This window comes from Bos taurus, chromosome X, assembly GCF_002263795.3.
Source record: "Bos taurus isolate L1 Dominette 01449 registration number 42190680 breed Hereford chromosome X, ARS-UCD2.0, whole genome shotgun sequence".
Lineage (NCBI taxonomy): Eukaryota > Metazoa > Chordata > Mammalia > Artiodactyla > Bovidae > Bos > Bos taurus.
In genome coordinates, this window is record NC_037357.1 from 45,765,327 (window position 1) to 46,342,042 (window position 576,716).

Sequence of the window (576,716 nt, forward strand, 5' to 3'; positions counted from 1 at the left end):
ACTACTAATTTTGTGGCTGTAGGCCCTGTCCATATTGATTTTAGAACCCAAGAAAATGAAATCTGACACTGTTTCCACATTTTCCCCATCTGTTTGCCATGAAGTAATAGGACCAGATTCATGATCTAGAATTTAGATTCTGGATTCCATCAGTTCCTTGATATTAAGAGCAGTGCCAAATCTAGCTACCTTTATAGACTTTGAGAAGTTTGCAAAGCTGGGTGTGATACTGTCTTTTGAAATACGGTGTCTTATGCTGTTAGTTCTGGAACAGGCTTCAGATGTTCTGTACAATCTTATTTTACAAATGAGAAACCTGAGGCCTTAGAGTTTCAACATCTTGTCAATTATCAGCTAGCGATTAAGTGCTTGGGTAGGATTAGAACCTAGGCCTCATGACATTCCAGTGTTCTGTTCACTTGGTAATATTCTCTTCCAACTGGCTTGACTTTGTATGTTTGAATATCTTTATACTTTGCTGGCTTCAGGTTCCTCACCAAACTTACTGATTGCTTGACTTCAGAATTCATGCTCAGAATAGAACACTGATACGAAAGTCTTCAGTTTTGCCCCATTTCTATTTCCTGTTTTCCTCCTTTTCTTTTATCCTTCTGCTCTATGAAATCTTCCTTTCTTCCTCATTACTGCATTTAAGAAACTATAAAACTGTACAAGCAACTCCTGCAGCTCAATTCCAAAAAAATAAGCCACCCAATCAAAAAAATGGGCCAAAGAACTAAACAGACATTTCTCCAAAGAAGACATACAGATGGCTAACAAACACATGAAAAGATGCTAGACATCACTCATTATCAGAGAAATGCAAATCAAAACCACGATGAGGTACCATCTCATGCTGGTCAGAATGGCTGCTATCAAAAAGTCTGCTGCTGCTGCTATTGCTAAGTTGCTTCAATTGTGTGTGACTCTGTATGTCCCCATAGACAGCAGCCCACCAGGCTCCCCTGTCCCTGGGATTTTCCAGGCAAGAATTTTGGAGTGGGTTGCCATTTCCTTCTCCAATGCATGAAAGTGAAAAGTGAAAGTGAAGTTGCTCAGTCATGTCTGACTCTTGGCAACCCCATGGACCACAGCCTACCAGGTTCCTCCATACATGGGATTTTCCAGGCAAGAGTATTGGAGTGGGGTGCCATTGCCTTCTCCAATCAAAAAGTCTACAAACAATAAATTCTATAAAGAGTGGAGAAAGGGAACCCTCTTACACTGTTGGTGGGAATGCAAACTAATACAGCCACTGTGGAGAACAGTGAGGAGATTCCTTCAAAAACTGGAAATAGAACTCCCATATGACCCAGCAATCCCACTGCTAGGCAAACACACTGAGGAAACCAGAACTGAAAGAGACACATGTACCCCAGTGTTCATCGCAGCAATGTTTACAATAGCCAGGATATGGAACCAACCTAGATGTCCATTGGCAGACAAATGGATAAGAAAGCTATGGTACATATCCACAATGGAATATTACTCAGCTATTTAAAAAAGTGCATTTGAATCATTTCTAATGAGGTGGTTGAAACTGGAGCCTATCATACAGAGTGAAGTAAGTCAGAAAGAAAAACACCAATACAGTATATTAATGCATATATATGGAATTTAGAGAGATGGCAACAATGACCCTGTATGCGAGACAGCAAAAGAGACATAGATGTACAGAACAGACTTTTGGACTCTGTGGGAGAGGGTGAGGGTGGGATGATTTGAGAGAATAACATTGAAACATGTATATTATCATATGTGAAATAGATCGCTAGTCCAGGTTCGATGCATGAGACAGGGTGCTCAGGGCTGGTGCATTGGGATAACCCAGAGTGATGGGATGGTGAAGGAGTTGAGAGGGAGGGTCAGGATGGGGAACACATGTACACCCATGGCTGATTCATGTGAATGTTTGCCAAAAACCACCACAATATTGTAAAGTTATTAGCCTCCAATTAAAATAAATTAAAATAAATAAATAAAAGCAGAGACACTACTTTGCCAAAAAAAAAAAAAATACTATCAATCATTTCCTTTGGAATCTCCTGTTGGTTTCATTTTTCTGCATCACTTTTATTAAACCTCTGAAAAGTCTACTTAAAAGAAAAAAAATTTACACACACATCACCCTGATAATTGGCTGTTCTTCCTAGTCTACTGAATAAAGCACTAGATTGGGAATAAGAGAACCTTGATGCTTTTTCTTACCTTGATCAATGACATAAACATTCTGTGTTCCAGTTTTCTATCCATAAAGTGTTTTTTCTCTGTGCTGCAGAGGTATCAACCAAATTTAATTTAAAGGTTGGATATGTTTAAGGGCTTTCTCTGAGAATGATGCACAGAAATTATATGATGGTATTATTATGTTTTAATATATGGAAAAGAAATGTGATTGTTTTGGTATTCGTGGTTATTATTATTAATTTTTAAATACTAATATATCCATACCTTTTCAGGACAATACTTTAACAACTCTTTGACAGGATGATATTTCTCTGTACATATTTTACTGCTCTGTGCTTTAAATTACCCCAGTCTCTACCAAACACCTAGTGAAATGGTGTTGGTGGTAGAAGTGGGATTTGCCTGTGCCTGTGTGTCAAATGTGTGTTGATTGAACGTGAGACTTATTTTGTGGTGATCCGAGGCTTTGAGTTTGTCCTTTTAGCAAAGGCCTTCCTTGCCCTATCCTCATCCAATCCTAGTTTTAATTCATGTGACAATGGTAGTCTTTTACAAGGTGAAAGGATTTGTAAGTAGGCAGCTAATCGACTCTCTAAAAAGGACCCTGATACTGGGAAAGTTGAAGGCAGGAGGAGAAGGGGATGACAGAGGATGAGATGGTTGGATGGCATCACTGACTAAATGGACATGAGTTTGAGTAAGCTTGAGTAAACTCCCAGAATTGGTGATGGACAGGGAAGCCTGGCGTGCTGCAGTCCATGGGGTCGCAAAGAGTCAGACACGACTGAGCCACTGAACTGAATTAGCTGGTCACTTTATGTAATGCACAGATTGCTACCAATGATGTACTATACATTTTGCTTTTATAAAAAGATCATCGTATGATAGTAAGTAGTGATCTGTAGGATTGTGACAATTTTATTCTCTTTTAAGGCCATGAGTCATCCATTAACCTCTTACTTTGCCTCTCACTATTTGCTGTCATTTCTCAGTACCCTTAACAGTAAGAATAGACCCTAAAATGTGATACAAAATACTCTGGGAGTTTAGAGAAGGTAGAAGCAACCTCTGGCTAGGTGCCAGGGAAGGCTTCACAGAAGTGGTGGAATTCCTTGTTAGGATTCCTGTAGGTTGAGAGCTTGGTATAGCCTGTGGGAGGTAGACAATTTATAGGGAAGAAAAGAGCCTGGAATTCAAGGTAGAAAGAATAAATTATGGGGATTTCCCTAGTGGTATAGTACTTAAGACTCTGCACTTCTAGTGCAGGGTCACAGGTTTGATCCCCTGTCAGAGAACGATATGAGCCTTCCCTGATAGCTCAGTTGGTAAAGAATCTGCCTGAAATGCAGGAGACCCCAGGTTGATTCCTGGGTCGAGAAGATCTGCTGGAGAAGGGATAGGCTACCCACTCCAGTATTCTTGGTCTTCCCTTGTTGCTCAGTTAAGAATCTGCCTGAAATGTGTCCTTAAAAAAAAAAAAATTTTAAGGACAAAAAAGAAAGAAAATTATACCAAGATAAAAGGTGAAGGAAGTATAGAGTAAATCTGAGAAACAGTGAGTACTGGAGAAGTGTAAGATACGTTTACCGTATTGAGAGAAGTTCTGCTGAAGAGGAAGTTTGAGACCCTATCAATAACAGCCTTGAATGCCATTTTTAAGGAATTTAGATTTTATTCATAAGGCAGTATGGGAACCCTTGAAGAATTTTAAGTAGCAGAGGAATGTTAACAGAGGTGGTTTTGAGAAGATTGATCTGACAGATATGAATAAAATGGAGGAGGGAAGACTGAAGAAGGATGCACTACTTATTAGATTTTTGCAATAGTCCAAGCAAGAACTCAAAGCGGGAATTAATGCTGCCTACATTTGCAAGAATAACTCAATGGTTCTTGATTTTTTTTTATGTGAACAGGAAAAATGCAAAGGCAATTGTGACCCTGAATAAATTGCTGAATAAGGATGCCAATTTTTTTGTAAGTGAAAAAGTTATAAATTCAAAGGAAAGATTCTATTTGGGGAGAAATGGTTTCTGAACTTCTCTGAGTTGAAGGATAGATTGAGTGTATAGCTAGAGTTGCCTAATAAGGAGATGTACATATGGTATGTGTGTTGCAGTGAATTTAAGGTTCTTTCTTCATTGTGAAAAAACCTGCAGAGGTTGAGAAAGTGAAGTGAAAGTTTATTTAAGCAAGGATACAGTCTCAGTGAGCAGGGAGAAATTAAGCACTAGGGCTCAACTGAAATGGAACACAGGGCATTTGAATCCAATACGTTTGCCGAGATGGCTAAATCGGGAGCATACCGGTAGATTTACTCTGCCTCTGAAAGTTTCCTGCAAAAGACTAACAATGTACCATGCCTGTCCAACACTACATTCATTTTCCCAAATGCAACCTTTATATTCTCAAAGTCAAGCTGACAGACACACATCACCCAAATGTTGGACTTGATTCTTAAAGGATCTTACCACATGTGAACTTATCACATCCTTTTTATTAAGTTCCCTGATGGCTCAGTAGGTAAATAAACCACCCGCAATGCAGGAGACCCAGGTTCAATTCCTGGGTGGGGAAGATCCCCTGGAGAAGGGAAGACTACCCACTCCAGTATTCTTGCCTGGAGAATTCCATGGACAGAGTTACCTGATGGACTATAGCAGTCCATGGGGTCGCAGAGACTTGGACAAGACTGAGTGACTAGCACTTTTGCTTTCAACCTTTCAGTGGGTTCTCAGGTGGCACAGTGGTAAAGAATGCCCCTACCAGCTCAGGAGACGCAAGAGATGTGGGTTTGGCCCCTGGGTCAAGAAGATCTTCTGGAGTAGGAAATGGCAACCTGCTCCAGTATTCTTGCCTGGAAAATCCCATGAACAGTGGAGCCTGGCAGGCTATAGTCTGTGGGATCATAAAAGAGAGAGTGATGCCTGACTGAGCACAGCACATGTGCACACTCACACACACACACAGACACTTTCAGAGAGCTGGCAGACAGGTGAGGGACTGCTGCTCTGTGCCTCTTGTGCAAGCAGGTTATGAGGAGCATAGAAACGAAGGAGAAGAAGGAGGAGTTTGGGGGTCCTATTCCAGCTTTTCATCCCAGCTCCATTTTCCCGAGGGGAGGAGGGATTTTTTCCCCTCATTTTGCTTAGATCAGAACTGTCATGGCGTTGGTGTATGATGAGTACTTCTTTTCTGTGAGGTTCTTTTTATCATAATGAGAGCACAGTGAGCAAAAGGTTACATTAGGAACCAGGAGATTCCCACTTTTCCCCACTTTTATTTGTCTGCTCTGGGAAACTGATCATCCAAAACGTGTAGTTTCCTGTCAGTGAAGGTCCCTTCTGTCTTCTGACTGCCTACGGACCCCTAGTGTTTACAAGATGAGGATTGCTTGCCACTTGGCCCTTGGCCCCATTTCTCTGCTCACACCTAACTAACTGCCTGCTGTAACATTTGCTAGGGTATAATATATATATACCTTTTTTTCAGGTATCCCTACAAAATAAATCATTATAATTATGAAATTTAAAAAGGTCCCTAGGGAAGAGAAAAGAAGAAGGCTCGGGACAGAACTTTGGTGGCTACCTCATTTGAATACAGAAATGAGAGTTGCCGCAAGTGTTGCTAGCGGTAAAGAACCCGCCTGTCAATGCAGGAGATGTAAGAAACAGAGGTGCGATCCCTGTGTCAGGAAGATCCCCTGGAGGAGGGCATGGCAAATCACTTCAGCATTATTACCTGGAGAATCCCATAGACAGCGGAGCCCCACGGGCACGCTACAGTCCATAGGGTCGCAAAGAGTCAGACACGACTGAAGCCACTTAATACACACACACAGAGAAGGAAAAGTTAGAGCAGCTGGGTGGGGGAATCATGTGAAAGCAGTGTTTAGGAAGTCTTTGTTGGAGAAAATTTCAGGAAGCGGGGATTAATCGACAATCTAAAATTATAAAGAGAAAATCGATGGGCTGAGAATGAAAAAGTTATTGAATTTGTTGACCTTGGTCAGATTTTAGATGCTGCCAGGACAATTTCAGGACAGTGGAAAGGACAGAGATCAGATGAAGGAGTTAAGGAGGTCTTGGGTTATAATGGAGTGAAGTCAAATTTGTGTAGACTGCAGTCTTTTCAAAAGGTGAACGTTGCTTATTTTTGCTTTCATAGCATTAAACTGGGTCTATTACACATTTTAATGTTACATGCAAGAAGCATTTTTATCATTTTGTAGCAGATTTTTAAAGCTACAATTTCAGATTTTGAACTGATCAGCATGAGACAGATTCCTTTTAGCACCATTTTAGTTCTGGACAAAATTCAAGCTGGATATTACTGATTACTCTGAAATGCAAATAGTGCTATTTTGTTTTACAGCTATCATTTAAAAAGTCATGTACTCATTAACACAAATATGTGCTGCATGAACTACAAAAAATGAGAACGAAAATGGACAGTATTTGTATTTTGTGGGTTCTTTGATAATGGAACTGAATGCTCTAATCTTCAAACACTAATGAGCAGCAAAATGTAATTTGATGATGCCAATTTACTTCTGACTAGCTTCTTTTGATCTGTAGCGCTGTAACCCCATACCAGGTGAAACTGCCCATTTTGACAGATTTTTATTTGACCAATATTTCTAATTATGGCCAAATAATCAGATGACTATTGTGAAAAAATATTACATTGGGACAAATTTTACTTTTATGGAATGCAGTTATAATTTCTCGGTTATCTGCCACCAGGACCACAAGCTTTACTTTCCTCTTTCCCTTTCTGCTTTTCTTGTCCTTTCCCCACCATTGGCAAACAAGGGCTTTCCTCCAGTTTTTAATTTGAAAACTTGCTAGGAGCTCATCTTGGTTGCAGTGTTTTAATCTCATATGGCTTTGTTGTCACTTTTATTTTCCTTCACCTTTTTTCTGTCATTACAGTGGTCATGTCATTTAGACATACATACATTCCCCAGTGGCACTAGTTGTAAAGAACCCGCCTACCAATGCAGGAGACCTAAGAGACTTGGGTTTGATCCCTGGGCTGGGAAGATTCCCAAAAAGAGGGAGTGGCAGCCCATTCCAGTATTCTTGCCTGGAGAATCCCATGGACAGAGGAGCCTGGCAGGCTACAATCCAAAGGGTTGCAAAGAGTTGAACACATGTGCACACATGCATATTGTCTATACATACACATACAGGCATGCACATGTACATATACCCATGTATATATAAATACATGTGTAAATTTATATCATAGAGTAGTAGGAGAAAGGTTGCAAAGCAGAAGGGCTGAGAGTTTAACTATTTAGCTCATAGTCTAATGAGGCAGGTTTTCTTCCTTTAGCTTCACATGAGAAAATCTCTACTCCACAATCACAAACTGAAATTCAAAATCCAGCTAGCTATTTTACAAATATGCCTCTGAAACGTGGGAGATTGGGTTAAAGCATTTATAGCTCAGTGAGACCAATCATTATGATTGGCAAATAAACTCAAAACATTATCTTAGTAATGTTAGGGCAGTCGGGAATTCTACTTGCATAGTATCCAAACTCTAATACTCTGAATGAGTAGCAGATTGAAAAATGGTAGAAAACTTTGAAGTTTTGATTCTCATATGATTTGGGGTAACAATTGTTTCGTAGAATAATGAAATCTGGTTTGTTTGAAGGGACCTTAGAGGATCATCTAATTTGTTTTCTTTTTCCAACACAGCAGTACTTTTCTTAATGCACCTGAGAGAGAAATGTCTAATGACATGGAATACCTTACTTTCTGTAGGCTCCTTTTCCATTAAAAATATATTCTTTGTACTGAATTGTGATCTGTCTCCCTGTAAGCTCTCACTCAGTTCTGCCCTTAGGGACAATACCTCATTCTCATGATAGCTATTCAAATATTTGCAGTTCTTTTCCATTTTGTTCACTTTTCCCAAGGTACTTTCTAGAGTCTGTATATATAGTTTTATCGACTGTCCTTTGATCATTGACCTCTCCAGAATATTGGTTGCCCCCCTTCTCATTTATTATAATTTATCAAAACTCCTCCTAAAATGTCATACATTATTTAACCTAACACTCCAAGTAGAGCCATTGTCTTTGCAGAATATAACTGAATGATGTCTTACATATTATAGGTTTAAAAATCAAATCTGTTGAGTATAGGTTCCCATCTTAGATTCTCAATGACAGACCCAAGACTTTTACCTTTTATAGTAATTGCATCTTGCAGTGGGCACATGTTGACTCTGTGGACAACTAAAATCCTCGTTTCTTTAAAAAAAAAAAAAAAATACAAACCACAATCAAGTTAGGTAATCCCAAATCCTGGACCTATGCCATTGATTTAAAAAAAACAAACAACAAACTACCTGTAAGATTTGAGTTTATCCTTGTTAAATTTAATTTTGTTCGGTTTCAGTTCAGCACTGCTACCTTTTACAAAAACTTTGAATCCTGATTCTGTCATCTATCTTATTAGATCTCTTTAGATGTTGTGTCATTTGCAAATTTAACAAGTACACCTTCAAACATCTTCTGTGTCACTGATATGCTGAAAAAGACAGGAACAAGAAGAAATGCCTGGAACTAACAGAAACCTTCTACTGGACTGACATCAATGTAATAATTAATAGACTTTGAATTCAATTTTTCAGCCAAATGAAAATCTATCCAATTGTACTGTTATCCCACTCATATGCCTTTCTCACAATGGTATGGAAAGAATTTGCCCAGAGTCATTGTGAAATAAAATATTCTCTATTTTTACCTTTCAGTTGCTTTTTCTCTAAAAGTTGTCAGTAATGTGGCATCAGTTATGTTACATAATCTGTGCTACTTCTTGATTTTCAGCATGTTTTATAAGATCATGAAAGCTTTTTGTTTGATAAACCCACACAGGGCAGGGTTGGGGCTGCTTCATTTTCTTTGACACAACTAAGAAACCTTGATACTTTAATCAAGACTTTTGCTAAGGGAGAAGCAAGAAAAGTATAAGAAACCTAAAAAAATCTGGTTTGCAAAGCATAGAATTTGAATCCCCCTCTAGCTAATGTGGCCCACCAGGCCTGACCCATTCCACATGGAGACCTATGGAAAATGAGAGGCTTTATTTCAACCCCTTAATTTGGTCTGCATCCATGTTTTAAATGTCATTTGATACTCATCTGGGATAATCATCCTGGATTTTATGATCATGGAATATAGACCAAGAAAAGCTATGTTCTCTTGCTTATCTACCTGAGGCCCACTTTCTCAATTCCTGTTTCTAGAATGAAAGGGATGTTTTATTGCTAAATGATTTTTACCAGGAATGACCTCATCCTGAGATTCCACTCTACCTACATTTTATTTTATTTTTTTTTACTTTTTCCCATATCAATTCAGTATAAGAGTAACTTGTATAATAGTAAGTACCATGATGACCTTGGGATTCATATAGTGGAGATTACCATCCTGGAATACCAAAGAGTAGGGTCATAAACTGCCTTTCAATCAGGCAGAAACTTGGAAAATGAAGGACTAGGGATTAAAGACCAGTTAAGAAGCTATTATTATCATCTGTATGAGATGTGACCAAGTATCTGCTACAAACCACTGCTAGTTTGTAGCAGTGGGAATGAAATAGCCCTGTGGTAGAATTGGGAAATTGACAACATATGGGACAAGGGAGGAAAAGAATCCGACAATAAGTGAAAGCTTTGAGCCAGGACAGTTGAATAAAAGGGATACTCTGGGTAAACCAGGCAGTTAGGAATGATATCTACCAAAGGAAGAGAGCAGGATGAAGATTATGATGGATTTGTAATGGTGCTAGCATACTCTGGGTGATTTTAAGCATAGAGTTAGAAGTTTCTATCTGGAGAGATACTGGGTATTTTTGTCAAAAAGATAACAGGTGAATTCAAAGAAGAGTGTTTGGAGCAGAAGAGGAAGGGCTTATAGATAAAATCTTGGAAAATAATGCCTCCATTTAGAATGGGGGTTAGAAAGAATTTGCCAAGAGAGTGTTAAGAAAGAGAAAAGAAAACTGATGCCACATCTCAGGAGCCAATGAGAGAAAGCAGTTTTTGTTTGTTTGTTTGTTTATGTAAGAGCATTAGGGAGTAAAACAGCATTATCAACTTTTCCAAAGTTGAAAAGTAAAAGGATGTCAGGTCTTCGGGTTTGGTGATGACATAGTTATTGGAGTCTTTCCACAGAATGGGTTCAGGAGAATGTTAAGGGCGGTAGGAACGTAATATGATGAGGAATGGAGGAAGCACAAGCAATAGACTCCTCTATCCAATATAAATGGCTGTGACGGTAAGAAAATGGCTTTACTATTGCTTCTTCCTGTTTAACCAGTGGTTTTGTGGATGAGAAGGAAAGGGAAGTGCAACTAATTTGTTGAAAAATTAGTGGACGTTTGCTCTACTGTTTCAATTGATTTTAACTTCAGACTGTTCAATAATAAGTACGTAGTTTAACTACCACAGGAATGAAATTAATTGAGTTCTTTACTCTGCATAACTGCAATAACAGACAGATGTTAGTTTCTCAGTAAAAGCAACAGAGACTGTTGTCTAAATTACTTTGAATTTATAATGCTACAGAGCATTGTAATTACATTTGTATGTGCATGCTTTAAAAAATAATTTTAAAACTTTTTTTATGGTAATAGAAGCACATTTGTATGACATCATGCAGCATGGAAGACCTTCTGTCTGTAGACTGGTGCAAAATAATTGTTAAATTTTGAATTTCTGTGTTGCTTGCTTTGAAATTGCCACCATTGTTTGGATTCCATAGATATTTATGAGAATGTGCCTGCCAGGGTGCCAGTGGAAAGCTAAGAAATGAAAAAAGGTAAGCAACAGCCAGAGGAGTTGGCAAGACAGCTACTGTAGCTGGAGAAAAAGAAGGAAGGGAGTGTGCAATTATTTAAAATTAGTAGATATAGAAAGAGAAAAGCTGAGCAAATAATTTAGGTATATAAGCAAGTTCAAGAGATGAATGGAAACAGCATTCTGGCTGTTGAAGAAAGAAAGTCAGGAGAAAGGCTGACTAACGAAAAGCCATATGTGAACCCAGAATAATCAATAACTAGGGTTGACTAGAGGTCTAGCAACAGTAGTATTTGGAAGAATAGAAGAAAGATATGGTCCCATGCGTCATTTTAACCAGAGAGAAGGCTCTGAGAAATGACACAAAAGAAATTGACCTCTGCAAATTTTCTCTTCTGTTTTCAAGATTCCTTTCTCCCTCCCACCCTCTCTCCTTTCCTCCTTTCCTTCCTTCAATGCTAAGTAATGGCTAGACACTAAATCTCCAGATATATTTCAAGAATATGATTAGTGAATTATAAATTATATTTAAAACCACCTATTACCAAAGGAAATCATTGGGTTTATTAAAAATTATCAACCCCAAATGACTCAAATACAAAACTAAAGTCTCAACTTAAAGAAGAAAAAAAGTTAGTAACTAACAAAGTAAAAAATCCTGCCCTTTGCCTAGCCAAAAAGAAAAAGAAAGCAAAAAGTGAGTAGGATTTATTTTTAGAAAATGTAACCTTTAAAGCTAGCGATAGTGTGTGTTGCCTGGTGCTATATGGTAAGGCCCTTGAGAGGTGCTTAACTGGGCAGGTATGATGATGGCAGAGTTCTTAGGGTAAAAGCAGAGGTGGAGCTTGTCACCACATGGGCAGTAAAGGCTGCCTACTCTGAGCACTTTTCCTTGGCTTGTTTACTTGAGTGCTATGTGCATGGGTGTTTTGGCTTAGGATACAAATTCCCAGTGCTGTTGGAAAATACCTGTTTCATATCCACAGTGGAAAAACGGCTTTATCAATCTTAAATAACAAAGAAGTAGCAAAAAACAGATTTTGAGTTTAATCGGGGTTTCTAGTCACTTGCTTAGCTGCCAGTGATGTTCTGTGTTTTTCAAACGAACTGTGTGCATTTAGGGTGTTTGTAGGCAGTTCTTTGTGTTAGTTTAATGCACTGGTCTCTAAACCACCCATATTTTGAGGGACACAGATTTTTATTTATAGTGGCATGGGTCATCACAAGGGTAAAATAGGGAAATGATGGATTCTAGAATGTTGTGCTAGTACTGATTGGGAAAAGGTTTCAAGGTTTTCTCTGGGCCTACTTTTGTTTTGCAAGAATGATGGGAAGTGAAAACCAAGCACCCTTAATACTACCAATGGTGTTTAAAGTTGATCTTGTTCAACTTTTAGAAACTTTTCAAAGTGTACGTGAGAGCAGCTTTAGATGAGCAACATCGGGGTGAGCCTCACTGGGGATGCTCTCCCATGTTGCTCCTTAGCAAGAGTGACAGTCAAAGGTGAGCTGAATGAGCTAGGTGAGCTGGACTTTAAAATATGAATCACTGCCAGTCCTTACCCCACTCCATTATTTGAAGTCAAAAGGTCCTAGTTCTTGGTCCTAGTCCTACAGAGTCCTTCCCCACCCCACCCCCGCTAATTCTCTGTGTGGTAGTCCCCTCTTGAAACCAAAACCCAAGCATCCATTTTCCTACCCCAGAGCTCTGGATCAAGCAATCGGTTACCTGTTCTCTTTAATAAATAGACCTTAACTTTATCCCTTTTATTTTTCTATTTTTACCAGATTCATGTCTCCTATATTTTAATATTCCAATGCTGCATTCAGTTATCTTCATTATGCAGTTGATAGTGTGTCATGTACTTTAAATTATTGACTTGCCTCTTTTTTTATCAAAGTGAATTAAAGGTGCATTTGTCAAAAATTTAAGGCCTTTCATTGTTCTTGCTCTAGTACTAAGTTGTCTCCTCATTGGTATCATTTAAGAAAGGACTTGGGGCGTGGATTAGATGCTGGGAACTCCGCGGAGGGATGCCAGGGGCCTCAGGTCAGGATACTTTAGCCACGGAGTTCAGCACCTTAACTGGTGCCCGGGAAGAGATGTCTTTTCGAAAAAAAAAAAAAAAAAGAAAGAAAGGACTTGATTGCATTCTACTTGTCTGCCTCCTGGTGCTGGAAAAGCTATTTACTTTTCCAGTGAAGTTTATGCTGATAAGTTGAATGGAATGGGTACTGTTATGATACATTTAATAACATGTTATATGCATTTATTTTATTTTCCTCTTTATCAAGCAGGATTTTAGCATCCTTATAAATTGTTATATGACCCAAGAAAATGCCTAGTCAGTTTGTTTTCTGTGCTGGAATTAGTATATGAAGTCAGGTGGAAAATTTAAATCCACATGTGATGGGTTCTAATTCTAACCTATAAACAAATTTGTTATGATCATAATAATTTACATTCATGATACTTTATGTAATAAAATGCATTTATTTCTTTTTGGTTTTCAATGCATTCTTTACATTGTCAGACAATTTTCTCAGCCATGCTGTGAGGACATAAATGATGTTATTCTCATTTAGTCGATGACAAAAATTAAGCTCAATTATTTAATCTGTGGGACCTAAACTATGCAACTAGCTAGTAAATGGCAGTCAGGACTGAAATCTCAGCTCATATGACTGCAAATCTTGCATTTGCAGTTCCATATCTCAGATCCATGCTATTGTTTCTCTTTGCATATTATTCTTAAAATGTCTCCCTCCTTCCAACTCTGCATGATATCATTCTTAATCAAGCATCCCAATCTCATTATAATATCCTATAGATGTTTTCAAATTGTTAAATCTGTTTTAGTGGTTCCACCTTCTGGGGTAACTTACTTCAAACACCATGATGTGAAGGGAGGGAAGAGATAAAATCATATTGTTCTAGAGTTAAAACTTGAATTAAGTATAAAACCATAACCTCGATTAAATGAGCCATTTTGTAGCTTAACACTATATAGAAGCATACTAATTATGTTAGCAAGTAAAAGAGTCTGCATTCATTTTTTTAAAGTCTATTTTTATTTTAAATTCATCAAAATCATATCTCAGATTCTATCTGTGTTCCCCAAGGATGGATTACTTAATCAATATTTCTGTAATAATTTCTTAAACTATTTGGATGGGGGGGTGTAGTTCCTAACCTTACACCATATCATAAACTAAATTTCTTCAATCTAGATTAAAAACTTGTCAGTTAAGAAAATATAAGAAAGAAAACAAGCTGTAGATGACTGTTGTCTGAAATTTGGATGGAGTATGGGCTTGCTAAGCCTGAAAGCTTAGGGGAAAAAAATACAGGTACAGTTTACCAGATACATATCAAAGAGTAAACTCTGTAATGCAAAAAAAGATATGAGCAAAATTAATAGGCAAATGATATACTCTGAGAAGTAGTTGAAACACACATAACACTGAGATATATTGTTTAACAGTTTAGAAATTACAGATGTCAGGATAAATTTCTATTTTACTTTTAAAATGTAACTTGGGACAACAAAATCCCTTGTAGTGTGTTATAAGATATTGCCATTAAACATCTATTTCTGCTTTATTGACTATGCCAAAGCCTTTGACTGTGTGGATCACAATAAACTGTGGAACATTCTGAAAGAGATGGGAATACCAGACCACCTGACCTGCCTCTTGAGAAACCTATATGCAGGTCAGGAAGCAACACTTAGAACTGGACATGGAACAACGGCCTGGTTCCGAATAGGAAAAGGAGTACGTCGAGGCTGTATATTGTCACCCTGCTTATTTAACTTATATGCAGAGTGCATCATGAGAAACACTGGGCTGGAAGAAACACAAGCTGGAATCAAGGTTGCTGGGAGAAATATCAATAACCTCAGATATGCAGATGATACCATCCTTATGGCAGAAAGTGAAGAGGAACTAAAAAGCCTCTTGATGAAAGTGAAAGTGGAGAGTGAAAATGTTGGCTTAAAGCTCAACATTCAGAAAACGAAGATCATGGCATCTGGTCCCATCACTTCATGGCAAATAGATGGGGGAACAGTGGAAACAGTGTCAGACTTTATTTTTCTGGGCTCCAAAATCACTGCAGATGGTGGCTGCAGCCATGAAATTAAAAGACGCTTACTCCTTGGAAGGAAAGTTATGACCAACCTAGATAGCATATTGAAAGCAGAGATATTACTTTGCCAACAAAGGTCCATTTAGTCAAGGCTATGGCTTTTCCAGTGGTCATGTATGGATGTGAAAATTGGACTGTGAATAAAGCTGAGTGCAGAATTGATGATTTTGAACTGTGGTGTTGGAGAAGACTCTTGAGAGTCCCTTGGACTGCAAGGAGATCCAACCAGTCCATCCTAAAGGAGATCAGTCCTGGGTGTTCATTGGCAGGACTGATGCTGAAGCTGAAACTCCAGTACTTTGGCCACCTCTTGCGAAGAGCTGACTCATTGGAAAAGACTCTGATGCTGGGAGGGATTGGGAGCAGGAGGAGAAGGGGACGACAGAGGATGAGATGGCTGGATGGCATCACTGACTCGATGCACATGAGTTTGGGTGAACTCCGGGAGTTGGTGATGGACAGGGAGGCCTGGCGTGCTGCGATTCATGGGGTCGCAAAGAGTCGGACATGACTGAGCGACTGAACTGTACTGAACTGAGTCTCATTGGCAAAATCGGAAATGATTGAAAGCATATAAGTTGTTGATACAAACCCTAGGATAACTCATAACAGCCTGCGTGTGAGTGTGCTAAGTTGCTTCAGTCATGTCCAACTCTTTGTGACCGCATGGACTGTAGTCCACCAGGTTCCTCTGTCCATGGGATTCTCCAGGCTAGAATACCAGAGTGGGTTGCCATGCCCTTCTCCAGGGCATCTTGCGACCCAGGGATCAAACTTGTGTCTCTTATGTCTCCTGCGTTGGTAGATAGCTTCTTTACTACTAGTGCCACCTAGGAAGCCATTTTGCAAATTCATACCATTGCCGTATGTTCTGCATGTTAATGACATAGAAGGGAGGCTGGTAACACTATTTTATTTTTTAAAAAGGACTCGGCATCCATGGGGCAGTGATATTGTACATTTATAAACAGAAGAGCTTATATCTATAGCTGGATAATGAACTTACAGGCAGATAAAAATGAATGTGCAAATAAAATAATGATATGTCATTTTTTGAAAATAAAATTTCAAAATAAAGTAATTCAATCCTAGCAGGACTAGGTTACATGTAATTAAAATCTATGGCATACAACACATGAAAGAATATAGCACTGGTGTCTTAGGAAACTATCAGTTACCTGAAACTTGACAGTGACAGTAGCACAGGAGAGCAGACGTTGGTAGCTTATCACTGGGTCTGCGACTCAGAATTAGAGTTATAGTCACAGGCATAGAATAATCTGCACACACACACACACGTATGGGAATGTATGGGTAGTTTTGTTATATTGCAGTGCTTCAAGAAAAAATAATATAAAGGGGACTTTTCAGTATTTTATCTTCTTTCGTACAGTTCCATGTTACTGCCTTCTTATCTGTTTCTAAGCTAGACAGGATATAACAGAAGATTATAGGCATTAGTATATAATCAAATGTTAAAGAAAATACTGTTCTAGTGGTCTGAAATTCACAAAACTAATAATGAGGAATTTGTCATCAAGTGTTAATAGAGAAATGGTGGAGATACCAAGAAAGAAATAACATGCAATGCTTAAGTTATGAGCTAGTTCTGGAAGTTTCTTACAGAAAGAGGAAACATGTTCACTATTGCCTTTACCAACAACTTCTTTCAAGATAAAAATATAGAAAATAGGCCAGATATCACTGTATAGTTGTTTAAAAGATTTCTGTGTTGAGAATATATTTTTGAAGCTGGTGCACATCTGATTTTCATTCAAGAAATGCAAATGGAAAAAAGATTTCTTAATAAAAGATATGACCCATTCCATTGAATATAGCGAAATAACTTATTAGTTCCATTATTTGTTTCTGAGACAGACTGATGGATTTATCAGGATCTGTGAAACTATTTAGGGTGTATTACATATAACAGTTATAAAGTATATGTATGTTTGTGATTAGTTGCTGATATGTGTCCAACTCATTGTGACCCCATGGACTGTAGCCCACCAGGTTCCTTGTCCATGGGGATTCTCCAGGCAAGAACGCTAGAGTGGGTTGCCATACCTTCCTCTAGAGGATCGTCCCAACCTGGGGATTGAACCTGCGTCTCCTGCTTAGGCAGCCAGATTCTTTACCTCTGAGCCACTATATGTGTATATAGCCATGTATATATGATGTACAGATAACCTTCTATTAACTCAGAACACATCACATGTGGTATATAATTTCTTCTCACTACACACTTATGAATTATATATAAAAAAAGTTTTTCTTCTGACACCTGAGAGGAAATAGAGTTAGTGGGTGTGTATAGTTAGTAAAAAAGCTAGGCAGTAGCTGCAGTCCATGGGGTCACTAAGAGTCGGACACGACTGAGGGACTTCACTTTCACTTTTCAGTTTCAGGCATTGGAGAAGGAAATGGCAACCCACTCCAGTGTTCTTGCCTGGAGAATCCTAGGGACAGGGGAGCCTGGTGGGCTGCCATCTATGGGGTTGCACAGAGTCGGACATGACTGAAGCGACTTAGCAGCAGCAGCAGCAGAGAGCTATATGAGTATCCTAAGGATGTTATGTTTTGCTTAAAATATGCTGGTCATATCAGTGAGGGGAGAAAAGAAAAGGAAAAAATGTATATATATGTGTGTGTGTGTGTATAGAGAGTATACGTGGAAAATAGTATAAGGAATATAATCTATTTGTATGAAATATAATATTTAACATCTCTTTTAAGCTAAAATTGTCCAATATTGTATAAGGTCACAAAGGTCTTTCCCATAAAAATTTCCAAAGAGAATGAAACTAGAACATATTTAATTTGAATATGTATATTATGTGTGTGTACATATATACATATGTATATACAAGCACAAATGTATTTGAATTTATGTTTAATATATTTGCATCTATAATCAGTGCTGCTGCTGCTGCTGCTACTGCTAAGTCGCTTCAGTTGTGTCTGACTCTGTGCAACCCCATAGACAGTAGCCCTCCAGGCTCCCCCGTCCCTGGGATTCTCCAGGCAACAACACTGGAGTGGGTTGCCATTTCCTTCTCCAAGGCATGAAAGTGAAAAGTGAAAGTGAAGTCGCTCAGTCGTGTCCGACTCTTCACGACCCCATGGACTGCAGCCTACCAGGCTCCTCAGTCCATGGAATTTTCCAGGCAAGAGTACTGGAGTGGGTTGCCATTGCCTTCTCTGCTATAATCAATACCCTTATGTAATTACCTAATTATATAATATCTTTATGTAGCTTGTTATTGCAAGTTTACAAACCATCAACAATGCCCTAAGTATATTGTTCCTTTTGATATTTCATTTCATGAGACTGCAGGTGAACAATCCATACCAGCTACCATATTTTTATCTGTTAATGCAGTGTTGAGTATAGACAAGTAAGCACTTGATGGGTTAAATCACATATTTATATTGACTTTCACCTACATAGGGTAAGCAGTGTGTTCCTTCTTTATTATAAAGTGTAGTGATAACCTCACACATTCCTTTGATATTTCAGTTCCTGACAGCTCACAGATGCCCCTCAAACATTGACAGTGTTATACATTGCTAAGAAAATAAAGCAGGAAACATAGTTTGTATCTCAAAATATGTTAGGTTGCCATGTGAGCTGTGCTCAAACTTTATTAAAGATGAGAGGTCAATATATTAATAGAAAGAATTAACAAGCAGAGATTAAGGTAGCTTGGGAGGGTAGATTTGGGTTGATAGCAGGTGGGAGGAAGAGAGCCTAGCCATCAGCGGGCTTCTCTAGGAAGGCATTGCTCACTGACTCCTGTCCTCCCATTTTTGCAGTCCTCCCGTACAATAGTCAGCTAGCCTAGAATCTGACAATCACCCACATGAGGTTGTTTTTTGATGATTATATATCTATAGGTGTAGATATTATATGTATGTTTTGGGCTTCCCTGGTAGCTCAGTTAGTAAAGAATCTGCCTGCAGTGCAGGAGACCTGGGTTCAATCCCTGGGTAATCATAGCACAAAAAATGATCATATGAAGCTTCTAAAAATAACTTGCTTTATCATAATATATTTAAACTGCTTTTATTCCTTATATGTACATGCAATATATAGCATCACCAACTCAATCGAGGACATAGTGAAGGACAGGGAAGCCTGTGTGCTACAGTCCATGGGGTCGCAAAGAGTCAGACTGAGTGACTGAGCGACTGAATAACAATGGAAAATAATACCTACTCATGTGTCTATGTGTGTACCTGTGTATTTATAATATATACTAAGATATGGAGTGGCATAAGTCTGCATTTCTGTCTCCAAAGCAAACTTTTTGGAAAGCTTACTCTAGTGACATTTTTCCTTCGTATCATGCTCCTTTCCCCTTTATTGAAGCAATGCCTATTTTTCCTTGTTCTTTTTTTAAAAATGTCCCAGAACGGTCTAGTTCTCATTAGTCTTCTCAGCATTGAAGCTGAGACCTTTGCATACTAACTGCTGTTTTCAGGTCTGATTTGAGCCAGGGCTGGGGGAAGTGGAAGTAAAGAAAGGAGGATTCCTTATACTATGTTGGTTTTAATAGCAACTTAACACTTTGGCTTTTACTCTTATTTCTATGGAATTGAATTATTTGAAACTCTTTTGGCCATGAAGAAATCTGAATATATTATCTCTTAAATTTCTTTTCTGGACTTAAGTACTTTTTAAATGTTACCTACTTTTAAAAGAGCTAGGCCAAGTATAATAAAATGCATACCTTTTTAATAGTATCCTTCAACTCTGCCTCTTCTGTTCTACTTCTGGAAATGACATATTATACAAAGATCAACCTATTTAAATAGTGGAATGATTATGAACATACTTTATGATGGGGTCCTAAAATGCTGTTTCATACTCACTGTGAATTTAATAGGGAAAATGGATACTTGTGTTATAAAATCTTTCCTAAATTGGCACACTGAAAACCTTGGATCATACATTAGAAAAGATATAGAGCCTTGTATAACATATGTATTCAAACAATCAATGTATAATATCTGTATGTCTTCATTATATCCCCTGTGATGGTGAGGAGTGAAGAATAATTAAACATCAGTATTTAGTATTTGACTCATTTTAAGCTCGGCTGAGCTTATACTAAAACCAGCCTTTAAAAATTAGTGACTTTAAATAGTTATATCTGACCCAAAAAGTCAAGATGATCATACCTGTCGAGGGTTAGACGACAGTACTTTTAAGATGCTATCAGGCATACTCAATGTGATGTATACACATGTTAAAAGCATCCTTGGCAGGAATAATATCATTTGGCAGAGTTATTTTAATGGCCTGTGACCCTGTTTCTATGTCTTTGTTACCAATTACCTTGACTATATTTTCCAAAATTGCTCTATATTTTGGATTTTGGCATCTCCCTCATTCTATTCTCAGTGTCTCATAGCGACCTCCAATTATCCCCACATTGCCTCCTGATATTTGCTACTTCCAGTCTCTTGGAAAATGAATCAAACCTACTGTCATTTTATTGAATTTTGGCACTGCCTCTAACCAACCCATTATCATGCTGCTGCTGCTGCTAAGTCACTTCAGTTGTGTCCGACTCTGTGCGACCCCATAGACAGCAGCCCACCAGGCTCCCCTGTCCCTGGGATTCTCCATGCAAGAACACTGGAGTGGCTTGTCATTTCCTTCTCCAATACATGAAAGTGAAAAGTGAAAGTGAAGTCTCTCAGTTGTGTCTGACTCTTCACGACCCCATGGACTGCAGCCTACCAGGCTCCTCCGTCCATGGGATTCTCCAGGCAAGAGTACTGGAGTGGGTTGCCATTATCATGCTGCTGCTGCTAAGTCACTTCAGTTGTGTCCAACTCTGTGTTACCCCATAAATGGCAGCCCACCAGGCTCCCCCGTCCCTGGGATTCTCCACGCAAGAACACTAGCAGTATCCTTATTGCTGTTTCTGATTAAGTTAATAGGTTATTGGATATTTCCATGTTTAAACACATAAAGAAAATGATGTTAGTTGCTCAGTCATCTCCTATTCTTTGTGACCCCATGGACTATAGCCTGCCAGGCTCCTCTGTCCATGGAATTCTCCATGCAAGAATACTCAAGTGGGTAGCCATTCCCTTCTCCAGTGGTTATTCCAGACCTAGGGATTGAACCCAGGTCTCCTGCATTGCAGGCAGAATCTTTACCATCTGAGTCACCAGAGAAGACCCTAAAGAACATATCCGCATGGCAAAAAAAAAAAAAATGTTATCGATTGTATAGTATAGATGCCGAGTTCATTTGAAATTCTTTATCACTGTGAACAGAATATAAACTTGTTAGATTGAAAGTCACTCTTTCTACAAGCACTTATGAATATATTTTAAGATTGTCAATGACAAGTTTGTAACAAAGTGCCAATATAATTGATAGTAACAGCTCACGTTTATTTGGTTTTTAGCATATATCAGAGCTGTTCTAAGTAATTTACATGAATTTATTAAATCTTTTCAATGACCTTATGAAGTTAGGACTATTATCCTCACATTTTATAGATGAGAAAATTGAGTGGTAACATGACCCCAAATTATAAAGCTAGGAAGTATTAGAGTCAAAATTTGACCACTACTTTTTTCATTCATTAAGATAGTTAAGAGTTGTCTTATTTTCTGTTTGCTGTTGTTGTTTCTCTAAGTCATGGCTGAATCTTTTGCAACCCCATCAACTGTAGCCCACAAGGCTCCATCTGTCCATGGCATTTCCCAGGCAAGAATACTGGAGTGGGTTGCCATTTCCTTCTCCAGGGGATCATCCCGACCTCAGGATCAAACCCATGTCTTCTGGATTGGCAGGCGGGTTCTTTGCCATCTGAGCCACCAAAGAAGCCCACTTCCTGCTCAGTACCTGATTAATAAACTTTTTAGGAGCTACACAAAAATAATACTTTCAGTAAGTGTTGGTAACCGGGCACTACCTATATAGATAAAACCATATGCAGCTGTGATTGTTTCTTACTGAAATTCTTGTTTTAACTTTTAAAAGGAAGGACTCTGCCACCAGGGCGAATCATTATGGAAATAACTGTTTTCTTTCCCTTTAAATACTCTTTCTGTCCGTCTATCCAGAACTTACTGTGTGACCAACACTGTCATAGGCAATATAATAGTAAACAAGACACAGTCCCTGTTTTCAAAAAGCTTAATCAAACTCAAGAAGAGAAGAGAAACCCATTTATCTTTGTTAATTATATATTCACCTGCCTGAAGGCAGATTAACTTTACAGGAGTTGACCTATTCTGTGATTCAGATTGGAAGAATAAATTTTGCTTCAAAATAGATTTTAATTTGCTTAAATTTGTTTCAGTCTGTTTTCAGATTACTTTGGATCTAATTAATGCATTAGTTACTATTAGATAAGGGTTGCTTTTTCTCTGTTAGCTACGTTAGCCAAAAGGGAATGTTTAACACAATTCTGTATCAATGTAATGTGTAAAACAGTCTCTTCTGTGGAAATATATATTTAGGGAGGAATGTGTGGAATCTTTGAGTGTTTAAAGATAATAAAATATTCTAACAACTGTTCTTACAGAAAATATCTTTGAGTAGGATTTTCATTCTGTTGGCCCAGAAGTAAGTGGAATATTATGTAAGGCTTTGCATTATTTTAATTTCTATCTTTTTTTTTAAACAACATTAAAGAAATGAAAGGATATTTTTAATATCCCCTCTCTCAATAATCTAAGACATAGATTAGTTCTTTTTGTCTCCATTTTATGCCCCCGCCAAGTTTTTGTTCATAGATATGTTATAGAATTATATGGTCTTCATTTGCATTTATTATAGTTAATAGTTTTAAAGCATAATATCTGTGTTGCTACATTTTCCTTGTAATTATTATGTAATCTTGACTCCAATTTATGTGTTTAACTTCATTAAATCAGTGTCATTCTATAAGACACAAAGACTTCTATGTTTTTACCATTAAAAAAGCTGTACAATTTCTCTCTTTAAATATATACATTATTTCTTTTAAATGTGCCAAGATCTGTAAACATTTCTTCTCCTCTTGAGTTTTCTGGAACAAAATGTCTTCAAGGAAGATTATATCAACCATCAGGAATAAATAAATATATGACTTTCACCACAACCTCAAAAACAGTGTGTTAGTCACTCAGTTGTGTCTGACTCTTTGGGGCCCCATGGAATGTAGCCTGCCAGGCTCCTCTGTCCATCAGATTCTCCAGGCAAGAATACTGGAGTGGGTAGTCATTCCCTTCTCCAGGGGATTTTCCCGGCCCAGGGATCAAACTCAGGTCTCCCACATTGCAGGCAGATTCTTTACCATATGAGTCACCAGGGAAGCCAGTAATTTTTATCTGTTTTGTTTATTATTACTCCTACTTTCAAAGGGAGATTGAGGAGTATGTGAAAATAAACAAACAAATTCAATAGAAATTTTAAAATAAAAATGAAGCTTTTTAAGAATCGTGCCAATAAATATAGTCATAAATGTCTTTTGTTATAATTTAAATTTATATGGCTGTGAATGAAGGAGAGTGTTTTCCCATCTTTAAAATTAACTTTATCAGTTCTTTTCTGTTTTGTCCATTTATTGAGTGAGGTCAAGTATTTTGTTCTTTATTGCCTATGAATTTTTTAAATAACATGTATTCAGTCTTAATGTTTCCTCATTCTCTAATTATCATTATATGATTATAGTTTTAAAAATCTTATCAGGAAGTATAACTGTCACTTAGTATATTTGTATTTGCTAATATTGAGATACTTTAACATTATTCTCACTTAATTTTTAAGTTAAATATCTTGCTGATTTGGAATTATACATGCCAAATGAGACTGTATGCCCTTCCCAGCTGTTATCATAGGCTAAGTGCATCCTTTCTGTTAGGACCACTTATTATCTTCCTTTTGATATGATTTGTACAAAAATCTCTTCTTAACTAGGACAGCTTCTTATCATTTCATTTAGACATGCTACACTCAACTTACTTTCATTTCCATTTTAGGAAAATTGTACTATTTCTCACCTCACCTTACACGAGCATTGTATCTGTCCTGGCTTTGTTCATTCAGTTTCACAGACACTGGCTGTTTTTATGTGGTTATGACAATTGATGACACACTGACTTATGGAATTAACACAGACACGTGCAAACTACTTTATGGTACTGACATAACAAGAAACTTGTTCTGGGCCATTACTGAACCCAGGAGCTACTGAGGTTCAATAGTTTCTATTCCACAGAGTACCATTATTGTCCCAAATGATTGATGACATGTTCCTGCCGTATTCTCTACAGATTATAAGAACACTATTGCAATCTAGAGCTTCTGTAGGTACCCGCTTCATTAAACGTGATCCCAAAATGTCATTTTATTTATTTCTTAGGTTGAATATCTCATTAACCTCTGATGAGGCCAGGAGCTACTTTGGGGTGAACTTGTTATGAAGCACTCTTATCTTTAAATTTTGTTCTGTCCCTGTTGGCAAAGGAAATGGACAAAACAGTGAAATCAACGCACAGTGCACTTTATCTTTGACAAACTGAAATATTGTTTTGCTAAAACAGGCCCATGGGATAGAGAGATTAAAATCACACATAAAGTAGATCAGCATAAAGAGTGAGTACAAATTTATGTAAAATTGGGAATTATTCTATTTCAATCCTATTTTGCCTTATTTTGACAAGCATATCTACTTAAACAACATATTGACACTCCTTCCTTTTTCCAGCTTCATTTAAAAAGTAATACTCTTATTTTTTTAGTTACACAAGGTGAGTTGAGGGTAAGGGTTTTATTCTATCCATGTGTAGTAAAAGGACTATCTCAATGGTTGTTTTTCTTATCTTAGAAACAGATAATATAAAACAAAAAGCTTGGTAACAATTACATTTCCCCTTTATAGTCCACTGTAGAGTTAGGGACATGGTCACTGGTTGGTACGAATGAGAGGTGGAGAAAGGAGGTGAATTCTTTCGTAGATTAAATTGGAAACTTTATGAGCAAGGAATGAAGATATTGGCCAGCCTTGGATCATGCTGGCCACTGGAGGACAAGTTGTGCATGCTTCCTTAGGGTTGGGATCACCATCTAGCAGCTGATGTTTTCTCTGCTGATTCCTACATCCTGCTGCCCAGCCACTATCATACAGCACCCTCATGACACAGGAATCCCACCCCATGTACCATTTCCCTGACCCAACACCAGAATCTGTAGAACTCTGCTCTTTTGTCTTTTCTCTGAGTCTTTATGTAGCATATTAGAGAGCTGTGGTGCCATCAAGCATTTTGTAAATAAGTAGTGTCATCTAGCATGTTGTGCAATGTTGCCTGAAGTGTCTTGGGTTTGAAGCTTTTCACTTTGTAATCTGTGCTGGTTTGCTACCTAATCAAATTTGAAATATGGATTGCTTGCCATTGTTTACAGGGATAGAAACATGCTTTTAGTATTAAAAAAAAATAAAACTTAAAAAATAGCAAACCAGAGACCCACAAATACATAGAACAGTTGGCCTATATAAAGGATTATCAGTCAACCTCCATGTTTGGTAAAAGGACAAGAATTGGACCATTTCAATATGTATTTTACTAGTATCTTGGGATTTTACCATTCCATGGAATGATGAATTTTAGTTCTATAATCCATAAGCATTATTCATGTGACCTGAAATAATATGGTATACCATCTTTATTTTGTTTTTTACTGAGCAAAAACTACCCCTTATTAGTCTAAAAATGCCATTTGAATTAACATTGTGAACTCTAATTAGAAATAGGTAAAATTGCTCAGAAGATGGCAGTAAGACAAATATTTAATGAAAATTATAAGTATGCATTTTTGGGTGTTTAGAAATAATGATCTTGACTCCATTTTGTATATTTTTCAAGAAAAGTTTGTTAGAATCTTTGGTTTGAGTGTTTTCTTAAATCATCAGATGCATGAATCAGTTCAGTTCAGTCAATCAGTCGTGTCTGACTCTGCGACAGCATGAATTGCAGCACCCCAGGCCTCCCTGTCCATCACCAACTCCCGGAGTTCACTCAGACTCATGTCCATCAAGTCAGTGATGCCATCCAGCCATCTCATCCTCTGTCGTCCCCTTCTCCTCCTGCCCCCATCCCTCCCAGCATCAGAGTCTTTTCCAATGAGTCAGCTCTTCGCATGAGGTGGCCAAAGTACTGGAGTTTCAGCTTTAGCATCATTCCTTCCAAAGAAATCCCAGGGCTGATCTCCTTCAGTATGGACTGGTTGGATCTCCTTGCAGTCCAAGGGACTCTCAAGAGTCTTCTCCAACACCACAGTTCAAAAGCATCAATTCTTCGGCACTCAGCTTTCTTCACAGTCCAACTCTCACATCCATACATGACCACAGGAAAAGCCATAGCCTTGACTAGACGGACCTTTGTTGGCAAAGTAATGTCTCTGCTTTTGAATATGCTATCTAGGTTGGTCATAACTTTCTTTCCAAGGAGTAAGCGTCTTTTAATTTCATGGCTGCAGTCACCATCTGCAGTGATTTTGGAGCCCAAAAAAATAAAGTCTGACACTGTTTCCCCATCTATTTCTCATGAAGTGATGGGACCAGATGCCATGATCTTCATTTTCTGAATGATGCATGTATAAGAAGGCCTAAATTTGGCATTGTCTTTGGTTTTTAAAATTATATTAATTTTAAGGTAACCTCAATCAAGATCCTATTTTTCCTTTTCTCAAAAGAAAATAAAGGTAAACTATATGGTATTAAATAGTATCAATTTTTAAAATTTTTAATTTTTAAAAATGAAAGTAATGTTTTGTAAGTGGGTAGATTTCGTAAGATTTAGAGTCATAGGACCTGAGTTAGAATCTTTGCTCTGCAAGTGACTAGTTGTATGATATTCAATGTGCTTGTAACTTTTCTCATCACTGCATGTGTGCCAAGTCACTGCAGTCATGCCGGACTCTTTGTGACCACATGAACTGTTGCCCGCCAGGATCCTCTGTCCATGGGATTCTCCAGGCAAGAATACTGGAGTGGGATGCCATGCCCTCCTCCAGGGGATCTTCTCCACCCAGGGATTGAACCTCTGTCTCTTGAAGCTTCTGTATCGCAGGTGGACTTTCTACCACTGAGCCACTGGGGAAGTCCTTTCTCATCACTAGGTTTCTCCAAATAAGTATAATTGTCATATTTGCTTCTTTGACTGTGTTGCTAAAATTAAATTAGGTAATCTACATAAAAAGTGCTTTGCTCACTTCATACACAGGAGCATTTGTGATGTATTACATTTTGTAACTTTTCAAATTTGTAAGAAGTCGTTGGTTAAATGGGCTTCTATGGTGGCTCAGATGGTAAAGAATCTGCCTGTAATGCAGGAGACCCGGGTTCAATCCCTGGATTGGGAAGATGCACTGGCAAAAGAAATGGCAACCCACTCCAGTATTCTTGCCTGGAGAATTCCATGGACAGAGGTTCCAATCCATGGAGTTGCAAGAGTTAGACATGATTGAGCAACTTTCACTTTCAACTTCAGTTAAATAGTTGAAAGGTAGGTTTGGGTGTTTTCATCATTATACCACTGTCACTATCCTTAAGTTTGTATGCTGTAAAGGAATGGTTGAAATATGTAGGAAAAGCAGTTTGAGTTGTTGATGTTAAGAATTTTTTTAAAAATTGGAATTCAAATTGAATTTTGATTGTAGGTCAATGTTATTTCCTTAGTAGAAATTACCTTCATTATAGAGAAAGGAATTGCAAATGTTATTCTTGTTGGAGGCTATGAACTTTAACAAGGCAGCCTGAAACTAATTGCTAAGATATTAGATGAAATAATAGGCATATATTAGGCTCTAATTTCAGTTGTATTTCTCCAAACCAAAGGAGAGAAAGACTGTTTCTTTCTTACGATTTTCCCCCTTTCTGTGCTAATCATCATATTCTCTTAAGACTGCTTCTGTTTTCACTTGTTCTGTAGATTGAGAAAAGCATTTCCCTTGAAATGCTAAAATATGCACACCATGTGCCATTATAGTGTTGATATAATCAACACTAGCTTCTAAGTCAATTTCTTTCGTTTCTGTATCAAATTGCTTTCAATTACCAAAGCCATCTAAATACTACTACATGATATGTTTTTGAATTTTGCCTTGCATTATCAGATGCTAAGATGCATCAAATATTGTTTTATATCTTTAAAAATGTTTCCTGTAATTCTTTTAGTGAAGGTCTTAATGTACTACTTGGACAATATGCAAAGGCACACTTGATTTACTGTAGAGATTCATTTAGTTACAATTTTGTTCTCACTAATTCAGTCAATAAATAGTTATTAAATATCTATATATCAGATATCTTGAGGATACAAAGAAAATACAGTGAAATATCTACCATCCAGATTCCCACACTGTATTTTATTTATTTATTTATTTTTTAATTTACAATATTGTATTGGTTTTGCCATACATCGACATGAATCCGCCACGGGTGTACATGTGTTCCCCATCCTGAACCCCCCTCCCACCTCTCTCCCCATACCATCCCTCTGGGTCATCCCAGTGCACCAGCCCCAAGCTTCCTGTATCCTGTATCGAATGTGGACTGGCAATTCATTTCACATATGATAATATAAATGTTTTAATGCCATTCACCCAAATCATCCCACCCTCGCCATCTCCCACAGAGACCAGAAGACTGTTCTATACATCTGTGTCTCTTTTACTGTCTCACATGCAGGGTTATCATTACCATCTTCCTAAATTCCATATGTATGCATTAGTATACTGTATTGGTGTTTTTCTTTTTGGCTTACTTCACTCTGCAACAAGGAGTTGCTTGCATACGGTTCATTTGCTATTATTTTCTCCCATTCTGAAGGCTGTCTTTCCACCTTACTTATAGTTTCCTTTGTTGTGCAGAATGGAGTATGATAGGCTCCAGTTTCATCCACCTCATTAGAACTGATTCAAATGTATTCTTTTTAATGGCTGAGTAATACTCCATTGTGTTTATGTACCACAGCTTTCTTATCCATTCATCTGCTGATGGACATCTAGGTTGCTTCCATGTCCTGGCTATTATAAACAGTGCTGCGATGAACATTGGGTACACGTGTCTTTTTCAATTCTGGTTTCCTCTGTGTGTATGCCCAGCGGAGGGATTGCTGGGTCATATGGCAGTTCTATTTCCAGTTTTTTAAAGAATCTCCACACTGTTCTCCATAGTGACTGTACTAGTTTGCATTCCTACCAAGAGTGTAAGAGGGTTCCCTTTTCTCCACACCCTCTCCAGCATTTATTGCTTGTAGACTTCTGGGTAGCAGCCATTCTGACTGGCGTGAAATGGTACCTCATTGTGGTTTTGATTTGCGTTTCTCTGATAATGAGTGATGTTGAGTATGTCTTCTTCTGTATGTCTTCTTTGGAAAAAATGTCCGTTTAGTTCTTTGGCCCATTTTTTGATTGGGTCATTTATTTTTTTGGAATTGAGCTGCAGGAGTTGCTTGCATATCGCTTCATTTGCTATTATTTTCTCCCATTCTGAAGGCTGTCTTTCCACCTTACTTATAGTTTCCTTTGTTGTGCAGAAGCTTTTAATTTTAATTAGGTCCCATTTGTTTATTTTTGCTTTTATTTCCAATATTCTGGGAGGTGGGTCATAGAGGATCCTGCTGTGATTTATGTCAGAGAGTGTTTTGCCTATGTTCTCCTCTAGGAGTTTATAGTTTCTGGTCTTACGTTTAGATCTTTAATCTAAAGATTAATCTAAAGATTAAAAAAGTGTGTGTGTGTGTGTTAGCCACTTAGTCATGTCTGACTCTTCGCTATCCCATGGACTGTACAGCTTATTAATTCATTGTACTGATATCAACCTCAGTGCTATAGAGTGTAGTGGATATAACAAGCAACTGCTGAAGTCCATGAAAGCTTTACTGAGCAACTTAATTTTGTTCTTGATCTTGGAGCACAAGTACGATATTACTCTGTAAAAGGAGTATAAGAGCATAGAATTGCACATGCAAGGAAATAAAATCATGAAAGGATTTAATATCCATAAACTAAAGAGTAGCTAATTGTAGGAGCATAAAATTAAATGTTTGCTACTTCTGTTCTGATATTCCTCAGGCCAAACCTTATTAATTGTAGAATTTGAATATAATATGTTTCCACTGAAAGTGAGAACAAAAACAATTATTGTGTGTGTGCTGTTAAAAATTGTAGCATCTTCATATTTATGATATTCCTAGAGATTTCTTTCTTTAAAAAAATCCTAAATTTCCATGCCTATTATAAACTTAGGTATTAGCTTTCTATTTTTCTTGAGTTATACAAGTTTCTTTCTATAACAATAATGACAGTGTAGGTAAGACATGTTAACTTAGTCAAATTTGAGAAATTTCAGTAATGAAAATGATAATGTTGGTTTAGCTTCTTATAATATTGCTTAAGGGGGCTTCCCTGGTGGCTTGGATTGTAAAGAATCTGCCTGCAATGCAGGAGACCTGGGTTCAGTTCCTGGATTGGGAAGATCCCCTGGAGAAGGAAATGGCTACCCACTCCAGTATTCTTGCCTGGAGAATCTCATGGACAGAGGAGCCTGGCAGGCTACAGTCCATGGGATCACAAAGAGTTGGATCCAACAGAGTGACTAAGCACCTTAGCACCTTAATCTTGCTTAAAAACAAATCTCTGATATTCAGCTTCTCTATAGCATGCATCTAGATGAATAAGTTTTTATTTTGTTTTGTTTTTAATATAATACTAACTTGTATATAGGAAATACAATTATCTCATTAAATCTGTCTCCTTCTAAGGGAGAGGGAACTACCAGTCTTCCTCTAAGGGTTCTTGTTATATAGTTTTCTTGGGTATTAGGTGGTTGTGTATCATTGAATCTCAGCACTTGATTGCTTTAAAAGCTTTTTACTGAGCTGGGTCAACATTCCACACTGAGATTTTTCTTCCCAGTCATGCAAGAATTCAACTATTATTAAAAGTGAGATGAATCACTCATGTGCAATAAGAGGGAAACAGGTTCCAGTTGTTAATTTCTAGTTCTTTTCTGGTTCTAACCATGAGTATCTCTGTGAAGTGAATCATATCACTGCCTGTGGAAAAAAGAGAAAGGAATCAAGTTCTTAGCTCACTGTCAGCAATATAATCATCTAAAATGAAGAAGGCTAAGGAGAGAAATCCTCTGCTCATGTTCTCTCTTTCCTCCCATAGGCATTCATGTGGTCTTTTGGCCATGAAATTGTACAGTAAGGGACTGCAAGATGGAATCCCATATTTTGTATTAAAGTCTACTAGAGAAATATGGGCTTATCTTATTGGTGTTACTAGACAGCTGCTACTTTCTGCTGCCTAAGTTAATTAGATTCCCATAATGGGAAAAAACATTTACCTATATATACATTGAGTATATATATATATATATATATACCTATATATATATTGAGTCCAAACTTATACTGTTTCCTCTTATTCTTTTTTTTTTAATTTTATTTTTTTATTTTTAAACTTTACATAATTGTATTAGTTTTGCCAAATATCAAAATGAATCTGCCACAGGTATACATGTGTTCCCCATCCTGAACCCTCCTCCCTCCTCCCTCCCCATACCATCCCTCTGGGTCGTCCCAGTGCACTAGCCCCAAGCATCCAGTATTGTGCATCGAACCTGGACTGGCAACTCGTTTCTTACATGATATTTTACATGTTTCAATGTCATTCTCCCAAATCTTCCCACCCTCTCCCTCTCCCACAGAGTCCATAAGACTCCTCTTATTCTTATAGTAATTAACCCCTTTCTCCTAATATAAGAGACTTTCTCACTGGACTTAGCTATTGAAGTAATTTTTAACATTTGGATCAGTCCAAGAACTGGTAGATTTATTTGTGAGATGTTATATTCAGTGTTTCTTAACCAGCTGCTGCTGCTGCTGCTAAGTCTCTTCAGTCGTGTCTGACTCTGTACAACCCCGTAGATGGCAGCCCACCAGGCTCCCCCGTCCCTGGGATTCTCCAGGCAAGAACACTGGAGTGGGTTGCCACTTCCTTCTCCAATGCATGAAACTGAAAAGTGAAAGTGAAGTCTCTCAGTCGTGTCCGACTCGTAGTGACCCCATAGACTGCATCCTACCAGGCTCCTCTGTCCATGGGATTTTCCAGGCAAGAGTACTGGAGTAGGTTGCCATTGCCTTCTCCTTCTTAACCAGAAATGGCATTATATACCAATGCAGGTACTATAAGGCCTCAATTAGTGACTCTTCTGTGGGAAACCTCTATTTTTTATTTTACTCTTTTTTTTTTTTGCAGCTTTATTGAGATATAATTACTATATAATTTTGTGTGAGTTTAATGTGTACAATGTATTGATCAGCTTATATACTGCAGTATGATTACCACCATAGATGTTAGCTAATACATCCAACATATTACATAATATTACCTTTTTTTTAGTGGTGAAAATATTTAATATCTAGTATTTTATGAATTTTCAAGTATAGAACACTATATTGTTATTTATAAACACAAGGCTGTACATTAGATCCCCAGAACTTATTCATATTTTCTTAAGTGGAAATTTGTACTCTTTGTCCAACATCTCTCCAATTCCTCTACCCCCTTACACCTGATAACCACCATTCTGCTCTCTAGCAATATGCTTTTCAAAAAGATGTTGACTGTGTTAACGATATTTCATAATTATACGGAATCCTGTCTTGTGGATTAGAGATAAAATTGTCAGCTCATGCATGGTACAGATTCTCAAGCAAGTGACAAATGTTGGTTACGAGAATCAGTGGGGTAGGTAGGAAAGAAGAATCAGGTCATGACATTTGTTGGACCCGGAGAGAAGAATTCCATGTTTCAAATAAAATATGCCATCCTTTGAGCTTCATCTTAGATGCTTTCTGTTCATTGTTAGCACCCACTCTGGAGGCTGTGGTGTCTTCCTTGAACAGTCAAGCACTTTTCTTGTAATTCTTTTATGGAACTCATGATTTTCTGTCTTGAAGTATATTTTGATTGCCTGCTGTTAACTATTAGAATCAAAATTAAGAAAAGGGAAAGGGGTAAACATAAGACTAAGACCTCTGCCATACCTAACACAATATTTCTTTCCCATACTAAACACTTAATGAGAATGTGTGGAATTGAGTTTAATAATATTTATTTGTTTAACACAAGAAAATATAGACTACAGCATGGGTTAAAGTTCAAGAGGCTGAGGACAAAAATCAAATAGAAAGGAATGTATTTGATGCAGGCCATCCAAGCTCCCATAAAAAGAACCAGAGTCGTGCCCATAATCTTCTCTATACCACTCACATTTATCAGAACAGAGGATCAAGACCATATTATGGTGTCATGTCCTCACTTCAAATTCATCTTATTTCCTCAGGCCACACAGAAGAGATAAACAGTTTATGTCACTATCATAAACCTCTAATTAACTCTTAACTAATTCCTATGACCCCTGCATTGAAATCTCACCTAGTACAATAGGAAAGAAGGAGATACACCTCTGCTCCTGGGTTTCTCATGGGTACTTACGCTGCCACCCTCATGGTCACACCCCAAAGCTATTCAGTTTGAAGTTGCCATGGTCTGCTCTACGTGTGCTGACTCATCCACCACTGTTACCACACCTCTGAAAACCACTGTTCTCTTCCTACTCAGAGTGGAGATGTTTTCCCATCACTTCATGCTTTCCCTTAACTAATCAAGTATTTTCCGGCAATTTGCTGCTATAGCAAAATTATGCCTCTATGTTAATTAATACTTCTTTGTTGTTGTTAACTCAGTGATGCACACACAGTTAACTTTTAGAAAAAGAAATTTAGGATTTCCAAAAAATTAGAACTGAGGTATGCTCTAGGAGTACGGAGGCCCGTACTCATCATTTATGTTTTGAGAAGTTAGGACAAGCTTTTCATGAGAGTTTACATTTAAGCTAATTTTTTAAGGCAATGATACAAAATGCACATGTAATAAATTAAACTAATGATCTCAGTTGTTATTCATATATCTCATATGTATATGTGTTTTATTCCACTGACTTTATCAATTTTAGTTTTCCAACCAAGCAGGAAAAAGTAAATACTGCCTGCCAATACAAGAAAAATAATCATACTCAATATATATTCTATAAGATTTTCTTGTCTATGGGACACTATAACTCATACTTAAAACAGTGTTATTTATCAAGGTCAGAATAGGATATCTTTGGCCTCTTTCAAGTAGATTTCTGGTAGACAGTCTTCAGAGAAGTTATTAAACTTTCATATATTTTTGCATGTATGGAATTAGCAGTCAGACATAGGCTAGGTTGTGCATAAAAATGTTGTTTCCTGTGTCTAGGAGATTCTTCTGAAAGCAAGTCATGGAAAAAGGAATATAACTATTTCAATAGTAAATTTTAAAACTCTGGTATATTTACTATTTTAGGGTTTTCTATGATAGACAATGGGCTTCCCTGGTGTCTCAGTGGTAGAGAATCTGCCTGCCAATGTAGGAAACGCAGGTTCGATCCCTGGGTAAGGAAGATCCCCTGGAGAAGGGAATGGCAACCCACTCCAATATTCTTGTCTGGAGAATCCCATGGACAGAGGAGCCTGGCAGGCTACCATGGGGTTGCAAAGAATCGGACACAACTTAGCAACTAAACAACAGCAATAACATGATAGACAATCAGCGTACATTAGTATATTATATTATCTGACTATCTTTTCTTATAGGAACATTACATGTAAATAATTTGCTTGTTGACTCTTTGAAATATACTTTGGGAATTGTTTTTTTTAGTTGTCATTGAGTTTAGAGGAAAACTGAGTAAAGAAGGCAAACATATTTTCTTCCATGATACCTCACAAAATTTGAAATGTAAAGATGAAGAAAAAAATGTTCCCATAGTCCAATAGATCTTATAACTGCTGTTGTTGTCATCATTTTTTTTAATTACATTTTACAGCCACATTTTAAGTCTTAGGGATTCATAGCTAAAATTAAAATTAAACCCACTGAATAAATAGGAACAAATATACACATACAGGCTTTATGTGTGATTATTTTTCAGGAATATCAGTAATACCCAAATGGAAGTAGAGCTTGGAAGAGAAGCTACCTCTGTTGAAGGAATATGCTTACCCATGGTTGTAGCCGTATTGTTATCTCAACATAGACTTTTCATATTTCTGCACCATCATTTTTCATCTTACTCACACACTGAATATCTTTTATAGATGTCAGAATGATTAGATTTAGCATCTGCAAAATACTCATCGTTGAGAATTATAGACCACTTAGAAGATTGGCAAGGACAAGTTAAAACAGAAAATGGGTCTCTCAACAGGCATGCAGAATCATAGCAGTGATTCAGGGAATTCTTAGGGATATTTTCCTTTTATGGTAGGAAGGGGGTGACAGTTTATAGTTTAAGAGTGTTTGCAGAATCAACACTGGGAGTAGAAAATTACACCCATGTTTATTGTCAAGCGACATTTGTTATATAATGCATTTTCCTCCTTCCCAGAAGTACCTCACCTTTTGTCAAAACGTTATTTCTTTTGCTATCTTTTGTTGAAAGTAGTTCCATTCAAGCCTTATGCCCTGGATTCTGCTACATTTTACTTACCAGCTAAAGAAGTAAAAATTCTGTTTTTAAAAACCTGAATGCACATAAGTTTCTGACAAGCCCTCGTTTTGGGGATGACTTTATCGGTGATTACAGATTTTAGAAGGAAGAAAAAGAAATCTAAAAATGACCTTTAATGTCATTATTTAGCTTGAATCTTGAGGAGAGCAAACAGAGCAACAGCCTGCAGACTTGGGTTTGCTGATAAACATTTTTGTTCCTCCATCTGCTCCCTCACCACACCAGTAGCAGACTGAAAGTAGAATGACGGAACAGGGAGGAGTAGGAGACATGGTTCAATGTGAATTAGGTGAGAACAGAGAATGTGGTGCAGAGCAGAGGGTAGCTGGAAGAGAGGCACTGTGCAGCCCTTCTGGCACGAGGTAACTATGCTGACAAGTGGTGCCAATCCCTGAATGCTTCAACAGTTCCACTTTGTAGGTTGTTGCCTCAAACTTTACTCATTTGCTGTCACCATGTAGCTTCCCCTTTTGAAAACAGTTTCTATAAAAGCATTCTTTCCATACATTGTCTAAATGGTATGTTTTATTTTTTTATATATATATATATATATTTTTTTAATTAAAAAAAAATTATACATGTGTTCCCCATCCTGAACCCTCCTCCCTCCTCCCTCCCCATACCATCCCTCTGGGTCGTCCCAGTGCACCAGCCCCAAGCATCCAGCATCGTGCATTGAACCTGGACTGGCATCTCGTTTCATACATGACATTTCACATGTTTCAATGCCATTCTCCCAAATCTTCCCACCCTCTCCCTCTCCCACAGAGTCCATAAGCCTGTTCTATACATCAGTGTCTCTTTTGCTGTCTCATATACAGGGTTATCGTTACCATCTTTCTAAATTCCATATATATGCATTAGTATACTGTATTGGTGTTTGTCCTTCTGGCTTACTTCACTCTGTATAATAGGCTCCAGTTTCATCCACCTCATTAGAACTGATTCAAATGTATTCTTTTAATTGAAACATTCTTTTGATTCGATAGTGCTTTTCAAGTTTCACACAGATAATTTCATATAATCCCATAGTAACCCTTACATGTGTTATAATTAATCTATTGCTATATAGGGAAAAAGTGTTTACTGTGCTTGGTCTCCTAACATATGTGTGCATTGTGTGTGTGTGTGTATAGTGTGTGTGTGTATGTGTGTCTGTGTAACATAAATAGCTCTGCCATACAATCTATTTATATAGCAGGAACAAATACTGTTAAAAAACAGTTCAGTGGGTCTTTTCTCTCTCTCTCTTTTTTCATTTGGTTGCAAGACTCATGTGAGCATTTGGTTGTCTCATCTTTAGTTGAAATTATGGTTTCCATTAAAAAAAAACAAAACAGGAAATGACCTAATTTATGTTGAAATAGGTCCTTAACTGAAGTCTTATATTTCTGCAAAAATTCATTCTTTGCAAATACAGTTGCCATTCCCAGCACCTAAAATGCCTTTAGAAGGTATATGTAGTGCATTGATTTGAAGTTTTCATCCATATGGCATGGTTGAAGAAAAAGCATATTGTATTAGGCCAAACCACATATAATTGCTGAATATTTAACCATTTCTGAACTATAAAGTAGTAATTTGGTATGATTCAACCTGATCTGTACATTTTTTTATTCTTTATGTTGTTTGGGTCATTTTTTTATTCTTTATGTTGTTTGGGTAAGATAAATTATAAAGCATGTACATGTATGTTTCATATTACAGCTAATAAAGATGATATATATAATTTTCCAAATCATCAGTGTCTGGTTGAATTAAAAATATTATTTGCACAGGTGTGGGGTTTATCTTCATAAAAGTGCTGTCGGAGATTGGTTGATATGTATTTTATTAACCAAAGCTTTGTTTGCTAATATGTCTACTTAGAGGTAACTCTGTTATATATAAATATAATTGATATAACAGGCAGTTCTATTTCCAATTTTTTAAGGAATCTCCACACTGTTCTCCATAGTGGCTGTACTAGTTTGCATTCCCACCAACAGTGTAAGAGGGTTCCCTTTTCTCCACACCCTCTCCAGCATTTATTATTTGTAGACTTTTGGATCGCAGCCATTCTGACTGGTGTGAAATGGTACCTCATGGTGGTTTTGATTTGCATTTCTCTGATAATGAGTGATGTTGAGCATCTTTTCATGTGTTTGTTAGCCATCTGTATGTCTTCTTTGGAGAAATGTCTATTTAGTTCTTTGGCCCATTTTTTGATTGGGTCATTTATTTTTCTGGAGTTGAGCTGTAGGAGTTGCTTATATATTTTTGAGATTAGTTGTTTCTCAGTTGCTTCATTTGCTATTATTTTCTCCCATTCTGAAGGCTGTCTTTTCACCTTGCTAATAGTTTCCTTTGATGTGCAGAAGCTTTTAAGGTTAATTAGGTCCCATTTGTTTATTTTTGCTTTTATTTCAAATATTCTGGGAGGTGGGTCATAGACGACCCAGAGGGATGGTATGGGGAGGGAGGAGGGAGGAGGGTTCAGGATGGGGAACATATGTATACCTGTGGCGGATTCATTTTGATATTTGGCAAAACTAATACAATTATGTAAAGTTTAAAAATGAAATTTAAAAAAAAAAGAATAAATATAATTGATATAACAGAGAGGCAGCTAAATAGTGTGTTTAAATGATTTTATACTTAGAGTGATCACTGGAATTTCTTGCTCCAGATTGTGTCCAAAGTAACAGCATTTAAACTTCTCCAACAACTTAACAAAATGATTTTGTTGCTCATTTTTTTCTTCCTGAGAGTTTTTAAGATTAGAATGAACTGACTCTGTAAAGTACACAGATGATTACTATTAAATATCTGTCTCTTTACTCTGAAAGTCCTTAGTTTTTTGAATTGAGATGAAAATTGAACTGGACTTTGGATTTGGATGAAGTCATTACAGTATCAGTGTTAATTTGCTATAAGCAAACCTAATAGTATTAATTACACTGTAGCAAATATCTCAGTCACATTGAAGGTTGTTCCTTCATTTTTTGTTTATTTTGGTATTTGAAGAAAAGAAGAAAGTCTAGTTTATCAAATAGAAAAAACAAGTCATCAATGATGACAAGATATTGATATTTCCAAACAAAGTAGGTTAACCCATGTACAGGAATAAAAATAGATTTCAGTGGAAAAAATATTAACAATTACCCACCTCTTGGATTTCTGTTACATTCACTGTAACATATGATATTGTGGAAAAGTCTTAAAGGAAGGTCTAAAAGTCATAATATTAGACTTCATTCATTCACAAACTTAAAGCACACTGCTAGTATAATGTGACCACTGAATTCTGAGAGGGATTTGTCTAGAAATTATGCTTTGTTTTTGTGTTTTTTGTCTGAAAGTTATGCTTTGAGTTTTTTGTTTTGTTGAAGTGTAAAAAGGTTTGTGCTCGTGTCCTTGAGTTTTCCTTATTTCTGAGTCCAAAGTATTCTTCTTATGTAATATTTACTATTGTAAATGAAGAAATTTTCTTAGTATGCATATGGTTCAGTAATTTTTAGACAGTTTATATTAGTGTGCTCTTACTGGTTATAGATTAATTTTCAATTCTCCTTTCCTAAATTTTAGCCCACTGATAATGTGTTTCCTATTTTCTTTAATAGATGTCATTCCAATTGACATATATGAGCTTCGTGTTTTTGATTTTGCTTTTTTGTAACTGTTTATCCCATTGCCTTATGGGTTGAAAATGTAGATTATTCCATATCATTATTGTCACCATGGGTTGATTATTTTAAATTTTAACACTGTTAATTTCTCATTTACCTTCTGATATGTTTTCATTTGTTTGATTGGACATTTCTACAAATATCTTGTCTAGGTCAAGTTACCAGTGTCATTTTTGAAAACTTTTATACTGCCTTTTCCCCATTTTTTACTGTGTATTTTCTAATTACTAAAACATGTAGAGTAATTGACATTTAATAAACTTTCCCTAAGACATAGTAAAACCAGTATTTGTATTTGAATTAAATTAGTAGTGTCCTACCAACATGGACCTACATTATAGCACAGGGAACTGTACTCAATGTTATGTAATAACTATAAAGGAAAAGAAAGTAAAAAAGAATGCACATATAAAGAATATATAAATTACTGTGCTATACACCTAAAACTTACATGATATCATAAATCAACTTTAGTTGAATAAAAAAATTGTAAAATAATTTAGTACTATCGTAGTACGTATGAGCAGCAACTTTAACAGTCAACTCCTTATAGTTTAGGGATTTGATCTGTAAGTTCATAGATGGGAGAATTTCAGCGTTAGGAATTCAAGAAGCAATGGTTATACATTTCTGAAGTTAGAGGTTTTTTTTTTTTTTTCTTTTTTTGTTTTGTTTTTGGTCGTTCAAAAAACAGATTGTGGGTCTAGCTTTAAAGTAAAGAAAAGTATTAATAACTATAAATATTAACCTTTTAGTTTAAAATCAAATGAAAAACACAACTAGGTTAGTCTTGACTGTCAAGTGTAATTGCATGTATTCATGAAAAGCCACCATTTCCCAACAAAAATTAGACTCTTATTCTAGGAAAAACATGATGGTGTTTAATTTATTTGGGTTATACTGTTACATCAGTTGTTAGTTGTCAGTTTCTGAAAATAGCACGTTTCCACATTTCAAGACTTTTAGTTAGACTGTAATGACAAGCACCAGTCCTGTTAATTACTACAGAGTTAAGTCAGTAAAATTATGGTATGGTCTTTCTTTAACTATCTTCAGGTCACTTAGTATCTGCTTAATCTTTTTATGCTTTAATAAACTAAGGGAAAAATTGAGATCATTAAATATCCAATTGTAATTTAGCACTGTCAAGATTAAGGTGGGGGTTATGGTCATTAGGAGTAAAATGGTTTCATTTATGGACTGAGAGCAATGAGTCCCATCAATAAACCACTTTCTGTCTCTAATGATCCTACTTCTCTTTAATTGTGTGCAAATCTAACAACCATCTCATTTTCTTCTTTCAGTCCTGAGAGGAAAATGGTGAAACAGAAATGTTTTGCATATTGTGTTGCCTTTACACTTCTTGATTTTTGGCACCTGTTTATGAAGGCAAACTGATACGTCTTTTAAGGGAAATATGCTGTGTTCTCTCTGAGTTTTTCAGCATAGATTTGACAGAGGAATAGATTTTTCTATGATTACATAGGTTCCAAGATCAGTGGCATCTTAATCTTTACAAGAGTCATTTATTTTAGAAAGATATCTGTCTTATAAAATGTCCAATTTAAAATACTTGAATGTTCTAAGAATTGAAAATTATCTCACTGAGGGGTTCGGAAAGGAAGCGTCTCTTGTTGGTCTGTCATTCTCTCACCTTTATGGTAGAAATTCTCTTAATTCACGTCCTTGTAACCAGGTTCCCTGAGAAGTCAGTGCTCACACTTCACTGGATGTAAGGTGTTCACTGAAGCCTAGGGCACTCTGACTCATTACAGCTAGTAAGCAGTTCTCAAGTACATCCTGGCATTTCTAATGTTCAGTTCAGTTGCTCAGTTGTGTATGACCCTTTGTGACACCATGTAAAGCAGCACTCCAGGCCTCCCTGTCCATCACCAACTCCCAGAGTCCACCCAAACCCAAGTCCATTGAGTCGGTGATGCCATCCAACCATCTCATCCTCTGTTGTCCCCTTCTCCTCCCACCTTCAATCTTTCCCAGCATTAGGCTCTTTTCCAATGAGTCACTTCTTCGCATCAGGTGGCCAAAGTTTTGGAGTTTCAGCTTCAGCATCAGTTCTTCCAATGAATATTCAGGGCTGATTTCCTTTAGGATGGACTAGTTGGATCTCCTTGCAGTCCAAGGGACTCTCAAGAGTCTTCTCCAACACCACAGTTCAAAAACATCAATTCTTTGGCGCTCAGCTTTCTTTATAGTTCAACTCAGTCCAACTCACATCCATACCTGACTACTGGAAAAACCATAGCCTTGACTAGACAGACCTTTGTTGGCAAAGTAATGTCTCTGCTTTTTAATATGCTGTCTAGGTTGGTCATAACTTTTCTTCCAAGGAGTAGGTGTCTTTTTATTTCATGGCTGCAGTCACCATCTGCAGTGATTTTGGACTATTGTTGCTTCCTGACCTGCATACAGATTTCTTAAGAGGCAGGTCAAGTGGTCTGGTATTACCGTCTCTTGAACAATTTTCCACAGTTTATTGTGATCCACATAGTCAAAGGCTTTGGCATAGTCAATAAAGCAGAAATAGATGTTTTTCAGGAACTCTCTTGCTTTTTCAATGATCCAGTGAATGTTGGAAATTTGATCTCTGGTTCCTCTGCCTTTTCTTAAACCAGCTTGAACATCTGGAAGTTATCGGTTCACGTATTGTTGAAACCTGGCTTGGAGAATTTTGAGCATTACTTTACTAGCGTGTGAGATGAGTGCAATTGTGCGGTACTTTGAGCATTCTTTGGCATTGCCTTTCTTAGGGATTGGAATGAAAACTGACCTTTTCCAGTCCTGTGGCCACTGCTGAGTTTTCCAAATGTGCGGACACTCCAGCGAAGCACAGGCACCGCTACTGACCTTGGATGTGGGGTATCTCCTCATGGCCACTGCTCACTTCTAGTGTAACATCTGAGATTTTGGCTTGCCATGATACTATTGTGCTTACCCTCCAAGCCTCTTGTATATGTCAGTTGTACTTGTTAGTTCAGTTATGTGTTTCAATTAAATATTAGGTGAGCCAATAAATAGTGCTTAAAAAGTATCCCATTTTTTATGAAAACTATGTTGAATGCTTTGGAAATGTTTGATAAAGTCATTTTAAATTTGCTGTCTAATCAGAGTGGGTAAGAAAACTTAAAAGATAGGCACCAATTCCAAAACCCTTCTGTATTCTGATTGCTTCATGAATGTATTTAAGTTCTAGCTACTTAAATCTAGAAACCAATGTAGAAACTGGCTTCAGTTCAGTTCAGTCGCTCAGTGATTGTATATTTTGTGTGGTTTGTGTGTGCCTGCTCATCATATCCTACTCTGAGACCCCTTGGCCTGTAGCCCGCAGGCTCCTCTATCCATGGGATTTCCCAGCCAAGAATACTGGACTGGGTTGTCACTTCTTTCTCCTTTGTATTGTTTATATGCAAGCAAATCTTTACACAGAGCCAATCAGAGGATCGTAACTCAAATAGAATACTTTAACTCTACATCAAAAAGATTGGCAAATGAATATTATTTATACTTTTTTGGTTAAAATATTTATGATGTATATCATGTTTTATGAACATCTACTTTAACTGAACTCTTTGGTTCACTGACACTGCCTGATTTTCTAACTGTCTTTCTAGTCATGTCTAGTGTATTAAAAACTTTAAAAATGTTAACTTCATATTCTAAGTCCATCATTTTCTCTCTCTGCATTGTAAAAATGGGTCATATATATTTATATCTTGAAGATTCTATTTCTTCTCCAAGGATTAACTTAATTTCTATAGGCTTTTGTCATTTTCCCCAGTTAAAATATTGAAAAACAAACAACCAGACTAAAGGCATTTGTCTTTTTTTTTTTCTCTTCTGAATACTATTACCCGTGTGAGTACATTACCAACAGCATAGACTGACCTGAGCTTAATTTTGTTGGCAATCTTAATGCTAACATCAGAGATAAATAAGGAGGACTTCTTGTGGGATCTGTCCATGGTATGTGTGAAAAGAAACTCTTAGCCATAAAAGATATTCAACTAGTAAAGGGCAGATTATAAATTTTCTAGAAACTAAGAGAAAGAAGAGCTAAAAAGTATAATTATGGTACCAATCCCAAAATGCTTACCCATGTCTAATGACTGAATCAAAGAATGGCTCAGGAAGACTGGAAAGTCTAGATGTTATCAATGAAACAACCCTTTCCATTATAAACTGGAGAATAACTGATAAAACATAAGACTACAAAAATAAATGCTACATTAGGAGTGACCTAATATAATTTAAAGCATACCAAGACTTGTTTCTGATGGGTGAAGAATGAATGTTTCTTTAAAAGCATGTAATTCAAATATTCAGGTGATCAGTGAAGTCAAAAGAATTCTGCTTCTTAGGATGAAATTAGAACATGTTCCATCATCTGAATATTGACATGGAGATACTAGCCCATGAATGGCAGTTTCATCCAGTTAAACCATTGTATTTATATTCAGAATTCCCTTGGGGATATTAATCAGTAGGCATGCATACATACATATATGTCTGTGTATATATATATATATATGTGTGTGTATGTGTGTGTGTGTTTCCAATAGTCACATTTAATATGTATAAGTATGCCATGTTTGTTTAGTCAGTAAGTCATGTCCAACTCTTTGTGAGCCCACCAGGCTCCTCTGTCCATGGGATTCTCCAGGCAGTAATACTGGTGTGGGTTGCCATTTCCTTCTCCAGGGGATCTTCTCGACCCAGGGATCAAACCCAGGTCTCCTGCATTGTAGGTAGACACTTTACCATCTGAGCCACCAGGAAAGACATATAGAAAATATATCACATTTATTCATTCACATAATATGATCAGCATTAACAAAATACCTGAGTTATTTATGGCACTTAAATGTTCTGAGTACAGTTATGACTTATGAAATCATTGAAGCTGTGTGATACATAAATAATATAAAGGTATTTTCCCATTCCATTCATTATGATTTAGGACTTGGTTAGTTTATTCTTAGTTAACCAATGATTAGGCTATGGGATAGTAACATGACTTTTCATTTCACCCATTTCATTTCACCCAATTTATATAGTCATACTATGTACAGTGCATTGTGTTAGGCCCAGTGAGAAGAATGAAAAGTTTCTCTGACCTTCAAGATGACAAGAATATAATTTCCCTGATAAAATAGTGGCAAAGAATTTAATCAGGTTGACAAAGAGTAAATTTTAAAAGACATTTCAAGCAGTTTTTAGTTTATTTCAACTCTTGCAAAGTCAAACTTATATGCAATAGTAAATACTAAAACAAAGCAAGATTCTTCTTAGAACACAGAAGAGGCAATAATCAAAAAGTCAAACCCATTTGCTACATCCAGTTTAGTGAATATAAGTCATAGTTATATGAAACTGCCTACAAAATTGAGATCCAGTTTTGAATGTCCAAGTTATTCCTAGACAAACGTTTAAGACTTTAAACTGTTTGTGTTTTTCAGTTTTGCCCTCCCCCGAATTTATATTAGAAAATTCAGCAAGTATCTGGAGCAAATCTTAGGGGGAAAATGATAATTTTCCTGCCTAATATTTAAACATTTGACTGCAAATACTATGAGGTCATGAGTCCTAAAATGATTGGGGTCATATGCTAGATTCTGGGTATATGGTGAAAAATTTGAAAATACTATTTTTTATGAGAATAGAATTCATGTAGAAAATGAAGTCTGTTGATGTTTAATTCAGTTCAATTCAGTTCAGTCGCTCCGTCGTGTCCGACTCTTTGCAACCCAATGAACCACAGCATGCCAGGCCTCCCTGTCCATCACCAACTCCTGGAGATTACCCAAAGTTATGTCTATTGAGTCAGTGATGCTATCCAACCGTCTTATCCTCTGTCATCCCCTTCTCCCGCTGCCCTCAATCTTTCCCAGCATCAGAGTCTTTTCCAACGAGTCAGCTCTTTGCATCAGGTAGACAAAGTATTGGAGTTTCAGCTTCAACACCAGTCCTTCCAATGAACACTCAGGACTGATCTCCTTTAGGATGGACTGGTTGGATCTCCTTGCAGCCCAAGGGACTCAAGAGTCTTCTCCAACACCACAGTTCAAAAGCACCAATTCTTCGGTGCTCAGCTTTCTTCACAGTCCAACTCTCATATCCGTACATGACTACTAGAAAAACCATAGCCTTGACTAGATGGACATTTGTTGACAATGTAATGTCTCTGCTTTTTAATGCCTAGTAAGACAAGTGAAAAAAAAAAAAAGAAGTGTTTTCCAACTTTGCTTGTTGTTAAAGCATCTGCCTACAATGTGGGAGACCCAGGTTCGATCAATGGGTTGGGAAGATCTCCTGGAGAAGGAAGAGGCAACCCACTCCGATACTCTTGCCTGGAAAATCCCATGGACAGAGGAGTGTTGTAGGCTACAGTCCATGGGGTCACAAAAGAGTCGGACATGACTGAGAGACTCTACTTTCACTTTCACTACTTTTACTAGTCCTACTTATTAGTATATGATCACTTTTTTTCTTTCAAAGATATACCCTTTATTAGGCAGCAATATTCTGCTGATGGAGAAAAGAAAATGATTGGGTTACAATTAAGTAAATAAGACATAGTTTTTCTATTTCTGAAAAGTAACAGGGAGAAGTTTTTCCCCCTAAATGAATAAAACCTCAAATAAAATTAGAATTCCTGTACCTTGCTACTCATTAAAGGGTGACACTAGTAACAGTTGCAATGGCACCCCACTCCAGTACTGTTCCTGGAAAATCCCATGGACGGAGGAGCCTGGTAGGCTCCAGTCCATGGGGTCACTAAGAGTCGGGCATGACTGAGAGACTTCACTTTCACTTTTCACTTTCATGCCTTGGAGAAGGAAATGGCAACCCACTCCAGTGTTCTTGCCTGGAGAACCCCAGGGACGGGGGAGCCTGGTGGGCTGCCGTCTATGGGGTCGCACAGAGTCGGACACGACTGAAGCAACTTAGCAGCAGCAGCAGCAGTAACAGTTTACAAAGAGGAAATTGTAGAAATGCAATAAAACAAGATTATCTTGGCAAAATGAGATTTCTCTCTGTACATTGTGCTAAAATGGCAGCTGTGACCAGGTATTTGCTAGATCAGCTAGAGATCTGTACATGAATTGTGATTTGCATATTTAAAGAATTGATTTAAGTCACAGCTAATATCCCATGCTGCAGAGAGAAAAGCAGCATAGCATGCATCCAACATTGTCCATTTATGTGTAGCAGAGTTCACATGTTTATCAAAATACACTAGTGCACTTTTAATTCTCAGAGACAATAAGGCTGATATATGAAGTTTACAGAAGCTGTTTCATTTTATGTCCACCATGGAGACTGTGACTATTTTTTATCTTTAAGATAGCATGGTAATCTTCTATAAATTTGTATGACTTTAATTCATTGGATTCTAGAAACCTGTTGGTTTGTGTTCAGGATATTAGTCATATTGATTGGTTTCTAATTGCATTCAATAACCTCTCATAGCTTTTAGGACTTTAAATATAATTTAAGGTTTGAATTTTAACTCATAGAATCAAGGAGTAATATGGTCACATCAGTGTTCTAAGAAGAACATATTTGCCCCTTGAGGCATTTGTGAGATGGATTGAAAGCATGGAGACAGTTGTAGTAGTCTAACCTTTGGGTAATGTGAGTCTCAAAAAAGTGGCAGTTGCCATGGAAAGGCAAAGATAGATGCTAAAAGTCATTTTGAAAAATAATGATCAATGAGAATTGGTGACTGGGTGGATGTGGTTAAAAAAAGGATAAAAATAAAATCTGTGGTTTTAAGAAACGACAGCTGAAAGAATGGTGATACATACCATTGGGGCAAACAGGAAATCAGAAATAGATTTTGGTTTCTAGAGGAAAGTGGTTGCCCTGGTTTGGATATGTTGCTTGTTAGAACATGGATCACCCAATGGGATATGTTTAGTTGGCATGTGAGAAGGGAAGACTGCTCCTCAAATAGGAGGAGAGGGCTTACATATAGAGATTTGAGAGTCCTCAGATTTTATATAATATTAAAAGCCTTGACGTGACAAAATGAAAGTTGCTCAATCGTGTCTGACTCTTTGTGACACCATGGACTATACAGTCCATGGAATTCTCCAGGCCAGAGTACTGGAGTGGGTAGCCTTTCCCTTGTTCAGGGGGTCTATTGAACCCAGGTCCCCCGCATTGCAGGTGGATTCTTTACCAGATAAGCCACAAGAGAAGTCCTTGATGTGAAAGCAATACCTTAAAATAAAGAGTTTATATAGAGGAAAGAGCAGAGGGTCTTGGGAATGCTTCTATTCAGATATAGAATAAAGCATAGAAGGCAGCAAATGAAACAGTTTGGTAAGAAGAATCATATTGCTCTATAGAATGGAAGAGAATTTGTATCTGAAGTTGAATCAGCATTGTAGTATTGACCTCAAATAATTTTTCCAGAAACCTAGAAATTTTATATCATATACTTTGGGCCTAAAATTAACTGTTATGAGTGGATAGAATTGTAATGAATACAATTATCTGTGTTACAGAATAGAGGCTCTCCTGAAATGTTTCCTGTGAAAACTATATCCCATGTTACTGTGCCTTGCTTTCTGAATACTACTTTATACATGAAAACTAAAAGAGAACGAGTTTGGAGGCTGTTTTCTTCCCATCCTGTAGAAGATTACAAAACTACAATTTCCCTATAGCAACATCTTAATACCATCAGTCAAGCTTTTTTATGACACAAGCACAGTGTACAAAAAGTTTTCATAACTCGTTTGTGTCTTTATAGCCACCCTATGAGGACAGCAAGGCAGGTGGTATTATTCCTGTTTTACAAGTGAGAAAACAGAGGCTCAAAGAGGTTTAAGTGTCTTGTGCAAATTGATATGGAAAGTAAGCGGGATTCCTGTCTTCTAAGACCAGCTTTCTTACTTTCTTTTTGTTGTTGTCCTGCTGACTGCCCCACATTTATTATACCTTCCCTAAAGACTCCTGTAAGTGACATTTTAGAATATTATCAAAACAAATCCTAAAGGTACATTATGAATTCACTATATTTTACTGAGTAAAAATCCGTTTAGGCAGTATTTCATACATTAGGTCAGAAGTCAAAAATGACTGTTTACTGGACTTTTGGGATACATTTTGAAGCATATTCTCTCAGGCTTTTTGAGTAAATTACTCTTAAAGAGTTCTTATTGGTACCTACCAAGGGCCCAGAAGAGTTAATTGGCTTACAAAACATATGTGGATTGCACTCAGAGAATAGTTCATTTAACATTTCTTAACATCTGGATGTACTGTTTTTGTTTGTTTGTTTGTTTGTTATTTCAGTTCAGTTCAGTTCAGTCACTCAATCGTGTCTGACTCTTTGAGACCCCATGAATTGCAGCACGCCAGGCCTCCCTGTCCATCATCAACTCCCGAAGTTCACCCAAACCCATGTCCATCAAGTCAGTGATGCCATCCAGCCATATCATCCTCTATTGTCCCCTTCTCCTCCTGCCCCCAATCCCTCCCAGCATCAGGGTCTTTTCCAATGAGTCAACTCTTCACATGAGGTGGCCAAAGTATTGGCATTTAAGCTTTAGCATCAGTCCTTTCAAAGAACACCCAGGACTGATCTCCTTCAGAATGGACTGGTTGGATCTCCTTGCAGTCCAAGGGACTTACAAGAACCTTCTCCAACACCATAGTTCAAAAGCATCAATTCTTCAGCGTTCAGCTTTCTTCACAGTCCCACATTCACATCGATACATGACCACTGGGAAAACCATAGCCTTGACTAGACAGACCTTTGTTGGCAAAGTAATGTCTCTGCTTTTTAATATGTTGTCTAGTTTGGTCATAACTTTACTTCCAAGAAGTAGGCGTCTTTTAATTTCATGGCTGCAATCACCATCTGCAGTGATTTTGGAGCCCCCAAAAATAAAGTCTGACACTGTTTCCACTGTTTCCCCATCTATTTCCCATGACGTGATGGGACCAGATGCCATGATCTTCGTTTTCTGAATGTTGAGCTTTAAGCCAACTTTTTCACTCTACACTTTCACTTTCATCAAGAGGCTTTTTAGTTCCTCTTCATTTTCTGCCATAAGGATGATGTCATCTGCATATCTGAGGTTATTGATATTTCTCCCAGCAATCTTGATTCCAGCTTATGCTTCTTCCAGCCCAGCGTTTCTCATGATGTACTCTGCATAGAAGTTAAATAAGCAGGATGACAATATACAGCCTTGACGTACTCCTTTTCCTATTTGGAACCAGTCTGTTGTTCCACGTCCAGTTCTAACTGTTGCTTCCTGACCTGCATATAGGTTTCTCAAGAGGCAGGTCAGGTGGTCTGGTATTCCCATCTCTTTCAGAATTTTCCACAGTTCATTGTGATCCACACAGTCAAAGGCTTTGGCATAGTCAATAAAGCAGAAAGAGATGTTTTTCTGGAACTCTTTTGCTTTTTCCATGATCGAGCGGATGTTGGCGATTTGAGCTCTGGTTCCTCTGCCTTTTCTAAAACCAGCTTGAATATCTGGAAGTTCATGGTTTGGGTATTGCTGACCTTAACTGCAAATACTTAAGTCATAGAGGATACTTTTTGGTCAATTATTATATTTTTTGGAGAAGGAAATGGCAACTCACTAGAAAATTCCATGGACTGAGGAGCATGGCAGGCTACATTCCATGGCATTGCAAGAGTCAGACATGACTTAGCAACTAAACCACCACATTATATCTTTAGAAAAGTCGGAAAGAAAGTATATGGTAGAGATATAATACTGGAGGTAGTAAAATACCGGAGAATTTGATTTGGACCCCTCTGTGTTACTTTGTGAAATAATCATTTGTCCATTGAGATTAAATTTCATACTACTTTATAGTAGCTGATTTTTCCTCTAATACTGACTGTTTTATAGGACTTGGCTTTAGTTTATGCATGTAGCTCTTGCTGTTATATTGTATTTACTTAATTTGAAGATTTTTCAAATAAATTTTGCCAGGGGTGCCTTGTTCCTGTCTGCCTGTGATATTATGCAAGCTTTATAAAAATGCTTTTTTTAGTCCTGTTAATAATTATTCTACTGATGCATTTGCAGAATAAACTTATATCATCAACTTCACCTTGTGGAAAATTCACAGTATACATTTTATCCTCAAAAGGTTGGAAATAAGGTCTTATAAAGATACTCAGGCACATTATGATAGAGAGGAACCAGAAATCTAGAACCTGGCTATGTATACGGAGACAGTCTCTGTTGATTTCTCTCTGTCTCCATATCCTCATGATAGATTTAGGCTGGAAAATTGCTGTTATCCCTCCCAAGAGTGTATTTTTATTAATCTAGAATTCAGGGTAGATACCAGAGGTGAAGAGTGAGGAGTGAGTGAAATGAGTGAAAATGGTTAAAAGGTACAAACTTCCAGTTATATGATAAACAAATTCTGGGGATGCATGGAATGGAGAGCAAGTGATCATAGTTATGATGCTGTATTATATATTTGTGAGCTGCCAAGAGACTGGATCTTAAAATTTTTCATCAAACACAAAAATTTTATAACTTTGTGAGGTGATGGATATTGACTAAACTTACTGTGGTCATCATTTCACTATATATATTATATATATCTCCCATCATTGTGTTGTACACCTAAAACTAATACAGTGATATATGTGAGTTATGTCTCAATTAAAAAAAGTAGAACACAGGTCAGCAAACTTTTCCCTCAAGAGGCATACATTAAATATTTCAGGCTTTGCTGAATACACAACATCCTCATCACAAGGACTCAGCTCTACAGCTGTAGTGCAAAAGCTGCCATAGGCTATATGTCAGTGGCAGTGTTCCTATAAAGCTTTATTTATAGACAGAAATTTGAATTTCATACAGTTTTCATGTGTCACAGATTTTCTTTTCTTTTTTTTTTTTTTTGCAACCACTTCTAAATGTAAAAAAGCATTCGTAACTTGCAGACCATATGAAAATAGGCAGATTTGGCCTATGGGCAAGTAGTTTGCCAACTCTTGATTTAGAAAAATTTATACATGTATTTATAATACTTTAGAACATACAGTATGTGAGGTATTATCTTGCTGTGCATGTATACAGGTGATTATTTTCAAATTCCTTTCCCTGATTTCATAAATGATCATGAGATATTTGAAAAATCTGAAGGGCCTTTAACTAGATCGTGTGTATATGTGCTTGTGGATAATTTTGCCAGAATTCGTCAAAGTCTCTGGGCTTTACTTTGCCTAATATTTTCCCACTTGTATAGATGAATGAAGATTTTCAACAGTTTTTTTTGCATCACTTTTAAAACTACGTGCTATTTAAAAAGTGTCTGTAGCCCTTCCTTGTATATTTGATGAGTCTCTTTTAGCAAGGGTGAAGGGACTTTTCAGGAACATATTTGAATAGACTTAGAATTCTTCATGGAGAGGGCAACGGCACCCCACTCCAGTACTCTTGCCTGGAAAATCCCATGGACGGAGGAGCCTGGTGGGCTGCAGTCCGTGGGGTTGAGAAGAGTCGGACACGACTGAGCGACTTCACTTTCACTTTTCACTTTCATGCATTGGAGAAGGAAATGGCAACCCATTCCAGTGTTCTTGCCTGGAGAATCCCAGGGACGGGGGAGCCTGGTGGGCTGCCGTCTACGGGGTCGCACAGTCGGACACGACACGACTGAAGCGACTTAGCAGTAGCAGCAGCAGAATTCTGCATAACAAAGTTCAGATACTTGGAAGAATGGGCCTTATGGAAGATGACTGATTTAAACCATCCTTTGTGCCTCTAAGGTAGTTATTTTCATCAGAACCCAAAGTGCATCCAGTGATTTTGGGGGGTAGGTGTTGCTTCGTAGAATCTCCCTGTTCACTTAAAAAGGTCCCTTCCCTTCTTTGTTAACTATCACATTCACCCTATGTTCTAATATTCTATCCCCTATAAAATGCAAAATGAACATGTGAGTGATATGGAGGTACCATTCAAATTTAGGGAGTTTCTTTTCTTTCCCAAAGAAGTTATTAAAACAAGATGCATTACACATATAAGATCCCACTGTACATACTCTTTTATAAGATGATTCTTTTTCAATTGATATAAATCACAAGTATTTTTCAGTTATTACAAAGTTTTGTGAACTTTACACACTATTGGCTTTATAGTCATCATTCGCATCATTGTACTCAAGTTTTTACTTAATTATTTCCTTATCTCTGGTCATCTAGATTGTCATTTTTGTGCCACTTCAGATAATACCATATGATTTTCTTTGGCCCAAATTCCTGGCTTATCTTTCATTTTCTTTCTTTTCTTTTCTTTTCTTTTTTTTTTTTTTTTTTTTTTGAAGACAGTTAACATCAACTAGTATTACAATGTCAAAGATACGAATATTTGTAATCCGTTTAACAATCTTATCTTTTCTTGAAAATTTTTTTTTATTTTTAGTTTACATTGTAGAAGAGTTTCTGTAGACTGAAAATAGTCTGCATTTTAAAAATCATGTTTGCTAATTGGGTCAATGAGAAGCATGGTGTCTCAGTTCGTACAAAATTTATTAAGTACTCAGTAAATGAGAAGTGTTAGAAACTGAAAATAGGGAAATATTTTTGATAGTCTCACTCTGCTTTCAAGGAACTAAAATTCTCTTGAGAGAAGTAGCCATATAAACTATTGGAATGCAAGGGGAAAAAAATGCTATAAAAGAATCAAAAGTACTATGAGAGTATTGAAAATGAGATCATTACAGATAAAGATGTCATGAAAAGTTCCATAGATGAATTGACCTAGAGAAGAATGGGAATTCTTGAGAAAGAGAGTTGAGTGATTATTACCAGAGTGGGGGTGGGGGTTGTTTGGGACAAATGGGGAGATACTAGTCAAATGGTACAAACTTCTAGTTATTAGATTAAGAAGTTCTAGGGATCTGATGTACAGCATAATGACTGTAACTAAAAATGTATAATAAACTTGAATGTTGCTAAGAGAGTAGATCTTAAGTGTTCTCACCACAGAAAAAAATTATAATTATGTGACAGGGCAGAGGTGTGAACTAAAGCAGTGGTGGTGATCATTTTGCAATATATAAATATGTCAAATCAACACATCGGTATACTTAAACTTAGATAGTGTTTGAATTATATCTCAATAAAGCTGCAAAGGAAAAACAATAAAATAAGAAGTAGTAACATTGACTTTTTTTCCTGAATATGGAAAGTGATTTTTGTTGTTGTTGTTGTTTTATTATTATATTTTTATTTATTTATTTTTTACTTTACAATATTGTATTTGTTTTCCATACATCAACATGCATCTGCCACAGGTGTACACATGTTCCCCATCCTGAACCCCCCTCCCACCTCCCTCCCCGTACCATCCCTTTGGGTTCATTCCAGTGCACAAGCCCCAAGTTTCCTGTATCCTGCATTGAACCTGGACTGGCGATTCGTTTCTTATATGATATTATACATGTTTTAATGCCATTTCCCCAAATCATCACCCCCCCCCCACAGAGTCCAAAAGGCTGTTCTATACATCTGTGTCTCTTTTGCTGTCTCGCATATGGGGTTGTCATTACCATCTTTCTAAAGTCCATATATATGCGTTAGTATACTGTATTGGTGTTTTTCTTTCTGGCTTACTTCCCTCAGTATAATAGGCTCCAGTTTCATCCACCTCATGATTTGACTCTGTAAACTGTACATTAATAACTCATAAAAGCAAAAACTATGCTTAAAACTTCCACAAAGAAATTAAAAGTGGCTTATATTCTTTCAAAAGAAGAATGGGATTTCATTAGTCCAGGGTAGCAGAAATATTCTAGGCAGAAAAATATGAACCAATGAAGGGAAATGTGAAAGAGAAGTTGAGGATGGCAATTCAGTAGCATTAAATGTGAAAGAATGACCTTAAATGAAAATGAGAGACAAGAGGTGGAAGTCATCTTTTTAAAGTATTGATCCTGTATGTGATGGGAGCACAAAAAGAAATAACATCTTTATAATTCTATAATGTGGTACTTAATAGGATAAGAACTTTGTCATATATATTTCACATAATCACCATGATAACCTTATGAGGTTAGTTAGCATTGTTTTCCCCATTTCACCAATGAGGAAATTAAGGTTCACAAAGGTGAAGTGAGTGAAAGTGAAAGTTGCTCAGTTGTGTCCGACTCTTTGTGACCCCATGGAATTCTCCAGGCCAGAATACTGGAGTGGATAGCCTTTCCCTTCTCCAAGGGATCTTCCCAAACCAGGGATTCAACCCAGGTCTCCCACATTGCAGGCAAATTCTTTACCAGCTGAACCCCAAGTGAAACGAAAAGTGAAGTCACTCAGTCATGTCCGACTCTTTGCGACCCCATGGACTGTAGCCTATCAGGGTCCTCTGTCCATGGGATTCTCCAGGCAAGAATACTGGAGTGGGTTGCCATTTCCTTCTCCAGGGGATCTTCCCGACCCAGGGTCGAACTTAGGTCTCCTCCATTGCAGGCAGACGCTTTAACCTCTGAGCCACCAGGGAAGCCCATGAGCCCCAAGGGGGGCCCAAGAACACTGGAGTGCATAGCCTATCCCTTCTCCAGGGGCTCTTCCCGACCCAGGAATCAAACCAGGGTCTCCCGCATTACAGGTGGATTCTTTACCAACTGAGCTATCAGGGAAGCCCAACATGGCCCAAATCACATAGTAAGTAGTGGGTAAATAATTCAAAATAGGTGTCTCTGACTCCAAAGGCCATGGTTTTTTCCTACCATAATATTAGCATACCACTGGATTATTAAAATATTTTAAGCTTTGTGGTGGCAAATCAGGTTTTAGGTTTTAAAGGATGTCTGGCATGGTATGGAACAAGATTTTAGGACACCATTTTTCACTAATTTGCAACTGTGTCTCTAGGAGGACTATTTAGTAGGATATGTTAGTAGGATATTTAGTAGGATATTGTTCATTCGAATTCCAGTTTCAGTTCTGCTTACACTAGTCAGCATTTCCTGTGTGCTAGGCCCTCTTCTTCCTGTGTTTTACCACATTCTGTAAATTAATATTAATTTGTAGTTGAATACAATATTTTAATATTGAAACATGTTTTATAACGTTTGTCTAATTTGAACTACTAGAAAAACTGTTTTGAAAAAACATATATGATGTTCAGGACTAAACCTCTTTTGTCAATATGTATTATCAGCATGGCATCTGGTTGTGTGTCATGGTTAGAATTTCCTGTGATCACAGCTTAAGCAATGTTATTCTGAAACTTTTTAAGCATCCAACCATATTTAATACTGAAATGGTGTTTTTGATTTGGTGGGAAATTGAGAGGTCTACATAATAAATGTTATTTTTAGTTGTCCAGGGTTGAAAATTATGACCAGTTGGGTGGAATTCTTATTTGAGTTTTCTTACCCATTACTAGCTCCATAGAAGATCTCTAAATCCTTTATAAGTTGGCAAAATAAATTGGGTAAAAGGACCATAATTGTTAAACATTTATTTTAAAATACTGAAGGCCAGAGATGATAGGGCAAATGTAACTTGCTGACTGATTGGAGGCAAAGTGATGGACCTTGACTAGTTGACTCATTGGAAAAGATTCTGATGCTGGGAGGGACTGGGGTCAAGAGGAGAAGGGGACAACAGAGGATGAGATGGCTGGATGGCATCACTGACTCAATGGACGTGAGTCTCAGTGAATTCCAGGAGTTGGCGATGGACAGGGAGGCCTAGCGTGCTGCAATTCATGGGGTCGCAAAGAGTCGGACACGACTGAGCGACTGATCTGATCTGATCTTATCTGAAATTTGTTTTAAAATTCTTTAAAATAAAGATAAAGGGATAAATAAATGCTCTTTTAAAAAATAATGAAGGAGAGAAGGACTTTATCACATCCCGGGCAGCAACAGAGTTGCTTGGGAACTAAAGCAAGATGTGTGCAGCATCCCTTTCAACTCAGTACACTCAGGAGTGTTGATTATATTGTTCCACTCTGATTAAAATGCAGGTAAGCACTGCTGTTGGCCTTGAACAGTTTACTGATAAGAAACTCTGCAATTAATTGTGATGACCATTCAAAGAAAAACAACCAACAGTGAAAGCAAGAAATGTGTGTACCCTAAAAGATTATAGAGCTACAGGCAGGAAGAAGACATACTTACTGTGAATACCTCAAATGGTACTGGTGGGAGAGAGGGACCAAAGAAGGATGAAACGTCCTTTTGTCTTTTATTGGCTAAACTACCCTTAACCCTTTCACTTGTGCCAGTGTTTATGTACCAGTTATGTGCGTTACGAAGGAAAAACAACTGAGTCTTTCTGATTTCTCCTTCTTCTTTTAAGGAAATTTTCTTGACTATGTGCTTCAAAGGCATGCGCGTTTTGATTTTGTGTACTCCCCCCCACCTCCAAGTGCAATTAGCTGTGTGGTTGTTATTGACAATGTTTGTTTCAAGAGAAATAAAAACAGCAAGACCTTGGGAGAAAATGGCTTAATAGAAGTATCCATGGTAGCTGTGAAAGTTTAGCGTAACTCAGCAAAGCAGAGGAAAGAAGAAAAACAGGAATAAATTACAAGCATAGCCCAGAGGAAAGTGACCTTACCCAACATCTAGAAATGTTTGTACTTGGAATGAGTCAAGGATGCAGGAATTATTACCTAGATTTATACAGCCAGAAACTCTGGTACTTTGGCCACCTCATGCGAAGAGTTGACTCATTGGAAAAGAGTCTGATGCTGGGAGGGATTGGCGACAGGAGGAGAAGGGGACAACAGAGGATGAGATGGCTGGATGGCATCACTCACTCTATGGATGTGAGTCTGAGTGAACTCCTGGTGTTGGTGATGGACAGGGAGGCCTGGCGTGCTGCAATTCATGGGGTCGCAAAGAGTTGGGCACGACTGAGCGACTGAACTGAACTGAACTGATACAGCCAGAAAGCTAACTGTACACTAAATTTTATAATGAAACAATATAACAGAAGTTTGTGTCTGTATGCAAATACCACCCTATTTCCTGTGTCCTGCTTAGACTTCTCTTCTGAGCTCCAGATCCATATATCCAACTGGCAATTTGCCATCTCAACTTGTATGCTTCATGCAATTGAGACTTGGTTAGTCCAAAGCTAAATAAACCTTTGAATATTCCCCACAAATTTCCCTGCTAATGTTTCCATTTCCTTTGTTCATGCTGGAAATCCAGGAATCATTCTTAACAATTCTTTCTCTTTACCATTCAGGTTTCATACCCCACCCCAAGTCGAGCCAGTGGTATGTCGGGTATACCTGTGGCGGATTCATTTCGATATTTGGCAAAACTAATACAATATTGTTAATTTTAAAAATAAAATAAAATTTAAAAAAAAAATATATATATATACTGCAACCATCTTTGGTCACCCTAATCCAAGTCACTATCATTTCCTGCCTAGACTATAATCACTGTTTCTTAACTCTTCTCCCGTTTATTATTCTTGACCCCTTCCCTGCATTTTCCACATAGCTGCCATAATTGAATCTTTTTCAAAGTATAATTTTCATCAGCCTCTCCTGTTTAAAGTCTTTCAGTACATTCCCATTACTTTAAGGTGAAACCTAAGCTTCTTATCGTGGCCATGAAGGCCCCACCTACTTCTCCAACTTCATTTCCTCATTGTTAGGTTATTAGGCAAAATCACTTAAGGTATAATAGATTTATGAAATGATAACACCCAGATAAATCCCTGCTTTATTTATGGACAGACTTCAGTGGTAAGGAACTTATATCCTCTAAATTGTTGACTTTGCATTGTGAATCTCTTCTCTGTGGGCATATACTGATCTTATTAGTATCCACAGTCAGTTAATGAATAAGGAAAACATAACCCCTAAGCTTACTATATGCTTCCCAAACCTCTATTATCTGACCTGTAACCCTAAGTAGAACTGCCAATCCGAGCAGCACTAATGTGGCAAGGATTCTAATGACTCCAGTATTTTGACCTCAGTACTGACAATGACCTCATGACAACCTACATTCAATTTGGGTTAAAGTTGACAATTTTGCATATGTATATATCTGTGGACTCGACGCACTAAAACTTACTCTGGGAAAACCCAGTCAAGTGCAAAAATAGCTTTGCCAAGTAGTATGCGGGGCTGCTGCTGCTAAGTCGCTTCAGTCGTGTCCGACTCTGTGCGACCCCATAGATGGCAGCCCACCAGGCTCCCCCGTCCCTGGGATTCTCCAGGCAAGAACACTGGAGTGGGTTGCCATTTCCTTCTCCAATACATGAAAGTGAAAAGTAAAAGTGAAGTCTCTCAGTCATGCCCGACTCTTAGTGACCCCATGGACTGCAGCCCACCAGGCTCCTCCATCCATGGGATTTTCCAGACAAGAGTACTGGAGTGGGGTGCCATTGCCTTCTCTGGCCAAATAGTATAGTACCAGTAATTTCCCTGATGAGGTCAGGAATACAGTTTGTGGGTAATTCAGCCACAGTCACAAAAATTACACTCAAGAAGGCTAACATTCTTTTAATATAGCATCATGATTTTATGATGACAATATCTACGTGTATTTAGTTCTTGCCAAATGTGGAAGAAAGTGTTCAAATGGTTTTGCAATCCATATAAGCTTCTCAGACTGTATTAAAGATATAGTATACCAGGAGGAAAGTTGCCATTAAGTGATTGCTCAGATGAAAATATCTATGAATGCTTTTTCAAGAAGCAGAGAGTTGTTTTGGAGGAAAAAAAAAAGTGTTCATTTCTTACTCTTAGTTATTAGCATTTTAATAATATTGAATGTAGTTGTTTTTCATATTTTTTCTTTGGTTTTTTCATAATATTCATTATAACTCAAAACTAAATGCATATATAAACATAGGCTCAAAATTCCAAATTTTACAAACTTATAATTTCAGATCTCTTAAGACTTTTGTCCTTTCTAGCCTTTAGTCAACAGTCTACATTTTACATATTTTTCTGTAATTTTACTAATTTTAAGTCCCCCTGTTATAGGTAATATTAAGTAGCATCCTTTCACAAGGATCCCTTTTACCACTAGTGTTCTGATTCCAAGGCAAAAGAAGAATGCATTACATAGACTTGACTGATGAATATTAATATAGGATTGTCATAAAGTAGCTTAAGGTTCTGGCAAGCTTTTTGTTAAGGAGAATAACATTCCAGTCACTCACATAAAATCTACAAGGAAGGACAATTCAGCATAGTCCAGCCTCAACTCAGTAAAGACACGACTTGATCCATTAAAATTATTCCACTTTGACATGTGGGTGAGTCAGAGATCTTTTACTCTAAGAAAAACAAATGAGCTTTGAAAAAGATTCTACCTAATGACAACAAACTATTCCAACAAGACTATATTCAGCATCACTTTATAGAAGCTTCGACTTGCATCTGTACATCCCAATCCTGGCCTAGAGCTAAGACTATCAACAAGAATAGGAGATTTCAGTTTGTTTTTTTAGCCTTTGATTTAAAAAATCACACATATGATTTGCTGCAGGCAGAATAACACTTGCAGAAGAGACAGCAGGTAAAAGAACTCCATGCTTCACTGGCAGCTTGGCTGTCCAGTGCTGATGGGTTGGTGATCAGGGTATAGAATGTTGAGCTGCAAATCGTAATTTGGAGGGTTTTTAAATTTTCTCTCCCTCTTCCTTTACCCCATTTATCTTTTTAGCATACCTTCCATAGTTAGCAAGATTTTGTTTCATTTTGTCCTTTTGTTAGAAGGCTCCATTTGTTTCTTCTTTTAAAAAAAGTTAATTTAGACTGAGGTTTGCAGGTTGAGATCTTTTACAAATGTATGAACCCAGACAGTGAAATATACTTAGGTTTTTTTTTTTTTTTTATTATTTAGTTAAACATGCATATGGTTTATAAAGTAGTTCACATGTTGTGTCATGGATGTTCCTCTGCTCCCAGCATCAGTTCAGGCCATATTATGGATCCAGTTGAGAAAAACTGCACCTTATCCCCAAAGGCACATGTTCTGAGGACAAACAATGGATGGCTCTTGTGAACACACATTGAGGACGAATATTTTTAAATTTCATTTAGTGAGGGTCCTGGTGGCTCAGACAGTAAAGAATCTGCCAGCAATGCAGGAGACTCAGGTTGAATTCATGGGTTGTGAAGATCCCCTGGAGAAGGGCATGGCAACCCATTCCAGTGTTCTTGCATGGAGAATTCCATGGACAGAGCCTGGTGGGCTGCAGTTCATGGGGTAGCAAAGAGTCAGACACGACTGAGTGACTAACACTTTTACTTTCACTAGTTAAATTGTGTTTTGTGTTAAGATGAATTTTTAACAGGTTCTTTTCCTCCCTCTTGAGAGTGACTTATTCTCTAACTTTTTTTTTTTTTCAATTAGAGGGATTTCTTATTTGGGTGCCATTTCTCGCTTGCTTTCTTTAAAGCCCACAATGCTGAGCCTTTGCTGTTGTTATTGTATAAACATATTTACTTCATTTCCATGTATAGCATTCATATAAAATGAAACTATTAACTTATAAGTGTAATTGAGAAAGAATGCAACTGTGCCTATTGTTCGCACTGCTTGTAATGTCCTTTCTTTTTTATGTATACTTTCTGGATCAGTCACTTTAATGTTGTGCCGCTCAGCTGATAGTAATTCTTCACCTAAATATATTCAGTTAGAGAAAATTGCAAGGTGCTTATATTCCTGCTTGGGCCTATTCACATACCAAGTTTCAAGAGTAAATTTTTACTTGGCCTTTCTTAGAGCAAGGATGTTAAGAAGTGCTCAGTTGCTTTGTCAGTGGGTAAAATTAATAGAAATATTTAATTCAGAGAAAATTACTCCACTTGCTGGAAAAAAATTTTTATTTAAATAAAATTACACATTTTGCCCATGGTCTAGAGAATGTCACCAAAGTACTATGATTTTTTTTTCAATTCATAACAGTTCTTTTATGTCCTATGTAATTGAATAGTCTTTCCATATAAAATCTCACTTAAAACATTTATCTTTTCACTTTCCTTTTCTTCAAATTGTGAATTGGAGCAAATCTATCATTTCAAATGTTTTGAATGAAAATCAGGCTACTCTCATTATATTTGTTTGAAGCCAGAAAAGAAGTACTATATGTATATTTTTTAACTGATGTAAGTAGATAAATAAGATTTTGGGGGAAAGTTTCTCCCTACATATAACTCAAGAGAGTGTACTGAACTTAAAAGGTTATTTATGGAGTACAAGGAAGATAGCTATAATAACAAACCTGATAGCTATAATTTAATTTTTTTGGTGTTGTAATTCAGATTTAGTAATTTAGTAGCAGATGTAAAAAATGAAATGAGAGAAAAAAGTTAAAGTGCCACCTAACTGACTAGTCAGTCATTGAAAATGCCTGTAGTGGGAATTTACTCAGCTAAAAAGTGTTTGCACTGTCATTAAAGACTCCTTAATTTATATTAGTGAACTAATAAAATGACAAGCACAAAAATAGACCCTGTGGCGAGGGCTACATAGTAGAGAATCATTTCTAACTCACTCTGGTATTTAAATGTTCTTGGAACTCCAACCGCCCTATATCTCCTTACCACCTACAGTGAAAAAAAAATATATATATATATATATATATATAATTAGATTTAATAATTATATATATAAATGTTATATATGTGTGGGTGTGTGTGTATTTCCCTCTGTCTCACATACATGCATGAAAGCATGCACAAACCATGAAGACACATTGGAAGTAATGTAAGCTAGGACCTAATTGGTTGCATTATCAATATTGCCTCCTCTTAAGATTGAAACAAATGTTTTCATGGCAAATAATCAGGTACGTAGACACATGTCAATTCTTTTTAATACTTAAAAAAACCCTTATGTATTAGGCAATTCTAGAAAAGCAAAGGAACTAAATAGTAAGTTTCTCAAGATAAATATGGATGCACAGATTTTATGCACAAATTTTTTGACCCCACGGACTGAAGCACAAATTTTTTGACCCCATGGACTGAAGCAAGCCAGGCTTCCCTATCCACCAAAAACTCCCAAAGCTTGCTCAAGCTCATGTCCATCGATTTGGTGATGCCATCCAACCACCTCAACCTCTGCCGTCCCCTTCTCCTCCCGCCTTCATTCTTTCCCATCATCAGGGTCTTTTCCAGTGAGTCAAATGGCATCAAACGGCCAGTGTTAGAGCTTCAGCTTCAGCATCAGTCCTCCAAAGATTATTCAGGACTGATTTCCTTTATGATTGACTGCTTGGATCTCCTTGCAATCCAAGGCACTCTCAAGAGTCTTCTCCAACACCACAGTTCAAAAGCATCAATTCTTCGGTGCTCAGCTTTCTTTGTAGTCCAACTATCATATCCATACATGACTACTGGAAAAACCATGACTTTGACTACACGGACTTTTGTTGGCAAAGTGTAGTGTCTCTGCTTTTTATTATACTGTCTAGGTTGATCATAGCTTTTCTTCCAGGGAGCATTTATGTTTTAATTTCATAACTGCAGTCACCATCCACAGTGATATTGGAGCCCAACAAAATAAAATCAGTCACTGCTTCCACCTTTTCCCCTTCTATTTGCCATGAAGTGATGGGACCATATGTTGCGATCTTGTTTCTTGAATGCTGAATTTTAAGCCAGCTTTTTCACTCTCCTCTTTCACTTCAAAAGCCTCTTTAGTTCCTCTTCACTTTCTGCCATTAGAATAGTATCATCTGCATATCTGAGGTTGTTTATACTTCTCCCAGCTATCTTTATTCTACCTTGTGATTCATCCAGCTTGGCATTTTGCATGGCATCCTCTGCATATAAGTTAAATAAGCAGGGTGACAATATACAGCCTTGTCATACTCCTTTCCCAATTTCAAATCAGTCAGTTGTTCCACATCTGTTTCTAACTGAGAATTCTAACTTAAGAATTTTCCACAGTTTGTTGTGATCCACACAGTCAAAGGCTTTGATGTAGTCAATAAAGCAGAAATAGATGTTTTTCTGGAACTTTCTCCTTGATTCAGTGAATGTTGGCAATTTGATCTCTGGTTCCTCTGCCTCGTCTGAATCCAGAGTGTACATCTGGAAGTTCTCAGTTCACACACTGCTAAAACTTAGCTTGAAGGATTTTGAGCATAAGCTTGCTGGCATGTGAAATGAGCACAGTTGTACAGTAGTTTTGAACATTCACTGTCATTGCACTTCTTTGGGATTAGAATGAAAACTGACCTTTTCTAGTCCTGTGGCAACTGCTGAGTTTTCCAAATTTGCTGACATGAGTGTAGCATTTTAACAGCATCTTTTACAATTTTAAATAGCTCAGCTGGTATTTCATCACCTCCACTAACTTTGTTTTTAGTAATGCTTCCTAAGGCCCACTTGACTTCATACTTCAGGATGTCTGGCTCTAGGTGAATGATCACACCACCATGGTTATCTGTGTCATTAAGGTCTTTTTTGTCCTTCTGTGTATCCTTGCCAACTCTTCTTTTTTTTTTAATTTTATTTTATTTTTAAACTTTACAATATTGTATTAGTTTTGCCAAATATCGAAATGAATCCGCCACAGGTATACCCGCGTTCCCCATCCTTCTTAATCTTTTCTGCTTCTGTTAGGTCCTTACCATTTCTGTCCTTTATCGTGCCCATCCTTGTTCCCTTGATACTTCAAATTTTCTTGAAGAGATCTTTAGTCCATCTTATTATGTTGTTTTTCCTCTATTTCTTTGCATTGTTCATTTAAGAAGCGTTCTTATCTCTCCTTGGGCTTCCCTCATAGCTCAGTTGGTAAAGAATCTGCCTGCAATGCAGGAGACCCTGGTTTGATTCCTGGGTCAGGAAGATCCACTGTAGAAGGGAAAGGCTACCCACTCCAGTATCCTGGCCTGGAGAATTCCATGGACTGTATAGTCCATGGGGTCACAAAGGGTCGAACATGACTGAGTGACTTTCACTTTCTTATTTCTCCTTGGCTATTCTCTGGAACTCTGCATTCAACTGGGTATGTCTTTCCCTTTCTCCCTTGCCTTTCACTTGTTTTCTTGCCTCAGCTATTTATAAAGCCTCCTCAGACAACCAGTTTGCCTCCTTACCTTTCATTTTCTTTGGAATGGTTTTGGTCACTTCCTTCTGTACAATGTCCTGAACTTCCATCCATTGTTCTTCAGGTACTCTGTCAGATCTAACCCCTTGAATCTATTTGTGACTTAACACTGTATAATTGTAAGGGATTTGATTTAGGTCATACCTGAATGGGCTAGTAGTTTTCCCTCCTTCCTTCCATTTAAGCCAGAATTTTGCAATAAGGAGCTCATAATCAGAGCCAGAGTCAGCTCCAGGTCTTGTTTTTGCTGACTGTATAGTGCTTCTACATCTTGAGCTGCAAAGGACATAATTCATCTGATTTTGATATTGTCCATCTGATGGTATCCATGTGTACGGTCATCACTTGTGTTGTTGGAAAAAGGTGTTTGCTATTACCAGTGTGTTCTCTTGACAAAACTCTGTTAGCCTTTGTCCTGCTTCATTTTATACTTCAAGACCAAACGTGTCTGTTATTCCAGGTATCTCTTGACTTCCTACTTTTGCATTCCAATCCCCTATGATGGAGAAGAAACAGAAGGTATTGGGCTTCCCTGGTGGCTCAGAGGGTAAAGTGTCTGACTGCAATCTGGGAGACCCGGCTTCAGTCCCTGGGACTGGAAGATCACCTGGAGAAGGAAATAGCAACCCACTCCAGTATTCTTGCCTGAAGAATCCCATGGACAGAGGATCCTGGTAGGCTACAGTCCACGGGGTTGCAAAGAGTTGGACACAATTGAGCAACTTCACTAGAAGGTGTTATAGGTCTTTATAGAAACAGTCAACTTAATCTTCTTCAGCATCAGTTCTTGCGGCATAGACTTGGATTACTGTGATGTTGAATGATTTGCTTGTAAACGAATGGAGATCATTCTGTCGTTTTTGAGGTTGCACCCGAGTACTGCATTTCAGACTGTTGTTGGCTATGAGGGCTGCTCTGTCTTTTCTGAAGGATCCTTGCCCGCAGTAGTAGATATAATGGTCATCCAAATTAAATTTTCCCATTCCCGTCCATTTAAGTTCATTGATTCCTCAAGATGTCGATGTTCAATTTTGCCATCTCCTGCTTGACCATGTCCAATTTACCTTAATTCATGGACTTAACTTCCAGGTTCCTATACAGTATTGTTCTTTACAGCATTGAACTTTACTTTCACCACCAGACCCATCCACAACTGTCTGTTGTTTCAACTTTGCTTCAGGTGCTTCATTTTTTCTGGAGCTATTGGTATTTGCCCTCTGCTCTTTACCAGTAGCATATAGGACACCTTCCAACCTGGGGGACTCATCTTCTGGTATTATATCTTTTTGCCTTTTCTTACTGTTGATGGAGTGAGTAGCAATTTCCTCATCTAGTAGACCATTTTTTTTTTGGTTTGTTTGTTTTCCAGAAATCTTCGCTATGACCCGTCCATCCTTGGTGGCCCTGCATGACATGGCTCCTAGCTTCATTGAGTTATACAAGCCCCTTCATCATGACAGGGCCATGATCTTTGAACAGGGGATAATATTTCAGTTTAGTTCAGCCGCTCAGTCGTGACTGACTCTTTGCGACCCCATGAATGGCAGCACACCAGGCCTCCCTGTCCATCACCAACTCCCGGAGTTCACTCAAACTCATGTCCATTGATTCGGTGATGCCATCCAGCCATCTCATCCTCTGTCGTCCCCTTTTCCTCCTGCCCCCAATCCCTCCCAACATCAGAGTCTTTTCCAATGAGTCTACTCTTCGCAAGAGGTGGCCAAAGTACTGGAGTTTCAGCTTTAGCATCATGCCTTCCAAAGAACACCCAGGTCTGATCTCCTTTAGAATGGACTGGTTGGATCTCCTTGCAGTCCAAGGGAATCCCAAGAGTCTTCTCCAACACCACAGTTCAAAAGCATCAATTCTTCAGCACTCATCTTTCTTCACAGTCCAAATCTCACATCCATACATGACCACTGGGAAAACCATAGCCTTGACTAGATGGACCTTTGTTGGCAAAGTAATGTCTCTGCTTTTCAGTATGCTATCTAGGTTGGTCATAACTTTTCTTCCAAGGAGTAAGCGTCTTTTAATTTCATGGCTGCAATCACCATCTGCAGTGATTTTGGAGCCCCCAAAAATAAAGTCTGACACTGTTTCCACTGTTTCCCCATCTATTTACCATGAAGTGATGGGACCAGATGCCATGATCTTCGTTTTCTGAATGTTGAGCTTTAAGCCAACTTTTTCACTCTCCTCTTTCACTTTCATCAAGAGGCTTTTTAGTTCCTCTTCACTTTCTGCCATAAGGGTGGTGTCATCTGCATATCTGAGGTTATTGATATTTCTCCTGGCAATCTTGATTCCAGCTTGTGTTTCTTCCAGCCCAGCATTTCTCATGATGTACTCTGCAAAAAAGTTAAATAAGCAGGGTGACAATGTAGAGCCTTGACGTACTCCTTTTCCTATTTGGAACCAGGTTGTTGTTCCATGTCCAGTTCTAACTGTTGTTTCCTGACCTGCATATAGGTTTCTCAAGAGGCAAGTCAGGTGGTCTGGTATTCCCATCTCTTTCAGAATGTTCCACAGTTTATTGTGATCCACACAGTCAAAGGCTTTGGCATAGATAGTATTTAACACATAGTAAATACTCAATAAATGTTAGTTATTGATTAGGAGCATAAGTGATTACTAACCCTTATACCTTAGGAGGACTAGTTGAAGGAACTGGATGTTTGTAACGTTGGCAGATTAAGAAGATGCAAGGGACATCTTTCCTATAAAATAGGAAGTAGACTTAAGCAATGTTGCTTTAAGGCAAAATGAGGACTAATGGGTAAGAAGACTGCAAGTATGCTGATTTTGATTATAAGCAAATAGAGTTTTTCTAATTATATCAACTGTCAAAAAGGAAATAAGCCATTCAGGGATAGAGTGAATCCTCTGTAAATTCTGTAAAGCAATACCTCTGGGTATCCGTTCTGTGCCAAGGCCCTCTCTCCAGTCTGGGGCCACTTGTCTTGCTCCTCAGACAGACCTCGAAGTTCACATCTCTTGAAATAGAATTTCACCAATGAGAGAATAAGGTTCACCAAGTCAACCTTTCACCTCCTTTAACCAACTCTTTCAAGTTGAAGTTGCTTTATTTGTCTTATGCAGAGGCCAAGACTGAATTCATGATTGGGGGGCCCAGTGCAAAATGAAATTGCAAAGCCTAGTTTGAAATATTACTAAGAAGTTCAAAGTGCTGACAATAAAACCTTAAACAAAGAACAGGGCACTTTTAAGCCTGGGGCCCCATGTGACTTCATGGTTCACATACCCGTTAAGTGGCCCTGATAGAGACAACCTGAGACACTAAGCAAGCAGCTATAGTTTCTGTAAAGGTATAGCCAGTTCAGTAACATCCTCTCTTGTATTTGCTTTCTTCTCTTTTCCCTCATGCCTGTTTTGCTGGGATTAAACCCCACCACCGATAAAGCTGTTACATGCAAGCTTTGTCATAGGCTCTGTTTTCTGGGAATGGAGATTGTCTGTCTATTTATTTAGTAAATTTTATTGAACTTTAGTTGATTTACAGTGTTGTGTTAATTTCTGCAGTACAGCAAAGTGGATTCATGTGTGCATGCTAAGTCGCTTCAATCATGCCCAACTCTTTGTGACCCTGTGGACTGTAATCTGCCAGGCTCCTCTGTCCATGGGATTCTCCAGGCAAGAATACTGGAGTGGGTTGCCATGTCCTCCTTCAGGGAATCTTCCTAACCCAGGGATCAAAACTGCATCTCTTATGTCTCCTACATTGACAGAGGAGTTCTTTTCTACTAACGCCAGCTGGAAAGCCCCGTGAAGCAAAGTGATTGTTATACATATATTCTTTTCCATCATGGTTTATCACAGGATATTGAATATAGTTCCTTTTACTATACAGTAGGACCTTATTGCTTACCCATTCTATGTGTAATAGTTTACGCCTGCTGATCCCAAATTCCCAGTCCTTCCCATCCCCGTTCTCTTTCCCCCTTGGTAAACCCAAGTCTGTTCTCTATGTCTGTGAGTCTGTTTCTATTTCGGAAGGCTAACAATGATGCTGTGTAATCTGAGCTTTTAAACCTTGAGGGGGTGGTCCATATCTCCTTTAATGTCACTTCCAACTCTAAGATACCATAATTCCAACAATTTAAGGAGATATATTTTATATAATGGTATTTTTTCTTTAATGCAGCTATAAATTTGCAAGTGTGCTAAAATTCTTGGATTCTCACATCTCTAGTATTTTATTTTCTTTTGTTCCAGCATAATATTAATAGTTTATTACAGGGGGAAGACAGAGAAGCTTAGGAAAAGGTATCCCTTACTTTTTTTCCTTATCTCAGTTTTTCACTTTCCCCTTTACTTAAGCATATCCTGCAACCCTGCCTCCTCTATATATTAGATAGACTTCAACTTCCTACTCGGAGAAGGCAGTGGCACCCCACTCCAGTACTCTTGCCTGGAAAATCCCATGGATGGAAGAGCCTGGTAGGCTGTAGTCCATGGGGTCGCTAAGAGTTGGACATGACTGAGCGACTTCCCTTTCACTTTTCACTTTCATGCATTGGAGAAGGAAATGGCAACCCAATCCAGTGTTCTTGCCTGGAGAATCCCAGGGATGGGGGAGCCTGGTGGGCTCCCGTCTATGGAGTCGCACAGAGTCGGACACGACTGAAGCGACTTAGCAGAAGCAGCAGTAACAGCAACTTCCTAGTTCCTTTTCATTTTCACTTAATAATTAACTAACTTCTGATTACTTTTGTTGTATCTAACTTCTACATACACATCCATTTGCAGAAGTGGGCATACATTTAAATCCAATTCAAAACTCATTGACGTATACATATTCATTCAACAACATTCATTGGGTACAGTATATGATAAGTACTGAGGGAAAAGCAAAGTGTTAGTTAGGAATCTTACTATTAAGTAGCATGACAGTTTAGAGCAGAGACTCTGTGCTTATGTACACAAAGCAAAAAAAAAAAAAAAAACTCTCACTTAAAAGGTGATATGTGGAAGATCGCTTAAAGAAATAGAAGTGTCTATGAATGTTAGAGAATTTGGACTAGAGCTCTAGAGGGATTTATAGAGGTCTAAGGATTTGACATATGAAATTGAGGTGGACAGATGTCTAGAAAATATTGTTTTATTCAGAATTCAACTTTAGGGTAAAAGCAGTTTCACTGAATTAAAAATAATGCCTCTTGTTATTTGAGTTATCTATACGTTTGTGTATATGGCAACTTGATTAGGCTGTTTCTTTATTGAACAATCAGAACAGTCCTCAAATCATCCTGTTTTTACTATTGGAATTACCATTGTGACATAAACTTTGCCTCTGGGCACATTTTGTTTATTGCAGAAAGTTATCATGAGTTTATTTCTTCCATGTAGCCTAAATGACATAAACAACTTGTCAATTTCATATCTTCAGCTTCCCATCAAGTGAGTGGGAATGGAGAAGCCTTTTGAATAATTAGTAAGAAAAACTGAAGTGGAAAAATTCAGCTTTAAACTCAGAGAGAATGGTTTCCTTCACAGTAAATTCATCCTTTAAATAAAGCAAGCAATGATTACTGAGCCGTTAGCACATTTTTGGCAGGGCAAAACTCTTTGACTTCTCCAATAAAGAATAATCTCCAAGTTTGTCAGATCTAAACAAATGGAACTAAATTGGACCTAGCTATTTGTACTGACAGATTAATAGGAAAAAAATAATTTGTCTTTAGTGTTGGTATTTGATTTTCACTCTCTTGAACTTCCAAGTATATTTAAGCAATTTCTCCTCATTGAGTTATATAGGTGTGTATGTCAGCATGATGAATTTATATCAGAAGACTGGCTGAAATTTGCCAGGGGGTTGATTTTTGTCAGTCTCTTGAATTATTCATGGTAATTCTAATACACCTCTGAATGAGACTGCAATTTACTTAAAAAAAAAAAAAGAATTGTAATATTATTCTATTTCTGTTTCATGGTCTTTTAATGAAAAGAACTGTGTTTCAGAAACCTGGATTTAAAAATCAATGTCGTGGGCTACCTATCAAATTTTAATACTTACCTTGTCTTTTCAACTAGAACTCTGTCAAATCTGTTGATATTGATAGAATTGTCTTCATATATAATTGGCAGTTATGGAGTAATAGAGTATCTGTAAAATAGTATAAGCTTTAACAAAAAAGTTAGCCCTGTGAAAAGAAGGCATCCTGAGAGATCTGGAAAGTGTGCACATATTTAAGAGCGCTTTGAATATACTATTTAAAATTATTGGTTGTCAATGAGAAGAGAAAAAGAAAAATGCAGAAAATGTTAGGGATAATTAAGGCAACTAATGAACCTGTTTGAGGGCTCACCGAAGCTTTGTGGGTGTGCATGTGCATATGTATTCACTATGGTTTGCTCTAAATTCTTCACATCAACAGTTATTTTTCTTGTCTCTGAGTATGAAAAGTACTAAACTCAGGAATTTAAACCATAGATATTGGTTTATAAGAATCAGGATCTTTCAACAAAAGAAAAATATTTGATCCTTTTATGTAATTTAACATTTAATCACTTACATAGCCAAGAACATACATTAAATAGATAGGATCTCTTTGAACTCTAGTTTCTCTTTAATCTTCACATTAGATTTTTAAAGAATGAAATATTAGGAAGTCCATCAATAAATTTAAATAGAAATGGATTCATTTGAGCTAATGGCTGAATGAAATGACATTCCCATATTAAACATGATGATTTGGTATATCATACATTTTCAAAACTTCTTTCATGGAGAGTAGACATTTTATGAGCAATAATTGAGAAAAATGTGAGTTGGTTTCATGAAACTATTCTCCATATTAAAAAAATATTTGAACTGATATGGTTTTCTTTTAGTTGTTTTGTGGAATACCTGGTGAAATATTTTAAACATTTTGCACATTGTTCTTTAGTTTCAGCTCAAATTCTCAAGAGCAACCTTGCAGCAATGGAACAACAAATTGTCCGTCTGGAACGTGACATCAAGCAATTCCCCAAAACAGAAAATCAACATGATAAGTTTGTGGAAAAGATGACAATATCCTTTATTTAAGCATTTTATTTGTTAATTTCTATGTGTGTGTGTGTCTGTGTGTGTGTGTCTCTGTGTGTGTGTGTCTGTCTATCCAAATATCTATTTACCCTGTGATTAGTTCTAAACTTACCATTCTATTCACATGGTTTGGATGAATTTGTGTATAGGCTGTTTTTATATCAGCAGCATAAATTTTAGTTCATGACATTTTGAATCATAGAGTAGGCAAGGGAACGATTATATAAGAAAAATGCCATTTCTCAAAGAAGAGTTTCATTTGAAGGCCTACAAGATATGCAAGGTAAGTCTTATGAAGTTTGATAAGACCTAAAACAAAACAAAGACTCTCCTTATATAAGCAGTTATTTAAAGGAAATGATCAGTAAAAGAAATTTTTTTGTCAGAGTTCTTTTTTGTTGCTCCCTTTGTGTATGCAGGTATTTTCTGAGGGGCACATACATTTTCAAGGGCAATCAGAGGATAACTGATATCAGTAGACTGAAAGGTTATGAAGAATAAAATGCATGCATGGATGGATGGATAGATGAATTGATCAGTAGGTTATGTATTTTAGTAAATTGTAATAGCTATCTGTAACACATTAAGCATTGCCTGCTATATAAATGTTTTTAAATCCCTATTTTACATACAGTATATTCATATAAATTACAGAATTATATGAAAGGAAAACTTGAGAAATGATATCTAGCTTGAACTGTTTAATGTTAAATCTGGTATCTAAAGATAAACTATATTAGAGCTGATTTTTTTTTTTCTATTTTGGTTTTCAAAAGTTAAAACCATATCCTCCTCCTCTGGGTTTAAATAAATATCTTGAACTGCAGATTGATTCACAATTTTACATCTCTAGAGGGAATAAATACTGTAAATTCTTTATCTGATAATAAGTAAATTATTTCAACAACTATATGGCAGTCACCTTGTTTCAAGGTTAAATTTATCGTCTTTTTCTTCTCTCATATGCTTTCTTTCCTGCCCAGCTTGGAAGTTATGGTCCTGAACTTGAATTACTTGAGAATGGCAATTTATGTTTATGTGAAAAAAATTTTTTTTTCATTTTCAATGTTTGATTCATAAATTAATACTGTATTCTGTGTGGTCCTTTAGTGATGCTGAGTACTTATGTAAATAAGAATATTGAGAACATATGTTTGTGGGAGATTGGAGGCAGGAAATCCTCAAAAATAACCTTTAATTACATAGCTGCCCACATTGAAATATTTAATATGAAGATTTAACTTTGTTGCTGATTATATTTTTCTTTCAAATTTGTTATATTGTCTTGTGGTTGGAAGCACCGCCTACAGTTTTCACCTTTTGATTTTGTTTCTTGCCTTACATATCTGTATTTAATTCTTGATCCCTTTTTTCTTTTTAATATTTTCTTCTACAGTTGGCATATGGCCACACAATAGCATGCAACATTGAGGAATCTTTGTTGCTCATTTCGAAAAAGAAAAGTAATTTCAAGCCCTCATGAACTTGGCCTGGATTCTATTTTATTTCTCTCGTTATATGTAATTAAGTGCTTTAGAATGAAAATCCAGAGCCTTCTGTATCTGTATGTTACGGATGAATGGTTATTCTTCATTTAAGTGGCACCAAAGTGTGACTGTCTACATGGGGATTGAAAACTATATTAAAATGTATGGAGCCATTACTTTGGATATTATATTAGAAAAAAAATGAAATATATAGCAATTTATTTTAGAGAAAAAGTAGACTATTGACTCTATCTTTTGGTTGGAGTTGATTAAAAACTCCAAATTAATAAATTACAATGGTAAAACTGTACTTAAATTATTCTTGCTTAGGAAGACCCCTTGGACAACCACTGAGAGGTTGGATCTTCTAGAAAAAGGCAAACAAAAGGTCTAATCATCATATGTATATATGTTATATGAATTTCGGTGCTTACTTAATTTTTTTTTCTACTGTTTTGGCAATTTCAAAAGAGAAGGATATTTCCTTGTGAAATACTTGATTCAGTTTTAAAATTAGAACCATGATCCTATTTTTAGTGTAAGATTCTTTGTACTGGATGATCTTTCCACTGTTTCTGTCACCTGCCAATAAATTAATTTACTTTAGGTCAGTGGCCCTTTAAATTGAGCAACTATAGGCACTAGTATGGGGGTAGTTATCTCTTGAATGAAGGTAATCTTACCTTTACTTAAACAGTAACCTCTCTATAAGGCCTGTGAGTTCAAAAACTGAATAGCAGTGCCACTCTAGACTTTTAGAAGGGATCGGTGCTACAGTTAGCAGCAGTGGCATGAAGGCCAGAAGGCAATGAATATGTAGGTTGAATCTTCACCAGATCTCTAGGTTGGTCTAAGTCCCATAGCACCCCATGTTCACCCTTGTTCTTTCACATTATTGATGGAATACATAAAAATATGCTTGGCATTACCAAATCATGAAAATACAACAGTGCACAAGGTAGAAAACTTGACTACAATTTGCTGACAGTCTGGCATTTATTCACTTCTCTGTCTTGCTGGCCTAATGGCCAAGATCACGTCCAGCATGTTAATTCCGATATGCCCATCCCAATGTGAAGCACCTAGCAACATGAAGGCATTCAATAACTATGTATTAAATCACAGAATAATATAGCAAGAGACAATGGAGGTCATCTAATCCAAGGTCCTCCTTTTACTTAACACACCAAAAGGGATATTGTTGAAAGAGTAGTTAGCTGTTCTTCTAGTTATAAAACTTTTCTTCATATACATCTTCACAGGAAGTTGAGTAACTATGAATCACCTTTTTAGAGCATGTAAAGTGTAATCAGTTAGAAGGGATAACCAAATCTTTTAAAAGTAAATGTCAAAGTAACAAAAAGGAATGAAACCTCTCCTATGAATGGAGTAAGCCAGGCTATTTCCTATCTTCCCTGGTGGCTCAGATGGTAAAGCGTCTGCCTACAATGCAGGAGATCTGGGTTCAATCCCTGGGTCTGGAAGATCTCCTGGAGAAGGAAATGGCACCCCACTCCAGTATTCTTGCCTGGAAAATCCCTTGGATGGAGGAGCCTGGTAGGCTACAGTCGATGGGGTCGCAAAGAGTCGGACACGACTGAGCTACTTCACTTTCACTTTCCACTTTCAAACAATAGTCAGGGGCTTTAGAATGAAGCTTGTCACCTCTGACTCTCTTTCTCTACCCCAAATTGTTTGCTTGTTCTAAATTTTTTTAAAAAGTTGGAAAGAGTAAACAAAGCAAGATTAATTTTGTAAGACTGTAAAGCAGAGGGAAATAGAGAAAATTCTCTCATAAATCATAGTAGGGAAGTTCTAGGATGAAAAGGGATGATCTGGATATAATATTGGATATAATATATTATTGGATATATTATATAATATATTATATATATATATATATGTTATTGGATATAATAGCACCATATATTTTGAAATACACATGCTTCAAAAATCTAGATACCTTGTTGGGAAATTTGCTGTTGTGATTTTTTTTTTAAAGCACAGTGCTTTGTATTCTTCATGTCAATGCGCTCATCATAATAATATTGGAAGTTTTAGGTTCAATTGTTTGGTCAGTGAATTCAAATAGAATCTGTATTCATTTTTTAGTAAGTTATAAAAATGGTAATGTTCACTCATTAGCTGAATGTTTACTATGTATCAGATACTGACCAAGTTTACCCTCTTGAGCCTTTAAAAAATGTTCCTATTCATTAAATGAGTATTTTCCATGTCTGGTGATGAAATTGTTCACAGTTGTCCCTGTGTCACCATGGTGAGCTCAAGTTGTCTCAGGATAACTTCAACAACCCACACATTTATTTGTCATAGCTTCATTGTTTTAAGGTGACCAGGAATTTGGTAATCTTTGTGTTTTGGCACTTTTTGCAAAAATTGGTGAGGTGAGGTTCAGAATCACTGTTGGTTTCAAAGTTTTGAAAAATAACCTATGCTTAAGAGAGGTGAGAGGGAACACTGTGAGTGGTCTGCTTGTCGATCCTGAGACCCATCTCTTGAACTTGACATTATATATGGATTCTGAGTTTTTCAGCTTTTGTATTTTGACCAATCACGTGAGTATGAAAGAGTTTTTCTTTCTTTCTTTTAAATCCATGCATCACTTTTACTTAGTGCTGCTTGCTTTTTCCTGTGGGAAAACCCATTCTTAAAAGAGGGCTCCTTAGACTTTAAAATATATGTTGTGGTCCAGTCTTCAACTGTCTAAAAAGCACATTACCCACAGTGTTGACCTTACTGCTTATATCCTGTTGACAAATTTCTTACCACATTTGCTCACATAGATTTTGTCAGTGGCAGAGCTGTCTATTGCCCCAAATCAGCTTAGTTTTTTGATTGACTGCTGGCTAAGTCATTTCACCAACCAGAGGGCAGGGAGGACTGAGTAGCAGGGGCACCATTAACACATTGACCAGAGGAGCTGACAGAATGTTAATGATATTAACATTCTGTCAGCTCACTATCAACACCTCAGATTTCCTCATAGTAGAAGGGAGAGTCATTTGAAGTGTTTAAAAATCAATTTCTGGAAGAAGCACACTGCCCTGACCAGTCAATTCAGAATAGATTTGGGGTCTTTACTGCACTGTAGCTATGTCAATTTTTATTCCACTCTTCTTTATTAAGAGAATAATTTTTGGAAAGATGGAAAACTCACACAATTATTATTAAACCTCAGCAATATTAGTCACCTTTGAGAACATGCCAGTAACAGGTTTAAAAGAGAGGGTGATTCATACTTTGTAAAATAAATGCCCATAAAACAAAACAAAACAAAACAGAAATCTCAACAGCAAGGCTTTTTTCCCCAGTATGAATGTACTAATCTTGGCTGTTTTCTAGCTCCTGAAAAATCAAGAGCTTTAGGCTAGACTACAGGGAAGTTCACTGATTCAATTGCCTGCTGGTCTCAAACTCAGCAAATTTGGAAGTTCAAAGCAAAACTGGTTTTCATAAGACTGCTCAGGGAGAGAAGGCCCAGGATTAAAAAAAAAAAGAAAGAAAGAAAAAGAGAGAGAGTAAACATGGGAGCATGGTCAGTAATAGCGGGGAAAGACTGCTTTTTAAAAAAGGAAGATTGTTAGCATTCTTTGAAATATGCACTCTTCATCACATTTTGGAAGTTTATTTATTTATTATTTTTGGTTGTGTCACACAGCTTGTGGGATCTTAGTTCCCTGACCAGGGATTCAACCCAGACCCTTGGCAGTGAAAGCAAGTTTGTGTGTGTGTGTGTATGTGTGTGTTTAACTTCAATTATTTGCACAGTAATTTGCAATAGAAGGTATAATCACTTGTAGTAATAACAATAAAAATGATAGTAAAATATAAATAATAGCAAGTGTTTAGTGAATGCCATGTGTCAGTCACAGTGCTAAAAATATATAGGTGTCTTATGGCTCAGCTGGTAAAGAATCCGCCTGCAGTGCAGGAGACTGCAGTTCGATCCCTAAGTTGGGAAGATCCCCTGGAGAAGAGAAAGGCTACTCACTCCAGTATTATGGCCTAGAGAATTGCATGGACTGCATAGCGCATGGAGTCTCGAACAGGACTGAGTGGCTTTCACTTTCACTTTCATACAATCTCAAATGATCTCCAAAGCAATAGAATGCGGTCAGTCAGTCAGTCAGTTAAGTCACTCAGTTGTGTCCCACTCTTTGCGACCCCATGAATCACAGCATGCCTAGGGCTCCCTGTCCATCACCAACTCCCGGAGTTTACCCAAACTCATGTCCATCAAGTCAGTGATGCCATCCAGTCATCTCATCCTCTGTCGTCCCCTTCTCCTCCTGCTCTCAATCTTTCCCAGCATCAGTGTCTTTTCCAATGAGTCTTTGCAAGTGATGGCCAAAGTACTGGAGTTTCAACTTCATCATCAAGTCCTTCCAATGAATATTCAGGACTGATTTTCTTTAGGATGAACTGGTTGGATCTCCTTGCAGTCCAAGGGACTCTGAAGAGTATGCTCCAATACCACAGTTCAAAGGCATCAATTTTTCGGCACTCAGCTTTCTTCACAGTCCAAATCTCACATCCATACACGACCACTGGAAAAACCATAGCCTTGACTAGATGGACCTTTGTTGGCAAAGTAATGCCTCTGCTTTTTAATATGCTGTCTAGGTTGGACATAACTTTCCTTCCAAGGAGTAAGCGTCTTTTAATTTCATGGCTGCAGTCACCATCTGCAGTGATTTTGGAGCCCCCCAAAATAAAGTCTGACATTGTTTCCACTGTTTCCCCATCTATTTCCCATGAAGTGATGGGACTAGATGCCATGATCTTCGTTTTCTGAGTGTTGAGCTTTAAGCCAACTTTTTCATTCTCTTTCACTTTCATCAAGAGACTTTTTAGTTCCTCTTCACTTTCTGCCATAAGGGTGGTTGGTGTCATCTGAATATCTGAGGTTATTGATATTTCTCCCAGCAATCTTGATTCCAGCTTGTGCTTCTTGCAGCCCAGCGTTTCTCATGATGTACTCTGCATATAAGTTAAATAAGTAGGGTGACAATATAGAGACTTGACGTACTCCTTTTCCTATTTGGAACCAGGCTGTTGTTCCATGTCCAGTTCTAACTGTTGCTTCCTGACCTGCATATAGGTTTCCCAAGAGGCAGGTCAAGTGGTCTGGTATTCCCATCTCTTTCAGAATATTCCACAGTTTATTGTGATCCACACAGTCAAAGGCTTTGGCATAGTCAATAAAGGAGAAATAGATGTTTTTTGTATGGAATTCTCTTGCTTTTTCCATGATCCAGCGGATGTTAGCAATTTGATCTCTGGTTCCTCTGCCTTTTCTAAAACCAGCTTGAACATCTGGAAGTTCACGGTTCATGTATTGCTGAAGCCTGGCTTGGAAAATTTTGAGCATTACTTTGCTAGCATGTGAGATGAGTGCAATTGTGCGGTAGTTTGAGCATTCTTTGGCATTGCTTTTCTTTGGGATTAGAATGAAAACAGACCTTTTCCCATCCTGTGGCCACTGCTGAGTTTTCCAAATTTCCTGGCATATTGAGTGTAGCACTTTCACAGCATCATCTTTCAGGATTTGAAATAGCTCAACTGCAATTCCATCACCTCCACTAGCTTTGTTCATGGTGATGCTTTCTAACGCCCATTTGACCTCACATTCCAGATGTCTGGCTCTAGGTGAGTGATCACACCATTGTGATCATCTGGGTCATAAAGATCTTTTTTGTACAGTTCTTCTGTATATTCTTGCCACCTCTCCTTAATGTCTTCTGCATCTGTAAGGTCCATACCATTTCTGTCCTTTATTGAGCCCATCGTTGCATGAAATGTTCCCTTGGTATCTAAAATTTTCTTGAAGAGATCTCTAGTCTTTCCCATTCTGTTATTTCCCTCTATTTCTTTGCATTGATCGCTGAGGAAGGCTTTCTTATATCTCCTTGCTATTCTCTGGAACTCTACATTCAGATGCTTATATCTTTCCTTTTCTCCTTTGCTTTTCGCTATATGGTAGGTACTATGATTAACCCAATTTTAAATATGTGAGGTTTGAGGCTATAGAGGTTCAAACGTGTGCAAGATCATGTATATTTCAAGTCTGGCATTTAATGAAAGCCAGAATTCAAGTAAATTTTGCTACTTCAGCTCCAAGCTTCAGACTCCAAGCCTTGTGCTTGTAACCATGGTATCAAGCTGCCTCTAAGGTCAGAAAGCTTCATAAATCTGAGATGAAATTCACATTTGTTGACTGTGAATCTATGTGTTGCTTCAGAGGAAAAAAAATATTTTTGAAAGGTTTTCAAATTAATTTAGGAATTAACTACTCACTTATAACATATCCTCCACAAAGTCTTCCTTAATCATAGCAAACATAATTACTTTCCTTGTCCCGTGTGTTCTCATAGCATTTTAATATTTTGATCATTGTACTTACTGACTTGACTATACTCTGCTTGTGTGTATGTGTTTTGTACACTGGGTTATAAAATCTTTTGAGACAGAAATCCTTATTCATCTTTGAGTACAACAAACTTAGCACAGTGCTTTTTGGAAAATTGTCCTAGTAAATGTTTATTTAATATGTTAGAAGTCATTGCAATAATTAATATTAAATAACATTCTAGCAAGTAAGTAGAAAACAGCTTGTTATCCTGGCATAACTTTAGTTTGACAAAAGGAAAAGGGGTATAACATGTTTCCACTTTTATTCCTGTATGTTTTGATTTAAAATGCAGGTATTAAGAATTATCTCTTTGGTGCTTAGAAATCACATTCTAAGAAACTGTCTCAATGGAGCATATAGTTTTTCAGATCAGTCAACTCAAAAATTTTCTATTTGAAATGTCTTGCTTGTTTCAATGGCAGCCTGAAATTACCATGAGCTCCATTTTTCAAACTTTTTTTAGGAATTGATAGACATTTGGTGCATGATGCTAATGGTGAGAAAAGAGCATATTGCTTAGTTAAAGGATGCTTAAACCCTTTCAGCCCACTAGAGACTCATCTGGGAATAGAGCTTAAATTGGATATTGTAGCCATCATTTGTCTTTTTGTTTTTATTTGAAATTTACTAAAACTATTTTCAATTATGAAAGGCATGCATGGTATGTTGAATGCACACAGTTTATAGGCAATGATGGTGACATCAGTATGAGTCAATTAATATACTCTTGCAGCAGTGTCTCAATCAGGTACTATTTGTATAATGTAGACAGATTATATTAGTGTCCTTTTCTGTCTTAGATGTCTCTTCGGTTATTTCTAGTTAGAATCTTTTTTAGGTAACTTTTGAATATTATAGCAAGTAAACTTAGCTTTTCATTGAACAGCACCTGATCTTTTCTTCTGGTTTTAAACTTTGAGATATGGGAAGTGAATTAGCTTTATAAGGTAGAAATAAAAAATATACTTGAAAAGAAAGCAAGTCAGTAAACATGTAATAATACTCTCCTTTGTTTTGCAAAGGTGAAATAGGGTAATTACTTATTATTGTCCCAATTCATTACTGAAGTTAGAAATGGAAAGATATACATAACAAACATCATTGAACTTTTTCAGCTGAAATCTTGATGATGGATATATTGATACACAAATATCCATCCATCCACCCATCCACATACACATACATAAGACAAGCATTTAAAATTATAATCAACTTGAAAGGATTACATATCAGTTACTCCTTTAAAGCTAAGGCACTCACCGATGGTGAGAACTGAAAAGGAATGAAAAATTAAAAAAGTAACTATAGAAAAGCTTTCCCAAGGTCATCAGTGAGAAGGAGAATATTATCTAGTCACCAGCTGATGTTTGAGTAAGAAAAGTCATGAGTAACCTAGTTGAAATTGGTTGTAAGAGGTGAAAGTCCCAACTCCTCTTTATCAAAAGCAAACATTTAGTTAAGCATTTTTCATATCAGCTAAGGCATTATCAAATTTGTGTACAGCAACTCTGCTCAATTACTCATCTCCAGATTTCTATATTATGATCCTGACTCCAAACCTAAAGAGAGCCAATTTCATTCTGTACACTTTTGAGAAATGCTCTCTGTCCATTTTATTTACCCCATATATATAAAAGTATTTTTGAACTTTAGTGTACTATACAAATGCAAAGCATTTTTTATTAATCTATTTGAATGAAAAGACATTTGGATGTGTATCAATAGACCTAAGTTTTAGCCATGGTCTTTGTAAACTTAGGAAAGACACTCTGTTTCCCCATTTGTAAAGCTGAAAGAATAATGCTTGCCTTGTCCACCTCACATATGTTGTTACTAGGACTAGGTATAGTAATGACTTTGAACATGCTTTGTAAAATTAAGAACCTATATACCAGGTGTTAATGACCATTCTGCTCTAAACCTCACAAATGGGAAATAATTTATTTTCCCCAAGGAAAATATTCTTTGTAAACAACCATGATCTACTTTTGTCCACCTTGATTTTATCTAAGTCATGTGTGTGTGGGGGGTGTGTGTGTGTTAAGACTGAAAGAGAAAAGTACATTCATGCAGTAAGTGCCTATGGAAGAAGCAGGAGGCATTCACTTCATTATTCTGGGAGTTTCCAGATGTTTGGGATTAAACAAATGCCTATCTTTTTCACTTGGGCTTCTGTGATGGCTCAGAGGGTAAAGAATCTGCCTGCAATGCAGGAGACCCTGGTTTGATCTCTCTGTTGGGAAAATCCATTAAAGGAGGAAATGGCAACCCACTGCAGTATTCTTGCCTGGGAAATTCCATGAGCAGAGGAGCCTGGCAAGCTACAGTCCATGGGGTCTCAAAGATTTAGAAACAACTGAGTGACTTTTACTATCTTTTTCACTTAGGTATAAGAGAGAATGAAGCAACAAATGGAATCTGAAGATACTTGCATACTCAATGAAAGGCAATATTCTAAATGTTAGGACACCTATAAGCTAACATGCAGCTATGTTTAATGCTTTCAAAACGGCATGTAGTCAGGGAGGTACAAGTAGTAGAAGATAGCAACAAACAGTCCAAGCTGATTTCATTGTAAATGAGTGTAGTGCAGGCTGAAAATCCAATAGGCCATTTCAATATTTCTTCCTCTTTTTCCTGCAGTGAGAGAGCATTCCAGCTTTGATCACAGTTGGAAATTCACATGGCAGCTTTATTGTTTTGTTGGAAATGTAATCTCAAGCCAAGCAATAGACCCAAATGAACAGTGAAGTATGGAAATACATTCCAAAGCCAAATGGAAATGGCTTGTATATTATTCTTTGTTTTGCATTAACTATCTCCCTCAACGCAGATAATTAAGAACTGAATGTACCAACAATTTTTTTAGGTTCAAAAATAAGTTTCCTTCTATGTTTTTATCAATCAATCAACATCTATTCATTAAGCAGCTACTCCAGAACCTAGCACTATTAGTTACCATGGGACTGAAACATAAAATGAAGTAGAAAATATTCTTTGCTCTAAAGAAGCTTAATAGTTAGTTAAGAGCATGTGTATGAATAATAAAGCATTCAAAGGATGGTGTTTTATAAAGTTTAATTGGGTGACACTGTTTCTGAACCAAACTTGGATTTGCTTCAGTTTAGTTAAGTTCAGTTCAGTTGTTCAGTCATGTCCGACTCTTTGTGACCCCATGAATCGCAGCACGCCAGGCCTCCCTGTCCATCACCAACCCCCAGAGTTCACTCACTCAAGTCCATCAAGTCAGTGATGCCATCCAGCCATCTCATCCTCTGTCGTCCCCTTCTCCTCGTGCCCCCAATCCCTCCCAGCATCAGAGTCTTTTCCAATGAGTCAACTCTTCGCATGAGGTGGCCAAAGACTGGAGTTTCAACTTTAGCATCATTCCTTCCAAAGAAATCCCAGGGCTGATCTCCTTCAGAATGGACTGGTTGGATCTCCTTGCAGTCCAAGGGACTCTCAGGAGTCTTCTCCAACACCACAGTTCAAAAGCATCAATTCTTGGGTGCTCAGCCTTCTTCACAATCCAACTCTCATATCCATACATGACCACAGGAAAAACCATAGCCTTGACTAGACGGACCTTTGTTGGCAAAGTAATGTCTCTGCTTTTTAATATGCTATCTAGGTTGGTCATAACTTTCCTTCCAAGGAGTAAGCGTCTTTTAATTTCATGGCTGCAGTCACCATCTGCAGTAATTTTGGAGCCCAGAAAAATAAAATCTGACACTGTTTCCCCATCTATTTCCCATGAAGTGATGGGACCGGATGCTATGATCTTCGTTTTCTGAATGTTGAGCTTTAAGCCAACTTTTTCACTCTCCTCTTTCACTTTCATCAAGAGGCTCTTTAGTTCCTCTTCACTTTCTGCCATAAGAGTGGTGTCATCTGCAAACCTGAGGTTATTGATATTTCTCCCGGCAATCTTGATTCCAGCTTGTGTTTCTTCCAGTCCAGCGTTCCTCATGATGTACTCTGCATATAAGTTAAATAAGCAGGGTGACAATATACAGCCTTGACGTACTCCTTGTCCTATTTGGAACCAGTCTGTTGTTCCATGTCCAGTTCTAACTGTTGCTTCCTGACCTGCATACAGATTTCTCAAGAGGCAGGTCAGATGGTCTGGTATTCCCATCTCTTTCAGACATTTCCACAGTTTATTGTGATACACACAGTCAAAGGCTTTGGCATAGTCAATAAAGCAGAAATAGATGTTTTTCTGGAACTCTGCTTTTTCCGTGATCCAGCGGATGTTGGAAAGTTGATCTCTGGTTCCTCTGCCTTTTCTAAAACCAGCTTGAACATCAGGAAGTTCACAGCTCACGTATTGCTGAAGCCTGGCTTGGAGAATTTTGAGCATTACTTTACTAGCATGTGAGATGAGTACAATAGTGTGGTAGTTTGACGATTCTTTGGCATTGCCTTTCTTTGGGATTGGAAGGAAAACTGACCTTTTCCAGTCCTGTGGCCACTGCTGAGTTTTCCAAATTTGCTGGCATATTGAGTGCAGCACTTTCACAGCATCTTCTTTCAGGATTTGAAATAGCTCAACTGGAATTCCATCACCTCCACTAGCTTTGTTCGTAGTGATGCTTTCTAAGGCCCACTTGACTTCACATTCCAGGATGTCTGGCTGTAGGTGAGTGATCACACCATCATGATTATCTGTGTCGTGAAGATCTTTTTTGTACAGTCCTTCTGTATATTCTTGCCACCTCTTCTTAATATCTTCTGCTTCTGTTAGGTCCATACTATTTCTGTCGTTTATCGAGCCCATCATTGCATGAAATGTTCCCTTGGTATCTCTAATTTTCTTGAAGAGATCTCTAGTCTTTCCCATTCTCTTGTTTTCCTCTATTTCTTTACATTGATCACCTAGAAAGACTTTCTTATCTCTTCTTGCTATTCTTTGGAACTCTGCATTCAGATGCCTACATCTTCCCTTTTCTCCTTTGCTTTTCACTTCTCTTCTTTTCACAGCTATTTGTAAGGCCTCCCCAGACAGCCATTTTGCTTTTTTGCATTTCTTTTCCATGGAGATGGTCTTGATCCCTGTCTCCTATACAATGTCATGAACCTCATTCCATAGTTCATCAGGCATTCTATCTATCAGATCTGCGCCCTTAAATCTATTTCTCACTTGCACTTTATAATCAGAAGGGATTTGATTTAGGTCATACCTGAATGGTCTAGTGGTTTTCCCTACTTTCTTCAATTTAAGTCTGAATTTGGCAATAAGGAGTTCATGATGTGAGCCACAGTCAGCTCCTGGTCTTGTTTTTGTTGATTGTATAGAGCTTCTCCATCTTTGGCTGCAAAGAATATAATCAGTCTGATTTCAGTGTTGACCATCTGGTGATGTCCATGTGTAGAGTCTTCTCTTGTGTTGTTGGAAGAGGGTGTTTACTATGACCAATGCATTTTCTTGGCAAAAGTCTATTAGTCTTTGCCCTGCTTCATTCTGTATTCCAATGCCAAATTTGCCTGTTACTCCAGGTGTTTCTTGACTTCCTACTTTTGCATTCCAGTCCCCTATAATGAAAAGGACATCTTTATTGGGTGTTAGTTCTAAAAAGTCTTGTAGGTCTTCATAGAACCGTTCAACTTCAGATTCTTCAGCATTCCTGGTTGGGGCATAGACTTGGATTACTGTGATATTGAATGGTTTGCCTTGGAAATGAACAGAGATCATTCTGTCATTTTTGAGATTGCATCCAAGTAATGAATTCATTTTGGAATCTTTTGTTGACCATGATGGCTACTCCATTTTTCTGAGGGATTCCTGCCCGCAGTAGTAGATATAATGGTCTTCTGAGTTAAATTCACCCATTCCAGTCCATTTGAGTTTGCTGATTCCTAGAATGTCGACATTCACTCTTGCCATCTCCTGTTTGACCAATTCCAATTTGCCTTGATTCATGGATCTGACATTCCAGGTTCCTATGCAGTATTGTTCTTTGCAACATCGGACCTTGCTTCTATCACCAGTCACATCCACAACTGGGTATTGTTTTTGCTTTGGCTCCATCCCTTCATTCTTTCTGGAGTTATTTCTCCATTGATCTCCAGTAGCATATTGGGCCCCTACTGATCTGGGGAGTTCCTCTTTCAGTATCCTATCATTTTGCCTTTTCATACTGTTCATGGGGTTCTCAAGGCAAGAATACTGTAGTGGTTTGCCATTCCCTTCTCCAGTGGACCACATTGTGTCAGATCTCTCCACCATGACCTGCCCATCTTAGCTTGCCCCATGGGCATGGCTTAGTTTCATTGAGTTAGACAAGGCTGTGGTCCTAGAGTGATTAGATTGACTAGGATTTGCTTGCCTACATGCAAAGAGCCAATATACTGCCCCTGGGTTGTGGTGAAGGAGAGTGCAACATTTATTGCAGGGCACTAGACAAGGAGTCTGGGGCAGGTAATGCTCACAACACTCGAACTTCCCAATGCGTTTCAGGAAAGCATTTTTAAAGTCCAGATGAGGGAGTGGGATCACAGGGTATGTGATTAACTCATGCACAATTCTCTGATTGGTTGATGGTGAGGTAACATGACTGTGTCATAGGGGTTAACATAGCAATCTTCCTGCCCTAGTAGGTCTGGGGGGCTATGTGCTCTTGGTCATCAAGTAGTTAACCTCTTCCATTTGGTAAGGGTTTTTAGGATCTGTAAAACAACTCAGGAAATGTGCCTCAGATACTGTTATCTATTTCAGGGAGAAACTAAAGATTCTGGTACTGCCCTGTGATTGATTTACTGTTTAAACTCTTACCAGTTTTCCTGGCTCAGTCACTATTTTTGTTGCTATATGGTCACATCCTTTCAATCATTCATTCTTGAGCCAGGCTTTTGTGACTCACGGGAGGCCTGGGAAGCTTATAGCTTTTCTACAAACAAGAGGCAGGCAGAGGACATTGGGGCTGAGGGGAGGTCTATAACCGGAAGGCCCCATAAGGTCCTGCTTGTTTACAACATTGGTTTAAAATGTATTAAGAATTCACCAGATAGGGAACGTTGTGGTTTGGAGCAGCTTCATGGAGGAGATAAGACTCAACTCCTGCTGCAACAGAAGCTCTCTGTGTACAGGAAGTTTACTGTGTTGGTTCTGTATTGATCATCTTTTGCACACCCAGGGCCTGGCACATAGTAGGGCTCAATACATGTCTGGTGAATGAATGAATGCATGATTTGCTCTCTGCTGACATTTTATTTCAAGGATGTTAGAATATTTTGCAGAGGTAGTCATTAAAAATATTTTGCTACATCCTCTCATAGGTCACCCAAGATGTAATTCTCTTTGACTTTGAAATTCTTGTAATGTCTATTTAAACAACGCCCCCCCCACCACCAAAGCCCGTCACTAGTTGTGTCTAATTAGATAAATATGAAAATGATTTGCACTCTAAGAACTCTCCCATAGTGGACTGTATGTATGCAGATATTCTAGGGTTGGATGGAAGGAGAGTCAGAGTTTAAGATTTGAAGTGATCAACTAAACATTATAGGCCTTATTATATTTACATTTAGGATTTTTTTTATTACTAAACTTTATTTTGTTCAATGAGTCCTGTATCCTGTATTATAAAATTAAATAGCTTAAATTCATATTTCATGTTGAAAATAATTAATTGGTTATAGGCATCAAGAGGCCATATGATAGACATATATGTTAGGTTATTTAACATATCTGCCTATATATTCAGATATCAGTACATAATTGACACAGTTTGCCCTCTGCTCTCCCTTTTGTATACAAAAGATTGTATCTCCCTTTTGCCCATATGTGTATTATCATTCTTTTAATGCCTGCATGTGCCATGTGAACAAAGCATTAGGTCTGTGAGGTATATAAAAATAACTAAAATGTAGACCTTTTATTCGGAGAAGGCAATGGCACCCCACTCCAGTACTTTTGCCTGGAAAATCCCATGGACGGAGGAGCCTGGTAGGCTGCAGTCCATGGGGTCGCTAAGAGTCGGGCACGACTGAGCAATTCCACTTTCACTTTTCACTTTCCTGCATTGGAGAAGGAAATGGCAACCCACGCCAGTGTTCTTGTCTGGAGAATCCCAGGGACGGCGGAGCCTTATGGGCTGCCGTCTATGGGGTCGCACAGAGTCGGACATGACTGACATGACTTAGTAGTAGTAGTAGACCTTTTATTTCAGAACATATAAGTTAATAAGCAAAATGAACAATGTACTCATATTATAAGACAATATGAATATGATAAATGCAATATAAAATGGAAAAATTGCTCTGTACAATAAATCCCAGTACATTCATAAAGACTTCCAGTCTGTATAGTGTTCACATCCATCATCTTGACCACTTCTGACTTCAGACCACTACTAACTGAAAACTTGGGGGAAGGGTTCATGGAGAGTTATACCAGCAAAGTTAGCAACAAAGACTCAATGTGTAAAGATCCAAAATGTGTCAAAAGAATATCAAATACACATTTGGCTCAGAGTAGTGAAAATTAGTTGTAATTCCTTGTTGTAGGAAAATGAGTAAAAACTCAAATTCAAAAAAGTCAAGAATGCTGGCCTGAAGAGGTTGAACAGTATTTGGTGGGTTGTAAAGACCTGATGCTGGGAGGGATTGGGGGCAGGAGGAGAAGGGGACAACGGAGGATGAGATGGCTGGATGGCATCACCGACTCAATGGACATGAGTTTGAGTGAACTCCAGGAGTTGGTGATGGACAGGGAGGCCTGGCGTGCTGTGATTCATGGGGTCGCAAAGAGTCGGACACGACTGAGTGACGGAACTGAACTGAAAGAGCTGAAAGACAAATACCTTTAGTTATAGTTCTCTCCCTGTTTCCAATTGCCACGTGGTATTTGCTAAAATGAGGTGATATTTGCCACTTGCCAACTATTGACCAAGTAATGACTAAAGTCAGAATTGTTTCCAGTATTAGAAAGATTGTGTACACGTCTATCAAATGGGGCAGATGAATTTTTTTTTCACATTCAATTTAACTGCTCTCTAATTTGGATTTGTAATACAGCAATAAAAAGCTTACATTTGTATAATATTGTTATTTTATATCTTAAAATTTTATTTTATTTTCTTATGTCTATCCTGACATGTTTCATAACAAAAGCTGTTATATTGTCTTGTACCTGGTTGATGTTTTCGAGGATTTACTCATTCCACAAATATTTATTTAGCGATTCTTGCTATGTTCCCGACATTGTCCTAGATACTTGAAGTAAGACATGACATAGCCTCAGGGAGGTTTTAGTGTCCTGGAAGAGATATACATTAAATAACTCCTCAAGCAACCATGGCAAGTGACATGAAAGAGATTTATAATGCTATACCAGTCAGCAACCTAGTTAGGGAGAGCTCTCTTGAGAAGGTGATGCTTGAGCTGAGATGTGAAGGATGGATAAGAAGTCATGGAAGAGTCAAAGATGAACCTTTACTTCTGCCTGTTTATCTGCAGGTGTTAAAAATATTTGACAGTTTGGTACCTTGATGATTTGGTCCTTAGTAATTCTAATACATCTAGTTTCTTGTCCATGGTCTTGCTGGATTTATAATTCTAGTGGAGTTTTAAAGTTGGAGAGTTAGAAATCTCTCAAATGGAACCAAATATTGAAGACATTTTATATTTCAAGAATTTTTACCTTTTTCTCCTAAAGTTACTTTTACTATTGGCCAGGGATTGAATGTGGGCATTTTTGAAAAGCTGTGTCAGATTCAGTGCAAAAACCTAAAGCTCTACTAACCTTGTGGGAGCTAGAATTTTTTAGCCAAAGAAGTTCTAATAGATTTAGGTATTTATCCAAACCAAACTTTCAAACCACCAAAGATTTGCCCATTACTCATTTACCTAGAGCTTAACTGCAATGCTTTCCATTTTCAACATTTACTTTTTTCATTTAAACAGCTTAATTGAGAGGTATAAAAACATTGGATCAGTCTTTTCAAATAAAAATGAAATGCAGCTGCCATGGGTTAGTCTTACAGAAGAAACTCTGCTTCCTGAAGGAAGTTTAGGTGTTAAAATGATGTTTTCTTTAATTACCAAAAGTTCTAGTTTGGATTGTAAGGTCATATCTTTCAATTATAAGTTTATAAAAACGTGGCAGTTCTTTTGACTTGAGTCTTGTGTTGGTGCATATGTATGCATATGTGTGTGCATGTGCATGTGTGTGAAATACCAAAAGAGTAATGAGATTAACATTATTAATATGATAATTAAAGATTTCTGTATTAACTCAAATGTACATTGTCACACTAAAAATGGGGCATATTGCATCACTGTATTCTCTGCATTGTTTATATGTTGTTTTTTTATCTTTTTCATAACATAAAATGCTAAGATGGGCTTAGGTTAATAATTCTACTACTGATCTAAAAGTCTTTAGATTTCTGAATTTTACCTATTTTCCTCTTAGTAAGTCATTGTTTTACATTTAACTATTAATATTATTAAAAATAAAGTGTTTTAATAATCATTTTCTTTAGAGGAAATAAAAGTATCAGCTTTCAGTAAATTAGCCTGAACCCAGGAAATCAGGGAAATGAAATGACTCAGTTCAAAGTTATGCAATTAAATACATTTTAAGTACAAAGGAATTATATTAAGTAATCTCGAATGTGTTTTACAGCTCTAAAACCTTCTTATATTCTTAATCTAAGGTAGTCTATCCATCCTTGTTCCACTCAAACATTAAATGCATAAATGTTGAATTAATTTCCTCTCTGATTCATTTTACCAGTATTGATGTTAATATAATGTTATACCATTTTTACTGATAACAAAGTCATGTGTTCATTCAGGGAATATCTATCAAATGCCTACTGTATAGCAAGCTCTCTTTTTTTCAGTGATGAGAAACTTAAAAAATATATATATACACACACACATATATATATATCAGTCTTTGAACATATATTCTAGTGCAATAGACAGTCAAAAAATGAATTAGTAATATAATACCAGACATCAATGTGATGAGAAAAGATAGGCAAAAGGATTAAGAATGATTTTTTTTTTATTTAAAAAAAGGAGGGACCCTTATAAAGGAGTGACATTTAAACAGAGATTGGAATCAAATGAGGAGATGAAGTTTGTGAATAACTGAGAGAACTTTCCATGCACGAGGGACAACTCGGGTTTCTAAGGTGTGAACCTGAGCACGCTTAAAGCATGTAAGTGTTGGGCAGTTCCTTCTACCCTTCTAGTTTTTCTGGCTGGTCTAAGAATTAAATTAACATGAGATATAATAGATTAACAGGAGAAAAATCAAACAAAAGTCTGGTAACATGTATCCATGGGAGAAACCCAGGAAAACTGAGTAACTGTCCAAAGTGGCCAAGGCCCTCACCTTAAATACCATCTTCAGCTAAAGACAAAAGATCATATGGGGTGGGGGGGGGTAGTGGTGTAGAACTTCAAATGGAAGGAAGGCAGTTGACATGGAATTGGAAAAACCAGTGTGTGGTAAACAAATGTTTGCTGGGCCAAGCAGAGAGGGTAGGACAGAGGAATTTTAACCAACAGACTTAGCTACGTTCCTCCCTGTCTACATACCTAGTTCATACCTTAGTTATCCATAGTGATAGCTCCCTGCTTGGAATACATCCTCTATGTTCTAAAGGCACTTAGGGGAAAGGTCAAAGGTTCTTCCTGAGTCTTCCTTGATTGCTTTCAGCTCGGAATAATCCATCCACTTGCTAACGAGATATTTGAGGGTGACAAAATTTTCTCCCCCACACAAGGAATAGCAATAATGCCATTGTGGCTGCTTTGTAGTGTGGGAGAGTGAAAGTCAAAAGGAAAAAGGGTAGTGAAGACCTTATTGTATGATGGAAAGCCATTTGAGGATTGAAAAGAATGGAATGACCATTACAGAGATGAGGGAGACTGGATAAGGTAGAAGGAAGGTTGTGGCAGTGGTGAATCAAGAGTTTGGTTTCGTGTTCAATTTGAGACACTGTTAGGCAAACAACTGGAGATGCAAAGCCTAGAATGATTGAACATTTGAGACCAAACTATAGGGAAAAACCCAAACTGGAGATAAAAACTTAGAAACCACCAGCACTTAAATGGTGTTTAAAGCCATTAGACTAGATAAGATTACCTAGAGAGTATAGATCTCTGGTTCCTCTGCCTTTTCTAAAACCAGCTTGAACATCTGGAAGTTCACGGTTCACGTACTGCTGAAGCCTGGCTTGGAGAATTTTGAGCATTACTTTACTAGCATATGAGATGAGTGCAATTGTGTGGTAGTTTGAGCATTCTTTAGCATTGCCTTTCTTTGGGATTGAAATGAAAACTGACCTTTTCCAGTCCTGTGACCACTGCTGAGTTTTCCAAATTTGCTGGCATATTGAGTGCAGCACTTTCACAGCATCGTTGTTCAGGATTTGAGATAGCTCAACTGCAATTCCATCACCTCCACTAGCTTTGTTCATAGTGATGTTTTCTAAGGTCCACTTGACCTCACATTCCAGGATGTCTGGCTCTACGTGAGCGATCATACCATAGTGATTATCTGGGTAATGAAGATGTTTTTTGTATAGTTCTCCTGTGTATTCTTGCTATCTCTTCTTAATATCTTCTGCTTCTGTTAGGTCCATACCATTTCTGTCCTTTATCGAGCCCATCATTTCATGAAATGTTCCCTTGGTATCTCTAATTTTCTTGAAGAGATGTCTAGTCTTTCTTGTTCTATTGTAAATTAATTAATTTATTTTAATTGGAGGCTAATTACTTTACAATATTGTAGTGGTTTTTGCCATACATTGACGAATCAGTCATGGGTGTACATGTGTCCCCCCATCCTGAATCCCCCTCTCACCTCCCTCCTCATCCCAACCCTCTGGGTGTTTCTTGACTACTTTCCCTTTGTTTCTGCTTGAGTCTGATCTTTAGAACTCAGTGGAGGTCTAGGACACTAAAGTCTTTTTCAACAAACAAGAAACCAAGAACACAGAGGGGCTTTTTACCTGGGAGGATTCTACAGGGTCCTGCTTGGTTTCAGCCCCCCCTTTTCTTTGATACTCCTCAGTCCTGATGGGGCTGGGTGATAGGACTAGAAAGAGAATAAAGTTTTAGGAAAGAGGTTAATCATAAACTCTGTAGGGGGGCTTGCTTTTAGAGGGACTCAGTTTCACTAGTGTCAGTTCAAGGCCCCATACATGCCACTTGGTTATATTTAATGGATGCTGAAATGGCAACCCACTCCAATGCTCTTGCCTGGAGAATCCCAGGGATGGGGGAGCCTGGTGGGCTGCTGTCTATGGGGTCACACAGAGTTGGACACAACTGAAGCGACTTAGCAGCAGTAGCAGTAGCAGCAGAGGCAGCAACAACATGCAATAGTTTAGCTAAACTCTTGACCTATATTATGTGTAAGTCATTGAACTCAGCAGAGAGGAACTAGTGACTTCAGTTCAGTTCAGTTCAGTCTCTCAGTCGTGTCTGACTCTTTGTGACCCCATGAATTGTAGCACGCCAGGCCTCCCTGTCCATCGCCAACTCCTGGAGTTCACCCAAACTCATGTCCATTGAGTCGGTGATGCCATCCAGCTGTCTCATCCTCTGTCTTCCCCTTCTCCTCCTGCCCCCAATCCCTCCCAGCATTAAAGTCTTTTCCAATGAGTCAACTCTTCGCATGAGGTGGCCAAAGTATTGGAGTTTCAGCTTTAGCATCAGTCCTTCCAAAGAACACACAGGACTGATCTCCTTTAGAATGGACTGGTTGGATCTCTTGCAGTCCAAGGGACTCTCAAGAGTCTTCTCCAACACCACAGTTCAAAAGCATCAATTCTTCAGCGCTCAGCTTTCTTTACAGTACAACTTTCACATTCATACATGACCACTGGAAAAACCATAGCCTTGACTAGACAGACCTTTGTTGGCAAAGTAACGTTTCTGCTTTTGAATATGCTATCTAGGTTGGACATAACTTTCCTTCCAAGGAGTAAGTGTTTTTTAATTTCATGGCTGCAATCGCCATCTGCAGTGCTTTTGGAACCCCCCAAAATAAAGTCTGACACTATTTCCACTGTTACTCCGTCTATTTCCCATGAAGTGATGGGACCAGATGCCATGATCTTCGTTTTCTGAATGTTGAGCTTTAAGCCAACTTTTTCACTCTCCTCTTTCACTTTCATCAAGAGGCTCTTTAGTTCCTCTTCACTTTCTGCCATAAGGGTGGTGTCATCTGCATATCTGAGGTTATTAATATTTCTCCCAGCAATCTTGATTCCAGCTTGTGCTTCTTCCAGCCCAGTGTTTCTCCTGATGTACTCTGCATGCAAGTTAAATAAGCAGGGTGACAATATACAGCCTTGACGTACTCCTTTTCCTATTTGGAACCAGTCTGTTGTTCCATGTCCAGTTCTAAGTGTTGCTTCCTGACCTGCATATAGGTTTCTCAAGAAGCAGGCCAGGTGGTCTGGTTTTCCCATCTCTTTCAGAATTTTCCACGATTTATTGTGATCCACACAGTCAAAGGCTTTGACATAGTCAATAAAGCAGAAATAGATGTTTTTCTGGAACTCTCTTGCTTTTTTGATGATCCAGCAGATGTTGGCAATTTGATCTCTGGTTCCTCTGCCTTTTCAGAACTCTCTAAATATTTTATTGGCAAAATGTAGACTCATATCATGCATTTCTTCTTTTATTTCACTGTTTGTTCGGATAGCACACAGAGTTATGTTAGATAATTTTTCTTCTATTGTAGCTGACTGTATTTCCAGATCAATCAAAATGTCCCCATTAGGTTGTCAGTTAAGTCACAAATAATTGCCATGAGCCATTGATTTCATGTTTTTAGAATGTGCATTAGAATTCTGCACTAAAGGCTATCAAGTGCTTTGAACAAGTATTCAGTGAAATATCAATTATCTGGAATTCCAGTAGCATATATCCCTTTTTAAATTGCTAGAATTATACCTGTTTTCTTTTGGGGTTGTTATTGTTATTTTTTTGTTTTGTTTTGTTTGTTTGTTTTTCAAGAAAGTAGCCTTTTGAAGTTCATTATTATGTGGAGCACCAGCCATGTGCTAGGCATTTCATTAAGCACAGTAACTGTAGTCTTATCTGCCTTCTTAAACAGTGTTCCAACTCGAATTTAACCTTATCCATATGATCTTGGATTCTCAGTTCCTGTGAAGTGCTTCAGAATTATTTGTCCTGATGATGCAGTATTATTTCTGTCCATCCTAACATAGGTCTGAAACTCAATTTCATGTCTTGTTTAGAAAATATCACATTGGGGTTCCTGAGGCCCAGATCATTGCCCTCTTATGTGTGAATATATGTGTGAATGTATGGATATAGGATTGGATCTTTCTCACCTTTCTCTTTGCTTCAGTCTCTCTATGTGCATGTGTTTCTCACAAAATACTCATGCACAGACACACTCTCAGACACACACAGAACATGCCATGCATTGTTTAAGGACACCATATTGAAGCAGAAGTGCCCCTTTCCTGCCCCTCCACGTGCACACATGTGTCCCCAGGCCTTTGATGTCATCAGGGCAATATGGTCAGTCAGGATGCACACATAAGTTCCCTGGCTTCTAGGGCTACATTTCTGATGGTCCTCCGCACCTTCTACTCTCTATGAACTCAGGGATGGTCTGTTGGGCTTCCCTGGTGTCTCTTTAGAACAGACTTTACTCTCTGTCATCAGTCTATAGCCTATGTTATTGCTCTTTATTTCTGCAAGAGTTATTTGACTATTATTTTTGTTTCAGTTCCTCAGCAATCCAAATCAGTACAGAATAAGAGTATCAAGGCTGGAGGCCACTGACAGTCATGGAGACAAAATACACTCAAAACATGTTCTTCTTTCTTGATAGAAAACTGGGCCTAGATAGGACTGATACTTTAATAATCTCAATCTGCCAACGGCATGCAGAATGACAAAAAAATGGTGAGGACTGAAAAGTATCAGTTAAGAAAATCAAATATGTCCTATGTGCCAGGCACTATGCTGGGCCTTTCCAGTAGAGAGCTTATGAGACAGACAAGGTCCCTGTTTTCATGTGCTTAAATTTTAGTTGAGACGGATTAGGGATTCAGTACTACATAGCAGTAAGTGCTACTGGAAGGAAATGTAGCAATTGCATGATCATGGCTGGTGTACTACTTTATGTTGGGAGGATAGGAAGGGCCTTTTTTTCAAGGTGACATTTGAACCAAGACAAAAATCTTGGTTAAAGCATTTGGGGTTGGGAGAAGAACTTGTTCAAAATTGTGAAAATGGAAATGAGTTTAGTATGTTCAAGGAGTAGAGAGGCGGTTGATTTGGTTGCTGTGTGGTTAACAAAGGGGAGATTAATATAAGATGAAAACTGTGAAACAATCAAGAAACACATCATGTTGGTCTTGTTCACCAGGATAAGTGTTGGAACATATTATTATTGATATTAAGTTGAGTTTAATAGCCAGTTCTCCAAATGAGGTACTGTTTAGGATGAATCCTAGGTCAGTGCTAGAGATTTCACGGAGAATAAGTTATAGTGTGTGCGTGCATGTGTGCTAAGTCACTTGAGTCATGTCTGACTCTTTGTAACCCCATGAACTGTAACCTGCCAGGCTCCTCTGTCCATGGAATTCTCTAGGCAAGAATACTGGAGCAGGTTGCCATTTCCTACTCCAGGGGATCTTCCCAACCCAGGGATCAAACCCACGTCTCTTACGTATCCTGCATTGGCAGCTGAGTTCTCTACAACTAGCACCACCTGGGAAGCTCAGATGTCATAGTTCTTGCCCCCGAAGGAGTCTACAGTATATGTGCTATATTCTTTTGATTAAAAAAATAAGGTTCTTTTGATTCATGCCCACAACTTTTGAAGAACCAGTATTGAGTATTTTCTTTTTTGTTTTGTACAAATTAATTGGTCTAATAAGCATTTATTTTGATGATGGACTTGAAATTGCAAATTTCATCCACTCTAAGTTTAGCCAGTATTATCTTTATGTGCAATGCCTTATAATTAGTGCAATGACTGTCATCTTCCTTACTGGAACACTGTCAGGACATCTGGCACCATATTTAATATAAAGCAGCTATGCCATCTACCTCCATACAAATGATTCATTGGTGGTTGGCTATGTTGTAACTTCTCCACTTATGTAGTTCTCTTCTATAATTTAATTTGTTGAGTGGGAGAAAATGAAAACATTTAGGGGAAAAAAAAAACCAACATAGCACATCAAGCCTTTATCCTAGTAAAATATGTCACATCTTAATCTGTGTTGTTTCACTAAAGTATCAAACCAAAAGATATTGTAACTATAGTTTTTACTTTTTTACTCTTGGTAGGAAATTTTTTGATCCATGCGCACTTTTAATTGCCAGATCTATTTTGGCTTTACCTTTAAAGAAAAATCACTGCACTTTGCTGTATTTGTCAAAAATGACAGGCTAATTCTTTGACTCAAAACAGTGTACATGAAATGTGATTTTTGTTGCTTTTCTGAAATATAGCACAGCTTGTTTTTTGAAACCTCCTTTGCTGTGGTTAAGATTCCCATGGCATAGAACAAATTGCTTATTTTGAGGTTGCAGAATATAGCTAATCTACAAGAATAAGCTTTCTAATATCTGCTATCAAACCAAGAAATGATGTGTTGCGCCGGAAACATGCACGTATAAAAGAAATTATTTTCTTACACAGGATGCTGCCTCTTGGACTGTGCATAGAGTTGATTTGTAATGTAAATTAACTCTCCAACTATTGATTGTTCCATCTGACTGGGACACATTAAAGCTCTGCAAAGAGGTTCAGAGTTATCAATAATAAGAATGCTGTGTATGAAATGTAATGGGGTGCGTCAGCTGGATCTGAGTGTGATATTGCAGGAAATGTTACTCAACATTACCATGTGTCACCTATTCTTTGTGCATAATATTTTAATCCATTAAAATGTTTCTTTTTCTTGCTTTTAAAAAATTAACCTACTTCGGTTATAGCAAAAACCCTAAGAGGTAGTGTCTGACCACTGACCTTTGCAGTGTCCTTGTTTTTTTTTTTTTTTTTTTCTCTCTTTCCTGACTTTTTTTTTTTTTTTGTCTTGGTGGCCTCATTAAGATGAAGAATGACAATCCCTAGAAATAGAACATGCCGGGCTCCCAGGTGCAGTGCTAACAAGTAGTAAGTCCCATTAACTTCTTAACTCCTCAGACAAGAACTAAATTTGGCCATGAGATACTGTTTCTGAAACTGCTTGTTCTCAGGAGCTGTGATAGAATGAATTTAGGCCTTGCTTTCACTAAGTGAAGTGGAAAACTCATGTCACAGTGTGTCAGTTCCTGCTTAGTGAATAAGATATTCCCTGGGGTATAAATTAGGTACTTTACATAAATAACTCTGTGAGGGCAACCTGGACCCCATTGATTTCCTTGTGACCTTAGTGTGTGAATGAGTATCCCTGTGACTTAAAAGACTTGCTGTACGGCCGAACTGTCCAACTTTCACCACCCCCCCACCCCTGCAAATAGTATACTCACCTAGAAGAGTCTGGGCAAAGGGGTCTCCTCCCTCTAATGAGAAAGGGAGCTCTTTGTACTCCCTTGCCTTGCTACTCTCAGGCCACTAAATGAAAGGAACTTGCAAGTTGTGTGGAGCCATTTACCAAATGAAGCATTGTGGCCTGAAAAAGTAAACAGTGTTAAGTCTGGCAATTTACCATAATCAAAGAGTTCCAGTAGAAGATATGCAAGTTCTGATTTCTAGCCAATTTTCAGTGTAGCTCATGGCAGCTCCCTGGGTTATTTTGAGTCACCTACTCTTCTAGTCCTCCCTTCATTATTAATTTGTAAAATGAAACAAATTACTGACCCTTGAATTGTGCTATTATACATGCTTGAGTAATTTCATTTCATTTACAAAGAACTTCATTTTATTTATTTATTATTTACAGTCTACCTACTTCCAGAACAATGTGCACTGGCTTTTTGAAAACTCTTTCTAATTCCAATAAAGTATTTTTTCAAGGCCTATCCTGAAGAAGACTTATGTCATCCAACAGTATTTCACATTTACTGGGTTATTGTGATATGTTGATTATTATACCATTTCTCTGGTCACCTAAAATGACTGAATTAACAAAATATCATGCCTAGGGCTTAATATCACATGTTTTGAAGTGGTTTGGTCTGTTGGGAAAGAATATTAAATTTAGTTTAGAGTTATGTGCCTAGTTCTTCCAATTATGTGACCTTGGGAAAGTTAGTTGCCATTTCTTGGTTAAATTTACTCACATTTAAAAGTAGTGGTTTTTGCTTATCTTCTCAAACCTTAAAGGGTTAGAATAATCAGTGCAGTAAATATCAATTACAGATAGTGTTTAAGTTCCATGTTTCTCCCATCGTTAACATCAGGTAGAGTAACCTTCAGCTGAATTGAAATGACCAAGCACCCCCTGTACTTAGGCATTGTTCAGACAGACCAAACTGTAGAGAGAGATGGCAAGGCAGAGTCCCTATATTAAAACATCTACACTATGGTGGCGGGTGGGGGGGACCAAGGACACAACAAGTGTGATCAATTCCTGATGGAATCAGTGGCACAAGAAAGATAAGCAGAAGTGTTGTAACTGGCAAGAAGTGAACAGTGACCTCTGATGGGGAGTAGGTAAAAAATGATGATAAAACAAGATAGGTATGGAAAATTCCTTCAAAAACTCTTGGTAGATACTAAGACACATTCGTGCCATCATTGTCATTTATTTGTTTTCACAAACATTTATGTAATATTTGCTGTATGCCAGACACTGTCCTAAATGTTTTACAGTGATAACTCATTTAATCTTGACAATTACTACAGTGAAGTAGATGCTATTAAGTTCATTTTACAGTATGATACAATTGGTACAGAGGGGCTAAGTTTCCCTAGGTTATATAGCTACTATCTAACTGGCAGAGCTAATTTTGAACCCAAGTGAAATTCTCTAGAAGTGGCACCCTTAACTAGGTTTGCTATAATGCTTCCCCATCAACTTCTTGACATGGAAGTTGACACCTTTGCTTGAATCCAGTGCTAGAATCTACCCTTTTATGACATCCTGACATTTGGCCATTTTGATTTCTATTTGAGGACCTAGAGAAATGACAAGGTGCTAACTACTTCTTGAAACAGCTAGCTACATTTCTGAACAGCTGTGAATACTAGAGGGTTCTGAATTTGAGCCGAACTCTGCTTTTCCTATAACCCCCACTCACTGATCCTGTATCTGCATTCTGATACCACACAGATTAATTCTACACCTCCGTCCTCATGATGACTGTATAGGAAAGTACAGGAAAACATTCCCGATGCTTCCTGCTTGAATTATGCATAGTCTTTTCCATTTATTGGGCAGCAAAATCTGAAAAAGTTGTATTTGGGAGTAATTAGCATATTCCATTATTTATTTATTTTTTTGAGTTTTTTTTTTTTAACTTTACACTATTGTATTGGTTTTGCCTTGATCACTTATTTATGGAGTTCCTACTGTGTGCAAAATTCCACTAGGTGCTACCACTTGGGGAGACAATGGATAGCAAAGTAATTTCTCTGCACTGAGCTATTCAGTACCTACCCAAGATGTTGTAATTATTATATAAGATACAAATTGAAGAATAGACCTGTTGTTTCCAGTAATTGAAGTAAGGCTTTAAATAAGTAATGGCTTGCTAAATGCACTTGTATGCATGCCTTAATTATCCTGCTGGATTACAGACCTATGGTCAGAGAATGCTAATCCAGTTTTGTATTTCCCACAGCTCCCAGCACCAAGCCTTTTGTGCAGCAAACAAACAATAAATATTTTTGAATGAATGAATGAGTGAATGAATGAATGAAAGAAATACAGTATTTATTAATGCTGTGCTTCAGATCATTGTTATTGTGAATTTCACATGGGGTAATCCCAATAAGGAAGACAGTTTTACTTTGCCATTTGGATTCCTTGAAAATTTTTATTTTGCCAAGTTAAATAATAGCACTAAAGAAACAGATTTCCCCAGGAGAAATGTCTGAGTGAAATGTTTGAAAGACTGCAAGGTGATTCAGTGGCCAAAAGTATAGAACTTTAATAGTATTGATCAGTGCTCAGCACTCTTTGAAAAGATTTGCTGTTATCATCTGAGATGCTCCCTGCCACCATGTAAGCCCAGTAGAGGCATTTTCTAGGTTACCGTTTTGATGTGTTCCTTTAGTGCATATTGTTCTGGCTAATACTGTTATCATAGTGGAAAATTCCATAAAAACTTGAAATCTGTACTCTGACCATTCAATTGGCATTTGTATAGTGCATCACACAGTCAAACTGTCCAGTTCAGATCAGATTTTAACCCCAGTACATTATTGTTTGCTCTGTTTTCTGAGGATGATGGGCTGTGAATGGATATTTGTTGCTGTTGAGTTGCCCAGTCATATCTGACTCTTTGCAACACCATGACTGCAGCACGGCAGGCCTCCCTGTCCCTCACCATCTCCCGGAGTTTGCCCAAGCTCTTTGCATTGATGATGCCATCCAGCCATCTCATTCTCTGACACCCTCTTCTCCTCCTGCCCTCTATCTTTCTCATCATCAGGGATTTTTCCAGTGAGTGTTCTGTTCACATCAGATGACCAAAACACTGAAGCTTCAGCTTCAACATCAGTCCTTCTAATCAATATTCAGGGTTGATTTCTCTTTAGATTGACTGGTTTGGTCTCCTTGCTTTCCAAGGGACTTTCAGGAGTCTTCTCCAGCAGCACAGTTGGAAGGCGTCAATTCTTTGGCATTCTGCCTTCTTTACGGATATATGGATATATACATTTTTTTTTCCATTCTATAGCATATGAAAAGTTGTATGAGTGGCAGGGTACTGTAATACAATGATACATGTCCATGATAAAACCTTCAAGTGCCTATTTGCAAACAAATATTATTATCCTTTCTGCTGTCTCACTTGGCATAACCTTAACACCATGCCTTTATTAGTGTTACCTTACTGATAATTAACTGATAGAGAAATTTAATATAGCCGAATTTTTAAAAATCATTTTAAGAATATGTCAATATTTCATAGTATAGGACCTCTGCAGAATGACTCCAGGGCCACACCTAAAATAAAATGGGATGAGAGAGGTTTTTTCATTACTGTTAGAGATTCTGATAGTACTAGGCCTGTAATTAATTAACATTTTCATTAATGATCTGTAAGGAGTACCAATAAGCAACACTTTAATTAAGTTCATGGGTAATAAATTAATAAGTACAGAAAATACCAATGAAGACAGGAAAATAATTCAAATAGACCAGAGAATGTACAGGATACAGTAATGTAACGGGAATTCCATTGGCCACATGTCACTCCCTACTCCAGCAAATAAGTGGCAATATTCACTGCATTCATGGGATATACAAAATAAGTAAATGAACAAAATAACTAAATATTGTCAACAAGGAAGCAACAGCTATTGTTTCTAATTGGGACTCTGAATATGTTTCTACATATGGATATTTTAGTTTTGTACATTTTCCATTCAGTTCAGTGGCTCAGTCACGTCTGACTCTTTGTGACCCCATGGACTGCAACACGCCAGGTTTCCCTGTCCATCACCAACTCCTGGAGCTGGCTCAAACTTATGTTCATCGAGTTGGTGATACCATCCAACCATCTTGTCCTCTGTCGCCCCCTTCTTCTTCTGCCTTCAATCTTTCCCAGCATCAGGGTCTCTTCCAATGAGTCAGTTCTTCACATCACGTGGCCAAAGTATTGGAGTGTCAGCTTTAGCATCAGTCCTTCCAATGAATATTCAGGACTGATTTCCTGAATATTTGTGCATTTTAGAAGCAATCAAAATAATTATATCACTTGAATGGCAGAACTTGTTAAAAAGCTGACATTTACTGAATATAAAGTATTAGCCAGTCCCTGTGTTTAGACACTTTAAATACTTTATTTGTTTTCTTCAGCTTGCCACATTTTGGCTGCACCTCGTGGCTTGTGGGATCTTAGTTCTTTGGCCAGGGATCAAACCTGTGCCCCCTGCAGTGGCTTAACCACTGAACCACCAGAGAAGTCCCGAGCTTGCCACATTTTATAGGCTCAGAGACATTATGAACATTCCCAAGATCTCATATCCATGTAATGGTAGAGCTGGATTTGAACTCACATCTTTCTATGCTGCTTCCAATAATGATATGAAAGATTGAATTAGTGTGTGTGTGTGCATATGTATGTATGTAAAATAGATTTGGAAACATTTACCATCAGCTAAATGCCATACCATTCAGTGATTCTCAGGTATTTGCCATTAAGCTTATGTTCAAAGCAGAATTTTTACACTTAAAATGGCCCCAGAAGTCTGTTTGACTAATTAGGCCACCTGGGGGCAAGGATAATAGTTATTTTAGGTTTCCACTGAGTCAGTGCCCTGTTTCACATGTAATTTGACATTGGTCATTTTAATGAATACTTGGGCCTTAGGAAACTTTTCCACTGTGCCAATAATTCCACATATTTACTCTTGGCCTTGACATCATTACCAGCAAGAAGTAGAAGTGGTCATCGTGAGTTTCCTTCTAATGACTTGAAACTTTCACAGCAAATAAAACTAGTGATCACTGTGAATGTGTGTGTTTAGAGAGAGAATCCAGAAACAATTTTGATTTCTCTATGTCTAAGCTAAATGAGCACACATCTTTGAGTTCATTAGCTCATCAGAAACACATTTCTAAGAACCAGGAAGACTCTGGATAATTAGAACCCATTTTGACTATAAGAAGTATAACTGAAAGATGTGTATTTTGCTGGTAAATGATAAGTAAGATTATTTCAGTATATAAATGGCAATATTTTTCTTCCATCATCTTTTGAGCCCAAGTTTGTAAAAGTTGTCTTTTTTTATAATCACTTTGAGGATAGGGGTTGTCTTTTCTTCATCTTTAGTCCTAAAACCGTATGTGGTCAGGAAGTTGGAGGCAAAGGCAGGCCCTCCCTTGCTAATCCACTACAGTGAGTGCCTTTCATAATTAAGCCAGACACCTGTTCATTAACCACAAAATTCTAGCATCATCTCATTTTTTACTTCTGAGATATGGAATACTCCAAATGAGTTTCCTTCTCCAAGTATAGCCAGGATAATGATCTAGATTTCTAGCCTTTCTGGATCAGCATTCTTTCCACTATCAGAAATGACCTCAGAATCCTCAGTGTAGCATTATGGGTAGTCTTTACCAATCGCTTTGAGTTGTCATGTAAGCTGAAACATACATTGTAATCCCCTCCAGATTTTACCATTGAATGTCTTCTCATGAATGGGGAAATCATGCCATGACTCAGTGTGACATTAAGTAGTTTGGACATAAATGCATTAATTGGCATATGGTAAATAGCATTTATATGAGAATTGTGCATGAAATATATACAGTTGAACTCTGTTCACTCCATAGAAGAAGAGCAATTTAGATGGGGCTAGATGTTTGAGGTGTTGAAGTTGAAGATGTCTAAATGGCATAATCTATAACTGATAATTGACCATTTCTGCTGGTCAACGTTGGATGTCTTATTATGTGATTAATTTAAAACATTCTAGGGAAAAATGCTACAAGTAAAGGACATGTGGGATATTAGAGTACTGAATTAGCAGATATGGATTCAAATACTGATCCTGAAAAAAATAAAGGAAGAAACAGTTGTGCATTTCTTTAAAAATCAGTTTATCGCTCTGGTTATGAGTTTCTTCAACTGTACAAATGAGAAAGTTGAATTACATGATCTTTATACTTCTCAGAAGAACTGTACAAAAAAGATCTTCACGACCAAGATAATCACGATGGTGTGATCACTCACCCAGAGCCAGACATCCTGGAATGTGAAGTCAAGTGGGCCTTAGAAAGCATCGCTATGAACAAAGCTAGTGGAGGTGATGGAATTCCAGTTGCGCTATTTCAAATCCTATAAGATGATGATATGAAAGTGCTGCACTCAATATGCCAGCAAATTTGGAAAACTCAGCAGTGGCCACAAGACTGGAAAAGGTCAGTTTTCATTCCAATCCCAAAGAAAGGCAATGCCAAAGAAGGCTCAAAACTACTGCACAATTGCACTCATCTCACATGCTACCGAAGTAATGCTCAAAATTCTCCAAGCCAGGCTTCAACAATACATGAACCGTGAACTTCCAGATGTGCAAGCTGGTTTCAGGAAAGGCAGAGGAACCAGAGATCAACTTTCCAACATCCGCTGGATCATGGAAAAAGCAAGAGAGTTCCAGAAAAACATCTATTTCTGCTTTATTGACTATGCCAAAGCCTTTGACTGTGTGGATCACAATAAACTTTGGAAAATTCTGAAAGAGATGGGAATACCAGACCACCTGACCTGCCTCTTGAGAAATCTGTATGCAGGTCAGGAAGCAACAGTTAGAACTGGACATGGAACAACAGACTGGTTCCAAATAGGAAAAAGAGTATGCCAAGGCTGTATATTGTCACCCTGCTTATTTAACTTATATGCAAAGTACATCATGAGAAACGCTGGGCTGGAGGAAGCACAAGCTGGAATCAAGATTGTCAGGAGAAATATCAATAACCTCAGATATACAGATGACACCGCCCTTATGGCAGAATGTGAAGAGGAACTAAAAAACCTCTTGATGGAACTGAAAGTGGAGAGTGAAAAAGTTGGCTTAAAGCTCAACATTCAGAAAACGAAGATCATGGCATCTGGTTCCATCACTTCATGGCAAATAGATGGGGGAACAGTGGAAACAGTGTCAGACTTTATTTTTCTGGGCTCCAAAATCACTGCAGATGGTGATTGCAGCCATAAAATTAAAAGACGCTTACTCCTTGGAAGGAAAGTTATAACCCACCTAGATAGCATATTCAAAAGCAGAGACATTACTTTGCCAACAAAGGTCCATCTAGTCAAGGCTATTGTTTTTCCAGTAGTCATGTATGGATATGAGAGTTGGACTGTGAAGAAAGCTGAGCGCCAAAGAATTGATGTTTTTGACCTGTGATGTTGGAAAAGACTCTTGAGAGTCCCTTGGACTGCAAGGAGATCCAACCAGTCCATTCTAAAGGCGATCAGTCCTGGGCATTCTTTGGAAGGAATGATGCTAAAGCTGAAACTCCAGTACTTTGGCCACCTCATGTGAAGAGTTGATTCACTGGAAAAGACTCTGATGCTGGGAGGGATTGGGGGCAGGAGGAAAAGGGTACGACAGAGGATGAGATGTCTGGATGGCATCACCAACTCGATGGACATGAGTTTGAGTGAACTCCGGGAGTTGTTGATGGACAGGGAGGCCTGGCATGCTGGAATTCATGGGGTCGCGAAGAGTTGGACATGACCTAGCGACTGAACTGAACTGAACTGATACTTCTTTGTAGCTCTAAAGGTTGAGTCTGCTCTCACAGTTGCCTAGGGGATATGCATATTATTTCCTCTTTCAGTTTGGAAATTCCCATGAATCTTGCATGAATTGAAGGTTGTTAAAGAAAACGGGGATTCCCAGGTGGCTCAGTGGTAATGATCCTGCCTGCCAAGCAGAAGATGCGGTTCAATCCCTGGGTCTGGAAGATCCCCTGGGGAAGGACATGGAAACCCACTTCAGTATTCTTGCCTTGAAAATTCCGTGGACAGAGGAGCCTGGCAGGCTTCAGTCCGTGGGGTTGCAAAGAGTCAGACAGGACTCAGTGACTAAAAGAAAAGCAACAAAAGAAAACTTGAAAAGTGAAACAAGTCCATTCACAGCAATGAATAAATTATGCAGTAAACATAGGGGTAGAATCTTCATTGAGATACTTGTCATTCAACCAAAAACCTTTAACATGTTCAATATAGTAAAGAAAATCCATTCAGCCAAGAAATACCTATAGAACATCTGTATACTGCATATCACATACTATAAAATCCAAACCTGAAGTGGCCTATAGCAAACAAAAGCTATGTGCTTTATATAAAAGGATGACCAAATGGGTGCCTCTCCAATATTAGGTGAAATGCTAGAAGAGTCTATTAGAGGTGAGAAAGATCACTTTTGGAAGGGAGTATCAGAAAATGTTTGAGTGGATAAAGGAACATTAGCCAGAATAAGGCAGCTCCATAAATATGCCCCAACGACCCTAGCTGAGTTACCAGCACCCAGTAGGTCTACCAGCATCTTCTCTCAATACCCCTCTCACTAGATCTTGGAGCTTTTTCTACCCCTCCCATCCCTACTCCCAACCTTAGTCCTCCATTTGAATGTCCAGGGACTTAATAAAATTCATGCTATTATCCCAATTGAGAACAACTTTTAGAAATGACTATAGTCTTTGAACAACTCCATTCCAAAAAAAATGGATTTAAGACCATGCTGCTCTATTGGTAACATTCCTCATTCTTAATCCCTGAAAAGAACTTTTTAAAATATTTTGGCCACACTGAGCAGCATGTGGGATCTTAGTTCCTTGATCAGGGAAAGCATTGAGTCTTAACCACTGTGCCACCAGAGAAGTCCCAAAAAGAACTTACTAAGCTTGCTTTTTCTTTTCTTTTTTTTTTTTTTTTTTTTTTTTTACTGATATATATTTTAGAGCAGTTTTAAGTTTATAGAAAAACTAAACAGATAATACAGAGTTGTCATATGCCCCTTCTACCCCTCATGGTTCCTCTGTAATTAACATCTTGCATGCTGGGAAAGATTGAGGGCAGAAGGAGGAGAGGGCCTCAGAGGATCAGATGGCTGGATGGCATTACTGATGCAATGGACATGAACTTGGGCAAACTTCAGGAGATGGTGAGGGACAGGGAGGCCTGGGTACTTCATTCCTTGGGGTCGCAAAGAGTTGGACATGACTGGGCGACTGAACACCAACAACAACAATTAGTGCAGTACTTTTGTTGTATTTAATGAATAAATATTGACCTATTGTTTTAACTAAAGTCCATAGTTTACAGTAGGATTCATTCTTTGTGTTGCACAGTCTATGATTTCTGAAAAATATAGAGTGACTTATATCTGCCATCACTCTATAATACAGAATGGTTTCACTGCCCTAAACATTCCCTGGGCTCCCCCAGTTTATCCCTCCTTCCTTCCCTCCCTCCCCCTGAACCTTTAGCAACCAATGATCTTTTATTGTCTCCATGGTTTTTGCCTTTTTCAGAATGTCATACACTTGGAATCATGCAGCATGTAGCCTCTTCACATTGGCTTCTTACACTTAGTAATATGCAATTAAGGTTTGTCCATGGCTTTTCAAGGTTTGATAGCTTATTTCTTTATATTGCTGAATAATATTCCATTATCTAAATGCTTAAAAATAGCCACAGTTTTTGAAAATAGTTCCAAGGCATGTCCTTATTCAGCTTTGCCCCAGCACAGGTTGCAGTTTATTGGTGTCAACCTAATCTATTCTCATCACCATAGAATCTCAGCCACTGAGATAAGGAATTCATGTGCGGCACTGATTTGCTGAACAAAACAGCATGTGTAAGAGGAAGATGTAAGACAGTTTTTCAGGCATCTGCAGCTCACGGCTGTGTTCTGTAGCTTAAACAGTGCGGTTCACCTCTCTGTATTTTGGTTTCCTGACGCACAAAGTCAGGTACAAGATGAACTCTAAAGGTCCTTTAAATTCTGAGATGTGATTATCTTGTCTCATCCTCTAGTTTTAAAGGTTAGAAAACAAAGCACAAGGAAATTAGCTAACATCAATGAGATAATACAACAAATTATTGGCACCGCTTGGACTAGAAACTTAGTATCTACAGTTGGTCTAGCACTTTTTTTCCTCTCATTTCCCCCTGTGCTTCCTGATTTTTCATGTAGGAACCTATCTTTCTTTCTTAACAGTCACTGAGTATGGAAACTGGTGTTAAAATGAAGAAATAGAGACTGAAAGGAACTGAATCTTTTCTCTTTATTTGAACTTTGACTGCGTTGAAAATGTCCATCCAGGCTTCTGTTTCTAAAGCATGTAATTCTATAATGGAGGTGAATTGGGGCTTCCCAGGTGGCTCAGTGGTAAAGAATCTGCCTGCCATGCAGGAGACACGGAGATACAGGATCTGATCCCTGGGTTGGGAAGATCCTCTGGAGAAGGAAATGGCAACCCATTCCAGTATTCCTACCTGGAGAATTCTGTGGACAGAGGAGCCTGATGAGCTACACAGTCCATAGCGTCACAGAGAGTCAGACACAACTGAAGCAATTGAACATGGCATGGCTGGAGGTGAATACTTTTTAACATTTTCACCAATGATGGGTTGTTCTCCATTATCACAGCAGATATAAAAGGATAGTGAATATTTACTTATGCCTGGAGAATCCCAGGGACAGAGGAGCCTGGTAGGAGGCCGTCTATGGGGTTGCACAGAGTCGGACACGACTGAAGCAACTTAGCAGCAGCAGCAGCATAATATTACTGAACAATGTAACTGGAGAAAATAAGTGAAAGAATTTGCTTCCTGGGATGGCTCTCCACTGTTCCCTGTCAGACTGGGACACTTGTAACCTTGTAATGCTATAACCACCTGTGATCAAGTTTGTTATCAGGAAGACAGATACATGAGTTAACCTTTCCGCTGACTTGGTTGAAGTTCAAGCAGGTACCAAAATTGCCCGTTTTCTACATCATAAATACATTGAAAGAGAGGTAGATGTAGATATATTGATAAGGATTTTTGTTTTCTCCCTCCTTTTCTTATGTTTTAAAATCCTGGAGGTTTCTTTTTCCTTAATCATCACAAGCTTTCTAAGTCTCAAGTCATTTTTAGTGTTTAGTTTCTTCGAACTGAGGGGTAAACAGCTCTATACCAGATTAGAATTATGTTACAGTGCCTATAATTAAAAGGAGTACCTCAAGGCAGTGTATTGTCACCCTGCTTATTTAACTTATATGCAGAGTACATCATGCGAAATGCTGGGCTGGATAAAGCACAAGCTGGAATCAAGATTGCCAAGAGAAATATCAATAACCTCAGATATGCAAATGACACCACCCTTACGGCACAAAGCAAAGAGGAATTAAAGACCCTCTTGATGAAAGTGAAAGAGGAGAGTGAAAAAGCTGACTTAAAACTCAGCATTCAAAAAATGAAGATCATGGCATCTGATCCCGTCACTTCATGGCAAATAGATGGGGAAACAATGGAAACAGTAAGAGACTTTATCTCCTTGGGCTCCAAAATCACTGCAGATGGTGACTGCAACCATGAAATCAAAAGACGCTTACTTCTTGGAAGAGAAGCTATGACAAACTTAACAACGTATTAAAAAGCAGAGACAATTCTTTGCCAACAAAGGTCCATCTAGTCAAAGCTATGGTTTTTCCAGTAGTCTTGTATGGGTGTGAGAGTTGGACCATAAAGAAGGCTGAGCGCTGAAGAATTGATGCTTTTGAACTGTGATTTGGAGAAGATCAAACCAGTCAATCCTGAATATTCATTGGAAGGACTGATGCTGAAGCTGAAACTCCAATACTTTGGCCACCTGATGCAAAGGGCCAGCTCATTAGAAAAGATCCTGATGCTTGGAAAGATTGAAGGCAGGAGGAAAACGGGGTGACTGAGAACAAGATGGTTGAATGGCATCACTGACTCAATGGACAGGAGTTTGAGCAAGCTCTGGGAGAGGGTGAAGGACTGGGAAGCCTGTCCTGCTGCAGTTCATGGGGTTGCTGAGAGTCAAACACTACTGTATGACTGAACATACAATTTATAATTAAGGGCTAGAATAGAAATCTTTTTAGTAAAAGATCTGTGAAATCTGAAGTTTCAGTGAATATTTTGAGTAATTAGGATTAAAATATTTTTAAAACATGGTAGTCAATGAATTTTTTTTCTAAAAGTCCAGTTACTGGAAGTGTTATGTCTTCAGGTTGTCTAGAAATGGTGGTGATACATTAGGTGTTACATCAGTTCTCATTCTTAGAATCACAGAGTTTGATTTAATTAACAGAGAAAGTCTGCCTATACAGTAGGGGATAAAGTGTGGATTTTACTTCTTTAATAGTTTGACAAGCAGATTGCAATAAACAAGGCATTTGGAAACTTGTTAGGGTCCCAGAGGCATTATAAATATGCAGTACACTTCTTCCCCAGGTCCCTGAGGTAGAGATGTGATGAATAAAATTAAAACCACGAGTTCTTTTTGTATAGGTTTCAGCTATCACTAATTTAAATCAAATAATGACTATTTACAGGTGTACCTTCAGTAGTTTCCAAAGTAAAGGAAGTGAAATGTAAAAAGGTGTTTAAGTTGCTCTTACTTTGAAAGATTTTCTTTCTGTATCATAATAGTTTTTCTTTAAACTCATATAGAGTAAAACTCTGCTCCTTAACAATTGTTTTATATTTAATAGTGCCGTTAAGACTCATTTGGGACAAAACATTCAGGTAAAGAATTTCTTAGAAAAGTGATATATATTTATGTATAAACACATCACTGAAATAGCATCGTCCATCTGGAACAAGTTCTTCAGAATTTGATTTTAATAGATTAATACCCTTACTATGTAAATATATTTGTAGCTATTCATGATTAAATAGATCTCTCTGGTCCCTTTTCAGAGATTTCTTGTAAGTTACCGGAAATTCATGGGGAGATAATTTAAACTGCCTGATATCTTTAATATATTGCATACAAGTAGAGGAATATTTTAGACAATCTATGAGAAAAGTTAAAAGGTAAAACAGAAAATGTAAAGATTGCAGTAATATTTAACATACTAAGCAATTTTGGCACCTGATAAACAATATTGAAAAGGGTAGCCTTTTCTATTGTAACTCTGAAAAAGAGGAGTCTTTTTATTGAAAACCCAAATGACTATGTTGCTTTTAAGAAAGAAAAAAAAAACATTGATGGGGAGATGAAATTTTTACTTACAGGGGATTAAGGACTCAGTTCTGTCAGTTGTGTGAAATTTGGGGAGTGGGAAAACTAATTTGCAAATTATGCCCTTGGAGTTCAGTAATAAACTAGTTGAAGTATTGTGGGCTTTTATATAGAAAAAGACACCTGTATTTTGTCTTAATGTGCCTTTGCCTTCACAGTTGCAACTGAATTACACCCAGAAGTGCTAAATTGCAATCCCCAGTAGCCATTTTTTAGTGCATTTTTAAAAGAATGTATCCAAATAACAGACCAATTGAACTAAAAAAAGCACATTCTTTTACGGAATTGATCCTTAATCCTTTTCTTTTATTGTCCTCTGGATAGATGTACTTTATATTTTTGCTTTTTAACAATTTCAACCAGTGCCATGGTGTAACTAAAATGAGAAAACAGTTCTAACATGATAGTAGGGACTCTCTGAATTAATTTATGCTTCTTGTTTTATTTTTTCTATCTTACCAAAATGTTCTTTTCAGTATTACAGAACAGAAACATCATTATTCCCCATGTTATCCAATAAATACATCCTTAAGCCTATCTTACACCCAATAGTTTGTAGCCCTCACTGTCCCACCCCATATTGCCCCCCCTCCTCCCACAGGTAACTACTGTTTGTTCTCTGTATCTGTGAGTATGCTTCCTTTTTGTTATATTCACTACTTTCATTTTTTAGATTCCACATATAAGTGATAGCAAACAGTGTTTTTCTTTCTGTGACTTATTCATGTAGCATAATTCCCTCTAAATCTACCCATGTTACTGCAAATGACAAGATTTTCTTCTTTTTTATGGCTGAGAAGTATTCTATTACACCTTGTCTTCTTTATCCATTCATCTGCTGGCAGTTATAAGTTCTACTATGAACATTGGTATGCACATATTTTTGAATTAGTATTTTTTAATTTTTTGTTTTTTTCAGATGTATACCCGGGAATGGAATTGCTAGGTCATATGATAGTGTTTGGACTTCCCTGGTGGCTCAGACAGTAAAGCATCTGCCTACAATGCGGGAGACCTGGGTTCGATTCGTGGGTCAGGAAGATCCTCTGGAGAAGGAAATGGCAACTCACTCCAGTACTCTTGCCTGGAAAATCCCATGAACGGATGGACATAGTAGGCTACCGTCCATGGGGTCGCAAAGAGTCAGACATGACTGAGCGACTTCACTTCACTTCACTTCATGATAGCGTTTAAAACCTTTTAATAACCAGTATAGCCATTCTAATGTATAATGGCTGAGTATAGGCCCAGTTCAGTGTCTGAGACTGCATCCAAGTACTCCATTTAGGACTCTCTTATTGACTATGATAGCTACTCCATTTCTTCTAAGGGATTCTTGCCTACAGTAGTAGATATAATGGTCATCTGAATTAAATTCACCCATTCCAGTCCATTTTAGTTCACCAATTCCTAAAATGTCAACGTTCACTCTTGCCATCTCCTGTTTGACCACTTCCAATTTGCCTTGATTCATGGACCTAACATTCCAGGTTCCTATGCAATATTGTTCTTTACAGCATTGGACCTTGCTTCCATCACCAGTCACATCCACAACTGGGTATTGTTTTTGCTTTGGCTCCATCTCCTCATTCTTTCTGGAGTTATTTCTCCACTGATCTCGAGTAGCATATTGGGCACCTACCAACCTGGGGAGTTCATCTTTCAGTGTCCTGTCTTTTTGCCTTTTCATACTGTTCATGGGGTTCTCAAGGCAAGAATACTGAAGTGATTTGCCATTCCTTTCTCCAGTGGACCACATTTTGTCAGACCTCTCCACCGTGACCCATCCATCTTGGGTGGCACTAGATGGCATGGCTCATAGTTTCATTGAGTTAGACAAGCCTGTGGTCCATGTGATTAGATTGGTTAGTTTTCTGTGACTGTGGTTTTCAGTCTGTCTGCCCTCTGATAGAGAAGGATAAGACGCTTATCCTTTTGTGATACAGTCTCAAAACGACAGAATGATCTCTGTTCATTTCCAAGGCAAACCATTTAATATCAACGGTAATCCGAGTCTATGCCCCAACCAGTAATGCTGAAGAAGCAGAAGTTGAATGGTTCTATGAAGACCTACAAGACCTTCTAGAATTAACACGCCAAAAAGATGTCCTTTTCACTATAGGGGACTGGAATGCAAAAGTAGGAAGTCAAGAAACACCTGGAGTAATAGGCAAATTTGGCCTTGGATTATGGAATGAAGCAGGACAAAGGCTAATAGAGTTCTGCCCAGAGAATTCACTGGTCATAGCAAACACCCTCTTCCAACAACACAAAGAAGACTCTACACATGGACATCACCAGATGGTCAATACAGAAATCAGATTGATTACATTCTTTGCAGCCAAAGATGGAGAAGTTCTATACCGTTGGCAAAAACAGGACCGGGAGCTGACTGTGGCTCAGATCATGAACTCCTTATTGTCAAATTCATACTTAATTGAAGAAAGTGGGGAAAACCACTAGACCATTCAGGTATGACCTAAGTCAAATCCCTAACGATTATACACTGGAAGTGAGAAATAGATTTAAGGGACTAGATCTCGTGGACAGAGTGCCTGAAGAACCATAGACAGAGATTTGCGACATTGTGCAGAAGACAGGAGTCAAGACCATCCCCAAGAAAAAGAACTGCAAAAAAGCAAAATGGCTGTCTGAGGAGGCCTTACAAATAGCTGTGAAAAGAAGGGAAGTGAAAAGCAAAGGAGAAAAGGAAAGATATACCCATTTGAATGCAGAGTTCCAAAGAATAGCAAGAAAAGATGAGAAAGCCTTCCTCAGATATCAGTGCAAAGGAATAGAGGTAAATGATAGAATGGGGAAGTCTAGAGATCTCTTCTGGAGAAGGAGATGGCACCCCACTCCAGTATTCTTGCCTAGAAAATCCTATGGATGAAGGAGCCTGTTAGGCTGCAGTCCATGGGTTCGATAAGAGTTGGACACGACTGAGCGACTTCACTTTCACTTTTCACTTTCATGCATTGGAGATGGAAATGGCAACCCACTCCAGTGTTCTTGCCTGGAGAATCCCGGGGACGGGGGAGCCTCGTGGGCTGCCGTCTATGGGGTCGCACAGTCAGACACGACTGAAGCGACTTAGCAGCAGCAGCAGCAGAGATCTCTTCAAGAAAATTAGAGATACCAAGGGAACATTTCATGCAAATATGGGCTCAATAAAGGACAGAAATAGTATGGACCTAACAGAAACAGAAGATATTAAGAAGAGGTGGCAAAAATACACAGAAGAAATGTACAAAAAAGATCTTCATGGCCCAGATAATCATGATGGTGTGATCATTCATGTAGAGCTAGTGGAGGTGATGGAATTGCAGTTGAGCTATTTCAGATCCTAAAAGATGATGCTGTGAAAGTGCTGCACTCAATATGCCAGCAAATTTGGAAAACTCAGCAGTGGCCACAGGACTGGAAAAGGTCAGTTTTCATTCCAATCCTAAAGAAAGGCAATGCCAAAGAATGTTCAAACTACCACAGAATTGCACTCATCTCAGACGCTAGCAAAGTAATGCTTAAAATTCTCCAAGCCAGGCTTCAACAATACGTGAACCATGAACTTCCAGATGTTCAGGCTGGTTTTAGAAAAGGCAGAGGAACCAGAGATCAAATTGCCAACATCTGCTGGATCATTGAAAAAGCAAGAGATTTCCAGAAAAAAACATCTATTTCTGCTTTATTGACTATGCCAAAGTCTTTGACTGTGTGGATCACTGTGGAAAATAAACTGTGGAAAATTCTGAAAGAGATGGGAATATCAGACCACCTGAGCTGCCTCTTGAGAAATCTGTATGCAGGTCAGGAAGCAATAATAATCCAAAATAACTGCATATGGTGACTGCAGCCATCATATAAAAAGATGCCTACTCCTTGGAATAAAAGTTATGACCAACCTAGAGAACATATTAAAAAGCAGAGACATTGTTTTGCCAACAAAGTTCCATCTAGTCAAGGCTATGGTTTTTCCAGTAGTCATGTATGGATGTGAGAGTTGAACTATAAAGAAAGCTGAGTGCTGAAGAATTGATGCCTTTGAACTGTGGTGTTGGAGAAGACTCTTGAGAGTCCCTTGGACTGCAAAGAGGTCTAACTAATCCATCCTAAAGGAAATCAGTCCTGAATGTTCTTTGGAAGGACTAATGTGAAGCTGAAACTCCAGTACCTAGGCCACCTGATGTGAAGAACTGACTCATTTGAAAAGACCCTGATGCTGGGAAAGATTGAAGGTGAGAGGAGAAGGGGACGAGGGAGGATGAGATGGTTGGATGGCATCACCAACTCAATGGACATGGGTTTGGGTGAACTCCAGAAGTTGGTGATGGACAGGGAAGCCTGGTGTGCTGCAGTCCATGGGGTCACAAAGAGTCAGACATGACTGAGCCCCTGAGCTGAACTGAACTCAGTGTCTGACAGGCTTCCCTGGTAGCTCATCTGGTAAAGGGTCCTTCTGCAGTGAGGGAGACCTGGGTTCAATCCCTGGGTTGGGAAGATCCCCTGGAGGAGTGGATCGCAACTCACTCCAATATTCTTGCCTGGAGTATCCCCTTGAGCAGAGGAGCCTGGAGGACTACAGTCTATGGGGTCACAAAGAGTCAGACACGACTTAGCACCTAAGCCCAACACAGTACATTATCCGACAGGCCAAGCTAATTGACAGTGGCGGTTGTTACATTCCTAAGAACAGTTCTTATTGGTGAAATACTGGACAGAAGTATTCAACACATAAGAGTGCCAGGATTCCTGATAGGTGAATAAACATGTTCTGCGCCTATGTAGTAAGGCTGACTACATGCATTATCCCTTTTCTTCCTCTCACGAGCCCCCAGGAAATTATCAAACTGTGACTATGGAATTATAGCAAGAGAAAGAAAATGTGTGCCCAGTGAGCTGTATCCTAATTTTCTATCTTTCTCTTGACTAAACTATGGCTTCATAGAGGGCAAGGGCTGTATCTTACTCATCTGTGTCTCTATTGTCTAGCACAATACTTGGCACAAAGCAGATGCTCGAGTTATTGAACAAAGAAAATCATTGAACCCCACTAATAAAATACTCCTCTATTGATATTCAAGAGGCATCAGTGAAAGAAATAAGCCCCCTAATCTTGCTAGAGTCATTAACCTAGCTGTGAGATTACTTCTTTGTCTGTAAAACAAAGAAAAAAGTACATGCCCTGAATTCACCAAGTGGAAAGTCAACTGACCAAGTGTTTTTATCACTCAGATTGACAATGAAAGAAATCTGAAAGCAGCCCCAGATATTTAAATTAATTTTTCTCCTTCCATCTTTCTTCTGTTTCATGCATCATGACTTGAAACTTTCAAATTCATCTTTTCCAGAGGCTTATGGTATTCACTCATAGTCAGGTTGACAGTCTGTGTGATTGCTTCTAAAGCCACATTGCACCTTTTTTAGCACTGTATCAAGATGTCAGGATCAACAAACTTGGTTATTGTTATCATCTTACACCTTGTACTTGTAACCAATATGTTGAGCAAGCAGATCCCATAGTAAATGGTCAGAATGCAATTGGGTATCTTCTGCTGCTTCTTGAATATTTATTCTATAGGGATTATCTTGCCTTGCACCTAAGGGAAAACTTAGGCAGTCCCCCTTGGCTTTCAGATCCCTGAAGTCTCTTTAAATTGCAAACACGAACTGAATCCAGAAATTAGAATGCTGGCCTCTAGTGTGCTAGTAATACTAGAAATTCACAGATTTCAAGTTGAAAGTAAAATCGTTTCTGCTTCCCAAGGTAGGCTATTGCAGCACTACAGGGAGCAGGGTGCTTTCACTGCTTGGGGAGCCTGCCCTGTCACTCCCTTGATGTGGACTGATGCATTTCCTGCAGCTTGCCATTTCCTCCTTGCCCCACTTTTCTAAGAGCTCCAGGCCACACACATTATAACAAGGATTCCCTGTCAGCATGCTGCCCGCTTTGCAGCTATTTGTTTTGTATAGGACTTAAATTAAAGCTCCAGATCATCTCTCTCCCCAGCCAGACTCATTTCTAGTCCATCAAAAACACTCATGCAGGTTTTTATCCTGAAAAACTCAGTGAGTGCAGGAATCAAAATCCATCTGTGTGTGCCACTGGCCCAGGTTACTTGAGCTTCTTGAGAATGAGTCAGGTACCCTCTTCTGTGTCCCCAACTTCATAGATCACATACATGTTCTGAATAGCCTAACAGGAGCCCCTTCACTAAGCTTGAGTCGAAGGCTGGAGCATCTCCATATACAAACACCCCCCTGGCAGGTGTCTCATACCATGACAAGAGCTTTCTCTAGAGAATCTCTTTATAAATCCTGTCCTCCTCCACTCTGCTAACCTTTTATACTTCTGGAAATTCTACACATTGGAATCTGCCTAAAGATATTTTTCTGTCAAATGTTTATCTGATATTGGCATGTCAGTCGAGTATCAGTTCAATTTTAATATCTAGTTACACATGTAGTATATTTTTGTTGTCATTTTCACACCTGGGCTTCTTCATATGTCAGTAGGCTATATGAGACTGTAAGGTATTTCTGTACTTTGTGGTGTCTGGTGCTTTCATTTGTCACCACAAACAGGCAGATTACCACAATCAGAGTGTAAATGACACCATATTTAGGCTGCAGAATAAGCTCTGCTGTTTTGAAGTTGGTATCTGACTTCTGTAAAAAGATGTTTAAGAAAGCCAATTATACCTTCAGAAAGATGAACATCTCCTTGTCTTTGGAGAAGAAAACTTAAAGATTTAAATTCTCTGTGTGACTGAGAGAGTCTAGTTATCAGACATTAGAAAGATGGTGGGTCTAGGATATTAGCTGTGCAGCGTAGGAGAAAATGCTAACCACATTCAAACAAAATGGCTCATAGATAATACTGAGGGCTTGGTTGAAGTTGGATGTATGGATTTACTAGCAGAGATAGTACTTGTAGTATTGGTCCAAAATCAAAGCTTTATGGCAGATGAAGAAGCAAAACAATGGAGGGAAATTGACACAGTGAGGGATTACAGTTTAGGTGACAAGCCTTGGGGCCATGCTGGGTGGTAAAGGAAGGGAGGCCAGGGGTCAACTAATAGATGGCTTACATAAAAGGATTTCTGGACATGCAGAGCAGGTATACTGGAAACAGGAGGACTGTGATAATGATGGATCACAAAAAATGGGATGTTGTACCTGGAAATTTCAAGAGCAGTGTAGTTCTGGGTAGTCACATCACATATGTGAAGTTAATAAGGAAACTTTTCCATGAAATTGAAAAATGGATGTTGTGGAGAGTAATAGTATGTGAGGGTGAAAGACCTTGCAACTCTTATCATAGAGGGGGATTTTGAGATTAAAACTGATGAGGTGGAATAAGCATCTATTTGTCATCTTGGTAATGAAAAAGTACCAATGTGTGGCAGTGAGACAGAGGAGAGTTAGTAAAGTGATTCACAATGTTCTGGTAGGATTTACTTTAGAGGATGATGAGTCTGTGAGCCAGGCACTGAAGACCTCATAAGCTAGAGGTTTGAATTGAATGAAGGTTGAATTTTCTGTAGATTGTATCAGTGGAACAGTAGTTGAACAATATGCCTGTAAGAAACAAGGATGAGAATGGAAAGGTAAGAAAATGAAAGATATGTTAGGAAAAAAAGAGCAACTTTTTTATTTCATGTCTACAATGTATTGGGGTCTTCACATTTATTACTAATTTATACCCTATTTCAACAAGATATGTGTTATTTTTAACTTGCTTTTTTATGGTAAATAAGTATACACAAAATTAGAGAAAATGATGCAATGAATCCCTGTCTACCTGTCATTCAGCCTCAATAATTATTAATATTTTACCAATTAATCCTTTTTTTCAAATGAGAAAAACTGAGATTCATAGAGTTTAAGCACTTTGCCCAAGATTCCATGGCTAGTTCGTAATTGACCATGCCAGAAATTGAACCCAGATCTATGTGACTTCAAAGTCTATCTTCTTTCCACCGTACCATGCTTTTTCCCTATAAACCATTTCTGTCTCTTTAAAAAAAAAAAAAAATCTTTCACTCTAGGAGCACTTACCTGTAGCATTGGAAAGCTGACCAATTGAAAATGGTTCATTGCCTCTTCTATCCTTCTTGGTTACATAGCACCCCCACATACTTGACCTGTCATTTATTTCTGGTCAGTTGGGAGGAGAACTGCTTCTCTTAAAACTGCTTTATAATTGCATCTTTTTGGTTAACTGATTTTTTTTCTGAAGGATTCTTCCAAGATTAATTTCCGAGCATCCCAATTCTTTTTTGTCCAGAGTACTGGTGCTCTCATGGTTATTTTGTAGGTAAACATTATTTTTCATTCACATGAATTGTGGACCCAACCAGCCAAATACAGGATTGTTGAGAGAAAAATATGAGCACTTAGCACAGGTGTAAAATCTTGCTTTTTAAATTGATACTAAAATGTGACATGTCCATAATGATGTGCTAGTTGTCTATAATCTTCCCAGGTGTTGAAATACCACTTGCCTTTCAACATATATGGACATTGTTAGTTTGTTCAGGAACTCAGAAATATTCAAGACAAAGCACAACATATGCAGTAATGTCTCTAATGTTTTTATTAGATTTGCTTTAAACAGTGGTCTGTTATGTCTTCTTTTACATTGTCCATTTAATAGGCTTTCCCAGCAGTCCTGCTCTGGTAATTAGTTGGCTTATTTATACCTCAACACCTTGAGCTGCTACATCTCATTTAACTTATTGCTCTTTAAAGTTCTTGTAACTCAGGGGTTCTCAGCCCTGGATACACATTAGAAGCATCTGGGGAAGTCTTATAAAACACAGGTGCCTGGGCACCATCGCAGACCAATTAAATCAGAATCTCTGAGAGTTGTAGCTCTGAGAAGCATGGTGATAATTCTTCTTTGACCAGTGCCACTCAGAACACTCTGCTCAGCATGAGGTTGAGGCAGTAAAAACAACAGTCCAATTCTTTACCTCATCTCTTCCACTTTTATTTTTCTTCACTTAGCAGGTTTTTTTTTAATGTGATGAAAAACCATCACATTCATGGATTATCAGAGCTTAATATTTCTTCATTTGCCTCAAATGTCATTGCAAAATGCAACAGGATTCCAGGAGTAAAACTGTATTTGAAGATTTTAAAGGAGACCCATTTGCTCTCTACTTATGTTATTGTGATACAAAGGAAGAAGGGCAAGAAGATTCTGAGCTAAGACAAAGGAGATTGAAAGAGGATGAGACATTGGGGGATCTAATGGTTGTTTAGTGTAAAGGAGCCTCAGAAGAGCTAGAGAGGTAAGCATGAGCTGTATTCTGAAGGACTTTGGATCTCATTTCAAGGGATTTGATTAGGACCAAATACATAATTTGTGAGGCCAATACAAAGTAACAATGTGGGACTGCTCTTCTTAAATCATGAAAAAGTTTAAGACGGCAGCAGGAGAGCGTTAAACCAAGCACATAAACCTTCTAAACATGGCCCCCTATGTTGCTGCCCAGATCCCTTCCCACACAGCTGGCCCTGACTTTAGTTATATTCTGGAGGTAATGGGAGACAGAAAAGATTTAGGCAAGGGAGTGACTTAAGGCTTGTTATAAAAATTGTTTTGATCACTAGGTAGACAAATGGATTGTTGAACTGAGTTACCAGGTACTACCAATGGCTTTTATGAAAACTGGTATGAAAATCTCCATATTTTTTCTGTGGTTTTTAACTCTTGTTATGATAATAGTAGTGATGATACTAGTAATAGCTTCCATTAGTTTAGCACTTAAACACTTTCATATACACTATTGTCATTTGATTATTCAACCATCTGATTATCAGGCAAGGTATATGTTGTTATCCTTGGTTTATAGATAAGAAACAATTAAGTGATTTACCAAAACTTAGGTGACTAGTGGATGATGTATAAGGGATTCAAATCAGCCCTTTTGACATTGCACTACCGATATTTCTACTCTACTTATAATGCTACTTTTGTTATTAAGAACTAATTAATGAAAGCAATTTATAAAGCATCTTTTTGTCCACTTGCACTTTTTTGGTAAAATGCACTAAACTGTAGGTAAAATCACTGTCCAAAGTATTTTCAAAGCTCCTCATACAAATATCCACATGATGGATTTTTTAGTTTTATGCCAGCAAGATTTTTTTTGCACAAAGATGTCTGTTTTCTTTTACTCAGACATTTAAAAAATGTTCCATACACCATTCTTTAGCTTGGCTCCCAGGAAACTTATATTCAAAAACACAGCAGCCACTTTTCAAAAATAGCTCATCTAGTCCCTCAACTGCCTCTAGATGCTGTCTACTGTTTCTATCCTTGACAATGCTATTTTCACATTTTATTTGTCTTATGTTAAATTGTTACTTCAAAATACATTTTGAAGGATTCAGGACATAAATCCTTACAAAACAAAATAATAACCATTTGGAAATTTATGCAAAAGAAGAAGAAGCAGCACAAAGGAATGTTTAAGTGGCTGAGCAATAGTTTGAGAGACTTACGCATTCAAGTTTCTTAAAGCAGGAAGTAGCTGACAAGTCAGATAAGCATTCCCTAATTAAATGAAAGGTTATCTGACTCGATGGACCTGAGTCTGAGTGAACTTCGGGAGTTGGTGATGGACAGGGAGGCCTGACGTGCTGCGATTCATGGGGTTGCAAAGAGTCAGACATGACTGAGCGACGGAACTGAACTGAACTGAAGAATGACTGTTAACAGGAGAGTTAAATGCATGTTTCAACCTACAAATGACTTAGGCCAATCAGTCTACTACTCCGTAGATTGTATAATATTGCAATTCAGTTCGGTGGCTCAGTCATGTCAGACTCTTTGCGACCCCATGGACTGCAGCACGCCAGGCTTCCCTGTCCATCACCAACTCCCAGGGCTTGCTCAAACTCATGTCCATTGAGTCAGTGATGCCATCCAACCATCTCATCCTCTTTCGTCCCCTTCTCCTCCTGCCTTCAATCTTTCCCAGCATCAGAGTCGTCTCCAGTGAGTCAGGTCTTCGCATCAGATGGCCAAAGTATTGGAGCTTCAGCTTTAGCATCAGTCCTCCCAATGAATTTTCAGGACTGATTTCCTTTAGGATTGACTGGTTTGATCTCCTCGTTGTCCAAGGGACTCTCAAGAGTCTTCTCGAACACCACAGTTCAAAAGCATCAGTTCTTCGGCTCTCAGCTTTCTTTATAGTCCAACTCTCACATCCATACATGACTACTGGAAAAACCATGGCATTGACTAGACGGACCTTTGTCAGCAAAGTAATATCTCTAATTTTTAATTCACTGTCATAGCTTTTCTTCCAAGGAGCAAGTGTTTTTTAATTTCATGGCTGCAGTTACCATCTCCGGTGATTTTGGATCCCAAGAAAATAAAGTCTCTCGCTGTTTCCATTGTTTCTCCATCTATTTGCCATGAAGTGATGGGACTAGATGCCATGATCTTCATTTTTTGAATGCTGAGTTTTAAGTCAGCTTTTTCACTCTCCTCTTTCACCTTCATCAAGAGGCTCTTTACTCTTTGCTTTGTGCCATAAGGGTGGTGTCATTTGCATATCTGAGGTTATTGATATTTCTTCTGGCAATCTTGATTCCAGCTTGTGCTTCATCCAGCCTGGCATTTCACATCATGTACTCTGCATATAAGTTAAATAAGCAGGGTGACAACATACAGCCTTGACGTAGTCGTTTCCCAATTTGGAACCAGTCTGTGGTTCCATGTCCAGTTCTAACTGTTGCTTCTTGACCTGTATACAGGTTTCTCAGGATTCAGGTAAGGTGGTCTGGTATTCCCATCTCTTGAAGAATTTTCTACAGTTTGTTTTGATCCACACAGTCAAAGCCTTTGGCATAATCAATAAAGCAGAAGTAGATGTTTTTCTGGAATTCTCTTGCTTTTTCTGTGATCCAACGGATGGTGGCAATTTCATCTCTGGTTCCTCTGCCTTTTCTAAATTACTTATTATAAATGGAAAGTAATTTAGAAATATCCTAGTCTATTGGTTTTAACTTATGGATAAGTAAACTGAGACTTAGAAGAGGTGACATATGTCTAAATTGAATAACATTTTGCAACCATTTTATTGGAATCTGAAGATGATTGGAATCTGAGAGATGATTTCTGTAGAGTTTTGCTGAGTTTTTTAAAAATTATATTTTTCTTTGAGTTATTCAAATTGTGTACAAATATATTAGTTACAGAAGGAACACTAGTTTTTCTTCTTTTATTTTGTGTAGATAATTATATAAATGTAGAGCAACCACAGGAAATCAATAGTAATTAACATAACAATTTAGATATATCACACTCTATTGAACCTTGAAGCTCTTTCTTATACACTATCATCATTATATTTTCTGTAGAAAATGTGTAGGTCATAGCACTGGATTATAAATTTGAAACTAGTTTTTTTTTTTTAATAGGTGAAAATTTTTCCTAATGTTTATGGAGTTCCAAGTATATGACATTGCATTTATATATTATTTTATGCCATTAACATAGTGAGTCTTGCCTTTGGATATGAAAAACTTAATCTTTTTGATAATTTCTCTGTCTTCCTTTCTTTCCCCACCATCCTTTAACAGTCTTCTCCAATCTTCTGTCAATCCTTCACTGTAGAGAGGTGTTAGGCTTAAATCTCCCCTTCTCCCCTCCCCCCCCCCCACACCAGACTTAAGCTTTAAAGTGTAACTGCGTATTTTAACTTAGATACATATCCCCACACCCGAAACTCAGTATAATGAATACTAGTTCTCCCCCTTCTGAACCCTTCCTTTTAATGTTACCAACACCCTTCTTAGTTATATAGGTTCAGTCTCTAGTGGTGTTCTTGTCTCTTCTCTCTCACTTGCCTTCCACATCCATTTAGTTAGAATACCTTTTATTGTTATTATTATTATTACTATTAACAGTCGTTTAGCACTTACCATGTACCAGGCACAGTGCCAAGTACTTATTCTTTTATCCTCAGAAGTGTTCTATGAATTGAGCTCTTACGACTTGCATTTCACAGTTGGACCAACCATGTACAGAGAAATTAGACAGCTGCTTTCGACCAAAACCCTCAGATACTGAAGAGCTGGGATTCAAACTCATGTAATCTGGCTCTGTAATCCAGAATTCATATTCACTGCCTTCAGCCTCTTACTTAATTACATCTAGTCCCTTTCTCTTGTACCTTACTCCAAGCTCTCATTACCTCTTGCCAAGACTACTGCGGTAGTAGTCTAACCACTTTCCCCAGATTCTCCCTCCTTGCAGTCCATTTCATATACCAGCCTGAGATAAATTATCCCAAAGCAAGGCTAGGTACATTTAACTGTCCCTAGCTCAAAGGGAAATGGAATGGCTTCAAACTCACTAGTATTTAAAGGAATTTTTCCTCTTCTCCTTCGCTAATCCTATGCTATAAACAAACTTAATCACTTGCTGAAACACTATTAAGTATTGATTTATCTAAGCTTGAAGTTGTCAAATTTATTTTCTTATGTACGAAATTTTGTAATTACCCATTTTATACATCATCCTGTGTACATAAACCACCAGACCATATAATAATCATCATCTATATTACTTGTTTTCCCTCTGAGATCTTTAAAATGCTCTCACACATAAGCATGTGTTGTTGATTTCTTTTGAAAATGTTTCCAGTGTGTAATTGGCATGATGGTGGTTTTACAGCATAAGTCCCCAATGTTTATGTGAAGCTTATGGGATTTGAATATGAGGAAAAAACTTGACTCATTAAGACATGTGCTCACATGTGCTCTGGGATGTCTTTATAGCCCCATCTATACCTTCTCTCGGAGAAGGCGATGGCACCCCACTCCAGTACTCTTGCCTGGAAAATCCCATGGATGGAGGAGCCTGGTGGGCTGCAGTCCATGGGGTCACGAAGAATTGGACATGACTGAGCGACTTTCCTTTTCACTTTTCACTTTCATGCACTGGAGAAGGAAATGGCAACCCACTCCAGTGTTCTTGCCTGGAAAATCCCAGGGACGGGGGAGCCTGGTGGGCTGCCGTCTATGGGGTCGCACAGAGTCAGACACGACTGAAGCGACTTAGCAGCAGCAGCAGCATACCATCTCTGGTTCCTCTTTTTACCAAAGATGTGAATTTGTACCCTGGCTGGCTGTAGTTATAGGTACTGGGTACAGAATCTTTTTTTTTTTTTTTTCTCTCTCTCTTTTTAGAAAGCTAACTGACTGGTACAGCAGTCAAACTCATGATCTTGGCCTCATTAGCACCATGAGCTAACCAACTATAACGTGTAGAAATTACACAAGCAACAAATCATAAGAAAAAACAGAACTAAAATATGGCCTTTGGGGAAATAACTTTCTTAAAGAGCATATCCAAATTGAGACCTGCGTTTAGCAGCTTACATCAAATTCTTGATCCTGTAGAGTTGTTGGTTTTAAGAGTGCAAAACAATGTAACAATGGCAGTAGAGACTGTAAGATTATTTTCTTTCTTGTGTGAGGTAGATTTATACAGAAACAGGGGTTCTAACCACCTGTCAGTAACATGTTTTTGTCAATTTTCCCGTAGATTTTTATTCATGAAAATAGCACTATTGGCAAAGATGTGCTAGTGAGTGAAAGTATCCTACACACAAATTTCCCCAAACTAGTTTGCCAGTTTATTTCAGTGATTTGTAGTGCACTTTTTTTTTTGTTTCCAGTTTTGTTGGACTAAAGCAGAGTATGAGTGAAAATGGCTATGGTAGTAAGTGGTTTTGATAAATGCACAGGTGCCAAATATTACTATTGGAGTGACTTTTTCCACTGAAGCATTGCTATTACTTGTACTACTATTTTGTACCCATCTTACAAAATATGGGGTGGAATTTGATCAAGCTTTTATTGTGAAAAACAATACCTATTTCTGATTCTTTTGTACATTTCATGACTTTGGGAAAATTCTTTATTTGTACACCATAGTCCCCTCTACCACTTAATATCGAGATACCAAGGTGTTGAGTTTGATGTCAGAATTAACAGGTTTATCAGTGAATCTTCTGGACAAGCACAAATAGAACACATTTGCACAGTCATGTTTGTCTCAGGGGTCAAAAGCAAGCGTTAATCCAAAACCACAAGCAATGTATAATTCTGTTTATGCTTCTTCAATTATAACTAATGCTGTACTTCTTGACTCTTTCTGGTTGTTATCACAACTACATTAATTTTATCCTCATAACCTGAGCTACACATTTGGAATTTAGTAAGTAGTTGAAGTTTGACTAAATAATGAACATGATATAAATGAATTTTATATAATTGATAAAATAGACACTTGGATTGAATGGGATACCTGACATTATTGATAACAGGAAATAGTCAACAGTTTTATTATGGTTTCCTTATTTTTTTAATATGGAAATAAATCTATTATATGCTACATGTGATATAGGTTATCTAAGTACATTTAAGAGAAAATGAAATTGAAGTGATAAGATGGGGAACACGTGTACACTGTGGCGGATTCATGTTGATGTATGGCAAAACCAATACAATATTGTAACGTAATCAGCCTCCAATTAAAATAAATAAATTTATATTAAAAAATAAACCACATGACATAGGGAAAAAAAGAAAGGAATCATGTTTGCAAAACTCATTTGATTAAGTCAGAAATGTAGAAATTCATCTTTAGGCAGCCTCAGATACAGAATTTGTTATTAAACAATCCATTAAGTTACAGATCTGATGTATGTTATTTTCACATTTACTATTAAGGAATTCTCAGTTGTTTTTTTTTTCCTCTTTCTGGGTTTGTACGTGTCACACAAACTACGAAGAATGTTAATTTGCTGGCCTGCTTCTCTTGAGAGGTTCACCACATTTTTGAGGTAGAACAGAAAAGGATTTTTTAAAAGGGAAAGTAGTAGCTAGCTGTGAAGACTAAATGAGACAGATAAAAAGTATAGCATAGATGTGCATATAGTGTCCCATATTGAAAAGTAATAATGGTCATTATAATAATATTATTATTATATTATTTTAATATTATATAATATTATTATATTACTTTATAATAATAATAATAATAATATTATAAAGTCCTTGAACTGAATTAGGCTGGGAGTCTTGAATTATCATTAGCATTAATAATAATAATGTTGATATTAGTATTATTAATACTGTTATATTTTGAGGTGACAAGGGAAACATATGAAAAGATAGCAGTTTGGGCTTAAGTATGAAGAAATTCCCTAGAGCAGGAAATAGCAACCCACTCTGGTATTCTTCCCTGGAGAATCCTAGGACAGAGAAGCCTAGCAGGCTACAATCTATAGGGTCGCAAAGAGTCAAGACATGACTGAAGCAACTTAGCACACATGCATGAAGAAGTTTCCAGTCAGGACTACCATCAACCCATCTGGATAAAGTGTTCCTTTTTGGAGAGTGCTGTTAAAAAAGACTAGAAGGAAAAGTCAGAGGGTCCTGAGTTACAAACTATGTAGCTTGAGAGTTACCTTTTAGAAATGTACTGATGGAAAAATACTTTAAGAAGATCTATGTCAAAGATTTGAATTTCAGAGACTTTTAACATCACTGAGTACAACCCTTACCAATTTTGAAATACTGTGAGATTTGGGTGATTTGCCCAAGGTCATACCATTTGTTGATGGCAAAAGAAGGTCTTGTACTTCAGATAACCATCATAAAGGTCGCCTGGTACTCTTCTCATTTAAATAACCTGGCAACAGTGTTCAGAGTGGATATTATAAACAGGGTGCCAAATGTCACTCTAAAGCAAAATATTTTTATTTCATTTAGAAATATGCATATACATTGGAGATGATGTAACCATAGTGACCAAAGTAAACAGACTTAAAATTTCAATTAAGGTACTTTCAGCAAAGCTGCATAATAAATACCATTTGTAGTAAATTTATTCTCTATGTCATACATTTATATTCAAAATCAAATATCAAGAGTAAATTATACTTCAACTGAAAATGTCATGTCAATTTTTTGTTTGTTCAAATACTAGTGAAGATTAGTTTATTGGACCTATTTCTTTTAGAATAATAGAAGTTTGAGAACTATACTTGGTAGTAGAACAGGAAAGTATAACTATAGATATAAGTGATGTAAGAAGAATTCTATTCCCAATTGTGTGTTGAAAGACTGACAAACATTAGATTAATATTTGCAATATTAGAATTTGCAATTCTGTGTGGTTTACAGAGATATCATATTTTGCTATTCTTAGGAACTTGATTTTGAATTGATTATGAATTGATTTTGGAGGTTTTCTGATACCCAAAAGATTTTAAAATGGCAGAATTCCCTGTAGACATTCATGGAATAAATTATATGCTGTTGTTCTTAGAGTATGAAGCTCTCTATATTGTATATACAGTGATCTAGTTTCTTTGGGTGATTAATGGCTCATAAGGTAGAGATTAATAGATGTATTCAATAGTGATGTACCCATTAACATTTTGTAACAGATTTGTGATTGATAATTGTGAAGACTCAGATCTTTTGTTGTTACTGCCAAAAAGATAATATTTTTTGAAAGAGAATTATTACTATCAATAGCAAAATACATAACTATAATAACTATATATAAAATTATATATATAGAAAGAACAATTCAGTGAGGCTTGCCAACTTTACAAGGACCCCACCAAGTCCAAAATGACTGACTATACTAGTAGCTGGTAATTAGTTTATTTCTAAAGAAAGTCAGAAGAATTACTCCATATTTATTGACAATATAACGGTTATGAAATTTTAATAATTAGTAGCTTTTACATGAATTTAGTACATATGTTTGTCATCCTCATGGTGTTCAGATGACCATAAGACATGAGTCATGCCCTTTATGATGGGTTTAAACATTTAAATAAAATATTTGTTACCTGGGGTGTCCTCAAATATGTTATGTTCTAAGTTTTATCATGAAATGAAAACTTTTCTAACAATCAAGAACAGCAGAGTATTCAAAACATGTTAGAGCAAGATCATGAGACCTGCGAAGGACTACCAAATTGTTCTTTATCATTTACTCCCTACCTCTGATTTAGCCTTAAGTGGTTGTTTAAGGGAATAAGCACAAAGTATGTTAGGAAAATTGAAGTTACACTACAGTTCCTTCTGAGATGCTAAGTCCTAAACAGATTTCAAACCCATAGATTTGCAGGAACAAAATGATGAAATAAAAGAGATGCAATTCATTTTCTGAGAAAACCTTCATTACCGACAGCTGACTTGACCAGTGCCAGTCATGAGTTACCTGTTCCCCATAGAGGGACAGCTGATAGACATTCTTGCACAAGTCTTTATCTCAAAGTGAACTGGCCCTTTGAGTAGTATTTGGTTATCTGATTTGTTGAGATCAGTAGAGCAACAAAGGACCATAGATAGAACTGTATTTCCTAATCAGTATATTAATATTAATGCCCATTCAACCTTTTGTAAAAGTACAGGAAACTCAGTTTCTTCCTCTTCTATGGAGTCAGTGAAACTGGGTGAGAAAAAACAAATTTCTCTTTCTTGTACATCCCCTGCATACAGCTCTGATTTCCAAGGCATATGCTGAACTTGAAATCAACTATTAAAATGATTCTAGGGAGTTATGCATTGATTCATACACCTAACTGTCCCCTATACATTGCCAATCCCAATGATGAAGACTTGCTTGATTAAGGTGTCGGTTCCATTTGGTTTTGCTGCTCATCATACTCTTGGTATTTAATGTGACTTTTTGCTTTTCAGATTTGCATGTCATTTCTATTTATGTTTTTACTTGGTTTACATAGAAAGTTTAGGGGGCTTCTCTAGTAGCTCAGATGGTAAAGCATCTGCCTGCAAGCAGGAGATCTGGGCTCAATCCCTGGGTCAGGAAGATCCCCTAGAAAAGGAAATGGCAACCCATTCCAGTATTCTTCGCTGGAGAATTCCATGGACAGAGCAGCCTGATGAGCTGCAGTCCATGCAGTCACAAAGAGTCAAACACAACTAAGCGACTAACACACACACACACAGATATAGAAGGTTTATGCCCTTACTGGTTTTTATTCTGGTTACTTAGTGTCTTTGATCAGTAATGAGAAATAATTTGCTTTGTCATCTAGTTGGTTATGGTCTGTTTTCCAATTGTTTTTGCTTTTCAGATTCATCTGAACACCAGAAGGCTACATCATCTTGTTTTTGTTACCAATAGGAGACACTCAAGTGTAGCTTACATATCTTGTAAGACATATGTCAAGGGTTGCAAATTCCACATCTTGTCCTCTGTTTCTTAGTCCAATACTATTCAGAAAATGGTACATAAGAGTCTTGATAAACTAGCATTTTAAAAAAAGAAGCTTGAGATATGTTATTTTGCTATATTGAAATTATTTATTTGTTGGAGTTAGTGTTCCCAAACTTTTGTACAGAATATTGTTCCATAGGATGTGAAAATAAATTAAAAAAAAAAGAAAAGTTTGTTCCACGGTAGTCAAGGGAATTGTCTGTGACAAAAAAGTTGTGAATATGCTGAGTTAAACAAAGATCGACAAGTCTATTTACTGCATAATTGTTCCTGATTTAATATGTTACTTTTGTTGTAAATTTCAAAGAGGAGCTATGATATGAAATGTTTCCCAACTTATTTAGCTCTGTGTGTCTGTGTGTGTGTAATACCTTTTAACATCTCAAGCATGGTGCTTGGTTTGGGAAAAGGTGGTCTAGCTATTTATTCTTGTATGCATAAGATGGAGGTGAAATGGACAAGGACAAAACTATTGAAATTTCTTAATACATCATGCCTTAAATGACTATAGACCTTATTGGCAAAGCTTCCTGCTTATAGAAAATTCCCATTGAAATGTTTAGAAGGAGGGAAAAAAATCAAATAGAATTATTTTTAAAAGCATTGACAATATGCAGTCATTGGATATAAGAAAGAATAGAATACTTTTAGCTACTATCTTAACAATATGGATTATATTATACCTAGGACTTCAGAACATTATAAAGCTACGCATGAATGCAAGCCCGATTATCGGTAATTAGAAAGCTGTTGCTTTTGGAACATGTGATCCATTTACACCAACATGCCATAACCCCTGTTCAAGGATTATCAGTTTGTAAACGTATTATTTGCAGTGCAAGTTATTTAAAACATCCTCCAGTTGATCAGAAAATAAATTACTGTCGCTGAACTTGAGTACTTATAACAGCAATATGAAAAACATGGAACTGCAGCAAAACTGTGATCATGAAAGACTTTCCCGTTAAGAGCTTAAAACCCTCTGTGAACCATCACTAAGAACAGAATAACACTGTGAAAAACCTGCATAAATATATTGCAACAGTTGCCCTAGTTCCATAGTTTCAAATTGAAGTTGCAGAGACTCCCATATGGGAAAAGCACTTGTACTTATCTCTCTGATGGTGTTCGTCTAGTGATGTTTGATTCCATTTTGATGGGTTTGTTGCTAGCATGATTCCTGCTGTCACTATGATTTGTGTTTATTATAGCTGTTTCCTTTTTAATAAAGGATGCTGTTGCATATACACATTGAAAGGAAGCTGTCTTTTCAGAAATTACATTCTGTATGCTGTGCTAGTCATTGCGATGTTGTAAAGTGAGTGTTTTGCTACTAACAGAATAGGATTATATTTTTTTAATGTACCGATTAGTGTGTATTGTTGTTTCATTATAAGAAAGGACCTAGTGTTATTTTTATTTTGTGTTTGTTTTTAAATAGTGTGCACTCTCAAGGAGAAATAACAAAGTGGGCAATAATGTGTAGCTGAACATACCTTGATAGAACAACTCGAAGACCAGGGGAAATGAATATGCAGTAAGGGAGAGAATGTCTGAAGTCAATAAGCATATCTCATCTAGGCTGAGCTGAAGCAGTGTCTAATGCCATAGCCAAGACTCAGAGCTGAGAGATCCCAGGCCAAGAAAATAGTCAAGGAGTGGGAGGCAATGAGGCAGGGAGCTGTCGCGAGGGCAGATAAGCCAGTTGTGCTGGGTAGTGTTTTTCTCACCTGGAGCTGCTTTTAACAACCTCATGCCCAGTGACATTTTCAAGTTGAAAATGTCCCAGAGAGGTCAGTCTATAAAGTAAACTACACAAGGATGAACAGAACATGCATAAAAAGAAGCTTCAAGAAACCTGATGTAATTAGTTTACAGTACGCTAGCCAAGTGCCATTGAAGGCATCTCTAATCAGGTACAGACTGGCTCCTCCTCTCCTTCCCTCTGTTTCTTTCTTTCTCAGACTAAAAAAAAAGTACTTGACTTAGCCAAGGATGCACCATGCTGTAGGAAGTGAGAGAAGTACAGACAGCAGAATTCAGGATAACTCTTTTGGTTCCAAGTTGAATGAGAGGATAGGGCCATTGGCGGTAGGGGGAAGTAGTGGTCAGGAGTGATAGGCTTGCTGCCCCCTTACTGTAAAGCTGTCAGCAGATTGGGAAAATTCACCTCTTGCTATTCTACTCCTCTCTTTCATACACACCTATCATCAGCATTCATATAGTATTTCTAGAATCTCTACAGTCTCATTTAATGGGATGTATGAAAACCTGGGCTTTCCTCATCCCTGAACCAAATTCAGAATTACCAAGATGTTGGATTCAATCTGGAGGGAGAAAAAACGAGTCCAGACCAAGTATCCTGGAAGAATATCTTTCTCCATTCCCTGATGTCATTTTAACAATATCATCCTCCTCCACATGCATACACACTCTCTGATTCCCTTTCACCTGCAGGGTTAGGACACTGCCTTGTTTTTTTGGAGGACCTCGGTAACAAATCTATATTCCCATGGGTACTTTTGTACTTATCAACATAGCTTCCTGGAAGCACCTGTGATATGTCAACATTTTGCTTTGGAACTTTATCCTCTATCACAAAGAAATTGACTTTAAGCTATGTATCTGAAGTGGAATACTTTCTTTCCCAACCAAAGAAATGGTTAAGAAAGGCCAAGAAGTGCCCACAGACTTAGAAAATGAACTTATGGTTGCTGGGGGGAAGGAATAATTAGAGAGTTTGGGATGGTCTTGTACACATTGCTATATTTAAAATGGATAACCAAGAAGGACCTACTATATAGCTCATGGAACTCTGCTCAGTGTTATGTGGGAGCTGGCGTGGGAGGGAGGTTTGAGGAAGAATGGATACATATATATGTATGGCTGAGTCCCTTCGCTGTTCACCCGAAGCTATTACAGCATTGGGTTTCCCTGGTGGCTAAGATGGTAAAGAATCTGCCTGCAATGCAGGAGACCAGGGATAGATCCCTGGGTCAGGAAGATCCCCTGGAGAAGGGAATGGCAACCCGCTCTGGTATCCTTGCCTAGAGATTGTATAGACAGAAAAACCTGGTGGGCTATAGTCCATGGGGTTGCATAGATTGTTATTTCAGTTGGATGATTAGATAGATAATGGATTATGAATGAGATATAGTACAAAATAAGGTTGGAAATGTCCATTGAGGCTAGCCCCATCAGACACTTGGGCACCTCAGGAAGAAGTTTTTATTAATGTGTAAGTGAGATTTTTTAGTAGAGCCTTACTGTGAGGGGGCAGACATGACGAACAAGTCAATATTAAATCATCAAAATGATTTTGCCAGTTATAGACCCCTTGCCATGGAAAGCTAGAAGTTTATTCCTATAAGACAGAAATCTAAGTGAAATAAGCCAAACAGAGAAAGATAAATATCATATGCTATCACTTATATGTGGAATCTTAAAAAAGTGATACAAAGGAACTTGTATACAAAACAGAAATAGGCTCAAAACATAGAAAATAAACTCATGGTTACCAAAGGGGAAAGGGGATGATGAATAAATTAGAAGTCTGGGATTAACATATATGAACTACTATAAATAAAAGAGATGACTAGCAAGGACCTACTGTATAGCACATGGAGCTTACTCAATATTTTATAATAGCCTATAATGGAAAAGAATATGCATATCTGTGTATGTATATATATATCAGTTCAGTTGCTCAGTCATGTTGGACTCTTTGCGACCCCATGAATTCCAGCACGCCAGGCCTCTCTGTCCAGCACCAACTCCCGGAGTTCACTCAAACTCATGTCCATCGAGTTGGTGATGCCATCCAGCCATCTCATCCTCTGTCGTCCTCTTCTCCTCCTGCCCCCAATCCCTCCCAGCATCAGAGTCTTTTCCAATGAGTCAACTCTTCACATGAGGTGGCCAAAGTACTGGAGTTTCAGCTTTAGCATCATTCCGTCCAAAGAACACCCAGAACTGATCTCCTTTAGAATGGACTGGTTGTATCTCCTTGCAGTCCAAGGGACTCTCAAGAGTCTTCTCCAACACCACAGTGCAAAAGCATCAATTCTTCGGCGCTCAGCTTTCTTCACAGTCCAACTCTCATATCCATACATGACTACTGGAAAAACCATAGCCTTGACTAGACGGACCTTTGTTGGCAAAGTAATGTTTCTGCTTTTGAATATGCTATCTAGGTTGGTCATAACTTTCCTTCCAAGGAGTAAGCATCTTTTAATTTCATGGCTGCAGTCGCCATCTGCAGTGATTTTGGAGCCCAGAAAAATAGTCTGACACTATTTCCACTGTTAGCCCATCTATTTGCCATGAAGTGATGGGACCAGATGCCATGATCTTCGTTTTCTGAATGTTGAGCTTTAAGCCAACTTTTTCACTCTCCTCTTTCACTTTCATCAAGAGGCTTTTTAGTTCCTCTTCACTTCCTGCCATGAGGGTGGTGTCATCTGTATATCTGAAGTTATTGATATTTCTCCTGGCAATCTTGATTCCAGCTTGTGCATCTTCCAGCCCAGCGTTTCTCATGATGTACTCTGCATATAAGTTAAATAAGCAGGGTGACAATATACCGTCTTGACGTACTCCTTTTCCTATTTGGAACCAGTCTGTTGTTCCATGTCCAGTTCTAACTGTTGCTTCCTGACCTGCTTATAGGTTTCTCAAGAGGCAGATCAGGTGGTCTGGTATTCCCATCTCTTTCAGAATTTTCCACAGTTTATTGTGATCCACACAGTCAAAGGCTTTGGCATAGTCAATAAAGCAGAAATAGATGTTTTTCTGGAATTCTTTTGCTTTTTTGATGATCCAGCAGATGTTGGCAATTTGATCTCTGGTTCCTCTGCCTTTTCTAAAACCAGTTTGAACATCAGGAAGTTCACGGTTCACGTATTGTTGAAGCCTGGCTTGGAGAATTTTGAGCATTACTTTACTAGCGTGTGAGATGAGTGCAATTGTGTGGTAGTTTGAGCATTCTTTGGCATTGCCTTTCTTTGGGATTGGAATGCAAACTGACCTTTTCCAGTCCTGTGGCCACTGCTGAGTTTTCCAAATTTGTTGACATATTGAGTGCAGCACTTTCACAGCATCTTTTTGTAGGATTTGAAATAACTCAACTGGAATTCCATCACTTCCACTAGCTTTGTTTGTAGTGATGCTTCTAAGGCCCACTTGACTTCACATTCCAGGATGTCTGGCTCTAGGTCAGTGATCACACCATCGTGATTATCTTGGTCGTGAAGATCTTTTTTGTACAGTTCTTCTGTATATTCTTGCCACCTCTTCTTAATATCTTCTGCTTCTGTTAGGTCCATACCATTTCTGTCCTTTATCAAGCCCATCTTTACATGAAATGTTCCCTTGGTATCTCTAATTTTCTTGAAGAGATCTGTAGTCTTTCCCATTCTGTTGTTTTCCTCTATTTCTTTGCATTGATCACTGAGGAAGGCTTTCTTATCTCTTCTTGCTATTCTTTGAAACTCTGGATTCAGATACTTATATCTTTCCTTTTCTCCTTTGCTTTTCACTTCTCTTCTTTTCACAGCTATTTGTAAAGCCTGCCCAGACAGCCATTTCGCTTTTTTGCATATATATATATATATATATATATATATATATAACTATATATAGTTGATTATATATATAGATAGTATATATATAATCAACTATATTTCAATGAAAAAAGCAGATATAGTCATAGCTGACTATAGAGATTAAAGAAAGTGAAAAGAACATTTTTGCAAAAACTAGTATTATTCGCCTGCCTTTCAGGTTTAGTCCTTACATGTTATTTGGCAAACCAGCCCTTTGTCAGGAAGGGAATCCCTTCTGTGAAAGAATGATAGTAATCTTTTATGAGAATTGCATGATCAATTGACTGAGAAAGGACTATAATTAAATGTGAATCATAAATGATTGAAAAGATTATGAAGCCATGTAAAGGTTTTCTTTTATTTTGTCTTAATATTTACTAAGCTATTATAGATTTCAGATTTGGTCTGAACAGAGAATAGAATAAGCATGAGTTGTATAAGTTTCATTAGCACATAGGGCTATTAGCTGTAAGAAAGTATAACCAAGGACTAGACTGGCATGACTAAATCTTGTTTAGAGATTGGTTGTTTCTACCTAGTATTTTTACGCCTGCTTTCAGCAAGCTGGCATTAGGGTAGTATTTGTACCTCAGGTGTCTTGAACAGCAGATCACATAGATTCTCTCAGAGATAATATTGTCATTTACTTTCCAGTAAGTTTTTGACATTAAAAGAAAAGATTTTCAAATGGTGTCACTACTGTATAAACACTAATTAGACATGCATATTAGCAATGATGAAAAAGAAAAAAAAAAAAACTGAAGCAAGGTTGAAAAAAATAGAATAACCTAGCCCTAAGCCGTATACCTTCGTAATTAAATGAAAGAGGATTTCTTTACTGCTTAACCGACTCTCATCTTACAGATAAACCTTGACTCATTTCCAGATCAGAAATCTTTCCTCATCATGTTTATTTTTTTAAAGTTTTCCTCACTGTGTTCATTAAGGTCCCTCATATCTGAAGTGGCAAGGCTGCCCTAATCCTCAGATCCTGCCGCCTTTGCTTGGCTTGTTATTCTTCACTTTGCCCTCACTTCTATACCACCTACAGGTCTTATGTGTAAAAAAGCATCTGCTAGCAGATTTTGATTGAACATTTTATCAGTGGCTTGCTCAATTTTACCTTTTTTAGACCCAGTTTTCATTGATGTATTCTCAAGGCTTAAATAATAATGAACCGCCTGCCAAAGGTAATATTTTCTAATGTCACATGAGCTTTAGCAATAAGGTAACTTTGTCATCGAAGAACCTGAAGCAATTGTAATTACACTTTTTAAATGGTTTATTTTGCCAGTGTTGCTATAGAAAATGCTTTATAAATAACATTTCAAGAACAATATTTCTCTGAATCTCTTTACAGCCACCAGAATGTTTCCCAGCAACTTTTCTTATGTCTCCCAGGAAGGTGATATGTGTAACTCCTGGTCAGTTTTCAACCACTTTAATAGATGACAGTGCAGTTGCACAAAACTGTGTATAATCTGGCTAAAATTTCATCTCCTCTTGTGAAGGATCTCTTTGAGTCTTTGCTATAGCCATTTGGGTGAAGAAACCCAGGAAACAGTTTTAGGACCCAAGGCATGGTGACCTCACAAACCTATTTCTTCTCTGCCAGTTCTATTCTTGACATTACAAGAAAGTTGCTGGACAATCAATCATAACCTTCCTGGATTAAAAAAAAATGAAAGGGAAGGAAAGGAAAGGAAAAGAAATTATTAGACTGGTGTTGAGAAATTGAAAGAAATCTTCCATATATTGCTTTGTCTTGTACCCTCCTAGAGTAACACTTAACAACTCATGGGTCAAATGAGATTTCCTTACTCTGAATATGCAAAAGGACAAAATTTCCTGCAAACACTCAGCATGAATGGGTTTTGAAGAACAGAATAAAGGGTGAATTAACTGACTGATCAGCTTAAGCTGGCTTCCCAGATGGCTCAGTGGTAAAGAATCCGCCTGCCAGTGCAGGAGACACGAGTTCCATTCCTGGGTCGAGAAGATCCCCTGCAGAAATAAAGGGAAACTCACTCTAGTATTGCCTGAAAAATCCCATGGACTGAGCAGCAGGCAGACTATGGTCCAAGGGGTTGCAAAGAGTCAGACACGACTAAGCAACTGAGCACGCACCAGCTTAAATTTTAAGACCCATTCATTCATTCAGGAAAAAGTTACTCAATACCAGTTAATGTGCTAGACACTATTATTGGCTCTAGGGACTCCATAGCACCCAGAACAGATCAAAATTTCTGCCTTTCTAGAACTTATATCCTAGTAAGAATGAACAAGAAAAAAATTTTTTTTTTCAATTGTAGAGTGTGTCAGCTGATGATTATTGCCATGGGAAAAAGAAAGCAAGAAGGGAGTTGAGGGTATGTCAGCATTAGAGATAGAGTAGCCAAGGAAGGCTTCCTTGACATGGTGACTTTGAAATAAGGATCTAAATGAAGTAAGTCACGCATATATATATGGAGAAGGAGCATTCCAGACAGAGGCAAGAGCAAGTGCAGAGGCCCTGAGGCAAAAGTATGCCTGGTGTTCGCCAGGAAAATTAGTGAGTTCAGGGTGCCTAGAGCAAACTAAATGAGAGGAAGACTAATCAAAGATAAGGGCCACCTCCCTGAGGGAGGGAGATGTACACCCAAATGATGTAGGGCCTCATGGGTCATAATAAGGACCTGTTGTTGTTTAGTTACTAAGTCATGTCCAATTCTTTGCGACCCTGTGCACTGTAGCTCATCAGGCTCCTCTGTCCATGGAATTGCCCAGGCAAGAATACAGGAATGGGTTGCCATTTCCTTTCCATCTCCTGCTTGGTAGCCAGATTCTTTTACTGCTGAACCACCAGGGAAGCCCAAATAAGGACCTGAACTTTCATTAAAAGAAAGATGAAACACTTTTGCAAGAAAAAAGACATGCTTTTACCTCAGTTCAGTTCAGTTGCTCAGTCATGTCTGACTGTGTGACCCCATGGACTGCATGCAGCATGTCAGGATTCCCTGTCTGTCCATCACCAACTCCTGAAGCTTGCTCATACTCAATGTCCATCGAGTCAGTGATGCCATCCAACCATTTCATCCTCTGTCGTTCCCTTTTCCTCCTGCTTTCAATCTTTCCCAGCATCAGGGTTTTCTCCAATGAGTCAGTTATTCGCATCAGGTAGCCAAAGTATTGGAGCTTCAGCTTCAGCATCCATCCTTCCAATGAAATTTCAGGACTGATTTCCTTTAGGATTGACTGGTTGGATCTCCTTGCAGTCCAAGGGACTCTCAAGAGTCTTCTCCAACACCACAGTTCAAAAGCATCAGTTCTTTGGTGCTCAGCCTTTTTTAAGGTCCAACTCTCACATCCACATACCTAGGCTCTTACCAAGGGATTGCCAAAATCACTCTTACTGCTGTGTTAAGAACAGAGTGATCGGTGTGGCATGTTGGAAGCAGGGAGACCAGGTAGGAAGTTATTGAAATAATGCAGATATTAGAGATAATGGTGGCTTTGACTAGGGTTGTGTTAATAGAGGCTGTGAAAAATGATTAAATACCTGCATATGTCAGTCTGAACTATATGAAATTGCCAATGTATGACCATTTGTGATCAATAGAAGCTATGACTTCTAATATAGTTCTTTCTAATCCTTTGAAGGCAGTATGGATAGAATTTTATAAAATAAGAGAATGGATATATGAAACAGGAGAAGATTCAAGGAAAAATCCCAAGGCTTTTGACCCAAGTAGTTGGTAAGAACTGAGTTGCCATTAACTGAGATGATGGGGACCCCAAGGCTGTTAGTTTAATGCCTGCTTGAGCTAATTAGCTTTCTGTTCCCAGACATTGAATTGATTTCTGCCAACTATTTTGTTGCTGTATACCAGTGGTCACAAGTAGACACTAGACAATAACATGTGTGATTCATTGGAGATCTGTGCTCATTGATGGCAAAAGTAACCAAGTACTGTTAAACTGATTAATATTAGATCAGCATGATCATCTTCATGTTAGAAGGTCAGAGTGTTATTTGTATCTTTTATAAAATGCCATTTAAAATATGTGACTTCAATATTTGGTATCCTCATATCACCTCTTTCAACTTCTATTGTCCTAGCTCATTTTCTTCCTGTTTTATTTTATTCTTTCATGTCTTTCTAAATTAGTTAGGATTCAGACTGCTTGTATTGGTCCGTACATGTGGAAAGATTGTCTTTATTTTCCGTGGTTAAGTGTGGAAAATAGGACTGTGAAGTAAGGTTACCATTTGTAAGTCTGCTCTCAGGAAAGAATGAAGGTAGATACACACAAGCCCGAGTTGAACAATCTTTACATTTTGACTTACTTTAATGGCCTTGCTAGGAGAATGGTATACATCCAGAAAAGTGAAAGTAAACTTGACCATGTATTTTTCTTTAGGTCCATTAAAGATATGAGGCAAGTTCATCAAGAGCAGAATATAACTTTGTGGAAAACCTGTACTGCTGACTTACATTTAAGTCAGAAATTAGCAAACATTACTAGCTATTTGTCAAGAGTGCTGATAATATACTTTTTAAAGGAGTCATAGTACTCGTCTAGGACAAGTTAAAGATAAAGGTCTATCAGGTGGCCTGACGTTATCTTTTTGCCTGACTAGCAGTCTCTGTGATGCATATCTTTGTCTATCATGGGGGTTGATTTCTTCTTCTGCATATGAATTTACAAGGTAAAAAATAGAATTGGACTGAAAAAGTGTTAGAGACTTTAGAGGAATACTTATATGTATCATTCAGTATGTCCTAATTTAGAAACCGTAAAAGCTGTTTGCTCAAGCTACATTTTCAAGATAACATGTTGTGTATTAACATAAGCAGTGCCCCAAGTTGTTGGAAGGCAGAATTGGTTTTGTTGCTGGGAAATGTTACAGTTGAAGCAATCCTTAGCAGCAAATTGGTCCACATCTCTAACAGTTTTTTCCCTTAGAAAAGTATGATGAGAACCAAATTCTACCTTTAGTATAGAAACCTACCTTTAATATATCACTGTTGACTCTATGCTTAATTTTATTTATCATTCTCTCCTTTTTATTAAACTCTCATCCTTCTTTCCTCTGCCCTTAAAGACCCAGTAAGGAAGATAAAACAAGTACACAAATAAAACAAGAAATGTGACATGATGTGATGTAACAGATATTTTTATATTTTAAATCCTGTTTTTACTGGAAATTAGCTTGTAAGTAGATGTAAATTACATGGTTTCATGATTCAATGCAATTGTTTATCAAAGTGTGTTTCAAGGTGTCCTAGGGATATCTCCCAAAAAGCACGGGAGGTTGTTGATGAGATGGAGACCTTACCGCCCTCCACTTCCATCCCGCTACACACATCCTCACACAGAGCAGTTCCATTTTTATCTGTTTTATGTTTTTATGTAAGTAAGGCTGTGTGAAATGAAAGCATTCTTTGGATTAAAGAATTTTTTAAACCATAGCTTTAGTAAAAAAAAAAAACATGATATTTGGCTTGATATAAGAGAATTCTGAATAGAAATTTCCATTCTGCCCTTAGATGATGCTTACATCATCTATCAGCAAAAGCCCTCTGCAGAAGTTTCTCAATTGTCATGATCAAATGAATGACTTTTGACAATGCCTGTTGCAATGGATAACCAAACATTTAATTAAAAGATTGTGGATTCTATTCAACTATTTTGGTATCATGGGTCTTTAAAAAAAAATGGGAAAAGCACTTCACATATTTCTTGTGATGATGGTTATTGGTTTCATGTCTAAGTTTCATGAAACATTGGTTTCATGTCTAAGTAATTTGCCTAAATAACCAGCTGGCATCTATTAAACTCTCTACTTATATTTGTTTCTGATCCCCACAGTCAGAGAAGCATTTCAATTGCACTTGATTCTGTGGTGTTTTATCTTTCTTTTATCTTTCAAAATTGTATAGAATTTGGAGCTCTAGATCAGAGGATCCTCAAATTTTACTCTCTGTGAAGAGATGTCAGACCCTTTAGCTCTTGGGGTAGCCAGTGTCCTTGATCCTGTTGCCTTAGTATGTGAGTAGCCTCATTTATTTACCCTGGGATGCCAGATATTATCATTTCTTAAATATATCATAATATATAAATTGTATAAAGATGAACAGAGGAAGGAAATGGTCCTTCTCTTTCCTTTCTTCTTTTTTTTTACCTTCCCCTCTGTTCCTTCTTTTCTCATTTTCTTGTCACCAAACCCCCTGCTTTATAAAGACCAAAGAAACACTAGGAGACTAGGGGTAGGGAGCATAGGCAATTTGATGAAGGCAAGAGAGTCCAGTACTTTTTTCTGGACCTCAAGCCCTATTTAGATAAACTATTTACACATTAAGAAGAAAAAAGGTATTTTGACAAGTTGACTCCTTTCCCTCTGGGTTTTCACTTGCCTCAAGCAAAATCTGCAACACATATCGATGGGGCAAATGTGTTTACGTGTTGGGGTCCATACCAAATGAAAAAGTTGGATGTGTGCTAGCTTTCATAATGGGAACAGCACGATTGAAAAAGAAAGGTAATAAAAACCAGTGCAGGGTGTCTAGGCAAGATGAGAAAGCAAATTGCTTCAAATATGAATTGCATGATGACTCTCATAGTGTTCCTATTATTTTCTGAAAATTCAGGATGACTTTATGTTGAGCTTGAACCAGAAAGATTCTATGTCCATTCTGGGTGTAATCTGTAAGAAATGAACTAAAACAGGTGAACATGTTAAAATGTCATCCTTTGTTTTACAGCCTAGCCACCACTTTTCTGATTGCAAAACAAGTCCTTCAGTCGTGTCCGTTGTTTGTCAGTAGTTCTTATGATTAACTTCCTTATACTTAGATAACTTATTAAAAAGATTTTAAAATAAGAGGTTCAAGGGCATTTTTTTAATGCCTTACCTTCTCTTGTCTAGGGAGTGCAAGGCAAAATTCAGACTTGAATATCATTTTTCTTTCTTAGGAATAATTGTTCATTTTGTAGTTGTTTATAAACGTGATGCTCTTGCACTTCCTATTAGCTGATGATAATTCAAGTTAAGTCAGCCATATGTTAAAACTCATACATTGATTTAATGGGAGAAATATTGGTATTAACACCAACCTCATCTTAGAGATATGAGTCTTTTTAAACATATATATTTGACTAATAATGCCAGAGGAAAATTAGTAGAATCAGGGAATATTACACTTAAAAGAATGAGATACTGGTACTACTGTTCATTTGCATAAATGTGACTGAAGGGATGGTAATTATTTGTACCCCTTTCTACTTTAAGAACTAGTGTATCTTGGCCTTGTCAGTGACTGTGGTCATTCCACTGTTACTGATTACAGTCTAACCTATAATCAGTAAGGTATAATCAGTACAGTAATCAGTACCTGTAATCAGGTACTGATTGTCTTTAGCATGTCAAATCATCACCAATGTCTTAAACATCACCCATCATTGGAGAAAGGATAGTGGTAAAATTATAGAAACATTTAGTGTGGATAAAGCTGCTCAATTGTATCATTAGTAGAATCAGAAATACAGAATGCTTTCTCAGAAAGAGTCAAACATAAAAGAATCTTCAATAAGCAACAGCAGTTATATTTTTCCCCTTCTAAGGAAAAGATCAAATTAAAAATCTTATCTTTTGATACAGTCCTCAAAACACTTTTTTAAAATAATTCTTTTAATCCAGAATGTTGAGCATAACTGTTTTCTACTCATAATCTTAAAAAATTGTGAGACAGCAAAAGAGACACAGATGTATAGAACAGTCTTTTGGACTCTGTGGGAGAGGGAGCTCGGGGGATGATTTGGGAGAATGGCATTGAAACATGTATAATATCATATAAGAAATGAATTGCCAGTCCAGGTTCAATGCAAAATACAGGATGCTTGGGGCTGGTGCACTGGGATGACCCAGAGGGATGGTATGGGGAGGGAGGTGGGAGGGGGATTCAGGATGGGGAACACGTGTACACCCGTGGCGGATTCATGTTGATGTATGGCAAAACCAGTACAATATTGTGAAGTAATTAGCCTCCAATTAAAATAAATAAAATAAAATAATATACAAACTAGAATAGAAAAAAAATAATAACAACCTTAAGAATTTTCTAAAATTGATGAGTAAGAAGGTTATACAGTAAGGGAAAAGAAAGGTATACAGAACTTGATATGGGAATTTGCTTGTTTCTCCAGCTAGCCTTGATGTTTCCTATCGCATTCCTTCAATAAGTAAGAAGTTTTAGTCTGTTTTTCATGCCCACTCCATGGCAATGTAGAGATTTTAGGGTATCTATAAGATATAATAGATCAAGATTGGAAAAAAGGTTGTTTTTCAACTCCAATTGGAAAGATTTAGCTCTTTTAAGGTCATCAGAACCTTAAAACCTCTGTAAGGTAAAAGTCTCATAATATGGTTTCAAAAAAGAATTAGTCCCTAGTATACCATTTGGGACTTAAGCATTCAACACATCACCCATGTTCCTAGTGATACACATTTAAATATATTCTTTGAAAGTTTTTGTTTCTGCTAAGAGACACATTATTTTCTAACAACAACAACAGAGCCTGTTTATTTGTTTTTTGTGGAATATTCAAACCGTAAATGTTTAAACAGCCTAAGAGATCATATGTTTGAGTGTTACCTCTGGAGTAACCCACCTTGCAGGTTTTGCCAAACACCGCAGGGTTTCCACAGACACGGGACTCTCAGTGTTGAAAATCGAGAAGTCCCAAGAAAACTTGAACAAATTGGTCACCCTCAAAATTATCTCTCAAGTTGAGGTTACATTGTATGTAGGTCAATCTGAGCTTTTGGATAATTTCTTACAGTAAAACCTGAGAGTCCAACAAAGGATCCTACCTTTTACTTGAAATATATAACATTATATTCATCCTAGAAGGAGTAAAAAGAAGAGTATAAAAGTTGTTTTCATTAAAGGCTAGATCTTTAATTTCAAATGGTATTAGTAGAGACTTTATTACTACTTCATTTAATATTTATGAGTCTACTTTGATTGTCAGTTATCCTTTATGATATCATTTATAAGACAGCTGAGTAGAAGCACATTTTCTAAGCTGAACTATTTAGAATAACATTAAACAATTCTTTAATAGCTGGAAATTGGAATAGGAAGTGCTTGATGGAGAATTAACCTCCGAATCATGTTATATACTAAGAAATTAGGGTTACATTTGCAGTGGTGTAGCAACAAATATAAGGATGAAGTGTCTAGTAGAACTTCATAACCTGTCTGATTTTATGTATGTCAGAGATCAAAGGATGTCATGTGAAAGATCACATTACTATGCAGTTAAAATCTGAAATAATGCAAGTAGCTTATAATATTTAAAGGTTATCATAACCCCAAGCATGCAACAAAATGTGTCTAACTATCATCAGTGTACCCTGTTTTCTCCTAAGTTTTGTTTCCTTTTAGAATATTGTCATTGCAGAATAAATAATATTAGTTAAAAGAACTTATATATAATCATAATCCTATTCACATACACATATGCTTATCTGTATATTCACATACAGGGCTTCCCTGGTCGCTCAGTGGTAAAGAATCTGCCTGCAATGCAGGAGACACAGGTTCAATCCCTGAGTTGGGAAGATCCCTTGGAGAAGGAAATGGCAACCCACCCTAATATTCTTGCCTGGGAAATCCTATGGACAAAGGAGCCTGGCCGGCTACAGTCCATAGGGTTGCAAAAACGTCAGCAACTAAACACACATGATATTCACATACATGCTGCAGTCCATGACGTCACAGTCAGACACGACTTCGTGACTGAACAACAGCATATTCACATACACTGACATATCTGTGTGCTTCAAATGGCCACTTGCCAGATCTTTAAAGTTGCCTTCAAATATTGGTTGAAAATCAGACTGGAAATTGTTTTGACTTTATGCATACTCAAATAAATGACATGCTAATTTATACCTTTAGAAATATATCTGCATGTAGTATAATTTGGAAAAACACAATTGTATTCAAGTATTTGGATTAACAAATGGTAGTGTCAAATACAAAAACCCACAGCAGTAGAATTGAGCACTATAAGTAAATTTTAATGTATACATCAGACATATATCCCTCTGTATCTAATGAAAATACATTGTTTATATTTGTCACTTTGGGGACCCTTTTGAAAGTAGTCTAAGTGTACTTTCAGAACAGATAATGGTCTGCATCGCTTGTGGATTGGAGCCAGTGTTCTCCTGAGTTTATTCTTATTAGTTTTAATGCAATTAAAATGTATTTAGAAGCCTAATAATATTATTCATGGCACATTTCTGTAAGTTTAAGCATGTGATTCTTTAGGGAGACCAAAAAAGAATTTGTTTAGTGAGTTAGAGGAGAAGCTGCACATAGGCTATAGAAGGGGCGATGCCAAAAGGAAAGGAAGTAAGCACAGGGAAATGCCATATTTTTAATTACTTCCAAAGGGTACTGGTATATGTTTTGTAACTGTTCATCTCTGTTTTTATGAAGTGCTGACTCTTTGAAGCACAAAATTACATGTGTGTGCCTGAAGGCATATGGAAAGAAACACACCAGAAACTATCACTGACTCTTAGCCACTAACTAGTTTAATATGTACAGTTTGGAGAGGTCTGGGAGTCCAACAAATCTACTGATTTTGATTAGTTTTTCAAGAAGGAGAAGGAAAAAACATTTTCAATCGAAACCTACCCCTGAAAATTTGTTACATTAGAGATGATGCTTTGAGATTTTCTTCCTGACTGAAAAATAGCTTGTTAATACCAAAAGGTCATTTGCACCTCTAGATTTTTATACCTTTGCAAATAGAAATCTTTTAACATTTATTCCAATTTTTTCCCTAGCGTTTAAAAAGCACCTGCAGAAAGAGAGGCTTTTTCAAATAACTTATACGTAATTCTAAAATGTGTCCCTCAGTTGTGTATTCAATATCTTAATGCTATAATTTGACTTTACTAATAACCAACTGTAAGGGAAACAATAACACTTTGGTGACTAGAGATGATTCTGCTTTTAAAAACATATTTAAAGAAAATCAGTGTTTTGCTGGTAATTCAAAGACTTCCATGATATTCCCATTTGGGAAGCCACTTCCTCTAATGGTTCTGGCAAGAGTCCAGATGGGGGCTTATGAATAGGAGTGCATTTTTTACTTCTACATAGAAAGCTATAATCAAAGGAACAAATACCTTATGTAGCTAAAAGTCAGATGTACCATTTAATATTTCCAGATAGCAACTGCACTGTCATTTCATATAAAATTCCTTTTATTAACTATAGAAAACAGTACCTGCCTGCCAGGTTTTGAATGTCCTTCTCTTAACTATAAAAGTAAACAGTAGAGAAATCTCACATTTCTAGTACTTTTTAGGATAACTTTGCAAAAAGAGACAGGAAAAAAGAGAAACTCCTTTATTGTTTACTAGCATTAAATAAAATCTTTGAAGAGAACGCCATAGTGATAGGAAAGCATCATAAGATCAGTAAAATGACAAAACAGTCAACAGTGAACCAAACAGTTCACAGTAGATATAATCAACTAGTCAATAAATTTTTTAAATCTGTCTTTTACAATTTTTTGTTTTGCTTTTCATCTCTTGAATTTTTTTTAATGATAACATCTCCATTTTTGTTCTTGCTATTTTTCTATGTAACCTAACAGACATATTTTGATAGTCTGTGCTGCTGCTGCTAAGTCGCTTCAGTCGTCTCCGACTCTGTTGGACCCCAAAGACGGCAGCCCACCAGGGTCCTCTGTCCATGGGATTCTCCAGGCAAGAATACTGGAGTGGGATGCCATTTCCTTCTCCACTGATAGTCTGTACTCAAACACAAAGGTTTGAGAGATCTAGAGGAACCTACAAATAGTGCAATTATAAAAGGCCTGTGTAGCTTAAGACTCGGAGAAGGCAATGGCACCCCACTCCAGTACTCTTGCCTGGAAAATCCCATGGATGGAGGAGCCTGGTGGGCTGCAGTCCATGGGGTCGTTAAGAGTCGGACACGACTGAGCGACTTCACTTTCACTTTTCACTTTCATGCATTGGAGAAGGAAATGGCGACCGACTCCAGTGTTCTTGCCTGGAGAATCCCAGGGATGGGGGAGCCTGGTGGGCTGCCGTCTATGGGGTCGAACAGAGTCGGACACAACTGAAACGACTTAGCAGCAGCAGCAGCTTAAGACTCAGGAATATATTGATGTCCAGAGTAAAACACCACTGATCAGCTCTTCCTATGTTCTCCAGGCAGTGATGACTTAAACCATCTCTACAAAACTATAGAAGCACACTGTTTTTCTTAAACACATATTGCTCACCTTACAGTTTAAAGAGAGTAACTCTAGTGATGGATCGCTATTTGTATACATGGCTATAGATGAAGAGGTAAGTGGACAAGCCACAGCATCCTCTTCATAAATGTGAATGGTGAGCTAGCTCTTCTGTTGTTTATAATGTATCTTCTTAATACAGGGTTTACCTCAGCAGCCCTGCTTCTCAGAGATATCAATATACTTGATAGCATTGCTCCAGGAGAGAAAATACATATAGACATCTTCAGAAATACAGGACCATCTGGTTAGAATTACTTTTAGTGGCTACATGGAATATTAGTCATTCATTGTTAATACGGAGAAGGCAGTGGCACCCCACTCCAGTACTCTTGCCTGGAAAATCCCATGGACGGAGGAGCCTGGTAGGCTGCAGTCCATGGGGTCACTAAGAGTCAGCCATGACTGAAGCGACTTAGCAGCAGCAGCATCGTTAATACAGAGAGCACAGAGCATATTATATTGGAATGAACAACAGTGGTGCAGTCACTTAGATGTCTTAGGCAAAATAAGTTTTGTGTTGCTTAGGTTTTCTTCTTAATGTTACAGTATTTTAGGCATGGTGCCTGGTTTTCAATCCTTGCTAAATATTTCTTAATGCACACTTCTAAGGGGCCTCATTTTAACAGAATCTTCTTTATTAGATCTATGTTATTTGGGCATTGTTTCTGTTCTTTAATGTAGTGAAGGGAGAGTTAATGATTTTACTCCTTGGAGTTGAACATCTTTGTGAATTTAAATATACATTATATAGAAGACTAATAAACAGAAGATTCTTTTTTAAAGATGGTCAAATACAAATTGAAAGCAACTACCATCTGTACAAAATTTTTCATAAAAATCATTGAATGAAGGAACAAAAGCATGTCATCGTGTATACCAACCTTTCTTTATGCATTATCCAATAAAATGACATTTCAAATGATTCACAGTGGGTAGCATATGGAATACCCCATTAACACTGATTAGATTTAATAATGTTTGTAGCACTGTTTGGGAACATGTACAAGGGATGTGACAGCCATATATTATTAACATCAAAATAACTCAGAAGAAAAACTCCTAATTAAAGCAAGACTGATTTAGAAACTTAGCAAAATTGCAGCCAGAAATAAACACCTACCCACCTGCCTGAGACTTGGGACTTTCTTTTATGCATACAAAACAGACTTGCTTCCTAGGGCTGTGAGATGGCTGCTATGAAAATTATAACGGGCTGTGACAATACCATTTTCAGCTTGTCCAGAATGGCATGAAACCTAGTCTCAGAAGGACAACATTGCTGCTTGAGTTAAGGTTTCAGCCAACTGGCATCAAAGGAAAGCAAGATGGGGTCCACAGTTGTGCTGAGCTGCACTTGGCAAATGTGCATATATTGAGCTCAGCATCACAATAGCAGACTCACTCATGGACTGCCATGGTAACTGATGCCCACCTGTCCTGGGGAGCAATGTATGTAGTGCCTTTGTGTTTTCATAGAAGAGGTCTCTGTGCTATGTTCACTGGGTCATTTCTAGAAAAGGGAAGCGCCAGCAGATTAAAGTCAATGAGAGAAGGATGTTGTTTCATTGGACGATTTGAAAATCTAATTGGGAAGAATTCCCACCACTTACAAACGAAACAGTTATACTATAATTTCTGTGCCTGCATTCTGAAATATAAGAATGTTCACCAGGTACTTTTATGAACAAGTATCTGCAGGCTTTGGAAATTTCTTTGTTATGTATTTAACCCTTTTTCAAAGTTAACGTTTCCCTAATACTGGGTTGGCCAAAAGTTTGTTTGGATTTTTCCATAACATAGGAAAATCTGAATGAAGTTTTTGGCCAACCCAATACTGACATTGCCTTTTTAAATAGAATTTTTCATATCCTGCCCAAAATTCCATTTAATTAATTCCTTATTAATTCATCTAAAATCAAAGAATAACCCTCCAGAGCCAATCACTTTTCTTCCCTGTTGTTAGCCTGGGGCCTATGTTTTTTTGTTTTGTTCAGTTCAGTTCAGTCGCTCAGTCGTGTCCGACTCTTTGCGGCCCCATGAATGCCAGGCCTCCCTGTCCATCAGCAACTCCCGGAGTCCACCCAAACCCATGTCCATTGAGTCAGTGATGCCATCCAACCATCTCATCCTCTGTCGTCCCCTTCTCCTCCTGCCCTCAATCTTACCTGATTCGAAGAGCTGACTCATTTTGTTTTGTAATAATATCAAAACATATATATATATATATATATATATATATATAAAGTACTGAGGGAATCTAGTTTCATCATATAATTCTTTTGTTCTTATGTATTATTAGCTCCTTAATTATTAGGTCATTTTATTGTTTTCTCTAGATCCAGAATCTACCATTGCTCTTATTTAGCTTATGGCATATTAATTTCAATCCAGTTTTAATAAATTGTCACTTATATTAAAATTTTAAATCAGTAGTAAATGTGCAAATATTTTCTTTTCCACATGTTCTTTGTAGGTAATTGTCCTTATTTTCTACTTTTATTTTATGTTTACTGGGAAAAAATAATTTATAAGCTGAATAATATTATGATATATAAATATTCTGTTAACTTGATTCATAAAATGAGTTCAAGATGCTTCCCGTATATGTTAGACCATATAGCCATATTCATCATTTTTTTTTCACTAGTACTTGAGGGTACATGTGCTTTCTCAGTCTCTCATTCATGCCCAACAATTTGCAACCCCCTGGCCTGTAGCTCGCCAGGCTCCTCTGTCCATGAAATTTTCCAAGAAAGAATACTGGAGCGGGTTGCCATTTCCTTCTCCAGGGGATCTTCCCGACCCAGAGATGGAACCCCCATCTCCTGTGTCTCCTACACTGGCAGGCAGATTCCTTAGCAAAGCCACCTGTGAAGCTCAGGACTTGAGTAGTTTTATCTAAATTAATTTTCATCCACTAATGAATGTTAGGAAGCATTGTGCATCATTGCAAGTCTTTGTTCCTAGACTAAATATTTCCCAAGATGTATAACTATATAAACATATTCTTTCCATCTCCTTTTTCCATCCAAAAGTAACTTTAAGGCATTATGATAAAAGCAATAATGTATTTATAGAGACACGATAAATCATAAGTGGTAAAGATGAAAGAATCAGATTAGACATTCCATTTGCTTACTCAGTATGGTGTCTCTTGTGCCCAGGTTTCCATCTTTACAGAACTTACTGAGTCTGTTTCACCCACACTGCAATCTAACTGATTTTCTTTTCTCTGCTATCTGCTATTCAGTGAATACATGTTTGGATGTGTGTTTTATGCAAAATAACTAACAGCCGAACATTTTGGCACACTTCACTCTTACGTCTTGAGAATGCCTGGGCATTTGTGGATAAAAGAGATATATTTTTGTTTGTATATAGAAAGGAGTGAAAATCACTCCCAACTACTCCCCCTGCCACTAAAATGAATATTCTGAGATGCTAAAAGGAAAGTACCCACTTTAAAACAAACAAACACGAAATCTTATGTATCAGAGTGATTTAAGTAGTAACGTACAAAAGAAGCATACATTAACAATTAGTGTTTTTGTTTTGTTTTTGAGACTTTTACTAAACTGGGCACTGGTATATATAACCTATTCTGTCACTTGTTTTGCCCTATGTAGAGCTTTAGTAGGAGCATCTCAATTACCTTAGACCAGCCAATGACTACCTCCAGCATTTCTAAGCAGCAGCATGTCTTCCAGGGCACCCAGCTGGGAGCCAGCCAGGTTCTCTTCTTAGAGCCAGCTTAATCATAGAATCACAGAATGTTTCTGATATCCTTTGCTGTTCCCTGGGTAACTCTGCCTAACACTTAGAGTCCTTCTCTTGCATTGTCACAAAGTAGCTCTAAAATGTGAGTCTCAAAGTTTATCTAGGTGTATCCGCTGGCATTTTTTTCTGTCCCCTTCATTCCTAGACACACACATACACACACACTCTGTTCCTCTGGGCTTATAAGCAAAGTCTGTATACTAAATTGACCTGGAACAGTGAGGGCAGAGGGGAGGGGAGGAGAAAGCCATTGGCCATTCTGTTTTGAATTTTGCAGAGAACTCAGGCATTCAAGCAAAATTTTAGATTCAGTATATGTATATGTTATGTTTGTGTGTGTGTGTGTCTGTGTGAAGAGTTAATGACCTCAATAGAAGTTTACTCTTTTTAAAATTGTAGTAAAAATTATGAAAAATGAGATCTACCCTCTTAACAACAGTTTAAGTGTACAATACAGTATTCTTTACTATAAGCACAACGTAATATGGCAGATCTTGTTACCGATTGAATTGGGCCCTGATGCTCAACACTTACAAAATCAAAAGCGTTGGTAGAGAGGAAAGTTGTCTTTAATCAAAATGCTGGCCATCTGGGGAGATTGTGGACTCCGTGTGCCTGGAAAACCACCTTGAAAGATCATGCTTGGCCATGAAAGTTTTAAAGGAAAGGCGGGAAGTCATCCCAGTGAAACCTTGAAATAGAGGTTCAGAGTCATCACCATCCCCCACTGTGTGCGGTCTTGTGTGCAGGCTTTTGACAACTCGTGATCTTCCTCTAGATGTTATCTTGTTCACAGTTTGGTCACCTAGTTTGTTCATGAGATTACTGAAGGGGAAGCTAGTGAAGAGGTCTGGTCATCTGTTATTTATTTACTCTTTATTCCTCCTTCTTTGATCTATGAAAAGATCCGAATTAGGCAAGGGATTGTGTGATTGGACTTCCCTTGTCACTCAGTCAGTAAAAGATTTGAAAGGTGTACTGGGGCTGGGGATGAGTAGAGCATGGAGGTGCTGGGTTAAAAGTTAGTTACAATATATGGCTTTGTTAAAGTGATAGGAAAGTGACTTCCTGCTGAGGACAGTTTCCCAAGTGCTACTTACAATCTCTAGAAATTTGTTCGTCTTGTGTGACTGAAATTCTATATGCATTGTAAGGCAACTCCCCTACTTCCCCTCCCTCAGCCCCTGGCAACCATCATTATATTTATTTTCTAGGAGTTTGACTACTTTATTAGATACTTAACATAAATGGTATCATGCAGTATTTGTCCTTCTGTGTCTGGCTTATTTGACTTAGTATACTCCAGGTTACATCCATGTTATAGCATATGACAGACTTTCTTCTTTTGTATGGTTGAATAGTATTCCATTGTATGTATATACCACATATTCATTATTCATTCATTCATGAGACATTTAGATTATTTCCACTTCTTGGTTATTGTGAATGATGCTGTAATGAACATGGGAATGCAAATACCTCTTTGAAATCCTGCCTTTTTTCTTTTTCTTAGTCCAAATCCTGGCTTTGAATAACACATTGATATTGAAATTTATATGATTCCTGAGTTCATGTGATTTTTTGAGATGTCATGGACACCCAGACACAGCAAACACATTAAAGATAAATTCATAGTCCTAGTTTATATCCATGTCACAAATGCAATGCTACTGAAATTGTTTTGTTATTGTTTGTTTTCCTAAAGCAGAAAACTTTCACAGGGCACATTTTTATCTTTCCAACAAAGGAGAGAAAAGAAAAGAAAAGGAATGTGTTGTTTGAAAGTAATGCCACTGTATTTTAATAGCTTCTTCCATAGAAAATGTCTAAAAATGTCTTTCTGCATTAAATAATGCAATTTCCTATTGAAGACATACATTGATACTAGAGAAAATACAGCATCCATTAACAATGCAGCAAAAGTAATCAATTCTTACATATGTATGTATGCACATACATACATGGATCCATAAATGCACATACATACATATTTAGTGAACCTTAAAAAATATATGAAGAGTTGCTAAAAAGTATAAGAAATGTGGTGCAAGAAAAACAGCTTTGCCTCGGAAAATTCTACTGTAGCCAGAACAACATTTTCCTGGTACAATTTTTAGCCTAGAGTTGATCCAGAATAACTGACCATATTGAACAAATACAGGAAAACAATCTAAATTGTTAGGCTGCCATGATTGAAGTCTTAGATTAATGTGCTTTATATCCTGAAATGAACTTGTTTTCAACCTTGCGAAAAATTTTATTAACTAAAGAAGAGATTAGACTTAGGGTTAGGGTTGCATGATCATCTAAGGACAATTTATGTAAGGTGATGATGTGAATAGATTCTGAGAAGTGAGCATAGATCTTCAACTCTTAGAGAACTAGGAGTTGAAAATTTAACGTCAGGGATGACAAACAGCCCGGACTGAAAAGAAATAAGAGTTGTCAATAAGCAGCTGGGTTAGAAATAAGAAGTTGTGTTTAAATGCCATTATGTTTTTATAGAGTAACATATCTGTCTTTGAGATAGTTTGTTGTTGCATTGTCTGACTCTTCGCGACCCCATGGATGGTAGCCCTCCAGGCTCCTCTGTCCATGGGATTCTCCAAGCAAGAATACTGGAGTGGATTGCCATTCCCTTCTCTAAGGAAACTTCCCAATCCAGGGATGGAACCCAGGTCTCCACATCACAGTCTCCTACATTGCAGGTGAATTCTTTACCACTGTGCCACCTGGGGTAGTTTCTTGCGGGTTAAATTCAGGATGAGATTGCCGTGCACTTACTAGATTCTTACCTTGTTTTAGAGATCATAGGATATACAAAAGATGGGCAAAATATATTTTACCATCAACTGCCTTAAATCGAGAATCAGAAGATTTAATATAAAATTGAGCAACTAGCTTAAATAATATCTTCAAGTATTTCCATTATAGAAATCTCAAAGTATTCACTGTTTCTCAAGTGCTTGCCTTTTTGCTGAATACTTATAGAATCTAGCATTTTATAGCTGGGAGGAACCTTATAGAATTTCTACTCTTTTTGCTCTGTTTTGCAATTGAGGGAAATAAATCCCATTCCCTATACCAAAAAAAAAAAAAAGATTAAATCTTTGCCTCAGTTCATAGGTCTTTCAAAAACACAGAGCTGACTTTCATCTTTATAAGTAAACTTGGTTTGGAATACTTTTTCCTTTTTGTTATCACTTCTTTAACTCATTGGTGATTTTAGTTAAGGAAAGAGAAGTAAGAAATGATAAAGTATTATCCACTGAATTTGAAACTACCACTTGAATTCAGAATGCATGGTTGAAAACTATTTCCAGTTCAGTACACTAATCCCCAAATTTGAAACAGCACTTGAAAACAAATGTAGGAAAAATGGAAAACTTAAATGCCCAAAGAATTCAGAGAATCACTTTATAGTAAACAATCAAACCCAAATACCTAGTCATTCATTTCTCAGTAGCAGACAGACTAAAGAGTGCCCAATAATAATCAGCAACGGGGATTCTCAGATATTCGCATCACCATCTGTAACAAATTTCATAGCTGTATACAGTTATTCTTGAGTCTGTAGTAATATATCTCAAAGTCCTTTATACCCATACTCTGTCTCTATCTGAAACAATAAAACTTAATTCCTCAGGGACATACCCTTTATCAAAATTCACACAGACTACATATTTTGCTTCATTGACATTTGTAGTAAAATGATCTTTTAAGATCATTTAAAACTGTTAGCACAGGCTCGGGGATCTGATATTTTGCTCTTTTAGCTGAAGTTATAATGCCAGAATAGTTTCTGTTTGGAGGGAACATATCAGGGCCAACCGTATTCAGGCTAAGGGCATGTTCACTGAACCCACAAGCATGTTGGAGAGCACTTTTGAGGCACTGTCCTGATGTAGATCTGAATGGATAAGGGGAGATCTTTGCTCCATTTGCCTTGGCTTTGCAGTTCTCACTCTTGCCATATAAGCTGATCTCCAAGTTATCTAAGAAGCCATTATTTCCAACTCCCTGTTGGTTATTACCATCCCAGTATTTCCTAGCTACCTCAAGCTCAGTCTGTCCAAAACTACTCAGTATTCTCCCTCTCTGCCTGCTCTACCCACTCAAAATAATGTTCCCTTTATTGTCTCCCAAGTTCTGTTAAAAAACAAGTATACACAAGACACACTCTGGTTACTCAGGCAGGAGAACTCAAGTATCCTTAATATGAGGTTAACCCAAATGTTTATTCAGATTTTTCCATAGCATCTTACGGGAAAAGCCAAATGAAAATTTTGGCCAACCCAATACTTCCCTCTCTCTAACCAGTAACATCTAGTCAGTCCTTGTCCCATGGACTCTGCTGCTGCTGCTGCTAAGTCGCTTCAGTCGTGTCCAACTCTGTGCAACCCCAGAGATGGTAGCCCACCAGGCTCCCCCGTCCCTGGGATTCTCCAGGCAAGAACACTGGAGTGGGTTGCCATTTCCTTCTCCAATGCATGAAAGTAAAAAGTGAAAGTGAAGTCGCTCAGTTGTGTCCGACTCCTAGTGACCCCATGGACTGCAGCCCACCAGGCTCCTCTGTTCATGGGATCTTCCAGGCAAGAGTACTGGAGTGGGGTGCCATTGCCTTCTCCGCCCATGGACTCTACCCCTTCCATATTTCTTATATCCATCTTCTACTCTCTGTTCACATGCTACATCATTGGCTGTCTAGATGCTCTCCCAAGGTTCAATGTCTCATCTCTCCAAACCATCTTTCCCTCTGCTGCCAGAGTAAGATTCCTACAAACAGGTGAGATCATATTGCTCCTCTGAATGAAAACCATTGATTAGCCATTACCTCCAAAGAAAACTTGAAAACCTTATCATGCATTCAACACCTTTCCAGGTATAGGGAAGGAAACTTGCCTTCCACGGTCCTGGATTCAACAGCTGAGTCTGTGAAACTGACAGTAGACAGATTACCATGAAGGTAAGATATGCATGTGGGCTTCAGTCATGTCAGATTCTTTGCTACCCTATGGACTGTAACCCACCCTGCTCCTTTGTCCATGGGGATTCTTCAGGCAAGAATACTGGAGTGGGTTGCCGTGCCCTCCTCCAGGGGATCTTCCTAACCCAGGGATCGAACCCACATCTCTTACATCTCCTGCATTGGCAGAAAGGTTCTTTACCACTAGCACCACTTGGGAAGCCCATGAAGATAAAGTATACAAATTTATTAAGATTTAATGATCTCCTGGAGTAGGAAATGGCAACCCACTCCAGTATTCTTGTCTGGAAAATTCCATGGACAGAGGAGCCTGGTGGGCTACATTCAGTCCATGGAGTAGCAAAGAGTCGGACACAATTGAGCTACTAAGCACACACCTTATGACATCATAGAAAGAAAAAAAAGTGAATGCCCAATCAGTGAGATTTGAGAACTTATATCGGGGAAGGGGAGACGGGACATAGGCCACTTAGAGGTGAGTAAAGAATTTTTTAAGGAAGATGAATGAAACATCAGGAGAATAGATAGAAGATATGATAGTATAAGACAAAGTTTGGTGGTTTCAATTAGGAAGAGTCATTCTTCTCTGATTAAGAAAACCAGATTAAATTCATACTTTTGTAATTTGGAGGAGTGGTAAGGGTACCCAGGTTCAAATCCTGAATCTGCCACTTACTGTGAAGATGGCACTGAGAAAGTCAATAGACCTCCCTGAGGTGAATTTCATCATGTGTAAAAAGGAGTTACTGATAGCATATATGCATCATAGGGCTATTGGGAGGAGTAAATAAGACAATGCTTGTAAAACATTTAGCTCAATGCCTGGTTCATTGTAAGAGTTCACTAAACATTAGTTCCTGCTACTATTGCTCTGCTATTATTTATCTGTCTCCCAACACTAGTTTATAAATTCAGTGAGGGTTAGGAACCATCTCTTATCACTTTATTTACTTTCTTTTTCTCTACTTAATCTCCCAGTTTCTTAGACATTGTTTCTGCATGATAAATAATGCTGAGAGCTGAATATGAGGTAGGGCTGGAACTGGTACTTGATCTAGTTAACATCTGTGTGTGCAGACTATGAATATTCAGTAATAATACTGACATTCCAAAATATACACATCAATCTCAAAATTTTCCAATCATAACTCTTATGCTACTTTAAACACAACTATTTATATGTCAGTCACAATAGTTATGCATTGGCCAACACCTGCTATTTTTTAACTCTTTGATACTATGTAATTTCCTAATAATTTATCAGATGAACTTTAATTGGATATTTACATAATATATACCCTTCTTATCAGTAGTTAGGAACTAACAAATAGACTTACTGTCATTTGCGTAGTATGCTATGTTGCATTTGTCCTAGGGTTTTTCCTTATTGTTGTTAGTGTATGTGTGTGTACTTATATATGTGTATGTATGTGTTAATTTAGCTAGCATTTTTTATGCCTTTGAGCAGCAAAAAAAAGTTGGATGATGTCAGTTCCCTGTTTAAAACTTCACTGACTTACATCTTTCTCAAGAAAAATTTCAAAATGCTTGAGAGACCTGTGAGGCTTCCCAGGTAACACTAGTGGTAAAGAACCTGCCTGCCAATGCAGGAGACACAAGAGATGCGGGTTCAATCCCTGGGTTGGGAAGATCCCCTGGAATAGGAAATGACAACCCGCTCTAGTATTCTTGCCCAGAAAATTCCACAGACATCGGAGCCTGGTAGGCTACAGTCCATGGGGACACAAAGGGTCAGACGTGACTGAGCGACTGAACACAGCAAGAGGCCTATAGAATCTGGCCTCTACAGAGGTCAGGGACCGTCTGTCTCCTATTTCCCACTTACTCCATTGGCTCTAGTGGTCCAGGCTTTTTTTCTCTCCTTTATGTGGCCACAGTACTTCATCTCCCTCAGAGCCTTCACTCACCCTACACCAGTGCTCCTCTGGCTCTGCCCCTTCAAGTCTGAGTTCTAACATTTCATCTATCAAGTGGCATTGCCAAACACCTGGCCCACCCATACACCCACAGTCTAAGTTAGGTCTCCCAAATATATACTCTTGAAAAGCTGTGCTTTGCATTTGGTGTTTAAAAAATTGTATTTCTTTAATGGATGCTTTCCCACCAAACTGTACGCTCCACGGAAGCCATAACCCAGTGACTTTGCGTCCATATTAAGTACTGTATCCTCAGAACCTAGAAGATACCTGACACAGAGTAGCCAGTTAATGGATATGTTTGGATAAATGATAAAATCACTCTCTTAGGTATCTCTGAATGCAAAGATAGGGTCTGTCTTCAAAGGAAGAGTAAAAAGAAATATCCACAAAGGACACAGTCAGTGAATACTGAAAGGGGGTGGAGAAAAGTAGGAGGGCTGAGTGTACCTCCTACCTCTGTAATGTTCATCAGATCTGTGGCTTTAACTGGAAGCTTATTTAAAAGCATTTTCTTTACACCCAGCCAACTCAGGCCACATGTGGAAAAGTGGGCTCATTACAAAATTGGTTCATCACTCCAGTAACATAATTACCTACTATATGTTAAAAACTGGGGACTTTGGTTCAGAAAACCAATCACTGACTATGCTATCTTTGTTATACTATTTAAAGGTCCAATGCCTAAGTTTTGTAATCTGATTCTTTTTAAAAATTTTATAGTCTAAATACTGACATTTTAAACTGTTACGTTGAACCCAATTGAAATGTATATATACTACATTGATCTTATTAATATTTCACATTTTAAATATTCATTATTGCATATTTATCATATAATGTGTGATCTCTAAGTAAATTTCAACTAATATGCCATAATATTAGTTTTTACATAAATTTATTAAAAATAGTAATCATTTTTGTGTAAAACTGATGTATTCAAATTAAATGAAAGAATTCACATTTGGTTTTTAGCATTTAGAGACATCTTTTCTGATATATTATGGAAAGATGAAATGCTGTCTATATTTTTTAATAGATTTTATATTTGTGACTTCCTTTCATTTAAACAGATAATTATGCTATGTTGCTAACTAAAGCTTTTTGAAGGTTAAGTGGATCTCAAATTGATTTTTCCATGTTCTCAACAATCCAGACGTAATGATATTTCAGATTTTCAAGTTTTTTATTAAAATCATAAGTAATGTACTGCCTATGAAGATGGAAATTGTAAGAACTGATTTGACTCAGTTCACAACGAGGTACATAAACTCCTTCGTCCCCAGTGTTCTACTAATGCTTATTCCAGTTCTAATGGAACAAGTCTTATGTATTAACAATTACTCTCCACGTCAAAATTAAGTAAAATGACAGTTCTCTCTGCCTAGTATTTGATGCAGCAATGCTGTTGTAGAGCAGGGAACAGTTTACCCTGACCCTCATAAAGTCCTTAGCTGAGTCTGAAAATTCAGATTGACACCTCTAATTAAAATAAATAAATTTAAATTAAGAAAAAAGATTGACAAAGATAGATTAATAGGAGAAAAGCATATAAATTATTGAATGTAAATTTTACATGGCATGCATGGAAACTATCATTAGTAAAAGACGACCCAAAGAAATGGTTAAACCTGAGAGGTTTTATGCTGGCTTTGATAAAGAGTGGAAAGTCATGGAAAGATATGATAGGGCAAAGAAAATGAATCATAGGAAACTGGGGGGACTAGGGTCTATTCATTCAGATTCTTCTTGGTGTCGTTTCTCCATCTTGGAGATAAAATCATTCCTTTCTTTAGGATATAGGCAAGATACCTCTCATGTGGGGATTTTCTGACCTTTTTCACGGGAGAAGAGCAAGAGGAACTCACTGACCTTTCTACTTCTATTTTCTCAAATTCCTTCAGCTTAAAGTATTCAATATGCCACAGTGCCATATTGTGGGGTAGTGTCCTGAACCCCATCAGCTATTGTGGCATTTAGAAGGTAAGGGTTACGGCACCTGCCTTCAATCAGTAGTTATAGCTACTGAAAATAGTTAAAAACTATATATAATATACCTTGGAGAAGGAAATGGCAACTCACTCCAGTATTCTTGCCTGGAGAATTCCATGGACAGAGGAGCCTGGCAGGCTACAGTCCATGGGGGCACAGAGTCGGACATGACTGAGTGACTATTGCTCATATATAATGTATATAAATGTATAAACAATAATTCACTTCCTATTTGAATACATGCCTGTGGGTGAATTATAGTTATTTTAAGTTGAATTTTAGGTCCATACTAATACTATGTTAGTGAGGAATATAATATATAAATCTGTATATGTAGTCACACAAAAGCATAGATTATAATTCTATATAGTGTGTAATACCCAAGTAACTGTGTGAAGACTGCTTCCTTACGTCAAATTTTAAAATAAGTCAATATAAAAATACTTTACTTTTCCAGATTCATGATTGAGATCAAATGGTTTAAAATTAATATTACATTAAAAAGTTAACATTTTATCTCCTAGCTTTTTAAAATGCTGACCACATTTTAGTTTGTAACCCTGCAAAAACACTTCTCTTAGAAAATGATGTAATTTTAGTTCACAGTTGTCTTGAATAACTTCTAACCTGGAAAAATCAGAAATGCTTTTCTTTGTAGAACAAGGAATTTAAAAGTCAGCTAGTAAAAGGAGAACTTCTCTAAATTGCTTTTCCACCTTACATTTGATAAGTTTGTGTGCATTTGATATGCCGCTTTACCACTTTAAGATTATGTTTCTTTTAGTATATAAATTACTGTGAAGTGAAGTGAAGTGAAAGTCACTCAGTTGTGTCCAACTCTTTGCAACCCCATGGACTATAAAGTCCACAGAATTCTCCAGGCAAGAATACTGGAGTGGGTAGCCTTTCCCTTCTCCAGGGGATCTTCCCAACCCAGGGATCGAGCCTAGGTCTCCTATGTTGCAGGTGGATTCTTTACCATCTGAGCCACCAGGGAGTTATGAATTATCTCTATCTTTGAAATATTAAAGTACTGTGAATTATCTCTATCTTTGAAGTTTATCTTGGAAAGTCCCTTGTTTTCCCAGGATTCTTCTCTCTCAATATTTTAAGGACTCCCAAATTTGCTTATGCAAATGGGAAGAGGTCACTCTACATGTTGATCCCAGAATAGTCTAATCATCTTCTGCAAAGTGCCTTTTTCTTTGATACTGATACAGCTACCATCACCATCTCCTATGGTACGAAATGCCCAGAAATCTGGGCTTTTAGGAGCAAATGGTCTTTTCCTCCTGCTCTCACCATTCTTTTAAATAGTTTCTCAAGAAAAGGCATCAGAAGAGCTTCTAGTGTTACTTATACAGTGTGCCCCAAACTGACCTTTCTATTTCACCCTAAATATGGCTTTTCATCCCATGCTGTCATAACCCAGCTAAGGGTAGGCTGCCTGGCCCAGAGATGTCCTTTGCAAGCATCTATAACATATTTTCTAAAGTCTCTCTTATAGTCAAGCTTGCTGCCACTGCTGCTGCTAAGTCGCTTCAGTAGTGTCCGACTCTGTATGACCCCATAGACGGCAGCTCACCAGGCTCCGCCGTCCCTGGAATTCTCCAGGCAAGAACACTGGAGTGGGTTGCCATTTCCTTCTCCAATGCATGAAAGTGAAAAGGGAAAGTTAAGTCGCTCAGTTGTGTCTGACTCTTCGCAACCCCATGGACTGCAGCCTACCCGGCTCCTCTATCCATGGGATTTTCCAGGCAAGAGTACTGGAGTGGGTTGCCATTGCCTTCTCCTACAGTCAAGCTTAAATATTCCCAAATGGGGAACAGCAGCTCAGTTCAAATCTCTACTCTATCCCCCTTGTCTTTAGGTACAATCCCATTATACCCACTTTATATTATAAATAGAATAGAAATCTATAGGTAGCTATAAGGATGCCTTGTATATCTATGATAAGAAGGTGGCTTTCACTTTCTAGGATGAAAACCCATGAGCCACCGAATACCCTTTCGTAAAATGCATCTTCTAATAAATTATTTCTCTACCAGGTATCCCATAAGATAACTTTTAAGGCTTATTTCCCTTAAAACATATTCTCAATTTCTGTTCTCTAATATAGAAGATAAATAAAATACCCAAGTTAAAATTTTGTCTATTTAAGTATCTACCAGGGCCACATCTAGGTCTAAATATACAAAGAGCTTAAGCAGGCCATCATTCTACTGATAAATAACATATTCCCTATTATATATAGTTTTAAAATAAAATGATTGAAGCCTACCTTTTTAAAATAATATTCAATTCTAAAATTTTTAATTGGAGGAAAAATTTTTTTACAATGTTGTATTAGTTTCTGCTGTACAACAACATGAATCAGCCATAATTATGTATGTGTGTGTGTGTGTGTGTGTGTGTGTGTATATATATATATCGCCTCCCTCTTGAGCCTCCCTCCCTTCCCCTCATTCCACGCCTCTAGGTCATCACAGAGCACCAGCTGGGCTCCCTGTGTTTCACAGCATCTTCTTGCCAGCTGTCTATATTTTACACATTATAATGTATATATGTCAATGCTACTTTCTCCACTTCTCCCTCCCTCTCCTTCTCCCACTGTGTCCACAAATCTATTCTCTACGTCTGTGTCCCCATTCCTTCACCACAAATAGGTTCATCAATAACAGTTTTCTAGATTTCATATATATGCATTAATATACGATATTGGTTTTTCTCTTTCTCTCACTTATTTCACTCAGTATAATACTCTCTAGGTTCATTCACCTCACTAGGACTGCCTCAAATTCCTTCTGTTTTTTGGCTGAGTAATGTTCCATTGTATACGTGTACCACATCTTCTTTATCCATTTATCTGTAGATGGACATCTAGGTTGAAGCCTACCTTCAAAAATGAATTTAAATGTCAAGATTGATGATAATAGATGAGATTAAATTTTTTTATCAAGTCTTCAAAAATATTACTATTAAAGTATTCTCTATAAATAAGGTTTGTTGTTGTTTTATCTTAAGATTTATAAGAAGTGTTTTAGTTTCCTAAGTACCCAAATCAACTCCATGGCTCTTCTTCCAATTTGGTATTATAATGAGACTTTACTCCTTCATCAAATATTGCTTGAGAAACTGTATGGCATAGCAGCTAAGAACATGAGTTATGGATCCATTCTCAGTTTGTTCTCATTACTGTGACTTACCAGCTGTATTACCTGGAGTAAATTCTTAATTCAGAAAGCAGTTATGAGGATTAATTGTGTGAATCCATGAAAGTTTGAAAGTCGCTCAGTTGTGTCCGACTCTTTGCAACCCCATACTATACAGTCCATGTAATTCTCCAGGCCAGAATACTAGAGTGGGGTAGCCTTTCCTTTCTGCAGGGGATCTTCTCAACCCAGGGGTTGAACCATGGTCTCCAGCATTGCAGGCAGATTCTTTATCAGCTGAGCCACATGGAAGCCCAAGAACACTAGAGTGGGTAGACTATCCCTTCTCCAGCAGATCTTCCCGACCCAGGAATCGAATTGGGGTCTCCTGCACTGGAGGCAGATTTCTTACCAACTGAGCTCTCAGGGAAGAAATCAGATTGATTATATTCTTTGCAGCCAAAGATGGATAAGTTCTATACAGTCAGGAAAAACAAGACTGGGAGCTGACTGTGGCTCAGATTATGAAATCCTTATTGCCAAATTCAGACTTAAATTGAAGAAGTAGGGAAAACCACTAGACCATTCAGGTATGACCTAAATCAAATCCATTATAATTATACAGTAGAAGTGACAAATAGATTCAAGGGATTAGATCTGATGGAGTGCCTGAAGAACTATGGATGGAGGTTCGTGATATTGTAGAGGAGGCAGTGATCAAGCCCACCCCAAAGAAAAAGAAATGCAAAAAGGCAAAATGATTGTCTCAGGAGGCCTTGCAAATAGCTGTGAAAAGAAGAGAAGCAAAAGGCAAAGGAGAAAAGGAAAGATATACCCATTTGAATGCAGAGTTCCAAAGAATAGCAAGGAGAAATAAGAAAGCCTTGCTCGGCAATCAGTGAAAAGAAATAGAGGAGAACAGTAGATTGGGAAAGACTAAAGATCTCTTCAAGAAAATTAGAGATACCAAGGGAACATTTCATGCAAAGATGGGCTCAATAAAGAACAGAAATGGTATTGTCCTAACAGAAGCATAAGATATTAAGAAGAGGTGGCAAAAATACACAGAAGAACTGTACAAAAAAGATCTTCATGACCCAGATCATCACGATGGTGTGATCACTCACCTAGAGCCAGACATCCTGGAATGTGAAGTCAAGTGGGCCTTAGAAAGCATCACTACAAACAAAGCTAGTGGAGGTGATGGAATTGCAGTTGAGCTCTTTCGAATCCTAAAAGATGACGCTGTGAAAGTGCTGCACTCAATATGCCAGCAAATTTGGAAAACTCAGCAATAGCCACAGGACTGGAAAAGGTCAGTTTTCATTCCAATCCTAAAGAAAGGCAATGCCAAAGAATGTTCAAACTACCACAGAATTGCACTCATCTCACACGCTAGCAAAGTAATGCTCAAAATTCTCCAAGACAGGCTTCAACAGTACGTGAACTGTGAAATTCCAAATGCTCAAGATGGATTTCGAAAAGGCAGAGGAACCAGAGATCAAATTGCCAACATCCATTGGAACAAAAAAGCAAAAGAGTTCCAGAAAAACATCTACTTCTGCTTTATTGACTATGCCAAAGCCTTTGACTGTGTAGATCACAACAAACTGTGGAAAATTCTTCAAGAGACGGGAATACCAGACCACCTGACCTGCCTCCTGAGAAATCTGTATGCAGGTCAAGAAGCAACAGTTAGAACTGGACATGAAACAACAGCCTGGTTCCAAATTGGGAAAGGAGTGCATCAAGGCTGCATATTGTCACCCTGCTCATTTAACTTAAATGCAGAGTACTTCATGAGAAATGCCAGACTGGTTGAAGCACAAGCTAGAATCAAGATTGCCAGGAGAAATTTCAATAACCTCAGATATGCAGATGACACCACCCTTATGGCAGAAAGCAAAGAACTAAAGACTCTTGATGAAAGTGAAAGAAGAGAGTGAAAAAGTTGGCTTAAAATTCAGCATTCAGAAAATTAAGATCATGGCATCTGGTCCCATCACTTCAGGGCAAGTAAATGGGGAAACAATGGAAACAGTAGCTGACTTTATTTTCTTGGGCTCCAAAATCACTGCAGATGGTGACTGCAGCCGTGAAATTAAAAGACGCTTACTCCTTGGAAGAAAAGTTATGACCAACCTAGACAGCATATTAAAAAGCAGAGACATTACTCTGCCAACAAAAGTCTGTCCAGTCAAATTTGTAGTTTTTCCAGTAGTCATGTATGGATGTGAGAGTTGGACTATAAAGAAAGCTGAGCACCGAAGAATTGATGATTTTGAACTTTGGTGTTGGAGAAAACACTTGAGAGTCCCTTGGACTGCAGGGCGATCCAACCAGTCCATCCTAAAGGAAATAAGTCCTGAATATTCATTGGATGGACTGACGCTGAAGCTGAAACTCCAATACTTTATCCACCTGATGCAAAGAAGTGACTCATTTGAAAAGACCCTGATGCTGGAAAAGATTAAAGGTAGGAGAAGGGGACAACAGAGGATGAGGTGGTTGGATGGCATCACTGACTCGATGGACATGAGTTTGAGCAAGCTCTGGAAGTTGGTGATGGACAGGGAGGCCTGGCGTGCTGCAGTCCATTGGGTTGCAAAGAGTCGGACATGACTGAGCCACTGAACTGAACTGAACTGATGGGACGTATTCACAATGATTCCCACAGAGTATATTTTTTAAGAAAAGATTAGGTATAATGATCTTTTTTATTATTGTTATTGATTTTAGTTATTCTGTCACTGCTATTATTTCTGCTATGTGTCAAACACCATTTTAAGGGCTGTTGATGTTACAAAACTTAAGGTTTGGCTGTTTGCCACTCAAAACTCAATAATCATGAGGCAAATGTCAATAGAAAGGAGAGGTGCTTTAATCAGAAAAGCTGGCAATCTGGGAAGAAGGTGGACTCATGTCCCAAGACCATCTGCCAAGATTCAGCTTAGCAATGACAGTTTTTTTTTTTCTTTTTAATTGGAAGATAATCGCTTTACATTGTTGTGTTGGTTTCTGCTGTACAATTACCTGAATTAGCCATGCTGTACTGTGTGCTCAGTCACATCTGAGTCTTTTTGACATGGACATGAGCCTGCCAGGCTCCTCTATCCATGGGGTTTTCCAGGCAAGAATATGGTAGTGGGTTGCCATTTCCTACTCCAGGGGATCTTCCTGACCTAAGTAACAAACTTTTTTCTCTTGCTTCTCCTACATTGTCAGGCAGATTCTTTACTACTGCACCACCTAGGAAGCCTGAATCAGTCATTGTTTTTCAGTTGGTAAGTTGTGCCTGACTCTTTGTGACCCCATAAACTACAGCACACCAGACTTACCTGCCCTTCACTATCTCCCTGAATTTGCTCAAAATCATGTCCATTAATTGAGTCAGTGATGCCATCCAACCATCTCATCCTCTGTCTCCCCCTTCTCCTCTTGCCCTCAATCTTTCCCAGCATCAGGGTCTTTTCCAGTGATTTGGCTGTTGACATCTGACTTCAGCAGCATTGGCCAAAAACACTGAAGCTTCATCTTCAGCACCAGTCCTTCCAATGAATATTGAGGGTTTTTTCCTTTAGGATTAACTGCATTGATCCCCTGGCAGTCCAAGGAATTATCTGTATGCTCTTGGGTTAAATGAGAAGATAAGGAGGAGAGAGGTAAGAAGAAAAGCGGCTGGGACTTCCCTGGTCCAAAGGCTGTCCAAGGGACTCTCAAGAATCTTCTCTAGTGTTTTATGAAAGGAGAGAAGGTTAGCACTCCCCTTGACAAGGATGGAAGAGGCTCTCGGGCCTGACAACATGCCTATGGTTAAGGCATTGCCACCTACTTCATGGCATCTAACCACTGTTTTTAATAGCCAGGACATGGAAGCAACCTAGATGTCCATCAGCAGATGAATGGATAAGAAAGCTGTGGTACATATACACAATGGAGTATTACTCAGCCATTAAAAAGAAAACATTTGAATCAGTTCTAATGAGGTGGATGAAACTGGAGCCTATTATACAGAGTGAAGTAAGCCAGAAGGAAAAATACCAATACAGTATACTAACGCATATATATGGAATTTAGAAAGATGGTAACAATAACCCTGTATACGAGACAGCAAAAGAGACACTGATGTATAGAACAGTCTTATGGACTCTATGGGAGAGGGAGAGGGTGGGAAGATTTGGGAGAATGGCATTGAAACATGTAAAATATCATGTATGAAACGAGGTGCCAGTCCAGGTTCGATGCACGATACTGGATGCTTGGGGCTGGTGCACTGGGACGACCCAGAGGGATGGTACAGGGAGGGAGGAGGGAAGAGGGTTCAGGATAGGGAACACATGTATACCTGTGGCAGATTCATTTTGATTTTTGGCAAAACTAATACAATTATGTAAAGTTTAAAAATAAAATAAAATTTAAAAAAAATCTTCTCTAGCACCACAGTTCGAAGTCATCAATTCCTTGGCACTCAGCCATATGTATGTGTGTGTGTGTGTGTGTGTGTGTGTGTGTGTGTGTGTGTATTGCCTCCCTGTTGAACCTCTTTCCCCTCCCCTCTAGGACGTCAAAGAGCACCAGGCTGAGCTCTTTGTGTTATATAGCAAGTTCCCACTAGCTATCTGTTTTATACATGGTAGTGTATATATGCCCATTACAGTTTTAAAAGGGGAAAAGGAGGAAGAATCTCAGTGAATAATCAAGGCAGGAAGTTGGATTCTGCATCATTCTCCATTGTGTGCAGACTGGTTGAGTCTCTCTTCAGATGGTGTCCTGCCTGCATGATCTGCCAGCAGGATAACTAATGGAACAGTTGAGGGTAGAGAGCTAGTCCTTCTATAACTACTTAATTCTTCATTCTCACTTATTTTTATCTAGGAAAAGAACCAACATGTTAGGCAAGATGTGGTGTGCATTCAGGAGAGCATAAATTAGGAGTTAGGTTAAATTACATAGTAATCTCATTCCTGTAGTTAGGTTCTTTTAGAGGGGAATAGAAATGGGCAAACAGAAAAGAGCTGTTTTCAGAGAGGCAGTGGTCAACAAGACAAATGTGGTCTACTCTCTTCAGCTATATTTTTAAATGAGGAAAATTGTCAATGAACAGGTAAATAAATAAAAATGATAATGTTACATAGTGATAAGTTCTGACTCAGAATGAAATAAAATAGGCCAAAGTAATAGTGATGAAAGTGGACATTTCATATTGGAAGGTTGGGAAAAGCATCTCTGAGGAGGTGATGATTGAGCTGAAGTTGAATGACCTGGTGAAAAAGAAACATTCTGGGCAGAAAGAGGAGCAAATGAAAGGGCCCTGGGTTGGGTGTGAGAACTTGCTAAACACAAGAAGAGAAAGAAGGTTAATGAGTCTGGGCATATTGCTTAAGAGGGAGAATGAGATGAGATTAGGTTGCAGAGGTGGGTAAAAACCAGATCATGTAGAACCTCATAAAGCTTGAGAATGAAATTGGATTTTGTTACAAGTATCATGGGAAAGAACAGAGGCTTTTCAGGAGAGGATCTATATTTGAGAGACCAATAGAGGCCATGAAAAATAAAAGGTAGAGATGACAAGCAGGCAGTTGATTATAGAAGCATCTTAGAGGAGAGACTGGGGCTACAAGTATAATTTGAGAGTCATCATTGTAGATGGTATTTCAAGTCATGTGAATTGCTGAGGTCAGTTAGGAAGACTATAGACAGAGGACTCAGGACCAAGCCCTCAGGGTCCTCTAACGTTTTATGGAAGTTGTCAGAGAAGGAGAGGAGATAAGAGAAAAATATTTTAAGCATGAGGATGTGTGTCATAGAAACTAAGAAACCAGGCTAAATGTTTCATGTGGGTGAGACATCAAAAGGAGGACAGAGGGGTAATGTTAAATTTGGCAACATGGTCATTGTCATTATAAATAATACATTCCTACCATATGAAAAGAATATTAAACTAGTATCATGCAAGGGATTATCATGATGTGTACTCTAGAGGTGGAAAAATAATTTTTTCTCTACCCTTCTGAGGAATTGACAGGACCCACCCCCTGGTCGCTCTATAATAAAGACAGAATAACAAGAGAAAACTAGATAGAAGTTAATAAACATGTATACCTCATGTGTATGTAGCAGATACGCAAAAAGAAAAATGAGAAACTCCCCAAAGTAGCCTAAGTCACCAGCTTAAATAACTACCTTCAGCTAAAGGCAACTTCACCAGTGATACTCTTGATATCCTTGATTCTCTGGTGATTTAGAGTCATCCTTCTCTTCCTGGTAGCTCAGCTGGTAAAGAATCCGCCTGCAATGTGGGAGACCTGGGTTCAATCCCTGGGTTGGGAAGATCCCCTGGAGAAGGGAATGACTACCCACTCGAGTATTCTAGCCTGGATAATGCCATGGACTGTATAGTCCATGGGGTCACAAAGGATTGGACATGCTGAGTGACTTTCACTTTCACTTTCTCTTCCTGGTCCACAAAGGAACACATCCTTAACCAGTAGAAATTTCCTTTATAAGTGGAAATTTCCCTTTCAAAAGGGTAACTTTTACCCTTTTCAGAGCTTTTCCTCTGTCTGCTCTTTCTCAATCAGCTCAAAATAATCTATGCCAAGGAGACATGTTTTGAGATGGTATATCCACTTAGATGGATGAGTGCCTTTTTGGGGGGGGGGCAGGGAATGTAATTTATTATGTTTACAGTTTCGTTGATAAAATGAGTGCCTTTTATCTACTTTTCACAACTCTAAAAATTGAAATAGTGGTATTTCTCTGCCTTTTTGATACGGTGGTTTGAAGGATATGGAACATAGTGTATTGTAAATAGCAACAAATGCAAATTAATAAGTAGAATTGTTTGTAATGTTAGATTATAAAGTGCTGGGTCTGGATTAGGTTTTAATGATCATTGTATAGAGCACAGTGCTTAGCAGAATACTAACCAGTATCTTGTATCTAGTAGCTGCTCAAAAATAGAAAATTTTAAAAATGACTGAAAATAAAGAAGTGGAAAGGAATGATGGTGTCTAGTTCTTTTTCATCTGCAGAATCCCAAGTAGGATTTGGTGACAGGGTTGTGATTGTGAAAGATTTCAGTACTGACTCATGCCCTCCATCCCTTTTACAAAGTAATCACTGTGAAGAGAAGTGAAGGACTTGGAGACTCGGCTGCTCCCCAGTTATTAATTCTAAGCTGCAGCTTTCCCAGAATTTTTCAAATTTTCTCACTTTGGTATACAGACAGAATTTCTGAAATCAGTATTTCTTCTAGGAGAACAAATTTGTGAAACTGTGTATCACCACATGGGCATATTTTAGCTGGCAGAAAATTGTGTTATGATAAATGGGAAATGTACAGTTTTTTTGCCTTTTTTTAATCTTTAGCTTTTTCTCCATGTTGTACAGATGTTGAGCCTTCTGAAGTACACATGGTTTAGTATCTTGCTGCAAATAGGATGTAAGTAAGTGACCTTTGCAAAGTGCGTGTTCTTACCAAGTCTGGCATGAATCTGTTTTATTTAGGCAAGAGAGACTAGAGAACAAAAATTTCACTTTCATTCTGTGGCAAGGAATAAAGAGAACTGTCTTATTTCTGCAGCTCTCAAACAGGATGTTCAACACTCTCTTAAAAATCAAACAAATATGATATTCTCAGAGGGAAAATTAGGTAGCATTACATGTAACCCTTTTGTTGGTAAAAAGAAAGGAGAGTAAGTCAGAAATGCATTAATTCTTCCAGGTCTATTGACAGCAAAATGGACTTGAGGATTGAAAGATTTAATATGACTCCTTAGCAAGGAAGAGGTTTAAGTAGCATAAGAAGGAACCTAGGAAGGGGGGCATCTCACTTTTAAAATTCTGCTACATCCCATAAATGTCAGCTGCAAAGTAATTTTCCAGAAATAGTCTGATTTCCCTACTGACTTCCATTGTGAAAATAGAGCTGTGTTCCCATGGAAAATATATTTGGCCCCAGGTTGTAATAAAACACACTGAAGAATTCAGAAAATTTTATAAAATCCAGCATTTCAAGAAGACATAGTTATCAGTACCTGATAAAATAATACTATCACAAAATGTGAATACACTATGCATGCGTGCATGAGTTTGTGCATACTAGGTCGCTTCAGTCATGTCCGACTCTTACGTCACCATGACTATAGCTCACCAGGCTCCTCTGTCCAAGGGATTCTCTAAGCAAAAATACTGGAGGGGGTTGCCATGTTCTCCTGCAGGGGATCTTCCCGACCCTGTTGTCGTTGTTCAGTTGCTCAGTTGTGTCCAACTCTGCAACTCCATGGACTGTAGCACACCAGGCTTCCCTATCCTTCACCATCTCTCAGAGCTTGCTCAAACTCAGGTCCATTGAGCTGGTGATGCCATCCAACCATCTCATCCTCTGTGATCTCCTTTTCCTCTTGCCTTCTGTCTTTGCCAGCATCAGGGTCTTTTCCAGACCCTGTAGTGGATCTTAAAATAGCACACCCAAAACTGTACTGTTCATCTTTTTTAACAAGTCATAGTAATGGGCTTCCCAGGTGGCACTAGTGGTAAAGAACCTGCATGCCAACACAGGATGTAAGAGATGTGGGTTTGATTCCTGGATCAGGAACATCCCATGCAGGAGGGCATGGCAACCCACTCCAGTATTCTTCCCTGGAGAATCCCATGGACAGAGAAGCCTGATGGGCTATAGTCATGGGGCTGCAAAGAGTTGGACACAACTGAGGCGACTTAGCACGCATATCACACAGTCTAATACCTTTGCATTTTAAAACATTTTGCTTCTGTGATTATTATTGATTTTTAATAGACTTAACTTTAATTGTGAAAGGTATATTTGGTTTCCTTTGTATTCTTCGTGGTTAGTCTACTTACCTTTCTCTGAAGCATCTTTACAATTAACATTCAAAAGTTTTCAGCCATAGAAAAAAGATCAGAAGGAAATGCTCTAAAATGTTCACAACACTGATTTGTTAGAAATTTTAGTTTACTTTTGTTTTTATATTTCTGAGTCACCTAAAGAAGTGATTTTCTATGTATCTTCTATAATCAGGAATAAAGTTTATAATTGCTTTCCATAAATACGTACATAATGAGATACATTTCAGTTCAGTTCAGTTCAGTCACTCAGTCGTGTCCGACTCATTGGGATGCCATGAACCGTAGCACGCCAGGCCTCCCTGTCCATCATCAATTCCCGGAGTTTACCCAAACTCATGTCCATTGATTCGCTAATGCCATCTAACCATCTCATCGTCTGTCGTCCCCTTCTTCTCCTGCCTTCAATCTTCCCCAACTTCAGGATCTATTCAAATGAGTCAGCTCTTCGCATCAGATGGCCAAAATATTGAAGTTTCAGCTTCAACATCAGTCCTTCCAATGAACACCCAGGACTGATCTCCCTTAGGATGGACTAGTTGGATTTCCTTGCAGTCCAAGGGATTCTCAAGAGTCTTCTCCAACACCACAGTTCAAAAGCATCAATTCTTCAGCGCTCAGCTTTCTTTACAGTCCAACTCTCACATTTATATATGACCACTGGAAAAACCATAGCCTTAACTAGACGGACCTTTGTTGACAAAGTAATATCTCTGCTTTTTTAATATGCTATCTAGGTTGGTCATAACTTTCCATCCAAGGATTAAGCGTCTTTTAATTTCATGGCTGCAGTCACCATCTGCAGTGATTTTGGAGCCCAGAAAAACAAAGCCAGCCACTATTTCCCCATCTATTTCCCATGAAGTGATGGGATCAGATGTCATGATCTTAGTTTTCTGAATGTTGAGCTGTAAGCCAACTTTTTCACTCTCCTCTTTCACTTTCATCAAGAGGCTCTTTAGTTCTTCACTTCCTGCCATAAGCGTGGTGTCATCTGCATATCTGAGGTTATTGATATTTCTCCCGGCAATCTTGATTCCAGCTTGTGCTTCCTCCAGCCCAGTGTTTCTCATGATGTACTCTGCATATAAGTTAAATAAGCAGGGTGACAATATACAGCCTTGATGTACTCCTTTTCCTATTTGGAACCAGTCTGTTATTCCATGTCCAGTTCTAACTGTTGTTTCCTGACCTGCATACAAATTTGTCAAGAGGCAGATCAGGTGGTCTGGTATTCCCATCTCTTGAAGAATTTTCCACCGTTTGTTGTGATCCACACAGTCAAAGGCTTTGGCATAGATGTTTTTCTGGAACTCTCTTGCTTTTTCAATGATGGACCCATTTACATATCTGGTTCCTTTTATGCTTTGGTAGTAGTGGTTGTTGTTATGACTTTTATGATAAAAAGTTTTAAAGCAGTGATGTAATTAATTTTAAAACAAATACTCTTTTGAATATATTACTGTAAGTGTAGTCCTGGTATTACTGAACCAAATTTGGGTCCACTTGCCTGCACGCAGTAAAGCCAATCTACTGACACCAGGTTATGGTGAAGGACACTGTAGCATTTATTAATACTATAGGCGCCAGGCAAGGAGAAAGGGTCTGGGTGGCTTGTGCTTAACACCCCCAAATTCCCTGAAGGGTTTTTTAGCAAAGCATTTTTAAAGACTGATTTTGGTGGGGAGGTGTCTTAGGGTATGTGATCAGCTCATGTACTATTCTCTTGGTTGGTTGGTTGATGGTGAAGTAACAGGGTGGTATCACAAGGGTTAATGTCACCAATCCTTAGGCGCCCATAGACCTGGGGGCTAAGTGCACAAGTTCATCAAGTAGTTAAATATCTTCCATTTTGTAGGGGTTTTTAGCATTTGTAAAACAACTTAGGAAATGTGCAACAGATACTATTATCTAGGTGCTTCAGAGAGGAGCTAAAGCAGAGAATATGGGGAAGGGGTCTGTCTTGGGAAGGTGTCATATGGTCCTATTGGGTTATACACTACTGGCAGTTGCAGCAACATCTGGGAACATTAGAATTATAATCCTCAGGGCCCAGGGCTCAGGCACAACAAACAGCATTTTGGGTTCTAAAAAGCCATTTGGGTGATTAAATTTCTAGAGATACAGTAGAATGTCTCTCTCCCCCTCTCTCCCCTCCCTTCTTCCCTTTCTCTCCATAGTTCTTCCTCTCCTCCCATCTTTCTCTCCCTTTCCTTCCCTCTCCTCATATGGGATATATGTATATGTATATACACACACACATACAGATACATAACCTATATACAGAATTCACTGTAACCTCTTTACCTATATAGAATGTGTATTTAACACAGAAAATACATACTTTCCCCCTAAGTTTTTGTTGCTATTTCCTTTTACCTTATCTAGCTTATAAAAAGATATGAGGCAGTTTTCTGCTGTTTGTACTTCTGTGCTTTCACTTAGCAAACATGTTCGTGGTTATACCTTAAATAGTTCTGCCTCATTTATAGATTTTCAAAGTGCACTATATGATGTAATGACTCCAGCGAGTTGTTATGGGCTGAATTGTGCCCCACCCACTCCAAATTCATACGTTGAAGCCCTTATCCTCAAAACTTCCAAATGTGACTGTATTTGGAAATAGGACATTTAGAGAGGTAAATAAGTTAAAATGAGATCCTTAGGGTGGGCCCTAATACAATATAACTAGCGTCCTGTTAAGAAGAGATTAGGACACACACAACAAGGACAGAGGGACCTCCAGGTAAGGACACAGAAAGAAAGCCGTCATCTGCAAGCCAAGGAGAGAAGTTACAGAAGATAACAGATTTGCTGACAGCTTAATATTGGATTGCTAGCCTGTTAAACTATGAGAAAATGAATTTCTGTTAAGTTACTCAGTCTGTGGTATTTTGTTATGGTAACCTTAGCAAAGTAATGCAGAAGTATTTACAGAAATGATGGTATAATTCAATCTTAACATCTAATGATTGCCTTTAAGGTACTATGTGGATCATGTTCCTTAACAGAAAGCTACAGCTTTACAAAGAGTGCCAGAGACCAGTATGAAAAACTACTCACCATGCACAACAACATGGTAAAGCTCTATGAGAATCTTGGAGAATACTTTATTTTTGACTCTAAGACTGTGAGCATAGAAGAATTCTTTGGTGATCTCAGCAACTTTCGAACTTTGTTCCTGGTGAGTAATATGCCTTAAAGTCTTGCAAGGCTTGTTGCTTTGGTTTCTTCCATAAGAATTTTATTTTATGTACCGATTGACAACATTGATTTCATGTTACAGCCGTTTAACAGGAATTGACAGTTCTTTTATACCTGTGACATGGATAAAAATTGTTGGCTGGCTTACCGTATAATGGGAACCTAAATGAATTATCTTCAACTTTAGGCACACATGGGAATTTTCCTGCTGAAATTTTATAGAAAATGAATGAGTTGATACTCAAATGACCCTGATTCTTTAAACAGCATAATATTATAATTTGACCTAGCTTAAAAATTAACATCTAAAATCCTTTTTTACTCAATGTATTAAAATGCTTTGATTGATGAACTAATTTCTTTCATAGTCTAGATGAGAAATTGATTCTAAATTGGACGATATAAATGGCCTGGAATACCTAAAGAAATGTGGGCTCTCCTTCTTCAAACTGTAACTCTTGGGGGAAACGGTAAATATTAGCATTAATTGGAGGTAGATCATCAGGGTGCCAGTTATGATGCTAGAGGAAAGCAAAAACTTTGTTGTATAAATGCTGTGGAAATAGTTCTTTACATTCAGTGAAGGCATAGTAAAGCACAGTCTCTGTGATCTTTATGATCATAACATAAAGATGTGTACAATAGTTGATATTTAACAAGTCCATTTTTTAAAGAAGGAATTCTAGCAATTATGCCCAGCAGGAAGATCTGTCAACAAACTAATTCATTGCAGTTTGAGGTATGTTTCTATCCTCAAAGCAATTATTTGCTAAATAAGGCTCTCTATTTTAATTGATGGTATTGGCCCCATTAAATAATTTGATTTTGGAGTCATTTACATGGTCTATGAGCTACAAACATACTTGTAGAAAACATTTGCTTTCATTTGCTGATTTAGGACATGTGACCCAGAGTACACCTCAGCTTTGGAAATAGAAACTAAACGAAAAACTTTCATAAATATGATTATTTGTCTTATTTTTTATTGAGAATATTAGCTTAGTTTGGTCATTGTTCTTTGCCCCTTAATAGGCATGCATATTTTATTTTTTAGTAGTAAAACATGTTCTATTGGTAGAATTGTTTTTTTCAAAACTTTGACGTTGTAAAGATGACATGAACATAGGAACACACTCAGTTTATAACTACTTGAATTATTTTTGAAAATAATAAAAAATCTGTTAAAAGGATTGGGGACTAGTAAATACACTTCAATTGACACATGGAAAAGAGAAAAATCAAATAATTGTTTGGATAGCATCAATGTCTATGGGTGAATAAAGAGATAAATAAATGTAATTAATATTGTCAATCTCTATGAAAAAGGATTTTGTTTTAACATGAATGGTATCCTAAAACACTGCTTGTCATATTATGTGCCCCTCACCTCCCCAATACATGGACACAAAGTAAAATTTGCTATACTTCTCTCATGTTGCAACATTTATTTAAGGACAATTCTTCTGTGACAGCCTATGTTTAGTCTTATTATCCAGTTGCTTAGAAGACTTCCTAAGAGCTATAGTTATATTATCTCTCAATCATAATTTTAAAAAGCTAAGGATATTAATGATAAGAACTAATTGTATGTCCTGGTGCTCTCACAAATAACCTATGTGGTTAGGTTAAGTCATTTATCTTTCTAGCTAGTTAGCTAGTTAGGAAATGACAGAATTACACTACTGATCTCTAAGCACTTCTTCCTTTTTAGAGTCTATGATTAATGGTGGGACTTTGAGAGAAAGAGATTTGTATTGTGTACATAAATAGGTTATGTCTCTTTGTCTCCTGGCTTCACTGTGGGTGTAGCTTGAATACAGGGAAATGATTTATTTGTCACAAATCATTCTTGTTGTAAATACCTGAAGTCTGGTTTTGTGTGCATGGAAGTTACCTTTTTGAGAACCTGCTAAGAGTTTGGGAGCTTTCATAACAGGTAACCACTCCTACACTGTATCTTTTGTCAGCCATTGCCATCTGTCCTACTGAATACTACTACTTCTATTTACAAATCCTTGTCAACTTACTGGCATGAAAAGTAGGTATGCAACTTTTTAGCTGTTTTGAGTTTGGATTAGTCATATAACATCTCTGGAGTTTCCTCATTTATAAAATATGGGTGATAATTCCTTCCATGTCTTCCTTACCACGATGTGAGAACATGTCATAACCTATTCTGTGCAGATGGAGAGAATTACTAGTCATTCTTTGCCCATCCATTCAATTATTACTTGTTGAGAGCCAGCGTGATTTTGGTAATGCTCTAGTCCAGAGATAAAAGGAAGAGAATGGTTTATCTCTATCCATGAGTGGAGGGAGATGGACAAATGCAATATAGTTTGATAAGTGCTGCTATAGGAATATATCAGGTGCTATAATAATACAAAAGAGGAGCTACCTAACCCTGCCAGAACTGCCCAGAGAAGCTGTCAAAGAGAAAGTGACATTTAGGCAGTCTGGAAAAATCCATAGGACTTTGACAAGCTGACTTTGACAAGCAGGTTTAAGGGTTTTACACCTGACCTATAAGCTGAAGACTCCTAAGTCAACATCACCAACTTCAGTCAATCATCTGTGCTCATCATGGCCCTGTTTCATACTGCACTTAAAGTGATTTTACTCTCCCAGGGGAGGGAATAGCCCTGAAAGAGAGGCCAAAGTTGGCATCGCCAAAAGTTCCCATTTTCTTAGTGCTTTGTGTGTTTAGCCTTAGGGTTCTTGGCACTTAAAAGCATATTGGACTATAGATGGAAACAATAAAATACCAGTAGTGCTGACAAGAAAATAAGAGTTCTGATTCATGTGCTACCAAAAATTACTTCCAAATGAGCTCAGAGTTTCATCTTGGGAGATCTATTTGGCATGTATAGCATAAACAAAATGCAGAGACCAAAAAAAATCTTCCTTAAAGAGATAGCCTCTAAAGGATAGTACAAATGGAAGTAAACATAAAGGGTTGGACATTATGGACTAAGACCTTTTTTAAAATAATCACATTCAAATGAATGAAAGCACAATTGGATAATATCAATGAGATATTGCTCTATAACTTATTCATATCATTCCTGTTATATATTACTCAACTAATAAGGATATTCTAGATGTTCAGTTGCATGTCCTATATATTGACATAAGGATATATGTAATTGGAAACATTTCTAAGTTCAGAATTAAGACTCTCTTTCTAGCTAGCTTGTCTGAGAGCAGGAAAGTTTTTAAAACTGCTTATTAATACAGGCAAGGTTAATTAATAACACCTAAAATTAAGTTGAATATTTTGTGGAAGAAAGTTGAATTCCATGTTTATACAATATTGAAACATCTCTTTTGCTTATTCTCCTTTATGCTTCAGTCGTTCTACTAGTTCAAAAGTTGACTGCACAGTCTTTTTTCTTTTGAGATATTTTGAATAGAATATTCAAAATCAGTGAACCTTATATGTTTCACCACCATGCAGTATCTTGCTTAGGCATAAAAATTAATTTCAGCTGTTGGGAAATGTTCGAGGCAAGTATTATACTTCAATAACTTTCATAGCTCCAAATAAATTATAGAAAATATTTCTTTTCTCTTTTAATTCTGTCAGTTTCCTGCTGCTTCCGTGTTTTTGTTTTGCTTTGTCTTTTAAAGAACAATCTGTTACCCAGGCACTCAGTAAATATTCATTGTGTGAGCATCCTCATCTCCTAGAAATAGAGGAACAGAGCTTTATAAGATTAGATTCATTGACCTAACTTCAGAAAATGTTACTATTACTATTAAGAATGCTAGCAGATTTCTCCTCAACAAAATAAGTATTTGCTACTGTTCATCTGACAATTAAACAATTTTTTTGAAAAATCAAGACTTTAACCATTTTTCAACACCTCTTAGATGACCATTAAAATGGCCAAGTGTTAGGAGGTTAAGTGATATCTATAAATCAGAGTTTTATGCCATTGTTCAGTCCTTTTGCTTCTCGTGTTCAGTTGCTCAGTCATGTCCAATTTTTTGCACCCCCATGAACTGTAACCCGCCAGGGTCCTCTGTCCATGGAATTTCCCAGGCAAGAATGCTAGAGTAGTTTGCCATTTCCTATTCCAGGGGATCTTCCCTACCCAGGAATTGAACTTGTGTCTCCTGCATTGGCAGAAGTATTCTTTACTACTCTGCCGCCTGGGAAGTCCCTTGTTGATTCTGCCTCCTAAATCTTTGGTCTTCACACATTTCTCTTCAAACCCGCTGACTCTACTTTAGTTCTGGCCCCACACCATCTCTCAGCTGGACTAGTACAAGCTGGATTAGTACAATCTGACTGGTCTCTCTGCCTCCATCTCTTACCATTTCTAACTTCTAATCCATTCCCCACATTATAGTCAAAGTAAAGCTTAAAAAAGCAAACAAACAAGATAATGTTACTTTCCTGACTCAGGATTCTTTAATGACTTGTGTCCTCAGGATAAGATCAAAATGTTGAAAATGAAAGTGGTTTTCAAAAGAGCAAAGATTACCTTAAGCCCAGACCATCCTAAGTTTGGCTGAATAAGCCATAACCACCAAACTTGAACTCTCCTCCCAAACTGGGAAAAGTCAAGTATAGGCAGTATGGAAACAGCAGAACAAAACAACAGGAAGTAACTAAGAGGACCTAAACCTCTTAGAACAGAGAGAAATTTGGGGAGCACAGCATCAAAACTAAATGAATGCTCGGAGGCAAATTTATGATTATCATCCTGTGTTAATTGCTTCTGTAGTTAATTGCACCCCACTCCAGTACTCTTGCCTGGAAAATCCCATGGATGGAGGAGCCTGGTGGGCTGCAGTCCATGGGGTCACTAAGAGTCAGACACGACTGAGCGATTTCACTTTCACTTTTCACTTTCATGCATTGGAGAAGGAAATGGCAACCCACTCCAGTGTTCTTGCCTGGAGAATCCCAGGGACGGGGGAGCCTGGTGAGCTGCCGTCTATGGGGTCACACAGAGTCGGACACGACTGAAGTGACTTAGCAGCAGCAGCAGCAACTAGTGCAGCATCAGGAGTTTGGACCCTCAAAGTCACTCTTAATTCTCAGGGATGTTTTTTCTTCTATCTTAAAGTAATTGTTCTTTTAAAGTGTAACCTTATTTGAGAGCTCCTTGTAGCCATTTTGGCTTATGGAGATTAGTTGATTTTGAGAAGCTCTCATTTTCCTCAAGCCATTTTCCTCTTTACAAAGCCTCAGTCATATCTGAATCTGAACTATAACTGGAAACCAAGGTGAATATCTGCATTTACTTAGACTCAAACAACTAAATTGATGATATATAGAACATTTTATTCATTCATTAAAGGCAATTTGCCTTTAAAGAAATGAGGATGAATTTTTGCATAAAGGATGGTGCATATAATTCCTGATCCAAGAAGACTAAGTTATTTTGACATATTTTTAAGCCTTCAATTCACAAAGCACTTGACATTTAAAGGAAAATTTAGCACAATATTGTAAAAATGGTGGACTTATGTAAGAAACCAAATATGTTATTTAACAAAGAAGAGTCTTAATCAGTAATGTAAAATCTATTATGTAGAGTTCCATTATCCAAAATCTATCAGATGCTTCATAAATTGATGCATCTTTACTTTGCCAATAAAATGGTAATTATTATTATAAGAGCTTCCCTGGTGGCTCAGATGGTGAAGAATCTGCCTGCCAAGCAGGAGATGTGGATTCAATCCCTGGGTTGGGAAGATCCCGTGGAGAAGGAAATGACAACCTCTTCTAGTATTCTTGCATGGAGAATTCCATGGTCAAAGGAGCCTGGAGGGCTACAGTCCATAGAGTCGAAAGAGCTGGACACAACTGACTAACACTTTCACTTTCATAACATTATGAAGATGCCCTTGAGAAACAGCAAAGATGTTTCTGTGCCTCTTGAATAGTATAGTTTTATTTGAAGCAAAGTGTCTCATCACCTGTGAAGTCATATGTTTACCATAGTAACAATGATCCAAATATTCCCAGTTATTTCTTCTTTATCCCCATTAGCAGGACTCAAGCTCTCTGCAAAGTCTCCACTCCCAAAAGTACATATAGAGTCATTTCATTTGGGCTCAAAAACATGTCATCTATAGTCACTACTTGATACTTGCCCACAAATATTTGAGTGCCTACTATTCTAGGGTGATAAGAATATAGCACTGAACAAAGACAAAGTCGTGCCCTTTCTGTCCTACAGCTCCCACTCCCAACCCAAATACCTTTTGCTGGCAAAGCTCCTTGGGTTGCCCTCAATGATAATGCCCACATCTCGACCAAGGTTGCAGTCTCCTGATGTTCCAATTTTACCAATGTTCCAATTTTTCCAATCCTTGAAGTACTAAACTATGGGGTTATGCTCAGTGCAGACAAAGCCATGCTTCTGAGGACCCTTCTTAAAAAGTTTCTTTCTTTTTTCTTCTGATTCCTTTCTCCTTGGAGAATTAATTTTTTTTTTCATGTTCTAGAGACCTAAAGAGGATCATAAGACTATAAACCCCTCCATTGCCATCCTTTCTCCCTTTCATTAAGCAACTAGGAAGGAATCTTCCTTTTCCTAGAAGTAAGGGATAAATAAAGTACCAGTATAAATCCTTTCATGCAAATAGAGCCCTAAGGTCCCACCAGCTCCCTCTGTTTAATCACACACACCCAGATAATTCCCTTTGAGCTCAGCTGGAACCACCCTGGCTACATAGCCTTAGGTTTATTTTGAGCTATTTCAACTCTTTGAAAATATGCAATCCATGTAAAATATATGGTAACATTATTAAGCAGAATATTTGACCAGAATACCTCATTCCCCAGCTATACCAGAGAACAGATTTTACTGTATTATACAGACATCATTGAATTCTTCTTTAGAAAACAGTGTTACCTATCAACTTGTATTCTGTTTGACTGTTTACTTTGGACCAGAAGTAGATGCCCTATTTTTCTGATATTATTGTTCCTTGTATAAAAAAGGTAAATATTGTATTGTAAGGAACTAAAGGAAGATGTAATAAAGGCATACATGGATAAAGAAAACTCATATTCCCCAGAGAAAAACGCCTACTGGTATAAATGGTTTTAAAATGTGTACACATTTTAGATTAATATTATAAAATTTTAAGATACCATGTATGTGTGCTCAGTCACTCAATCATGTCCAATTCTTTGTGGCCCTGTGCACCCTGCCAGGCCCCTCAGCCCATGGAATTTTCCAGGCAAGAATATTGGAGTGGGTTGCCATTCCCTACTCTTTAAGATATCATAAGTGTTTCTAAAAATATTTCTCTAAGTTTTCATAATTGTTTATGGCAAACTAGATATTACCCTTTAGAAATCTAAGATAATGTGATAGCTAACACTGAAAATATTAACAAAATCAGTTCAATACCTACTTTTCTCATTAAAGTCTAGTAATAAATAGAAGCAGGAAACAAAATACATTATCTTTAGTTCTAGCAATAACACTTCATTTAGAATTTTTCAAGTAAGTGTTCCCCATAAATAAGTTATTAAATTTATTTCCAACCACCAAGAAATTATGCTGAAATTCAGCTTCTGTGCACTGGTGCTGGATCAAATCTTGGAAACAGAGTTTTGGGTGAAGTAGGAAAGAATAGCTTTATTGATTTACCAGACAAAGAGGAACACAGTGGGCTCGGGCCCCACTAAACCATGTGTCCCAACCCAGGAGGATTGGGTGAGGAGTTTTATAGCAATGGTTCAAGGATGGAGTTGATAATTTGGATCAGGTTGTGTGCAGGGCCTGCATTACTGTAATCGAGCCTCACGTGGTCTGCTGATGAGCTGTGGTTTTTCAGGTTATCAAACTATGAGCTTCTCTCTGGAATGAAGAATGCTCCATCAAGTAGTTCATGTTCCATTTGGTGGGAGTTTTAGTCTGCAGAAGATCTCAAAGATGTTAGGTATATCCCTTGACATGGACAACACCAGATGATCAATACTGAAATCAGATTGATTATATTTTTTCTGGCCAAAGATGGAGAAGCTCTATACAGTCAACAAAAACATGACAGGGAGCTGACTGTGGCTCAGATCATGAACCCCTTATCGCAAAATTCAGGCTTAAATTGAAGAAAGTAGGGAAAACCACTAAGCCATAAAGGTATGACTTCAGTCCCTTACAATTATACTGTAGAAATGATAAATAGATTCAAGGGATTAGATCTGATAGAATGCCTGCAGAACTATTGACAGAGTTTCGTAATATTGTACAGGAGGTGGTGATCAAAACCATCCCCAAGAAAAAGAAATACAAAAAGGCAAAATGGTTGTCTGAGGAGGTCTTTCAAATAGCTGAGAAAAGAAGAGACACAAAAGGCAAGAAGGAAAAGAAAGATATACCCATCTGAACGCTGAGTTCTGAAGAATAGCAAGGAGAGACAGAAAGCCTTCCTAAGTGATCAAAGAAATAAAGAACAGTAGAATGGGAAAGACTAGAGATCTCTTCAAGAAAATTAGAGATACCGAGGGAACATTTCATGCAAAGATGGGCACAACAAAGGACAAAAATGTTATAGACCTAACAGAAGCAGAAGATTAAGAAGTTCAGTTCAGTCGCTCAGTCGTGTCCAACGCTTTGCGACCCCATGAACCACAACACGCCAGACCTCCCGGTCTATCACCAACTCGTGGACTCCACCCAAACCCATGTCCATTGAGTCGGTGATGCCATCCAGCCATCTTCTTCTCTGTTGCCCCCTTCTCCTCCTGCCCTCAATCTTTCCCAGTATCATATTTTCCAATAAGTCGGCTCTTCCCATCAGGTGACCAAAGTATCGGAGTTTCAGCTTCAACATCAGTCCTTCAAATGAACACCCAGGACTGATCTCCCTTAGGATGGACTGGTTGGATCTCCTGCAGTCCAAGGGACTCTCAAGAGTCTTCTCCAACACCACAGTTACAAAGCATCAATTCTTCATGCTCAGCTTTCTTTATAGTCCAAATCTCACATCCGTACATGACCACTGGAAAAACCATAGCCTTGACTAGATGGACCTTTGTTGACAAAGTAATGTCTCTGCTTTTTAATATGCTATCTAGGTTGGTCGTAACTTTCCTTCCAAGGAGTAAGCATCTTTTAATTTCATGGCTGCAGTCACCATCTACAGTGACTTTGGAACCCAGAAAAATAAAGTCAGCCACTGTTGCCATTGTTTCCCCATCTATTTGCCATGAAGTGATGGGACCGGATGCCATGATCTTAGTTTTCTGAATGTTGAACTTTAAGCCAACTTTTTCACTCTCCTCTTTCACTTTCATCAAGAGGCTCCATAGTTCTTCTTCGCTTTCTGCCATAAGTGTGGTGTCATCTGCATATCTGAGGTTATTGATGTTTCTCCCATCAATCTTGATTCCAGCTTGTGCTTCCTCCAGCCCAGTGTTTCTCATGATGTACTCTGCATGTAAGTTAAATAAGCAGGGTGACAATATACAGCCTTGACGTACTCCTTTTTCCTATTTGGAACCAGTCTGATTAAGAAGAGGTGGCAAGAATACACAGAAGAACTGTACAAAAAAAGATCTTCATGACCCAGATAACCAACAGAGGGTGTGATCACTCACCTAGAGCCAGACATCCTGGAGTGAAAAGTCAAGTGGGCCTTAGGAAGCATCTCTACAAACAAAGCTAGTGGAGGTGATGGAATTTCAGTTGAGCTATTTCAAATCTTAAAAGATGATGCTGTGAAAGTGCTGCACTCAATATGCCAGCAAATTTGGAAAAGTCGGCAGTGGCCAGAGGACTGGAAAAGGTCAGTTTTCATTCCAATACCAAAGAAAGGCAATGCCAAAGAATGTTCAAACTACCACACAATTTCACTCATTTCATACACTAGCAAGGTAATGCTCAAAATTCTCCAAGGTATGCTTCAACAGTATGTGAACCGAGAACTTTCCATGTATTCGAGCTGGTTTTAGAAAAGGAAGAAGAACCAGAGATCAAATTACCAACATCTGTTGGATCATCAAAGAAGCAAGAAATTTCCAGAGAAACGTCTACTTCTGCTTCATTGACTACGTTAAAGTCTTTGACTGTGTGGATCACAACAAACTGGAAAATTCTTAAAGAGATGAAATTGGAGCCTATTACACAGAGTGAAGTAAGCCAGAAAGAAAAACACCAATACAGTATACTAATACATATATATGGAATTTAGAAAGATGGTAATGATAACCCTGTATGCGAAACACCAAAAGAGACACAGATGTATAGAACAGTCTTTTGGACTCTGTGGGAGAGGGAGAGGGTGGGATGATTTGGGAGAATGGCATTGAAACATGTATAATATCATATAAGGAACTAATGGCCAGTCCAGGTTCAATGCAGGATACAGGATGCTTGGGGCTGGTGCACTGGGATGACCCAGAGGGATGGTATGGGGAGGGAGGTGGGAGCGGAGTTCAGGATGGGGAACACGTGTACACCCGTGGCAGATTCATGTTGATGTATGGCAAAACCAATACAATATTATAAACTAATTAGCCTCCAATTAAAATAAATAAATTTAAATTAAAGAGATGGGAATACAGGATCACTGTAGCTGTCTCCTGTGAAACCTGTATGCAGGTAAGAAGCAACAGTTAGAACCAGACATGGAAGAATGGACTAGTTCCAAATTGGGAAAGGAGTCCGTCAAGCCTGTATATTGTCACCCTGCTTATTTAACTTATATGCATCATGTGAAATGCTAGGGCTGGATAAAGCACAAGCTGGAATCAAGATAGCTGGGAGAAATATCAACAACCTCAGATATGCAGATGACGCCACCCTTATGGCAAAAAGCAAAGAGAAACTAAAGAGCCTATTGATGAAAGTGAAAGAGGAGAGTGCAAAGGCTGGCTTAAAACTCAACATTCAAAAAACTAATGTCGAAGCATCCCATCCTATCACTTCATGACATATAGATGGGGAAACAATGGAAACAGTGAGAGACTATTTTGGAGGCTCCAAAATCACTGCAGATGGTGACTGCAGCCATGAAATTAAAAGACGTTTACTCCTTGGAAGAAAATCTATGAGAAATCTAGACAGCATATTAAAAAGTAGAGATACTACTTTTCTAACAAAGGTCCGTCTAATTAAAGCTATGGCTTTTCCATTAGTAATGTGTGGATGTGAGAGTTGGACAGAAGGCTGAGCCTTAAATTATTGATGCTTTTGACCGGTGTTGTTGGAGAAGACTTGAGAGCTCCTTGGACTGCATGGAGATCAAATCAGTCAATCCTAAAGTAATCAATCCTGAATATTCACTGAAGGACTGATGCTGAAGCTCCAATACTTTGGCCACCTGATAGGAAGAGCTAACTCATTCCAAAAGACCCTAATGCTGGCAAAGATTGAAGGCGGGAGGAGAAGGGGATGACAGAGGATGAGATGGTTGGATGGCATCACTGACTCAATGAATATGAGTTTGAGCAGTCTCTGGTGTTGCAGAAACCAGTACTCGAGAAACCAAGCACCACACTCAGAGAGTTGGACAACTCAGATTTATTATGCCAGCGGGCCCAGAGGAATTTACACTTCAAGCTCTGAGCCCTGAACAAAAGCATTACAGAGTTTTTATAGACAGACTGTAGTGGGCAACACTAGCTGTTATTAGGCTGGTTTAAACTAAGGGTTTCGCATGTGCGTGAACAGTGGTCAAGGTGGGGAGGGGGATGCCTAACCTGGACAGGCGTGATTAAGCAGGTTTGCAGGAGCTGGGTGATTGCAAAGAACAGGTGAAGGGTGAGTGAGATAAACTCCAGTTCCTAGCATTGCAAGTCCCCACTTTCTGAGACTGTGACCTACGTGATCTAAACTTTGCAAGGGGCAAGCTGAGTTACAGAGGCAGAAGGAGAAATTCTGAATTGAATTATTCAGTTCAGTCACTCAGTCATGTCCAACTCTTTGAGACCCCATGAAGGAAGTTATGTAAAATTTTAACTTTTCCCCTTCCTGGGAGATGGTGAAGGACAGGGAAGCCTGGTGTGCTGCAGTCCATGGGGTGACAAAGAATAGGACAGGAGTGAGCAACTGAAAAACAAATCCCTTGAGGTGAAACCAGGACCCTGCCCCAAGGCTGGACCATTGTTTCCTGGCTGTTCCTCCTTTGTCTCTGTGTTCCCTCCCTTCCCTGATTAGCAGCTGTTGTAATCTGCCTTTCGGAGAAGGTCATGAAAGGCTGTAATTTATTCCCTTCAAACAAGAAAAGATGAATGCAAAAAGGCTTCCATGCCCAGGAGTCTCACAGGATCCTACTAAGTTTCATTAGTAAGGAAGTTATAAAATAAGCTAGAAGGTATATGAGCTGACCTTCCTGGTGAGCCTGAGATTGGCCAAAGCTATTGATTATTATCAAAGCCTGCCTGTTAAAACCTAAGCAGGAAGATGCCAGAGGCTAAAATGCTACTGGGGCCACCCTTTCAGCTTGCTGTTTGTCTTCATTCTGCTTCACCCTTATTTGTTCATCAGAAAAGTGGCCCTAGCACTACAGGCAGTAGAAGACAGGACTCTCCTTGGAACCATACCCATGGAGCTCCATTTTCCCTATATCACTCCCCCTTCTTCTTCCCACACTTCCTCTTCAGTTCCCTTACCAAAGTGTTTAAGTCACTTCATCTAAGAAACCCTCCCTACTGCCTCAACTTTGGTCTGGACGTCCCTTCTGGGCACTTTCATACCTCCATCCTAGCACATTTTACCCTGTAATGTGTTTATCTGCAAATCCTCTGTGACCAGCACTACTGTGACTACTCTGTGATCAGCCTACCATGTGTCAAGAGTGGTGCTAATCACTAAGTGTATGTATGTATGTATGTATATATATATATATACACACGTTCATATATATATATATATATATCATTCATTGATTCAATGAATTATTTCAGCAATGAATGAACCAAATGACCAATGATGAAGAAAATCAAAAATTTGGTCATCCAGATCTCACATTCTAGTGGGAAAGAGCATTGAAGCAACAAATTCTAATAATAAAATGATACATATATACAAAGGGCTTGTGAGAGGAGAGAGAGACATTTGTTTTGTCTGATGTAAGGATGCCTTCAAAGAAGTGACTTGTATCGCAGCCTTTCACATTTAAAGAAGTCTTTCCTTTTTTATTCCTCCCCAACTGATTTGGTGTTAATGTTTAGTGATAAATATGTATATTTCCTAGTTTTCTATGATGAGTTCAGATTAGAAAGATAGCTGTTTCATTTACAGGGAAGCAGCTTTCAGGCAGTTATTATGATCTAAACGTTATTCCATAATATGCTTGGACAAGGAGTAACCAAGCTTCAGTTACTTCTTATGACTGACAGCTCTCTCGAGCAATAGGTCAATTGAGCCAGTTTATCTAGGGCAAAATCAATTCCTTAAAGACTGACTTGTCTGGTGTTACTTCGGAGTAGTGGGTCTTATTCAGGGATGATCTTGCTTCCCAGGAGACATTTGGCAAGGTCTAGAGACACTTTTGTTTGTCACAAACAGGGAGGAAGTGCTCCTAGCATCTAATGGGTGAAGCCTAGAATGCCACTAAACATCATACAATGTATGTTAAGGTCCCCCACAACAAAGAAATAATCCTTGCCAAGATTGAGAAGCCTGACCTTAGGGTTATCTGTTAAAGTTTTTTTTTTTTTTTTTTAAGAAGCAAAATTTGTACTAGATGAATTAATAATGTATCTGTTTGTCATATCAATTTAGTATACAACAGTAATTTCAATTATTGATCAATGAAAAGTATTGTTTTTTGTTTTTGTTTTTCCCGGGGCCTTTAGGTCCTCTCCATTATTGCCACTGCCAAGGGATGTGTATTATCGTTTTTATTACTAATCATTGAAAGATGTTCTGGTTCATATGACTCATAAAATTTTTAAATCGTGCATGTAAATTTTAGGAAAATTGGAAACCATAGTCAAAAAAGAAAAAAGAATCAACTGAAATCCTACTACCCAGAGATAACTAATATTAATAGCTTGCCATACATTCTTCTAGACATTTCTTTGCATGTATATATGTATTTAGATTGTGAATATATTTTTCTTAAAATAAAATCTTGTGAAGATTTCAGCTTTAAAATTTTTATTTACTTGTAATAATTCCTAGCAGCTTATGCCTGTATGTGTATGATCATCAGCATTTAGTGTATAGTGCTATTAGTTATACCTTTAGTTGTGATTTAAAATATTAATTAGCTCATTTCATGATGATTTTTTCAGAATACCTGATCGTTGGTGCCATGCTAATCATCATTGACTATTGGGAGTCACCTGTAAATAAACCAGTATAATCTTCCTTCTCTTTTTGTTTTACATAATGCCCTCATCAAACTTCTCCCTGGCAAGGGGCCAGTAATATGTTCAAAGTGTATTATTCTTCAAGATCTTAAAAATTCTATGTTCAAATTAGTGGTATGACTCAGTGTGATGGTTTAGCTGAAGTCATTTTATTTTTTTCAGATTTTATTAATAGGGCATGAAAGAGCCAAACTTGTTTATACTGGAGATGGAATAGTTTGGAATAATGTATAATTTTTTTTGCTCATTTGTCCTTGGTCTAGAAGAAAAAGAAACAATTTCCATGTACATTAGAGACAAATGCAACAGTGATTCAGAAGAGCAAGACAGATAATCAAGTAAAATATAGATAAAATAATAACTATTATAGTGACCTATTGTAATCTCTAGATAGGAGATATGGGTTGATGTCCCTAACAACCTGGAAACTTGATTTTGAAGATTATTTTTAGTGTTATAAGCCTTCATCAGATGACATCTCCTTCATCAGATGATATCCCTAAGAAAGTATTTCCCCAAGTTCTTGCTCCTTAGTTTAAAATACAAGATTTATAAATAAAAAATCAATTTAAGATAAAGTATATTGCCTTATGATTATGATTATCACATAATCATAATTATGTTGTGGTTCTTTCATACTATATTAAAAGTCTAAATATATAATATTTTCATAGAAATACATTTTTATTCTATTTGAGCATTATTTAGGCTGAATATGTTTTAGATCACCATTTAGGTAATGGGCTTTAATGAATACAGCAAATTAATGTACAACTATTACTGTAAATATAACTGCTTGTATATGTAGATATTGTTTCTTGAATATTTTTCTTAGTGCCTGAAAATAATTGCTTTAACTCAATTTAAAACAGACAAGCATATTTTGATATTTGTCCTTTTTCATAATCTATCGGGATACTTTTGACTGTGATATAACTAAATTTGGCTTAAGAATATGATTTTAATCTCACATATCACAAGAAATGTAGAGGTAAAGCAGGTACAGGTGTGATTAATTTAGCAACTTCGTGATATAATCACCTAGACTTGGGATTTTGCAAATACTTCTGCTCTGCCACCCTTGGTGTGTTGGCTCATGGTTGCAAAATGGCTGCAGTAGTTTCAAGCATCACATACAAATATAGTGATATATAACAAAGAATAAGTCATTGTCTCCCATCAAGTTTTTTTTGTTTTGCTAACGAGAAAAACTTTTCCAGAAGCCCCTGGACAGATTTTTTCATCAAATTCTGTTGTCCAGGATTCGCTCACATGCCCACCTCTTAACTAATGACCATCAAAAAGAATCTTAGATTAATCATGATTTACCCATGGGATGGGGACAGAACTCCTTTCCTGAACATGACTGTGCAGAGACTAAGCAGCCAAACTAATCCAGAGCTCTGCCAGCAGGTAAGAAGGTTCAAGTTCGATGGATTAGGGCCAGCAATTAGGAGTATCTATAAAATAGAGAACACAAAAGTACATTGCTGCTCGGCATTGTTTGAATTCTCAACAGTTCAAAATTCACAAAATAGAAATGAAGGAGATGTTTCTGTGAAATGTACACTTAAATTGTTTAAAAAAGAATCTTGGTGAATAGAACTTTAAATAGAAAAAAATTATTTGCTTTTTTCCAAGTTACCCTTCCTGTTTATTTTCTGTCTTTAGCTGGAATATACTTACACAAGACAGGTCTGCTTTTCTAGCTTGCTTGCTTGCTTTATCTCATTCATTCATTCAGCAAATATTTACTGAGTATTCACTAAATTAAAGATACCATTCTAGGTACTGACACTTTTTAGTTTGCTAAAAACCTCTGCCTTTATGAAATTTGACTTGTAAAGGGAAAGGTAAGATAATAAACAATAAATATAATTATTAGAAAAATTGTATACTTTGTTAGAACCTAATAAGTGCTATGGAAAGAAAAAAATTGCCAAATGGAAAAGCCACATGGCAAGAGCTGACAGGTTTCAGCATTAGTTATAAAGTTCCTTGTACAATCAATATTTTAGATTAAGACTTAAGATTTTAGCATTTCAACTTTTTTCCCCATAAGTGTAGGAATCACTGTGTATTCCTGTTTAGAAGACTTTACTAGTTACTATTAGATGTTTTTTATTATGAGTCCAGACTATTTTCATAAGTTGTATATCCTTCTGTGGTATAGGAGAAAAAAAATAAATTCTGCCCCTCTTGAGAGAAAGAGTCTTCCCAAGGGCTTTATCATTTCAATTAAATAGAGTAACCTTATCTTCTAGAATATGGAGGCTATGCAGAGATCTTTACCTAGAGGCAGACAGGAAGCTCTGACAAAAGATGGGATGTATAGCAAAGCATGTAATAGAATAAAAGCATATTTTTCATGCAAAAATATGAAAAATTCTATGGGACTTACAAAGACACTGAGTTCATTTTGAATTCTTTTCATCCTGGTCCTTGTTCCCTGCCAGCTGTCAGCTAATTGATCTGATAAACTAATGCAGTACTATGTCACTCATTCTCTACTACACGTGTGCCCTTTAAATTCCAGACAGTGCCTTAATCTGGCAGAGGCAGATTAATCTGCTGTCAAGAACTTCTTGCTGCATGGCTTGCTGATAGAGGAAATATTGGGGAGAAAGGCAACTTTTCTTGTACCTCTTGAAATAACATCATGTACGCAGCTGCCTAATCTTCCTAGGTCTAGGATTTCACTTCTTCCCATCAATGACATTCCACAACTTAACCTATCTGTTGTGGTCTCAAAATCCAGCTGTGTTTTTCAGATTGGCATCCTTTGGTAATGCCTCCCTTGTCATATAGATTAGGGATCAGCAATCTATGATCCAGGGCCAAGTCCAGCATGCCCTATGCTTTTATTAATAAAGTCATATTGGCGCACAGCCAAGCTCCTTTGTTTATGTATTTCTGTGGCTGCTTGCATTCTGTGATGGTAATGGCAATGCTGAATGCTTGAGACAGGGTCCATATGACCCCAAAGGCTGAAAATATTTACTGTCTGGCCCTTTGCAGAAAACACTTGCTGACCTTTAATATAGCACATGCAAACAAGGGTGTGGAGGTGAATTTCTGATAGGGAAATTGCAGAAAACAGATACCGTCTCTCTTGCGTTTTAACTTTCAAATCCAGTCCCTCCTTAAGAGGGGTTAGCTTTCAGAGAAGATGGGAATTATTCATTGGAAGAGATGCGGTTATCAACTGCACTCTTGATTTCCACTTTCCTTTCCAGGTGACATTCACGTCTTTACATATTGCCCCTGAGACAGAACTGCTGCCCTCATCTTGGATACTGCACAGGGTGATCACAGGCTTAGTGAGACTCACTTTCTTAGACCTTTAATGGCCACACCTGGGTGACAATAAAGTCTCAACAAGCATTTGGAAACCTTGGCACTCTAACTCCTCCTCAAACACTCTTCTTTTCCTCTGCTTGAAATGTCTTTGTGCTCACCATCTTTCTTCCACCTTATGAAATCATTTTTTTCCTTCAAGACTCATTCGATGTCGATTTTTGCCTTTACATCTTTCCTATTCTCTCCCCCCTCAACTCCAGGGAGATTTCATCACTCCCTAGTTCATATGCTTGCATCACATGGCTCATGTGATTTTTGTCACACTGCACTCATTATAATTGATGGCGTGCAGACCTACCTTCTCCTTTACGCTGTGAATTCCTCTGGAATATATATGTCTCACCCGTCTGTGAATTTTTGTCACACCGCAGAGCACATGACACATAGTCGCCGGCAGATATTTCTTGATTGGTAACCACATTTGTAACTAGTAATTGTGCTCCTCCTGTGCTAGACATCTAATAATAAATGATCTTCTGTATTAAATGCTTCAAAGCCCTCTAGCTGTTGTCTGTCTCCTCCCCTGCCTCCCTCGGCCAGTTTTTCCAAAACCTCTCATTACTTTAATGATTCCTTTGACCCTTTGTCAACATTGATTCAGCAAATATTTGACTAAATTACTTAAATTTGTCTACATTCACCCCATCATTTGTCATTGTGAAATCCCAAAGTGACTTGTATTTTCCACGAACATACAGCTCTTGAGTGGGCTATCCAAGTGCACTGGAAGTACCTCATGTGTACTCTGTTTCATTTGTACAACTTCTCATTCCAGCTTCTCATTTGTCAGCATTACTTTGTGATTTACTATTCCCTTATGACTGACTCTGACCCCTTAAATCTTCATTGTTTATCCACGACAAGCTAGTCCCCTGCTTATGTCTCTAGGAGGTTTTTCTGTTTATGGTAAAAATCATTACAGAAGGACTATTCTTCAAACATGCACCTGATCTTTCTACCTTCTCTAAGTCTTGTTATCTTCAAAAACCCTTTGAAGGGAATAAAAATTTCAGCTTCTTTTATTTGCGGGAGTTGCTGCATTTTAAAAGAAGAAAAATAGCCATAAGTTTTATGGGATAAAATTTAGTCATATTATATTTGTTAAATATATCATAGTGTTGTATTTTACCTTTATAGTCCTGAAGCATTAATACTTACAGTATGCAGAAAGTAACATTGAGATTTCATTGTAGTAGCCAGGGAGGCATTATACAGAAGTTTACATTCAAAGAAGTCAAATCTAAAACACATTTATTATTGTAAAGTTTTATACAAGAAATAAAATCGGGTGTGTCTGTAAACTCCCTAAATCCCTTAGTAAATTATTTGTCCAACATGTCAAGCCTAATGGCAGAATCCCTCTATACCAATAAATAAGGCAACTTAAGCAGAAGATTCATGATGAAACCAGAAAACTTCTCTATAAATAATGGTATAGTATCCAGGGAGGACGAAGGTAAAGGAAAGGGCAGTAGAACATTAGCATAGTAAGACAAGGATATTCCCATCAGTAAGGAAGCAATAATATTTGGCCAAATCTAGGTCATGATCACAGAGAAGGCAATGGCAACCCACTCCAGTACTCTTGCCTGGAAAATCCCATGGACGGAGGGGCCTGGTAGGCTGCAGTCCATGGGGTCACAAAGAGTCGGACGCTTACTGAGCGACTTCACTTTCACTTTTCAGTTTCATGCATTGGAGAAAGAAATGGCAACCCACTCCAGTGTTCTTGCCTGGAGAATCCCAGGGACGGGGGAGCCTGGTGGGCTGCCGTCTATGGGGTCGCACAGAGTCGGACACGACTGAAGTGACTTAGCAGCAGCAACAGCAGCAGGTCATGATCAAGGATATAATCCCAAGTGAGATGGGTTTTACATTGTGAAATGTAGCTGCAGTGCTCATATACAGATGGAATGGCTTGCTTTCCAGAACACAATCATCACCATATAACAATGTCTTTATTATTTATAGTTTTGAAAAGAGGATCTTAAAGCAGAATACCCTGATCTATCCTCTGTCCTATTCAAACCCAATTGTGAAGTGGTCCACATTCTAACATTGTTTTCAGGTATTTTCACAAATCAACTCTTTCTGGCTATAGCAACCCCAGATTTAAGGGGTTGAATAGCAAGATATTCATGCTATTTTTCCTGTTCTATGAACTAAGGACTCAGACATACATACTTCTAAAGCCAAAATATCCTAGAATAGAAACTGAGGGTAGCTCAAATGGTAAAGAATCTGCCTGCCATACAGGAGACATAGATTCAACCCATGGGTTGGGAAGATCCCCTGGAGAAGGGAATGGCAACCCACTCCAGTATTCTTGCCTGGAGAATTACATGGACAGACCATGGGGTCGCAAAGAGTCAGACACGACTGAGTGTCTAACATACAGAAACTGAGGGATTCCCTGTGGGTTTATCTCATAGCCGAGGAGGCTCCTGGCATTTTTCCCAGACCCTTTTAGCAGCTACTTGGCTATTCTTTCAAGTAGATTTTTAGAGAAAGCAGGTTCATAACATGACTTGGTTCCACTACTTTGCCGTTCTTACTGTAAAATTCTTTATAATTTTCAAACAGAGCTTCTCTTCTTAGAGTTCAATCACTGGCCCTGTTATTTTGCTTCTGGAAATTTGGAAGATATCAGATAAGCTTTGTCCTTTAAACAAATATCTACTTCATGTCTATGGATAGAATTATATCCCTTAATCCCATCTTTTCTGAGCTTAGTTATCCATCTTTTGTTCATGGTTTGGCATTTCCTTTATTTAAAAAAAAAATATTTTATGTTATTTGGCTGCACTGGGTCTCAGGTGGGATACATGGGCTCTTTAGTTGCACCATGTGGGATCTAGTTCACCAACCAGGCACTGAACCCAGGCCCCCTGCATTGGGAGTGCAGAGTCTCAGCCACTGGACCACCATGGAAGTCTCTCCCTTACTCTTCAGCACAGTTTACCTCAGATTTCTATACATCCTCTTATATATCCCTTAAACAGAGGATCCAGATTCGTGAGGTCTGAGTTTACATTAATTGGGAAGATCCGTTTAGGGGAAAATATGTAAAGATATTTTTCTTCTGCAACCTTTGCAAAAACACATGGGCAGATGAACATGTTGCCAGTGCCCCTCCCCTCCTCCATGTAAGTGAGGAGTCCTGATGCTCTTGCTTCATTTAGCTTCATGGTAAATCTGCCCTTGCCCTGTAAATTAAGCACAACTATTTAAAAAAGGCCAAACTGTCAAAAGAGATAAACCCAAGTCAGAATATTGTTATTACATGTGCTAAACTAGTATTTACACCAAATTAATCATCACTGTCTTCATTAATTAAGAATACTTACTATATGCTGCCTTTGTATTAGATGCTCTATTCAGATTATACTTGAATGCTTATCTGAATATACCATACCTGAAGCTGACAAACCAACATACACCTGTCCTTTCAGAAGCTGTTCAACTAAGCCAGGACTGAAGCAACATGCAGAAAGGAAATATTTGGATAACTGAATGCATGTTAATACTTAACATATACTGACATTACTTTGCCAACAAAGGTCCGTGTAGTCAAGGCTATGGTTTGTCCTGTGGTCATGTTTGGATGTGAGAGTTGGACTGTGAAGAAGGCTGAGCACCAAAGAATTGATGCTTTTGAACTGTGGTGTTGGAGAAGACTCTTGAGAGTCCCTTGGACTGCAAGGAGATCCGACCAGTCCATTCTGAAGGAGATCAGCCCTGGGATTTCTTTGGAAGGAATGATGCTAAAGCTGAAACTCCAGTACTTTGGCTACCTCATGCAAAGAGTTGACTCATTGGAAAAGACTCTGATGCTGGGAGGGATTGAGGGCAGGAGGAGAAGGGGACGACAGAGGATGAGATGGCTGGATGGCATCACTGACTCGATGGATGTGAGTCTGAGTGAACTCCGAGAGTTGGTGATGGACAGGGAGGCCTGGCATGCTGTGATTCATGAGGTTGCAAAGAGTCAGACGCGACTGAGTGACTGAACTAGAACTAGAATTAGAACATCATATAAAGTTTCCCTGGTGGCTCAGACAGTAAAGAATTCACCTGCAATGCAGAAGACCTGGGTTCAGTCTCTGGGTTGGGAAGATCCCCTGATGAAGGGCATGGCCACCCACTCCAGTATTCTTGCCTGGAGCATCCCATGGACAGAGAAGCCTGGTGGGCTACAGTCCATGGGATCGTAAAGAGTTGGACATGACTAAGCAACTAAGCACAGCACAACATCATATGTGGGAAAGATGAGCATATCTTGACGTGATGGTTACGGAAGCAGTCCTTGGGGTCTCCAGTTTTACCCAAGGGCATGGAAGTGTTAAATTCACTGCAGGGCCATCATGACCTCTAAGGGCTGTCTTGCCATTCTTTTCTGTGCCTTATCAGCTTTCCTTTTTTATTTGTGTTGCTTGGCTCCCACTCTTTGTTTAGTGTTATATATATGTATGTTTCTCTACATACAAAAATTATCCTGATTGTTCAGACATCAATAAAGGGAAAGGTGCTTCCCCATAATTACTGGAAGGACATCTCGCTGTTAATATCTTGGAAGGTAGGACAGCAACTCATCAATCACTTTTTACTTAGAAGAGCACAGAATTCTGACTGGCAATCAAGATGGCTTTGTGAAAAGTAAATTGAGCAAAGCCATATTCATTTACTTCTGTGAAAGAGTCTGTGCCTTGTTAGTCCAAGAGAGTACATTTTTATTCACAAAGAATTTGGTTCCCTCCCCTGGTGATGGACAAGGAAGCCTGGTGTACTGCAGTCCGTGGGGTCACAGAGAGTCAGACAGGACTGAGTGATTGAACTGAACATGTGACTTTTATTCACAATGATTTTTTAAAAAGTAGAATCTACTCTCTAGACTCTAGAATGCTATTTCTATGGACAATCTAAGAGATTGACTTAAAGAATTCTAACACTCTAGTCTTTCTTTGCTGCTAAGTTGCTTCAGTCGTGTCGACTCTGTGTGACCCCATAGATGGCAGCCTACCAGGCTCCTCTGTCCTTGGGATTCTCCAGGCAAGAACGATGGAGTGGGTTTTGCCATTTCCTTCTCCAATGCATGAAAGTGAAAGGTGAAAGTGAACTCGCTCAGTCGTGTCTGACTTTTTGCGACCCCATGGACTGCAGCCAACCAGGCTCCTCCGTCCATGGGAGTTTCCAGGCAAGAGTACTGGAGTGGGTTGCCATTGCCTTCTCCGAGTCTTTCTTTAGATGACCCCTAAGTGTCAGGAGCACAAGTTCAGTTCAGTTCAGTCACTCACCCTGCCTTCAATCTTTCTCAGCATCAGAGTCTTTTCCAAAGAGTCAGTTCTCCCCATCAGGTGGCCAAAGTACTGAAGTTTCAGCTTCAGCATCAGTCCTTCCAATGAATATTCAGGACTGATTTCCTTTAGGATTGACTGGTTGGATCTCCTTGCAGTCCAAGGGACTCTCAAGAGTCTTCTCAACACCACAGTTCAAAAGCATCAGTTCTTCAGCACTAAGCTTTCTTTATAGTCCAACTCTCATATCCATACATGACCACTGGAAAAACCATAGCTTTGACTAGATGGACCTTTGTTGTCAAAATATTGCCTCTGCTTTCTAATATGCTGTCTATGTTGGCCATAGCTTTTCTTCCAAGGAGAAAGCATCTTTTAATTTCATGTCTGCAGTCACCTCTGCAGGAGGACAAGAACCTTGTGTATAATACATTTGCTGATTCTCCTACATGGTAGTTACTCAAGGAATGTTTCCTGCTTCTCAGAGAAAATATAAGTCACTGGACGCAAATATGGCTCCTTTTGTCTTACCTTTCTACTTCCTGGGCCTTTTCTTCCTTTCCCTGTCTTTCACATCACCCAAAGGACAGAAAAATTGTCAGTGGCAATATGTCCTGAGGATTTTTTAACACTTTATTAGAATTTATTTACATATATAAATTTAATATGTATATGCAAATTATATATATATATATATATATATATGAATATTTTTGATGTGTGTCTTCCCTCGGAAGTAGGTTCACTGAGGAACTAGTCAAATGCAAAATAATTAAGGGCATTGAGCAAATAGCATAGATACAGGAACATGTACACATTCACTAGGAGGATTTTTGATTCTTCACATGTGATTATTTATCATGAATCAGTGGTATATGAGGAGGGACTATTTTTTAAACTCAAATTAGAAGTGTGTAGAGTTTAAGGACTTTTACTCCCATTGTTATCTTAATCAAAAGATAATAACATTTCCCAAAATATTTTGGAAATGCCTGTTTTAGGTTTTTCCTAAGGGTTATGTAGCACGTGCTTTAGATCTTTTCAGGGGTACTAAATCTTTGCAATTTGAGGGTGGATTTGATTTTTAAAAACAGCCTAAAGTGATATTGAGCCAAGTTTTATTAATAAGATGTATGATTGAACAGGGTAACAAAGTCTCTGGTCAAAAATATTGTGAATCTGAATTAATAAGACTGATTTTATTTGATTCAGAGGTCAATTCTGAAAGAGGAGTTTCAATCACAGCGTAATAGCCCTCACCAAAATAAGTTTATGGCTTCCCAAGGTGGCCATCTGAAGGATAGGATTCATGGTTTCAATAGATATATTGGAACCAATCTTGTAAGTTTACAGTTGCACCTTATAATGTTACAAAACAAATGCTACAATAAGTTGAGAGAATTAGAGGATGGACAACCGGGAATATCCTTACTGTAGGTACTGGTTAACCCATCTTTTAGGGTATATTTTCCTAGCTTTGTTTATTTTGGGGAGTGCGGGGCATACATATGAGAACAAAGAAACCTAGGATTTAAAAAATAATGTCCAACAAGTAGAGAAAACCCAGGGCAAAACCTAAACATTAGTAAATCCATAGAAAAAACTCTCTGAGAGTTGTTATTTTAGAAAATGTTATTGAACGACTTAATTTGGAGTCTGGACTAATTTTCTTAAGGGCCTCTCTGACCCCATCCTTCCTCCTAACATTTACCCTACGAACTCGGAAATTCACTCCACACTGCATTTGAGAATCAGCTTTACTTTTGTGGGACTCATTGGGCACCAAAGTGGTTCCTAGGGACATGTTATACTGTTATAACATTATAATGTGTTTAAGGAAACACATTATACTGTTTTACGTGTTTATACATGTAAAGACTTTTAAGGAAGATATTGACCAGGTTTCTATTTTCAGCTGATGATAGACAAGCTACGGGCTTGAGAAACTGATAGCTTTTAGTTAGACATAGGAAAGTATTTCCTTTTCAAAGTGACTATCAGCATTGATTCCTGTGGGAGGTCATGGAACCCTACTCACAGGCAGAAGACTGCAGCGAGCATTTTTTGGGGTCTTTCCTGTTCTGAGTGTATATTTCTCCTTGTCAACATATTTAATACTCTTATCCAAGTCTCCGAGGTGCTTTTCACCCCACCCAAATTGGTCTCATCAAAAACCTTATTGATTGTGCTGCTTCTTCTCTTCTAAGATGGTGACTAATAAGGCAGTAAACTCAGCTCACAGAGCTGAAACATACCACTTGTTTTGTCATTTCCCCCCACCCAACCCTCCTCAAGATATTTTCCCATTTATCAGTCACTTTAGAATTTCATTTTGTTCCTTTGGTTCAAAATAGAATTTTTTAAAAATTATAGATTAACTTCCTATAGGCACTCAAAACACTTCATAGAGTTTAATCGAGTCGAGGTCCATAGAGGCATGTCAAATTCAATTGTTTTTCTTTCTCAGATGGAAAAAGGGATATTCCAATAGCTATGAAGAAGAATATGTCTGCAGAAACCTGCAGCATTTGGAAACCTCCACCATGCTCCAGATTGTAGATTGACTTCTAACTAATCAGAGTTCAGCATTCTAATGGACTGTGACGAGAGAGGCAGTTTTTCCTCCAACTTCAGATCCCATGGTTTTTGCAGTTGTAAGGCAAATTTTAAAAGAAGGCCTTGGAGATTATAGCCAGCCTTCATTACAAAGCATGACCACTTTGTAACCAACTGCAAGTTTAATATCCAAGGAGATTTGCACATAACAGTCTTCTTTTTTTCCTTCTTCCCTTTTGAATAATTTACCTTTGAGATTCTCTTCACGACCACACTGGTGTGCAAAGATCTGTTTGTCTGTCAAATCTCCTGATATGTACAGCGTGTGAAAGATGCATTAATTTTTTATTTGTTTCTAAAGGAGGCTGAACAGGAAGCTGGTTGTGCTGAATACAAGAGAGGGCTCCTTTAGTGAGCATGTACTGGAATTCACTTAACTGTCTTCCTCTCCTACAACAGATCAGATTCTTCTATGAGTCTCCCCTCTGCCAAAAGGGAGTTAGTTATACAAATAAACTCAAGAAAGTTTTCATCTAAACTTTCCACCCGAACCTGAGACAGTTTAGTCTGAAACCAAAAGATCACTGGCAAAGCTATGTGTTACAAATGTGTGTGGATCATGCAGTGAAAACAAAGATCTCCTTTCCAAAATTAAAACAGATTTTTTTTCTTGTAACCTTGGAGGTTCTGTGTAAACACTAATCTCTACACAAGTGAATTTTCACTGCAGCATGTGGTGCTATTTCCATGTGACAAATGTCATGGTTTCAGGCCTTGGAAACACTACACACTGGCATTTTAAAGAAAATAAATACAGAAGTCAGTGAACCATAACCTTTGGATGATCTGGAGAGAAGCCAACCATTTCAAGGTGGGTGATGTTCCCAGCCACTCAGATTTTCCACAATAAAGAAATATGAGAAGTGTAGGGAATTGCGTGTAGAGATGTTTTGGGGAATTTCATGTTTTGAGAAATCCCAGGCAGAAAAGTATTATTATGTAAATTGACAAACTCCAGCTTCCAGTTCTTAGAAAATGTGAAGCATATCGAAAGTTTAACTAGATTTGACCTTTTATGTTAGGAGACTACAGTAAGGAGGATGGAGCTAGGAAGTTCATTAGTGGATTATTTTATGTAAGGTGGTAAGGGAAATCCTCACTGATTCAGATCAGATCAGATCAGTCGCTCAGTCATGTCCGACTCTTTGCGACCCCATGAATTGCAGCACGCCAGGCCTCCCTGTCCATCACCAACTCTCAGAGTCCACTCAGAATCACGTCCATCGAGTCAGTGATGCCGTCCAGCAATCTCATCCTCTGTCGTCCCCTTCTCCTCTTGCCCCCAGTCCCTCCCAGCATCAGAGTCTTTTCCAGTGAGTCAACTCTTCGCATGAGGTGGCCAAAGTACTGGAGTTTCAGCTTTAGCATCATTTCTTCCAAAGAAATCCCAGGGCTGATCTCCTTCAGAATGGACTGGTTGGATCTCCTTGCAGTCCAAGGGACTCTCAAGAGTCTTCTCCAACACCACAGTTCAAAAGCATCAATTCTGATTAGGAGACATTTAAACTTTGCAACCCCATGGACGTAGCCCACCAGGTTCCTCTGTCCATGGGATTTCCCAGGCAAGAATACTGAAGCAGTTTGCCATTCCCTTCTCCAGGGGATCTTCGTGACCCAGGGATCGAACCTGGGTCTCTTGCATCTCCTGCATTGGCAGGCGGGTTCTTTACCAGCTGAGCCACCGGGGAAGCCCTTTTGGTAGCTCTGTGTGAGAGCAGAAAGAATACGAGTGTAAAGTCTCTGAGGGAAATTGAGCAGTGAGGATAGAACTGAATGACCCAGGACAAGTAGGAGAGGACCAGATCATGTAGGCTGTTGGAAGGGCTGGTTTTTCTTCAGCTCTGAGTAGGAGTAGATGGCTTCTCTGACAAAGAGACCAAGAGGAAGGAGGAGGAAGGAAGGAGGCAGAAAGACACAACTTTAGGGAAAGGTAAAAATTAAGTGTGGGAGAGGGCAGTCTAAGCTAGTAAGGAGGTGGAGAAAGAACAATCCAGTCTATAGGAAGGAACATAGCATCTCTCCAGAATCTAAGAGGGTAGAAAATATCTATTTTATTTTATTTGGTTATTTAGCCTGCACCTCTTTGATTCATACCTTATTTGCAAAGGTTAATAAGCAAGACTTGAATCTCTATCTAACTACAGTATCAATACATTTGTTCCATGTCTATTACAGAGACACCTAAGTACTCGAGCAAGCTAATCAAGGTTTCAATTACCCCAGTGAGAAAGAAAGACTTCTCAGTTACAATCATAGTTGATTGGTTGATGAAGTATTCATGAGATCTTGCATAAGAGGAATTTTATAGGTCATTTGTACTGTAATAAGTGGAAATATCTGGGAAGGAAAAAAAAATGTTTAGCAGTATTACAGTGCTGACAGAGTCTTCAGAGGTACTGACTCTCAGTGTGGTTGCTGCAGCTGAAAATTCTTTGCCCTGAGCATTTGTCATGACTCCTTCAATCCAATATGCCCTCTAAACACAGTGAAACTAGAGAAAAGGAATATCTAAAGTTGTTTGATGTTAATTAAAGAGTAAGATTCCTTCTTTTCTTTAATGGAAAGCCTTAAATTGTGCCCAAATCATTGTACTGTCTTATATAGGGGTTTTTTTGCTAATCATCTGGTGGTTCAATTCTTTGTTCAGAGGCTGAAAAGCTCATCTCTCACATTGTGTAACCTGATATCATCATATTCAAATGGGAGTGAGAAAGATCTGGAAGAGTAGATGAGTCCAGATTTACTATGACCTTTTGTATTCTATAGGATTTTCACCCACTTATCCTAACAAATAGGGACCTCAGCCCAAGTTCCACATTGGTAGTGGTAACATATATTGGAATCTGTGTTTCCCAGCAACTCTTATCCTTGGTTACAGGCAAGTGCAGCAAATTGCAGAAATGTCTAGCAGCCAGAACAGTTCAAGCAGAGTGTGTTAGGTGTCTATCTATACGAAACTGAGCGTTGGAAAGGAAGGAGAATTTTGTTAAAGAAAATTATTTTGGAAGATGATATGAGGCATCATACATAGAATTGCCTTTCCTTTGCATTGTCATGCTCAGCACATCTCTGGGACAGGGAAAGGACATTGCTTCTATAACCCTAGTTCACTGGTCTGGACAACCTTTCCATCTCTACCTATCTTGCCTCCAGTTATGCCTGAAATTAAATGAGAACCCCACCAACAAGCAAAAGGATTATGTCATCATATCTTCTCTTTGAAATCCTCCAGTAGATGATTTTCCAGCAAGACTTTATTATTCTTATTGTTTAGTCGCTAAATCGTGTCCGACTCTTAGCCCACCAGGCTCCTCTGTGCATGGGATTTTCCAGGCAAGAATACTGGAGTGGGTAGACATTTCCTTCTCCATGGGATCTTCCCCACCCAGGGATTGAACTCATGTCTCTTGTGTCTCCTGCATGGCATGCAGATTCTTTACCACTGAGCCACCAACTAGAAACCTCCTATTGGTCACTTGAGGAGAATTTCGCAAAGCCTGGGGTAGAAGACTGAGTGTACACTAATTCTCCTTTAAGCAGGACAAATGAATACAACATTCTGAGATAAATACAAAAGAAAGAAAACTTCTTATTTCCAGGTCAAATGGCCTTGGAGTATGTGCTTTATTTTCTCAGGGAGATGACAGAACTAACTCCAGATGTTAAAAAAACAATGACAGGGAAAAAAAAAAAAAATCTACTGCCTTTCCCCAGGAAACTTCATCTCTCTGTTTTTGCCACAGTCTCATAAGGTGTGTTGAACTCTAAGTAAGATGATATGTAAATTTCATTATTAGTCTACATAGCAAAATATTCTGTGATGTTTTTGTTTCTTAGATCTGTTAAGTACAGTATCTTAACACAAGAATTTCCCCCCAAAATTATTGTTTATTCTATGTGTATCTTTTTACTCATGAATTGAGAAGGCAAGTCCTGTCATCTGTATAAAGTTTTGGGGTCTGAGAAAGAGTGTATGTTGTGTTTCTTCATAGTTTTACTGGATGTTGCAAGATTTCCATATCAAAAAGAAGCCTCCCTCTCCCCAGTGCACATGTGCATATGTTCGCACGCCTCTGGGCTAGGGTTTTGAAATGGAGTACAGATCCTGAACTGGTATTGCCCAACTGTGGAATTATATAATAATAATAATAACCACCCCATTTACCGCATACTTCTTTAATGTGCCAAGCACTGTGCTTAATGGCTTCAGATGCAATATCTCAAAAACTCACAGACCAACACTGTGAAGTACAGGCATTTCGTATTTCAGCAAAGCAGGCTTAGCACAGTTAAGTAAGTGGGCCAAGGAGATAAAGCATGATGGTCGCTAGACAGCTAGGATTTAAGCCAGATTTCTTAGCTCCTAAAGGCCATCCTGTGTTCACAAGGGTATGCTGCTCTACTCAGAATGTTTAGATTATGGGTCTTGACTTGAGAGGAGCAAAATATAATAGGCCTCTTTGCCATCATTTTTACTCTGGGCATAAAATTCCTGGGTCAGGAAATTTGAGAAATCTTATCAACAAGATGCATTATAAAATGGAGATTTAGAATCATCATACTTGTCTAAGAAACAGAAATTTACAGTATCCAGGTCAGCAGTTCTTTGATTTGAATTTTAAGTGTTCTGTGTTATTTTAAAAGAGATTAAAAGAAACAATTTCAAATTCTGAAATGGTAGTATAAGACAGAAAGAAGGTAAAAGAAAACAAATCTCCAACAGCACAGTTTGAATTAAAGCTGAAAAGGATCAGATGCTAGGACAGTTCAAGATAAAAGATGTGGAGAGAATTCACCTATTTCATTGAGTTTTCATCAGACGATTATCTCTTGCTGATTCACCTTTAGTATATAAAAAGATGTTCAGTATAATGTATACCAGGTTTCTTTATATTATCGCCAAATGATTTGACTCAGTGTCATTAGTGAGTCCTTCTAACATGGCTGATGAATGAAGAAACACTCAGTGGTGTGATCTCAGTGTGCCTCTGGCAGCAGCGTTGCCAATTTTTTCACCAGGACATTTTCAATCCATTCTTTTAAGGTTGTGTGACTCTCTTCTAATACAGCTTCCAAAACTGAAAATGAATCACAATCTTGCCAAGGATATTCTCACAGATACCCAGGATAATTCAAAACTCAAAAGAGAAAAAAAATTCTATTTTTTTTTTCCCATGAGTGCCAAGTGATACACACACGCACACATATATGGATTTTTAAAATTACCTTTAAAGGACTTCCCTGGTGGTCTAGTTGTTAAGACTGTGCTTCTATTTCTGGGAACACGGGTTTGATTCCTGGTGGGGGAACTAAGATCCTGCATGCTGTGCAGTAGGACCAAAATAAATAAATAAATGTTACCTTCAATGCCAGTGATATGGTACAGTTGAAAATCATGTTCAGTATGCTTATGAGGGTAGATGGTAACAAGATGCTACATTTCTAGTCATGGATCACATCCTCGTGTCTTCCAAAAAAGAGAGAGGTGATTGTGCAAATTAAGCTATTGAAAACACATGAGGTCATGTGCACTTACCATTTACTTTCAGATGTGGCTTTCACATATAATAATGACTGCCATCATGTAGTGAGTATTTCTCTGTACCAGGCATCATCTTCAGTTTTATATAAACATTATTTCCCTTAATCTCTTGAACAACTACGTAATTTGAGTGTAGTACTAACTGGTGCTAGTGGTAAAGAACCCACCTGCCAATGCAAAAAGATGTAAGAGACGCAGGTTCGAATCCCTGGGTCAGGAACATCCCCTGCAGGAGGGCATGGCAATGCACTCCAGTATTCATGCCTGGAGAATCCCATGGACAGAGGAACCTGGCAGTTCCTCTGGGCCGCAAAGAGTTGGACACGACTGAAGTGACTTAGCATCTCCGTTCTACAGATGTGTAAACTAAAGCTTAGGGAAATGAAGTAACTAACTTGTTCACGGTCACACAGCTCTTAGGATAAGTGATGGGAACTTGGATATGAAAACAGGTTAAGGTGACTCCAAGATCCATTTTTCTTGCTAATTGCTCTACTTCTCCATCCCTCAAGTATACTTTGACTTTCAATGAGATCACAGTGCTTGCAGAGTGCCTCTGAAGTCAGCACTGGGATAAAAAGCCCTTGAATGCAATGGAAGTAAGGAATAGGTTTTGGTGGGCAGTGGTTTTCATTTTTAAATATCATGAGATTGGAAGATGCTCGGTTTGTGTAGACCTAACATGAAAGAGGCTGGCATCTGAGCCCCTTGGAAATTTCTAAACCAGTTTCATCCATTTCTTAAAGTTTAATTGGAATATATGAGAGATCTTATCATTTACATGAGGTTTGGAATTTGTTGTTGTTGTTTTTTAACATATGACATTTTTAGTCCGTAAGTCTCATTTGTTCATTATCCCCAACAAAGGAAATAAGATTTGTAATTTATTCTTATCTTTCAGTGAGGCAATAGAGACTTTTAAATTAGTGAGAGATTTAAAATGAGGTTGGTGAATACAAAAATTTTACAGTCAATCTTGGAGACATTTTTTGTTGCATTTTACTCCTGTGCTTTTTCCTGACTCTTGAAAAATAGATATGCCAGTAAAACTGAGACTTTTTTCTGTAAGCTTTTCTTATCTTGGTGAGGTTAGTACCAAAACACTTTCTCAGTTAGCATCCTCTTAACAGAACACAGTTCTTCACATTGACAATCTAATCAGTTGGCATTCCCAACCCTAAGAAATAATGATTGATGCCTACTCGAGAATCTTGTTGAAGTAGACAAGTTAGCATTTAAAATGTTTAGTGAGGCTCAACAGATATAAAGTGTTGTTAATCACAGTCAACTATTTAAAGATTTTTTAAAAATTCCAATCTCAAATTTGCTCCTGTTCCTTTTATTCTTTTAATTACTTGGATTTTGTTTTATAAGAATTAGAATGAAAAAAAAAATACATCCCATCCCTCAAAAGAGTTCTCTCATCAGTCTTCATATTTTTTGGAGAGTTAACCAAAGTTTTGAAATTTCTTATCTTTCTCTCTAGTAAAATTTAAGATTGTTGGTATGAAACCATAGTTAAGATTTCCCTTTCTCATTGTAAATTTATTTCCTATGTAGGGATAATTGAATAGGCATGTGTTTCCCATCTCTAATTTCCTAAAGCTGGAGCCAAAGAGTAAAACCACCAGGAAGAATGGGATCTTCTTTTCAGCATGATGCTTCTTCATGAAGACAGAATTGGTGATATCAGAACTGAATCTTACTCCACAGTCTGTGTTGCTTGAAAAGCACATGCCTTTGTAGATGTCTGCATTCATTTCTATTATTGCCAAGCCACAGAAATGATTTTCCTCTTTCTTTCGGTCTCTTTAAGATTACACCATTATACCATTTCAAATTGTGTGATTGTTTCATAGTTAAATTTATTCCTGAAACATTTAAGATGTCAACTGATGGACCTATTACTTGGTCTGTTTCATTGTTTATAGACTTACATTCATGGTGTTTTAGAAGTGCCAGTTCCAAGTCTCCCTTTCATATAGAAATTTAACCCTTTCCTGTATGATGAATTTTTCTACTAGTGATTTGGGGATTTTATTGACTGATTTTCTTCTAAATTGTATTAGTTTAGATTTTTATATAAACTTTTTTTAGTTTTATTTTTAAGAAAAGGAACAAAATGTGAAGAATGCTATATAAATAATATGAGTCAAGTTCATGAACCACATAATGCCTATCAATGATCTATATCATTTCTTTTCTCAGAGTATAGTTTAGATTTGGGCTTTTTTGTATTTTTATAATTATTCTACTATCTTCATTATGTAATCTTAGTCTACAAAAGAATACTTATAAAAATATCAGCAGTCTTGCGAATAAGGTTGCCAAATTTTTCACATAAAAATACTGGATGCCCAGTTAAAGTTGAATTTCAGATAAACTATGCTAAAATCTTTTGTTATCAACATGTCCCACATATTACCTGATTTTCTTAGCATGAGTATATCCCAAATATTGCGTGGATAATGCATGAGTTTTAGTATCAAGATGTCCCAACTATTGCATGAAATTTTTTAATATAAGTATATGCTAAGTATTGAATGGGATATACTTAAACTAAAAAAAAAAAATTTACATTATTACTCAGTTACAAAAGAGAATGAAATACTATCTGACATTCACATTTAGCTGAGTGTCCTGTTTTTTATCTGACAACTTTACTTGGAAGGCATCTTGGTAATGTGAGCGAACATATATGGTTCTGGTATTTAAGTACCTGCAGAGCCCCATGGATGGAGAAGCCTGGTGGGCTGCAGTCCATGGGGTCTCGAAGAGTTGGACAAAACTGAGTGACTTCACTTTCACTTTTCACTTTCATGCACTGGAAAAGGAAATGGCAACCCACTCCAGTGTTCTTGCCTGGAGAATCCCAGGGACAGGGGAGCCTGGTGGGCTGCCGTCCATGGGGTCGCACAGAGTCAGACACGACTAAAGTGACTTAGCAGCAGTAGCAGCAGAGCCTTGGACATCTCATTTAACCTACCTGAACCTAAGTTTTACCATCTGTAAAATGAGAACAAATACTAATTGTTTTGTAGGTTTTCTATAAATATCTGAAGTTCTTTACTTTAAATACCTGACATATAATAATTTTCCATTAAAAAAATATCTGTTATTATCAGGACAAGGAAGAAATACAACTGCAAGTTACCAGTTTTTTCTATCTTCATAATAAATGACAGCACTCAACAGCTAAATAGTCCAGTAGAGTGATAATGGAAGCGTCCATCCAGATGTTGGTTGATGGTTCACCAGATCAGAAATCTGACTGGTAATAAAATATACACAAGCATTAACCTCCCTTCCCTCTTCTGCTACTCACCTCCTCTTACGTTACTTACCAAAGATCATGCAACTTGTTAGTATCAGAGCCTGAATGTATGTTGCCTTTTTTCTAAGTTCCAATTTTATTTCAATCCTGCATTTTTCAAATACTTATTTTTTATTTTATTAATTTTTATTGAGATATAATTTACATATCATAAAATTCACCCTTTTGAAGTACCAAATCAGTGGTTTTTAATATATTCACAAGATTCTGCAACCATCACCACTACATAATTCCAGAAAATTTTCATCATGACCAAAAAGAAGCCCCATACTCATTAACAGTCATTCTCCATTCCCTGCTCCTCCTCCTGTCAACCAATAGTCTGCTTTCTCTCTCCATGGATTTGTCTATTCTGGACACTACATATGAATGGAATCATACCATATGTGGCCTTTTGTGTTTGACTTCTTTCACTTAGCATAATATTTTAAGATTCATTCATGTTGCATCATGTATCAGTACTTTATTCTTTTTATGGTCGAACAATATTCCATAAACAGTATGTACCATATTTTGTTTATCCATTTATCAGTTGATAGACGTTTGAGTTGTCTCCACTTATTGGCTATTGGAAATAATCCTTCTAATGAAAAATCTTGCACAAGTTTTTGTATGAACACGTGTTTTCTTTTCTCCTGGATATATATCCAGAAGTGAAATTGTTGGTTCCTATTGTAACTCTATGTTTAGCATTTTGAAGAACTCAGATAGCTTTCCAAGATGACTCACTATTTTACTTTCACACCAGCAATGCAAGGCATTCGAATTTTTCCAATTCCTCACTTGTTATTATCTGTTTTGTTGTTTTTTTTATTATAGCCATCTTAGTATTCATAAAGTGGTACCTCACTGTGATTTTGATTTGCAATTCCCTAGTGACTAATGATGTCGAATGTCTTTTCATATACTTATTGGCTCTCTATCTTCTTTGCAAAAATGTCCATTTAAATCCTTTGCCCATTTTTATTTGGGTTATTTGTCTCTTTATGGTTGAGTAGTAAAAGTTTTTATATATTCCTATCAGATACACAACTTACAAATATTTTCTCCCATTCTGTGGGTTATCTCTTTGCTGTCTTGATAGTGTTCTTTTTCCCCCCCTTCCCTTTTGGCTGCACCACACAGCTTGCAGGACCTTAGTACCCAAACCAAGGATTGAACCCAGGCCCTGGCAGTGAGAGTGCCAATTTCTAACCACTGGACTGCCAGGGAATTCCCTTAACAATGTTCTTTGATAGATAAAAGTTTTTAGTTTTGATAAACTTTTATTTATCTGTTTCTTTCTTTGGTTCATTGTGCTTTTGGTGTCATACACCAAAATGTACATCCACCAATGTGGATAAACATTATCTTTTCTTCCTCAAAGAATCAAACAAACATTAAACACTGAGAAGAGACATGGGTTCTTTTCCCAACTTTGCAATTACATAAATGTGTGACCTTAGACAAGTAGTTAAACTCATTCAGAACTTAGTTTCCATATCTGCAAAAAGAAGATGCTTTTAGCAGAAGAGGCAATTTTCAATTTTTGGTGAATAAATTAATTTTTATAAAACCCCCTAGGTTAGTGCTTCTCAACCTGGATAACATCTGCCAGTGTCTGGAGACATTTTTGGCTGTCACAACCAGAAAGGTGCTACCGGCATCTAGTCAGTGGAGGTCAAGAGTGCTGCTAAATATCTTACAAGACACACGGCACTCCTCCAACAAAGAATTTATTGTTGTTGCTAAGTTGTGTGCAATTCTTTGTGACCCCATGAACTGTAGCCCATTGGCTCCTCTGTCCATGGGATTTCCCAGCAAGAACACTGGAGTGGGTTGCCATTTACTTCTCCAGGGGACCTTCCCAATCCAGGGATCAAACCTACGTCTCCTGCTTAGTAGGTGGATTCTTTACCACTGAGCCACCTGGGAAGCCTACAACCAAGAATTGTCTTGCCCCAAATGACAGCAGTGCTGAAGCTGAGAAACGCTGCTCCAAAATTATGATTCTGTTATTCAAGTTTAAGTGGTAAGTCTTTGAGTTTGTCTACAGGAGCCAGAGTATTTTGTGCTCTTAGCATAATTCTGGATGTGCTAGTGTGATAGCCGTAGTAGAAGGGAGAGGTACCAATAATTCTTGCAAATCAGAAGAATATCTTTGAAAGTGCTTTTTAAAGGCTTTTGAAAACTATTATAGGGACTTCCCTGGCAGTCCAGTGGCTAAGATTCCATACTCCCATTGCAGGCCTGGGTTTGACCCCTGGTTGGGGAACTAAGGTCCCACATGCTCCAACTGATGATTCCAACATGCCTCAACTAATAAAAAAGATCCCTCATGCCTCAATGAAGATTGGAGATCCCTCATGCTGCAACTAAAATGTGGCACAGTCAAATAAATAAATACAAATAAAGGTTTTAAAAACTAAATAGATGAAAACTATTATATCTTTTAATATTAGAGAAAATATTTTAATATAGGTACCTCCAGGCCAAGCCTTATAGATGTATTCTTGTCATTGAGTCTTCTTCTTTGGGGTTTTTGGAACAAAACAGTTTTTGTGAAATAGTTGGTACATGCTGTAAAATAGGTCTAATGAAGTAGAATAGGAAAAAGAAAAGCAGAACAATTTGATGGAAGGAATTTGCAGTTGATGTGTCTCTGTATTAGTGATTTCTCTAAAATGACTCTTCTCTAAAGTACTATTAGTCCAGCTGAACTGTTTACTCTAACTTTATCCCATACTGTCTGCTGAAATGTACTGATTACCTTGAGTTCCACACATTATGCAAAATAAAACAGACAATAGCTGGAAGTACATTTCAGCATTGCTAAAGATCTTGACATGTAAATGCTATTAAACTTGCAGATTTGTCTTTCCTGTGACAATATGGCTGATTGTTTCATGTCCTGCACCATTAGATGTAATGATGACCACCAGCACACCCACCACCATCACTGTCATAGATGAAGTGTTCTAAGTACTTTATAAATGTATCTCATTTTTCCTCACAAAAATCTTATCAGTTGGTTTTAAAAAAACATTTTTCAGGGAAGGGGAAAGCATAAAAAAAGTGGTAGAATACAGGCTAACCATATTTCCCTATTAAACTTTTTCTTATGCATCAAAACTATTTCATATTTCAGCAACAGAGACAGAATGTTTATTGGTAAATCTGTAAATATTCATGTTTCTAATTTTCTAGCACCCCAGTTCAGTTCTGTTCAGTTCAGTTGCTCAGTCATGTCCGACTTTGCAACCCCATGAATCGCAGCATGCCAGGCCTCCCTGTCCATCACCATCTCCTGGAGTTCACTCAGACTCACGTCCGTGAAGTCGGTGATGCCATCCAGCCATCTCATCCTCTGTCATCCCCTTCTCCTCCTGCCCTCAACCCCTCCCAGCATCAGAGTCTTTTCCAATGAGTCAACTCTTCACACGAGGTGGCCAAAGTACTGGAGTTTCAGCTTTAGCATCATTTCTTCCAAAGAAATCCCAGGGCTGATCTCCTTCAGAATGGACTGGTTGGATCTCCTTGCAGTCCAAGGGACTCTCAAGAGTCTTCTCCAACATCACAGTTCAAAAGCATCAATTCTTCAGCACTCAGCTTTCTTCACACTCCAACTCTCGCATCCATACATGACCACTGGAAAAACCATAGCCTTGACTAGAGGGACCTTTGTTGGCAAAGTAATGTCTCTGCTTTTCAATATCTAGGTTGGTCATAACTTTCCTTCCAAGGAGTAAGCGTCTTTTAATTTCATGGCTGCAGTCACCATCTGCAGTGATTTTGGAGCCCAAAAAGATAAAGTCTGACACTGTATCCACTGTTTCCTCATTTCCCATGAAGTGATGGGACCAGATGCCATGATCTTCATTTTCTGAATGTTGAGCTTTAAGCCAACTTTTTCACTCTCCTCTTTCACTTTCATCAAGAGGCTTTTTAGTTCCTCTTCACTTTCTGCCATAGGGTGGTGTCATCTGCATATCTGAGGTTATTGATATTTCTCCTGGCAGTTGTGATTCCAGCTTGTGCTTCTTCCAGCCCAGCATTTCTCATGAGGTACTCTGCATATAAGTTAAATATAATAGCAATTAAAACCCGAGTATACTTTTTTTTTTTCAAGAAGAAATATCTTAGGCTTATTTCATCCTCTCAAAAGTACATGCACATACCTAAAAGCTGCTATAATACTATTCCATCTCTGAACATCTACACATGTGTATATAGAATTTTTAAATTACACAACTCCTCTAATATGTAAGCAGTCTAAGAATTTTTAACTTTGTTTATATGTACAGGAAGCAGTGAAAGAAAACAACAAGAGAAAAGAACTGGAAGAGAAGACTAGGAGGGCAAAGCTTGCAAAAGAGAAAGCTGAACAAGAAAAGTTGGAACGCCAGAAGAAAAAGAAACAACTCATTGATATAAACAAAGGTATGAAGCGCTTCCATTAAAAAAAAAAAAGACATATGAAGTGTAAAATAATTGCACTTAATTAATTTTTAATTATAAACTGAATAATTATGGTTCGGGTAGAAAATTTACCATATTATTAGTTACCTTTATCAAATATCTCTCATTATTGTCTTTACTTCTTATCATCCTACACTGAACACAGGATTTTTGATAGCCAATGCAAGGTAATATGTTGTTGCAACACTCTTTTTCTTTTCATATCTTTAATCAAATTATATATGTTCTGAATGAGTGAGATGAAAAGAGAAATACTGGTCTGGGGAGATGAGCCTTATGGTTTTAATTTTATTTTATTGGCACATGACTATTGATAGTACAGTAACGACAAACACCCTCCCTTGGGATCTTGAACATTTCACGTCTTAATGGATATTGATGGCACTATTAAAAGCTGAAAAAAAATAGGGAGAAAGCACCTTGTCCAGTTGTGAGCCTACGAACAAAATACTGGTATATCCACATAGTATGAAGTAAGTTGTTTTCTTGGTTAGCAAGAATGACTGCATATAAAAGGAGAATTTTTTTGCTTTGGTTTTGTTTTCTTTTTTTTTTTTTTTAGGATTTTTATTACATTTAATTCATATTTAAACTTGATTTTATTTTATTTTTAAACATTACATAATTGTATTAGTTTTGCCAAATATCAAAATGAATCCGCCACAGGTATACATGTGTTCCCCATCCTGAACCCTCCTCCCTCCTCCCTCCCCATACCATCCCTCTGGGTCGTCCCAGTGCACTAGCCCCAAGCATCCAGTATCGTGCATCGAACCTGGACTGGTAACTCGTTTCTTACATGATATTTTACATGTTTCAATGTCATTCTCCCAAATCTTCCCACCCTCTCCCTCTCCCATAGAGTCCATAAGACTGTTCTATACATCAGTGTCTCTTTTGCTGTCTCGTACACAGGGTTATTGTTACCATCTTTCTAAATTCCATATATATGTGTTAGTATACTGTATTGATGTTTTTCCTTCTGGCTTACTTCACTCTGTATAATAGGCTCCAGTTTCATCCACCTCATTAGAACTGATTCAAATGTATTCTTTTTAATGGCTGAGTAATACTCCATTGTGTATATGTACCATAGCTTTCTTATCCATTCATCTGCTGATGGACATCTAGGTTGCTTCCATGTCCTGGCTATTATAAACAGTGCTGCGATGAACATTGGGGTACATGTGTCTCTTTCCCTTCTGGTTTCCTCAGTGTGTATGCCCAGCAGTGGGATTGCTGGATCATAAGGCAGTTCTATTTCCAGTTTTTTAAGGAATCTCCACACTGTTATCCATAGTGGCTGTACTATGCATTCCCACCAACAGTGTAAGAGGGTTCCCTTTTCTCCACACCCTCTCCAGCATTTATTATTTGTAGACTTTTGGATCGCAGCCATTCTGACTGGTGTGAAATGGTACCTCATAGTGGTTTTGATTTGCATTTCTCTGATAATGAGTGATGTTGAGCATCTTTTCATGTGTTAGTTAGCCATCTGTATGTCTTCTTTGGAGAAATGTCTATTTAGTTCTTTGGCCCATTTTTTGATTGGGTCATTTATTTTTCTGGAGTTGAGCTGTAGGAGTTGCTTGTATATTTTTGAGATTAGTTGTTTGTCAGTTGCTTCATTTGCTATTATTTTCTCCCATTCTGAAGGCTGTCTTTTCACCTTGCTAATAGTTTCCTTTGATGTGCAGAAGCTTTTAAGGTTAATTAGGTCCCATTTGTTTATTTTTGCTTTTATTTCCAATATTCTGGGAGGTGGGTCGTAGAGGATCCTGCTGTGATATATGTCAGAGAGTGTTTTGCCTATGTTCTCCTCTAGGAGTTTTATAGTTTCTGGTCTTACGTTGAGATCTTTAATCCATTTTGAGTTTATTTTTGTGTATGGTGTTAGAAAGTGGTCTAGTTTCATTCTTTTACAAGTGGTTGACCAGATTTCCCAGCACCACTTGTTAAAGAGATTGTCTTTAATCCATTGTATATTCTTGCCTCCTTTGTCAAAGATAAGGTGTCCATATGTGTGTGGATTTATCTCTGGGCTTTCTATTTTGTTCCATTGATCTATATTTCTGTCTTTGTGCCAGTACCATACTGTCTTGATAACTGTGGCTTTGTAGTAGAGCCTGAAGTCAGGTAGGTTGATTAAAGAAGAGAGGGTAAGGAAAGAAAGTGGTCAACATCAGGTACCTGCAACTGAATAATGAAAAAGCATAGCCTTTGCCACTGAGGGTTAGAGAATTTGAAAACAAAATCTGAACAGGATGCAAGATAATATGATTAAAATGGACCACCTGTTTCTAAATATATGATATTCAGAATTGCAAGCACTGTATAATGTTTACCATGTGTCAAGCACTGTTCTAAGGCTTTCACATATTTTAAGTACATTAATCTTCATAACATCTCTATGAGACAGATGCTATTATTATCTCATTTTATAGATGAGGAAACTGAAGCTCATAGAAATTAAGGAACTTGCCAAGGTCACACAAATAGCAAGTATTATCAGCAGGATTAGAGTCTAAATAGTCTGGTGATAGCATCTTTGCACTTATAAATGCCATTGTCAAATAATAATAGCAATAACAACAGCAACAACAGCAAACATACAGTACTTACTGCGTATCAGGAACTGTTCTAGGAATTTTATGTATTTGAATATATTTAATCCTCACAAAACCCTAATAGAAGAATATTACTATCTCATTTTAAGATGAGGAAACTGAGGCACAGAGAAGTTAAGGGAGTTGTCCAAGTTGACATAGAGAGTAAGAGGTAGAACCAAGATCTGATCCTAGGCAGTCTGTGGCCAAAGTTAATTATTAATTATTATTATTATGCATTTTAAATTACAAGTATTTATTATAATAGAAAGTGAAAGTGTTGGTCGCTCAGTCGCATCTGTCTCTGCGATCCCACAGACTGTATCCAACCAGGCTCCTCTGTTCATGGAATTCTCCAGGCAAGAATACTGGAGTGGGTTGCCATTCCCTTCTCCAGGGGGTCTTCCAAACCCATGGATCGAACCCCGGTCTCCTGCATTGCATGCAGATTCTTTACCATCTGAGCCATCAGGGAAGCCCCATTATCAATTACTCTGCTATAAATCTTCTAAAGTGATATTTGGCAAATCGTCAAAAGTGATATTGCTACCATTTTATTCATACCTTTAAAATACATACAAATTTTTAGAAAGTGACTACAGTTTATTTTTTTGCCCAGGAAATAAGCATAATTTTAAAAGAAAAGAAGTATACAGAATGGATAAACCGCAAGGTCCCACTTATGGCACAGGGAACTATATTCAGTATCCTGTAATATACCATAATGTAAATGAATGTGAAAAAGAATATACATATATATATATATGTGTGTGTGTGTGTGTGTGTGTGTGTGTGTATTCTCAATAAATGGCTGATTTACTCAGAGGAAAATGGAGCATGACAGCTCTTGCAAGTCCCTGCACAGATATGCCAACATCCCTAATTTTGAGTGAGGCAGAATCTCAGTGCAACATTTGGGTTTCCCAAACACAAACACACAGATACACTCACAGACACACACATTTCAAGGTGTGGAGATTGAGGTGTTTTTCACTCTCTGTTTCTTTGCTGATTCATGACCACTCCATAAAATCTGTGTTAAAGATGAGGTCTTTCCCTAAGCCTACTTATTTTCTGTCTGTTTGGATTGGGTGGGATATATCTTTTGCCATATGTGTGTGTGTGTGTGTGTGTGTGTGTGTGTGTGTGTGTGTGTGCCTGTGTGTGTGTGTGTATGACTGAATCACTGCAGTGTACTAACACACAATTGTAACTAACTCAATATTGTAAATCACTGTGAGGTGAAATGGGAAAGTGTTAGTTGGTCAGTGTTAGTTGGTCAGTGGTGTCCAACTCTTTGCCACCCCATGGACTGTAGCCTGCCAGGCTTCTCTGTCCATGGGATTCTCCAGAAAAGAATACTAGACTGGGTAGCCATTCCCTTCTCCAAGGGATCTTCAAAATCCAGGGATCAAAACTATGTCTCCTGCATTGCAAGCAGATTCTTTAATGTCTGAGCCACCAGGACATTTTAAAAATAATAAAAAGAAGAAAGTAAACTGCCAAGGTAAAAATAAGATAGTATCAACATAATTTAGCAAGCAAGTTTCATAGTTAGGATCAGAAGAACAGATCCTGACTGATGATCACTCAATTAGGGAAAGGACTAGGGCACAGCATGGCAGTGGGTATTTGTAGGAAGTTCTCACTTAACAAGTAGAATAGCACTGAATATTAGCTCCCTTACGTGCATGGAGGAGTACTGAGAGAAGAGGCTGGAAGAGGTAGGGGACAGATTGTGCATTCTCTTAGTTATGCTAAGTGTCTTACAGTGAGAGCTGTGGTAAATCTATGAATGTTTCTAAATAGAAAGTTAATGTGCTTTCATAGGTTTCTTAGAAAGATCATTTTGACAAAAGCATAGAGAATGGACTGAAAAGGGAACAGCATGAGACAACAGAGGTTAAGAGGTTATCACAGTCTTGACAATAGATGATGATGGCCTGAATTAATGCAGTGGTAGTGCCATTACAGAAGTTACCAGTAAGAAGTGTATTCTATTCTATAGGTTGTGGATATGTACAGACAGATTTATTTTAAGGAATTGGCTCATGTGATTATAGAAGCTGGTATGTCCAAAATCTGCAGAGTAGGATGGCACCCTGGAGAGCCAGGGAAGAACCCATGTTGTAGTTCAAGTCCAAAGGCAATCTGCTGGTAGAATTCCCTCTTGTTCAGGGGTGATCAGTTTTTTGATCTATTCAGAACTTCAGTTGTTTGGATGAGGCCCACCTGCGTTACAAAGGGCACTCTGATTTACTCAAAAATCCACTGACTTAAATATTTATCTCATCCAAAAACACCCTCATTAGTCTGAATATGTGGATACCATGGCCCAGCCAAGCTGACACATAAAATTAACCATCACCAGAGGGTTGTTAAAATGTAGAATTGACTAACCCTGAAAATTTTAGATGAGAGAATTAAGGAAAGGGGGCATTAAAAGAAAGGGGTACCTTCTTTAATAAATAAATCAATTTAATAAATAAAGGAAAAACAATTCACAAATAGAGCAGACTTCATCAGGAGGATTACATGATAGGTGACATTTTGAATCTTGTGTCATTTTAAGAAACATTGTAAAGATGGGAAATATCTAAGAAGCTATTGTGTATGTGCATATGAAACTCAGGAAACGTTTGGATGAGAAAGACTTGAGAATCATCGGTTTTTGATTATTAAAGTTAGGATATATTAGTCATGTAGGCTTCCCAAGTGGCTCAGTAGTAAAGAATCCATCTGCCAATGCAGGAGCTGCAGGAGACATGAATTTGATCCCTGGGTTAGGAAGAGCCCCTGCAGGAGGAAATTTCAACCCACTCCAGTGTTCTTGCCTGGAGAATCCCACGGACAGAGGAGCTTTGCAGGCTAAGTCCATGGGGTTGCAAAGAGTTGCACACAACTGAGCACACACGCAGGCGTGCAAGCTTATTAGTTTCCTAGGCCTATTATAAGAAAATACCACAAACTGGATGGCTTAGAACAACAAGGTTTATTGTCTCCCAGTTCTGGAGGACAGAAATCTGAAAGGAAGGTATAGGCAGGGTGCTGCTCTTTCTGAAGACACTAGGGAAGGATCCATCCATTTTAGGCTTCTGTCTTTGTTTCTCTTAGTTCCTTGGCTTATGGCAGCATAACTTAAGTCTTCACATGGCATTCTCCATGTGTACACATCTGTCCCTTCACATGGTGAAGGGAAACCAGTCATGTTGGGTTAGAGGTCCAACTTAAATCCAGTTTGACCTCACCATTAGGTTTTTGATTAGTGGCCCATATGTAGCAAATGCCGTTCATTGTTCAATAGCTAAGTCATACCCGAATCTTTGTGATCCTGTGGACTGTGGCACGCCAGGATTCCCTGTCCTTCACCATCTCCCAGAGTTTGCTCAAACTCATGTCCATTGAGTCGGTGATGCCATCCAACCATCTCATCCTCTGTCTCCTCCTTCTTCTGCCCCCAATCTTTCCCAGCATCAGGGTCTTTTCTAATGAGTCGGCTCTTTGTATCAGTCAGCTAAAGTATTGGAGCTTCAACTTCAGCATCAGTCCTTCCAATGAATATTCAGGATTGATTTCCTTTAGGATTGACTGGTTTGATCTCCTTGCTGTCCAGGGGACTTTCAAAAATCTTCTCCAGTTTGAAAGCATCATTTCTTTGGTGCTCAGCCTTCTTTATGGTCCAGCTCTCACATCTTATTATTATTGTTTATTGTAAATATTATTTGACAATTAGAGTATATGCATGTTAGTACTTGCAAATATGTTTTAAAAAGAGATCCTTCCATTGAAATTATATAATCTTAAGAAGATCAAAGATGCAGAAAAGAAAGAATAAGAACAGAGTTCGGTAACTGGGTATCAAAACAGCGTTCAGTGTCAGTGAGTTTCTTAGTATCTTGTAAAAGATACTACTGTTAACTAGGTGGAAGTCAGTTGCAGACATTCCTTGAGTCTGGGAGGAGGCATGATGGAGCTACATAAAAAGTGAATCCATGGAAGACATGAGAATGAGGTGCCATCCGAAAGTGATTCAAAGAACTTGTAAATGTGTCCAGTTATAACAGTGTTATCCATTTTCCACTGAAAGAACTGATGTAGAACATTGGATTACCATTGTGAGCTACATATAATATAAGCTGTAGAGATACTTCATGCACATGCGACTGGAGATAGATACATTTTGTATGAAGAAATCTAACCTGTACAAACGTAGTCAAGTAAAGAGTCCTTGGGTAAACGAAGTCATTTGAAAACTGCAAATGACTTTAAAAACACAGATACTTTTTCTGTAAAGTTTCTATTTCATATGAACTTTACAAAGTGTCAGCCCATCCCTTTTTAAAAAATCTCCTGTGATCCCATAACAACAAGATGTATTTATCTAGCATGTAAAATTATATACATTCATCATGAGGAAATATTTTAGAATCTAATTATCCAGAGGACTAATGGGTAAGTTCAGTTCAGTTCAGTCAGTTAGTCGTGTCCGACTCTTTGTGACCCCATGAATCGCAGCACGCCAGGCCTCCCTGTCCATCACCAAAGGGATGCCATCCAGCCATCTCATCCTCTGTCGTCCCCTTCTCCTCCTGCCCCCAATCCCTCCCAGCATCAGAGTCTTTTCCAATGAGTCAACTCTTCACACGAGGTGGCCAAAGTGCTGGAGCTTCAGCTTTAGCATCATTCCTTCCAAAGAAATCCCAGGGCTGATCTCCTTTAGAATGGGCTGGTTGGATCTCCTTGCAGTCCAAGGGACTCTCAAGAGTCTTCTCCAACACTACAGTTCAAAAGCATCAATGCTTCAGTGCTCAGCTTTCTTCACAGTCCAACTCTCACACCCATACATGACCACTGGAAAAACCATAGCCTTGACTAGACGGACCTTTGTTGGCAAAGTAACATCTCTGCTTTTCAATATGCTATCTAGGTTGGTCAACTCTTGCTTCCAAGGAGTAAGCGTCTTTTAATTTCATGGCTGCAGACACCATCTGCAGTGATTTTGGAGCCCAAAGAAATAAAGTCTGACACTGTTTCCACTGTTTCCCCATTTCCCATGAAGTGATGGGACCAGATGCCATGACCTTTGTTTTCTGAATGTTGAGCTTTAAGCCAACTTTTTCACTCTCCTCTTTCACTTTCATCAAGAGGCTTTTTATTTCCTCTTCACTTTCTGCCATAAGGGTGGTATCATCTGCATATCTGAGGTTATTGATACTTCTCCCGGCAATCTTAATTCCAGCTTGTGCTTCTTCCAGCCCAAAGTTTCTCATGATGTACTCTGCATATAAGTTAAATAAGCAGGGTGACAATATACAGCCTTGACATATTCCTTTTCCTATTTGGAACCAGTCTGTTGTTCCATGTCCAGTTCTAAATGTTGTTATCCTGAGGTGCATACAGGTTTCTCAAGAGGCAGGTCAGGTGGTCTGGTATTCCCATCTCTTGAAGATTTTTCCACAGTTTATTGTGATCCACACAGTCAAAGGCTTTGGCGTAGTCAATAAAGCAGAAATAGATGTTTTTCTGGAACTCTCTTGCTTTTTCGATGATCCAGCGGATGTTGGCAATTTGATCTCTGGTTCCTCTGCCTTTTCTAAAACCAGCTTGAACATCTGGAAGTTCACGGTTCACATATTGCTTGAGCCTGGCTTGGAGAATTTTGAGCATCACTTTATTAGCGTGTGAGATGAGTGCAATCGTGCGGTAGTTTGAGCATTCTTTGGCATTGCCTTTCTTTGGGACTGGAATGAAAACTGACCTTTTCCAGTCCTGTGGCCACTGCTGAGTTTTCCAAATGTGCTGGCATATTGAGTGCAGCACTTTCACAGCATCATCTTTCAGGATTTGAAATAGCTCAACTGGAATTCCATCACCTCCACTAGCTTTGTTCATAGTGATGTTTTCTAAGGCCTACTTGACTTCACATTCCAGGAGGTCTGGCTCTAGGTGAGTGATCACACCATCGTGATTATCTGGGTCGTGAAGATCTTTTTTGTACAGTTCTCCTGTGTATTCTTGCCACCTCTTCTTAATATCTGCTTCTGTTAGGTCCGTACCTTTTCCGTCTTTTATCGAGCCCATCTTTGCATGAAATGTTCCCTTGGTATCTCAGATTTTCTTGAAGAAATCTCTAGTCTTTCCCATTCTGTTGTTTTCCTCTATTTCTTTGCATTGATCGCTGAGAAAGGCTTTCTTATCTCTTCTTGCTATTCTTTGGAACTCTGGATTCAGATGCGTATATCTTTCCTTTTCTCCTTAGCTTTTCACTTCTCTTCTTTTCACAGCTATTTGTATGGCCTCCCCAGACAGACATTTTGCTTTTTTGCATTTCTTTTCCGTGAGGATGGTCTTGATCCCTGTCTCCTGTACAATGTCATGAACCTCCATCCATAGTTCATCAGGCACTCTATCTATCAGATCTAGTCCCTTAAATCTATTTCTCACTTCCACTGTATAATCATAAGGGATTTGATTTAGGTCATACCTGAATGGTCTAGTGGTTTTCCCTACTTTCTTCAATTTAAGTCTGAATTTGGTAATAAGGAGTTCATGATCTGAGCCACCGTCAGCTCCTGGTCTTGTTTTTGTTGACGGTATAGAGCTTCTCCATCTTTGGCTGCAAAGAATATAATCAGTCTGATTTCGGTGTTGACCATCTGGTGATGTCCATGCGTAGAGTCTTCTCTTGTGTTGTTGGAAGAGGGTGTTTGCTATGATCAGTGCATTTTCTTGGCAAAACTCTATTAGTCTTTGCCCAGCTTCATTCTGTATTCCAAGGCCAAATTTACCTGTTACTCCAGCTGTTTCTTGACTTCCTACTTTTGCATTCCAGACCCCTATAATGAAAAGGACATCTTTTTGGGGTGTTAATTCTAGAAGGTCTTGTAGGTCTTCATAGAACCATTCAACTTCAGCTTTTTCAGCATTACTGGTTGGGGCATAGACGTGGATTACTGTGATATTGAATGGTTTGCCTTGGAAACAAACATAGATCATTCTGTCGTTTTTGAGATTGCATCCAAATACTGCATTTCGAACTCTTTGTTGACCATGATGGCTACTCCATTTCTTCTGAGGGATTCCTGCCTGCAGTAGTAGATATAATGGTCATCTAAGTTAAATTCACCCATTCCAGTCCATTTTAGTTCATTGATTCCTAGAATGTTGATATTCACTCTTGTCATCTCTTGTTTCACCACTTCCAATTTGCATTGATTCATGGACCTGACATTCCAGGTTCCTATGCAATATTGCTCTTTACAGCATCAGACCTTGCTTCCATCACCAGTCACATCCACAACTGGGTATTGTTTTTGCTTTGGCTGCATCCCTTCATTCTTTCTGGAGTTATTTCTCCACTGATCTCCAGTAGCATATTGGGCACCTACTGACCTGGGGAGTTCCTCTGTTCATGGGGTTCTCAAGGCAAGAATACTGAAGTGGTTTGCCATTCCCTTCTCCAGTGGACCACATTCTGTCAGATCTCTCCACCATGACCCGCCCGTCTTGAGTGGCCCCACGGGCATGGCTTAGTTTCATTGAGTTAGACAAGGCTATGGTCCTAGTGTGATTAGATTGACTAGTTTTCTGTATGGTTTCAGTGTGTCTGCCCTCTGATGCCCTCTTGCAACACCTACTGTCTTACTTGTGTTTCTCTTACCTTGAATGTGAGGTATCTCTTCACGGCTGCTCCGGCAAAGCACAGCCACTGCTCCTTACCTTGGACGAGGGGTAAAGCAACCACAAAAGATTATTTCTTGGATAATGCGTAAAAAAACCACAAAAGATTATTTCTGTAATGTAGATGTGATCAACCAAGCTCAATATTAAGTGAAGATATCATGGAAACCAAGCAGCCAGAGAATTACGTCTTTGCAGTTAAATACATTAAAAAATGACATGTCTCAAAAAAAAAAAGCCATGTTTCAAGGCTCCATTTTGAAAGAATTAGAGGTCCAAAGGCAAAGGCCATGATAAGAAATAGTATTTTTTATTGTAAAAGAGAAAAAAGACATGGGTATATATTAAAGAGACCGTCATTTGTAAACATTAAGTGACATGACTAAAAAATTATTAAAATCTCTACATTACAAAAGTGGAGATCAGTCCTAGCTCTGCCACCTACTCACTTTATGACCTTGTTCTCTTCCTTCATCTCTTCATGCCTCAGTTACCTCATTCATAATAGAGGATAATGACATTTTCCTCCTATTGTTTTTGTGATAAGTGTAGTACATAACACAGAGCCTAGAAAATTCTTGCTGCTGCTAATGATGAGTCATTTTGTGCTCATTGAAGAATTCAAAAAAAAGTTCAAGACATACTCCACATCCTTTTTAGTTTATAGTTTTGTCAGAGATGTGTAGGGGAGAAAAAAACTGTTCATTGACTGGGGCCCTATAGATTACATGGACAAAAGGCAGATTAACAGGAGAAAAATGAACAGATTTATTAATACATGCATCATGCATATACCTGAGAGCATTCAGTAATGAGTAACTCAAAGGGGTGGTTAGAACTTGGGCTTGTATATCATGTTAGCAAAAGAATAATACATTTTTAGAAGTTTTTAGATGAGACTAAGGCAAAGCACTTTGAGTTTCTAGTGTGGCAAATTGTGGGAATGTAAATATATGAAGAACCTAATGGAAGATAAGAGCTAGTGGGTAAACTGTTACATAGGTTCCCCTGGTGCTGTTTCCGAAAGGATAACAGTCAATCAAGAATAGTCTCTGATGAATAACTTCTCTTTATTCCTGGTAAAGAGTAATAGAGGGACACCTTCACAAATTTATGTCCTGCTTTTAGGCAGATAGCTACAGGGCTGATAGTTTTTCTGGTATCTGCTTCTTCTTAATTGTCTTCAGCTTGAAATAGTGGCATATTTTGAGGTGAAATATTCTGCTACTCTTCCGTTGTGATAAAGCTGAACCAGCAAACAGTGTACTGATATATAATAGAGATTACTTCAGACTATCTAAAAGGAGAGATCAATGAGATCTGGTAAAATGATGTAAGGTTTCACAAGAAGTTGAAAAAATAGTTGAACTATTTTTTCACATAGTTCACTAACTGTGGTCTCTGAATGTATCAATTGAACTAGATGCTGAAGGATGGGTAATGTTTGGCTAACCAGGGGTGAAACTATTTAAGTAAATGGGACTAATGTCATCATTGGCACATGTCAGCATGGAAGATGGAAGGCCTCATGGAGGAACAGTTCGGTGGCCCACAGGGAAGTACATCAAAGTAATGACAAGGATAGGTCCTAAGTTCAGGTCTTAGATCTGCAACTGAGTACCCATATAATCTCTGACAAGGACTTTCATCTCTCTATGTGTTAATATCCTCCTCTATAAACAGGAGTAATAGAACATTCTTTGTTATTGTGAGGGTAAAATGAGGTAATCCACAGAGACTGATGTCACTAATACTCTGGTCTATCAATTACATGTTGATGTCATTGGTCTCTGATGAACAGTTCAATGTTCAGTAAATATTTTCTCAGGTTCTCATTGTCCTCGTTTTCATCATTGACAGAGAAGAGTTTGAAATTGGAAACTATTGGAAAAATAGGAAGACTGTTGGAAAGACTTGTGAGGAGTCTTGCAAGTCAGATGATGAGTTGTGAAGTGATGAGGTAGGAGAGTCAAGGTGATTATAGGAATTTGTTCAGGGATTACCCAGGTAGTGAGCCAGAATACAAGAAAGGAGAGTTGAACACAAGGTGGATATAGCTGGAAGAAAACAGTCAAAGGTGAAGAAAAAAAGGAGTTAGCTCATGTCTGATGTTCCTTTCAAAGGAGTTGCAACCTGTGGCAGTTTAAGAAGGTGGTACACAAAGGAAAATTTTCATAGAAGACATGGAGGAAAAAAAGGCATTTGGTGTTGGAAACAATGGATTCACTGATGGCCTAGACTTTTTTTTTTTAATATAAATTTGTTTATTTTAATTGGAGAATAAATACTTTACAATATTGTATAGACTTTTTAAGAACAGCAAAGTTTCATCAATATATAACTATGTATTGATGTGTTTTGACATCTTAGGTTATTTCATTAATCCAACCAATATTTATTGTGCCATTCCACAAATAATTTTAATTAAAGCATGCACAGTAATACGTTGTTTATTTAAATATAAAATTAAGAAAGCTAATTTAAATGCAGCCAAACATATGCTAAATCAATAAATGTACTCTAAAATGTGTGTAATAGTATGTAAACTATGCAAAGTACTTGGCATAATCTACATTCTCCAACCTTTGATTGTATTAATATAGATGATAATTAATTTAGGGATCATGAAAAATAAATTAATTAAATCTGTAAGTAGAGTAAGAAATCTTACCAAATATTTGTAATATTTGTGAATAAATCTCTTTCTTTTCATGTTTCTGGAACTCAGCAAATTAATTGCAAGGACTAACAGGAAGCAATAAAAATAAATGCATTTCAGAAAGGGTGTTTTGAAATTGGAAACTCCAAGTGTGATTCTTATGCAAATATTATTTAATCAGGAACAGTTTTGCTTCTCCTCATATAAGATTATATGGAAATTAGAATTACCTGTTTACTTCTAGTATGATTATAAGGACAGCTACCTGAGTCAGATTTGATGATAAATCCAGTCTTCTGATAGTGAATAAGCAAATTTTAACCAATAAACCTAAACATTTAACCTCTATCATTAGTGGTGGATAGCAATTTTAGTTTTCTGAGTTTTAAAATGATTGTATGTTATAAGTTAATTAATTCATTTCACATTATTTTAATCTGGATGGATCAAAATTATGTTTCCCAATGTCATACCCTAGGCATTAAATTATAGTAACCAATAGTAAAGATTAGAATATCTGTAAATAACAGAATTAATCCCAAGCAGTATTAAAGCTTGGGCTTCTCTGATGACTCAGATGGTAAAGAATCTGCCTGCAATGTGGGAGACCTGGATTCGATCCCTGGTTTGGGAAAGATCCCCTGGAGGAGGGCATAGCAACCCATTCCAGTATTCTTGCCTGGAGAATCCCCACAGACACAGGAGCCTGGCAGTCTATGGGGTCACAGAGTCGGACATGACTGAGCAACAAAGCATAGCACAGTATTGAAGCACCCCTGACAATATAAATTTCTGAGACAAACTAGGTGCCACATTCTATCATATTTTACAAGTGATAATGGGCAACTCATAGATGCTAATGCAAAGCAAAACAGTGACCTAACAATAAGCCCTATTTATGAAGAAATAAGGCTTCCCTGGTGGCTCAGCAATAAAGGATCTGCCTGCCAATGCCTGCCAGTGTGGGAGATGCAGGTTCGATCCCTGGGTTGGGAAGATCCCCTGGAGGAGGAAATGGCAACCCACTCCAGTATTCTTGCCTGAGAAATGCCGAAGACAGAGGAGCCTGATGGGCTACAGTCCACTGGGTCACAAAGGGTTGGACACAACCTAGTGATTACACAATGAAGAAAAAAAGAATATCTGGTTGATATTCCATTTATTTAAATTGCCTTGCTCCCTATATCAGCAAACATTTCAAGAAATCCATTTATTCAAAATAAAAACTTTCTCTCTTTGCTGTCTAGGTTTATTTTTCTCAATGGAAATATGTGGTATGTGAGTGTGTGTGTGTGTGTGTGTGTGTGTGTGTTGTGAGGTGGAGGGGGATTCCCCAAATAAAATTAGCCAGTAAAGATTTGCCCAGGGCCTTAGAGCTTTAACAACCCAAGGTATTTAGTAGTGTACATTTGGGATTTTATTATTACTTTAATGAAATATCTTTAGGTCCAATTTAGGCAGCCTCATGACATACTGCTGCCATTCATTCAATAAACAGTTCTCAAATTTCTAAATTCAAGCACTGGGTTAAGGCTTTGAGGTACAAGAGTAGCTTCCTCAATAACAACCGTCAAACGATATATCACACTCAGTCAGATGACTCTGTGACCCCCCACCCCAGTGACAAGTCATCTCAGTTAGACCTTGCAGTTGTTTAGCCTGCAATTATAGAATTTAGTCTCCTTTCCTTCACAGCCAGAGAAACCTGAGTTCAAATCCTGACTCCCCCTCTAAACAGTATAACTTTGAACAATTCACCTAACCCCTCTGATCCTCAGCTTGTGCTGTTTAGTAGCTCAGTCGTGTCCTACTCTTTGCGACCCCATTGACTGTAAGCCTGCTACACTCCTCTGTCCATGGGGATTCTCCACGCAAAAATACTGGAGTGGGTTGCCATGCCCTCCTCCAGGCAATCTTCCCAAACCAGGGATGAAACCCAGGTCTCCTGCATTGCAAGTGGAATCTTTACCCTTTGAGCCACCAGGGAAGCTTCCTTGCCTATAAAACAGGAAAAAATGCCATCCTCCTCCTAGGATTTTCTTAAGAATGAAATGACACAATATGTGCAAATCTCTTAGCACTTGCTTGGTACATGGTTACCATTTAATAAGTGTTAAATGTTGTTATCCCTTTCATAAGAATAGTTATTTCAGTGAGCATATAATGAAAAACTATGAATAGAAATAATCACAACAATAAAAATCTTAGTTGACTAGCATGCCTAGAGGAAGAGATATTCTGATTAATCTGATCTTATAATTTTATAGAAAGCCATTTGGGCACCAGTCTTTATCATCCGTAATCTTTCTGAACTCTGTTAGTTCACAGCCCTCCTCCAACTCACACAAATACCTTCTCCCAACCCCCAGTATTTTTGGCCTCAGATTTTACACAGGTGAAAATGTGCAACATAGTGCTTAAATATAGTTTTGTACATGCAATCAGCCCACAATGTATAGATCATTGATAAATCATTGAAGTCAAAGTGAAACTCAGTCGTGTCTGACTCTTTGCAACCCAATGGACTATATAGTCCATGGAATTTTCCAGGCCAGAGTACTCGAGTGGGTAGCCTTTCCCTTCTCCAGGGGATCTTCCCAACCTGGGGATCAAACCCAGGTCTCCTGCATTGCAGGCGGATTCTTTACCAGCTAAGCCACAAGGGAAGCCCTGATAAATCATTAGGACTTTGTTATTTTCTCTGGGCCGTTATTCAGAGCATAAGTGATCACTGCAAATGAGTGTTGGAGAGTGGGCTTCATCTATTCTAATTCCAGAATACACTCCAGATTAATCAAAGGTTCTAGTTATTTTTTCCTGTAGTCTCTTTGAGCCACTTATCACTAGTAATTTTTTTCTGACCTCATACTAGAATAATTGCATTTCTGGCCTGAGTTCACTAGAAATAAGTGCTAAACTCTCATTCTATCTGCCTTAGCAATAAAACAAATTTCTACATCAACTAAAAATATTCTTTTAAATAGGAGACAAAAATAAATATGTGAAACAAGATAGGTAATATACTTTAGATCTCATTAAGAGTTCTTACATTCTAAATGCAGAAACTCCAATTTGCAAAAACTGTAAGAACTGTCTTCAATGTGTTGAGTATTTAATAAGATTTCATCATTCTTATGTAGAATATGAGTAATGCCAGCAGTTACAAATTTGGCTTTCCTCTACAGTATGTGCTTGTTGCCATGTATGCCTTATGTAACTTCACTAGCTAGAAAACCATGAAAATATTGGAGCAGGTCAGTGAAAACGATCAAACTGACTACATAAGAAATGACCAAAATACCTTGAAGATGGCCTAATCACTTATTAGAAACATGCTTCAGTTCCATATTTCAATATTCTGATTATTATTACAAAAAAGTATCAAATGAATAACAGCTGTTATATACTGACATTGCAGTTAATTTGACCCTGTTCTCAGTCAAATGCCTTTAGATTCACATTGGTAATTATACCTAACAGCTTCCTGAAACCAACAAACTGCCCTGCACCCAACTCAGTTCCACCCACATTGAATCCCTGAGCCCCCAGGCCGCTTCAGAATCAGGGAAAAATCTATTGTTAATGTGCGAAAGGATTATTATGCATGGAAACCTTTTAGTGATTTTTAATTTAATTCTACAAGTGCTTACTGAATGCCCATAGTGTGTTGAGCAGAGTGAGACACTCTAATCATAGTATTATTGTCTGTTAACTCAACACCATTAACCTACTTAAGGGGTTACTAACTGTCAGCCTTTCTCACTCTGTATGTGTCTCTTCTGTAAGAAATAACAGTAAGAAATAACAGCTCTTGCTGCATATGTATGTATGTGTGTCTCCACTCACGCAGGACTATATGTAGCATATAACATGTATATTTCATTTTCACATATTTTTCACAAGTGAAAACTTCTGTTTTTCTTCTTTATGTCTAGTAATTTCTCAGTCACTCCCTTCACACATGAGCAATCTATAATGTATAAGATATCTTGACTAGTTGCTGCTGCTGCTAAGTCGCTTCAGTTGTGTCCGACTCTGTGCGACCCCATGGACGGCAGCCCACCATGCTCCCCCGTCCCCAGGACTCTCCAGGCAAGAACACTGGAGTGGGTTGCCACCTCCTTCTCCAATGCATGAAAGTGAAAAGTGAAAGTGAAGATGTTCAGTCGTATCTGACTCAGAGACCCCATGGACTGCAGCCTACCAGGCTCCTCCGTCCATGGGATTTTCCAGGCAAGAGTACTGGAGTGGGTTCCCATTGTTCTTAGCGGGAAAAAAAAGTCTTAGTTTAAGAAATCAGTTATACCTTTGTTATAATGGTATTAGAAAAACATTATAACCTAAACTTAGAATACCTAGTTGTCATCTAATTCAACAATGGATTTGATATACTATTTCATAATAGCTTAGAAGATGATGATATGATTCATTTGGAAAGCAAAAAATAATTATCCTTTAAATGTGCAATTAAGTGTAGATACCATAATCCTTTTGTTCTAATCTAACCAGTATTAGAATCTACTCTACATGTACATTATGTAAAAAAAAAAATTATCTCTTTATCAGAGGAGGTATTTCAGAGGTCCTGATTTTGATTTAGTCTTTTTTATCTGGTGAGCCCTAGATAGAGCTGCCTAAGAATTACGTAAAGCATCACTAAACAGAATGTATGCCTGTAGGTCTAGGGAGCTGCAGGCACAGCCCTGCTGAGGGTAGGACAGGTTCCTAGGAGTTCTTTACAGACCTGAATGGTTCTGTGGTGGGCTTCCCTGGTGGCTTAGATGGTAAAGGATCCACCTATAATGCAGGACCCGGATTCCGTCCCCAGATCAGGAAGATCCCCCGGAGAAGGGAAAGGCTACCCACTCCAGTATTCTTGCCTGGAGAATCCCATGAACAGAGGAGCCTGGCAGACCATAGTCCGTGGGATCGCAAAGAGTTGGACATGACTAAGCAACTAACACACATACACACACATGGCTCTGTAGTAGAAAAATCATATTCTTAGCATATGCTGGGTTAGGCTATGCTGTAATCTGAAAGTCATAATACTTTGTTTTGTATTAAGTGTACAGCAAAGCAATTCATTTATATATATATGTGTGTGTGTGTGTGTGTATATATTATTTTTCAGATTCTTTACCTTACAGGTTATTGCAAGGTATCAACTATAGTTCCCTGTGCTATATAGTAGGTCCTTGTTGTTTATCTGTTTTATATATAGTAGTGTGTATCTGTTAATCTCAAAGTCCTAATTTATCCCCCCACCCCACGTTTTAAGTGAATCATTTTGTATAGTTGAATGTCTGAATTTGAAATTTTCTAATTTCCCTGTTTATCTCACCCATGTGTACATTTTTGTGGTTTTGAACTGCTACCTCATCTGATTTTCTAGAACAGTATTTCTGTGAAAGGAAAATGTGTTCCCTCTAGTCCTCTTTTATCAAAAACCCTTTGCACTTGCTTTCTTTTGCCAATTGAACCTTTTTTGAAATGCATCAGTAGGGAGAGCTTGCCTAGCCTTTGCTAGACAGGAGTAGCTATAGGTGCATTTAAACAATCTAACTTGAAAAGGGGATTTCTCTCTTTTTATTTGAAAACAATTGAAAATGAAAGGTGTGTGTCTCAGGATAGAGTGCTTAACCGACCTTGTTCTACTTCACTTCAGTGTGGTATGTGAAACTGCCTCCCCTGTGTCTTCCCCAGCATTTTAAAAAGACGATTTACTTGTTTGAGGCAACTGGTTCTGAGTCAGAGCTCTTTCTGGCGTAACCAGGATCCATTATGTTGTTAGGCCTTGTTATACTGTTCTTTTCATCTCAAAGAGTGAATGAAGCTTTGTTCGAAGGGCTAGATGATCATATTTTGAGAGGAATGGAAATGAAACTAGAGAGGTGGACTATGGCTCCATTAAGCTTTAAGAGTACCTGTGCTCCATCCCCCCCAGTACATAGAGCCTGAACTTTTCACTCATCTCATGTAAGCTCCTGTGACCCAGGTATGTTGAAAACTAACCCTTTTCACTTGAGTAACCATGACAGTAAATGAAACCCCATAGAGGTACCTCTCTCCTCATGGATGGAAACGGGGGTGGTGGTAAGGCATTTGCAGTATGGTTCTCAGCCTCTTCTCCCAGTCCCCTCTCTAAGACCCCAGAAAAACAAAGTAGCATTTTTATAAGGAAATATATATTGTAAATCAACTGTACTTCAATAAAAATATATCGATCTTTTTTTTAAAAAAAGAATTGTATGTGTTCTTCCTTTTACAATCATAGATAATTATAACCTATGAAAAGCTTCTATGTGCTTTGGACCTCAGTAGTCAATGCTTCTTCTACAGGATGTGGCTCTTTAAAGACAGAAGTAATTAAGTACTGATTGGAACTTACATTCCAAAGTCAAATCAGAAGTTTATACTCCCTCACAAACATTTCCACCAACAGTAGTGTCTTCAAGGAAAAAAAAATGTATTTGAGCTCTCAGTGGAAAATGGGGCCAGGTTTTTGCTTTGTTCTTTTTGTTTCTTGAGAGGGAGGAGGATAAGAAGGTAGTTGCTTATCTCACAAATATGGTAGTTAGCCATCTCTAAATCATACCGTTTTGCTCTAAGGTGGGTAATGCCAGACTCTGGCATCAATACTGTATGCCTTTCTTTTTCTTTAAATTTATTTTTTTAATTAAAGTCTAGTTGATTTACAATGATGTGTTTCAGTTTCAGGTGTACAGCAAAGTGATTCAGTTATTTACCCATTCTTTTTCAGATTATTTTCCCATATAGGCTCTTATAAGATACTGAATATAGTTCCCTGTGCTGTACAGTATGATAATTATAATTATCAAACAGTTAGTGTTCATTTATACTACCCACATATTATTGGTCTTCATTCCTTTTTGTATTTCAGATCATACATCTGGAATTACTCTTTCTGCCTACTCTTTCTGTATATCTTTTAGAATTTCTTTTTGGTGAAGATGACAAGGTATTTGGGCCAAGCCTCTTTAGGAACTTTCTGGGCCAAAAGAGACCCAACCCTTGTCCCACCCTAACACCAAGGCTTGGGCCTTTGGCCTTCTTATTAATCTCACATGAGTTTTCCTTCCTATAATCCTATCTCACCAAAGTGCTCCTCCTGTGTCCTGACTCTTTTTAAGTCATTTTCTCCCATACCTTAGTTTATAACAAGCCAAAATGTTTCATCCAGCTTTGTGCTCTATTTGGCTTTATTTCCTGATTTAAGCTTTGTCTTTTTGGCCTCAGTTTCAGGTCACAACCTCCTGACATCCTCCTGGCTCCCCAGTCCTCCCACCATGCTCCTGTTGCTAATTGGCAGGCTAACCCAGTACCATCTTTCAGGTTGAATTTCTTCCTTCAAAAGAACACTTCCACCATCTGTTGATACCTTGTAACACTTGTGGCAGGTGCCTCAGGGACTCTCCCACAGTGGGTGGGTTCAGATTCTCGCCCTTCAGGTTCTTGACATTCTCCTAGGCCAGTGGTTCTCAAAGTGTGGTCCTCAGCCCACTGCTCAAGGCCGTAGACCTTGAGTAGAGCTAGCCTCATCCACTGCTCCTTCTGCTATACAACTCTACTTCACTAGTGCTTTAAATTGTTAATTAGTTAAATTATTTATTTTAATTATTTACATGTGAAAATGAGGGACTTATCCTCCAAGCTTTACATTCCTATCATTTTTGAACTTTCTGCCAAATGACGGGATCAGTCACAATCAAGTAGTTTTCAGTGAAGATGGGAAGATATCCTTGTCACTTAAGTTTACAGGGAATTCAGCAGAGTATTTGTGTTGTCCAGTATGGCTTTGATGGATGGATGTTGCCATGTTTTTTCAACTATAACATTCCAAAGTGAACTCAAACAACTGATTTACTAAAGAATGATTATTTACATTCTATGTGTGTGTGTGTGTATACATAGGTGTATGCGTGTACTTGATTTATGAAGTGAATTACCAAAGAATTTCTTAGGGAGAAATATCTCTGATATGCTCAGATAGAATTTCTTAGTCATGGGGAGGAGGTAGATAATGAATTACATAGCTGTTTTAGGAGCACATCTACTGAAGAGCAAGTTATTAGTTGAGTATTAACACACTCTTGCTATCATTATCCTTATTTGTACATAATTTAGGGCCCTTTGTTTGCTCCTGATGTATGGATTCAGATATCAGGTAAACATGTGTGAGTTTTTCATTTGTCTTGGCTTGACATCTTTGTTCCATATACCCTCATGGATATGAACTTAGAGGAAAGAAAATCCAAAGCTACTATTCCAGTCTTTTCTGCTTTTAAATTTATTTTCAGCAGCCAAACATTTTTTTTTCAATGATAATTGGAGCATTGAGACTATTTTCTTAGTAAATCACTCTTGAATGGATTGAAAAAGTTAGTGTACCCTCTAAAAGAAGTGACTTTACCACTGGGAAATTCTTCTTTGATACAATTTTATGAATGTTAAAGAATATAGCATGAAGAAAGTATCAGCAGTAGACAGTACTACATCATTCTGAAGACAATGTGATCTTTTTCAAATATTAATAAGGAATTTATGAAAAATGAGCAATCAAGATGGTTTATGTTACAGATAGGTTTTATTTTACCAGCATGGAAGCATAATTTGTGGAGCCCACTGCAAAATAAAAATGTGGGCCTCTTGTACAAAAAATATTAAGAACTTCAAGATGGCAGCAGCAGAGCCTCAAAGCAAGTATGGGGTCTTCTGAGTGCTAGGCCCTGTGTGACTGCATGGGTCGTATGCCCTCACGTGTCCAGAAAGCCCCTGTGTTTTGCCTAAGTGTACAGTGAATGAAAGAAGTCAAATCCACATACCTTTGTTCATGGAACAAAATGAGCATTTTAACTTGAATAAAAGTGAGAATCTTTTAACAAGAATCCACTTCTAAAAAAAAAATCTCTTCCTACCAGTGACCTCTTTTATTTATTTCAAAATGTCTATTCTTTCCCATCAATTTCAGTATGATCTCTGTAGCAAATAAAAAAGGGAGCTTTTCCCAGGAGAACTTATGTCAAGAAACAATCATCTTTGGCCCTCTTCTGATACATTAAGAAATAGTTCTCATCTCTCTTAAAGTAGGTTTGAACATTTTCCTCTGATGAATACTTTACATACTCTGAGCAAACAGCTTCAAATTTCTCATGTATTTTTCTGAAGAGATTCCTATTTCTTTTTTTTTAATCCCCAGTGGTTTAAGGTATCATATCTACATATAGTTTGTACTACATTCTATATAAGCAATGCAATAAGACTTATAGGATTTCATTCTGTAGCATTGTCCTTAGGTCTGTTTGCACTTGATGCTGAGTTCACTTAGAGAAATATGCATCCTTTGTTTTCTGTGATTTGGTTTTCATAAAACATGAAGCTGTTCTCTAGATTATCCAGACTAGTTCCCTGTCTCAAGGTATACCCATATGTAACTCTGTAAGACAAATGGTTAGACAGTATGTTTCTAAATGTCTCAGAAAAAGGAAGTAGCACCAATAGTCCTTATATAGTGAGGGATTTCCAGGGGAATGCACTTACAGTCTTCACAAGTTCCGTTGTTCTTGAATGCAATCATTATTCTTTCCTTTTTATTGAAATTATTTGATATTATTCCTTTACTTTGGGTAAAGTGCCTTATTTTGAAACCTAACTTTAATTATATTTTTATGGAGAAAATAGAAAGCAGGTTCTTCTAACTAGTATATTCTACCATGTAAAACTCTTAACTTTGTCATTACATTTGTCCATATGTCATCTCTTCCCTTGTGGTTCAGCTGGTAAAGAATACGCCTGCAGTGTGGGAGACCTGGGTTCGATCCCGGGGTTGGGAAGATCCCCTGGAGAAGGGAAAGTCTACCCACTCCAGTATTCTGGCCTGGAGAATTCCATGAAATGCAGTTCATGGGGTTGCAAAGAGTTGGCCATGACTGAGTGGCTTTCACTTTCACTTTCTGAAATGTAGACATATCCTGATTAATCATTATTGTCATGTAGGTTTCTCTCTTTTTTCCATGAAAAAAATATTGAATTATTAGTTTTTCTTAAAAGTTCAATGGTTTTTATATTTCAGATGCTCTTTAGTATTCAGCATATTCACAGCATGCTCAGAGTTTCCCTCACTAGTCCACTGGCTCTAATATTTATTAGAATAATTTTATTTACCATATGTTTGTGTCATATTGGAAGTGTTAGGAGAAAAAATTGAATTTTCAATGTGAAAGGTCCTTTCTTCTTTTATCAAAAGGAAAAGATGCATTCTCTTACATTAATAAAAGTCGTGCTGGCATTCTTTTAATAAGAAACTCACTAAAATGACAAAGAGCATGAAAAATGTAATTAGATGTTTGGTTGAACTGGGTTGGTTGGTTGGTTTTTCTATCTGGTAAATTCTAATTCACAAAAATAAAATTACAATTAATAAGAAAGCACAAATGTAGCAGATATATTGATATTCTACATACTATTGAAGTAGTTGTCGATTCATGTGATTACAATATAAAAAATAAATTTGACTTTTTTGCAAATTTTGCTGAATTTTTCTCTGAAAAAATACTATAACAAGTGGATTTATTTGTTCAGTTCTCAGTGAGGTACTGGCTGTATCAAGGTTTTGGCAAAACAAACATGCTTTATCTATCTCTAAGTATATTAACTAATCTATAAAGGCTTGACATTCATTAATGCTTGCTGAGGGAAAAAATGAGTTCTCAAGATTGTGTTTTGCTCAGTACTGTATAACTTACTTTCATAGCCCTACTTAAGCTTTGATTTCTAAATCTCTCCCCAGTGAAATCATACCTCAAAGATATTTCGTTAAAATGACGAGATAAGCTGCCTTGCATCCCTATGCTGGAGTAGGAGTAAGGGACAGAGTTCTGGGAGATCTTGCAAAACTATTCCTAAGCTTTAGGGAAAGAAACACAAGTAATTAACCTCATCATCATAAACAATAATAGCCCAGAGAACATGACAACTACGTATGGAGAACAGGCTTGTCTTGGATTTGTATTGATGACTCAAAGCATAGAGTTAGAATGTGGAGGTTGGAGTTATGGAAAATAGGGACTATTAGAAAGACTGTGCTTTTCAGGTTCTGCATTTTTGAAAATATTTTAAAGATGCATATCATCGTTGTCACATCATATACAATGCAAGACTATAGCATAGCATAGCAAGACTATAATAATACAGTCTTGCCTCTTTGTTTTGAAATATTTTTTCAGAGAGCTGGTAATAGTTCAGATGACTTTATTATATCCCTAAATATTAGTTTGAATCATAGGAAACTGTTGCTCTTTGACTACTTTGGGGGCTATAAACGTGGTGACCTCACAGGCTTCAATCTAGTAAAAAACATGTCATTCCCCAAACAGAAAGGTAATATTCTCCTATTCCTTAACTACTTTCTGTTGTATATAAAACTCAAACTCTGCCTTTGTGATCATTTACTGGTTAAGTTTGACATGTAAGAGAAATTTCAAGCAGATTTTTTGGCATCAAAATAGAGATTTCAAATAGGAAAACCAGGCCCCCCTGGGAAATAGGCCTTAATGAAGTCACCTAATCAGTACCCTGGTCTCAGTGGATATAGTCTTTCTGTTTGCAGAGTATTTCTTCAGAGAAAATGCAGTGTGGTTGGTTAATTTGTCATCTTCTTTATCATTGCTCTAAATGAATATGCCCTGGTCATTCTAATGAGATTAAGAGACATTGTCCTTTCTTGAATGGAGCTGGATGTTGACAAGGTTTCCTTAGCTACCTATTTCCAAGTCCCCTCTTACATGAGCATGATTAGTCCATTCAGCACATGTTGTTTTCTCTTGATTTGACTCTGAGGTAGAAGTGACCTTTTCCTCACTCTACTCCCCAATTCAGGATGAACCTTAAAGCAGCTTCCTCTAGTCTGGAGAGAAATAAGATTTCAGCACTCAATAGATTCTCTTAAGTATACTTCTTTGTTCAAGACCATGCTAACGTGAACGCTTAGTAAAACAAATATAATGGCATTTTTAAAGCCTCACAAGGCAGGTAATTGCTTTAAAGAAATCATGGAACCTTTTTTTCCTTCCTTTTTCCTGAAGTGGAAAATCCAAGTGTTCTCTAACACCCAGGATTGAGCATAAGTTGTGGATTCCTTCTAAAGGGTGAGGATAAATTTCCCTTATACTAAAAATCACCAACTGCCATGAGTCGGACACGACTGAAGTGACTTAGCAGCAGTAGCAGCCATGGAAGTGCTGAGTGAAAATTTGTCCTTATCATTTCTTTGTGGACTACAATTCCCCCCTCTTGATATAGGCTATAAATAGGAAATAAACCGTCGAATGAAATCAGATAGTATGCAAAGATTTCACTGATGAATTAGGTGAGCAAATCATGAAAAGAACAGAATATTACCTGGTCCTAAATCTTTGCCAAGGAGTATTTAGTGACTTCCTCACTCTCTACCCTTTTGGAAGATACCACTTTTTAACCCCACTTTTGAAGAATAACACATATTTGGTATTAATTTCTTTTTTTAAACTTATCCAAAAGAAGGAAAATGATTGACAATATTAAAAATTATTACTGTTTAGTGGACAAGGGAAATAAACAATCTTTTTAATATCCTTCATTAAAATCAACAGTTTCTCCTTTCATAATGTATTTATCTGAGGTAATTGATCAGTACACAGACTATACAAAAATAACTTGCTTTTCTAAATGGTAGAATCTTGGCTTATGCAAACACCTGATACATGCCCAAATGATAATGTAAAAAATTATAGTGTAAATTATCTTTCTAAGAGCCAAAAATCTGCAGTATTTTTCCTTCTGTTCTTCAGATATATTTTAAACAAGTAGTGATTTTTAAAGTGTTTCTTTGGTATTCAGTTTGATAAGCAAGGCTCTTTATTAACCAAAAATTCTCTCAATTTCCAAATAAGACTACATAGTGGAAGAAATACATAATTGATCTATTTGTGGCAATGTTTCTTAGAAGAGTGCCTTATAATTCCCTGTTTTGTAGAGTGCTGTCCACTGAGTAAGTGCCTAGTGTCACATGTTGATAGCTTGAAAGAATGAATTAAAAGCTAAATAAGAAATGTGCTGGGGCTATGAGTGAAGCATACTGTGTCTACGTCCTCCCTGCTTTCCTCTTTGGACCCTGCTATCCTAAGAAGAGACATGGTTGAAACAAATTTGAAGTTGTAAATCTTTTCTACTTAATCCTAAGAAAGAAATTACATGCATATTTGCAAGTCTGTCTCTGAACCCAGCTCTATCCATTGTAATAAAAATATAACAGTATTCACAAACAGTAGTTACACAACAGTAGCTAGATAGTTATACAGTTACTTCATAAAATAGTATATGATATAAGCCAGGGAAGTTTTTTTTTTGTTTTTTTTTAATGTAAAAGTGAAAATCAAAGAAATGCAGAGGTCAAGTAGACACATCAAAATAAAGCACTTATGAAGTTAAGCTTCAAGGAATGATAATCTTTAAATGCCAGTATTTTCTCTGGTTTTGCCAGCTTTCAGGGGGTTATTTAAGCATAATTATTATCTATGACTTTATTTTAAAAGAACTACATAATGTTCAGAAATTGACATAATTATATCTCTGAGGTATTGGTGCCTAATTTTGTAATTTTATGCCATTTTCTACTAACTGATCGACTCCCATGTAATTCAATGGCATCCATATTATTTACTCAATAATCTGTAATTATAGATTTCCTCTAATGAAGCACCCTATGCTTTATTGCCCCGTGTTCTTAGGAGTTCTCTGGGTTTCAATTACAGAAAATTTGAACTTTGAAGAGCTATTTTTTCCCTGATGAACATTATAAAGTAATGAAGAGATTAATCACTATTCCCTTGACTGAAACACCAAAAGGCAATACCACCTAATATACAATTGCCTTATTATTTTGCATATGTCTTCTTTTTTAATTTAATAGTTGAATTCAATTAAATGGTAGTAGCAGTATGTTAAATTTACTATGAGTATCTGCCTTAGGGAGTTATTTATTTATTTATTTTGAAATTAATTTTTTTTTCTATTGGAGACCAACTTCCTTTTATTTAGTAAAGCATATAATTAAGGTCTATGTAAAATTTAATTAATTAATAGAGCAGGTTATTGTTAATGTGTGTTTTGTATAAATTGCCTAAATTACCTGAATTTAGGCCCTTTATGTTTCCAAAGCACTCACTCTAGGACTTTGACTCCTTGAATAGATCTGGTGAGCTAAAATATATTCATTTAATTATCTTTCTAAAAGTTATATCCATTTAAACTCAAAAGTATAAAGTATCTGTCTTTTGTTGTTATTTGCTTTTTTCTTTAGAATTGACATTAATCTTTTATTTCTTAATTTAGAAACATGAGGGAAGACCTTAGGATTTGTAGAAAATGATAAGGAGAGGTAGCTTAGCTGGTATGATTGGAGGAGCCAAAGAAAACTCTGGAAATAATTAGTGAGACCATTGGAGTGTGGATTGGAACAGATGAGCCTTGACTCTTAGAAAAGAGGATAATGTGATTAAAGTTATAGTTTAGTTGTATGAGAGACTGGAAACATAATTCAGCAAGTTGATTCATGTAGATTATCCAGGTTAAGGAATATGTGTTAGACTTGAGGAGGAGACTGTATTGCCAGTGACAATGTGCTGTAGGTTAGTCACTATTTGACTTTGGAGATGAAGAAAAAAATACTAAAGATCATTCAAAGGTTCTAAGCCTGGGGAATAATTTAAAAAAAAGAGAGAGAAAATTGAGGTAAGTAGTCATTAGGGCTGTGATTAGATGGGGAAATCTTTGGGTAATTCCATCCATCTGAAACACATGAAGTCTGAGATGATAGGAAATTTTATAAATAATATTGTTTGGGAGTCATTGATGGTTTATCCTTGAAATGGGAATGCAAGTAAATAGTGAGGTTGTAAATTAAGTTGTCTCCATCACAGAAGAGAACTAGAAGCTTTGAAACTGAGATCACTTCCTGAAGTCCATGAAAGACCACAAACTATCCTGTGATAGTTCTGCTTTCTAAATAATTATTTTTCAGCAACTTGTTTCAGTTCCATCAGGAGACAGGAGTGAGATTGCTAGAAGCATAAATCCATTCTAGTTGATTGAGGAAGAATCCAGCCATGCTCAGAGTCATACTGGCTCTCTTCTGGAGCAGATTATTGAATTCCTCTTAAGGAATTATTCGGAGAAGGCAATGGCAACCCACTCCAGTACTCTTGCCTGGAAAATCCCATGGACGGAGGATCCTGGTAGGCTGCAGTCCATGGGGTCGCTAAGAGTCAGACAGGACTAAGCGACTTCACTTTCACTTTTCACTTTCATGTGTTGGAGAAGGAAATGGCAACCCACTCCAGTGTTCTTGCCTTGAGAATCCAGGGGATAGGGGAGCCTGGTGGGCTGCCGTCTATGAGGTCGCACAGAGTTGGACACGACTGAAGCGACTTAGCAGTAGCAGTATATATATATATATATATATATATATATATATATATATGTATGTATGTATATATATTCATATTTTTTCCATTATAGTTCATCACAAGATATTGAATATATTTCCCTGTGCTATACCATAGGATCTTGTTGTTCATCCATTATATATGTAATAGTTTGCATCTGCTAATCCCAAACTCCCAAACTGTCCCTCCACCATCCCTCTCCCCCTTGGCAACTATAAGTCTGTTCTCTGTGTCTGTCTGTCTCTGTTTTGTAGTCGAGTTCATTTGTGTCGTATTTTAGATTTCACATATGCGTGGTATCATACAATGTTTCTGTTTTTTCTTTCTGACTTACTTCACTTTAGTATGATCTTTTCTAGGTCCATCCATGTTGCTGCAAATGGCATTATTTTGTTTCTTTTATTGATGAGTAGTATTCCATTGTATACATGTACCACATCTTCTTTATCCATTCATATGTTGATGAGCATTTACATTGTTTCCATGTCTTGGGTGTTGTGAGCAGTGCTGCTGTGAATGTAGGGGTGCATGTATCTTTTTGAATTATGATTTTTTCCTGATATATGACCAGAATTGGCACTGCTGGATCATGTGGTATTTTACTTCTTTGGGAATCCCACCTGACTATGTAGCTGCTGAAGCCTATTTCCTATTCCTACTACTTCTGCATACGTGCTTATACTAAATTCCTACCTTTGTCTCTTGTAACCCCGTCTAACACATTCATCAAGAGAATTATAACAGGGACTTCCCTGGTGGTCCAGTGGTTAAAACTTTGCCTTGCAATGAAGGGGGTGTGGGTTCAATCCCTTGTCTGGGGGCTAAGATCCCACATGCTTCATGGCCAGAAAAAACAAAAACATAAAACAGTAACAATATTTTAACAAATTCAATAAAAGCTTTACAAAAATAGTTCACATTAAAAAAAATTTTTTTAAGAGAATTATAATGTTTCCTCTTTTCCTTTTCTTCCTCCCTGCCCCAGCCCACTGGGGGTCAAATTCTTCCATGAGAGAGGCTGGGGGAGTGAGACAGCAAACAAATTATGCCACCCATTCTAGCCTTCGGGCACCTGGGTCCAAAAGACTAACCAACAATGGGGGAAGGAAATGCCTTGAAACAAACATAAGATCAGTATTTCAATTACAACCAGAAAATTACAGAACCTTCCTAAGATATCATCAAGGGGCATGAAAGGGAAACTTGATGTTGTATGTCTAAGAACAATGGTGAAGAAAATGAAAAACAATTTTATATTTATGTCTTTACCAAGTTAAGACTGTTCAAAAACTGATTGAAGTTGATTATACATGGCTTTTTTTCAAACTGCTTTTTATTTTTTGAAAAAAACAAAAGTATATAATATCATCATGTTAAAACAAGATATACGCTCCTCAGTTTGAAAGTGGAAGTTGTAATAAGAACAGATCAGTTTACAGCAAGCAGTCTTTACTCTGTGCATTCAAAAAAATGACATGATCAGAAACACACACACACGCAAGACTCCTTGCTCTTTAAAAATAGATAACCAACAGTTAATTAGATAACCAACATTTAAGTGCCTGTGCAAAAGTGAGGTGAAGTTGTCATTACCTTTCTGGCAGGAGAGTTGACCTACTCTAGAATCTGGTAAGCAGAGAAGGAATAATTCAAAAGTTGGTCTAACAATGGATGAATTGTCAACTTGTTTCCTGTATTCCAACCATCAGCAACATAGAGTACCAGTTCCCTCATGTACATTTTTATACCTGGTGGTGGGCTGCCGTTGTTGCTGTGATGTGTGACTTTTGTTAAAGCTATCTGACATAAGGGCCGTGCTTAAAAAATTACTTCCATCCTTCCCTTACCTGGTGCTTGTGCTAGGAACCAAGGAAAATACAAGTATACGTGTGACCTCTTGATGGTGCTCTGGACAACTAGGGTTGTGTTTGTATTTCTTATGAAGATGCTTAGGTTCATTGTACAGTATTATATTCTGATATGACAGTCCAGTAGGCAAGGAGCTGTGTCTTCTATAACGGAGCTGAATTTACTCCACGTCAGTCAGAGGCTGGTTCTCGGGTGGAAAATCAAGTGCAAGTTCGATGCATGAAGCAGGGCACTCAAAGCCAGTGCTGTGGGACAACCCAGAGGGATGGGGTGGGGAGGGAGGTGGGAGGCGGGGTTCAGGATGGGGAGACACAGGTATACCCGTGGCTGATTCATGTCAACGTATGGCAAAAAAACACCACAATCATGTAAAGTAATTAGCCTCCGATTAAAATAAATTAATTTTTAAAAATAAAACCAAAAAAAAAAAAAGCTTGGAAAGCAGGTGTTTTGTTGCCTTTGGGGAAAAAAAAAACAGAAAACACCTCTCTTCTCTTTCAAGGTCTCTTAAATGTAAATCCACATAGAAGTGTGTGTATAATTGTTGCTTCATGAATGATTCTGTGTCATTCTTGACTTTGTACTTCTAAGTAGAGACATCTCAGTTTCAAATAGGCAAACATTGACTTCTGGTATTCTTTCCCATCTTCCACCCGTAAATGAGCCCTGTTTCACTGACACGGAGGTTGCCAAGCTCCTTCAGCAACTCAGAGATTGCGAGTTGCACAGGTGTTTGGATGTAGCATGACACTGATGTTGACAGTGTGTGCTCTAGAGCAGTGGTCAGCAAACTGATTGTGTAAAGGGCCAGATAATAAATATTTTAGACCTCGAAGACCAAAAAGATCTCCATCACAGCTACTCATGTCTGCTGTTACAGCTTGAAAGGAGCCATGGATCAATACATCATGAAATGGCATGGCTATGTTCCAATAAAAGTTATGGACTGAAATTTTAATTTGGGGGAATTTTCATGTAGTTTGAAAGATTATTCTTTTTCAATTAAAAAAAAAAAAACATTTAATGTGTGAGAACCATTCTTATGATGTGGACTGTACAAACAAGTGGTAGGTTGGTTTGACCACTGAGGCTATAATTTGCCAACTTCTGCTCTAGAAACATGCTTCCAAGGGTCTGAGGCTGATTCTGTCACCTCCCAACTTTGCCACCTTGAGTGACTTACTTACCTAAATATGCCTCAGTTTTGTTACCTGAAAAATAGGTTGGTATAGAGATCCAGGGTACATACATCCCTTAGAACAGGGCCTGACATAAACTCTCAATACATGGCAGATATTATTACCATGCCTATATCCAAAAACATCTTTGTTATTATCTTTTTAGAAAGTCACTGATATTTACTCTGCTGGATAGTTTTGAATGGAGTTAAATGTATTCTTTTTCCAAGTTTGTTTTTGCTTAGTTCTCCTTTCACAAATGTTCCATAACCTTAGTAAATGATTGATTCTGATAGACACACAGAGTATTTCAAAGGTCTCTTTGAAATATTAATTATTTAAAATATCAAATGTGAGATATTTTACCAGAGGCATCAGCAGTGGTTTTCTGGTAAGTGTTAACATTAAGGTTTATTGGGTATTTGCTTATTTATAGAATGTGTAATTTTTTTCTCCCAATATTCTAGCATGTAGGTAACGGGGGAAAAAAATGAAGACGCATAAACATTACTTTTTAACTAATACTTACTATCAAGCTGTCTTACTTCAGGCAAACTGCCCAAAAGGTGCCTCTGGCCATAAAAGATCCTTCACTGAAACTACCAGTAGAAATCCATTCAAATGTGTTAACTGGCAACTTTTTAAATTGCAAATGTATTAGGGAAATTGAACTCACCAATTTAGTTAGTGTGACAAACTTTAAGGTAGCACCTACCACATGGGTATTTGAGGAGAAATCCCTTTATCCTTTACTGCTCATCACTTTGGAATTGAATATCCATTTAGCTTGTGACCCTCTAAAATAATATTTATTCCATGACACAATGTACCTACAACCTTCAATTAAAATTGGTAAGGAAGAGCAGTATTCACTATGAAATTTATCTGAATCTGATGATCTCCTTCACTATAAGAAACTATTCATTACCTGTTGGGGCAAAGAGATGAAATAAGAGAATGAATGAACTCTCTAACCAACATTTCCCCTATAGTTTTAACTTTAATTGCTCTGAGATTAATTTTGCTTTTTGGTACATACCACTGTGCAAAGCCTCAACCTGGGAGGATGTTTTTCTGTTTTGTTTTACAAATCTTCAACTGCTGCATAATGTAATTACTACTCTGCCCCTAGCTCATCCTGTGGTTTCTAGTAATTTCTTCTAAGCTCCTGTGTCCTCTTTTCCCTCTTGAAAGTTTTCTTCTTTTGTACAGAACATCTGCCATCATTATTTCCCTCAGAACTTTATACATCTATTTATGCCCTCCTTTAATCTCTATGGAATAATATCTTGATTTTCTTAAACAGTTTTCATGGCCCTAAATAACTTCAGAGACTATTATCTTAGTTACCATCTGTTAGTTTTCCAAGTCAACATTATCTCCATTCTACACTCACTTCCAATTAAACTGTAAACTAACAAAAACCTCCCATCAGACAGAGGCTTTCTAGATGCTGTGGACCGCCATACAAGTTGTTCAGGTTTTTGTCATGTCTTACTTCTTATTTTGTTGAATTTTAAGAGCTATTTGTCAGCCCCAGGCCTTCATTTTTTTCAGATCCCAGAGAAGGAATTTTGTTTCCCTCTTTTTTGATAAGTGAGCAGTCTTCTAATTTTGTGTCATCTACAAATCCATACATCTTACAGCATGGTCTTAATCTGGCCTGTAATAGATGGTGTGGAAAAGATTGAATCTAACACTGATTTTTCTTGCTCTCCACTTATCACTGCCTTCTTATGCTGTCAGCCTCCATTTGCCACTACTTATGACCTTGCTCACAAAACCAGTTTTACTGTTCTATTCAGTCTTTTACCAATAATACCAAAATTGAGCATCCTGCTTTGCTCAGGGTTATATGCAGAATAATACTTGTCACTGCAAATTCAACTGTATTCTTTGTAGAATTTCTCACCTACTCTGACCTATTTTGCATAATACTGTGAGGCCAATCTTAAATGTCACCTTTATCATGTCATCACCTTCCTGAAGATCTACCAGTTGCTCTTTAGAAACCCTTTCATCACAGTCAGACTTCTTACTTTGATACCCGAGGCCCTTTAGAACATTGCTCATATGTTGCTCTCCTCATGGTTTATTATGTACTCCGTGTATTTTTGCTTTCAGGTACCTACATTGATTCAAAAGCACCTCAACACATTTTATCCTTTTAACATTATATGATATGAACAGGCAAAATTAATACAGCTTGCCTCTGAGTGGTGGAGGCAAGAGGGAACTTTCTGGGAGTGATGGAAACATTCAGTATCTTAACTCTGGTGGTTACAGTGGGTATAAACACTTGTCAAAATTCATCAAACTGTATGCAAAATCTATGCATTACAACATATGTTTAAAATTCATCAAACTGTATGCAAAATCTACACATTACAGCATATGTAAGTTTATATACAGACACGCATACATTCAGAGAGAGGAAGCAAGTAACCATGTGTGTGTACATGAGGAGTTAATATATCTAGATTTTACAAAACTGCAATGAGGTACCATTTCACACTGGTCACAATGGCCATCATTAAAGTGCCTCCAAATAATAAATGCTGGAGAGGGAATGGAGAAAAGGGAACCCTCTTACACTGTTGGTGAGAATGTAAATTGGAGAACTGTATGGAGGTTTCTTAAAAAAAAAAAAAAACATACAACTATCATATAACCCAGCAATCCCACTACTGGGCATATACCCTGAGAAAAGTATAACACAAAAAGACACATGTACCCCAATGTTCATAGCAGCAGTGTTTACATTAGCCAAGACATGGAAGCAATCTAAATGTCCATTGATGGATGAATGGGTAAAGAAGATGTGAGGGTGTGTGTGTGTGTGTGTGTGTGCATAATGAAATATTCAGTTCAGTTCAGTTCAGTTGCTCAGTCATGTCCGACTCTTTGCAACCTCATAAATCACAGCACGCCAGGCCTCCCTGTCCATCACCAACTCCCAGAGTTCACCCAGACATATGTCCATCGAGTCAGTGATGCCATCCAGCCATCTCATCCTCTGTCGTCCCCTTCTCCTCCTGCCCCCGATCCCTCCCAGCATCAGAGTCTTTTCCAATGAGTCAACTCTTCTCATGAGGTGGCCAAAGTACTGGAGTTTCAGCTTTAGCATCATTCCTTCCAAAGAAATCCCAGGGCTGATCTCCTTCAGAATGGACTGGTTGGATCTCCTTGCAGTCCAAGGGACTCTCTCAGTCATAAAAAAAGAATCAAATAATGCCACTTGCAGCAACATGGATAGACCTAGAGATTATCATACTAAGTGATGTAAGCCAGACAGAGAAAGATAAATTATATCACTTATATGTGGATTCTCCAAAAATGATACAAATGAACTTATCTACAAAACAGAAATAGACACACAGACATAGAAAGCAAACTTACGGTTAAATTTAAAAATTTTTAAAGATCTGGATTTTAGTCTCTTTAAACTAATCATTTTCAACCTTTCAAGTATAATTTTTTCAAAGGCTTAACCTAAGCCCTTTCTCGTCCATCACTCTTCCCCAATTCTTTGAGCCCACAGAGAACATAGTTTTATTTTTTTTTAATTATTTAGTCTACCTAAGTGTTATTTCACAGTAGGGTCCTACCCTCATTAATAAGCCTTTTGCTTCTTTTGGGTCACGTTATTGACTCTCAGTTCATTTTTGTTGGTTGATGGAAACTTCTTCAACTTCAATCTGCTCAGCTTTTCCAGAAAGCCTTAATTATATAATTGAGAAAATTCAAGGAGGCAATAGTGGTGAATATAGAAGCCATTTTATTTCCAGACTGTTAGGATCTTAGGAAGTGATTTTTATAGTAGTGACTTCGCTTTAGTCATTTTTGAGGAATAATGAACTAGACTTGAGTCTTAGTTAATAGAACAGTCCAAGGCACTAGGTATTTTGGCTCCTAGAGAAATAAGGAATAGGTAGTCTAATTAATAATGTTTGATAAAAAGAAGGTGAGCACAAAAGTATTTTCAAAAATTGTAAAGGGTCAGAGATTTTGCTCTACTTGCATGCTAACAAGTCAGCTGCCAAAGTTTCAGGGGAGCTGGCAGAAGACACAAGATTCCTGGGTCAGAGACAAAGAAGTCTGTTGTTCGCAGCACAGAGAGCAGTGTGAGCTTCATGTTCAAATTGCTTTCCCTTGCCCTCCAGCTCCCACAGGGTGATGCCAAGGTGGGCCCAGGTGGGTACTAGGCACATAGTGGGTTGTGTCACATCTGAGGAACCCATACTTAAGAGAACCCAAATCTTGTATAGTGGGTTGAAAGCAAACTTGTCTGACATCTGCCCTAGAGGGAGATATAATCTGTTTTCCAAGTAAGCCTACCCTATGCTCTGGAGGAAGACATTGTATCTTCAAGGCTGTTGACAGTTAAAAACATCCTTGAAACAATAGTCCAGAATAATAGTCATCAATGCCTATGCCCACAAAATGTCCACGAATGTGAGAAATTCATAGGGCCTTTCCTCTGAATAAGTTTGTGCTAGCCATTGGCAGACAGCCTTATATAAAAGTAGAGTAGAGTTCATTACTTGACCTGGTGCTGATTTTAATCTGTGGTATCTTCAGACTCTTCTGGGGAAATTGAGTCAACACACACAGGTAAGTAGTGATGCTGAAAATTGAAATCAGTGGGCATTCAGCATCTACAGAATGGCCAATATTGTTAGAAACATGATATAGAAGATACAACCCATGCCTTTTATTTTACCCAGAGATAAGTAGCTCACACAGAGCCCACTGTATTACATGCAGCTCTCCTGGCTCCTTAACAATGTCTGTGATCTAATTTCAGGATGAAAGATTAGAAATTCACCTCTGAATTGTTGTTTCTCAGACATGCCCATGTATTACCATTTTAGTGGTTGAAAGACATTACCAAATTTCTCCTTGATATTGTTTCACTCAGTAAAATAGGTATTGTAATTTGTAAGAAAACACATTTTTCCATGTAATTCAATAAGGCTATTTTTCTTTTCAATGATAAATAAAACAGTTAAAAGATTTTTTCCCCTGAGTTTGATCTCATAAACCAAAAAATTAAAAAGTCAAACAGCTACTCACTGCTATCACATCTAAGTAAGAATGAGTAGTTCTGTGAACTTGGAAAATCTAAGTGAACTGTAAACCTCACACAATTTGATCATGGACCAAATTTTGCTGAAATGTATTTAAAATGAAGGGTAACTTTCAAATGATCATGTTGACTTTCATTTTGTTTGAGGAAGACAAGTCTATAATATATTTATAAAACCTTTACTCCTTAGGCTTGAACATTTCATGAAGATCTCTCAGTTCCTTTGAAAGTTATCATGAAGCAAACAAAAAGTAATGGTGGACTAGTGGTTTGAAACAAACATTTCTTTCCTTAAAGGCAGTACTGAGGTTTACCAAGACCTGGCTTCTTTTTCTTCTTTTTTTTCCCTAACAGAATTATCTAGCATATGCCTTCTCAGCAGGAGCTATATCACCCTCAAGGGAATCAGTATTGGTTATTGGAGAGGTGGGAGGAGAAAAATCTTAGATATTACAATGGTCTGTGACTTTCCAAAGGGCCACAGTACATAAACAGATATATATAGTTATATCTGTGATACTAAATTTTAATATGGGGGAATTAGGAAAAGATATCTAACAAGGCTCCTTTAGGGGAGGAGGGAACAAAAATGGGGAAAAAAGTTGAGAAATGGTGATCTTACATAACATTCTGTTAAATGTTGTCAGGTGGCAACCACTAAATTAAGCACAGGGATTTATTTGTAATTCCTCTATACTTTATGTCATATTTGTTCTTTCCATCTTTTTAGTCCATAAACAATATAAAGCATTAAAGAATTTTAATGACATGCTATCCATAATATCATTATGTTATAGACTTTTTTCATGTTTGCCCATCATTTATGTTTAAATAATAAATACATACTGTTTGGTATTCTGTTCTCTTGACTCATACACATGTATTCATCCTTTTACATGACTGTTTTTATAAGGATGCACGAAATTTAGTTGTACTTTGGTTCTCTTCTGGTTGTACTTCTGTATCTAAAACCTCCTTCCATGTCTTCTTTTCCCCTGACTGCCTTTTAAAAATTGAGATCCTCAGAAAATATATTCTATTCCCCTTCTTCTCATACATTATCTCAGGATCCTCTCACCCATCTTCCAATGACACTCTCATTTTTAGCTCCAGTCTAGACTTCACTCCTGGGCTCCAGATTCATATTTCCAATTTCTTACTGGATTTCTCTGCTTAGATATTCCTCAAAAAGCAATTTTTTTCAAACCTGTTTATCCTTTGTCTTCTAGGCTCTTTTTCTCCCCCTTGATATCGCCCTTCCAGCCAGGTCCTATTGACTGTATTAATACCTTTAAAATATCCCTCCTTTCTAGTTACTCTGTTAACCCTTGAATTCAGTCCTTTATCTCTTGCTGAGAGAATTACCATTACACTCCTAAACATCTCCCTACCTCCTGTCATGCTGTCCCCAGAGTCATCCTCCACAGTGCTGTCTGACAAGTCTTTCTAAAGTATAAATCATATCAAGTCACTTCCTATATTACTTATGGCTGTACTGCCCAATACAGTAACCACGAGCCACATATAGCTATTGAGCACTTGAAATGTAACTAATCTGAAATGAAAGATGCTGAAATTAAATTGCGTTAGATTTATGAGACTTGGTCTGATAAAAGGAATGTAAAATACATATAATTTTTGTATATATTTAGATAAATATTAGTATATTAAGATTCATTTCATCGGTTTCTTTTTATCTTTTTTAATATGGCTAACAGAAAACTTAAAATTATTTATGTGGCTCACATTTGTGGTTTTGTATTATATATCTGTTAGTGCTGGCTTATAGGATAATGCTCAAACCCATATCATAGCATTAAAAAACAAAACTCAACTGAATAAATTTTAAAGTCCTAATTGGTTTTATTAAATGAATCATAAATTGGGTGACATCTCATCTGGTAAATAGAAGAGAGCTCTAAAGAGCTGTACAAAAGGGAAGACTTTTATAGGCAGGAGGAAGCAAGACAAGGAAGTTATTCTAGCAAAGAGTAGATTGTTCAGACAAGGTCACCTTCCTTTGTTGCACAGTGGGAGGTCTGTCAGGTAGATTTCCTTTCTAGTGTTGACCAGGAAATTTCAGACTGAGTGATTAAGATTATATTCCTAGGAGAGGCTGAAACTGCAATTAGATTAAGTCTCCATTTGGTGATGTGAGCCTTTTTACAGGTGACTCCATTTTGGGCCTGTTGGCTCTTTTTTAACAACAGCATTATGATGTTTCATCATGTGGCTATCACATGTCTAGTCCATTTCATCTTCTTCTAGCTATCATGCAACAATTGATCTGGGTTCATACCAGGGCCCCTCCACATGCCAGCTGTGTGATCTGGAGCAAGATGCTTAAACTCTCTAAGTTTTAGTATACCTAGCTGAAAAACACAGATATTATTTGCTTCAGTATTTTGTTGGGAGGATCATATCACCAAGCTGGCTGTCCAGTGGTTAAGTGCTGTCACTGCTGTAGGTCCGGGTTTGATCCCTGGTCAAGGAACTAAGATCCCACAAGCTGTGTGGTGCAGCCAAAAAAAGATACAATCAATGTCAAGTGCCTACCACATAAAATTTAATTCTCGCTGATACATTCCAGTCATGCCAGACTGCATTTCCTCTTTTCTTTCTATTGTAAAGAGCAGGTGATGGTTCAGATGTGTATGCAGCCTTATTATTCCTAAAAGTGAACATCCTCTTTCCCTGTTTAGTTGCTGGAGTTCCACTCTCCCTTTATTTTTCCTGTTTTCATCAAATATTATACCTGAAAACCTCTGAGTTTCCTTCTATTTTTTCACTCAATGTCTTGTCCTAGAGATTGATTTTAAACATAAAACAATGATTGTAACATTGAGGAAATCTCAAGTCAAATGAAGAACATAATAAAGATTGTAGCTTGTTCTTGCCCCATAAGAGAATACTTTTTTTCCTATGATCTGACACCCCACAGTCAATCCTTTAAGCAAAGTAGGATTTAAATTTAATTTAAGAATAACATAAGAAACAATTTCTTCTGCCTCACTCCCACGCTTTTCTTCTCTTAACCCTCCTGCTTGCAAATGTCTTCTACCCTGCTGCTGCTAAGTCGCTTCAGTCGTGTCCGACTCTGTGCGACCCCATAGACGGCAGCCCACCAGGCTCCCCCATCCCTGGGATTCTCCAGGCAAGAACACTGGAGTGGGTTGCCATTTCCTTCTCCAATGCATGAAAGTGAAAAGTGAAAGTGAAGTCGCTCAGTCATGTCCAACTCTTTGCGACCCCATGGATTGCAGCCTACCAGGTTCCTCCGTCCATGGGATTTTCCAGGCAAGAGTACTGGAGTGGGGTGCCATTGCCTTCTCCGGTCTTCTACCCTAGACCCATACATTAGCTACCACTCAAATTAACTACCTAATGAGGGTCCTTTTCATCAGTGAGGTCTGTTGGGAAAAGCCTCCTCAGCTCACTGTGGATTATCCACAGTGTCTTAGAGAGTTTCTGGCAATGGACACTTGCTCTAACAAATCTTAAAAGTGTTTCTGATGGCCAGAATTGTCAAAGATAAGAGTAAGATGAAATGTTTTATAGACATATCCTTTGGGAACTTCCATGAACATCTTTTGAGTATCCCACTCATAGGAAAAGCTTAGAAGCACAACAGCATTCTAAAAGGGGGTGAAGAGACTCTGGCTAATGTCTCTAGAGTGTAAAATGTGGCCTTTCAGATGATGTAGTCACCTTTGCCTTCTACAATGTCAGCATTTCAAAATGGGTAAAGGATATGGATTAGGTAGGAGTTGAATGCAAATGTGTTTTGCAAATAGTGTCTTTTAAGATAATTGCAGATGACGGTTGAATACGGAATGTATTAATACAATCAGTATTTAACCTTGTGTAACTCTGCTTCATCAAATCACACCCTGCACATTGATTGCATTAAGCCAGGTCAGTGGTTTCTTACTTAGGAATATCTTATAAGAATCTTAACATGAAGGCAACAGTAGTTGATCAGCTGCTGTTTATTTACATACTGAACATGTCATCAATAATACAAAAGCCAAGGTCTTTAAGTTGAAAGAACAGTGGGATTGGCATGAATTTTGCTTAATGGTGCGTAATAAGCAAAGTAGTCTGTGGTGCCAGAAACTGACAGGATGCATTATGTTGAAACAGATATATGTCTTTAATTTAAGGGTATTATGTAAATCTGACAGGAGTTTTTCCCTTTATTTTCCTGTAGTTTAACTTTAATTGCTTGAAGATTAATTCTGAGTTTTCCCTTCCTCCAGAGGGTGATGAGACAGGCGTGATGGATAATCTTCTGGAAGCCCTGCAATCAGGGGCGGCATTCCGAGACCGCAGAAAGCGGATTCCAAGGAATCCAGGTAGGAGCCATTCTAGCTCTCATGGTATTATAGAATGTAAATGCTCAGAACCAAATACAACAACAACAAAAAAAATACCTTTCTCATGAAAAAAAATGTATTTGAAACAGTTGATCTCAGTTCATGAGTGAAGTCTCAGCAGGCTTCTATATCTACCTGATCACAAGTTTTAACTTTGTAAAAGCGTCTTCAAATAACAGTAGGCTTTGCAAAAAAGTTTAGAAACAAGTATTCCAACTGTGTTTAATACTAAATATTTTTATTTGTTATTTTATGAGCATGTGATTTGTCTAGAAGATGGTTTAAAATCGTAACTGTAATTAAAGTCATCCCAAATAATTGGCTTGAAGGATGTAACAGGTAAGGAAACTGAGATAATGCTTCTTTTCAGAGGTCATTTTGGCTTTGTGATCCATTCTCCATGTTACTAAAGAGAGGAGAGGCACTGATGATCCAAGATGCCCTGAAGTCTCAAGTGTTGGAACCCCTTTTTGTGTGTGTTAGATTAATAACAAAGCCACACTATGAAATTGATGTTGGTGGAAGAAAAAACATAAACAAAACAGGCTCCCTCCCTCAAGAGGAACCAGAATGTTGTCCATCTTTCCACTTCATACCCTATGTCTGAAATAAATAAGAACTTCTTACAGAATAATCCAAGTAGGCTGAGCTATCTACTTCTTTTAAGGACATTTTTATATTTTTAATTCCTATCTTTCTTGAAGTAGAGGGAGAAATTATATGTGTTGTTTGTAAAAGTTCTCTTCATGGACTGTAGAGTGATATGGAGGTGTCAATGAAAAAAGGAAAATTAATAGTAAACATGGAAACTCTACTTAATTTAGATTAGTAAGATTTGCCTTGCATAGCCTACAATTCAAAAATATTCTATGTTTGGAATAGAAACAATCATATTTCATTAAAATGGAAATTCAGTTCAATTCAGTCACTCAGTCGTGTCTGACTCCCTGTGACCCCATGGACTGTAGCATGCCAGGCTTCCCTGTCCATCACCAACTCCCAAAGCTTGCTCAGACTCATATCCATTGAGAAGGCAATGGCAGACCACTTCAGTATTCTTGCCTTGAGAACCCCATGAACAGTATGAAAAGGCAAAATGGAAATTGGTACCTCTCAAAACTATTGTACTCCCAACAAAATAATGAAAGAAATGAAGTCCAGTGAACAATGAATGACCAAGCTTTGTCCCCGGCACAGGAATATGAGTGCAAAAGGCTGACAAGTAACAGAAAGTATAGCTGACCTCTCCACCATCCCCCATCTCCATGACAATGAGAGGATGCCTGGATGACAAATACATATCTCACAGGCTCCGAGAGCCACCCGCAGAGAGGCCCCTCAGAGATGTTAACCATTTCCTAGCAGGAACCACCACTGGGCTGAAGAAACCATTAACCACGTGGAATATCCTCTAATATGCTGTGGGATGCAGAAATACAAAACCATCCAACAGCAAGCACCAAAAGAGACCCTAAGGGTCAAAACTATTCATCAACAAGCACCAAAGAAACAGTCTTAGAAATCAGTGTAAGAGCTCTGTGGTCACCTTTCAAATGCATACAAGCAAATTCATTATCCTACGGAACTACATTGCTGTTCGGTTCATGACACCTAAGTTAGGAAACATTGATGCTTCCTGGTCCCTGCCATCATTCTCCCTCCACTTAAAAAATAAAATAAAATTTATTTGGCTGTGCCAGGCCTTAGGTGCAGCATGGGGAAAAAAAAAAAAAAAAGAATGATCCAGAAAAGCTTTTGGCAATGGTGAAATTCATGGCAGAAGACAAAATAAGTTTTATTTCATCTTTTTCACATTTGAGTGAATCCTGATGGGTAGATTAGCCTGAAAGTTAGATTTTGTTGAGAGAAGAAGAATGTTTTGATTGGAGTGTAAGACTGCTTTATGTAGATGAAGACATTGCAGATGGCCTACAAAAAGAGTAGAAGACTGAAGGAAAGAAAGTTAACATCTCTATTTATATATGTCCATATTTTTTAAGGTAATGCTGCATGGTAGAATGTCAGGAGTACTACTTATCTGTCCTCAATCTTGACCTGTAAAATGCAAATATTCTCCCATGCTACCAGAGGCCCCTTCCACCTTTTAAGGAAAATAAAAACCAGTCCTGCTCTTTCTTGAACAATCAGAGCATTTATAGTCAGTGGAAAGCAAACTGAAATAATTTTTCTATCAGTGCAGTTTTCTGTTAAGCAGCTTATAAGTAAAAGCACCTTATTCTGTGCCATAAAAAAACTGCCGTCATCTTTCTAGGCTGTTTATTTTTAAAATACATTTGCTAAGGCTCCTGTCTGATTAGTCTCACACTTCATACTGACTGTACAAAGATGGTACCGAGAGAGATCATTCCATGGGGTTTCTGTGAGTTTAGTACTAAGGGAATGTAGTGTTGTCAACTGCAAAACACTAAGAATATATTCACAAACTGTATACTTTTTTAGTACTGATTCTGAGTAATCTAAATTAAGACCTCTCTTATTTTGTAGTTGGAGGGCCTCCACAAGCACATAGGGTCAAAAATATCAGCCCCGTTAGCTCTGGCAGTCATTCCAAGGAGCAGCAGCCAATGCACATGTCCAGTGGTGAGAAGAAACCAGAAGGCAGACAGTGGCAATGATTGGTAAAGCATCTTGGATATCAGTAGAAGTGCTTGAAGGGAGAGGGAGGGGAAGGCAGACACAGAGTTTGCAAGTCTGCCAAAAACTCCCTTGTCTGCTTCCCTCTTCCTTAAAGCAACAGAACTGGGGGGTTTTCCACATTCCCTCCCTGTTTCTGCCTCTCTTAGCTAAGATCCTCTTTTCCTGCTGGCCTCCTTTTGTTTTCACTTTCCTAGGCACCTTATTTTGTTCCTTCCCAAGATCCCATTGACTTTATAGTGTTACACTTTCCCTGTTCAACCCCAGTATCCTTGTTCCTGTACAAAGACCTTTACTTCACCATGGTGAGATAAAAGCAGAAAAAATAAATTATAAAGAAGACTATTTTCTCCAAGTCAAGTCAAATCAGAGGAAATAGCCAAAAAAATCTGAAATCAAAGTCAACTGCAGACAGCAAAGAAGTACTGCTCTGCTTGCCAAAAACTCTTTATCATTGCTTACAGATGGACACTTCAACGTGTACAATACATAGCCCTACAATTGTGCGTCTAATTGCAGTGTTTTCCGTTCCATATTTAAAGAAAATGAAGTGAAAGTCTGTATTTTTCATTAGAAAATCAAAATGTTAATAAATGGTATGAAGAGTTGCCTAAATTGCAAATCTTCTGCAGAGAGGCGATGTTCCCCTCCCTAAGAAGAAGTCCCATTAGTTTACTCAGAAAGAGCTCCCAAATATTGCCTCCAGCCCATTCAGCTGAATGTACTGTTTCAGTTTAGGGCACCAAAAGCCATTTTAAGGGAGAGGATCACATTTGTAGTTATTTTGAAAATATTACTAACTGGTATAGCATGGGCCCCAGCCAATCAGAACATGCAAGGGTAAGGAATAGCCTGATGGCTTTACCAATGCCCACTGGCTGAATATTAATCCAGATTATGGCTGGGCTGGTGTCAAACTCAGAAATTAGGAAATGAACCCCTAAACATCCATTCATTTACTCAACTTCCTCTGTTTTGTGAAAGGTACTATGCTAGACATGATGAGAGATACAAAAATAATTAAGATTTCCTTAGTTGTAAGACCCTTGTGTCTTATAGAAATGATAAAAATAGGAAGACTACAGGATAAGGCAGACAATAGGGGCATTATACAAGAGATATTAATAGCATCCTATGTGAGTTCTGAGAAGGGAAATATCATGCCATATCAATATGTCATAAAAAGTCATGGAGAAAAAGACTTTGAAGGATGAGTATGGATTTCAGCAGGAGTTGGAGGTGGGGATAGTGGGCATTTGAGTTAGATGAAATATCATTAAGAGTTTAGAAACTGCAAAGCATTTTGGGAGAGTGGCAAATAGCACAACTACTAGAAAATAGGTTATATAAAGTGTAGGTTGTTACCCTATCAGAGAATGCTTGAATAAGAGACAAAGGTGTATCATTCTTTAACAATGGGAATGTACTGAGCTTTTTAGCAGTGGAAGAATATGACCAAAGCTATATATTGAAATATTTAATCTATAGGAATGTGGGCGATGACTTAGGATTCTACTGTCATATCTTTAGACAAAAGGAGATAATTTAGGGAAAGAGAAGTAACCAAGAGTCAAGGATAACCCTAGGATTGACTTTGAATAGCTGGGAGGACACTTGGGTGATGAGAGAAAACTATTGAGATCAGGAAAAGGAATGGTGATAAAAGACAAATTCGGTTTGGGGCGAGTGAAACTGCAAGTGGTAGCAGAGCATCGAGATCAAGATGTCCAGAAGTTTCTTGGAAATATGATTGGAGATTTCATCACAAGATGATTGAGTTAGTGAGATTTCTGATTATATTGAATACTTTGGAAATGGAAGAGATTATTAGAGGGATTATTAAGAAAAATAAATCCAAACCCAGAACTTTGAAAATGCCTCTCCTTAGGGTTTAAAAGTAGAAGACTAGCAGAGAAGTCTGATCAGGAACACTTGGGTAGGTAGGAGGCCAATCAAAACATTATTGTTCTAAAAGCAAAGGAAGGCAAAAAAGGTGTGCATTTTCAACAATGGCATATGCTACAGTGAAATCAAATAAGATCAAGACCAATGATTTGCCATTTGGGAGCTTTCTAGTGACATTTTAAGAGCATCTTTTCAATAATGGAATGGAACTGGAAGCCAGAATGGAGGAACTTAGTAGATGGTGAGGCTCTAGGGGTAGATAGTATTCATTCAGAATTAAACAATTTTATTGACTGTCCCCTGGGCATCACATGCTGGGTTAGGTGCTGAGGATTTAACACCAAATAGGATATTTGCCTCAATGAGCTCACAGACCATTTGAAAAACATGAATGTAATCCATGTGATACCAGTGCAATGCAAGCAACTAACACAGCATTGTAAATCAACTGTACTTCAGGTAAAAACATTTCAATTTAAAAAAAAGTGTAATCTTATATGTGCCATAATGAGATAGGAATCATGTGTTTATGTAGCACGGGACATAGAATAATTCCCCACATCCCCTACCCTCTAGCCTTTGTATTCCCTAAAATATGTGTTAGTCACTTCAGTCATGTCCTACTCTTTGTGACCACATGGACTGTAGCCTGCCAGACTCCTCTGTCTTTGGAATTCTCCAGACAAGGATACTGGAGTGGGTAGACATTCCCTTCTCCAGGGGATCTTTCTGACCCGGAGATGGAACCTAGGTCTCATGCATTGCTGGTGGGTTTCTTTACTATCTAAAATATAGACTACACTTTCTATAAATTTGGTGAGTGAAAGGAACATTTCGATTTCTATCATCTCTGAATTTGGCCAAATCTTTCTGGACTCTCTTTGTTACAGCCTTTGTTAGCATTTAAGGTAATAAATCCCATATGTTTACAACCTACTTTGTAAAGAATTGTCCATCAGTATTCTTAACTTTGTCATTATAAGGTCAAAGATATGCTTTGGAGGAAAAAGAAATTCATAAAGAAAACCTTGCAGGAGTAAAAACCACACTTAAAATATATACACAATGCCAAATCTCTTTTTTTTTCTTCTGAATATCTATAGATACTTCGAACATGCTTATCTTTTAATCAGCTCCACCTCTTTCTTCTCTGCCCACTGTAAGTATAAACAGGCTTCTCAGCAATAAATAGATATCTAACTGAGCTATTTTGGCTATGACTAGATTTTGATATATAGTTCTAGACATTAAAAACACACATACACAAGAAGAGCATTACAAAGACATGAAACCAGGAAACAGAATAAATGTAATTTAGTTTTAGAAACACACAAGGCAACTAAGAAAATTAAATTTGGAAAAACAGAAGAAACACAGGAGACACATGATCTAGTTTTATGGATCAGCAAATGGAAGTGAAAAAGTGAAAGTGTTAGTCACTCAGTCATGTCCAACTCTTTGTGACCCCATGGACTGGAGCCTGCCAGGCTCCTCTGTCCATGGAATTCTCCAGGTAAGTCTAAATGAGAAGATATAATTTACCATTTGAGAACAGAGAGGAGACAGGAAACAACAATAGCCAACTGGAAAAATCAAACTCTAAGTCTTAATATTAGGAAAAATATTTTTGTAACAAAACCAAACCCACATTTTCTTAGGCCTTTCTACCTCACAGTAGCTACTGTTCCTTTGCTTTCATCTGAAATACCCTGCTTTCCTTGCCTGCTGTCTGCTACAGCAGCTGGCATCCTCCTGCTTTCAGCCAGAGCTTGAGAGCTGTCAGTGGCAAAGTGGGAAGAAACGCCTCTCTCTTCTTTTAGTGTGACACTCCACCCATGTACAGTCTAACACTCCACCAGTGTACCAAGATAATATACTACTTATGCCTCAAGGTCTTACAGACATTTTTAGAAAAACAGCTTTCAGGTGTAAGTTACAGTCCTCTTGATCTCCATGGGATTTGGCCCCATGCACCAAGGCCCAAAGACAAACCCATGTAGCATTCAGTATCCTCCTCCCTTTTTTGATGATCAGGTCTGTTGCGGTTTTCTGTTTGGTTTTGTTTCATCATTTTTACTAGGTCAAGCAGGTCATTCATTCTAAGCTGTTTACTTCTTTCTCCCTCAGGATGAGTTCTTTCCCGTGAGCTTTTTCAGTCTCTAAGTGTCAGAATCTTAGACTAGCTGACTCAACCCCATTTTGTCTGTAGTAAAGTTATTATATTGTAATATGCAATTCAAATCTAGTAAAAAATATTGACATAATGCAAACAAATGAAAACGGTATTCATCCAACTATTTATTGATTAAAGAGTAGGAGTCAGGCAACAGTGCTTGAACCCTGGAGGGCAAAGATGGAAAAAGCATAGGTCTTGCTCTCAAGAACTCAGCATCTCATGGGGAAAACAGAGTATACATAATATAAATGCTATGGTATGAGTATGTAGAAAGTGCTAAAAGAGGAATAAAATGCCTGGAGAACTGAAGAAAGTTTTCATGATAAAAGTGTCATTTGAACTGTGTTTTGAAGGATGAATAGTAGTTTATGTGGAAAACATGAGGAATGATGGCAAATGCATGCAATGGAAAATGGAAAGGAGTGGCGATGATGAAAAGTTTGTTTCAACCAAGAGCCAACAGAAGTTTTTAAGTAGAGGATTACCTAATTATTTGTGCATACACACACACGCACACACGCACACACACACACACGAAAGCAGGAGGGGCTGAGGCTGGAATTAACCAATTTGAGGGACATCTGCATGTATATAGTTGTAGAAACCTTGGGATCCCCCAGGAAGAGTGTATCCAGTGGGAGGTAAAGGCCAAGAATAGTGTCTTTGCGAATTGCAGTATTTGGGAGGCAAACAGAGGAATCAGCAAAGGACACCGAGGGGACAAAATAATTAGAAAGCGAAGAAAAGAAGCAGCAAAAAGTGATGCCGGGAAGACAGAGGGTAGAGAGAATTTCAGAATGGAGATAGTAAGGTCACATCCTGCAGAAAGTTAAGTAGAATGATGACTGAAACGAGACCAGTGAGTTTGTCTGCTAGCAGGTAACAGCTGTCCTTTTCCCAAGCAGTTCTAATAGAGCAGTGAGGGCCAAGAGGGAAGATTTCAGGGATTAAAGAATGAAGAATATCTTTTGATCCTTAAATGCTGGGATTTGAAGGGGAAAAAAAAGGGAGTTAGAGAAAGAAAAGATAAATTGTGTCTCTTCTAGAGATCCTCACAGTAAACTAGATACTTTCAAGGGTCTTGAATGGTGTTGCCAATTATATTAGTAAATTATTATACCTAATGTTTCCCTCTTAATTCAGTTGTATTTATTGAACATATACTATGTGATGTACTTAAAGTACTTTAGCATGCTTGGTGCTTTACAGTTAACAAAGCACTTTCTCATCTGTTGTGTGTATGTGACTCATAGCTATCTAGTACAGAGTTCTATTTGGGTAAGTTAAAATGAATGACATTGTGGCTCATGCAGAGAAGTGCAGGTGGGAGTGGAGGTGGGGAAGGAGACAAAAAGGATCGAATAATCCTCAGGCCAGTCACTCAGTGTTCTCAGTAGTGTTAGCTCAGTTACCTCTTGACAATAAATAGAGGGTAAATACTAGGGTCTTGGTGTATTGATCAACATTTCAGTGACAGTTAGAAAGATGAGAGCAAGTAAGATAATCTAGGGTAAATGAGTAGAGCAGCCTACAAAGGGTGAACCCTGGAGAAAACAAACATGTGTGGCACTAGTTCTCAGCCCTGGCTAACACTGGAATCACTTTGAGGTACTTTTTAAAAAATACTCATGTCTGGTTCCTCTCTGAAATAATCAAATCCAAATCTATGGAGTAAGAGCCTAAGAAATAGTATATTTTAAAAGTGATATATTGCTATATATAAAATAGATAAATAACAAAGACCTACTGTATGGCACAGGGAACTGTATTCAAGATCTTGTAGTAACCCATAGTAGAAAAGAATCTGAAAAAGAATAGATATATGCATATATGTATACCTGAATCACTTTGCTGTACACCTGAAACTAACACATTAGAAATCAACTCTACTTCAATTAAAAAGAAGTTATTCAGGTGATTTGAATGTGCCATGAAAGTTGAGAACCACCAATTCATGGGACTAGCTCAGAAACCAAAGCACATAAAAGAGGGCATTAGGGGTTGGTTATGGAGGAGTGGGGAGAAAAAGGGTAGTGTGGTACCGCCAAAGCTAAAGGCATAGAGCTTTTCAAAGACTAAGTGCTAAATAGCATCAGATGTAGCCAGGAGGGCCAATAAAATAAGGATTGGAAAGGATCCAGTAGATTTAACTATTAATATTAGGACTTCATTGATGACTTTGGCAAAAACAGTTTTAGGAGAGTGTGTTTGGATAGGGGTGAGAGTGAGTCAGATGTCCTGAGTTCTAAAATGCTATTAATTTTTAAGGCCACTTAGTGTCTTTTTTTTCAATCACTTCATGTGACTCTTATGATGAAATGTGTACCTGTATTAGTTACTCAATTTTTGTTTGTTTTTTTCTTTTTATTTATGGAAATTGAATTTTACTTTTGGGGCAGACATATACATGTGTTGATTAAGAAGATCTAGGTTTGCATTAGGGAGGGCAGAAACAAGATTGCTGTGTAGTCTATCCTTGATTATTCTTTGACAACTGGAGAACAAATTGAACACAGACCATTTATGCCCTATTTATATGCAAAATTGTCCTAAGCAACCACTGATGATGTTCTCTATAGAAATTTCAATCATTTTTGCTTGTCTGTTCTCCTACACAATATAATCAGTTCTGCTGCAGATTTCTTCATTGGTGATTTCTGCAAGCTAGTAGGAGATAAGGTCAATTTCAGTTGATTTTTATGAGAATATGAATTTATCAGGCTTCCTTTAGATATTAGAATATGGGATAAGTTAAGACAAGCAATTATTATGCAGCAGTAAATTCCTCTTGGTAGTTTTAATTCCATGTCAAAAATTCCTGGACCTGCTAATGTTGGTAGCTCAGCTCCCACAACCACCTGCTTATTTACAGACCTTCAGTTCAGGAATACATGTTTGGGACCCTATATGTCAGGTGCATGGTATCATTCTAATATGAGCAGGCACTCTGTGCATCTGTAGCTATATTCAATGACAAGGTATTTTTCAGACTGTTATAAGTATCTTAAATTTTCTAAAAACCTAATTGCTTTCAAAATTAAAGGGAAATGATTGTCCTAAATGGTGGTAGTGACGATAGGCTTATTTCTGTCATAGGGACTTGGTAGCATATTACTGAAATTTTTCCTCAAGATGGTAAGAAATTATAAACACTGCTTCCTGTCCAGCTGAATTCCATCTGCTGCCCCCATGGCCAAAGGCAGCTACTTTCACCTGGAAATAAGTGTACTCCCTACCCATCTCCCAGTTTTACTGAAACCTTTGGACACATCTCTCCTGTGTATTACTCCTAATGAGCCTTACTCCTTTCTTTGTGTCCATTAAAATGAGAGGAGTGCAAGGAGAAGGAAGGAAGAGAGCAGTGGTTATCTAAGGCTCTATGATACCCCTTTGAGATTCAAGTTCTTTCATTATTCATTGGTATTTTTTGGATTTGTGAAAGTATGAGCCTGATACCTTGAACTTAATATTGTGCTTCACCTATTCCAGGAAGCCTTTTAAGGTTATGCTCAATGTCAACTTTCTTAAAGATATTGAGGATACAAAGTGTTAAAATACAACAAAGGTTATAACTATATTTCACTATTAAAGGTTTGTGATTTATTTTTAGTATTACCTAGCATATAACTCAGTATAGTATATGCTCTTGATAACTGCTTATTGAATACTTTACAAGTATCTGAAAAGAAATTGAATCTACATGAAATCCTTTTCAATATATTGTACCTAAAGGTATCTCTCAAGTTTGAAATTTGGAGGATGAAAGAAATAGAAGTTCCATTATACATCACTATAAATGGAATTCCATTAAATCTGAGTTTATTTTATGGGCAAACTCGAATATCCTATGTATGTTACCTTCACATGACCTTTTCTACTCAGTAATGCTTAGGCTTGACAAGTAAAGAAAAATGCTTAGTTTTTATAAAACACAAAATATAAATGTATGCCATTACTCTTATTCTTCCGTCCATTGTGCTTGTATTTGACTGCTGCCTCTTTCTCATTCTCTACTCAAATCATGGTTTGTTCTATTACAACTACTTAGAGGGCAAAATTCCTAAATACTAATAGAGAAATTACAGGGGAAGCAGATTGACAAGAGTCCTTTCAGTTTTACGTATCTTCTCATCAGTCTTTGCAAATATATTCTATAAGACAGGGGAAGTGGTAAGTTAATGAATCTCTTTAGAATAATGTTAAATAATAATTGTTTTTCCAGTTTTCTCACAGATTTACGCAGGAGGACAGATCTTTCTGAAATTTAAGGAGTTTTTATCTAGCATGTAGGAGTATTCTAAGGATTTGAACTGTTTGTTTCAGAGACTTTCTAGAATCCAGGATCATATTTTCCTTTCCACTTGAGAAGGTTTTAGCTTGAGATTTCTGGGTTTACTGGTCTGTTATATTGTCTTGCATAGATGTACTATACAGCAAGCAAACAGTATTCTCTGGACAATGAACAGGGATTATTTTTTTCATACGTATTCACTACTCTTCATTGGTTTCAGCAAGTCAATGTATATCCTGGATCAAAGAAATGAAAAAAACACAAAAAAAAGGATATGATTTTTATATTGTTGTTTGGAAAGTTAATACTATTATGCATGAATTTCATCTTTCTTGCACAATTAGAATTCCTCTTAGATTTGTAGCAGCCTTATAGCTATTAATCAAAAGTGTACATGTTTAGTTTCCTAATAAACTGATTATCTTCAAATATTTGGAGTTAACCTGTGAAGGGAAATTTGTACCAGGAGAATAAATATTATGGCCCTGCGTGGATAATCCAGTATTTATTTTAGTTATGTTTGTGACTACATCTCAGTCATCTGTATCAGTACTATTTTATGTGACAGGAATCATGAGAGATAATTGTGCTTTGTGCATATACTTGTAGATTTCATTTTGTCATATCAACAGATCATTGGAATCAAATATTCTTAAACTGAAAAGAAAAAGGACTTAAAAAAACTTTTCTAGTATGTAGATTTCACTTTAATGTCCAAATTGAACTCTCATGCACATATAGAGGACATTAAACCAAGTTCAGTCAATAGTCCTAAAAACTCACAACATGAAGGCACCAAGAGGATGACCATCTTTACTGACGAGGGGTAATGGTCCAAGATAGGAAATAAATTTAGAAATGAAATTTCAACATAACAAACTTCTAGGAAATTATTGGAGGATATTTTAAATGTTAAATTCAGGTGGTAGCAGATTGGGAAGGGCAAATGGGAAGAAAAGTATCAAATTTAGCAATTTAATTTTTTTTTCAGTTGGCATAAATAGTATCAATCAGTTTGCATGGCTCACTTAGAACTGAAATTTCCTAGCAGAGGAAGATGCAAAACACTGAAAAAGGATCATGGTCAAGTTGAATGCTGTCCACACAAATTTTTGCATTGTAGATTATCCTTATGCTTCCAGTAGTCTTTTTTCCTACTTACCATGCTTTTCAGTCCTGGGGTCCTTTGTCTTCACTTTGTCCACCTTTGTCCTCCTGTCCGCTTTCCTCACTTCTCTTCTGCTGCTTCAGAAGAATCCTGTTTTATCCGTTTATCTCCCTCACAACACTGTTTCCTGCCTCCATTGTCCCAACCTGACCTATCACACATTAGCCATGGAAAAGAAAAACTCAGGAATGGAAATGGAGAAATAAAATTGTATCAGTATTGTTTGAAGTCTATTTTACTTCTCTTAAATTTCAGCATTCTGTCTCTTTTAGGAAAACAAAGACCATTGCCAATATTTACTGTTCCAAATAAACCCTCTCTTTATGCCAAACTGTTTCCAATCTCGCTGGCAGGGAAGGGATCAATGGAGGACATTTCAAAGGGACAAGAAGACATTCCTGGGTGGACTCCTGAAATTATGATGTCAGTGCTGCTGAAATTTATAAGTACTCCTGATAGTGAGGAAAGTGTCACATAGATGATAAACCCTTTGCATAGCTACATAAATTATCTCACCAATTAGTATAGACAATTGTGAAATGACTACACGGGTTTTTGCTCTCAAAAAGCATACAGTCTTAAAAAAAAAAAAAAAAAGCATACAGTCTTAAAAAAACAAAACCCAAAATGCCCTTTCACAAAAATTCCTCAAATCACAGTGTACTTTTACAGCTTGACAGGTATGAATGTTTTCAGTGAAAAGGAAGAAGTTTGGGATTTCAATAAATAGTTTGACAGGTGTAGTTTTTGTTTTTGTGTTTTGTGTTTTTTGTTTTTTGTTTTTTTGTTTCTCTGCATTCATTGAAGTAAAATCTTAGGTTTTACTTAAGTCATAATTAAGTTCTACTCCAAGGAGCTTTCTTTATTATTAAGGCATGTAAAACAAATTTATTTAAAGAGCACTTTCCTTATAAGCTAATTGATATGTTAATTTTTTTGTAATATTTTGAAAACATATACCTCTGTTCATTAACTTTTTTTTTTTAATTGGAGACTCATTCCAGTAAAGGTGAGACTGTATAGTGTGTGTGCTTTATCTATTTACCTAAATGCAAGTGGGCCCCTTAGAAGGTAACACCTCTTATCGGTCGTGATTATTTTCATTAAGTCCTGCAAAAACATTTTTGTTATGAATTATGCATAATCTATCCATCTATTACTTAACTTCTATTCTTGACCATCAAATAGGTATTGTTACCCTAGTTGATTTGGCTATACAAGTTAAATGTGGCAAATCCATTTTTTTAATTGGAAAAGAGCTCAATTTTGAAGTATGCCTTCTTTTGACTTCTTTTGTGAGCTTTATGACACATGGTACATGTCCTGGCATAATCGAAGGTATAAAGAGTAGTGATTGGGTAGAATTCATCACAGAATTTCACTTCCTAACTGTGTATCCAAAGCTGCTTTCGTACCAATTAGCTATGACCTTTTATTCTAGCCTTAGGGTATTACATTATTAGAGGCACCATTTCTGAAATATTTTGTTTCTAATATTAGTTTAAGCAAATTTCCTTGCAGTACTGACTGTTTTCCAGGGTAGACAACCCCCTGCCCTCCATGTGCTGCTTCTTTCCACTAAGCTGCTGAGTCTTTCACAAAGGAATTAAACATAATGCTTCTGGAAACATGAATAGCTTGTGCCCTTTTCTGAGTGTCCTACTTCAGAAAGATTGCAGCTACAGTGGTATTACATGCCTTCATTTTTGTTTGTTTCTCTCTGCAAGGAAGTTCCTGCTTTAACATAGAGCCAGACTCTTTTATTCTTGGAATTTTCCTCCTCTAAATGATGCAAAGACCTCAGTCATCTTCTTAAAACACATTGTTTCTTTGTCAAATTTATTTCACATCAGTTGACCACGCACCTTGTAGGAATAATGGGGTCTTGGTAAGAGGGTCTAAATGTGTGTGTGCTAAGTTGCTTCAGTCGTGTCCGACTCTCTGCAACCCTGTGGACTGTAGTCTGCCAGGTTTCTCTGTCCATGGGATTCTCCATGCCAGAATACTGGAGTGGGTTGCCATGCCCTTCTCCAGGGGATCTTCGCGACCCAGGGATTGAACCTGCGTCCCTTGTCTCCTGCATCAACAAGCAGGTTCTTTACCACTAGCATCACCAGGGAAGCCCAGGATCTAAATGAATACTGAGAAATACATCTTTTCTGTGAGGGAAATAACCCAAAGCAAGAGCTCTGTGAATAGTCACAATAACACAATCTTTAGAGAAGACACACAGTGTGTTGCTTATATATGTGAACATCTCCACAGGCGACAAGACGTCAGAAATGCAACTAAAATGAAAACAAGCCACTGGTACATTTTTCACGGTCCTTTCATAGGACAACAGTGCTGCTATATGAAAAAGTCCTATTTGACTTGCATTTGGGGCAGAGAATGAGAGGACTTTGCTGAGAGTTGCCTTGTTTATCCCCCTTCCTCCAAAGCATTTCTTTTATGTGAATCTTTCACTTTCTTGTCCCATCCACTTGTTTTGTTTTCAATGTGAATATCATACTATTTATGAGATGGTCACTGCTTTTGGTGTTCACTGGAAAGAGCTCTTTGATGTTCTCTGGAAAGAGCTTTAAGTTTTACTGAGAAAAAGATAATCAAAAAAAAAAAATAGGTTATCAAACAAATTAGTTCAATGCCATTTAAGTAATAGAAAGAGGCAAACTTGACTTATTCAACTTTGACATCTAATTTGAATCTTTTTGTGCATGCTGTTCTGAAAAGTGCTACCACTTGTCAAATTTGAATGGGAGAGAACAAAAAAAAGATAGTAGAATATTGCTTCTTTTTCACTAGCTTTAAATTAATTGTAGATTACTCAGAACCATATCTGCATTATTAAAGTGAGAAATTCAGTATGTACTCTAAAGTTCTCTACTCGTCTAACTCCTTTAATAATGTCAGGATTTTGCATCAGAAGAACAAGAGAATTAATATTTTGTTATGGTAAAAATGTTTTTTCTTTCTTAACTAACAAACTTAAAATTTCTTTTTTCTTCCATTTATGATCTTGTTAGGCTAATTGAAACAAAATTCGTGTGAGTAATTTATATTACTACCTGCCACTTAAACATTCATGGAAGGAAAAATCAAGTCATGAAATATAAAGAAATAAGCCTGCTTTGAAAAGACTGTATATCATTAACAATTCTAGCAGTTTATATTTTCTTAAATAAGGTAGGTTTGAAACATGTAAATGCATGAAGTTGGAAATGAATCTTCCTTGTGCTCGCACTGCTTATAATTCATGGTTAGCCCTGGTGCAAGATGGTAATTTCAAAACCTCACAGATTTTTATTGCTATCTGTACCTGTATGTGTCAACTGCACAAATGATAAAATAATAATGAAAAGACTGATGGCTTAGTATAATAGCTATTGTGCTCTAAATATCTTGTATGCTTTGACATGAAATGCCTCTCTTGCCTTGGTATCTACTTTTCAAAAATCTACTACCCATTCCTGATACTATTTAACTGGGCTTATTTATTAGTCCTTTGACAGTACTGCCTACTATTGACAGTATCTTTTAATTTGCTTAATTTCCTGACATTTTCTATGTTAACTTTTTACTTTGGGATTTTTAAATGCCAGATTTGTGCTTAAGATAGAAAAGCCCTCCACTAATAAGATTTAGTCATATCACCTAAGTACTACAGAGTCATCCCAGATGTAATAGGGAGAGATAAAGAAGGGATCACAGATAATAAATTTGCCCTGCTTTCTCCAAAAAATTATTACAGCAAGCCTTAAGGCTCAGCTTTATTGATAAATATAAATATGGGTTATGTAAGGAAGGCCTATGCCTAGGTATAATAGCAGTCAAATCTGGTTTTAGTCCTTGTGTTAGGCCAAACCACTCCATAAACTGTCCCAAGGCAATTTGAAAACAGGTATTTGTTGTGTAATCTGTTTTTCATTGCATTTTATTTTATGATTTTTATAATTAAAGTAATAAAACTAAGTATTTCCTGACTAACTAGAAGGTAAACAACTTGACACAATATAAATGTGTTTTATCTCGTGAAACAACCAATGGTCATTCCAAAGGAAGATTGTTGGGAGATGTGGAAGAAGGTAGGATTTTCAGTTGATCACCAGGCTTTTAACAAAACAACTCCTATTATAATCCTAGAGAATTTCATCTGCCTAAATCCCCACTCAAATGACAAGCAAGGAGTGAGAGCTGTAGTCAGAAGAACAAAGGATAAGGGGACCAATATCTGAATGAACCCCCCGCCCCCGTGGTCCACTTTACAGGGACCCATTATGCCATGGGTTAGGATCTCTCAGCGTTGCTTGTGAAAATACTGGGCACTGAATGATGCTGTATGTCTTACATTCTACTTACTAAAATTGCTTATACAATTTCAATTGGCTACGGTATTTATCATGTTCTGTCCTCAGCATTATGTAGCATGGTTAAGCCTACAAAGCAGCTGCTGCTGCTTTTTATTTTTTTTAGCGGATCAAGTGATTATTATGTATTGTGCAAATATCAATTCAAGTTTCTTCAGTGCTGTGGCATTTAGATGAAGGGTAGTAAATAAACATTAGGCTTTTAAAAAAAAACTTTTATGCTATTCTTCAAATTCTACATTGCCTGGAAATAAATAGTGGCTATTGGACCCTTTTATTTCTATAAAACTTAGATATATATGTCCATAGGTGAACACTTATAAATCTATACCTTAATGGAATTTGCACATGGGTATTATGAGGTAAAAACTCTCAAAGATATTATAAAATTATGTTATATAGCTCAGTTTTTACAATGGTTCAAACCTAAGGAGTATCTGTGTATACCATAAATTGCAATAGTATGTATACAATTTTTTAACCTACAACATCCTTGAAAAAATAGCTTTAGAAGGATAAGCTTGGTTAGTATTTTTTAAAGTATGCAGGGTTGGGGAATATGGATTTTAACTATAAAAGCCTCTTTGAAAATCAGACATAGTAAAACGAGCCATGTTGTATGTGTGTGTGTACATATATATATATATATATATATATATATATGTATATATATATATATAGCTCCTTTGCTGTCCAGTGAGAACTAGGTGCCATTCTAGCATGTTTTCCCTCTCTTCTTGGACTGTTTCATGTCTGAGGCTTTCTCATTTCTCCCCACAGCTTCTGTCCTGATCCGCAACTGCATTGTCTCTTTTCTTCTCTTTCCATCTGGGAGCTCTTATGTCCCACAATTTACTGAAGTGCTTTAACTACAGCCTGTACCTCTTATTAACATATCTCTGTATTGTGCTTTTCTGTGGTAGTATAGAATATTAATGCGATTAGGACAATTCATTAAGATATACTGCCTATTTGAGTGACAGCCTTAAGTCACAGGATAAGCCTCCTTTAAAATGGTCTTTTTTCTTATTTTGAAGGAAGGGAAAATTTGTAATTAAAAAAAAAAAGTTAAAACCTCTCAGAAAATCTACCATAGCTAATCCACTCCATACCCTCCTCCTCAAAAAAAAAAAAAAAAAAGAAGAAGTTTTGACACGTAAACATAGGGAATCTTAATACTGATAACACATTTTCCATACTTTAATAAATCAATCCATAAGTTAATCATGGATGAGGATATCTTACTTATTTCCTACAGTGACTATGAAGATAAAGTGACTCACAGGCATCAAAACAAACTTATGATTGTTGTTGATGTTTAGTTACTAAATTGGGTCTGACTCTTCACGACCCTGTGGACTATGGCCCACCAGGCTCCCCTCTCCATCAAATTTCCCAGCCAAGAATACTGGAGTGGGTTGCCATTTTCTTGTCCAGTGGATCTTCCCAACTCAGGGCTAGGACCCAGTCTTCTACTTGGCAGGCAGATTCTTTACCACTGATCCATCTGGGAAGCCCCAAAGTTATTGTTACCAAAGGGGAAAGAAGGGAGGGATAAATTAGGGGGTTAGAATTAACATTACAAACTACTACATATAAAATAGATAACCAACAGTGACTTACTGTATAGCACAGGGAGCTATATTCAGTATCTTGTAATAAATGACTTATAATGGAAAAGAATCTGAAAAAGAGTGTGTGTGTGTATAATATATATATATATATGTGTGTGTGTGTGTCTGTATCTGAGATATATGTCTGAACCACTTTGCTATACACCTTAAACTAACACAACTTTGTAAATCAATTATACTTAATTTTTTAAGTTAGGGAAATATAAAATTTTTTAAAAGATAAAGTGAGATGGTAGATGTGACATTTTTTGAAACTTTTAAAGTGTATTTAAAGATTGAACAAAGCTTTACAGTGTTTAAGGATTATTATCATTACTATATTAAATTAATACCATTTATGTCAGTGACTTCTCATTACTTTTAGGAAAATTCAAAATTTTGACAGTAGCTGAAAAGACTCTGTATGATCCAACTTGTACTTACATTACCTGCCTCTTCTTGAATAGTTCAAGGCTATGAGGACATGTAGCACTCAGCTACAAAACTGTTAACATTAAAAAGAGGAGCATTGTTTTAGGTGAAGAGATCTTGCAGTATTCATCCCTGAAACTGGGGCTTTTGGTAAAATTTGAGTAATCATTTGATGGTTGAACAAATGTGATATCAGATTGATCATTATTATGAAAATAGATAAAATGTGATTGGTTTCATTTATATCTTTAATTGATTAAAGTAATGAACAATTAAAATGTAAGCTGGAATTTATGAGGTATTTAATTAATTGCAATAAATATAATATATTGAACTTCTAGTTACTTTGCTTGTCATATTTTCAATGTAGGGTAAGTCTGATATTTTCTAAATGGAATATTTAGAACAAAATTATCTTAAAGTATCCATCACCCCATATTCCAGCTTCTAAATAATTATAATGAAATCTAATGTTTCATAGTTATCACTTTGATAACTTTACAGAGCAATGGAAATATTGTCTATACCCTGTCCTTCACATGTCAACCTTAGGCTTTTTTTTTTTTTTTTTGGTGGCTATATCTATAATATAGAAAGCATTTTATTTTCCTGGCTAAGCTATTCTAGTGCAATAAAATTTTTGAAAGAAAAATTATTTTGGATCAAGGACAAGCAACTCCAGAAGTTAAAATAGTCATTTTTTCCCCTGATTAGCTTTCAATCCAGAAAACAACTTTAAGATATGGCACCAATATTTTGCTTTCATACACTGAAGATTCAAACATTTTAGCAATACGTGGACTGCAAAAGTAATATCTTTTTCTAAAAAAAAGAAGCCAATATAGGCAAATATGCATCTAAAACATACAACTTGTTCATACATAATAATACCATTGTAAAGATTTTCATGTTGTTATTCTGATTTAAGTGTCCCTTCCTGAAGACAAATGTATATTTAAGTCTCATGATCAGAATCAGGGCCATAGCCATCACAGCTCTGTCAGAAGCAAAAACATACGATTAATATTTTAGCTTTCTCTTGCTTTCATGAAACTTATGGCCAGACACTATCTGTGTCTAGAAGTTGGCTTCAAATGACAAATTCAGCATGCTACAATAAGTGATACTTAGATTTCCTACTGAGGTCATTTAGAATTTGGCCATCTTGAGAAATGACTGTGGGTACATTCTTATTCCCAAATATTTCCCTTATTTAAAACTCTTATTCTCTAGAAGTTCTTGTGGTCTTATTGTATCTGATTTTGATGGTAAATAACATGACTGTGTAAAGGAACCATGCTACATGCAGAAGGATATCACTCATAGAATTACAGGTTGATTGGTGCCCGCTTGCTAGTATTCTAGAACCAGCTTACTAAAATAATATGGTTTTGTTTCTTTTTCAAAAAGATAAAGTGTGAAACAGTGAAAATGGAATTCTAAAATATTCTGTCACCCATATAATAAATAATGCCTAGTGTATTTACGTTCCTGGCACATAGTATGTCCTCAATAAAGATCTATGGAATGAATAAGTTATCTAAATAAATGTATTATCTATTTTAATTTATCTATTATATTTGCCTTTTGCCTTTCCTGTTTCTTTGACTGAATAATTAAAATGTTATCATCATATATTTTCATCTATTAAAATGTTTTACATATGAATGATAAGATATACTTTTTGTAGAAAATTTGGGAATATGTAACATACAAATTCAAAAATACTATCTATGGTCTCCAGACATTAGAAGCAAGCACCATTTTGCTTTAATTCTTTCTATCTTATATTTGTATGCATTTTTACATTACTCATATTATACTTTATACACAGTTGTGTCTCCTACTTTTTCACTTAAATTTGTAAGCATTTTCATTTATTAATCAATCTATTTATGTTTCACCTTTTTAATTGTTGTGTATTATAATAGTATACGGATATATGATAATTCAGTCCATGACTCCCTTAAGTTAGACATTGGATTTGTTCCTGTATTTTTGCTGCTACAAATAACACTGTAGCACACATTTTTCTACATATAGTCCATATACTTATAAATTAGCACACCTCTGCACTAGAAGGGGCTCAGAAAGTAAATGTAAGGGAGTAATGTGAGTAAGTTCAATTCAGTTCAGTCACTCACTCCTGTCCGACTCTTTGCGACCCCATGGACTGCAACGCACCAAGCCTCCTTGTCCATTATGAACTCCCGGAGTTTACTCAAACTCATTTCCATCTAGTCGGTGATGCCATCCAACCATCACATCCTCTGTCGTCCCCTTCTCCTCCCACCTTCAATCTTTCCCAGCATCAGGGTCTTTTCCAATGAGTCAGTTCTTCACATCAGGTGGCCAAAGTATTGGAGTTTTAGCTTCAGCATCAGTCCTTCCAATGAATATTCAGGACTGATTTCCTTTAGGATGGAATGGTTAGATCTCCTTGTAGTCCAAGGGGCTCTCAAGAGTCTTCGCCAACACCACAGTTGATGTATGGCAAAACCAATACAATATTGTAATTAGCCTCTAATTATAATAAATAAATTTATTAAAAAAAAAAAAAAGAAAAGCATCAATTTTTCAGTGCTCAGCTTTCTTTGTAGTCCAACTCTCACATCCATACATGACTACTGGAAAAACCATAGCTTTGACAAGACAGACCTTTGTTGGCAAAGTAATGTCTCTGCTTTTTAATATGCTGTCTGCTGCTGCTGTTGCTAAGTCGCTTCAGTCGTGTCTGACTCTGTGTGACCCCATAGACTGCAGCCCACCAGGTTCCCCCGTCCCTGGGATTCTCCAGGCAAGAACACTGGAGTGGGTTGCCATTTCCTTCTCCAATGCATGAAGCTGAAAAAATGAAAGTGAAGTCACTCAGTTGTGTCCAACTCTTAGCGAGCGACCCTGTGGACTGCAGCCTACCAGGCTCCTCCGCCAATGGGATTTTCCAGGCAAGAGTACTGGAGTGGGTTGCCATTGCCTTCTCTGTAATATGCTGTCTAGGTTGGTCATAACTTTTCTTCCAAGGAGTAAGCGTGTTTCAATTTCATGGCTGTAGTCGCCATCTGCAGTGATTTTGGAGCCCCAAAAAATAAAGTCTGACACTGTTTCCACTGTTTCCCCATCTATTTCCCATGAAGTGATGGGACCAGATGCCATGATCTTCGTTTTCTGAATGTTGAGCTTTAACCCAACTTTTTCACTCTCCACTTTCACTTTCATCAAGAGGCTTTTTAGTTCCTCTTCACTTTTCTGCCATAAGGGTGGTGTCATCTGCATATCTGAGGTTACTGATATTTCTCCCAGCAATCTTGATTCCAGCTTGTGCTTCTTTCAGCCCAGCATTTCTCATGATGTACTCTGCATATTAGTTAAATAAGCAGGGTGACAATATACAGCCTTGACATACTCCTTTCCCAATTTGGAACCAGTCTGTTGTTCCATGTCCAGTTCTAACTGTTGCTTCCTGACCTGCATATAGGTTTCTCAAGAGGCAGGTCAGGTGGTCTGGTATTCCCATCTATTGAAGAATTTTCTACTGTTTGTGGTGATTCACACAGTCAGAGGCTTTGGCATAGTCAATAAAGCAGAAGTAGATGTTTTTTCTGGAACTCTCTTGCTTTTTTGATGATCCAGCGGATGATGGCAATTTGGTCTTTGGTTCCTCTCCCTTTTGTAATACCACCTTGAACATCAGGAAGTTCACTGTTCACGTATTGTTGAAGCCTGGCTTGGAGAATTTTGAGCATTACTTTGCTAGAGTCTGAGATGAATACAATTGTGCGGTAGTTTGAACATTCTTTGACATTGCCTTTCCTTGGGATTGGAATGAAAACTGAACTTTTCCAGTCCTGTGGCCACTGCTGAGTTTCCCAAATTTGCTGGCATATTGAGTGCAGCACTTTCACAGCATCATCTTTCAGGATTTGAAATAGCTCAACCGGAATGCCATCACCTCCACTAGCTTTGTTCGTAGTGATGCTTCCTAAGGCCCACTTGACTTCACATTCCAGGATGTCTGGCTCTAGGTGAGCTATCACACCACTGTGATTATCTGGGTCATGAAGATCTTTTTTGTACAGTTCTTCTGTGTATTCTTGCCACCTCTTCTTAATATCCTCTACTTCTGTTAGGTCCATACCATTTCTGTTCTTTATTGAGCCCATCTTTGCATGAAATGTTGCCTTGGTATCTCTAACTTTCTTTAAGAAATCTCTAGTCTTTCCCATTCTATTGTTTTCCTCTATTTCTTTGCACTGATCCTAGGATGTCCTGCCATTCCCTTCTGGTGTGAAGAGTTTCTATTGAAAGATCAGCTGTTATCCTTATGGGAATCCCCTTGTGTGTTATTTGTTGTTTTTCCCTTGCTGCTTATAATATTTGTTCTTTGTGTTTGATCTTTGTTAATTTGATTAATATGTCTTGAGGTGTTTCGCCTTGGGTTTATCCTGTTTGGGACTCTCTGGGTTTCTTGGACTTGGGTGGCTATTTCCTTCCCCATTTTAGGGAAGTTTTCAACTATTATCTCCTCAAGTATTTTCTCATGGCCTTCCTTTTTTTGTCTTCTTCCTCTGGGACTCCTATGATTCGAATGTTGGGGCACTTGACATTATCCCAGAGGGCTCTGAGGTTGTCCTCATTTCTTTTCATTCTTTTTTTCTTTTTTCCTCTCTGCTTCATTTATATCCACCATTCTATCTTCCACCTCACTTATCCTGTCTTCTGCCTCAGTTATTCTATTGTTGGTTCCCTCCAGACTGTTTTGATCTCAGTTATTGCATTATTCATTATTGATTGACTCTTTTTTTATTTCTTCTAAGTCCTTGTTAAACATTTCTTGCATCTTCTCAATCCTTGTCTTCAGGCTATTTATCTGTAACTCCATTTTTTTTTTTCAAGATTTTGGATCATTTTTACTATCATTATTTTGAATTATTTTTCAGGTAGACTCTCTGTCTCCTCCTATTTTGTTTGGTTTGGTGGGCTTTTATCCTGTTCCTTTACCTGCTGAGTATTTCTCTGCCTTTTCATCTTGTTTAGATTGCTGTGTTTGGGGTGGCCTTTTTGTATTCTGGCAGTTTGTGGTTCCTCTTTATTGTGGAGGTTCCTCACTGTGGGTGGAGTTGGACGAGTGGCTTGTCAATGTTTCCTGATTAGGGAATCTTGCGTCGGTGTTCTGGTGGGTGGAACTAGATTTCTTCTCTCTGGAGTGCAATTAAGTGTCCAGTAGTGAGTTTTGAGGTGTCTATGGGTTTGGTGTGACTTTGGGCAGCCTGTATATTAAAGCTCAAGGCTATGTTCCTGTGTTGCAGAAGAATTAGTGTGGTATGTCTTGCTCTGGAATGTGTTGGCTCTTGGGTGGAGCTTGGTTTCAGTGTAGGTATGGAGGCTTTTGGATGATCTCTTATTGATTAATGTTCCCTGGAGTCAGGAGTTTTCTGGTGTTGTCAGGTTCTGGAATTAAGCCTCCTGCCTCTGGTTTTCAGTCTTATTCTTACAGTAGCCTCAAGACTTCTCCATACATACAGCACTGATGATAAAACATCTCCTTTTGAAGACAATGGACTGCCTTTCTGGGTGCCTGGTGTCCTCTGCCAGTGTTCAGAAGTTGTTTTGTGGAAATTGCTCAGCGTTCAAATGATCTTTCGATGAATTTGTGGGGGAGAAAGTGGTCTCCCCATTCTATTCCCCCGCCATCTTAGGACCATCTCACTATTGCCTAGTTTTGTAAAAAGTAAGGTTGCAGTTACTAGCTTCCAGCAGGCATTGTTTTGAGAATGGTGGCATCCAAGCCTGACATAACTCAGAAAACTCAAGTGTTCAGCAATACAAGGTCTATTCTGAAAGTACACCCATAGCATCACCTAGTTATTTCCAAGGATGTCTGAACCATAGCTACTCTATTTTGACTTGTAATTGTAAAATTTTCCTGAATAACCAAAGCAGATGTCACCATTAATGACATCAGTGTTTCTCTAGGTATGAGAAGATGCAAGAATTGAAACTTATAAAATCTTCTCCTTGAAAGATCTATCTGAAGGCCTGTTCTGCCAGTTTTTCCCAGAGCACAGAGTGCCTCATTCCAGATTTTCACCTTGAACTCCTTTCAGGGGAGTTGAAGGTCAGCAGTTGCAGTGGCCGTGGTTTAATCTTTGTAGACGTAGATGGCAAGTGTCAGTTTTCAGTTGGCAGAGCCCCTTTTTGCTCATAAACTTGACCATGATTTTGTGGGGGCATTCCATGACTATTTTATCCCATAGTGCTGAGAAAAACATATACAAGATACAGAATATAATATTTTGATTATCATATCTCTCTGCTAGTCATGTTACAATTGTAGCACAGTTACTATTCATTCCTCTCCTCTTAAGGATGCAAATTACATAATAACAGCAAAACAAAATAAATACTAAAATCGAACCCATTCCCTCTTTGGAAGAATCTCAAATATCATCTTCATTTTAACATATGCAGTATGCTTGTAGCATTAAAATTGAGTCTTCATTACTGCCTAGCAATCTCCTTATTCTTTGTTCACTGAGTCACATGTCTTGGTGGTTTTTCCAGACTTGCTGTACTCTCCCCAATCCTGCAAACTGAAACTTACACTCATCAGTCTTAGTAAATGACCTAATCTTTCAAGTTCCCTGTTTCCCTCAGTCCCCCTTCCCCAGGCTTATACTCTGCTCCTTATCTCACTGCTTTTACCTACTTCATACGTATATATCTGTATCTATGTACAGGGTATGGATTTCCATGCACTCATACCCATCGATGAGCCTTATATGGCTATTGGGAAATTACCTCTTTGAATTGGGTGGTTTAGCTGGAATTGCTTTATCTGATGTGTCACCTTGGTAGCCAGTCAGTCCTTTTTCCCCCCTTATTCTTTACTTTGAAATACGTGTAAAATAGAATAATACAATGAACTTAGCACCCAGCTTCAACAATGATCAGTTCCTGTTGAATCTTGTTTCACCTATACCTTCACTCTTCGATATTCTGAAGCAAATTCTACACATTACATTTTAAAACTTTTATCTGTAAACATTTCTACATGAATTCACAAAATAAAAGGATTATTTTTAACATAACTAAATATTATTATCATCCTTGCTGCTTCTGCTTCTGCTTCAGTCGTGTCTGACTCTGTGCGACCCCATAGACGACAGCCCACCAGGTTCCCCCGTCCCTGGGATTCTCCAAGCAAGAACACTGGAGTGGGTTGCCATTTCCTTCTCCAATGCATGAAAGTGAAAAGTGAAAGTGAAGTTGCTCAGTCATGTCCGACCCTTTGCAACCCCATGGACTGCAGCCTACCAGGCTCCTCCATCCATGGGATTTTCCAGGCAAGAGTACTGGAGTGGGGTGCCATTGCCTTCTCTGTGTTAGCTCCCTAGCATCCTTCAAAGGTAACAAGTAAGATCTGGGAATCACCATGAATATGCTGAAGCAGACTCTCCAGGGGTGGGTCCTAGGCATGGGGATTTTTCAAAAGCTTGCTAAGTGATTCTGACTTCCTCATCTATTACCTTCTACTGGTCTTCATTCCCATATTCTGACTTAGTAGGTATGGAATGAGGTCTAGGATTCTGTTTTTGTTTCTTTAATCTCCAGATAATTCTCTTGAGTTTGGTAAACTACATTGATATTACATTGACATACTTATGGTGGCTGTACGCATCTTTTTTAATCTACCAGAATATGGACATCTCAGGTTTGCCATCTGACAACAAACTATTGCACTGAAAGTCTGCCTAGCATAGACTGTTAGACTGCTTGGGTCCAAATCTTGGTTTTGCCTCTTTCTACCTTTGTTACCTTGGAGAAGTCAATTGCTTCTATGTCTCAGTTTTCTCATATATAAAATGAAAATGACAGTATGATTCACCTCATGGTTGTTTTGAGGACTAAATGAGTTAATACTCATCAGTTGTTTAGAATAGTCCTTGGTAAGCATTTCTTTTTTTTTTTTTTTTAGTTTTCTGTTTTTTTTTTTTTAATTTTATTTTATTTTTAAACTTTATAATATTGTATTAGTTTTGCCAATAAAGCTTGTCTTTCTCTGGGAAAATTATCCCTGAATTTTTTATTGATAAAAGCTAGACTTGGTTCTTAATGTTACCAGTATTAAATTAACTATTATTTACTGAATGCTTCATGTGTGCCAGGCATGGGGGATTACATGTGTTCTCTTGTTCACTTAATCCTTATATCAGTGAAGATTCTCAATATTTTTCTCATTTTATATGTAAGGAAACTGAGTGTCCGATAGTTCAGTAAGTTACCCCATGTAATGGAGTTAATAAGTGATGGTATAGATAAAATACATGCTAAAGGGGCAGTGCATTGATTCCAAGCACAGAATCTGGAGTTTAGCTGTCTGGGTTCAAATCCTGACATTGTTACTTTCTAGTTGTGTATCTTGGCCAAGTTACTTAAGCATTACATATTTAAGTTTCCTTATCTATAAAATGAGCATAATAATAATAGTTAGCTGGGTAATCCCATGGACAGTTGAGCCTGGCAGGCTACATAGTCCATGGGGTCACAAAAGAGTCGGACACAACTTAGTGACTAAACAACAGCCACCTCATAGGTTATTATTAGGATTAAATGAATTAATGCTTGCAAAGTACCTAAAATGATGTTTAACACATAATAATCACTCCGTTTATACTAGCTGTTTTTTATTGCTGCATTATTCATTATTATCAATGATTTTTATCAGTTTGGGTTTAAAGTAGCAGCAGCAGTTAAGAAGGAGAGATGCAAGGTGCTTGGGAGGAAGGAAATAGAGCTAGAAGTATTATTTTTTAAGAGGCAAGAAAATGAGACCTGTTTCTGCCACAAAGATGGACAGGAGAGAAGGTAATTGATTGCCGGAGCCAGCCGGCAAAGTCAATCAGGTCCCGAGAACGTGCACAACGCGGCTGAGAAAGAATACTACAGCAAAAGAATACTACAGCAAAGATGGGGTCGAGAGGATCAGACACGTCTCCACAAACGGAAGCGGTCTGACCATGATTTTATTCAGCAACTTATATTTATACAGGAGAGCAAGAGAAAAACAAGACAGTTAACATTTTTTCTTGGTTGACCTATACATCTTACAAAAAGTCACAAGAAATCTTGAGAGCATGGGAATGGCACCCTGTTATTATTTCTTACACCAGATAACATTTTCTTGTGCATGAGAAGTTTGTCCAGAACTCCACGTGTCTGCAGTAAATAATCGCCTAATCTCTGGGGTGGCAGGACAGAGAGCTATGTTTGCAAGCAAACCCTCAAGGACTGAGGCAGCTCCCAGAGCTGTGTCCTTTAGATAAAGGACCCCGTTCTCACGGGCAGCTCCCCGCAATTGACGTCTAGGCGAAGGGAGATGGTGAAACTTTTGGGAAATAGACTCATTCAGACAACAAGTTAGAATTCAAGATCATCCTTTAGGAATGAGGAAAGGAAGGTAGAATTGGAAGGCTTTGGACACAAGGGGAATTTGGACACGTGGGCAATAAACCAGCAGACACAGTCAAGTTGAGTTTGTTCATACTTGATCATAGCTTGGTTCCTGGAGGCTAAGGAAATGAATGTCTTGGAAGGGGAACCCCAGGTTATTGGAGGAGTAGCTCAGCAGCCTAGTGAAGCCAGCAAGTTCAAACCTGGTAAAGTGGGGTGGTTATGATGGTAAGTAGAAGTGAAGGAGCATTGAACAGAGAGTTGGGAGACTTGGGTTCATTTTTCATCTCTATGATCACCTAGTTTATATGACATTTGAATAGGTCACTTGACCTTTGGATCTCAGTTAATTCCCTCATGGAATGAGAGAGCTACATCAGTTTATCTCTAACATCCTTTCTCACTCCAAAATGTATGACCCCAAGGGACTGATTCTAGGGTCTAGCTGCAGAAGAAAGGAGTCAATTGAAATGCCACAAGTAGGAAAATGATGCAAAGGCTCAGGGAGGTTAGGATGAAGGTTCAATAAAAGTGAAGGTAGATGAGGGAAATCATGCTAGTCAGGTTCCATGTCTATCTTTTCTGCCTTTTAAAATTTGTTTGTGAAAAAAAATTTTTTGAGACTAGTTTGTCATTTTCTGTAGCAGATATTCTGGATACCATGAATGTAATAGGCTATGTTGGACGCACATGAAAGTAAATGTTGTCTATTTTAGTTTACGTGTCCAAAATGTTCATTAACACATCCAAAATAGGCCGTTTACTTCTAGGGAGTTATTTTTGTCCTTTTAAGCAGAAGATAACAAAAGAGTATTTTATGCTCTTCTTTGCCTATAATGAGATTATGCTTTGGAGTAGCTAACTAGGTTGCTTGAACATGCTGTTACAGAACTGGTTAATCCATAATTCAGCGGGTTCTTGGCTTCCAAGTTGCCTTATTGACAAGCCTGAAGAAAGTGGATGGAACTAATTAGCACTCAGCATTATAAAATAGGAAAAATTAAATAAGGAAGCTTCAATATTAAACTCAGACCCCTATGAAGATATTCCCTTTAGTTATGGGGATTTTGAAATGATGGACAGGCTAAACCAAAACTCATAATCCTATTACAGTCTCCTACATCCACCTAATAAGCTTCAAGAGCCATTGCCTTAGATCCTGGGATATTGCCATCTTCCTCTAGGCTTTTCTGTATATAGCTTATAAATTCTTAACTGTTCCTGCTAAATACTTTGTTATTTAAAATAGCATAAAAGAGAGTGTATAAGTATATATACATATTGATGCATTCTGACTATAATAATACTCTTGGCCTATAGGGAACTTCAAATTATTAATAATTTCAGAGAAAAGCTTTTTAAGAAAAAAGCTCCAGGCTTAGTTGTAATGAGGCATTTGAAAAGGAGGAGGCGGTCTGTTTGTGTGCGTAATGAAAATATTGAACCCTTTGGGATGTTATGAACCACAGTGTACTAATAAATGATCTTTCCATTTCATTGTTCCGGCAGACATCTTTGTACCCCCCAATGTATCTTTGTAAAACGCCTTTAGCTCACATTTCCTTTTAAATATTTCTATCTCCTGACATTTGCTACTGGGAGTGGCGGTTTAACAGGGTGAATCTGATAGAGAAAGGAGTACAGTACTAAGAAACAAAGTTGGTGGTTTAGAATAATGAGCCCATTTTCAGCTGAGCTGTGCAGTTCATATGAATTAATTAACCCCTTACAAGCATTTGTCTGACAATCCTAATTCTCATTCAGTTCAATGGGTTTTATAATTATCACTTAACTAAATAGCACTAAAAACTGTTTATATCCTGACATTAAGGAAGCTTTGTAGAATTCTCTCCCTATAAATCATCTGAAGTTGTTTACAATTTGCAGCTGTCTTGTTTTTCTTCTGGTTTGTGCTCTGGTTTGTACAAAACAGGTTGCTGTTTTGCTGTTTTAAAAATTATTTTCAAGGTGCTAATTATAGAACATGCTCCAGAGTTTGGTTAGCCTTCTAAGGGTAAAGAATCTCAGTAAGGAACATTTTCACATTTTAATTGGAAGAATGTAGGCTTAAACTATTCGCTGTCATGTTAAACAAAATGAATCCAATGACTCTAAATGAATATAGAATGATTAATTACTCATTCTTAAGACCTGTGCCATTTAGTTCCTGATGATAAGATGGTGATAAAGCACTTTTACCCATAAAGAGAGAAATGAGAGTTTTGTGTTGATGATGCTGGAAAATAGTATGAGAACGCTAGAAAAATGTGATTGAAATGGGAAGCATATGGGCCCTCCCTGAACACCTACGCCCTATATATGTCATTACTTTTACTGTTTATACTAAAAGGTAAGATAATATTAATAAGTATTTTAGTTAATGATGTCTTTTTTGATTGCAAGGAACAAGAATCTATTTAAACTGAGTATTTATTAAAGAGATTACAGAGTGGCTCAGGGCATTGAGGACAGGAAATGTTGTACATCTAGACTTAGCTCCCTGGAAATGGAATCTTTGTGTTTTATATTCAGTATGGCTCTCGGGTCCTCCACAGTGCAAATTCATGGGCATATATATATATATATATATATATATATATATTTTTTTTTTTTTTTTTGGCAGGGGGACTACTTTGCTCATCCTGTGCTTGGAGGGAGACTTCACTTACCCCAGTCTAACTGCCCCTCCTACTCTCTGACAAAGACTCTTGAGTCCCAATTCCACATTGCTATGTGAGGAATGTTATTTGGCGCATCTAGCACCCCATATGTTTTCTGCACTAGAGCCTAGGTTGGCTGCTCTTTAGGTCAGGTTCCTCCCCAGGTTCAATCAGCTGTTCCTACTTGTGTCATATAAATAATTTAATTCTCACAACAACCCCATTTATAAAGTACTATTATCATATCCCTTTTTATAGAGGGGAAAACTGAGGCAAGGAGAAGTTAAGATTCCCAAAGTCATATAGTTCCAGGGTCTATGCTCTGAACCCATGTACCCTACTGGTGGGTGTTATGTGGTGAATTAGGAGATCTGGCTTCTAGTCCTTGAGTTGCCAGTATGTGAATGATTTGGAGGGAATCACTTTCATGTTTCTGGGCATTTAGCCATTCCCTGAACAGTTTAAAAATTATTTTTATAATTTTTTACTAAAAAGCTACAAGAGGGAATGTGTGTGCACTAAGTTTTTTCAGTCTTGTACAACTCTTTGTGGCCCCATGAACTATAGCTTACCAGGTTCCTCTCTCCATGGGATTCTGCAGGCAAGAATACTGGAATGGGTTGCCACTCCAGGGGATCTTCCTGACCCAGGGGTCAAACCTGTGTCTCTTATGTCTCTGCATTGGCAGATGGGTTCTTTACAGCTAGTGCCAATAGCAGCTCCATAACACATTGTTTCCAGGCCTCTTTAGTTATAAGGAAGAAAAATCTACTCAAGTTAACTTGAGTGAAGGGGGATTTATCCAAGGATATAATAGGTGACCTTTCAGATATCCAAAGACAGGAGAAAACAGTCTCTGTCCTTCCATGGTCTCATTTATCTCTGTCTCCTGTTTTTCTTCACTCATTTCTTTGTTTAAACATGACTGCCACAGCTGTGATACAGTGTGACCCTTTCTTGAATTGCCTATCTTTATATGAGATAGGTTCCTTTGAGTGCAAATTCTCGTGACAGAATCTAACTTGACCAGACTAACCTATGGATTTATTCCCTTTGGGCCAGGTGCCCAACCTGTGTACAGTCAACCAGGGAGTGATAAGAACACATGGTCCACGGTATGACTGCCTCTTACAATAACTATTTGGAAGAGCGAAGTCTTCAAGAAATATAGGAAGGGCCAGCAAATGGTCTGATATTTGCTATATCCATCATCCTAGCACTAATGCCATTTTCAAACATTCTGTGTGTCTCTCCATAAATCATTGTTTTGACTACATAGATAATACTTTACCATTTATTAAATACTTTACTGGGTACTTTACTAGGAGAATAATAAATGTTGGACTTCCATTACTTTATCTATAAAATAAATGATCCTGTTTAATTTAGGATTCTGCCACTCACATGCATACGCACACACACATTTATATTTATGCATTTATTTATCTTAATGAATATATTGCTTTTATTACCAAACCAACAAGAATTGACTTATCCCAATAAACATTCTTCATGATTTGAGCTAAAGAAGAAATTCAGTATCATTTCTTTAGAGTTGCACCTAGCTTTTAACCAAACATTAGTATTATCCAGCTTAATCACCCAGCTTATTTATTCTTTTTGACTGTGAAATACTCGTGTTTTCCAAAACTCAGCCTTACTACAGAAGACCAACGATTTGCTGTCATTGAGAGTATTCAAAAGAATGTGAGGCAGACTCTAAATATATCCCAGAGAGGCACTTCACAAATGTTTCACACAACCATTACTTGATTCTATAGTTCCCAAAGCAACTACATTAATGAGGATAGATCTCATTTACCAACACATGGTGCTTATTTAAAAAATCATTCATGTGACTTAGAGTATCAAAATTATAAGATATACAAAATACAAATGCCCAATTCAATCTGTAGTTAGCCAGTTATGTATGAGACTTAACAATAATTTGATTTGACTCTTTACTGAAATGTTAAAAAAAAGAAAGAATTCTCTCTCCTATTTACTTCAACTTCTCTGACCTATGGTCAGCATACTTTTTCTTAGGCACACATTAGAGAAAAAAGGAAGTATAGGTTGAAATGCTTCGTACACACAGGAAACTAAGTAGGTGAATTTAGAGCTTTGAGAAGAAAAAGAACATCTTGCCACAGATTTCCTCATGAACCGGACGATTTAGCTAATTCTTGTGTGTTGTTTTGCCATAGTTATGCATAATTAGTGCTTCAAATACAGGCAAAAGCTCCAAAGTGGGTAATTGAAATTCAGCAAAATAGATTTGCCTGGTTTCATGTTGGTGTTGGTGCTGTGTGCTTAACTGCTCAGTCGTGTTTGACTCTTTGTGACCCCATGGACTGTAACCCACCCCCAGGCTCCTCTGTCCATGAGATTCTCCAGGCAAGAATACTGTAGTGGGTTGCCATACCCTCTTCCAGGGGATCTTGGTGTTTAGACACTGTCTTTTCATGATAACTATGTTACCTAAGTGTGTGTGTGTGAGTGTGTGTGTGTGTAGGTATGTTTTTATATATTTCTACTGACAAGTTCAAAATCATTGGGTTAAATATGCTGTATGTAAAAAGTGATTTGAGAAAAATGTTGTATATGTTTTTTCTCTTTTTCTGTAGATTAAAATGTCTTTATTTCACTTTTTTAAAATGAGTCTATCTAGATTAGTCATTCTAATTTCTAAGAGAAATGAAAGACAATTTTAAAGTTAAAATTAGAGTTCTATCTAATCAGTATAATCTTATGAACACACCCTTTATCTGAGATTTAGAGCAATCAATTCATTTAATTTAAGAATAACTGATAGGAAAAGTTCAACATAAAAGTGGTTTCCAAAGTTTAAAATGTTAGTCACAGCTCCATACTCCAGAATCCCATCATCCTCATTTAATTCCAAGGTAAATCACTTGTTATTTCTAGAAAACTGCTAATAGTTAGACTAATTCCTTTTTGTTGTTGTTACACAAAGATTTGAAACCAATGCACTGTCTTCCTTCTATCTAGTAGACTAGTGTACTGCCTTGCACACTTGTGGCATTATACTTTAAGACCTAAGATATGCAGTTAGAAAAATCCTTCTAAACATGACCCAGGGACTCCGTTTGTCCAGGACATAGTTCTGGTGTTAGTCATAGTCCAAACTCATTCCTGTCCTGGCCTTAGGTCTAATCTTCCCAATTATACATTTATAAGCTGGTTCTAAAGCCTAAGGAAGAGACAGAAAAATAAGATAACTAGAAGATAAATAGTGGATGTTTATAAGCTTTAAAATAACTTTCAAATATATTTCACAGTCTTCAGGGGAATAAGCAGATAATTTGAATATATCCTTGTATCTATCTGGTATTTTCATATACCATAATGCACCCCTTTGAAAAATTCTAGCAGAGACCATGTATTTTCTATGGAGATACACAATTAGATGCTTCATCTAAACCTGGAAAAATGTGATTTGAGCTGATTTGCAGAGGGGCTGGAAAAGCTGAAAAATCAGTTTGACAACATTCCTGCTGGGATTGTCCTATTTGTGGTGGTATTTGAAGGCCATGCCACTTTAGTCAGATCACTGGGGCTTAGGAAATGATGCCTACAGTAAAACTTGAGTTCACTGCTTATCAGGGAAAGTGTGAAGGCTCCCAGGCTGAAGGTTCATTAGGTCAGTCTGTAAGAGCTGTCAGTCAGACCAAGCTGACAGGAGAATACATTAAAAAAAAAAAAGGAAGCAAAAATTTCCTGCTTAGGATTTTTCCTCATTGTATCCCTACTGCCATCACATTGTCCACATCAGGGAGTAGACTTTTATTTTTTAGGCCATTATAATGTTCCAAATGTCAGCCTCTGGCCACGGTCTCTCATGAGCATGGTTGCTGCTGTCCTCTTTGTAATCATCACCTAGAATGAATAAAGTAGAATGGTTCTCAAAGTATACAAGACTGTAAGGAGATAGGAACTTAGGTCATATCTATTAGGCCTAGTAGTTTATCACAGTGACAGAAATGGAGCAGGCACTCAGGTGTTGGTTGGTCTTAACTGAACACCCAGAACAAAAACTACTATGTGAATCTAGCATATACATGGTCTTTACCACCCCATTCCCTATTCTTTTTGATCTGGCAAAATTTAGCAAAATTATTTTTGTGTTTCTTCTATATTGTCAAGGTGTATTGTTTTCTATTTACCTATTTCTATCTTATTTAAGTTTGGTATATCTAGTGCTTGAGGATGAATAGAATACTTCAAAGGACTTTTTAAAAATGAATTATTACTTGTAAAGAAAACCAAGAATATGCAGTTTGTTATTTAGGTTTTATGTGCACATTTTATTTAACACTAACACACTAGCTAATATTTATTAGCCATTTCAATGATTGGGAGATTTGATCACTATCAACACAAAGGTAATATGTTGTGTATACCTGTTGTAACTTGAACAGACTGATGGGTGACACAGTTGACCTCATCAAATATGCCAGAAACCCCAGTAGGATTAGCCAAATACACAGTTCAACTAAGAAAATGACAAGTGTATGATGGCATGCAGGCTCTAATTATTAGCATCATCAATACAATGTGACTATATAATAAAATGCAAATTATATATAGTTTTTGTTTAATTCTTATTTTAAGATTGGAGTTATATTTATAAATTTATGTTTTAATTCTAATATTTAGATTTAATTACTTCTTCCCAAAACAATGCCCTTCTCAGAGTGCAGATTTAGGAAATCTATTCCATTAAACATAAGTTGATTTTATTTCCAGGTGGCATCCATTAAGACAAACATCATGAAAAGGCCATTGACCAAAATGTTGATTCCCTGGCTGACACCTGGAAGAAAAATAAACTTATGTTTAATGGAGTAGACTGGCTAAATCCCTGTTTTGAGAATAGTGCACATTCATGAATATGTATTCATTGCCGAATTCAATAGATTCTAATAGTGAAGGACATCTGTATCATAGAAAATAGCATCTATTCATTAACTTACTACTCTCCAAGGAAAGAAGCCAGAATACAGCTTAGGATGGAATACTGACAATAACCAGTTCCTTCCTTTATTGTGTAACACATTCATCATGAACTGCATAACAACCAATGAAATAAAAATGTGATTTGTATCCAATCTATATCTAATTTATATCCTGAGCCAATATTATTAAAGTATTCTTCATCATTTTGTCTTATTCAGTGTTGTGGGGACAGTATAACACTTATCTTTTTTTTGCACATTACAAAGAATTTTTTGTTTATTTCTTTTCTACAATGGTAAGTCATCCTTGCACAACAAGGGTTAATTCCAGATAGGCTACACAAATGGCCTAAGAGCTGTTTTAAACAAGATGGAGTGATTGTACTACATGACTTTTCAGGATAATCAAATGGCAAAGTAAACCATCCATTCTACCCAGTCCCCTTTTCTTCCTGTCAAGACACTGTGTTAGTAACCATCTTACTACACTATATCCTGACAACATTCCAAAATGTTAGGTTTTAGTTTCTCAAGTTTATAGGAGAAGGAATGGAAGATTAGAAAAGTTAAGTAGCTTGGCCAAGGTTACGGCTAGTGGACAAGTGAATCAGAATTTGAGCATTAGTTTGTCTAATTCCAGACCACACACTCTGCTATTTTCTTGCAACGTTACCTTTCACTTGGGGGTTCATGCCAAAGATTTATGAGATTGTTGAGATTTTCTCTTAGGAACACTTGTAGCAGAATTTTTAGTTCTGGCCTCAAATAATACTAGTAACACCACTACATTTTTAAAGAATTGAGTGGCTAATATGTGGAAATAGTCATTGGGACACTTTTAAGAGTTTTCAAATTATAGAGTTGAAAATTCATGATGTGCTCTAGGCATTATTGATCCTGAACCATCTTATGCAGGTAGATATAAATCCTTTTCTCAAAGTACTCTGGTGAAAAAGACTTCGGGCTTTTCCACAGCAATTACCTCACTGCTGAAAAGACTTCTGTTGTTAGGTTCAATGACAGAATGTCCAGTTCCAGTGAATTAAGCAAGTAAAATAATCATTCCTTTGAAAATTATTTTCTGCAAAGGGTCCCTGGAAATTATTCATGGGAAATTTCTTTGATTTTGCCATTTCTCTTTGTTGTTCAGTCACTCAGTCATGTCCACCTCTTTGCGACCCCATCAGCTGCAGCATAACAGGCTTCCAGGTCCTTCACTATCTCATGAAGTTTGCTCAGACTTATATCCATTCAGTCAGTGATGCCATCCAAGCATTTCATCCTCTGTTCTCTTCTCGGGCCCTCAATCCTTCCCAACATCAGGGTCTTTTCTGGTGAGCCAGCTCTTTGCATCAGGCGGCGAAAGTATTGAAGCTTCAGGTTCAGCATCAGTCCTTCCAATGAATATTCAGGGTTGATTTCAATTAAGATTGACTGGTTTGACTTGTAAAAGAATGAAACTAGAACACTTTCTAACACCATACACAAAAATAAACTCAAAATGGATTAAAGATCTCAACGTAAGACCAGAAACTATAAAACTCCTGAGGAGAACATAGGCAAAACACTCTCTGACGTAAATCACAGCAGGATCCTCTATGACCCACCTCCCAGAATATTGGAAATAAAAGCAAAAATAAACAAATTGGGACCTAATTAAAATTAAAAGCTTCTGCACAACAAAGGAAACTATAAGCAAGGTGAAAAGACAGCCTTCAGAATGGGAGAAAATAATAGCAAATGAAGCAATGGACAAAGAACTAATCTCAAAAATATACAAGCAACTCCTGCAGCTCAATTCCAGAAAAATAAACGACCCAATCAAAAAATGGGTCAAAGACCTAAACAGACATTTCTCCAAAGAAGACATACAGATGGCTAACAAATACATGAAAAGATGCTCAACATCACTCATTATCAGAGAAATGCAAATCAAAACCACAGTGAGGTACCATTTCACGCCAGTCAGAATGGCTGCGATCCAAAAGTCTACAATCAATAAATGCTGGAGGGGGTGTGGAGAAAAGGGAAGCCTCTTACATTGTTGGTGGGAATGCAAACTAGTACAGCCACTGTGGAGCACAGTGTGGAGATTCCTTACAAAACTAGAAATAGAACTGCCACACAACCCAGCAATCCCACTGCTGGGCATACACACCGAGGAAACCAGAATTGAAAGAGACGCATGTACTGCAATGTTCATCGCAGCACTGTTTATAATAGCCAGGACATGGAAGGAACCTAGATGTCCATCAGCAGATGAATTGATAAGAAAGCTGTGGTACATATACACAATGGAGTATTACTCAGCCATTAAAAAGAATACATTTGAATCAGTTCTAATGAGGTGGATGAAACTGGAGCCTATTATACAGAGTGAAGTAAGCCAGAAAGAAAAAACACCAATACAGTATACAAACACATATATGTGGAATTTAGAAAGATGGTAATGATAACCCTGTATACAAGACAGCAAAAGAGACACAGAGGTATAGAACAGTCTTTTGGATTCTATGGGAGAGGGAGAGGGTGGGATGATTTGGGAGAATGGCATTGAAACATGTGTAGTATCATATATGAAATGAATCACCAGTCTAGGTTTGATGCATGATACAGAATGCTCGGGGCTGGTGCACTGGGATGACCCAGATGGATGGTATGGGGAGGGAAGTGGGAGGGGGGTTCAGGATGGGGAACACATGTACACCTGTGGCAGATTCATGTTGATGTATGGCAAAACCGATACAATATTATAAAGTAATTAGCCTCCAATTAAAATAAATAAATTTATATTAAAACAATAAATAAAATTTTTTAAAAAAAGAAGATTGACTGGTTTGAGCTCCTTGCAGTCCAAGGGATTATCAAGAGTATTCTCCAGTGCCACAGTTTGAAAGCATCAGTTCTTTGGTGCTCAGCCTTCTTTATAGTCCAACTCTCACACCCATACATGACTTATAAAAACCATAGCTTTACAATATGGACCTCTATTGGCAAAGTGATGTCTCTGCTTTTTAATACACTGTCTAGGCTTGTCATAGCTTTTCTTCCAAGGAGCAAGCATCTTTAATTTGGTGGCTACAGTCATTATCTGCAGTGATTTTGGAGCCCAAGAAAATAAAATCTGTTACTGTTTCTACTTTTTCCCCTTCTATTTGCCATGAAGTGATGAGACCAGATTCCATGATCTTAGTTTTTTGAATGTTGAGTTTTAAACCAGCTTTTTCACTTTGCTCTTTCACCTTCAAGAGGATCTTTAATTCCGCTTCTCTTTCTGCCATTAGAGTGGTATCATCCGCATATTTGAAGGTTTTGATATTTCTCCCGGCAATCTTCATTCTAGCTTGTGAGTCATCCAGCCCAGCATTTCTCATGATGTACTCGCATATAAGTTAATTAAGCAGGGTGGCAATATACAGCCTTGATGTATTCTTTTCCCAGTTTGGAAACAGTCCGTTGTTCCATGTCCAGTTCTGTTGCTTCTTGTCCTGCATATAGATTTCTCAAGAGACAGATAAGTTGGTGTGGTATTCCCATCTCTTTAAGAATTTTCCATAGTCTGTTGTGATCCACACAGTCAAAGCTTTAGCATAGTCAATAAAGCAGAAGTAGATGTGTTTTTTGGAATTCGCTTGCTTTTTCTGTGATTCACTGAATGTTGATAATTTGATCTCTGGTTCCTCTGCCTTTTTAAAATCCATCTTGTACATGTGAAACTTTTTGGTTTATATATTGTTGAAGCCTAGCTTGAAGGATTTTTAGCATTACCTTGCTAACATGTGAAATGAGCTCAGTTGTACGGTAGTTTGAAGATTCTTTGGCATTGCCCTTCTTTGAGATTGAAATGAAAAGTGACCTTTTCCAGTCTTGTGGCTACTGCTGAGTTTTCCAAATTTGCTGGCATATTGAGTACAGCACTTTAGCAGCAGCATCTTTTAGGATTTGAAATAGCTGAGCTGCAATTCCATCACCTCCACTAGCTTTGTTCATAGTAATGATTCCTAAGGCCCACTTGACTTCACACTCCAGGATGTCTGGCTCTAGGTGAGTAATCACACCATCATGGTTATCTAGATCATTAACACCTTTTTTGTATAGTTCTGTGTATTCTTGCCACCTCTTTTGAATATCCTCTGCTTCTGTTAGGTCCTTACCATTTCTGTCCCATATTGTGCCTGTCTTTGCATGAAATATTTCCCTTGATATCTCGTTTTCTTGAAGAGATCTCTAGTCTTTCCCATTCTGTTGTTTTCCTTTATTTCTTTGCATTGTTCACTTAAGATGGCTTTCTTATCTCTCCTTGCTATTCTCTGGAACTCTGCATTCAGTTGGGTATATCTTTCCCTTTCTCCATTGCCTTTCACTTCTCTTCCTTTCTCAGCTATTTGTAAGGCCTCCTCAAATAGCCATTTTGCCTTTTTGCATTTCTTTTTCTAGGGGATGGTTTTGGTCACTGCCTCCTGTACAATGTTCTGAACCTCTGTCCATAGTTCTTCAGACACTCTATCAGATCTAATCCCTTGAATCTATTTGTCACTTCCACTGTATAATCATAAGGGGTTTGATTTAGGTCATACCTGAATGACCTAGTGGGTTTCCCAACTTTCTTCAATTTAAGCCTGAATTTTGCAATATGGAGCTGTTGATCTGAGCCAAGTCAGCTCCAGGTCTTGTTTTTGCTGACTGTATAGAGTTTCTCCATCTTTGGCTGCAAAAAACATAATCAATATGATTTAGGTATTGACCATCTGGTGATGTCCACATATAGAGTCACCTCTTGTGTTGTTGGAAGAGGTTGTTTGCTATGACCATTGCGTTCTCTTGGAAAAACTGTTATCCTTTGCCCTGCTTCATTTTGTACTCCAAGGCCAAACTTGCCTGTTACTCCAGGTATCTCTTGACTTCCTATTTTTGCATTTCAATCCCCTGTGATGAAAACGACATCTTTTTTTGGTATTATTTCTAGAACGTCTTGCAGGTCTTCATAGAGCCATACAACATCAGCTTCTTCAGCATTAGTGGTTGGGGTGTAGACTTGTATTACCATGTTAATGAATGGTTTGCCTTGGAAACGAGCCGAGATTGATCAGTCACTTTTGAGATTCTACCCAAGTACTGCATTTCAGACTCTCTTGTCTCCATTTCTCTAGGAAAGAAAGCTTAGGGTGAACATTTAACTGACTAGGCTTTGATGGGTCACAAAGAAATTTTTATTTTGCATTTGGATTCCATTTATGGTTTAAATCACAGAGCTCTACCTTAAATGTAAATGAATGGATTGAGAATTGACATAAGTTTTAAGTTTGTCAGAGTTATTTTCAGATAGCGTTCCTCTTGAGTTTATGTGTTCCATCCCATATCCTATTCTGTATTGTAACTTCTTATTGGTCCATTTAAAGAGACGGTGAACAATTGGAGGGCAAGAATGGTGTCTTCTAGGTGGCACAGTGGTAAAGACTCTACCTAGAATGCAGAACACGTGGGTTTGATCCTGCGTCAGGAAGATCCCCTGGAGAAAGAAATGGTAAACCACTCCAGTATTCTTGCCTGGAAAATCCCATGGAGAGAGGAGCCTAATCGGCTACAGTCCATGGGCTGACAAAGAATCGGACACAGCTGAGCAACTGAGCACACACACCTCACAGTAACTCTAGTATTTAGCATAGTGCTCAATGCACAAATGATCAGTAATTATCCACTGGTTGAATTTCTCCAACTGATACTGCTTAAATAAGACTTTCTCTTACTTTTCCACAAATGCATCCTGCTGGTTCATGTTTCTCTCTTGGTTTCTATTATTTCTCTCACTTCAAATTGTCTTTCCCTCTTTTCTTTTTTTTAATTAATTAATTTATTTTAATTGGAAGCTAATTACTTTACAGTATGATAGTGGGTTTTGCCATACATCAACAAGAATCAGCCACGGGTGCACATCTTTCCCTCTTTTCTCTATTTAATCCAACTAGTTCTTCCTGGTACAATTAGTTAATACATGAGTCCTCTTCTGATTGTTCTAGCTATCACAGTTGTCTACCACACACCCCTGTTCATTTAACTTCCAAGGACTGTCCCACATGTTTTAACCCTTTATTGTATTATTAGCCAGTCTTTAATATTTTTATCTTTGTTTCTCCAACCATTATGAAAAGTGGACATGTTTTACACTGTTTTCTCCCCCTTTGTTGTTGTAGTCACCAAGTCATGTCTGATGCTTTTGCGACCCCATGGACTGTAGCCCACCAGGCTTCTCTGTCCATGGGATTCTCCAGGAAAGAATACTGGATTGGGTTGCCATTCCCTTCTCCAGGGCATCTTCCCCACCCAGGGATTGAACCTCAGTCTCCTGCATTGGCAGGTGGGTTCTTTACCACTGAGCCACCTGGGAAGTCTTATATCAGGCGTGCATGTGCTGGAAAGATTGTCAGTGACTATTTATTTGTTAAATAATCCAATATGTTATGACTATTCCATTAGAAAGCAAGATACTCTGAAAGGGCTGGTAATTATGTTATCTTACCTTCAGTTAAAAAAATAAATAAATAAAAGCCACCTTTAGAGCACAGATCATTCTTGACTTTTACTTGCTGAAGTACAATTTTTATTTTCTCCATCTTTAGTAAACTGACATGGTGCCCTTAGCAGTTGGAAACATTCTCAACACATGTAAAACCTCTTCCTGTGGAGATTCTTAAGAACGGGGTAGATGTTTATAGTCCTGGAATAAACTAGATGCCTTCCAGTATTGTGCAGCCCAGTGACTCTTAGAAATTCCACTATAAGGAAACCTTGCTTTATTACAAATGAGAAATTTGATTTGTGAAATGAAGTCTCATGCCCACCCAACAACTCCCTGATTCTCCTTGCCAGAACCCCACCCCTCCACTTTCAGTTTAATCTAGTTCTTTTAATTAAATATGAAATCATTAAAGTTCACAGAGTATAAACCCAGCAGATTTGATTTAATGATAAAAATCTGTGGTTTGTCATCTTTTCAAAGCATAATCCTGGCTTCAATCTTATCTGACAGGTAGTCAGCCTATCAGGTCTGAGGATGAAGTATCTCATCTTTTCAGGGACCTGACTTGATATTTTTCTTTGGAGACATAATTTACAATTGTGCTCTAGAAAATGAACAGGGTTAAAGAAGGAGAAAAGACCCCGTTTTGCTTTGGCACAATTAATTCGTTTAGTATGCAATCATGGGTGACTAGACCTACGATGTGCCTAGATATATTTCAAATGGGGGAGGGGGAATCCTCCAAACATAGCCTATTTTATTAATGTAAATTATTCTTTACTCACTGAATATGTAAAGTATGTAAATTTAGTCCTGCTGTCAAAAGGTAGCTCTGTGCCATTAGCTTCTATAGCAGACAAGGCCTACTGCATATCCTGTACTGCATTTTCAGAGAGAGATGCTAATGACAGCTTGAGCAATTGCCTTAATGAGCCAGAAAGATGTTATTTTTTATTCGTGTTTAGCTACTTAGAGTCATCTGAAATAGAGATCAACTGTAGATATTAAAGAGTGAAAAAAGGCATGGGTTATCTTATGGATGTGTTTCTCCAAGCATATTAAGAATAAACCATCAATCGGTTATTTTCCAAGAAAATGGATTATTGTCAGAGCTATATAGGTAGATGATATGCATTCTTGAAAGTTTTAGATTCTAATTACTGTGCTATCGGAGTAAATACAGTAGTCAAGCTGTGTCTCTCAGTAATTTAGGGAAAATTTGTAGGACTTCCTGAATTGATCACAAAATAGCATTAGTATTTCAAAGTGAACAACATGACCCATTTAAAACAATAAAGCATTGTACATGAGTCATCAGGAAGACATTAGAAATCCACCTACGTGCACCATATTACATGTAAAATTGAGTTCAGTTGCAGCTTTACTTTGTGTTGTTAGAACCCAGTATACCAATACTTAAGAGAAATTTCCTGTCATGTAAGTCTTTCATTCTGTGTGAAATGTCCATATTTTCTCCTGATTTCAGTTTATTTGGAGATGAGTCACAACACATTAACAGAAAGATTGAGAAAGTCGTGTTCAGATTTTGGTTTAAGTCATGAACTGTATACCCAGAATTTACTGTGGTGTTTGATTTGGTTAAAATGTAGCTGTACTTACCACACAGAGTCAAGAGGAGTATTGGTTTAACACATTAGTATTGTGAATGTATAAGTTTACACATCAGCCACTCTCCTGAGCCAAAGATTTGCATAAACTGGCAAAATTCAGCTTGGGCTTGTGATAGAAATGAAATAGCTAGGGTGTAAGCACTCTGAGCTAGAGTTCCTCTCTGTCACCATTGTGTACAGCCTATGCCTGCATCTTGCCTAATCTTAATTAAATTATATGTCTCCTGGGTCTGAGGATTAAAATTTTGAAATTCAACCAGTATTTAAGAGCTTAAAAAGTGCTTTTGTATAGAACTTGTACTGTGAGATATGACTTCAAAAAAACCTGGGCTATAGAATTAATTTATTTTAGTTGAATGTGTAGTACTTTTGAAAACATATATCCTCTTTGGATTAAATAATCCATTGTTTTAGAAAGAAAAAGTTAATGCAAACGAGTCATCTCTATAGTGTTCAGAAGGTAAATTAAATAATTACAAATTACATTTCAACTTCAACTATCATGTGAGATTATATTTTCCTGTGAATGTCGTACTGAAGTCTCGCAATGATTTCTGTGTGTGTTTGACCACTGAAGTAAAGTGTAGGGACTATTATAGAGTTTAGATTTAATGCGTAGTTAATGGATACTTTTCCAATTACAGATCTTCATGAAATTTCTAATAAAAAAATACTAAAAACTCCTTATCTCAGCTACATAAAAAATGACCAAAAACTCAGCTCTCCAGGCATAAGTCAGTGATAAGCGGAAGAGTGACTCTTCTAGTTAGTTGCTATTTGTGGAATTTTCCAAAATTATCATGCATCATAACTTTCTCATAAGGAGAAATCATTCCATGAGAAATCATCTTTTAGTTTTATCACGATTGTGTAACTAGCCCCAAAGAATCATGACATGCATACACTTACAGCATTCAATTTGTAATGCTTGTTGCTAGTACAGTCAGAAATTCTATTCCACGGTTGTACATTTCATGGAGATGGTAATTATCAAATTTTATTATTTTTCAAAATCCCAAAGAAAATGTGACATCCTACTATGTCTCTGAATCTCTGATTATGTAAATTCATTTTGTGAATCGATAACATATTATTTGGTTTCTCTGTAGCTCTGTTTTCAAGCTGATGATGCTAAAATTTGTGTTAATTCACATCTACATGTATAGGTGTACTTGAAATCACCTAATTTGACATTTCAATTCATAGAGATAGCTCTAAGAAATGTAATTATGTAAAGGATATTTTGAATGAAATATTGGATAAATAAGTGGAAACATAGTTAATTTTTCAATACATCCCAAAATAGTTAACTTGGAATGTGGTGCTTTTCTACTTTAATTTTTATCCTATACATTTTATGGGTAAGAAGCAAGCTTGTCCCTATACTAGGCAAGTCAGATGAAATGCCAGTTCCATTAATTCAGAGAAAGTAGGCTCATTTGATGATTTAATGCTGGTTAAAAATAAGATAAGGGAATTCTTGCTTCTTTCCTACATTTTTAATTTTTTTTTCCCCAGTTTATTTCTTGGTTTGTTAAATCTTCAGTTAGGTTGTGATAAAAATGTCATGGGACCTCAATGTTCTTTAACAAGCGTGATTGTTTTTTTTTAATTCCATTCCTGGTAGTCACTTTTTAAATATCAAACTTTTTCTATAAAAGGAGAAAGAAGAAGAGCTTTGACTGATGGTGACTTGAAGTATTTCAGCAGTTGGTTGTATCTGAAGTAGGCAATGCACCTTGTTTTTCCCTTTCAAAATCAGTAATACTGCTTATTTTCTTTGGAAACAGGAAAGAGTGAACCACATCCGATAGTTCTCTTACCTGTGGTACATCTGTAATTCCTCAGTTGTTCCTCTCAGCCTCCGCCCTCCTTGGGGGCTATTTCTTCCCAATCACTTTGTAGTCATCAGGGAATTACACCAGGCAGAACATCACAGTCATAAAAGCATGTCTTACCTTTCTACTGGAAAGTCGTTGCTTCCGCAGACAACTGAAACTTGACCTACACCTGTGCCCCCAGGAAAAGAAAGGTCAGGGAGTCACTTTTCTTTCTGGGAAGCTTCAGAGATGGGGCTAAGGAGAGAAGGAGAGCCTTGGTATCTGCTTCAGAACTGTGCCCAACTGCTAAACTTTGATCAGTTCTCTCAGTGGCATGTCATCAACATTCAGTGTATACCTCATATATGAAAGCCAAATACTAGCCGTTGTGAGGTTTCTTTAAAATTGTGCCCTTCATTTGTTTCTTTTGCATGTTCTATTTCCCCAACTAACTTTGTGAGCCCTGGGAAGGTTAGTTAACCTCACTGGGCCTCGAAGGCATCATCTGTAAAATGAGTGGTTTAGAATAGGTGATCTTTATGATCCCTTACATTGCAAACATTCTATGTAGTGAAACCTCAAGACTGTAAACTATATGAGCAGGAGCCATTTTTTTTTTTAATCATTTGTTATCTCCCCATAGGGCCTAATGTAATTTTGAGTTCACTACCTAAGCTCCTGCCATATGAAGTAGAGAATAGATTTGAAAGACACCTCTAATAAGTACTAAACTAGTTTAGAAATTACACATTCCATTTTATCTGAAAGTCAGGGTATTTATTATGTGTAGATGTCATATGAACTTGCATGTTTTAAAAGAAAAAAAATTGTGGTGAATGAATCATTGGGACAGAATGGTGTAATCTCATTTAGAGGCATAATACTTCAATAATTGGCTCTGAAAGGGTTATGAATTGAATTGCACCCCCCAAAAAGGATACATTGATGTATCTACCTGACCCCCTCAGTGCCTGTAAACATGACCTTATTTGAAAATAGGGTCTTTGTAGATGTAATAAAGTTGAGATATGGTTGTACTGAATTAGTGTGAGCCCCAAATCCAACGACTATTGTCCTTATAAAAAGGCCACGTGGAGACACAGGGACACAGAGATCCCCAGGGAGAATGCCATGTGATGATGGAAGAAGAGAGTGAAGGGATGCAGTTACAAGCTAAGGCATGGCATCTAGCAGAAGCTAGGAGAGAGCTCTCAAATGTATTCTCCCTCAGAGCCCCCAGAAAGAACCAACCTGGCCAGTGCCTTATTTCATACTTCTACCCTCCAGAGCCAGGAGAGAAAACACATCTGTTGTTTTAAGCCACTCAGTTGGTGGCAATTCATTGCAACAGCCCTAGGAAACTAACACAGAAGGTTTGGATGCTAGTCTAAGAAGAGTTCCCAAGAGATATGGGTCCAGAATGGACTAGTCATAGATGGCAACCACTGTAGGGCATCCACCCTTAGCCTAGGATGCCATTATAAATCTAGATAAAAACTGAATATTAAGATCTTTGGGGGAGTGACTCAGAACTACATAGAAGGTCAGGAACTATCCTATCTTCTAAAATCTCTAATCAGCATGAACTAGAATCCTATTTGTTATTGCTATTACTGGTCCCTTGAAAGCCACTTTTCACCCAGGATTTCATACCCACAAGCCTATGGGTAAGAAGCAGAAAGACTCTGCTTAGGGTTCTCATCTATTTATTGATACACCTTTTTTTCTTCTTTATGCAGGTTTTCTTAGTCCGTTTTTAGTTAACCATTTATACAGTTAGATACTAAAGATCTTTGAGCTCAAAAATAATTTTTCAAAGAAGGAACAATGAATAAATCAATTTTAAGCTATTTACTTGCCCATTTGGAATAACCTTTCCTACTCACTACCTATGAAAACCTCATCCATGATTCCATGCTGTATAGCTCAGATCTCATCTGAGGGCATGATCCACTACTTCGTTTTGAAATAGACTGCTTTCCACAGTTACATAATTTATGCTTTCTATGTAATTCCCTTGACACTTAGCAAATAGTATCCTTTGTTATAGTTTTTTTTAAATATCTGTGTGACTTATCTTCTCAATTAGATTGTTTCTAGAGGATATGAATTATAATTCATACTCTTGTATCCCTATCCTACACCTGCAGTACACAAAGAGCAGTTGTATGCGTGTTATAAAATAGGTTGTGATAAGTATTTTTCAGTTATAGTAGACTAATTATGACAGAATCAACAACTTAATTCTGCAATTAACTTATTGTAAGCATAGCCTTACACAACTCATCATTGTTTGACTAAATCAAGACAATCTGTCTTCTAAGACTCTGGCACAGATTTCTGGTTAAACAGTGGTTGGCACAATTAATTCTCTTGCCTGTTATTTTCAAGTTATGTTGTTGCTTTGAACTCATTTTTAAAAGCAATATTTATAATATAATCATTGACCAATGAAAAGAATTGCTTCTAGTTTCAGAAAAGAAACTAAAGCCCTTCAGTCTACTAGAAATTATAGACCTCCTCACCAAAGTGATGGATTTATGATTACATAGAGCATTAGGAAAGCTAGTTATAGTTTGCTTAAACCAGTTTCTCTCTTTATGGCATCCTCAATCTTTTTAAACAGCTAGGATATAATAACATTTTAAAAATTAAAGTATTTCCCATAACCAGGAACTTGATATGAAATGAACAACGTTAAGCACAAAACAATTGAAGCTTCAAACAGTGGAGCCAGCAAGAATTTTAAACAGCCTAAATGAATAAGGATGCAACATTTTCATGTTTCCTCAGATGTAGTAATAATCAGGCTCAGAGGTTAGCAGGAAGAGATTTTATCGCAATAATGGCTCCCAGTACCATTTTTCTCTTATGAATGTGACTCACAAAGGTGAAGCTTTTATTTGAAGATTTGATACAATGCAGCTGCCAACAGCAGAGGTTAGAATTTGGCCAAAATGCTGGACCCTCCCAAACATCCATGAGGGAGGGAAAGATGGAGAAGAGAGAGACTGACTGGGAGAAACTGAGAGAGAGAGAAAAGGAGGAGGGGAGGGGACAAGGGGGAAAAAAAAGATTTGCATTACCAATGACAAATCAAAGCTGAAAGTTTGCCTGGCCTGTTGTCATTCATTGCCATTCATATTTAGAAAGCAGACTGTTGTGATAATTGATTTGATGGTCCAGCTTGAGTGGAAGCACTTCTGGGCATAACAGGCCTCAGAGATGCCAAAAAAGAAGAAAAGGTGGGAATGAAATAATGCACTACTTTCTCCTCAGAGGCATGTGGCCCAGTTTTAAGAACAGAAAAACATGCTCTGGGGTGGGGAGACTAGAATGGGGCAGAAACCTAAAGAACTTAGTAATAAATACAAAAAGTGACCATATAGCTCCAGTCAGATAAAAATAGGCATTCAAACTGAGACAGTGAGAGGACATATTTTACTGACAGGTGAATAATAGGGGAGCATGGTGGAAATAATCTGATTTTTAACAGACTCTGTCCTTGGGAGTACCTTTTTTTGCTGTTCTTTTGTATGGGGACAAAAGTGATTCCTTTTGTAAAAATCCTTTTAATTTTTTAAGCTTTTCATACTAGATTAATAGTTCAGAAGGAGAAAAAGAAAACAATAATTGAGACTGAAAAGCTATATATATATATGCTTGGATTATCTAAATGTCATTCAATTTATTTCCATGAAGCAAAAGGTAATAATGAAGCTTGTCCTTAGATTTGTGTGTGGAGGGTGGTATGCAGCCACTGCTTCCTGCTGATATGAATAAGTTAGGAGACTAAAGTGCCAGTTGAAGGGGGGACTAGAAAGAGAGCCAGAGAGATTTTTTTTTAAGTATTGAATTCACTGCCTGACCTCTTAATCACAACTGCCAATTGGATTGTGTGCCCTGTCATCAATTTAAGGACCTAAACAAAACCAGATAAGAAACACGGCTGTCAAAACAGAAATTTTAATCAGAACCTGTTTGTCTTTTGAGAGAAATGTAGTTATTTATGTTCAAAAGTAGCTCACTCTGTTACTGTGTTCCCATTTCGCTCTTTTCTGTCCTCCCTCCCTTCTACCTTTCTTTTTCCTTTCCCTCTTCTTCTCAGACTTCCCTATTATCAATACCTGCCTTTATTCAAACCTACAGAGAAAACTTGTCATCTGACCTCATTGAATCAGACTAACCCTGTTTCATACATATGCATCTATTATGGAAATATCAATACAACCATTTCACATCACAATTTCTGTTCTCCTGGTAAGTTTCTCAATTACAGTGAGACAGTGAGCATTATGAGTTTTAGAAAAGGGAAAACAATCTCAAATGTATGACTTGTTTTAAAAAGACTCATGTGATATTAATATAGAGAAAGCTATGTCAATTAATAGGTGGCAGAATTTCTCAAAGTATGTTAAAAAAAAAAAAAAAAGCAGTGGCATGAGAGTAACCTGGGGAGCTTGTTAAAATTTAGATTCTCAGACCCCATCCCAGATATACTGAATCTCGGTGCAGCCCACCAGGCTCCCCCGTCCCTGGGATTCTCCAGGCAAGAACACTGGAGTGGGTTGCCATTTCCTTCTCCAATGCATGAAAGTGAAAAGTGGAAGTGAAGTCACGCAGTCGTGTACGACTCTTCGCGACCCCATGGACTGCAGCCTACCAGGCTCCTCCGTCCGTGGGATTTCCCAAGCAAGAGTACTGGAGTGGGGTGCCATTGCCTTCTCCGTTTTGTATACTATTGAAGTTTAAACGCAAGAGACATGATGATTAAAGAGCAGTGTTTAATCAGATAAACTGGACTCTAATCCATTTTTCACCATTGTGTGAACCTTCATAAATTCCCTGGGCTCTAAAACCCAGTTTTCTTACCCTATTTGTTTACCTAATAGGATTGTTCTGAGGATCAAATATGATTACTACAAAACAACATGGTAGCTGGTGATTATAAAACCAATATATAGTCCATATTATTTATATTGTTTATCTTTTATCATTTATATTCTTTTCCTATGAGTTGTTCATTTTGCTTCCATTTAAGGTAATAGGTTCTACTTCAATACTATATTAACCTCTACAGTGTCTAGCATATTGTAACAGATGCTAGAACACATGTAACTCCTTTTCTTTCCATTCCATTTAGTAGGAGGGCAACTAAAATTTGGTTAGGTCAATTAACCTATTCAAACTATTTTCAAACTTTAGTTTTTATATTTTATAATTCTTTGCAAGTGTTAAACATTGTTCATCATCAGAATCTATACCATAAATGTTGTAGCAAAGCAGTTGTAACAGTGTTTTGCAAGTTTTACTTATTTAGAGGTCTAGATTAGGCTCCAGATCTGCATTCAGATCACAAGTTTAGTATTCATTCATTTTTCATGGAAGTTTGGCAGTTTACTAAAATTTTGTCATTTGGGAAAAATAGCAAAGGTAACCATTTTCAACCCTGTGTCTACTTCAGATCTAATCTATTATCTTCAATTAGTATTTAAGCTCATTCACTGTGGTTTGGCTGACTTCATGTTGCTTGATTATGATATTTATCCACAAACAAAATGATTCTTTTGCTGTAGATTAAAATCAATGAACCAACCAAAGAAACAAAAAAAAAGCACATAAATCATCCTGAAAGAGTCAGGATCAGTTCGCCTTTAGGCTATAGGATCCTCCTGTAACTAGTATCTTCCTTTTTTAATCACTCAAGTTGTTATGTGGGAAAGAACAGCAAGTTTCAGGGGACATCTAAGGGTCTAAGGGACTCTGTGGCCCCTTGATCCCACTTGACCAGTTGCTGTGTTCCACATCACTATTCTGCCATAATCACTGATTTTAATGCTCTCCAATTATACTCATTCATGGATTTTGTTCAGTGTAGAAGGCATTTTTCATAACCAAAGTATCATGTTTTTTAAATAAATGACATGAGATTCACATTATGTCCTAAATGAAAGAATAAACTTCTCTTTTATTTTTAGAGTTCCTTTGTCTGACCAAGTTTCTTTTTTCTCTATTTATTTTTTTTTTAATTTTTATTTTATATTGGCATATTGTTGATTAACAATATTGTGTTAGTTTCAACTATACAGAAGTGTGATTCAGTTATACATGTACATATATCTATTCTTTTTTTTAATTCTTTTCCCATTTAGGTTATTACAATGCCTTTTTCATGTCTCAAAGAGTTTGCAAGATTATTCATACCCATCAGTTCATGTTACCCAATAGGGAAATAAAACTATCTTAGATTAAAATAATGGCACATGCTTACTCTCAGTATAGAATATCCTTATTAATATTAACTGTATGTAGGCAACTAGTTATATACATTATTCATTATGAATGTGTAATTAAAGAGCATTAAGGAACTGAACTTATTGAGTGAGGGGGTGAAAATGCCTGGTATGTGAATGTGATACCAAAGACCCAAGTGCAATTCAGTGTGACCAGCGGCACCATGCATCTCACACCCAAAGACAGTCACATATTATTTATTATGTCTAAACAGAGAGAGTCTTTATCTTCATGGCCTTGAATGAGGAGAAAAGATCATTGGATTTTTTTTCCATATCTAATACCAATACTTCCTAGCTCTGTATCTTTGTGTTGCTACTAAAAAAAAAAATTAGTGCAGACTTGGTAGCTTAGACAACAGTAATTTATTTCTCACTGTTCTGAGAGCTGAGCAGTCCAAGATCAAGGGGCCAAAGATCCTGTGTCTGGTGACAGGTCATTTCCTGGCTTGTAGACAGCCAGCCTTCTTGCTGTGTTCACACATGACTGACAGAGAGACAGACAGGGAGGGAGATCTCTCTCAAGTTTCTTCCTATAAGGACATTAATCTCTTTCCTGAGGGCTCCACCTTTATTACCTAATTACTTCCTAAAGCCCCCACCTCCAAAACCCATCCCACTGGGGATTAGGCTTCAAATATGAATTTATGGGTTGACACAAGCATACAGTTCACAACACCACTACCTCAGACAAACCTCTTGCCCCCAGTGCCTCCATGTATAAGATGAGGATAAATCATATTTGCCCTACCCCAAAGCCTTGAAGTGAGAAGGAAATATGATAATGTATGTAGGAACCATGTGTAAACCGTTAAGTTCTCTATAAATGTAAGGTATTACTTCATGCCTTTTCAAATGGAAAATGTAGTTATCAACTTTTGACAGTGACTGCATTCTCATTTTCCAGGGAAGTCCAGAGAATTGATGAAATTAGAATTCTTCATTCATCTAATCCTTGTTGTGCCTTACTGATTTTTGCATGAGGTGACTAAATTTCATTGATGCATTTTTATACAGCTTTTGTTGAATTTAACTTGGTCCAAAAGCTTTCAGCTTTATGGCTTTGAAGCTCCAATTCCCTGATCAATGTTTATGAAGCTTGAAATTTGGCATTTGGCATTGACTCGTGTAAATTTGAGTCAAAACTCAGTGTCCTTTAAACATCTCAGGGCAGATTTTCAGCATGGCCTCGTTTTTACTGATATGGTTATGTATTTGTAAGTACAAATTGCCACTTTTGTCCTCAAGAGAATAAAGAGTGGTCATTGTACCTGCCATGAGGTAATTGAAGGTGCAAAAAACACTTCTACAAAAGGTCTTTGTAACACTCCCTTCCCCCAATACTCCTCCTTTCCCTTCCTCTGCATGTACAGACAGAGGAGGAGAAATAATGTTATTAGCAGGCTCTGAATAGAGGTCAGCATTCCTTTCCAAGAAAAATAAACTGCATCTAATTTGTGCTTCTTTTCTTAAAAAAAGACATACATGAGATACTCTGAGTAATTTAAAACACAAAGTTGATGGAAATGGTGATATCTTTGACACTTATTTTGCTGGAATGTTACATACCTTTTGAGTGAGTGAGTCAGTGAAAGTCGCTCAGTCGGGTCCGACTCTTTTCAATCCCATGGACTATAACCCACCAGACTCCTCTATCCATAGGATTCTCCAGGCAAGAAGACTGAAGTGGATTGCCATTTCCTTCTCCAGGGGATCTTCCTGACCCAGGGACTGAACCCAGGTCTCCTGCACTGCAGGCAGACTCTTCACCATCTGAGCCACCAGGGAAATCCTTTAGGTTAATCTAATAAGTAGTTTAGACTATGGAAAAATAGCTTTTGCGATTAATGATGGAGCTTACACTACAACTCAAGTTTTAGTTGCCTAAAACTGTGTCCTCTGAGATAACTCAAGACCAAGAAAATAGCATGTGGTTTGAATGTGTCTTTCTTTGCACCAGTGTTCTCTGGGTCCATTTTGGACTTTGGAGCTAGAACAAATGAGAGCGCTATAAAATATTAATCCTGGGACTTCCCTGGTGGTTCAGTGGTAACACTCTGCGCTTGTAATGCAGAGGGCACAGGTTCAATCCCTGGTTGGAGAACTAAGATCCTACATGCCATGCAATCCAAAAAAAAAAAAAAAGCAGCAGCAGCCACACTCAACCCACAGCTTACCTAAACATTATATATGTTGTAACTGGCTTATCCAGGCCAGGGGGAAACTTCCTAGCATTTTTGTGGGACATCACTTGTGGCCATTCTAAGCATTGCCTGGAAATGATTTGCAGAGCTTGAGTTTACAGTTCTCGTTATATGATTACCAAGTTTGTGCCTAGCCAGTGTCAGTAGCAGTTACTTTTTCTCCCCCTCAGAAACAACAGACTGTTATTTAAATGAGCAGTTTCCTTTATGTAGGTAGGTAATACAATTTAATGCAGGTTGATCTACACATTTCCCCTTGAATGACTAATGACAAAAGACCATCTGGAATTCCCCCTCCACTCCTGCACTGTTAAAGCAAAAAAGCATTTGTGTGGTACCTAGGTAACTGTCAGGGTCCCTGTAGGCTGTTTGAGACCTAATATAAAACCAAATACTCTTCATAGGCCACCAATCTAAAGGATAAGAGATGGGAATTCCCACAATTAAGTTTTATTCATGAAGTTGATGAAAAATGAGATCTTAGAAGGTGACTAAAAATATATTCAAGATGATGAAAGGGAAAGAAAAATAAAGGTGATAAAAGTCTTTGAAAGCATGTTTTCAAAGGAATGCTGTCACATATTAAATATACAGTTTGAACTCTTTCATGTCCTGGTGGTAAATGCATGTCAGAGTCAAGATGACTGTTCTGTTTCATTTTATCCCTTCCCTTACACAGTAATATCCATAGTGATGACCAGTCCTGGAGAGTGTCATTCTGTTTTGTGATGGAATCATCGCCTATTCGGTAGCCAAAATGGAAGAGAATTACAGCTCATTGCATATTGTCAAACCATAGAAAAAACAACAAAGAAACCCCAAATGAAACAAGCTCTGGTCTTTTCAAAAGCAAAGGAGTGCAAGAAAAGCATGAATTTGAGGGGCAGAAACTATCCTGGAAGGTTATTGCTAGAACTCAGATACTAAAGACAGTAATAGAACTGAACCTTTACAAAGATTAAGAGTAGCAAATTGGATTTGAATTACTACCATTTCAAGTCTTAAATTCATGCAAATTTTAAAAAGAAAAGAGAGCATAACCCTGTTTTAGTTTACAATCTTCACAGGAGGTAATACCATGAATAAAAACAGTTCTCTTACACACCCTCTTGCAAGCTGGTACATTCCATGGATATTGCACAGTTCCAGTTCCGTTGTTCCCTGTGACTCTGAATTAGGAGAAGCTTTTAACTGATAGTTCTCTCTTAGCGAGAAAATAATTCTCACAGTTTTATATTTCCTAAATGAAATTTTAAAAACAATACTGTTTTCCAATGAAAAAATTCCAAAATAAAGAGAAAAATACAATTCTGAGTTGGAGTTTCAGTGCTCAGTCAGGTTGGGCCCCTTGAAGGTTTGTTGGACAGGAAAACAATGCCTTAATAAATATTGGCCCAACCGAATTCATTCAAATTATCCTGGGAATATTGTTAGATCTGTGGGCAGAAAAGAAGCCCGAGTTTGATTAGTTCAAGGTGATTTGAGGAAGGGAGGGAGGTGAGCTGAGCATTATTGCTCTGAGTGCAGAATGAAAGTCAAATTTTAGGATTTGGCCAGGACCCAATAAGATACTATCAATGAGAAGAAACTGGGATATATGCTAATACTTCTTCAGAAAATAGAATAGAGTTGGCCCTCTGCCTCTGTCCTGCCCCTCCCCATGGCAAGTTTTTGAGCTCCTCTCTACTAACCTCCTCTTCCTTTCTCTGGCTCAACCACTTTATAACTCTTAGTACAATCCCTACCACATTCTCTCTGTACTTTATCTTTTGCTTTCTTGCAGTTGTTTAATAGTATGTCAAGGGCTTTTTTCAATTGCAGGGAACAGAGCCATGGCAGTGTTAAGGAAACCTGGGGAAAAAATACACTGGTTGCCCAGCCATACCTCATGAAAACTACAATGTCCCAATTACAACAGAGGCTCTGGTGGGCTGACAGCTGCTCTGGGATAATACACTGACCACTCTGCTGGGAGTCTTTCTTCCACTTGTGCTTACTAACTTGTCCACTCTCATGATTTGCTGTTGTGGTGACCTGACTTCTCCATTTGTGTTTTCTCTCTCGTTCTTCTTTGAACTCACTAACAATGAAGGTACTCTATTCTCCTTTTACATCAAAAGAAGTGAAAGTGTTAGTCACTCAGTTGTGTCTGACTCTTTGTGATTCCATGAACTGTAGCCTGCCAGGCTCCTCTGTCCATGGGATTCTCCAGGCAAGAATAGTGGAGTGGGTTGCCATGCCCTTCGTCAGGAATCAAACCACGGTGTTCCTCATTGCAGGCAGATTCTTTGCCATCTCAGCCATCAAGGGATCTGCTTATGTATGGCTTCTATCACCACATCGCCTTTGCTTAATATCTCTCTTAGCTTCTGCTGCTGCCTACCATGTGTATCCCTTTCTGCATATGTCTCATTAAATTCCCCCCCAAAAGGTTTGGTTGGTTTGGTTCAGAGCAGAGATCCCTGCTGGAAAGAGCTCTCCTGATAGCTCATGGATATTTTTCTTTGACACTTAATCTAATCTACTGTGATTTGGATCATATAATATCAAGCATTGAGGCCTATATATAAGGTGACTCTTTAGAAGAGCACTCTAAGTTATCTCAGTAGAGGGCAGTGCAACCTAGAAGCATCATGCCCAGAGTATATCGAGCGATCGCATCAAGGTACTTGAGGTACTAGATGTTTACTCGTATATCATTGAATGTAAGACGATATCAAGAGTAAGATATAAATGACCTTATGTACCATTAAGAAGGCAAGAAATCCTGCTAATTAAACCACAGCACACCATTGGTTATTAGATGTACCACATCTCAGAGAAGAGGGCAGCAGAGGATGAGATGGTTTGATAGTGTCTTTGACTCAATGGACATGAATTTGCTCAAACTCCAGGAGGTAGTGAAGGAGAGGGGAGCCTGGCATGCTGCAGTCCACGGGGTCACCAAGAGTCAGATATGACTTAGCGACTGAACAGCAACATCTCAGAGATGTTATGGGGAAAAAATGTACATTTTAGAAATGGTGAAGCATGGTGTCTGTCTTATATCTGAGATTGTCATGGGATCAAAGTGGGTCAAGGAGCCCCCAGAGAATCCCTGAGGATTGACCCATAGAGTGAGGTACATGCTAAAGGCTAGGGGTAAGGTCACAAATCTGGGAGACCTGAAGGTAGTGTCTGGAGAATACCTAGCTGGTATCTGTTTGCAAGTAAGGAGGAAGCCAGTCACTGGTCCAGAATGTTGTTTGTGTCAGGGAATCTGACAAATATAAGAAGGTGGATCCAAGGGAAGAAAGGAGCATGTTCTCATATTGGTTTAAATTACATGGAGAGATCAGGGAGTTCTCTTTCTGTTTCAGTTCAGTTCAGTTCATTGTAGTTATCCAAGTCTTTTAAGCTTTTCTTGTGTAGCTCTTCTGTGTATTTCTGCGACCTCTTCCGAATCTCTTCGGCTTCTGTTCAGTTCAGTTCAGTCGCTCAGTCGTGTTTGACTCTTTGCGACCCCATGAACCACAGCACGCCAAGCCTCCTTGTCCATCACCAACTTCCAGAGTCCACCCAAACCCATGTCCATTGAGTCGGTGATGCCATCCAGCCATCTCATCCTCTGTCGTCCCCTTCTCCTCCTGCCCTCAATGTTTCCCAGCATCAGGGTCTTTTCAAATAAGTTAGCTCTTCGTATCAGGTGGCCAAAGTATTGGAGTTTCAGCTTCAACATCAGTCCTTCCAATAAATATTCAGGACTGATTTCCTTTAGGATGGACTGGTTGGATCTCCTTGCTGTCCAAGGGACTCTCAAGACTCTTCAACACCACAGTTCAAAAGCATCAATTCTTCTGCACTCAGCTTTATAGTCTAATTCTTTTTCTTTATAGTCCAACTCTCACATCCATTCATGGCTACTGGAAAAACCATAGCTTTGACTAGATCTGGTGGCAAAGTAATGTCTCTGCTTTTTAATATGCTGTCTAGATTGGTCATAAGTTTTCTTCCAAGGAGCATGTGTCTTTTAATTTCATGGCTGCAATCACCAGGTGCAGTGATATTGGAGCCCAAAAAAATAAAGTCTGTCACTGTTTCCCCATCTATTTGCCATGAAGTAATGGGACCAGATGCCATGATCTTAGTTTTCTGAATGTTGAGCTGTAAGCCAACTTTTTCACACTCCTCTTACTTTCGTCAACGGGCTCTTTAGTTCCTCTTCACTTTCTGCCATAAGTGTGGTGTCATCTGCACATCTGAGGTTATTGATATTTCTCCCAGCAACCTTGATTCCAGCTTGTTGCTTCATCCAGACCAGCGTTTCTCATGATGTACTCTGCATATTAGTTAAATAAGCAGGGGGACAATATACGTTGTCAAAAAGCGTTGATGTACTCCTTTCCCGATTTGGAACCAGTCTGTTGTTCCATGTCCAGTTCTAACTGTTGCTTCCTGACCTGCATACAGATTTCTCAAGAGAGAGGTCAGGTGGTCTGATTAATCCCATCTCTTAAAGAATTTTCCACAGTTTGTTGTGATTCACATAGTCAAAGGCTTTGGCACAGCCAATAAAGCAGATTTTTTCTGGAACTCTCTTGCTTTTTCGATGATCCAACAGATGTTGGCAATTTGATCTCTGGTTCCTCTGCCTAGAAGTTCATGGTTCATGTACTGTTGAAGCCTGGCTTGGAGAATTTTAAGCATTACTTTACTAGTGTGTGAGATGAGTGCAATTGTGCAGTAGTTTGAGCATTCCTTGGCATTACCTTTCTTTGGGATTGGAATGAAAACTGACCTTTTCCAGTCCTGTGGCCACTGCTGAGTTTTTTAAATTTGCTGGCCTATTGAGTGCAGCACTTGCACAGCAGCATCTTTTAGGATTTGAAGTAGCTCAACTACAATTCCATCACCTCCACTAGCTTTGTTCATAGTGATGCTTCCTAAGGCCCACTTGACTTCGCATTCCAGGATGTCTGGCTCTTGGTGAGTGATCACACCATTGTGATTATCTGGGTTGTGAAGATCTTTTTTGTATAACTCTTCTGTGTATTCTTGCCACCTCTTCTTAATATATAGCTTATTTTATACCTAATAGTTTGTACCTCTTACTCCCCTGCCCCTAAATTGCCCTTCTTCCCTTCCCTCTCCCAACTGGTAACCACTAGTTTTTTCTCTATATTGGTTATCTTTACTGGCTTGTATTTTTTTCAATTCCACATGCAAGTGATATCATCCACTATTTATTTTTTTCTGTCTGGCTTATTTCACTTAGCATAATACACTCCAAGTGACTTTAAATGATCTGCATTGTACCTTTGGTGATGGAGGTAAGTAAGTCTTTGTAGGTGCCCTCTATGGATCCTGGGACATGGGGTCCTCAGTTGTCTCCTTGCATTCTTGCACATGTGCTGGGTCTTCTAGTGTCCACTCTTGTATTCCTTCCCTTCCTTTGGTTTTTATTCCAGTCTTCTATTTTCCACTCCCTGATAAAGAAAAAAAGCTAATGCACAGGAAATGGAGCAGGTTGTTATTGTCCAAAGCTAATTTAGCACACACTCTCCCACTGAGCCCCCTTCTCAAATCCAACATCAGGAATAAAAGTCTCATTAGTCCTTTTGGCAGTACTTAAGCAATTGCTTCCCCATGGCTTCATGCCTGATAATTTGTGTTCTCCTTCTGTAGAGCAAGATACATTGACAGGCCACTGTACAAAGACGAATAGTCCTCTTTGGGGTTGCAAATTTTCAAATAAACTGAGAACAGTAGCTGAAAACCCAATTACCTGGAAGTTTAGAAGGAAAAGACATTGAATGACTTCATCCAGCTTCTTTTCAAAAACACCATATATTTTTCATGTTTTAGAGTTTCTAGAGATAATTAGCAGACAGTGGTTACAAGAAAAAGCAGAACTTTCATGAGATGTGTAAGCTGTATGACTAGCATTAATTCATACCTAAAAGTTGATATCAGTGTATACTGATATTATTCTTAAAAGGAAAGTTTATGTTAAGGAGTTTGTCTTATAGGTAGAGACATATCAAAATGAAAAAGATAACTTGTTTTTCTTCTTAATATGTAGGAAAATGTTGCTATGTATTACAAGATAACATTTCTATATATCAAAATTTATATTTAAAGCTGACCTATACTTATTTATATATGGTTGTGATAGAAAGGGGTTTCTTTTAGGGTGGTAGAAATATTTTTTGACTTTTAATAAATGTGGGTCTTTAAAATAATTATTTTAGTTCAACTTTTCACTGCTTTTAAGATCTTTGAACACAGATCTTTTCTTCTTTTTCTTATTTTAAACATAGCTGCCCAAATATGTCAGTCTTGTATTGAAATAAATGAATTCATGAAGTTGCTTTCTTCACAGTATGAGGGGCTAACAGTTAGAATAAAAATAATCAACCTAATATTTCTTGTTGCTGGAAAATAATTCTGAGAATATTACACAGAGGAAGCCATGCTTAAAATAAAGGCTTCATATTGCATTTAAAACTCAAGTGGCACTTTCAAGTATTCTGTTTAATAGAATAATATATTGCTGAACCCTTGGAGAACTAATTATGTTGTTTCACATGAATTACAAATGAATCATTTAGCAACATTATAGTCTTACATGTGTCCTTTACGATTAATCATCATTAAATTTTATAAATGTAAAATTTAAGATGCAAAGAAAGCATACTTTTTATACAAAGTGGTCCAAACAAATACTAGTGTTTTAATTTGACATTTATGACTGCTCTACAGATTTTCTTTTCCTATTTTTACAAGATCAGTGTATGAATCTGAGAACTTCTCTTAATAGAGTCCCCTCACTAAAATCCATTATTGATGTAAGTGTAAGTTGTGACAGTAATTTTTATTATACTTTAGCTTCTGTCTGGAATCTCAGCAACAGAGTTGTGTTATTAAAGCTTTTTCTTTTTTCTGTAACTGCCTTTTCAAATGTATTTCCAAAAGTCATGGCTTTTCAATTTAAGCCTTTTACTCTGAAAGTCACAATTTCACATAGGAACGTCAATTCTAGGAACACAAGTAGTATACACCAGTGCATAGTCCTAGCCATAAGCTTTAGTGAATTATTTAGGAGGTGAACATTGATTCCCTTATGAGTCAGTCCAGGCTCCTCCTGAAAATCGTGTTGTTCCCATTAGTGCTACCATTTTATAGGAAAATGTTATATTCCCAAACCAGGATGTTATTGGTAACTAAGTAGGCAGAAGCTATAGACATTGAATAGTTTAAGTTAAATGTGATAAACTTGTATAATATAAACATTTATGGACATAAAATGCTGTGAGATGAGGAAGCACAAAGTAGAAGGACCATTTTATTAACTGCTGCTAAGTACCCTACACTGTTCTAAATGCTGGGGACACTGAAAGGGATAAGATGGTTCCTTTCCTCAATAAATTATACACTGGGTAGAAACACTCCAAAGGGCATACAGTTGAAGGAATTCACAGTGAGTTGACACATTACAGATAGATTTACTCACAGACTGGGGTATCCAGGCAAAGTCTACATGTATTTTAACAGCCTTGTATAATGGTCACACTCTCTGATTGCTGACAGAATTGTAGATGCGGAATTATAGAGCTGAAAGTACCCTTAGAGATCACCTAGTCCCAATCTCTCATTTCTCAGAAGAGGAAAACTAGGCCCAGAGAGGGTGAAGTAATTTACTTCAGATCTAGAACTCAGCTCTCTTCTCAGTTCAGTCTTTCCAGTGGAGATAAACCACAAATCTTTTTCCTTTTCCTTTCTTTCCTTTTTATTGAAGTTTAGTTTGTTTGAAATGTGTATAGCAAAGTGATTCAGTAGATAAATATATATGTATTATTTTTCAGATTATTTTCCATTATAGATTATTATAAGGTATTGAATATAGTTTCATGTGCTATATGGTAGGACCCTATCTCTATTTTATATATAGTGGTGTGTATCTGTTAATCTCAAACTCATAATTCCATGCACCCCTTGTCACTTTAGTAGCCATAAATTTGTTTTCTATGTCTGTAAGTCTGTTTCTGTTTTGTAAATAGGTTTATTTGTATCATTTTATAAGATACTACATATAAGCGATATCATATGATATTTGTCTTTCTCTGACATTCACGTAGGTCCATCCATGTTGCTGTAAATAGCATTATTTCATTATTTTATGGCTGAGTAGTAATACACCACATTTTCCTTATCCATTTATTTGTTGATAGATATTTAGGTTGCTTCCATGTCTGGCTCTTGTAAATAGTGCTGCTGTGAACATTGGAGTTCATCTGTTTTTTCAGATTAGTGTTTGTCTTTTCCAGATATATGCCCAGGAGTTGGATTGCTGGATCATATGGTAGTTCTATTTTTAGTTTTGTAAGGAAGCTCCACACTGACAAGCCTTTTTCTTTCAGCTCTCTTCCTGTCATCCCCTTTACTTTAATGGTAAAGACAATGGTACAAGAAGTCTCTGGAGAAAGGAAATTCCCCAAATGAGGAAAAGAAGCCCTGGGTAGAATGCTTATGAGGTCAAAAAAGAAATTGGAAGACAAGGTAAAAAGAATGGTTAAAAGGAAGGAAGGAGCAAATAAAGACCAGAGAGAAAATTCAGAGAAACCCAATGACAAGAATAAAAAAAAAAAAAAAAAAATTACAAAGGAAAGAGGAGTGAAATAATCATTCATTAGCACTTATTTTTATGGAAAAACAGGCTAAAATCTCATGGGTCTAATTTTATGCATTCAAGTTGCTTCAACATTTTTCTGTTTCAAAATAAATAGAGTCAGCTGTTAGGTACCCACGTATTAAACTGCAGAACTCTGTTACCCAGCACATTTGTACGGCTGCTGAGTAGTGATGACTGATGTGCATAATGATGACTCTGAGACAGTTTAATGCCCCAAAGTACTTTTTGAACCATCAAAAAAAATATTTCTATTATGTTCAGCCTGCTTTCATTACTAACTATTTTGTATTCAAATTCTTATAAAATGGGGGATATATTTATGATAATATCTCTGGCAGTTATCTATGAAATTGTCTGAGGTTCACCACGGCACTTCATAATGCAGCTAAGCCAGAATAGAGATTTTTACTGGAATGTGAGCGATCCTGTGTCGTCCTTTCCAGATGTTTCCTTTCCTAGTTTTTTTTTTTTTTTTCATTTCTTAACTTTTCTTGCTCCTTATATGATGACATGTAGAGTACATAGCCTGTCACAGTGTTAGCCTGCCTGCCCAATTGTTGCCCATCTCATTCCAATGATGTTTTGAAAGTATACGTTGTGTAAATAGATTATTTTACCTTCTGCTACCTTACAAGTCTTTTGGTGTGATAGTCAAGGGAGACTATATTGTTTTCATTGGCTTTCAAATGGCCTTTTCATGTTAGTCAGCTGCCAGGCAAGTGTCCTGGATCTGTTTTCTAGCATCCATGTGAATATCCATGATAAATAAGTCACTGCTCACTGGAGCTGCCTTTGTGAAGCAGGTTCTGCACTTACTGTTTTTTTCGCATGCACAATGACAGCAGTCAACCTAATTGACTATTACTTGGTCACTTTCTGTGTCAGATGTGATGCCAGGTAAAATAGAGAGGAGAAATCCAAATTCATTGTATTTCTGTTGAAAACCAGAAAGATTTGGTAGTAGAAAAAGTACTAATTTGAAGTTTTTCAAGGATTAGTGTTCCCAAAGGATGAGTGTATGACTGCCACTGTCTTTCTTACAACCTAAACCAAATTGTTATGTGGGTCTCCAGGAGTGCATGGCTGATAGATACATTGACATTGTAAGGTGAGTGTAGAGAAAAAGAGAGCGAGCTGGGCAGTCAGGCAAGAAAAAGGAAATTTATTAGAGGGAAAAGAGAGGGTGACTGGCCCTTAAGGAGAACCACTGTCCTCCCTTTCTGACAGAGTCCTTCTTATACCCCACCAATGAAAAATTCTCTGAAGGGATGGTCACGTAGCCGGAGGTCTGGAATCTGGTGGTCTCACAGCTTTGAGAAGATAGGTGCCAGTGAGATAACAGGATGCCATTTGGGCAATTTGGTCAGTCTCAAGGATCACTGTGATTTATTCTTTGTTTGTGAGGTCGACATAACAAGCCATCTTATCAATGAGATCCCATGTGGACCCTATCAGGCATAGTATGAAATGTATCAGGTGGCTGTAATGAATATAGGTCAGGATTGTGGTTCATTTGATCAAATGGCAGGAAACTCTTTTCATACAGTGTCTTTTCCTAATTGGAAATCAAGAGGATCCAGTACAAAATGGTCAACATTATCAGTACAAACACCAATATACACTTGTGTCTTTAAAAGTCCTCGTTGTGTTTTGTGATTAAACAGGTTGTGATGCCTGCATTGCAGAACAGGCCTCCTCTTCTGTGGCTGATGCTGCTTTTTCTTTTCTGTGTCATGTTTGCTTTGAAATCATCATCATTTTGGGTTATGACACTAGTCATACTAGGCCATGTTGCTGACAGTGGTGACTTTCAACAGGGAAAAGTAACCAGGGAAAGGGCATCCATCATCATGTAATTTAGGGAAAAAATACTCAAGACTCAGCAGCAGTGTTAGCAATAACAGCTGGATGCAAGGAACCATTTGTGTAGGATTGCAAACATCCTAGATAGTATAGATGAGGCCTGGATTGAGAGGAAAATAGGAACTGAACGACCTCCTTTGTGTAAATGAGCATCCTGGAGTGTGCAATGATGGAGCCAATGGCCTTACTGCCTTCTGAATCATGTGAATGCCATGTTAAGAATGAACATATGCAGTACTTAACAAAGAAAGGTCAGTTCTGCCATAGTGATCACTGAAGCATAATGCAGCAAATGAGGTAGGGCTTTTTGTTTTGTTTTGTTTTTAACGCATCAATCCTAGAACATTATCTTTTCAGGAGGTTGTGGGCTTTAAAAAATCTTGGGCATCTGTTGTACCTTAAGTGAACAGCAGTTTAAAGCCAACTCCACACATGTACTAACAAATTGAAAACGTCAAATAATTTGTATATAAATACTGATGTGCAGTTTCACTAACAAGGTCTCTGGTCTGTCAGTGTCCTTCTTATTTTTCAGACTCTAAATGGGTTGTTAACTTGCTGTGGCTCTGTGTATCTGCTAATTGTCTCTCTTTTTTATAGAATGTACAGCTTTGATTATAGTTAACAGACAGCCTGGCAAGATTTGTCTTGGATATGATGCTTTGTTCATCTCATAGCAGTGGCATTTGTATGTTACCAAAACTAGACCACTGAATTCATAGTCATCCAAAGAAAAGATTTCAGCATTATGTTTCTAGATACCCAATGGCATTTTTTTTTTTGCATGTGGTGAACTAGGAGAAAATACAGTTGTGACCTCAGCATGTGCCATAATTCTTGGTTTATACATTCTCAAAGGTACAGAAATAACTACACATATTCATTCATGAGTTACAAAATTGCTTCCCTAATTCAAGTCATCAGAACTGAACTTATTTGAACTCTTTTTCATTAGAAGTCCTGTCCAAGAACAGCTCAAATGTCATATGCCTTGTTCATTCCAAGTTTTCTCTTCTGAATCTTCTCACCATATCATTAGTTCTATATATACTTCTATCCTCCTTTCCTTATCCATTAGCTCTTGGAGATCAACCATGCCATCTTTGTTATTTCTCTGTTGCTTATACAGTCTTCCATTGAGTACATTCACTCATTTTTAAACAAATTCTTAGTGTGTTCTTCCTAATACTGGGCAGTGATCTAGATAGTCACTCAGTCATGCCCAACTTTTTGCGAACTATAGTTAGTGGCACAAACCCAACATGCAGGACTAAAGTGAGTTAAGGATGTTTTTTACACTTTTACATTTTATGACCTATTTTCAAAGGGCCATAAAAACAAATAAGAAGCAGTAGAGACCATATGTGGCCAAGCAAAACTTAAATATTTATTTTCTGGACCTTTAAAAGGAAAAGGTAGCATGCTAGCCTTTATTCTACATGTTAGAGATACAGTAATGAAGAAAGCAGATCAAAAATCCCTACTTTCAAGGAGACTAAATTCTATTTATAGATCTAAATATTTTACCCAGAATAGGAATCTATCTTTGTTAATTTCACAATACTTATATATAGTATACCCAGGTGGCACAGTGGTAAAGAATCCACCTGCCAATGCAGGAGACACAGGTTCAGTCCCTGGGTCGGGAAGATCTTTTGGAGGAGGAAATGGCAGCCCACTCCAGTGTTCTTACCTGGACAATCCCATGGACAGAGGATCCTGGCAGGCTATAGTCCATAGGTTTGCAAAGGGTTGGACATGACTGAGTGAGTGAGCACACACACACAGAGGGAATATTTGTGAACTAAATGAATGAGGCATACATGAAATCTGTCCTCCAATATCACATAATATATACAGGTATTCTATAAAATGTGATTAAAATATTTTTAAAAATCTTTATATTAAGATTATGTTCCAAAAAAAAATAAAAAAAAAAGATTATGTTCCTAGAGTTGTTAGATTAAAAAATTGAAATAGTACTTACTTGTCAAAGACATTTTATTCTGGTACTTAATAAAATGGTCTTCTATCTTAGTGTAACTTTTATGCCTGATGAGATGCTGATTATGGAACCTCCTTATAGGAGCTAATCATAACTATATCTGATTCTGAAATCTTTCTAAAATGGTGGCTGTTTCACAAGAGATCATTTTATATACATGACAGTTAAAACAAAGAGTTTGTCTTCCAGGGAGTCTTCATCCTTCCAAGTAAGCAGTGTTGGAGAATGGGAATTCAGATAAAAGCATTTTACTTCACATTACAAAAGACAACCTTTTGCTTGAGACTCAGAGTTGACTAATACTATGGCAACTTTTTATAAAGTCAGGCCATAAGTGAAACTCACTCAGTTATGTCCAACTCTTCGCGACTCCATGAACTGTAGCCCCCTAGGTTCTTCTGTCCATGGAATTCTCCAGGCAAGAATGCTGGAGTGGGTTGCCATTTCCTTCTCCAGGGAATCTTCCTGACCCAGGGATTGAACCCAGGTCGCCTGCACTGCAGCTAGACTCTTTACCATCTGAGCCACCAAGGAAGTCAGGACATAGATGCCACTACTTCTCCAATACAGTGCATGTGCATGTGTGCTAATTTGCTTTAGTCATGTCCAACTCACTGTGCCCTTTGGACTGTAGCCTGCCAGGTTCCTCTTTCCATGGGATTCTCCAGGCAAGAATACTGGAATGGGTTGCCATTTCCTACTCCAGGGGATCTTCGTGACCCAGGGATTGAACCTGCATCTTCTGTGTCTTCTGCTCCTGCGTTTCCAGGATTCTGGTAAAGAGGATCATATATTGTAATTGTGTTTTCCAACCCCTAAATGGCAAAGTATCCCACTTACTATCACCTCTCCATCCCAGAACTCCAATCTAACCAGTTATCTGCTGTAACACCTTCCTATCCCTATCCCAAATGATCACTGCCACCAAGTGATTTCCTATACCCTCCTTTATCTTTTAACATTCAAAATTAGAAGTGAACGATGTACTGATCTACAAAGAAAAGCCACATAACTTTGTCTTTAAAAATTTTTATTCCCATTGTCCTTTTCATCTGTTCAGTCCTTATTCCCAGTATCCTGCACACTTCCCCTTAGAGACAGCATTACTGTGAATCTAAATACTTTGCTTTTTTAAGGAACTACTCATTCCTCATTGCTTGCACAGATTTAGAACTGACAAAATGAGAGTTTAAAATGCAGTAATGGAGACTTAATTATAAATGAAGGAAATTGAAGCATACTACTGTATGTACTGATTTACTTTCAGTTTCTTGACCTTTATCAAGACTAATGAGATTACATATCTAGCATAGAGAATGGATAAAAATTTTAATAGACCATTCCTAATTAGCATTGTTAGGAATTCTGTAAAGCAGAAATGTGCCATCAAACCTGCGTGTGCTGTCTCTTTAATTGTACCTACTGTTCCCTACCACCAGCCCACCCCCATCCTCACCTGTCTTCAGTTAATGTATCTGAAGTCATAGTATTATGAAGTAACAAACATAGGAAACCATACATTTGTTTTCCAAATGCAGATATCTCCTACCCAGCAGAGTTTATAATTTATAGAGCTTATACTTCCCTTTAAAGGGGGTTAGAAACTGGGTAATGATAGAAAAGCAACGTTTATTAAATCTAGTTTGGGCACAGAACTTGTCTCTGGGCAAAGTAGTCTTTAAACATGATACCAGTTTAAATCTAATTGTTGCCCTTATGTAGCAAAACAGAGAAGGGACTTACTCTGGAAAGGTTTCAGATCATTGAACTTCTGAGGGATCATACTCACATATATAAAATAACCCATTAGGCCATGAAGATATTCAATCAGTAGTATTTACTGAGAAAATATTATGAACTTAGTATTTGTGGGAAGTATAAAAGTAGAAAGCATAGTCCATTTCCTTGGGGAATCAGACTTATCAAAATCAAACAATTATACCCAACAATAAACATGTATTAAAATGTTGTTCCTATATATTTTGGTATATACTAGATTTTCCAAAATAATCTCAATTCATTATCATATCATGCATTCATATTGTTAGTGCAAAAAAAAGGCGGGGGGGCCTTTATGATAATAGGACCTCAGGGAAGGACAAGATTACTGCAGTTGGAAATATTCCAAGAAGGCCTCACAGAGGAGGCAGGGCAGTTGGTTAATCTTAGAAATACTGTATTATATTACCTCTTTTCAGATAATTTTCTTATTAAGTTTTACTGTTTCTCTTTGAACTTCTTATGAGAGCTTTTTTTTGTTTTGTTTTCCTTTTCACTCATTCATAATAACATAGAATTGGAAGTAATTCCACATCTTTTGGATTAATTTCTATGTTGTTTCGACCCAGCTTCTACAATAGTCCCAATTCAAACACATTTCACTGTACTAGTTCACAGTAATATGAAATAAATTATTGCTGAGTATTGAGCCCATTCATTGTGGTCCACGGCAAGTCTAATTCTGTTCTCATTTTATAAACATTTGTTCCACAGTTTGAAAGAAAAAAAAAATTACTTAAAAGACTTCAACAGTCTTCTATCTTGATTCTTGTTTTTTTCTTATCAGTGAAATAATAAAAAGGAGCAATTCATACCATCTCACAATTCTCACAAACCAGGACAATGATATATAATTTATGTATCTTTCATCTGTAAGCTGAGATTCTTTGACAGCACAAAAAGGGAGGGAGATAAAGGGCATCTTTCTAGATAAAATGATGATAGTTTACCCTAGGTTTTAAAAAAATTGTATGCAAGGATGTTTTTCAGAGGGGGGAGAACAATAGCATTTTTATAAATTTTTATTAAAATATACTGCTTATGAAAATGTGAGCAGCTGAAACTTTGATCGACACATTCTTAGTTTTTTAGAAAGCTATAGCTTTTATGATTTTTCAGAAATCTATTTACAAGCATTGTCTCCACATTTCTCTAGCCCTGTTTTTATTGAAGGAAACCCTACAGGCAAAAATGTAATTTTTCTAAGGTGGTACATATGGCATATGCCAGAACTAGCAAAATAATGTTATATAGAGCCAAATGCTGATACTCATCAGACCCCAGAATAGGAATCTGTTACAGGATAAGCAAGATGTTGGCCTTAGAAGGAGAACTCTGTGGAGATAGAACAGCTCAGGTGCAAAATCAGGTTGCTCTAAAAAATGAATGGCATTCTACTCTTGGGCCAGTTCCTGCCAGTGCTGGCCCTGGGAATGCAATTTTTTATGGCAAATCAAATGAGCAGAAGTCGTGGGACCAGAAAGCTATGAAGCTCTTCCTAAACTTTAAATGTATGTGAAAACCTGCTCACCACCATGAACCTGGCATGGATTCTAAGTGCCCAGGAGGTCATTTTATTTTATTCTATTCTGCCTTATTTGGGGTTGACAGAACTGGCAGTATGAGATAAACCTATGTAAGCAGTGAGTTCTTGATGTTGATACTTATTTATCCTAGGGATCTAAAGTCAGTAACTTCTTTATGTGTAGCTCTAAAGCTGGAGGAGATAATGGAATAGCATAGACCTATGTTTAAAAAATCAGAATGGGGAAGAATCCCCAGAACAGCTTGACAATTCATTAATCCCCACTGAAAAACAGGTTGTATTTTTTTTTAATTCCTTCTAATTATTTTTAAGTCCTTATGTATAATGATATATAAAAATATTTATTTTTATTTCTAGTTTTTTCTTAATAGTGTATGCTTAATCTGGCTGGTTTCTCAAGCTGTGGATTTTACCATGAATTAGAAGACTCAGATGATAAAGAATCTGTCTGTAATGCTGGAGATCTGGGTTCGATCCTTGGGTCGGGAACGTCCCCTGGAGAAGAGAATGGCTACCCAGTCTTTTATTCTTGCCTGGAGAATCCCATGGACAGAGGAGCCTGGTGGGCTACAGTCCATGGGGTCACAAAGAGTCAGACATGACTGGGCTACTAACACTTTGCACTTTCACTTAGAACCATTAGAATATGTATATTAAGGCATCAGTAAGTGCAGCTTCAGCCCTTAAATGAACTAGGACACTTCCAAACGAGAAAATAGAGGATTTGCCAAGAAACTTTTTTACTGTCATCTTCCAGGACCCGTCCTGCCCTTGCTATTCTTAAACTTTCTTCTCTAGCTGAGCATAACAGATGCAGACGTTTTATTGCCTCCACTTCTAGAGGCAGGAAGGCTAAAGCCTTGAGAATCCATAAAGAAAGTTTGCCCAACTCTCAGGATTCCCAATGTCAGATCAGTTTCTAATCTTCCTGAATAGTCATACCTCAAAGGTAATTTTGGACGGAAAATGGCTTTCCAAATCTACATAAATAATTTCTGGATTATTTGCTATTTTAAATTAGCCATGCCACTGTTCCTCTCCATTAGCCTAGATAATTGAGAGTTGGCTATATATTACCTGATACCTATAAAAATAATTGAACATTCTGAACAGTACATTTTAATGGCTGCAATCTCAGATGTACAAAGCCAGGCCAGGCTACTTAATTCTTTCCCATAGTGGTATACAGATGTGCCTCTATTTAAGCAAACTCAATAAACAAAGATATTATTTTATAAGAAGGGACAGCTCAGAAGGCGATTATTTTTCCCCTTAAAGGATCTCTTACCTTAGAAAGAGATTTACTGTGGGGTTACTTTGGTTAGTCATTGATGGCATTTAAAACATCTCTGTTTTAAAGAAAAAAATCAAATTTGTGAATAACTTGTCAAGACCAGCTTGACAAGCAAGGTTTCTGAAAGCACGATATGGTGAGAGAATGGGAAACAAGGCACAAGAATTCAGTGAAAAGCAAGGATCAGGGGACCAACACCGCTCCAAGGTGAAGGTGCCGAAACTGAATCCTAGCCAGTCTATTATACTTCCAGCCGTGAAGGAAAGAATATGCGGGGAGTTAAGCTATAACTCATGTGACCTTCAGGCCAAAGAACAAAATGATCATTAACCATTGAGTAACTAAGAAACAGTAATCAATAACAAATCAGTAACTAAGACTAATATTCTTACCTATAGATTTTCCTCAAGATACGTAAAACATGTGACTCTGAGACACCAGTTGAGAAACAGTCTGGGGTCAGTTTTCCGACCCCAGGATCATATCTTGTTTTCAGGACTATGAACTATTCCCTCTGGACTTGTTCCAAGAGTCTCATGCCTTATAGCATCCAGTTTATCAATAATTATAAATTTCTTTTGCGGCCCTTGCCAGGGCCTGCTGTTCTTTTATTCTTCCTGTCTCCTACAATAACTTGCCTGCAGGAATGGGTTAGAAAATAATTATTGTCACATATTATTCACCAGCTATGTGTTCTGTCTTTTCTTTAAAAATGCTTAGATGCCTTTAAAATGGTTTTTAAATGTTTAAAGTAATAGTTTCCATGTATAGCCCTCCATGAATCTAAGAAGATGAAGTATATTTGTGAGTGTGATTGATAAGGGTTAGTCACTCAGTCATGTTCAACTCTCTGTGACCCCATGACTGTAACCCGCCAGGCTCCTCTGTCCATGGAATTCTGCAGGCAAGAATACTGGAGTGGGTTGCCATTTCCTTCTACAGGGGATCTTTCCAACCCAGGGATCGAACCCGGGTCTCCTGCAGTGTACACAGATGCTTTACCATCTGAGCCACCAGAGAAGCCCCCAATTGATAAGGATGCTTATAATTTTCAACAGAGGTTACTGTTTCAATGGTAGCCCAGGTATCTGTCAGTCTTTGTCAAATAGCTTATTTGTTATTCATTTTTCTGCAGCCCCTTAGATTGTTTTTCCTCTTTCCCCACATTTGTCCTCACCCTTTCTCCAGTGTTCTATTCCAAAAGTGAATTCACCACCTCAGTCTGAATAACAAAAATGTTATTTAGTTTTTGCTTTAATCTTAGCTATCCCTAGACCTCCTTTTCTTCTCAGTCTGTTCCAATTGAAATAAAAAGGATTTTTGATGTATGTAGAAACTCTGTTTTTTTAAGGAAACTGTTAAAATTGTACAACTTCAAAGAGTTTCCAGATGTCGCATTTTCAAAAATGTTTTATCTTGTTTTTCTTTAAACTTTCCTGTTGGTCTGTGTAGTCCCAGTGATGACTGAAGGTATTGAATTTTACATTCTCGATTGATCTCAGGGTTCTTCATCTATTAAATAGTTAACAATTACACCTTTTCCTGAAAATAGCAGTGCTTTTATGGAATTAGTTACTCAGAGCTGATTTATTTCTAATGAATTTTTTTGAGATCATGATTTTAAAATATACTCTGTTTTCCACATACAGAAATGTTTTCCCCCTTTAAATAGAACAGGGCTTCCCTAGTGGCTCAGATGATAAAGAATCTGCCTGTAATGTGGGAGACCTGGGTTCAATCCCTGGGTCTGGAAGATACCCTGTAGAAGGAAATGTCAACCCACTCCAGTATTCTTGCCTGGGAAATCCCATGGACAGAGGAGCCTGGCGGGCTTCAGTCCATGGTGTCACAAAGAGTCAGACACAGCTGAGTGGCTAACACACTCAGATAGAAGATGGATACATGTTGATTACATTATAACCAAATAGACATCTTTGGTTCAATTTTGCCACGTGATTATCCTGGATTTAAATACCTTTGGGCTAGTTATTCAACCTCCTTCTTCTTTACATTTCAATTGGCCTTCCAGCCTGCCTTCTTTCCTTCTTCTTTCCCTTTTTTTCTGTATGCATTCATGTATTTATCCCTCATCTACTTCCTGCAATGATTTCAGATAATTCATAACAAAAGGCCATTAAAATACGATTAAAAGTTACAGTGGAAAATTTAGGCAGTTATTACAGATACTGAAATTAAGAATGGTTATTATTATTGAGCATTAACTTTAGCTTCGAGCTTCCTAGAAACCAAGCCAGAAAGAAAAACATGATCTATTTTATAGCTCTCATTATGACAAAACAAAGACAGTTTAAAATGATAGACAATGAATGACATTGTCTCCAATAGCAGTTTGAGATAAGGAGAGAGAGAGATGATTTTGTATCATCTAAAATAGAGATGGTACCAAAATGTTCTTCATGGTCATTTGCTTCATCAGCAAACCACTTCCTTATTCCCTCTGACTGTGTTTACTTATAAAGCACAATTAAATATCATTGCATTTGTGGAATACCTTTGCAATATTTTATAGAAAACAACATTTATTCTGAAATAAGTTCTCTTCCACCTCCTCACTCCCCTTTCTCCATATATATCCGTTCTTTGCTTTTCCTCATCCCCTAAAGTATGTGACTGCTGATAGTTCTGGGAGTGGAAAAAAATTCATTTATTTCTAAGTTGTCTGTGCTTAGTCGTTGAGTTTTGTCTGACTCTTGTGACCCTATGGACCATAGCCTACCAGAGTCCTCTGTTCATGGGATTTTCCTACTCCAGGGGATCTCCCCAACCCAGGGATTGAACCTGCATCTCTTGCATCTTATGAATTCACAGGTGGATTCTTTACCATTTTGTGCCCTTATTTCTAAATTACAAAATCTTAATTTTACTTGGCAGCATGTAGCAAGTATATACCAACTTTGTGCCTCTCCCACTTTTGAAATTATAAACCGTTTCAAGTTTACAGGAAATGTTAACTCTAGAACTGTTTAACTGAACGGACCTTGTAGAAGGAGTTTGTGATTAATAACAATTTACATATCTGCCAATGGAAGTTAGCATCTGTGTCCTAGAATCATAGAAATTTAAAGATGGACATGATCTGAAAGTACACTTAGCAACTCGCTCCTTTATATAAGGGTTAAGGACTTGTGTAGGTTCACATCTCTCATGAGTAGAAAAGTGGATGCTAGAGCTCACACCCTCTGATGACTATTCAACATAGAATCACAGATTAGATAAGCATTCAGATTGCTATGACATCCTCACATGTGACAAACCTGAGCCTCATATAATCTTTTCCCTCTCTAAACAGAACTTACATTCCTGATTATCATGTAGACTCTCGGTTTTTAACTTTCATAATGAAATTGTTTATCTAACAGATTAATGAATCTTTGATCCATCCATTCTGTCAGCAAATACTTCTGAACTATATAGTTTCTAATTTGAGGTCCATTCAGTTGAAAGTCATGACTGTTCTTATTAGCACTTTAATTAGCCTAATTCTGTTTTTCAGAGAGGCAAAACAAGGAACTGAGTTTAACTGATAACTGAGGTACAAGATGCCTTTTAGGCATATGGAACCCTAACTTTTTGCCCTTATGTTCATTACTAATATTCTGTATGCTCTTGATTTTACTAAGAGTAGGAGGATCATCACCACATTACCACAAACAGTAAATCTGTTTCTCTCCTGTCCATGATTACACCTTTCTCTTTTTAACGGACTAGGTAAAGATGTTGATGTTCACTCCTTGAGGGCCTCCCTAGTGGACCATCTGTTCCCCTGCAGCAGTCCTGAACTAAACGTGCAGTGCAGTTCAAGAAAGAGCAACTGGTGATCACCAGCAAAGAATGGAAAGCATTTTTAACCCTTTATAGAGCCAGTTCAGGCAGGGCTTGTTTGCTTTGTTATTTATGGCAGTGCTGTCCCCTTTCAGGCCTTTTGAGATCCCAGAAAATAGACAGCTTGTTGAATAAAACCTGTGTCTCACAGGACTTTCACAAACAATGGCAATTCATTTCAGCCTAGAGGCAAAGAGGTTGTAGTAAGACTTTTGCTCTTATTGCCTATATAAACTTTCCAATCAAATTAGTGGAAATTTTGAACTTTTTTCCTTTCTCTGTTCCTCTATATCTCCATACATCCCCCGAATTTTTGAGACCAAATAGAAGCAAAAAGATTGATGTAAGATCCTTTTGTCCCTTACTCCTATCTAGAATTCTCTCCCTTCCTAATGTGTATAGAAATTCATTTGAAAGAATTCTAACTAACTTCAGATACAAGCCTGAGATAATGACCAAGATTAAAACGACTGAACATCTCATTCATATCAATTCCAATTCATAATCCTATTTTATTTAAGTGGTTATTTTTGTCCTTTGGAATTCCAATTAGCCAAGGATGCCAGTGCTGATAATAATACAGCCTGCCAAGGGAAATTATTTCTTCTGTTTCCACAACTCCCAGGGTTCACTTTAAACAAGTTGTGTCTTGATGTAATTTCTCGTATCCACCCCCACGCTTGCCTTTTAGGCAACATTTGGGGGGCTAAAAAAGGTCTGGGGGGAGGACTCTTTCAAGAAAATTCAGAGCAGTTTCAAGACCAGATTTGCCCATTAAAAATATTACTTGAAATAGATAGCTATTGCTTCCTTTTGCAGAGAAGGCAATGGTATCCCATTCCAGTACTCTTGCCTGGAAAATCCCATGGACGGAAGAGCCTGGTAGGCTGCTGCAGTCCATGGGGTCGCTGAGAGTCGGACACGACTGAGCAACTTCACTTTCACTTTTCACTTTCATGCATTGGAGAAGGAAATGGCAACCCACTCCAGTATTCTTGCCTGGAGAATCCCAGGGATGGGGGAGCCTGGTGGGCTGCCGTCTATGGGATGCCTACAGAGTCGGACACGACTGAAGCGACTTAGCAGCAGCAGCAGCTTCCTTTTTGCAACTTTTATGACCTATTTCATTTCTATTCTCTAAGTTACTTAAAAAGATTTTAAACTATATGTTAGAATCACTTCCAAATCATTCAGTTCTTACATTTATTGTACATATTGTTTTTCAGAGTTTCTCGTCACCTTTTTGTTAGAAATGAGAACTAACTAGATTTTAATGTAAACTATTAATAGTATAGACTGATAACCACCTCTTAGCTCCCCTTATGCTACTACTTCTCCTCCAGAGCTCTGGAATGTTTTGAAACTCTTTTGCCCACAGCTAGTTATTTGTTCATTGCCTATCTCTTAGTCCCCTACCAACATGGAAACTCCATGAGAGAAGAAAGTTTTGGCTCTTCTAGTTATCCAGACTCCTCAGTGCCAAGAACAGTGTCTGGCAAATATTTTTATAGTAGCTGTTCAATATTTGTGAGTTTGATTAGTAAACATGACCTATACAGCTTGCCCATTTCAAGGGCTGTGATGACTATTCTATATCTCAGAAATATGGCCCAGACTGGAGAGCTACCAGTCTTCATTTCATTCAGTGATCAACATGATGGTACCCCAGGTGCCATGGTAAAAATGGCTTAAGTGCTTTTCCATGTCTATGTACCATTATACTTTACTTAAAAATATACAGACTTCACATTAACAGACATTCAGTCCATCAGTCATTCAGTAAATATTCGTTGAGAACAGTGAGCCATATACTAGCCCAGAAAGAGAGACACAAAGATAATTCAGATGCTGGACTCTTGCTCTAACTCTGTTAGAACACAATTCCAGAAAGAAAAGAAAAAAAAAATGGAATCTCTGCCATCTCCATAGCTGTTTGTGAATTTCTCCACAAAACTGTACTTCAGTGTTGTTCCTGTGACACCACCCTTCCCCTGAGTGTTCTAGTACCTTTCTATTTCTCCTTCAATTGATGTTTTCTTTTCTCCCTGCACATGAAATGCTTTTGTTGACCAAGGTTCCACCTCAGCCAGCCCTTGCTCCTCTCGCTCTGAAACATGAGACTCTGTCTGTGTGACTTTACCCATCCTTATGTTGTTATCTATCTGTCATACAGGTGGTTGCCAGCTCTGTAGCTGTAGCCCACAGTTCTCCCTGGATCTTCAGACTGATGTAGCCAAATGCCTCCTGGCTGTTTCTACCTGGATATCCCACAGGCACTTTCAATTCAGCATGTCAGAATCTTCACTCTGCTTTTTCCTCTAAACTGTTCCTTTTTTGATTCTTGGTAAGCAGCTCTACCATCTAGCTCATCACTGGCTAAGGATTGGGCATGACCCCTGAATTCTCCTTTTCTCTGTTAAATCCCCACATCTCATGATCTCCACATCCTGCCTATTTGTGCTCCTATGTATTTCTTGAATATGTCACTCCTGAGCCATCCTAACTTCCACTGCCCAGTTTCCATTTCTCACCACCATTTGCCAAGAATTAGCGCAGTGATCTTTAAAATGGTATTCCAGCTTCCAGTCTTGTCCACCATTTTGCACACCCATTCTTCTGTAACTCTTTAGGTGTTGCTCTTCCTCAACCACCCTCCCTATTCTTTTCACCCAATATACTATTGCTCATCCTTGCAGACTCAGTTGACTCTACCACCAGGAGAGCTTCCTGTATCTCCCCAGCCCCTGCTTGGTGCTTTCTGCATGTTGCCCTCACTGAATTCCCACACCACTCTCTGCTGATTCCTTTGCCTGCCTATCTGCCCTATTAGATCCTCAGCTCTCTAAGGGCACAGTGTCTTATGTATGTTGGTAGATCCAGCATTAAGCATGTCACTTGCAACTTTATGGGCCCTTCTGGGATGTCTGAATAAATGAATAGATGAGTGAACAGAAGAATGAACAAGCCAGCAGAGGGTGGCTTTGAGGTGTAATATTAGGATGTCAAAGAATATGAAATTATATTCTTTCTACTTTAGCTATCAATCTTATAAATTGATTAGAAAAAATAATTAGAAGTTTGAGATTAACATATACACACTACTATATATAAAATAGATAATCAACAATGACTTAATGTATAGTAAAGGGAAAGTGTTAATCACTCAATCATGTCCGAATTATTGCAACCCCATGGAATGTAGCCCTCCAGGCTTCTCCATCCATGGGATTTTCCAGGAAAGAATACTGGATTGGGTTGCCATTTCCTTCTATAGCGGATCTTCCCGACTCAGAGGTCAAATCCAGGTCTCCCGAATTGAGGGCAGACTGTTTACTGTCTGTTCAGTTCATTCGCTCAGTTGTGTCCAATTCTTTGCAACCCCATGGACTGCACCATGCCAGGTTTCCCTGTCCATCACCAACTCTCGGAGCTTACTCAAACTCATGTCCATCAAGTCGGTGATACCATCCAACCATCTCATCCTCTGTTGTCCCCTTTTCCTCCTGCTTTTAATCTTTCCCAACATCAGGGTCTTTTCAAATGAGTCAGTTCTTCACATTAGGTGGCCAAAGTATTGGAGTTTCAGCTTCAGTATCAGTCCCTCCAGTGAATATTCAGGACTTATTTACTTTAAGATCGACAGGTTGGGTCTCCTTGCAGTCCAAGGGACTCTAAAGATTCTTCTCCAACACCACAGTTGAAAAGCATCAATTCTTCAGTGCTCAGCTTTCTTTATAGTCCAACTCTCACATCCATACATGACTACTGGAAAAATCATAGCTTTGACTAGATGGACTAGACTACTGTTGGCAAAGTAATGTCTCTGCTTTTTAATATACTGTCTAGGTTGGTCATAGCTTCTCTTCCAAGGAGCATCTTTTAATTTCATGGCTGCAGTCACCATCTGCAGTGATTTTGGATTCCAAAAAAATAAAGTCTGCCACTGTTTCCATTGTTTCCCATGTATTTACCATAAAGTGATGGGTTGGATGCCATGATCTTAGTTTTCTGAATGTTAATTTTAAGCCAAATTTTTCACTTTTCTCTTTCACTTTCATCAAGAGGCTCTTTAGTTCCTCTTTGCTTTCTGCCATAAGGGTGATGTCATCTGCATATCTGAGATTATTGATAATTGTCCCGACAGTCTTGATTCCAGCTTGTGCTTCATCCAGCCCAGCATTTCGCATGATATACTCTGCAGAGTATAAGTTAAGTATAAGTTAAATAAGCAGTATAAATTAAATAAGCAGGGTGACAATATGCCTCCTTGGCGTACTCCTTTCCCGATTTGGAACCGGTCTGTTGTTCCATGTCCAGTTCTAACTGTTGCTTTCTGACCTGCATACAGATTTCTCAAGAGGCACGTCAGGTGGTCTGGTATTCCCATCTCTTGAAGAATTTTCTGCAGTTTGTGGTGATCCACACAGTCAAAGGCTTTGTCATAGTCAATAAAGCAGAAAGTGAAAGTCGCTTAGTTGTGTCCAACTCTTTGAGACCCCATGGACTATACAGTCCATGGAATTCTCCAGGCCAGAATACTGGAGTGGGTAGCCTCTCCCTTCTCCAGGGCATCATCCCAACCCAGGGATTGAACCCAGGTCTTCCACATTGTAGGCGGATTCTTTACCAGCTGATCCACAAGGGAAGCCAAAGTATACTGGCACGGGTAGCCTATCCCTTCTCCAGCGGATCTTCCTGACCCAGGAATTGGACTCCTGCATTGCAGGTGGATTCTTTACCAATTGAGCTATGAGGGGAGCCAATAAAGCAGAAGTAGATATTTTTTCTGGAACTCTCTTGCTTTTTCGATGATCCAACAGATGTTGGCAATTTGATATCTGGTTCATCTGCCTTTTCTAAATCCAGCTTAAACACCTGAAAGTTCACAGTTCATGTACTATTGAAGCCTGGCTTGGAGAATTTTGAGCATGACTTTGCTAGCATGTGAGATGAGTGCAATTGCACAGTAGTTTAAGCATTCTTTGGCATTGCCTGTCTTTGGGATTGGAATGAAAACTGACCTTTTCCAATCCTGTGGCCACTGCTGAGTTTTCCAAATTTGCTGACATATTGAGTGCGGCACTTTCACAGCATCATTTTTTAGGGTTTGAAATAGGTCAACCGGAATTCCATCATCTCCAATAGCTTTGTTCATAGTGATGCTTCCTAAGGCCCACTTAACTTTGCATTCCAGGATGTGTGGCTCTAGGTGAGTGATCACACCATCATGATTATCTGGGTCAAGAAGATCTTTTTTGTATAGTTCTTCTGTGTATTCTTGCCACCTTTTCTTAATGTCTTCTACTTCTGTTAGGTCCGTACCGTTTCTGTCCTTTATTGTGCCCATCTTTGCATGAAATGTTCCCTTAGTATCTGTAATTTTCCTGAAGGAACCTGGAACCTGAAAGGTTAGGTCCATGAATCAAGGCAAATTGTAAGTGGTCAAACAGGAGATGGCAAGTGTGAACATTGAAACTTTAGGAATCAGTGAGCTAAAATGGACTGCAATGGATGAATTTAACTCAGATGACCATTATATCTACTACTGTAAGCAAGAATCTCTTAGAAGAAATGTAATAGCTAACATAGTCAACAAATAGTCCTCAATGCAGTACTTGGATGCAGTCTCAAAAATGAGAGAATGATATTGAATGATCTCTGTTCATTTCCAAGTTAAATTCAATATCACAGTAATCCTAGTCTATGCCCCAACCAGGAATGCTGAAGAAGCTGAAGTTGAACGGTTCTATGAAGACCTACAGGACCTTCTAGAGCTAACACCCAAAAAAGATGCCCTTTTCATTATAGGGGACTGGAATGTAAAAGTTGGAAGTCAAGAGACACCTGAAGTAACAGGCAAATTTGGCCTTGGAGTACAAAACGAAGCAAGTCAAAGGCTAACAGAGTTTTACCATGGGAATGTACTGATCATAGCAAACACCCTCTTCCAATAACATAAGAGAAGACACTACACATGGACATCACCAGATGGTCAGTACGGAAATCAGATTGAGTATATTCTTTGCAGCCAAAGATGGAGAAGCTCTATACAGTCAGCAAAAACCAGACCAGGAACTGACTATGGCTCAGATCATGAACTCCTTATTGCCAAATTCAGACTTAAATTGAAGAAAGCAGGGAAAACTACTAGACCATCCAGGTATGACCTAAATCAAATCCCTTGTGATTATATAGTGGAAGTGACAAATAGATAAAAGGGATTAGACCTGATAGACAGAGTGCCTGAAGAACTATGTACGGAGGTTTGTGTCATTGTACAGGAGGCAGGGATCAAGACCATCCCCAAGAAAAAGAAATGCAAAAAGGCAAAATGGCTGTCTGAGGAGGCCTTATAAATAGCTGAGAAAAGAAAATATGCAAAAGGCAAAGGAGAAAAGGAAAGATGTACCTATTGAATGCAGAGTTCCAAAGAATGGCAAGGAGAGATAAGAAAGCCTTCCTCAGTGATCAATGCAAAGAAATAAAGGAAAACAATTGAATGGGAAAGACTAGAGATCTTTTCAAGAGCCACCAGGGAAGTCCCCTATAGTACAGGGAACTATACTCAATAATTTGATAAAGAATAGTTATATATGTATATATATATAACTGAGTCACTTTGATGTATACCTGAAACTAACACAGCATTGTAAGTCAACTGTACATCAATTTAAAAAAGAAAAAAAGGAAAGGAAATATAAAAACATGAAAGGGATCTTATCTACCAGCCCACATGCAGTCTTATGTTCCACTTTCTTTTCATCCAACTTGGCCTTTTTGACACTGATGTTACAGAAAGTGTCTGGGTTTCCGTAAACTGCTAGAGCTTTGGAATGTTTGACAGAAACTGTTTTGCCCGTGGCTTTTTTCCATGTAAGCCCCTTGACCATAGACCTAATTTGCATGACTGCTATAAATGAAGAATGTTTCTTTGTTCCTACTTCAGATACATAAAACTGACCTTGATCAATGTCAGCAAACCAGGCCTCTGGCAGTCACTTCACAATTTTGTCTGTCCAGAGAAATTCCTCATCATCTTTAGATAACTGTACCCTGGTGTGGCAGGTTGAGTTAGTATCAGTGGAGCATTGTCAGACCTGTTTCCTAACAAAAATGACCTCAAGCAGGAGTGTGTAGTTTTCTCTGAGAAAGCTTTTCTTCCCCTGAGCAGATCATAGCCTCCACAAATTTCTTTGAAGCAGTCATGCAGAGGTTGCTTTATACAGATGATTGTGACACTAAACATGAGGGATTTGAATGGCTGTCCTAAAGTGACCCATCAAACAGAAGGGTAAAATGCCACTGCTCTTGAGGTCCTAAAATAGAATCTCTCCTCTTATTGAATCCATGGGAATGGAAAGTTTTTTGATCAGACCACTTGAGAAGAAGGAATGCAAAGCAAAAACTGTTGCTATCCTATATGTCACTTGTTAACAAAAAGCTAAGAACAATGATCCAACAGCCATTTTAGTACTTTACTCAAGAGTACTCCTAATTCACTCATTACAGAATTCTTCAGTTGCTCCTGGCTTTACAACTCTTTTTTTTTTTTTTTTAACTTTACAATATTGTATTGGTTTTGCCATATATCAACATGAATCCGCCACAGGTATACACGTATTCCCCATCCTGAACCCTCCTCCCTCCTCCCTCCCCGTACATCCCTCTGGTCGTCCCAGTGCACCAGCCCCAAGCATCCAGTATCATGCATCGAACCTGGACTGGCGACAACTCTTAACACTGGAAATAGCTATTGACCGTTCCCTCCTCTATTGCCTCCAGGCTAATTCGTGCTGGTAGGCAATGCCATTCCACACTAGTATGTTGACTGGGTCCATTGCTACGGAAAGAAAATTTTCAATTCATTAGATAAAATTTTGAAAACAAAACATCTGTCCAGTACATCTCTTTAGTTCTGAAAAACTGATTTCTGTGATTATTTAGAGGCTTCTGTAACCTGAATGCTTAACTGGTGTTTTGTGTGTTGAAAATTATTCTCAAAAGATTAAAAAGAGAGCATCTGTTGTCCTGACAGAATTTTTTTTAGGATTTACATGCATCTAATCTCATAAAAGGGAGGAATGTAATTGAAAACTGGAAAGAAACATTCAGGCATGAAACCTCATCATCATAATATTTATTTTTCCCTGATTAAGAACAACATACCAACATGTGTTTTTCAAATAAAGGCAGTCCCCTTCTTATAAATGGCTTGCAGACAGATGTAGGATATATAATTGTTTGAATCCTGATTACTCAAGTGGGAAAACTTTGCTTGGATGTCAGTTGTTTGGAATCCAGAAGGCATTTTCCCACAGAAGCGATATTATAAATGGTAGTTGCCCCCCACACACACACCCAGGATACCAATAATATCAACAAAATACTATACATTTTCAGTGAGCAGTAGCAAACACTTTTGTGATACAGTCTTTAAAAAAAAGCACCACTACTGAATAAGAAAATTTTATATTTTTAGCTGGAATAGTGGTACTTGAGGAAAAACAGGTCTAATTATAAGAAAATGAAGTAAATCAAAACTGTAAGTCTCAGAATAGGACTCATGAGCATCTTTAAAGACTTTAAATGACACATATTCTTTATCAATCCTAATTGGATTTTTAAACTTTTGAACTTTTGCTTCCTAGTTTTTTGGTTTTTTTGATTATAGGGGCTTTTATAGTGGGACTACTATACTACAATGGACATCAGCTATTGACTAGAGGTCAAAACAAGGGGGGAGAGTAAACGTATGGTACCAGAGGAAACTTTTGGAAAGAGGAGACATATGCAAATATGAAGAATTGAAGAAAAATAAATAGTATATTTGCTTTAGCCTTCATAAGTACTACCATCCAAAGGAAAAGGAGTTCTTGCTTGTCTAATCAGTTCTCAGGCCATTTTTTATATAAGTAGACAGAAAAGTTGAATCATAATATATATGGGAAGAGTGAACTCCAGAGCTTGCATGAGCTGAGATAGGGAGATTTTGTATTGTTGTTGTTGTTGTTTTGTATGTGTGTAAGATAGATCTTAGAATGGAAGAGGAAATGTTGGAAATGTGGCACTTTAAGTTGTGAATGGTTGAATCAGAGAAAGATATAGAAAAAAAATTTCTTTTCAGTTTTGTTGCACATTTTAAATAGAATCCTCCTTTGGTATCCTTGGAGAGAATTCAGTGACTACATTGTCTTTCAGTCATGTTTTATTCAGATTGATTTTTACTTGCGTACATCTCCACGCCTATAGGGAACCATAGGTTAGCTTGGCTTTGTTTGAGTTAGACATTTGTGATATTTTCCCAAAATGGCATGAGTTGAGCTGTCAGTAAGGAGAAGGAGTTGAGGAACTCTTCCTAACACGATTACCCTGAAGAGAGAGACAAAGGGTGATAGAGGAAGGACTTTGAGCCTTATAGTTCTCTGTGCTGCTTACCAAGTGTTTGCTAGGTATTCATTCAGTAAATATTTATTGTGGTATGTGCTAAGTGCTTGGAGATACAGTGGAACAATTACCGGAAATATAATGGTAAGCTTGATATTGTCTCTGCCCTCACATAGAGAGCAGGTAGAGAGAAGTAGGAATTAAATAGGAAATTATAATGAATCGTGTTAAGTGCTAACATGGAAGTATTAAGGGCATGTATAGAAAGGTCATCTAACTCAGACTTTGGCAATTACCAAACACTTCCTAGAGCCTTCTAAGCTGATACCTAAAAGATATCATTAAAAATCCTAACAAATTCACAATCATGTTCTCACCATCTGTTTGCTTTTGACCTTGATTTAAAACACAAAATAATTCACATTATTTGTAGAGTGGCAGAATTGGGTGTGGCCAAAACCTTAGGTCATGTGTGCCTTTTCCTACTAACTGTCCTTCCTCCTGTGGTCAGTGCACTGATGGAAGTGAGTTTTCACACCTTCAGAAACATAACTATTTCTCTCCCCACCCCTCTTCTACCCCTCTCACATTTTCATCTCTTCTTCTTTCGCCACTTGTTTTATATATTTTTCCTTTTTTCTCCTTTCCAATTCTTTCTTTCTCTTTTCTTTCCTTCCTTTCTTTGTGTCTAATAGTGGAAAGAGTGATAATTTTTGTAAGTTAAGAGAATGGAGCCTGTATACAAAGAGACGTACTTAGACCCAAGCTATGACATCATGGATCAGAGGTGATTTTTAGAATTTAGATTTTAGTATTCTAGTAAAGTCTACTCTACTACCTGAATTTGTACAGACATAGCATACAATTAAAATGCTTTTGAGTACCATATGTTTTACAAGACCATAATGAGATGTGTGTATTCATATACACATGTAATATTTATGTGTCATGTGCACATAACTTTGTGCATCCATGTATGTACTGAAGTAGACTGCCGGAGTTGGAAAAATAGGCTTCTCTAGTCATACAGACTACTTATTAAAACATTGCAATTCAATTTTTAGAGAGGTGATTGTTACAATTTATTAGTCCATCACCATTTGGAACAATAGCTGTTCTAATGTAATTAACCATTGAAAGAAATACATTTTAAGCATTCTAAATTGCATTTCTAACTACTTGTAACTAAAACTTTCTAGAATTTTAAAATCCATTTTGTCTTATGAAAGGCTTCGGTGTTTATCCCTGTTGTTGCACTATAGATTAGAGTAGCTTCATTTTAAAATTACATGTCAAATATCATTTGCTAGGAGTAATGTGAAATGTATGGCTTCACTCTGAGGGAAAAGGCCCTTTCAGCATTTTTTAATATCATATACCTAAACAGAACTTCCAGAATTATTAGATCACATCTGGCCCAATGTAGATCTATTTGTACTTGCATAATGCATGCACATGTACACACTGTTATATTTTATGGCTATTTGAGTGCATTGATTTTTCTATAAAGAGAACTATTATCCACATCTTTTTGCACAGAAGTACACTTAAACATTGGCATAGGTAAACAACTTATGAAAGTAAAACCCATGCTTGGCACAACTATTACTAATGTCACAGATTTTACAACTGTAATATTTCTGAAAAGCTAGCTTGAACACTTTGGAGCATTTTTTTCTGGATGAATGCAGAGGCAGTTTGGTGAGCTGTAAAACTTCTCCATTTCATTTTGCATTCTAGTCGAGGCCAAATCTTAAGTGTCACTAAATCTGATTCCATCTTGAATGCTGGCCCAGTATCATCCCCAGAAAGAGGCTTTTCTCCCCCACACTGGGAAAGTGGGTAATTGGAAACAAAGGACATAGGTCTGCATGCTCAGTCAGTCGCTCAGTCATGTCCAACTCTGCGACCCTTGGACTGTAGCCTGCCAGGCTCCTCTGTCCATGGGATTGTCTAGGCAAGGATACTGGAGTGCGTTGTCATTTCCTTCTCTAGGGGATCCTCCTGACTCAGAGATCAAACCTGCATCTCCTATGTCTCCTGTATTGTTAGGCAGATTCTTTACCACTGAGCCACTTGGGTACAGACTCTAATAAGTAAATCTAAAAGTATAGGCAGCTTTAACTGTACAGTTTTTCTGTTGTGATCTTTTTCGAAGAAATTTATCAGTTGATTATGAGCAAAGTAAAAATCACTAGTATACTGTAGAAACAAACTGCTAAACATTTCTTCCCCTCACTTAGCATAACACTGTAATCTGTCTTAATATAGAGAACAGACTTGTGGTTGCCAAGCAGGAGGGAGGGTAGGGGAATGGGAGTTTGGGATTAGTAGAGGCAAACCATTATTACTTAGTAAACTTTTTATTTTATATTAGAATATAGCCAATTAACAATTTTGCAATAGTTTCTAGTGGACAGCAAAGGGACTCAGCTATACATATATATGTATCCATTTTCCACCAAACTGAAGCAAACTATTACATATAGGATGGATGAACAACAAGGTCCTACTATACAGCACAGGGATTCAATATCCTGTAATAAACCATAATGGAAAAGAATATCAAAAAGTATATATATAAATATGTATACATAACTCAATCACTTTGCAATATAAAAGTAATTAATACAACATTGTAAATCAACTATACTTAAATAGATAAAAAATTTTAATCTGTCTTAAGACATTCATTCCCTCTTATCAGGAGAAAGAAACCTCTCCATAGACTGTGTGACTATCCTGAGAACATGGCATTTGACTAACAACAGAGTAAGCTAGCTAGCCCAGTGACTTGCAACTGACATGGAAAAGTTTGCTTTTGTCTGCTGTGTTTAATATGTAAGGCCTATGGCTCAGTGGTAAAGAATCCACCTGCTAATGCAGGAGACGCAAGAGACCTAGGGTTCAATCCCTGGGTTGGGAAGATCCCCTGGAGAAGGAAATGGTAACCCACTCCAGTATTCTTGCCTGGAAAATCCCATGGACAGAGGAGCCTGGCAGGCTACAGTCCATGGGATCTCCAAAGAGTTGGACACAACTTAGTGACTAAATAAAAGCAACAATTTAATATGTAGAGTAATTAGTTTTTATCTTAGCAGACAAGCCATCTGGCTTGGGTCCCCAAACTCACCCTTTTTTCCTAATTTTTGTTTGCAATAATTTCAAAGTCACAGAAAAGCTGCATCAAATTTCCCCCATAGATTTAACAACTATTGATGATTCTTTGCCTGAACCAGTCTTTACTACAATGGTTGCAAGTCATCTTGTGTTAGTTTCTTTGGGGGCAGGGGAACAAAAAAACAATAATTTATTCTGGTAATTTTCAGAAGAATCCACTTGACTTCCTTCAACAAAGTTGTAATATAGGAAATCATTCTCTATGGAATTAGAGTAGTCTATTCAATGTAACTCAAATTCACAAAGGAAAATAATATTGAAAATTGCTGTATGCCCTTTACTCAGATTCACCATTTTAAACATTTGACCACATTTGTTTCATTATATCCCTTTACTCCTTAATATTTCAGTAAGTGTTTCCTAAGAATAATATTATTCTCTTAGGGAACCATAGTATAACTACTGAATGCAGGAAATTTATGATTGATGTAATACTTTGATCTAATCAGCAGTCTATAATCTATATTCCAGTTGTGTCAGTTGTCCCCATGGCTTCTTTTATAGCCATTTCCCCTCAATATAGGATCCATTTCAGGAACCTATATTTGTCTTTTCATTTGTCTTTATATTTATGCATTTATTTGTCTTTTTAGTCTCCTTTTCTGTGGACTAGCCCCTCGTGACATTTCATCACCTTATTTTGTGGAACATTCCTTAGTTTCAATTTCTCTGATGATTAGGTAAGTTCAAGTCATGCACTTCCATTCAGAATGTTACATGAGCCAAGTTTGTCTTCCTTAGGACTTCCCATTTAGAGGCACACAGTGTCACTCTGTCCCTCATTGGTGATTGTCATTTTGATCACCTGGTCAATGTGTTGCCTGGTCTCTCCATTTAATAGGTATTATTTTTCCTGTTCTAACTAATAAGCAATTTGTGGAGAGACACTTTAAAATTGTGTAAATATATTCCTCTGCATCAAACTTCCCCCGTAGATTTAAAAACTGTTGATGATTCTTGCCTGAACCAATCTTTAGTGCAATGGTTTTAAATCATCTTGTGTTAATTTCTTTGGGAACAGGGGCAAAAACCAATAATTTGTTCCGGTAATTTTCAGAAGAATCCACTTGATTTTCTTCAACAAAGTTATAATGAAGGAAATCATTCTCTATGGAATCAGAGTAGTCTATTCCATGTAATTCAAAATGAGCAGAAATTAAAATCAAATTATTTTTGCTGTCAAATAAATGTATAACTGCTCCCCAAATTATACAATAAATTCTCCTAAAACAATACACTAGGTATATATAAACATGATTTCAGTGCTTCTTGAAAACATGAAAATGTTTTTAATTGATTTAATGACAGAATTCTATAGTTTCCAACTACCTTATTATTTTAGAATTTGTTTATGTATTTCCAGAATTTTCAGCCTTTGCTTTTCTGGGTCTTTAACAAATAACACCTTATCCATTTATTCATGTTTCATCTAATTTATGTATTTCTTTTTTTATCATTTATTTATTATTTATTTATTTTTTTACTTTACAATATTGTATTGGTTTTGCCATACATCAATATGAATCCACCACGGGTGTACACGTGTATCCCATCCTGAACCCCCCTCCCACCTCCCTCCCTGTACCATCCCTCTGGGTCATCCCAATGCACCAGCCCCAAGCATCCTGTATCCTGCATCGAACCTAGACTGGCGATTCGTTTCTTATATGTATTTCTATTCTTCCTTCTTTCTGGCCTTCCACATTACGTAAATCCTTTGTGGTTAGGAGTACTTAAATTTTTCAATTTGGTGTTCATTCATATCTATTCTTGTAAGTTATGTATATAATTTACTTAAAAAGTATCTCAGACATTTTCTAGAATTACAGATAAGACTTTTCAGGCATCATGATGAAAAAGACTAAAGTTATATCAATATTATATTATAAAATGTTTGTATCATAGTTTCTAACTGATGCTTTATATAAATGCTTTATATATATGCTTTATATAAAGTTAAATATATATTTAACTGTATAAAAGTCAACTTCTGTCCAGTCTAACAACCTTAATTTTAATCTTTTAATATAAAAATTTTTATTTTAAAATTTAATCTTTTCTATTTAGCATTAAAAATAGCCTACAATTTTAGTGTTTCAATGAAAAAAATTCAACATCCTCATCAACCCTACTTAGTATATATGTAAGTAAATTGAAATAGATGAAAAAAATTGTTTACCTGACAACTTTCTAGTTACTTCCTTAAGTCTCTGATACATATGGGTAAAAAAGAAAATTATGAAAATTAGGTTCTTTGGCTGCTTCAGCCAGGTGACCAAGGTCAACATCACTGGCGATAAAACATGTAGATAATACATTCCCATCATATGATAAACATGACATTTTACCTTTGTGGTCTTCCTCCCCGAAACACATGCTGCTGCTGCTACTGCTAAGTCACTTCAGTCGTGTCTGACTCTGTGCGACCCCATAAATGGCAGCCCACCAGGCACCCCCTTCCCTGGGATTCTCCAGGCAAGAACACTGGAGTGGGTTGCTATTTCCTTCTCCAATGCATGAAACTGAAAAATGAAAGTGAACTCGCTCAGTTGTGTCCAACTCTTAACAACCCCATGGACTGCAGCCTACCAGGCTCCTCCGTCCATGGGATTTTCCAGGCAAGAGTACTGGAGTGGGATGCCATTGCCTTCTCCCCACTCTAAACACATAATCTCAGTCTAATCATGAGAAAAGTACCAGACAAACCCAAACTGAGGGGCAGCCTACAAAATATTTGACCATAACTCCTAAAAATCATCAGGGTCATCAGAAACAAGGAAAGTCTGAGGAAACTGTCACAGTCTAGAGGAGCCCAAAGAGATATGATAACTAAACGTGACATGATATCCTCAATGAGATACTGGAACAGAAAAAAAGACATTAAGTTAAAAGTAAGGAAATCAGAATAAGGTATAAACTTTATCTAATGATAGTGTATCAGTGTTGGTTCATTAGTTGTGATTAAATGTAGCACACTAATGTAAGATAATAATGATACGGGAAAGTGGGCATGAGGTATATAAGAACTTTGTACTATATTTGTAATTTTTCTATAAATCTAAAATTGTTTTAAAGTAATTTATTAAAATCAGGTATCAAGAATATTATATTTGATATGAGATTAGATCAGATCAGTCGCTCAGTCATGTCCGACTCTTTGCGACCCCATGAATCCCAGCACACCAGGTCCATCACCAACTCCCAGAGTTCACTGAGACTCACGTCCATCAAGTCAGTGATGCCATCCAGCCATTTCATCCTCTGTCGTCCCCTTCTCCTCCTGCCCCCAATCCCTCCCAGCATCAGAGTCTTTTCCAGTGAGTCAACTCTTCGCATGAGGTGGCCGAAGTACTGGAGTTTCAGCTTTAGCATCATTCCTTCCAAAGAAATCCCAGGGCTGATCTCCTTCAGAATGGACTGGTTGGATCTCCTTGCCTTCCAAGGGACTCTCAAGAGTCTTCTCCAACACCACAGTTCAAAAGCATCAATTCTTCAGCGCTCAGCCTTCTTCACAGTCCAACTCTCACATCCATACATGACCATAGGAAAGCCATAGCCTTGACTAGACGAACCTTTGTTGGCAAAGTAATGTCTCTGCTTTTCAATATGCTATCTAGGTTGGTCATAACTTTCCTTCCAAGGAGTAAGCGTCTTTTAATTTCATGGCTGCAGTCACCATCTGCAGTGATTTTGGAGCCCAGAAAAATAAAGTCTGACACTGTTTCCACTGTTTCCCCATCTATTTCCCATGAAGTGGTGGGACTGGATGCCATGATGTTCGTTTTCTGAATGTCAAGCTTTAAGCCAACTTTTTCACTCTCCACTTTCACTTTCATCAAGAGGCTTTTGAGTTCCTCTTCACTTTCTGCCATAAGGGTGGTGTCATCTGCATATCTGAGGTTACTGATATTTCTCCCGGCAGTCTTGATTCCAGCTTGTGTTTCTTCCAGTCCAGCGTTTCTCATGATGTACTCTGTATATAAGTTAAATAAGCAGGGTGACAATATACAGCCTTCACGAACTCCTTTTCCTATTTGGAACCAGTCTGTTGTTCCATGTCCAGTTCTAACTGTTGCTTCCTGACCTGCATACAGATTTCTCAAGAGGCAGATCAAGTGTTCTGATATTCCCATCTCTTTCAGAATTTTCCACAGTTTATTGTGATCCACACAGTCAAAGGCTTTGGCATAGTCAATAAAGCAGAAATAGATGTTTTTTCTGGAACTCTCTTGCTTTTTCCATGATCCAGCAGATGTTGGCAATTTGATCTCTGGTTCCTCTGCCTTTTCTAAAACCAGCTTGAACATCAGGAAGTTCACGGTTCACATATTGCTGAAGCCTGGGTTGGAGAATTTTGAGCATTACTTTTCTAGTGTGTGAGATGAGTGCAATTATGCGGTAGTTTGAGCATTCTTTGTTATTGCCTTTCTTTGGGATTGAAATGAAAACTGACCTTTTCCAGTCCTGTGGCCACTGCTGAGTTTTCCAAATTTGCTGGCATATTGAGTGCAGCACTTTCACAGCATCGTCTTTTAGGATTTGAAAGAGCTCAACTGGAATTCCATCACCTCCACTAGCTTTGTTCGCAGTGATGCTTTCTAAGGCCCACTTGACTTCACATTCCAGGATGTCTGGCTCTAGGTCAGTGATCACACCATCGTGATTATCTGATATGAGATATATAGTTACAAATTCTAAACTTAGGAAATTCCTGAAAATAATACCATAAAATTTTGCTATACTTGATAAAGAATAGTTAATGCCCAAGGGCACTATCATCTAGGGTTTTTTAGAGAACAAAGTATTCAAATATAATTTGATATTTACTGAAATACTGATTATTATTATAATCAGTATTTCAAGTACTTTGTGTTATAGAAAACATGAAAATAGTAGTAAGTGATTAAAAGACTCTATTCCCTGTTATGTGGTAATATAGGTGAACATAATTTACACAAACAACAGAGAATATTCATTCCAATCTTTTATGCATCCTTAGAGAAAGCACTGTCTAAATGAAATAATTGCTTTACACTTCATGGAGATGCCACATAACTAAAACACTTGTAATACCAAGGAATTCTAAGAATTTCAAGGACTTTGCTAAGTGAAGAATTAGAGGTAAATGCAGTTAAGTGAATCATAAAGAGTATAAGTTTTAAAATGTATCAATGGAAATTCAGTCTCATTTCTTATAATATGTGGCATTTTATGGACAAAGACAAAATAAATCTTTTTGATAACTTAATATCTTTTTTTTATCTTGAATGCTCAATGTAAATTTTACTGTGAATAAGAACCCCAGTTACCAAAGTATTCAGCTGTATTATCAACCATATGAAGTCACATGAGCACTTCCAGCTCTTCAGAATGAAAATATTATGAGTCAGTCAGCTTTTTAGTTTTTAAAGAATTTCTATTGATCTGATCTTAACACATTATAACTGCATGAAAATTATCCCCAACATTTAGATCAGTTATTTTTGAATAGAATATTTTGGAGGTATGACAAATACCCTAAAAGAAAAATAGCCATTTCATATTTGTACCAGAGTATATTAAATTACCAAGGCCTTCAGATATCCCACGTTAGAAGTACCTATTTGTAGAATTTCTGCACTGGGTCATTTACCTCTTCTTTCAATGGCATTTTGGCTTCACACCTTCTGCCTTGATAAATCCAGCAACCCAGTTGCACTCTTTTCAAGTATGTTTAATTACTGGATGGAGAAGCATATATCCTGCTACTTCATAAAATACTATTGCCGAAGAATATGTCATGAGATTGAATGAGATCCAATACAGACCTGCATTATACAAAACTTATACAAAATTATACACAAGTGATTGAGTCTAAAATATATTTACTGCTGAATTATAAGCAAGGCACTGTGCTGGGTGCTGTACGGTTTGAAAATTAAAGGTGAATAAACCATAATACATATCTTCACGGAGCATACAGTTCGTTTGAGGAAACAGATATAGAGGCAAATAATTTTAATATAGTACATGGGCATAATTCTATAATAGAGGTAAAAACTAATCTGCTTGGAAACATGGAAGAAAGAAGGATTGGCTTTTGTTAAAGACCTCTTGCAGGCATTAATGGCAGACCAAGTATTTTAACTGGGTCCTAAGTGAATAGGTTAAAGTTCAGTGGATAAAAATGGAATAGGAGGAAAGGAAGTAAACATGGGGTGGAGGCATTTCAGACAGAGCAAGACTGAAGATGAAATGTGTACAGTGTTTACAAGTACTCCAGGACAACTAGAGTAAAAAGTCAGAACACAGGAGATGAAATAGATGACATGGAAGTTTGAACAGCATCCTGTGTGCAGTGGGGAACCTTTAAACGTTCTTGAGTAATAGAATTTCAAAATCACTCCTGTTCTTGGGCAGTTACATGAAGGATAGATGGAAGGGACAGAGTTCATTTAAGCGATGCAGTGATAAGGCTCAAGTTTATGGAAGTCAGTTTCCCTGGTGGCTCAGATTGTAAAGAATCCACCTGCAATGCAGAAGACCTGGGTTCAGTCCCTGGGTTGGGAAGATTCCCTACAGAAGGAAATGGATACCCACTCCAATATTCTTGTCTGGAGAATCCCATGGACAGAGGATACTGGTGGGCTACAGTCCATGGGGTCACAAAGAGTCAGACGTGACTGAGCAACTAAGTACCTTACGGAAGTCAACTTGTCAGCTTAATATTCACAGTTTAGAATGTATGGTAAACAGCCTCTGAGATGGTCCTTCATGATCCCAGCCTCCAGATATTAATGTCTTTTGAATGTGAGCTGGGCCTAGTGACTTACTTCTAATAATAGAATATGGAAAAACTCATGGGATGTCACTTCTGAGATTAGGTTACAAAAAGATCTGTGTGCTCTCTCTCTCTCTGTCCCTCTCATGGATCACCGACTACCATGTTGTGAGGATACTTAGGCAGTCTAAGGAGAGGCTCACATATTCAGGAGTTGATGGCTACCAGCAAGCACGTGATTAAGCTCGGAAGACTATCTTGCCCTGGTTGAGCCTTCAGATAAGATAAAATTGAAGCCCTGGCCAATGGCTTGACTGCAACCATATATAAAAGACCTTGTGCCCTTGGCACCACCTAAACTAAACCCAGATTCTCAACATATAGAAACTGTGACATCATAGCTATTTATTTTTAAGCCACTGAATTTGGGGTTTTTTCTTAGGCAACAGTAGAAAAATAATATAGTAGGTCAAATTCAATATCTAACCTGGCTTGTCTTTGTGCTAAATTATCAAATGTTCACTTTTGTATATAATGTAGCTTAAAAATGGTTGTAATTGTTTAGTCACTGAGTTGTGTCCATCTCTTTTGCAACACCATGGACTGTAGCCTGCCAGGCTTCACTGTCCATGGAAATTTCCAGGCAAGAATACTGGAGCTGGTTGCCATTTCCTTTCTCCAGGGAATCTTCCTGACCCAGGAATTAAACCCACGCCTCCTGCATTGTCAGTAGGATTCTTTACCATTGAGCCACCATGGAAGTACAACTTAAAGATTACTGGATGATTGATAACATCCAGAATATTCTTCATATTTTTTCATATAATCTTAGCTATTATATTTTTTGTAGAAGCATTTCCCTCCCAGTAATAACTCTGGTTGTTTGGGCTGTGTATAAAGTGCTCATTCAAAAATATGTTTGTGATCCCTTGACATTTAAAGCTTTTAGAGAAATGAAAGATACAGGATTTATATGTAAGAGAGGTCTTAGGAACCTATTTTGAGATTAGACATTTCTCACATTTTCTGTTTATCCTTTTTAAGGAAACAAATTTGTTTTTAAAGTTTTTAGAGTATGATAGAGAACAGTAACTTTGAGGATTTGTTGCAGCTTTGATAACAGTGGAGGGGAAACCTACTGGAAAATAATTAAAGAAGTTACTAATCAGTTCATTAATCAAGTGTATCTGCTGCACATTATACAGAAACAAATTGAAAAGGGTGCTGTCCTAGCCAGAAACTCCCTCTCAAATAAAGTCAAAAGTGAAGATAAACTAAATTGACTTTGCTTTGTGGTTGATTTCTATCTTAGGAGATCTATTTCTGAAACACTGAATAAAGAAACTTGCACCTATACATAGATTCAAGCCTCCAGTAAGACTCTACACTATGCCCTTGTTCCACAAGATTACTTTGAACTCTATTTAATGTCCGTCTCCACTTTTTGCTTTTGGTCACTGACCATTTTCATTTTCTGAATACTAAATGTATTTAGAAAGAAGAGAGAAAAGCAAATAACACCTGCTCACTGCATTACAACAATGGTTTTGTAACCCAATCAAAAGAATTAAATAGCCAAATACTGAAAGGTTACCCAAAAATCTGTCCATGGACAAAAATATTTGTCAGCAGTCAGAATGACTTCCTACTCTCCCTGGTGCCTTAGCTATAATCGTGGCAGTGAGGCACTGAAGCCTGAAAAAAATGTAGTCAGATTTTCAATCGTGATTAGACTAGATCTTCCAGAGAGGTCTCTGTACAATGTCCAAGGTTCTCCAAAGGGTAAAAGGGGTGACTAAATTCTGACTTAAAACAATATAGTCCTTCTATTTTCTTGATCCTGACCTTCAAATGTATTGGCATTTTAAAAGCCAAATCCTGGAAGTATTTGCAGGTTCAGAATTGGAATTCACTTGAGTTTCATTAGGTTTGAGCCAGACAACAGCACATGTCATTTTCTGAAAGTTGAAATAATTTAGATTTAAAGCAATAGCCTCTAGAAAAGAAACAGGTGACCTGGCAATTGCATTTAAGACTCCTGTGGTATGGACAGATGTCTCTAATAACTTCTTCTAATATACCATTTTATTTATGTATTCCTTTAACTTTGGTCCTCAATTTTAAAAGGGCACAGAAACATTAGATTTTGGTATACACACACATATACATAATGGGCATGAGTCTGAAATCCACAAATTTAGGTACATAGAAATATAACTTTATTTTTTGTAACTAACTTAATTCTAATTTGCCACCCTATCCTACACGGTAGTACCAGAGAATGAAAAAAAAATTAAGATATATATAAATTTATACCTCATATAATATGCCCACCATAAGCATCAAATAATTATTCATTAAGAAATAGATTTAAAAAAAAAAAAGAAAATATCAGTTAGTAACTCAGTCATAAGAAATGGAGATATAGCAATGGAAAAAAAGTAAGCAAAATTCCTGCCTCTTTAGAGCTTTTATTCTTGTGGGAAAAAAGAAAAAAAAAAAAAGAAATAGATTACATGTTTACTTCATTGTAGATTCTTTAAGATTATGCTAAATTTACTCATGAGAAATATGACCAAAAAATGCCACTGAATAACAAAGTATTTTGCTTTCCAAGGGCATAAATTTTCACTGTTGGCCTATGATTCTCCATCTACTCTAGCAGTGAAAAATCCCTCAAGACAATGCTTGTCTTCTGTCATTTTCATACTCGGTATCCTCTTGGCATTAGCAAATATTTGCCCAAAATGGCTCAATTCAGGATCCAGAAGAGAGAAATATATGAACTGAAATAAGTCATTGATAAGATCTGAGTGAAAAATATTTACAATTTTTTTTTTAAAGTTTAGATGTATAGGCACAGTTTCAGTTCAGTTCAGTCATTCACTTGTGTTTGACTCTTTGCGACCCCATGAACCATAGCACGCCAGGCCACCCTGTCCCATCACCAACTCCTGGAGCTCACCCAAACCCATGTCCATTGAGTCAGTGATGCCATCTAACCATCTCATCCTCTGTCATCCCCTTCTCCTCCTGCCCTCAATCTTTCCCAGCATCAGGGTCTTTTCAAATAAGTCAGCTCTTCGCATCAGTGCCCAAAGTACTGGAGTTTCCGCTTCAGCATCAGTCTTCCAATGAATATTCAGGACTCATTTCCTTTAGGATGGACTGGTTGGATCTCCTTGCTGTCCATGGGACTCTCAAGAGTCTTCTCCAACACCACAGTTCAAAAGCATCAATTCTTCAGTGCTCAGCTTTCTTTATAGTCCAACTCTCACATCCATACATGACCACTGGCAAAACCATAGCCTTGACTAGACAGACCTTTGTTGACAAAGGTCTCTGCTTTTCAATATGCTCTCCAGGTTGGTCATAACTTTCCTTCCAAGGAGTAAGCATCTTTTAATTTCATGGCTACAATCACTATCAGTGATTTTGGAGCCCAGAAAAATAGTCAGCCACTGTTTCCCCCACCTATTTGCCATGAAGTGATGGGACCAGATGCCATGATCTTAGTTTTCTGAATGTTGAGCTGTAAGCCAACTTTTTCACTCTCCTCTTTCACTTTCATCAAGAGGCTCTTTAGTTCTTCTTCACTTTCTGCCATAAGAGTGGTGTCATCTGCATATCTGAGGTTATTTATAATTCTGGCAATCTTGATTCCAGCTTGTGCTTCCTCCAGCCCAGCGTTTCTCATGATGTACCTCTGCATATAAGTTAAACAAGCAGGGTGACAATATACAGCCTTGACGTACTCCTTTTCCTATTTGGAACCAGTCCATTGTTCCATGTCCAGTTTTAACAGTTGCTTTCTGACCTGCATACAGGTTTCTCAAGAGGCAGGTCAGGTGGTCTGTTATTCCCATCTCTTTCAGAATTTTCCACAGTTTATTGTGATCCACACAGTCAAAGTTTGCTACTATTTTATTTACCTTTCTCCTGTTTCCCACTCCACCCCAAGGGTGTATATGTGTGTGTTTAATTTAAAAAGAAGAGTTGTACAAGTCGGAAATGCCAGCTAGAAATGGACACTTTCATAAGAGTAGACATAAAGATAAAATATCATATAATTTACACCTGTGCACAAATGCAAATCAGATGTTAGCAGTTTCTCATTGATTTGCAAAATTTATAGTAGAATTTTCTAGTAATTAGCTGAGATTTAATGAAGTAGTACTTAACTTTAGAATAGTTTCATGGACTTCAGTCATATGTGGTTGTTTTGCATGTTTCTAAAACAAGGTTGTAAATTATAAATACAATAAAAATACAAATAAAATCTTAGATATCTTAATATCACCAAGTTATTAAAGAGAATTGAACATCATTATTAACTGATTAGAAGTTCTAAATTAAATATACAAATCCATCATGTATAAAGTGGTAGTCATGGCAGAATTTCAAAGCTGTGAAGGTAAGTGCTTAACAAATAACACTTATATGGAAAGATAGTCTAGAAGACAGTCCGTGGTTTAGCACCCTTGTTGTAAACATTGTTTAGAAAGAAGGGTGCTAGACCTTCAGTGCCTTTGCTAAGTATCAGTTATGTTGTTGTTGTTGTTCAGTCATTAAGTCGTGACTAACTCCTTGCAACCCCATGGGGTCTTCTGTCCTCTACTGTCTCCTGAAGTTTGCTCAAATTCATGTTCATTGAGTCAGTGATGCTATATAACCATCTTATCCTCTGTTGCCCCTTTTTCTTCCTGCCTCAATCTTTCCCAGCCTCACAGTCTTCCAATGAGTCGACTCTTCACATCAGGTAGCCAAAGTATTGGAGCTTCGGCTTCAGCATCAGTCCTTCCAATGCATATTCAGGGTTGATTTCCTTTAGGATTGACTTGTTTGATCTCCTTGCTGTCCAAGGGATTCTCAAGAGTCTTCTCGAGCATCACAATTTGAAAATATCAGTTCTGTGCTCAGCCTTCTTTATGGTCCAGCTCTCACGTCTGTACATGACTATTGGAAAAACCATAGCTTTGACTAGAAAGACCTTTGTCAGCAAAGTGATGTCTCTACTTTTTAATATGCTGTCTAGGTTTGTCATAACTTTCCTTCCAGGGAGCAAGCATCTTTTAATTTCATTGCTGCAGTCACCTCTGCAGTGATTTTGGAGCCCAAGGAAATAAAATCTGTCAATGCTTCCATTTTTTCCCCTTCTATCTGCCATGAAGTGATAGGACCAGATGCCATGGTCTCATTTTTTTGAATGTTGAGTTTTCAGCCAGCTTTTTAATTCTCCTCTTTCACTTTCATCAAGGGGCTCTTTAGTTCCTCTTCAATTTCTGCTATTAAAGTGGTATCATCTACATATCTAAGGTTGTTAATATTTTTCCTGGCAGTCTTGATTCCTTCTTGTGATTCATCCAGCTTGGAATTTCACATGATGTACTCCACATAGAAGCTAAATAAGCAAGGTGGCAATATACAGACTTGCTATACTCCTTCCCCAATTTTGAACCAGGCAGTTGTTCTAAGTCCGGTTCTGACTGTTGCTTCTTGACGTGCAGACAGGTTTCTCAGGAGACAGGTAAGATGGTCTGGTATTCCCTTCCGTTTAGGTATTTAACACAGTTTATTGTGATCAACACAGTCAAAGGCTTTAGCGTAGTCAATGAAGAAAAAGTAGATGTTTTTCTGAAATTCCCTTGCTTTCTCCATGATCCAATGAGTGTTGGCAATTTGTTTTCTGTTTCCTCTGACTCTTTGAAACCCAGTTTGTACATCTGGAAGTTCTCGGTTCACATACTACTGAAGCCTAGCTGGAAAGATTTTGAGCATAACCTTGCTAGCATGTGAAATGAGCACAATTGTATAGTAGTTTTAAAGTTCTTTTGCATTGCCTTTGGGATTGGAATGAAAACTGACCTTTTCCAGTCCTGTGGCCACTGCTCAGTTTTTCAGATTTGCTAACATTGATTGCAGCACTTTTAACAACATCATCTTTTTGGATCTGAAATAACTCAACTGGAATTCTGTTCACCTCCACTAGCTTTGTCATAGTAATGCTTCCTAAAGCCCACTTGACCTTACACTCCAAGATATCTAGCTCTAGGTTAGTAATCACACTATCACAGTGATTATCTGGGTCATTAAGATCTAGTTTGTATGGTTCTTCTGTGTATTCTTGCCACATTTTCTTAATCTCTTCTACTTCTGTTAGGTCTTTACTATTTCTGTCCTTTATTATGCCTACTGCTGCATGAAATATTCTCTTGATATCTCTAGTTTTCTTGAAGCAATCTCTAGTCTTTCCCATTCTATTGTTTTCCTCTATTTGCATTGTTCACTTAAGAAGACCTTCTTATCTCTCCTTGCTGTTCTTTGGAACTCTGCATCCCATTGGTTATATCTTTCGCTTCCTCCCTTGACTTTCGCTTTTCTTCTTTCCTCAGCTATGTGTAAAACGTCCTCAGACAACCACTTTGCTTTCCTGCATTTCTTTTTCTTTGTAATGATTTTGGTTACCGCTTCCTATACAATGTTAAGAACCTCCATGCATAGTTCTTCAGGCACTCTGTCTACTGGATCTAATCCCTTGAATCTATGCATCACCTCCACTGTATAATCATAAGGGATTTGATTTAGGTCATACCTTATGACCTGATGGTTTTCCCAACTTTCTTCAATCTAAGTCTGAGCTAATGATCTGAGCCACAGTCAGCTCTCAGTCTTGTTTTTGCTGACTGTATAAAGCGTCTCCATCTTCAGCTGTAAAGGACATAATCAATCTGATTTTGGTACTGACCATCCGGTGATGTCCACATTTAGAGTTGTCTCTTGGGTTGCTGGAAGAGGGTGTTTGCCATGACCAACATGTTCTCTTGACAAAACTCTGTTATCCTTTGCCCTGCTTCATTTTGTACTCCAAGGTCAAACTTACATATCATTCCAGGTAATCTCCTGACTTCCTACTTTTGCATTCCAATCCCCTATGATAAAAAGGACATTTTGTGTGTGTGTGTGTGTGTGTGTGTGTTAATTCTATAAGATGTTGTGGGTCTTCATAGAACCAATGAACTATAGCTTCTTTGGCATCAGTGGTTGGAGCATGCTGTGCTATGCTAAGTCACTTCAGTCGTGTCCAACTCTGTGTGACCCCATAGATGGCAGCCCACCAGGCTCCCCCGTCCCTGAGATTCTCCAGGCAAGAACACTGGAGTGGGTTGCCATTTCCTTCTCCAATGCGTGAAAGTGAAAAGTGAAAGTGAGCATAGTGTTGACTAAAAAAATTTGTGTAACCTAAAAGTTGAGAGTTAGGTTTTATTCGGTGGAAATGTTAGGACATTTATTCATTGTTAATAAATTAATATATTAACTTATTCGGTGTTAAATGTTAGGACATTTATTCGATGGAAATGTTAGCCCAGTAGACTGCATCCCAGGTGACCCCAAGAGAGCCGACTCCAAGGAGGCGGCAAAGGAAGAGCCAGGCTATATTCAAGTTTGCAGCAAGGGGCAGGTAATCTGTATATTAAAAGACTACTCTTAATTAAGAAAAATTGAATCTCTCACAAGAAGAGATTTAGTGATCTTCTGTATATGGGAAGATGCAAGTGTCCGGGCTTGTTGAAATCATTTCTTTCATATACATCTAGCTGTGCTGTGCCTCGCAGCTCAGTAGTGTCTGACTCTTTAGGACTCTTTAGCTATGCAGGGCCAATACTGCTTTGTTTGTTGTTCACATCATAATTCCTGGTTTACTGTAAGAGATGGGGGATGTGGAGGATAGCTGCCTCTCACATCCTCCCAGCTCCTCAGGGCTTACCAGGGAGGAAGTAGCTGATGGCTTCCAAATAGGTGGCTTTGTTTCACCAGGGCTCAGACATTTGCATCTGGAAAAGGCTTGTTAACTGGTAGACAGTAGAGCAGTAAACATTTCATTTCACAATAGACTTGGATTACAGTTCTGTTGAATGGTTTGCCTTGGAAAGGAACTGATAATCATTCAGTGGTTTGTGAGGTTGCACCCAACTACTGCATTTCAGACTCTTTTGTTGACTGTGAGGGTGACTCCATTTCTTTTACAGGATTCTTCCCCACAATAGTATATATAATGGTCATCTGAATTAAATTCACCCATTCTTGTCCATTTTAGTTCACCAATTCCTAAGATGTCTATATTCAATCTTGCCATCTCCTGCTTGACCACCTCCAATTTACCTTGATTCATGGACCTAATATTCCAAGTTCCTATGCAGTATTGTTCTTTACAGTATTGGACTTGTCAGCTAAAAAAGATGTACAACTTGAGAGTTGTGAGTTAAGTTTTATTTGGGGCAAAATGAGGACTGCAGCCCAGGAGGCAGCATCTCAGATAGCTCTGAGAGACTGCTCCAAAGCAGCAGTGGGGGAAAATCAATATATAAGGTTTTGGTGAAGGGAGAGTTTAATACCATGAAGCACTCAATTTACAAAGGCTTTTTGTTAGTCATGAGGGTCTGATGTCACCATGAAGGGATTTAGTGCTTCTCTAGATATGAGGAGATGCAAGGATTGAGATAATAAAATCTGTTACTAAAGACGTCCAAGTATTTAAAGACCTGTCCCACCAGATTCTCTGGAGCACAGAGTGCCTCACTCCACCCTGAACTCCCTCAGGGGTTGTTGAAGGTCACTGGCTATAGCAGCATGGGGTTCAATTTCTGTAGAGGCAGATGGCAGATGCCTGTTGTTTAGTCATTGGCAATGCTCTTGCTGAGTGCCATTTGTAGTTGACAGACTTTGCTTTTACCACCAGACATAGCCACAACTGAGCCTCATTTCCACTTTGGCCTAGCTGCCTCATTCTTTCTGGAGCTGTTATTAATTGCCCTCCATTTTCCCCAGTAGCATATTGGACACCTTATAACCTAGGGGCTCATATTCCAGTGTCATATCATATTGCTTATTCATACTGTTCATGGGGTTCTCCTGGGAAGAATACTGGAGTGGGCTGCCATTTCCTCCTCCAGTGAACCACATTTTGTCAGAACTCTTCACCATGTCTCGTTTGTCTTGGGTAGCCCTGCATGGCATGGCTCATAGCTTTATTGAGTTATGCAAGCCCTTTCACCATGACATGGCTGTGACCCATGAAGGGGATGGATCAGTTATAGGTACTTAAAATATTATATTTATAATAATTCTGTAACTTTTCCAATAATTGTTCATACAATGACATTGAATTTTAGACAGGATATGTCCATATATCTCTCTCGCACTTTCAGAGAGAAGGAGAGAGAGAGGACATAAGCTGAGAGTTAAGGAAATTAAACCACCTATTGCTTTCCACTTATAGACATGGTAAAAATTGTCTATTCCTCATCAGCAACTAACTCCCCAATTCACCCTGACATTTTCTCCCAAATATTAAATGCCAAACTAGAATTCTGTTTCTGAAGCAAAGGAAATTAAAGAAAATTCAAGCCAAGAGGATAAAGAGAAGAGGAGAGAGTTAATTATACTTCACAAGGGTCTCAATCCACTTAGATACTTACTAGGGAAAGTGAAAGTCATTCAGTCGTTTCCGACTCTTTGCGACCCCGTGGACTATACGGTCTATGGAATTCTCTAGGCCAGAATACTGGAGTGGGTAGCCTTTCCCTTCTCCAGAGTATCTTCCCAACCCAGGGATTGAACCCAGATCTCCCCACATTGCAGGTGGATTCTTTACCAGCTGAGCCATGAGGGAAGCCTGATACATACTAGGGTACTCAGCAATTTTTCACTGAAGCATTTGCATCTAGCATTTTAAAAATTGGGATGAAATTACTTTTACAGGTACTAGAGGAATCATTTTGAGATCTCCAAGAAGGACTGTAATATAATAACTGAAACTAGGGCAAGGGTAGGTAAGTTAGGAGAGCAAACTTTCATTCTCTCAAGTCATCTTTCTGATTGACATTGCCTATACATTACATGCAGTGAAAAGCAGGGAGGGACAGATTACTGAAGTACTCAACAGGAAGATATGATGATCTAAAATAAGTCTTTTGTGACTCTATTCCTTCCTTCCTGTCATATCTGGATAGAATGTAAATATTATTGCTGCATAGCTATGCCATGCTATACTTGAGCTGGCAAGGAGAAGGCAAACCCAGAGTGATTGTTCTTTTTTCGGGTATTCATATGTGCTTGTGTGTGTGTGTGCCTGGGTGCACATGCCAAAACACATTCGGCTTCATTGAATGCTTTCTAGAATTTTCATTCCATTATATACCCTGGGCAAGAGTATAGTTGGGCAACATAATCACGGAAACAAAGATAAATATGGTTCTAGAATTCTAAAGAGGAGGTGTCTTTCTGTTTCCTCTCAAGAGAAATAAACATTATTATGTTTAAATTACCAACTACGATCATGGACTTTAAAGCATTGTTTTGTTCTCTAAGGATTGTTAAAGAGTGTTGCAAAGGGAGATAGCAAGATGTCCTAGAAGGTGTTGAAAAGATAGTGGCTGATCAGCTTTCTGGTGGTTTTGGCCCATAAGCCTACTTGGAAGCACAATGTGGATCTAAATGACTTCAGTGGAATCAGATGAAAGCTGATTCAAAATGGGTCCTTTTTTCCTGATAGGCATGAAATTAAACAGATTGCTGGGCATCTTGGAGTTGCTGACATGGCATGATTGCTGTTTTCACATAATCATACGGAAACCTGTTATGCTAGCCTTCCAGTCAGTCAGAAGACCCTCAGTGAGTGTTTCAGGCTTCACGTAGAGGACTGAGTAAAAGTAAGACAAGACCCTAACTGAGGTTTATATGAGAATGTAACCAGTGACAGGTACTAGGCTGAATCATTGGTTTTGAGAACTCAAATATATTAGGACATATTCCTTGTATTGTATGTAAGTAAATACAAACATGGGTTTGGTCATCATGTCTCATATTCTGATTTGGATCTATCAAAGGCAATTCTTTTTGTGTATCAGCTCAGATTAAGGTGATTCACTATTACCTGCTAAATGCGAAGAAACAAGACTTGTCAGTGGATCTTTCTTAATGGTGTTTTAGATTGAAAACTGACAATTTAACCTGTTGTCCCTTCACACATTCTTACAAAGCTATGACACTGTGGCCAAGGGAGACCTAGCCTTTACCTGCCAGGGCTCTGAATGGTGGTTTATCATTCTATATCCTAGAACACATAATTCTTCTTACTGGTCTTAAATATACATGCTAAACTTAGCAGCAAGAACATAACCAATATATGGTTGAGAAAATGACCAAGAGGGGACATTTTGAAAAGCCAAGAAATTTACTGAGTAAATTGTCTGTGATCAAGGTGAAAAGTGAAAAGAGCAAGCAAGAGCAGAAAGGATAAGGGGCTCAAGAAAGGATAAGTGTTAATATTTTAAGATATATCCACTGTCAATTGCTGTATAAAAAACCTCCTCAAATATAATGAAAAATATTTCATGATGCTGCAATTTGATCAGGCATCAATTAGGCAGTTCCCCTGCTAGGCTTACCTAAGGTCACTCACGTGGCTACAGTTATATGGAGGCTCTGTTAGAATGAATGATTCAGGGTGGACTCACTCACATGCCTGGTGGTTAGTTGGGAATGTCAGCCCAGCATTTCCAATCTCATGGCCTCTCCAGAAAGAAGTGCAGGCTTCCTATGTGGCCTGTGCAATGTTTCAAGATGTCAAGGATGGGAGCTACACAGTCTCCAGAGCCTGGGTCAGAAGTCACAGTGTCACTTATGCTGCATTCTGTTAGTCAAAGCAAGTCACAAAGCCAGTCCAGATTGTGAAGGGGTGGGGGAAATGGATTCTACCTCTAGATGGGAGAAGCTGCACATAATATGTGTTCATATGTAATCTATGCTAGAATTTAAAGGACTATGAAAAAATCATGGCCAAGTCTAGTATATTCTTAAGTGGAATTATTTTTTTATACGGATGCATTTTTTAAAATTTATTTTTAATTGAAGGATAATTGCTTTACAGTATTGGATTGGGTTCTGCCATACAGTGACATGAATCAATATGTCCCCTCCCTCTTGAACCTGCTTCCCACCTCCCACTCCATCCCACCCCTCTAAGTTGTATCCATCATTTTAAAGTACTCCTTGAAGAACCTCCATTCAACATATTTTAAAAGTCTCTACATATATTATTTTTTAATTGTACTGAGAAATATTTACATTTTCTTCATTCAAAAAATATTGAATGGTGTCAGGTACTGTGCTTGATCTGTCACTCTCAAATCTATCAGCAGCCTTAGATTTAAATTGATTCTTTCCTGCTTCATTATAATAATTGTTGAACTTTCTTTGTAAGTGCATTACTAACTGTTGATACAAATAAGATTAATTCATATTATGTTTATTCATCAGAAACACAAGAAGTACCCTTCCCTATCAAACTCCCTCAATTTACTGTCCCAGAGATTCAAATAGTATCACATCACATGAAATTGTAGTTGGAAGGGAAGGAGAACACTAGTAAGTTTTCTTTAAATTGAATTCCAAGCATATAAAATATATCCTCTTCCCAAGAAATTAAGCTAGTTAGAATATTAAATCAATAATATGCATACTTAAATATTATTTAATGTGATCATTAATCATTACATAGAGGGTCTAAAACCAAAGTGATTCAGTTGTCATTACAGTCAACAAAATGTAATTTATAAACAGATTATCACTAGCTTTTTTTCAGTTTGTTGTAGTGTTCCTCTGAGGAGAGAGGGAACCAGAAATAAAATCAATGCACAAGACGCAATGTTTCTGCATCTCCATTTTTCCACCTCACTTTTAGGTTTGATGTTATTTCCCTGTGGAGGCGATCTGAAAGCTAAAATCCTATATAAAAACCATTTAGGCCATGTCATTTTTACTGACTAGAAGTTAGCTTTCTTATAAAATGTACCACAGGATATTACTTTAACAGGTTTGGTTCAAGGGGCACCAGGCTCTATAGACTACCTGAGCTCCAGCAGCGGCACTTTCTTTTAGGCAGGACTCTAAAGCTTACCTGAATCACTGGGCTAGCATTCTATTTATGTTCTCATCTTCGCATGGCAATTTAAACTCTACTTCTAAAGGAGGTTTAAAATGAAGGCTTAAGAAAAAGTAAAAGAAAAAGATCCACTGAAAAATAATTTTACAACCCATTCAGTTGCTTGACTGTTTATTACAGACCTACTCTGCATCCAAGCTTGTTGTCCCGGGCTACTGTGGAAATAGCAAAGACATATTCAAACAGTCTCTATGCCTGAAATACTTAGAATCCAGTTGGTGAGACAAGCTGGACAATTATGGACTCAACTTGGTATTCAAGACCATCCATGGTATAATCTTCAATAGAACTTTTCTGCCTATGTTTTTTCACTCTTTCCCCCTTCACCTACCCTTGACTCCAAGCAGACTGAATGATTCCCATTTCTCTGACTAGACATTACCTTTCCCACCTCTATGGCTTTCCTCACCATTTCCCCAACATTCACTCAAGTGAAAAAGTGAAAGTGTAGTCACTCAGTCGTGTCCAGCTCTTTGTGACCCTATGGACTGTAGCCTGCCAGGCTCCTCTGTCCATGGAATTCTCCAGGCAAGAATACTGGAGTGGGTTACTATGCCCTCCTCCAGGGGATCTTCCTGACTCAGGGATTGAACTTGAGTCTCCTGCATTGCAGGAAGATCTGAGGCACCAAGAAAGCCCCAAATCTTCCAGGTTTATTTCAGATACAAATTCCTTCATGAAGACTTACTGCCTGAACATACATACCACTCCCATCCACTTGCCCCCAAACCCAGTGCTATTTCTTTCCCCTTGTCCCTCTGCTATTGCACTTAATTTTTCATGTTATAGCTGTCTCATTATCCTATCTCCACCACCCACGAGATTTGGAGTCTGTTTAGCTCTATCTCCTCCAGTACTTAGTACTTAGCAGGAGACAAAATAGCTATTTATTTGAATTAAAAATGAATGCAAGATTTTGTGGCCATCTGCGAAAATGTATAGTCCAGGTAAGAATGTAGGAGACAATATAGCTCTTTTTCTCGGAAGTTTGATAAAAATATATATTCCTATAAAATGAACCACTTGGCCAAAAGTTTAACCACTAAACTAACATTTATTGTATGTTCGTCACTCTGCATAATGTGTCTTTCATATATGTAAAAGCACATTATTTAGTCAAAACTATCCTATTAAATTTCCCCAGTAATTCCTAAGGGCTGTCAGCTGCTCATTAAATCTTGATTTTCTGTCAGGAGGAATTAGTAATCTTGCCTTTGAGTGAATTTAGAAGCAATGAGGGATTGAGCAAAAGTATTTGAATACCCTCTCGGTGGTAAATTGGATATCCAATTTTCAACTTAGTCTTAATACGAAAAAAAGAATCAATTGAATTCAGAAGCTGTTTTTTCCTTTTTAATTTTCCCCCTTTTTTAACTGAGTTAAAATGGGAGGGTATAGTTCTTTCTCAATGGGGTGAGGGAGGAATCTATTTTCATTCACTTTGAGAGGTTTCTCAAATTCCAACGACCCTTAATATATGGACAATCTATATAGCTAAGTCTATAAGGTAATCCTCTGGAAAGCAGAGGAAAATTCAGTACAATAACACAGAAATTGATCTTCATGAAATTTAAATAGTGTTTATTCAACAAGCCAAAACGTCCCTCTCTTCCCTCCTCCCAAATGAATTTTGTCATATACTGATACTAACCCTTATTGAAGTCTCAACTTAGTTTCTAAAACCAAGCTACCCTATTATTATCGTAGAGATTTAACATACATCAAGCTAATAAAATACAGCTCTTCATTTTTAGTTTCAGCTACACATCTTACATGACCTCAGATTAAATGTTCATTAAAATTGCAAAAGGTTAAGAGACGTTGATAAATAGGCTTAAAACCTTGTGGGTTCCCCCCCACCCCATCACTCTTTTTTTCTAACCAAAGTTGCATCATGTACCATCCAGCAGTACATTTAACTGTCATAAGGCTGCTGATCGAAGATGTCCATCCACTAGGCAGGACAGAATTACATTCACATTCTCAGTGAAGCAGTGAGGTGGAGAGTGTATTTCTATCTGACCTCACGTGTGTCACTCACTTCCACTTTTTTTTCAACCAGGCCAACTGTTGATTTAAAGCTAACTTTTTTCATATAGTTAGAGGAAGGGGTAGCAGACACCAAATTATCTCTGTTTGCAACTCCAGTTCTCAGCATTTCAATATAGATGTGGTTCACGGTCATGACACTGATTATACTTACATGAAAGAATGAGGTCAAACTGTGAGGACCGCAATCAGGAAGAGCTGAATGCCCATGGACACCGCGTCCTTTCTCCCTGCTATCCCTACTCTTGCTAGGGATCAATGGTATTTCACCTCTCAGACCAATGGGAAATTTTTACAAGAAATTGTCTTCTGTCTTGCTCAGATACATTACTTTTCTAGCTCAGTTCTGCTTGGGGTGTGGAAGGTTTTCTCTGGTTAAGTTGACTAGACCTATTCTTTTAGCTTTTGCAGTTGCAGAGCAAGAAAAGTCAACAAGCAGAACAAAATGAGTATAACAACAAGTAGAAAGAAGCCAGGGGATGAAGGTCAAAACCTAGTTAATCACCTGTGTAGATAATTGAGCATTATTAGCAAATCCCTAAGCTTTTGCCTCAAAAGATGTGGAAGCGTGACCAGCATGCTTCTTACTTTGCATAGGTGCTGTTCTTTGAATTTCTACCCAAGCCTGTGCTTTTAAAATCAGCTTCAGATTAGATGCTTGATAACCCTTCTTCTTAGAAGTCACTCTAACTTCAGCATCTCCTTTGAGGTAGCTTCAGGTGCCTCATTTCAGTTTCCAACATTCTAACCTTTGCTCCCACACAACTAACATTTTTTGTACTGATCTGAGGCAAGAACTATCAATCATGTAATCCTCAAAGAATCTTTACAGGATAGATATCATTATCCTCATTTTATAGATGAACCATTTGAGGCACAGAGAAGTTAAGGAAGCTGCCAAAGGTTATGCAACCACTAAATGATAGGAATTGACCCCGGTTCTGCCTGATTTGAAATCCTCTGGTCTTCACATTGCTCCATATTGCCTCCCTATTTAAGAATCTTATTTATATTTGTTTTTCACATATATCTATCCTATGGGAACTAAGTTACAATAAGTTTAGCATCAGTTCTTGTGAGCTGGTCTGGGCTCAACAGTGCTGTTGGAAATACTCCAGTGGCCATTGTGATAGATCTAAGTTCAAACCCATATTCTAATTCCTGGCAACAGAAGCTACTCTCTCCTAGGGAAAAGAGCAGACCTGAGGATGCCAGAATGCTTTGTGCAGTCCAAATCCAAACTCCCTAATCATTCATTCATCCATCTTTTATTAGTTTTACCCCACACCCTCCCACACAATTTTTGATAGTCACAAAATTTTAAGTTTTTTAAAAATAATTTGATTTATTTTTGGCTGTACTGGTTCTTCATTGCTTCTGAGGCTTTCCTTTAGAGAGCAGGGGCTGTTCTCTAGTCGTGTATGCAGGCTTCTTGTCGTGGCTTCTCTTGTTGTGCAGCACAGGCTCTAGGGTACACGGGCTTCCGCAGTTGCAGCGCATGGACTCAGTAGTTGTGGTTCCAGAGCTTTAGAGCACTGGCTCAGTAGTTGTCGTGTGCGGGCTTCATTGCTCCAGGGCATGTGGGATCTTCCTGGATCGGGGATCAAACTCGTGTCTCCTGCATTGGCAAGTGGAATCTTCACCACTGGGCCACCAGGGAAGCCCTTAAGGTTGTATTTAATCTGGAGAATTTGTTCCTCTCTTCTTTTCTGATTTCTTGGCCCTACAACTGGCACACAACAGAATGACTCACTCTCTGTGACTCTCCTTGAGGTACCTTGTTACGAGTTCTCATTTTTGTGCTTCTGTTTTGAATATGCTGTAAAGAGCATGGGCGGCATTTGGCTGGAAAGCATGACATGCCAGGAAGGCTCTGTAAGCCATGTTGTTTTTCTTAGTCATGAAATGGCACCAGTATTCAATGATATGCCCTAGTTTTGTAATCTAATCAAATGTAAAAATTATACCCGTATTGAGGAGTGAATACAAGCCCATGTGTGCATGCTTAATCACTCAGTCGTGTCCGACTCTTTATGACATTATGGACTGTAGACTGCCAGGCTCCTCTGTCCATGGGATTCTCCAGGCAAGAATACTGGAGTGGGTTGCAATGCCCTCCTCCAGGGGATCTTCCCGACCCAGGGAACGAACCTGTGTCTCCTGAATTGCAAGTGGATTCTTTACTGCTGAGCCACCAGGGAAGCCCAAACACAAGCCCATTTTTTATCCAAAGTTGACAATGCCTTTAAAACAAAGTGTAATATTTTGCTTATTTCTTATGAAATTTTTTTTTTGCACATGCCATATATAATTTTTCGTATATGTTCTGTGCAAGATGACACCTTGAAAAGAAAAAAAATATATCTATAAAAAGACTAATGTAACTTGGTTTTCTGGCTCATGGTTTGATTTAACTAATTGACCAAGATGACTCTAAAACTTTATATTGGTTTAAAAGTTTTTTCTTGTCACAATAAGAATTTGAAACATGTCCAAGCAAAGCACTACTACTATTTCACTACAAAGTGAAATAAGTGAATTCATATATTTGTTATTTTTTAAAAGATTTTTGGAATTTTGCTCATTTAGTATATTAAAGCCTACATGGAGAAATCTGCCTATTTATATAATGACAGAGAGTTTCCCAAGTGCTGGGAAAATATTTTATTTAAATTTTAAAAGAAAAAACATAATTTGAAAACACTTTTCACATTTTTATTTTTCAACTTGCTTTCTATTTGATTTGTTTGCTTTTATTCACCTATGATCTAATCTTTAGATAGGCTGACTTGCTAAATGACTTTAGTATTTGGATTTAATTTATGTAAAGTGGATCTTAGAAATTAAAGTTTCAGTTTAAAACTTATCTTTCAGGTCTTCTTGCCTAGTGTATATATAAATTTGGAAATAACCTAATGTACATAAACACGTTCAAAATATTCTATAGCTTTTAAAAAATATTTTTAACTTTGAAATAATTTTAGGCTTACAAGGAAGTCACAAAGAAACCAAAAAGAGTCCAAGGATGTTGATATACCCTTTTCCCAGATTGCCGAAATATTAATATTTTATCAAATCTGCTTTATCATTTTCTCTTTTTAGATACAGACATGCACAATATGCATCATTTTTTTCTGAATGTTTGAGACTAAATTGTTACATGATGCTCCTTCACCTTTAAATACTTAAATATGTTTTTTCCAAACTGAACATTCTTTTATGTAACAGTAAATTTATCAGCATCAGTAAGTTAACATTGATAAAATACGAATTCATAGACTTTATTCAGATTTCATCAGTTCTCTAATATGTTTTATAGCAAAAGAAAAAGATTAAAGATCATATATTACATTTAAAGTCTTTTTAGCCCCCTTTAATCTAGAATGGTTCCCATGCCCAAAATGTATAACCTAAATCTAACTGTGAGGAAACATCGCACAAGTTCACATTCTACAAACTAATTTACCTGTGCTTTTCAGAAATACTATATTTTTTCAGTTATGGCACATCTCGAGGGCAGTACATAAGCATATTTTCCTTTTTAATTTCCTCTAAGAAAGTAGAAAAACTCAAAATAATGCCTAAGTGTGTTTCCAAATAGTTATCTTTGAATGTCAAAGAAAAACACTTAAAACACTCAAATTTTAATTTAAACAGAATGGCCATTTCATAAAGCAGTATTATATAAGAAGTTAAGGAAACTCTGTCTTTCATATACAGATTTCAGACAACTGCTTCTTCATTCTGAGTTGTGCATCATTGCTTCCACGGGCTTTTAAACTAAACATTGTGCTGCTTGTTGAGTACTTTTGTTTCTTACATTCAGCCTCACAGCCATCTCCCACTACCATACCTACGACACAACCACTTTACTGTGAGCCCAAAAATCTAGAAAAGAGATCTAAATGGCATGTGAAATTCTTAAGAATATTTCCTCTAAAGAAGGAAAGTGAAGTGAAAGTTGCTCAGTCGTGTCCGACTCTTTGCGCCCCCATGGACTGAATGAATTCTCCAGGCCAAAATACTGGAGTGGGTAGCCTTTCCTTTCTCCAGGGGATCTTCCCTACCCAGGGATCGAACCCAGGTCTCCTGCATTGTAGACAGATTCTTTACCAGCTGAGCCACAAGGGAAGCCCCTAAAGAAGGAAAGATAAGAGCAATTGGGAAGATTTATCTCCCCCAAAAGACCTCCTCTGTCAATTCAGACTGCATGTAAACAAGCTCTTCCTATAAAACACAAGCATCTATTACTATCACTATTTTATACCTCCATATTATTAATAATTACTCCATTCTGACTACTTTCTAAGTTGTGAGTGAACAGAATATTTTGTTGAGGTGCAGGGAACATGGGAGAAGTACTGTAGAGCCAGGGTTATTTGGTGAGAAGGTTAGGGTTAGCAGTGAGAGTGCCTCTTTGGGACCTTAAGCTAGGGAATAAGGAGAAGTAATGAGGGCCCTGTACATCCACTAAGAAGCAGGGAAGGGGTACCTAAAAATAAGTAGAAGGCCACCTACTTTGCAATTTTGCCTGGTAACACCAATTCAGTCAGCCCAAGCCTCGTTTTAAGTTTGAAACATCGCAAGTGATGATAAATTAGATCAGTAACACTTCCTGGTTATTGTTTGATTGTACGAATTTTTAAACTAATATTTACATTGTTATGATTCAGTAAAACATGTGTCATGGTAGGTTTTTTTATTTTATTTTTTCTCAATAATTTGTTTAATCCAGAGGCTATTTTCGGAAGACCCTAGGTAGACTTCTCACTCTGGTTATTCCCAAAGCATAGAGTCTCCCATACTGGTTATTCTATGTATAACTTCCTTCCTAAAGACTTTTTTTTTTAATTCCTATTTTCCATCTCCCCATTCTTTAAAAGTGGCATTGTGAAGTTAAAAACCAACAAATTATAGCATGAAGTCTGGAAAATGAGTCAAATGGCCCATAATTATGTATGAAAACATTTCTGACTTATGATTTGTGAAATTAGCACTGACTCAGCTAATGATCATGAAAAGTGTATACTTAGGCTTATTAAGACTTGCAAAAGTCTAGTTTTAGTCCACAACAGTGTGACCTTGATCTAGTCACTAAGGGTCTCTAGACATCTTAATCTTACTTAGTTATTTTGTTTGTACATATCTAGAGAAGAGAATGTGAAAAGTTTACATGAAAAATCAGGAAATCAACATTGGAAATAAATAGATAATAAATTAAATCAACAATTAATACAGATTCAATTAAATAGTGAACTTCCAAATGGATATAAACATAACATTCAGGACTAAATTATATTTGAGTATACCTACCCTAAGGAATAGGTATTGGGGCTTCCCTGGTGGCTCAGATGGTACAGCGTCTGCCTGCAATGCAGGAGACCCAGGTTCTATTCCTGGGTCAGGAAGATCCCCTGGAGAAGGAAATGGCAATCCACTCCAGCACTCTTGCCTGGAAAATCCCATGGACAGAGGAGCCTGATAGGCTATAGTCCATGGGGTCGCAAAGAGTCGAACACGACTGAGCGACTTCACTTTCACTCTAAGGAATAGGTTTTTATGCTCTGGAACCATCACCTCAAAAAATAGCATCTAATCAATTTTACTCTAAACAATTTTCTTTCTGTAAGTATAAATTTCTTTCCCATAAGATAAAGTAAAAAGAAAATATCAAGATAGCTAGAGTTATTTTTTGTTTGTATGTTTGTTTTAATATAAGCCACCATGGTCAGGAGACAGAGTTGTCTTGATCCCTGGTTCAAGAAGATCCCCTGGAGAAGGAAATGGCGACCCACTCCAGTATTCTTGCCTGGAGAATTCCAAGGATAAAGGAACCTGGTGGGCTATAGTCCATGAGGTCGCAAAACAATCGGGCATGACTTGGAAACTAAACAACACCATATAGAAAAGCAATGTTTGAGTTCCTGTCTGAACAACCCGCCAAAATAAGAACTTCTAAATTATAGAATTTCGACTAACTTTGTAATAGTTATTGACTTCTTAATCATCACTGTGTGTATTCATTTACTACAGTTTCTGTAACAAATATTGGGTTAGCCAAAAAGTTAGTTTATATTTTTGAGTAGCATACACAACGGATATTTACTTTCTCACAGTTCTGGAGGTTAGAAATCCAAGGTCGGGGCATTGGCATGTTTGATTTCTTCTGTGGCCTCTCTCCTTGCCTTGCAGATGGCTGCCATCTTGCTGTGTCCTCACATGGTCATTTGTTTGTGTTATCTGTCATAATTTCCTTTTCTTATAAGGACACCAGTTATACTGGATTAGGGCCCGCCCTAACAACCCCATTTTAATTTAATTACTTCTTTAAAGGCCCTCTCTCCAAATACAGCCACATTCTGGGGCACTAGGAGTTAGAACTTCAACATAGGAATTTGGAGGGATATAATTCAGCTCATAACACTATGTTCCTTTCTAAAATAATGAATCTAGATTTATGGTATTCTTACTACTGTTTTGTGCACTGAATGTATTTTAATTTTGATAATATAGTTGCCTAGCATATGTATCAGCTTATCATCATAAGCCAAGAATGTGAAATTTATTGCTTCAAAATACATCCTAATTAAGATAATAAAATATTCACAACATTTTCATAGCATTTTATTTTTTTTCCTTGTTAAACATAGCAGAATTGGATCTTATTCACATATCACAGATCAACCAATAAACCAGGCATTTTTTCCATACCCTGTGTTGATAAGGGTTTTTTTTTTTTTTTTTTTTGCATGGCAATGATAAATTTTATTGCCTTCAACTTCTAACACTCCTATAATTGCAAACACAATAGGCTTTTTACAAGGGATATTATATATATATATATATACAGCAGTTATTTAAACCTGAAATAGAAAAATTAAAGAGGGAAAATATTCAAATCCATTGTGGCCTAGTTCTGTAACACAATATTGCAATATTTGACATTTCACTGAAGCCTCAACTCTATTCTGCCTAACTTTAAAAAACTTTATGTAATGAGTAGTCAAAAAGAAAAAAAAAAGATTGGGAAAATATGAATGTAAAAAGAGTTTTAAGAAAGTATGATAAAGCATAAGGCCTAACTCAAATTATATGTAATAGATGATATTTTGGGTATGTATCCTGACAGTTCCTACTAATAACTGACTTTACATCTTTGTACCTCCATTTTCTCATCTGTCAAAGAGGATAAATAATGATACCTATATTATAGGTTCGATATGATGATGAACAGAATAATAATTTCTATGAAACATTTAGCACAGAGACTGACATAGACTAAATTCTCAACAATCTCTAGTTATATATTGGTGTGTATGTATACATGTGGGGTCTTGCCATGTGGTGCTAGTCATAAGGAATCTGCCTGCCAATGCAGGAGACTTGAGAGACGCAGGTTTGATCCCTGGGTTGGGAAGATACCCTGTAGGAAGTCATGGCAACCCTTCAGTATTCTTGCCTGGAGGGAGTACTCTTGCCATGGACAGAGGAGCCTGGCAGGCTATAGTCCATGGGGTCACAAAGAGTCATACACGATTGCAGCAATTTAGCATGCACGCATGTGTATATATGTATATGTGAGAAAAATGAAAGTGAAAGTGTTAGTTGCCCAGTTATGTCTGACTCTTTGTGATTTCATGGACTGTAGCCACCAGGCAACTCTGTCCGTGGAATTATCCAGGCTAGAATACTGGAGTGTGTAACCATTCCCTTCTCCAGGGGATCTTTCTGACCCAGGGATCAAACCCAAATTCCCTGCATTGCAGGTGGATTCTTTACCATCTGAGAAACCAGGGAAGCCTCTTGTTTGTATATGTGCCTATGTATATGTGTACTTGTATATACACATACATATTATACATATTATGTATGTGAATACATAAATATTAGAATTCATCTTCATATTCACCAGCCTCCCTTTGATATACTACTAGAGTGTACATAGCTCAATTACAGGCTAGTCTTCCTGTCATGGTGGAAACTAACAAAGACATAACTGGTGATGTCAGTCTCAAATGGTAAGCCTTCTGTAAGCAGACATATAGATCCGTAGCAGCACGCCTAGTAATGGCCTCAGACACAACTTCTAGCCTAGAGAAGAATTGTGGTGCAGAATCTAAGTACCCCCTTCCACGTTTCTCAGTATCTTGATGCATAGAAAGCTTTGTAAAGGTCCTTAAGTTACTTTTTATTTTTGGTCTTCATGTGGCCTTTATGATTAAGTCATTTTTAACTTCTCAGAAAACAAAGATTACATCTCCCACTCAAAAAATCCAGCAGTACCTGCTAGAAGCTTTCTTACACCTTAAACACTGAGTAAATCATGAAGTCCAATGGGATACTGAAACTAACCCATAATCCAAGAAACTGAGAAAGGCTAAAGAGGTTCCCTCCTCTGGAACCAAGGTAGTCTAGAAGGCCCAGAAATCAGTGAATGTCCGGATGGATAGTGGTTACTGCTTGGACTACACAGAAGAGGCTCCCTGGATTTGAATCCTAGCTCTGCAGCTCGATAGTTGTATGATATGGGTAAATTGTTTGACTTCTTTGTGTTACATTTTCCTCCTCTATAATCTGGAGATAATCAAAGTACCTACTTTACAGAGTTCCAAAGTTAAGTAAATGTATATTTGTAATGTGCTTAAAATAGTCCCCTCCTCCCAAAAAAATAGATCCCAGCACAAAGTGATAACACTTACCCTAAGTATGTGAAACGTAAATAAAATCAAATAATGACTGACCTCTCCTAGCTACTTAAAATGGTGGCCCCAAAACTTATCTGTTCCACACTGTTCCAGACCAAGAGCCACTATAAATCTATTAGAAATCTCCCAATAAGGCACCTGTAGGTCTCTCAGCATTTGTGTTGGGGTTTGTCAGCAGACAGAAGAGTATAAATTGGTCTCAGCCAAGGCCTTCCTGAAGAAGCTTAAAAAAAAAAAAACCAGGCTGGTGAATGGAACTTCCCTGGTGGCCCCGTGGTTAAGATTCCACATTTCCAATACAGAGGGCATGGGTTCTATCCCTTGTCGGGAAAATAAGATACCACATGCCACGTGTTATGGCCAAAACATTAAATAAAAAAATTAAAAAAAACAGTCTGGAGCATTTGGTATGTGTTTCTTTGATACTTTATAATCTGTGTGTCTAGCATCTGCATCATTTGTGTATGTCTCTCTTCTCAGCTAACACTCTGCACGATGTCTGTTTCGACTTAAACCAGTCCCTGGAAGACAGGAAGAATGTAGATATCACTGAATTCTAATATTTCTTTATGATGATAGCTCTAGAGCCAACAAAGAAACAGTTGCATGTCCATTGGCTGCAAACCGGATCTTCAGAAAAGCAATTGTATGGCAACCTTTATGAAATGCAGTCTTCCTTTACCTTCAATTTTGTGTTTTATTTCTCTCTATGGTTTTTAAGTGAGAGAGATAAGAAGAGAGATCTAGCTACAAAGGTGAGAGTTTAAATATTTTTACAGAGACATCATTATAATGAATGTGATGGACTATAGTTGTAAATAGGGTGAGTGGGAAAATGCCTTATTAAGACAATTAGAAACAGAGATGAAGAAATGGACTTCAGATAAAAAATTGGAAATTAATATCAGCATAGGAAAAAGACAGTAAGGTAGAAAAGGAGTTTTTTAATGAGAAAAAGTGAATAAAAGGTGATGTTATTTTTATTTTAAGTGAGACTGTGTCTCAAAGCATTTCATAAGTAATAAAGTTTTCTGTGACTATAGAAGATAGTTATGTTTATATAACAACAACTATGTTAATGAAATGGCAAGAGAAGTAACATTTTTACCTGGCTTTATATGTGGATCTACTGTGTGTATTACTGTAACTTTTGTTCTAAACTTCCCCTAAAATAGGTTTTATGAGCAATAGCAGTAATAGCAATAGTCCTCATGACTCTACCATTAAACTATAGACTTGGAAACAGTCACATGATGATTCCTGCACTATATGGCTCATTTTAGAGCACAGAACTCCAGCCAAAACTCCAAAGGGAATATTCTACAACAGAGAAGCAGTTTCATTGGAAGAATCATGATCCTAAATATTTCAGCTGTGGCTTTGAGGTCTCTGCTCTGTTCCCAGTGGATATGATGATAAAGAGAAAAAGTCAGCTTTCCATGGGCTTTATGTCTGTTCCCTTCTTTCCAGCCAGAATCATCTTTAAACATGTATGGAAGTTGTAAAGGGACTCTCCATAGGCTTACTGAAACTTGTAGATGGAAGATAAGAATAGATACTTTGCAGAATTTATTGGACATAGATCGTCTATTGAGTAAAAGAATCTCCTCTGTTAGGTCATTCTGGAGTGGGTTTCAATAAAAATATATTGGATGCTGTATTAGTTCCCTGGGCTTTGAGGTGGCAATAGTGGTAAAGAACACACCTGCCAATGCAGGAGACATAGAGATGCAAGTTCCATCCCTGGGTCGAAGATTCCCTGGAGGAGGGCATGACAACCCACTCCAGTATTCTTGCCTGGAGAATCCCCTGGACAGAGGAGCCTGGCAGGCTATAGTCCATAGGGTCGCAAAGAGTCAGACACAACGTAGCATGCATCCAGATATTAGTTTCCTAAGACTGCCGTAATGTATTACCACCAGCTAGGTGGCTTAAAACTAGAGGTTTATTCTCTCAGAGTTCTAGAGGCTAGAAATACAAAATCAAGGTAGAGGCAAGGTTGATTCCTCTGGGGGTCACTGAAGAGAGAATCTGCTGCATATCTCACTACTAGCATCTGGTGAAATGAAAGTGTTAGTCGCTCAGTCGTGTCTGACTCTTTGTGACCCTATGGACTGTAGCCTACCTGACTCCTCTGTCCACAGGATTTCCCAGGCAAGAATACTGGAGTGGGTTGCCATTTCCTTTCTCCAGGAGATCTTCCTGACCCAGGGATCAAACCTGCATCTCCTACATTGCAGGCAGATTCTTTACTGTCTGAGCTACCAGAGAAGCTATCATCTGGTGGTTGTCAGCAATCCCTGCCATTCCTTGGCTTGCAGCTGCATCATTCCACATTCTGCTTTTGTTGTCACATGGCCTTCTTCCCTCTCTGTGTCCTCTGAGTCTTTGTGTTGCCAAATTTCTCCTAATAAGGACACCAGTCATTAGTTATAAAGCCTACCCTAATCCAGCATGACCTTACCTTAATTTGATTTCATCTGCAAGGAACTTATTTCCAATTAAGGTCACATTCACAGGTACCACAATTAGGACTACAGTATATCTTTTTGGAGGACACAGTTCAATCCACAACAGGTGCCTTCTTTGTGCCAGATACAGTGCTCGATGCTGGGATAGAAAGAATAGCATGTGGTTTCTGCACTCAAAGACCTCATGCAAATGGAGGTAGACAGAAATATGTATTATCATAAATGATATATGTCTCAACAACATTTGCTGGGGACACAGAGAAATGGGTGACTACCATTGTCTTATTGTTGTTCAGTCGCTAAGATGTGTCCAATCCTTTGTGACCCCGTGGACTGCAGCATGCCAGGCTTCCCTGTCCTTCACTCTCTCCCTGAGTTTGCTCAAACTCATGTCCACTGAGTCGGTGATGCCATCCAACCATCTCATCCTCTGTCATCCCCTTCTCTTCCTACCTTCAATCTTTCCCAGCATAAGGGTCTTTTCCAATGAGTCAGCTCTTCGTATCAGGTGGCCAAAGTATTGGAGCTTCAGCTTCAGGATCAATCCTTCCAATGAATATTCAGGGTTAATTTCCTTTAGGATTGACTGGTTTCATCTCCTTGACTAGAGAAGGGAATGGCAAACCAACTCAAATATTCTTGCCTTGAGAACCATTGTCTTAGATGACCAAAAAGCTTCTTTATGGAGCTGTCTTTGAGGCATGGGAAAACAGATATCAGAGTAATGAATGAATTCATGGTCATGAGTATGCAAAGGCCATTACAGAAAAAGCAACAGTATGTATAAAAATATGATATCATGTAAAGACCCAGCATGTTTCAAGAAGTGCAAAGAGTTGGTATAACTGGACTGTAGGGTTAGTTGCAAGAAGTGGTAGGATACACAGGTGGGCTACATAGGAGAGAATGAAGAGGTCATAGATGGTAAGGGGCTTTGTATTTCATGCCAAAGAATTTGGCGTTATAATACAGAATAGAGCGCATAATAGAGGTATTAAAAAAATACCCACTAATAACATTGTGGGTATTTTTTTAATCCTTAAAGTAACAATGAATGGACTTAAGTAGTATCATAAAATGAAGTAAAACAGTATTTAATAAAGCATCTTGCCAAATCAGAAAGGCCATTTTGATTTAGTTAACATTATTGGAATTATGGAATAATTTTAAGGACATTCATATTTATGTATCTCTAGTATGTTCAGAAGCTTCAGCTACGTTAAGATTCAGTCATTCAAACATTGCCTAGTAGAGGTCCTTAAGGACCCAGTTTTAATGAACGAATATGGCTAAATTGTAATTAGCATATCAATTGTATGTAAATTGATGCTTATAAAGTACTTGAGGGGATTTGAAAAGTTTGTTCTTTTAAGCATTTAAAATATTCTCCTTATAATCTTATTTATACTATTAACTTTAGATTATCTATGGGGAAGAGGTTTGCTAAACAAAAATAAACATCAACCCTAGTCCCTAGGCAACTGATGAATTCCAAGTTAAGTCACTTTTTATTTATTTAAGTAAGTATTGTATTATGTAACATCTGTGAACCAGATTCTGTCCTAAGTTGCAAAGATTCAAAGATATGACAGGACAGATCACTATCCTCATAGTACTGGATGCCAGAGGTACAGACATGAAAAAGAGTGTCTCTCATTATAATCCCTAGCCTCTGTTTTCACTCACTTATTTAATTATTTTTTGCCACCTATATATTGGGTTGGCCAAAAAATTCGTTTGGAATTTTCCATACCATATTACAAGAAATCTGCACGAATTTTTTGGCCAATCCAATAGAAGACTCTAAGGCCCATCAGAGCAAAATGTCTGTAAGTTAATTCAACGATCTAGTTGGGGAGACTCTATGTGAAAACTCTCATGTTAAAATTTGTTGAGTTGGATAATGGTGTATATGATTTGCAATGGAAGAAAGACTGAACTCTTAAGACTGAAGGGAGCATATTACAAGAAAAGGCTTTATATTTAGATTGAACTTTGAAGGATATAAAGTAGTTTTCCTAGTAAACAAGGAGGCCAGACAGGTTTGGGACATAGCTCTTTAAAAAACTGGGAGAAATGGAGGCTTTGCCATGGTCCTAAAAAATAAAAAGTATATGGCTTGGGGGAAAAAGTGTATGGCTTGAGGTACAGATGTAAAGAGGCAAGGTGAGAGATGAGACTGGGGATTTGGGCAGCTGCCAAGAAGAGTTCTGATATAAAGGAGTTTGAACTTTTACATGGTGTGGGATCCACTGACAGGTTTTAAGCAGAAGAGTACCATGATCAAATTTGGATTTAAGAAGGACCTCTGGGAACCATTTAGAAGACACTAGAGCAGTGATTTTTCAATCACTTTTTCTTTTATGCAGAGAAAACTTTTCCAAGTAAAATCTAACCAAGATAGCTAAAAGATAATTGTGCTATTTTATTATAATAAATATGTGAGTTCAACGGTAGAACATTTATTTACTATGAAGTGAAAACAGACAGCATCAAACAAAGGAGTGTACAATTGGGGATTACCTATGTATGTTACAACTCCTCTGTTACATCAGATTCAGCATCAAAATTATATCTGATTTATTATTGTACCATATTGAGACAATTCTGATTTGTAAGATAAGTTGTTGTAAATAATAAGGTTTAAACAACTCTCCTTGCCTTGTCAAGGTACTCTTCAGTTGAACTGATCTAGAAATATGAAAAAGGACAGATTCTGGGGGTGGGATGGGGGTACTGAAAACAATTATAACAACTCAAATAATTTAGCATAGAGACACTGAAAACTTTTTAAGAATGCAAAAATCATGTTAAGGGATAAATGAGGAGTTAGGGTTTAACATACACTACTGTATATAAAATAGATAACCAAGAAGGACCTATTATATAGCACAGAGAGCTCAATACTCTATAATGACATATAAGGGAAAAGAATCTGAAAAAAAATGTGTGTGTTTGTATATATATATATATAACTGAATTACTGTGCTCTACACCTGAAAATAACACAACTTTGTAAATCAACTATCAGTTCAGTTCAGTTCAGTCGCTCAGTCGTGTCCGACTCTTTGCGACCCCATGAATTGCAGCACACCAGGCCTCCCTGTCCATCACCAATTCCCAGAGTTCACTCAGACTCACGTCCATCGAGTCAGTGATGCCATCCAGCCATCTCATCCTCTGTCGTCCCCTTCTCCTCCTGCCCCTGATCCCTCCCAGCTTCAGAGTCTTTTCCAATGAGTCAACTCTTCGCATGAGGTGGCCAAAGTACTGGAGCTTCAGCTTTAGCATCAGTCCTTCCAAAGAACACCCAGGGCTAATCTCCTTCACAATGGACTGGATGTATCTCCTTGCAGTCCAAGGGACTCTCAAGAGTCTTCTCCAACACCACAGTTCAAAAGCATCAATTCTTCAGCGCTCAGCCTTCTTCACAGTCCAACTCTCACTTCCATACATGAGCACTGGAGAAACCATAGCCTTGACTAGACGGACCTTTGTTGGCAAACTAATGTCTCTGCTTCTCAACACGCTATCTAGGTTGGTCATAACTTTTCTTCCAAGGAGTAAGTGTCTTTTAATTTCATGGCTGCAGTCACCATCTGCAGTGATTTTGGAGCCCCAAAAAATAAAGTCTGACACTGCTTCCACTGTTTCCCCATCTACTGGCCATGAAGTGATGGGACCAGATGCCATGATCTTCGTTTTCTGAATGTTGAGCTTTAAGCCAACTTTTTCACTCTCCTCTTTCACTTCCATCAAGAGGTTTTTGAGTTCCTCTTCACTTTCTGCCATAAGGGTGGTGTCATCTGCATATCAGAGGTTATTGATATTTCTCACAGCAATCTTGATTCCAACTTGTACTTCTGCAGCCCAGAGTTTCTCATGATATACTCTGCATTACAGTTAAATAAGCAGGGTGACAATATACAGCCTTGACGTACTCCTTTTCCTATTTGGAACCAGTCTGTTGTTCCATGTCCAGTTCTAACTGTTGCTTCCTGACCTGCATATAGGTTTCCCAAGAGGCAGGTCAGGTGGTCTTGTATTCCCATCTCTTTCAGAATTTTCCAGTTTATTGTGATCCACACAGTCAAAGGCTTTGGCATAGTCAATAAAGCAGAAATAGATGTTTTTCTGGAACTCTCTTGCTTTTTCCATGATCCAGCAGATGTTGGCAATTTGATCTCTCTGGTTCATCTGCCTTTTCTAAAACCAGCTTGAACATCTGGAAGTTCACAGTTCACATATTGCTGAAGCCTGGGTTGGAGAATTTTGAGCATTACTTTACTAGTGTGTGAGATGAGTGCAACTGCGCGGTAGTTTGAGCATTCTTTGGCATTGCCTTTCTTTGGGACTGGAATGAAAACTGACCTTTTCCAGTCCTGTGGCCACTGCTGAGTTTTCCAAATTTGCTGGCATATTGAGTGCAGCACTTTCACAGCATCCTCCTTCAGGATTTGAAGTAGCTCCACTGGAATTCCATCACCTCCACTAGTTTTGTTCATAGTGATGCTTTCTAAGGCCCACTTGACTTCACATTCCAGGATGCCTGGGTCTAGGTGAGTAATCATACCATCGTGATTATCTTCGTCGTGAAGATCTTTTTTATACAGTTCTTCTGTGTATTCTTGCCACCTCTTCTTAATATCTTCTGCTTCTGTTAGGTCCATACCATTTCTGTCCTTTATCGAGCACATCTTTGCATGAAATATTCCCTTGGTATCTCTAATTTTCTTGAAGAGATCTTTATTCTTTCCCAGTCTGTTGTTTTCCTCTATTTCTTTGCATTGATCGCTAAGGAAGGCTTTCTTATCTCTCCTTGCTATTCTGTGGATCTCTGCATTCAGATGCTTATATCTTTCCTTTTCTCCTTTGCTTTTTGCTTCTCTTCTTTTCACAGCTATTTGTAAGGCCTCCCCAGACAGCCATTTTGCTTTTTTGCATTTCTTTTCCATGGGGATGGTCTTAATCCCTGTCTCCTATACAATGTCATGAACCTCCATCCATGGTTCATCAGGCACTCTATCAGATCTAGTCCCTTAAATCTATTTCTCACTTCCACTGTACAATCATAAGGGATTTGATTTAGGTCATACCTCAATGGTCTAGTGGTTTTCCCTACTTTCTTCAATTTAAGTCTGAATTTGGCAATAAGGAGTTCATGGTCTGAGCCACAGTCAGCTCCGAGTCTTGTTTTTGCTGACTGTATAGAGCTTCTCCATCTTTGACTGCAAGGAATATTATCAATCTGATTTCGGTGTTGACCATCTGGTGATGTCCATGTGTAGAGCCTTCTGTTTTGTTGCTAGAAGAGGGTATTTGCTGTGACCAGTGCGTTCTCTTGGCAAAACTCTATTAGCCTTTGCTGTCCTCATTCTATATTCCAAGGCCAAATTTGCCTGTTACCCCAGGTGTTTCTTGACTTCCTGCTTTTGCATTCTAGTCCCCTGTAATGAAAAGGACATCTTTTTTGGGGTGTTAGTCTAAAAGGTCTTGTAGGTCTTCATAGAACCGTTCAACTTCAGCTTCAGCGTTACTGGTTGGGGTATATAGACTTGGATTACTGTGATATTGAATGGTTTGCCCTGGAAATGAACAGAGATCGTTCTGTCGTTTTTGAGATTGCATCCAACTACTGCATTTCGGACTCTTTTGTTGACCATGATGGCTACTCCATTTCTTCTGAGGGATTCCTGCCCACAGTAGTAGATATAATGGCCATCTGAGTTAAATTCACCCATTCCAGTCCATTTTAGTTCGCTGATTCCTAGAATGTCGACGTTCACTCTTGCCATCTCCTGTTTGACCACTTCCAATTTGCCTTGATTCATGGACCTGACATTCCAGATTCCTATGCAATATTGCTCTTTACAGCATTGGACCTTGCTTCTATCACCAGTCACATCCACAACTGGGTATTGTTTTTGCTTTGGCTCCATCCCTTCATTCTTTCTGGAGTTATTTCTCCACTGATCTCCAGTAGCATATTGGGCACCTACTGATCTGGGGAGTTCCTCTTTCAGTATCCTATCATTTTGTCTTTTCATACTGTTCATTGGGTTCTCAAGGCAAGAATACTGAAGTGGTTTGCCATTCCCTTCTCCAGTGGACCACATTCTGTCAGACCTCTCCACCGTGACCTGCCCATCTTGGGTGCCCCCACAGGGCATGGCTTAGTTTGAGTTAGACAAGGCTGTGGTCCTAGTGTTATTAGAATGACTATAGTTTTCTGTGCTTATGGTTTCAGTGTGTCTGCCCTCTGATGCCCTCTTGCAACACTTACCGTCTTACTTGGGTTTCTCTTACCTTGGACGTGGGGTATCTCTTCACGGCTGATCCAGCAAAGCACAGCTGCTGCTCCTTACCTTGGACGAGGGGTATCTCCTCACTGCCGCCGCTCCTGACCTTTAACGTGGAGTAGCTCCTCTAGGCCCTCCTGTGCCCACACAGCTACCGCTCCTTGGACATGGGGTAGCTCCTCCCGGCAGAATAAAAATCAATTAAAATATAATTTAAAAACTTCAAAAATCACTCAAACTATATAGTATTAAATCTATGTTTTAGGTACTCACTTTTTTGTTTCCATGTGCATAGTAGACACAGTAAATGCTGAATTAAAATCACCAAGAACAAGTAGAAATTTCACCAATGAAATACATACTTAAATAGTATGAAACCACGAGGATTTAGAGTCAAAAGTAGCTCTCTTCTACAGCAAGACAGATCTTCACTGGTATTTGTCTTCTGGTCCAGCTTCCAACTCTGATTTATACAATCTTGACCTATCAGAAAATTGGGCTGATATCATATCATAGTTATCCCAAGAAGATCAAAAAGAAGTCATGCTTTAAGGAAGAAGAGGTACAGAAATGAAAAAGAGAGTTTCTCTTTATAATTCCTAGCATCTGTTGTAACTGACTTGTTATTTAATTATTTTTTCCCATCTGTATATTGGGTTGGCCAAAAAGTTTGTTTGGGTTTTTCTGTATCATCTTATGAAAAATCCAAATGAACTTTTTGGCCAATCCAGTCCAAGACTCTAAGGCCCATAAGAACAAAGTGTCTGTAATTCAACATACTTTTATTTGCCACAAGCTCTGTGGCAGGCCCCATGTTAGGTGTTAAAGATTCAAAGATGTAGAAAAAATTCATTGTGTAGCTTACAGTTCTAACCTGTGTAAACCCTAAATGGTTACCACAGAATACACCTGACTAGCCAGTTAGCTGTGAGGATAAATCCTTTGATGTTCTGACTAGATAAAAAATGAGTTTAAAATATATAGTCTCTTTTTCAAATATGTCCTTTTGATTTCACTTTTTTCTTGAGACCCTGTGGATGCCACATGAAAATCGCTTAGATCCCACTCCAATTATTCTTCATATCCTAGGATGAGCCATCACCCTGCAAGGATTTTATTATGTTATCCATCGCAATAAGTCCTTTGTGTTATGAATGTGTAGTGTTAACTTTCACACACTACCATATATCTCAGCATTCCTTATAGCTGTTTGAAGCAGATGGGGAGGACCTTTAATTTTTTATTTCTGCAGATATTTTGTTATTGTTGTTGTTATTGGTGGTGGTGGGATATTATGTTATTGGGGGTATTTTTGTCACCTTCATTTAGTGCTTATTGCTATGCATCTGCCATACTTGATGTATTCCTTGTTTTCATATCATCTACTTGGATCAGTTCCTCTTCCAGATTTCTGTATTGTCTTGAAAATGGGTATTTGTTTTGCTTTAAAGCAAAAATTAACAATTGAATTGCCAATGATAGACACACCATTTAGGACCGTTCTGAACAGATATGTAGAAATAATTTATCTTCCTTTAAAGTCTGTAAGTCATCGGCCACTATAATGCCTTTTAACTGCAACTCAACCACAGTAGACTGCTAACTACCAAACAGCTGACTGCTGCCTAGGATGTGTTTTCAGTCGTTGGCTTTTCTAAGTAATTACTTGTCAGAAAGGAAGGGGAATGGATGAAAATATCAATTCTGACACCTCCTGAAATGGAAGTGTTAGTTGACTATATCTATTACATCACCCTGTACCCAGTCAGCATCACTAATCACAATGCTAAGTGACCTTTTACTTTACTCGCATTAAACTTGTGCTGCTTGACCTTTGCGCCTCAAGCAGGCCTTTCCTCAGCATCCTGCTGTATGTATCTTTAGTACTAAACTCTTGCATCATTAGCCATCCTGAGGATCTGCCTTGCCTTAGAGGTACTCTGACATTTGCTAAGACTTCCCATTGGACCTCACAGACATTTCCAGATCATGACAGTGTCATTTGATATCTTGGTTTTAAACATCATCAGAGTGCTGAAGAACCTGAACTAAAAAGAAAGTGGTAAAATAAAAACAACAAGGCCCTTTCTTCCATGATTATTAAAATGGCATAGAAAAAGATCTAAATTTTTTTTAAATTATGAACACAGCCATAAAGCCATGATTATTTTTAAAGGGATCATAGTATAAAATAGAGAGCCAACAATAGAAAAGATACAAAGTGGCCCATTGGCAAGAGGTCTATTTTTAGATAAGCTTTGCAGTTAATAAAGCTGATTTTAATAAAACTTTATTGTTTATTAACTACTTAAAAAATTTTTACATTATCTTATTTGAGCCTCACAAGAAACATGTGAACATAGTAAGATAAATTAACTTCCTCACTTTGCAGGTCAAGAAACTGAGGATTAGAAAGATTAAGTGACTCATTACTAGTTTCCGGACTTAAATGAGGCTGAGCAAAATGTAAGCCTTGGACCTCTGAGTCTAAATTCTGTGCTCCTTCCACTATATCATGCTACTACTAACATGAGATTTGGGTGGATCATTCAGGAACCTTAAGTGACACAGCAACCTGTGTTCAGGACAGAACTTTAAGGCAGATATTAAGGTGATTACACAATCTATAATTTTTCATTTCATACATGTCTAGGTTGTAGCTAGAGAAGCACCTAGTTATGATTATTTACTCCCAAACCACTGTTCTGAGATATACATTCACACAGACACCCTCAAAAGTTGAGTATATTTGGATTGTGCAAATTAATTTTGTATTGATCAAAAGAAAAAAACAAACTTTAGAATTCTATTTCTTCACATACTAAATTAGCTACAACAGAAATCTGTTTTAAAATTTTGTCTTCATTATTTCCTGTTAAAATGTCTATGGGAAAATTAGAATTCTGGTCAATGATTTTTTAAAATTCATAATAAAACTTCATACCATGGAGGCATATCTAAGAAGACTAAAATCTATTTTATTTATTTTACATTCTGAAAGAGGAGTAGTATAAAAATTAATAAGGTTTTCTAGAGAAGGAAATAAAAGTTTTAAAAATGAAGTAATGATAAACATTAGGCTTTTTAAATATGTAAGAGGCAGATAGAATTACAAAGCAACCTGGGGGGGACCAATTGGAAGGATTGATGACAGTGAAAGTAAATGCATTTTAGAATATTTGGCAGATCAATCCTTGGCTTTTATGCCTTCAGAGGTATGAGGCCAGTAGCATGTCTAAATCTAGGCTTCTATTATGATCTACTGTTCATCATCACTGCGAAGAAGGGTGAAATTAAAAAAAAAAAAAAATACCACGGTGTGGAGCATTTTTTCTTTAATTGGAGGATAATTTTACACTTAATATTTCTCCTTCAATTTGAAACATTATTGCTTTAATTACTTCAAGGAAGTATTTGATTCTGTCAAAAAGTTAAGGAAACTGGAGAAAGAGAGTTTGCAGTTGACACTCAGCTGTTCTGAGCTCACTAAAAGTGAAATGCCAAGCTGCCAGGGGTAAACTGCAGGAACCTCTCCTGAGGCTCACAAGTGGGCTGAGAAGTGGCAGATGAGCTTCCGTGTGGGTAAAACATATTTTGTGGGGAAAAAAGATAAAATAAGCCAGGCTGCATTCATAAGCTGGCGGGCTCCCATCTTGTTCGTTCCCATCTTGCAAAGTGATGTAGGAGTGTCCCCTGAAAAGATGAACTCAGGAAGGTGATAGGTCAACATTTCTGCTGGTCAGCATCTGGAAAGAGATTGGCATCCAAAGAGAAGATGCTGCTGTATCAGGCCAGGTGGCTCAGTAGTAACAAATCTGTCAGCCAATGCAGGAGATGCAGTTTCAATCCCTGGGTCAAGAAGATCCCCTAGAAGAGGAAATAACAACCCACTCCAGTATTCTTGCCTGGAGAATCCCATGGGCAGAGGAGTCTGGAGGGCTACAGTCCATGGGGTCGCAAAGAGTCAGACACAACTGTGCACACATGCACCAGGCCGCATCAGGCCAGAGAAGGCATTTGTAATAAACCAGCAAATAGTGAGAATTCCGTTATGAAAGGCTAAAACAATCAGGGCTCTTCTGTTGGAAAATATAGCGGTTCAGTGAGACTGTGCTCAGAGTCCATCAACTGAAATCATAAAAGATTTGATAGGATATGTGCAAACCTGTTTACCAAAGCCAAGAATATTGGAGCTGAGGAATATCCTTGAAACATTACAGAAGTAAACATTGAAGAAGGGGAAGTCAGGGTTACCCCAGAAGTTGTGAAGAAATAGAATATTTATTTATTTTATTGAAGTATAGTTGATTTACAGTAGTGTATTAGTTTCAAATGTACAACAGAGTTGATTCAGTTGTACATACGTATATCTACTCTGTTTCAGATTCTTTTCCCGTATAGATTATTACAAAATATTGAGTATAAAGAACTATCATGTTTTGGAAAGTAAAGTGATTTGGATCAGTTCATGCACTGTAGACACATGGTTAGCAGAAAGAAGGTTAGGGAAACAAAGAAGGGTAAACCACTCCTTTCTACAGAGCATTCCTTGGTGAATCTCACCAGAAATAGAATCATGAGGCTAAACAGATCATGAGTGTGGTATTCTTCAGGTTTCTAGTTGAAATGTATTCAGAATAAAAAATGTATTAAAAGGGTTTTTATTGAAGATGGTAATGCATTTATGGATTACAAAAATTCTTGTTCTTGTCCTACTTTTGACTTCACCATTGTTTATATTAAGCACCATCCTGTCAAAGTCACGGACCTAGAAATTCAGGCTCAGTGCTTGTGGGGCCATACGACATGGTGGTTCAGGTTGTGAACCTTGAAACTCCATGGATGTCCACTGCTTATTCACTGCATGACCTTGAGCAAACTTTTTAATTTCTTGGAGGCACACTCTCCTCATTTATACAATGGCTTCTTAATACCCACCTATAGAATTGCTTGAAGCATCAATGACATATATGCAAACTCTTAACAATGTCCTTGATACCCAGCAAATTCTAAATGGCAGCTCTTACTATTATTATGGTCAAAATGAGGGATGCATACCGCTGTGGATGCAAAAGTATGGATAAGGTGTGCCCCATTTTCCTAAGAGGATATTTTTTTAAGTTTTTGACCATTTTGAATATAGAGAGCCTCTCACAAATGTATATGAAATAGTAAAACGTCTAATTATTATAGGAAATTCATTTAATTGTACAAATGGATTCAAATTGCATATGGTACAATATAATATCTGCATGTAGAAAAATTGCTTTCCCCCTACTATCCTATCCTATAAAACAATTTTGTTTTGCCTCTTCACATATATTACTGACATCAGTGTTTCTATAAGCACAGGAGCCCGTTTTTGAGTCACCTGACAATTTTCTGGAATACATCACATTCATGTCCAAGTTTTACATAGAGATACAGGACTTTAAATAGTGTATGATAGCACCCCTGTCACCTTTATCCCAAGCCACACATATGGCGCTAGACCAGTTAATTATTCCAGTCATTTTAAATATGTATATATTTTTTATCTTCTCTAGGTATTTACTGAATTGCAATTTTAAGTGATCTTTGAAAGGCTTTTTTTTTTTTTTTTATTCCATCATATCAAACACTTAATACTCTGGGGACATACCCTGTAAACAATTCCTAGATCTGTGTTACATTTTCTTGTGTCCAATCCCCCACTCTCATTCTGTAAATTTACCTCCATGATCACCTAAAACTCAAACTGAGTTTGTCCCAGACTAATGTGTGCTCTTGAAGTAGTACTTTAATATTAAAAAATACAGTAGTTTAGAAAAGGCCCCTTATAATTAAAGAATCTGTAAGGACTGGAGTATAAGACCATTTCTTTTTTTCTGAGACATAACTGGGAGGGTGGGAGGTATGCCTTACATTTAGGAGGGTAAGAATATACATGTTCTTAATTTTTACCCAATTGTATGACTTTGAAATGTTCACGTTTGTAATTTGTATTCATTCCATATTTATGTTGAGTGCAGGGATGATCCAACCATGTAGGAGGCAAAGTTATTGCTGTTATAGGGTTTTTCAGACCTTGAGTAATATTCAGTTCAAGATAAACGTACAAAATGCCTACTCTGTGCAAAGCATTTGCAGAGAGAAAGATGTGAGTTGAGCCCCTGTTCTCAACAGCTTCCCTGATAGATCAGTTGGTAAGGAATCCACCTGCAATGCAGGAGACCACCCAGTTTGATTCCTGAGTAGGGAAGATCCCCTGGAGAAGAGATAGGCTACCTACTCCAGTCTTCTTGGGCTTCCCTTGTGGCTCAGCTGGTGAAGAATCTGCCTGCAATGCGGGAGACCTGAGTTTGATCCCTGGGTTGGGAAGATCCCCTGGAGGAGGGAAACACTACTCACCCCTGTATTGTGGCTTGGAGAATTCCATGGACTGGATAGTCCATGGGATCACAAAGAGTAGGACACGAAAGAGTGACTTTCACTTTCTCAACAGCTTATAAGCTAGTCCAAGGGGATAACACAAATATACAAATAATCTTAGCAAGGGAGAAGCCATATCCAGTTGAGAAATAGCTTCAGGAGGTCAATCATATTTGAGATGAAACTTAAGGATATATAAGATATGCATAGGCATTTGGAGTAGACTAGGGAGAAAGGGGACCTGAGTCTAACAGGGAGGCAAAATGACATAACAAAGGGTTATGCAGAAAAGCAAGAATGATATTCAGGAACAATGAGTAGTATATTTAGATATAATGTATTATAGAATTTATGCAAACAATGGGAGAATGAGGTTGGGCTGTAAATGAGATTAGGCTACATTGCAAAGGCCTTCTAGGCTGTGCTCGAAAAGTTCACTTTGTCTTGAAAGCAATAAAAAATTTATTAACTGGAGACTGAGTTATATGATCAGGTGTGTATTTTTAGTTATCTTTCTAAGTTGATTTCTAAAAATAACTGTGAGAAGATGAAAGTAGTCTTAGAGAAGAATAGATTGGGAAATAATTTAGAAATTTGTTAGAGGATTTGGAGACCATTTGGATATTTGTTTTCAAAGCATAGGACAATGATGGACAATGATTAGGTGTATAGTTATATCATTTAGCTGTACAGGGTTAGTGGAGTAATCAAACAAATTTGCTTATGTTGTTATTGGAAGAACTGTGTAAGGGTCCTCTAGACCTAGTCCCCCAGGCAGTTCATATAGCAAAATGAAAGATGGAGAGAGAAAGTTTACATGAAAAAAAAATGCACAATAAATTATCACATGGAAAAACACCATTTTCACCAGCCAGAAATTATAATTAAAATAACAGTAAGGTAACAACATATATCTGTTAGAATGTCTAAGCACAAAGTGAGATGTGGGAGGAACTACAGGGAAACAAGTATAGTCTGATAGTGGTCCTGTTGTATGAACAATGTTAAGTGAAAGAATTAGATCACAAGAGAGTATATAAACACTGGTTAGATCTATAACAATGTGTGTAAGTTGACACATATTGGAAAATAATTTAAGGAATGTAAGTAGTTTAAAGTTCATTTGCATTTTCTTTCTGGAACAGTTATTTAAATGCATTCTCATTTAAAAAGAATGGAATGAAAAATGGTTTCCCATCCCACCTCTAAAACACATACACGTACACACATCTTTGCAAATAGATTGCAGAAAAATTTGATGTTCATTGTTTGAGATGTTGCAACATTATCTATAAATCAAGGACATAATTAAAGTTGTACTTCCCTTTGTTATCTGCCATAAGTCTGATGAGGCTTTTTTTTTTGACTGCTGTTTATTATAGTAATGAGAAAGAAAGATACTCTTCCTCATAAATCCTGATTTTAAATTCTTCCTCACTCTGAATTCCAAAATAAATACAGAAAATATAAGTTGATTCTCACTACCATCCTCTCAATACTCAGATATTCAGTAGTTCATTTTTGAACTCTAGCTGTTAATTGACAGTTGTGTTCCCCTACCCCCTACACCCAAGGTTGGTACATTGAGATGAGATATGTTTATGAAGCACACCTGCTAAGGTTCAGATTAATATGCAGCTAACACACTGAATTAATTTAATGTTTGCTGCTGCTGTTAAGTCACTTCAGTCGTGTCCGACTCTGTGTGACCACATAGATGGCAGCCCACCAGGCTCCCCCATCCCTGTGATTCTCCAGGCAAGAACACTGGAGTGGGTTGCCATTTCCTTATCCAATGCATGAAAGTGAAAAGTGAAAGTGAAGTCCATCAGTCCTGTCGGACTCTTAGTGATCCCATGGACTGCAGCCCACCAGGCTCCTCCGTCCATGGGATTTTCCAGGCAAGAGTACTGGAGTGGGGTGCCATTGCCTTCTCCAAAATGTTTACTATGTGCCAAACATTGTTGCCTGGCACTCTACAGAAAATATCTCACTTGATCTTTTTAACTTATTTTATTTTTTATACAGTTTTAAAGGTTACACTCCACTTATAGTTATTACAAAATATTGGCTATATTCACTGTGTTTTACAATACATCCTTAAGTCTATCTTATACCCAGTAGTTACTGGTAACCATTGGTTTGAGCTCTGTGTCTGTGAGATCTCACTTGATCTCGGTAGTAACCATCTGAGGTCTGAAACATTATCCCTGTTTTAGGCATCCGTTCAGTAGGCAGTTCTCAGAGCCTAGGACTCTAAAGCCAGTGTTCTTCCTTTTCTGCCATGGTACCTTTTTTCTTCCCTAATGTTTTAGCCATGCCTCATGGCATGGGGGATCTTAGTTCCCTGAGCAGGGATCAAACCTTTGCCCCCTGCATTGAAAGCACAGAATCTTAACCACTGAACCGCCAGGGAAGCCCCGCCGTGTCATCTTTTAAGTGGCTAGTTTTCAGCAAAAAGAAGGTACACTGTGTGTTATGGCTCATAGTATAGTTTTTAACAGATAACAAATTTTTAGAAAGCAGCAATTTTTAAGAAAGATCTTCCTAAAAACAAAGAAAAAAGAAGTGTGCTGCTTTTCCTCACTTAAAAAATGTATATAGTTGCTATAAAATTTCTTTATAAGGGCATTTGGAAAACTTGATACAAAGTAATTCAAAATTATACCAGCAATTTAAGTGAAATCCAAACATGCAGCAAGATTCTCTACTACTTTAATGATTTCAGTTAAATAAAACCTACAAGCTGATAAAAAAATTTTGAAGCTGTATTTGAGTAGGTGTGTGATGTTGGCATGCTGACCAATTACAACAGGAAATTAACATAGCATTACATAATATAGCACGTAATGAAAACAAGGAAAATTTTGAAGTAAGCCATGGAAAAATCATAACAAACTACAGGACTAAATGGAAGCATCAAGGGGGACTGGTACATTGAAGTATATTAACTATGAGAACGTTTTCTAATCCATCATATAACATTATTAAGACTGCACCGGAATGATTACAATGCTAAATTCCATGTGACTGCTGGACTATTATTGAGATTGGAAATTTGAACCAGATGATTACCAGTCTTTTAAAGTTGAGGCAGGAGGGGCTGCTGGTATGAGTTGTGTAGAAAGATGAACTGAAAACCTATCATGTTTAACAGAAGAAAAGGAGGAGTTTGGAAGGGAATGTAATTGTTTTAGAAATAGGATATGTGGCTTTACTATAACGAGATTCATGTACATTAACCATGTATACACAAAAATTCATCTCCTTTTCCTCTAGTCACACCATATTTGTGGCTCCCAGGAATAAGATGAGGAGGTCATTTTTAAAGGAATTTAAGTTGAAGTCAATGAAAAGAACAGCATTTACTAGCATTTTAAAACAGATACCCAATAGTTAGTGGCATACACAATGAATGAAAAAAGGTATTGCTTTCTAGTCAAGTTCCAAATACTTCTATTGATGAAATACAACTCATTCAGATTCCAGAGACTAATTGGAAACAGAGACTTTATGGAAGCGAGCACTCATTTAACTTGTTCACGTGACAGTTGGCTTTGAATTCTATTTCATTACCAATCAATCAAACAGTGGAAACAGTGGCAGACTTTATTTTTTGGGGCTCCAAAATCACTGCAGATGGTGACTGCAGCCATGAAATTAAAAGATGCTTGCTCCTTGGAGAAGCTATGACCAACCTAGACAGCATATTAAAAAGCAGAGACATTACTTTGCCAGCAAAGGTCTGTCTAGTCAAGGCTAGACAAGGTTTTTCCTCTAGTCAAAAAACCTCTAGTCAAGGTTTTTCCAGTAGTTATGTATGGATGTGAGACTTGGACTATAAAGAAAGCTGAGTGCCAAAGAATTGATGCTTTTGAACTGTGGTGTTGGAGAAGACTCTTGAGAATCCTTTGGACTGCAAGGAGATCCAGCCAGTCCATCCTAAAGGAGATCAGTCCTGAGTGTTCATTGGAAGGAGTGATGTTGAAGCTGAAACTCCAATACTTTGGCCACTTGATGCAAAGAACTGACTCATTTGAAAAGACTCTGAAGTTGGGAAAGATTAAAGGTGGGAGGAGAAGGGGACGACAGAGAATGAGATGGTTGGATGGCATCACTGACTCAATGGACCAGAGTTTGAGTAAATTCCGGGAGTTGGTGATGGACAGGGAGGCCTGGCGTGCTGCAGTCCATGGGGTCGCAAAGAGTCAGACACGACTGAGTGACTGAACTGAACCAATCAACCTAAATTAAAATACCCAGCTCACAGCAAAAATTGGAAAATGATGTCTTAAATATTAAAGCACATACTGGATGTCAGTAGCATGAAGTTTAGGACAAAGATGAACAAAAGCAATGACATGATACCAGCAGCTTTGAGCCCCTGCCATCAACAATGGGGAACATGATGGAATCACCAGAGTGAGTGATGCAGTGACTTTTCTAACTTATCTTTACAGCTTGAAGAACTGTTAACTTTCTAATCTTAGCTACGTAGAAGTCCAATGCCTGTTAACAGTTTATTAATAAAGACGATGTGGTGCCAAGGATCAGATATATACATATAGATAGATAGATAGATAGATGGACTTCCTTGGTGGCTCAGACAATAAAGAATCTGCCTGCAATGCAGGAGACCCAGGATCAATCCCTGGGTCAGGAAGATCCCCTGGAGAAGGGAATGGCAACCCACTCCAGTATTCTTGCCTGGAAAAATCCCATGGACAGAGGAATCTGGTGGGCTACAGTCCATGGGGTCACAAAGAGTCAGAAATGACTGAGCAACTAACACTTTCACTTTCATATATATATGTATATAGCTACATTCACAAAGGTTTGTGTGTGTGTATATATATCCATAGTAAGTCAGCCAACCCAAAGTGCATCTCATCAAGGTGCATAACTGCCCTTTTCTTCTCAGATCTTTGTATAAATGTATACTTTAAGGACTTTGTGGGTAGTGCATTATATAAAAATATTTTAGGCCCACTAAAATGCAGATTATCAGATATACATATATACATACATATATATATATATTTATAGTGATATATATATATATATATATATATATAGCGATTCTATATATAGAATCTATATATTTATAGCGACCCTATGGACTGTAACCCGCCAAGCTCCTCTGTTCTTGGGATTCTCCAGGCAGGAATACTGCAGTGGGTTGCCATGCCCTCCTCCAAGGGATCTTCCCAATCCAGGGATTGAACCCACATATCTTCTGTCTCCCGCATTGGCAGGTGGGTTCTTTACCACTAGCGCCACCTTGAACAATTATAGGAGATACACACACACACACACACATGTATATACTCACATATATGTATATGTATACACATATACATGTGTGTCTATATAATATATACACACATATACATGTGTGTATATATAATAGAATCTATACATTTATATACTATAAATATGTAATCTATTTTTATATATAGTATATATTCATATATTATAGGATTTATATATATAATCCAGTGAACTTTTGCTTACCAAAGAGCTGAATCACTGAATGTTGTATTATAAGAATGTTAAGCTTACTGTTACTCCCTAGTTGCTTCCTTCAAGTATTTATTTTACAAGACCATCAAAAGATTGTGGTCTATCATTTTATTGCTTTCTTCATGAATACATATTTTCTAAAATCATAATCATGTATTATCCAATAAATGAAAGAACAATTATGATTACGTTTCATTACTTTACATCCCATTCCCTGCTTTAAGCCTCTCAGTTTCATATCTTTATCGTTCACAGTGTTTATGACAAGTTGATCCTCTTCTCTGGAGATCAGTATAATCATCTCTAAAATGAAGGGTTAGACTAAACTGAAATAATCCACAAATTCCCTTCCAGTTCTAAAATTCTATGTTCCATTATCTCCAAGCTATTGTACAAGTCCATGAGGTGCTTCTAAAAATAGCTGTCTTTTAAAAAACACTTTATTGACCTGTATGAATTGAGAAACGACATGTTATCAACAACTCCCTTTTCCTTAAATTTGTGATAAGGAAGTCAAACGTGTTTAGAAATGTCTAGCCTAAGAAAAGGGAAGGTATAAGGATAATCAGCCTTTGGGTTAATGATTAAATAGGGACTAGTTTTCACTCTCTTAGTGTTTTCACTCCCTTAGTAAAGGATAAACTAAGAGGGAGCAAACTGTACTGAATCCCAGAGTGGATAATGTAATAGTGCATCACAGAATGTTGTAGAAGCTGGAGATGCTTAGTAGAGGTAACCATTTGTTACAAAATATTGGCTAACCTCCCCTCTAGAACAATTTAAAGTTAAGGAGTTTAAAAGAGAGAAAGAGGGTGCAAAACAAGATTGGAGCTGTTTCTCCTAACTCCACATGAAGGTACTTTATGTATTTACTTGTATATTTGTTAATTACTTATTTTTCTGAGCTATTTCTCCTAGGAGAAAATCCTCATACCTAACCAATAGGAAATTGACCTTAAAAGATACACATATCATTATTGCTCACAAGTTAGTCTGCACAAGTTATATGTAGTTAGTTTATATGTATCGAGATATAGTGACAGAACTTGATCCCTCCACTTCCTCCACACTAACCAGTTTACAATCTGAATGTGTCAGAAGTTTTTAAATTATGTCTATTAATCCTATTAATCACAGCACATTGTATAAAAATAGACATAATTTCTTTCTAAATAATCATTAAGTACAAGTTCAACTTGTACTTAATAAATCACAGTTGCTGGGCACAGAGACATAGCTAACCATTAATAATGGGCTCATCTGGTGAACTTCAAGTTCTTCTTTAATGTTATATGTTGAAGGTCATGTGTGGGCAGTAAGGATGACAACCCATTCAAGAAGGAAGCAATCTTAAAGTTTGTTCTTTTAAAAAAGTGTTCCCATAATTTATTCAGTTCCATCTAAATATTGCAAAAAGCTGAACTGCAAATGTTAACCTAAACATGAATAAAAAATGTTGATATTTTATTTAACCTAAGAATAGTAATTATGGATAGGCTGCTTTTATGATTATCATATTTAAAATATATCATTTTACATTGGGAATACAGGGGGCATTGTCATTGTGATGTTATTATAAGAAAATTTGTTTTGAGTGCATTAAAAATACAGAAGATAATTATTGCAATCTAAGAGGAAAAGTTGTTTACTTATGACAGTCTGTCAGTAGATGTAGCCTAGGAAGAAAAGTATGGTAGCCACTTTATATAAAACAGTAGGAGAAGGACACAAACTCAGAGAAATTTTTCCCAGCTGTTGTTATTAAAGAAATTCTTTTATAGAAAGAAGCTGTTGTTGTTTTTTTTTTTCTTTCCATTTTTGCTTCCGTCTCCGAATCCTTTGCTTTCATGTGGCATGCAAAGCACCTGTATCTTCTGTTATTGAAACTGCCAACTGTTAAAATGGATTGAGTTGAACCAGAAGAGGATAATAGCCCCACTGAGGCAAATGCATTTTTATACCCCTCTTTAATAAAATATTGTAAGGAATAGCTAGAAACTTTCCCCTCAGACTTTGATCTCAAATTGTTAGATTGTAGCTGTGTGAAAGATTCATTACTGACTCCTGTCAGACAGTTTGGGAGAGGAGGTGTAGAGACTTGTCTGCTGACTTTCTGTGTGCTTTGTCAAATCAGGCACTTCGAGCAGAAGTACGAAGAGAAGGCTGATGTCAGGGAATGCCTTGAAGCAGGAACTTGGGCTTATCTCCTGTGACTTGTTTCTTTTCTTTTCTTTTAAAGAAATCAGATTGGATTGTAAAATGATGGGAATATGACCGGACACAAACACGTTTATTGCAGGCTCAGCAGCCATTACATATCATTAGTGAAAGAAGGCAGGGGGCAAAGGGAAACATTCTGATGTCACTTTCATTCTTTTTAAGGACAGATGCATTCACTGATGGGAAATAAACTGGCATCTGTAAAATTTTAGAGACTGGTAATACTTTTATGCCCCCTTTTTCTGTAAGTAAGCATAAAACTTTTTAATAGTCATTAATATAAACTGAAAGAATGGGTAATGTTGGAGTTGCTTTTAAAAATGCCAATTATGAAGCAGCTGTGACTTATCAGAATCAGTATATTTCTGTATCAAAATAAAATATCTTTTCCTTTCCTGCTGTTGCGGCTGCTGCTAAGTCGCTTCAGTCATGTCCAACTCTGCGACCCCAGAGACGGCAGCCCACCAGGCTCCCCCATTCCTGGGATTCTCCAGGCAAGAACACTGGAGTGGGTTGCCATTTCCTTCTCCAATGCATGAAAGTGAAAAGTGAAAGTGAAGTCGCTCAGTCGTATCCGACTCTTTGCCACCCCATGGACTGCAGCCTACCAGGCTCCTCCATCCATGGGATTTTCCAGGCAAGAGTACTGGAGTGGGGTGCCATCACCTTCTCCTAGGTACATACTATGGGTAATGTACAGCTACAGCTGAAGTTAATGTCAAAATCCCATATTTCGAAGGTGATGCTTTTTTTTTTTTTAATTAAGAAATACAATTTGACCTTAACTTTCCATATGTAAGGGGCTTCCCTGGTGGCTCAAACAGAAAAGAATCTGCCTGCAATGTAGGAGACTCAGGTTCTATCCCTGGGTGGGGAAGATCCCCTGGAGAAGGAAATAGCAGTCCACTCCAGTATTCTTGCCTGGGAAATCCCATGGACAGAGGAGCCTGGCAGGGTACAGTCCATGGGGTTGCAAAGAGGTGGACATGACTGAGCAACTAACACTTTCACTTCCATATATAAAAGGCTATATTCCTTACACATCAACTCTAAAGTTAGTCCTGTTTTCTGACTTTTCTTGTTCTTTATTCTCCTTGCCAGAGAATCACTGTAATTGGCTTGCTCTGCAAAGAGGGGTTTTGTTGTTGTTATTGTTGTGCTTCTGAACATAGTTTTAAGGAACTGAATGTATTATGGCAGGAAATGCAAGATTTAACTTGTCACTTCCATGTCCCTACCCCCATTGCCAAATTCCTGCTTTCTGCTTTGAGTGAAATTCCAGGGAAAAGCAACATTGCTAAAACATAACAGATCCCAAGGAGTAATCTAGACAGAGGGGCCATCCCAGAAAAGACAGTGTCTGTGTGCCCAGCATGGAACTTGCCTGCCCTACTTCCAAGCATCTAACACATCCTCATAGTCATTTCTTCTGTATTGTGATTTTTTTTAAGTAAGGCACTTTTAGATGCCCCATATGGTTTAAACAAATCAGAAATTCATGTCCTAAATGTTTCGTTAGTCAGAATAATTAAGTTGATCAGTTCTGGGAGCAGTGGAAGCAAAATAATGGGGTCATTGAAGCAGTCAGGCTCTAATGGGAACCTGGGCTCATTCAGATATCAAATCTAATAATTGTTCTACACCTGTATGCACAGTCCCATTGAGCAAATTCATATTAAAGCTTTAGTGGAACACTTTCCATGCTGTGATCCAAAGGGACTTACCTCTGTTTTCACAAGAAAGCACTGAATATTTTTTGGCAATATTTTTTTTGTGGTGCGTTAACTAAGCTCTGCATATGTATGTTGGTGCCCTATCCCTACATAGGGAGGGAGCAGAGGGAGAGATGTATAACCAGGCTGATTTTCTTACAAACAAAAGACAATAAAAGTGCAGGCAAGCATTTGCCACCTGGAGGCAAGAATATGAGATGATTGGACTCACCGGATGGGGTGGGGTGGGGGAAGTTTTGTTAAATAACCGATGCAACCTGGTAGAAATGAGGATCACTTAACTCTTTCCCCTCATAAAATAAGATGTTTTCAAGCACAATTTAGGTTATTGAAATAGAAAGGAGCAATTAGACATTTTGTAGTAATGCACTCTTTCATTTATCCTATGTCATTATATGACTGGAGCAGCAAATTGACTGCTTTTGATTTTCCTACAAGATATCTAAGGAGAACTGACAGACCTAAAAAAATGTTAAGATCTAAAGACTGGAAAGATGAATTTAATTCTGTCCTGTAATGACCGTTGAACTAACAGATCAACGAAAACAGATCAGGGAAAATTAAAAGGTTTGCAATACATCCTGAACAACCATGAAAAACAGATATGGCCAGTCCTCTTTACCAAAAAAGGCCATCAATGCTGAATTAATTTACCTAAAGAATAGTTTTAATAAACACATGCACTAACTTACTCATGAATACTGTGCTCTAAAATTTTCACATTCTTTGTGGATAAACAAAAAACATATTTATTTGTGTATATATTCCAAAAAATCATTTCTTGAGTGCCTGTTGTTTTCCAGGCACCAAGGAAACAGATGCAAATAGCAGTTCCTGACTTTCCAGAGCTCCCAGTAAAGTGGGGCATGGCACAGGGACAGTCACAGTAGAAAGCTTGAGCTGAATCTTAACAATGGAGTAGGAGTTTCTCAGGCAGGAAAAGAAGAGAAGCGTGTTTCAAGAAAGGGAACAGCATTTGCAGATGCAATAGGAGAGCATGATATACTCAGAGAAGAGCAGGAAGTTCAACATTGCTAAAGTATAGTATGAGAAATTGGGAAAAGGAATTGTCCTGAGAGGCCATGAATACTAAGGAGTTTGATTGTTTTATTGCATGGGTGACAGGAGCCACTTGCAGATTCTTTTCTAGAATCTCCTAGCATTGTGGAAGGCTGATTGAGATGGGGTGATGCTAGAGGCAGGAGAGAGTCAATGGGAGTCTATTAAAAGAGCCTAGGTAATGAAAGAAAGTCTACACTAGAGCAGTGGCAGTGGAGATGATGATAAAGAAGAAATAGATGGAAGAATGATTCAGGAGTTAGAAGTGACTGAACTTTTCAGGCAGTTGGATATGAAAGTGAAGAAAGGGAAGGAGCCTAGGACAATTGTTGGTTTTTAATGGTTTTATAACATAATATATGGTGGTTGTATTAGTTTTCTAGGGCTTCCTAAGTGTCACTAGTGGTAAATAAAGTGTGAAAAGTGAGAGTGTTAGTTGTTCAGTCGTGTCTGACTCTCTGTGACCCCCATGGACTTTAGCCCCCTCAGGCTCCTCGTCCACAAGATTCTTCAGGCATGCTGGAGTGGGTTGCCATGTCCCCTTCCAGGGGATCTTCCCAACTCAGGGATTGAACCCATGTCTCCTGCATTGCAGGCAGATTCTTTACCAGGTTCGATTCCTGGGTATGGAAGATCCCCTGGAAGAGGACATGGCAACCCACTCCAGTATTCTTGCCTGGTGAGTCCTGTGGACAGAGGAGCCTGTTGGACTAGTCTATAGGGTTGCAAAGGGTCACATACAACTGAAGCAACCTAGAACACATGCACGCATATTAGTTTTCTAGGCCTGCTATAATGAAATATCGCAGACTGAGTGGCTTAAACAAAAGAGATTTATTGTCTCATAGGTATGGAGGCTGGAAGTCAAGGTGTCAGCAGGGCCATGCTCCCTCTGAAGGTGCTAGGGAGGGATCTGTTCTTGACCTCTCTTTTAGCTCCTGGTGGTTTTCTGACAATCTTTGGCATTCTTTGGCTTGTAGAAGCATCATTCTGATCGCTACCTTCATCTACATGTGGCTTTTTCCATTTGTGTCTATCTCTAAATTTCTCTTTTTTAATAAGGACATGAGTCAAATTGAATTAGAACCCATCCTAATGACTTTATTTTGACTACCTCTGTAAAGGTCTTTCCTATATCCAAATAAGGCCACGTTCTGAGGTAATAGTAGTTAGGACCTCAGCCTAAGAATTTGGAGGGGGACCCATTTCAACTTGTATCATGGCCCCATTCACCAAAATAAAGAAACATGAAAGGAGAGAATAGGATCAAAGGAAGGGAAATCAGTCCAGTTTGTATATTGAGTGTGAGGTTGCTTGGGAACAATCAGGAGAAATGTTTGGAAGGTGATCGAAGCTGGAGCCTAGGAAATGTAAGGCCTTCCCTGGTGGCTCAGACAGTAAAGAATCCACCTGCATGCGGGAGACCTGGGTTCGATCCCTGGGTTGGGAAGATCCACTGGAAGAGGGCATGGCAACCCACTCCAAAATTCTTGCCTGGAGAATCCTCATGGACAGAGGAGCCTGATGAGCTACAGTCCATGGGGTCGCAAAGAGTCGGACACAACTGAGTGACTGAGCATAGCACAAAACACAGCATAGGAAATGTAAAATTGAGATCCATTATCATAAAGAAGGTACAGTAGTTGAAGTTTTGCAAGTGGATGAATACCCATCAAGGGTAGCTCATGGAACATTATTATAGAGTAGTATGGAAAAGGGCAAAGAATAAAACCCTAAAAATTAGTAACATATAAGGGACAAGGAAAAGAATGGTAGCTTATAAAAGACACAGAGAAGACACAGAGAAGTATCAGGCAAAGAGGTAATTTGAAAATTAAGAAAGAATAGTAATATAAAAGCCAAGAAAGGAGAAAATTTTATGGAAGGAATATTTGTCAACAGTGTCAAGTGCTACAGAGAGGTCGAGGAAAATAAAAACTGAAAGAAAAATTCTAAGCCTTAAGACAAGAATGTGATATCTATTTGGAATAGGCCTATTCATAAATATGGTCATCATATTTGTATTACTAGAGAAAATTAATTTATTCCCACAGTATAACATTTTATACTTATAGAAATTGTATTTTTTTCCTACATGATCTAGTTAATCTATAAGAAAGTTTTCACTGTTGAAGTATCTTTCAAAAGGTAGTTAAATAATCCTGACAGATGAGACTCTTAGAAGCAATACATACAAATCTGCCTTGGTCTTGAAATTCTGATATTTATGGTTATTATATTTTGTGACTAGTGATCAGAATAGGATAAAATAGAGCCTTTCGGAATGAGACTGTAGTATGATTGGTTAGAAGAATAAGGAAATACCCTTCCCTACAAATTGTTGTCTGTTTGTATGTGGTCAGCATTGGAGCTCTCAGAGCCATTAATGTCATTTTATGTACTACTTCACAATCAAACTATACATATTATCCTTTTCCTCCATTTTCCCTAAAAACACAAAGCCCTCTTCAGAACCAATTTCAAACATTCACAATTAGACCCAGAGTAAATGAAAGTATTGAAAAGGTAGAGTTTGTAAACTGTTTCTCATCCCTTACAGATATGGGTGTATGGGAACAAACAGCATAAAAGTTCTGACCAGAGAAAGAACAGATGTGTATTAAATGGCTATTTAGTATGGAGAAGGCTGATAAAAGACGTCAAAGAGATGCATTCTTAGCTATTAAGGAACTATCATCTTGGAAAGGCAGTACATAAAATGATAGTGATAACTGTGAGACTGGCTAAAATTAAAAGCTGAATTGTGCAGTATAAAATCTGTACTCTTGGAGTCAAGAGGAAAGATCAAGGAAGACCAGAGAGGTCAGAGGTTGGACTTGAATTAGGCTCTGAAGGCTTTAAAAGGGGGAAAGGAGAAGATGAAGGCGGGCACACAAGCAAAAATTTGGAATATACGTAGGTTTGTTCACAGAATAGTCATGAAGTCAACTGAACTTAACAGAGAAGAGGAGGAAATCTGATTAGATTGAGTGGGGTCTGTGTAACAAAAACAAAAACCAAGTATGTAATCCATAAACTTCTTCTTTACCTTTTTAGCTGCCACAAATTTTAGAGCCAAATTTATAACACATGTAGTCTAAGATCCCTGAGCTACTATTCACTTTTACCTTCAGATTGCCTTATAATGCAGTGGATTATAATTTGAATATTATAATTATATGCAGTGAATTATAATTATAATTTGAATCTATCAGCCCTCCAAGGTCCTTTTGGAAATTAACTTGTTAAAGTTTTTATTGCTGTTTTGCCTATTTTTCTACCACTTCAAATTAGAGTTGAGCTGGGTTAGTCTTGTTTCAAATCCACAGCAGCTTTATAAGCGGTGGAGTAAGGTGTCTTTTGGAAGACTGCTCAGAGAGGCAGGTTGGAACATGACTTGAATGGAAGACAATCTGGGTATAGTGATTAGTTTAGCCAGCACCTTGTTTCTCAGATATTAGTTATAGTAAAATGGATCTGTAGATTCATTTTAATGGGAATCTAATTCTTTTGGGTCTCTGGTAATCGACTTAAAACACTTTTTAATGTGTTGTTAACTTAAATATCAACAAATAGAAAAATAGGCATAAAGTCCTTATGTTTTAACAATTTGAATAAAACTATAAAGCAGATAAATAACACTAATATGTCTATTAACACTAATGTGTCTATTGATGCTAGTTTTAACAGTTGAAAGATACAGCTTTGTTTCCTGTTAAATATTTTGACCTCATTCATACAAATGCAGAGAATCTCCGTTGTGTACATAGACTGAATAAAATGGTATTAATCAAGCTTTGTAATCTAACTTGGGATCATCAGATTACACAGAGTGAAAACTCTGGTATTGGGCAACTCTCAAATACAAGTTTTAATAGGGTGTCAACTCGATCATTTTGTAAAGTTGTCTTTACAAAAGGCTAAGATTGAAATCTTCGTAATATGGATATCTAATCCACTTATTGCTGGAATCAGAAACAGAAAAAACTATTCAGTGCACATTTGCCCCTCTGTTTATAGCTAATTAAGATCTGTAAGTTGGTTCACAGACTTCATTTTTAGTGTACCTCTATCCACACTGTGAAGATGGTACTGTCACAGGACCTTATATGTCCAACTTACCTATGCTACGGGGTTTAATAGTATCTCGCTCTGGAATGACTCAACTCTCTGAAAAATTGTCTTTATTCATATTATTATGAAACTTTCATTAGTTCGGTACATCATATGTTGCTTGGATTTTATATAATACAGAAATAAACAAATGTATATATCCATGAGCAACAAATGTATACATCCAGGAGTACACTAGTTGCCTATAAGGTGATACAGAATATGCTTACATCAATATTTTTTATATAAAAATGAAAAAGAACTTTGAATATAACTTCCTTTCGGCCTACTGAGCTTCACTGACTGGTTTTTAATGCGCTTGGCCCCACCATTAGGAATTGCATTATGTAATCAATATCTCTTACATTGGGCTCTTTCAGAACAGAAACCTAGGACATCTTAAGAAACAAAATGAGTTTCCCTTCCTTCTGTGTGTCTGTTTCTTTTTTTAAATTTCTCTTTGGACTGTTTTTTTTGCCCTACTGAGTAGTACATTTCATCATAAGGTATGCCATCTGTTACTAGCCACCCTATGAATTGGTTGCCCTTGAGGGGGGCCAAGTGTCCATTGTGATCCATTCATTGGCCTTTGTTGGAGCAGGTGAGCCTATTCAGCACTGCTTCCCTAAGCAAAAATCATGACAGTTTCAGCTGCAAGAGGTGCTGGGCATGTCAGGCAAATGACCTGAGATAATGTTTTACTCTATGAAAATAGCACTTCTTTCAGGGTCATGGGAAATGCAAGTATAAGTTATATTCATTGCCTCCACTTACTCCTCAACCTTCTGCAATATGGCTTCTGTTCCCCTTATTGTACTGAAATTGTTCTCATTAAGGTCTCTAATGACATTCATATTTCTAAAGCCGGTAGTGTTCTGTCTTTATTTTACTGCATCTGTCTACAGCATTTGATATTATTGCTTATTCCATTTTTTTCAAAATACCTACTCCTTTGGATTCCATAATATGTGCTCTAATGTTTTATTCTGTAGCTCTCTGATTATTTGCTATTTTCTTCAAGGACTCCTCTTCCTATGCTCATCCCTTGAATATCACTGTTTCGCAGCAATTGATCATCAGCCAACTGCTTTTCTCACTCTACATACTTTCCTGGTGATGGTTTCAATTATCATCTATGATAAGTCTCCTGAGTCTTTCATACTGTTTCCAGACCTCTCCCCTGAACCTCAGTTTTGTAATATTTAACTGCCTGCTGGAAAACTCCACATGGATATCTCAAAGGCATCTCCAACTTGAAAAATCCTAAACATAACTCATAATCTTCTCCTTGAATGCAACTTTTCTTCTTAATATACCCTATTTTAGTTGATGGAACCACCATTCTTCCAAATATATAAGCTAGAAATTGTAGAGTTATCTTTAACTGTTTTTCTATCCTCCATGTCCAAATACTCCCTAATTTTTGTCTGGTCCCCTTTAAGCCTCTCCACTACACGATAATGAAATTGATCCATCTTAACAATTCCACTCCCCATTGTACATCTGAAGTCCAAGAGCCTTTAATCTGGGTGTTATTAATACTTCTCTACCCTCAGAGCCCATAGTCCCCTGCTTTTAATCAACACAGATTTACTTGTAGTCACACACATTTTTTTCCCATCTCTCTTCTCCCTTTCCTCACAGTGTCTCCTTTACTTGGGAGTATACTTTTGTTGTTGTTTAATCGCTAAATTGTGTCTAACTCTTTTGCAACCCCATGGGCCAGGCTCCTCTGTCCATGGGATTTCCCAGGCAAGAATACTGGAGTGGGTCGCCATTTCCTCCTATAGGGGATATTCCTGATCCAGAGATCAAACCTGTCTCTCCTGCATTGCAGGCAAATTCTTTACCACCGAGCCATGGGGGAAGCCTGGAGTATAATTTTTCTCCGGGCTAAGTCAGTCTGATTGTTTGAGAATCAGCTAGAGCATCGCCTCTCTAGAAAGCCTTCCCAGAGATGCTTTCCCTAAGGCTCTGCTTTCTGTGCTCCTGAAGAGGATATCCGTAATCATAATATTCAGTATAACTGTATTCTTCTTATATGCTACCTTCATTTCTGTGAGAATATCTTGAGGAATAGCTCTGAGACTTTACATTTTGTATCAGGGGATATAATATAATTCAGGTTCTAAAACTGACTCACTGAGAACTGTGTAGCAGATTACAGAAGCTGCTCTAACACATCTCATCAGACTAATTTTTAAACTAAAAGGCCACAATCACTACCTAGTACCTGACTTGAAAAAAGAGGCTGGCTCATTTTTCTCTGATACTGTGACAGGCACGTTGTCAGTGTTCGAGAAAGGAATACCAAAGTAAATCTCAGGCCAGTTTTTGGACAGAAGGAAATATACCTGATGTGGGAATAGACCCTGGTTATGAAGGCAAGGCTCCCTCTTTCCAGTAAATAGGTCTACTCAGGAAACCAAATTAAAGGTCAGCCAGTTGCCTGGTAAATCTGCTGTCCTAGGGGGAAAAAAATGAGTGGCTGGTTTTACTAGATGCATCATTCAAGCCAAGCTAGGATCTCTAGAAATAATCTCTTCCTTCCCCAGGGAACAAATCTGTCCAGACAACTGGAATCCTAAAGCAGAGAAGTAATAGAAAGCAGCCTGGCAACATTTTTCTACTCATGGGATGGCAATAAGATAAATAAATTGCTATAAAAGATTTTCATTGCTTCCCAAGGGCATAAAAAAACATCTCCATTCATGACGACTTGTGAAATAGATGAAAAGTCAGAACCTTGATAAATTTTGATTTCCTAACTAATCTTTATTAGTCTTTGTTTTTATAGGCTAATCGGAAAAAGACTTTTTAAACATCTGTTTGTATCTTATCCAAGGTCCCCAAAGTGACTAAAACATGTCACAGTCTCCACAATGAGGCTATCCAGACTTTTAAAAGTGTAATAGTATCATGATGCTGAAACCTTTGGAATGTGACTCTTATACTACCAAACATTAAAAATGTTTAAGTTTTTACTCTGTCAGGTACCATTCTGGTACTTCTGTGTTATTGCCTCATTTAGTTCTTGTAACTATCCTATTAGGTAGATCTTTAAATATTATTTTCATGTTCACAAAGAGGAAAATAAGTTTAGGAAAACATTGCTATTAAGCAGTGGAAAAGAGATTTGAACCCATATGGTCATACAGTGAGAACTTTGATACAAAATTATGAATAACCATTAGAGGTAGAAAGCACTTTTTGCTTGAGAATTCTTATTTTTTAGTTGGTTGGTTGATTTTTTTTTAAATTAATTTATTTTAATTGGAGGCTAATTATTTTACAGTATTGTAGTGGTTTTTGCCATACACTGACATGAATCAGCCATGAGTATACATGTGTTCCCCATCCTGAACACCCCTCCTACCTCCCTCCCCATCCCGTCCCTCAGGGTCATCCCAGTGCACCGGCCCTGAGCACCCCGTCTCATGCATTGAACCTGGACTGGCGATCTATTTTACATATGGTAATATACATGTTTCAATGCTATTCTCTCAAATCATCCCACCTTGATTGATTCTTGTGTGTGTTTCACATCTATCAGAAGGTTAATATGGGTCAAGTGCTAGACTATCTCATTTAGTTTTGTTAACACCCTACAACGGATGTACTATTATTTGCAGATAAGGAAACATGAAGAATCATTTTTGCAAATACATGAATATAAGGGTGGCCCATTTCTTTAGGAAACCTGTGTCTAGTAACATTAATAAGTTCAAAGACTACAAATACCAGCTAGCTTTACTTTATCCCATCATCATTTGTTGGACTAGTACAAATGGTAATAAGAAAGAGTAAAGTAATGCTTTGTGCCAAGATTCACCTCTCCAAACCCACACCGCCTGCTTTAACCAGGAATAATAACCCAGGGTGTGTATCTTTTTGAAAATGGGTCAGCATTGTCCACCATAGAAAGACAGACTGTTTTTAATTTATGGTTTATTGGTAACATGTTGCCACAAAGCAATTTTTAAGTCTCATTTGATTTTACCATTGAAGTCAAACTTTCCAGATGATGTCAACAAAGTTCAACATACCTCATCCTTCTGAATTATACGTATCTTTTCGGAGAGGCAATATTTAGGTTCACGTCTTAAGACTAGAACTTTTAGAATTTAGAATCTAAGATACATGAAATCCTTAATAGGTGACAACAGTATATGAAGACAAATTTATCTCTGCCGTAAAACCAGCCTACTTGTAAGCCATTACTTCCTGACTAGGGAACATTCTGTGGCCCTTTTTTAAGCAGGGCAGAAAATGATACCTGATATGTCTTTTTTTTTTTTTTCATTATGGTGTACTTAGTGATGGTACATTCATGCAGATTACATATTGAATCCTAAACTGCTCTTTAAGTTGAGAACAGTATGTGCTTTTGCTCTGAAGGCTGAAATTTTTACATCCTACCTAGGTTGCTTCCCTAATTTACCAAGTTAATCATGCTCAGTTCCAAAAATTCAGACATGGAAAAATATAAAAAAGAAAACATGATCTCACCATTTAGAGATAGCCACTATTTTTATTCATATATAGCCTTCCAAATTCTTTATTATGAAATGAGACTATAATATGGACCTCTGTCAAGCACATATAGATCTATATGATAATTTAGAAATGGCTGCATTGTATCCTAGTGTATGTGGGTCTCATCCTTTATTTATCCAATCCTGTGATGAACAGATAGGCTTTTTACAGTTTTCACTAGTAGAAACAATGTTGCAAAGAACATGGATGTGCAGCCATCCATATTTATACATCTGTCTGAGAATATGAGGACTGGCTTTATTCCAGTAGACTTAAATGTCAGGAAAGGTTCTTTCAGATTTCTTGTATGAGGAATAAGTTGCTAGTTAGTAGCCATTGTTTATAATCTAAAAGCTCAGCCTGCACTTGGGTTGTGCATAGACTGCCTTAGAAACTGCAACTACAAAGGCACCTCTGTCAGTTATGAATATGACATTGAGAAGCCATGTTTTAACTGTCCTAATTGCTCATATTTAAAACAATTGCTGACTGGCTTCTACCTTAAGGGACAGTTTATATTCTAAAACAATGGCGCTGGCAGCTGCTAAAGTGTCTGTGATATTAACCATACAGGTTGCCTTTGTCCGTACAACTGGTTAAGTAATTAAGCACAGGCTAGCATGGGGAACACTGCTAATGGGAAGCACCTGTTTATAGTCGCACACGTTGTAAGTTGTAGGTTAATATCTCCCCGCCTCAAAATCATAGCATGTGGGATAGTTCTGTGATCCTGTCGTTTGGGAAATGGAAGCATCATGCAGGGGAAAGTCTGCCATTTCTTCCTTACTACAGAAGCCACCGAGCTTACGTAACCCCAGAGAACCCGGGGCTACTGAAGCTGGGGAATTGGGCTGACTCCTCTCAAACTTCCATCATCAGCAAAAAGCAGGTAGCCCAGACCCACAAGATAGATTGCACATGTTAAAAACAAAAAGAGTATATATGTAGTCTTAGAGTGATTTAGAAACAAAAACAGATGACAAGTAAATATATTCTAGGTCAGCATATCAGCAACAAAGCTCAGGCAGATCACAAACAACTGCCACAGAAAATGACAGAGGATTGTCCATCATATGATCAAAGTTAGAGAAATGGCTGATGCCTAACATTCTTAGTCATAGGGATTTCTGTCACACGTGGAGTAGAAAGGCATGAGATGACAGGTGGTAGGAATGATTTGACCCTGTATCCACATTGTCATTTAACAGCTAGTTTATCTGCATCAACCCAAATGGTTGCACAAGTTCTCATCTTGCCAAGTACTCTTGGCCCAGGTCACTACAATCTATGTTTGCCTTGATCAGCTTTTCTGCTGCCACTCTTAATTGTGCTAGCTAGGCTTCAGCAGTAGACCCTAACCAGATGATGCCAGAGGACCTCATTTCTCCTGGGTAATTTTGTTGTGGGTTTTTTTTCTAGGTTGTCTGTTTGTTTTGAACAAACTGCTGTCTTTGTTTTGAACTGCTGTCTTCTCTGAAAATCATTCGGGAATTTTTTGGGTTTTTAAAAATACCATTAAAATTAAAATCACATGTTTATGGAAACAGCTATCATCTGATTATGGAAACACTAGGAATCTGGTTGGTGCATTCCCCTTCATTATTTTCCTCCGTGTCCTAGAAAATAGTTGTTAAATATATGTAGAGTTCTGATTCTCCTTTTATATCTCCATTGCTTTACATGCCCCCAAATAGGAAAAATTTGATAATTAAAATAGCAACATAAGGAACTAGAGGTCACTTTCTCTAATCAAAAATTAATTGCAACATTTCTATTTCTTTTTGTTGAAAAACCCACCTATCTGCTAAGGGCTAATTGAGATGACGTTTTCCCTGATCCCCCAACTCCAGCACTCAAGGGATATGATTTTTCTCTTTGAACCTCCATTGCATGTACTGTTGTTGTTCAGTTGCTCAATCGTGTTGCCTGAGAAATCAGTGCTCACACTTCACTGGATGTAAGGTGTTGACTGAAGCCTAGGGCACTCTGACTCCTTACAGCTAGTAAGCAGTTCTCAGGTACATCCTGGCACTTCTAGTGTTCAGTTCAGTTGCTCAGGCATGTCCGACTCTTTGCAACCCCATGGACTACAGCACGCCAGGCCTCCCTGTCCATCACCAACTCCCAGAGTTTACTCAAACTCATGTCCATTGAGTCAGTGATGCCATCCAACCATCTCATCCTCTGTTGTCCCCTTCTCCTCCCGATTTCAATCTTTCCCAGCATCAGGGTCTTTTCCAATGAGTCAGTTCTTCGTATCAGGTGGCCAAAGGATTGGAGCTTCAGCCTCAGCATCAGACTCTAAGAGATGCTATAAGAGACATATAGTTAGTTTCATGTTAGAGTTGTTTATACATTTATCCTTTCCTTCCTAAAAACTTATAAAGGTGCCTTTTATGGTACTCTGCAGATATTTTATTCAGTAAAAATTTATGGGTGGATGAAAGGAAGGAAGAGAGGGAGGGAGGGAGGGTTTTCTTTCCTTTGCCTATATTATTAGCAAATAATATTCTCTGTGTATAAGCAGTATAGTAGAAGGTGAATTGCAGGAGCAGCTTTTGATTCATTGCTAATGATTAGATGATTAATCAACAGAGTTTTTGAAAAATCTCTGGATGTAATCCACTGTGGAAGACACTTGAGCAGATCTGTTACAGTTTGTGTGAATTCTGTTAGTTTGCTCTTCAGTGTAAGTTTCACTTATATAATATACTTGGGAGCTTTCCCAACTATTTTCTAATATTATTCAGTTTTATTTTGTCACTCTTCTGTATTTTCCCGATAGGCAGGCATTGTCATCAGACTTTCAACCTCATATAAAATTTGTCTTAGGCCCTGACTATATTTCCTAGTGAAGAAGGAAATGCATGGCTAATAAACAAAACCAAGAACATTTTTTAAAATTTTATTCATTAGCTTTAACATTGAGTCCAGAGATAATTGGTAGCAAGTTCTGTGGCAGTTGAAATATTGAATATACTGACTTTATTTTTTTCTGTGCCATACTTTTCCAAAATCCCTTGAAATACTCAAGATATAAATTAGGTAAATACTAGTCATTTAAAATCCCAAGAGGTTAATTGTACATGTTATGAAAATACCATGTTTATGATAGATAAAAGTAAACACTGCATATTTTCTACATTTATAGCTTAATATGGATTGTTTTTAATGCCTTGAAGTAATATTATTATACTATGTGATTTTACTTTTATCACGTATTTCAATCTTCCTAAAGTTGCTATAATTGAGTTTGTTTGATAATATACCTTTATATTACTATGAGACTTGATAGTTTGCAAAATGTGAGGTTCATAATAGAGACAGAGAGTCGACTTACTACCTGGCAGGGAGGATAAGAAGAAAGTGAAATATAGAAAAGTGATTTAATCTCACTACTGCAGTTTTGTAAAATATAATTTGCTTTTCCCCTAGCACAGCAGAGTTTCATGCTGATAACAAGCTACTGAATTAATAAATCCATTGCAACTATTGAGACTTTTCCTTTAATAACATGACGAATGCTGAGCATTAAGAAAAGGAAAGGCATTCTTTGTACAGATATTACTTCTACCAGATCTACATCCCTAACCTTAGGAAAAATGCCATCATACACTGAGCAATATCAATGTGAAAATAATTTGTGCATCTCAATTAGAATACAGTATTTTCCACATAAAATCACACTGTTTCCTGGAACACATTAGCTTATTTTCCAATTGGAAAGATATTTAGAGGTCTATTTTTTTATCATTACATGTGCTTAACTCCAATTACAGTTAATGGGAGTTGTGTGTCTATAGTCACAGTAGCCTCTGAACTACTTAACATTATTGCTTTCCATTACCATCCTCATTAGAATAACTTTCATCTCTTCTACTAAACTGAACTACCATGGTAATCTGGATTTCTGTTTTCTTTCCGTGGATTTATTTGCATGTAACAAAGGATATAAATTACATAACATGGCCTGTTTCTAGTTTTGAAAACATTACAATGTCACTGAGATTAGAATAGGGTTAGAACTATTTAGAAGAAATAGTGAAGTTGCTCAGTCATGTCTGACTGTTTGCGACCACATGGACTGTAGCCCACCGGGCTCCTCCATCTGTGGGATTTTCCAGGCAAGAATAGTGGAGTGGCTTACCATTTCCTTCTCCAGGGTATCTTCCCAACCCAGGGATTAAACCTCCGTCTTCCACACTGCAGGCAGGTTCTTTACTGTCTGAGCCACCAGGGAAGCCACTTAAGTAGAAGTAATTGATTGGCTTCTAGACTTGCATTTTGGAAGGGCGCCACATGTATACAATTCTGTTGGAATAAAATAATTTGATAAACTTTAACACCTATGGTATCTAGTAGACACTAAATTTGTAAAACATATTATAAAACATGAAAAAAATGTTTACAAAATAGAAGTACTATCAAGAACAAATCTATACATTTAATTCCAATTATTCAAAATTTTGATGAAGTAAAAGTAATGAAGACAAGTGCCTTATAAACTAAGTAGAATTGGTAATGCTATCTTCCTTAGTGCTGACCTGTACTGTATTTCCAGGGGAAAAAATGATAAGAAGACAAGGAAAGGGGCTTGTTAAGTTTTTAAGAAAATGAAGAACCCGAGAAGAACTCTTAAAAACATCACTAGGAACTTTAGAGTCACTTGACTCATTGGCACTCAACAAATAGACATCTGCCTAGCCTTAGTAGGATAGGCTAGTTACTACGTATTGAGTTTGTTTGTCAAGCTGTATTGTTTTCAAGATGTTTTGTGATTATAGCATGATGTAGAGTTCTAAAATGTGCTCAAAAAATACGTTTGAAAGGAAAATATACATTACAGAGGATTATTTCCACCAGATATTAAAACATATTATGAGGCTAAAATAATAAAATCAGAAGTCACTGGCATAAAAATAGTTGGAAAAATACTTAAGTCGATGGAAAAGAAATGTACCCTAGTATAGGTTATTTGGTGGTGGCTCAGATGGGAAAGAATCCACCTGCAGTGGGGGAGACCTGAGTTCGATCCTTGGTTTGGGAAGATCCCCTGGAGGAGGGCATGGCAATCCACTCCAGTATTCTTGCTTGGAGAATCCCCATGGACAGAGGAGCCTGGCAGGCTACAGTCCATGGGGTCACAATGAGTCAGACATGACTGAGCGACTAAGCACAGCAGCACAGCATAGGTAATTTGACATAGGATAAAGAGATATATCATGAATCAGTTTAGAAATTCATGATTATTCAACAAATGGTGCTGGAACAACCAGCTTCCTCTTTGCAAGGAAAAAAGCAAGCAAGCAATGTGGAAGCTTACCTGATATTGTACAACAAAAATTCTAAATCATTTAAATAAATGTTTTTTAAAAAATCAAACCTTAAAGGACAATAAAAGATACAGTTGAATGTTTATCAAATGTCTCTGCCTAGAGAAAGACTTTCTCAGCTTAACAATAAAAGAATGGATCACAATGTAAAAGACTGACTGATTTCACTACATACAAATAATAAAAATGAAACCATATGTTCTTGAAAGCCAACAACATGAACCAAATAACAGGCAATCAACAAACTAAGGAAAATATTTCAGTTGGTTACTATCTATCTTTAAAATGTAGAGTTCAAAATAAAAACAAAGCAAAACTAAGACCCTAATAAATTATTGGGTAAGGGATATGATCAGCATTTAAAGGAAGAAATATAAATGGATAATAGCATTTGAAAATTTCTGCTTTGCTAGAATTTGAAGAAGGGCAAAAAGAGGCAATCATATGCTTTTCACATTAGCACATTGTCAAGAGATTAATGCCTAACAATGAGATAAGACAAATTAATTTACTTACTGCCAATTGGATTTAAATTAATACAACTATTCTGGAATACGATTTGGACTTAATTTTGCATACTTAACAATGCTACTTCTATACATGATGTGTATAAAATAAAATATAAACTATAAGGATGTTCATTGCAAGGCTTTTTATAATAGAAAAAAAATGGAAGCAGCCTAAATATCCAACAGTAGAGAAATGGTTAACCAAATTGTGGCATATTTATATAGAAAGAAGAGTATGTAGCCATTAAAAATTTTATTTTCAGTATCATGTTTCAGAAGTTTAATGACATACAAAATTTCTATTATACAATAAAATGTTAAATGAAAAAAGTAGAACACCAAATTGCATATATAGTTTAAGCTCAACATGTTTTTTTAAAAGACACTATTCTGGTAAATGAAGAGAACGAATCTGGTCAATGAATGGAGAAACTGGCTGTCCACCAGGAGATTAGGCCCAAACCTAATTCAGGTGCCACCTTCCTTCCAGTTGTTTGTAGTGAGTGAGAAACTGTATCAAGTCAGGATCCTCAAAAACATAGGGGGAGAAAAAAGCAACAGTTTTGAAATCATGGTACAGAGGGGAAAAAAAGATGTAAATTCGTATGAGATAATTTCAGTGTAACAGTCTAAAATAATCTTTCATCAGTATTTGGCATGTGAATAGCTACTTCAATAGACATTTCCTAAGGTGACCTAACCCTGAAGAAGGGAGCACAACCTACTCCAGTATTATTGTCTGGAGAATTCCATGGATAGAGAAGCCTGGTGGGGCTACAGTCCATGGGGTCATAAAGAGTCAGACACGACTGAGAGAATAACACATACACAAGGCAACCTAAAGTTTTCTTGGTTTTCTTAGCCTGAGCTGCACAAAACCCATCCTCTGTTTGCTTTTTTTTTTTTTGCTGGAAACAATGCCTATCCATTGATGATAAATCTGCCACACCATCATTTTTGAAGAGTTTTGGAGAAAAGAAAGCTCACAATAAAGTGTAGAGGCTTTCTTTTACTTTGTTTTCTAGGCAGCTAATTAGCATTAAAATGGGATGTTTCGCCACACAATGTGACAATGTGCAGTGTATGCCAGGCACACTTATTTTATGTTACCCTATTGGGAGGGTATAGTTGCATTGTGTTTGAGTAAGTCATGTCAATACATCTAACATGTCTATGAAGCACCAGTTCTTCCATAGACAACAGGTGGATACCTAACCTGGGGGGGAATGAATAATGGACAAGTCTTTCTATCACAGGTTTTCAATCTCAAGTGGACCTGCTCATGCAATATACAACACACAGCCCTCTACCTTTGGCATACACTCACTGTGGTAGAGGAGTGATTAAACGTTTCTCGGTTACATACTACAAGCTTGAGTCCTTTGGTCTGTCTCACACCACATTTTTTTTTTTTTTAAGATTTATGATAAGGTTATTCCTCAGTTATTTCACCTGACAAAGTTTTCAGTAGGAAGGAAATTAGCAGTGTAGATGTGGATATGGATCTGAAATCTTGTGACATTCAGGTATTTCATGAATGATGCGCTTTGTACATAGTTGTTTAATAAATGATTGCATGAATGAATTTTAGAGCAATACAATAACAGGTTTAATCTATTCACTCAGGACTCCATTGGGAAGGTTTTGAGATGAATGCCAAATCAATTTATGCTTAGAAAAAGCATAAAGCTTCTTACTTTTACAACAGTGGGGAAAGCCTTGACAGTGGTTTGAGCTGGTTAACCTGATATTCACAGTGTACAGAAGCATGTTTTAGCTGGGCCATGTATTTACATTTTCTTTTCTTTGACAGATTGGCATATTGTTTTGGATTTGGTCACCTCTCCTCCATGGACTGCACATTTTCATATAACTATGTCCCTCTCCTCAGTTTCATACTATGACTATGTTACTCTCTGTAGAAATAGAATCTTTTCACTTTCACATGGGGCATCAAGCCTTTGGTGACCAAAAAGAATCTGATAGGGTATGCATGCCCAACTCTGGTGGATTTAGAGGGTACATCTTGGGACTGACATCTCAGGTTCTATATAGCATTAATCTTTGTGTTTACAAACAATAGAATCCCTTAATGAATTCTTAGACCATGAGGATACATTAGATTCTCTAGGTTTGCTTATTCATATGTTACCTCGTACATTCAGAAAATGGAGACAGAGGAAGATTATGACAAATCATGTTCCCTCAGCCTCTAATATAATGTTTTCCTGTATCTCATTGCACAGTATGCCCAACAAGTAAACACACATAGATTGATGCTTCCCCCCATCTTCCTTTCTTTGATTTCCAAAAATACAACAAGGCAAATTGGAAAGGGAAACCACTACTGATTAACAAAGCCCTCCCCATCACCGCAGGTAAATACATATTTTCTAAACTATTGACTGGAAGAGAGACTCCTATTTTTTTTTTCCATCTAAACAGTTCTAGTATTAGTAGTGTTGGGAGAATAAGATTGGGTTGAAAAGTGAATTTGGTTCAGTCTGGGTCTCCTGGAGTTCTCAAATCATATCACACGGGCACCTGCCTCCTTCACCTATGTTTCTAAATAGGAAATTCAGGCACTCTCACAATCACCCAAATAACTCCATCACCTCTGACAGCAGTAATAACTAGCATTTGCTCTTTTCTCAGAAATTTGATGCCAAGTATGTGTCTTGACCTCATAAGGATCAGAACACTATTACTCATTAGTATTTAGTTGTATTTTTAAAAAATTCAATGATTCTTGGAACTTCCTTGGTGGTCCAGTGGCCAAGACTCCATGCTCCCAATGCAGGAAACCCAGGTTCAATCCCTGCTCAGGGAAATAGGTCTCTGAAGATCCCATGCAGCCAAATAAATAAATAATTTTTTTAATAAATAAAAATTTGATGATTCTCAATCTTTGCCTCAAAGAAAACATGAATCGAGGTATGAAAATTTGCTATCATTAGATTGTAAGCTATTAGAATGTGAAAAGAGATGAATATTTGTATTGATATATATTCATATTTTATATATATATATATATATATATATATATATAACATTATCCTCTAAATTACACTTCTGCACTGATCCATACAAGTCTAGAGTATAAATGTATATTTTGTACCTAGAATAGTTTTAACATAAACACAGAGAATTGTAAATAAATCATAGAAACCCAGATCAGTCATTGCTGCCATTATTTCTAGAGTCATTTTTTCATAAACAATGTTGGAGGTTGACATTTCAAAAATACAAGTAATGACCTTTACAGAATTGCTTCTACTTACAATTATCTCATAAACATAGGGACCAATTAAGTACCAAAAATATTTAAAGAGAGACAGAGACAGAGAAGGAAGGGAGAGAGGGAGATAAAGAGAAAGGAAGGGAAGAACTGTAGAATAATTCTCTTGTGTGTATGCCAAGAAGTGGATTTGGGCTGTGAACCAATGTTTATCCTGCCTTCCAAAAGCTTTAATGTCCTTTTCTCAGTTCATTTTGACTTGAAAGTTTATTTTCTCACATCAGATGCTACCAATAAAGCTGCAGTTTGATGTGAATCCTGACATCATTTACTTCTGCAAGGCTAGGTTTTTGCATGTGGTGCTTTTCTTGAATCCAGTGGGCAGTGAACGGTGGTATGGGGTACCAATAGCAGTCCTGGAGTGAACGTGAATGCCAGTTGACCTTCGTGTGTGGGATTACCAAGGCACAAGCCTTTTTTCCAGCTGGGACAATCCTCTGTGAATGCCACCATCATTCTCATATCTGATAGCTTTAACACTGAGCACTTAAATGCTAGCAATTCAATGGTAACCATCATATTACAATCTCATTTGTAAATGTCTTCTAAAAAGTCCCCAACCAACCTGTATGTGAATCAGTGACATCTAAGTAATAAGCCCTTTATCTCAAAATGTTATCTTTACAGTTTTAGTGGATTGTGATTGCTATCACAAATTAAATAATGGAATTTTTAATGGTATCTTTAAAACGATACCCAAATAATCCATCACTCAGATATATCTCTGAATAGAAAAAATATCTCTTTCTTTCTCACTTCTCAGTGATAATAATGCATTATAAGGCACTTTAAGCGTATGGCTGTTTGGCTCAGTACACTGATCAGATCAGATCAGATCAGTCACTCAGTCGTGTCAGACTCTTTTCGACCCCATGAATCGCAGCACGCCAGGCCTTCCTGTCCATCACCAACTCCCGGAGTTCACTCAGACTCACGTCCATCGAGTCAATGATGCCATCCAGCCATCTCATCCTCTGTCGTCCCCTTCTCTTCCTGCCCCCAATCACTCCCAGCATCAGAGTCTCTTCCAATGAGTCAACTCTTCGCATGAGGTGGCCAAAGTACTGGAGTTTCAGCTTCAGCATCATTCCCTCCAAAGAAATCTCAGGGCTGATCTCCTTCAGAATGGACTGGTTGGATCTCCTTGCAGTCCAAGGGACTCTCAAGAGTCTTCTCCAACACCACAGTTCAAAAGCATCAATTCTTCGGTGCTCAGCCTTCTTCACAGTCCAACTCTCACATCCATACATGACCACAGGAAAAACCATAGCCTTGACTAGATGAACCTTTGTTGGCATAGTAATGTCTCTGCTTTTGAATATGCTATCTAGGTTGGTCATAACTTTCCTTCCAAGGAGTAAGCGTCTTTTAATTTCATGGCTGCAGTCACCATCTGTAGTGATTTTGGAGCCCAGAAAAATAAAGTCTGACACTGTTTCCACTGTTTCCCGATCTATTTCCCATGAAGTGGTGGGACCGGATGCCATGACCTTCGTTTTCTGAATGTTGAGCTTTAAGCCAACTTTTTCACTCTCCACTTTCACTTTTATCAAGAGGCTTTTGAGTTCCTCTTTCACTTTCTGCCATAAGGGTGGTGTCATCTGCATATCTGAGGTTATTGATATTTCTCCCGGCAATCTTGATTCCAGCTTGTGTTTCTTCCAGTCCAGCATTTCTCATGATGTACTCTGCATATAAGTTAAATAAACAGGGTGACAATATACAGCCTTGACGAATTCCTTTTCCTATTTGGAACCAGTCTGTTGTTCCATGACCAGTTCTAACTGTTGCTTCCTGACCTGCATATAAATTTCTCAAGAGGCAGATCAGGTGGTCTGGTATTCCCATCTGTTGAAGAATTTTCCACAGTTTATTGTGATCCATACAGTCAAAGGCTTTGGCATAGTCAATAAAGCAGAAGTAGATGTTTTTCTGGAACTCTCTTGCTTTTTCTATGATCCAGCGGATGTTGGCAACTTGATCTCTGGTTCCTCTGCCTTTTCTAAAACCAGCTTGAACATCAGGAAGTTCACGGTTCACATATTGCTGAAGCCTGGCTTGGAGAATTTTGAGCATTACTTTACTAGCGTGTGAGATGAGTGCAATTGTGCAGTAGTTTGAGCATTCTTTGGCATTGCCTTTCTTTGGGATTGGAATGAAAACTGACCTTTTCCAGTCCTGTGGCCACTGCTGAGTTTTCCAAATTTGCTGGCATATTTAGTGCAGCACTTTTACAGTATCATCTTTCAGGATTTGGAGTAGCTCAACTGGAATTCCATCACCTCCACTAGCTTTGTTCATAGTGATGTTTTCTAAGGCCCACTTGACTTCACATTCCAGGATGTCTGGCTCTAGGTCAGTGATCACACCATCGTGATTATCTGGGTCGTGAAGGTCTTTTTTGTACAGTTCTTCTATGTATTCTTGCCATCTCTTCTTAATATCTTCTGCTTCTGTTAGGTCCATACCATTTCTGTCCTTTATCGAGCTCATCTTTTCCACTGTATGATTATACAGTGGAAGTGAGAAACAGATATAAGGGCCTAGATCTGATAGATAGAGTGCCTGATGAACTATGGAATGAGGTTCATGACATTGTACAGGAGACAGGGATCAAGACCATTCCCATAGAAAAGAAATGCAAAAAAGCAAAATGGCTGTCTGGGGAGGCCTTACAAATAGCTGTGAAAAGAAGAGAAGCAAAAAGCAAAGGAGAAAAGGAAAGCTATAAACATCTGAATGCAGAGTTCCAAAGAATAGCAAGAAGAGATACGAAAGCCTTCTTCAGCGATCAATGCAAAGAAATAGAGGAAAACAACAAAATGGGAAAGACTAGGGATCTCTTCAAGAAAATCAGAGATACCAAAGGAACATTTCATGCAAAGATGAGCTCGATAAAGGACAGTACACTCATACCATGGTATTAATGAGGCCAAGGTCATTGCGGCCAGTTATCTTTGCTCTATGTACTGACCACAGACTACCTGGAGTCACTCAAGAAACGCTGATGATGTGTTTCTCATCAAGAAACACAGATGAGAAAAGTTCCATGGCAAGACCTCAACATTTCTCACAGTCCATCCTCCCCATAGGAGAGGCAGAATATATTCCAGGGCTGGAAGAAGCACAAGCTGAAATCAAGATTGCCGGGAGAAATATCAATAACGTCAGATATGCAGATGACACCACCCTTACGGCAGAAAGCAAAGAACTACAGAACCTCTTGATGAAAGTGAAAGAGGAAAGTGAAAAAGTTGGCTTAAAACTCAACATTCAGAAAACTAAGATCATGGCATCTGGTTCCATCACTTCATCACAAATAGATGGGGAAACAGTGAGAGACTTTATTTTTTGGGTTTTGGCTCCAAAATCACTGCAGATGGTAACTACAGCCATGAAATTAAAAGACGCTTGCTCCCTGGAAAGAAGCTATGACCAACCTAGACAGAATATTAAAAAGCAGAGACATCACTTTGCCAACAGAGGTCCATCTAGTCAAAGCTATGGTTTTTCCAGTGGTCATGTATGGATGTGAGAGTTGGACTATAAAGAAAGCTGAGCGCCGAAGAATTGATGCTTTTGAACTGTGGTGTTGGAGAAGACTCTTGCGAGTCCCTTGGACTGCAAGGAGATCCAACCAGTCCATCCTAAAGGAAATCAGTCCTGAATATTCATTGGAAGGACTGATGCTGAAGCTGAAACTCCAATACTTTGGCCACCTGATGTGAAGAACTGACTCATTGGAAAGGACCCTGATGGTGGGAAAGATTGAGGGTGGGAGGTGAAGGGGATGACAGAGGATGAGTTAGTTGGATGGCATCAATGACTCAATGGACATGAGTTTGAGTATACTCCTGGAGTTAGGGTGATGGACAGGGAGGCCTGGAGTGCTGCAGTCCATGGGGTTGCAAAGAGTCAGACAAGACTGAAAGACTGAACTGAGACTGAGATCATCATCTTAGGGAGGAAATGAATAGGAGCTTGGGAGGCCCCAACATCTACCTCTGAATAAAGCAGCCTTGTCATTTAGGCATTAACTTTGCATTATAAGCCCCATCATACCATTGATTTGCTATGTAACCTTCATCACTAAAGCAGAGATAATAGGATAGAATGAAATGGGTTTACCTCCCGGGGATGTTGTATGAATTAGCAAATTAACGAGTGTAAAGTGTTAGCATTTATGTAAGTGCTGGTGGTTGTGATTATTTCTAGGAACCTAGTCTCATTCTAAATAGAGAATCTAAGTATATTATGCTTCTGTCAGAAGGGGATTTTCACCCACATCAATTGCATTTAAGCTGAGCATAAAACAGAGGTGATAATAACATAGTAGTGATCACCACAATGCAGAGCTATAAACCTTTTTCCTATTAAAGCTAAAACTATTTTCAGCAACTTTCAATGCTTTTAAACTTTGCTTTCCAAGCTTTGTGCCAACAGTTCTCTCTACAGTGATTATTTTTCCTGTGATAGGTGAGGGGAATGGGACCTATTCATTATTCATTCCCATAATGACTATATAATGTATTGAATTTGTTTACATCACACAATCAAGCAAAGACTTGGTAGCTGATTTGATTGCCACATATTGCAATCATTGTAAAAAATAAAAAAAAAAAAACTCTTTTTCAGCTCTGCCCACACTGGTGTCCTCTAGAGGTAGCCAACATACAGGTTGAAAACTCTTGGGGAATTGAAGTGCTTTCCAACAAAAGGCACTGTACATAGATCCTTTCAATTTAACATCTTTACCAAGGAATTTTGTTGTCGCCTGCTATTTCCAAAGGGACTGTGCTTGAGAGAATTCTTCCATTGCTTTTATCACTCTGATTTCACTTACCAAGAAAAGTCATTTAATGCTATTTCAGACTCTTGAAGTCAGCCTGGGAGCTACAGCATGAACTCTTCAGATCTGAGCTTCATGTTACTTATTTACATATTCATTTGAATTAATTTTTTAGGACTGTTTGAAAACCTCTCTCAACCTGACATCATGCAATAGCTGAGATCTAAAGCTCACCATGTTTTTGGTTCTCTTTTCTCTTTGTCTTACAGACAACAGACGAGTACCTTTGGAAAGGTCACGGTCTCGCCACAATGGAGGTATCTCATCTAAGTGATTCCTGATGCCAAAGAATAAGAAAATATTTAAGTAAACAAAATCATACAGTTTGAGAAGAACAAAACCTACTCTCAAGGGATGGAGAGGAAATAAGTACATTTCTGCAAAGATCAAGCTAAGCTGGATGAAATAATGTGCATATATAAAGCTATTGCAAGACTCCTCCCACAGTTATACTAACACAAACACAATTGCCAGGATTTTAAAACATGCATTTCATTTTAGTGTGAAGATGTGTATTATTTGTTATTGTGTGTGACCTGACGGTGATGATGGAAAATGTAAGAAATTGAAGAGTTCTAAAGGCATTCAAAACCATTCAGTCTGTCAAAAATGTATAATGTTACTCAAATTTTGTCACACACCACCCTCCCAAAAAAAAGGAAGAAAAGAGAAAAGAAAGAATTCATTAATGTCTACTGATTGCTGTTAAATAGAAAAGTAAAAGACCAGTGAAAAGTATGCGTGTTAATGGTTTGGAAAGGCACTGATATTGCACACTCTGTAAAAGAAGCCATCTTGGAATCTCAGAAAATGTACTACTTCATCCCCTTCAAGTTATTTAGAATCTAATCTCAAGTGAAAGTTGATGGATTCATCTGCTTTGGCTGAAATTAAACTTAACATTAATCTAGAGTTTCAGCATGATATTGCAGGCACTTATCATTGCTAAAAATAAACCAAAGTTTAACAGAAGTGGTTAGAGAAAGTAATTTAAACTTTATTTAAAGAGGTATTTTATAAGTATACACATATATCTACTTTATACAAATACTTTGTATGGCTATTTTTGAGAAAAACCTCACATTTTAATGTTTATGCTAGAGTTGAACCTGCAAATTCTGTTACCTTTATTTAGATTTTTAAAGGTAAATATTGATCCCTGTTCTCCATGGTTTCTTTCTTCTCTCTATTGCTTCTTACTCCCACGACCCCCTTGAAGGCAGGGAATAGAGTTCTAAGAGACCTGAGAGGAAAAAGATTTCTCTCTGCAGGAGGCAGCATAAAACTCTCTGATACGTCAGTTGTCTTATCTGCCTCTTTCCTCCCCCTTTCCCATTCTGCCGTGGTGATCTGAAGAAGAAAAATGATATACTTTATATATGTGTAGATATTTATAATCCTGCTACAATAATTCCACATCCCAGTGACTAACTGAACTTCTCAATCATCATCATACTTAACTTACCTTATTATATTAACAAATCATTTAAATGCTGCCAAAACAACTCTAGGAGGAAAAACCAGGCTCTACATTTTTCTTAAATAGATGAGAGAGGAAAAGTCATACTTAACTTGTCTATTACTTTTTAAAATGCATTGAAAGAATGTAGTATAACTTCTCTGGAGTATAATTTTAAGACTAATCCATGCAGATGATTATGATTATTGTGAAAGTTTTCTTATAGGTATATTTCTTATATAGAAAATCCTATTTCTACTTCCTCTAAAGCACATTATAGATATTCAGAAAGAACAAATGACTGGCTTGGCAAATCACTACCTGAGATAATGAAAACAAGTGACCAATAGCTCACAGTTTCTTTTATACAGATGTATAGTCATTCAAACTGCTGCCTTTTCCTCCAGTTCATTCTTACTTAGGTCTTATCCTTTGCAAAGCTCTGAAGATGCTACAATAGAGAAATCAAAAACAGTAATAGAATCTGAGATTTTACAATTTTATCCTGTCTTAAGACACACACATATACACACACACAAAGAAGTTTAAGGGATATATCAATTTCACATGCTGTTTTGTAACAATAACAACAACAAACACTTAGGTTCTACTAATTTATGTAAATACTTAACATATTTTTAACTTCACAAAGTCTTTTCTGAAATCTTCATTGTATGGCTTCTTTGAGTCTTTTGATAGTTTTTCAGACTGTAGGAAAATGATATTTTGAAACATTCACCCTGACTAATATTTCGGGACATTTCCCATGCTATGTTATCAAGCTAGTCAAGGTAGAAATACTGTTGCATATCACCTTTTCCAGATGTGAACTTGCCTTATTTTTTAGTTTGTGGGGAAAAAAAAGTACAGTTATTGATAAATTATATATTTGTATTTAGAGTAATCCTACACACTTTTCACAAACATTGAGACCTTTCAGGGTCTTTCATGAAGTTCTGATAACTCAATTAAAGGGTTTGCTTCCCAGATTTATAATGATCCTGCCCTAGCCATTTGTAGTTTGTTTTGGGTTGAAAATTATCACCAGAAAAAAATGCATAATGACATTTTTAGTACAGAGTGTATAGAGTCAAATTATACTAAATCTTTTATTGGGTTTATTACTGCCATAATTGAGAAGCACCTTCCCTGGTGGCTAAGATGATAAAGAATCTGCCTGCAGTGCAAGAGACATGGGTTCCATCTCTGGGTCAGAAAGATCTCCTGGAGAAGGGAATGGCTATGCATTCCAGTAATCTTGCCTGGAGAATTCCATGGACAGAGGAGTCTGGTGGGCTACAGTCCATGGGGTTGAGAGCAAAACCACTCTTTGAGCTTCCCAGGTGGCTCTGATGGTAAAGAATCCACCTGCAGTACAGGAGACCTGGGTTCAATTTCTCCTGCTCCCCTGGAGAAGGCAATGGCTTCCCACTCCAGTGTTCTTGCCTGGAAAATCCCATGGACATAGGAGCCTGGTGGGCTACAGTCCATGGGGGTCGCAAAGAGTCAGACATGACTGAGCGACTAAGCACATACACACACAATTTATACAGATTTTCTTCAGTGTTTTTTAATAGTGCAAAACCCTTTAAAATGTTTACTAGTTGTATTAGTTTCCTTTGGCTGCTGTAATAAATTACCACAAACTAGGTGACCTAACATATCAAAAATTTATTCTCTCATGGTTGTTGTGGCCAGATGTCCAAAATCCAGGGCCATGCTCCCTCCAGAGGCTCTAGAGGAAAATTTTCCCTTGTCTCTTCCAACTTTGGGTGGCTATTGGCATTCCTTGGGTTATGGCCACATCTCTCTGTCTGCTCTGTCTTCACATTACCTTCTGATCTGTGTACTTAATCTCCCTATGGCTCTCTTATAAGGACACTTTTGTTGTAATTTCAAGCCCACTGAGATAATCCAGGATAATTTCATATGAAGAGCCTAAATTTAATTCCAAATAAGGTAACCTTCAAAGGTTCTGGGGATTAAAATATGGACATATCTTTTTGGAGGTGACCTTTAGCCCACTACAGTCTGCCTTCTGGACCCCCAAATTTATGTCTGTCCCCTGTGCAAAATATATTCACCCTACCCTAATATTCCCCAAAGTCTCAAACCTAAAGTTTAAACTCTCATCCAAACATCATCATTTCAAAAGTCCCAAATCTCATCTAGATCATCTAAATCAGCAACAGGTCAGAACCCTAGGGCAAAATTCCTTTGCATCTGTGAATCAGTGAAACATGACCTCAACAAGGCTCCTGCTTCCAAAATGCAGCAATAGGATAGGCATGTGATAATAGTTATAGACATTCCTATTCCAAAAGGAAAAAAATGGAACAAACATAGAAATGAGTTCCTTGTCCTGATGAGTTTCAGAATTTGGCCCGGCAGACTCCCTTTCCCTGGTGGCTCAGATGGTAAATGCAGGACACCTGGGTTGGAAAGGTTGCTCCCTAGTTGGGAAGATCTTCTGGAGGAGGGCATGGCAACGCACTCCAGTATTCTTGCCTGGAGAATCCCATGGACAGAGGAGCCTGCAGGGCTACAGTTCATGGGGTCGCCAAGAGTGAGACACGACTGAGCAACTAAGCACAGCACAGGACACAGGTCTGAGCACCATGTCTTGTGGCCTCAGCCAAGTGCCTGAGCTTCAGTTCTGTTCTCAGAATCCCCTTAGGTTTCAAGGCTTGACAATAATCCTCCTTGTCTCAGGGTTGCACCCTTTAGGTCTGCAGCTCTGCCCTAGAGTTGATCTTTTCTATCAAAGGGTAGTATCTGTTACAGCTTAATCAGCCTGTTTCTTGCCTGTAAAGTTTTGGTCGTCTGACAGCCTTCTCTCATTTTGTCCTGTCTCTGTCCCTTTCAGGCCAAGATGGAACTGTTTCTACTGGTATAACTTTTTAAAAAAACTTTGGGGCTCCTTATGAATATCATATTGATTTAATAGAGAGGCAAGAGAGTCCTCACAGATCTTTGCCAGATAATGCCACCTCTATTCCTGGCTTTTATCCAGATGAATGAGTGGATCAGTGAGTCAATGCCTAATCTCTACAGCACCAGCCAAAGGTTGCCTAGTCTTGGCTTTATCTCCAGAGCCCGCTATCCTAACAGTGAATCTCTTCATTTTAGCATCTTTTGCAATCTGAATAGGTAAAGAATTTCCTGAATTATCAAGTGCTGGTTCCTTTCTGCTCACCAGTTCTTTCTTCAATTTATCCCTTTCTCTTATATTTTACTATAAGCTCAAGAAAAATCTAGACCATACCTCCCATGCTTTGCTCTCACATTTCCTCAGCTAAATACCCAAATTTGTCACTTACAGATCTACTTTCCACAAGACAGTTGGAGACAATCTGGATAAGCTTTTTTGCCAGTATATAATAAAGATCACCTTTCCTCTAGTTTTCAATAAAATGTTCTTCAGCTCCTTCTGAGCCCTCATGAGAAGCACCTTTAACATTCACATTCTTCCCAACAGTCTGTTTAAAGCAACCTATGCTTTTTCTATCATATACATCAATATTCTTCCCACCTCTACACATGACGTAATTCCAAAGCCACTTCTACATTTTTAAGTATTTGTTATAGCAGTCCCTGACTTCCTGGTACCCAAATCTGTATTTTGTTGCTGTGGTTGCTGTAACAGAGTATTCCAAATGTGATCACTTAAAACAAGGCATTTATTCTCTTACTGTTTGGGAGGCCAGAAGTCCTAAACTGAGGTCTTGGCAAGGGCTGTACTCCCTCTGGAGCTTCTAGGAGAAACCTTCCTTGCTTCTCTCAGTTTGTGACTGTCATCATTCCTTGACTTGTGACCAAGCCTCTCTCTCCTCTATCTTCATATCACCTTTCCCTCTGTATATCTAATCTACCTCTACCACTTTCTTACAAAGATACTTGTGAAGGCATTTAAGGCCCATCAGCTTATACATAATCTCCTCATCTCAAGATCCTTCACTTAATTACATCTGTGAAGACGCTTTTCCCAAATAAGTTAACATCAAAGGTTCTAAGAATTGGGACGTGGACGTATCTTTGGGGAGTCACCATTCAGCTCACAACACTAGTTAGTGCACATAAATGTACTTTTCACTTTTTAAAATGCATCCTTGGTGCTCAAGTCCAATTCAGTGTTGTCTCTAAAAGCCATTGTATGCACAGGCTACTGCATGCTTTGATGTTAAATGGCTGAACAGTCTATTCTAAAATTCAGTTGACACTTTTCTTACTACAGCAAATTAGCTTGAAAAAATAATTAGTTCCAACTATGAGCTCTGGTGTATCTTTTCTGCCCCTTTTATGGAGTCTTTGACCAAATATTTTCTATGATTAATAATGTAGGTATAAAGCTACCTCTGATACAGAAGTGTTCTTTATAAGTTTATTTTAGATATCGTGAATCCCTTAACTGAAAGGAGAGGTGACAGGAAAGCCTATTTGAATGGATGCTGAGGGAGATTGTGCCCATACCAAGACAGTCAGTAGAAGTATTTCAGTAGCAGAACAATGGATTCATGTTCTCATTTTGCCTCACAATAAATGCCTGTCTCTTTGCAGGACCAAGAATGACTTGCAATCTATCTGTAATGCATACTTACTTATTCAATAAAGCTAAGATTACACAAATGTTTGACTGCCTATGATAATTAATATCAAGGATGGGTGAAAAGGTACCAACTGAAGTATAAAGGCAGGATGTAAGAATACTCCAGAAGGAGAAGCTTCAACTTAACAAAAGTACCAAAGTATTTCTGTCTGGACCTGGTCAGGTAGAAATCATGGGATATATTCAAAGACACACATACCTGTGGGAATCATAAAATTTTCTCTAAGTATTCTTGAGCACTTCTTGTCAGAGTAGTGGAGAGATGTTTGCACACCTTAAAAGTGCAGAAAAGTCAGAAGGGTGATTTACATCCTCCAGAGAAACTGTTTCTACAGAGGAGGGTTTTTAACCTTTATTATACAATGAAAGTAAATGGGCTTCAAATGCTCAGAGGGGTAAAAATCTGGAATTAGAAATAAAGGATTGTAGATAATTATTCTCTGGAGGGCTTTCAAAAGGATCTCTCATCATAGGTGGGCTGACTTGAAGATGAATGGTTGGACAAGGTAATAACCAGGTCTGTAAATGATATGGTCCAAAGTACCTGGCAAGACCATTGTTTCCCTTGGACTGGTTTCCTCCAGGACTCAAAGATATTAGTTTTTTCTCCCGCATTGACCCAAGTAGGCAAACTCCTTTGCAGGGAGTCTGAAAACCTGAGTATCCACAACTAGGGGAATTTGAGCTCAAAGCAAAATGGAAATCTGGAAATTGATATATATGCAATGCATGTAACACGGTACATAATTTTGATTTATAGTAAAAAGAAAGCAAAAGCCAAAGAGCCCATTTACAGACTGAATTTATTTAGATGTCTAGAGTCCCAATAGCCACAAATAAAATATTATTATCGTTAGTATCCATTTCAGGAAAAAACAACTTACAAATTCATGAAATGTACAAATTATGACTTTGTTCCTAGTTCTTGGAGATTACCCAGAATTCAGACTTTAGCCATGATGCCCTTATATCTTGTCTAATAGAAGTTCAGCCAGTATTCTTACCTATATTTTGGCTTAGGTGCAAACAATATTTTTACCTTTTGATGTATATGAGTAAAGCACAAGAGCTCTTATCATATTATTAGAAATATTAATAATAAATCTTCAACTTCTCTACTTCGCTAAAGGCTCCAGTGTGGCTATTCTAATCATCGAGTGCCCATTCAATGGACACTGCTTTTCCGGACACAATTATGAGTTAAACCCACAGCTCTGCCTTCAGGGATCTCACAGTCTAATGGGAGATGGGACATTACAAAAACAACTGGAATTCAAGATGGAAAAAAAGCGATCAGTGTCATAAGAGTGGTACAGATAAGGCCTAGGGAAGTTCAGAAAAAAACAATGTTATAGAGAGATGAGATGAGGTGGGTATTGAGGTGGAAAGCAGGTATCGGCATAGACTTTTGGGCACTGGTGGCATTTGAAATGAAATTTAAAAGGTAAGTAGATTTGGACATGTCAACTTTTTATTCATTCAGTCAAAATTTAATGAGCACCTCCTGTGTGCAAACCACAGTGCTAGGCTCTGAGACCATAACAGTGAACTGGACAGATACAGGCCCTATCTATTCTCATGTGTATGAGCAAAGCACAAGAGCTCTTATCATATTATTAGAAATATTAAAAATAAACCTTCAACTTCTCTACTTCGCTAAAGGAACTTATTTTTTTTTTTTTTTTTTTTTTGTGAGGAAGGAGAGAAGGCTTGAGCAGATGTGCAAATGTAAAGAATGTGAAACAATTCAGGTTGGATAGAGCGTAAGGTCCATGAAAGGCAGCAGTGGTTGTGTGATTTGTGCTTGATTTTATAAATGTCAGGAAATACTGAGAGATTGGGAAGATTCCCCTGGAGAAGGGAATGGTAACCCACTCCAGTATTCTTGCTTGGAGAATTCCATGAACAGAGAAGCCTGGCAGGCTACAGTCCATGGGGTCGCTGAGAGTCAGACACAACTGAGCAACTAACGCTTCACTTCTTTGAAGAAAGAAAGAACATGGAGCACTTCAGGAAGATGGTACTGGAAGCTGTGTGTAAGACAGCAGGAAGAGGTCACATAAGCCCAACTTTGTTGAAGGCAATTGGAAAAACACTTTTTGCAATAATACTTTTGATCATTAATGAGGGCTTGCATTAGGATAGCATCAATGGGACAGACCCAAGTAGCATCTCAATAACTGGCAATCAATTAAATGTTGAGGGTATGAGGAAAAGAAATATCGAATCTGACACCAAGATTTCAGGCCCGAGTGACTGATGGGCTACTTTCAAGAACAACAAAAATTGAACACAAGAAGAAAAGCTCATCTTTGCAGTGATACCATGGATATGCACAGCTACAGCTCTGACACTTGAAATGACCCCATTATTGGTGGTGTTGAATGGCTCATACAAACCTCACATACAAGTAGCATCAAGTCATGAAGACATAGAGCAGAAAGGAAAAAAACAGTTCCACACAAGGACATATTTAGTGACCTTATAATAAGGGCCAGGGTAAGCTCTCTAGGCTATGTTCTTTTCTTTCCTTCTTTTCCCCTTTCTTTTCCCCTTTTCCAACCCCTTCTCTTTTCTTCTCAATAATACTGAAAGTAAAAACACTGAATGACTGTTCAAAGAAAGGAAAAACTGACAAAAATCGAGTGAATATTAAAATATCCTGATTCAGCTTTGGTCTCTTACAGGAAAGAAAGGCATTTGAATGAAGTATAATTTATGGGAAAAGCTTTAATTAGTTCATAGCTAGGACTTCTTAAGTGTCTGGTTAATATTTTAAGTCATACATTTAAGAATTTCTTGAACAATGATTACTTGCTTAAAGGACAGCAAATTCTACTGTTTTCTCAGAAATCTCTCAGTCTTTTAAACTCTACTCAGGTCTATTCCCTTTACGCTAAATACCTATCTACTCCAAGAATCATGACTTCCCTCCTGAATACATTCAACTGCTGGGTACATGTGACACTGAATGGCTTTATTTTAGCTAATTTTTTTTTTTTATTCTAGAAGGGGACCTGGTTTTTGAATCTGCTCCATCTCACCTTCACCCCACAAACATCTTGTGTTATTGTCCCTTTGTTTTCCTCCAGGAACCTGAATATCACAATGGGAATTACATCGAAAATAACCAAATACTATGAATTTCCTCTTTAAACACTTTTTGGAAATCTATGACCTATAATAGCTAAGTGACATATCTATGACACATAATTTTATATATATATATATATATATATATATAATGACATATAACCTATGACATATAATAGCTGTCACCATGGTGGTGCTGGGGGGGGCGGGAGCAGGGGAGAAAACAGATGAAAGGGGTCAGGAATAAGGCCCCCTTAGCAGAACTCAGTATAATGATAAAAATCAAAACATCTGTTAGATATCAATGACCTTTCAACTCCAGAGCATCTGGGATAAAAAGCTGGCTTGCTGTGACCTTGTATTGTGTGGTGCTTTGTACTTTTGAAAGGACTTTCACTTTTCATATCCATTATTCCACCTCATTTCCTCTTAGTCTATGAGCATCCTGAAGTCTCCTCTACCTGATTAAACCACAATAGCAACCTTCCCATGAATCTCTCTCCTTCAAGGCTACCATGATCACCTCATTGCCAAATCCTATGAATTTCCCTTTATCCTCATCCTGCTTACTTTTCCTCAGTTTGGCACAAGGTCCACCTAGGCTTATCTTTTCCCACCAAGAAAATTCTTCACTCCTATTTATTAGTGGTTATCTTCACATGAATGCTAAATATAGGCAGTAGCCCCAGTGTTCATTTGTATTCTCCCACAATCAGGGTTGTGGTAGCCATATCCACGGCTTTGACAATTTCCCATGAGCAGATGACTGAGATCTCGTCAGAACCTCAGAATCACCTTCCCTCTTTAAAAGACAGCTCACACACTAAACTCATATGTGGTATGTGCATGCTCAGTCATGTGCAACTCTTTGCAACCCCATGGACTGTAGCCCACCAGGCTCCTCTGTCCATTGGAATCTCCAGAAGAATGTCCATTCTTCTCCAGGAAGAATACTGGAGTGGGTTGCCATTTCCTCCTCCAGGGGATCTTTGAACCTGTGTCTCCTGCATTGACAGGTGGATTCTTTATCACTGAGTCACTGGGGAAGCCCCAAAGCTCAGTATATTCCCAACCAAATATGTTCTCCTCCAGCAATGTGATCCTTTTCTCCAGGTTGCCCATCTCATTATGAGTGATACACTTCTCCCAGTCTCTAAGGCTAGAAACACCAGAAACATCTTTGTGTTATTCTTACTCCCATAATATCTAGTCAGGCATAGATGTTGGTCTGTCTGTTTTTGGTCTTTTACCTCTTCAAGTCATCCTTCACATTGCTAGAGATTGCTTCCTAAAATGCCATTCTTGATCCACTTCAAAAAATTCCGTTGTTCCCTTTAATTAACAAAACTATTATAGGTGTCAGAGTTTCCAGGAACAGACTCAAATGTAATTTTCAAGCCCTTTCACCATCCCTCCATCCATGCTACACTGGATTTATCATTGGAGCTTGCCAATGATAAACAAACAAACATATACACAAATATACATCCCCAAATGTGTATTTTCATTCATGCCATTTTATGTACATGAAGTTTACTCTGACTGGTATGACCTCACTGCCCAACCTCACACTTTTTCTATTAATCCTTCAAGGACCAGTGCTGCCTTTCTGAAGCCTTCCTTAGTTCTCCCTTCCTCATTAAAATAAATTGTGTTATCTATGCTCCCACAGCAATTTGCTCATACTCCTATTATGGCCTTTATTTCATTCTGCCTTCTACTAGAGTTAGTTGTCTGTGCCCTTGACTAAAGTGTAAGTTTCTTGATGGCCATGACTGTCTCATTCATCTCTGGGCCTTTACACAAAGCAATTTCTCAATGAATTAATGTATAGTGTCAACTCTCAGTAAATTAAACAAATGAAAAGGAATGTTTGGTACAGGTAATGGAAAATCATAGAAACTATCATAGCTAATTTCCTCATCCAGGTGAGAACTCAGCCTTCATCATTGTGCTGGGAACTGAGAGCCTGCCTGAGGTCAGCATCAAGGACAAGTTCCTCCAAATGTGGATGACTGGAAGTAGATTTCAGAGGAACACTTTCAGGAGCTGATGACTGATTGAAGACAAGGAGGATGGCTTTCCCTCCAAGGTCAAGCTTGTAACAAGTATCTGCAATGTACACTGGGGGATTTGGCTGTACTCCAATTATGCTAATATGTTTTATATATGGGCTTCCAGCAGCCAGGAGCCACCTCCCTAAACAATTTAATAAGTGTAAATATCAAGGCAGAGTTGTAAACGTGGAACTTATTTGTAATGTACCAACCTTGTTATTATCAAATGTCATGGGGTATAAGTCATGGCAATTATGCTGCATGCTTTTTATTACATTTATTTTACTTTTTAAAAGTGCAGTATATCCCCATAAGCTTTCCTTCTCCTGTGCTGCCTAAGGAACCTACCCTGGCTGTGTGTTCTGGAGTCACAGAAGGCAGGACCCTTAGGGTCAGAGGATTAATGAGCATCCTGGGAGGAAAGGGTCATTGACTCCACCCACTGAAACTATAGCCTCAACCTCAGTCTTCACTGCATGTATCCATAACTCAAGCTGTGGGACCTTATGAGTTTCTCAACACAAGAGCTTTCATGAGGTAAAATACAGAACTGTTGCTTCCTCCTCCCTCCTACCACCTGAGCATGTATGTATGTCCCTGTCATGAAGAGGCTGGAAGTTTTACACAAAGTCTTCAAACTCTTAATTGCCAGCTTGGTGGGATACACTCCAGAGCCACCTCTTAAGTGGTCTCTTGGCAGATGAAAGTGAAGGGAAGTAGGTCTTATTTTTTCCTTTGCTTTGGACCAGAAAAGCATCCACTATACCCAGCCCATAATTTCTATTTCCCACTCTCTTTCTCTCCCCCTCTTTTCCACTTCTCACTAAATTGCAACAACCACTAAGAGGAGAAGGGCACGTGACCTTTTTTACTCTCTATGACTAAGCATTCTATGGCAACAGTCCTCTTTTCTTTCAAAGGAGCCCCTCTAGTTTTTCTGTGGGCTTCCACAGGCTTCCCTGGTCTTAGGCAGGAAGCCTGCCAGGCCACAGGTCTATTGGCAAGTGAATCTGTTTTTAAGGGTTTTGAAACATGCCACTGCTTTCAAAGTTTCCTTAAAAGAGAAGGATAAAAAAATAGTTGCTGATCTTTGCACCCAGGAGTTTTTTTAGGAGCTTTATCTCCGCTAATCACAGCATCACCCTACCTTTTCAGTTTATGATCCAACAACCAGGATAACAATAAGCTATTCATTAGTTCATCACTTATTCCACAAATATCCATTGAGCAACTACTGTGACAGGTGCTTTATAATAGTGAGCAAAAATAGATGGGATTCAGGTCTTCATGAGCTTACAGTCAAATGGAACATGACAATGATAAGCAAATCTATGATGCCTATGACAATTGCATTAAATGCCTAAGAAGGAAAGAATGCAGATACTATAAAAGAAAATAATGATTTATGCTTAGGAGGGGAGCCTAAATTAGACTGTGTGGTCAAGAAAAGCCTTTGAAAAAGTGACATTTAATTGAAGGCTGAAAGGATGACAAGTTAACCAGTTGAAAGTAAGCATTTGTGCAGAGTCAGTGTAATGGAAACAAAGCACAAAGTCAGCTTAGGCTAGTTTGTACTACAGTTACAAACAATCCCTCAAGCTCAATTACCATAGCAAAGGGCCCTGCAGCTGCTACAGGTCATCTGTGGCTGTGTTTCCTTCATGCTGCTAAGTCGCTTCAGGCGTGTCCGACTCTGTGCGACCCCATAGATGGCAGCCCACCAGGCTCCCCCATCCCTGGGATTCTCCAAGCAAGAACATTGGAGTGGGTTGCCATTTCCTTCTCCAATGCATGAAAGTGAAAAGTGAAAGTGAAGTTGTGTCTGACTCTTAGCGACCCCCATGGATTGCAGCCCACCAGGGTGCTCTGTCCATGGGATTTTCCAGGCAAGAGTACTGGAGTGGGGTGCCATTGCCTTCTCTGTTTCCTTCATACACCTTCCTTATTCCAGGATCTCAACTGAAGGAGGAGCCCTTCTTTGGGACATACCATTCTTACTGCAGAGGGAAGAGAGCACAAAAGACTGAACCATGTCATGACTGTTAAAGCTTCTGACTATAGGTGACAGAGGTCACTTTGGCCCACGTTCCATGGGCCAAAGCAAGTTCTATGACCAAGCCCACATTAGTTTGGCATGGCTCATGACAGGAGACAGACACACTCTCTCTAATAGGGAGGAAATATTAATACCTGGAAGCAATCACGCTGTGTACCATGGTGCTTGTCTGAGTTCCTCCTCTCCCCTTTACTAAGAGATTTTTGATATTTTACTTAACTTCCATGGTCTCAGCTTCCTCATTTCTAAAAAGGATGTTTAAAACAACTGAAGGGAACAGACAGTTTTTCCAGAGTTGAGTCTACCCCTCAATTTAGGCAGCAGCTTGAGGGAACTGAAATTGTATAATCTAGAGTCCAGGGTTTTCTCTGCATTTTCCCTTGGCAATTTATTTCAAGCACAGTGATAGAAAGCAAGTTTCGGCATGCTACCTTGGTCACTAGTTGTGTGATCCTGGCCAAGAAACTTAAATTCTTTGAGCCTCTGACTATTTTAAGGATTATGTAAAATAATCCATGTGAGAGCATTGTGTGTATCATAATGCCATACAAATACTAATCATTATTATAATTATCTGATTGCTTTGATCACCTCTACTAAGACCCCAAAATCTGTTTCTCTCATACCCTCACTGCTACATTTCAACCATTCACCTCAAGCTCACTATGTCAGAAATCATCTTCTCTCTCAGGCAGCTCCCATTCAGCTCCCATTCCAGGCTTCATTATGTTTATTACATGCACTGACATGCTTCCAATCACCAGGGGTGCAGAACTTTATGTTGTCTCTGACATCTACACCTCCACTCAGTTCCATCAATTCTCCCTTTGTAATATAGTTTATGTGGCTCTCTTTCTGGTTTCAAAGCTACCATCTAAGCCCAGACCCTAGTACCTCACTCCTTGTTACTATCATAGCTATTCTTCCTGCCCATACTTACACCCCTGTCCGAAGCAGTCATTTGATCATCAAATTTTTCCACTCCAAGCCCTTCAGAGGCCCACCAGTGAATATAAAATTAAAGTCCAGGAGGACTTCCCTGGTGGTCCAGTGGTTAAGAATCCACCTTGCAATGCAAGAGTTTGATCTCTGGGTGGGGAACTAGGATCCCACATGCCCCCAGAGCAATAAGCTTCCGTGATGCAACTACTGGAGCTCACACGTTCCAGAACCTGTGCGCCACAACTGGAGAGCCCACATGCCACAACAAAAGATCCCACATGATGGAACGAAGATCTTGCAAACCGCAACTAAGCAACGCAGCCGTATTTAAAAAAAAAAATTAAAGTCCAATCCCTTTAGCTGAGCAGCCAATGCCCTCCACAATTTGGCCTGGGGCACTTCTTCCAAACTTCCCACTCATTCTTACCTGTATACCCTCTGCTGTAGCCATACTAACCTAATTCAACACTCTCTAAAAATCTCCATTATCTAGATCAGCACTGTTTAGCAAACATCTAATGTAACTCACAGATGTAATCTTACATAAGCTAGTAGATAACACTTATAAAAAATAAATAGAAACAAGTGACATCCTTTTTAATATATTTACCTTAACCTAATATATCCAAAATACTATCCTTTTAATATGTAATCAAAAAATTAGTAATGAAAAACTTTACATTCTTTTTCCTTACTATGTCTTAAAAAACCCTTGAGTATTTTACACTTATAGCACATCTCACATACGCTAGCCATATTTCAAGTGTTCAGTAGTCACATGTGGTTGGTGGCTACCATACAGACCAGTGAAAATCTATCCCCTACCTCATGGCTCAAGGCAAGCTCTGTCCTCTGCTTGAAATACCTTCCACTCAAACCTCAAATCACTTGTAGAAATGATACTTTTCAAAGACGCAGCTTCATAGCCCACATGCTCTCAGAAGTCTCAGATTTTCCAGCTGGAATTCATCTTTTCCTTCCCATACTCCCATACATATTATTTTATAAAAAAAAAATTAATGTGAGTAGGTAATACATTCATTTATTTCTAAAACTCAAAGGGTGCCAAAGGATATGCATACAATTGACACCCCTACCAACTAGCCACCCTAATTCTCTCCCCTAGAAGCAATCAATGTAGAGTTTTGTGTATCCTTGCACAAATCTTATACATATACATCTTGTATAAATATGTACAGACATATATATAAACATACATGACTTTCCTCCATTCTTACTTAACAAATGGTAGCATGTTTTAAACATACTGTCCTATACATTACCTCTTTGTATGTAATACTCTATTTTGGAAATCATTCCATACTAATATATAAAGTATATCTGTTTCACTGACAAGAATTTTAATTCTCAGAGGATATGGAATTTTTTTCTGTATTCTCGTATAGCTCTGCACTTTGGACCCTGGTGCTATACATTTTTGTCATTGTTCAGTCTCTCAGTCGTATCCGATTCTTTGTGACCCCATGGACTACAGCACGCCAGGCTTCCCTGTCCTTCTCTATATCCCAGAGCTTGCTCAAACTCATGTCCATTGAGTCGATGATGCCATCCAACCATCTCATCCTCTGTCACCCCCTTCTCCTTCTGCTTTCAATCTTTCCCAGCATCAAGGTCTTTACTAATGAGTCGGCTCTTCACATCAGGGGCTATACATAATATTCAATATTATTCAACAATATTCAATAATATACATAATATTAAAATGAATTGCTCAAACTGTTACCAGATTAATCTTGCTAAAATGCTCTTTTGCATATGGTATCCCACCCGCATCAAAATACCATTGACTTCTAATTGCCCACAGGGTATCTTTTATATTCAAGCACCTTCACAGTCAGACTCAATCTTCCCTTCCAGACTAATCTCTACTCCCCAGAAACACAGGCTTTCTATTAACCAACAGGTGTCCTCACTGAAGCTTTGCTACAGGTTGACATGTATGTTTATCCATCTGTGTGTGTTTGCATGGGCGTGTGTATTTTACTCCAAAGTCTTCCCAACTAGACCATAACCCAAGAATTCTGTCTAATGCCCTTATTTACCCCCAGGAAAGTAACTACAACTCATTGATGCTCTGTGTATAGTTGATGGACTTGGGAACCTCTTTCTTCAGGCCTTCTTTCCTCCCTTCCCTTCCCTTCCCTTGGGCCTGGCCTGGCCCAGGCTGCATGATAGCTGCCCCAATTCTACATTTCCTTTTTTTTTTTTTTTGCAGAAACAGAAGAGTTTGTTTCTCAAATCTATTTTATTTTTAAATCATTCTTTCTTTATTCAAGTTATTCTCAAGCCAGAGAAGTTGTAGGCAGAAGAAGCGACAAGGGTCAAAGAACAAAATAAGATACTTCCTGCCAGGGAGTTTTTACTCCCATTTTCATGCTTTTGTCTAGAATCCCATTTATTTAAATCTGAAATCACCAACTTTTCTTAAGTCTCAAACAATTGAAGCTGCTTTGAGAGTCACATCAAAAGCAGCTATGACACTACCATGGCTGACTAACACTTCAATAAAGCCCAGTGGTACTTAAATGCAATCAGCTCAAAGATGAAAAGCATGACAATAGCTACCACTTATTAAGCACTCTATAGCAGGTGCTGTTCGCCAGCTTTATGTTCTTTATTTCATCTAATCCTCACATCCATCCTGAGATAGGTTCTATTACTCAAATTATATAGACAAGTAAACTCAAGCTCAGGGAGGTAAGGTGGCATGATCAAGATCTCCATTAGGAAGTGACAGGGGTGAAAACTAAACCCAGGGAATATGACTTCAGAACACAGGCTCTTCACCACTAGGCGTAGTTCCTGTTTTAGCCTGAGAAAGCAACTGCCCTTCTGGTATGTAATGCTTGAAACTCATCTATTTGAACCCCTGGGGAGCATGAGTATCATCACTCTCATCTCTGCCTCCCTTGTGTTTCCTCTGCCCTCTACTTGGTCCAGAGAGAACTGTACTACTTTTCCACTGCCTCATCACACATGCACTGCTCCAAGCCAAAGAGGGCTTGGTATCTAGACTCTGTATCTAGAATGTTCCTTGCAACTCAAAATATGTTTTATGGGAAAGCAGCATCGGTATCACAAGGGAACTTGTTAGAAGTAAAGTACCCTGGGCATCATTCCAGACTGCTGAATCAGAATCTGCATTTTAACATATTCTCAGGTGATTCGTGTGTACATTAAAGCTTGAAAAGCACTGCTCTCCATCTTCTGGAGTACTCCCTTAGTGATTTCTTGCTGGGGTGTTCCAGAAATGCAAGTCTAAAATCTATGGTTTAAGAAGGAGGATATCATTTAAGCTGCTCCCTCTTCTTCGGCCCTGAGGAGCTCCAGAGTCAGTTAGAGGCCATGCTAAGAGTAGATCTTGCTGTCTTTAGAATAAAATATATGTGGATGAAATGAAAAGACAGCTACATGTTCACCATCATTTGCTTCCCATATTTCATTCATGCTGTCCTGGTGTCTCACATTGCCTCAACACACTTTTCTATATATAATGAGGAAAATTTTAATTAAAAGCATCAGAACCTTTGAGCACAGAAAACCCTTTAAAAATTAAGTTTATCTGTATTTACAAGCCTCCATTTCTTTGGTAGTGACAATAGAATATAAAAAAGAAAACCCTGCTTCTCAAGGCATATGGAGGAATGATTAAGCTAATTTACAATAATTGCTTTAATCTTGTTATATTAAAGTGTAGTGTCTAACTCTCTCAGTTCTCTTGGTCTGAGATAAAGGCAAAATATATCACCATGGTCTATATTGTACTTCTGAATCACAGTGGAAAATTCCACGCTATAACGCCACCCTATTGCCCATATTAACCATCAATATACAAGGAGGAATCCAGAAGTAGATCATCACTTTACCTGCAACACCTAATTGATGCTCTATTCTTTCTTTGAAGATAGAAAGCCCATGTTCAGAAGTAAAGCCTTTAGCAAGTATTCATGTTTTAGCTCTAATAAATTTACCAGACAAGAACTTAATTGGGCAAGGCACTCAGGAACAGGACAAGAGAATATGAAGGAGAGGGGGGAATGGGTTGAAGCCTGGGCAGCTGGGAAGGCCACAACAGGGCTTGCGATGGGGAAAGTGTAGTTGAGTTACACAGAGGTACCTTTATTTGATGTGAAAGTTAGCTCATTCATATCTGACTCTTTGTGACCCCATGGACTATATGGTCCGTGGAATTCTCCAGGCCAGAATACTGGAGTGGATAGGCGTTCCTTTCTCCAGAGGATCTTTCCTGAACCCAGGTCTCCTGCATTGAAGGCAGATTCTTTACCTTTACTTAATTCCTGGTTATGGTTCAGAACAAACCTGCTGGCTGCCATTGCTAACAGTTGCTATGAATTCATCCGTATACCACTCCAGGAAGTACCAGGCCTACACAGGAAGAGCAGTGGTATGTAAGGTGATGTCTAACATTTCTTCTTGCTCCTTGGTACCTTTGTCCACCCCTCCCTGCCTTGGGCTTGCCCACTTCTCTCCTTGATGGGACTGGCTGGGTCAAGCCTGGTTTGGCTTTTTATCTGATTCAGGTCTGAGCCCACTGATCGAGAGGACACCCTAGTGACAGTTACAGCCTTTTCAAGCCAACAAAATGGAATTGTGTTGTAAAGGACCACGAGCACTCGAAGACATTTGGCTGAGACTTTTCATCCCATTATTTCACTTTTAGAAAAACTACACTCTTTGTCTTGTGCCTTCAGTCAGATCTGCTCCACCAGAGATTCCAATCTCAAAGTCTCCTAAGGGTTCTGCCAGATGTGACCAATACCTCATCCTGATCTGATATTGGATACATGGTCTCAAACAACAGGAGATGATGAGCATGGTATCTATGTGATATTTATGTAAGTCTCTGCCTCCAGATTTTGGCAGCAAGTTTTGTTTTGTTTTGTTTTGTTTTGTTTTTTTCATTGAAGTTAACAAAACAACAAACAAACATCTCACTGCTTTTGAATTGGAAACAGAATGCCTGACAGCTATGCACATGGCAGTACAGCCCAATTTCAAAAATACAGGGCATGGTGTGTGGGCTTTCTTGGCTTCAAGCCTTGAAAAAAAGGAATTATCAGAAACAAGCAGATGTTCAGTTCAGTTCAGTCACTCAGTCGTGTCCGACTCTTTTGTGACCCCATGAATTGCAGCACGCCAGGCTTCCCTGTCCATCACCAACTCCCGGAGTTCACCCAAACTCATGTGCATCAAGTCGGTGATGCCATCCAGCCATCTCATCCTCTGTTGTCCCTTTTTCCTCCTGCCCCCAATCCCTCCCAGCATCAGAGTCTTTTCCAGTGAGTCAACTCTTTGCATGAGGCAGCCAAAGTATTGGCGTTTCAGCTTCAGCATCAGTCCTTCCAAAGAATATCCAGGACTGATCTCCTTTAGAATGGAGTGGTTGGATCTCCTTGCAGTCCAAGGGACTCTCAAGAGTCTTCTCCAACACCACAGTGCAAAAGCATCAGTTCTTCAGCGCTCAGTTTTCTTCACAGTCCAACTCTCACATCCATACATGACTACTGGAAAAACCATAGCCTTGACTAGATGGACCTTTGTTGGCAAAGTAATGTCTCTGCTTTTCAATATGCTCTCTAGGTTGGTCATAACTTTCCTTCCAAGGAGTAAGCGTCTTTTAATTTCATGGCTGCAATCACCATCTGCAGTGATTTTGGAACCCCCAAAAATAAAGTCTGACACTGTTTCACTGTTTCCCCATCTATTTCCCATGAAGTGATGGGACCAGATGCCATGATCTCAGTTTTCTGAATGTTGAGCTTTAAGCCAACTTTTTCACTCTCCTCTTTCTTTCATCAAGAGACTTTTTAGTTCCTCTTCACTTTCTGCCATAAGGATGGTGTCATCTGCATATCTGAGGTTATTGATATTTCTCCTGGCAATCCTGATTCCAGTTTGTGTTTCTTCCAGTCCAGCATTTCTCATGATGTACTCTGCATATAAGTTAAATAAGCAGGGTGACAATATATAGCCTTGACATACTCCTTTTCCTATTTGGAACCAGTCTGTTGTTCCATGTCCAGTTCTAACTGTTGCTTCCTGACTTGAATATAGGTTTCTCAAGAGGCAGGTCAGTTGGTCTGGTATTCCCATCTCTTTCAGAATTTTATTGTGAGCCACATAGTCAAAGGCTTTGACATAGTCAATAAAGCAGAAATAGATGTTTTTCTGGAGCTCTCTTGCTTTTTCAATGATCCAGTGGATATTGGCAATTTGATCTCTTGTTCCTCTGCCTTTTCTAAAATGAGCTTGAACATCTGGAAGTCCACTGTTTGCGTATTGCTGAAGCCTAGCTTGGAGAATTTTAAGCATTACTTTGCTAGCGTGTGAGATAAGTGCAATTGTGTGGTAGTTTGAGCATTCTTTGATATTGCCTTTCTTTGGGATTGGAATGAAAACTGACCTTTTCCAGTCCCGTGGTCATTGCTGAGTTTTCCAAATTTGTTGACATATTGAGTGCAGCACTTTTGCAGCATCATTTTTAAGGATTTGAAATAACTCAACTGGAATTCCATCACCTCCACTAGCTTTGTTCGTAGTGATGCTTTCTAAGGCCCACTTGACTTCACTTTCCAAGATGTCTGGCTCTAGGTGAGTGTGAGTGATCACACCATCATGATTATCTGGGTTGTGAAGATCTTTTTTCTACAGTTCTTCTGTGTATTCTTGCCACCTCTTCTTAATATTTTCTGCTTCTGTTATATCATTTTTTGTCCTTTATTGAGCCCATCTTTGCATGAAATGGTCCCTTGTTATCTCTAATTTTCTTGAAGAGATCTCTAGTCTTCCCTATTCTATTGTTTTCTTCTATTTCTTTTCACTGAAGCAGATGTATATCATTATTATTAATATTTCCAAATACTGACTTTCTGAGGGGCTTAGTGCCTTCTACATCAGTGATCTTGCTTATCCTTGGGGGCTTTGGATAACCTCATTGGGGTTTGGGGGTACCAGGGTAGTCAACACACAAGCACATACTCCCTAAGATTTAACAGAATACTCTGGCATCTTCTTAGAGCCTCACAACAGATCTGTGAGGTCTATGCAGGTTATCATGCCCTGTTTGTGAAAGGGCTTCCCTGGTGGCTCAGATGGTAGAGAATCTGCCTGCAATGCAGGTGACCCAGGTTCAATCCCTGGGTCAGGAAGATCCCCTGCATAAGGGAATGGCTACCTACTCTAGTATTCCTGCCTGGAGAATTCCATGGACAGAGGAGCCTGGTGGGGGACAGTCCAAGGGCTCGCAAATAATCAGACACGACTGAGTGACTAACACACACACACACACACACACACAGACTTTGAAAGCCAGATCTCCTAGTGCCAATGGTGCTACATGCCAGATTCCTCAAAGGTAGTGACTTTCAGCACTACTGTTTCTCTAGGTTGCACATGCTGTCTTTTAACTGCCAAGGAGGTAGGGGGATAGCCATGCACTGCAGAAGGGGGCCTTCCCCTGCCTTACTCGCTAATTTCTTACACTCTGACTGCTTACTGAATGTTCAGGACTCAACATGCATCATTTCTGTATGTCTCCTTCCCTCCAACCCCAGGTAGTGTTTTAGCCTCCATAGTTTCCACAGTCTCTCTTTATACCTAAACTCAAAAGCATTTTTTTTTTTTTTTTTTTGCTGAGCCTAAGGCATTGTTGTTGTTGTTGTTTAGTCACTCAGTCGTGTCCAACTCTTTGCGACCCCATCACCTGAGGCACGCCAGGCCTCCCTGCCCTTGACCATCTCCCAGAGCTTGCTCAAACTCATGTCCATTGAGTCCAGTGATGCCATCCAACATCTCATGTGCCTAAGGCATATGGGATTTTAGTTCCCCAGCTAGGGATCAAACCCATGTCTACTGCATTAGAAGTTTGGCGTTTTAACCACTGTACCACCAGGGAAGTCCCTTGACTTTTAAAAAGTATGCTCCTTTTGGGTAAACGTCTTGCCTGTCCTGTCATTCCTCCCCTTTCCCCTGCTCCTTGCAAAGACACTGGAATACACATTCACACCCAAGTGAGAATCCAGATTGCTAATTTGGATAACCGTCATCTTATCCCTCCCATCAGCCAAACTTTTACTGATCTTTATTTTAGATCTTTTGTTGCTGTTATTCACTCTCTCAGTCATGTCTGACTCTCTGAGACCCCATGGACGGCAGTATGCCAGGCCTCCCTGTCCTTCACTGTGTCCCAGACTTTGCTCAAACTCATGTCTGTTGAATCGATGATTGCATCCAACCATCTCATCCTCTGTCACCCCCTTCTCCTGTTCTCAGTTTTTCCCAGCCAATATACTTATTTTATCTGTGTCATGTATAAGGTGATAGAATATTGACATGACCTTTCAAATTATTTCTCTCCCACCTTAATTCTGAAACATATAGCTCCTTGAGAATTATTGATCTTTTATGACTTATCAAGGTTTTTATAACTGCTTCCATGTTTGTCCTACTAAACCGTGACTCCCTTGAAGACAGGGATGTAACCTTTGTATCCACAAGTGCCAAGCAGGGAGGTAATAAGTACACATTAAATATTTGGTGAATGAATGAGGGAATAAACAGTGCCAGAAGAGGACTTATTTAACGCTACTGCATCATTTTCTTCCCTGTCTTGCTCTGTTTTTAGCAAAAGGGCAAAATTGGAAGTGTTTAAGATTCTTTAACATACGACTCTAGGGATAATCCCTGGAGGAGGGAATGGCAACCCACTCCAGTAATTCTTGCCTGGAGGGTCCCCATGAACAGAGAAGCATTGGCGAGCTACAGTCCATGGCGACACAAAGAATGGGACACGACTGAACGACTAAGCACTGGGGATAATATCAATGAAAATGACAAGGGTTCCCTTCCCTCTTCCCTCTATTCTATCTACTATCCCATCGAATCTTTACTGCTTAGAATCTATGTGCCTCTGCTTGATTAATTATACACTGCCTTCTTTCATCTTGAATGTTTAAACTGACAGTAATTGCCCAGAATTGGATGCATAACCTCTAAGAACATGTCTACTAAAAAAAAGGGCTTGTTTCACATTGTAATCTGTCATAATAATCCTCAAGGTGGTTCATTCTGTAAAGTAGAAGAGGCTGCCATGTCAAAATAAAGGTTCAGATCAGCTCCACCAGTCAGCCTCCCATCCACATCAGAGCTTGAGAATACCTCAGTATTGTGAGTTGTTTACAGTTCTCTTATATCCACTAGACCCACACATCACAAACCATCTGGATTGAAGAACCATGATTTTTTTTTATTTGTTTTAAATTTTCAGTCTATAGATACTTTTATAAAATATAATAACAATTTCTAGAAAAAATATAATGAAAAAAAATAAAAGCCCTCAGTTTTTTGGTGAACATCAACAGACATAACAGTACTCTGTAAAATTGCTATACGGTCTCTAAAGGCTCATTCTCAACAGCTACATTTACCTCTTTATGGACCATCATCAATCTACGAAGCAAGATGTGAAGGGCTCTGCCTGAGATGGTGTGCTTATCCAGGCCTTAGCCAAACCTGCTTATGGTCTGAGTTGTCTTTGGACCTCCAGGGCCAAGCCCCCATTATACATAGTGATTATCATGTCCCAAAAAAGGAAGGCACCCTTTTTTGGGACTATGTTATAACTTGCTTATAATCACATAGCTGATAAGTGGTTAAACCAGAATTCAAATCCAAGTCTTGTTACTCACATTAGTTCTAACTTATTTAGAGGACTATGCTGCTGCTGCTGCAATCCTTCTCTTCTCCCTTCTTCTACTAAAGGTGATTTCTCATTGCTCCCATCAAAGATTCTGCATCCTAGCAAAGTCAGTCTACTCACTACTTTTTTCCCTTGCGTCCAGCTGGCTGATTCTACTTCTTGACATTTTCTTAGGACCACCTTCAACCTGCAATGCCCTCTCTTTTCCTCTCACAGGTATTTTCCTTGTTCAAACTCAATCTCCAAATTGGCCTCCATATGCTACTACTGTTCTCAAACTTTAATATTCATGGATGTCCTTTCCTGAGCCCCACAACAAAATTCTGGCTTTGTGGATCTGCAGTAGGGCCCAGGAATTTAATTTTTCATAAAGCCTCCCCCTTCCCCATTCCCCCCAGGATACTCTGTGGCATTAACTGTTTTTTGGATCACAGATTGAGAAATAATGTTCAATATGAAAACACTAGTTAACAGTACTTGAATCAATTCTTTCTCCAGATATCCTTAAATGCTAATACTTCTCATAAAGTAACACCTTATTAACTCAGCTCCATTAAATTGGAATTCTTGATCATTGGACAGAAGCTGGGCTGCCAAAAAGAGAGGTGGGAGGCTGAAGATGAATCTCCCTTCAAGATGATAAGTAGAGCTAGCCATGCATATTTTGGTGATTCATGCCGAGTAATTCCTTGCTGATTTATTCGCTGACTGCAAGATCCTTGATTAGGCCATTCAGGACCACATCTACCATTTTCTCTCACTTTCATTATTGCCCAGCCTCTTACCTGGTCTCCCCGCTTCCACCCTTGATGCCCCATAGTCCATTTTCCACCTGGATATTTTTGTGATCTTTAACAAAAATAAAACTCTGGTTGTATTGCTTGCCTGAATAAAACCTTTCAATGGTTTTCTGTTGCTCTTAGGATAGAGACCAAACTCTTTAGCAGAGTCCACAAGGCACTGCATAGTTTGGCCCTGTCTACTTCTTCAGACTCATCTTGGTTCCCTCTCCCCTGGCTCTGCTTCCAACATGCTAGCTTCCTTTCAGTTCATTGACTAGACCCCATCTCCTTCTGCTACATTACCTGTGCATATGCTCATCCATGGCTCTGAAATGTTCTTCGCATCATACCCTCCTCACCCCACACACCCATACAAACATATGCTTGGTTAATCTCTACTCATCTTTTAGCTTGCTCACTTGTGCTCATGCTCAGTCATGTCCAGCTCTTTGCAACTCCATTGACTGTAGCCTACCAGTCTCCTCTGTCTAGGGGATGTTCCAGGCAAGAATACTGGAGTGAGTTGCCATTTCCTCCTCCAGGGAATCTTCCTAACCCAGGGACTGAACCAACATCTCCTGCATCAGCAGGTGGATTCTTTACCACTGAGCCACCTGGGAAGCCCTACTTGTCTTTTGGATCTGAGATCAAATGTTTCTACCACAGGGGAACCTCCTGAACTGCTACTGTATGTCAGTTTCCTTTCCTAGATCCTTTCAGAGACTCATGTTTCTTTTTCTCAGAAAATTGTCTCATGTTGTAATTATACAATCCGTGTGTGTGTGTGTGTGTGTGTGTGTGTGTGTGTGTGTGTGAGCTGCTCAATGGTGTACAACTCTTGAGACCCCGTGTACTGTAGCCCACCAGGCTCCTCTCCCCATGGGATGTTCCAGGCAAGAATACTGGAGTGGGTTGCCATTTCCTTCTCCAGGGATCTTCTTGACCCAGATACAATCATTACTATTTGTAGAATTATTTGATTAAAGCCCAACTCATCTTCTAGACAGTAAGCTCCCTGAGGGGGCCCAAAGCCTTTCACTCTACCCTCAGTATCTAACAGAGTGACAAGCAGATAGAGGAAGCAATAAACATTTAAGTCAATAGGCAGGATAAATCCCTTCAGTTTCTTTCAAAGCAGACTACAACAATCCAAATTTCTTTACTTTCTTCCCAAATCCAACACTATCCTGACTCTGCGTGTATGAGTGTGTGAGTGACAAGAGTTCAGACTTCCCCTAGAGGGAAGACCCCAATCAAAGAATAGGATTCCAAACTTACCCACTTAATCCTAAAGCTTTAGACCAGTCCCCTCTGCCAAGAGACCAGACAAGCATAGCATTGAATATCCCTGCCTATTGGCTTCTACACTAAACAGCGTGGCCCCAGAAGCCACCTGGGCATTGGAAGGTAATGATGGAATACCTGTTCAAGTTGTTTAGCTGCAGTTCAGCATGTTCCAATCAAATGCCCTCTACACTAAACACTTGACAACGGTACTTCAATATATTTGTCTACCCCACTCTTTCTGGTATGCATGTAGTTATAATTCTTGAAGTGAAATTAGGTGGGAGCAGCAGCAGGAAACTGCTGATGATGGTGGTGGGGAATGGATGGCTGACATAGTGTGTTATGTGTCATTTCTTAGCACCAGATGCCATTTGAATTTTACACGACAGTGGAGCCAGCATTGGACAGAAGAGCTACCTTAACAATTTGGAAAGGTTCGGCTGAAATCTAGGTCCAAGAGTTGAAATATATTAACTCCTTTTCTGTAAGCTTATGACTCAACCAGTAAAATCAGGGACACAAAAAGATGCAGGACCCTTGCGCTAGAGGATAATTGAAGACCTAAATTTTTTTAAACTCAGATTGAGTCTGTAGGTTGCCTTAGCGTCCAGCATAGGGAAACTCTATGTGACTCCTATGACTCTGACTGGAGGCATGACATGCTAATGCTTCTGTCTGTGAGAACCTTGACTACAGAACAACTGGACAGTTTGAATGATTTTCTAACTGGTCATAATTCTCCAAATATTCTAATATTACATGCTGTCACTGTAGTCCATCTGAGAAGAGGCATGCCACAAGAAGATCATAAAAGTAACTGGTCTCACAATGCCTCTATCTGCTCAAATATTCTGTTATTTGGATTTATTTTTTGCAATTGTGACTATTTTAACTGTCCTTTCAACTGATGCAATAAGGGATATTCTTCAACATCTGAAATGCTGCTGGCAGGTGCTGTGGATCCCAAGTAATTTGGGTAGCTTTCTGCAGAATTTACAAAGCCATTTTTAATATAATGATTTTTTAAATGAGTGTGCTCTGTGTGTGTTATGACTCTTTCTTTTTAGTTTCAACAAGCAAATGGGCAAATGAAATAAAAACCACCCAAAGAAGAGTTAATTAGAAAATTTTAAAAGGAAATAGTCTGTCAAAGTGCTTTGGTTTTCAGGTAATCTTCAGCTCCTATTTGATCCATCCTCTAAACATATTTCCATTAGTCTCTATGATTAGGATGCCTATTGGAAAATTTCCTTCCTTTGTGATACTCAAACTTTTTGTTCAATATTTAATTTCACGTATCTCAATAAAACCATCTGCTGTACAAAATAATCTCCCTGTTTACTAAAAATTCATTTGCAAAATGTTTGGAAAGTGGCCACTAGATATAACTACTCCCCGCCTACTCTTTTTTTTTTTCCCTACTCTCTTTTCTCTTTTTTCCACCAAAAGCATGCATGAAAAATTTCCAAAAATGAGATAATAACTGATATCAGATGATGAGTTACAACATGACCTAGCTACTTTACTATAGGTAACTGGGCTGTGGAGCAGTGCTAGACCCAAAGGCAGTATTTATGCCATGACCAGTGACCTCTGAGGTGGATGGCTTAAGAGTACTAACCAGATCCTTACTTATGGGGAATCTTAGTTTCAGCCTCAGACACTGTCCATTGGTCAGTAGTGGGATAAGTAGAAGCAGAGACAGAATAGCTGAGCTAACCTCACAACAGAGCAATAGGAGATGGGGTAATAGAATACTTCTTGTGAGAAGAGGGCTTACTGTTATGTGAAGAATGATGGTCAAGCTCTTTAGAAGGTATGTGTGGCTCATTTATTTACAATAAACATTCATTAACTGAAATACGCTGAGGATGTCCCTTTTCTTTGTAACTTGACTGTGTCTAACACATGGATCACCTTTAAATTTTTTTTTTGAAGTCTGGTTGTCAATGTGGATCAAATAGAAGCTGAACTAAGATAAGAACACAGGTCTCATTCCCTGGGTAGTGGTATTTGCAAGATCAACTTTATTTCCTTATCAAGAAGAGCTTCAGTCCTCAATTAATTGAAAAGTCATAGCTGAGATGTACTTCTTCAGACTTGCTGCTATCAACTGCATAAACTCTATGATGTTGGCTTATGTGTAGAAAAGGTTGGTAATTATTCTGTGAGATGAGGGGCAAATTTCCACATAGATATGTATATTTTATTGACTAAATTACACTCCTAGGAATTAGTTGAAGAATAGCTCCATGTAGTCATTTAAATAGCTCCATGTAGTCACTCTGGTGAGGGAAACCCACATCCTAGAAAACACTTAACTCATAATCCTTCAAACAGGAAACACTTTTGCTCAAATGTTTCAAAAGAAGATCTTAACCATCAATTGTATGTTCATATCTTATTAAATGTACTGTTTCTAGATGAATCTGCCTCTTTGGTAGATATGTCCAAAGTTTGGGGAGAGTGCCAACATTTTCCTTTCTTCTTCAGAAAGAACCCAATACTCAACCTTCTAACAGTTATTATTCCAAGACAAGGAAAGCTGTACCTAGGTTAATCAAAGAAATCTAAGGACTGATGCTGATTTTTCAAACTCTCAACCCTCTATCCCAGCAAAAGTGTTGTATACTATGAAGTGTCCAGACTGGTGAAACCTGTCATAAGGCTTTGCAAATACTGGTATGTTCAACTAAAGATTCAAAAACTTAATGCCTCAATTTCTTTGAACCTTTGTAACCACACTTATGAAATGAAAATGATAAAACCTGCCATGTCAACATAATCCCCTGAATCCTAAAATCTAAATTTTGAAATGCCTTCCCAAATTATCTCATCCAACCTCCCTCTTTAGCTCATAAGTGAGGTCTGAGCTTCAAATAGCCAATGTAGATATATTCAAAAAGATGCCCAAACTATTAGCATCATTATCCTTTGTTTCTTATTTTAATGATGCCATTACTGACTATTCCAAAAGACCTCTTGACTGTTTACTTATTGGTTGTTTTCATTGGAAAGACTCCTATTTTTCACCACCCCCCCCAAAAAAAAAAACCCTCTCTGTCCTGGGTTTTAGCTCTATGCAGAATAATAGCCAGTATTTTTTTTTTTTTAATGTGTCTGCCTCTAAGTTAGATGATTCCATCTAACTTTATCCCCAGAAAAACTTACAAATATTTCTAACCAAGAAGGCAAGTCTTGATTTGTCCTATTTCAGGTCATCTTCCTTGTACAAAAACATTATATATTAGCCATAAGAGCTTTGAGAAATAATCTGGTCCAAAGACTCCCAAATACCAGTCTGTAAGCCAACTGCATATGAATTACCTGGGAGGCCTTTGACAAATATAGACTATTTTTGCTTTTAGTTTTATTAGAGTTTTTATTATGAAGACTTCAACCATATAAAATAAGAGAGAATACAAAAAAAGAAAAATCCTCCCAGATGATCATCATCAAGCTTCCACAATTAACCACCCATAGTTAATCTTGCTTCATTTATATCTCTTCCAGCCAATGCCTGGCTTATTTTGAAGCACACTTCATCCATAAATATTTCAAAATGGAAATATATTTTTTTCAAATATTAATTACTGGGGTTCTGATTCAGTGGGTTTAGAACTGGTCCTAGGAATATGTATTTTTAATAGGTGAAACTGATCCACAAATATTGTAGCAGCCTGTTTTGATTCTTATTGTAACAGAGAAAGATGTAGAATCTAGACTGGGGATGTCATTAGCAGAAGAGTACTCCATTGCTCTGTCCCAGTGACACAGCAGTGTCTTAGTCATATTTTTTTTAAATAAAAATATATTCTGAAGCCCTTTCTGAAAAGATAATACTTGCATGGTAAGTGCTTTGAAAATAATGGGCCAGATACTAGGAGGTAAGTAAACAACTTTCTGAGATGTCAGCTAAGCTTTCCCAGTCTACACTGAAGTCTTATGCCTTTGAGCTCAACCTTCATTGACTGGACTACACATTTGGAAGTTAATCACAATCAGCCTTGTGACAGCTCATGTGTTATGGAATTGATTTCACTCTTAAATTGCCTTAACTCTAAAACTAAATTGTAAGCTTATGAAGGGTAGGAACCTTGCCTGATCCAGCTTTGTATCATTATTCTCCCCACCCCTTGACAGAACCCTGCTTGGTGTCCTGTCACATGTAATAATTACCTCTTCCCTTATTCACACTACTAAGGGGTTCATTCACCACATTTTTATACTAATGTGCTAAATGTAGTGAAAGAGTAACTGTGCCTCACAATGTGCCTAAATACCAGGACACCCATGCACTGATTCAAAATGTCCTATTGAAATGTCCTGGGCTAGAAATATTTCTTCAGTGGCTTTCCATATTGACAGAAATTATGACTCCCATTTACCTCTTTAAGTGGCTAGGTTAAAACCCTAAAGCTCAAATGGGAATGTAATCCAGGAGCTCCTTAGTATTAGTGAGTTGATAGGGATGATTGCATTCATGATGAAGATCCTTTCAGGGTCATAAAGGGAGCATGGGCATTGTTCAACTGAATAGCCCAATTGGGATTCTCTAGTGGAGGTCATGGGACTTCCCTGGTGGCTCAGACGGTAAAGCATCTGCCTACAATGTGGGAGACCTGGGTTCAATCCCTGGGTTGGGAAGATCCCCTGGAGAAGGAAATGGCAACCCATTCCAGTATTCTTGCCCGGAAAAGTGGAAGTCATGAGGCTGTTGAGGACTCAATGGGTAGAAAGGGAAAACAGTACAAAACAGTGGCTAAGAATGCAGGTTTTGTTGTAAGATGGATCTATCACAGTCCTGGCTCTACCATTTACTGGTTTTGTAACATTGGAACAGACACTTAACTTCCCTGAGCCTCATTTCCTTTATTTGTAAAACAGGAGGTTTATAATAGAATCTATTTCATCTGTTCATTCAACCGTTATGCAGGCCTTCTATATGCTAGGTTCTGTGCTGGCCCTGGGGATACAACCAAGTAGGATCCTGTGGGACCCTCCCAGGACAGACCCCCTCCCCTATGTCCTCTGTTTTAACTCCTCTCTGAAGTACTTGGGACTTCCCAGGTGGCTCACTGGGTAAAGGATCTGCCTACAATTCAGGAGACATAAGAGATAAGGGTTTAATCCCTGGGTTGGGAAGATCCCCTGGAGAAGGAAATGGCAATCCACTCCAGTGTTCTTGCCTGAAAAATCCCATCTCTGCCAGACAGAGGAGCCTGGCAGCCTATTGTCTATAGCGTCACACAGAGTCAGATACAACTGAAGTGACTGAGCACACACACATTCTGAAATACCTAGAAGATAGTATTTCATGCATATTTCCTGAGTTTTTCGGATGCTAAAAACCACCACCAAATGGAAGCCATTAACTACTGTAACTGGTGATCATGAGTATCCCTAGATTGATCATATTAACCAACCACCCTATTACCTCAAAATCAACCAGAGAATTTTGCATGAGCTGATCACATAACCTGGGATGCCCCTCCCTCACCTGGCCTTTTAAAATGCTTTGCTGAAACACTTCTAGAAGTTTGGGGGTTTTTGAGCACAAGCTACTTGTTCTTGCATGGCCTTGCAATAAGCTCTTATCTTCTCCAAACACCAGTGTTTCACTTTGGCCTCACTGTGCATTGGGCACATGAACTTGCATTTGGTAACAGGGATACCACAGGTAATGAGCCACATAGGATCTCTGCTCCTCCAAACTTAAATTCCACACGTTAAGATTGTGCTGAGGCTTAAACAGGATAATGCACATGGAGAATTGAGGATGTTGGTAGCACCTAGAAAACATCATAGACATTAATTATCTTTATGTCTGTTATTATCTAGGAAGGAGGGTGGATGGCACTACAAAAAGATATTTCACATTTTGCCTAAGACTCATGCTATATACACAGTGGTAAAGAAAAATTGTGGCTTGGGTCTCACAAGTCTATAGAAAGGCTAGAAACAACCCACAAAAAGGCTATTTGAAGAATGGAGAAAATTTTTCCCCAGTCAAGAAGATATTCTTATTTCTGCTTAACACCATAGCAGACCAAAAGAAGCCCTTTTACAGCAGCAAACTGTAAGTTTTCATGCAAGCCAGAACATATACATCACATGGATTTGTATAATAGCTAGAGAAACAGAAGTGTAATGAGTGAGCTTACTGGATTTGAGGCAACAAACTCATGTTCTTCAAGGAATAACATTTGTGCACAACTGTGGGCAGAGACAGTAAGAATTTTCTTCTGTGAGTATCAACAGGCCTGGTACTGAGAACTGATCCTCTGGTAGGAGCTAGAATAGAATTCAATACACAGAAAATAAAGAATAGCTACACAATGATTAAGAAATAAATGATAATGGAGGAGAAGCGTATAGAGCTTACCTCTGAAAACAATAATTGAAAATCCAATGTAGGATATCCAGGAATGAATAATGCCCCTGGGTTTGGTTCAGCAGGTATTGATAGCACAGTGGTCTGATCTGAAGGGTGGTATTGGGAAGCAGCACCCAGATATCCAAGAGTTGAAGTTGGTACAAGAGATACATGGTTCCAAGATAACAACACTAACTTTAGCCCTCACCAAAGAGCATGGCTAAAACTTTCTACTATTGTTTAATGTTTTATATTTTCTGCCCTGGTCAGAGCTAGCTTAATAACTTGGCCAGGCTAAACACGCAGATCCCTTGCATTAGTGACTCCAGCTTCGGAAGTCTTTATTTTATTTGTACCATGATAGATGAGGGGAGAGAGAAAGAGTGCTCACAAGCCTCAAGGTCAAGCATGGAAAATCAAAGTGTAGTCACTCAGTCGTGTCTGACTCTGCAATCCCATGGACTGACTGCAGCCGGCCAGGATCCTCTGTCCATGGAATTCTCCAGGCAAGAATATTAGAGTGGATTGTCATTCCCTTCTCCAGGGGATCTTCCTGACCCAGGGATCAAACCTGGGTCTCCTGCATTGCACGTGGATTCTTTACCATCTGAGTCGCTAGGGAAGCCCATAGCTTGCTATGCCCCACACAACAGTGTTCTCACTCAAAGATCCAGATGTAGATCCACAGACTCATACTCAGACCCACATTTAAGAGTCAACATGCAATCATTTTTCAAGTGACTGCTTATTCCTACCTTCCCTTAATGTATTTAGAAAGCTAATACTTATGCATATATTTATGGCTTAAAATAAAAGGCCATTTAATAAATCTAAAGATGAGTTTTGAGCAGTTCTTTTGCCTATGTTCTCTTTCTCTTCCCGAAACTGACTAATGCTAGATTCCAAAGGTCACTTGTCTTTAGCAATTACTCTGAAGTGCTACATCCTACCTGCAGCCTTTTAAGCATTCTAGCCTAAAGAGGATTCATCCTCTTTTCTTGGAAATAAACGTGAACTGTCAATCGAATACCACTAATGTTTCTAATTGATGTTTGAGGAGAGGGAATTTTTTCACTTAGGCATATTGCTTTTTATCTTGGTCAGTGGCCTTGCTGTTTATAAAAACAAAATTATGTGTGCATTCATAAAGCATAGGATGAGAGTTAAAGGACAATACTTCACTTTTTCTTTTGTCAAACCGGATAAAGGCACTATTAGCACTGATGGGTTTTTTCTTTTTTCATGATTTAAGGCTTGTATATTAAAAATAGCCAAACCAAACAGAGATTCAGACATAAGTTTCACTTTAATGGGATGAAAATAGCTACTCCAGTCAAATGCCTGAGGCCAAATCACATGTAGAGAAATCTGAATTTTGTTTCTTCCATTGCCTAGTTCAATGCCCCAGCATTTTTTAACTGTAAAATGGGGATTATAGCACCTACCTCACAGAGAGACTGTTAAGATTAAAGTAAATAAGGTAAGCATTGCAGCTGTTAGGGGAAGGAATAATTAATATCTGATTTCAAAGCCAATTGAGAAATAAGACATGGGCTTAGGGCAAATGAAGATAAAAAATATCATCTTTATTACTGATAATGCTGAACTCAAGGATATAACTTTGGCATGCAGCCAAAGGGTCTTAGTAGTTTTCTTCTCTCCACCTCTGATCTTTCAGATGGTTCACCTGAAGTAGACTGGGTCTGCAGAGCAGACAAACTTACCCAGCATGTTCTCTTAGTTCTACCCAATTGCAAAACAGGGGCCAATGGATATATTTAGATAATCCACTCCTCCTCCCATGGGTGGGACTGTCAGATTTAGCATGTGAAAACACAGAACACAGAGTTAAATTTTAATTTCAGATACACAATTAATAACTTTTAGTATAAGTATGTCCCATGCAGTGTTTAGGGTATAGTTACTCCTCCAACATGATCTGAGATTCAAATTTGTTTTTCTGAAATTCAAACGTAATGGGGCATCCTGTTTTATCGGGCAACCCTTGAAAGTAAGCAAGTGTGAGAAGAAAATTTAGGAGTGTTGCTCTAGTAGAAGGCCATAAGGCCATAGAAATGGAGGGTTCTCCTGGCAGTCGTATAGTATGGAACGCAGTGTGTGCTAAGTACACGTTATTGCTTTCCTTCATGCCTCGAAGACCCTCATGGTAAACTTACTCATAACAAGGCTTTGGTTTCTTACTGTATTGCTCTTCAAGAAGTAGTTTTACTTTAAATGAGGGCCAGGAGGGGGTTAACGTTTAACCTCCAGAAATTCTCTAATGATTGATTTTCTATGTTGACTGTGCATCCCCAGGGAGATTGTTAAAGATACAAATACCCAGTTATCCCCCGCCCCAAGTTTGATTCTGGGGTAGGATCTTGGCATTTGTATTTTTAACAAACTTCCCCAGGTAATTCTGATGCACAGCAAAGTTTAAGGCACATCATTCTAACCCATAAGTACAGTGTCAGGGAGCAGGAAATGGGTGTTCTCAGGGAAAGGTATATGCCTCTACGCACCAAGTGGCCTGAGAAACTATTATGCCATTGCATGGACCATTGGTTTAGAACCACTGTTTAAGCTCATGGATAGAGAAAAGCATACCTTCCTTCTCATTTTGGTAGCAATAGACCTAGGATGCAACAGTGAAATGATGAGTAGTGAACAACTGGAATAGGAGTCATTTCCCTCCTAGAACACTTTAACCACATTAGATATAGTGTGCCACTGGCTCTGAGGGCAAACTTGATCAAACATACTGTCCTTTCTCACTGCAGATTATGGTCCAATGTGAAAGGTCTACAAGAGAGACAACTAAAGGGAATAGGAGGTCAGAAACGAGTAAGGAGGATGGGTCATGAAAAGGTTTACAGAGAAGATGAGATACTCTTCAGTCTTCACTGGAAGAGTAGAAATGCATAGAGGCTAGAAAATGAGAGAGTGACAGAGGCAGAGAAAGGCTAAGGCAAACAGTTACAGAGTCCAGGGGAAAGTTTCAGAATAAGACAAAAATAGACACGTATAAGGAGAAGAAAGTAAAAAAGGCATAAACACATACATTTACACTAACAAAGAGAGACCTGGATTTCCAGTGCTGTTTTAACATGGCATCATAGGGAAAAAAAACACACTCTTTCTATATATACACACATACACGCACATACATACACATATATACACACATATTATTTTCTCAGAAGCTTAGCTCATGGCTGTGGGGAATCTGAAAGTATAGGAAACAAACGTCACTGCATTTGCTCATTTTAGATGACATCTGTTATTAAAAACGGCTATTTTCAGAGAAGATATTGATTATAATTCTAAAATAGGCAGATACATCATTAGTATATTTAATAATTAATGATAGAATCATAATAATGCATGCATGCTCAGTCATGTTCAACTCTTTTTGGCCCCATGGACATAGCCCACCAGGCCTCACTGTCTACGGGATTTGCCAGGCAAGAATACTGCAGTGGATTGCTGTTTCCTTCCCCAGGGGATCTTTCAGGCCCAGGGATCGAACTCATGTCTCTTGAATTGGCAGGCGGATTTTTTTACCACTGTGCCACCCAATACAGTATTGAAAAGTAAGGCAGCTTTTTTTCCTGAACTGGATCTAAAAGTAGAATCTCAAATGTCTGCTACCACAATTTTCCAGGACTAAGATGTGTCCCCCTTCCAAATGTTTGTTTTTATTTGAATGCATTGTCTTATTTTAATGAAGCTTTTGGAAAGCCCTTTGCTGCTGATGAGCCCAACCATTAGATATAAGTGATTTGGCTTGTGCTCTGGGCAATGCTGTTGAGCACACCAGCTTCCTGGAAGAAAAGCGGTTAAGGGAGATAAATTTTGCTTCATGGTGCTTAATATCACCTCAAGGTCTTTTGCCTTCTATTTCCTTTTCCTCTTCCTTTTGAATCATACATTCAAATAACCACATGTGTGAGCATTGAAAGGAACACATCTCAGCATGTCTTTGTGAAGGTACAGAAGACAATATGGCATTACACATGTTCAATACGCTGTTTTGAATTCTCTAGAACTTTCTTGCTCCAAAATCAAATATCTTCAGATAAAGGGAAAGTATGTTGCTCAGTCAGAAATGTGCAGGTGCCAGGTCTGACTTCTCTTCTGTATCTTTACCATTTTCTGTATCTATTTTGTAACCAGGAGGTTTTTTTGTTTTTTTTTTTCATATTTTCTTTTCCATTTGGAGTTTAGAAAATAAACAACAGTTGACGAATCACTGTATCTGGGGGAAGGGACTGGGTGATTTCTCTTTGAAAAGAGAAATTTTTTCTCTTTGTATTAGCTGTAGACAGAAACCTAGGATGGGAAAGGAGTGATGATGGTTGTTGGCAGATACACGAGAGCTGAATGAGAAAAAGAGAGTAGGTAAGCAAGGGGAGCTTGCCCATCTTCCTCAGAAGAAGTAGTCACTTTATTTCTGTATGGCAAATGGAATTAAGAATCCTAACTGCAGAGAATCTCCTACTGTGTCCCTGTCACACACAAAAAATTTTCATTCCAAGGAAATGCAAATAGTCCCCCAAATTAGCAGTCCTTTCCCAAAGGCTCCTAGGGGCTTACTGCAGTGACATTATCATCTGCAATGCTTGTTTTGATGATGGTTGTGCTCATCATTGATTTCTCTGACACTGTTATGGCTGGTGTCCTTCCTTGGACACTCATCAGGGCCCTTATTCTCTGACTCAGAATCTATTTCAACCCCCTGCATCCTTGTTCTGCTGTCCTTGATTCTGGAGTCTTTCTTCCAAGTGGACACAGCATTTTTAAATGTCCTGAGTGATCATTACAATGGCTTTGTATCTTCAATCTGAAGTAGACTTACCCCTTCAGGTTTATAATTCTTGAAGTATTAGAGTAATTTCCTCCAGAAAGTATCACAAAGTATTTGAGTAACACTTGGCATTTCTCATTGACTCTTAGCTACTCTCCCAAGGTAAGGCCAGGTAAGGAGTTGTCCTCTACCACCTTTCCCATAACTCCCTCACATAGTATCAGTGATTCACCAAATATCTGTTGCACACTTGTGCTAAGTACTGGATAAAGTGATGAATGAGGCATACAAGGTTCTTACCCTCACAGAGGTTACAGTTTAGCAGGAGACCAAGCAAGTAATTATATACAAGTGTAATAAGTGTTATAAAGGGGAAAGCAGATTTTGCACTAGAACTTAACAAGCCCTTTGGAGAAATGGCACTTCAGATGAATCAAGAAGGCATTTGCTAGGAGGAAATGAGGTGGGGTAGGGTGGAGACTATTCTCAGAAAATGGCAGGTATGAAAGTCTAGGGAAAAAAAAGAAACTGGCGATTTTGAAGAAAACTGAAAAAAAACTTAAGCATAGCCAGAATGTAGAATACAAAGAGAAGTGAGCTAAGAGGATTGGGTAGGTAGGAAAAGTCTATATAATGGGGAACCTTGTAATGCATTCTAAAAACTTTAAACTTTATCATGCACGAACATGGGAAGCCATGTATGGGACAGAGACAAGGGAACACTTGGGAAAGACCACCTGACTGTAGTGTGGCAGAGCTAATTGAAAGGGGGCAGGAAGGGGTGAGGGGAAAAGAATTAAGAGGCTATTGTTGTAGTTGACACACTATAGGTGTTGGTGACCTGAGCTGAAGTCCTAGCATGGGGATAGCACAGAGTCGGCAGATTTGAGACATAGAATATATTCAAATTAGATATGGGAAAACAAGGAAAGGAGAGAATCAAGGATGGCACCCAGTTTCTGGATTGGGTAGCTTACTGGGGTCAGTGGAAGTATTGTTTATCATGGTAGAAAATATAAGACAAAGTAGTTGGTTTGGGGAGGGAGGTGATTTTAGTGTTACAGATGGGAGCTTGAGCTATCTTTAAGACATCCAAGTGGAATGCCAATTAGGTAATCAGAAACAGGGAACTAAAGCACAAAAGGGAAGTCAGGAGCAAAGTTATATTTATGAGGGCATTTGAGTATAGGAGCTAGGCCAGAAGAAACATGTAGACTAAAAAAGCATAAGACCTAGAAGATAGCTTTTAGCAACACCTGTCTTAAAGACTTGGCAGAAGAAGAGAAGTTTACACAAAGTCTGAGAAGGAGTGGTCCGAAAAGTAGAAATAAAACAAGTAGATGTCAGGGTAACAAAAACCAATAGAAAAAGGAAATTGAAGGAGGGAGGTCAAATGTCAAATGCAGATAGGAGGTCAAACAAGACATCAATAGAACAAGACCAAAAAGAGCACTTGGGATTTTGTTACATGCTGGCAGTAGGTTACCATGCTTAGGACATCCTCAAGGGAGTCATGGTAATTAGGTGGCAGTAAGGAGATCAGTCCTGGGTGTTCATTGGAAGGACTGATGCTGAAGCTGAAACTCCAATACTTTGGCCACCTCATGTGAAGAGTTGACTCATTGGAAAAGACCCTGATGCTGGGAGGGATTGGGAGCAGGAGGAGAAGGGGACGACAGAGCATGAGATGGCTAGATGGCATCACTGACTCAATGGACATGAGTTTGAGTGAACTCCGGGAGCTGGTGATGGACAGGGAGGCCTGGCGTGCTGTGATTCATGGGGTCACAAAGAGTCGGACACAACTGAGTGACTGAACTGAACTGAACTGAACTGAATGGGGGTGAGTGGCTTCCCTGGTGGCTCAGATGGTAAAGAATCTGCCTGCAATTCAGGAGAACAGGGTTCAATCCCTGAGTCAGGAAGATACCTTGGAGAAGGGAATGTCAACCTATTCCAGTATTCTTGCGTGGAGAATTCCATGGACAGAGGGGCCTGGTGGGTTACAGTCTATAGGGTCACAAAGAGTCAGACATGAATGAGCAACTAACACTTTCACTTCCACTTCTTATTGGGGTGATGTTATAACATACTTTCTAGGAAAACTAGAAGGCAGTGGGTTGAGAAGTATCTAGGAGGCAGGCCAGTGGAGACAGTGAATCTCGACAAGATCACTCTTTTGAAGAACTTGGCTGGGAAGGGAGAACAGTGAAATGATATCAAGAATGAGCAGACTACAGAGAAAGGTTTTGCTGTTGTTGCTGCTGAGTACCCCTGGAGTTGAAGTAAATATTTGAATTTTTACTCACTGACTAGGGCATGGAATTTAGATTGGCTACAAAGTCTTTCTCTTGGGGAAATGAATCCTAGGGCAACACAGGAAGAAGAGACTGCAGCACATTTTCAAATTCAAGAGTCTTTGTCCTTAATTTTCCAGAAGCCACTCACTCCTGATGCCTTTGTCATCTCTCCCATGGGACCAAGGGATGCAATTTTGGTGATATTCCTTACCATCTCTGAATTCCACATTGAGTAAATAAATGAGTCTTCAACAAGACTCTTGCTGCACTACTCCTTAAGACCTATTCCTAGCAATCTCCCTTTTCCTTTTGGGAGGATAAACCATTGAAAAGCATTGTTCCTATTGTTAGTATTGAAGTTTTTTTTTTGGAAAATGAAAGCACATGTTTCCTTTCATTCCTGTCTTTCTCTAGGCTTCATTCCTCCAACAGCAGGAATTCATAGTCAACCTACATTCATGGTCAGACTTGATGATTAGAAAATAAAGAGTTTCCATTCCAGAGTGCCACAGAGGTAAACTTTCCCTGTCAAAACCCTGATTAGAAAACTATTTTTGAGTTAGGAGAAGGCAAACATGTTTCACATCAGCGTATCATCTCTTTTCAAATCTCTCTGTCAATTTTAAGACATTTTTTTTCATCTATTTCCTAACTAGGCATAGCAATTAGCCCTCAATGAAGATTTGAAATGTGCCAAATTCCAGGCTTTCAGCAGTTTAGGGTTTAATTCTGATAATCAACTGAAAAAAACATCTACTTGTTTAGTGTTAACCTTTTCCATGAATTATTGACTATTTTGTCTTAGGAACTTTAATATTAAAAAAAGAAACAAAAATTGTTTCCCATTTCACTCCAGGCAGGGACAGTTTACCCCTAAAAAATTTCTTCTCTGGCCTCCTCCTCCCTGTTCATTAGAAAGTGGGATAATATATTTCTTCTCTGGCGTTTGCAAAGACTCTAAGCCCCTCTAGGTAAAGACGAGGGGAGATGAGGAAGGGAGAGATTGATGGCACTCCAAGACAGCAATCTCTTTGTTCAGTAGTCTCAAAATGAATTTTCTGTCATCTTCCATGTGTTTCCTACCCATGAAATTGACCATGCATGCTCCAACTCCACTCTCCCCAAACTCCCAGGGCTGAACTGGAGCATAACTATTGGAAGTAAGTAGCATCTACCAGTCTACTGAATAGGCAGGCTGTTGGAAAGAGTCATGATTAGCTGGAAAGGCCTCCTGCCTGCCTCCCTTTCAGACCTGGACATTGACTTGCTGCTTTCCACATAGCCCACAGGCCCAGCAGGCTTGTGCCTAGGCACTACCCCTCTTCTTTGGAACAGTCTTTGCCTCTCCAACAAAAACAACAACAACAAAAAAAGCAGGAAAAAAAATACTTCCGAGCTACTTTCCCATCATGTGATCAATATGACACCACCATACAGTTCATCACAGATGCTGACACCCGAGCAGACCAGTTTGAATCGGGCGTGGTGCAGCACACAATGCGGAACTGTGGCAGAGAGACCCCATCTGCAGCTCACAAGGCATGGTTGGTGTTGGCTCTGGTGACAAAACGCACTTTCCTGGATGGATAGGAAATTGCCACCACAGGAAATGATAATGTTTGTGAGCTTTACTAACAAACTTGAATTCCAACATAAGGCAGTTCATTGTTATGCTGCAGACTGTGAAATCTTAATGCTTTTGCTATTCAAACTCATCTTATTTCACAACATGATTTACTGCAGCTCTAAGGAGCTAACAGAAGGGAGAAAAAATAAGAGAGGTGGGAAGAAAAACATATTTGGGAGTGGAAACACTGATGAGGCCAGATTTGTGAGCAAATTTCATCGCTACTGATAATGTAATATTTTGCTTTGATTAAAGCTCTGTCTCGTGGAATATGTGCAGGATCCTAAATCCTGCTTCTTTAGCCCAGTTGCTAATATTTTGGTGGATTCCGCCCTCCAAACCAGCACTGTGTTGTGTGCAAACCTGGGGAGAAAAAGAAGAGGAAACCACCTATCCTTTTGTCCAAAGACAGGCTGGAAATGTTTGCCTTGCCAGCTTTAGTTTCTCCTGTTCAGAAATTTCCAAACAGACTGTGAAAGAATTGGTGTCTGACCAGACAGTTGGGCAACCAACAATAGAAACTGTCATAGAATTCTGTAAATGGTACCTATGCTGATACTTGACAAAGCATAAGTTTTGTTAAGTATCTGGTGTTTTCTTCAGTGAAGAATAAGTTAAAAGAGCTAATTAGGCAAATGCTTCTAGAAAACACTGACTTGTTTCAGGAGGACTCTGTTTTAAATACAGACCAAAGTACATGTAGACAATCTACCCTATGCTAGGGGGCTGGCATGCCTGTTGCTAGCTTCTACTTAGGATAAAAAGTGGCCTTGAAACGTTACTCTATGGGTATTACACTGAGATCATTTCTACCTCTAAAGTCCTGGGATTCTGTGATGACTCTGAATCGAAAAAAGAAAAAAAAAAGCCTAAAGAGTCAAAATACAGATTTTTCAAATTGAATAATGTGCTGAGAATTCATGTCTTCCTTTAACCAGAAGTTGTCAGAAGTTTGGATTTAGCCTGCAGTCAAGTTTAGTGAGTGGATCCCTCCACCAAAATCCAAATGCTTATTTTTCTTGTGGGTATACAGTGGAGCTCAGGGAAGAAACTTCTGGTTGGTTAGGTAGCATTTCCAGAAGCTTTTCTTCTCATGGTCATGAGAAGAATCATGGTTAACTCCAAAAACAATGAGAAAAATTTTTGAGACAACTATTTTTAAGATTCAGAGAAAATAAAAGGCAAGGTTGCCGGGTGTTGCCTTTCTAGAACTTTTTTTAAGCCTGACTCAGTTTACAAAGTAATGTCCACCTGTATACTCAGATGGTGAGGTCTTTCCAAGTGGCACAGTGGTAAAGATCCCACCTGCCAATGCAGGAGACACAGGAGACGTGGGTTCGATTCCTGAGTCAGGAAGATCCCCTGGAGGAGAGCATGGTAACCCACTCCAATATTCTTCCTTGGAGACTCCGATGGACAGAGGAAACTGGCAGGCTACAGTCCACAGTGTCACAAAGAGTCAGACGTGACTGCAGTGACTTAGCACACACACACACACGCATACTCAGATGGCAGGAAGAGGATAATCAGAGACCTGTGTTTCTGGAGAAGGGCAGCTAGATATAGTCTCACCTTTCCCACCTGCTGCCCCGCGAACAGAAGCAGCTTGGAATGTATCAGCCTCTGTACCTGGGCTGTCCTGAAAGATTAACTCAAAATTGCCCTTCCCACTTTTGTGTCTCGAGATATGACAAAGAAAACTCACTTATGCCTCATTTGTCACCTCAGACAGTTGACAGACACTTTGCCAGTGTCTATTATTTCAGTATCTCTCTACTTGGGCAAACTAGATGAAGGAGGGATTTTAGAAGGTGGCAAAGGAGAGGGCTCTGGTCCTTGCATGGCTCCATTCTATGGCTGAATGGTCATCTGAGTGCACCATCTCCATTTTTGTATGTGTTGTAACTTTTACCGCTTACATTAAGATATGATTGTTCAGGAAGTGCCATACTATAACCTGATTTCTGTACATAATCAGAAATGGTTAAATCCTCTTTGTTGACTGGTAAATGTTCATCATATGCTTTACAGGGTTTATAATATTGTGTCACACAATTTAAGATAAAACGTAGTATATGCACCATGGGAAAGGAAATGCAAAAAAACAAATTTTATTGTAAGTATTTGGTGCCAATTCGTTATGTATGAGTTATTTTTAAAATACAGTTTTGCATTTAAAAATAAGTTTATCCTAATTATGAGGAATTTTAGAACAATTAATAGTGTACTGCTTTCCAATGGGAGTTTCATATTGGGCAGCCTTTATACTATGTCACCTTACAGCTTCCTTCCTTTTGAATAGGATCAAAGCTAATGTGTTATTTGTCCCTGGTGAATGTAGCAGAAATAGAACCTGTGATACAAATGCTAATAACCCAACAGGTATCCCATGTGTTACAAAATCCTTTTATTTCCTGTCCACTTCTTAGAATTCTGCCACAGATCCCATCAACTTCTGTGACTAGCAGAGCACTTTGCCTTGATTACAATAGTTTAACAGCAATGAATAATAGGGTATCTTTTTGTATTTTTTTTCCCCTCCTGGGTGTGAACAAAAGCAGCTGGCTGTGCTAGTGAACACAGAGTCCTGCCTACCAAGAGGGAGGAGACCGAGGAATTTATAGTGGTCAGGAAGACAAGTCGCATCAAGGGACCACAGCTGCTACCAGCAGCTTCGCCTGAAGTATTGGCAATCTCCGGTCGGCTGAGGGTGAATATACAGCATTGCAGCAAAACAGAGGAAGTGGCAGAGACTTTAACTGGAATATTGTGGCTGAAATAACCTAAAAACAGCCAGGAGGTACAAGACTCTTATGATTTTGCCTCAGGTTTATTATCAAAACCATTTCATAAGACTTATCAGTGAGATCAAATCCTTCTTTATGGGCAGCTACTACAGGTCTTAGCTGCCCTAACTCCTCAACAACCACAGGGGGGTGTCTGGCCTACACCAAGGAATACCTTATATGAGATCCAGAGAAGCAGAAGAGAAGGGATACCTTAGGTTGGTTCTCAGTTCTGCCACCTGCTTGTTATGGGATGATGGCCATGAATGTTGGTTTCAGAGAACCCTGAATTCACATCCTAACTTGGCCAATTCCTCCTGGAAAGTTGCTTAACTCTTAGGAGTAGCATTTTTCTCATCTGATTCATGTAAATACTCATGGGATTTTTGGTGGCTCAGACAGTAAAGAATTGTCCTGCTATATGGGAGACTAAGGCTCAATCCCTGGGTAGGGAAGATCCCTTGGAGAAAGGAATTGCAAGCCACTCCAGTATTCTTGCCTGGAAAATTCCATGGACAGAGGATCCTGGTGGGCTGCAGTCCAGGGAATCACAAAGAGTCACACACAACTGTGCAACTGACACTTTCACTTTCATGGGATTTTAAAGAAAAGATTAAGTTTTAAAAATTGTGAAAAACTTAGCATGATGGTAAATATATCCTAGGAACTCAATAAGTAGTAGTTGTTATCATGAATGAAAATGCTGTATTTTCTGTATTAACTAGGGTTAGTACTATTATTCTAATCCAGTATCATGCTTGAGAAAATTGTAAATTCTTTCTTAAGAGGAGTATAAAAGACAATATGCTTACCCACCTTTCCTCCTCTGGGAATCTGAAGCCACTAAGTAGAACAGAAGTCAAAGAGTTTGCAGGGATTCCAAAAACTGGTCCACTGCTTCCAAAACAGCTTTCTAAAAATGCATACCTCTGGGAATCACCATCCAGCAAGTCTAACACAAAAGCAGACCAAGGAATCTCCAACTGTAAGATCTGCTAAGTGATTCTGATGCATAGCTAAGGACTGAGAACCACTGGTTGAGAATGTTCTTCCAAGGATTTCCAACTATGTCACTTGAAGGACAATAGGCCATTTTAAGAAACTTGATGTAAACCTAGAAGTGGACAGTGGTAAAAGATGGCAGACAGTGAATGGGAGGCTGGTAAGATTCAGGAAAGGATGGAGATGGAAGACAGTTAGCTGGGTGGTGATCTGAGAGGTAAGCACCATCTGTCGGCTAGTCCATTCAAGGTGCCAGAGATTCTGGAAAGCCGGCAGTGCAGGATCAGCCAGACCGATCAAAGGACTACTTTAAACTAATGCTCATAAGATACATTACAACAACTTCCTCTGGAAACTAAAGACCTTTAGAAGGTTCCATTTTTGGATTCTCTTACTCAGCTAGCCTAGTCTTCAAGGGCCTTTTATTGTTGTTATTTAGTCACTAAGTCATGTCCAACTCTTTGCAACCCCATGTAAGATGCCAGACTCCTCTGTCCATGGGCTTCTCCAGCCAAGAATACTGGAGTGGGTTGCCATTCCCTTCTCCAGTTGATCTTCCCAACCCAGGAATCAAACCCAGGTCTCCTGCTTGGCAGGAGGATTCGTTACCACTGAACCACCTGGGAGACCCACTTAAGGGCCTCTACCCTTTTATTAATGGCAGTTGCATATAGGCCCTAAAAGGGAGGGGGGAATAAACCCATACCACTGCAGAAGATGAATCAAGAGAGGAATCAACAGACTTGCTACTCTTTCGGTTTAGGAGGAAAAAATCATTAAGCTGCTTTTACTTACACGTAAGACAATTGACTTTCCCTCATATCCCCATCCTGATAGTTAGAAATCACCCTATCAAACAGATTTCTCTGTATATCTAGTGTGCATTGCCCTTGGCAATATTGCAGAGCCAAGTGCTAAGTTCAATAGTATGTAGTCAATATTTAGAATGTATTCATTGAGTGGTTCATACATATTGTGGTGGTGCTTATTTCTTTGTACACTAGAGGCTACTTTTGTATGATAGTTATGTTTTCTACATCACTTGTACAATATCTTGTGTTAATTGAGAGTAAGGCTACACAGGGCCACTTGATCCCCTGGTTTTAGAGAATTAATCAGTGATTATTGTCTTGTGCTATACATAATCTGAGCCTGTATCAGTGCTCAAAGCCTGACTAGGCTATTTACTGTGATTTTTGGTATGTACCAGAGCTTTAACTCTAGTTGAACAGCTGAGCTACCATGAAACTCTATTTTACTTACATTCAGAGTGAGGACTCATACTTTCCATTGCAATGGGTTGTATCAAAATTGTTTGATGGACTAATATACCACACACCATTTGGTTTGCTCCATCTTCATCACCACCACCCTAACAAAACCCATCATTTCTCACCATCTCTTACTTAAACTACAATAATGATTAAACTGGTCATTCACTGTGCACTTGTGTCCCCTCTCAAAATCTAATAGTCAAATACCAGGCAGAGTCATTTTTCTAAATGTAGAGCTGATTATTGTCAACTTACTTGTCCTCCTTCCAGATCTGTGCAAAAAACTTTAAAAGCTTCCTATGGTTTTCAAAGACAAAGCTCCTTATTGTGGCCCTCAATATCCCACATGGCCTCCTCTGCCTATCTCTCCCTCAAATTTCCTCCTGCACTCTGATTTTCCTAACAATCTGAGTATCAGTTACTTTTAAGATTTTAATAGTTCCTGCTAATTGAAGCTATGATTTAGGCTGTAGATGCAGTTTCCTGCTCATTTCTAACACCAGACATTTGCACATGCTATTCCTTCTTTCATTTTTAGCAGCTACCATATTGTATTGTCATGTGCTTATTTTCATGAGAATTTGGATGACATCTGTATTCCCAACTAGAATGTAAGTTTCACATAAGTAGAGAGTGTTTGTTTCTGTACCTCTGAGACCTAGCACAATGCCTGGTACATAATATACAGCCCATAAATAACTGGTAAATGAATAAATTAAGACTCAGTATATAATCAACACCCATTTCCTTTAAGTTTCCTACCCCAACTTGCTACCACTTCAAGATATACCTAAGCAACCAGTGCTTGCAGGGAGGTACATAGGCCACACCCATCTGGACAGATCCTCTGTGGGCATAATTCCATCTTCCAGACGTCCCTGACCTCAAATGAGAATTTACTCATTTCGTGTCTTATCTTCTTAATACTCGGAGAAGGCAATGGCACCCCACTCCAGTACTTTTGCTTGGAAAATCCCATGGACAGAGGAGCCTGGTAGGCTGCAGTCCATGGGGTCGCTAGAGTCGGACACGACTGAGCGACTTCCCTTTCATTTTTCACTTTCATGCATTGGAGCAGGAAATGGCAACCCACTCCAGTGTTCCTGCCTGGAGAATCTCAGGGATGGGGGAGCCTGGTGGGCTGCCGTCTATGGGGTCACACAGAGTCGGACATGACTGAAGCGACTTAGCAGCAGCAGCAGCTTCTTAATACTTAGGTGGTTTAGTCGCTGAGTCATGTCCTACTCTTGTGACCCCATGGACTGTAGCCCACCAGGCTCCTTTGTCCATTGGATTCTCCAGGTAAGAATACTGGAGTGGGTTGCCATTTCCTTCTCCAGGGGATCTTCCTGACCCAGGGATCGAACCCAGGTCTTCTGCATTATAGGCAGATTCTTTACCAATTGAGCTATGAGGGAAAAGAATTATCAGAATAACTCTCCCAGAGTAACACTTAATCTGTATCTAAGCTTCCAGAAATCATGTCTTAGTTAAGCTCTCTTTTTATATCAGCAGGACTTCCCATGAAATGGAGGGTGGTGCTAAAGCAAGGGATAGGGGCTTGTCTTAGAACCCATCAGAAGCTATGGATCCTCTCTCTGTGTGGATCTTCAAGTGCATATGGACACATGCAACTTTATATACACTTTTAGGGGATCATAGAACAAACCCTATCCACGGATAATTGAGCTATTAGAGAATTTAATTTTAGAATATGCTCTTGCTAAATCAGAAACCTGGCTTTAGATATTGATAATTATTGAAGATGGATAATAGAGACAAGGGAGTTCAATATCTCTACTTTTGTATATGTTTGAATTTCCCCCTTATAGTTAAAATGCTAAATGTCAATCCAGTTTTTTTTTTTTTAAGAGAAGGAAATAGAGGCATGATTTTCATAAAGACTATGTGACACTTCAAGACCTCTTTACGTGGGAAATTAATCCTCCTACTTGCCCAGACAAAAGTTTAGCATCAACTTCAAATTCCTCATCTCTCTTGGCTCCTCAGGTAATCAACTACCAAATCTTGCTAATTCTATCTCTGCAGCTCTTGCACTACCTTGCACCTTTCCATTGTCCCTGACACTGAAAAAGTCCTACACTTCATTATGTGTCACCAAATCCACTGTAGAAAAATCTCCTAACCTTGGATGCCAAACTTCCTTTCCAGATCTTTCACTGATATCTCTCACTGAAAGTGACCTTTTTCCTCCTCTGAACATCATGGTGCTGATCACAGTCTCCCTCCAAATATAGTAATTCACATTCAAAGTCTGTGTGTACATATCTTTATGGTACTTAACCTATTTTGAGTTATAGACCTTTTGAGAATCTGATGAACATTATAGACTTACTTCCCATGTCACCTACTCCCTCCAGAAAAATGCATGTAAAATCCCAATCCAAACACACAAATACTTTTGTTTTCAATTCCAAGAGCTCTATGCATGGCCCCTGACAAAAATCCCCCAGTTTTCATGTGCAGAGCACCCTACACCCCACCCCAGGTAATAAGCACTCTGAGTGCCTGCATGCTTAGTTGCTTCTGACTCTTTGTGCCTTATGAACTATAGCCTGCCAGGCTCCTCTGTCCATGGGATTCTCCAGACAAGAATACTAGAGTGGGTTGCCATGCCCTTCTCCAGGGGATCTTCCCGACCTAGGGATCTAACTCGCGTATCTTATGTCTCCTGTATTGCAGATGAGTTCTTTACCTATTGAGACACCTGGGAAGCCCAATAAGCACTCTAACTAGAGACATTTCAGTATCACACAATGCCTTACTCACAGGCTCAGATTGTGAGTGACTCCACACCAGTGTTCTCTTTATATATCATCCCTCTTATTTTTATACTTCGTCTTCCTCCTTGAAGTACAAATGAAGTATTTATTTAATCTGGATTGGCAGGCAATGGATTTACATAATGAGCTCAAAAGGAGCAAAGAAATGAGTAACAAAAAAGGCAGCAATTTCCCTCATTTCTCTTTCTCCCACCCCGTGAGAACCTCATCTGAAAGTGACCACTCCTTTGTTCTAGACTGCATCAGACTGAGCAGTTTTCCCTTCAGATTACATTAAGCTGATCCAGTGAAATCACTGTTAATCTATTATTTTTGATCTATAAAAATGGTAATATTGTACAGTCCAAACTAATACTCATGAACTAAAAAGAAATCTCATTACTGGAATGTGAGATTTTGAAGGCAGGCATGGCAGCTCTTCTCCACACCTCAGGTCTTGCATACAGTTGGTGCTCAGAAGTATTTATGGAATGAATGATATCTACTTATTAAGATGTCTCAAATTAAAGTAAGACCTTTCACTTAAGGAGATGTTGGTGAAATGAATTTAAGTAAGGGTGTTTGACAATTTTTGACCCTTTTGATGGCCTCTTTATTGAAAAGACATTTTGTAAAGATTTTACAAAAAATATCAACAAAATATGCACTTATCACTTCTGGTAATATAATGAAGACTCTCCTGGAGAAAGTAAAGAGATATTCCCTGTTGAGCAAATTGCACTTTTCCACCAAATAACCCAACTCTGTGTAAACTAGAGACAAGGAAGCCCACATACCAGCCCAAAGTCCTTTCCTGTCCCTTGGACAGAAGTTCACATTGTCAGAGACTTCTGAAACTTTTAGCAGCTACTGAAGCCAAGGTATCGTGACTGGTATTTCTACCTTAAAAGAAGCCATCTACTAAGTAGCAGTACTTCTATGAAGAATACAAGCCCTTTGTAAACCTAATAGAGACCTGGTTGAATGTGCCCTCATAAGTATTACCTAAAATTTTACAAAACACAAAACACATGGTTTTATTTGGGAGGAAGGGGAGGAAATAGTGGACTTTGTGAGAAGACCACATATCTTTACAAACAAATATATACACATACCAAATTATGCTTTTTGGCACATTGGAGGAAGTGATGTTTGCAAGGAGAAAGAGTATTTGCTCCTAGAATAAATGACCTGATTCATTAAAAAAAAACATCCAAAATTACAGTATTTTTAAATTTTGTTTCTTCACTGACAAAATGATGAAGAGTATTCTCCCTAGTACTACATTACAGATGTGGGTGTTGTATTTAGAGGAAGTTAACTAAAAAGACTGATTTCATAAACCATAAGAGATACCATACTTTTATTTTAATTGGCATGAACTTTGCATTCAGCGAAATGCACAAATCTTAAGTGGACAAGTCAATGATTCTTAATAAATTTATACATTCCTGTAACTACCACTACAATCAAGAGAGAGAACATTTCCATCATCTCAAAATGTGCTCTTGTGCCTCCTTCTAGTCATACTTCTATCCCACTTTGAAAATTGTTGTTTTGATTTCTATCACTATAGATTAGTTTTGTCAGTTCCGGAACTTCATAAAGTGAATCCTATAGCATGTATTCTTTTGTGTCTGGCTTCTTTTGGTCAACACAATGTGAGATTCACTAAATTGTTCTATGCATTAATCTTTTTTTTTATTGCTGAGCAGTATTCCATTGTATAGCTATACCACAATTTGTTCATTCATTCACCAATGGATAGACTTTGGGTTAATTCCATATTTGGCTGTTATGAATATTGTTTTCTTGGTGATTTCTCTGAGAATTACAGTGAACAATTTATAACAATCTAGTTAAGATTACTATGAACTTGATTTCAATAAGATTTAAAAACTTTACTCCTTTATAAGTCTGTTTTCCCCTTTATTATTGTTACAAATTTCATTTTTTAACTTCTGAGCCCATCACTATAGATTTATAAAGACTATTTTAGATAGTTGTCTCTTAAATAAGAAAAAAGAGGAATAAAAAATTATTAATACAGACTTTTATATTAACCTGTGTAGTTAGAAAATCAATTCTGAATATTCATTGGAAGGACTAGTGCTGAAGCTGAAGCTCCAATATTTTGGCCACCTGATTCAAAGAGCTGACTCATTGGAAAAGTGGGAAAGATTGAGGGCAAGAAGAGAAGGGGGTGACAGAAGATGAGATGGTTGGATGGTATCACTGACTCAATGGACATGAGTTTGAGCAAACTCAAGGAGACAGCGAAGGACAGGGAAGCCTGGCATGCCGCAGTTCATGGATTCACAAAGAGTCAGACGTGACTTAGTGACTGAACAACAAGTTGGCTTTACCAGTGTTCTTTATTCCTTCATGTAGATTCAAGTTATTCTCTAGTGTCTTTTTATTTTAGATTGAATAACTCCCTTTAGTGTTTCTTTGAGGGCATGTCTACTAGCAACAAACTCTCTTGTTTTTTCTGGTTTATCTTTACAAAATAGTTTTACTGGATGAGAATGCTTGTTGACAATTGTGTTTTTTCTTTAAGCACTTTGAATATGTCATCCCACTGTTTCTGGCCTTCATAGTGTTTGATGAGAATTCAGCTGTTAATCTCATTCAGGGACCCTTGTACCTCTTTGGCTTTGTCTTTTGACAGTTTTATTATAATGTATTTTACTGAAGATTTCATTAAATTTATCCTACTTGGAGTTCACTGACTTTTTTGGATGTGTAGATTAATGCTTTTCATCAAATTGGGAATTTTTCAGCCATTATTTCTTCAAATATTCTTTCTGCTCCTTTCTTTCTCTCCTTCTGGACCTCCCATTATGCAATATATTCATATGTTGATATGATTGGTGTTGTCCTACAGTTGTCTTAGACTCTTTTACTTCATTGTTCTTCATTTTTTTTCTTTTGGTTCCTCAGACTAGATTACCTCAGTTGAACTCATATGTCAGGTTGTATCTGCTAGTGAGTGCCTCTAGTGAATTTTTCATTTCAATTATTGTACTATTTAACCCCAGAATTTCTATCTTTTTCCTCTTTATAATTTCTACCTTTTGACTGAGATTTTCTATTTCATGAGATATTGTTCCCACAGTTTGATTTTTTGTATGTGGTTTCCTTTAGCTTTATAAACAGATTTAAAATATGTGTGTAGAAACTCCTGTATTTCTGCTTCCTCAAGGACACATTTTGTTGATTGTCTTTTGCCCTATATTTTACCTATACTTTCTTGCTTCTCTGCAGCCTTATGATTTTTTATTGTTAAAAGTGGACATTTTGAAAATTGCAATGTGGCAACTCTGGAAATTAGATTCTCCCCTCCCTAGGGATTGTTAATGCTGCTTGTTGTAGCAGTAGTTGCTTGTTTGTCAGAGACTTTCCTGAGCTAATTTTGTGAAGTATATATTCTTTGCTGTACATAGCCATTGAAGTCTCTGTTTCAGGTTAGTGGTCAACCAGTGATTGTACAGAAATTTCTTTAAAGCCTGGAACTAAGAAAAATCTCCTGGTCTTTGCAAATGGGCGCTGTGTGTATATATATTTCTGGATATGCCCTCAACACTCAGCCAGGCAGTTTATGGCACTGCCTTGTCTTTCACTTCCTGTTTGTTCAGAGCTTGAAAGTCAGAGAGAGGTGAGAGCTGGGGGCTTTCTCAGGTTCTTTATGATCATATGCACAGTCCTTTGTGGATTTCTTTCTCACTTTAGTTTTGTTGGCTTTTGCTGATGAAATATTATTAGCTACAAAACCAAATTTAGTTGTCATCTTTCTTATACAGTAACCCTTTCGTAGTATAAAATTTGCCTCTTTATCTCATTATATTCCTTAGTCTAATAATAACATAGACATGCAAGCTTTCTTATGTTTATTGTTCATACCATATAACTTTTGTTATACTTTTATTTTCAACCTATCTGTGTCATAATATCAAAACAATGCCTATAATGGCATAAGCAAGGTCACTTAAAAAAAGTGTAAATTTTTGCTTCTCAGTTGAAGAGATTAGTCTACTTACATGTAAAATAGCTTATTGATGCGGTTAGGTTTAAGTTTACTACTTTGCTTTTCAATTTGTTTTCTACTGGTCGTATTTGAGTTTTTGTTTCTCTGTTCCTCCTTTCCTATCTTCTTCTGGGTTAATTAATTTTTTTAAGCTTTCCATTTAACTTTTTGTTACAGCTTTTTAACTGACTTTTTTATTATTTTTAGTGCGTGCTTTAGGAATTATAACATATATCCTTACTATTTCACAGTCTACATAGAGTTAATAATATAAAAAGATTATTTTCGAGATGTTCTATGTACCTTGTTTTGGGAGCATGTGATTATGAAGAGCCTTGGGCTTGTTGTTTTATGTATTTATACTTCTTGGGGGTTCACTAAGCTTCTTAAGCTTTTTGATTAGTATGATGCATTAATGCTTTTTGCCAGATTTGGAATATTTTCAGGATTATGTCTTCAAATGATTTTTTACTCCATTCTCTCTCTCCTCTCCTCTGGGAATCCAAATACATGTATGTTATATGCTGCAGTCTTATTTGCTTGAGGTATTAGATCAGGAATAGGCAAACTGTTGCCTCCTGGACAAATCTGGCCTGTTTTCTCAGGGCTCTCTACCTACAAATGGAAACTAAGAATGGTTTTTACATTTGTAAAAGTTTATATAAAATAAAAAGGAAAACAAAGAAGAATATGCAATAGAGGGAGTATTGTCAAGTCTTATTTATTTACTATCTAGCCCTTTACACAAAAACAGTCCTGTCTCCTGTGTTAGGGAATGGAGTTTGTGGTTGTTAGAGTGATCAGAATTTGAGGGGGAAGTCCTGGAAAGGAGGAAACCATACATGGATGGAGCTTGCAAATCTGCTTATCAATTCCCCTCTACCTCTATGATGCTCAGGCTGGGAATTGGTCTCAGAGGAAAAGATGTATGAAGGTGGTCCTCAAACACTGTGATTTCCTTTCTTCAAAGGTCAAAGAACCTTACAATTTTTGAAGGCTTTGTTTACTCTTCTGTTCTTTCAAATAGCAGTTATTTTTATGTTTTTTTTTAATCAGAATTTATGAGTGTTATCTGTGGGAATTTTAGTTGATATAAGTCACTCTTCCATCACTAGAACTTGCCAGACTCATTTTAATAGAATATGAATTATAATACAATGATGATCAAAAGGGAAAATTGATGGACATTAATACTCAGTTTATTTACCTAGGTGTTTTATTATAGAGTTTTGGGCTCCTTGTCACCTTACCAAAAGGAGCATCTTCTAATTTGCACAAAGATTTATGTAAGAAAATGATTAAATTCATCAGGATAAGACTATGCCCGAAATATTCATATTTAATAATTCTACCTCCAAGTCATAGAATCAGAAAGTTGTAATGGACCTTAGAGGATATACCCAATATAGAAATCTCCCTCACAACGTCCCAGATTGGGACTGGTTAAACTCCAAGTAAAAGCATTATATTTTTCATATTTTCTAGAATATATCAATGCCTTTTGATTTCAAATACTTCTTTCATCCACATCATGAGGTGGCTTATGTAATTTATGCTCTAGATTTGATAACTTCTGTCTTATGTATCAAAGTCAGTCTTTTCCCACTTCTGTTGCAATTGGGTTAATTCTCATCCATGGATTATCGTTCAGTTCAGTCACTCGGTCATGTCCAACTCTTTGTGGCCCCATGTACTGCAGCATGCCAGGATTCCTTGTCCATTACCAACTTCCGGAGCTTACTCAAACTCATGTCCATCAAGTCAGTGATGCCATCCAACCATCTCATCCTGTGTCATCCCCTTATCCTCCTGCCTTCAATCTTTCCCAGCATCAGGGTCTTTTCCAATGAGTCAGTTTTTTGCATCAGGTGCCCAGTATTGGGCATCAGTATTGATTATGTAGTATGGATTATGGAGTCAGCTTTAAAAATGTGAATTGCATCTAGAAATTTATGGACATGTTTGAAGGTTGTTCTAAGTTCTTAGTTAAATCCCTTCAGTTAATCTTTAGATTGAGGAATCAACTCACACTGGATAACCAGGGAAGGCAACTATTTTTCAGATGTAACTTTCTCCAGTTTAATAGCCAGCTGAAGCACTTGTGACATGTAGGAAGCCAGATAATGTTGCTTCATCGCTAAGTCATGTCTGAGTCTTTTGTGACCCCATAGACTATAGCTCACTCGGCCCCTCTGTCTATGGGATTTGCCAGGCAAGAATACTGGAGTGGGTTGTCATTTCTGGGAAGCCAGAGATATGCACTTATAAAAACATTCTACAATAAACATACCAATTAAGGTGTGGCAAACACACTCTTCACAGATGTTTGCAAGATAGCTCTGATCTTCCTTTTCAATCAACTAAGTTTTTAATACAAAAGAGATTCAAATTAAAATAAATATTTCCAACATGAATTGATCTTTTCAATGGAAATCTTTTGAGCACTTGACAAGATGCTGGCTATGAACTTTGTGTATCTTGCGTTTCTATCTACCTATTGCTACCCATATAATTTAATAGGGGGAAATTGCCATCAAGTAATAATGTGTGGTCATAATTTCATGTACAGCTTCATGCTGTTGCTCTGGTATTATAATTTTACAGACAAATAAAAACTACATCTTAATATTTGTTCTCTAATTTCACTGCAAGATATAAGGAAGTTGTTAGTCATACAAAGATTTACAACTTGAAAATATAGTTTCCAGCTAAGGCAGTTTATCACCCACAAGAAATCTAGGGAAGAATGCAAGCTATTTTCGTTTGTGTTAATTACCATGCTATCTTACTTTCATTTTCCATTTATGTACTTGAAAGATTTGCTTGCCCACAATCTCACTCTATTTTCTGTATCTACAAGTGAAATATCTCTGGGATATTCAGGCTCTATATTCCTCAAGTGAGAAAAGATAAGAGAGTCTTTGGTTAAAAATAAAACACCTAACCCATATTTTGGGGGTGGGGGAGATAGAATTCAGTCATAGATCTTAGATGTAAAGCATCCTAAATGTACTATTCTAGGTTGCACACCAGGGAAACTTTTATGCTTCTTAAGTTTCTCTTCTTTCCAAAGGTGTGTGTGTGAGAGAGAGAGAGACAAAGACAGAGAGACAGAGAGAGAACACTAGCAAGAGAGGTTTTTGTGTCCTGCTAAAGAGTCGGACACAACTTAGCAACTAAACAACAAAATACCATATTTTAGGTATGAATGCTAAAATGATAAACATCTCTTATAAATTATATTTCTAATGTGAGAGGAAATCATGTTTACTTGAACTTATTGCCAGTAAGAAAGTATGTGTATGTGCATGTAAGTGTGTGTGTCAGGGACAGATCAAATGGGTATTTGAACCATTTCTTATATCTGCACTGTATGAAAAAGCATCATGTGATGCTTTGCAAATGAAAGAGAAAATAAACACCCCTATTCTTCAATAATCAAAACCCTCCTCATAGTACTACTTCAACAAACATTTGTTTGCATGTAACAGTGGGAAGTAGGGGAAGGGAACAGATTCCAGATCCTAAAGTGAAGTGAAAGTCTCTCAGTCTTGTTTGATTCTTTTTGACCCCATGGACTGTCCATGGAATTCTCCAGGCCAGAATACTGGAGTGTGTAGCCTTTCCCTTCTCCAGGGGATCTTCCCAACCCAGGGATTGAACCTAGATCTCCCACATTGCAGGTGGATTCTTTACCAGCTGAGCCACAAGAGAAGACCAAGAACACTGGAGTGGGTAGCCTATCTCTTCTCCAGGGGATCTTCCTGACCCAGGAATCAAACCGGGGTCTCCTGCATTGCAGGTGGATTATTTACCAACTGAGCTATCAGGGAAGCCCCAGATCCCAAAGGCCACCACCAAAAGCAATAACAATATTTTCAGTCAGTTCAGTCGCTCAGTTGTGTCTGACTTTTTGCGACCCCATGGACTGCAGCACACCAGGCTTCCCTGTCCATCACCAACTCCCAGAGCTTGTTCAAACTCATGTCTATTGAGTTGGTGATGCTATCCAACCATCTCATCCTCTGTTGGATGGCATTATTGGATGGAAAAATTATTTTAACAACTACCAAAATACTGCATCTTCTAAAATTTTTTCTTAATGCTCATTTTCACATTGACTTCGTTCCATTGTTAGAACTTTATACAATCATTCTCACCATTTGCTTTGTGAATGAAGTTCATGAAGCAGCAATGAAGACACTCTTCTTGGGGTTCAGTGGAACTATTGATCCCAACTATTATAATATTGGAGATTGTTTCCAGTTGTACATACAACCCTCCTCTGACACACATACATACTCAAGGAATTAGAAAGAGAAGCATGATGTGTGAGAATGGTGTCATTTACTACCAAGCTTCCCTAACTTTATAGAAACAGCTACTTCCTAGGCAGCTCCTGTAAGATTTGGGGCCCAGAGATCAACCAAGCAGGCTAATTATTGGTTGCTTATGTGCTGATTCAAAGTTCTACTAATTCTAAAAGGAATATACAGAGAATTGCCAAGTAATGTCAAAACTTCGTTAAATGCATTATTAATGGTGACTAAACCTTCTATGCTTGTAAGAATGCTCCCCAAATATTAGTCACTGTTGACTGAGAAAAAATGCACAACCTAAAATTTGAGAATTGTGTTTTATCTGGCAAACTTTCTAAGGACTTAAGCCTTGGAGACAGCCTCTCAAACAGCTCCCATTTCTATGTATGGGAAGATACAAGAGTCTGCACTCACTGAAATCAACCCTTTCATATGCACTTTATCTAGGGCCAGTCCCTGCTTTTCTCTATTCTGAATCCCTTCTGGGTACACAGTTAGGGGTGACTATAGACAATAGAATGGGAAAGACTGGAGATGTTTTCAAGAAAATTAGAGATACCAAGGGAACATTTCATGCAAAGATGGGCACAGTAAAGGAGAGAAATGGTATGGACCTAGCAGAAGCATATTAAGAAGAGGTGGCAGGAATACACAGAAGAACTATACAAAAAAGATCTTCATGACCCAGATAACCACAATGGTATGATCACTCATGTAGAGCCAGACATCCTGGAATGTGAAGTCAAGTGGGCCTTAGGAAACATCACTACGAACAAAGCTAGTGGAAGTGATAGAATTCCAGTTGAGCTCTTTTAACTTCTAAAAGATGACGCTGTGAAAGTGCTGCACTCAATAGGCCAGCAAATTTGGAAAACTCAGCAGTGGCCACAGGACTGGAAAAGATCAGTTTTCATTCCAATCCCAATGACAGGCAATGCCAAAGAATGTTCCAACTACCGCACAATTGCACTCATCTCACACGCTAGCAAAGTAATGCTTAAAATACTCCAAGCCAGGCTTCAGCAATACACGAACCGTGAACTTCCAGATGTTCAAGCTTGTTTTAGAAAAGGCAGAGGAATCAAAGATCAAATTTCCAACATCTGTTGGATCATTAAAAAAGTAAGAGAGTTCCAGAAAAACATCTTCTTCTGCTTTTTTACTATGCCAAAGCCTTTTATTGTGTGGATCACAACAAACTTTGGAAAATTCTGAAAGAGATGGAAATACCAGACCACCTGACCTGCCTCTTGAGAAACCTGTATGCAGGTCAAGAAGCAACAGTTAGAACTCGACATGGAATAACAGACTGGTTACAAATCGGGAAAGGAGTACGTCAAGGCTGTATATTGTCACCCTGCGTATTTAACTGTAATGCACAGTACGTCATGTGAAATGCCAGGCTGGATGAAGCACAAGCTGGAATCAAGATTGCCAGGAGAAATAGCAATAACTTCAGATACGCAGATGACACTACCCTTATGGGAGAAATTGAAAAACTAAAGAGCCTATTCATGAAAGTGAAAGGAGAGTGAAAAAGTTGTTTTAAAACTTAACATTCAGAAAACTAAGATCATGGCATCCAGTCCCATCACTTTATGGCAAATAGGTGGGGAAACAATGGAAACAGTGACAGACTTTATTTTTTGGGGTTCCAAAATCACTGCAGGTGGTGACTGCAGCCATGAAATTAAAAGTCACTTGCTCCTTGGAAGGAAAGTTCTGACTAACCTAGACAGCATATTAAAAAGCAGAGACATTACTTTTCCAACATAAGTTCATCTAGTCAAAGCTATGGTTTTTCCAGTAGTCATGTATGGATGTGAGAGTTGGACTATAAAGAAAGCTGAGTGCCAAAAAATTGATGCTTTTGAACTGTGGTGTTGTAGAAGCCCCTTGAGAGTCCCTTGGACTGCAAGGAGATCCAACCAGTCCATCCTAAAGGAAATCAGTTCTGAATATTCATTGGAAGGACTGATGCTGAAGCTGAAACTCAAATATTTTGTTCACCTGATAAGAAAAGCTGACTCATTGGAAAGGTACCTGAGGCTGGGAAAGATTGAAGGCAGGAGGAGAAGGGGACAAGAGAGGATGAGATGGTTGGATGGCATTACCGACTCAATGGACATGAGTTTGAGTAATCTCTGGTAGTTGGTGATGTACAGGGAGGCCTGGTGTGCTGCAGTCCATGGAATCACAAATAGTTGGATGGGACGGAGCGTCTGAACTGAACTGATAATGGCTGAGGTCTTCATGGCCATAGCATTCTTTGTTTACAGATCTGACAGGTGACATTCTTCATCCACAGTGCCTCCTCTTGGTCATGGATTTGCTTAATGTTTATGAGGCATTTTTTACATTCTTCATCCACATCACCCAGAAAATCACCAGTTGTTGAACATTATCCACATGTTCTAGTCTCTACATACCATGTTGAGCATAAGCTGAACACTCTAGTCTGCCTAAGGAAAGACTACCCTTTTCCCCATCCATGTGCATACATAAGAACCAGGTCACACATGGCAGGAAATAAGAGAGACTAGACATCTATTTACTTCTTGGTTGAAAAGGAGAAGGGTTTCCTTTGCTTGAGGTCTAAAATATTTAGCTAGGATGAAGGCTTACTTAATAAAAAAGAATGTTGATTTATGCCATTTTAATGATAGTCTTCAGCTTAATAGCCTTCTGATATGAGCCATTCACAGATTGGTTGGCGTTTAAAATTGATGAAGATGAACAGTAAATAGACCTTAATATTATTTATTCCAGGGTGTGGATAAAACTAAGTGTTTTGGGGACATAATACACAAGCAATTTAGTGGATCTCACAGCATTATTAACATAAAAAGCCTTCAGTGACTGATTTCTCACTCAAATATACACTGCATTTCACCACAGGCACTGAGAAATCTGCTACGTTTTACAGACCAGGCAGACATCAGAACAGCAGCAATAAGATTTTTTTTTTTTCTATTTGGGTTGCCTTTGTGTGTCTCTCAACTGTCATAAGAATTTACCCCCTATTGCCGGAGAAGGCAATGGCACCCCACTCCAGTACTCTTGCCTGGAAAATCCCAGGGATGGAGGAGCCTGGTAGGCTGCAGTCCATGGGGCCGCTAAGAGTCGGACACAACTGAAGTGACTTAGCAGCAGTAGCATCTGTTTTCATTATCTATAGATTTCTTTTTTGGCCTTCTCACCCAAAATAGTTAATAAAATATTTTTACAGTTCAATAATGCTAGATAATTTTTGTTTAAAGAAAGTGTAACAGTCACCCGATGTAAAAAGAAACTCTCCCATTTTTAAAGGATTTAGTGAATGTTTTTAAGATACCTAAGTAATTTAATTTATATAGCTTTCATCCAGGTATCCAATGTTAGAATTCATCCTAAGAAAATAACCATGGTTATATACAAAATACATCCACAAAGTGCTCATCTCAGTGTTATTTTCAATGTCACAAGGTTTAAAACAAGCTGAATGCATTGATATTAAATAAATAAAGGTATGAACACCTGAGAGAATACTATTGCATGCGTAAACATATACACACTTATATGATTTCACAAGGGTTCCCTTAAGTGGAAGAATTTTGAGTGATTTGTTTTATTTAAAAATTTCCCTCAAATAACAATGATTGTGATTTACTTAGCCCAAAGGGGTTTCCCTGGTCGCTCAGATGGTAAAGAATTCTCCTGCAATCCAGGAGATCTGGGTTCAATTTTGGGGGCAGGAAGATCCCCTGGAGAAGGGAATGGCTACCCACTCCAGTATTCTTGCCTGGAGAGTTCCATGGACAGAGGAGCTTGGTGGGCTATGGTCGATGGGGTTGCAAAGAATCGGACATGACTGAGCAACTATCACTTCTTAGCTCAAAAATATACAGACCAACAATTTGGGCTGTTTTCATATGGGGACCTCTGCAGATCTGGATCAGGCTCAGCAAATCTTTGCTGTGGCCCATGCATGTGTCTGTAATTGGCTGATGGATTGGTCGGTGACTGGCTAGCTGTCTGGTGGCTGATTCACTATCTGCTGATATGTGGTTTGTATCCTTCAGTAAACTAACCCAAGCTCATTCACATCCTGGTAATGTTCCAGGCTTAGCAAATCCACAAGTACCAATGCACAAGTGCTTTTCAAGTTACTGCTGCTGTTGTTTTTTTTCCTTTAAATATTTTAATTTGTGATTTAAAAAACTTTAAATTTATGATATTAACTATTTTTATGCATACAGTTCATTAGTATCAACTAAATTCACAGATCTCTAGAACTTTACCATTCTGCAAAATTAAACCTCTATATCCATTGAACAGCAACTCCCCATTTTCCATTCCTCCCAGCCCCTGGTAATCATCTTTTTTTGTTTCCATGAGTTTGACTACTTTATATATCTCATGTAAGTGAAATCATACAGTATTTGTCCTTTTGTCAGTGAATTATCAATATTTCACTTAGTATAATGTTCTCAGTTTCATCCATGTTGTAGTATGGGACAGGATTTCCTTTTTTAAGGCCAATATTTGTGTGTACATACCATATTTTCTTTATTTGTTCATACATTGATGAACGTTTAGGTTGCTTCTGCCTCTTGACTATTGTCAATAATGCTGCAATGAACATGTGTGTGCAAAAATCTCTTTGAGATCCTGCTTTCAATTCTTTTGGATACATAGCAAGAAACAGCACTGCTGCATCATACATAGCAAGAAACGGCACTGCTGCATTCCATTTTTAATTTTTGAGGAAACTTCATGCTATTTTTCATGGCACTGTTTCATTTCACATACCAATATCACACAAGGTTTCTAATCTCTGCACATCCTCACCAACACTTATTATTTCCTGTTTTGTTTTTTTTTTACAGTGGTTATCCTAATAGAGGTGATGTCTCATTACAGTTTTGATTTATATTTTCCTGATGATCAGTGATGTTGAGCATCTTCATATACTTGTTGGCCATTTCTCTACCTTCTTTGGAGAACTCTCTCATCAAAGACTTTGCTTCTGTTTTTCTCTTTGTGGTTTTCCATATATTTAATTTTTTGCAGTAAGCACTTAACTTTTATACTGAAGGTGATATTGGGGATAATAATAATCATTTTTAAAAATGTGCCAAGCAAGTTATTGCAATAAGTAGAGCCAATCTCGACTGGCTAATTGAGGTAATCTGTGGATGGGGCAACTGTCCTTGTTTAGGGTTAAACACTTGAAGAACACTTAAAGAGGCAACTTTATTCCAAACCAAGGCCCCTCTATCTTTTGTGGCTCAATTAGCTCGGGTGACATGAAGCAGGGCAGGCAGAGGATTAAGCAAGTCAAGCTGAACTGGCAATGCAGCCATGAAACAGTAACAGCCTGTGCCTAGTACCCAAGTGGGATGCTTGGTAATCTTGCATACAAAATCTTGGTCTATATACTGCAAATGATTGCTCTTTTAGGGATTTTGATATTTAGAAGGGAACTTTATTATGTAATTAAGGTTTATGGCTTTTATCTAGGCAATTCAGAAGGGGTAACTAGCTAAATCATCAATAATTTTGTAATCTGGGTTTCAAGAAATGCTCCATAAGCATTTTAGGGGCCAACTTTGTATAAAATAAAGATAAGCAAAGAAAAGCTCATAATAAAGTTTTAACTTTAAAATTCCAGTCAAACATTTACAGTTTGAGTTAAATGATGGGTGTCAATGAGGTGGACTTCCCAAAGGTCTGGACTGGTGACAGCACTAGCAAAATTTGCTGGATGTAATTATTACCCTGAAAGGAAATAATGAGGAATGATGGCATTTGAGCCTCCTAACTGGGAATGCAAGGTATGATTATTTTCTTGGCCAACATGATAACAGAGTGATCTAAGCAGGTGTACACATTTATTCTGCAGAAGTAAATGCAAACTGGACATCTAAGGTGATTCTAGGGAAGAGATACTGGGTTCAATGAGCCAATCCATATATATGAATAGCTCTATTCCTGCTTCTGAACTCCTTCTTTACTGAAGTCCTAGAGAGCATGCATATCTAAGACCCACACTATGTCTTATTATACTACAAATCTTTTCCTGTAATGTCCTGCCTCTCACCCTCAGTATCATCTAATTTTCAGTACCTCTTTCTTTGCATTATTGTTCCATTTCTGTTGTCTTTCATGTTCTAATACCTGACTGAAACTACATCTTGGACCACTATGTTGTCTCACTGTGTACCTCCTCAGCATTTCACTGTGGTTTTCTTTTTTGCCCTGATAAGCAGCATTTTATGATGAGCTTATTATTTTACAGCTGAAATTTTTGATCTCATTTTCCATCATTCACTGACATTTTGACTATATCATGTCTTTGCTCTTATGTTTTAGATCAGCATCCTTGATTTGTTATTATAGTGTCCATCTACCTACAGCATTGATATTTCCCATCTCTTCTTCCTCCTGACTTATTTCCTCTGGGATAAGTCCATCTAAATATCCAGTCTTGTCTCTTGCTTTCTGTACCACAATGCTCCCTGCCTCCAAAGATCAGTGTCCTATTTCCTTTTTTGAAAGATTAGCTTTCCTTTTTTTTTTTCCTAGCCACAGAGCCTTGCTCCACATTATTATATGATTCACCCTCGTCCTTACTCAGCCTCCCATTTCTAGTCACTGGTTATGGATTAGAGTATTCTACTAGTTTCTGATGATTTTTTAGCCTTCCTCTCCCTTCTTCAGTTTAGATAAAGCAAAATACTCTCTAAGGATATTTTCTTTTTGTTCCAAAGTAAGAATGAACAAACATTCAATAATCTCTCACTCTATAACTGTTCTCCACTTCCCCCACTCCCATCCTCCCAATTCAGGTCTCTCTTTCCCTCTGGTGAGTTCAATCTGTCATATGTTTATTTAGCACATTTTCATATTCAAAGCATTCAAGAAGCTAATTAACCCTTGAAGTACCCTTCTGGGATGTGCATCCAGGCTACAGAGGTAGTTGACATTAAGGCTGGGGGCAAAGCCCAAGAGTTTCTGTTTTCCAAATCACTGTCCCAAGTATGTTTTCTTTCACTCTGGTTCTCTACAGTTGAAGTGGATACCATCATGAAAAAATTACTTAGATTTAATTTACAAGGAAGCTGCCAGAAATTGTGTGACCTTCCTGACACCCCAGATTTCTCTAATCAAACCCACGTTAATCCTCTGTGTGCTGCTTGGGAGCAGCTGGGAATCAAACCACAAAACAAGACTAATGCATATGTTTTTCTTTCTCTTTCATGCAGAAAGACAGAAATATTCACCCAAATCTGTCATCACAGCAAGTCACTTCCAAGAATATGGTAAGGAGATCATGTATGGGGTTGGGGAGTGAATGTATAAGTCTGGAAAGAGGTAGGAATATAAGAAAAAGAGGACTACATCAGGGCATAGTTTTGTATTGCTGTGGTCAACCATGTTATTACAAAGACACAACGGGATAGGAGAAAGAGCTCCCTTATCCTCAACTCATACCAAGGTCCCTTTTTAAAAAATATACTGTTTTCAGCTATATGGCTTATATGCTATATGAGGCCATTTGGGATTTATTATTTGGCTTTTAAGGAGCAAAATGAGTTATTGTTTGCCAAATCACTTTTATCTGGCTATTATTATGATGTGAACAGGAAGTAAGGCAGGGCTTTTGTATAATGAGGAAAAATTACTAGCAATTAAATGACTTTCTCCTTTCTTCAGTTCAAATGCAAAAGGTAATTGTTTAACCATTACATCTAAATTATGGAGGCCATTGGTGATCATTAATAAATAAAACTGTAAGTGTAACTGCATACTGAGGAGGCCGGCTCAGTCAACACTTCCTTGATGAAGTAAAAACCTCAACAATCTTTAACATATTGAATTCTCTTTAGTTCCTATTGCTTTGTCCTGCAATAGTGAACATTGCTGTTCAATCTTAGGTGAAATACAGTAATGGTTCTAAGAAAAGCTTTGTAACATCCCCTGTTCATAAACACTATTTGTAGAAGACTAGACTATTTCCTTTTGAGAGATAAAGGACATATTACAGTCCTTATTGAAAGATGCAGGAAATTTACCACAGCGATTTTGGGGGCAATTGTTTTAAACTAACTTAGGTCAAATAGTCAACCCAATATATAAAAAATATGGATTTTTCTTCCTATTAGGCATCAAGTGGTATGGTGGCTCAGTGGTAAAGAATCCGCCTTCTAGTACAGGAGCCATGAGCTCAGTCCCTGGGTTGGGAAGTTCCCCTGGAGAAGGAAGTAGTATTCTTGCCTGGAAAATTCCATGGACAGAGTAACCTGGCAGGCTACAGTCCATGGGGTTGCAAAGAGTTGGACATGACTGAGCATGAGCATGAGTGAGTGAGTATATATAACAAATACCCTGGTCTTATACCACCATCCCCGGGGGTCATTTCATATTAATAATTAGTATAAGAGGAACAACTACAACTAAGACTCAGGTGCTTAAGTGCCAAGAAAGTAAGTATCAAGGCTAATTTTATACTTGGCACATGCTATCTCATTTAACATTCATTTACCTACACTTGCAGATTTGGTAACTAAGGCTGAAGAATGACGTGCCTTGGCAAAAATTATTTAGTTAATAAATGGTGGAGCTAGAAAGTAACATCAGAGAGCTTGTTCTCAACAATTTATTTAGTCTGTTTGGGCTTCTGTAACAAAATACCACAGACTGGGTAGCTTATAAACGTCAGAAATTTTTTCGTTATATTTCTAGAGGCTGGGAAGCCCAAGATCAAGGCACTGCCAGATATGGGCCTGGTGAGGGCTTGCTTTCTGGTTCATAGATAGCACCTTTTCTGTGTCTTCACATGGTGGAAGGGCCAGGGGAGCTCTCTGGGGTCTCTGGGACAATAATCTCATGTCCTTATAAAAGATCATGAGACCCTCATGACTTAACCATCTGTCAAAAGCCTCACATCCTAATGCTATTCCCCTCAGGGGCTCTGGTTTCAGTATATGAATTTTGAGTGGACACATTCAGATCATGGCAACTATTATACTACATCACCTCATCCCAGGTTTAGGAATGGGAAAAGATCCAGAGTTTTGTTGTAAAACTTTACTTGCTAGTAAAACTTTCTGTAAAGCATGTAATTTAATGATTTTCTTTTTAGGACACACAAAAATGTCCCCAAGTAAAACAAACACATAGAACAACAACATGAAAAATATAATAACAAAATACCACCATTTCAAATTGCCATGAATTTCAAATATTTCCTTTTCATGGTTCAAAGCTTCATATCTACCTGGTAATGATGATTGGAAAACAAATGCAGCTTAAGAAATGTTACCCAAAGTATTTCCTTGTTAGGAGAATTCTATTTATAAATTCAAGAAAATAGCAGTGATTTATTTATGGTTCAGTATTTACCTAAGTGAGATGAGTGTGTACTATCTATCTCCTGTCCCCCTGGGGAGAGCTATAGAAATTTCACTATCAATGCAAAACAAAGCAAATCGATGTCTGGCACCAATTAACGAAGCAATGACAGCTTTCACTGAATTCCACATTCCTGGAGCATAGAGGTTCCAAGGCTGTTCTCTCATTTCCTCCACAGCTTTTCATTTCCATAAAGGTAGCATTAATTAAAATTAATTTAAAAGGTAGCATTTTTATTTTACTCAACAAAGCTCTTTGTGTGTGTGTGTGTATATTAAATGCATAAATGAATTATTAAGAAAGTAAGGAACATGCAGAAGAGGCAAACAGAAACAGAAACCGAAACCTAGAGAAGTGAGCTTGCTTTTGCTTGGAGGCATTCACAAAACCATGAATTTGAGCTTTCAGCTTTTTTACAACTTTCTGAGGTGTGGGGGACTACAGATAAAGACCAGAGTCAAGCAGGCGGGACCTCTACTATAAGATGCCTATTCTTATATAAAACTAGGATTCCAAAAAGCTATGTTCCCAGTACAAAGGAAACTGGAAATAAAGCTACTCCTCCTCACATACTAAGAGATTCTAAAGAAAATTGCCTGTCTCAAAATTTGGTGTTGGATGGTGGGGCAAAAATCTCCCCTGAAAATTAAGTTGAAAGTGGCCTTTTGAAAGAAAGAAGGAAGGAAAGAAAGAGGTCTTTTGTTGGTAGTGATTCCATGCAGGTTTTAGTGGGTCAATTGGTTATTCATATGGAAAAGATAAGTTTGGATTCTGTGGCCAATTATAAAGTTTGTGTTAGTCGCTCAGTCATGTCTGACTCTTTGCAACCCTATGGACTGTAGTCTTCCAGGCCCCTCTGTCCACGGGACTTCCCAGGCAAGAATACTAGAGTGGGTAGCCATTCCCTTCTTCAGGGGATCTTCCTGACCCAGGGATCAAATATGGGTCTCCTGCATTGCAGACAGATTCTTTACCATCTGAGCTGCCAGGGAAGTCCCATAATAAATTATCTCAAATTCTTTGAAATTCCCTTCATCGAGAAGTAAAGTCTATTTCTCCTTCCACTGAAGTTAAGTGACCTATATGACTTGTCTGAATAACAGAATATAACAGAAGAAGATGTGCTACTTTCTAGACTTGGGCCATTTAAAAATGGCAGTTTCCACTTACTGCCTCTTGGAACTCTTGCCCTGGGGGAAGGTAGACTGCTCATAAAAAAAGTTTGACTACTCTGAGACTGTTATTCTGTGAAGAAGCCCAAGCCAGCCACCTAGAGAGGGCATATGTGGGTGAAACATTGATAATATGGGCAGATTCAACCCAAACTCTGTGGACCAAAATATTTTGGGGGGCCATACTGCATGGCATGCGGGATCTTAAATTACCCAACCAGGGATTGAACCCATGCTCCCTGCAGTGGAAATGCGGAGTCTTAACCACTGGACCACCCCTAGCCAAAGTATTTTGAAATGGAATTTGTGATGCTGATCTATTCCTTCATTTAAGAGTGCTTTCTCATCTTGCAATGCAGCCATCCAGTCATAACAGTCAAGCATGAGAAATAGAACATCCTTTAATGGGAAAAGCTGTAAGCTGGGTTTGTGATTAGTGTATGGGTACCAGAACCTTAGGCAGGCATATATAGATGAAAAATTAAATGTATGTTCTAAAAAGTGTAACAAATATTAAATTGCGGCTTATTTAGACCTAGAAGTTCCCACTGTACGGCTACTGATTGCATTTCCAAACTGAACTCACAGCCTACATTCCTTCACCTTTTTCAGCCTAACCTGCATTTTCAACCTCAGGCCCATGATGTTTCGTCAGAGTACCCTTTTCTTTACTATTAGTTCCTAACAGATTGCTGAGAAACAGACACAGAACCACCAAGCAGGCACCAATCTCAACAGTCAATGATAGATTGAGCAGGGAGGCATAAAGAACCCAAAGAATGATTTCTGAGTTGCAAATTTTCCATGAAAGCGGAAAAAGTGACTGGCTTCCTCTGAAATATTTGCACTGAAAGAAATGATAAATGAAGCATAGATTCCATCATTCATAGTTTTAAGTGAAATTTGTTTATACTACTGCTTAGGATTTATTTAACCCCCTTTAAGTAGTGCTAGCTGAATACCCCTCAGAATCCATCAATAAAAAGGGAGGTCACTGTTACCTAACCCATCTCAGAAGTAGAGAAACTTAGAGTCCTATAGCTAGACTTCTCCATTATCATATCATATCACAGTGATAATGTGACCTTGGAGGGAAGGTGGTGATGTCCTTCTATATGTTTGTATTTCGGCTTCACCATTTACCTAAGATAAACTTTCATAGTTTTTGTCCCAAATTTCCCTTACCGCAATATGAAACAAGCTGGCTTGCAAATGAGAATTCATCTCTGCATCTCACTGTGGGTCCGTGAGCATTCCCAAAACACATGGCCCGAGACAGAAAAGAAGAATTTGTTAAAATGACGTTTTTAAAATGCTTTGATTAGTAATGAATAAACCCTAAGAGTAAAGTCTAGATGTCCAGTTTCTAGACAGGAAGTTGGGATGGTGATAGAAGGGAGGGTAAATAACACCATGGAATGAGGAGCTCTTAGCAAGACAAACTCTGGTGGCAGCAGGTACCTGAAATTCTACTCTGAGCCACTCTGAGTGCAGTACTCTGAGACTGTACTCTTGTAACCTACAGGATAGAGACTGTTGCTGTCTAGTCATCTACCTTTGAATATGACCAGAGTTATATGCAATACTGTTTTCTGCATGTAACCTTGCCACTTTAGCTCTTACTCAAAACAGCATAAATGGAATGTAAGTAAAGTGATGTCATTAGAAGGATCACTTGGAGTGAAAACTCTCTTTGAAAAAATTAAACATACTCAAATATCTGTACTTTAAATACAATTTTCATTAAGTACCTTGTGACACACCAGACTATTCACAGACATGCACATCAGCTAGTAAAACTTCCACTTCCCCTCTTTCTTCTCTGACAAATTGCACCCCTTAATTTGTATGACCAGAGTCTGAGCAAGGACCGATCTCATTCTCTGAATTCCTTGAATGCACCTGGGGCAGTTCCTGTGGGTAATATGCTGATAAATACTTTTGAAGGGATAGAGATTGGCTAATAGTTTATACAGTGTTCTTCTTCTTATTTATTTTTTTTTACAATGGAAAAAAGACAAGCTTTTATTTATTTATCTTTTGAATCATTTTAAAAAAATTATTTATTTTAATTGGAGGCTAATTACTTTACAATATTGTAGTGGTTTTGCCATACATTGACATGAATCAGCCATGGGTGTACATGTGTTCCACATCCTGAACCCCCCTCCCACCTCCCTCCCCATCCCATCCCTCAGGGTCATCCCAGTGCACCAGCCCTGAGCACCCTGTCTCGTGCATCAAACCTGGACTAGTAATCTGTTTCACATATGTTAATAGACACATTTTCAATGCGATTCTCTCAGATCATACTACCCTCGTCTTCTCCAACAGAGTCCAAAAGCCTGTTCTATACATCTGTGTCTCTTTTGCTGTCTCACATATAGCATTATCATTACTTTCTAAATTCCATACATATGCATTAGTATACTGTATACTGTATTGGTGTTTTTCTTTCTGACTTACTTCACTCTGTATAATAGGCTCCAGTTTCATCCACCTCATTAAAACTGATTCAAATGTATTCTTTTTAATTGCTGAGTAATATTCCATTGTGTATATGTACCACAGCTTTTTCATCCGTTTGTCTGCCAATGGACATCTAGCTTGCTTCCATGTCCTGGCTGTTATAAACAGTGCTGTGATGAACATTGGGGTACACGTGTTTCTTTCAATTCTGGTTTCCTTGGTGTGTATGCCCAGCAGTGGGATTGCTGGGGCGTGTGGGAGTTCTATTTCCAGTTTTTTAAGGAATCTCCACACTGTTCTCCATAGTGGCTGTACTAGTTTGCATTCCCACCAACAGTATAAGAGGGTTCCCTTTTCTCTACACCCTCTCCAGCATTTATTGTTTGTAGATTTTTGGATAGCAGCCATTCTGACCAGCGTGAGATGGTACCTCAATGTGGTTTTGATTTGCATTTCTCTGATAATGAGTAATGTTGAGCATCTTTTCACGTGTTTGTTGGCCATCTGTATGTCTTCTTTGGAGAAATGTCTGTTTAGTTCTTAGGCCCATTTTTTGATTCAGTCATTCATTTTTCTGGAATTGAGCTGCAGGAGTTGCTTGTATATTTCTGAGATTAAATTCTTTATCAGTTGCTTCATCTGCTATTATTTTCTCCCATTCTAAAGGCTGTCTTTTCACTTTGCTTATAGTTTCCTTCGTTGTGCACAAGCTTTTAAGTTTAATTAGGTTCCATTTGTTTATTTTTGCTTTTATTTCCATTACTCTGGGAGATGGGTCATAGAAGATCCTGCTGTGATTTATGTCAGAGAGTGTTTTGCCTATGTTTTCTTCAAAAAGTTTTATAGTTTCTGGTCTTACATTTAGATCTTTAATCCATTTTGAGTTTATTTTTGTGTATGGTGTTAGAAAGTGTTCTAGTTTCATTCTTTTACAAGTGGTTGACCAGTTTTCCCAGCACCATTTGTTAAAGAGATTGTCTTTTCTCCATTGTATATTCTTGCCTCCTTTCTCAAAGATAAGGTGTCCATAGGTGCATGGCTTTATCTCTGGGCTTTCTATTTTGTTCCATTGATCTACATTTCTGTCTTTTTGCCAGTACCATACTGTCTTGATGACTGTGGCTTTGTAGTAGATCCTGAAGTCAGGCAGGTTGATTCCTCCAGTTCCATTCTTCTTTCTCAAGATTGCTTTGGCTATTCGAGGTTTTTGGTATTTCCATACAAATTGTGAAATTATTTGTTATAGTTCTGTGAAAAATACCATTGGTAGCTTGATAGGGATTGCATATAGATTGCTTTGGGTAGTATACTCATTTTCAATATATTGATTCTTCCAATCCATGAACTTGGTAAATTTCTCCATCTATTTGTGTCCTCTTTGATTTCTTCATCAGTGTTTTATAGTTTTCTATATATAGGTCTTTTGTTTCTTTAGGTAGATATATTGCTAAGTATTTTATTCTTGTCATTGCAATGGTGACTGGAATTGTTTCCTTAATTTCTCTTTCTGATTTCTCATTATTAGTGTATAGGAATGCAAGGGATTTCTGTGTGTTAATTTTATATCTTGCAACTTTACTATATTCAATGATTAGCTCTAGTAATTTTCTGGTGGAGTCTTTAGGGTTTTCTATGTAGAGGATCATGTCATCTGCAAACAGTGAGAGTTTTACTTCTTCTTTTCCAATCTGGATTCCTTTTATTTCTTTTCCTGCTCTGATTGCTGTGGCCAAAACTTCCAAAACTATGTTGAACAGTAGTGGTGAGAGTCTGCACCCTTGTCGTATTCCTGACTTTAGGGGAAATGCTTTCAATTTTTCACCATTGAGGATGATGTTTGCTGTGGGTTTATCATACATAGCTTTTATTATGTTGAGGTATGTTCCTTCTATGCCTGCTTTCTGGAGGGTTTTTATCATAAATGGATGTTGAATTTTGTCAAAGGCTTTCTCTGCATCTATTGAGATAATCATATGTTTTTTATCTTTCAATTTGTTAATGTAGTATATTACATTGATTGCTTTGTGGATATTATAGAACCCTTGTATCCCTGGGATAAAGCCCATTTGGTCATGATGTATGATCTTTTTAATATGTTGTTGGATTCTGTTTGCTAGAATTTTGTTATGGATTTTTGCATCTATGTTCATCAGTGATATTGGCGTGTAGTTTTCTTTTTTTTGTGGCATCTTTCTCTGGTTTTGGTATTAGGGCGATAGTGGCCTCATAGGATGAGTTTGGAAGTTTACCTTCCTCTGCAATTTTATGGAAGAGTTTGAGTAGGAAAAGTGTTAGCTCTTCTTTAAATTTTTGGTAGAATTCAGCTGTGAAGCTGTCTGGTCCTGGGCTTTCGTTTGCTGGAAGATTTCTGATTACAGTCTCAATTTCTGTGCTTGTGATGGGTCTGTTAAGATTTTCTATTTCTTCCTGGTTCAGTTTTGAAAAGTTATACTTTTCTAAGAATTCATGCATTTCTTCCAAGTTGTTCATTTTATTGGCATATAGTTGCTGATAGTAGTCTCTTATGATCCTTTGTATTTCTGTGTTGTCTGTTGTGATTTCTCCATTTTAATTTATAATTTTGTTGATTTAATTCTTCTCCATTTGTTTCTTGATGAGTCTGGCTAATGGTTTGTCAATCTTATTTATCTTCTCAAAGAACCAGCTTTTAGCTTTGATGATTTTTGCTATGGTCTCTTTTGTTTCTTTTGCATTTATTTCTGCCCTAATTTTTAAGATTTCTTTCCTTCTACTAACCCTGGGGTTCTTCATTTCTTCCTTTTCTAGTTGCTTTGGGTGTAGAGTTAGGTTATTTATTTAACTTTTTTGTTTGTTTGTTTCTTGTGGTAAGCCTGTATTGCTCTGAACCTTCCCCTTAGCACTGCTTTTACAGTGTCCCATAGGTTTTGAGTTGTTGTGTTTTCGTTTTCATTCATTTCTATGCACATTTTGATTTCTTTTTTTATTTCTTCTGTGATTTGTTGGTTATTCAGAAGTGTGTTTGTTAGCTTCCATATGTTGAAATTTTTAATAGTTTTTTTTTTTCTTGTAATTGACACCTAATCTTACTGCATTGTGTTCAGAAAGGATGATTGGAATGATTTCAATTTTTTTGAATTTACCAAGGCTAGATTTATGGACCAGGATGTGATCTATCCTGGAGACGGTTCCGTGTGCACTTGAGAAAAAAGTGAAATTCATTGTTTTGAGGTGAAATGTCCTATAAATACCAATTATGTTTAACTGGTCCATTGTGCCATTTAAAGTTTGTGTTTCCATGTTAATTTTGTGTTTAGTTGATCTATCCATAGGTGTGAGTGGGGTATTAAAGTCTCCCACTATTATTGTGTTATTGTGAATTTCCCCTTTCATGCTTGTTAGCATTTGCCTTATAAATTCTGGTGCTCTTATGTTGAGTGCATTTATATTCATAATTATTATATCTTCTTCTTGGATTGATCCTTTGATCGTTATGTAGTGTCCATCATTGTCTCTTTTCACAGCCTTTATTTTAAAGTCTATTTTATCTGATATAAGTATTGCTACTCCTGCTTTCTTTTGGTCTCCATTCGCGTGAAATACCTTTTTCCAGCCCTTTACTTTCAGTCTGTATGTATCCCTTGTTTTGAGGTGGGTCTCTTGTAGACAGCATATATAGAGGTCTTGTTTTTGTATCCATTCAGCCAGTCTTTGTCTTTTGGTTGAGGCATTCAACCCATTTACATTTAAGGTAATTATTGATAAGTGTGATCCTATTGCCATTTACTTTGTTGTTTTGGGTTTGAGTTTATACACCTTTTCTGTGTTTCCTGTCTAGAGAAAATATTTTAGCATTTGTTGAAGAGCTGGATTGGTGGTGCTGAATTCTCTCAGCTTTTGCTTGTCTGTAAAGCTTTTGATTTCTCCTTCAAATTTGAATGAGATCCTTGCTGGGTACAGTAATCTGGGTTTGTGGGTTTTTCTCTTTCATCACTTTAAGTATGTCCTACCATTCCCTTCTTGCCTGAAGTGTTTCTATTGAAAGATCAGCTGTTATCCTTATGGGGATGTCCTTGTGTGTTATTTGTTGATTTTCCCTTGCTGCTTTTAATATCTATTCTTTGTGTTTGATCTCTGTTAATTTGATTAATATGTGTCTTGGGGTGTTTTGCCTTGGGTTTATCCTGTTTGGGACTCTTTGGGTTTCTTGGACTTGGGTGACTATTTCCTTCCCCATTTTAGGGAAGTTTTCAACTATTATCTCCTCAAGTAATTTCTCATAGCCTTTCTTTTTGTCTTCTTCTTCTGGGACTCCTATGATTCGAATGTTGGGGCATTTAACATTGTCCCAGAGGTCTCTGAGGTCATCCTCATTTCTTTTAATCCTTTTTTCTTTTTTCCTCTCTGCTTCATTTATTTCTACCATTCTATCTTCTACCTCACTTATTCCATCTTCTGCCTCCATTATTCTACTGTTGGTTCCCTCCAGAGTGTTTTTGATCTCATTTATTGCATTATTCATTATTGGTTGACTCTTTTTCATTTCTTCTAGGTCCTTGTTAAACATTTCTTGCATCTTCTCAATCCTTGTCTCCAGGCTATTTATGTGTAACTCCATTTTGTTTTCAAGATTTTGGATCATTTTTACTATCATTATTCTGAATTCTTTTTCAGGTAGACTCCGTATCTCCTCCTCTTTTGTTTGGTTTGGTGGGCATTTATCATGTTCCTTTACCTGCTGAGTATTTCTCTGCCTTTTCACCTTGTTTAGATTGCTGTGTTTGGGGTGGCCTTTCTGTATTCTGGCAGTTTGTGGTTCCTCTTTATTGTGGAGGTTCCTCACTGTGGGTGGCATTGGATGAGTGACTTATCAAGGTTTCCTGGTTACAGAAGCTTGCATCAGTGTTCTGGTGGGTGGAGCTGGATTTCTTCTCTCTGGAGTGCAATGAAGTGTCCAGTAGTGAGTTTTGAGATGTCTATGGGTTTGCTGTGACTTTGGGCAGCCTGTGTATATAAGCTCAGGGCTATGTTCCTGCATTGCTGAAGAATTTGCATGGTATGTCTTGCTCTGGAACTTGTTGGCTCTTGGGTGGTGCTTGGTTTCAGTGTTAAGTATGGAGGCTTTTGGATGATCTCTTATTGATTAATGTTCCCTGGAGTCAGGAGTTCTCTGGTATTCTCAGGTTTTGTGCTTAAGCCTCCTGCCTCTGGTTTTCAGTCTTATTCTTACAGTAGCCTCAAGACTTCTCCATCCATACACCACCGATGATAAAACTTCTAGGTTAATGGTGTAAAGATTCCCCACAGGGAAGGACACCCAGAGAGGTTCACAGAATTTCATGGAGAAGATAAGAGGGAGGAGGAAGATAGAGGTGACCAGGAGGAGAAGAGGGGGAATCAAAAGGGAAGAGAGCAATCTAGCCAGTAAACAATTCCCTATGTGCTCTCCACAGTCTGTAACCCTCAGAGAGAATCACAGAGTTACATAGAGAAGTGAAGAGGGAGGAAGGAGATGGAGGTGAGCGGGAGGAGAAAAGCAGGAATCAAAAGGAGAGATAGATCTAGGCAGTACCGTGTTCCCTAAGTGTTCTCCACAGCCCGGAACACACACAGAGATTCACAGAATTGGGTAGAGAAGAGAAGAGGGAGGGAAGAGATAGAGGTGACCTGGGGGAGAAAAAGGAGAGTCAAGAGTCACAAGGGGGAGAGAGTAATCAAGCCAGTAGTCATACTCCTAAGTAAAAAATGGATACTGAAGATTGGATTCTTAAAGGTATAATATTGATGACAAATACCAAAAAGCAAAGATTAAAAATCTAGAGTAGAGGTTAGACTCTCAAAAATACAGTATTAAAAAAAAAATCACAAAAAGTATAAGAATTATATATGAAGTTTGCTTTAAAAGTAAGGTCTTTTTTTTTTGCAGGGTAATATTATGTTATAACGGAGAAGGCAATGGCACCCCACTCCAGTACTCTTGCCTGGAAAATTCCATGGATGGAGGAGCCTGGTGGGCTGCCGTCCGTGGGGTCGCTAAGAGTCGGACACGACTGAGCAACTTCACTTTCACTTTTCACTTTCATGCATTGGAGAAGGAAATGGCAACCCACTCCAGTGTTCTTGCCTGGAGAATCCCAGGGACAGCGGAGCCTGATGGGCTGCTGTCTATGGGGTTGCACGGAGCCAAACACGACTGAAGAGACTTAGCAGCAGCAGCAGCAGTATGTTATAAAAATGAAAATTAAAGGAGTAATAGAGGATTTAAAGAAAAAGAAAAACATTTTAATTAAAAAAATTATAATAGTAAAAACATATCTAGGAATTTCTCTGGAGCTGTTGTGGGCAGTGTGGGGTCAGTTCAATTTCAGATAATTCCTTGTTCCAGCTTATACTTCTCAAGACCTATAGGCCCCTTCAAATGTAGTCGGTGTTAACTACAGGGTTTTAATCTGTTGTACCTGTCACTTCCAAAGCGGTTCCCTCTGTTTATTTGGCTTTTTCTGTTTGTAGGTCTCTTTAGTGTCTAATTTCAGCCCTGACACAGGGGGTGAAGGTGGTCTCTTATTTAGGCTCATTTGTTTAGCCATGCTGTGGGGAGGGAGGAACACTGCAAACAAATATTACTGGCGTGTGTGGGGAGTGCTCACAGCGTCTTGACCACACTGGGTTTGCGCCCGTTCACAGTGTGTGTGCTTTACCAGTCTACACTGCTCAGGCTCCAGATTGCTCTGCAGGGAGCAAGCCCTGGGTTGCGTGCACTTTCCAGGTCTAAGCCACTCAGGTTCAGGTTCTTGGGTACTTTACAAGGGCACAGACTGGGTTTGGCCTGCGTTTAGTGCCCTTCCCAGGTCCGAGCAGCTCAGGTGACCAGGTGCTTGGCAAACACACTCTCCCCAGGCCGTGAGTGTGTCTTATCACCTCCCCGGTCTTGGCTGCTCGGTTTCCTGGGTGGCAGCGGATGCACCATCTCTGGTGTGCTGGGTGTCTTTTCTAGGAAGCTGATCTCTGGTTGCGACCCTCCTGGTGGATGTCAACCATCCAGAGTCCCAGGAAGTCTTGGTTAGCAACTGGAAGCCTGTTTACAGTTTGGTAGGGGATGCTGTCTCTGGGGCCGAGTTTGCCCCTTTCCAGTTCTGGCTGCCGCCCACCTGCCCCCTGCCTGTGGCAGGGGATGGGCCAGTCCACAGCCTGCTAGCTCTCCTCTGGTATTCGCTCAGTCCTTTGTTCTGGAGTGAACCCGGCAGTGCCTTAGGTTAGGGCTTTTCACGGGATAGTTCACTCTCTCTCTCTCTTTTTTTCCTCTCTCTCTCTTTGGCTATCCCACAGTTTAGATTGCTATCTCATGTTAGCTCCCTCAGATTGCCCTCAGGGCATTCAGGCCAGGTCCTTACCCTAAGTAATGCAGCCCGCTCCTCCCTTGCTGTTCAGCCCCCGCTTGCTGGTGGCAGATACACGTGTCTGGGGTACCTCTCTGCTGGGAGTTGCTGTTAGGCACATAATCTGTGAAGTTTATTTATTTATTTTTCCTCCCAGTTATGTTGCCCTCTGAGATTCCAAAACTCCCCACAGACCCACCGGTGAGAGGGTTTCCTGGTGTTTGGAAACTTCTCCTCCTTTAAGACTCCCTTTCTGGGGTGGATCTCCATCCCTAACTCTTTTGTTTCTCTTTTTATCTTTTGTCCTGCTGCTGCTGCTGCTGCTGCTGCTGCTAAGTCGCTTCAGTCGTGTCCGACTCTGTGCAACCCCATGGACTTCAGCCTGCCCGACTCCTCCGTCCATGGGATTTTTCAGGCAAGAGTACTGGAGTGGGTTGCCATTGCCTTCTCCAATATTTTGTCCTACCTCCTTTGAAAGATAACGGCCTGCTTTTCTGAGTGCTCTGATGTCCTCTGCCAGCGTTCAGAAGTTGTTTTGTGGAATTTGCTCAGTGTTCAAATGTTCTTCAGATGAATTTGTGGGGGAGATAGTGGTCTCCCCGTCCTATTCCTCCACCATCTTAGGATCGCCCTATACAGTGATCTTAGATTAAGACACTGAGGAGGAATAAACACTGCTTTTTGAAAGGTTTACCATTCAGTAAAAGATCACAAAAACATGCTTTGCTGACTGACTCTAGACAGATTTTCAAGATGGGCTCAATAAAGGACAGAAATGGTAGGGACCTAATAGAAGCCAAAGATATTAAGAAGAGGTAGCAAGAATACGCAGAAGAACTGTACAAAAAAGATCTCCACAATCCAGATAATCATGATGGTGTGGTCACTAACCTAGAGCCAGACATCCTGGAATGTGAAGTCAAGTGGGCCTTAGAAAGCATCACTATGAACAAAGCTAGTGGAGGTGATGGAATTCCAGTTGAGCTATTTCAAATCCTGGAAGATGATGCTGTGAAAGTGCTGCACTCAATATACCAGCAAATTTGGAAAACTCAGCAGTGGCCACAGGACTGGAAAATGTCAGTTTGCATTCCAATCCCAAAGAGAGGCAATGCCAAAGAATGCTCAAACTACCACACAATTGCACTCATTTCACACGCTAGGAAAGTAATGCTCAAAATTCTCCAAGCCAGGCTTCACCAATACATGAACTGTGAACTTCCAGATGTTCAAGCTGGTTTTAGAAAAGGCAGAGGAACAAGAGATCAAATTGCCAACATCTGCTGGATCACCAAAAAAGCAAGAGAGTTCCAGTAAAACATCTATTTCTGCTTTATTGACTATGCCAAAGCCTTTGACTGCATGGATCACAATAAACTGTGGAAAATTCTGAAAGAGATGGGAATACCAGACCACCTAACCTGCCTCTTGAGAAACTTGTATGCAGGTCAGGAAGCAACAATTAGAACTGGACATGGAACAACAGATTGGTTCCAAATAGGAAAAGGAGTATATCAAGGCTGTATATTGTCACCCTGCTTATTTAACTTATATGCAGAGTGCATCATGAGAAATACTGGACTGGAGGAAGCACAAGCTGGAATCAAGATTGCTGGGAGAAATATCAGTAACCTCAGATATGCACATGATACGACCCTTATGGCAGAAAGTGAAGAGGAACTAAAGAGCCTCTTGATGAAAGTGAAAGAGGAGTGTCAAAAAGTTGGCTTAAAGCTCAACATTCAGAAAACTAAGATCATGGCATCTGGTCCCATTACTTCATGGGAAATAGATGGGGAAACAGTGGAAACAGTGTCAGACTTTATTTTTGGGGGTTCCAAAATCACTGCAGATGGTGATTGCAGCCATGAAATTAAAAGACACTTGCTCCTTGGAAGGAAAGTTATGACCAACATAGATAAATATTAAAAAGCAGAGACATTACTTTGTCAACCAAGGTCCGTCTAGCCAAAGCTATGGTTTTTCCAGTGGTCATGTATGGATGTGAGAGTTATACTATAAAGAAAGCAGAGCACCAAAGAATTGATGCTTTTGAACTGTGGTGTTGGAGAAGAGTCTTGAGAGTCCCTTGGACTGCAAGGAAATCCAACCAGTCCATCCTAAAGGAGATCAGTCCTGGGCGTTCATTAGTAGGACTGACTTTGAAGCTGAAACTCCAATACTTTGGCCACCTGATGCGAAGAGCTGACTAATTTGAAAACACCCTGTTGCTGGGAAACATTGAGGGCAGGAAGAGAAGAGGATGACAGAGGATGAGATGGTTGGATGGCATCACCAACACAATGGACATGGGTTTGGATGGACTCTGGGAGTTGGTGATGCACAGGGAGGCCAGGCGTGCTGCGGTTCATGGGGTTGCAAAGAGTTGGACACAACTGAGTGATTGAACTGAACTGTTATTAAATATTTTGTTCTATTCGATGGATGCTGTATGGAGGTTTTCTGTTGGATCATTGTGATCTATGAGTATGTCTTCAAAATCACTGAAATACTGTGAGTCTGGTAATTTCTTACATGTACACAATATGCTGTGACATATGGAGAATCTAGGTGACAGGCAATTTTGATAGTGGCCACACTCACTAATCAGAGGACAGACTTCACATGTGCTTAGTTTGGAAGATACTATTGATCCCACAGTGACCTTTCAGTTACATTCACACACAGTTCATAATGGGTTTTCAAGTAGTGTCAATGCATAAAAACATTAACTGAGGTTTTAACACTGCAATGGCCAATGGCTGATTATTAGAAACCTCACTGGCTAAGCTTGTGACTAGCCACCAATGGGACTGTCTGTCCCCTTTAAAGTTGTTCAGCTCTGTTCCTTTGCTATGTCAATTCAGTAAATATTATCACTAATTGTAATGACAGCTATAATAATGATATTTTCCAGGCACTATGCTAAGCCCTTGCTCTCAAGGAAGGAAATATAGTCCCCATTTTATAAGTGAGGAAACTGACTAATAGAATGCTTAAGATAGGAGAGAAAAAACTGGAGTCTGAACTCTGTTGTCTTATGCTCTTAATTAAATGAAATATTGCTTCCCCAGTGAACATAGTTGCTAAGCCAAGGGACTTAGTCTTGGGAGTTAATTAATAATAAAGCAACTAGCTGGATTACATGATCTACTTTACTAAAAAGCCACTGATATTGAATGTATGATAAATGATATTTTGTTGGTCTTAGTTGTATTAAACATATCTAATTACTCAGATTTGTGATTAGGCTGGTCAGGTCTACAAAAATGAAGAAAAACTTTCAGTGCCATTCTAGTCATTTGAGATCATTGGCTGTGACATGATGTAATTGGACTGAAATCAAAGTCTGAATGTCTGACCGGTGCATTCATTGAACTCATTCAATGCTTGTAAATATTTCAAGTAGTTTTCAGTTATCCTGAATTTTTTTTCTGCACAGGGCAGGGCTAGTTGGCCCTTTTGCAGACATAGTCACTAATCTATAAATGGGTTGTGGTGGTGGTTTAGTCGCTAAGTCGTGTTCAACTCTGTGACACCATGGACTGTAGCTCATCAGGCTCCTCTATCCATGAGATTTCCCACACAAGAATACTGGAGTGGGTTTCCATTTCCTTCTCCAGGGGGTCTTCCTGACCCAGGGATCATACCCCTGTCTCTTGCACTGCAGGCGGATTCCTTCACTGAGCCACCAGGGACTTTGTATAAATGGGTTAGTTTTAGCCTATGGATAGCTAAATATGTCTTCATGCATACAGGAATACCTCAGGGATACAGATCAAGTACAGGGATGGTTAATCTCAATCTGTTAAAGGTCTAAGTTATATATTTAAAAGATTAGGTGTAGTTTTATTATTTGCAATAACACCTAATAACAAACTAACTGGTAACCAAATTTTTCCAAATGAAGTCAAGTTATAAGAGTTTTAATGACAAGACTCATTTGGAATGAGCAACACTCATTTGCATGTAAATAATTAATGTGTCAAAGTCCTTAAAAAGAGATTGATCCCTCCTAGGTGAAACACGCCCCTTTGCAATCTTCTTTACACCAGTACTTTGCTTAACTAACCATTCATTCAGAGATAGTACAATGGTATTTTGAACAGGAAGTGGGTAGAAATTTAATCACAAGTTGTGAATTACTGGGGCCCAAAATAATGATGATTATTCACATCAATGAATGTAACACTGATACTTTTGAAATCATTTCTACTTTACCTTTTATATTATTTCAGGGAAAGTTACCTTCCCAATTACATTTTGCTTAGGCTCCTGTTAAACTTAAATTTGCATTCCCTCAGCACACATAAATGGATAGTCACAGAGATAGTCGAGAAGCATGTAATAGAGAGTTGTGTGAAGCCTGTCTGGAATGAATGATTAAGCATGGTTAATCCACAGTTTGAGAATCATCCTTATTAGAGATTTCTTCATTCTTAAAGATATACACAACAAACCTCCCCAAACAAATAAGAATTCTTAGTTCCTAAGAAAAGGCCTATATTTCATGCTAGGAGAACCTAATGACCCCAGAACTGGGTCTTGAATGCTAGGCATGTGGTTTAGGGACACTGTGAAGCTTTAAGTTTTCACAAGACTTCTCAGAGACAACCAGAACATCTGGAGTGGTAAGTATGATAAGCAGGTAGGTAAGTCCTTTCTGGAGTATCTAAAATCTCATATAAGTTCTCTTTATTCCAAAAGATTAATGGTCCCATTGGTGTGCTTTAATGAGGGTAGCAAATGCCCCCAACACATTCTTGGAGTAAGCCAAGAGTAAAATGAGTAAAAATGAGACAGAGCTGATGGCCAGATTGTGCCATATAAAATGATCAAGTAAAACAAAGTGCTTTGAAACCACTTGGGCAAGAAATATTGATGTTACAAATGCCTTTTCCCCTTCTCTTGGATCTTTCTGGATGCTTTTCCATTTTGTTTAAGTTGCTGTAAACATTTTAGATTGGTCAAGATAAGGGGATGTGGAGAGTTGTTGATCCATGATGGCAGGGGCAAAAATCAAACAGCTTGATTTAGTTATTTTCTCTCCACCTGCAATATACACAACACTCAGGACAGAGACAGCTGTTGACCATCAATATCTATTCTCTCCATTTGTAAGAGAATTTTGAGTTTTAGCAGGACACATACTTAATACTATATTCCCCATCCTCCCTTGTGCCTCAGTATGGTTACATGGCTAAATTCTGATCATTGGTGTATAAATGAAAATTTCATGTGTGGCTTCTGAATAGTGTCCTTAACGGAAAATGGTGCTTTGTCCTTTGCCCTCTTTTTGCCTTTCTGCTGTCTGTAAATGTGACACAATAGCCAGAGTTTAAGTAATCATCTCAGCCTATAAGCATGAGAGTCACACCCTAGGGATGGTGGACCTAAAAACTGGGAGAAGACCATGACCTGGTAACTTCATGGAACTGCCAGCTCTGCCCTGGATTGTCAACCTTTAGATTTCTCATATGAGAGGATTAAATCTTGTGTCCTTAAGTTACTGATAATTTGGGCTTTCTGCCACTCACACTCACAGCTGTACCTTATCCTAACTGATACAGCATTTAATCAGGTTCTTTCCTTCTAGAAGGAATCCATTCCATGGACAAAGGGCAGAGAAAGCCTTTTGGAAGAGGATTATTTGTTGGTGCTTTTCTTGCTACCAGGTCAGAAGCAGCCCCGTGTCCAAGAACCATCCCCTGGGCTGTGGAAATGACTGTGCCTTTCACCTCTGTATGTCAGTCAAGAGCTTCATGCTGATAAGATTTTGTCTCTGTGTTTATCTTTTTTGTTGGTTTGCAACAAGAAATCCCACTATTAATCCTTCCCTACCCGTGTACTAACTGCCTGAATGCTAACAATACAAATATGCTCATTCTCTCATGATTGTAGTAAGGATGGGATGAGGGAGGAAGAGCGGATTCTCAGCAACATGCTCTGAGTGTGTGAAAGACCCCATGATTGCCTATGTCAGCAGCACACACAGGAGATGGCCTGTAAGGAATAGCCAATCTGCTTTCTGGAAATTGCTAAACTCCCCTCCATACATCACCATTCTGGAAATGTTGAATTCCAAGTTCAGACTGTACACTATGGGTTAATGGGGTTGACAATTGACTGTGCTTAAATGATATTAAGGTAATGCATTTAAACATCAAAAGTTTACAACCCCAAATTGATCACCTTGGCCAATTTACACAAAAAGGATCAATATAATCAGCTCCCCCTCATTAAGTGTTAATAAATGCTTTAAGACAACATGTCTGACCATGGGATGCAGATTAAAATCAGATACGGAATTAAGTTCCTTCTACACAGTAGAAAAGTCAGTTTGAAAATCCTGATAATCAGCCAGAGCTGCCCACAAGGCTTGGCTTTATAGCATTTAACAAGAAAGGAAGCTTGTTCCGCACACACCTAATGATTTTTTTCTTTTAATTCAGCCACAGGAAACACAGGGACAATAGTAGGGTTTGAGATTTTTCAGCAATGGTTCATCATTCAGTCTAGGGGAGGAAAAGCTTTGAATTGTGCCTGGTGGATCCCTGCTTCCATCCACCAAGAAATGGCTGCAAAGGAGAGCAGGAAGATCACTGTGCCTCTTCCCCATTCACATAACCAAGATCAGGCTGGACTTAGAAAAGTACCCTTTTATATATACTATAGGGTTCACAATAGGCCTCCCCAGCATTTGCTACTTTGGCTCATGGGTTATTCTGAGCTAAAGCCAGTAGAGACCTTATTGGCTTAAGAGAAGCTTCTGCCCCTCAGCTACCTAGAAGAATTTAAATTGGAGATTTTTTCCCAGAAAGAGAGTTATTACCAGAGATAAAGTTTGTTTTGTTGTTGTTTAATCGCTTATACATGTCTAACTCTTTTGCGACCCCATGGCCTATAACCCATCAGGCTCCTCTGTCCATGGGATTTCCCCAGGCAAGAATACTAGAGTGGGTTGTCATTTCCTCCTCCAGGGGATCTTCCCAACCCAGTTTTGAATCCACGTGTCCTGCTTGGCAGGTGCATTCTTTACCACGGAGTCACCAGGGAAAATCTAATAACCAAATATCTGCTCTTGTCATCCTGTAAATATCCCTTCTGTACTTGTAAGCCCCAAGCCCATCTCCCATTTCTCAGCTCAGGATAGTCTGTACACCTCATACTCCCTTTCTGTCTCTGACCCTTTCATGTATGTGGGGTTCCTTTATGTATGAAAATCAATTTGATTTTCTCCTATTAATCTGTCTCATGTCAACTGAATTCTTAACTAGCCAGAAGAACCTTGAAAGGTAAAGGAAAGTTTTCTTCCTCCCTGACAATACACACAGCAAAGATTATAATCATCCTCAGCAGTAGGCTTGCCTGTCAGGTAGGCATGACCCAAACTAAAGAGCAACTTCTGATGGAAGGACACCTCATATCCAAGAGCTTCCACATATGGCTTATCTACTTCATGGAGGCTGTGGAACAATGGAAACAGTGGCTGACTTTATTTTTCTGGGCTCCAAAATCACTGTGGATGGTGATTGCAGCCATGAAATTAAAAGACACCTGCTCCTTGGAAGGAAAGTTATGACCAACCTAGGCAGCATATTAAAAAGCAGAGACATTGCTTTGTCAACAAAGGTCCATCTAGTCAAGGCTATGGTTTTTCCAGTAGTCATGTATGGATGTGAGAGTTGGACTATAAAGAAAGCTGAGTGCCGAAGAATTAATGCTTTTGAACTGTGGTGCTGGAGAAGGCTCTTGAGAGTCCCTTGGACTGCAAGGCGATCCAACCAGTCAATCCTAAAGGAAATCAGTCCTGAATATTCATTGGAAGGACTGATGCTGAAGCTTAAACTCCAATAATTTGGCCCCCTGATGCAAAGAACTGACTCATTTGTAAAGACCCTGATGCTGGGAAAGACTGAAGGCAGGAGAAAGGGACTACAGAGGATGGGATGGTTGGATAGCATCACTGACTCAATGGACATGAGTTTGAGTAAACACCGGGAGTTGGTGATGGACAGGGAGGCCTGGCATGCTGCAGTCCATGGGTTCACAAAGAGTCAGACACAACTCAGCGACTGAACTGAACTGATACCCTTCTAGAGCACTTTATTTCCTGGTGCTCTAGCCACCAACTCCCTTGAGAACCTGGTGCTTCCAGGACCTCTGCAACCCAAGAAGCTGCACCACCTACACACCTGGCCCTCACAGGGGAAACCCAACTCCTCCAGGGAAGCCTCAGGTGCAAACCCCAGTGGATGACCCACATGCAGAGGTGGAAATGAAACCACAATTGAAACCCAGGGGTAGTGTGGCTAAGGAAGAAGATCCCAAACCTGCCCACCAGCTGTACAAGCTGCAGATTTAATCCACATGATCCACTAGACAGATTCTGTCTATGGACTATATAAAAGGTCATTGAGAGCTCCCACAAAAGAAAACACACTAATTCTGATAGCTGTGGACATTGGAGACAAGAACACAGAGAATTAGGACCAGATTAGAACCTGAGATGCCCCCACAGCAGGTCCAGAGATCAGCACAATGTTAGAGGGGTTTCTAGGGAGTTGAGGTGAACTGTGACTCCCAGCGAGGGAAAGGACTCTGACAGCAGTGATTCAAGAAAAACACTTATTCCTGTTTTGACTTGTTCTGTAGATTCTTTTGGATTTTTTCCTTTTTTTTCCCTTTGCCCCGCCCCCTGTTGTATTTGTCAATTTTATTGTCACCATTAAGTCTAATTAAGCTTTTGAAATTTTTTTTTCTTTTTTTTTTCCCTCAGTCACACTTTTTATTGTTGTTATAACCTTTGTCTCCACATTGGGCTTTTGCAGTTCTGGGGAGATTTCCTTTTTTCTACATTTATTCCTTTGTTTGCTTTTCCTACTGTTCTTTTCCCCTTGCAGTTAATCTTTAATATATATAAATCTTCTTTATCTACCTCTATTTAACTTTGCATATCTATCTTTCTTTTCTTTCTTTCCTTTCCTCTCAACATATTTGTTAGTTTTATTTTCACTGCTTTATTCCCCAATTGGCACCTTGCTTTAGTTTTGTTGTCTAATTTGTGCTTTAGTAAGTTTTCTTCTGGTAGACATAATTTTTGCTTCCCTTTGTTCACCGGTTCTACCTATAGTACTTTTTGTTGGATTATTTTGATTTTGCTTATGGGTGTATATTCAGCCACACCTTTTATTGTTATAAACCTCTGCCTCTACATTGGGCTTTTGCAGTTCTGAGGAAATTTCCTTTTTTTTTTTTCCTTTTTTCTTTCTTCTTCCAATTTTTTTACTTTTCTCTTTTTTATAATTTTAATCTTTAATTTTTAAACCTATTATATTTTTCTGCATTTATTCCTTTGTTTGCTTTTCCTACTGCTTTTTTTCCCTTGCAGTTACTCTTTAATGTATATAAATCTTCTTCATCTACCTCTTTAACTTTGCATATCTAGTCTTTCTTTCTTTTCCTTTGAACATATCTGTTAGTTTTGTTTTCATTGCTTTATTCCCAACTTGGCTCCTTGCTTTTGTTTTTTTTTTTTCCAGTTTGTGCTTTTGTTAGTTTTGTTCTTAACTGGTAAATATAATTTTTGATTTCGTTTGCCAGGAATTGCCAGGTCAATCTATTGTACTTTATTTTTGTTGGACTGTTTTGACTTTGCTCATGGGTATATATATATATATATATGTCTGTGTATATTCCATTATTTTTATTATTATTTGCCTAATTTTGTAACTGCCATTTGTCTGGGGTTCATATTTGGTTTCTCGTTTTTTTACATTTGTTTTAATCTCACTTAATGCCATAACAAACCACTTGTGGAATCTTCATTCTTGACCAGAGCACTGAGCCTTTGGAGTGGAAGCACTGACTCCAAGACCCTAGACTACCAGATAACTAACCATATGGAGTATCAAATAGAACTCACATGAAGGAAACCACTGGAATACAAGACCTGGGATCACCCAACCACCAGTAGCACCCTGTGTAGGACACCTCATCTAAAAAACAAATAAAACAAAAATACAAACCCAAACATCAGCAGACAGGATTATGACCTCACTCAGCCTTGCCCATCAGAGGAAAAACAAACAAACAAAAACTCAGCACAAATCTCACCCTCTATGAAGCTTACACAAACCACTGGACCAACCTTAGGAGGGCAGAAACCACAATGAAGAAAGAATTCAACCTTGAAGCCTGGGAAAAGGAGACCCCCAAACACAATAAATTAAAGAAAATAATGAAAAGGCAGAGAAATACTAGACAAATGAAGGAACAAACTAGAAACACATAAGTCTAAACAAATGAAGAGGAAATAGGCAAACTACCTGAAAAAGAATTCAGAATAATGATAGTAAAGATGATCAAAAACCTTGAAAAGAAAATGGAGAAAATGCAAGAATCAATTAACAAAGAAGACCTAGAAGAATTAAAGAATAAACATGCAGATACAACACAATTACTGAAATTAAAAATACTCTGGAAGGAATTAATAGAATATCTGAAGCAGAATGACTCAGTGAGCTGGAAGATAAAAATGGTGGAAATAACTTCTGAAGAGCAGAATAAAATAAAAATAATAAAAAGAACTGAGGACAGTCTCAGAGACTTCTGGGACCATATCAAACACATCAGCATTCGAATTATAGGGGTCCCAGAAGAAGAAGAGAAAAAGAAAGGGTATGAGAAAATTTTTGAAGAGATTATAGTTGAAAATCTCCCAATATAGAAAAGTAAATAGTCAATCAAGTTCAAGAGGCACAAAGAGTCCCATACAGGATAAACCCAAGGAGAACACACCAAGACACACATTATTCAAACTAACAAAGACTAAACACAAAGAATATTAAAAGCAGCAAGGTAGAAGGAACAAGTAACATACAAGGAAAACCCCATAAGCCTAATAGCTGATCTTTCAGCAGAACTCCACAGGCCAGAAGGGAATAGCAGGATATATTTAAAGTACTGAATGGTACAAATCTACAACCAAGATTACTGTACCCAGCAAGGATCTTATTCAAAAGTGATGGAGAAATAAAAAGCTTTTCAGACAAGCAAGAGTTAAGAGAATTCAGTACCACCAAACCAGCTTTACAACAAATGCTAAAGGGACTTATATAGTCAAGAAATACAAGAGAAGAAAAAAGATCTACAAAATCAACCCCAAAGAATTAATAAAATGTCAATAGGAACATATATATCAATAATAACTTTAAATATAAATGGATTAAATGCTCCAGCCAAAAGACACAGACTGGCTAAATGGATACAAAAACAAGACCCATATATATGCTGTCTACAAGAAACCCACTTCAGATCTCAAGACACATATAGACTGAAAGTGAGAGGATGGAAAAATATATTCTATGCAAATGGGAAGCAAAAGAAAGCTGGAGTAGCAATCCTCATATCAGACAAAATAGATCTTAAAGAAGATTACCAGAGATAAGGAAGGGCACTGCCTAATGATCATGGGATCAATCCAAGAGGAAGACATAACAATTGTAAATATCTATGCACCCTATATAAGAGTACCTCAATACATAAGACAAACACTAACAGACATAAAAGGAGAAATTGACAGTAACACAATAGTAGTAGGAGACTTTAACACCCCACTCACACCAATGGACAGATCATCAAAGGAGAAAATTAATAAGGAAATACAAGTCTTAAATGATACATTAGAGGAGATGGATCTCATTGATATCTTCAGGACATTCCATCCAAATGCAGAAGAATACACCATTCTTCTCAAGTGCACATGGACTATTCTCCAGGGTAGACCACATCTTGAATCACAAATCAAACCTCATTAAATTTAAGAAAATTGAAACCTTATCAAGCATCTTCTCTGACCACAATGCTATGAGACTAGATACCAATTACAAGAAAAAAAACTGTAAGAAACACCAACACATGGAGATTAAAAAATGTGTTTCTAAATAACAAATCGGTTACTGAAGAAATCAAAAGGGAAATAGACACATACACACATACACAAAGATAAACTCAAAATGGGTTTAAAGACCTAAATTTAGACCAGAAACTATAAAACTCTTAGAGGAAAACATAGGCAGGACACTCAGTGACATAAATCAAAGCAAAATCCTCTATGACCCACCTCCTAGAGTAATGGAAATAAGGACAAAAGTAAACAAATGGTACCTGATCAAACTTACAAGCTTTTGCACAGCAAAGGAAACTATAAGCAAGGTGAAAAGACAACCCTAGGAATGGGAGAAAATAATAGCAAATGAAACAACTGACAAAGGATTAATTTCCAAAATATACAAGCAGCTCATTCAACTCAATACCAGAAAAACAAATAACCCAATCAAAAAAGGGGAAAAGATCTAAACAGACATTTCTCCCAAGAAGACATACAGATGGCTAACAAACACATGAAAAGATACTCAACATGACTCATTATCAGAAAAATGCAAACCAAAGTGATATATCACCTCACACCAGTCAGAACGGCCATCATCAAAAAGTCTACAAACAATAAATGCTGGATAGGTGTGGAGAAAAGGGAATGCTCTTACACTGTTAGTGGGAATGTAAATTGATACATCTACAATGGAAGAAGGTATGGAGAATCCTTAAAAAAAAACTAGGAATAAAACTGCCATCAGATCAGATCAGATCAGTCGCTCAGTCCTGTCCGACTCTTTGCGACCCCATGAATCGCAGCACACCAGACCTCTCTGTCCATCACCAACTCCTGGAGTTCACTGAGACTCACGTCCATCGAGTCAGTGATGCCATCCAACCATCTCATCCTCTGTCGTGCCCTTCTCCTCCTGCCCTCAATCTTTCCCAGCATCAGGGTCTTTTCCAATGAGTCAGCTCTTTGCATCCAGTGGCCAAAATATTGGAGTTTCAGCTTCAACATCAGTCCTTCCAATGAATACCCAGGACTGATCTCCTTTACGATGGACTGGTTGGATCTCCTTGCAGTCCAAGGGACTCTCAAGAGTCTTCTCCAACACCACAGTTCAAAAGCATCAATTCTTTGGCACTCAGCTTTCTTTACAGTCCAACTCTCACATCCATACATGACTACTGGAAAAACCATAGCTTTGACTAGGAAAAACCATAGCTTTGACTAGACGTACCTTTGTTGGCAAAGTAATGTCTCTTTTTAATATGCTGTCTAGGTTGGTCATAACTTTCCTCCCAAGGAGCAAGTGTCTTTTAATTTAATTGCTGCAATCACCATCTGCAGTGATTTTGGACTCCAGAAAAATAAAGTTAGCCACTGTTTCCACTACCATAAGGTAAGGTAAGGTAAGTCACTTCAGTCGTGTACGACTCTGTGTGACCCCATAGACGGTGGCCCACCAGGCTCCCCCGTCCCTGGGATTCTCCAGGCAAGAACACTGGAGTGGGTTGCCATTTTCTTCTCCAATGCATGACAGTGAAAAGTGAAAGTGAAGTCGCTCAGTCGTGTCCGACTCCTAGAGACCCCATGGACTGCAGCATATCAGGCTCCTCTGTCCATGGGATTTTCCACTATCATAAGCAATAGGAATTTGCTGTTTAGCCCAGGAAACTCAAACAGGGGCTCTGTATCAACCTGGAGGAGTGGGATGGGGAAGGAGGTGGGACGGGGGTTCAAAAGGGAGGGGATATATGTATACCTATGGCTGATTCATGTTGAGGCTTGACAGAAAGCAACACAATTCTGTAAAGCAATTATCCTTCAATAAAATAATAAATTAATAATAAAAAATTTCATGCAGATATATCTAATCAGATATTTTCTAATAGAGAATCTTTTTATCTTTAAAACAACAACTTTCATGACCTGAAATTTTATGTCCATTAGAGAGTGTCCAGGGAAGGCATTTCAAACATCTATCTCCACTGGTATGCCAGTCGGGGACTGGCAGCCTGTGAATCACAGCTGTTGACTCAAAGTGTGGTTGAGTGACCAGAGCTCAAGAGATAATAGCCTTTCTATGAAAATCAGGCTGGAGGTTAAGGGGGAAGGAACTGTGGTACTTGGCCAGTTCTTTTTGGTTCTTTATTTATATTTAATCATGGAGATTTAACGACATGAATCCAGAGCAGGTCATGTCTTCAGGTCCTTACAGAAATTTAGAGGAGAATTATCAGCAATATAAAACCTACAGCATCTCCTTTTACCTCAAGATGTTTGAATGGCCAGGTTCATGTTGAAGTTCATGGCTTTTCTTGTCCATTCCCTTTTCTTTGTGGTCCAAGAAGATTTTTATTTGAATTTCGTTTGTGTAAATTTCCTATATATGGAGTGATGAATTTTAATGGTGTTGCTAATTTTCTATTAGTTTCCTTGATAAACAAGTTTCTAGCTTATGATATCTGTTGAGAGAGAACAGTCTGTGGGGTTTCAATTCTTTACAATTTATTATGATTTTCTTTGAAGCTTATTATGACATTCTATTGTGAAATATTTCATTTGAATATTTAAAATAAGCTGTAAGTAACCCTTTTGACTAGGACGATGAAATGTGTGGAGGATATCTCTGTTATGCAAACAATAAGATAAAAGCGATATAAACTACAAAATTCAAAATTTCAGTGCTCATTCTTCACAGCCAGTGTTCTTGCCAGGAGAATCCCAGGGAAGGGGAGCCTGGTGGGCTGCCGTGTATGGGGTCACACAGAGTCAGACACGACTGAAGTGACTTAGCAGCAGCAGCAGCATTCTTCACAGAGATCAAAAACAAATTATTATACCTCAGACAGAGCACCACCTCCTGAAGAGTAAAATGGGGGCAAGATTTGATTCCAGAGAGAGTTAATGGACTATTGCAAATATGAATGGGGCCAGTATCACCTCCAGACCTCTCTTTGAGATCAATAGTAAAAGAATTTAGGCAATAAGCCCCCTCAAGAAGTTCATTTTTTATTATTATTCTGTAATGCTGAAAATTAAAACTAAGGATTTTGAAGGGAAAAAAAAGAGCTTATTATGCAAGCTACATTAAAATCAACCATGAAATCCAGTGCATACCTTACTGTTGCAGCAATTAGAAATTGGAATATCCACTGGGAAAATATTCAGAAGTGAAAACTCTGTGCAGGTCCAGGTGCTTTCACTGAGAAACAAGTGTGAACCATTTGAAAAGAGTGACTTCAGAAAATGCCTTAATGTCTATGTTGCTAATGGTTGCTGTTTCAAAACATCAGTTTTTCTTCCTATGAGTCAGAAATGCATTACCAAGGTAGATTTAGAAAAGGCAGAGGAACAAGAGATCATATTGCCAACATCTGTTGGATCATCGAAAAAGTAAGAGAGGTCCAGAAAAACATTTACTTTTGCTTTATTGACTATGCCAAAGCCTTTGACTGTGTGGATCACAGCAGACTGTGGAGAATTCTTCAAGAGATGGGAATACTAGAACCCCTTGCCTGCCTCCTGAGAAACCTGTATGCAGGTCAAGAAGCAAAAGATAGAAATGGACATGAACAACAGATTGGTTCCAAACAGGGAAAGGAGTACACAAAGGCTGTGCATTGTCACCCTGTTTATTCAACTTATATGCAGAGTACATCATGTGAAATGCTGGACTAGATGAAGCACAAGCTAGAATCAAGACTGCCGGGAGAAATATCAGTAACCTCAGATATGCAGATGACACCACCCTTATGGCAGAAAGGGAAGAGAAACTAAAGAGCCTCTTGATGAAAGTGAAAGAGGAGAGTGAAAAGGTTGGCTTGAAACTCAACATTCAGAAAATGAAGATCATGGCATCTGGTCCCATCACTTCATGGCAAATAGATGGGGAAAAAGTGGAAACAGTGGCAGACTTTATTTTTCTGGGCTCCAAAATCCTGCAGATCATGATTCCAGCCATGAAATTAAAAGATGCTTATTCTTTGGAAGGAAAGTTATGACCAACCTAGACAGCATATTAAAAAGCAGAGACATTACTTTGCCAACAAACGTCCATCTAGTCAAGGCTATGGTTCTTCCAGTAGTCATGTATGGACCTGAGAGTCGCACTTTAAAGAAAGCTGAGCGCCGAAAAATTGATGCTTTTGAACTGTGGTGTTGGAGAAGACTCTTGAGACTCCCTTCTACAGCGAGGAGATCCAGCCAGTCCATGCTAAAGGAAATCAGTCCTGAACATTCATTGGAAGGACAGATGTTGAAGCTGAAACTCCAATACTTTGGAAGAATTGGTTGATGTGAAGAATTGACTCACTTGAAAAGATCCCAATGCTGGGGAAATTGAAGGTGGGAGGAGAAGGGGACAACAGAGGATGAGATGGTTGGATGGCTTCACCGACTCAACGGCCATGAGTCTGAGGAAGCTCCGGGAGTTGGTGATGGACAGGAAGGCCTGGTGTGCTGCAGTCATTGAGGCTGCTCAGCCTTCTTTATAGTCCAACTCTCACATCCATACATGACTACTGGAAAAACCATAGCTTTGACTAGACAGACCTTTGTTGGCAAAGTAATGTCTCTGCTTTTTAATATGCTGCCCAGCTTGATCATAGCTTTTCTTCCAAGGAACAGTCGTCTTTAATTTCATGGTTGCCGTCATCATCTGCAGTGATGTTGGAGCCCCCCACCAAGAAAACTCCCTCACTGTTCCCGCTATTTCTCCATCTATTTGCTGTGAAGTGGTGGGATAGATGCCGTGATCTTCGTTTTCTGAATTTTGAGTTTTAAACCAACTTTTTCACTCTCCTCTGTCACTTTCATCTAGAGGCTCTTTAGTTCCTCTTTGCTTTCTGCCATGAGGGTGGTATCATCTGCATATCTGAGGTTATTGATATTTCTCCCGGCAATCTTAATTCCAGGTTGTGCTTCTTCTACACCAGCGTTTCTCATGATGTACTCTGCATATAAGTTATATAAGCAGGGTGACAACATACAGCCTTGACGTACTCCTTTCCCAATTTGGAACCAGTCTGTTGTTCCATGTCCAGTTCTAACTGTTGCTTGTTGACCTGCATACAGATCTCTCAAGAGACAGGTCAGGTGCTCTGGTATGCCCATCTCTTTCAGAATTTTCCAGTTTGTTGTGATCCACACAGTCAAAAGCTTTGGCATAGTTGATAAAGCAGAAATAGATGTTTTTCTCGAACGCTCTTGCTTTTTCGATGATCCAACAGATGTTGGCAATTTGATCTCTGATTCCTCTGCCTTTTCTAAATCCAACTTGAACATCTGGAAGTTCAAGGTCCACGTACTGTTGAAGCCTGGATTGGAGAATTTTGAGCATTACTTTGCCAGCATGAGTGCAATTGTGCGGTAATTTGAGCATTCTTTGGCATTGCCTTTCTTTGGGATTGGAATGAAAATTGACCTTTTCCAATCCTGTGGCCACTGGTGAGTTTTCCAAATTTGCTGGCATATTGAGTGCAGCACTTTCACAGTATCATCTTTTAGGAGTTGAAATAGTGCAACTGGAATTCCATCACCTGCACTAGCTTTGTTCATAGTGATGCTTCCCAAGGCCCACTTGACTTCACATTCCAGGATGTCTGGCTCTATGTGAGTGATCATGCCATCATGATTACCCAGGTCATGAAGATCCTTTTTGTATAGTTCTTCTGTGTATTCTTGCCACCTCTTCTTAATATCCTCTGCTTCTGTTACTGCTTCTGTTAGGTCTATACCATTTTTGTCCTTTATTGTGCCCATCTTTGCGTGAAATATTCCCTTGATATTTCTAATTTTCTTGAAGAGATCTCTAGTCTTTCCCATTCTATTGTTTTCCTCTATTTCTTTGCACTGATCACTAAGGAAGGCTTTCTTAACTCTCCTTGCTATTCCTTGGAACTCTGCATTCAAATGGGTATATCTTTCCTTGTCTTCTTTGCTTTTTACTTCTCTTCTTTTCACAGCTATTTGTAAGGCCTCCCCAGACAGCCATTTGCTTTTTTGCATTTCTTTTTCTTGGAGATGGTCTTGATCCCTGTTTCCTGTACAATGTCACAACCCCCTCTCCATAGTTCTTCAGGCACTTTGTCTATCAGATCTAATCCCTTGAATCTATTTGCCATTTCCACCGTATAATTGTAAGGGATTTGTTTTAGGTCATAACTGAATGGTGTAATGGTTTTCCCTTCTTTCTTCCATATAAGTCTGAATTTGGCAATAAAGAGTTCATGATCTGAGCCACAGTCAGCTCCTGGTCTTGTTTTTGCAGACTGTACAGAGCTTCTCCATCTTTGGCTGCAAAGAATATAATCAATCTGATTTTGGTGTTGACCGTCTGGTGATGTCCATGTGTAGAGTATTCTCTTGTGTTGTTGGAAGAGGGTGTTTGCTATGACCAGTGCAGTCTCTTTGCAAAACTCTATTAAGCCTTTGACCTGCTTCATGCTGTACTTCAAGGCCAAATTTGCCTGTTACTCCAGGTATCTCTTGACTTTCTACTATTGCATTTCAGTCCCCTATAATGAAAAGGACATCTTTTTTGGGTGTTAGTTCTAGAAGGTCTTGTAGGTCTTCATAGAACCGTTCAACTTCAGCTTCTTCAGCATTACTGGTCAGAGCATAGACTTGGATTACTTTGATATTGAATGGTTGACTTGGAAACAAACAGAGATCATTCTGCATCCAAGTACTGCATTTCAGACTTTTCTTGACTATGATGGCTACTCCATTTCTTCTAAGGGATTCTTGCCCACAGTAGTAGATATAATGGTCATCTGAGTTAAATTCATCCATTCCAGTCCACTTTAGTTTGCTGATTCCTTAAATGTTGATGTTCACACTTGCCATCTCCTATTTGACCACTTCCAATTTGCCTTGATTCATGGACCTAACATTCCAGGTTCCTATGTACTCTTTACAGCATCGGACTTTCCTTCCATCACCAGTCACATCCACAACTGGGTGTTGTTTCTGCTTTGGCTCCATCTCTTCATTCTTTCTGGAGTTATTTGTCCCCTGATCTCCAGAAGCATATTGGGCACCTACCCACCTGGGGAGTTCCTCTTTCAATGTCCTATGTTTTTGCCTTTTCATACTCTTCATGGGGTTCTCAAGGCAAGAATACTGAATTAGTTTGGCATTCCCTTCTTCAGTGGACCACATTTTGTCTGAACTCTCCGTCATGACCTGTCCGTCTTGGGTGGCCCTACACAGAATGGCTCATAGTTTCCCTGAGTTGGACAAGGCTGTGGTCCATGTGATCAGGTCGGTTAGTTTTCTGTGACTGTGGTTTCAGTCTGTCTGTCCTCTGATGGAGAAGGATAAGAGGCTTATGGAAGCTTCCTGATGGGAGAAACTGACTGAGGGGGAACCTGAGTTTTGTTCTGATGGTTGGGGCCACGCTCAATAAATCTTTAATCCAATTTTCTGTTGATGAGTGGAGCTGTGTTCCCTCCCTCTTATTTACCTGGGGCCAAACCTCTTGAGAAACCTATATGCATGTCAGGAAGCAACAGTTGGAAGTGGACATGGAATAACAGACTGGTTCCAAATAGGAAAAGGAGTATGTCAAGGCTGTATATTGTCACCCTGCTTATATAAGTTATATGCAGAGTACATCATGAGAAACGCTGGGCTGGAGGAAGCACTAGCTGGAATCAAGATTGCTGGGAGAAATATCAATAACCTCAGATATGCAGATGATACCACCCTTATGGCAGAAAGTGAAGAGGAACTAAAAAGCCTCTTGATGAAAGTGAAAGAGGAGAGGGAAAAAGTTGGCTTAAAGCTCAACATTCAGAAAATGAAGATCATGGCATCTGGTCCCATCACTTTATGGGAAATGGGGAAATAGTGGAAACAGTGTCAGACTTTATTTTGGGGGGCTCTAAAATCACTGAAGATGGTGATTGCAGTCATGAAATTAAAAGACGCTTATTCCTTGGAAGGAAAGTTATGACCAACCTACATAGCATATTGAAAAGCAGAGACATTACTTTGCCAACAAAGGTCCGTCTAGTCAAGGCTATGGTTTTTCTAGTGGTCATGTATGGATGTGAGAGTTGGACTGTGAAGAAAGCTGAGTGCTGAAGAATTGATGCTTTTGAACTGTGGTGTTGGAGAAGACTCTTGAGAGTCCCTTAGACTGCAAGGAGATCCAACCACTCCATTCTAAAGGAGATCAGCCCTGGGTGTTCTTTGGAAGGAATGATGCTAAAGCTGAAACTCCAGTACTTTGGCCACCTTATGTGAAGAGTTGACTCATTGGAAAAGACTCTGACGCTGGGTGGGATTGGCAGGAGGAGAAGGGGACGACAGAGGATGAGATGGCTGGATGGCATCACTGACTCGATGAATGTGAGTTTGAGTGAACTCTGGAGATGGTGATGGACAGGGAGGCCTGGCGTGCTGCAGTTCATGGGGTCACAAAGAGTCGGACACCACTGAGCAACTGAACTGAACTGAACTGAAACTATGGTGGAGGCAATGAAGATAATGGCGACCTCCTTCAAAAGGCCCCATGCATGTACTGCTACACTCAGTGCCCCCAACCCTGCAGCAGGCCACCACTGACCTACATCTCCACTGGAGACTCCTGGACACTCCCAGGCATGTCTGGGTCAGTCTCTTATGGGGTCACTGCTCCTTTCTCCTGGGTCCTGGTGTGCACAACGTTCTGTTTGTGCCCTTCAAGAGTCTATTTCCCAGTCCTGTGTAAGTTCTGGCCACTGTATGGTGGGGTTAATGGTGACCTCTTCCAAGAAGGTTTATGCTATACCCAAGTCTGCTGCACCCAGGGCCCCTGCCCCTGCGGCAGTCCATTGCTGATCCGTACCTACACAGGAGACACTCAAACCCAGTTCTGTCTCAGTCTATGTAGGGTCTCTGGGTCCTTGTGCACACAAGGTTTGTTTGAGTCCTCTGAGTGTCTCTGGTGGAGATGGGGTGTGACTCTAAACGTGAATTCACCCCCGTTACCATCTTCCTGGGGCTTCTCTGCCCTTGGACGTAGGGTATCTCCTCAAAGTCTCTCCAGCACCACCATCTTGCTGGGCTTCTCTGACCTTGGACGTGGGGTATCTCCTCAGGGCTGCTCCAGCGCTGCACAGCCATGTGAACCAGTATTGGCCAACATGCTCCTGTACTCTTGCCTGGAGAACCCTGCTCCCTGACAGAGAAGCCTGGCAGGCCACAGTCTCCAGGGTCGCAAAGAGTAGGACACTACCGAAGCGACCCCACATGCAGAGGCACAAGACGTTTTTTGCCTGTGGCAGCTCTGCCCCAGTGAGAGTTGAAGGTGAAGATGGCACAGCTGCTTGGCTTGCGGGGACCCTGGCAGCACCAAGTGTGCAGGGACACAGACTGCCTCCACCGCAGGAGTTATGGCCCCATCAGAGTCTTTTTGCGAGCCTCTTGTAGCTGGCGATCAGAAGGCCTCTTTGGCCAGTCTTTCTCCGTAGCTCCACTCATTCAGGCACTTAGAGGGCTTCCTTGCCTGGGGACCTTCTCTGTTGTTTGGCACATCAGGCACATATAGGGGACCCCCTGGCTGGGGTCCTACTCTGTAGATTGGCACATCAGGCACTTAAAGGGGCACCGTGGGTGGGGTCCTACTCTGTAGTTCAGTGCGTCAGGTGCTTGCTGGGCCAGCCTCTCTATTGTTCAGCTGCCAATGCTGGCACTGTGGGGAGAGAGAGGCTATGGTGATGACTCCATCCCCAAACGTGACTCAGCAGTATCGCCTAGCTTCCATGGCTGCCTGGCCTTCCTCCACAGGCATTTCCCACCACAGTCTCCTCCCTCACATTACCTTGATAAGTCTCTGCACAGTCAACAGCAGCCCTCACTTTGGGATTGCTCCACAATACCTAAACTCCAGCCACCAGCTGCTGCACCTTCCGGGGGATCTGCATCCCTGTCTTGGGTATGTATGGTTACAAGGACTGTCTGATTCTCATTCCATTTAGACTGCCACAGACAAGCTGTTTCACTCTCAGCCTTAAATGTTTCTCCTCTGACTCAGACAGTTGCCCTGATGTGGGGATTGGACCCTTGCTTCAGTTCCCCCACCTGCTGAGGGCAGGTGCAGTCCTACTAACACTCCTGTTTTTTCTCCTAGTTCCTTCATCCTACCAAGGTTTGGGTGGGTCTATTTCTGCTTTATTGACTATGCCAAAGCCTTTGACTGTGTGGATCACAATAAACTGTGGAAAATTCTTCAAGAGATGGGAATACCAGAACACCTGATCTGCCTCTTGAGAAATTTGAATGCAGGTCAGGAAGCAACAGTTAGAACTGGACATGGAACAACAGACTGGTTCCAAATAGGAAAAGGAGTTTATCAAGGCTGTATATTGTCACCCTGTTTATTTAACTTATATGCAGAGTACATCATGACAAATGCTGGACTGGAGGAAACACAAGCCGGAATCAAGATTGCCGGGAAAAATATCAATAACCTCAGATATGCAGATGACACCACCTTTATGGCAGAAAGTGAAGAGGAACTCAAAAGCCTCTTGATGAAAGTGAAAGAGGAGAGTGAAAAAGTTGGCTTAAAGCTCAACATTCAGAAAATGAAGATCATGGCATCCGGTCCCATCACTTCATGACAAATAGATGGGGAAACAGTGGAAACAGTGTCAGACTTTATTTTTCTGGGCTCCAAAATCACTGCAGATGGTGACTGCAGCTATGAAATTAAAAGACGCTTACTCCTTGGAAGGAAAGTTATGACCAACCTAGATAGCATATTCAAAAGCAGAGACATTACTTTGCCAACAAAGGTTCATCTAGTCAAGGCTATGGTTTTTCCTGTGGTCATGTATGGATGTGAGAGTTGGACTGTGAAGAAGGCTGAGCGCTGAAGAATTGATGCTTTTGAACTGTGGTGTTGGAGAAGACTCTTGAGAGTCCCTTGGACTGCAAGGAGATCCAACCTGTCCATTCTGAAGGAGATCAGCCCTGGGATTTCTTTGGAAGGAATGATGCTAAAGCTGAAACTCTAATACTTTGGCCACCTCATGCGAAGAGTTGATTCATTGGAAAAGACCCTGATGCTGGGAGGGATTGGGGGCAGGAGGAGAAGGGGACGACAAAGGATGAGGTGGCTGGATGGCATCACTGACTCAATGGATGTGAGTCTCAGTGAACTCCGGGAGTTGGTAATGAACAGGGAGGCCTGGCATGCTGCCATTCATGGGGTTGCAAAGAGTCGGACACGACTGAGTGACTGATCTGATCTGATATATTATTTTCTGCTGGTCAGTGACTCCTGTCCACTCTCAGCTGGTGTTCTGCATGCACTTCTGTGTCTGAAGGTGTATTCCTGATGTATCCGTGGAGAGAGATGTACTCCACGTCTGCCTATTCTTCTGCCATCTTGTTCTCTTATGAATTTTTAAAACAATTTCAAAAACCAGGAAATAAGAAAATTGAAATGTGTGTGAAATTTTTGTTTTGCCAGTTCTGTACTATATATCAGTTCCCATTTATATATTTAAAAGTTTGATTAACTAGGATATGTGGAAAATATGTAAATAAACTGGGATATGTGGGGAAAGTATAATAGAGGTAGTGGATGAGTGTATCCGTTTCTTCACTTTATCTGTTGCATATCACACATAAACTGCTTCTGAAGAACTCCATAGTACACTTTGGGAGAATGAGAATAAACTGGGAAATGAAATTGCTAGGAAAATAATTTTGAAGTTACTGAACTCTCTCATGACTGACCTAGAGAAAACACTACAGCTGGGGTCAAGAGGTTGGAATTTTTAGATCCTCCTAGCTTTTCTCTCATTGTTTTGCTGAGAGTCACATCCTTCACAGATTTCTACATCCAATAACAGTGGTACTGATAAATTGTTTTTAACTTTAAAAATTTTTATGATTATATTCATGAGTTGCAATATTATATTTGTTCAGGTTTATAACAGTGATTCCATTGTTTTATATATTATACTCTGTTTACATTTATTATTAGATAATTTGTATATTTCTCTGTGCTATACAGCATATCCTTGTTGCTTAAAGTTCAAAAATGAATAATTTAAAATATAATGAAATATTAAGTTCTAATGAAAATCATTGTAAATTAAAAAGGACTGAAATCTCAGAGTGCTTTCTCTCTCTCCAAGGATGTAGTAAGCTTGAAATCAATCTTTTAAAAAAGAAATAGGAGAATAGAATTATGGACAAGGGGAAAGGGGAGGAGAGGGTGAGATGCATGAAAAGAGTAACACCAAAATTTAAATTACCATATGTAAAATAGATAGCCAACAGGAATTTGCTGTATGGAGCAGGAAACTCAAACAATGGCTCTGTATCAATCTAGAGGGGTGGGATGGGGAGGGAGATGGGAGGGAGCTCCAAAAGGGAGGGGATATATGTATACCCTAGGCTGATTCATGTTGAGGTTTGAAAGAAAACAGCAAAATTCTGTAAAGCAATAATCCTTCAATAAAAATTAATTAATTAAAAAATAAAAAATATCTCAAAACAAACAAAAATAAAAGGAATAGGAAAATTACCAACTACTTTGAAATTCAGCAATATACTTATAGAAATAAAAATGTCAATGCACCAAGAAGAAAACACAATGGAAATTAAATTCAGTAAATACTATCATAAGCAATAGTAGTCAAATACGTGAGGTAGAAGAAGGAGTCATCTTATTTCTCTTATTGCTGAACATCGTCCTCCTCCTTATTTTGATGCAAGGAGCTAGAGACATGTCCCACAACAAGAAATGGATGCATGCATGTGCGCTAAGTCTCTTCAGTTGTGTCCCGCTCTTTGTGATCCTATGAACTGTGGCCCACCAGGCTCCTCTGTCCCTGGGAATTATCCAGGAAAGAATACTCGAGTGGGTTTCCATGCCCTCCTCCAGGGAACCTTCTCCATCTAGGGACAGAACCTGGGTCTCCTGTGTCTCCCGCATTGCAGGCAGGTTCTTTACTACTGGTACCACCTGGGAAGACCCAAGAAATGGATGTGTGCATGCTAAGCCACTTCAGTAGTGTCTGACTCTTTGAGACCCTATGGATTGTAACCCGCTAGGCTCCTCTGTCCATGGAACTTTACAGCAAGAATACTGGAGTGGGGTGCCATGCCTTTCTCCAGGGCATCTTCTCAATCCAGGGGTTGAATCCATGGCTCTTATGTTTCCCACATAAGAAAGCAGGTTCTTTACCACTAGCACCACCTGGGAAGCCCCAAGAAATGGATCCCTGTACTTACATCACCATGGTTAACAGCAGGTGCCTGAATGGAAAAACATCAGGGAAACTATCACCCCACGTTCCCGCTCCATCTCTAGGCTGAGTGTCAGAGGAAGGTTGTTATTTGTTCAGCCCTCCTCACTCTACCATACGTTTGGCCAATTGCTTTATCTCATGGGCTACCAGTCCCTCATTGGCTGCTACTGTGGAGACTGTGGCTACGTTCACTGTCACTGGACTATCCCATCATCCCTGAAAATTTGCAATTCAGTCAGGATTTTTTTTTTTTTAAGCAAAATGTTATAGGTTGCAAACAAAAAATAGGATCAGAGAAATCTGGATAAGGTAATTTCAGAAGATATGGTGCTTGATTCCAGAAATTTAGAATTTTCTTATTTTACACTGTGTTTGAGTCCTATTTTACACATGGAAGTGAATTGTGATTGAAGGAATAGAATGGGTAAATGTGATTTTTACATCTGCTACTGCTGGTGCAGTGGTAAAGAATCTGACTGTCAATGCAGGAGACTTAAGAGACACAGCTTATATCCCTCGGACAGAAAGATCCCCTGGAGTAGGAAATGACAACCCAGTTCAGTATTCTTGCTTGGAAATTTTCGAGGAGATAGGAGCCTGGCGGGCTCCTGTCCATGGGGTCAGAAAGAGTCGGACATGACTGAGTGACTGAGCACACATACACACACACACTGCTCTTTGTGTGCCTGCGTGCTACCTTGCTTCAGTGGGGCTCGACTCTTTGCAGACCCTATGGACTGTAGCCCACCAGGCTCCTCTCTCCATGGGGATTCGCCAGGAAAGAATACTGGAGAGGGTTGCCATGCTCTCCTCCCGGGGATCTTTATGACCCAGGGATGGAACCTGCCTCTCCTGCAACTCTTGCATTGCAGGCAGATTCTTTACTTCTGAGCCACCCGGGAAGACCACACTGTTTTTTATCGGTTGCTATACCCCAGGGATGGGGAGCCTGGTGGGCTGCCATCTATAGGGTCGCACGGAGTCGGACATGACTGACGCGACTTAGCAGCAGCAGCAGCAGCAGCAGCATACCCCATATAAAAATCTCTGGATGATACCTAAATATAGATGGGAGAATGAAAATGGAAAAGGCCAGTAAAACTTGTAGGGAAAGAATTTTGACCATAAAGATCCCTAAAATTACTGAGAAATCATGAATAGAAATAACCATTTAGGAAAGTGACGAGTTGGGAAAAGTACACGATTTTCCATCGAACAAATGACACAACCGACACATATTGAAGCAAAGTTAATGAGGTTTATAATGTTTTCTTTGGGGTAGAAATGTTTTAAAGAGTAATGTAGGGCCTAAGGGGAAGATGGTCAGACAGTCCAGAGGCAGTTCATCTGCAGGTGTGGTATCTGATGAGCGACTTGGTGGCCGCAGTTATGGCATACTTGCGGAGCTCCCCAGGCAACAGAAGACGCACAGCTATCTCGATGTCTTCGTGCGTGATGGTGCAGCACTTGTAGCAGGCCAGGCGCCTGGCCTCTTTGGCAATCCGCTCAAACATATCTTTCACAAACGAATCCAGGATGTTCATGGAGTCGTGGGAAAGACTCAGGCCTGTATGCATTTGCCTCAGCACCCTAGGGAAGTAGGTAGCAAAACTTGAGAAATTGTCGTTATGGCAGTGCCGGCGACGGCGACAGCGGCCCTTAGCTGTCTTCTGCTTTGCCTTTTTTGGTTCTGCATCATATGGCTCTGGTTTGGAGGTCTCTGCTTTCGCCATCTCCGTTTCAGAGGGCTCAGTTTCGGAGGTGCCAGTTTCTTTGGTGATCACGTCTTCCTCATAGCTGTCAGAGGATGGTTGGGACACGACAGAGCCACCATTCCCCATAGCTCAGCCCAGAAGAACAGTGAGGGGGTTGAAGGCCGTTGGCCGAATTTATAGGCCCTGCTTTCCCTGACGTCACAGACACTGTCCATATCTGATTGGATGCAAGGCAGGGAGGCCTGTTACTATGGCAGCCCAGTCACGTGACACTGGACGTCCCACTTCCCAACTCCTGACGTGCCCCTCCCCCACATTTAACCCCCAGTCAGCCAAACTCCCCTGGTGGCTCTGACGGTAAAGTGTCTGTCTACAATGCGGGAGACCTGGGTTCGATCCCTGGGTCGGGAAGATTCCATGGTGAAGGAAATGGCAACCCACTCCAGTACTCTTGCCTAGAAAATCCCATGGACGGAGGAGCCTGGTGTCCATGTGGTCGCAAAGAGTAACTTCACTTTCACTTTCAGCCAAACCCAGTGAAATTCACCTAAGTTGAAAAATGAAATAATCAGTTAGAGCTTCCTGAGAGAGTATGACAGACCTCTATAACTCCAGCTCTTTCAGGCATCAGAGTGGCTCAGGTCACTTGGTATACATTTTACTCCAACACAGACTCTTCTCCAGACTGATCTACAGTGGCATGAGCAAAATGTCCTGGCTTCCTCAGCAGAGTGCTCCTGAAAATCATAGGAATTAAATGAACAGCTATTATCTCTAAAATTTATCAAAACCAATGATCAGTATGAAGAGAATGACAAAATCCCATTCTCCAAATACAGAACACAAACAGAAATAGGAATACTTACACATACACATTAAAAATATTTAACATTTTGCAAATTATAAATTCTTTTCTTAAACATTATTTAGGTCCCCCAAATACCACACATACTGGAATTGATTAATTATTTATAGTGGTTATTTCTCAAAAAATGATCACTCTTATTGCTGACAAGCCACTAGGGTGAGAGAAAACGAATAAAAAAAGAGAGAAATAAAACACCTAGAAATAAACGTACCTAAGGTGATGAAAGACCTGTACTTAGAAAAAATAAGACCCTGATCAAAGAAAGTGAAGATAATACAAACAGAGGGAAAGGTTTACCTTGTTTATGGATTGGAAAAATTGTTATTGTTAAAATAAACATGCTATCCAAGGCAATCCACATACTCAGTGCAATTGCTATGAACATACCAAGGCATTTCCTACAAAACTAGAACAGACAATTTTAAATTTTGTATGGAAAATGAAAGACCCTGAATTGCCAAAACCATCTTAAGGAAGAAGATCAGAACTGGAGGAATCAGGTTCCTTGACTTTGAACTATATCAGAAAACTACATTAATACAATCAGTATAGTATTGGCACAAAAACAGATATGTGGAACAGAAGAGAGAGCCCAGAAATAAACCTATGTGCTTATGGTCAATTAATCTATAGTAAAAAAAGACAAGAATATACAGTGGAGAGAAGACAATCTCTTCCATAAGTGGTGCTGGCATAACTGGATAGCTACATGCAATAAAGTAAAATTAGAACATTCTCTAACAGCATATACAAAAATAAACTCAAAATGGACTAAAGACCTAAATATAATACATATATTATGTAGGAAGTAATTTTAAGAAACAGAATCCATTAGATATTTTAAAGAGCTGTGTTTCTTTCACATTTGTAAATTCAGAAATTAAATGAACATATCAGTCATAAAAAAAAACATTAAAAATACAAAACAATTGGGTTTTAAAGAGATAGCTGGGACCTTAAAGGTCTCTGATATACAAGAAATGTAGGACAGAGAAGGGAAAAGCAGTTTGATGTTGAAGACTGGAAGGGGGAGTAACACTAGTAATTATTCACTTCAGTTGATGATTGAGGAAATAAGAGCCTAGTGAGCAATCACCTTGCAATGTTGTGGTTCACTGTAAAGGCAAAATAAGGGAAATGGCTTCACGGCTGAGTTAACAATTTGCAAGTCTCAACTCACGGATGATGGTGTTCATAGGATAGGCATACCCCATTCAGAAACCCTTTCAACATTACCATTGTTTCTGGATTCACTTATAAAGAGGACCCCAACACAGCATAGAAGTTAAGTGCAACAAAAAATTCAGGAAAAAAAACTCATTTCACACTCCCTAGAATCAGAAGTTTCTACCCTAACTCATTCAGATGATCTAATGTCATTCTTTTCCAGCCCTTATTCTCTTGTTTTTGAAGTGGAAAACCTTCATGGTTTTCAGCTTAACATCCTAGGGATGGCGAGGGCATTCATCAGAGAAGCTAAAAAGTTCATGTTGACTCCATGTCAGCCAAGGAGGGACTCAAACTGGTAGCCACAGTCACGGAGCCACCCTACAGTGAGGTTATCCTAACTAAACCAATAATGGTCTTCCTGGGTCTGGTGTTCGGGTCTGGTGACAGTAGTGTAAGAAGTATGATTATCTATTTTATTGTTCACTTTATAAAACTAATTAAGATCATTTAAATATTATATAAGTATTAGAAAATGGCCAAATAGTAAAGAATCCACTTGCAATGCAGGAGACTCAGGTTCAGTCCCTGGGTCCGGAAGATCCCCTGGAGGAGGAAATGGAGTCCCACTCCAGTGTTCTTGCCTGGAAAATTCCATGGACAGAAGAGCGAGGCAGGTTACAGTCCATGGAGTCACAAAAAGTCAGACATGAATGAGCGACTAATACCCTCAACACTTTCAAGTATTCTAGAGCTCCTGTACAAAATGCTAGTGATTGGGTCAATTAAACACATTCATTTATTGTCTCATACTTGTGGAGGCTCTAAGTCCAAATCAAGGTTTCATCTGAGTTGGATCTTACACAAGGTGTGAATGCATAAGGGGCCTCCATTCCTGGCCATTTTCCTTGGCTTGTAGATAGCTGAAATCTCCCTATACCTCCCCACATTTTCTTCCCTATATGTATGTATCTATGTCTGATTTTCCCTTGTTCAGTTCAGTTCATTTCAGTTGCTCAGTCGTTTCTGACTTTTTGTGACCCTATGAAACACAGCACGCCAGGCCTCCCTGTCCGTCACCAACTCCCAGAGTCCACCCAAACCCATATCCATTGTGTTGGTGATGCCATCCAACCATTTCATCCTCTGTCATCCCCTTCTCCTCCTGCCCTCAATCTTTCCCAGCATCAGGGTGTTTTCAAATGAGTCAGCTCTCCGCATCAGGTGGCCAAAGTATTGGAGTTTCAGCTTCAACATCAGTCCCTCTGATGAACACCCAGGACTGATCTCCTTTAGGATGGACTGGATCTCCTTGCAGTCCAAGGGACTCTCAAGAGTCTTCTCCAACACCACGGTTCAAAATCATCAATTCTTCGGCGCTCAGCTTTCTTTATAGTCCAGCTCTCACATCCATACATGACTACTGGAAAAACCATAGCCTTGACTAGACGGATGTTTGTTAGCAAAGTAATGTCTCTGCTTTTTGATATGCTGTCTAGGTTGGTCATAACTTTCCTTCCAAGGAGCAAGCGTCCTTTAATTTCATGGCTGCAGTCACCATCTGCAGTGATTTTGGAGCCCAAGAAAATAAAGTCAGACACTGTTTCCACTGTTTCCCCATCTATATGCCATGAAGTGATGGGACTGGATGCCATGACCTTAGTTTCCTGAATGTTGAGCTTAAGCCAACTTTTTCACTCTCCTCTTTCACTTTCATCAAAAGGCTCCTCCCTTTTCATATGGATATAACTCATTTGGATTAAGACCTACTCTAAAGAACATATTTTAACTTGATTACTTGGTAAATACTCTATCTCCAAATATGATCACATATGAGTGTTTATGGCATAGATACATTAATTTTAGAGGCACAAAATCAACCCATAGGAGATATGCATTTTGAACTACTTGTGGGCATATCTCCTGCCTCTTCCATCTTATTAAGAGAACACTGGTGACCACTTACGAGAAACAAGGTGGCCCCACCACAGTCCTTTTCACAATTCTGTGAATGTTCAGTAATTTCATTTTAGTATTTTATTTCTTCTTTCCTCTGTGAGGGAGAAGATAGTCTGTCATTCTCAATTGTTACAGAGTATTCTTTACACCTACAGTTGTAATTATTTCCTATTGTGTAGGATATAAGAGCCCGTAAAGTACACCACTCTCAGCCAAACATTAAGATAAAATCCTGATAATCCACGAAATCAAACTTTTCCTGAGCCCTTCAGGAAAGGGACAGGGCTCTACAGGACAGAAAAAACAGAAGACTTTCTTTAAACTGGCAGAACCTCATGAGATAAAGAAAAAGAATTGAGGTCCTCATTTCACACCAGTCAGAATGGCTGCTACCCAAAAGTCTACAAGCAATAAATGCTGGAGAGGTTGTGGAGAAAAGGGAACCCTCTTACACTGTTGGGAATGCAAACTAGTACAGCCACTATCTAGAACAGTGTGGAGATTCCTTAAAAAACTGGAAATAGAACTGTCATACGACCCAGCAATCCCACTGCTGGGCATACACACTGAGGAAACCAGAATTGAAAGAGACACGTGTACCCCAATGTTCATCGCAGCACTGTTTATAATAGCCAGGACATGGAAGCAACCTAGATGTCCATCAGCAGATGAATGGATAAGAAAGCTATAGTACATACACACAATGAATTATTACTCAGACATTAAAAAGAATGCATTTGAATCAGTTCTAATGAGGTGGATGAAACCGGAGCCGATTATACAAAGTGAAGTAAGGCAGAAAGAAAAACACCAATACAGTATATTAACGCATATCTATGGAATTTAGAAAGATGGTAATGATAACCCTGTATGTGAGACAGTAAAAGAAACAGAGATGTATAGAACAGTCTTTTGGACTCTGTGGGAGAGGGCGAGGGGTGGGATGGTATGGGAGAATGACATTGAAACATGTAAATTATCATATGTGAAACAGATCGCCAGTCCAGGTTCAATGCATGATACAGGGTGCTCGGGGCTGGTGCACTGGGATGACCCAGAGGCATGGGATGGGGAGGGAGGTGGGAGGGGAGTTCAGGATGGGGAACACATGTACACCCATGGCGGATTCAAGTCAATGTATGGCAAAACCAATACAATATTGTAAAGTAAAATAAATAAATAAGTAAAACTGAAAAAAAAAAAAAAAGATTAGAATTAAAAAAAAGAAGAAGAATTGAGGTCCTGGGGCAAAATACTAGACAGCGCCTCCCTTAGTATTATAGGTATGAAGTGGACAGTACCTATTCCAAAACGGGCAATGAAGGTCTGTATTTTTCGGTCCAATATGGAAGAATTCTGATGGGCTATTATACCTCCACAGCTCTCTTTGGTCAATGCAGTAAATATTTAGGATAAATGAGCCTCATTGTCAAGAATATTATTTAGTATTTTGTGTAAAATTAGAGAAATCTTATGAGAGAATTTTTTAAAAAGAATGTGATTCCCAAGGAGGCCAGGAAAATCTTCCACCAAAGCAATGTTAAGAAAATATCTCTAGGTGGGACCTTGAGATGATCGTAGACAACCTGAATATAATTTTGGAAATGAAAAGCTAATTTCAGAGCCATTGCATTTTTGAAAAGGGAACTCGAGACCCATAGGAAAGAGACAGTATTTCACAGAATTATTTCATTGCTATTGTGCTCATTGTTGTTGCTTTCAATATCCCCGTGTTTACCCATATGACATACGAATATTTTTCCAAGCAATTCTTGTCCATTGCTATTGTGTGTGAATTCCTGTAAGAAATCTAACCCACTAGCATATTTTTATTGGGCTAGGTGTGTTTTGCATTAGGTGAATCCAATAATCAAATACAGGCATTAGGAAACCAGTTTTACAAGTGCACCATGTAGGCCATGAAGACAGAAGTGCATGGGAGACGGACACTTGATACCTAGGAAGGAGGGAGGGACAATGGGGTTCAGTGTTGAAGACCAAGAGGGGAAATGAGCATATACAGTTGTTCACTTCAGAGGGTGACTGAAGAACTCAGCCACCTAATGAATAATCATGATCTAATGGTGTTGGCTATTGCAAATACAAGTTAGGACAAGAGTTTTCTGCTTAAATAACAAACTATAAGTTTAAACCCTAGGGAGACAGTTCAAATTTTTTTCAACATAATGTGTATGATAGAATTTATTGTAAAACATAAACGAGAGCTGAAACTCGTTCAGTTCAAGCTACTGCAGAAATAACTGCAGTATTCCTCTATACAGAGGCATTGTGAAATTCATCAATCTTTGAGAAGTGAAGATAAGCAGAAAACATATAGCATGGTGGGCCTGATGCTTGAGCAGGTATTTTGTCATGCACCCGAGGGAAGTTTGTTTTAAGTAGGAGTAATATATAAGGTTACTGTGCTTGTGGAAGTAAATAGCTTGGCTTGTGTAATATATCCGTCTGAAAAATCAGAGTCCTTTACCATATTCTAGTAGGTGAAGGGCATTACCCAGAGCCACATGGCTACTGAATTAGAACTGACACCAGGATCCAGGTGATTCCCTGAATCTCACTTCAGTGTCTGATCCATTAGGCATGGTTTTGCCTTTGAGTGATTATGTCAGAGGATAACAGAAACCATGCTTCTTTTGATGAATCTGCTTGATAGGAAATATCTCAATATAAAAGAATAACCTTCAATGATCTCAAATCTTCATTTGGAAATTAATTCAAGTGAAGAATGTTTAATGAAGTATTTCCCTTAACCACACTCCAATATCATGCAAGGACAGCTTCTTATGTTTTTCACTCTCCCTAAATGTTTTCCTCAAACCTGCCTCATTTGACTCTGTGGAAATGCACTTTTCACAATTGAGAAGGATGAATTACAGCTATAATGTCAGATGTTGGAGGACCGAAAAAGAAGAGGACCATGAGGTATATGAGAAAACTCTGTGTCCCTAAGTCAGAAAAAATAGATGTTCAGACCAGGTTTGTCTGAGTTCCTTTCACCAAGAAATCTGTACTTACATTCTCCTTGCTGTCTACCTGTGTGTTTCTTTGTCTATATAAATGACCCTACAAGTGGGAGAGAATGTCTATAATGGTTAGAATTTTCAGTCCACTTTGGTGTGAAAGCTGTGGCATGCAGTATAAGATTCCACAAAATAGTAGGTGCCCCTCTCCTAGTGGTAAGTAAAGTAAACCAATCCAAAGAAATCACCATAGTATAGTGAACAAAACACTTATTCCTATGGCCATACCCTGTGTATGGCACCCAAAAACATCTCAAGAAGCTTTTCTTTGATTTCAGTGGCTATTAGATTCAGGAGTATAGCTCATCCCTGAATACTCCTTCCAGTGAGAGGTCCTGTCTGTTTCCTCCTCTTCTTGAGTTGATGAAGCCTGTGATTATTTTGAGCAATGAATAAAATACAGTGGAAATTTTATTATACCAATAACAGGGCTAAGTTTTAAGAAGGAATGTCCTTCTGCCTTGCTGATAGAGGACATAGGGCTACCATGGAAAAGCTTAGTCTGTCCTGCTGGACTGCTCCACAAGAAAAGAGGCCCCTTTTAGCACCAGGTATGTATGTGAAGGTTGTCTGGAACTTTGCAGTGTAGCTTAGGTATTGGATGATTATCACTGAGTGATCTTAGGATGCTTTATATTTTTAAGGGATATTTACATTTCACATTTGGAAATTGTGTAAAAAACTTAAAATCTTCCCATTATAAATTGTAATATACAAAGTTATGTTAAACAGTATTTTAAATACTCAGATGTGCTTGAAAGTGGCTCAAATCAATAGACAGCTGACACACACACATAATTCTAAATGATTAATTGACTATACCCATAGTGAAAAACTGGACTTTCTTTTTCATAAGAAAGGAAGGACCAAAGAAAATTCTAATTTTTGTCCTTAGTGGGCATGGAACAACAGACTGGTTCCAAATAGGAAAAGGAGTAGATCAAGGCTGTATATTGTCACCCTGCTTATTTAACTTATATCCAAAGTACATCATGAGAAACACTGGGCTGGAAGAAGCACAAGCTGGAATCTAGATTGATGGGAGAAATATCAATAACCTCAGATATGCAGATGATACCACCCTTATGGCAGAAAGTGAAGAGGAACTAAAAAGCCTCTTGATGAAAGTGAAAGTGGAGAGTGAAAAAGTTGGCCTAAAGCTCAACATTCAGAAAATGAAGATCATGGCATCCGGTCCCATCACTTCATGGGAAATAGATGGGGAAATAGTGGAAACAGTGTCAGACTTTATTTTTGGGGCTCCAAAATCACTGCAGATGGTGATTGCAGTCATGAAATTAAAAGACGCTTACTCCTTGGAAGAAAAGTTATGACCAATCTAGATAGCATATTGAAAAGCAGAGACATTACTTTGCCAACAAAAGTCCATCTAGTCAAGGCTATGGTTTTTCCAGTGGTCATGTATGGATGTGAAAGTTGGACTGTGAAGAAAGCTGAGTGCTGAAGAATTGATGCTTTTGAACTGTGGTATTAGAAAAGACTCTTGAGAGTTCCTTGGACTGCAAGGAGATCCAACCAGTCCATTCTAAAGGAGATCAGTCCCGGGTGTTCTTTGGAAGGACTGATGCTGAAGCTGAAACTCTAATACTTTGGCCACCTCATGCGAAGAGTTGACTCATTGGAAAAAATTCTGATGCTGGGAGGGATTGGGGGCAGGATGAGAAGGGGACGACAGAGGATGAGATGGCTGGATGGCATCACTGACTCGATGGATGTGAGTCTGAATGAACTCTGGGAATTGGTGATGAACAGGGAGTCCTGGTGTCCTGCAATTCATGGGGTCGCAAATAGTCGGACATGACTGAGCTACTGAAGTGAACTGAACTGAAATGATGGGTGAAGAATAAAATGTTGCATAAAGAATTTGTAGCCAAAAGAGTGCCTTGATGTAGCTTTGGTATTCTAATTAATACTATCAACATGGCCCAAGTAATTTCTATTTGCAAACTCATATATATGGCAAATGCAAATCTAATTGCGTCTAGAAGAGCTTAACCCAAATTGAGGCTTCTACAAGTATTCCTACAATTAAAGCCCCCTTAAACAAATACAACTTCCCCCTCCAAAATGACAGCATCAGGATAAACAATAAACCAAGATGGAAACCTGTAAAGACTTATAATCAGATACAAAGTACAAAAAATGTACTTAACATATTTAAATAGATGATAAGATACATAAAACATGAGTAATAAATAGCTAATTATCAAAAGGCAAATAAGCTTTCTAGTACTGAAAATCATAACCACTGGAATAGAAGAGTAAAGGAATTTTAAACAGCTGAAACAAATGGACAGAGAATATATGACCTAGAAGATAGATGAAAGAAATACTACAAAATACTTTATAAAGAGTATAAAAGGATTAAATGGAGGTCAAGAAACATAAGAAATGGACTAAGAAAAGACATCTCCTTGGCATACCAGAAGTGACAAACATTCCTTGGAAGTTCCTTTACCATAGATCTTTTGTCATAAGGTTTCACTTTCATCTCAGGTTCAAAGGATTTGTTAACAAAATAAGCCATTTGTTATGTACAAATAAATAATACAAGTATTTATTAGAGAATAATCTAACTTACTTGCAATACACTAACATTAAAAAAAAGAGAGAGAGAGAAATAGAGCAGTGGATACCAAATTGGATTTTGACTATCATCCAGACTTAAGCAGAGTTGGGAAGTCCGGTGACACAGCACATCTGGAGCTCCGATTGGGAAAAAATCCCAGGTAGCACTTTAACTCCATGGGTGAGACTTCAAAGATTGCAGTGCCAGCTTATAATCCCAGGCTGCAAACTGATTATCATCATCAATATGTGAGCAAAACTACAGCTCTGGTATTTTGCAAATATTTTCCAGTACTGTTTGCTTTGTTCTACCAATCTTGGAATGTTGCTAAATCCAGGGAGTGGTTGGCCAGACCTCCTCCAGGGTCTTAAATTCCAAGATCCTCTTCTTATCTATCTATTACACAATAGATAATAGATTCTCTTCCACACTCACAGCAGGTGTGGCTGACACCCACAGCAGTAGTCAGGGCAGTGTCCTGGTAGGTCAGAAGCAAGGTCAGAGGCCTGTTCTGCTTTGTCTCTGAAGCCTAAACAAGACTTAATATAATTTCCCTAAAAATAGTGTCTGTTGTTGTAAATATCATGATTTTTCATGTTGTCTCCAATGTCATTTTTTACAAATTAAATTCTAAGAATGATGTGGTCTTTCATGTGCAGGACATTTATGCATTCTCATTGCCCGAGAAAGGGATGGGAAGAAGACAGGTGTGGGCAGAGGAAGAAGTGCATATCTAATGCTGACTCTCCAAAATTATTTTCTGATCCCATACTGAATCTGAAGGTAAAATGAGCCATTAAAGTCACTTCACACTGGCCCAACAGAGTCAGGACTTTATACCACCTCCTTGATCAGTCCTTAGAAGTGGGCCAACTTGAGAAGTTCAGTGCAGCTCTGTGCAGCTGAGGTACACCTGAAGTGGCTTATGACTAAGGAACAGCAGTAAGTCTGTCCTTGTTGTGGTGTTCTGAGTGGTCCATCTTTGAGTCTATCAAAGCCTTATCATGATACTTAGGCTAGGAATGCAACACTATGTGTGTGGTTGCTTACTCTCACTACTTGCTTTCTGCTTCCATTTGTTTATGAAAGGAGATTTACTGTCATAGTCTTTGGCATGGCTCTGTAGACAATGTGTCTTTTTGTTTGCTAGTATGATCTATATGCTAACTTTGTCTGTAGCTTTACTATGATGTATCCAGGTATGCTTCCTGAATCTATGGAAACATAGCCTTCCTAAATTCTGGAAAGTATCAACTGTTTCTCTGTGAATATTATTATTCTAAAATTTAGCCAGGTTACCACTTTTGGCATGCCTACAAGATGTACTTAATACCTCCTTAGTATTAAGTCCATTTCTTAAGTCTCTTGCCATCTCTTTAATCTTTTACTTCATGTGTCTTTCTATGACATATTCTATATAATTTCTTTCATCTGTATTCTAAATCAACAATTCTCCATCCAGCTATGTATCTTCTGTTGCTTAAAATTTCTGGGAAGAAATTTATAAGAATACAATAATGTTAGGGAACTTTAACACTACACTTATAGCAATAGACAGATAATTTAGATAGAAAATCAATAAGGAGACAGCAGTGGCCTTCAATGACATATTAGTCCAGTTGGATGGAATAAATATTTATAGAATATTCCATCCAGAAGCAGCAGAATATACATTCTTTTCAAGTGTACATGGAACATTGTCCAGGATAGACCACATGCTATGCCACAAAAAACCCAAGTCTCAACAAACTTAAGAGAACAGTAATTGTACCAAGCATTTTCTCTAACCACACTGTATGAAATTAGAAAATGATTACATAAAGAAAATGCAAAAACCACAAACACATGGAGAGAAAAGAATATGATAGGAAAAAACCAATGGATCAGTGAAGAAATCAAAGAGGAAGTTAGAAAATACCTGGAGACAAATAAAAATAAACACACATCTTTCCAAAACCTATGGGATGCAGCAAAAGCAGTTCTAAGAGGAAAGCTTATAGACATACAGGCCTACCTCAAAAACCAAGGAACATCTCCAATAAAGAACCTAACCTACCATCTAAAGGAATTAGAAAGAGAACAAGCCAAGCCCAAGGTCAGCAGAAGGAAGGAAATAATAAAGATCAAAGAGGAAATCAATAAAATAAAGACAGGAGAGAAGCAGTAATTGGAAAGGAGCCTAAGTCAGACCCACCTACTGATCTTGGAGTGTCTCTTGGAGAGGTAGGAGAAATCTGGAGCTCACTCTGGGGACATAGATAATGGTGGAAGCAATTTTGGAAAGCTTTTTCTGCCACATAGACACTGGTGCTGGCAAGTATCATTTTGACATCTTGCTCCTGACCACAAGCCTATGGGCACCAGGATTGGATGTCTCAGGTCAAGTAACTGGCCAGGCAGAGACCCAGGCCCATCCACCAGTATCCAGTCTGCCTTATGATGGCCTGAGCCCACAGGTGCCACTGGATACAACCCTGTCCACCAGAGTGCCTAGGATCTGTCCCACACATGAGAGCACAGGCACTAGACCTGGGACACCCAGGAGCTGCAGCCAGAGCTCCAGGACCCAGCTCTGCCCACCATGGAGCTGCTAGTGGCCCTAGAAGAGCCTGGACCTCAGTCCCACCCACCAGCAGGTCAACACCAGCTCTGAGATACCTTGGACTCCTCAGCCAGCTGTGCCAGGACCCAGCCCCACTCACCAGTGAACCAGTGTTAGTTTTTGGATACAATAGAGCTTGCAGCCAGCTCTATCTGGAATGGGCCTCATCCAACAGAAGGTTAAATCTAGATCTAGGCTGCTCTTGGATCCTATCCAGCAGCTGCTTGAGTACCTTTGTCTGTGAGGCAGCCCCAAGGGCTTGTCATTGAACAGATGTTGATGTGCCATGGATGAGATGCACACTCAGGGTTGCTGTCCAATCTGGGTTACCAAAATTGTTACCAACCAAACTCATGTCTACAAGCCTGCACACAGTTAAGCCAATCTACTGACCCCAGTAGATTTTCTTTTAAATGTTGTAAGAAATAGAAGGTGAAAAATTGGAATAGGATAAATTTGAGCATATAGTAATAGTAAGTTCAGAATTCAGGGATCTGGAGAAGTAAACTGATATTTTTGTACTATTTTTGGTTTCTCATTTATGTATATTAAATAATTCTGAATATGAGATATGTTGAAAGAAGTTTGATTGAGGTAATTTTGATTTTTCTTATCAGTTTTTTCACTTTACTTTTTCATCATTTCCCACATAAAAATTCTGGATTATTGTACCCTGGATTACTGTACTGTACTCTTAGAGAGTTAGAGAATAAAAGAGGTATATAAAATGATAATGACCCTAGAGATCACCAGAAAGGCTGAAACAGGAATTATTAATTCAACTTTCAAATTCAGCTATTTCTGCAAAGTGTGTCAATTAACACTTATGCTTTACAATGAATTCTTATAATACAGACAATGTTGAAAAAATTTGAATGGGGTATGCTTGTCAAATTAATACTATTTTCCTAAGGTTGGAACTTATAGTTTGCTATTTAAGCTGTAAAGCCCTTGCTCTAATTTGAATTTTCAGTAGCTAACAAAGTGGAGAGTGAAAAAGTTGGGTTAAAACTCAACATTCAGAAAATGAAGATCATGGCATCTGGTCCCATCACTTCATGGGAAATAGATGGGGAAACAGTGGAAACAGTGTCAGACTTTATTTTTTATTATATATGTATATATTATATTTTATTTTATTTTTTAACTTTACAATATTTTATTAGTTTTGCCATATATCAACATGAATCCACCACAGGTATACACATGATCCCCATCCTGAACCCTTTTTGGGCTCCAAAATCACTGCAGATGGTAACTGCAGCCATGAAATTAAAAGATGCTTACTCCTTGGAAGAAAAGTTATGACCAACCTAGATAGCATATTCAAAAGCAGAGACATTACTTTGCCAACAAAGGTCCATCTAGTCAAGGGTATGGTTTTTCCTGTGGTCATGTATGGATGTGAGATTTGGACTATGAAGAAAGCTGAGCGCCGAAGAATTGATGGTTTTGAACTGTGGTGTTGGAGAAGACTCTTGAGAGTCTCTTGGACTGCAAGGAGATCCAACCAGTCCATTCTGAAGGAGATCAGCCCTGGGATTTCTTTGGAAGAAATGATGCTAAAGCTGAAACTCCAGTACTTTGGCCACCTCATGCGAAGAGTTGACTCATTGGAAAAGACTCTGATGCTGGGAGGGATCGGGGGCAGGAAGAGAAGGGGACGACAGAGGATGAGATGGCTGGATGGCATCACTGACTCGATGGACATGAGTCTGAGTGAACTCCGGGAGTTGGTGATGGACAGGGAGGCCTGGTGTGCTGCGATTCATGGGGTCGCAAAGAGTCGGACACGACTGAGCGACTGAACTGAACTGAACACTGTTAGATCATGATTACTCTTTAGGTCTCCGCGTTCCTCAATCACCCTCTAAAGTGACTAATTACATATTCTCATTTCGCCTCCAGGCCTTTACCATCGAACCCCATTTTCCCTCCCTCCTTCCTAGAGGTCATGTGTGTCACCCACCCTTGCATTTCTGCTTCATGGCCCATATGGTGCAGTTGTAACACTGGTTTATTAATGCCTGTATTTGGTTATTGGATTCACTAAATGGAAAACACACCTAGTACAATAAAAACAATATCCTAGTTCATTCACAGGAATTCACACATAGTTTATATTTCTGACCAGCATGCCAGAATAGTTCTGAAAAATATTTGTATATCATGTGGGCAGACACTGAGATACTGAAGCAGCAACAATGAACACAACAGAAATTATGGCATTTTGTAAAACGCTAGTTTTCTTATGGGTCCACAGTCCTGTTTTGAATCTGCGATGGCTCTGAAGTGAGCTTTTCACTCCCAAAACTATATTCTGCTTGTTTAAGACCATGTCAAGGTCCCATCCAGAAAAATTTAATTGCAGTTGATTTGATGGAAGTTTTTCCTGATATCATTGTGAACCATATCATTTTTTCTAATTCTTTCTTCAGATTTTTCTAGGGGATGTCCCTGGTGGTCCAGTGGCTGAGACTCTGCACTCCCAGTGAGGGGTCCTGGGTTCAATCCCGGATTGGGGAACTAGATCCTGCATGCCACAACTAAGACCTGATGCAGCCAAGTAAGTGAATATAAAAAATGATTTTTCTAGTATTCCACAAACATAATAAATAATAACCCTGACAAGGGGACTCATTTATCCTAAATCTGTACTCCAATGATCCCGAGGAGCTCTGGAGTGCATAGCTGTAGGCCTGGGAGTCCTAGATGCAGTATTCACTTGCTGGTGGGAGGAATCATGGCCTGGGGGTGTCCTGAACCTGGTCTCAGCCCATAGATAGGTACAGCCAAATTCTAGTCCTCAGCACTGGCTGAGCAGTCCAAGTTATCCTCGGGGTCCTGGGGCAGGCACCAGCCAGCTTTGTTGTGGGATGGGTCCTGATATGGCAGGATGAACAGCTCTGATGGTTCTGGGGCTGGTGTCTCCCCACTGGTGGGTGGTGGTACCACCCTGACATGTAGAGGTGGGTCCTGGGGTCTCTGGCTGCAGGGCCCATGGGTCACAGAGCTTGTGTTCTTGGCCTGCTTGTGGGGAGGGTGAGGCCCAGGGATTCTCAGGACTAGCACAAACTCTCTGATAGATGGAGATGGGTCCTGGGAACATGGGCTACATAGCCCTGAGTGTCCTGGAGCTGGTGTTTCAACCTATCAGGAAGCTGGACTAAGGTCCAGAGTATCATGGGATGGTGCCTACCCCTTGGATGGGTGAGGTTGGTGCTGCAGCTAGTTCTGGACCACTGGTATGTGGGGCCAGGTCCTGAGGTGGCCAAAGCTGGGTTCCAGGGTAACTGCAGGCTTCAGGGATCTCAAGGTGGGTCTGTATCTCTGCTTGGGTTTTTGCTTGGCCTAAGGAATCCCAGTACTGGTGCTGATAGGCGTGTCGGTCAGGTCTGGGTTATAGTACGAATAAGCTAGAAGGAGGATTACAAAATGGCACTCTAGCACCAGGGTCCATGTGGTAGAACCAGCTCCCCCAAAATGTTTGCCACCTATGTCTATATCCCCATGATGAGCTCAAGTTGCCTTCTACCTCTCCAGGAAGTTCTCCAAGATCTGCAGATGGGTTTAACCCAGGCTTCTTTCAAATTGCTGCTTCTGTCCTAGGTTCCCAAGCTTGTTAAGATTTTCTGTGCACCTTGTAAGGGTAGAGTCTCTATTTCCCACAGCCCTCTGGCTCTCCTGAAAGTAAGCCTCACTGACCTACAAAGCCAAGCATTCTGGGGGCTCATATTCCTGGTACAGGGCCCCCAGTTTGGAAAGACTTATGTAGGGCTTGGACCACTTATTCCTTGAGGAAAACTTCTTCAATTGTTGTTATACTCCCATTATTAGGTTTCCCACCTTAGAGTATGGGTTGACCATGTTTCCACCTTCTTAATCATGTACCAAGTTTAATATTGTTTTCTTCATAATACTTAGATTCTAAAAATACTCCAAAGGCTAGAACTGGTGAACACCTATGGGTGGAAAATATATATTCATCTAATTCTCTAAGAAACCTCCTTAGGGACAGAAAACGTAAATAAAGTGTGAAATAATTTAAAAACACAATCTTTTCAATAATCTTTGGTAATACATGCAAAAATATTTATACACATAAGAATGTAAAATCATATAGAAATGAGCCAAACAAATTATATAAATTGACCCAACAAGGACTTAAACAACAACTCAAGAAATGGAGGTCATCAATGAGCTACCATCTGCCAAATGGCAATCTTCCAAGGGTGCATCTGCTTAAACTTTCAAGGAAGAGTTAATTTTGCTTCTAACAAAATATTAATAGTTCCACATTGTGAAGGAAAGCATATTTTATTTCAAGAGATATAATACGATGCCACCCAAGATAGATGGTCAAGGTGGGGTGTTTGACAAAATGTGGTCCAGTTGAGAAGGAAATGGCAAACCACTTCAGCACTCTTCCTTTGAGAACCCCATGAACAGGATTAAAAGGCAAAAGATATTACACTGAAAGATGAAACCTCCAGGTCAGTAGGTATCTAATATACTACTGGAGAACAGCAGAAAAATAGCTCCAGAAGGAATGAAGAGGGTGAGCCAAAGTAGAAATGACACCCAGTTGTGGATGAGTCTGGTGGTGAAAGTAAAAGTCTGACGCTGTAAAAAAAAAAAAAATATTGCATAGGAACCTGAAAAGTTAGGTCCATGAATCTAGGTAAATTTTAAGTGGTCAAACAGGAGATGCCAAGAGTGAACATATTCATTTGGGAATCAGTGAATTAAAATGGACAAGAATGGGTGAATTTAATTCAGATGACCATTTTATCTACTACTATGGGTCATCTGAATTAAATGGAGTAGCCCTCATAGTCAACAAGAGAGTCTGAAATGCAGTACTTGTGTGAAATTTCAAAAACAACAGTGATCTTGGTTCATTCCAAGACAAACCATTCAATATCACAGTCATCTCAGTCTATGCTCCAACTACTAATGCCTAAGAAGATGAAGTTGAATGGTTTTATAATGATCTACAAGACCTTTTATAACCCCCCCCCCCAAAATATGTTCTTTTCATCATAGGGGACTGGAATGCAAAAGTAGGAAGTCAAGAGATATCTGGAGTAACAGGCAAGTTTGGCCTTGGAGTACAAAATGAAGCAGGGAAAAGGCTAACAGAGTTTTGCCAAGAGAAGCCTTTAGCTTCTCTTCTTTTCTCAGCTATTTGTAAGGCTTCATCAGACAACCATTTAGCCTTTTTGCATTTCTTTTTCTTGGGGATGGTCTTGATCCCTGCCTCCTGTTCAATGTCACAAACTTCTGTTCATAGTTCTTCAGGCATTCTGTCTATCAGATCTAATTCCTTGAATTTATTTGTCACTTCTACTGTATACTTGCAAGGGATTTGATTTAGGTCATACCTGAATGGTCTAGTGGTTTTCCCTACTTTCTTCAATTTAAGTCTGCATTTGGCAATAAGGAGTTCATGATCTGAGCCACAGTCAGTTCCCGGTCTTGCTTTTGCTGACTGTATACAGCTTCTCCATCTTTGACTGCAAAGAATATAATCAATCTGATTTTCGTATTGGCCGTTTGGTGATGTCCATGTGTAGAGTCTTCGCTTTTGTTGTTGGAAGAGTGTGATTGGTATGACCAGTCATTCTCTTGGCAAAATTCTGTTAGCCTTTGACCTGCTTCATCTTGTACTCCAAGGCCAAATTTGCCTGTTACTCCACGTAGCCCTTACTTTTGCATTCCAGTGCATTAAAAAGCAGAGACATCACATTGTCAACAAAGGTCAGTCTAGTTAAAGCTATGGATTTTCTAGTAGTCATGTACAGATGTTAGATTTGGACCATAAAGAAGGCTGAGCACCAAAGAATTGATGCTTTTGAACTGTGCTGCTGGAGAAAACTCTTGAGAGTCCTTTGGACTGTAAGATCAAACCAGTCAAACCTAAATGAAATCACTGAATGTTCATTGGAAGGACTGATGCTGAAACTGAAGTTCCAATGCTTTGGCCACCTGATCTGAAGAGCCGACTCATTGGTAAAAACCCTGATGCTGGGAAAGATCGAGGGCAAAAGGAGAAGGAGGTGGCAGAGAATGGAGATGGTTAGATGGCATCACCGACTCAATGGACATGAATTTGAGCATACTCTAGGAGATAGTAGAGGACAGAGGAGCCTACCATGCTATTGTCCGTGGGTCACAAGGAATCAGACTCAACTTAGCAACTGAACAACAACAACTCTAAGACCTGTGATTGTGTCACCTCACTGATATTTGAGTAGAAGTGACCCCCCAACCCCCTTTATGCTTAGGAACATTTATGCTATTGCAGAGACCATAGTTTTCACTTCCTGTAAACCCACTGATTATTCAAGAATGTCATCTCTTAGAAGGGAGTGGTAAGGTAATACTCCAGGTTGCAAATAGCAACAGCATAATCCCCTTTAGTCAGAAAATATGTTAATATTAATACACCACAGTATGGATGCTTAGGCACTTAAATGCTAACATGTCTAATTGGTGGGATTATAGGTGATTGGTTCTTATAAATTTCAAGTGATAAATGTATCATTTTAGGGCAGTGATCTGGGCTCATCTATTTATACGTATTCCTGATTATATTAGTCAGCTAGGCTTGGCATAAGAAAATACTGTAGACTAGGTGGCATAAACAACAGAAGTTCATTTTCTCACAGTTCTGGAGGATAGAAGTGCCAAAATCAAAATCTAGCAGTGTCAGTTTCTGGTGAAACCTCTCTTTCTGTATTACTAGTGGTCATCTTCTTGTTGGATTCTCACATGTAGGGGAAAGATCTGGTATCTCTTCCTCTTTCCTTATGGCCACAGTCCTATCCAATTATGCCCCTCCCCCATCTCAATTAATTACCTAAATACCCTATCTCCAGATCCAGTCACACTTGGGGTTAGGGCTCCAACATATTAATTTTTTGGAGGGGAACCAATTAGGTTCATAGCACCTGTGCTCACCACAAACACCAAAAATACTTGGTTCATAAAACAGTGAATTCTGTTCAGGACAAGAACCAGACCAGAAATTCTGTGCTGCAGCTCATTAACAGGTATTAGATATTTGAGCTGATGCCCAGTGAAAGATGTGATGTGCTTAGCAAAGCGTGTATTAGTAAGAGACTCTTGTCCCTCCGCATCCAACCCCAGCTTTTCATGTCCCCTGACCTTAGTTGAAAAGTACTTTCCAAAAAGCAAGGAGAGTCCACCTAAAATTCCAGCCCTTATATACCTTAGAAGATCAAGTCAGAGCCTTTGTTTTCATTTCCTCATTTCTGAGACAAAGGGGCTAGTCTACGTGACCTCTTCTCCCAAGGCTCTCTATCTTTATAATTCCAACTTTCAGGAATAGCACTTAGCATCCCTGTTGGGAGGCACATATACTGAATGATATCCTGCAAACTGAGATGGAACTTTGAGACCAAAAAAACAGAGGGAGCAATGCCATGGAGTGCAATTATGAAGTTCACTGTGGGTAAATCACATTCAAGCACAAAGGATAGAGTCGACGGATAATTCAGAGGCATTCGAAGCTGCACAGCACACTGACTGCCAAAAAGGGTACAAAAGAATTTAAAGGGACCAGAGCTAGAAGTAGAATCTGACTAACAAGACAGAAGCACAGGTGTAGCAACTGGAATCGGGGTTCCTCCCCTCAGGGGTTTCATGACCATTAACCATTTATGTCAGCAATAGCACTCTTGCAGGTCTCACATCAGATGAAGGCAAGGGCAAAAGTTGATAGGGTACTGATCTGGCTTGGACTCACTTCTTGTAAATTAGGCTAAAGTTCAATCATGTAGAAAGGGGGAAGTTAGCACTGTGTGGACTAAGATGGAGCTGACAAAATGGAGTTGGTGTGGTTCAGCCACATATCCCCAAGTCAGGACCCACTTGATCTGGGCAGAAGGGGTGTTTCCTGTGAGCCAAATCTGCTAAAATAGCTTTCTGGCACTCATTTTATTTGGCTGAAAAGTAGCCTTGTGTACTTTCATTCCTTAGAAGACCACCAGAAATGAACCACAGGAGCCCATGATAAACATATTGGTTATATTATTATTTTACTGCTTCATTAGAAACGAAAATAAATTGTGAGAAGATGCAGAACCATGCAACTTAATGATTATCAACAACAGAGGAAATCGTTGTAGAAAGTGAAAAGCAGCTTATCCTATGGGGGAGTACAGACTACACACACAAAGATCATCAATTGTGAGATTATTGACAGCACATGCCTGCTGGAATTTATGCACCAATGGAAGTTTTAAGTTGAGGGGAGGGGACATTGGCTACCCCTGACCTCTTAGCCAGGGGTTATGGGTGAGAAGACATCAGAAGATACCTAAAATCTCTACAAAGATTTGCCAAAAGCAAGACACTCAATGTTGAAATTTGCTCTTGCAAGGAGGTCCCCATTTTATGATGTTTGAGCACACTCGTTCTCCTGCTGGATAACTGCGGGAAAATCAAACACAAAAAAATTATTATGAGGGTATTTTCCTAAGATTAAGTTCAATTTCTTCCAAAAAAGCTCATTGCCAAATCATTGGAGGCTGCCATAAGAAAGAAAGTGTTAGTCACTCAGTTGTGTCCAACTGTTTGCAATCGCATGGCCTATAGCTCTCCAGGCTCTTCTGAACATGGGATTTCCCAGGAAAGAATACTGGAGTGGATTGCCATTCCCTTCTCCAGGGGATCTTCCCAAACCAGGTATCGAACCAGTGTCTCCCCATTGCAGGGGGATTCTTCACTGTCTGAACCACCAGGGAGGCTGCCATACCTTCTTTAAATTTAGAATGTCAAGACAATAACCAGAAATCTTCAGTGAGTTATGTGTGTTTGCAATGTAATGAACAAAACGTTTGTTAGACTCAATGTAGATTTTTCCCCCCTATTTGAGAGGTAGATATATCCTATTTTCATTTTTTCCACAGATTGCTCTGAGACTGAGGGGCAAGTGAAGCATTTTCTTCAGAATTATCTATCACTATTGCACCCATGGAAAAGAAATGCAAAAAAGCAAAATGGCTGTCTGGGGAGGCCTTACAAATAGCTGTGAAAAGAAGAGAAGCAAAAAGCAGAGGAGAAAAGGAAAGACATAAGCATCTGAATGCAGAGTTCAAAAGAATAGCAAGAAGAGATAAGAAAGCCTTCCTCAGCAATCAATGCAAAGAAATAGAGGAAAACAACAGAATGGGGAAGACTAGAGATCTCTTCAAGAAAATTAGAGATACCAAGGGAACATTTCATGAAATGATGGGCTCGATAAAGGACAGAAATGGTATGGACCTAACAGAAGCAGAAGATATTAAGAAGAGGTGACAAGAATACACAGAAGAACTGTACAAAAAAGATCTTCATGACCCAGATAATCACAATGGTATGATAACTCACCTAGAGCCAGACATCCTGGAATGTGAAGTCAAGTGGGCCTTAGAAAGCATCACTATGAACAAAGCTAGTGGAGGTGATGGAATTCCAGTTGAGCTATTTCAAATCCTGGAAGATGATGCTGTGAAAGTGCTGCACTCAATATGCCAGCACATTTGGAAAACTCAGCAATGGCCACAGGACTAGAAAAGGTCAGTTTGCATTCCAATCCCAAAGAAAGGCAATGCCAAAGAATGCTCAAACTACCACACAATTGCACTCATTTCACACGCTAGGAAAGTAATGCTCAAAATTCTCCAAGCCAGGCTTCAGCAATATGTGAACCGTGAATTTCCAGATGTTCAAGCTTGTTTTAGAAAAGGCAGAGGAACCAAAGATCAAATTGCCAACATCTGCTGGATCATGGAAAAAGCAAGAGAGTTCCAGAAAAACATCTATTTCTGCTTTATTGAATATGCCAAAGCCTTTGACTGTGTGGATCACAATAAACTGGAAAATTCTGAAAGAGATGGGAATACCAGACCACCTGACCTGCCTCTTGAGAAACCTATAAGCAGGTCAGGATGCAACAGTTAGAACTGGACATGGAACAACAGACTGGTTCCAAATAGGAAAAGGAGTATGTCAAGGCTGTATGTTGTCACCCTGCTTATTTAACTTCTATGCAGAGTACATCATGAGAAATGCTGGGCTGGAAGAAGCACAAGCAGGAATCAAGATTGATGGGAGAAATATCAATAACCTCAGATATGCAGATGATACCACCCTTATGGCAGAAAATGAAGAGGAACTAATAAGCCTCTTGATGAAAGTGAAAGAGGAGAGTGAAAACGTTGGCTTAAAACTCAAAATTCAGAAAACAAAGATCATGGCATCTGGTCCCATCACTTCATAGGAAATAGATGGGGAAACAGTGGAAACAGTATCATACTTTATTTTTGGGGGGCTCCAAAATCACTGCAGATGGTGACTGCAGCCATGAAATTAAAAGACGCTTACTCCTTGGAAGAAAAGTTATGACCAACCTAGATAGCATATTGAAAAGCAGAGACATTACTTTGCCAACAAAGGTCCTTCTAGTCAAGGCTATGGTTTTTCCTGTGGTCAAATATGGATGTGAGAACTGGACTGTGAAGAAAGCTGAGTGCTGAAGAATTGATGCTTTCAAACTGTGGTGTTGGAGAAGACTCCTGAGAGTCCCTTGGACTGCAAGGAGATCCAACCAGTCCATTTTAAAGGAGATCAGTCCTGGGTGTTCTTTGGAAGAAATGATGCTAAAGCTAAAACTCCAGTACTTTGGCCACCTCATGTGAAGAGCTGACTCTGATGCTGGGAGGGATTGGGGGCAGGAGGAAAAGGGGACAACAGAGGATGAGATGGCTGGATGGCATCACTGACTTGATGGATGTGAGTCTGAGTGAACTCTGGGAACTGGTGATGGACAGGGAGGCCTGGCGTGCTGCGATTCATGGGGTCGCAAAGAGTCGGACATGACTGAGCGACTGAACTGAACTGAACTGATCTGATTGTAGCTATGAAATTAAAGGATGCTTACTCCTTGGAAGAAAAGTTATGACCAACCTAGACAACATATTAAAAAGCAGATATATTACTTTGCCAACAAAGGTCCGTCTAGTCAAGGCTATGGTATGGATGTGAGAGTTGGAATGTGAAGAAAGCTGAGTGCCAAAGAACTGATGCTTTTGAACTGTGATGTTGGAGAAGACTCTTGAGAGTCCCTTGGACTGCAAGGAGATCCAGTCAGTCCATCCTAAAGGAGATCAGTCCTGGGTATTCATTGGAAGGACTGATGTTGAAGCTGAAACTCCAGTACTTTGGCCACCTGATACGAAGAGCTGACTCATTTGAAAAGAACCTGATGCTGGGAAAGATTGCGAGCAGGAGGAGAAGGGGACGACGGAGGATGAGATGGCTGGATGGCATCACCGACTCGATGGACATGGGTTTGGGTGGACTCCGGGGATTGGTAATGGACAGGGAGGCCTGGCGTGCTGCAGTTTATGGGGTCGCAAAGAGTCAGACATGACTGAGCGACTGAACTGAATTTCATGGAAGCAGAACTGATTTGTAGAAAACAGTAAAGTGCTCTAACCTTTCTTCCTCTGGTGATACTAGGAGCCAGTGCCTTGCTGATCCCTCATTCTCTCCCCATTTCAGTCATACTCTCTGTGAATTTTGATGTTGGTTCAGTTCAGTTCAGTCGCTCAGTCATGTCCGACTCTTTGCGACCCCATGGATTGCAGCACGCCAGGCCTCCCTGTCCATCACCAAGTCCCGGAGTTCACTCAAACTGACGTCCATTGAGTTGATGATGCCATCCAGCCATCTCATCCTCTGTCGTCCACTTCTCCTCCCACCCACAATCCCTCCCAGCATCAGAGTCTTTTCCAATGAGTTAACTCTTCACATGAGGTGGCCAAAGTATTGGAGTTTCAGCTTTAGCATCAGTCCTTTGATGTTGGTTAGCTGGACACAAATTAACTCTCATTCATTATTATATTCACATATGTGTCATCTTTTCTAGAAATAGTTACAATTTAGGCCAAAGCCTAAAACCAAAGAATTTTTGAATAAGATAAAAAATGGTTTATCTTCAGTCTTTTATACATTAGGTTAATTCACATTCTGATGATGTTCAAGTTTATATTTTGTGGGCACTACTGAGTAACCCATTGATATTATTAACCTTGTGTCATGAGAGGATGAGGTTTTTGTTATAGTATTAAGCAGACTAGCATATCTCACGGAGAAGGCAATGGCAACCCACTCCAGTACTCTTGCCTGGAAAATCCCATGGATGGAGGAGCCTGGTGGGCTACAGTCCACGGGATCGCTAAGAGTAGGACACGACTGAGCGACTTCACTTTCACTTTTCACTTTCATGCATTGGAGAAGGAAATGGCAACCCACTCCAGTGTTCTTGCCTAGAGAATCCCAGGGACGGGGAAGCCTGGTGGGCTGCCGTCTCTGGGGTCTCACAGAGTCGGACACGACTGAAGCAACTTAGCAGCAGCAGCTTCAGCAGCAGCAGCAGCAGTAGCATAGCTCAATAAATGTTTCTGTAGAATAAAAAAGAAACCACAGAATCTTCTGGGATAGTGGCATTTCAGGTTCATGATTCTCAAGCTTAGCAAGCTTTGCAATCACAACAGAAGCTTGCTATCATCACAGATTTGTAGGTCCTGTCAAAAGAGAATCTGATTCAAAGGATCTGCTTAGGGGAATCCCAGACACCTACTTTCTCAATGAACCCTCATATGATGCCAGTGCAGCTGACCCATAGATCATTTTGGTCTAGGAGATTGCCTGCATCTTTAGTTCATTCTGTGAAATATTAATACTTTAAGAAAATTCTTAAAAGGAAGAGTCTTTGTAGGTTTCTTCAAAATAAGCTTATTTTAATTAGAACCAGTTCTGGCCCATCTCTTTGACATTTCTTTCTGTAAATAATTATGAGGTTGGCTATAATAAGGCTTGTTCTGTTGGGCAGGTAGAAATCATCTAGGGATAAATGGGCCCAAAACACAACAACTACCCACTGTTGTAGAGAGAAACTTAGGAAAGTTATGATGGTAACTCACTCTTCCTCTCCTTACTCCTTTCTGCTGGGGAGGGTAAGAAAGAGCAAGAACATAAATGAATCACAAGGGTGGGAAGGCAGATTGATAGTGATGAATGACAAGTACTTTCTGGATTACAAAGTTCAAAGATACAAAGGATTCTAACCTCTGTAGTCTCTGTACCAACCCTGTCTATATTTGCTCTCCTTCATGAGCCTTCTGCTGGCTCTAGCCTTTGTTTCTTTTCAGCTTCTGCTTTCAACCATCACCATCATATATTGCTAGAGAGTCTACATATATGTATTCCATTTAGTCATTAAATGAATGTAGATAAAGTTAATTTGTATCAGGACCCAGAAAATGGATGCCACTCTTGTAGCCTGGCCCATGTCACAAACCTAAATGTAGGTCAACCTACACTTAAAGAAAACCCCTCACTGTCAAGGAAATCTAATACCGATCATAAACCTTCAACTCAGCTTTAGCTGGCTAACCTTCCCCTAGAAAACAGAACTTATCAGCCTTGTAAGAAAATACTACACATCCTAGCCAATCATACCCTGTTTCTGGGAGGGTTCTTCTAACACTCTAGAAAACTCACTCTTGCCCCTACACTCCTTGGGAAGAGTGCTCCATTTATGTGCTTATGAGGCGCCACACTCCTCACATCCATAGCAACAGCAAACTAGTTACTAAAGTGTTTTTGTTTTTCATTTGATAACCTGAATGAGATGTATACTATTTTATGTCTTTTTTTCTCAAATGGGAATAATGAGAAAAGAAAGGCAAGAAAATTGAGCCGAATATCTAAAATATGAACTCTACAAGGACAGTTTTAGTTTTCATCTTTCACAACTGAATTTGGAGCTTCAAGAACAATGTTTGTAACATAAGTCTCTGAATAAATATTATACCGACACATATTTTTGTCTAGGGTTTCAATTATTTATTTTTTAAAAAAAACTGTTGGAGGAAACACTGACTGAAACCCTCCACCCTGGCAGGCACCATAGTAACTATTTGAATGAGTTGTTTTACAACAGGAGGTTCTGGTAAGGAACATGAAACTAACAAGCCACCACCAACTGGAAGAATCTGGGAAAGGTCAAAAGGAAATGCCTCATGTCCTACTGACCTCTGAAAATCCTCCTCATTGGAATCCATCTTAGCTGAGCTACATGTGCGCCACCAGGAAGGACCCTGAGTCAGAATGATTGGCCAGAGACAACCCGGAAACTAACCCTATCACCATAAGACCTGAAACTGTGAGCAGCCACGTGGCAGAGCAGTCCTCCTGGATTCCCTTTCCTGCTCTCCACCTGGGCACCCCTTTCGAAAAAAGTCTCTCATTTTGTCAGCAACGTGTGTCACCTTGGACAATTCATTTAAGAGTGTTAGACTAGAGTCCAATCTTGGGCACTAGAAAGGGTCCCTCTTCATGCAACAGAACCATAAATACATTTAGACTAGGTTAGGCAAAAAGGTTTTAGACTAAGAAATACAGGAAATCCCGCAGGCCCCAAATGACAGGAAATACAGCCAGATCACATGGGTCTTAGAAAGTGCTGAGACAGATGGTATGTTTCTTCTGTCTCTGCAGTCTTGGAGTCTCTCATATGTACTACCTGTCTGCTCCCAATTTTCTTTCTGCAGATAGAAGCTTCACTGCAAAGTTTATAGCCCCTTTTCCCTCTTCTCATAAGCTTGCACATTATTGGCCATAATAGTGACTCTGGCTTTAACTTCATAGATACCAGGTAAAACAATTTATCTTGCCAATTTTCATGGACAGTTGGCCTAGATTTCCAGCCTGGACCCTATTAGCTGTGATCAAAAGATAGAGCCACATGAGCTACCCCTTCTGACCAGTGTTTGGATCAGATTCCCTAAAGAAGTTATATAGGCAAGGAGGATATGACTGACATCTCTAGACTAGGCAGGGAGCCAGAGACACAGAAAAGAACTGTGCTGTATGCCAGAAGCAACTAGGGCAGAGGTCAGGGCACTTTCTCTATAAAGTGCCAGGTGGTAAATATTTTAGTTTTTTAGGACCAGACAATCTGTTTGGGCAATTACTTAACTCTGTGATTATAGTGCAAAAGAAGCCATAGAAAGTAAGTAAAAGAATGGGTGTGGTGGTGTTCCAATATAATATAAATACAAAAATAATCAGCAAGCTGGCCTTGGCCTAAGGGCTGTACCTTGAAGATCCTTCTTCTTAGACAAGGGTCTCACAAGGAAATATGTTAATTGCGTGAATTCCCATTAATCTAGCTTCTGGTTCTCTGGACCAATGACATCTTTCTGTTTTTTTACTGATGTCTTCCTTTTTCATTCTTTTTTTTTTTAGCAATCAATGATCTACAATGGTCTAATTGTTAAGATGCCGAACCTCCTGTTAAACAGAGAATGTAAGTGCTTTGCTCTATTACAAGAAGGGTACTTTAGGGACGTCCCTGGCGGTCCAATGGCTACAATTCCATGTTCCCAATACAGGGAGGCCTGGGTTTGATCCCTGGTCATAAGGCAGGAGATAGATGGGCCCCAAACTAGGCATTTACAACTGGCCTCCTGTTTACATTTCTTGGGGCAGTAAAAATGTGGGCTTCAGATTGGACATTTACAACTAGCCTCCTGTTTACATTTCCTGAAACAGGGGTTAGGTGGGCTTCAGGTTAGATATTTGCAACCAGCCTTCTGTTTTCTCTCTGAAAAAAAAGTAACAACTGAAACAGGGTTAATAGCCAGGCTTTGTCTCCTTAAGATAACAGTTATGGCAGGAACAGAGATGGGCTAAAACTTATCACTAAAGAATCAGAAGGTCATATATTCCCATCCTTGGGGCAAGAGAGACATTTCACATGTGCAGAAAGGCTCCTTGCGGTCAAAAGGAGAGGGGACCACCCCATAATATGTGATGCTGATATGTAATCCCATAGGCCTCTGATCTGGAATCCATCTTTGAAAAAATTGTGCATGCATGTCAAGCAGGTTCCTAGGGTAGGTCAGGTATGGAAAAGAAACCAGATAATTGGCTGAAGGAAAAACAAAGACCTGGAAAAACTGCCCTATATCAATGACTTAATCACCTATTTACTGCACTCCTCACTAGGGGATGTGCCCACACTCTTTCTCTCTGATTGTATATCTCTGCTTTGCTTCCATCTTAACTAAACAAACCATTTCTCTGTGTGTGCTCCCACTTGTTGTTGTGCTATGTCTCTAATAATAAACCTTGTACCTGCATTTACAGTTTTTGCTTCCATGATACATGCATTTTTCACTGGGGACAAAGATCCAGGGAAAAATGACTTCTAGCCTCTAGCCCTTGCTGGTCTGGTAGCGAGGACTGCTGGTTCTCATCCAGGCTACCCAGGTTCAATTTCTGGGCAGGGAATTAAGATCTCGCTTCACACCACTGCTCACTGCTGCCTTTCCAAGATCAATCAAGCAACTAGATCCTGCATGCTGCAATGAAGATCAAAGATCCTCCATACTGCAACCAAGATCTAGAGCAGCAAGAAAGAGAGAACAGAAGGCACTTTAAGGATCAAGTCATACTCACCTGAGTTACTTAAGTGAGAGTAAGTGATTGTGCTAGGCTGGTATAATTAACCAAGCTCAAGAATTGTTAAATGAGAATTGTTTCATTTTGATAGAAATAATTGGTGTGTTCCTCCTCCCTCCCTTGCCAACCCTGGACCAAGATTTTAACTGGGAAAGATTTTAGTGGGTGCTGTTGTCTCTCTCTTTACAGGATACCTTTTCTGAAGCTCCTTAATATAGTATGAGAAAGAAAACATGGGTCCAAAAAATGAGAGGAACTGGAACCAATGTGTGCCACCATCAACTGCATGGATTGTTTGTCAAGTAGAGAGGCAGAGAGTTTTAAATGTACTTTTATTTTAAAGAGTCTGTGTTTGTAGATGCAGCCAATGTGGCTGGGGCTAAGCTTGTAATAACTTCACAAGTGCTATGAAGAAACTCCAATTTCTCTCTGAAAGTGGTTTTGTCATACTGTAATATAAAAGGATAAGGAAGTAATTTGACTGTGTGTGGTTGGGTGGATGTTGTTGCCTGCAGTTTATTATATTTAGGTAATGCTTAACTGCACACTTGATAGACATTACTTTTATGTTGTGGCTCCTGGACTGTTTTATACTCCCTGGTCATTATGCTAATAAATGAGGCTCACTTACCTTTCCAAGTTAAAGTCCCCTGCTCTTACCCTATGTCCTAATAAAAGATTCTGGCAGTGTTAACTATAAAGCTAAGCACCCTCTTTCTCAACTAAAAAGAGACAGTCTACTCTGAACAGACTTTGGGGCCCTGAAAATGGATAGATTTGCTAATAAGATAGGTACCAGTCGAGTCAACACATTAATTAAGGGCTGTTAGAGCTGTCCTCAAGGAGAAGGCAATGGCACCCCACTCCAGTACTCTTGCCTGGAAAATCCCATGGACGGAAGAGCCTGGTAGGCTGCAGTCCATGGGGTCGCTGAGGGTCGGACACAACTGAGTGACTTCACTTTCACTTTTCACTTTCATGCATTGGAGAAGGAAATGGCAACCCACTCCAGTGTTCTTGCCTGGAGAATCCCCTGGACGGAGGAGCCTGTTGGGCTGCCGTCTATGGGGTCGCGCAGAGTTGGACACGACTGAAGCAACTTAGCAGCAGCAGCAGAGCTGTCCTCAAAGTGTGGGGCAATCATCCAGCCACTGTGGGGAGGAGAAGGCAATGAGGAGAGCCGTGGTAAGCACTAGCTCCTAATCATCCACTTCTTCAAAGCCAGGGTTGAAGAGTTAGGCCACCCTCTTCCACATAGCTCCTCCTGTAAGAGTAGGACCCTATGGGGCCTTTCCAGTACAGACCCTTTCCCCATATCCTCTGCTTTAGCTCTTCTCTGAGGTACCTAGCTAACAGAATTTGATGCACTTTTTGTGAGTTGTTTTACAGATGCTAAAATCCCAACCAAAAGGAAGTCATTAACTACTTGATGATCATTAGCATATAGCCCCAGACCTCCTGGAGCCTGAGGATTGATAATGTTAACCCCTGTGACACAGCCCTATTACCTCACTGTCAAACAATCGGAGGATTGTGCATGAGCTGATCATGTACTCTGCAACTCCCATCCCTTACTTGGCCTTTTAAAGTACTTTCTGGGCCAGGTCTTGGTGCCCTTCCTGACTAGCAGAAGACAGGTAAGATGTATTCCCCTAGTCAGAGTTTGCATGGATGGGCATACTTCTGCCATCAGCTTTTAGGACCCCAGGGTGAGCCACTGGGGCCACCCCTCCTCCATCTCCCTGGGAGACACTCCAACACCAGCAGATTCTGCTCAAACTAAGGGATGAACCACAAATATTTGAAGGTAGAAGCTATTCACTACTCTACTACTCTTGGGTGAGTCATAGCCAGTGAAGTATCCACCAGTGCAGCAGAGAGTTCAGAGTATTTTTTGCTGCCTTGATGCCTAATACTTTCAAGCAGAAATGGCAATAGCTTGTTGCATATCAGCCAATCCAGGCTTTTCCTGAGACGACAGGAAAACAAATCAGCTGGGTTTCAATGGAACTTGGCACATTCAGCTGATGCCATATATACTCCATCAAAATAAGGCAGTAGATAGATGGGCCCCAGACTGAACAGCGGAATTTGTCTCCTGTGGACAGATACTCCAAGATGAAGATAATAGCAGGAGGGAGGAGAAGCTGAGCCCGGCCCAGATAAGAGTTAAAGAGACCACATATTTCTCATTCTTGAGGTCAAGGAGACCTTCCCAACTACACATGTGCAGAAAGGCTCCTCGGAGTAAAAAAAAAGGAGGGGGCTCCACTCCATAGGAGGTGATGTCAACCTACCCATAGGACTCTTCACTAGAAACTATCTGGCTGAAAGATGAACACGCACACTAGGGAGGACCCAGAGTAAAACCAAATATGGACTCTGAGCCAGGCAAACAAGATGATTGGCCAGAGGAAGCCATAAAGAAATGTGCAACATAAATGATTCAAACTACCATGAGCATGTGATTCTCTCTGAGTCTGCCCACGTGAGTCTATTCACACATACTCTTTTTCCTCCTAATAAACACTTTACTTGTTTCACTACATTCCATCTCTATGTGGAAATTCATTTCTACAAAGCCATTAGGCCAGGTCCTTGTCACTGGCTATTGGTTCCTAGCAGTCTTAGAGGCTAGAACTCAGTGCTCTTCACTGCTTCAGCCTGACTTCAATTTCTGGCCAAGAACCAAAATCCTGCTTTAAGCTGCTGCAGGCTGAGGCCACTCAAGATCAAAAGCACACCTGTGTCTTTTACCCTTTCGCCCCATCCACCATCTGCTTAGGTCTTCTCTGTCCCTCTCCTGCTACCACATAAAGATGATATAAAAGTGTCTCTTTGGCTATTTGCAGAAATAAGCTAGTAAATAAATAAATACTTCCTTGAAATCCATGGGGACTTTGGACTTTTTGAGCACTAGCTGTCCCAGACTCCCTGTTTGGCACCTTACAATAAACATTGCACATTCCTTCACCATAACCCGGTGATAATAGATTGGCTTTACAAAGTGCAGGTGAGCAGACCTGAGTTTGGTTCAGTAATAATTGCATAGGCAGTGTCATGCTTCCCTGGCTTCTCTTTTCAACCATCCCCCATCTTGGTAATGAGCTATGTCATGAGTAACTTATCCCAAGAAAAAAAAGATTAAGATAAATGATAGAACTAAACTTTTCAAGCCACAGACAAGAGTCACTGCAATCTGATTCTCACATGTTAGATGGTATAGGACGATATTTTGTGTACTTAGTCAGAATAGCACCTTTTTACTAAACTGCTTAGCTTCTTGCTCTTTGTTTTTAGTAACCTCAAACTTACAGAAAAAGTTGTAATTACAGTACAAATAATGTTTTTGCCTTGAACCATTTAACAGTCAGTTGATGCCCCATAATCCCATAATACTAGTTTAGTGTATATTTCCTACAAACAAAGTCATTATCCCACGTAGCCACAATATTACCACCCAAACCAGGACATTCTTTACTACCATCACTCTGTAGGGAGCAGTTTGCCACCCTAAAATATGTCTTTTGGCATGTTGTTTTAAGCATGGTATTTTCTATGGATGTTCTTTTATTTATTTATTTTCTTTCCATGGGGTATGCAGGATCTTAATTTCCTGACCAGGGATTGAACCCGTGCCCCTTACAGTAAGTAGAAGCATAGAGTCTTAACCACTGGACTGCCAAGGAAGTCACTAACCTGGTTATTTTCTAAGAAGCAGCAGACATGGAAGTTGCTCAGTTTTTCTGGGCCTTTCTCATGTATGCATGCTATTAAACTGATTTTCTCCCATTTACCTATCGCATGTCCATTTAATTCTTAGACCAGTCAGAAGAATCAAGAAGGGTAGAGGAAAATTTCTTCCTCTCTAACAGCTTCCTAAGAGCCCATTCAAGTTTTGCCAGTTGTCCTAATAATGTCTTGTAAAGCAAGAGGATCCAGTTCAAAATAAAGACTTAGATTTAGTTTTCATGACTCTTTCTCTGCCTTGAGCCTGGGAAGTTGCCTTAGTTTGACTTTCTAGACCTTGACACTATCAAAGATTACAGGCCAAGTTATTCTGTCATTTCTCCCTTAGCTTGGGTTGTCTTATGTTATATTCTAATGAGGATCAGGTTACAGGCCTTTGGCAGGAATATTACAGAAGTGATGACACATTCTTCTCACTGCATCCTATCACATACCATGTAATTTCTATTTGTTCCATTATTAGTGGTATTCACTTTGATAACTTGATTAACTTAATATCTGCCAGGCCTCTCTATTGTAAATTTAATCTTCTTTCCTTTAGCATATTATAACATTTTTAAAAAGTTATTTTGGATTTACAGTAAATATATATTATAGGCCAATCTCATGTATCTGTCTCTTACTTTCCCCTAATGTAAGCATCTTGAATTACCATGTTAATATTTTATGAGAAAGTACACTGAAGCCATGTAGATATTCATTCCTTAACAAACTTTCAATTCATTCAGTTTTAAAATTTATGTTATCATAGGCTCAGGACTTCCTATTTTATTAAAAGGAGAATAATCCATTACTATCAGTAACTATTGATTTCTATTGAGGTGAAATTCATATGACATAAATTTTACTATTATAAAGTCAACAGTTCAGTGGAATTTAGTACATTCACAGTGCTGTGTAATCATTATCTTTACCTAGTTCCAAAACACTCCCATAATCTCCAGATAAAATCTTGTACTATTATCCACAGTGGCTGAAACATTTTCCACTCCCACCAGCAGTGTGTAAGGGTTTTGATTTCTCCACATCATTACCAACACTGGCTATTTTCTGTTGCTTTAATTCTAGCTAACTTAGTGGGCATAAAGTAATATTTCATTGAAATTTTCATGTGTGTTTCCCTAATGACTAATGATATTGAGTATCTTTGCATATGCTTGTTGACTATTTGAATATCTTCTTTACAGAACTGTCTATTAAAGGTTTTTTTTTTTTTTTTTTTTTTTTACCTATTTCAAATTGAATTGTATTTTCTGAGGTTGAGTTCTTTATATTTTCTATAAGAGAAGTCTGTGTGAGTTCTTTATATATTCTGGGTAATAGACCCTTAACAGATATTATAATTTGCAAATATTTTCCCCTTTTATTGATTTTACTTTCTTGATTATGTCCTTTGATGCAAAAAAGTTTTTAATTTTGAAGAATTCTATTATCAAACACAATGTCATGAAGATTTACCCCTATGTTCACTTCTAACAGTTTTATACTTTAAGTTGTTTAATTGAATTGTTGATCCATTTTGGGTTAATATTTATATTGTTGCACAGTAGGGGTTCAACATTATTCCTTAGCTTGTGGATATCCAATTGTTTCAGCACCATTTCTTAAAAAGATTATCCTTTCCTCCACTGAATGGTCTTGGTACCCTTGTTGAAAATCAGTTGGCCATAAGGGTATGGTTTTATTGCAGGATTTTCAATTCTATTCCATTGGCCTATATATCTATGACAATGCCAGCACCACAGTATTTTGATAGCTGTAGATTTGCAGTTAAGCTTTGAAACTGGGAATTATGAGTACTTTCATTTTGTTCTTTTACAATTTTGTTTGTGTGTTTTTGGCTATTGAAATTCCATATACATTTAAGACAGGTTTTTTCCATTTGTGGGGAGGGGGAGGCCTTTGATAATCTGGTAGGGAACACATGCAATCTATAGATTGATTTGAGGAATATTGCCATCTTAACAATATTAAGTTTTCCAATTCATGGACATAGAATGTATTTCCACTTATTTACACCTTCTTTAATCTCTTTCAATTATATTGTATAGTTTTTAGTGTACAAGTCTTGCTCCTACTTGGTTAAATTTATTCCTAGGTAATTGATTCTTTTGGAAAAGGGTAGTGTTAGTCATTCAGTCATGTCTGACTCTTTGTGACTCCGTGGACTGTAGCCCACCAGGCTCCTCTATCCATGGAATTCTCCAGGCAAGAATACTGGAGTGGGTAGCAATTCCTTTCTCCAGGGTATCTTCTCAACCCAGGGATCAAACCTGGATGTTGCAGGCAGATTCTTTACCATGTGAGCCATCAGGGAAGCCTTTTCTTTTGGATATTACCATAAACAGAGTTGTTTTCTACAGTTCCTTTTTAGATTATTCATTGCTATTGTATATAAAAAACAATTATCTTTGATGTGTTTATCTTATAAAAACAATATTTTTGAATTCTTTTATTAGCGCTAAAAGTTTCTTTGGTGGGTTCATTGGCATGCTCTACATATAGGTACGTGTCATCCATAAATTTAGTATTTACTTTGATGGTTACATTGTCCCAGATTTGGCTAGTGAGAGAGTCATTCAAACTGGCTCCTCTGTCTTTTGGATATATCCTCATTATTCTTTAAGCACCCTCTTACTTTCTACCTTACACTGTTTTATGATCATTTTGTATTTTCCTTGCACTAGCCTCCAAATCATCCATTTCTCCAAAGAGTCATTGCTCCTTTTCTGAGTGGTAGATGTGATCATTGTCACTTTTCCCAGGCCTTTTGCATGAACAGAACTAGGGGACATGTGTATTATATATTGTACATACATATAGACACAGGTTAACATCTATATTTAATTTTATCAAATTATGTATATTTATAGCTATAAGTTGGAGAAGGCAATGGCATCCCACTCCAGTACTCATGCCTGGAAAATCCCATGGATGGAGGAGCCTGGTAGGCTGCAGTCCATGGGGTCACTAAGAGTCGGACACGACTGAGCAACTTCACTTTCACACATTGGAGAAGGAAACGGCAATCCACTCCAGTGTTCTTGCCTGGAGAATCCCAGGGACAGGGGAGCCTGGTAGGCTGCCGTCTATGGGGTCGCACAGAGTTGGACATGACTGAATCGACTTAGCAGCAGTAGTGCAGCATAGCTAGTTAGCTTAATCACTGCATAGCTTAATAGTGCAGCATATAAATGGATACCAATAACTCTAATTCCAATCCCCCATCACAGGGTTCATTCTAGTATTTTCCTTTCCCATATTTTACATTTTCTCAGATACTGAGAGACCTTGCTTTTCTTATTCTTAGTGCATTTGATTATTTGACAAATCCTCCTACAAGTAACTTCCCATTGTTGATGTCACACCCTGCCCTGAGCAAATATTCATGTCTTACTTAGGCTCTGAACTCCATGCTACACAGCTGTCACTGTCCCCAATGTGGATTCCTTCTAATCCTGCTTGTGCTCCCTCAGACCTTACCAGGCCATCCCCAACACGGCAGGCTCTGATACTCCCCCTTTTGTTGTTGTTGTTGTTTAGTCACTCAGTCATGACTGACTCCCACAACCCCATGGACTATAGCCCCCAGCCTCCTCTGTCTATGGAATTCTCTAGGCAAGAATATTGGAGTAGGTTCCATTCTCTTCTCCAGGGGATCTTCCTGACCCAGGGATAGAACCTGTGTCTCCTGCTTGGCAGGTGGATTCTTTTCTGCTGAGCCACCAGGGAAGCCTGGACACTCTTCCTTAGGCTACCTCTTTCTGGGCTGTCCCTCTGCAGGACACCCTCTTCATTCCTTTTTTTGTTTTCTCACCCTTACTTGGTCACCCATATGTGTGGATGCTTCCCTCACCCTCTTTTGCCTTCAACACCTTTCTCTGCCCATTAGCCCATTAGCTATGCATGTGTCTCACAGTATGGACACCTACCTTGCTTGGCCTCTTCAAATGACTTTAGGACCAAATAGTTCTGGAAGGAAAGGGAAGGGGAATGTAAGCAGACTGGTTTGTTTGTTGCTTTGCTGAAGCAAACAAACTGAACAGTTAAGATGCTCTGTTTTTTTTTAATGACTCTTATTGATATAACCTATGTTGAAAGTGGGGATGGGACTATTTAGTTTCATTTACCACCCAATGTTGAGTTCCTTAGTTAACATCTCTGACAAAGAGTTATCTAACTGCTGCCTGAACACTTTATAACTATTATACTAGAAAAGAGCTATACTACATGCATTATATTTGGGCTTCCCTGGTAGCTCAGACAGTAAAGACTATGAGAACCAGGTTTGATCCATGGGTCTGAAAGATCCCCTGGAGAAGCAAATGGTTACCCACTCCAGTATTCTTGCCTGGAAAATCCCATGCACAGATGAGCCTGGTGGGCTACAGTCCTGGGAGTTGCAAAGAGTTGGACATGACTTTCACTTTCACTTTTCATATGCATATTTAACAGGCAAATTTAACTATGAACATAAATCAGAATGGAAGAAAGAGGTGAGGAGGGAGAGGCAGAGTGAGGGAAAAGAAGAAAAGAGAAACAGGAGAAAAAGAAAAAAACACCACGAAAACAGGGCAGTTGATTTTAATTACCTTTGCACTCAATAGGTACATGCCTCAGTCATCATAGCATTCCTATAGTTTTAGCCACTATTAGCCCCATTTTATATGTGAGAAAATTGAGGCTTGAAGAGACTAAATTATGCCCCAGGTCATAAAGTTAGTGTGTATGAAGAGCTGAAGTTCTAACCTGTATGTTTGACTCAGTTCAGTTCAGTTCAGTTCAGTTCAGCCACTCAGTTGTGTCCGACTCTTGGCAACCCCATGAATCACAGCATGCCAGGCCTCCCTGTCCATCACCATTCCCCGGAGTTCACTCAAACTCATGTCCTTCAAGTTGGTGATGCCATCCAGCCATCTCATCCTCTGTTGTCCCCTCTTCCTCCTGCCCCCAATCCCTCCCAGCATCAGAGTCTTTTCCAATGAGTCAACTCTTCACATGAGGTGGCCAAAGTACTGGAGTTTCAGCTTCAGCATCAGTCCTTCCAATGAACACCCAGGACTTATCTCCTTTAGAATGGACTGGTTGGATCTCCTTGCAGTCCAAGGGACTCTGAAGAGTCTTCTCCAATACCACAGTTCAAAAGCATCAATTCTTTGGTGCTCAGCTTTCTTCACTCAAGAATCACGCATTCCTGCACCCAGGGTTGTGAAGGCTACTTCCTGCTATGGCAGCCCATTCCAGCCTTGAGTCGCCTTGACTATTAGAATGCTTTGTCCTTTAATAGAATTGAAAATCTGTCTCCTTGAAGTTTTTCCACCCATTGGTCTTAGTTTCATTCTTTTGGGATGTGTAAAACAATTCTAATTGCTCTTCCACGTGACAGCCCTTAAAGTATTTGTAGACAGCTATCATATCCCCTGAGGTTTCTACTCTCTAGGTTGGACAATTCTAGTTCCTTCAACCATTTCTTTTATGAATGAGAAAATGCCTTTCCTCTAGCTTGTTATACTGCACTAATCTTCCAAGGTAAGAAGGATTCAATTCATGCCCAAAACATATTCCACTGAATCCGGGACAAAAGGAGACTTAGACATTTACTTCTGAAGTTAGGTTCTGAGACACATGTGCTAAATTATCTTTTTCACTTGAGTCTTTCTGTATATAAGGCCAGGTCATTGATCTAGATCCAATTCTTCTATTGAAGAATGTCCAAGAATTTCCATGAAAGAATACTACTAACTGTCTGTCACTCAGTTCAGTTCAGTCACTCATTCGTGTCCGACTCTTTGTGACCCCATGAACTGCAGCACTAGGAATGCATAATATTATAGCTAATTCAATACATTTCAAAATTATTGATACCTGGATATATGTTAAAGGACTAATATCCAGAATATATAAAGAGCTCTTACAACTCAACAACATAAAGACAAACAACTCATGAAAAAGTGGACAAAGGATTTGAATAGACATTTCTTCAAAGAAGATATGCAACTGGCTAATAAACACATGAAAAGATGCTCAATATTATTAGTGGTCAGGGAACTGCAAATCCAAACCATAATGAGTTATTATTTCACACTCAACAGGGTGGCTAGAATTTTTTTAAAAGGTGTTAGTGAGGATGTGGAGAAATTGGAACCTTCATACATTGCCGGTAGGAATGTAAAATGGTTCAGCCACTGGAAAACGGTTCGGTGGTTGCTCAAAACATTAAACGTGGAAATACTATATGACTCAGCAATTATACTCCTATATACCCAAAGGAGGGGCTTTCCATGCAGTGCTGGTGGTAAAGAATCTGCCTGCCAATTCAGGACACATAAGAGATGCTGGTTTAATTCCTGGGTCAGGAAGATCCCCTGGAGGAGGGCATGGCAACCCACTCCAGTATTCTTGCCTGGAGAATCCCATGGACAGAGGAGCCTTGGTGGCTCCATAGGGTCGCAAAGAGTCAGACACGACTGAAGCGACTTAGCATGCATACACTCATATCCAAAAGAATTGAAAACAAAACAAAACAAAACAACCCTCATACACAAATGTTCGTAGCATGACTATTACATTCACGTGAAATATCCAGAATGGATAAATCCACAGAGTCAGAACACAGGTTAGTGTTTGCTATGGCTGCTGGGAGATGGGGATGGGGAATTACTACTTAATGAGTATGGATTTTCCCTTTAGAGTGATGAAAATGTTTTGGAACTAAATAGAATTGATAGTTATACAACACTGTGAATGTACTAAATGCCACTTAATTTTATATTTTAAAATGGTCAGTTTTATGCTATGTGAATGTCACCTCAGTAAACACAGTTACCTGGAGCCCTCTCTCTGGCAGGTAAGAGGATGGTAGGGGGGCATCCACAGTGTTTTTTTTTTTTTTTTGCCTATTTCTGTCATTCAAGGCTGAGTTACTTATTTCAAAAGACATACTTAAGAAACAAATGAAGCTGAAAACAAATCATACTTGCCTAGGAATACAGTAACTGTATATTATCAGAGCCAGGGCATCTGTTTTCTAGCCAGATTATTCTTAAAAGTATGCTAATTAATAAAATAATGATGATTATAATGAAATCACCACAAACATCAGGCTAGGTAGATGAGTATATTTATCACTAAATATATAGTTGTTAAGTCAGGGCATTTCTCTCTTATGTACTATTTTGGATGGAATCAATCCTTATTTTCTGGAAGAAATTGACTTTTTAAAAATTTATTTATTTTAATTGGAGGGTAATTACTTTATATATTGTACTGGATTTGGCCATACCTTGACATGAATCAGCCGTGGGTGTACATGTGTTCCCCATCCTCAACCCCCTCCCAACTCCCTCCCATCCCATCCCTCAGGGTCATCCCAGTGCATCAGCCCTGAGCACCCTGTCTCGTGTATTGAACCTGGACTGGCGATCTATTACACATGTGATAATAAACATGTTTCAATGCCATTCTCTCAAATCCCACCCTCGCCTTCTCCCACAGAGTCCAAAAGTCTGTTCTTTGTATCTGTGTCTCCCTTGCTGTCTTGCATATAGGGTCATTGTTGCTGCTGCTGCTGCTAAGCCGCTTCAGTCGTGTCTGACTCTGTGTGACCCCATAGATGGCAGCCCACCAGGCTTCCCCGTCCCTGGGATTCTCCAGGCAAGAACACTGCAGTGGGTTGCCATTTCCTTCTCCAATGCATGAAAGTGAAAAGTGAAAGTGAAGTCGCTCAGTCTTGTCCTTCTCTTAGTGACCCCATGGACTACAGCCTACCAGGCTCCTCTGTCCATGGAATTTTCCAGGCAAGAGTACTGGAGTGGGTTGCCATTGCCTTCTCTGAGGGCCATCGTTACCATCTTTCTAAATTCCATATATATATATATATATACGTTAATATACTGTATTGGTGTTTTTCTTTCTGACTTACTTCACTCTATATAATAGACTCTGGTTTCATCCAACTCATTAGAATGGACTCAAATGCATTCTTTCTAATGGCTGAGTAATATTCCATTGTGTATATGTACCACAGCTTTCTTATCCATTCATCTGCTGATGGACATCTAGGTTGCTTCCATGTCCTGGCTATTGTAATCAGTGCTGCGATGAACATGGGAATACACGTGTCTCTTTCAATTCTGGTTTCCCCAGTGTGTATGCCCAGCAGTGGGATTGCTGGGTCGTGTGGGAGTTCTATTTCCAGTTTTTTAAGGAATCTCCACACTGTTATCCATAGTGGCTATACTAGTTTGCATTCCCACCAACAGTGTAAGAGAGTTCCCTTTTCTCTACACCCTCTCCAGCATTTATTGTTTGTAGATTTTTTGATAGTAGCCATTCCGACTAGCGTGAGATGGTACCTCATTGTGGTTTTGATTTGCATTTCTCTGATAATGAGTGATGTTGAGCATCTTTTCACATGTTTGTTAGCCATCTGTATGTCTTCTTTGGAGAAATTTCTGTTTAATTCTTTGGCCCATTTTTTTTTGATTGGGTCATTTATTTTTCTGGAATTGAGCTGCAGGAGTTGCTTGTATATATATTTTTTAATTTAATTTAATTTTTTAACTTTACAATATTGTATTGGTTTTGCCATATATCAAAATGAATCCACCACAGGTATACATGTGTTCTCCATCCTAAAGTATATTTTTGAGATTAAATTCTTTGTCAGTTGCTTCATCTGCTATTATTTTCTCCAATTCTGAAAGCTGTCTTTTCAACTTGCTTATAGTTTCCTTCGTTTTGCACAAGCTTTTAAGTTTAATTAGGTTCCATTTGTTTATTTTTGCTTTTATTTCATTATTCAGGGAGATGAGTCATAGAGGATCCTGCTGTGATTTATGTCAGAAAGTGTTTTGCCTAAGTTTTCCTTAAGCAGTTTTATAGTTTCTGTTCTTACATTTAGATCTTTAATCCATTTTGAGTTTATTTTTGTGTATGGTGTTAGAAAGTGTTCTAGTTTCATTCTTTTACAAGTGGTTGACCAGTTTTCCAAGCACCATTTGTTAAAGAGATTGTCTTTTCTCCATTGTATATTCTTGCCTTCTTTGTCAAAGATAAGGTGTCCATAGGTGGGTGGATTTATCCCTGGGCTTTCTATTTTGTTTCATTGATCTATATTTCTGTCTTTGTGCCAGTACCACACTGTCTTGTTGACTGTAGCTTTGCAGTATAGTCCGAAGTCTGGCAGGTTGATTCCTCCAGTTCCATTCTTCTTTCTCAAGATTGATTTGGCTATTTGAGGGTTTTGGTATCTCCGTACAAACTGTGAAATTATTTGGTCTAGTTCTCTGAAAAATACCATTGGTAGCTTGATAGAGATTGCATTGAATCTATAGATTGCTTTGGGTAGTATACTCATTTTCACTATATTGACTCTTCCGATTCATGAACATGGTATATTTCTCCATCTATTTGTGTCATCTGAGATCTCTTTCATCAGTTTTATAGTTTCCTATATATAGATCTTTTGTTTCTTTAGGTAGATTTATTCCTAAGTATTTTATTCTTGTCATTACAATGGTGACTGTAATTGTTTCCTTAATTTCTCTTTCTGTTTTCTCATTGTTAGTGTATAGGAATGCAAGGGATTTCTGTGTATTAATTTTATATCCTGCAACTTTACTATATTCATTGATCAGCTCTAGTAATTTTCTGGTGAAGTCTTTAGGGTTTTCTATGTAGAGGATCAAGTCATCTTCAAACAGTGAGAGTTTTACTACTTCTTTTCCAATATGGATTCCTTTTATTTCTTTTTCTGCTCTGATTGCTGTGGCTAAAACCTCCAAAACTATGTTGAATAGTAGTGGTGAGAGTGGGCATCCTTGTCTTATTCCTAACTTTAGGGGAAATGCTTTCAATTTTTTACCATTGAGGATAATGTTTGCTGTGGATTTATTATTTATAGCTTTTATTATTTTGAGGTATGTCCTTTCTATGCCTGCTTTCTGGAGGGTTTTTTTTTTATCATAAATGGACATTGAATTTTGTCAAAGGCTTTCTCTGCATCTATTGAGATAGTCATATAGTTTTTATCTTTCACTTTGTTAATGTGGTGTATCACATTGATTGATTTGTGGATATTGAAGAATCCTTGCATCCCTGGGATAAAGCCCACTTGGTCATGGTGTATGATCTTTTTAAAATGTTGTTGGATTCTGTTTGCTAGAATTTTGTCAAGGATTTTTGCATCTATGTTCATCAGTGATATTGGCCTGTAGTTTTCTTTTTTTGTGGCATCTTTGTCTGGTTTTGGTATTAGAGTGATGGTGGCCTCATAGAATGAGTTTGGAAGTTTACCTTCCTGTGCAATTTTCTGGAGAGTTTTAGTAGGATATGCAATTTTCTGGAAGAGTTTGAGTAGGATAGGTGTTAGCTCTTCTCTAAATTTTTGGTAGAATTCAGCTGTGAAGCCATCTGGTCCTAGGTTTTTGTTTGTTGGAAGATTCCTGATTACAGTTTCGATTTCCATGCTTGTGATGAGTCTGCTAAGATTTTCTATTTCTTCCTGGTTCAGTTTTGGAAAGTTAAACTTTTCTAAGAATTCATGCATTTATTCCAAGTTGCCCATTTTATTGGCATATAGATGCTGAGAGTAGTCTCTTATGATCCTTTGTATTTCTGTGTTGTGTGTTGTGATTTCCCCATTTTCATTTCTAATTTTGTTGATTTGATTCTTCTTCCTTTGTTTCTTGATGATTCTGGCTAATGGTATATCTATCTTATTTATTGTCTCAAAAAATCAGCCTTTAGCTTTGTTGATTTTTGCTATGGTCTCTTTTGTTTCTTTTGCATTTATTTCTGCCCTAATTTTTAAGATTTCTTTCCTTCTACTAACCCTGGGGTTCTTCATTTCTTCTTTTTCTAGTTGCCTTAGGTGTAGAGTTAGGTTATTTATTTGATTTTCTCTTGTTTCTTGAGGTAAGCTTGTATTGCTCTAAACCTTCCCCTTAGAACTGCTTTTACTGAATTCCATAGGTTTTGGGTTGTGTTTTCATTTTCATTCATTTCTATGCACATTTTTATTTCTTTTTTGATTTCCTCTGTGATTTGTTGGTTATTCAGAAGTGTGTTGTTTAGCCTCCATATGTTTGTGTTTTTAATAGTTTGTTTTCTTCCTTAGTTGATATCTAATCTTACCTCATCATGATCAGAAAAGATGCTTGAGATGATTTCAATTTTTTTTTGCATTTACCAAGGCTAGATTTATGGACCAGGATGTGATCTATCCTGGAGAAGGTTCCGTGTGCACTTGAGAAAAAGGTGAAATTAATTGTTTTGGGGTGAAATGTCCTATAGATATCAATTAGGTCTAACTGGTCCATTGTGTCATTTAAAGTTTGTGTTTCCTTGCAAATTTTCTGTTTAGTTGATCTATCCATAGGTGTGTGTGGGTATTAAACTCTCCCACTATTATTGTGTTACTGTTAATTTCTCCTTTTATACTTGTTAGCATTTGCCTTACATATTGTGGTGCTCCTAATTTGGGTGCATATATATTTATAATGGTTATATCTTCTTCTTGGACTGATCCTTTGATCATTATGTTGTGTCTTTCTTTGTCTCTTTTCATGGCCTTTACTTCAAAGTCTATTTTATCTGATATGAGTATTGCTAGTCCTGCTTTCTTTTGGTCTCCATTTGCATGAAATTTCTTTTTCCAGCCCTTCACTTTCAGTTGGTATGTGTCCTTTGTTTTGAGATGGGTCTCTTGTAGACAGCATATATAGAGGTCTTGTTTTTGTATCCATTCAGCCAGTCTTTGTCTTTTGGTTGAGGCATTCAACCCATTTACATTTAAGGAAATTATTGATAAGTATGATCCCATTGCCATTTACTTTGTTGTTTTGGGTTCGAGTTTATACACCTTTTCTGTGTTTCCTGTCTAGAGAAGATCCTTTAGCATTTGTTGAAGAGCTGGATTGGTGGTGCTGAATTCTCTCAGCTTTTGCTTGCCTGTAAAGCTTTTGATTTGTCTTTCATATTTGAATGAGATCCTTGCTGGGTACAGAAATTGATTTTAACTAGAACCATTGCATTTTAAATTTCCATGCAGTGCAGGACTAACTTAGTATTCATAAACATTTGCCACACATGTTTCACTTGCAAGGTGCTTTCTTTCCAAACTCAATAGTCTGTTAGAGAGTAGTGAAAAGGGATGGTCAGTGACAAAAATCTCAAACTGCCTGTAAAAGAGCCATATTTTACCACTGCTCCGCATTCATTGAGTAAACCTCACATATCTTTCATTGTTAATGAGGCCAAATCTCCAAGGGCTTCTACTCGTCCCCGTGGGGAAGTTAGACACTTGGGGAAGCTGCATTAACTTACAGACCACAAGGGTGCCATTTGGCAAATTACAGCTTCCATGTTCTGGGAACCAAGAGAAAAATAATATAGTTTCCTAGACTTTCAAAGTTCTTCTCACATGTAGTTTGGGAAAAGCAATTAAAAATCTGAGTAAAACTTACATATACTATTCGGATATACTGAGTTAAACAGGCAAAATTAGATTGCTGTCTTGGAAATTAGTGGATAAAATATTCACTGCTTTCTCTGAGTGCTAAAGCTAGGGTAGGTAACTGCATTTTATTGCTAAAGTGTCAGGAAGAAACATTTTTTTATCCTAAAGTTGGAAGCTTGCATAGGAATTCTTTAAAGTATAACATCACCTACAGCAAAGCCACAGTTTCATCCACAGAGTCCATCATCAACATTTCTCCAGTCCATCATGTTCCCCTGGTTACACAGTGCATGTTATATGGTGTCCTACAAAGAGGGATGACAATGACCTGCATGGGTAATTTTCTATCTGAGTCAATCTTTTTGTAAGAGGCCTCAGAAGAACTTACAGTAACTATTAAGTCAGTGAGTAAATTAGAAGAATAAGATATTATACCTAAATTGATTTTTCTCTTCTTTATTTTACTTCCCTTCAACTGTCTATAAGCATATTCTTTGTGATTATATATCACTACAGACTGACATTGAGTAACCAAAGCAATTTCACCACCAAATCCATCATCTGGCACATTATCACCACGTTTCACATATGGGAACAATGGATACAGAAATCATTAAATAAAATGGTGTTGCTCTAAATAAAAGCTATATTTATTTATTTTTAAGAAAGACTAGATTCATTTTGAAGAGAAAAAATATACAGCTAAGAATAATACATTTTTCCATCCCTTCTGATGAGGGTTTGACACTCAAATGTTTTTGTGTGATTATTTGTCAATGACCCTTATATGACTGTAGAAAGCTGTAGTTAGGATGGAATTGCTACTACATTTTCCATCTATAATCTATTAATTATGCTTTCCTAACTCACTATCTTATTGGAGAGATGGATAAATAGCATTTTTCTAGAGGCCAGCTATTCTTTGGAGTTACTTGTGCAGTTCATATTCTAACTCCCATTCTGTAGGTTTGAGGTAACTATTCTAGTTACTATTGTTTTGTATGAAATCACTTCAAAATATCAGGTTGAAAATCTCAACAATTACGTTATCACCTCTGATAGTTTCTGTGGCTCAGGAAGTCAGGAAGGATTTATATGGGAGCTTCTAGCTTGGAGTCTCTCATGTAATTGCAGCCAGACAGTGGCCAGAGCCAGAGAGTGGTGGGCTGGGGCAGAGGATGTTGGCCAGGCATCTCTCTCTCTCTCTTCTTGCAATTTCAGTACTTCTCCACATGGAGAGTTAACCTAGGCTAATTTTGGTTTCCTAACAGTATGGCAGCCTTGGAACTATTAGACTGCTTTACAGAGTGTCTAATGATTCCGCAATCCCACTCGGTATATATTTGATAAAAAGAAAAAGCACTAATCTGGAAAGATACATGCATGCTGATATTCATAGCAATATTATTTACAATTGCCAAGACATGGATGCAATCCAAGCGTCCATCAACAGATGACTAGATAAAGAAGATGTGGGGTATGTGTATGTGTGTGTATATATATATATATTTATATATATGTATATATATTTATATATATGTATGTATGCATGTATGCACATATGTACACACATATACATGTATATATATGTATGTGTATATATATGTACATATATATGTGTGTGTGTATATATATATATATATATATATACATACACAATGGAGTACTACTTAGCCATTTAAAAAGAATGAAATTTTGCCATATGCAACAACATGGATGAACTTGGAGAGTATTATGATAAGTGAAATAAGTCAGACAGAGAAAGACAAATACTGTATGAGATCACTTATATGTGAAATCTATAAAATACAATAAACTGATGAAGCAGATTAACAGATAAAAGGACTAGTGGTTACCAGTGGGGAGAGGGAAGTGTCAAGGGACAATATAGGGATGCTAAAAAAATAAAAGGATCATTATGAGATCATATGAAATCATGTGTGTGAAACTTTTGAAAATTGTTAAGTGCCATACAACTTGTAGAAACTTTCATTCAATTAAAAAAAATTAAATAAAAAAAGAGTGATTGTTCCAGAAAACAAGAAAAAAAAATGGCATCACCTTTTAAGAATCTAGCCTCAGAAATCTTACTGGACTATTTCTGCTTTGTTACTTGTTGCAAGCAAGTCACAAACTCAGGCAGATTTATGGGGGGAAAGGAACTAGACTACATCTTGATGGAGAAGTGGCAATTTTCTAAAGAGAATGAGGATTGGGAGCTCTCATTGCAATCATCTTTGGAAAGTACTATCTACTAAACCTTTGATCACAACTTTTCCTCTCTTTTATTTTTCTCTAAGTACATGGTCTTTTCATACTATTAATGGAAAGGCAAAAGGGGCAAAATAGTTGTCTGAGAAGATCTTACAAATAGCTGAGAAAAGAAGAGAAACGAAAGGCAAAGGAGAAAAGGAAAGATATACCCATTTGAATGGAGAGCTCCAAAGAATAGCAAGGAGAGATAAGAAAACCTTCCTCAGTGATCAATGCAAAGAAATAGAGGAAAGCAATAGAATAGGAAAGACAAGAGATCTCTTCAAGAAAAGTAGGCATACCAAGGGAACATTTCTTGCAAAGATGGGCACAATAAAGGAGAGAAATTGTATGGACCTTGCAAAAGCAAAAGATAATAAGAGGTGGCGGCAAGAATACACAGAAGAACTATACAAAAAAGATCTTCATGACCCAGATAAACACGATGGTGTGATCACTCACCTAGAGCCAGACATCCTGGAATGTGAAGTCAAGTGGGCCTTAGGCAGCATCTCTATGAACAAAGCTAGTGGAGGTAATGGAATTGCAATTGAGCTATTTCAAATCCTGAAATATGATGCTGTGAAAGTGCTACACTCAGTATGCCAGCAAATTTGGAAAACTCAGCAGTGAAAATTTGGAAAACTCCACAGGACTGGAAAAGGTAAGTTTTCATTCCAATCCCAAGACAGGCAATGCCAAAGAATGTTCAAACTACTGCACAATTGCACTCATCTCACAAGCTAGCAACGTAATGTTCAAAATCCTCCAAAAGTAATGCCAGGCTTCAACAGTACATGAACCATGACCTTTCTGATATTCAAGCTAGATTTAGAAAAGATAGAAGAACCAGAGATCAAATTACCAATATCCGTTGGATCATAGAAAAGGCAAGAGAGTTTCAGAAAAACATCCACTTCTGCTTTAATGATTATGCCAAAGCTTTTGACTGTGTGGATCACAAACTGTGGAAAATTCTTAAAGAGATAGGAATACCAGACTACATTACCTGCCTCCTGAGAAAGAGGGATGGGATGGAGAGGGAGGTGGGAGGGGGGCTCAGGATGGGGAACACATGTACACCCATGGCTGATTCATGTCAATGTATGGCAAAACCACTACAATATTGTAAAGTAAGTAGTCTCCAATTAAAATAAATTAATTTTAAAAATAAATAAATAAAATAAAAAAAAGAAGCAAAAGTTAGAACTGGACATGGAACAACAGAGTGGTTACAAATTGGGAAAGGAGTATGTCAAGGCTGTATATTGTCACCCTGCTTATTTAACTCATATGCAGAGTACATCATGTGAAATGCCAGGCTGGATGAAGCACAAGCTAGAATCAGGATTGCCGGGAGAAATATCAATAACCTCAGATATACAGATGACACCACCCTTATGGCAGAAAGTGAAGAGGAACTAAAAAGCCTCTTGATGAAAGTGAAAGAGGAGAGTGAAAAAGTTAGCTTAAAGCTCAACATTCAGAAAACTAAGATCATGGCATCCAGTCCTATCACTTCATGGCAAATAGATGGGGAAACAATGGAAACAGTGAGACTTTATTTTTTCAGGCTCCAAAATCACTGCAGTTGGTGACTGCAGTCATGAAAGTAAAAGACGCTTGCTCCTTGGAAGAAAAGCTATGACCAACCTAGACAGCATATTAAAAAGCAGAGACATTACTTTGCTGACAAAGATCCATCTAGTCAAAGCTATGGTTTTTCCAGTAGTCATGTATGGATGTGAGAGTTGGACTATAAAGAAAGCTGAGAGCCAAAGAATTGATGCTTTTGCACTGTGGTGTTGGAGAAGACTCTTGAGAGTCCCTTGGACAGCAAGGAGGTCCAACCAGTCCATTCTAAAGGAAATCAGTCCTGAATATTCATTGGAAAGACTGATGCTAAAGCTGAAACTCCAATACTTTGGCCACCTGATGCGAAGAACCAACTCTTTTGAAAAG

General features: G+C 38.3%; 1 protein-coding gene and 1 non-coding gene across 2 annotated transcripts; one reads left to right on the plus strand and one right to left on the minus strand.

The window, feature by feature from the left end:
• The first annotated feature begins 168,153 nt into the window (after positions 1–168,153).
• Positions 168,154–168,279, plus strand: LOC112445268 (U6atac minor spliceosomal RNA). Its single transcript, XR_003033634.1, has one exon. It is a non-coding gene; the product is annotated as a U6atac minor spliceosomal RNA (small nuclear RNA).
• Positions 168,280–527,045: 358,766 nt separating this feature from the next.
• Positions 527,046–527,801, minus strand: LOC100301024 (histone H2B type 1-A). The gene has a single exon (XM_002699769.6). The coding sequence runs from the start codon at positions 527,646–527,648 to the stop codon at positions 527,151–527,153; it is 498 nt and encodes a 165-aa protein (XP_002699815.1). The 5' UTR covers positions 527,649–527,801; the 3' UTR covers positions 527,046–527,150.
• Between the last annotated feature and the right edge of the window lie 48,915 nt (positions 527,802–576,716).

Coding starts and splice junctions, on each gene's coding strand:
- LOC100301024 (XM_002699769.6), bottom strand. CDS start 527,648: ATGGGGAATGGTGGCTCTGTCGTGTCCCAACCATCCTCTGACAGCTAT.